At 43.5% G+C, this 465075-nt stretch overlaps 15 protein-coding genes and 3 long non-coding RNA genes across 46 annotated transcripts; 11 read left to right on the forward strand and 7 right to left on the reverse strand.

Moving 5' to 3' along the window:
• The first annotated feature begins 14517 nt into the window (after positions 1 to 14517).
• On the forward strand, positions 14518 to 36510 carry TMEM237 (transmembrane protein 237). Of its 6 annotated transcripts, none has more exons than XR_014161737.1 (14): positions 14518 to 14553; positions 18670 to 18701; positions 18937 to 18947; positions 19705 to 19761; positions 22146 to 22172; positions 24288 to 24401; positions 25749 to 25842; positions 26582 to 26745; positions 29197 to 29320; positions 30147 to 30338; positions 31311 to 31384; positions 31843 to 31945; positions 33502 to 33623; positions 35475 to 35582. XR_014161737.1 is itself a non-coding variant. In XM_081882571.1 (14 exons), exons 1-14 carry the CDS (start codon positions 14533 to 14535, stop codon positions 35540 to 35542), a joined length of 1194 nt encoding a protein of 397 aa, XP_081738697.1. In that variant the 5' UTR covers positions 14518 to 14532; the 3' UTR covers positions 35543 to 36510. The 6 variants fall into 6 exon arrangements, 4 of the variants coding, with proteins under 4 accessions (XP_081738697.1, XP_081738698.1, XP_081738699.1 ...); XM_081882571.1 differs by having other exon boundaries at positions 31843 to 31936; positions 35475 to 36510; XM_081882574.1 differs by lacking the exon at positions 14518 to 14553 and adding an exon at positions 17648 to 17953 and having other exon boundaries at positions 31843 to 31936; positions 35475 to 36510.
• A 1527-nt stretch (positions 36511 to 38037) lies between these two features.
• On the forward strand, positions 38038 to 73237 carry C2CD6 (C2 calcium dependent domain containing 6). Its single transcript, XM_081899576.1, has 17 exons — positions 38038 to 38256; positions 39956 to 40042; positions 41705 to 41756; positions 42798 to 42937; positions 43763 to 43885; positions 45564 to 45608; positions 46863 to 46931; positions 48619 to 48710; positions 52189 to 52338; positions 54101 to 54215; positions 55336 to 55405; positions 56134 to 56189; positions 59953 to 60393; positions 61688 to 61757; positions 64775 to 64818; positions 68043 to 70796; positions 72813 to 73237. The coding sequence occupies exons 1-17, from the start codon at positions 38254 to 38256 to the stop codon at positions 73146 to 73148; spliced, it is 4647 nt and encodes a 1548-aa protein (XP_081755702.1). The 5' UTR covers positions 38038 to 38253; the 3' UTR covers positions 73149 to 73237.
• LOC309363861 lies at positions 50656 to 51675 on the forward strand. The gene is made up of 2 exons (XR_014165613.1): positions 50656 to 50789; positions 51014 to 51675. It is a non-coding gene; the product is annotated as an uncharacterized lncRNA (long non-coding RNA).
• Positions 73238 to 75902: 2665 nt separating the features above from the next.
• Positions 75903 to 91029, reverse strand: STRADB (STE20 related adaptor beta). Of its 3 annotated transcripts, XM_081893312.1 has the most exons (12): positions 90692 to 91029; positions 88186 to 88242; positions 86533 to 86613; positions 85364 to 85466; positions 83836 to 83957; positions 83384 to 83492; positions 82184 to 82307; positions 81639 to 81810; positions 79642 to 79746; positions 78859 to 79085; positions 78212 to 78254; positions 75903 to 77364 (listed from the first exon to the last, which is right to left on the reverse strand). In XM_081893312.1, the coding sequence occupies exons 2-12, from the start codon at positions 88195 to 88197 to the stop codon at positions 77215 to 77217; spliced, it is 1248 nt and encodes a 415-aa protein (XP_081749438.1). In that variant the 5' UTR covers positions 88198 to 88242; positions 90692 to 91029; the 3' UTR covers positions 75903 to 77214. The 3 variants fall into 3 exon arrangements, with proteins under 3 accessions (XP_081749438.1, XP_081749437.1, XP_081749439.1); XM_081893311.1 differs by lacking the exons at positions 88186 to 88242; positions 90692 to 91029 and having other exon boundaries at positions 86533 to 86661; XM_081893313.1 differs by lacking the exons at positions 83384 to 83492; positions 83836 to 83957; positions 88186 to 88242; positions 90692 to 91029 and having other exon boundaries at positions 86533 to 86661.
• Positions 91030 to 91206: 177 nt separating this feature from the next.
• Positions 91207 to 138899, forward strand: TRAK2 (trafficking kinesin protein 2). 2 transcript variants are annotated; one of them, XM_081914002.1, is made up of 17 exons: positions 91208 to 91401; positions 101987 to 102271; positions 102910 to 103107; positions 111299 to 111352; positions 111891 to 111967; positions 112844 to 112960; positions 113883 to 114092; positions 119251 to 119329; positions 121167 to 121297; positions 122210 to 122284; positions 123162 to 123299; positions 125891 to 125967; positions 128266 to 128469; positions 130176 to 130480; positions 132586 to 132861; positions 133596 to 133695; positions 134334 to 138899. In XM_081914002.1, the coding sequence occupies exons 2-17, from the start codon at positions 102235 to 102237 to the stop codon at positions 134998 to 135000; spliced, it is 2745 nt and encodes a 914-aa protein (XP_081770128.1). In that variant the 5' UTR covers positions 91208 to 91401; positions 101987 to 102234; the 3' UTR covers positions 135001 to 138899. The 2 variants fall into 2 exon arrangements, with proteins under 2 accessions (XP_081770129.1, XP_081770128.1); XM_081914003.1 differs by lacking the exon at positions 111299 to 111352 and having other exon boundaries at positions 91207 to 91401.
• A 799-nt stretch (positions 138900 to 139698) lies between these two features.
• FLACC1 (flagellum associated containing coiled-coil domains 1) lies at positions 139699 to 168215 on the forward strand. Of its 4 annotated transcripts, XM_081894417.1 has the most exons (16): positions 139760 to 139785; positions 141643 to 141745; positions 142179 to 142322; positions 144995 to 145049; positions 145643 to 145782; positions 146956 to 146976; positions 149877 to 149970; positions 150720 to 150781; positions 153624 to 153721; positions 155830 to 155882; positions 157019 to 157118; positions 160110 to 160213; positions 162595 to 162657; positions 164987 to 165076; positions 165839 to 165948; positions 167913 to 168215. In XM_081894417.1, the coding sequence occupies exons 2-16, from the start codon at positions 141729 to 141731 to the stop codon at positions 167989 to 167991; spliced, it is 1230 nt and encodes a 409-aa protein (XP_081750543.1). In that variant the 5' UTR covers positions 139760 to 139785; positions 141643 to 141728; the 3' UTR covers positions 167992 to 168215. The 4 variants fall into 4 exon arrangements, with proteins under 4 accessions (XP_081750544.1, XP_081750543.1, XP_081750545.1 ...); XM_081894418.1 differs by lacking the exon at positions 141643 to 141745 and having other exon boundaries at positions 139699 to 139785; XM_081894419.1 differs by lacking the exon at positions 139760 to 139785 and having other exon boundaries at positions 141643 to 141791.
• Positions 168216 to 170118: 1903 nt separating this feature from the next.
• On the reverse strand, positions 170119 to 190611 carry CASP10 (caspase 10). 2 transcript variants are annotated; one of them, XM_081928807.1, is made up of 11 exons: positions 190272 to 190611; positions 187160 to 187494; positions 186246 to 186345; positions 184529 to 184664; positions 182365 to 182429; positions 180061 to 180094; positions 179302 to 179373; positions 178288 to 178361; positions 175095 to 175206; positions 173612 to 174140; positions 170119 to 170751 (listed from the first exon to the last, which is right to left on the reverse strand). In XM_081928807.1, the coding sequence occupies exons 2-11, from the start codon at positions 187471 to 187473 to the stop codon at positions 170586 to 170588; spliced, it is 1602 nt and encodes a 533-aa protein (XP_081784933.1). In that variant the 5' UTR covers positions 187474 to 187494; positions 190272 to 190611; the 3' UTR covers positions 170119 to 170585. The 2 variants fall into 2 exon arrangements, with proteins under 2 accessions (XP_081784933.1, XP_081784932.1); XM_081928806.1 differs by having other exon boundaries at positions 187160 to 187503; positions 190282 to 190606.
• A 2892-nt stretch (positions 190612 to 193503) lies between these two features.
• CFLAR (CASP8 and FADD like apoptosis regulator) lies at positions 193504 to 237463 on the reverse strand. Of its 6 annotated transcripts, none has more exons than XR_014161936.1 (11): positions 237307 to 237463; positions 229040 to 229487; positions 226354 to 226459; positions 221492 to 221627; positions 218708 to 218790; positions 217677 to 217722; positions 216913 to 216962; positions 214944 to 215019; positions 203909 to 204386; positions 199507 to 199741; positions 193504 to 193982 (listed from the first exon to the last, which is right to left on the reverse strand). XR_014161936.1 is itself a non-coding variant. In XM_081882922.1 (11 exons), the coding sequence occupies exons 3-11, from the start codon at positions 229393 to 229395 to the stop codon at positions 199606 to 199608; spliced, it is 1467 nt and encodes a 488-aa protein (XP_081739048.1). In that variant the 5' UTR covers positions 229396 to 229466; positions 233076 to 233199; positions 237307 to 237461; the 3' UTR covers positions 198347 to 199605. The 6 variants fall into 6 exon arrangements, 5 of the variants coding, with proteins under 5 accessions (XP_081739048.1, XP_081739047.1, XP_081739046.1 ...); XM_081882922.1 differs by lacking the exon at positions 193504 to 193982 and adding an exon at positions 233076 to 233199 and having other exon boundaries at positions 198347 to 199741; positions 229040 to 229466; positions 237307 to 237461; XM_081882921.1 differs by lacking the exon at positions 193504 to 193982 and adding an exon at positions 233076 to 233199 and having other exon boundaries at positions 198347 to 199741; positions 237307 to 237461.
• Positions 237464 to 237632: 169 nt separating this feature from the next.
• Positions 237633 to 241859, forward strand: LOC309363776. Its single transcript, XR_014165585.1, has 3 exons — positions 237633 to 237668; positions 239719 to 239821; positions 241623 to 241859. It is a non-coding gene; the product is annotated as an uncharacterized lncRNA (long non-coding RNA).
• An 8233-nt stretch (positions 241860 to 250092) lies between these two features.
• On the reverse strand, positions 250093 to 258973 carry NDUFB3 (NADH:ubiquinone oxidoreductase subunit B3). Of its 2 annotated transcripts, none has more exons than XM_081899451.1 (3): positions 258817 to 258973; positions 251806 to 251943; positions 250093 to 250330 (listed from the first exon to the last, which is right to left on the reverse strand). In XM_081899451.1, exons 2-3 carry the CDS (start codon positions 251937 to 251939, stop codon positions 250174 to 250176), a joined length of 291 nt encoding a protein of 96 aa, XP_081755577.1. In that variant the 5' UTR covers positions 251940 to 251943; positions 258817 to 258973; the 3' UTR covers positions 250093 to 250173. The 2 variants fall into 2 exon arrangements, with proteins under 2 accessions (XP_081755577.1, XP_081755578.1); XM_081899452.1 differs by having other exon boundaries at positions 251806 to 251940; positions 258817 to 258957.
• Positions 258974 to 259148: 175 nt separating this feature from the next.
• HYCC2 (hyccin PI4KA lipid kinase complex subunit 2) lies at positions 259149 to 304134 on the forward strand. Of its 2 annotated transcripts, XM_081925942.1 has the most exons (14): positions 259149 to 259289; positions 260411 to 260450; positions 278960 to 279056; positions 281067 to 281144; positions 282096 to 282197; positions 282595 to 282774; positions 285322 to 285402; positions 285615 to 285730; positions 287116 to 287211; positions 289830 to 289946; positions 291081 to 291168; positions 294180 to 294339; positions 295599 to 295766; positions 300609 to 304134. In XM_081925942.1, exons 4-14 carry the CDS (start codon positions 281094 to 281096, stop codon positions 301205 to 301207), a joined length of 1758 nt encoding a protein of 585 aa, XP_081782068.1. In that variant the 5' UTR covers positions 259149 to 259289; positions 260411 to 260450; positions 278960 to 279056; positions 281067 to 281093; the 3' UTR covers positions 301208 to 304134. The 2 variants fall into 2 exon arrangements, with proteins under 2 accessions (XP_081782068.1, XP_081782069.1); XM_081925943.1 differs by lacking the exon at positions 295599 to 295766 and having other exon boundaries at positions 259150 to 259289.
• Positions 304135 to 314800: 10666 nt separating this feature from the next.
• Positions 314801 to 340802, forward strand: ORC2 (origin recognition complex subunit 2). 7 transcript variants are annotated; one of them, XM_081926538.1, is made up of 18 exons: positions 314801 to 314825; positions 317263 to 317385; positions 317877 to 317983; positions 318800 to 318937; positions 320783 to 320869; positions 323408 to 323500; positions 326277 to 326308; positions 327850 to 327910; positions 330819 to 331003; positions 332334 to 332432; positions 333759 to 333868; positions 335504 to 335636; positions 336178 to 336274; positions 337525 to 337671; positions 338109 to 338280; positions 338916 to 338977; positions 339538 to 339656; positions 340082 to 340802. In XM_081926538.1, the coding sequence occupies exons 3-18, from the start codon at positions 317893 to 317895 to the stop codon at positions 340163 to 340165; spliced, it is 1710 nt and encodes a 569-aa protein (XP_081782664.1). In that variant the 5' UTR covers positions 314801 to 314825; positions 317263 to 317385; positions 317877 to 317892; the 3' UTR covers positions 340166 to 340802. The 7 variants fall into 7 exon arrangements, with proteins under 7 accessions (XP_081782664.1, XP_081782663.1, XP_081782669.1 ...); XM_081926537.1 differs by lacking the exon at positions 314801 to 314825 and adding an exon at positions 314870 to 314992; XM_081926543.1 differs by lacking the exon at positions 314801 to 314825 and adding an exon at positions 314870 to 314992 and having other exon boundaries at positions 327853 to 327910.
• Positions 340803 to 342005: 1203 nt separating this feature from the next.
• On the reverse strand, positions 342006 to 352920 carry NIF3L1 (NGG1 interacting factor 3 like 1). 2 transcript variants are annotated; one of them, XM_081898086.1, is made up of 8 exons: positions 352812 to 352900; positions 351301 to 351376; positions 350214 to 350657; positions 348688 to 348853; positions 347314 to 347440; positions 344579 to 344717; positions 343218 to 343301; positions 342006 to 342327 (listed from the first exon to the last, which is right to left on the reverse strand). In XM_081898086.1, the coding sequence occupies exons 3-8, from the start codon at positions 350638 to 350640 to the stop codon at positions 342143 to 342145; spliced, it is 1128 nt and encodes a 375-aa protein (XP_081754212.1). In that variant the 5' UTR covers positions 350641 to 350657; positions 351301 to 351376; positions 352812 to 352900; the 3' UTR covers positions 342006 to 342142. The 2 variants fall into 2 exon arrangements, with proteins under 2 accessions (XP_081754212.1, XP_081754211.1); XM_081898085.1 differs by lacking the exon at positions 351301 to 351376 and having other exon boundaries at positions 352812 to 352920.
• A 3-nt stretch (positions 352921 to 352923) lies between these two features.
• Positions 352924 to 361921, forward strand: PPIL3 (peptidylprolyl isomerase like 3). Its single transcript, XM_081899290.1, has 7 exons — positions 352924 to 353007; positions 354965 to 355038; positions 356409 to 356483; positions 358910 to 359003; positions 360688 to 360755; positions 361014 to 361132; positions 361579 to 361921. The coding sequence occupies exons 2-7, from the start codon at positions 355036 to 355038 to the stop codon at positions 361703 to 361705; spliced, it is 486 nt and encodes a 161-aa protein (XP_081755416.1). The 5' UTR covers positions 352924 to 353007; positions 354965 to 355035; the 3' UTR covers positions 361706 to 361921.
• Positions 361922 to 363029: 1108 nt separating this feature from the next.
• CLK1 (CDC like kinase 1) lies at positions 363030 to 373750 on the forward strand. Its single transcript, XM_081884928.1, has 13 exons — positions 363030 to 363208; positions 366080 to 366237; positions 366541 to 366766; positions 368074 to 368164; positions 368530 to 368596; positions 369060 to 369176; positions 369488 to 369654; positions 369804 to 369898; positions 369981 to 370110; positions 370502 to 370584; positions 371218 to 371297; positions 373034 to 373124; positions 373455 to 373750. The coding sequence occupies exons 2-13, from the start codon at positions 366080 to 366082 to the stop codon at positions 373596 to 373598; spliced, it is 1449 nt and encodes a 482-aa protein (XP_081741054.1). The 5' UTR covers positions 363030 to 363208; the 3' UTR covers positions 373599 to 373750.
• A 1731-nt stretch (positions 373751 to 375481) lies between these two features.
• BZW1 (basic leucine zipper and W2 domains 1) lies at positions 375482 to 393334 on the reverse strand. 3 transcript variants are annotated; one of them, XM_081893809.1, is made up of 12 exons: positions 393200 to 393334; positions 390387 to 390460; positions 386235 to 386411; positions 385643 to 385737; positions 384349 to 384414; positions 383835 to 383970; positions 382881 to 382990; positions 382607 to 382777; positions 378662 to 378808; positions 377338 to 377476; positions 376023 to 376145; positions 375482 to 375924 (listed from the first exon to the last, which is right to left on the reverse strand). In XM_081893809.1, exons 2-12 carry the CDS (start codon positions 390448 to 390450, stop codon positions 375893 to 375895), a joined length of 1260 nt encoding a protein of 419 aa, XP_081749935.1. In that variant the 5' UTR covers positions 390451 to 390460; positions 393200 to 393334; the 3' UTR covers positions 375482 to 375892. The 3 variants fall into 3 exon arrangements, with proteins under 3 accessions (XP_081749935.1, XP_081749937.1, XP_081749936.1); XM_081893811.1 differs by having other exon boundaries at positions 393204 to 393330; XM_081893810.1 differs by lacking the exon at positions 393200 to 393334 and adding an exon at positions 392772 to 392935.
• Positions 393335 to 394977: 1643 nt separating this feature from the next.
• Positions 394978 to 459950, reverse strand: LOC309365606 (aldehyde oxidase 3-like). The gene is made up of 35 exons (XM_081903796.1): positions 459789 to 459950; positions 457583 to 457640; positions 454739 to 454835; positions 452173 to 452281; positions 449994 to 450120; positions 448908 to 448969; positions 447365 to 447466; positions 444822 to 444902; positions 443513 to 443657; positions 442047 to 442139; positions 439433 to 439584; positions 437338 to 437431; positions 435662 to 435771; positions 433155 to 433339; positions 431853 to 432015; positions 430800 to 430892; positions 428439 to 428608; positions 426690 to 426804; positions 424834 to 424953; positions 422479 to 422575; positions 420625 to 420749; positions 419310 to 419443; positions 418521 to 418608; positions 417978 to 418064; positions 415938 to 416129; positions 412567 to 412794; positions 409784 to 409879; positions 409394 to 409522; positions 407553 to 407627; positions 405911 to 405963; positions 405185 to 405299; positions 403779 to 403844; positions 402779 to 402967; positions 401822 to 401989; positions 394978 to 395970 (listed from the first exon to the last, which is right to left on the reverse strand). Exons 1-35 carry the CDS (start codon positions 459840 to 459842, stop codon positions 395917 to 395919), a joined length of 4026 nt encoding a protein of 1341 aa, XP_081759922.1. The 5' UTR covers positions 459843 to 459950; the 3' UTR covers positions 394978 to 395916.
• Positions 459951 to 460088: 138 nt separating this feature from the next.
• LOC309363852 lies at positions 460089 to 462496 on the forward strand. The gene is made up of 2 exons (XR_014165610.1): positions 460089 to 460371; positions 461118 to 462496. It is a non-coding gene; the product is annotated as an uncharacterized lncRNA (long non-coding RNA).
• The last annotated feature ends 2579 nt before the right edge of the window (positions 462497 to 465075 follow it).

Here is a 465075-nt window from a genome sequence, read left to right on the forward strand (position 1 = left end):
AAGCTGGTTGAATTCGGTCTAGACCAGTTGGAGCCGGTTTAGAGCTATTTGAACTGGTTGAAGCCAGTTTCAGCTGGTCTAGACCAGTTGGAACTGGTCCAAAGCAGTTGGAACTGGTCCAAGCAGGTTGGAACTGGTCCAAACCGGTCGGAACCGGCTGAAGCCAGTTTGAACCTGTCCAAGCAGGTTGGAACCAGTTCAGACCGGTTGGGACCTGTTCAGACTGGTTTGAACCAGTTGAAGCCAGTTTGAACAGGTCCAAGCTGGTTGGAATCGGTCTAGACTGGTTGAAAGTGGTCCAAAGTGGTCTGGACCGATTGAAGCTGGTTTAAACCTGTCCAAACAGGTTGGAACCAGTCTAGACCGGTTGGAACCGGCTCAAGCCGTTTTAAACCGATCCAGACCGGTTTGAATCAGTCCAAGCTGGTTGGAACCAGTCTAGACTAGTTGGAACCTGTTCAGACCGGTTGGAACCGGTTGAAGCCGGTTGGAACCGGTCCAAGCTGGTTGAAATCATTCTAGACCAGTTGGAACCGGTTCAGACCGGTTGGAACCAGTTGAAGCTGGTTTAAAACGGTCCAAGCTGGTTGGAACCGGTCTAGACCGTTTGAAACCGGTTCAGACCGGTTGGAACCGGTTGAGGCCAGTTGGAACCAATCCAAGCTGGTTGAAATCGGTCTAGACCAGTTGGAACTGGTTCAGACCAGTTTGAACCAGTTGAAGCCAGTTTAAAATGGTTCAAGCTGGTTGGAACCCAACTAGACCGGTTAGAAACAGTCCAAGCTGGTTGGAACCCGTCTAGACCGGTTGGAACCAGTCAAGCTGGATGGAACCTGTCACAGCCAGTTTGAACTGCTTCAGACTGGTTTGAACTTGTCCAAGTCGGAGGGAACAGGTCCAGATGGTCTGAACCAGTCCAAGCTGGTTGGAACCTGTCCAAGCCGGTTTGAACCGGTCCAAGCTGGTTGAAGCCGGTTTCAGCTGGACTACACCGGTTGGAACTGGTCCAAGCTGGTTGGAACCAGTTGAAGCTGGTTTCAGCTGTTCTAGACTGGTTGGAACTGGTCCAAACCGGTTAGAACTGGTCCAAACCGGTTGGAACCAGCTGAAGCCAGTTTGAACCTGTCCAAGCAGGTTGGAACCGGTCTAGACCGGTTGGAACCAGTCAAGTTGGTTGGAACCTGTCACAGCTGGTTTGAACCAGTCCCAGCCGGTTTGTACCGGTCAAAGCCAGTTTCAGCCGGACTACACTGGTTTGGAACTGGTCCAAACTGGTCGGAACCGGTTGAAGCCAGTTTGAATCTGTCCAAGCAGGTTGGAACCAGTCTAGACCAGTTGGAACCGGTTGAAGCCAGTTTGAACTGGTCCAACCTGGTTGGAACCAGTCTAGACTGCTTGGAACTGCTCCAAGCTGGTTGGAAGGGGTCTAGACCGTTTGAATCTGGTCCAGACCGGTTGGAACTGGTCCAAGCTGGTTGGAACCGGTCCAAACTAGTTGGAACCCCTCTAGACCTGTTGGATCAGGTTCAGACCGGTTTAATCTGGTCCAAGCTGGTTGGAACTGGTCTAGACCAGTTGGAACTGTTTCAAACCTGTTGGATCTGGTTGAAGCCGGTTGGAACCAGTCCAAGCTGCTTGGAACGAGTCTAGACCAGTTGAATCTGGTCTAGACCGGTTGGATCCGGTCCCAGCTGGTTTGACCCAGTCTAGACCAGTTGGAACTTGTGCAAGCTGGTTTGAACCGGTCTAGACCAGTTAGAACCGGTCCAAGCTGGTTGGAACCGCTCTAGACCGGTTGGAACAGGTCAAAGCCAGTCTGAACCATTCCAAGCTGGTTGGAAATGGTCTAGACCGCTGAGAACCGTTCCAAGCTGGTTGGAATGAGTCTGGACCGGTGGGAACCGGTCCTGACCGGTTGAATCTGGTCTAGACCGGTTGGAACCTGTCCAAGCCGGCTGGAACCGATCTAGAATGGTTGGAACTGGTCCAAGCTGGTTGAAACTGCACTAGACCGGTTGGAACCGGTTCACAACGGTTTGAACTGGTCCAAGCTGGTTGGAACCGGTCTAGACCAGTTGGAACCGGTTCAGACCAGTTGGAACCCCTCTAGATCGGTTGGATCTGGTTCAGACCGGTTTGATCTGGTCCAAGTTGGTTGGAACTGGTCTAGACCAGTTGCAACCGGTTCAGACCGGTTTCAACCGGTTGAAGCCAGTTTCAGTCGGTCGGGACTAGTTGGAACCGGTTCAGACCGGCTGGAACCGGTCCAAGCTGGTTGGAACCGCTCTAGACCGGTGGAACCAGTCCAAGCTGGTTGGAATGGGTTTAGACCAGTTGGAACCGGTTTAGACTTGTTTGAACCGGTTGAAGCCGGTTTGAACCGGTCCAAGCTGGTTGGAACCGGTCTAGACCGGTTGAATCTGGTCCAAACAGGTCTGTTCCGGTTAAAGCCAGTTTGAACCTGTCCTAGCAGGTTGGAACCGGTCTAGACCAGTTGGAACCGGTTCAGTCCGGTTGGAACCCGTTGAAGCCGGTTTGAACTGGTCCAAGGTGGTTGGAACCGGTCCAAACTAGTTTGAACCACTCTAGACCGGTTGGAACCGGTTCAGAACGGTTGGAACGTTGAAGCCACTTTGAACTGGTCCAAGCTGGTTGGAACTGCTCTAGACTGGATGATCCAGGCTGGTTTCAACCGGTTGAAGCCAGTTTCAGTTGGTCTGGAACAGTTGGAACCGGTTCAGATCGGTTGGAACCAGTCCACGCTGGTTGGAATGGGTTTAGACTAGGTTGGAACCAGTTTAAGCCGGTTTGAACCGGTCCAAGCTGGTTGGAACAGGTCTAGTCCGGTGGGAACCAGTCAAGTTGGTTGGAACCTGTCACAGCTGGTTTGAACCAGTCTCAACTGGTTTGAACTGGTTCAGACTGGTTTGAACTTGTCTAAGTCGGAGGGAACAGGTCCAGATGGTCTGAACTGGTCCAAGCTGGTTGGAACCTGTCCAAGCCAGTTTGAACCGGTCCAAGCTGGTTGAAGCCAGTTTCAGCTGGTCTAGACCAGTTGGAACTGGTCCAAACCGGTCGGAACCAGGACTTCCTGGTTGGTCACGTGGTATGGCAGTCATGGAGTCTTTCAGCTGAAAGAATTCCAGCACTTTGAAGAAGGGAGAGACTGTAAGAGCGACACAGTTCCCCATTAAAATCTCAGATCAGGCATTCTGAGGACTTGGTTTATCCGGCAAGCCTTATCTGCGACTCCTCCAGTCCCCGGTAAGCTTGTATGGGCACCGAGAGTGCGTGGGGTGAGACGCGGCTCAGCAGAAACGACTGCTCTCTTCAAAGCTGCGAAGCTCTGAGAACTGGCCACCAGCAGGGATCAATTCCTCCATAAAAAAAGAATAAGCAATTCGGAACTGTAAGTACTCCTAAATCATTCTTAGAGCTATCTGGGAAGATAAGGGAGACATTGGAAAAGGAGGTGGCTCCCCTTCTGTTGAACAAAAATATGAATTGGCGTGCAAAGACCAAAGCCTAAAAGTAAAGAAAACTTTTTAAACTGGAAGCGATTTTCTCCCCTTTCCTTTCTTTGGGAACATAGGGGTATGTGAATGATTTATTACAATTGGAAACTTGCCTAATTAGACTGAGATATCCTCTCTTGGCAGCGGACCAGCCGAGAGGAAAGACTAGTCTCCATGGTGATTTTATAAGGAAAGTGAATAAACTTAATCTCCACCTCGACTGAATAGCCTATAAATTGTCCTAGTAAGATTGACACAATTGGAGAATGTTCGGGTCCAGGACCTGGAACTCTTGCAACAGGAAAATGCAACAGCTATAGCTTATTTACAGCTGGCCCAGAAACAATCTCATCTGAGATTGAGAGAATTTCCTAATCTGGAACAGGATCAAGATAAACTCAGAGAATGTGTGATAAAACATTTTGTTGAATTCTGGGATCTGAAAAAAGAGGAGAGGGAAGATTGGGTGGAAAAAGCCTATAGATTTGGACCTGAAAAAGAGACTAAAATAATTTACGACTGTATTGTGGTCTTTAAGACCAAGGAACAAAGAAATATCATTTTGGGACATCTCTATAAAAAAGGCCTCAAGGTGTTTGATTCCTAGGGTTTTTTTGAATTTGAGATTCCAATACAAGCATTTGACAGACATTCTGAGGAGAAAGAACATTTTTTTAGGTGGGAATTTCCAGAGGGCCTATCCTTCAAATTTGAAGGAAGAAAGCAAAAGATTAAGAATCTTCAGGAGAAGGATAGATTTATCCAGAAGCACTCGGTAGAACTTGGATTGCAAACTCCACAGCTGCGGGGGGCGGAGGCAGCCTCCTCGTAAATAGACAATATGGTGTTGAGAATTTATTCATGGAATGTTCATGGCATGAACTTGCCACACAAAAGGGGGGAAATTATCATATTTTGGAGAAACAAAATTTGGACATAATTTGTCTACAGGAAACCCACATTACAAGATTATACACAAAAAATTTAATAAATAAAAGGTTGGGTCAAGAATTTATTTCTTCTGACAAAGTCAAAAAAAGGGAAGTGGTTTTCTACATCAAAGATAAATGGAATCCAAAATTTGCTTTCAAAGATGAGGAAGGAAGATATATCGCAGTTGAAATTTCAGCACAAGGTGATAAATTTTTGGTATTAGGAATCTATGGTAAAGCGGAATTTTTTAAGAAGTTGGAAGCAAGTCTGCCGGAATACTTGGATTATAACATTATTTCGATGGGGGATTTGAATGGAGTTGCATCTACCTTGATGGACAGAACTCAGAGTTCAAAGGTTACAAACTCTGGCAGACTACCAAAGACTTTCTTTGATCTAACTGAAAAATTTGATCTGTCAGATATATGGAGAATTAGAAATCAAATGGAAAGAGACTTCACTTTTTTCAGAGGCAAACCAAGTATTTCCGCGAATAGACTATATATGGATATCCACAGACTTGGTTCCTAAAGTGGCAAAAACGGAAATTTGCCCTAAAACCTGCTCGGATCATAATGCAGTTTCTATGGACTTGAAAATGTTTGTTCAGGATAAGAGAGTCTGTGTACTGGTCCAGTAAACGCTTCCGCTGCGCAACCAGCAACAGTTCTCTTTGCAGAGCATTAATTAAGTCCAGTGCAGAGATTCTTGTTGCAGTACAAGCTTCAGAGTCTCAGCAGCAAAGAAATAACGACACAGGGAAGCCTGTCTTTCCAAAGACAGGTTTATTGCATAAAGATAACAGAAACACCTCCGGAGCTTTCAGACATTTTTGCTTCACGCCCCACAGGCAGAGAAAACAAACACTCTTTATATACTGAGCAACTTAACAACTTAACGAGCTTGACTACTTAAAGTCACATGACATTGCTAACTTGCCAGCGTCTTAGGTTTCACACCCTAACACAGGATTCCTTCAGATGGTGAATGAATGACGATTTGTTGAGAAATTCATCAATTGTAAATAAGGCCCAAAAAACCCTAAAGGATTATTTTGAACTTACTATGACTCAAGGAATGGAAATAAGGGTGATTTGGGAGGCCAGCAAAGTGGTAATGAGAGGGTTTATGATACAACAAAATGCAATTAGGAGAAAGTCACAGAATGAGGCAAAAATGGTGTCAAGCTATTGCAAATTCTCCCCTAAAAGGTTTGGCGGTGGAAACAGAAGGATTTTTTTTCATAAGACATGAAACCAGCCCTTGAAGACACAACCTGTGAAAAAAAAAATTCTAAGCCCCGGGGTCACATTTTCAGCAAAAATCTGAAATTCTCCAATTCACTCAAAAATGTTGCCAAACTGTTGCAAATTCTCCCCTAAAAGGTTTGGCGGTGGAAACCGAAGGCTTTTTATCATAGGAAATGAAATCAGCCCTCGAAGACAAAACCTGTGAAAAAAACATTTCTAAGCCCCAGGGTCACAATTTCAGAAAAAAACTGAAATTCTACAATTCACTCAAAAATGGTGCCAAACTGTTGCAAATTATCCCCTGAAAGGTTTGGCGGTGGAAACTGAAGGCGTTTTATCATAGGAAATGAAATCAGCCCTCGAAGACAAAACCTGTGGAAAATAAAATTCTAAGCCCCGGGGTCACAATTTCAGCAAAAATGTGAGATTCTCCAATTCACTCAAGAATAGTGCCAAACTGTTGCAAATTCTCCCCTAAAAGGTTTGGCGGTGGAAAGAGAAGGCTTTTTATCATAGGAAATGAAATCAGCCCTCGAAGACAAAACCTGTGAAAAAAAAATTTCTAAGCCCCGGGGTCACAATTTCAGCAAAAATGTGAAATTCTCCAATTCACACAAAAATGGTGCCAAACTGTTGCAAATTCTCCCCTGAAAGGTTTGGCGGTGGAAACCGAAGGCTTTTTATCATAGGAAATGAAATCAGCCCTCGACAACTTAACCTGTGGGGAAAAAAAAACTAAGCCCCGGGGTGACAATTTCATCAAAAATCTGAAATTCTCCAATTCACTCAAAAATGGTGCCAAACAGTTGCAAATTCTCCCCTGAAAGGTTTGGTGGTGGAAACCGAAGGCTATTTATCATAGGAAATGAAATCAGCACTTGAAGACAAAATCTGTGGAAAAAAAATTTCTAAGCCCCGGGGTCACACTTTCAGCAAAAATCTGAAATTCTCCAATTCACTCAAAAATGGTGCCAAACCATTGCAAATTCTCCCCTGAAAGGTTTGGCGGTGGAAACTGAAGGCGTTTTATCATAGGAAATGAAATCAGCCCTCGAAGACAAAACCTGTGGGGAAAAAAATTCTAAGCCCCGGGGTCACAATTTCAGCAAAAATGTGAGATTCTCCAATTCACTCAAGAATAGTGCCAAACTGTTGCAAATTCTCCCCTAAAAAGTTTGGCGGTGGAAAGAGAAGGCTTTTTATCATAGGAAATTAAATCAGCCCTCGAAGACAAAACCTGTGAAAAAAAAATTTCTAAGCCCCGGGTCACAATTTCAGCAAAAATGTGAAATTCTCCAATTCACACAAAAATGGTGCCAAACTGTTGCAAATTCTCCCCTGAAAGGTTTGGCGGTGGAAAGAGAAGGCTTTTTATCATAGGCCAAGAAATCAGCCCTCGAAGACAAAGCCTGTGGGGAAAAAAATTTCTAAGCCCCGGGGTGACAATTTCAGAAAAAAACTGAAATTCTCCAATTCACTCAAAAATGGTGCCAAACTGTTGCAAATTCTCCCCTGAAAGGTTTGGGGGTGGAAACAGAAGACTTTTTAGCATAGGAAATAAAATCAGCCCTCAAAGACAAAACCTGTGAGAAAAACAAATTCTAGGCCCTGGGGTCACAATTTCAGCAAATATTTGAAATTCTCCAATTCACACAAAAATGGTGCCAAACTGTTGCAAATTCTCCCCTGAAAGGTTTGGCGGTGGAAAGTGAAGGGTTTTTATCATAGGAAATGAAATCAGCCCTCGAAGACACAACCTGTGGGGGGAAAAAATTCTAAGCCCCAGGGTCACAATTTCAGCAAAAATCTGAAATTCTCCAATTCACTCCAAAATAGTGCCAAACTGTTGCAAATTATCCCCTGAAAGGTTTGGCGGTGGAAACAGAAGGCTTTTTGTCATAGGACATGAAATCAGACCTTAATGACTGTGGGAGTCATAAAGCCATGGCAGAGGCTTGTAAATGCTGCCTGGTGCCTCCTGACCTGGGTGACCAGCATGTCTGTACCTTGTAGTATATTGAATGTATTGACCTTATATGGAGTTGTGTTTCCTTTGGGCAGTGATTACCTTATATGGTGATGGGTGTAGTAAAAGCCATGACCGGATGATGTAACATGAGACACTGGCAGACAGCCATGCAGGCTGAGAGAGACAAAGGATGATAAAAATTACCGGACAAGAGGGAAGTCGAAGGAGCTGCCCCTCCATCCTGAGATTACTGCTGCCTCTCTGTGTCTTTTTTCTATGCTAAGCACCATTTAATGACGGCTGATCTCCGTCATTTGGTGCCCTCTCTGAGGCTGACTAATAGAATACGTGTGAGGTTACTAAAAGAAAACAGTGTGAGACTAAAAGAGTCTGAGGCTCGAGTAAAAGAAAACCGTGTGAGGCTTTTCGATCCACGCAACAGCATCATCAACTCACCACGCCCGGCAAGGGTTACAAGCGCTAATTATCTTCGAATCCCCGGTGAGTCGATCCCTTTTATCTTGATTTTAGAAAAATGGACAGCTCTTTGTCTATTCCCCAACAGAAATTTTTAAAAGACTTAAAATTTCTCCTCTCCTCCAACAAATTGGAAGTTCCTGAGGGTGATTTGATACAGCTTATTCTGGCCATCGATGAACATTGCCCCTGGTACCCCCAGGATGGAACTTGGGAATTAAAACACTGGGACAAAATTGGAGCACATTTTCATGGACACCCTAGCATTGGCGTTCGTGTTCTGAATGCATGGTGCAAGGTTCGTTACGCCATGGGCTCTTTATCACCAAAAAATATCTCTATGGCCGTATTGCCAACATCACCTCCGGCTTCTTTAGTCCAGCCTGCCGTGTTGCCGTCTGTTCCGGCACTCGCCTTGCCAGCACCACCAGACCCCAAGCCTCCGGACTATAGTTCCTCACCAGAGGATCCAATCCTGCAAAAATATTATGGTCTGGTTGGCAAAGATCCTATGCCCTCACCGACAGAACCAGCCACCCCTTTTCAACGTGCAGTCCTTGCCTGTTCCTTAATTCAGGATAATGTGGCATTTCCCGTTATAGTGCCCCCTGCTGGCGCTTCGGCAGGCACCCAAGCCCAACATCAACATTTTGACTTTAAGATTTTGAAAGAGTTGCAGCTGTCGGTAAAGACCAATGGACTCCAAGCCCCATATATGCAGGCCCTTTTGGAAGCCACATTAGCCCAGCTTTTGGTTCCAGATGACATAAAGCTTCTGGCCTCCTTCTGTTACCTCAATCAGCGGGCATATTGTTTGCCCACGAATGGGAAACTGCCTGCTGTGCATATGCTCTGGCTTTATTACAACAAGTCAGGGGGAATAACCCTAATGTTACCCTCGCAGATGTCATAGATGCCATGATGGGGCGTGGTCCCTTTGTTCAGGCTTCAGTGCAAGCCACACTGCTGCACATCTTATTGAGGGATACCGCCCTTGCTGCTAAACAACAATGAGAAAAATTCCAGAACCCACCAGTATTCAGTCTAGATGGGGTTCAATCAGGCAAGAGGCAAGAGAATCATATTCTTCCTTTATGGACAGGCTGCTTACAGCAGTGAGTCGCCAAATTGATAATCCTGAAGCCAAACAAATAATTATCAAACAATTGGCCTTTGAAAATGCCAATGAGGATTGTAAGTTGCATTACAACCAATAATACACAATCCTACCACAGACACAGCAGCCATGCTTCGCATTTGTCAGTCTGTAGGTACAGCCACCCACAAGGCTCATCGGCTGGCGGCGGCAGTAAATAAAAACCAGCACATTATCACCATTGTTTTCGGTGCTCGCGGGACACAAGGATCCAGCAGATGTAATCCAGGTCACTTCGGCAATGATCACTGCATTACAAACCGTTAATCAGCACCTGCGATCTATTCTCATGGACAGGATCACAGAAGCCTCTGCACACGAGCTGCATCTGGCAGTGTTTGCTACACCATTGTTGCCAACAGGAATTTTATATGTTCAGATGGACAAGAGGAAGACTATCTGCATTATAGAATGGCTACATTTACCAAATACCCCACCAAAAAACATTTATTCAGTAATTGAATCCACATCAGACATTGTCATTAAAGGACGTTCTCGTGCCATGGCCTTGAGTGGTTTTGATGTTGCATCAATTTGCCTTTCTCACAGACTGAACAGCAGCACTTATTCATAACTAATGCTGCCGTGCAAATTGCTTTGGCTGATTTTATAGGTGTCATCATTTTTAACCCTCCGAAGGATGACCGTTTGACATTTCTGACACAGGTCACCTATGTTTTGGCCACACCTCTTCCCTCTGCATTGACCCTCTTCACAGATGGAACAAGAACTAGGGGGGTGGTGACATGGGAGGAGGGAGGAAAATGGAAATGTTTATTTACCCCTCCACAGTCTTCTGCTCAGCAAGCTGAGCTAGTGGCTGTGATTCTTGCCTTCCAATCCTTTTCTACTCAACCTTTCAATCTTATTGTGGATACTCAGTATGTATATCACATTTTTACTGTTTTACCAATATCTTATATAACTCCTTCCTTGAATTCTGACTTGTTTTCTTTGTTTCTTGCCCTGCAAGCCTTACTTCAGCACAGAGAGTTCCCTTATTATGTTGCACATCTTCGCTCCCACACATCACACCCAGGGTATTTAGCAGAGGGCAATGCAAGAGCAGATGCAGCGTTGAGGGACATTTCTGCCTTTTCTCTCTTTACTGATCCTGTACTATGTCATAACACCTTTCACCTCCCTGCGAAAGCATTGGCAAAGCAGTTTTCTATTCCTTTGGCCCAAGCAAGGGATATTGTTTCCCAATGTGCTTCTTGTTCTAAATCACCGCTGGCCATTCCTTTTGATGCTGTCAATCCTAGGGGCACGTCTGCATTGGCGTGTTGGCAGATGGATGTCACACACACGCCTGTGTTGGCTCCACTCTCCAAGGTTCACCTCACAGTGGACACCCACTCTGGATTCATATGGGCTATCCCCATGAGGGGGGAAACAGCTTGGCATGTCATCCAGCACACTATTCGCTGTTTCTCAGTCATGGGTAAACCTGCACGCATCAAAACTGATAATGGTCCAGCATATATTTCTAAAACATTTTTGGAATTTTGAATGTTGTGGAATGTGAAATTAACTCATGGTATACCCTTTAACTCCACAGAGTAAGCTATAGTGGAAAGAGCTCACCTGACATTCAAAGCACTATTGATTAAGCAGCTTGGCGGCCGAAGCATACCAACAGCAGATATCCCTTCGGCATTCCACCAGGTTCTTTTTATACTTAACCATCTTTTATATCCACATAATAGGACCCATACCCCCGCTGAATTGCATTTTAGGAAGGAGGAGGCACTCCCCCGCCCCTTGGTGGTGTGCCGACGCTTGCCTGATCCCGCGTGGCATGGACCTGTCCCGCTGATCACGTGGGGATGAGGATACGTTCTGCAATTTACTCAAAAATAGTGCCAAACTGTTGCAAATGGTCCCCTGAGAGGTTTTTGGGTGGAAACAGAAGGATTTTTATCATCGGAAAAATAATTAGCCCCTGACGACTGACCATGCAGAAAAACCTTTTTTTGCAAAAAAAACCTAAGCCGAGTGGTCACAATTTCAGCAAAAATCTTACGTTCTGCAATTTACTCAAAAACGTTGTCAAACTCTTGCAAATGCTCCCCTGAGGGGTTTTTCAGTGGAAACAGAATCGTTTTTATCATCTGAAAAATAATTAGCCCTCGACGACTGACTTTGCGGAAAAACCTTCTTTTGAAAAAATCCCTAAGCTGCGCGGTCACAATTTCAGCAAAAATCTGACATTCTGCAATTCTCTGCAATTAGCCAATCAAGTGGGGCCCATTGTGTAAACAATGTATATAAGGCAGACATTCTGGGGGAACTTCCATTCCTCCTCACCACTACGAGCTGAATAAAGAGCATGAAATCCACTCTCGACTCCGAGTATATTTCAGTCCTTATTCCCTTATGGGGGATGCAAGAGCCCTTATAGAGTCCTTTGTAGGTTCTCCATCGGTAGGAGAAAATAACAGAGGCCAACCAGAGAATATTGAGAAGCAAAGCAGCTAGTAAGCCTGATCTTTATTGAACTGTTGCAACAGGCTGCTCCCCTCACACACAGGAGGAGGAGGACCCAGAACAAAGGTGTGCCTGCCCTTATATAGACATTTTAAATTGCCTTCCCTGGAGCTCAAGACCCCCCCTCCATGCATCATATATACATCACAGAAGGGGTGTAACCCAAAACCACCCCCCACAAACATCATACCTACATCACAGAAAAGGTCTACAACAGAAGTTTGAATGTTGCTGTTTTTCCTGTCTGCCAGGTTATCTGATAATGCCTTATCTGATTGCCTTTCCTGATAGTCTGGCCATTTCTTTGAGATGTATTACCCAATTCTCAATTCCTGAGACAGTGGGAAGGTTCCCTCACCCCCTCCCTCCTTGCAGAGAAAACATTTGGTCAGTTTGGGAGTCAAAATGGTTTCAGGACGGTCCAGACATGTGATCCACATATCTATGTATGTGCTTGGTTGGTACATTTATGAACATTTATTATCTATCTATCTATCTATCTATCTAGCTAGCTATCTATGACCTTAATTTTTTCCCCCAAGTGTCATAGCATTGCTATGCATGTCACAGGTGTGTGATCTCTTTGGACATGGAGGGGCATATCATTGCATACAGGAAAGGACAAAACTGTTAATGGTAGGGGTGTTGTAAGCCAAAAATGGCTTATCTTCTGAGTTTATGCCAATAAAACAAGAGGAGTTAGGAGTCCATTGTTTATTGCAAAGCAATAGGTTACAGTCGAATCTTTTCGCAAAACTGAAACCACGCCCAAGGGTCGGGCAGTGGTATTTATAACATTTCAAACAAAGCATTTCAATTTTCACCAATCACATCATTACCTCTGTCAGGGGTTCAGGAGTGGAGGCACAGGGGAAGGAGGAAGCAGAGAGCAAAGGGGAACAATCCGAGGGCAGTGTAGGTGAGGAAGACAGTGGGGCAAGAGATTCCATGAGTCTGTCCAGTGAGTTGGAAGATTCACAGAAGGGGGCACCCATAGCCAGAGCAAGGGGGTTCCCGGGAGGGAGGCACCAGAAGCAAGGAACCAGCGGTGACTCCCAGAGCAGCAGCTGGAGATCGGGACCAAGTTCCCCACCAGAGCGTAGCGGGGGGGAAGAGTCCCAGGTGTCAGGACCGGTTTCCACTCAAGGGGAAAGAGAAGATGAGTCAGGGCTGACCACGCCCCTGTCGCTGAGTGAGGGAATAGAGGGGAAGTCAGATCCAGTTAGCCCCCACGAAGGAGGGAGCAGTGAAAGGAGCAGTGTAACGGTCAGGAGGAAGGTTACCGGCTGGGCGCGCGCGCCAAGTTCAAATGCACAGGCGCGCGGGACAGCCGGGAGCGCAGACTGGGAGCCAGGTCCTAAAGCGCGCCGGAGGCAGGGGGAAGAATCCGGGGACTCAGCGTCAGAAGAGTCCAGAAAGGGCAACACCCCAGTGGGCAGAAGGACCCAGAGGAGAAAGGAGCAAAGGAGGAGGTGGAGCAAGGCTAGGGTCTTGAACTGGTGTCTGGGGGGAGGAGATTCAGACGGAGCTTCAGCGGTCTAAGGTTGAGACGTAGAGCTGCGCGCCGCGGCTTTGGAATCGAAACTGAACCTTAATAAAGACTTTTGTATATAACAAGAACTGGCGTTGGTCCCCTGTGAGCTGGGACCTTGGGCAGCTCTGACAACCTCATTTCGTGTTTAGTACGCATGCGCAATAAGCGTTAGCAATTTCTGCCAATTCAGTTCGGATTCCCACCGCTTTGTTAAAGTTCTGACTTCTGATACATTTTGTTAGTATGCATGTTGGGAACCTGTGTTACGTGTAGCCATTTGCACCATGTATCAACTTACATTCTAGCTTTAGAGTTGTATATTTGTAATTCATATATTAGCTGTACAGTGGTACCTCAGGTTAAGTACTTAATTCGTACCGGAGGTCCGTACTTAACCTGAAACTGTTCTTAACCTGAAGCACCACTTTAGCTAATGGGGCTTCCTGCTGCCGCTGCGCTGCCGGAACATGATTTCTGTTCTCGTCCTGAAGCAAAGTTCTTAACGTGAAGCACTATTTCTGGGTTAGCGGAGTCTGTAACCTGAAGCGTATGTAAACCAAGGTACCACTGTACTTCTACCCGGGGGGGGGGGGGACTTGCAAAATCATCAGTTTCATAAAGCAACAGGTTACCATAACTTCTCTATTAGAAGCACGCTCGATTTATAGGGGTTCACATTATATAATAATACAGTGGTACCTCGGGTTACATACGCTTCAGGTTACATATGCTTCAGGTTACAGACTCTGCTACATACGCTTCAGGTTACATATGCTTCAGGTTACAGACTCTGCTAACCCAGAAATAGTGTATAAAAATTTCCCTCTGCCTGGCGAGGCAGGGAAAGGCGGGCGCTTTGGAATGGATGGGATGATGATGGAATAGGACGTCCTTCTTTTCCATGGGATAAATGTTGGAGGTTATGTATGTATATATCTGTTTCCTCTGACACGACGCCTGGAGAGGCAGGCAAAGGCGAACGCTGCTTCGGCGAGGCAAAAAAAAGCAGAGCCACATCCCCTCGGGGGGCCGTTTGGGGCCCCGGCGGGCGGAGCTCCGTCTTCCCTTCCCCTTCTCCGCCCGGAAACGGCTCCCTCCTCCTCCTCCTCCGCCATCCCGCCTCTTCCCTCGGCGCCTCCGGCCCAGCGCCTAGGCGACCGGGCGCGGCCCTCAGGGCCTGTTGCTGTGCAGACGCCGCCCGGCGCGCCATGGAGACCTCCTCCCGCCCGGTGAGGGAGACGGACGCGGCGGCGGCGCCGGGCCTGCGAAGCCCGCCCTCAGGGCCTCTCGCTGTGCCTCAGCCTTTTCGCGCTTCTAGCTTAAGCCCCGAATCTGGAGCGAAGCCCCGAATCTGGAGCGAATCTTCATCCTCTGCAGGAGGATGAAGGGCGGGGGCGGGGGGGCCGGCTCTAACTGAAGACTAGCCTTTTCCTCAGGATCTAAATCTAAATCACTTTACAATCCGAAACTGGTTCCTTGAGGACTAGTCTCTTGACAGCGCTCCGTTGTAACGGTTTTGGGATCGACCCGTTCTTATTTGTGGTGTTTTGCGTTGTTTCCCCGGGGACAGTTGCTCCGCTTGTGTCGTCCTCGCCCCGCCACCCAATGGAAGCTATTTCATGAAGAATAGTTATTTTTATTTTGGGAATGGGGAACCTGCAGGTTGAGACAGGGCTCCTGTCATCTTGCTGTGTGAACGTCTGAATGTGATATAAAGGCTCCTTGGAGGGTGTGGCTGTCGCCGCATGCGGAGATGTTAATACAATACACCCATGCGTGCAAGTCCTCATTTGATGCTGCGGTTCATAGAATTAGAATTGTAGAGTTGGAAAGGGACCTTGACGGTCATCTAGTCCAACCCCCTGAAATGCATACATGTGTGCATACAGTGATACCACTGGATATGAATGCTTCTGGTTGCACCCGCGTCAGCTGTGCTAATCTGGAAGTACAGTCATACCTCAGGATAAATACGCTTCAGGATAAGTATTTTTGGGTTGCGCTCCGCAGCGACCCGGAAGCAACAGAATGCATTACTTCCGGGTTTCGCCGCTCTCGCATGCGCAGACGGTCAAAATGATGTCACACGCATGCACGGAAGCAGCGAATTGTGCACGCACAGATGCACAGTTGCGGGTTACGCTCTACTCAGGATGCGAACAGGGCTCCAGAACGGATCCCGTTCACCTCCAGAGGTACCACTGTATACCCATGCGTGCAAGTCCTCATTTGATGCTTCGGTTCATAGAATTGTAGAGTTGGGAAGGGACCTTGACGGTCATCTAGACCAGTGTTTTTCAACCAGTGTGCCGCGAGATGTTGCCTGGTGTGCCGTGGGAAAAATTGAAAAATTCGAAAGATTTAAAAATAAAGTATTTTATAATTTTTCATATTTCCGTTTACTTCCTATTTCATAATAAAGTAATTATAAAATACTTTCTTTGTGTTTATTTGATTCCTATTCAAGAGAATTACTTTATATATAGTCAATATAGGCACAGAGTTAAATTTTTTAACATTTTCTAATGGTGGTGTGCCTCGTGATTTTTTTCATGAAACAAGTGTGCCTTTGCCCAAAAAAGGTTGAAAAACACTGATCTAGACCAACCCCCTGCAATGCATACGTGTGTGCATACAGTGATACCTCTGGATACGAACGCTTCTGGTTGCGCCTGCGACGGGTTATGAGCTGCGCTAACCTGGAAGTAGTTCCTCTTGGTTGCAAACTTTGCCCCGGGATGCGAGCGGGAATTGTGTGCCAGAGGCGCTCATGCAGCGAGAAACACGCTTTCACTAATGGCGCCTCATGTTAAGAACAGTTTCAGGATAAGAACGGACCTCTGGAACGAATTAAGTTCGTAACCAGAGGTACCACTGTATATGATATGCATGTACAGTCATACCTCGGGTTGAAGTAGCTTCGGGATAAGTATTTTTGGGTTGTGTGTTGCGGCGACCCAGAAGTAACGGAGTGCGTTACTTCCGGGTTTCGCTGCATGCACAGACTGTCAAGATGACATCATGCGCATAAGCGGCAAATCGCGACACGCACGGATGCGGGTTGCATTCGCTTCTGGATGCGAATGTGGCTCCGGAACGGATCCCGTTCGCATCCAGAGGTACCACTGTATATCGTAAGGTTACCAGATTTTTTTTCAGTGAATCCAGGGACACTTTTCAACTTCAATGGATATTGTATGGGGACTGATTTGTAAATCTGGGGACTGTCCCTGGGAAACGGGGACGTCTGGTAACCTTAGTACATCGTATCCCTAATCTGCTGTTTAAACCAGATTCTTGGAAGACTCACTCAGAGAAAACCCTGGGATAGCATGGCTCTTGACAAGTGTCTTTAATGTCAGCTTCCGGTTTTGTGGTTTTATTTTTTGAGGGACAATTCTCCCCTTCCGTTTTTCTCCCCAGCCTTCATGGTCATAAGTGGGCCAATGATGCTGCTTTAGAATGGCTTTGTTTAATTTATTCTTTTCGACACCGCTTTGGTCATTTCTGGTTGTGAAGTGGTTTATAAGTCTAATAGATAGGTTGCATATATATATCCCACTTTTTCCTCCAAAGGGGGGTTTGAGGTGGTTAGCATGTTTTATCCAGTTTTTACCCTCCAAACAACCCTGTAAAATAGGTTAGGCTGAGAGATTGTGGCTGGCCTAAGGTGACCCAGTGAACTTCACAGCTGAGTAAGTGATCTGAACTTGTGTGTCTCCACTCCGAGTCCAGATTCTTGCCACTGTCCCATACCTTTTGACCTCTTGGAAAATTAAGAGTAATGCCCGGGTGATACACACGTTTTTCCGTTTTCACAGCCACTGTACTTAAAAGCATAGTGACAGCAGAGGGAAATTTGTCCGCATTTTCAAAGCACCTTTTCTTCACCCTCATTTATCCTGCAGTTTATCTTACTACATCTTGCAGCAACCATATATTATGCCCCCCCTCCCTTTTGTCAGTTGCAGCCCAATCCTATGCATATTTACTCAGAAGAACATCGATCTATCCAAATAGGTGTACCTAATAATTGAAACCTTAATTCCCACCTCTATCTGTTAAGAGTGCTGCACACTGTTATAAATCCATTTAGTAGCCGTGCCAATAGTCTTACTGTAAGTCCCTTTAGTTCAGTTGCACTTACACTACTGGAGTAATTTGAGGATCTAGGTGCTTGTTTATAGATCTGCGCTGGTAAATTCAGTGCAGATGAGTCATGTTTTTCGGTTTTCAATACGGAAACTAAGCATGACGTTAATTCAGGTCAGAATTAAAGAGCCCTTGGAGCCCAAAAAATAAAATAAAAAATAGAGGCCTAAATCCAGTTCGGCCACTTTTACTCCTACAAATTACGCTGAGATTAGCGTTGCGGAACGTTGCTTATAGAGATGGGATCAAGTTGTTAAATTTGAAATAATAAGATGCTATTTGGCATCAGCAACAAAACAACTTTAATGAAATCGTTGTCATGCCCTCAGTCATGTGGGGCAATGGTTCACTTCCAGCTAATCCTGGATGTTGGATATTTTTAGTACAGTATTAACACAGGTCATTGTTGGTGTGGGAGATTGTTTTGTGTCAGTTGCGTGAAATCTCACTTTAAATGACATGGGGAAGAAGCAAGTGGTGAGTTTTATTTTGAGTTGTTATTCTTAGGCTATTTATTGAGATAAAGACTTTATCTGATTTTTTAAAAAAACCTTGTTTTTCCTTTGCTTCAGTTAATAAGAGATCTGATTCTTAAGCTGTGTCACTGAGATTATCATTTATACAGACTGAACTTCCGTTATAACCTGGTAAAAAATAATAATTTGTATTGTATTTCGAAACATGGTACATATTTGGATTAGATATGGCATCTTGTACAGAAAGGCAGTGAAAATTAATTTAGGGGGCTAGGTGGGGTATTCTAGTATATTGATACTTATATCCTAGACACTCTTACTTGGGGTTAAGACCCACCAGATAGATGTGTGTTGGAGTAAATCTGTTTACAGCTGTGAATTTACTGTAACTTTTGCTCCAGCTTGGAAATTGTGTCTTAACTGCTGTTTCATTTATGTATTAAGTTTTGGCTTCTTCTGTATTTTGTATTTTGTAGCGATTATTCTATAAAATGTCTTGTTGTTTCTTGTGGTAGAAAGATAAGATTGAAATTAATAAACAACAGTAGTAAACTTCTAGGCAGTGATTTTAAAAGCGATGATGTATGCTTGCATCTCAGTAAATGTGTGATGGCCTGGCTGTAGCTATCACATATTGCTTCATCGGTTACATTGTGCTGGATATGTGTGAAGAGAGCAGCTGTTTTTCATATAAATATATTTATGTTTTTATTTCAGTGTCCGCCGCGGGTTCTCCCACCAGTGCCAAGGTAAGATTAAATGATTAACTGCTGGGGAAATGGGATTGTAAAAATAAAAACTCTCAAGGAAAGCTAGAAATCCCCCTAGCCCATGAGCTTCTTGCTGTCTAAATGTTACAGCCATACCTGCTAGGTGGGAGAATTTAAACGGCTTTGGATTGCCATCTGTTCTGAAGTTAAGTTAATAGTTCTCTTTCTTTTATATTTCTTCCTAACTTCTTTGACAACTTGCTTTGCTGTGAAGTGGAAACCAAGGTGAGTTAATTTATTATTAAACAGCTAGATTATTTGCACAAAACTCTTTCTTGTGTAAATGTTCTGTGGTTATAAGTTGAATAGGTTTTGCTTAGATTTTAAAAAAACAAAAAACTATTGCCTTCTGTCATCTGGTTGGAGGGTGCAGAATTCTGTGCTGGAATAATCACAGATGGTTGCAGGTTTTTTTTTTTTTTTTAAAGAAAAGAATTACCTGGAGTAGAACATAGAAAAACGGATAGGATGTTCTAGCCCAAATGATCTTTAGGGTGGTTATAAGGTTTACAGCAGGGGCACGGGTGGTGCTGTGGATTAAACCACAGAGCCTAGGGCTTGCCGATCAGAAGGTTGGCGGTTCGAATCCATGCGACGGGGTGAGCTCCCGTTGTTCGGTCCCAGCTCCTGCCCACCTAGCAGTTTGAAAGCACACCAGTGCAAGTGGATAAATAGGCACTGCTCCAGAAGCGGCTTAGTCATGCTGGCCACATGACCCGGAAGCTGTATGCCGGCTCCCTCAGCCAATAAAGCGAGATGAGTGCCACAACCTCATAGTCGGCCACAACTGGACCTAATGGTCAGGGGTCCCTTTTTACCTTTACCTTTACCTTTAAGGTTTACAGCTAGATAATGCATCTGAACCCCTTTGAATGCCCAAAATGATGTTATACAAATGCTAGGTATAACTATTATTGTACCTTGTCTCAGATATCTAACAAATTATTTGGTTTTTTGTTTTGTTTTGTTTTGTTTACTCCAGATGAAATTCCTCTTGGTCGCCAAAAAAAGAAAAAGGCCAAGGGGAAAAGCTCACTAGGTAAGAGGCTGTTTTGATTGAGAACAGTACAGTGGATTTTAGATGAACAGCGTATAGACTACTGGCCATTGCAGCGCATACAGTTTCACAGGCAGCATAATTTATGCATGACTAGCTAGCTTGGATTATGCTAATCTGAGCTCTGCAAATTTAGTAGGAATTCCCATCTTCATGAATTACCATAGATTCCGGAGTATTAGGCGACTGGGCATATTAGACGACCCCCCAAATTGGCAACTGCAATTTGGGGATTTGATTTATAAATCCAGTTGCCTAATACGCTGGGCAGCAACAGTGGGCGGGCTCCATGCCGGGCAGCTTTCTCCCGGCGTATAAGACGACCCCCGACTTTTTAACCTCTTTTCCGGGGTTAAAAAGTCGTCTTATACGCCGGAATCTACAGTATCTACCTTGAAGAATCTACTATCTGCTACCCTGGGCTCCTTTGGGTGGAAGGGTGGAGTGTAAATACTGTAATAGCAAATAAATAAAAACAAATACAGCCAGACATCATTCAATGGATAGAAGCAGCTCCAGGTTTATTGATGCAGTTAAGCAAGTATGTGTAAAAGCAGCCGAGGGGAGTCATTCCAGAGCAAATCATGGTCTCCGAATGCAGTTACAGATTCAGGTAATGCATCAAGTCAACTCTATTTGTGCAGTTATTGAATTCTTCCTATACTCATTTGTGTGTGTGTGTGTGTGCGCTTCACAACTTATTTAGCCTTTTTGTATGCAGGAAGTGCACATGGTACTAACCGAATTATCTTTAAATTAAACCAGTTACTTCCACAGTGAAAACAAACGTGTATCTCCTCACAGACCAGGTTAATTTTACCAATTGCAACCTAGACTAGCTAAAATAATCTGTCCTGGTCCGAGAGTGTGATGCAGTCTTCAGTCTTGGTTAAACAATGGACTTTGGCTCGGTTCACAAGTAATGCTGAACCTGAACAAGCAAACATGCTGGCGCATATTTAGAAAATTGTTTGTGCTTTGCTCTTCCCATGTTCCTGCTGTGCTACCAGGATTTAAACTATGATTTGGCTTATCGTTGTACGTAAACCCAGGATTGTGGTTTGTTTTATTCTGAATCAAAACAAACCATGAGCTTTTCTATACAGTGGTACCTCGGATTACAGACGCTTCAGGTTACAGACGCTTCAGGTAATCCGCTAATCTAGAAATAGTACCTCGGGTTAAGAACTTTGCTTCAGGATGAGAACAGAAATCGTGCTCTGGCAGTGCAGCAGCAGCAGGAGGCCCCGTTAGTGGTGCTTCGGGTTAAGAACTGTTTCAGGTTAAGAACGGACCTCCAGAACAAATTAAGTTCTTAACCCAAGGTACCACTGTATATGCATCAGCACACTTGCATGTTCATGCTAAGGCATAGTTTGGCTTGGTGTTAAGTGCAAACCAGGCCTTGGTGTTCTTGACAGAAAATTCCAGCATCATGTAACCTGCTGAGCAAGCTAGAATCGCCCAGCTGGAAGCAGTCAGGTCTTGGGGACTTACAAGCATTTTATACCAAGGATAATATGAATATAGGGTAAAGAGTGCTATATCCAGATCTGTTCTCCTAGATCTCACCAGTTCTGGCTGTTACATTTCCAGCTGAGGGCTTGTGAGGTACAGTACCTTTTGTGTGACTGTGTACTACAGTGGTAAAGGTAAAGGACCCCTGACCATTAGGTCCAGTCGTGGCTGACTCTGGGGTTGCGACGCTCATCTCGCTTTATTGGCCGAGGGAGCCGGCGTACAGCTTCCAGGTCATGTGGCCAGCATGACTAAGCCACTTCTGGCGAACCAGAGCAGCGCACGGAAACAGCTTTTACCTTCCCACCGGAATGGTACCTATTTATCTACTTGCACTTTGACGTGCTTTCAAACTGCTAGGTTGGCAGGAGCTGGGACCGAGCAACGGGAGCTCACCCTGTTGTGGGGATTCGAACTGCCGACCTTCTGATCTGCAAGTCCTAGGCTCTGTGGTTTAACGCACAGCGCCACCCACGTCCACTACAGTGGTACCTCGGGTTAAGTACTTAATTTGTTCCGGAGGTCTGTTCTTAAGCTGAAACTGTTCTTAACCTGAAGCACCACTTTAGCTAATGGGGCCTCTCGCTGCCGCCGTGCCGCCGGAGCACGATATCTGTTCTCATCCTGAAGCAAAGTTCTTAACCTGAGGTACTATTTCTGGGTTAGCAGAGTCTGTAACCTGAAGCATATGTAACCTGAGGTACCACTTGGAATCTGCCTAATATCTACTGACCTAGATTACCTGTAATCTTCTAATTTTTGTGTAGAACAGTATATCCTGGCAGAGTCGTGAAATAACTGGGTTCTCCCCCCCCCGCCCCCACTTTCTCTTATTTTTGTCCTTTCAGAGCACCTCGGTCACTTGGAACTAGACAGTGAGTCATACTGCGTCTACTTTTGAGTCTTTTTTTCCTCACTCATTGTTCATACGTTGAACAATAAGACTAATCCTTTTAAAAATATGCCTTTTTAATTGCCTTATTGTGCTGGTTTTGTAATTCATTATAGAAACTAATCTAGTGTAGTGTGGCCGAAGAGCAAAAGTTAGCTGTCTTTGTGATATGTGTTCATAAGCACTGTTAAACTCTTCTGAGTAGAAATACATAGAGCTGGACAATAATTTGTCAGATTATATGGAGCGTTACGGGACGTGGGTGGCGCTGTGGGTAAAAGCCTCAGCGCCTAGGGCTTGCCGATCGAAAGGTCGGCGGTTCGAATCCCCGCGGCGGGGTGCGCTCCCGTTGCTCGGTCCCAGCGCCTGCCAACCTAGCAGTTCGAAAGCACCTCCAAGTGCAAGTAGATAAATAGGGACCGCTTACTGGCGGGAAGGTAAACGGCGTTTCCGTGTGCTGCGCTGGCTCGCCAGATGCAGCTTTGTCACGCTGGCCACGTGACCCGGAAGTGTCTGCCTCTTAAGTGAGATGGGCGCACAACCCTAGAGTCTGTCAAGACTGGCCCGTACGGGCAGGGGTACCTTTACCTTTTTTATGGAGCGTTACAATATTCCAAACATACAAATTACTTTACTCGGACCAGAGCTAAATGCTGATTTTAAATTTATTCACATTATTATTATTATTATTATTATTATTATTATTATTAATTAAATTTGTATACCATCCTTCAGCTAAAGATCCCAGGGCGGTTCACAACAGAAAAATATAAAATGAGAATGCACATTACGTTTGTAAAATAACCTCTTCAGAGTGGCTTCGTGGACTTTCCATCAAACTTGCTTCCGATTGGCTTCATTTTTAAATTGGTACATAATTATTTTCCCTCTCAAGAATATAATCAAACATTACGCTGCAAATGGTTGGCAGGGAAAAAGCTATGCTCTTTCCTTCTTCCCCCACCCTGTGCTGCAATGTATCCTCTCCAAAGGGCACTTTTGCAATGGAGAAAGATCCATTGGGCTGTTACAGGTAGCTGCACTGCAGTATAGAGTTATGCCCCCCTTGGTTTGGGGTGAAAATCTCGCCTGTGAAAACTATTTTCCTCTGCCAGTCTCACAAATCTCATCCTGCCTATTGTTAGGATTTCAACTCAGGCAACTCTAGAAGGAGCCACACACCACAGTTGCAATGCACCCTTTTACTTCCTTAAACCCATTCACAAGACATCAATTTCTTCAGTCAACCCTTACAAGCTCTAATGCAGGGTTTCCCAAACGTGGGTCTCCAGCTGTTTTGGGACTACAACTCCCACCATCCCTAGCTAGCAGGACCAGTGGTCAGTGATGATGGGAACTGTTGAAGTTTGTGGGTCATAAATCCTTTGACCCACCGAGTCTGCTGCAACGGCCCTGCAATAAATTTGATTTCTTGCTACTCTGACAAACTCCAGTGGCACCCATCCTTCCACTTGCACGCTGCCACTCTTCTCAGTTGCCGGATAATAGCAGAGTTCACGCGCAGCGTAAAATGGCTTGTCTGTGTCGACGTGGTGTCCTCAATAACTCAGCTCGACACCAGTGCTTCTATTCTAACACTCTTTATTTAGAATCATAGCAAACAGAAAAGAAAAACCTACAGAATCTAGCTGCATGCTTGCAGCTTTCTGTCTCTAACAAAAACGAAACTACCTTGCTCACATTCTCAGAGAGAATGCTCTCCAGAGAGAGCTCAGCCCCCGCAGAGCACAGATCAATGGAAAATGCCTGGGTCGCGTGGGCAATGCACCCAGTATATCAGAACGCTTCTGGAGTGCTAACTCTTGACTGACCAGAACCATACCAGGAACTGTAGTCCAAAAATGGCTGGAGACCCAAGTTTGGGAAACCCTGATCTAATGTGTAAGCCTAAGAAAATATTATGGACATATTTAAGTCCGCATTCACCTGTTAAAAACCCAGTCAAGTGGTAAGTGTTCCCATGAACTGTTTAGATAATTATGCAATAGGTAGAAGATAAATGCTTACAGTCAATACAAGAAGATCAAGGAAGTGTTGAAGGTGTTGATTGACATCACTGTTTGATCCTGCTTTTTAGATGGTGTTGTTCAAGAAGCTGTCCGCCCGCCATCTGAAGGCAGTGAGCCCCTGACATCTGAAGCCCAGGATGTACCACCTCAGAGGAAACGGAAGAAAAAGAAGGTGCCTACAGGTATGCAGAGAACTGCCATCTCCTTAAGATTTCTGTAGTAGTGTAAAATGTCCTTGATGCGTATGATTTCTTTTTTAAAAAAGATGCTAATAGAACTGAAAAAGACAGAAGGAGAGAATGGCAGGTGGCGGAGGGGAACCGGCAGAGAATATAAGTTCTGTGGCTGGTCATAGAAAATCCCAAGTTGAAATCCCAACTCAGCCATTATGCTTGCTTGGATGGCTTTGAGCATTTTTCAGTCTTGGGGCTGTGGAGATTATTGGCAAAACCAATTTGGTGTTTCGCAACTTTCCGACTAGTTGCAGGACCTTAGCAAGACTTAGCGGAGTACACGCAGAATCCACAGAAGCAATTGGCGACTTGGCTGCAGACAGAATAGACGAAGCAGGAACCAGGAACTTGTAGTTAGGTGTTTATTATATACAGTGGACTATTTACAGGAACAAAACACGGATCTTATGCTAGCTCTCTGTGACATGACTCACAACTCCTACACTGACACAGAACTCTGAACTCACGAACTCCAAACTCTGAACTAACACATTCCAGTTAGTAGACCATTAATTATCGCTCCTTTGAGTGAGCTTGACCAATCAGGGAGCGGTCTCCATGTCTCTTGTTATCACCAGGCAGACTTACGCCTTCAGATTGCCTTCTGGCGGTCTGCCAAACCTTAATTGACTCTGTGTGAGTAGCTGCGTGTACAAGTTTCCCAACAGAGATGCTCAAATGCAGCTCTGAGTTCCTTGGAGGAAGAGTCGGGTACATCTGATGGGAGGGCATTCCACAGGGCGGGTGCCACTACTGAGAAGGCCCTCTGCCTGGTTCCCTGTAACCTCGCTTCTTGCAGAGAGGGAACCGCCAGAAGGCCCTTGGAGCTGGACCTCAGTGTCCGGGCTGAACGATGGGGGTGGAGACACTTCTTCAGGTATACTGGGAGTGCCTATTGCGCTCTTGACTCTGGTAACACAAAATGGTACTAAAGTGGGAATCTTATCATGAAGCACACATCAAGTAAATATGATTTTATTTTAGCATTGGATTATAAATTGTTTTTACAGTATTTGTATCTAGAGAGAGAATGTGATGTAGTGATTAGTGTGTTAGATGTGGACCGGGAAGACCCAGCCATGAAAATCTCTCTCAGCCTAAGCTTTCTTACAAGGTTATTGTGAGAAGGAAATGGGGGCAGATGAGAACAGTGTACATTACATTGAGCTCTTTGGAGTAAAGGAAGCAGATAATCAAATTTTGATGTTTTAAATACTCTTGTCTTGCCCTTCTCTGGACATCAAGTTATGGCGGCCTGCAATACAGATTGTGGTGTTTTTTGTTTTAAATCTTCAGAATCCGAGACATCTTTCATGGAACAGAACGGAAATGGCGTGGACCCTCCACCGGCTGAGGAAACAGTGACTCGTAAACAACGGAAAAGAGTAAAGTGAGAGCTTCCAGTCTGACTTACTTTCTACCCCTCCGCTGCTGAACAACCTCTTTAGACTATGGCCTAGCAAAACATAAAACAGGTCATGCAATTGCAAGGAACTGACTAAGCTGAGAATTAGATAGCCCTTCGCCATCAACTGATAATGGCACAAATAACCCAGAACAAGTCTTACCTGTAGAGAAAAATGGACAAGCTGAAATAAGGAAAGTTGGTATTTTCTGTGTGCTAACGTAGCAGATCACCACTACACTCGGGTGTTATTGGGTTTGTTCTTGTTTTATTATGTATTTTGTATATTGTGCCCTGAGAGACCTGTGGGTATAGGGCAGTGTAAAAATTTAACAAATGTTGATGATGATGATACGCTGGACACCAAAAGCTTCCGATCAGAGATATCAAAGGGCCAATGCTTCAGACCAGATGCTAGCCCTGATGCTGATCACGTCACTTCAAATACTATTATAGTTGCTTATTAAATTTCTGCCCCATACTTCCTCCCAGCGGGGCCCAGGTGGCACCACTAACAGGGCCATGCAGATCATAGATCCCATGATGGTTGATAATAATATCAATAAGCATGTGGTGTTGATGTGACTTTGCAGGGCAATCCTGTACATACCCCATTGAATTCAATACGGCTTACTCCCGGATAAATGAGTTTAGGATTGCTGCCATAGTCACTAGCCTAAAAGGAGAATGGTCATATTTTTCTTTCTCTTCTTTTTAATTATAGGAAAACTCGACCAGCAGAAAGTGCCAATGAATTGGGTGTGGAGGAAGAAGATATAATTGAAGATGAGCAAGTAAAAAGCTCAGAGCAGCATCCTGTTTTTTCTGTGTTTTCTGTTCCAGTTGGTGTTAGCCAGCCTATTAGCAAGGTGTTCGTTGAAAAAAATCGTAAGTCTTACGCAGTTTTTTTAATTACTTTTTTAAATTTAATTTTACTTTTTTTTTACATTAAAACATTTTTATTTACTTTTGTTTTTTATATCTTACTGTAATGAAAAAAACTAATAAAAATCTTAATACAAAAAAAGTAAGTCTTAGTATTTCAATAACACACAGTTGTTTTTAAATCAGAGGCTACGCTTTCTAATGCATGCTTTTTGCTGAAGATAGGATATTTTGTGTTATGCTCATTTGATCTTGCAACCTGGCAGAAGCAGTGGCTTCAGCAGCTTCCAACTATATTTTTATGATGAATTTTAGATCATTTTCATTGCAGGAGAGATCACACTCTTAGGCCGTGTTTGGGTGATTAAATCTTGGCTTAATAAGCAGAGATATTAACAAGAATTTTGGCAGAGCAAGCAAACCAACCAGGAAATCTTCCATTAGCTATAGGACACCGCGGTTAAATATTTTGCGAAAGGATATCCATCTGAAGTTGGCTTAACGTCCTGGCGTGTTCTTGGTTCCGACAAAATGGGAAACTATGGCCGATGGTAAATTCCCTGGTTTGTTCCTCACATGAAGGGAGGAGAGAAGGGGTAATGTGTGTGCCCAAAAAGCTGGATCAAATCTTGGCTTATTAAGCTGAAATGTGATCATCTGAATGTGGCTTTCAGTTAAGCGGGGCAGTACTTCAGGAGCAAGCAGCTCAGTCTGGTTCCCCTCAAGCTCTTTGCAAAAAGCGAAAATAAACGAGTGAGGCTCAATAATCCCAAGCAGGGTGCTGGGTTCACATACCCTTCCTCCTCCTGCACAGCTGGAAGGAGGAGAGCTGCCACAATTCCTTTCCATTTCCACAATTCTTGGCTTAACCAAGGATCCTGGTTAAAGCAAACTCTGGCTAGTTTAATAAAACAGCTTTGTAATCTATGATACGAACTTGGCTTGTTTCGAACTTGAGTAGAGTTTGTTTGTAAAATTTGAATAACCCATGGCTACTCAAGCAATTTAATTAGATTACTGTAAGCAGGTCGACGCGGGTGGCGCTGTGATCTAAATCACAGAGCCTAGGGCTTGCCGATCAGAAGGTCAGTGGTTCGAATCCCCGTGACGGGGTGAGCTCCCGTTGCTCGGTCCCTGCTCCTGCCAACCTAGCAGTTTGAAAGCACGTCAAAGTGCAAGTAGATAAATAGGCACCGCTCCAGCGGGAAGGTAAACAGTGTTTCCTTGCACTGTTCTGGTTCACCAGAAGCGGCTTAGTCATGCTGGCCGCATGATCCGGAAAAACTGTCTGCGGACAAACGTCAGCTCTCTCGGCCAGTAAAGCAAGATGAGTGCCGCAAACCCCAGAGTCGTTCACAACTGGACTTAACTGTCAGGCGTCCTTTAGGTAAAGGTAAAGGGACCCCTGACCATTAGGTCCAGTCATGACCGACTCTGGGGTTGCGGCGCTCATCTCGCTTTATTGGCCGAGGGAGCCGGCGTACAGCTTCCGGGTCATGTGGCCAGCATGACTAAGCCACTTTTGGCAAACCAGAGCAGCACACAGAAACGCCGTTTACCTTCCCGCCGGAGCGGTACCAATTTATCTACTTGCACTTTGAGGTGCTTTTCAACTGCTAGGTTGGCAGGAGCAGGGACCGAGCAATGGGAGCTCACCCCGTCGCGGGGATTCAAACCGCCGACCTTCTGATCGGCAAGTCCTAGGCTCTGTGGTTTAACCCACAGCGTCATCCGCGTCCACCTTTACCTTTTTAAGCAGGTCGAATCCAGTCTTCGATCCAGAAGAGGAGATGAGAGTTTGTTTTCACCATTTTTCCTCCTATGCACCTTGAAAATATACTCCAGAATGTTCTGGGTCCCTTCAGCACAATGTAAGAAGTGGCATGGATTGCTGCACGAGGAACATGCAAGAATGGCTTTCCCTCCTCTTTCCATTAGCAGGGATCTCCACTAGATCAAAGACTGTTCTGCAAATAACAGATAATCCCTGCCTTTCTTGGAACAAAACCATTGGCTACAACCCAGCAGAAATGAAAGACTGACGGGCAAACCCTTTTTACTTGGTTATTGTTGATGGGGAAAAACGGGAATACAGTGGTACCTCGGGTTAAGAACTTAATTCGTTCTGGAGGTCCATTCTTAACCTGAAACTGTTCTTAACCTGAGGTACCACTTTAGCTATTGGGGCTTCCCGCTGCTGCCATACCGCCAGAGCTGTAAACAAAACAAAACATAAAAGGTTTAAAAAGCCTTTCAGTGCCACCCTGTGTGTGTTTAGTTAGTGCAATGGATTTACATTCAAGTGAGTGAGTATAGTAAGGAAAGAAGTAAAGGCTGTTCCAGTACAGGGTCTCGTTCCAAAAAACACGGCAGCACTACTGTGAATTGGTGAAAAAATGTAGCACTAGCAGTGATTACCTTTACAATTACTTAAACTTCACTTTCTCTCCAAAGGGCGTTTCCAGGCAGCTGACCGCAAAGATTTAATTAAAACCACTGAAAACTTTGATGTATTCATGGAGATGAAGGCTTCTTGGACAACTAAGGATGTGGCACTCTCCGTCCATCGTGGTTTTAGGTATGAGATTTGTCTCACTTGGCTGTCGTTTAAAGTATGGCAACCTAAAAGCAACACGACAGGCTGATAATTTGATTACAACACTTGATATAGCTACTAAATTGTATCTTCATTCAGAGTCAAGTGGCATACAATATATACAAGGTAACACCAACTAATGTGACTTCAAAGAATTTCCCAAAGTAGGGGATTTTTTCAATGGTGTATCAGAGAATGATTCAAGCTTGAGGCAACATGAGTGCTAAGTATACAAACAGCGAAACAGAGATGGATATTCTGCACAGTGGGTCCAGCTATACACAACAGTTCGTTTGTACACTTCATGTGAATTCCTTCAGTGAACTGTAGGAGCATTAAGCAGTATTGGTCTCTACTAATAAATTATTCCTTACCATTCCAACTAGACCAATTGTCACACGTGATGATGATTAACTACAAACTTTTATTTTGGGTTGTTGCTATAAAAATATATTAAGAAACTTAAAACTTAGGAGCAAAAGCTGGGTTTTTTGTGGTTTGACTGCATTGTTAAACCAAGTTGAGAAAAGATGCATACTTTAGAAAGTAATAAAAGGCAATTTTCCCCTTTTCAAACCTGTTAGACCCTAACTGTTAGACCCCAGCTTTTGCTCCTAAGTTTTAAGTTTCTTAATATATTTTTATAGCAACAACCCAAAATAAAAGTTTGTAGTTAATCATCATCACGTGTGACAATTGGTCTAGTTGGAATGGTAAGGAATAATTTATTAGTAGAGACCAATACTGCTTAATACTTGGTATTTGTGTGGGCTTAAACTTTTATTTTATTGTGCTTTCATTCATCTAGGGTGATTGGACTATTTACTCACGGCTTCCTTGCTGGCTATGCTGTCTGGAACATCATAGTGATTTATGTTCTGGCAGGAAACCAGCTGTCGACTGTCTCCAACTTGCTGCAGCAATACAAGACGTTGGCTTATCCCGCTCAGTGTCTCCTTTACCTTCTGCTTACAATTAGCACGGTTTCGGCTTTTGACAGGTACAATTTACATGCATTTTTCTACCTTTGCGGCAATTCTTGTCCACCATCACCTTTAGCTGGTGGCCTGGCTGTGCCCCTGTCTGGACAGTGATAGCCTAACTTCTGGCTAGAGTGTGCCTATGCACTGATGAAGTAATTTTTGCTCTATAGGACGCACCTGACCATATGACGCACCTTGTTTTAGAGGGGGAGAACAAGAAAAAAAATTCTCCCCCTCTCTGCTCAGCGTCCCTTCAGCAAAATGGCAGGAGAAACAGAGCCCCTTCCATTTCTCCTCCCGCTTGGCTGAAGGGGCGCTGAACAGCTCTCCCTCTGTGCTGAAGCCAGGAGAGTCTTGTTCTCCCGGCTTCAGCAAAAGGAACCCGAAGCCTCCGGCTATCCCTGAAGCCTTCGGAGCGCAGCGCGAGTTCCCGCTTCGCTCTGAAGGCTTCGGGTTCCTTTTGCTGAAGCCGGGAGAGCAAGACTCTCCTGGCTTCAGCAAAAGGTACCTGAAGCATCCGGAGCACAGCGGGAACTCGCGCTGCGCTCCGAAGGCTTCAGGCAGCCTTCCCTGAAGCCTGGAGAGTGAGAGGGATCGGTGCGCACCGACCCCTCTCGCTCTCCAGGCTTCAACGAAAGCAACGCGAAGCCTCCGGAGCATGGAGGGAGCGCTCCCTCGGCTTCGCGTTGCTTTCGCTGAAGCCAAGTAGCTTGCATTCGCTCCATAGGACGCACACACATTTCCCCTTAATTTTTGGAGGGGAAAAAGTCCGTCCTATAGAGCGAAAAATATGGTATGCCACTTCTTAACTGGAACAACAGTCCCTAAGATTGGGACCTAATGGTGCAACCCTGTTCCTTTTAAATCAATGGAGTTTTGTCTTTGACTTCCTTGGGGACTGGATTGCTGCGTATCAGAGTAAAATACACGGCATTGATTTGCTTGATGTCACGTTGTGCTAGTTTTAAACAAAACCATTTCATATCCAGGATTGACTTGGCTAAAACATCAGTAGCTGTTCGAGGATTCCTTACCTTGGACCCAGCAGCAATTGCCTCTTTCAGTAAGTAAGACGTCACCGTTTGCCTTGCAAAACTACTAGTGGTATGTGTCTTTGTTACAACATCATTACTGCCTTTAAGCAGGATCTCCTTCATGTCCTTTGTTTTGAAATATTTGAGTAGATTTCCATAGAAAAGTGAGATATATGAGAGAGAGAAATACTGTTGTGTTTTCTATAAAAGTCAGTAAATTAGGGTGGTGAATTGCTCTTGAAACAATCCATTTCCTTGATCTGAATGCACTGTGTGTGTGTGTGTGTGTGTGTGTGTGTGTGTGTGTGTGTGTCCATGTGTCCGTCCTTGGTGGGTGGATAGCAGACAGGAAATATGGCTGGTTTTTGTGATGCTGAAGAGGGAGACCTACATAATAAATGCAGGACTTTGAAGACAGTGGTGAATTTCACAATAATATGGCTTTGAAAAAACAGCAAGTGTTACTCATTTCATTCATTTTTCTCAGTGTACTTTGCTGCTCTCATCTTGTCTCTGAGCCAGCAAATGACGAGTGACAGAATTCACCTGTACACACCACCTTCGGAGAATGGGAGCCTCTGGTAGGAATTGTGGGTTTTTTTCTTCTAAAAGATCAACTACTTTGACTTTTGCATCGAGCAGCACAAAAATCTTCATAATGTGGCGTGTGATATAATATGCAATCAGTTGATTTGCTCTGCTGGTTATTTTACTAGGAAATGAAGGTGTTAGACAATGCATTGCTGCACCAAAAGTTGTGAATCTGGTAGTTAATTGTTGAATCCCCCCATAATGTTGCTTCCGTGACTCTGTTTGCTCATTTATTGAAACACATGAAAGCTTCATAGTTTGTATAGCGTGAAGGGTTTGTGCAGATGTCAATCCTCTAGATTTATAAAAAATATTATTGTGTAAGATGCCAGCGGTTTACACCTGTCGAAACCCAAATTATGGTTAATAATCAGGTGATAGATAAGCTTGTGATAATATAATTCTAAATTGGAACCAGTTTAAATCTCTGTCCAAAACCAGGACAAAAGTTGATGCAGCAGCTGTATTCCAGGTTGTAGCAAGGGGTCAGTGAGTAGATCTTGCAACCCTCTTCTAGATTGCCAGAAACGTGACTATTAACAAGGACTTTTAGTACAGTATTAACGCCAACATGGTGGTCAGTGTTTCCCCATAGTAAATGTTTCCTAATTAATTTTGGCCGGTGAACCATGGTGGCCTAGAGATGGATTGCCGAAGTACTAGAAGACTCTGTTCTTATAAAGCCATCAGCAAGGCAGACTAGACATGATAGAATTGGTTCCATATGTAATACAGTAAGCCCGCAACTTACGTAGGGGGTAACATTTAGGATTCAGTGGTGGGTAGGATTGCTAAAGTCATTTTCCCCAGGACCCTGCCCCCCCCTTGTCGCACACGTAAAGCTGAATGTGCACAAGTTTTTATGTTGTGAATTGTCCTGTGATCTTCAGACAAACGGCAGTACACACATTTAATCAAATTGTGTTGGAAGCCACCCAGAGTGGCTGGGGCAACCCAGCCCGATGGGTGGGGGTAATAATAATAATAATAATAATAATAATAATAATAATAAATTCACATAAGTTTTGAGCTTACTGTAGGAGAAAGTGGGAGGCGGGATCCCATTTTAGCAGTCAAATGTGGTTGAGGAATGCAGAGCCCTTCTGTTACCCACAGCTTCCATTTGCAAACTTCTCTTGCTGAGCACTCCTCAGCTGAGCTTCAGGATACTGGAAGTGATGTCAGTGGATAAAAAGGCTTGGGGAAAGGGGCTGCAAGGAGAAATGTAGTGGGCACAGGGAATCCCCTTTTCCGGTCGCCATTGTACCCCCTCACCCTCCTTTCTCTGTTCATGGAACTGCTGCCTTCATGTCTAATTTGTCTCTGAGCAACACCTATTTTGTAGCATTTAACACTTCACCTAATTTATATCGTACCTGTCACTCGATAGGTAAGTAGGTGCTTAAAGGTAGAATGCAAACCAATTTGATTTCTATAGATTTATAACTCACCTTTTTGCTCAAAGGGCATTTCCACATTACATTTAAGCAAGCAGAACCGATGCTGTCAAATGTAGTTTCGCCATAAGTACTTGTCTCTCCCCCCGCTCCCCCAGGACCTCGGGTGCAGAGGAACAAATTCTTCAGCCCTGGATTGTGGTGAATCTTGTGATAGCTCTTCTCGTTGGGATCTCCTGGCTCTTCTTATCCTACCGGCCCCAGTTAGATCACAGTGAAGGTAAAAGACAGGGATGCTCCATTGCGATTCATAAACTGTGCAAAATCTCCACCGTAGATTTCTTCTTGGGCAAATTGCCCTTTCTTTCCCAGACCTGTTTAAGATCCAGGGAAATTTAAGATCCAGGGTAGTACTGGAAATTTCCCATACCTGTTTAAGATCCAGGGTAGTACTGTAGACTGCAAGCTCCAAGGAAAGGAACAACTGCCATTTGGAGGTAGCCAAACGCAGGGAAAATGGAAAGATTATTGTGATGGTTTGGGGGAAAGAAGAGAGAGCAGGGTGGTTGGAAAAGAAACAGCTGGAACGTTGTACAGTACCACATTGAGAGTACCATATTAGGTCAGGAGTTCTGATCTTGACCTCCCTGCAGGCCACTTCAATTGAGGTATTGGTCAGTTACTTTACATCAGGTGGCAACTTCATTCCCCCCCCCCCCACAAATTTTTATTAGTTTTCCACAAATTTTTAAACACACAAACAAACAAACAAACATAAATCCTAGCCTTATTAAAACTAATCTTATTAACACTGTTAAGCGACTTCCTCGTATCCCCTTGGTTGAATTTCAGTGTATATCTTTTTAACGGTTTTCCAAAACCTATATTCTCATACAATTAACTTAGTCACTTAGCATCTTTCTTTCTTTCCCAATCTAAATTTCAACATATTAATTTATCATGTTACATATTTAAATCCTAAGCCTATCTGGTATTTGCAAGCTTTTCCAATTAATTTAACTTAACATATTTAACTAAATAATCTTTAAATTTCGTCCATTCTTCCTGGTAATCCTCCTCCTTCTGCTCACGGACTCTTCCAGTCAGGTTGGCTAGCTCCGAAAAGTCCATCATCTTCATCTGCCAATCTTCCACTGTTGGTATTTCTTGTGTTTTCCAATTCTTAGCTAATAAAATTTGAGCAGCAGTTGTGGCATACAAAAATAATTTGACATCTTTCTTGGGCAATTCTAAACCTGTTATTCCAAGAAGAAAGGCCTCTGGTTTCTTAATAAATGTATATTTCAACATTTTTTCCAATTCATTATAAATCTTCTCCCAGAAGTCTTTCACCTCGGGGCAGGTCCACCACATATGATAGAAGGTACCTTCTTTTTCTTTCCATTTCCAACATAGATTATCACAGGTATGATAAATCTTTGCTAATTTAACGGGTCAGATACCACCTATACATCACTTTCATTATGTTTTCCTTTAACATTGTACATGCGGTGAATTTAACCCCTTTCTTGCACAATCTTTCCCAATCCTCAAACATTATGCTGTGTCCTACATCTCTTGCCCAATCTATCATCACTGATTTAACTTGTTCGTCCTTTGTATGCCACTCCAACAATAAATTATACCTTTTAAACAGATTTTTAACTTTAGAATCCAGCTTCAAAAGACAGCATGGATTGGTGCTGACAGCAATCCCCACTTTATCCATTTGCAAGCACCGCTTGGATTCAAATCTGTTTGCAGGTGGTTTGAATCCAAACCATGCCTACAAATGGGCAACTTCAAAAGGGGTTGCTGTTGTTGCCGATCATCTGATCGCTGTTGTGAGCCCTCATGCCAGTGATCAATCAGAAGCATACTTTAAGCTCCTGTTTATTACGTTGCACCTGTTTATTTACCTGCCCCATACCTGATGTCACGGTGTGGGGTGGGTCAGTCTGGTTTGGGGTAAAAATCACAATGACCTTTGCTGGCCCAGGTTAGGCCTGTAGGCTAGAGATTTGGAGCAAATACTAAGATACGTAAGGGGCATTCAGAGTTTGATGCTGACGAAAATTGTATGTTTTCAACTGTATTTTAATGTTCCCTACTGTTTTGTCTTTTCTTGCAGAACTGATGTTTAATGCTGAAGTAGAAGAATATCCCCCACCAGATAAAGACGCCAAAGTGTCTTCATAGCACAGAGACCCTCTTCAAATACAATTGTTATGATGGCTTAGTATTATCTATTTGTATTTCTGTTTAATACTTTTTATATTTAAAATGTATTTTTGCATTGTATAGGGTTGTGGGGGTTTTGCATACCTTATAATTATGTTTATTTTTAAATGTCAATAGTTTTTTAAATGGTAGGAAAGTGTCAAAGTCTCCTTTATTCTTAGGAATATTCTAAAATTACTCTCTAAATATCTAGTTTTGCTAATGCAAGGAGACACATGGAACAGGAAACTTAAAAGAATAAGAGAACATTCTTTGTAGCACATTTCTTCCCTTTTAATTTTGGTAGCCATATTTTCACAGAATTGAGAGCACATTGACATACAAAATATTACAACAGTTTTAGTGCCAATTTGTCTTTAAAGAATTAAATCAGGAATTAAAATGCATATTTAAATCATTAGTTTGAGCAGCATAAATAACTCATTGAAAAGTTTGCAAAATGTCTTTACAAATTTGTGCTGCTCCATAGTCACAGCTGCTGGCACCCATAAACCATGTTTGTATTGTACTGCTTAATTTATAAATGTAGCTGAACAAGTATATAAATTTGTCTACCAGCTCTTACTGAGTTATTATTGCATTACTAGGAAGTAATTATAGATTTCAGAAGTTCATTGTTTCATATCATGACCAATTCCAGTTAAATGTGTACTCCCAATTTAATGTGTTGGGTAGGGTTGGTTCCCTTATGATATAATGTACTTACACAAATGTTTCATACAACTGAAGAACTAATAACTTGTATTTCAAATGTAGTTGGAAGTATAAGCAGAAATAGAGACTCTGCCAATTCTTAAGCCTCCCTCATGATGTCACTGATTTTGAAACTCCAAATTGGTTTTTAAAATAAGTGTTCTCTAAGTCTACCTCTTGTACAACATTGTAAAATTTAAACATTTGTGCAAATAAAAAATCAGGTCTTTTAATTAATGTGCCTCATATTTGGAAGAATATAGTTGAGATTTGTTTAGGTTTTAGTCAGTATTTTCATTATAAAGATATAATGGAACCCCCCCTAGAGAAATGACACCAGCTCCCTTGTTTTCTTTCTGTCAACAGGCGATATCTTCTTATTCCAACAGACTTTTGGCAACTGATTGCTTTTAATGAAAGTGCCCAACTGTTTTTCTAGTAATCTGTGTTTTTAATATTTTATTTAAATGTACATGGGTGTACACACACACACACACACACACACACACACACACACTTTTAATTCCATTAATGTTGTTGTTTTTTAATGCTTGCCCCCCTCCCATGTTTTTAGTTATTCCTGTTTTATTTATGTGGGAGGGGGTTTATTAATTTGTGTTTTATTATGTATTTTGTGTTCTCATTTTGCATTTTTACATCGTGAACTGCCCTACGATCTTCAGATGAAGGGTGGTATACAAACTTAAGAAACAATCATAATCATAATTTGCAAGCTGCCATGAGTTTCTGTCTAGGAAAAAGGCAAGGTATAAACAAACAAGATAGATAGTTGAAATGCTATTGTTTGTTTATTATCGAGTCCCCATCTGGGGAAATGGCAAGGTACAGATAAAATACATGCCCTATTTACATATGTATATGTATGTATAGCTAGGTAGTTCTAATTCGATTCGCGCTTGATTGTCTTTTGTACACGTGCATTGTTGTATGTATATAGTTCCAATTCATGTTTAATTGTATTTTGTATGTGTGAATTGTATTTATGTATATAGTTCTAATTCATGTTTGTCTTTTGTACATGTGCATTGTTGTATGTATATAGTTATAATTCACGTTTGTCTTTTGTATGTGTGCATTGTATGTATATAGTTATAATTCACGTTTAATTCTTCCGTATGTGTGCATTGTTGCATGTATATAGTTCTAATTCATGTTTGTCTTTCCTATGTGTGCATGTATAGTTCTATTTCATGTTTAATTGCCTTTTGTATGTGTGCACTGTTGTATGTATAGTTCTAATTCGATTCATGTTTAGTTGGTTTCTAAATCACTGTCGTCGTCCCCCTCCCAAAAAATGTTTTGGCTATTTGTATTTTACCTGTAAGCCGCCGTGTTTGGGGAAAAGGGCGGGGTACAAATAAAGTGATAATAATAAGAACAACGCCCCGCTTGCGGGCTTCCCAGTGGTACCCAGCTGGCCGCCGTGCTGCTCTCAGAAGCTAATCCTAACCTGTTACTGTGCCATTAATTTCCCATTTTTTATGAGGCGTTACTGGTGGTGGTGTGGGGTCTCCTGCGCCCCCTTTATGTGAGGCGGCCGCCGCCGAGCAGCCAAATTGTGACGCCGCCTGAGGGGGGGAAAGCGGCGACGGAGAAGGCGACGGAGAAGGCGGCAGCAAAGCCGGGGCTGCCGGCGGGCGCGTCCTCCCCAACCGGAGGGAGATGAGAAAGAACCAAGGCCGCCACCGGCCATCGTAGCCGCCGCCATGCGGAGCCTCTTCGGCCGCAAGGCAGCCGACGACACCCCGCCGCCGCCGCCCAGCTCCGCCCCCCGCGCGAGCGTCACCTCCACCGGCGGCGCCGAAGCCTCGCCCTCCGCCGGCGTCGCGCCCCGCTCCTCCTTGTCGACGCTCCTCCGCCTGCGAGGCCTCGGCCCCGGCCAGAGCGATAGCGTCGGCGCCGAAGGAGCCCCCTCGGCCGAAAAGTTCAAGGGCGAAAGGGCCCGCTCCCTCCTCATGGTACTACTACTCAGGGAAGAAGTGCCCCTGAGCGTGTGCAGAGCGCAGTGTCCTCAAAGAAGTCAGGGCGCCATTTCAGGCCAGAGAGGATGGGGGCAGATTTCCCTCGTCGCCCTCTTCCTCCTCCTCAGAGACATTTTGCCACCTGAGGCAGAGCCCAAAATGGCGCCCGCCCTCCTACCTGGGAAGGAGGCCTGAGGGGAGATGTGCTTCAGAAATCCTGGGAGTGGGGGGATAAAGATTTGCACTTGCTGGTCCTGCCTTGTGAGGTGGGCGCCTCGCCTCCGCGTTTTCAAAGGGAAGAGAAACATGGCTTCATACCTGCTTTTGAGGATGCTGGGTTTGGCCCCTGGCCAGCATCCTGCCCATCCTTTCATGGCTCTGCTGATGCGAGTCTCAACGTTTCTGCCTTACGGTCTTCTCCGGGCTTCCCGAAATGCAGATGCAACTTTATTTCGAAATGTACCACTCTCAAAAAGAAAATGGACGCATGCTCGCCGTTCCTACAGAAAAGAGCCCCTTTCTCTACATCAAATCGCAGGCATAGAGACCATAGACCAGAGCGCTCACGTCTTCCAATACTTGCATTCGCTGGTTTTGGGGAAGGGGGTGCAAGGGAGAGAAACTTGGCACCCCTCGACTCCACAAGCTCGGGTGATGCTATAAGAAAGGGGCTCTTTACGTATGTAGGCTTTGTATGTGCAACTGGCGCATGGAAGAGCCTACACCCGTCTGTGTGTAGAGGTCGATTCGCACCCATGTGCTGAGGTTACGGGGTGGGCCAGTGTGCAGGTACCTGCTCCCTTCTCAAATCCAAGCAACATAATTTTGAAGGTGTGGATCGGGCTCTTGAGAAGCAGAACTTCCATAGTCCAGCATTCCACCCTTTCTGCATCTTGGCTATGCCTGTGCTAGAATGCTGGCTTCTATTATGACGTAAATTCATTTTGTCTGTCTGGTGCAAAAGTGCCCACTTTTTAGACATTTCTTCTAAACAGTGTGCCATGGTACATGCCAAATCCCAGATTTTTGGGTGGCTTGGAAGTACCTTGATTATCATCAAATCCCCCAAGCAAATGTCCTCCCTTCAATTTTTTTCCTTTGATGGAGCCCAGCCCCTGATTTGGGTGCTGTTTGTGCCTAATTTCAGCTTCCTAGCTAGTACTAGAATAACAACCATGTTGGGATAAATGTCACTCCTCTTCCCAATTAAATCTATATTTGTACATTGGAATTTACACTCTGTTCAGAAGATGGAGGCCTTGCCTATAGACCTGTGATCTTGAGTGTGTAGCCCCAGAACTATGAGGTCCAGATTGTGAGCCCTAATATTTACTTTGCTTTAAGAACTACTCTCAAAGCCCCTATTGCATACATTCTAAGTCAAAAGGTGTGAGAAGTTAGTTGAGCAATGGAAAGATTCCACTCCCAACCCATTTTAGTTCTTTTATGTCAGTTCATCCACATACCCCTTCTGGATGTCCTGCCGGCCCACCTGCTAGATTAACGTGACTCAAATTTTAGGATTCAGTGTCTTTGGCCATACTGCAGGCGTTCAATTTAGTATGTGGCAAAATGAATTACCGGTACATGCCATGTAGATCAAATGTTCAAATTATGTGCAAAGCTAAGTTGCTTCAGGTTGCAATATCTACTATTTCTAGTTAATTGCAGAACCTAATTTTCCATTTTTATATAGATGTTAATGAGAAATCAGAAGGCATCTGAAGAATCAACGGTTAATCAGCACCTTGATGTACATAATTTAATTCCTTGTGGTGATGTGGTACGTAGATTAAGTATGTTCACATTATTATTTTTCCATAGAATTTTCCTTTTTACAGGAGATACTTTACCTGTTAGTTACTATGAGACTGCAAATAAGTTTTGATGACTAAGCTAGGGAATGAGATTTTCTTTGAGAAGTTGCCTTACTTTCTCCTTTCATTAGACTGTTAATACCTTCTTACAAATACTAATAGCCTGGTCTCAGATACATTGGGTTAGCATACAGTATATGCCTGTGATGCAGTTATAAAGGCACTGGTGTAACTTTGTAGTGCTTCATTGTGATTCTCATAGTGTTAACCTAGCATAGAGCTTCAAGTCTTGGGCTGGAAATTGTATGAACAAGTAAGCAACATGGGTAACACAAGCAATTACATTTTTCTTCTGCTTCTTGGAACCTAAAAAGAACTTAGCCACATTTGGTGTTGTTTTAAAAAGTAAAACTGATGTACACCACCACCTCATGCTACAACTGACATTAGAAAAAAGCTTCCATTGGTGCTCATGAAAAATCACCTCCATTTCGTGGCTGCATTTGTTCTTATGAAAAAAAATGTGTGTGTGTGTGTGTGTATGCAACTCCCCCATTTACATATGTTCGGTATGTGTGCGACTGTGCACACAGGCATATATTTGTGACCGAAAAACTTCACAAAAAGGGGCAGAACAGGGTGTTTGTGGGTTTTTTCCTGTGGTGTTTCAAATATATGGTACGTGATTTCACTGATGTATGCGGTGTCTCGACGCAGGTGGCGCTGTGGGTTAAAGCCTCAGCGCCTAGGACTTGCCGATCGAAAGGTCGGCAGTTCGAATCCCTGCGGTGGGGTGCGCTCCCGCTGCTCGGTCCCAGCGCCTGCCAACCTAGCAGTTCGAAAGCACCTCCGGGTGCAAGTAGATAAATAGGGACCGCTTACTGGCGGGAAGGTAAACGGCGTTTCCGTGTGCGGCTCTGGCTCGCCAGAGCAGCGATGTCACGCTGGCCACGTGACCCGGAAGTGTCTCCGGACAGCGCTGGCCCCTGGCCTCTTAAGTGAGATGGGCGCACAACCCCAGAGTCTGTCAAGACTGGCCCGTACGGGCAGGGGTACCTTTACCTTTACCTTTATGCGGTGTCTCAGAATGTAAATTGGGGGGTGCCTGAAAAGAAGGCAAGAGTATTGAGATGTGGCACAGACTAGTATCTCAAATTAAGAAGGACATGATGGTTGAGTAAAACTACCTAATGTGAAGGACCATCTTTTTCTCTGTTAAGGGTGGAAGTACGTACAGATATCAAGAAACTTGTAGATGCACCAAATTTCAATATGAATTGCAGTTCTAAATGAGGTCTGACGTACCTGAAAATTCCATAAATCCCAAGGCTGAAATCTTATGCTTACTAAGTCCTGCTGAACACAGTGGTACATACTTCCAAGTAAATATGCAGAGGAGCATGCTTCTATCTTGTCATCATGTTGGAACATAAATCAGTGAGCTTATCTTATTACATACACCCAATGCACAGAACACTGAAGCATTTGGTTTCAGGAAAAAACCCGTAGATAATTCCAGGAATTTGCCCTATACCTTAAAGCTTGTGTGTAACTGCAATGTGCTTTTTATAAGTTGTGGTTTTAATAAAGTTAATTTAGTCATAATATAACATTTCATATTCTAATAGAATGGCTTGTTGGCAGTTAGTGTGAAGCAGTGCAAAGATTTCACCCCCAAATGTATCCTTTTTCTGTTCTATTAACCCTGCAGTGGGAAGCATCTGGTAAGCCTATTTAGATCTTTGATGATCTCTGGTGAGCTAGGGACAAAGGTGAAAACTGTATCCTAGTTCTGCTGGATCTCTCAGCAGCATTTAATACCATCGACCACGACATCCTTCTGGACTGTCTACAGGAGCTGGGGGCACTGTTATACAGTGGTTCCGCTCCTTCCTCCTGGAGTGTTCAGACCCCTGGGCTCTCACTTGTGGGGTGTCTCAGGGTTCCTTCTTCTCCCCCAAGCTTTTTAACATCTACATGCAGCCGCTGGGAGAGATCATCCTGGGGTTTGGACTGGGTGTTCATCAGTATCCAGATGATACCCAGCTCTACCTCTCTTTTAAATCGGAACCAGTGAAGGTCCTGTGTGAGTATCTGTAGGCAGTTGAAGAATGGATGGCGGCTAACAGATTGAGGTTGAATCCTGACAAGACAGAAGTACTGTTTTGGGGGGACGGGGCAGGTGGGTATGGAGGACTCCCTAGTCCTGAATGGGGTAATCCTGAATGAAGGACCAGGTGTGCAGCCTGGGAGTCATTTTGGACTCACAGCTGTCCATGGAGGTGCAGGTCAATTCTGTGTCCAGGGCTACTGTCTACCAGCTCCATCTGGTATGCCAGATCGGCGGGGTATTGATGATGAGGATGATGATGATAATAATAATTATAATAATTATAATAGTAGTAATAATAATAATAATAATAATATAACTAGGGAAATGATGCATAGGAAATCGCTCCCACAGCACCACTGCTGCAGTTAAATTTGGAGCCCCCCACAGATACAAACACTGGGAAATCTGAACATGGATCTCTATATGTTACCTGCTTTAACCTTTATTCCCATTGCTGTCAATGAGACTTGTAGATACAAGCTGCTAACTAGATGTTGTAACTTGCTGCTCATAATTTTCTTTAGCACTATTACTCAATGCACATCTTCCTTTTATGGTCACTTGCCCACCAGAAAGATTTATGCTTCCTTAACATGAGATTCTTTCAGTTGATGTTAAACATGACACCTACTTACTGATTCGCATTAGCATTGATAAAATCATGAAATGCACAAATCCCCAAGTCTTCCGACCAAGCAAGAAGCAAATTCCGATTACTTTCGGAGACGTGAGATATTTTTCTCTGAAGGTATGTTTCTGCTTTTCTTGTACTTCCATCTTCTTAAAGCTACCTGTCTGAAGATCTTAGTAGCTATTATTGATAGAACTGCTGTAATGTCAGAGAGGTCATAAGTGTGGGGAAGTGGCAGAGGACAGGATTCTTGTGCTTTTATTCATGCCTGGCCCAAGACATTTTGGCAACTGAGGCAAACCACAAAATGACGCCTCCCCACCCACCAGGGAAGAAGCGGGGAGTGGAGGTTTACAACAGGAATGGGCGGGGTAAAGATCTACATTGGGAACAAGGGGGGAGTGAAGATCTGCTCTGGGGACAAGTGGGGAGTGCAGTGGCAGCAACAGCGGGTCATGCATTCCTTGTAGGCCAGATCTGCTGCCCTGCAGATCCTGCTACCAGAGGTGGCTGTTTCACTCTGTCTCACAGATGGCCCAGCCCATGCTTTATTAGTTGTGCAGAAAAGGGAGTTCCAGGAGGTGTGCCTTGCATAAGAAACGCCACCTTCTGAAGTACCTTCTGCACAGCTATTAAAGGTGTAGCGGTCCTGTGCTCTTCTCTTGGCCACTCCATAGGGGAAGCTTGGAAGCTTAAGTAGATAATCTTGTTTGTTTTATTTCACAACATAAATAGGATAGGACTGAAAAGATGGGCATGCAAATTTTTCGACTTGACTGTCTAGGTCAGCCAGAATTTGTGGACTCCTCTTTTTATTCTGGAGGTGGTTCCTGTGATACCTGTACTACGAAGGCTGTTGCAAATAGGTTACATTTCCTGTAGCTTCTTTTAGGAGTAAATTGTACTCAAGTTAATAGGTTTACCCCATGTTTTGTTTTTCAGGTTCCAAAGCAGAAAGGTGATCCTAGGAATAGGATTACTTTAGAGCTGGTGGGCTTTGATGGTCCAAAAGACTTTCCAAGGCTCTATGGGAATGCAAACATGCATCTTTATGAAGTCATTCGAGTGAGTATAACAAAAAGAGATTCTCTTATATGTGGATTATACAGGTTATGCTTCGAAAAAGAGGACCATAAATACGTATGAAATATTAATTCCTGTTGTAAAAATACTAATCTCTGCTAGGTGTTTTACATAATCAGAATTGATAAGTTATGTAACACTTTCCCTTAAATTCAAATGCATAAAGGTTCCTTCTTGCTAAGTCTTTCAGTCACTTGGTCACAGTGCAAGATTACTACACTTCTCCATTCCCCATTTGCTGCCAGAGTTTAGGTTCTAAAATTCTAGCTGGGACATCCAAGTCTTTAAGGCAGAATTCAGCTAATTATTCTTGTCAGCAGAAGCCCATGCAAGGACGTCTGCTTGCACAACAGTGCACTCCCCAAAGAAGATTGGCTGGATAGGTGGGTCTGGAGAACCTCTGGAACAGTGCACAGGGTGAGGAGAGCAGGCATTGTTCAGTCTGGCAAGCCAAAATGCTTACAATGATGGAACCATCAGAAGAGTGTGACTTTTGGAGACTTAATATTGCCTCCAAATTGAGGAGTGGTACACCTCTGAATAAGGCATGCTTGGTACAAGTAATAGGTGAAGGCTTAACACTAGAAGACCACTTTTGAAAACAGAAGGCTAATTTTGGTCTGATCCAGCTAGGCTCTTCTTTATACACTTAACAAACAGATAGCTCACTCATGGTTGTGCATATGCACCAGTTTGTGGAAACCAACCATTTATGTGTCTTGTCGATTAGTCGTGTCCAACTCTTTGTGACCCCCTGGACCAGAGCACACCAGGCATTCCTGTCTTCCACTGCCTCCCACAGTTTGGTCAAACACATGTTGGTAGCTTCGAGAACACTGTTCAACCATTATGTGTATCTGAGTTACAAATATGGATTCATAATCAGAATATCTAGAATTACACCTGGCAATTGCACTCTTTTCTAAACCTGTGGCCTTTCATTTGGAAAGATTTGTTTCCCGAAGGCCTTTAGGGAGGTATTCTTATATGCAACAGCCGCAGCTCGGACTTTGGTGGCAAAGGGGTGGAAGGAACAAGAAGCCACGACAATCACGGACTGGCATTACAAGTTACAAGAATTTGCTGAAATGGCACAATTAACAAATACCCTGAGAGGCAATTCAAATCAAAAAATTATGGAAAAGTGGGATAGATATAAAACATATGTTCAAAAATACAGTAAATGTTTGCTGTCTATGCTAGCATTTGATTGACGTTGGAGTGAGACTGAGTTGAGAAAAAAGACTAAGAGCACATAATGATATAGGAATGTATTAGATAAAATGTAAAGAAATATACAATAATAAGAGTACATTCATTTGTAAAAAAGGAATATACAACGGGATAGACAGGAAGGCTAGTGTGTTGGTATGTATATGATTTGGGGGGGGGGAATCTTTTGTTTTTTCTCTTGGTTCTTTTTTTTGTTTCATTTTCTTTCTAGGTATATAAAATTTGTATATAATTTTTGTATACATGTTGGAAATTATAGTAAGTCCTGTAATGTAATATGACAACGTTTACCAATGTAGTATAAGTATGTTAACAAATAAATAAAATGCAAATTTAAAAAAAAATATGGAAAGATTTGTTTCATGGTCTTTATGTAGTGAACAGTAGAGAAGCTCTCAAATTGTTTGTATTCTTCTCTCCCATTCAGAAACAGTCCTTCATTGAAACATGTGCTTTTAGAATCAGAAATATGGTAAGACATTTTTGTTAATTGCATATTGCACGATGGTTGTAAAAAAAACCACACAACCTATCTTAAGTGCCTCGTCTAATTTGAACTGCAGCTTTGTAATTGAGGGAAAGCTTCAAATCATTGTACTGAGGATATGTGAGAGGGAAAGAGAGAGACTATTGATTAGAGCTGCTGTCTATAAATCTGGATAATTGAAAGCGAAGCCGCAAGGTTTCTGCTGGTTGTGTTTCAAACCACTCTGGATTACTTGCTGCCAGTCAGTGTAATAGACAATACTGAGCTAGATGGATCAATGGTCTGACTCAGTATCAGTCATCTTCCTATGTTCTTGTGACCTAGTAAATTTCAGACCCAAGGGAACAAACTCTTCTGTAGCCCTTTTTTCTCTGTAAACATGAAACCGACTTGATTAGAAGCTTTGTGTTTATAAGCAGAGGAGGTTATTGGTAATGAATTCTTGTGCTTATCTTGCTTTTATTGGTGTGTGCATAATTGTAAACAGCAGCACAGGAACTCCCGGAGACAGCAAGAAAATGAAGAATACTATTATAGTCACAGCCTTGTTTTTTACTGCGTATGTATTTTAAAAGGAGTAATGTCACAATCTGTTGTTCAATATTTTTAAACCATGTTGTTGAACACTTACATTTTGGAGGTTAGCTTTCTGTGGGCTGTGCGCAGTATTTCACCTTTCAGAAACTCCCATCGATCTTGGACTCCCTTCTCTTTGAGTATTTCTGACTCTGAGATCTCACCCAGTAGTTCCTTAAGCTTTTTGAAATCAGCCTTTGTAAAGTTCAGAGTGCATATCCAACTACTCTCAGCCTTCCCTTGTCTGTGTATAATGAAATCCAAGAAGATATGATCATTTCATCCCAAAGTTCCCAGCACTTCCACTTCACTGATCAGTTCCTCCCTGTTGGTGGGGACCAAGTCCAGGATAAGATGATCCCCTTGTTGTTTATTCCACCTTACCTTCCTTGGGTGCTTATGCAAAAGTTTCCAAACCAACATTAATGCAGCTTCTTTATTTGGGTCCTGGCTATAAGGATGCGGAACTGAGCTTGTTATTACTATTTCTGCAAAGTTTTCCTTTTTGTTTAATTGCTGTTTCAGGGAAGGACTTACCATGGATTTTTTAAAAAACTCAATAATTCTGTTCTTCTTATACCTGTGATCGTTTGCCATAAAATAACTTTAAATTGAATTTGCAATGAGAATTGTTATGCTAAGAAGGGATTTTTATACCCACAGGTGTTCTGCACAGCAGAAGTGGAATATATGTTCTGCTATGGATGTCTTGGATATGGATATTCACATCAGGTCTTGTCTCTCTTTGCTGATTTTAATTTGAATCACAAGGCTGAAAGGGACCAGAATATCATGAAGCCTAGCACCCCTCCCATGTACTGTAAATTACTTTCCAGCCCACAGGTCAACTCACAGAATATTATTTGTAGTGTTTTATAGGCAGAGAGTGAGCAAACAAGATTTGCCATGCTAAAGATTGCCATTCCTTAAACAGTTCCAGATGGTTCAGTAGGGAAGATTCCTCCTCAGTCTCATATTAATGAGTGAATTCAGGAAGCACCATCAGGTCTATGCTATCCAACATTCTGCCTCTTAAAAATGTTTTCTAACCTAAACTGCCTGTGGCGATCACACAGGGCCCCCGGACGTTTGACGGTCTATTGACCCTGTGCCACCACTGTGATTGCTTTCTTCGCTGCCACCAACCCGTTTCTCCTCACGGGTAATCACATAGTCCAGACAGTTGTTAACATTAACAAATAATCAAGTCTATTTATAGGCATGAACAAGCTTATGGTTTCAGTTAATTTTCCTTGGCAGTTTCTTAATCTTAGTTCCTTAACTGTCCTATGCGTTCCTAACAACTTCAAACTGATTATTCCAACTATCTTTCTGACTCCATCTAACAATTCGTCTCACCCTTTCACCACACGACTGGACCAACCCACAGACTTAACCTCCCTCTTCCTTCTTCAACTCCCAACTCTCAACTGACTTTCACACAACTCCCCCTCTATCCCTAACTCTTCCTATCAGTTTCCACTGGCCAATCACATCACACTCATTTTAACCCTTTTCTTATGACCCACCTAGGAGGCAAACGCCACACTGCCCAAGTTGTTTGTTTGCTTATTTTAAACAAACTTCTGATTGTGTATTACAAAATGAGGCAAGGAGACTTAGCAGTGCAGTATAATTTTACTGTGCAGAACAGAGATGAAAATGAGACCTGTTTTTCAACAATAAAAGGTCCTATCAAGGTGGGACTAATTCATTCCCAACTAGTCACAAACTGGAAAAGCAAAATGAATAGTGTACACAGACACTTAAAGGGGTGTGTGATTTCTTTCTCTAATGAGCTAATCATGCCCAGACTGGATGGATGAATGATGGCATTTGGGGTACAGCCGATGTATATTTATTGAGAAGTCAGTGGTCCTCATGCATGCATGTCTTTTGCAGCATCTATACGACGCCATTGACATCAAAATGACAGTCCATTTAATCTGGGTTGACCCTTTCTGGAGGAAATACGATAAGGTTTTTAGTTTAATCCACCCAGTTTGCCATTTACCCTGTTGCAATATCTCAGTGACATGTTTCCCATTTAAGCCCCTATCTGGACGCCACTCTTGCTTTTTGAGACAGAACTTTCAGCTCCTTTCAAGCCTCTGTTGAAGTCTACGTCTACTCTTCCCCGCTTGCCATTATTTCTGTCTCCCATAGAGATAGCCAGATAATAACCCATGAAAAGGGTCTACAATTCCATAACAGCTCCCTGTGAGTAGGAACAGAATTGCAAGAATACTTCGGACAATGAGTAGCTATAGAAACTTTGCCTGTCTCCCATGCATAATCAGGGGGTAGAGAGACTATTAGAGGTCATGGAACATAATCTTAAGTACCACTTTATGCTATGTTTTATTAGCTATCTCAGCATTCATCCTTATTGATTGCCATAAATGGCTTTGTTTTGCAGCTAAAACTGCCAGGTGCGGATCCTGCAAAGGCTGTGGCATATTCCATGTTTCTGCGCGTTCCCCCTCCTGAAGACAGAAGAGACAAAATAAGGCAACAATTCTTGACATCTAACTAGATTTGTTTCAATATGTAATGGACTCTGTTTTATAATGCTATGCATACAGTCAGTCATATGTTTTAGAATCGGACCCACATGGTGATATCTAATGTTAGCCGTACTCAGAGTAGACCCATTGATTTAAGACCACTGATTTCATTGTGCCTACTTTGAACATTACTTAGCTGGATATCACCCATAGGGTTTTAGATGTATGCAGATATGAGGGTCTGTTTACATCTTACGGTGGAAATGAGTTCCCATTTCAAATTATGGGATGTATCCAGCTAAGTCATACATTGAAATCAGTGGATCTACTTTGAGAATGACTTGGTCAGATACAGCACAATAAATATTCTGTCTCACACACTCTCCTTTCATTAGGTATATGTGAGAACTTGGGAGGGTGCAGTTCTTGGGCGAAACCCTAGCAGCACTAGGCAACCCCAAAGTCTGTGTGAAACAAGGGTTTACCTGAATGTTGCCACGGAAAATTTCTGATGTATTCTAGCTTTGTCTATCATAAAATCTTAACTCTAGAACACTTACCTTACATCTGAAAACTACCAGATTACTACACCAAACCAGGATAATCTGCTCCACAGGTGGGGCAAGGCTGCTGGTGTATTTTGCCCACAGAGGCTTCCCCTGTGCCCCACTTTTCTTTTTTCCCAGCTCCCTCCCCTCTCTTACCTATGGCTGCTGTGTGTCTGTATCTGTGTGTGAAAGAGTGAAGGGGGACAGTGCATGTAAGTGCAAGCCCACTGCCCATTGCCAAATGCTGCCCTTAGCTCACCCCCGCTGCCTTCGCAAAACAATTTAAGCCCATAAGTTACAGCACAGTGTGCAGCAGCCAAGCTTCAGAGACTCTTCCATGGGCGCTTCCAGGCTGTTGCTATTTTTGAGTGGTGTATCAGCAAAGGGCTTGTACACCTTTACCTTTTGCCCTGCTCTTTCCAGGGACAGGCCCACACTTTATAACTCTGTGTCCAAGCGCTGTGTTTTTGTTTTTGCCCCAGAGCTTTCCCCACAAGAGCTTCTCCCTGCTCTTTAAACTGAATTGGAGCAAACAGTGATTCAGGTTTTCCATGGATTGTTGTTTGCTCCGATTCAGCTTTAAAGAGGGGGTTTTCACAGCGAAAGATGGGGGCGGGGCACTTGGACATGGAACTTTGCAGTGGAGACTGTGCCTGGAAAGGTAAGTGTGGATAAGGTTGTGCGATTAAAGCAGAGTTTGTTCTTGTTCAAAACAAACCTTCTCCCCAAAATCTGACTTTGTGATACAGATAAATGCAGTGGAAAGTGAGGATAACATTTGCTAGATGCGATGCCATATAACCTCACTGCAGACAAATCAAAATGACTGCTCAGTAAAAAGCTGTTGTTGTCTAGGCTCCTCACAGACTTTGTGCTAACAAATCAGGATGAATACTCAATAAACAGGTGGGCTGTGTATAAGTTCTGGTTTATATGGTTCCAATTGGTGGCTGAGGGAATAGCCACATCCCAAGGTTTTATATTTCACACAAGACTCCCCACTTGCGTCCAGTGAAAGAAACCTTTTTTGAAAAGTCTTTACCTGGCTTCCTGTTTCAGCATTTGGCAGCAGCGCTTAATGGATGAAGTTATGTTTGTCAGCAAAGAAATGAAATTCCTGTCTAACTTTAACCTGCAGTCATGAGACATCAGACCTCCACAAATCTGGTACAGTGGTGCCCCGCAAGACGAATGCCTCGCAAGACGGAAAACCCGCAAGACGAAAGGGTTTTCCGTTTGCGAGTTGCTTCGCAAGACGAATTTCCCTATGGGCTTGCTTCGCAAGAAGAAAGCCCATAGGGAAATCTCTGGGGACCTCTTTTAAATGCTGGCGGTGGGGAGCAAAGCCTTTCTCCCCCTCCGGTCTTCAGAAGAGGTCCAGGAAGGCCGGCGGGGGCCGAAAGGCTTTGCTCCCCACCGCCAGCATTTTAAAAGCAGTCCGGGATAGCAGGGAAGTGCTTCCCGCTATCCCGGACGGCTTTTGAAGGCAGCCGGGGGGAGCAAAGACTTTTGCCCCCCGCCGGCCTTCAGAAGAGGTCCTGGACCTCTTCTGAAGGCCAGCGGGGGGCAAAAGTCTTTGCTCCCCCCTGCCTGCCTTCCCGGGAGAGTGGAGAAACACAGCGTGTTTCTCCGCTATCCCAGACGGCTTTTGAAGATCACCCCGGACAGCGGAGAAGTCCTCCACTGTCCCAGGGTTTTTTAAAATGCTGGGGGTGGGAAGAAAAGCCCTTGTCCCCCCCCCCCTCAGCCTTCAGAAGAGGTCGGGGGACAGACTGTCCCCGGACCTGGTCTGAAGGCGGTTTCCATAGGAATGCATTGATTGATTTTCAATGCATTCCTATGGGAAACCGTGCTTCGCAAGACGAAAAACTCGCAAGAAGAAAAAACTTGTGGAATGAATTAATTTCGTCTTGCGAGGCACCACTGTAGTGTCAAAGGAGCAACTGCTCCCTGCCCTCCATGAGCCATGCTGTACCCATACTGTTGAGAATTGCATAGATTCAGCCACACACCTGTGATCTTCAAATTGCAGAGCACTCAGGCAAAAAATTTCTTCTTGCCTGCTCCAAAGCTTGCCTTAGCATGAACCCTAATATGCTCCTTTGCTGAAACAAAAAGGATATATATATAAACCCAAATAACCTTCCCTTCTCCTTAACATTTTTACTTCTGTTTTTCCCCCCAAAAAATTATTGGTTTTCACAACATTATAAACAAACAAACACATAAGACAAACATAAATCATAGCCTTATCGAAAATTATTAACATTGTTAAGTGACTTCCTCGCTTCCCCTTGGTTGAATTTCATTGCATATCCTTTTAACGGTTTTCCAAATCACAGTTCTTATAAAATTTAACTTAAACATTAACATCCTTAAATCTTCACATTATGAAATTAAACATATTAATTCATCACTTAACATAAATAAAATCCTAAGCCAATTAAGTATCTGCAAGCTGTTTTCAGTTAATTTGACTTAACATATTTAACTAAATAATCATTAAATTTAAACCACTCTTCCTGATATACCTCCTCCTCCTGGTCGCGGACTAACATTTTTTACTTCTGAATCAAAATTGTATTAAAACTTAGAATCATAGAGTTGGAAGAGACCACAAGGGCAATCGAGTCCAACCGCCTGCCAAGCAGGAAACACCATCAGAGCACTCCTGACATATGGTTGTCAAGCCTCTGCTTAAAGACCTCCAAAAGAAGGAGACTCCATTACACTCCTTGGCAGCAAATTCCACTGTCAAACAGCTCTTACTGTCAGGAACTTATTTTTCTTGCAAATATATAGGGGACTTCAGCAACAACGGTGACCATCAGAGTAGCGGCCCATGTAGCAGGGTGAAGGGAGGGAATCTTTTCGTTGTGATTATCTCCATAGGCAACATTTGAATGCCTTAGTCTTTCTTTTCTCTCCCCCCAGCAATGCCATCAAGCCACTTCGCTTGGATTACCCTGCATTCTTATCTCCAGACTTGAATGTTTCAGTGGCAAAGATTCATCTGGAGAAACCAAAACCTTCAGAGCACTACAAAAGCCTTCAGGAAGCTTTGCATCAGCCACCCCGAGAAAGGCAAGGACGTAGGCAACAGGTTTTTTTTAAAGTATATATTAATGTATCTAACATTTGCTATACAGTGAGAGGGGGGGAAAGTATTTGATCCCCTGCTAAATTTGCCCGTTTGCCCTCTGACAAAGAAATGACCAGTCCATAATTTTAATGGTAGGTTTATTGTAGTTGTGAGAGACAGAATAACAACAGGAAAACCCCCAGAAACCCAGAAGACAAAAGTCAGAGATTCATGTGCATTATAATGAGTGAAATAAGTGGTCCCTCAGCACTACATTCGGGAAATAGCCCTCCCTGCAAGAGTGGAACGATCTTGGTATGGGTGCTGCCATCCGAGAAGCTGAACCCTGTTAATAATAATAATAATAAATTTTTATTTATATCCCGCCCTCCCCAGCCAAGACCAGGCTCAGGGCGGCTAACAACCAATAATAAAAACAAGTTGATTAAAATACAATTTTAAAAGATTAAAATACGACATTAAAACATTAGGATGTAGCCTCTTCATAGGAGGAGAAAGGAAAAAGAAAGAGGGGGAGGGAATCAAACTGATTCTGAGCCAAAGACCAGGTGGAACAACTCTGTCTTACAGGCCCTGTGGAAAGAAATCAGATCCTGCAGGGCCCTGGTCTCATGAGACAGAGCATTCCACCAGGCCAGAGCCAGTGTTGAGAAGGCCCTGGCTCTGGTTGAGGCTAATCTAAATTCCTTAGGGCCTGGGGCCTCTAGGGTGTTGCTATATATGGACCTTAAGGTCCTCCGTGGGGCATACCAGGTGAGACGGTCCTGTAGGTACGAGGGTCCTAGGCCGTGAAGGGCTTTAAAGGTCAAAACCAGCACCTTGAACCTGACCCTGTACTCCACCGGGAGCCAGTGCAGCTTGAAAAGCACTGGGTGAATATGCTCCCATGGCAAAGACCCTGTGAGGAGCCTCGCTGCAGCATTCTGCACCCGCTGGAGTTTCTGGGACAGCTTCAAGGGCAGCCCCGCGTAGAGCGAATTACAGTAGTCAAGCCTGTAGGTGACCGTCGCATGGATCACTGTGGCCAGGTCAGGGCGGAAAAGGTAAGCAAACCATGGTCAAAGGCAGCCAAGAAGCCTAGGAGAATTAATAAGCTTGCACTTAGGTCATCATTTTTGGGCAGCCTGTGCAGTTTCTGTACCGAGGCAAGGCATTTGAAATTCGATTGAAATGGTTCCAGATAATTTCATGGAAAAGTGGCTGGCGGTGGCTGGGATTTCTGATCTGATATTATTGATCACAGCCTTTCTTTAATACATGGTAGGTTTATTTGTGAATAGCATCCTCTAACGTTTTCATCTATTATCATAGTTGGAAAATACTATAGGACAGTTAATCTGAGGCTGCAAGCCTAGCCCCGGGAGCAAACCCCATTAAATCCAGTAGAATTTAGACGTGGTTAGGAAATCCAGTAGAATTTAGACGTGGTTGTAAATTACCAGCCGCCTTATCTATAAACAGTTAAGTAAGAACAACCAAAAAATTGGCTTTAAAACAGATCTGTTCCAATAAACTCAGTAGTATTGGTCTACTTTCCCTCCAGGTAATAGCTTATTGCAAGATTGTGAAGTGAACTGGTAGTTGCAGTAGAGTTAAAGGGGGCTTAGTTTCAGCTATTTCAGTTTAACTTCACCACGGATTGTATAAACATGTAATGTCATTTTTTTTTGTTATCTGATGACAAAGAAATATGCATATTGGATAGTTCAGTACTATTAAACTAATCCCCCCCTTGCTCTTTAGACTGGAGAAACTGAAAACTGAATATCGGAATCTAAAAACATGGCATGAAAAGGCAGATTATTTAGATCAACTGATCTTAAAAAAGGGACCAAAAGTAAAACCAGGCCAAACAAAGGTAATTTCCTTTTCAAAGAAAGACAAATAATGTGCAGCTGACTAGGGGCAAAACCTCATGGGAAAGGCAGTTTATTTTTGATTTTTGTAGAAAGGGGAAGAATTATTATTTATTACGAAACCCAAAAGCAAATTGCAGGCCGCTGAAATGGGAAGTGGAGGTCTTTTTTTTTTTTAAAGTATTAAAGGTTTTCTTGAGTTACAAAAGAACATGCAGTGTCTCTGTTTCCCTTTCATAGAATCTTTTCTACAGATCAGTAATATTCGATGCGAGACACTAATGTTATAGATAGTATAAGGTTGGGGAAGAAGGTTGGTAGTTAGAGAAAAGGAAGGAAGGGTTGTTCAGCACTTTCTCCTGCTATTGTTGACTCGGAGATCCTGCTCACCAGCTTTTCTCCTTGTGGGCGAATAGGTACAGTACCTGAGAGGATGAGAAATAATAGAACAGCCCTGCCACATGTAGGCCTCCAGAAATCCCCTGTTAAAAGTACAGGAGCCCAGTCATCTTCTGCAGTCGGCCACCCTAATTAAGAGTCTCCTCCAAAGTGCTACTTCCCTTTCTCATTGCATTTTTATAGCTTCCTATCCAGGACGCGGGTGGTGCTGTGGGTAAAACCTCAGTGCCTAGGACTTGCTGATCGTAAGGTCGGCGGTTCGAATCCCTGCGGCGGGGTGAGCTCCCGTTGTTCGGTCCCAGCTCCTGCCCACCTAGCAGTTCGAAAGCACCCTTAAGTGCAAGTAGATAAATAGGTACCGCTTTATAGCGGGAAGGTAAACGGCGTTTCCGTGTGCGGCGCTGGTGCAGGCTTGCCAGAGCAGCTTTGTCACGCTGGCCACGTGACCCGGAAGTGTCTTCGGACAGCGCTGGCTCCCGGCCTCTTAAGCGAGATGAGCGCGCAACCCTAGAGTCAGACACGACTGGCCCGTACGGACAGGGGTACCTTTACCTTTATCCGGCACGACAAATCACAATTTGATTTAATTGTTAGGGCTGTTAAGTGGCAATCTTGGAAACAAGGCAGAATTCCGGTCCCAATGCTAATTATCACAGGAAGGAGAATGGTCTGTACTTGCAAGCGCTATATGCCTATTTCTAACTCCTCTCCTCTCCCTGTCAGGTATCTCGCTTCAAGGAAGCTGTTGGGAAAATACAACGCCCTCAAGCATCTACGGTTTATACCTCCTCAGGTTTAGTGAACACTCAAATGTTTTCCTATTCATCTTGAGCGGAGACTAGAAGGGCCAGTGGGTTAATTTTCTAACCTTTACAGTGCAGCATATACAGTGGTACCTCGAGTTAAGTACTTAATTCGTTCCGGAGGTCCATTCTTAACCTGAAACTGTTCTTAACCTGAAGCACCACTTTAGCTGATGGGGCCTCCCGCTGCTGCCGTGCCGCCGGAGCACGATTTCTGTTCTCATCCTGAAGCAAAGTTCTTAACCCGAGGTATTATTTCTGGGTTAGCGGAGTCTGTAACCTGAAGCGAATGTAACCTGAAGCGTATATAACCCGATGTACCACTGTACTGGTATTTGCAAAAGTTCCAACACTCAATATTACCTTGTGTGAAAATGGGGGAGGGGGGAGAATTGCCCCATAGCTGCTGACAGAAGACGTTCAGTCCACCAAGTTCCTCCCCAGAAGTCCTGACCAATTGATTACCATATTGTCACTCAAGGTGACAGCATGGAGTGTTTGAACACTGAAAAGGGACTGCTTTTTAAAGAGGATGCCTATGAACTTCAATGCGCTTATGAGTTCATGGTGCATAACCATAATGTGCATTTGCATTAAAAAAAAGATCCATAAAGCATTTATCCACATAAGGAACTTGGTGGTCTTGCTATGCAACTAGTATTTCCTTTTTTAGTTTCTTACAATATAACTTTCTAAAAATTTCTCCCGCCACCTGCAGCTTCAGAGGTAATGTCTCAAGAAAACATAAGATCATTCGCCGGAGAAGACATAAAGGTGTGTGTTATTGATAGATTGCTTCATAAAATTACACCACTGTGGTACCCCTACAGCTAAAGAGGTTACTGTCAATCACACTCCCACATATTTTAGGAACTATAGTATATGTGCAGGACTATAGTGTATGTGGGGCTTAATGCATCTCTCTCTGGTCCTCAGAACTCTCAGTGCCCATTGCCCCAGACCACACCTCTCAACAGCCCTGCTTGACTGCTTTTGTCTGGCTGGAATGGGCAATAATGCTTTAATGGATGGAGAGATGGGTGTGCAAAAGCTAGGGGTGTCAGAAGGCATTGTTTTCTGCCCTTCCCTGTGTTTACCGCATGCCACGCTGTTTCTGTTCTACTGCATTTTGTCTTCCACCCAAAACCATGTTATTTGCCCCACTGTCTGTCCACTTTGGCAAAATTACGGTACATGACTTTACATCATATATCTCGTTGAGATTCCTGCATTGCAGGGGGTTGGACTCGATGACACTCGAATGACCTTCCATCTCGACAGTTATCTGTGATTCTATAAGTACTGTAATTAATTACGTAAATTGCCTACGCGGTGTTAGCATTGCATTATTCCACTCCATTTCAGTGCAAAAGGATCACAGTGCAAACATGGGGGGAAGTAACATAACCAGTTATGTATTGTTTATGTGCTGAAGGCCACAACAGTATCAAATACCAGTTGCATTTGCTCAACTGTTTTCTGTTCCGCACTTGGAACTGTTGAGGAAACATCAGCCATTCCCATTTGTGTTTTCATTTGAGTTCTCCAACACCCTGGTAGAAACTTTGGACTTTGGTATGGCTGGAACATTGCTTCTGCCTACTTCGGCCTCTTGCCTGTCCCACTATAGGCTTGCAGCCCTCATGTGGTTGCCTATAGGGCCCTTGAGGTTCCCCACCTTTGAACTATAGAAATAGCAGCAACACCTAAAATAGGTAAAATGCTGGAATTAGTCTCTTGTGGTAGGTTAGGCTTTTAAAACCACCTGTCCCTTTTTAAATGAATATTGGCTACACCACCAGAAGGGTATGTCTTAAATAGTATCAAGATTGTAATTTTCTTTTAATTTGTGAAATAATTCCTCTTCCTACTGGTCAGGGGTTTTTGTTGTTGTTGTTGTTGTTGTTGTTTTTTGCTGGTATATTTAAATTAGCCTATAAATCACATTACTGAGTAGGCGTTGTAGCCTAACATGTAATAACAGCCAGCTGCACATTCAGAAATAAGACATGATTGACTGTATCACTTCAGACTGGACAAAGAATAAAATGCCCCTAACTTTAGAAAATTCTCTCTGCATGTAGAAAATTAGTACAACCAGGAGAGAGGTTCCACCCCACCTTGCTCCCTGATGGTTATTTTTCTACATTCACGGAGTTGTGGAAGCATTGAAGCAATAGTCTCCCTTCTTGCAGTCTTAAAATGGTAAATCCCGTAAAGAGCTCTCTCATGTGATACTGCTTGCTATGTAGATTTCTTTATTTTTATTGAAATTTCTATTCCTTTCTTCAAATGTCTGTGTAATACTTGCTGTACATGCCCGGAGTTTTTATGATACTGTTCTAACTTCACCTGTCTCCTTTCATACACATCAAGGGTACCATATCCTATTCTGTTGTACTGAACTGTTCAGAAAATTCCTAGCATTAAAGAAGCATGAAATAATTACTAGCATTCCCTACTTAGTTACTCTCTGTTTGTATTAATTCAACCATGAAATGCCAGATTGATGGAGCCCTGAGTCTTGCCAAGTAGTGTTGAGGAGTCGACATCGATCTGTCTGAAGAGACAATGGAGTGCGCTTTTAGGGGTAAAGTCAAACCGCTGGAGAATCACAGCACCTGCTGTGGTTGCAGAGACCAGTAACTCGTAACTGCTGCCTCCAGCATTGCTTTTGCTGCATCAGCAGTGACTTCCTTGGGGGGCAAGCCTGAGCAGTGTGTGTGGAGGTCCTGGCCTGCGCAGATGACCACCTCCTGTGGTCTGACTGATGTGGTCCAAAAGAAAGCAGAGCAATATGTTTGGCACCAGACTGACTGCAGGAGTTGCTGGAAGGAGTTGTACAAGGTGCCATCCAACCATAGCTGTCAACTGTCCCTTATTTGGCGGGAAAGTCCCTTATCCCAGCGCTGTGTCCTGCTGCTGTCCCTTATTGATGATGTCCCTTAAATTTCCCAGGTTTCAAAGGAAGCAGCTCCTCTGCCTCCCCCCTGCTGGCCAGGGAGGAGGGAGGCTCCAACTGTGTCGCTTGGCTGCGTTGCTCACCCAATAAGGAGTCTAAGAACGACTGGGAGGTGGAGCTTGCATGCCTTGTGCCGATCAAATCGGCCGCGTTGCCTGGGGACTTGCCGTTGCTCAGTGCTTCCCAGCAGAGAGATGACGGTGGTTTTCCTTGCTGCATCCCCTTTGCCGGGTTGCTGCGCTGTAGGAACCACCACTTGAGGCATCGTTTGGTTGCTGGCTGGGTTTTCTGCCTTTGGCTTGGAGGGGCTCAGAAGTTGAACATACCTGTGTTCAGAAAATCCCTTATTTTGGCTGCTGATCCATTATTTTCAAGGCTGCTGGTCCCTTATTTTCAAATCTGTAAGTTGACAGCTATGCATCCAAACATCTCAGGGACTCCACTCCGGATTTGTGTAGGGTTTACTCCTTAGCATTTTCTTCTCCTGCAGATATACCACGAAACAGTAGATACAGATTTTCCCTCTGGGTTTACTCCCAAAGTCTTTTTCATAGAATCATAGAATTGTAGAGTTGGAAGGGATCCTGAGGACCATCTAGTCCAACACACTGCAATGCAAAAATATGTAGCTGTCCAAAGAAGGATTGAACCTGCAACCTTGGCATTATCAGCACCATGCTCTAACCCAGTGTTTCCCAACCCTGTGCCTCCAGCTGTTTTTGAACTACAATTCCCATCATCCCTGACCACTGGTCTTGCTAGCTAGGGATGATGGGAGTTGTAGGCCAAAAACATCTGGAGGCACAAGGTTGGGAAACACTGCTCTAACCAACTGAACTCTTCTGCATGAATGAGTATGGCCACAAGGCAGCGCAGGTCTAGGATCAAAGTTGTCCTTCTCCTAGATGGGCTACCTTCCCAGGTTGTCGAGCCCCTTCTGTCCCTCACTTCCCCCAACAAAACGTGCAGAAGCCACCTTCTTGACCATTGGACTCACTATTGGTCTTGTATGCTCAATCTGCCAGAGCCTATATTCGCATGCAGGAGACCCATTGGCTCCCCTCACTTGATTTAGCCGGCCAGTCGAAGCCATTTGCAGGATGTGGCTGATTTTGCATGCTGACTGCTTGTAGGGGCCACAGGTGAGAACTGAGTGCAGGGTGGGAACCAAAGGTGGGCATACCACCCAAGAAGGAGCACAATGTGTCCCCTTCCAGAGGTACGAGCAATATACCCCAAGAAGTGTGTACAGTGGTACCTCGGGTTCAGTACTTAATTCGTTCCGGAGGTCCGTACTTAACCTGAAAATGTTCTTAACCTGAAGCACCACTTTAGCTAATGGGGCCTCCTGCTGCCGCTGCGCCGCCGGAGCACAATTTCTGTTCTCATCCTGAAGCAAAGTTCTTAACCTGAAGCACTATTTCTGGGTTAGAGGAGTCTGTAACCTGAAGCATATGTAACCTGAAGCATATGTAACCCAAGGTACCACTGTATTTCACCGAAATTAAGACCAGTAGTTATAAAAAGACTACATTTTAGTACACTAGTGTTGGCGATGATTATTGTCATTTGCAGAAATGGACAAGTCAACTGTCTGCTCTCTCATCACGACCTTCTGGACCTGTGCCATCCCGCAGAAACTTATTTTCATCAGAACAGATTTCTCAACCTGCTGAAACAACCCCACCGGTCCCAGCGCTGACTGTAACCCCTAACCCTACGAGTTCTCCAGTATCTTCAGATGGAGAGAACATGAAAGACATGGTTGTTAGAGAACAAGTTCATCCTGACTCTTCAGATGGAGAGGATATGAAGGACACAGTTGTAAGAGAAAGACTTCATCCTGCGTCTGAAACCTCTCTATCAAGTTCCGTTGGAAGCGCTGCAAAAACGTCTGAGGCTAGGGATTCAGAAAGCCTTGCTTCTTTAGGTCCTGAGAGGAAAGTGACAGAAGAGGAAATACCTGTCATAGTCAAAAAACCACCTATTAAAGAATACCTGCCAGTACCAATACAGGTAGCTGATGGTGATATGTAACATATTGTTTCACTTTCCCCTCCCCAGGGGATAATGTGGGTTATTCAGCTTTCTCCTTCTCTAATGGGCAAGCTGTTTGGAGCTTTGAGGTTACCATTCTTGCTCTTTTGAAGCCATAGCATATACAGTGGTACCTCGGGTTAAGTACTTAATTCGTTCCAGAGGTATGTTCTTAACCTGAAACTGTTCTTAACCTGAAGCACCACTTTAGCTAATGGGGCCTCCTGCTGCTGCCGCGCCGCCGGAGCAGAATTTCTGTTCTCATCCTGAAGCACTTTTTCTGGGTTAGTGGTGTCGGTAACCTGAAGTGTATGTAACCCGAGGTACCACTGTAATTAATAGATGCGTTCTTACAGTGGGGTCAAGGGTAGCAACTGTAATGATGATCCAGCTGTGCCACATCAGACTTTTACTGTAAATATGCTGTACACTAAGGGATCCTCCAGACAATCTGTTTGTTGGTACAGTGGTACCTCTGGTTGCAAATGGGATCCGTTCCGGAGCCCTGTTCGCAACCTGAAAGGAACGCAACCCGAGTCTGCACATGCGCAGGTCGCGATTCGCTGCTTCTGCGCATGCGCATGACGTCATTTTTTGCATCTGCGCATGCGTGAGAGGCGAAAGCCGGAAGTAACCCTTTCCGGTACTTCCAGGTCACCGCGGGACGCAACCTGAAGCAGACGTAACGAGGTATGACTATTCATCTGGATTTGCTTGCAGAATACTTAAGCGGTGATTAGACTATAGACGCTTTCAGGCTTTTTCAGTCACATACCAGTGCAAATTCTGATTGTGTACTTGGGGTGTCTTGAGCAACAAAGCCCACATCCCCACAAAGAGAATACTTTCTGCAGTAAGGAAATTGACAGAAAAGTAACTGAAAAATGTGGGCAGCACTTGCTTTGACACAACATTGTCTAGCCTCCCTGCAAACAAATCAGGATAAATGCTCAATAAACAGGTCATCTGTAAGTGCCCTGACTCAGGTCTTCACTGAGAATTTGTTCCGATTTTTTTGAGAGGGTTATTCGACAATGAGCATTCATCCTGATTTACTTGGCAGGAAGATTTGTTAAAGTAGAACCTTTCGAGCCTGTGAAAATGGGAATTTGCTCCATTCTGACCAACTTTGCACGGTGATGTTCTACCTAGCCGCACTCTGCCAACAGACGTTCTTTTGCACACTCATTTTACATTCTTACTGTTACAGTGATTTATACGAGTGAATAACTATCTTTTTTCTTCTTGATGTATCACCTCTGAAATTACAAAGGAATCACAGCCTAAGTCTGAAGTTTCTGTGAGTGTCTCACCTCAGTTTGTGGCACCTCCTAGACCATCAGGTAAATTGACAAAACTTTTCGAATAGTAATCATCAGCTTCCAGGTGGTTGGGTTCTATATAAAATAAAGCAAAACATGATATGCCAAGGACCAAAAGGGGAAAAAAAGGCTTTTCACAAGTTCACAACCTACTTTTAAAACCTCGCTTGGCCTGGTGCTTGGGTTCAAGAAACAGAAAGAATATCGCCTGTAGGAAGCCAACAAACTTTTGTTAAATATGTATATACTGTGTGTTGTCTCTATGACCATATTTATGCAAAAACTCAACAGTTGTCTAATGGGCAAACCTCAACAACTCTGAGCAAAGTGTGAAGCTTTATCCCCAAGGAACAACTTCTGGCAAGAAAAAGGAAAAGATTAACAAATAAACTAACACTAGGCTGAGGAGAAAAGTACAAGGGAGCTCTGGTGAATGTGACTGTCAACCCAGGGCGGTTCCACCATGAAATTAATGAAGCTTAATTCTAAAGAACTACATTCCACATTGCTTAAAAAATGTGGGTCTAGTGGGTCTTTTGTTGTGTATATTTCAACAATCCCAAAGTCTGAGAGTCAGTAGCACAGATGTTGTAAAGATGTGGTGGTCTGTTGTGGAACAGTCCCACTGAATAAGATAACAGTGGTTACCCAAACCTCATTGCTGGTTGTGAAGGGTCCCTCATGACAGTTCAAGCTTCAGGGCCCCCAAGATGTTACGTCCACCACTGCTGTTGACAAAGGCAGGAGCGAACTGCATCATAAGAACTTCCTCCTGCCTTCATCCTGTACTTTGAACCAGCACCCAACCTGAGAGCACTGCAATGCCAGTGAGTAACTTATACTTAAGTTAGGTACCAGCTGTACTTTTCAAAGCATGGGTTACGAATGTGGCTTATTACAATGATTAGTTTGCTTTAAATAAGGATTCCTTGTTTAAACATGGCACCCGGCTAATAAGACTCTTCAAAAGTGAACCTAAACTTGGCAGAAATATTTTCCCTGACCATGCGAGAAGCACTTAAGACTAGTGGCTGGGAAAACCCAGCCAGCCAGATGGGCTGGGGTATAAATACATATAACAACTACTACTGCTACTGCTACTACTACTACTACTAGCACTTTCCTCAGACTTATTGAGGCTCATCAGTACAGTGGTACCTCAGGTTTAAGTACTTAATTCGTTCTGGAGGTACGTACTTAACCTGAAACTGTTCTTAACCTGAAGCAATATTTCTGGGTTAGCGGAGTCTGTAATCTGAAGCGTATGTAATCTGAAGTGTATGTAACCCAAGGTACCACTGTATAGGGCTAACCAGTGGTTCTCAAACTTTTTTCTTTGGGCCACACTTACAGAACAAAAATTTGCTTGCTCCACACCATTTTATATTGATGAGAAATACATTTGAAAGCAAAAAGAAATGACTTGATTCTGATAAGCTATCTGGATTGGAATGGACACTGAAATATTTAAATGTTTCTTTGATTATCCTTGAATGTTCCTGCTACAATTGCCATCCTAACCATGCCACACCTTTGAGAACTACTGAGCTAATCCATGATTTAATGTTACATGCAAACACAGCCTATATTTCCATTTCTCCTCCTGTCTTTCTTTCCCAGAGGTAGGATTGCTGATCTCCCATCCTTTGGATCGGGAACCATTAGAGGCAGAAAAGGTGTTTCCATAAGACTATGCAGAATTGCAGGATTCTTTTATAGTTGATACCTCTGCAGTAAGAAGAAACTGATAATCAGGGAACTCTCAGGACAGGACTAATTATACAGAAAGCATATATAGGAAGTTCTACAGGGGTATTGGAAGAGAATAGCAAGTTGGCAGTCTTGCTTTTGCTATCAAGCCAAAGTAAAGAGATTGGATGTTTGTGTGCTAACTGCTGCAAAGTGTTTAGAAGTTGTTCCTTGAAAAAGAAAGGGGTTGCCTTAGTCAGAGGCTAAAATATATTGCAGTTATACTTATTGGCAAAACCTATTTGGTGTTTCGCAACTTTCTGACTAGTTGCAGGACCTTAGCCAGACCTAGCAGAGTAAACACAGAATCCACGGAAGCAATTGGCGACTTGGCTGCAGACAGGATAGACGAAGCAGGAACCAGGAACTTGTAGTTAGGTGTTCATTATATACAGTGGACTATTTACAGGAACAGAACACGGATCTTTTGCTAGCTTTCTCTGACACGACTCACAACTTCTACACTGACACACAGAACTCTGAACCTCTGAACACTGAACTAACACACCCCAGTTAGTAGGTCATTAATTATCACTCCCTTGAGAGAGCTTGACCAATCATGGAGCTGTCTCCATGCCTCTGTTATCACCAGGCAAATGTACTCCTTCAGATTGCCTTCTGGTTGTCTGCCAAACCTTAATTGACTCTGTGTGAGTAGCTGCACATACACAGTTTCCCAACAATACATAATTTCCTCATATAGAGGTAGCCATAATTGTGTCCTCTACCTTGTGTTGAACTACATATCCCATTACCCTGGCCATTGGCTATGCTGGCCAAGGGATAGAGATGGGCATATGTGTTAATCTAGACTTCTCTCAGTTTCTCATTTTTTCTAATCCTAAATTCAGCTTTCCACATTTCCACATCATTTTGCAGATTTTTTTTAGTCCGCACAAGAACTCATTAGCATTTCAGAGAGAATTTATAATATACAGATTTTTATGAAGCATATTTCCCTTAAATGTTTCTACTTTCCCTGTTTTTTACATTATTTTCACTGATATGTGCACCATTATTATTATTATTATTATTATTATTATTATTATTATTATTATAATATTATCCCACTCTGCTCTCTGTGGTCATTTATGGAAGTGACAGTGTCTTTACTGAATTCCATGATAAAATAACTCATTGCTCAAATGATTTGGTCTATTTTGCTGGAGAGTGTTGTGCATTATTAATTTACACTGAGTAAAATTAAATACCAGATTTCACAACTAAAAATTTTTGCTCTTCCATTTGTTGCTCTTTAATATTTTATTTTTCTTGCTGATCCATCCTAGATTCAGTTGTTGAACCAGTACAGCAATTGCCTTGGAAATCTATGGTAAGGAATAACTCGTTAAGCACTGCTCCGATAGCATATAATACAGTTAAGTGGATTTGGTGATGTCCGTGTAGTGATGGCGGCATCATGCAACGTTTCTTATCCACCTCATTAGTTCATGATCTGTTGCAAAAAACAGCACGAGGAGTTGATACAATCTTTCTATCATTCCCTGCATCTGATTCTATATTCACTTGCCAGGGATAGTTAGTACCTCTTAAAAAGACATTTTGGATTCATTTGGAAAACGTTTTGTGCTGACACACGTGTCACTTTCTCGTCCTCCTCCTTGGTTATTACAACCCTGGTTTTTCTGCTTTAAAAGAGAACCGGTAGATGGTGGGTATATATTTATGGGTGGTCTTTGAGCACTGGAGTCTCTCGCTATTGCCACATTGTTAATTCCTTTAGTTAATTTTGTTTGGTGGAGAAGAGGCTTGTTTATGATTTTCAGCATTCTGATCTACAGTCCTGATTTCCACCTTTCCCCTACCTTTTTTCTTGGCAAAGCCCCTTCAAGGTTTGGCTGGCCCCTTCAAGGTTTGGCTGGACCTTCCCATGGGGAACTCAGCTGAGTACTTCAGCTGATCCCAGGGAGCTTGCTCTCACCACAGGTCAGCTATTAGGTCAGGGGTAGGCAACCTAAAGGGACGTGGGTGTCAATGTGGGTTAAACCACAGAGCCTAGGATTTGCCGTTCAGAAAATTGGCGGTTTGAATCCCCGCGACAGGGTGAGCTCCTGTTGCTCGGTCCCTGCTCCTGCCAACCTAGCAGTTCGAAAGCACGTCAAAGTGCAAGTAGATAAATAGGGACTGCTCTGGCAGGAAGGTAAACGGCGTTTCCGTGTGCTGCTCTGGTTCGCCAGAAGCGGCTTACTCATGGTGGCCACATGACCCGGAAGCTGTCTGCGGACAAACGCCGGCTCCCTTGGCCAATAATAATAATAATAATAATAATAATTTATTATTTATACCCTGCCCATCTGGCTGGGCTTCCCTAGCCATAGAGCGAGATGAGCACGCAACCCCAGAGTCGGTCACGACTGGACCTAATGGTCAGGGGTCCCTTTACTTTTTTAGGCAACCTAAGGCCTGGGGGCCGGATGCAGCCCAATCGCCTTCTCAATCCAGCCCACCGACGGTCCAGGAATCAGCATGTTTTTACAAGAGTAGCAAGAGTGTTTTTATTTAAAATGCATCTCTGGGTTATTTGTGGGGCCTGCCTGGTGTTTTTACAAGAGTAGCATGTGTTTTTTTATTTAAAATGCATCTCTGGGTTATTTGTGGGGCCTGCCTGGTGTTTTTACAAGAGTAGTGTGTGTTTTTATTTAAAATGCATCTTTGGGTTATTTGTGAGGCATAGGAATTTGTTCATTTAATTTTTTTCCCAAAATAGTCTGGCCCACCACATGGTTTGAGGGACGGTGGACCGGCCCCCTGCTGAAAAAGGTTGCTGACCCCTGTGTTAGGTACAAGCAACAAAGCTCCTTTGCCCCTGCACAATCAGGGGTGCACATTAAGGCTCCCAATTGTGCATTGACAGCTGTGTCTCCACCTGCCCCTCACCTCACTTCACCTATGACATCCAGTGTGGGGCAGATGGGTGTAGTTTGGGGGAAACCACATAGTTGGAGACCCTTTGGGGAAAGGGGTTTACATATTCCCCTCCCACCTCCGCCTTCCAGGCTAATTCTGTTTCTGTGTGGAAAACAATCAGTTCAGACTGGGAGGCCTGGTTTGCACACAAAGCCATGGTTTGTTAAACTATGGTTTATTAAACCATGGTTTGTCTGATGGCCTGAACCCTGCCCACTGGCTTCAACTCTGGTTGTTTACTGCCAAGAAACTACAGTCTGAAGCCATGATTTGTTATAGCCTTATGAACCTAGGTTTGTTTAACTTTGACTTGGTTGTACATGCAAAACTAGCATGCAGACTTCCTTAAGCACAGTTTGCTTGCCACCAGCCCAGATGGCCAGACTGCAATTTTATGTGCACACCTTTGAACGTACATCCTATTGAATTCACAAAGAACTAGTTCTGAGTAAACATGCAATAACACTGTGCAGTAGAAATACCTTCACATACACCTTCTAAACTCATTTTTCTGTGCACAGCCTATTAGCCTAGTGCTGCGGCTGGCTGTTGTCTTGTGCCTGGGATGGTGGCTGTTGGACATTCAGCAGATGATGTCAGCACTGATCAGGACTGGCTTGTGTCACCAATACTGTGGGAGGAAACATGTGAATTCTTGTGACCCACGCATGTGGGGTAAATAGCAAAAGAATCAGCTGGGTGTCTGGATTCAAAACATGGGGCTAAATCACTCTCCAGCAAGAGAAAGCCCTCAGTAGCAGAGTTTAAACTCACAAAGTCAAGCAGTTAGGAATGTAGGCTGTTAAACCTTTTGCATATCCCATTTAGTTCGCTAGCAAAGCACTCTTCTCTTTCCGCCCTCTGGCAGTGAACAGACCACACCATTAGTAAGTTTGAATGCTTTACTTACAAATTCCCAAGGTCTGATTTATGCATTATTCCATGCAGCAGCAAGAACAACGCAGGTAAAAAGTATTGGGTAGAAAATACAGAGATAGCTTCAAACACGTGCTTGTAAGCTTGGAGCAAAGCTTAAAGACATCCTTCTTTGTAGGTTACATAGTGAGAAGAGAGTGACAACAGAAAGAGAAGGCATGATCTAGCTGAGTCTAGGTATCTAATTCTGTGGTCTTAACCCCTTCATTCACTAACTAGCAACCAGACATAGTTATGTTTGACTGCAATTTCTCCCAGATATAACATCATCATAGGATAGCACTTGTGCAGCTGCCATTCCCCATTCAACGGCCTCTGATGCTTATCTGCTAGCAGGCATATGACTGCCCAGCTGAAAATATAACCTGTCTCCTTTATTCCCTGACTTCACAAATAAGAAATAATGTTTATATTGGTAGGAAATATACTGTATTACTAATGTATTATTTATATGCATTTTTCCTATTTATACTCTTCATTTTGTTGTATTATCATAAACATCTGACCAATAAAATTTATTCATTTGAAAGCCTCTTGTTAAAAAACCTGTTCCCAAGACCGGGGGGGAGGGGGAGAGAGATGAGCACAGTACCCAACTGCAGAGGAATTTCCAAAACCCACATAACTCCTCTGTTCATCTTGCAGCTTTCAAAATTTCATAATTATGCCCTCTCTCCCTTTTTTAAATTACAGTTCCAGGAAGCGGTTTTTAGTGGAAACAAGTTTGAACCATTCTTGAGAAGTGTCAGTAAAGTACAGCCTCCGCCACCTATTTTTGGCAAAGGAGATGTCGGCCCTTTAGAAAAAACGTACCCATCTGATGCTAACAAAGAACGAGAAGACCAAGATCCGCCTGATGGGATGTCATTGACAAAAGTGACAAGTGGTCTGGACACTAAATTAATCAAGAGCAGCGGGGAGCTTTCTATACTAAGGCTTATAGAAAGAAAAATGGATTTAGAAGAGGAGGATCAAAAACGTGGCATGCAGGATGAAAAGGCCTCGGAGCCACTCGCTGTGACATCGGGTTCTTCTGAAAAGACACTAGAAGATAAACTAGCAGAACAAGCAGAAATAAAACAGGTTGAGATTTCCTTTGAGAAGTCTCTTGAAGACGTGCTTGCTGATAAACTTGTAAAAGTCGTAGCGGTGTCGTCGATTTTAAGCAAAAACCTTGAAAACATCGTTGCAGAGGGACTCTCAGAAGCAAAGCTGTCTGAAACGCTGGAAGATAGCAGTTTGCCAGGGGAGAATAAATGTCTACCTGAGGAAAGAAAGATGTCTGGAGAGAAGGTTGCAGAACCAGATGTAACAAAACTGACAGCTGCTGTAAGTCAAAATTTGCAGGCTCATCTTATAGACAAATTGTGTGAAGAGGGGATAATCACAGATACAGATCTACCTGAAAAAGACCAGATAGTTTCTTTTCCAATTACTGCTGATTTGCTCAAGAGGAGGAAAAGCTTATCCAGGGAAAGCATGTCACAAACTGAAATAACAACACTAAAATCACTAAGTGAGCATCCATCAAGAACCACTAGCAAAGCTGAATCCGTACAACATAGTAAAGAAAGTAGTAAGGAAACTGTTAAAGAAAGCAGTAAAGAAAGTGAGTTAGTTACAGGGACAGGTTTATCTGAAAGCAAAATAGATGGCGATAGAGAGGCTGCTTCATATCCTAAAACTGACAGTAGTTCAGTCGAGCAAACAAATGAGAAGACAGACGTAAGAAAAGAACCCTCTAAACAGTCACTGGAAATCATTAGAGTAATGTTACCTGTGAACACAGACACAGATAACATTAAGCAGCGACTTTCCATTCATGATGCTCTCCTAGAAAAAATTTTAAAAGCAGAAATAAGAAGTTTGAAATCACTTTTAAGCAAAGAACACCGAGATCACTTTAAAGATCAACTTTCAGCGGCTGGATTAAAGGGAGAAGACTTGAAAACAGTGTGCCGGAAGTTGTCCTTGGCTGTGAAAGGGGATGACAGTGTTACACCAGAGAAGGCTGCGCTGCAAGAATGGCAGGATTCTTCTAGCGAGGGCCTTCCTAAAGAGACATTGGCGGTAAATGAAAGTATTCAAAATCTCTTTGAAGTGCTTTCAGAAAACGAAATTGCCAACCTAAAGAATGTATTGAACAAAAAGATTCAAGACCATCTTTCAGACAGACTTTCAAAAATAGGCATGATCACAGAGAGTGAGTTAAAGAGAATACTTGGAAACTTGTTTCCAGTAGTGGAAAAACTAGCAAAGAGTGATGAAGGCTCAGATGAGCAAAGTACACAACTAGATACTCAAAGCCTGCATGACAGGTTTTCGGAGGAAGAACTACAAAATCTAAAGTCTCTCTTGAGCAGACTTCTAAATGAAGGCCACCGAGACAAACTTTCAGATTCAGAAGTACAAGGTTTAACATCAGTTTTAGAGAAAAGCTTTGAGGATCTTCCCATACAAAACAGTTCTGAAACTGGGATAAGCCAAGAAGTTGAGATAAAGGATGAATGCCGTACTATATCTCTGCCAGATGTTGAGGAAAGTCAGAGAGTTAGTAAGACAGATGTCTCTGAGAGAGGAAAAGTTCCTTCAAAGGAAAGTCTTCATAAAATTTCAACAGCGGGTGAAAAACACAAAATAGAAAGAGAAGCTGTAGACCTTTCTGTAACAAGTCTTTTGGAAGTAGAAACAAGGAGCCAAGAAACTCAGACGATGGGTCAGCCCAAAAAAGTGAAACATAAAAAAGAAAGTCACAGGTTGCCAAAGTACAATGATAATCTGATCATACCAAATATAACGAGAACAACATTTGATGTAGGATTAAAAAGCAAGTCACCTGAGGAAACTTCAAAGAGAATCTCTGAACCATTTGCCACATCTTTTTTGAGTGCGCGTGATATTGGCATCCAAAGTGAAGCGAAAAATTATTTCTGCAGCAAGCCCCACAGTTTTATTTCCAAGCCTCCCTTTCCGGTGAACCCTCAGACATTTCTCTTTTTGCATTCAGAATCTGAGGAAGATGCAAAGCCAGCAGTTAAACACCACCAGAAGGCAAAAAGGAAGAAATCTGACATAAAGAAGGATAGTGGGTCACACCAGCAAGCATCAATGAGTACACAAACCAGGAGAGAAAGGGTGCCTACTGGAAGCACCTCTAAGGAGATTTTAAAAGAAAAATCCAAAAGGCACCCATCAGTTTCTCCAAAATTGAGCGCCACCGAAAACAGGAAGGATTCCAAAGCAACAGCATCCCCCAGCGGTACACGAAGGGAAAGCTTGAAGCAGAAATCTGAGAAGAAGCGAGATACGGAGGTTAAGACCAAAAAATCACTCACCAAGACTGCTGTCCCGTCTGATCCACAGCTACAAAACCATTCCAAAAATATTTCGGAAAAATCATCCACAACTAAAATACCAGCTCCTGGGCGTACAAAAGGAAGCACATTGGTAAGAACGTTATTGACTCTGTACTTGAAGACCACAAATATTATTTCTGAAGGCAGCACATCTAGGACAATATATGCTTTAATGCATTTATTTTTTCCAAACAGAGCAGATCAGAGCCATGGAACTAGCGTTGCAAATTAAAATCAAAGCTCAACATCTTGGAAAAACAGACTTCAAAACAGGGGCTCCTGTATTAAAGACTTTAATGCCAGGTGATTTGACTACACCCATGAGCCCAGTAAACCCAGTGCTTACTGGTTGCTTACACAGCCGGCCTGCTGATTGCACTAAGCAATGTTCCTTGGGCCATGTAAATGATTGTTTTCAGAGACTGTACTGTTTTTCAGGAGTAGCAGTTGGGGTGGAGAGAGTTTTCTAACCCTTCTCTCCCTTGCCACAGTCCTGATAAAAGTCCCTGCCCCACCCTGCACACAAAAAGCCCCTGCTATTTGGCCTGGGATGGAAGCTGTCAGTAGGAACTTATCGGTAGAGGATTTTCATCAGGACCACAGCATGTGCGAGAAAGCTGTAAACCCTTTCCCCGCACAGCGGTTGCAGTCCTGATCAGTTGCTGTATCAGAATAGCACCACACAAAGCAAAGCAGTGTACAGTGGTACCTCGGGTTACATACGCTTCAGGTTACATACGCTTCAGGTTACAGACTCCGTTAATCCAGAAATAGTACCTCGGGTTAAGAACTTTGCTTGAGGATGAGAACAGAAATCACGCGGCGGCAGCGGGAGGCCCCATTAGCTAAAGTGGTGATTCAGGTTAAGAACAGCTTCAGGTTAAGAACGGACCTCCGGAACGAATTAAGTATGTAACCAGAGGTACCACTGTAATGTGGAGCTTGGCCATTTCTGCCCTTCTAAACCTGACACAGAGTACATACACATCCTTGGCCCCACGTTACCCTTAGCACCATACTTTCTCTTCTTTTTTACTGCTTCTCGGCACACGGCGTTTGTTCCTTAAATGTTATTCCTTTGTTTGCAACAATATGTATAAGCCACCCACTTACAAAATTGAGGTGGTGTACAGCAGCATGTAAATAAAAGGGACGTGGGTGGCGCTGTGGGTTAAACCACAGAGCCTAGGACTTGCCGATCAGAAGGTTGGCTGTTCGAATCCCTGCGACGGGGTGAGCTCCCGTTGTTCGGTCCCTGCTTGGGTGTCCTGTATGACATCCATGTTTGGCCTGCAGGTCACAGGTGTCCCCCCCCCCCCCCGCTCTAGAACCTGTTTAGGGTTTCCCTAGGCAAACCAAGAAGGGACGTGGGTGGCACTGTGGGTTAAACCACAGAGCCTAGGACTTGCCGATCAGAAGGTCGGCGGTTCGAATCCCCGCAATGGGGTGAGCTCCCGTTGCTCGGTCCCTGCTCCTGCCAACCTAGCAGTTCGAAAGCACGTCAAAGTGCAAGTAGATAAATAGGTACCGGTCCAGCGGGAAGGTAAACGGCGACTGGACCTTACGGTCAGGTGTCCCTTTACCTTTATCTTTTAGGCAAACAAAGAACTTGCACCTGTGCATTGCCATCCGAGTGCTTAGAATGTTTGGCGTATCGGTCATAGCACTTCAGCCAATTGCTAATATGGGGAAGGAAATAGAACAGCAACCACTAGTATTTAGCTGATTAATTAGAAGACAACAGATACTAACCTGACCCAGATATTAACAGCGGCATGAGTTCGTTAAATGAAATAAAGAAAGGCTTAGGCATGCAAAGAGACAGAGAACAGTGCAAATTTGATTGTTTGATAAGCCAACCACTTAGCGCTGATGAATGAAAACTTTGGGTTGTAATCCAGGATTGTCAGCAAGACTTCTGCTTGCCTAATGGGACTTCCACCTTTTCTCCTTTCTCCTGCGCCCCCTCTAAATCAGCCAATTTATGGGTAGGGAAGAGGAGAAGGGGAAATGAATGGGATGCAGCTCACATTGTCTTACAGTGAAGCGTGTCATAATTATTATACACATACATAAAACAACTCTTTGCTTTCATTTTGATATTCAGAACATTGCGGGCCCAGATGATATCGACATGGAAGCTTACAGGCATCTTGAAAAAGCCGTAGAAAGAGCTCTTCTTGATTTAGGAAGAGTCCCAGAGGGCAGCTCCAGCCAGGGAAGGCCAACTCCTGCTCCAAGTTCTACGACTCTCATAACCAAAGATTCACCCAGATCCTATCTCTCTGCTGTCGAGACTCCAAGAAATCAAGCAGGTTCAATAACCGAGATGCTTAACAATCAAGAACAGATCTTAAAAATGACACCCGATCAACTGGAAGTTGTACTTAGGATTCTACAAAATATATTGAGGCAGAACGCAAGGCCCCCAAATAATGGATGAATGGAAACAAGCTCTGTGTAAACCAGCTACGTATGTATGTTCTTACTTTCCCCCAGCTATTATGAAAAATAAAACCCTCTTTGTATATACCTTTTTAAAGAAAGTTTAAGGATATTTTAAAATTATTGTAGATAGGAAGCTGGCTTATGTCAAGTCAAATATCAATGACCCATACATTTCTCTTTCTGTTTGTGCCCGTGCGTGCATGCATGTGTAAAATATGCCATAATGGCCTAGGCAAATTTGACAGGTGGGCAATGCCACCCACCTGTCAATCACCTGTTTCCAGACACAATGTGAATCAAAACTGCCTGCAAATGAATAAAGGGGCTCAGGTTTGATCCCTACATTGGGCAAAAGATTCCTGCATTGCCAGAATTATCTATGATTCTATGACTTCCCTAAAAAGGAACTTCCTCTAGGATGGAACAGTGCTGATGGCAAGCTCTCTCCCCCCCCCCCCCAAACTACACCAGGGTATTCCAATGGAGAAACTCCCTAGTGCAGCTGATCTCAAGTAGGGCTTCCTATCAGCTCTGATAAACTTGCAACAGAACAACTGGGAGCTGACGTTAAGCTAGGAGTGGGGCAGAAATTTGAATGTTTGTATTTAAAAGTGAATCTACCTAGTTAGCTATTTTTAAAACAATATGCGAAATGAAAGACATCCTTGCACTTCACTGAATTTTGCAAATACACTTCTCCAGCCAAGTAATGTGTACAAAAACACAAATAAGGTGCAGTGTGTGCATAAGCGTGCATTCATGAAAACACACCAAATGCATTGTACTAGGGGACATAATAAGTATTAGGGAAATGCATCTTGCAAAATTATGCATTAGGTAAAAAGGTTTATATTAGGAAAACTTTGCACTTGGGATTCTGATGAATTTTATGAATTTCTTTTAAAAAGAAAGCAACTAATGGGAAACAGTGGAGAAGTGAACTTGAACATTGGAAAAATGAGAAGCAGAGAAACCAAAATGGACTCTACCAGCCTTCCCTTTGGAGTTGCACCTTTAGCTGCCTCATTAAGCTGATGGGCCGGAGGTTCCTCAGCCCTGCTGCATACACTGGCTTGCAGTAGCTCAGGGTGTCTTACTTGGGAGATGAATTGGGACAATCTGTATGCAAAGTGTTTGCCTCTGAGCTACAGACCTTCCTCTAATGCTTACTTCAGAATTCCCTACTCGTGTTACTTTAATACAGAATGCAATGTTTCATCTCTTGCTTGATGAAATGTGCTTAGGTGATTGCTGGAAAAGACCCATAATGTCTACTGCAACTCCCTACTACTCACAGTATGATGCTAAGATGCCTAGCCTAATCCTTTCAGGTCAAGCCCAGCCGCTGCAGCAGCAATTCCTTGCTCTTTCCCAGTGGCACAATATTGTGCTGGCTAGTTGATGTCATCTTGGCAAAAGGGGGGGAATCACTGCTGCCACACGGTCTCTTGGTTTTAGAATGAATAGACCCTGCTTGCCAGCTCTGCCCTCAAAAGATATGCAGAGCAACAGAATTCAGGAAAATCTTGGAAACATGGAGGGCAGGCAGCTGCAATTTCCCACTTGGCTCAGTCCCCTCAGATGCATACTGAGCATGGGTGCAGAGGCAAATGCATATATTAGAAGTAAAATCAGTCCTTTCTCTAACCGACTGAGCTAACTTCCCTTTTAGCATTAGCTACCTGTGGGTTAAACCACAGAGCCTAGGACTTGCCGATCAGGTTGGCGGTTCGAATCCCCGGAACGGGGTGAGCTCCCATTGCTCGGTCCCTGCTCCTGCCAACCTAGCAGTTCGAAAGCACGTCAAAGTGCAAGTAGATAAATAGGTACCACTCCGGTGGGAAGGTAAACGGTGTTTCCGTGCGCTGCTCTGGCTCGCCAGAAGCGGCTTAGTCATGCTGGCCACATGACCCGGAAGCTGTACGCCGGCTCCCTCGGCCAATAAAGCGAGATGAGCACCGCAACCCTAGAGTCGGCCACGACTGGACCTAATGGTCAGGGGTCCCTTTGCCTTTACCTGCTGCTAGAATTTGATTGCAGACCACCACACACTGCTCCAGAGTTCTCATTCTGCCTGTGATAAGAGTGGCTGAAAATTTGTATCCACCCATTGTATCCACTCAACAGACCTCTCCTTAGAGTCATCCTTAATTGGATGGTGCTGCCTATGAGCTACAGAATCAACCCATGATGCCCTGTATTCTCAGACCCATTAACATAGTCTTCTTATCTAGTTAAAGCAAATTTACTGCCAGGGTGAAGTGTCTACACAGTTCTGAAAGCGTATTTCTTACGCATGTCGATTTGATACTAAACTCCACTGAATTCCATGGGATTTGTTCCCAAACACAACACTGGCTACTCAGAAGTAAATCCCACTGAATTAAGTGGGCTCCTCCCCCAAATAAGTGGGGTTAGGAACTATATTCTTTCTGCACAATTTGCTTATTTGTTACATTTAACATTTTGCCAGTGATTTAAATAGTTTTTATCCTCACAGTGGCACTGGCAGCAATCATATATATCTTGACAAATCTGTAGGAAATAAGTGTCATGCAAGTAGGTTTTTTTTTTTTAAAAAAACCCCAATTAAATATGTAATAATGTAGTAGTTGGTTTTTTAAAAAAAACAACTACTGCATTATTATATATTTAATTGTTTAAATTTGATATTTGGTCTCAAAAGTAGTTTTAGCTGACTTATAAGTATGAAGTAAAAATACCACCAGAAGAAGCATGACTGAAGAGCTTTCTTGAAATAAGTACATTTTATTCCAGTTACATTTGTCAGAGTTGAGATGGCAAGAGATCGCAAACACATAAAAATTACTTCAGTAGTTTCCTATTTAAAAGAACAATTGTGATGCTAATAACATCACATCTGATATAACTTTGTGAGGTTACACTTTTTAAAAAAAATTAAGCTAAGGTCTATTTTACATGATCAAATAAAATGTGCATTAATAAAATATAGTTGTAAATATCTCAGTATTAAAAACCCTGTCCCCAAAATTATATGCTGTACAAAAAGCAAGAATTTTGGTTAAGGTCATGTTCAGTCAGTCATTCACAGTACTAGAGCAACAAGAATAGAAAGTGGTCTCTTTCTTGTCAGTCTGGCCTTTATATTGCTGCTGCTTCTTGTTTGTAATTGGGAATTCTGTCTCAATAAAAGGCACAACAAAGAGGACAAAAGTCCCATCTCATTTAAGCATCTTTTGCTTCCTAGAATAGTGTTTGCAGCAGTATACCTCCAACAGTCATGTATTGCCATAGTATTAAAGCCATGCTTCCATTCAGTGGGTCTTCTGTATGCCACATAGATTTCTTTTCCTCACTGGTGCAACAGTATTCAACTTGAGATGTTGGCTTTTTAAAGGCTAGTGAGATGTGAGCCCAAGGCAGTGCCATTCCAATTAGAGCTGCGGGTCTATTAAGCAATCTCTTTATAAATAATAAAATCAAGTAGTTCAAACTCCTGTTTTACTGCTGTTATGCAAATTATTCTCCCTTGATTAGGTTTTGTTAAAAAGATACCTTGCATTAAAGATCACAGCTGTCTCCAGGCCTCAGTAATGGCTACCCCAACAACTGTTGGAGGGTAGATGGCATACAAAGCTCACAATGGTTTGCACGCCAATTTTTTAAAGTAGGAATAGGCATTACTTTAAAGAAGTTTATAGTACACACACACACACACACACAAGCTGAGAGAAGGGAAACAGTATTTTAGATTAACACTTCTGAGGCTGTAAAGGCATAGATATATCAGACATGCCATACGAGGCTAAAATATGCACCATTGCAATTCAGTTGTAAGAATGGAAGGGAGATGCTTGAGAAAGTGTAGGCATTTATGGTAATTCAAGAAGTGAGGGTTGCTGCATTCTGTAGTACCACTTTGGAAGATTTTTTCTCATATAAAGTATTGGCACAAAAATTTTATCATTTTCAAGTATATAACTAATATTTGTATTTTGAACATGAAAAGGAAAAAGCAGCGACAAAAATCACATTAGTTTTTTCCTAGAGAGAGATATCAGAGGTATGGTTTAGTATCTTTAGAATTCCCAGTACACCTCTCTCTCATTTGGCAAAACACATCCAGTCTTACAGATGGCTGCTGAACACACTGTTGGCACCTGTGGCTGGACATGTTGGACGGCAGGAGGCAGCAGTGAAAGGAAAGAACCCTTCGTTTGTTCTTTTACCTGAAATGAGAGAACACAGTGATTTGGAATAGTGAACTTGAACTTGGACACGGGTGGTGCTGTGGGTTAAACCACAGAGCCTAGGACTTGCCGATCAGAAGGTTGGCAATTTGAATCCCCGCGACGGGGTGAGCTCCTGTTGCTCGGTCCCTGCTCCTGCCAACCTAGCAGTTCAAAAGCACGTCAAAGTGCAAGTAGATAAATAGGTACCGCTCTGGCGGGAAGGTAAACTGCGTTTCCATGCGCTGTTCTGGTTTCGCCAGAAGCGGCTTAGTCATGCTGGCCACATACGCCGGCTCCCTCAGGCAGTAAAGCGAGATGAGCACCGCAACCCCAGAGTCGGTCACCTTTACCTTTACCCACAAATATGCCAAAGCCATAGTGAATTTATTTGGATAGGCTCGTTAACTTGCAACAGGCACAGAATTCAGATTCTAAAGCTCTGGTTTACTTTCTCAAGGCATGCAACTATCAGTAACCAGGCTCAATGAATTAGTGACACTAAAAAGGGGTGGAGAACATTTGAGGGCCAGAGGTTCCTTGCTCATTTGTAGCACCTGCAGCCAGATATTCCCCATTGCTGATGAGAACACTGTCTACCACGTAGTACAAGAAGCAATTGTATTGTGTCCTTCTGCAAGCATATTGTGCACAAATCCCACTTGCGGTAGTTCTCCAAATTGCAATCAAACTGCTCCAGATACATTGCCTTCCAGCTGTAGGCACCACAGTTTCAGCCATGTTCAGCTATGAGCAGCTTGTTGTACCCAGTTCACGAATGTTTTCTCGATCAAAGCCTTGGTCTTTAGCTGCAATTCACACATCTAATAATTTGTAACAAGCTCACCTGCTTGAAAAAAGCATGTGACAGGAGACCTCTTGCTGATGGCCTAGATCCCAGGAAGAAAAACAGAACTTAGATATTTACAGTATTAGTACTGTAATAACTTCCCCTTCTCTTGTTGCCTATTACAGGGTCAGTCAATAGAAAGAAAAATCAAGCATAGGTATTCCATTTTAAGTAAGCTCCCCACTTGTTAAAATTGCTCATTTTCAAAATAACATAAACCCTGCAAAAAGTGTAGCTTCCGGCTCCTCATATGTGGATATTTTAAAATTGGGACTATCAACTGACTGTAGAATTTAATCAATTAACTGCCTCTTGAACTGATTAAATATATAGCTACACTTAAGTTAGAAAGGGTCATTTTGACATTTTCCAAAATAGCTTTTAAAATGCAAGGAAAGTGTGACCATATTGCCCACTTACCAATCAACTAAAAGTTTTAGGTGCATCCACACCAAAAATTACATATCTATTTGCACTGTGAGTGAACAAAATATACATTTATGTACTGCATCTATGTGAAATATACAGAGGGAAGTTCTTGATAACTTCGAGCTCATGTATAAAACAAAGTTTTCAAGCAATTAGAAAGCTCTTTGAACCCCATACAAATATTAACTGCAGCAACTCAATTCTAACAGCCTTACCTTTTCTCTGGGTCCTGTTGCAAACAGAGTTCTATCAAGTTATGGAAAGCTGGGGAGAAAGTTTTTGGTGGAGTCTGCAATCTCTCACTTGTCATTGTGTGTGTCATACTTTCACCAATTCCAGAGTCAATCCCTGATCGAGAATTTTTTATCCTGGATTCACCACGCGGAAAAGTATTTATAGCCCAAGGACAATAAGAGGGACCTTTCAGCTTCTGCAGCAGCATCTGAAAGAAAATGTCCGTTGACTGTCTTAGCCCCACCTGTACACCTCAAATGTACACCTGTTTAATTTCTGGGTCAGTAGGGGTACTTTCAGTGTAAATATTTCGGGGGGGGGCATGATTCTAAAATGTGCACCTTTTATCAAAGCTGTTTACTGCCACTCCCCTATCTCATGTTGCTTCTGAATCCAATCAATTATCTATATTATAGTGTCACAAAGCTACACAGCCAACTAAGAGCGAACAATCCAATCAGAGTGAGGGCGATGCTTCTTAGACTAGACAATCAGGGAAGATGTAACAAACTTGGCACAAACACTATTCAAAACAATGCTTCCTGAATAGGTAAACATTTCTGAACCACATTTTTAAAAAATAGAGCACCAGAAAGGATGCATTTTGATGTTTGCAAATATGCTGAAACACATACATTTTAGAAATATTACAACAGAGGAAGTCTTATTGCATTAGGTAGCTAGGTGTTCGAGATCCTCAAAATTGGCACCTCTCTTTTCGTGACATTGTTATCGGTCAAAAGTTGAAGAGTTTTGTGCCTTACCTGCGTCCGAGGTATATCCTGAAAAGGTACGTGCCCATTAGCTAGTTCACATGCTGTAATGCCCACACTATAGATGTCAGACTTCACATTATAGCCATACATATCCTATGGAAGAAGACATTGCATTCATAACTGCTGAATACATGCCAGTGTGCCATGAATTGAAATAAACATGCATATTCAACTATTAAAAGTTGGTGGGTTTTTTTGAAAAAAGATACCCTACAAATTTAAATAAAAATAAGCCTGTTGCTACATTCAAGCCCTGAAGCACACAACGTTATGCCCTTTGAGTATGGTACTGGTCTTAACACAACTGCACTATTTTTTCTTCACAAAAATGGTATTTGCTGCATTTAACAAGTTCATAATACAACCTTTAGCTTCCTTTCAAATGGCTTCATGTGCAAAATGGAATATCAACACCATAAAATACAGCTATGGTCTTCAGTGCTGTTTTATACTGAAAATCGGTACTAAGGTTAATCATATTTACACTGAAATAGCTGAAACTGTAAGAAGCTAGAAATTAATTTATGTGCCAGTTCTGCCAGGCTGCATTTCATAGGTTTATCACAAAGTCAGAACCCACTTGATGTGGTTTAAACTAGGAGAAAGGGTTGTACTTTATAGGTTGGTGATCACAACAGAGAAATATTGAGCTGGTTTTCAAGTTGCAGTGAGGCTTAGTGCAAATGTAGATCATGACTGTTACACTTTCTCCCTAGTAATTTTGCTCCTGTGCCATGCTAAAACATGTTTGAACCTAGACTCATGAACAAACCATGAGCTGTCAATCATAGGACAAATCTTGGTTATGGCTTGTGGTTTGTCTAGAGAGCGCTAAACCACAAACCTAGGTTTGGAAGAGATGCTAAGCTAAACTGGAGCAAGCAGTGCAGCAGCAAAATGACTGAGAAGGAGCAAAAAGGCCACAATCTCCTTTCTGGGAGCCAGCATGCTGTGTGGACCAGGAGACTACTTCCATAATAAAAGCCACTGTCATGTAATCTGTGGTATTAGTTCCTGCATATATATGTAGGTGTGTGTAAATTATTCATCTGGGTCACTCAAACAAGATCCGTTAAGAATTTGGTAATATTTAACTTGGTAATATAAGTACATGTCATGCCAAACCAGATATAGCTGTATGCTTAGACCTTAGTTTCTAATTTCCCATTCATCATTATATAATCCTTGATATTCTACTAAGGCCTGATCATTTCATTATAAATGTTCTTTAAAATCTCAAGTAATAACTATAGAAGTAGACAGAAATCAGACCTCCAGCTTAATGGTTCTAGTTCACTCCAGCGTTCCTCCCAATAATGTGAGGAATGGAGAAGGATGAAAATATTTACAAAAATTTAGGAGTTAGAATAATTGTTACAGCTCCTACAAGGAAGATAAGAGGTAGCAATCTATCATGTAAGGATGTGCGAAACCATTCCACTTAATTTCAGTAATAATCAGCAAGAATAATTTCATATTTCAACATAAATTATAGGACTACAACAATTTAGAGGCATGCATTTCACATTATCCATAACTTCTCAAATAATGTGAAATGCATGTACAGTGGTACCTCGGGTTAAGTACTTAATTCGTTCTAGAGGTCCGTTCTTAACCTGAAACTGTTCTTAACCTGAAGCACCACTTTAGCTAATGGGGCCTCCTGCTGCCGCTGCACCGCCAGAGCACGATTTCTGTTCTCATCCTGAAGCAAAGTTCTTAACCTGAAGCACTATTTCTGGGTTAGTGGAGTCTGTAACCTGAAGCGTATGTAACCTGAAGTGTATGTAACCCAAGGTACCACTGTATTTAATTATAGTGTTATATAGAACACTGAGATGTCAAATGTTAATAATAAAAAGGAGGACATTAAGTAATTAAGATTAGTTTTTATAAGGCACAATTAGAATTCTTAGATGCAATCTGTGCCAATACGTATTTTCTGCACGACTGCTCAGCCACAGTGAACTGCATCATATACTGACCTGCCTCAGTAGTTCAGGACTCAGCCAGGGAAGCATTGATGCACTGAACTGGGGGAAGTCATACACAGCTTTTAACCGTTTCCCACTGCTCACTAGGCTGCAAAGATGGTTTAATCCAGAAAGATACACCAGGCCATCCCCTGAAATCAGTATATGGCTAGCTTTAATACTTCTGAAAGACATAACAAGTGATGGTTTAGTTAGATTAAGAGAAAAACAAGATTCTAACACACATACAGGATTGTTCATATGAAGAGTCATTACCCTGCATTGCATAAGAAAGTGAGTGTATCATGCATAATGGAGATGTACATTGTGCTTTGTGTTGCTCTTGACTGCAATGTAGGAATACTGTAATGCCAGCTCTCACTGAATGATGGTGCATGAAGATACGGTCACCACAGAGCAAAGAGTGCCTTGTGCCAACTCAACCGTTTCAAAAATCTCAAGTCACCCAAATAGAACAGAGGTGGGGACTCTGGTCTTCCCATTTACCCTTGGTCCCAATCGTCTGTCATTTTCTTAAAAAGCTCTCTACACATTACCTGTGAATGTAGCCATGTTGGTGCATGTAGTTTAACCCGCTGATTGCTCCAAACAGGATATTTCCTATCAACACTTCACTCATGCCTTCAGGAAAGTAAGTCCTCAGTAGATGGCTGGCTGAACCTAGAAAAGGTGCATGTAACTTGCTAGCAAGTCAAAACATTATTTATGCAATGAAAGCAGAGTGGACATTTCCTGTCGAAATTCAGAAAGGTGTAACACATAAATCTGATCCCCCTCTTACATAGTGTACAACTATGTAGGTTCAAAGAACAATTTTGCATATTATGAAGGGCATTGGAAAGGCTCTTTTTGTATTGATCAGTGCTGCCCCTAAAAATATTTCCGCACAAGAATTTGCCTGTGGACTCAAGAGCAGGCCTGAATGATACAGCTTTTTACAAAACAGCCAATTTCTCTCTTCTTTCCTCTTTATTGAGGTAATCCCACTGCTTAAAAGAGGCAGGCATTAAAGGAAGAAGCTGCCTTGTGTAGAGAACTGAATCTGGCCAGTGGGCCAGATCCTTAATTCCATCGCCCTGTGGTGCTGTCAAAGTTCAAAGGGGCTTATGGTAACCACTGATAAGTCTGTTAACAGGCACAGTTTGGCCTACAGACAAGGCACTTGCAGAAAAACAACTGGGAGCTCACATTATGCTACAAAGGAACAATGTCCTTGCCTACCCTACTCCTGACATCACATATGCTTTGGAAGAAATGGCCTTGTGGGCCAAGTTGGAAACCATACTGGGCCTAATAAGGACTAATAAGGAGGTTCCCCACAACTGGTCTATCCCATCCTTGACTTATATCTTGTCAACATGCAAAAGGTACAGGCTTTAAAAATATTAAGCAATATATACGTACTTTTCAATAAACGAGCAAGCTGCTCTTAAGTTTGATAGCTCAAATGCATGGTATGTAAACTAAACACATAGAGTTGCATGCAAAACTGCCACTGCATGAGCAGAGTAGATTCCCACTGTCACAACAGAAATTTCCCATTCTCTCCTGCTTCCTGGAGCACCTCATGTACCCTCAAAATCTGCTTCAGAGGGTTGTAAGATCCTCTGGAGTGGATTTGGGGGGTGGGGTGGACTGCAGGGATGAAGAGACGAAATGAGAGTGGACACAATCCTTAATGAGCCTGTACAGAGATAATTCAATTAATTTGTAGCTTTCCTCAACAGAATACTTACAGTAGGCCATGAAAGGAGAAATAACCCACAGCCAGCTTCCAGCAGTGAACACTGCCCAAAGAGTCATGATATTGGGGTGTCGAAAGGAATGGGATAAAACCACCTCATTCTAGATGAAAGAATACATGTTTTAATTCTTTAAAAGGGCAATGGAACATTCCACAAACCCTTAGCCACAGCCTACTGTCACTCTGAAGACAATCCCTGAATCAGAAATGAATAGATTTTTGGATTGTTGCACAATGCCAGAGATGCAATTTAAGAAAGCTGTCCCTGCATCTAATCACAAGTTTTCTGGAATTATTAGCATATTTAGAAGTACTTTTCTTTTTAATAACCTGGCAACTTCAAAGGGTCTTCATTTTTAAGCACTTTGTACAAAGTTTAAAAATCACTTCTCCTTTTACATGTTAACTTCATAAATATTTAAAATGTTAAAACATCTGTTTTACTTGTAAAGCTTTCATGTGTTCTTCAGAACATCTTTCCAGATCTGTAATCCTTACAGCCACCAGTGTTCCTGTAGGGATGTGACGCGCGAGGTAGATTGAAGTTAAGTTGCTGCATCCCCTTCCTATTAGAAAAACAGAAGTTGATCACTTTAACAACTTTGCAATGTTTCTTAGTTACTGCTTTATCATTTAGCATTCGTACAATCCCAATATTCAAGGCAGATACTGACAGAATATGAAGAAAAAGCTGTTCTGAGAATGCACATAAGGAATCAGCTAGAAGAAGAGGAGTTTGGATTTGATATCCCGCTTTATCACTACCCTAAGGAGTCTCAAAGCGGCTAACATTCTCCTTACCCTTCCTCCTCCACAACAAACACTCTGTGAGGTAAGTGAGGCTGAGAGACTTCAGAGAAGTGTGACTAGCCCAAGATCACCTAGCAGTTGCATGTGGAGGAGCAGGGAAGCGAACCCGGTTCACCAGATTACGAGTCCACTGCTCTTAACCACTACACCACACTGGCTAATCTGAGCAACCAAAAAAGACACTGCTCCAAGTCTGGCTTTGACTTAGCTCAACTATCACAGGGTTTTGGAATAGATTCTATGTCTAGGAGCTAATTTATCAGAATCCAAGGAACAGCTACCAAGTGCCATCAAACCATTTTTACAAGGTCAAGCTGAGTGCTAAATGACAAAGATTGATATCTTCAAAAGGATAGCAATACTCTTTAGCTTGCATACAGGAAAGCACAGCAATGGACAGTATATACACAACATGTGAAACACATTTCGGCAGTGATTAAATGAAAGTGTTGGCAGAAAAGCAAACTGGGGATTGAGAAAAAAATCAATTCAAATCAATTTGAAAATAGGCTTCTGCCTCATGGTGCCACAAGTGGTACCCTCCCATCAGTCCCAGAGTAACCACTGGCAACAACTAACATTGGCTGGCCATTAAAACGCAAAGGCAAAACACAAAGGTGTTGCTCTGCTTCAAAAGGAGAACATTCCCATGAACAATGGCAATGAATAGATTTTCATCAGAGGACAATGCAAACTTGCACTTTCCTCAAGTAAAAAGAAGGGGCTAGATGCATTCCCTGGCTAAGAGACAGAGAGAGAACAGGGTAGCAGTCTGCAGCATCTTTGGAAGACGAAGTTATCACTTACACCACTGCAGCTACTATGTTTCATAAGGGCATTGATGCCTGATATTTTAATCACAAAGAAAACAAGCAGTCAGATGGAGCTAGATGGAACAGAACAAGCAAATATTAAGATCAATTAAAAATGTTGTATGACTCAAATGTATTGGCCAAACATTGGCAAAACACTGGATTTTCACACCAGGGAACAATATTGTCCAGTTTTCTAAAGATCTCTCAACCAGACAAGGTAGGAAGATAAGGTACTTGTAAATCACCCTCCCTATAAGCCTTTTTTCAGCTGAAGAATGGTGTATAAAAACGCTTTCAATTATAAAAATAGGAAATAGCGTATTTCAGATTACAAACTAGTCAGTTACCTATTTCCACCTGGATATCATAATGGGATACATCCGAGGACCATGATATTTCTTCATCTCCTCTTTGAGCTGATTGTCCCCAATATAAAGCAGGTTCATCTGTCTGATTAGAAAAAAGACACACACTTTTATAGAACTGCAGTGAGCAGTGTAACTTCAATGTTAATCTTGCAGATCTGCCAGCCTATACATCTTCCAGAAGCACGACAAGGTCTTTTTCTATTGCCATTGCTTTTGGTGTCAGAGGGTGAATTAGTCATAAAGGAGACTTCACCCCACACAGCATATGAGAAATAAGAGTAAGAAAATTAAATACTGCATTTCCTACTATATCAGACAGTAAAAACCATATACCATGTTTTTAAATTGTATTTCCACTTCTATTATATTCAGGAACTGTGCCAAGTTACAGTACCATGTGCTGCTTGACTTAGTGTCCATCCATCCATCAAGCATTACAGCGTTACTTATGTGCTGCTACTTGCAAATGCAGCCAAATTAATATATTTTATTTTTAAAATGTATAAATTGCTTTTCCCAGAAACATATCCAAAGCGGTGTACAGGAAAAACCAGATAGCCCAGTTGGTAGAGCTTGAGATTCTTAATCTCAGGGTTGTGAGTTTGAGCCCCAGGTTGGGTGAAGGATTCCTACATTGCAGGGTTTTAGACTAGATGAGCAATGGTCCCTTCCAGCTCTGCAATCCTATGATTCTAACTCATGGAACAGCAGCACTATAAAACCAAAGCAGAGAAATTAACTGGTTCCACAATCCAAATTATGTACTCTTGCTATGGTTCACCAGAAATTCTCAGCTGTGGAAGGAAAAATTTCTCATGTTGCATGCAGAAAGCTCTGCTTGGCTTAGCTGGCAACGGGAGCCCTGTGAAGGATTCTGAATCACAGTAATGTGGCTCTCCTTAATTCAGATATATCTATAATGGATATGCCTCTCCATGTAATTGTCTCAAAAACACTCTGAGGAACTGGCTCTTATTTCTTATTGTCGGGCTGATGACTATTCTCTGCTGAGAACAGAGGTACCATTTGGAAACATACCAAAGACAGCAGAAAATAAGTGGCGCGAGCTCTGCTTCAAGAATGCAGACATAATTGTACTAGGACTAACACTAGTGAAACAGGTCAAGTTAATATACATTTTCCCTTACCAAGTCTTGAGTGCTGCTGCCTTCTGATTGCTTTTCTGCTCCAATGGATTCAATTCGTGTCCGTAGAATACAGGAACAGTCCTTGAAAAGCATAACAGTCAATAAGAGCTCCATCCATTATATTTTAACAGCTTTGTTACCAGGTGACCTATAATGATGGGCAGCTGGAACCTCATAAAACAGTAACAAAGTAAAAACCTACCCCAGACTATCCAGAATCTCTGGACAATTAACACCATTTTGAAAAATCATGACCAAGTATGATTTCTCCAAATAATCTACAGTCGTACCTTGGCTCCCGAATGCCTTGGGAATCCAGTGTTCTGGCTCCTGAATGATCAAAAATCGGAAGTGAGTTCTGATTTTCAAACGTTCTTTTGGAAGCCAAACGTCCGACGGGGGTTCTGATTGGCTGCAGGAGCTTACTGCAGCCAATCAGAAGCCATGATTTGGAAGTCGAACGTTTGGAAGTCGAACAAACTTCCAGAACGGATTCTATTCAACTTCCGAGGTACAACTGTATTGCAGCCTTTGGCTCTTCTTTGAACAATGGTCCATATAGGCTGTGTATACACCAAAGTGTTAATGTGTGTGGGTCACTCAGATCCAATTTTTCCATGGGCACTTATGTGCATCTTTGAGTGCTTTCAACTGAATGCTATCTCGGTATTTCCCATGCACACACTGTGTTGTTGTCCCCTCCCCTCAGTTAGTACTTCCCCACCTTCCCTGAGTCCCAGAAACCTGAGGTCCACTACAGGCATGTGCAGAGGCTATGGTTTACCTGTGTACACAGCCAATTTTTTATTTTTATTATACAAGTTTTTCCAATACAGTAGTCCACACTTGCACAAACAACAAATTTAAAAAAATTAAAAGGACATGGATGTTAAGACTGGTCCCAACAGCAGCCAACCAAGAAGAACTTTACCAATGGAAGTAGGGTGTGTGGCAATAGATGGTACCCAGAAAAGCCCCACATTAAAAAAACAAAAAACAAGCCACACAATGAACTTCAGTATATCCAGTTGAGCAACATGATTTTATGCTGGATCTTTTTGTTACCACGTTATCTGCAGCTCAGCAAAGTTCAAATTAAAGGGGGGGGGTGCAGGCTGCCAGTTGAATGAAAACATTATATGGATGATGCGAAAAACAGGCACACACCTGGGATGCCTCAAACCCTTGTTGAACTGGAAACTATATACAATCACAGAATCGAGATCTCCCTATTGGTCTTCAGTATTGAATGAAGCCTGGCAGCTGTGTGCTTTTGAGCCAAAACTTGGGCCACTATGTTTAGGTGCAGATATAAAAGCAGCCATTGAATCCATAGTAGCCCATTCTTAAAACCCAAAGAATACTCCATATAAAAGTGAAGCAGAGCAGGCCTGAGTTGTGCCCTCTATGGACAACAGTTGAAGAACTCACATTTCCCATTCTCACTTTGTAGTTCTCAAAAGTAGCATGTTTAGTGAAATGTAAAGGAACCAAAGGTAGTAATGGGAAAGTTATTTTGGTGCTGTTTTCTTTTTGTTTGTTTGTTAAAGCACACAAACCAGATGTATACCTGCAACATGCTACGAACATTGTGATATGTTATTGAAGAGTCCAAACAAAATGGAAGCAAGTCAAAATAAATTATGTGCTTACCAAACAAGACATGGAACTGCCTTAGTTCATGGAAAATATCATGTAAACCCATTTACCCTGAAACAGAACATCAAAATAAAGTTTACATTCAGCCCAAACAGTAACCAAACAAAGATGTCATTCTTCTTCCCTTTGACCATGTATGCAGCCTTGAGCACACTGAAGGTCTGGACTATAAAGGATGTATGAATGAAACTCTCAGAAGGCTCCTCCCATAGTCAGCTTTACGTATGGCTGGTCAGGTTAGAATTAAATATTCTTGCCTGCCACCAGTAGTGGAGGTGATATATCTCTGAACACCACTTACTGGAAAACACAAGTGAGGAGACTGCTGTTACACTTAAGCCGTGTTTTGGGGCTTCCCATGGGGTTCTGGCTGACCATAGAATCATAGAATTGTACAGTTGGAAGGGATCCCAAGGGTCATCTAGCCTAACCCCCTGCAATGCAGGAATCTCAACTAAAGCACTGTGGGAACAGGACACCACATTGGTTTGATCCAGCAAGGCTTTTCTTAAGTACCTAAAAACCTCTAAGCAGCTTACATAGGGGGGGAAAACCCAACACGTTTAAAATACTGGTAAAAAATCAAATGCTTGTTAAATACTGAAATAATATTTATGGAACTGGCTTGGGCCCTCCAAACAATTATTTACCTAGCAATTTCCATGCTGCAAAGAAGAAAGAGCTGCTACAAGTCCTGCTTCTATGCACTGTACAGGCATAAAGTCTTACTTAAATACTTAAACGTACAGGCTTGAATGCAGCTAACTTTTCAAGCGGCATGCACAAAATCTGGCTGCATATGGGATATAGAAACATTATGTGCCCCGTTGAAATGCTAATGATAATTTACTCCAGAGAGATTGCAGTTAGGCTGATCTGGAATAAGTCAGTAAATTCCCTCCTTTGTAGCCTTGTGCATACAGTTGCCACCTGTTGTATATACAGAATTCTGTACTGATACAGTTTTGTTCCCCCCCCCCTTCTCTCTCTCTCTCTCTCCCCCAGGCTAGGGATGTGTTTGAAAGGGTGTGTGAAAAGTGATGCATTTAAGCTCTGGGTAGCCAAACACAGACAGATTTACAAATTCACTCTCTCTGTGTGACAAATTCCTGAGGCACCATCCCATTGGGCTGCAATAGATTGTAATGAATTACTTTGTGTGTGTTTTTCTTTCATTTCTATTCATGATTTTCAATGTTATACATGTCAATAATTTCACAACCGCTATAACATTTCAAAACTCGACTTCCTTCCCTCTCGTTCTGCATGCTCTTATAAAACTGCAGGTTATTACAATAATCCTGCCCATGTACTTATCTGTTTACAGTTCGTTTGTAAATACTCAATAAAGCATTTCCATTCTTTTATAAAAAGTTTATCAAGATTTCTTATTTTCCTGGTAAGTTTCACACTTTCTGCATATTCCATAGGTTTTTGTATTTCCTTTTTTTCTCCACTGGGACTTCTTTTTCCATTTCTGGGCAAGTAACATTATTGCTTGTAATGCATTAATTTGAAGTCACTTTAGCACCAGATGATGATGATGATGATGATTGGGAATCACCCTCCCCGCCCAACGCCCAACTCTCCTCCCCTTATTTTGCCAAAACAAAGGTGGCAGCTCCTCCATAGTGCTACCTTCCCATGCTTCCTGGATTTGAGTTTCTACTGAAATGAGGCTGCATTTTAATGTTGTATTTTAATCCATTGTTTTTATACCTGGTGTTAGCCGCCCTGAGCCTGGTCTTGGCTGGGGAGGGTGGGGTATAAATATTTTATTATGATTTTTTATTATTAATAAAGAGCTGGACAGAAGTCTGGAATGTATGCAATTAAATGAAGTGGTGCAATGAAAAACAAAAACAGCTGAAAGAGAACAATATACGGACAAATCTGCACTCCATAGAAAAAAAAGTATCTGTTTTCTGACATGAATGAGGATCACAGAGCCAGAGACAAAACATGGAGGATAAAATTGCGATATGGAATTATGAAAAACATTGATGATGATGATGAGAGGCAGGACTATGATGTTGAAAGTGCTTTGGAGTTCAGACCATGGGAAGCCAAAACAAAAAATTATTACAATTTGGAAGACAATTGGACTTTTTTATTTTAGTTTTTTATTTTTATTGCATTTGATATGCTAATGATGTTCTTATTGGAAAATTAATTAATGCTTTAAATTATATTATTATTATTATTATTATTATTATTATTATTATTATTATTTATTTAGCCCGCCACCCTCACGATATGGAAACGGAGCGGGGCCTTCAAAAGTTCAGGGTCAGTGGAAATGTTAGGTTTGCATGAGCAAGGATCTATTTTCTCCCCGCCGCGGAGAGAGAGAGGCGACAACGCGGGGCAACCCCCGCCTCCCCGTTGCAACACAAAAATAAACATATAATCGAAACGATAACAATAACCGTCCCTCTATTTTTTGCAACCGAACCGGACCTGGTAGCTACTACGGCGCCGCGCGCGTGCACTTTTTTACCTGGAAGCAAGCCCCGCCGGCCCAGCGGGCCTTACTCCTGAGGAGACCCAAACTTGTCCTGGCGAGGGGGGTCGGTCCTTCCCCGCTGGCCTCGCCTCCCTCCGCCCGCGCCCACCTCACACCGTCTGTCAGGCTCGGGCCGCCGCCGCCCCCCGAGGGAGCTCAGAAACAGAGGCTGCCGCCCGTTACCAAAGAGGCCGCGGACAGCGCAGCGTTTCTCCTCAGACAAACCGGAGGGGAAAATCACCTCAGCCCCTCGTCCGCCTCCCTCGGCCAGCCCGAGGCGACACGAACTGTAGGCCCCGCCCCCCTCCGTGAACGCGGCCTGCGAGTGAACTCAGGGTTGCCGCCCGCCCGCCGCGGAACTACCAGTCCCGAAGTGCACCGCGGCAGCATTTCTCCTCAGGCGGAGGGAGGTTTCGCAGCGGGGTAAGAGAGGAACGCCCCCTTTCTCCACCGTTGCATGACGGGAAACGTAGTTTGAAAGGCGGCTGGGGAAGCCGCCGCCGCCACCGCTGAGGCCCAGCGGTGCTTTCTGCCTCCATCTTGTGACCGAGTTTGTGGCCGCCTCCCGCTCCTCCTCCCCCCCCCCCCGCACGTTGCTCCACTTGGGCTCCGGCGCTCCGAAAGAGGGAGCTGAGGAGGCGGCTGCACAATTGTCGCCTGTGGCCGGAGCGAGGGGGCTGGAAAGGAGCCCAAGCCTGGAGCTGGTAAGGGGGCAAGTGGGGGGAAAGAGACGGCATGGCAAGCGCTGCATTCGCCCTCTTATCCCTGGTCCCCCTAGCTATCTTCCTCCTCTTAAGCCTCCATTTCTCCCAAGTCAGCCCTTCCTTCCTTCCTTCTTCCTACAGCCGGACGTTGTGCATGTTTACTCCGAAGTAAGTGCTAGGAACCCAGTGGGGATATTACCCCGGGGGAGCGGGAGCATCTTACCCCGCCTCGCTCCTCCTTTCTTCTCCCCAGTGTTATCAGCCCTGCTGTGCCTTCCTCTCTCCTTCCTCTCTCTCTCTCTCTTTCTGCCTTTCTCTCCTCCATCCATCCTTCCTTTCTCCTCCCCTCTTTGGTCTCTCACCTGAAACTTCCTTCGCTTGAACAGACCCTTCTCGCTTCCTTTTCTTTTTTTTACGCCCCCCCCTCCCACTCCTTCCCACCGAGAAATATCCAGAATTTTCCCAAAAGGAAAAGAGACTTGGGGTGGAAGGAAATGCAGCAGATGCCCTTTCTTGGAGGGCTGTGGTGCCCAAACACCAAGCACAGAGCCACATCTGTTGGTGTTTATTGCCCTCCCCTAAGTATAGGAGTATAAGGGACGTGGGTGGTGCTGTGGGTTAAACCACAGAGCCTAGGACTTGCCGGTGGTTCGAATCCCCATGACGGGGTGAGCTCCCGTTGCTCGGTCCCTGCTCCTGCCAACCTAGCAGTTCAAAAGCATGAAGTGCAAGTAGATAAATAGGTACCACTCCGGCGGGAAGGTAAACAGCGTTTCCGTGTGCTGCTCTGGTTTACCAGAAGCGGCTTAGTCATGCTGGCCACATGACCCGGAAGCTGTACGCCGGCTCCCTCAGCCAATAAAGCGAGATGAGCGCGGCAACCCCAGAGTCGGTCACGACTGGACCTAATGGTCAGGGGTCCCTTTATCTTAAGTATAGGAGTCTGCCTAGTCAGTCATTGGCTATTTATTTCTTGTTCATCCCGCCTTTTGACCCAAGGAGCTCAAGGCGGCATGCATGGGTCTCCGTTTCCTCGTTTAATCCTTCAACAACCTTGTGAGGTAGGTTAGACTGAGAGGCAGTGATTGGCCCAAGACCAGCTAGTGAGTTTCATGGTCAAGTCAGGATTCAAATTGTAGCTTCCCAGTCTCAGGTCCTAGTCCATCCACACTTAACCACTACTCCATGCTGACTATTAGTCAGCTCCCCACTTTTTCTCTCTCCTTCCTGCTTCCTTCCAGAATGGAAATAATAGTCTCTTTCTCCTTTCTGGATGACCTCAGTGGAATCTGTTGTGAAGCGCCTCTCTCTCTCTCTCTCTCTCTCTCTCTCTCTCTCTCTCTGTGTGTGTGTGTGTGTGTGTGAGAGAGAGAGAGAGAGAGAGAGAGAGCGCAGCTTGGGTGTATAAGGCTATTTTAGCTCCTTTTGGATAACTATATTACAGTTGTCTTTGTTTAAAATGCTAGAGGCTTTTGCATTGCATATAATGTACAAATGCATCACAAGCCTTTGTTTTTGTAACAGGAGTATAAAAGCGGGGCTTCTGAAAATACATAAAGGGGCTGTTTTGTTTTATTATTGTTATTTGTTCCATCTTTCTAATCTTCAGTGCTTCCCACCCCCCTCAGAAAAATAGGTGTCAGTACTCATCATGAAGTTGTTACAGTAATTGCCGCACTTTCAAAAAAACCCCAAAAGAGGTGCAGGTGCTACATACCCTTGAGTACCCCCTGGGGGAAGCACTGATCATCCTGTTAAGATAACTGACTCTGGGTGAGTTTTGAAGCCCTCCATCTCTCTTCTGTATACATCCTCCAGCAATACAGTAATCCTGTCAAAGTTTGACCTCCGTGATTTATGTCTGAAGCTATTTAAAAGGCAAACAAGTATTAGTCAGAGGCTAATATACTGTGACAGTGCTGTGTCTGTCTTTTGAGTTCCAAATTCTAAATTTGCTTCCCTGCACAACCTATTCTTAGCACGCACTGTGCTTTAATTATTAAGTTTAATTGTTTTAAAATCAATAACAAATACATGTGGCATGATGCTTTATCTCATTGGTGCCGTCACAGGGAAGAATTGTGCTCCTAATACTTGAAATATTTATTGTTTTTTTCTGAGATAAAAAAGAAAACAAGGTGATCAAAATGCCTATTGACACCCCCATCTAAATGCTGTAAGGAATGATGAAACATGGGTCTTCATGTCTCTCCTTCAAACATCCATCGTAATACACATGGCTGCTGTGAAGGAATATATAATTCGTAAATTATGATAAAGATTCAGATGCCTCCTCTTTTGTAAGCAGTCAAATGTAAGGTAAAGGTAAAGGTACCCCTGCCCGTACGGGCCAGTCTTGACAGACTCTGGGGTTGTGCGCCCATCTCACTTAAGAGGCCAGGGGCCAGCGCTGTCCGGAGACACTTCCGGGTCACGTGGCCAGCGTGACATCGCTGCTCTGGCAAGCCAGAGCCGCACACGGAAACGCCGTTTACCTTCCCGCTGGTAAGCGGTCCCTATTTATCTACTTGCACCTGGAGGTGCTTTCGAACTGCTAGGTTGGCAGGCGCTGGGACTGAGCAGCGGGAGCGCACCCCGCCGCAGGGATTCGAACCGCCGACCTTTCGATCGGCAAGTCCTAGGCGCTGAGGCTTTAACCCACAGCGCCACCTGCGTCAAATGTACCAGTGGCAAATACACCCATAATTATGTAATTTTGAGGGTTTCTAATCATATTGGCTGCAGTCAGATAATTTAATGATGGGCTTTTCACTGGGCATATATATTTGAATAAAATACTTGCCCATGGAAAGATGAAATCAGTTGTTACAGTAATTGCTTACCGTGAACATGCAGATAACCCGTGCTTTGATCTTTTCTGCTGGTGAGCTGGAGCGGCAATCCATGATCCATTGCATCTGAAATGTGGGGTAATTGTTTATTTCATTCCAATAAGCCATAGTTAGTAAGCCAGAAATAGACCTTGGCTTCAGATTGTGGTTTGTTGGTGCAAAACATACTATAATCCCTGTTACAGATGCAACACTTAGCTAAGGTTTATGATTTGTGGCTGCCACTCATGGGGGATGCGGAATCCAAATGGGAGTGATGTGGGTATTTATGGTAAACCATGGTTTACCATGATGGGGGAATGCAGCCATTGCTTGAAACAGTAGATACAAAGTTATTTAAAGCTGATTGCGACGTAACAGCAGTCATTGATCAATCTTTCTGCAATGGGGGTGCTTGATGTTTTTTGGGTCAAGGGATGCATCGACCAATGTCTCTACTGAGAATCGCATGGTATAGTAGCTGTGGCCAAGCTGTAAAAGTGACTGTGGCCGAGGTGGAAACTTAATCCTTTTTGTTTTTTAGTACCAAAAAATTACATGGAAACTTACAGTTGACTGTTTTGGATACAGTGCATGGCATCGTACAATACATACTCCTAATGAGATAACTGTGTCTGTTTTTCTTGCTCAAGGTGATAATAGCAGATGGAATGCCCAGCAGGAGAAAATTTCTCATAATTTGGAAAAAATAAAAAACCCTGCAATTACTGCATATATTTAAACGAATTCCACCAGATCCGGTTCCATTAAACCCCCATATTCATTCTGCTCTGCCTATGCATTATTCCTTATTCCATTAAGTCTCCATAGTAATTCCTCTCCCATCCATTTTACCTGCTTGCATTAAGCCCCCCCATTTATTTTACAGTGCCATTTGCACAGTTAAGGGAGAATAAGAACCACAGTAGTCAAGATGCTACTAAAGTATATATAATATATAGCAGAGGCAGTAATTATAGTAGATTCTGAAGGGTGTGCTTATGGAAATGTGTCAGTTACTGCCCAGTCAGGTGAATGTTGATGTTAGCCCATACAGGTGCACATAGGATTTTGCCAGTTTAATATTTCTTCAGAGAATCCCACCCCCACCCCCCCAAAAAACCCTCCATTGCTGTATTTAAGAAACAGCATTATCATGTTGCATTTACCCCTGGGTGGCATCAGTCTCAGCTGAAGGGAAAAGAATGAAACCAAGCGGGCTGTGTAAAGTTAGTGTTATTGCTGCAAGCTTATTAAATGTTGAAGAGCTCTTTATATGATTGAGTTGTACTGTTTGAACAGAAAGTTTATGGTTACAAGTAGAAATATATCCAGATTACGGTATTTGTCATGTTTCAAAGTATGACAGATATAAAGTTGATTGTAACAGATGTTTGAAAGTCTTTTAAAAGAGACTTGGAAAGCCTAAAAGAGTGTTTGGAATTATATACTAGATGTGCTTATTTGGTGCATAATTTATTGAACGCTTTCCTTTTCTAAGAATTGTTTTGGTCTGTTTGAATAGTTCTGATAAGTTGCATGAGTGATCTTTGCCAATACACCCAGTGCACAAGAAACACCAATGTTCAAGTCCTTCCGTCATAAAAGCATGGGGCAGTTGGGGAAGGTTCCATGTATGTCCCTCTGAGCTCCACAGAGGAAGGATGGAATGAATCTTCAATAAACTACATATAAATGAACTTCAATAAATTACATAGTATTACCTAGGGCAGAGATGTGGGTGGCGCTGTGGGTTAAACCACAGAGCCTAGGACTTGCCAATCAGAAGGTCGGCAGTTTGAATCCCCGTGACGAGGTGAGTACCCATTGCTCAGTCCCAGCTCCTGCCAACCTAGCAGTTTGAAAGCACGTCAAAGTGCAAGTAGATAAATAGGTACCGCTCCGGCAGGAAGGTAAACGGCGTTTCCGTGCGCTGCTCTTGTTCGCCAGAAGCGGCTTAGTCATGCTGGCCACATGACCCGGAAGCTGTACGGGCCACATGACCCGGAAGCTCCCTCAGCCAATAAAGCGAGATGAGCGCCGCAACCCCAGAGTCGGCCACGACTGGACCTAATGGTCAGGGGTCCCTTTACCTTTTACTCTCTTTCCTTGCCAGTGCACTACTCTGTTATCATTAGGTCTTCACTAGGCTATAGGTACATTTTGATATGTAAAAAAATAAATAAAGCTAGTGTTGCACTTCTTTATCTGGCAAATAAACTGTTCAGATAGTAATGGCATACAATTTTCTTGACTGTTTAGAATAGGAACGTTTGCTGTTTGACTGCTATTTTGAAGAGTTGGACTTTGGCAAAGAGTAAAAATAGCTTAGCACAATACAGGGAGTCTGCAAATAGCCATGGTGTTTGATAAGCAGCAGGTATTTCCTGTGATAAATGTTGCCTCAATATTTTTCAGCATTATGTGCTTCAATGTGTTTGGCTTATGTACTAACAGCGTTGTCCTATGCAGTGCTCAGAAATAAGCCACACTGTTCTCATGTAAGCGTTTATTCCCATGTAAGCTAATTTAACGTTGCAGTTTAAATGTTATTTTATGAAGGTTTGCCCCTCACCTCAGTCTCGACACTGATCATAAGTGCAGGTTGGCAGTGAAGGATATATGAGCAGATATTCCAATCAATTAGTTCTGTAAAATAAGTGAAAAGTGGTTTTAAACAGAAGCATTGTGGCTAAGGACTCCTAGTTGAACTTACTGTATGACTTCCTCAAGGCATTTTGCCAAAGTAGTTCACCTTTGCTCTGGTAGGTTTCATGAAGCACTGATGCATTATTCAGAAGATACTGGCGCTCTTTGCTGTGCTAAGCTTCCGAAATTTGTGTTGTATCATTTGTACTTAGAGAGCTGAATGAGGGAAATCCAAAGTTGTTGTGTGCAGGAGAAAACCTAGATGTCATTGCTAGTGTGCATTGTGTATTTCTACTGCATCATAGGAGGCTTTTTTAAACATGTCCAAAGTTAATTTATAAAAACTGTCTACTTCAGTTTGCTGATTTGTGGTTTGAAGACCCGATCCCCGCTTTGTGGAATGAAGACACACAGACACAGAGTATAAGGTTAATGGGCAAGATAAGGCCACAACTTTATTGATTACATCAAGTGAGAAGGTATTGGCTTAGGCATTGGACCACGACAGATTGACTCCACTCACTCGGAGAGGGGTGAGCCCAAAGGGGGTTTATTCACCAGAAGGTGGAGCCTGTTGATGCTAATACAACTATAAGCTCTCCCCTGATGTCACCGGGGGTCGTGCCATGGCCCCCCACCACCCAGGCATCGGACAGGATCCACGACTGCTGGATTCCTTTAACGGAATACCCATAAGTGAAGGGGTAGGCGATGGCCACACCTAGCCCTTCCACACACCAACAACACATTCCAATGCCTAACCTAACTGCCAATACCAAGAAAGAGGGAGTCCCCCACTCCCTCTGCCTTTCTAGCTCTGTAGAAATACTAATAATAGATCATTTGGCAGTACTGTATTCCAAAGCTGGAACTGAAGGATGAATTGTACCTGCCATTTTTGTATAATATCCCATAACATTGCTGGGAGAAGTCTCATAAGCAATGTCCACAGGTCAAGAATGTTTGTAAATTCTCCTCCTTGTTGAACAACCGGTATAAAAATAAACTTTACTGAGCTATTTGTGGTCAGTTTGCTACTTCAGTATGCTTGATTGTATATCCCCAGACCAAACTCCTTCAGGGTGTATTTAAATACTCTACCATGAAAAAAACTGTCCATACCAAGAGTTCAGCCTGTGATGAATTGGTCCAAAATGGCATTAATTGATACAGAATTATCATTGCATGATTTTGATATATTGTTGATACATTCATATTGGGGGGGAGTTAAGATTCGGATGAGGAGTTTCTGCGGTATAACCTACTGAGTTATCAGAATAAACAGCATCAATAGCTTTCTGTTTCCTAATTTCCTGAATTGTAATATTGACCTCTATAAGTTAAAAAAAATATGTAAAGAACTTTCCAGATTAAAATATTCAGAATTAATCACTGGAAGACAGCATACATAAGTGTATTGACAGCTTTTCAGCAGGATTACAGTAATAAGGCCAGAGACAGGCCAGAATACATTACAGCAGCTGTCTGAAAGTAGGATTGCCAGAGAACCAGACAGTACTGTACTGGGTAGAAAATAGCATTGACTTCTGTGCCCTCTAACCTCTTAGTCAGAGGAAGAAAGAGAACAACATGGAATTATGTTTAACACTTTTTCTCTTTCCTGTTTGTGTTTTACTGGTCTAATAATCCACATATTTAAATTTTCCAATATTCTGACCTTTCAAGGGAGTTTTACTGTCCCTTCATAATATATTTTATTATGTGCCTACAAAGTTTACTTGGCTAAATGTTTTTCTTGGACTCGAATGGATTTTATCATGCAGTTTCTCTATTCTGCTGTGCTTATTGTTCTCTCCCTCTAATATTTTCTCCTCTCTATACATGTCCACCACCTTACCTCTTCTTTTCACAAATCTAATAAAGTAGGGGTTGGTTTAGAAAAGGCCACGTAAAAATAAGTTAGTCTTTCAGGTACCACTGGTATAATTTGTTTATTCCCGCAGACTAAAATAACTTCCTCTGGAATCATTATCTTGCTGTCATGCTAACAATATGAGCCTTGAATATACAAAATTATACATTTCTAAAATATCCCTTGGAATGAAGTAATTTTAAAAATTGTGATTTTCTACTTGCAGATTATGCTTGGATTGCCAATATGTATAATATTGGTAAATGTATTTTCAGTGATAGTAGTTACAGATAAATAACACAGTTAATATTTACTTAGTGATGGCAGTGGTTGGTTGCTAAATATAAATATTCAATGTGACTGGATTGTTTAGTGATATTTTAAAGATGCTGAGAGTCCAGTATAGATTTTGAATTATCACAACATCCTTAAATTGAAAGCAAGCAAATCAAATAGATACCTTTCAGATAGTGGGGAAATGAGGTTAATCGGTGATTAGAGATTTAATAGCTGTTATTATCCACACAAGGAACTTCTGTCTATTTCAGGATGCTAACATTTATAACATGACACATACAGGGCCAGAATTGCCAGCTTGTGAGGGCAATTGGGGGGATGACATCATATGCATGATGTCACACACATGTGACTTTGGGAGGGGCCAGGGGTGGAGCCAAACATAGCAACAGCATGGCTTTGATGGTTGGTGGCCCCTCCTCCTGCCGCGGAGGGGAAGGAGCAGCAGGAGGAGAAGAAAAGGAACTGGCCATTGAAGCCATGCCGCCCTCTGCTCCATGCTTTTCCTCCTCCTCTTCCTCCCCCTGAATTTTTGGGACATCCTCCCAAAAATGGCGGGGGGGGGGATGGAACGGATAGAAGATGTGATAAGTGACTATTTTACAGATAAAGTTCTTTATCTGAGAGAGCCAGTGTGGTGTAGTGGTTAAGAGCAGTGGACTCGTAATCTGGTGAACCGGGTTCGCTTCCCTGCTCCTCCACATGCAGCTGCTACGTGATCTTGGGCTAGTCACACTTCTCTGAAGTCTCTCAGCCTCACTCACCTCACAGAGTGTTTGTTGTGGGGGAGGAAGGGAAAGGAGAATGTTAGCCGCTTTGAGACTCCTTCGGGTAGTGATAAAGCGGGATATCAAATCCAAACTCTTCTTCTTCTCTTTTCCTTTAATTTTATTTATGTATATAAGTTATTTGTTAGTCACTCTTCAGGGCTAAGTCCTCGCAGACCAACATAAGAGAGGGGCAGAGTAAGGAGCATGATAAGAAAAGTGGATTAGATCGCCAAAATTCTCTTAAGGAAATTGTAGGCTTCTGTATCAAATTGAATTGTTTTGTTTGTAATAGACCATAGTAAAGATAGAAGCTTTTAAGGCTTTCTTGAATACCAGAATTTCAAGGGTCGAATGAATGTTTATTGGAAGAGAGTTCCTTATTGTCAGCCTAACTGATATCGCTGACAAGCACACATTCAGGACTTCAGACACGAATCTTAGATTGTGGGCAAGGTCTTCTGGTACAGGCACGTCCTTAAAATATCCAATGCCAAATCATTTTAGGGACTTAAAGGTCAATTCTACCACTCTGGTTTGAGTCCAGAAACACACTGGTAGACAGTGCAACTGGCGCCAAAGTTGTGTTGCATGTTTAGATAATAGTGCTCTTGGTAATAGTAATTATTATTTTTATTATTATTTAAAAATCACATTCTAGACAGATGAATCTTTGATTCTATGAAATTTCGTATCTTAATAGGTGGCAAGGTTAACATTGCAATGGAGCCAAGTTTAAAAACCTGGCTATGTTTACTTCAGGAAACTAAGTGTTAGTGTTTGACCATAGTACATATACAAGTCTAGTGATTTTTTTAAAGGGTTAAATTTTGTCTGTGCTCTGTTTCTCCAGGAAGTAACAAGGTTTATTAAATAAGGTTCCAACATCTTAATACTGTAAAAGGAAGCGAAAGCTGTCCAGTGTCCATGTGTGAATATGGGCTTTTTGTAAAAATAATAATGGAAATAATGCTTTTTACTGTTTACTCCCTTTTGTTTTGTTTTAAATATACAGTATCTCTTCTGTTTAGAAGTAACTACTTATAAGAGGAAAAGGGACATGGGTGGCGCTGTGGGTTAAGCCACAGAGCCTAGGACTTGCTGATCAGAAGGTCGGCGGTTCGAATCCCCGCGACAGGGTGAGCTCCCGTTGCTCGGTCCCTGCTCCTGCCAACCTAGCAGTTCGAAAACACATCAAAGTGCAAGTAGATAAATAGGTACCGCTCCGGCGGGAAGATAAACGGCGTTTCCGTGCGCTTCTCTGGTTCGCCAGAAGCGGCTTAGTCATGCTGGCCACATGACCCGGAAGCTGTACGCCGGCTCCCTCGGCCAATAAAGCGAGATGAGCGCCACAACCCCAGAGTCGGTCATGACTGGACCTAATGGTCAGGGGTCCCATTACCTTACTTATAAGAGGAGGCAGCTGTTTTCTTTGCTTTCGTAATGCACATTAAACTACTGTGTTAATTTCGATTTTTGTAGAAAGTAGATCACATGTGAGAAAAATATATAATTATGCCAGCTCCTCACAGCAGCAATGAAAGGTGCAAGTACAGGTTGCTTGCTTAACCCCATGCGCTTCTAAACAACATATACAGTACAGTAGAGTCCCTTGGAGTGCTCCAGTTAATGGATATGTGATCATCACAGATTATTCTTTAAATTAATACAAAGCTTCAGACCCATAAAAAGAATGTGGTACAGGTTCATAAAGTTGTCCTGAAATATCTATAAGGTATTTGGAGAAATTGTGAACTGAATTAACTGGGGAAAATATGTAACATTGTGTAATTTACCTTTTAATAATGATAGCTTTGTTTATGGCATACCTAATTAAGAAGATATTTGGGGCACTGTTAATTATGGTATCTAACCTGTGGATAGTCCTTAGGAGTTGATTCATGGTTCCAGGGAGAGATTTATCAGTGGAAACAGATAAAAGACTTGATGCCATTCCAGTCCTGTAGCTGTTGAACATGATTAATCTTAAGAAAGGAGGCTAGTTGTAGGTGCTGCACAACTTGACTTAACTATTTCTGTAAAATCGTTAAGTAGTAAGAGCTATGAATTGTGAACCCTGCCTGTGTTTCTTCATAGAATGGCTTCCTGACATTTTGTTCAGCTTAATGTCTAAAACTGATTTTTTTTCTTTTTGAATTTATTTCAAGACGATGGCTGATCCAGGCAAGATCATAACATAAAGATCGCAATATTCAATAAGGCACAAGTTTCAAATGTTTCACCTCGGACCTAACACAGCTGAAGAAAGAAGCACATACTCGTAATGCCAGTGTAGACCAATGGCTGTTGTCTACTCTGGTTTTAAACCAAAACAATCAACCAAAATGAGAAGGAGCAACACACAGTGTGCATACAGGATGTGGTTTCCAAATAACTGAAGTGTGAAGCAAACCTCATGAATTTCAACCACAGAGATTCAGAAAACATCACTGGTAAGTTGAAAATCAGGTAAAAGGCCCAGATATACCACTCTGGAATCCATTTTTGGACGAAGGGCAGTTTCTAAAATTTAAAAGTATTTGTCACTCCAATTGTTATAAACTGTTTGGATTGAAAAATGGGACAGATAGTTACACAGCCTGGATGAACCCCTCATCTATACAGTACAAGACAAAGTGCTGCTCCTTTAGAATATTTTTTTTAAAGACACGAGTTGCAAAGGAAATGGTCACTAATCTACTGCAAAGATTTATGTACTCACAGAACCTTTATCCAAATAGTGATCTGATCTGATCTACAGCTTTAATATAAAAATAATGCATAAAAGCATTTCTAGTCTTTAGTTAATAATGCATTTTGCATTTACTAGCTGGAAAATGTGTAAGCTGGGGGGAAACCCACGTAGATGCATTTTAGTAGTTTGGTGCTGACAAAGCTACTAATTTATTACAGTGTTTATTTAGTTAAATGTACTGATTGTGCTGTTTCTGTCTAGCCTAGGTTTAAATCACTGTTGATAAGCTATCATGGCTGCTTTTATTGTCAAAGCAAAGCAAATAAATACTTCCTTTAGTATTCATCCCAAAGCAGATTGGTATCGTGATGCCTGCCTATATATATGCCTTTTTAGATGTTTGTCCTAATGAAGATCTCGCTGAAGTTGAGCTGGTGAGCATGCTGGAGGAACAGCTGCCTCAATACAAGTTACGTGTGGATTCTTTATGTCTCTCTGAAAACGCCGACTGGACCCCCCAGTCTCCAGGCCGCCACAGTCATGTCTCTGAAATCTCTTCTCCGGTTCTTTCTGAAGAGACCATCCGTTACATGAGTAAGTGCTTTGGCCCACTGCCAGGGACTGAAATGGAAAATATAAATGAACTGCTTAGGTGATGCCCTGATCAAATCCCTGCTCAACCTCAGCTTGACCTTTGTGATGCTGGACAAAGTGAGAATTACAGTGACCTGACAAGACTTGTAGAAATTTTGTACAGTATAGGTGCTGTGTATCTGGGGTCCCCAACACAGTCCCAGGAGGCATCAATATACCATACTTTTCCACGTATAAGATTAGGTTTTTTCTTTAAAAATCATGCTAAAATTTGGAGTTGTCTTACACATGGATCGTGCATAGGGTGGATATTTGATTGGTTGCTGCTGCGGCTGTCAGCAGCTATTGGTCATGTTATTGGTTGCTGCATCAATGGCTGGTGTTGATTGGCTGATGCTGCGGCAATTGGGCAGGCGATTGGCAGCTTCTGTCGGCGATGGGACAGACGAGAGGTGGCGATTTTCAGCAATCCCCCCTAAAAAAGCTCAACAAAGAGTGCAATCTATACATGTTTACACAGATGTAAGTCCAGTTGTATTACTGGGGCTTCCTTCTAGGTATGCATGCATAAAATCTTTTCCCCATTGTGAAATGTAATCAGTTTCTAAGAGCAGCTGAAGGCCGTATAATAATGAGAACCAATACTGCTCATTAGTGAGTTTGTGGTTGCACTGAAACTTGCAAGTTTCTCAGGTCAAAGCTCATAACTTCATCCATGAAACCATACTGGTTGTACGCCATGTTCTACAGTGGAAAGTCTAAGCAATTTCAGATGAACATTGCATGAGTTCACATATTTTCAGTACACACACCCAGAAATATGTTTATTTCCAAATGTAACAGCCTAGTAGGCATAAAGCTGGTAGCAATTCACATTTTATAACTCTTGGTCAGAGTTACAAAAGAGCATAGCTTATGGGGAATAAATGGTTGGTTATAACTGAGAGAATTACCTTGGATTATATGCAAACCCCTTAAAATAGAGCCCTGGTATCCTTTTTTTCTTTCATAACTTGATTATACAACTCGAACAATGTAGGTCTGCTTAAATATTGACTTATACAGCTTTTTATTTCCATGTTTTTCACTTTCACTCTTTAAGCTATTTTATCATCACAAAATGTGCTGTGTCCTGTGGGTAGGTGTTCACATTTCTGGATTCTTAGAACTTAATTTTGCCAAAATGTTGAAAAGAGCCTTATGAAATGTTGGTTTCATAAGCTTGAAAAGTAGGCTTGGCCCCACAGCAGGAAACAATTTGCTCTCACTGAAAATCCCAAACTGCTCTCTCTTCCTAAACAGATGATTTGGTACTATTGAAGACAATTTGGTTAGGGCTGCATAATAATTGCTTTGGTCATTTTTTCACTAAAAACTAGGATTGTCTTTTTCAGACCAGAAAAATATGAATGCAAACAGACGACTTGCACATATTTCTGAATGGGATCACGCAGATGTGTAATGAAGTGTGTGTCATAAGTAAACCTTGTGTTTTTCCACAAAAACCCAATTTGCAATACTGTGCACAAGGCTTAAAAATTACAGCTCTTCTGTACTCTTGGACTGGAGGTGGTAAAGGCAATTATGGTCAACTCACAACTTAAACCTGTTTAACTTGCATGACTTCAGCTTTACATGCTTGGCCAGGGGCAGGGGGTATCCAGTGAGAAAACATCAGCAATGCCACCTGTATTTGTACTTGGGAGAGCATTTAGAGGTGCAGGGAGTGTGTGTTTTGACTATACACTATTTTGGCTCTATGTGCTTATCTCTAGAACTTAACCCCCTTATAAGTTGCAAGTCGTCTGTATTTTTAGAGGGTTAATTTGTTTGGCTGTCCTGGTTACCGTATTTTCCGCCCTATAGGATGCACCGTCCCATAAGGCGCACGTAGGTTTTTTGGGGGGAAATAAAGGGGGGGGGAATTATTTTCCCCCCCAGGTGCGGGGCTGGGGCGGGGGAGGCCCGCCCGAGCTTCCCCTGACCCCAGCCCCCAAACAGGCAGCTCTCTGCAAGCCGTGGGAGCCCAGCGCTGGCTCCCGCTGCTTGCTGAGAGGTCCGCGAAGCCTGGACGCGCTGATCTCAGCGTGCGCAGGCTTCAGCATGCAGGCAACTCTCCGCAAGCAGCTGGGCTCCCAGAGAGGTCCGTGAAGCACCCACCCCTCTCGCTCTCCAGGCTTCACCGAAAGCCTGCGTTCGCCCCATAGGACGCACACACATTTCCCCTTCATTTTTGGAGGGGAAAAAGTACGTCCTATAGGGTGAAAAATAAGGTATATGAAGTTGACAATGAGCTGGATCCATGGCTGCTTAAAAGGTATCTTAGTCTCATAGTATTGTATTCAAAAATTGATTAGTTTCAAGATGAACACATAAAAAAAACAACTAGGTTTTTTTAACCAGAAATGCAAAATACTCATTGTAGCATAACATGTGCTTTCCGTAAGCCGAAATGAACTAGTGATGTAAATCTCTTATTTCTTTCCTTTCCTCACCCCTTCCTCAGAACAATATAAATATAATAAAACAGTTGGGGACAGGTTTCACACAGAAATGCTCATTCATAGGCAGCTAGGAAGTAGGAGAGATATTTTGCTTGGGTTTGTAACATCTGGATGTCTTAATGTGGTTTCTATATTTGCTTGATCTGAGATTATAAATCACAGTCCTTAGATTGTGAACCATTAGGGGTCATAGCTATTTTTAAAAATGCTGTAAACTACTCAGAGTTCTTGGTATAGAATGGGATATAAATTAAATATATAAAACAAGGAATGTAAGGAAAGTACAGGATAGAAATTGTTATTTACAAAAAAGGAATGCATGCATTCCAGTTTAAAACTAATTATACAGCTTTGGTGAATTTACTGTATCCGTAGCAGATCTGCTGCCCTGAAATTTTTAAACAACTCTGGTCTGCATGATCACAGCAATGCAACATCAGAATATATTCAAATGAAAGCTGACAGCTATCAGTAATTAATTTAGCAGGGCAGAATCAGTATTGCATTGGATTAGAGTACTCTGTGAACACCTACAGCATAAGAATAAATAAGAACTCTAACTTCTATAGGAGGATTAGATCAAATTGCAATGCTGCATATTTTTAGAGTTCTGAATCTAGGGAACTAAAGCATCATTTTTCTAATGCACTCTGAACTCACTGTGCTGATAGTATAGTATTGCAGTATAGCTCCTCCCTGCTTTATGGCCCTGCTGTTCAGGAATGTTTATTTGCTAGACAACTTGAGTAAATATTAGAGAGTTCTTGTGTTGTGGCCCAGAGGCAGTGGCTGCTGCAGAAGGAAAAACACTGAACAAGCACTGCTTCTTGGCATATTCTGAACTGCTCCATATACATATGCTGGCACTCGGACATGGCACTAGACAACAGGGACATGAATCAAAATGAAGAGCTGCTTACAGCTGTCACTCTACAGGGTAAGTGGGCACATAAATACTTCACATAGATTCCTTTTATCTTGATTTTGGGCTAACTACAAGTTATCAATCCGGAATCGTTTTGTAGAATTGTAGATGACTGTTGGAATAGTGTGGTGGTAATCCTGACCAATCTCTTTAGACACAGTTTGAATCTAGCCTCAGCCATAAACTCACTGAGGCTGAAATCCTGACCCATTTACCTTGGAAGTAAGCTGCATTGAATTCATTAGAATTTACTTCTGAGTAGACATGAGTAGAACTGCACTGTTAGTGGTCTTAGTGAGGGAAAGTCCCTACAAGATACAGAATTAAATTACCATATTTTTTGCTCTATAAAACACACCCGACCATAATATGCACCTAGTTTTAGAGGAGGAGAACAAGAAAAAAAAACATTCTCTCCCTCTCTGCTCAGCGCCTCTCCAGCAAAGCGGGAGGAGAAACTGAAGGGGTTCCGTTTCTCCTCCTGCTTCGTTGAATGGGTGCTGCGCAGAGAGGGAAAGCTGCGCAGTGCCTCTCTAGCAAAGCGAAGCCAGGAGAGCAAGAGGGATCGATCCCTGTTACTCTCTTGGCTTCAGCAAAAGCAACGTGAAGCCTCCGGAGCACAGCGGGAGCGCTCCCACTGCACTCAAGAGGCTTCGGGCGGCTATCCCTGAAGCCAGGAGAGCAAGTGGGATTGGTGCGCACCAATCCCTCTTGCTCTCCTGGCTTCAGCGAAAGTTGCACAACCTGCATTCGCTCCATAAGATGCACACACATTTCCCCTTACTTTTTAGGAGGGGAAAAGTGCGTCTTATAGAGCGAAAAATGCAGTATGCGTCTTCTGCCTGGGAGCTAAAAAGCTTCTTCGGTTTATACAACGGGCTGACTCTTGCCCAGTGAGATCGTAGACTCCTTTTCTTCCTTTGATCTTTCAATTTTCATGGCATATTTGTCATGTTTGCCTGTCAGTAAGTCATAAACACCAAGAACAAATTTTGAAATACCATTGTGGTTTAGAATGGAAAAAAACAACCCATGATTTTTGGTTTGGGCATAATGTTTAGCCAGGGATTGTGGTTTGTTTCCTCCTGGCACTAGTGTGAAAGAGCAAAATGCACATGATCTGCTTGTGCATGGCATGCCACGGTTTGCCATTTTGTGTGAATCCTGCCATTATATAATGCTTTTAAAATGTAGGGGTGTTACTGACCCATCTTACAGGATGGTTATGAGAATTCTCTGAAGATAATGTTTGTGAAGTGCTTTGAGAACGCAAAGTTGCTAGAGCACTTTGAAGAATTTGATAATGCCATTGGTTGAGAGCACAGCATCGCTAAGCAACTGTTCTTAGAACTTAAGCTGTGAAGGCATTTGTCCTTCCATTCTTTAAGAAAAATTAATTATTTCATTCCCTCTTTCTGACCTCTTCTCAAATAAATAATAATAATAATAATAATAATAATAATAATAATAATAATAATAATAATTTATTTGTACCCCGCCCATCTGGCTGGCTTTCCCCAGCCACTCTGGGCAGCTTCCAAAAAAAATATTAAAATCCTCTAATACATCAAACATTAAAAGCTTCCCTAAACAGGGCTGCCTTCAGATGTCTTCTAAAAGTCTGGTAGTAGTTGTTCTCTTTGACATCTGGTAGGGGGGCGTTCCACAGGGAGGGCGCCACTACCGAGAAGGCCCTCTGCCTGTTTCCCTGTAACTTGGCTTCTCTCAGTGAGGGAACCGCCAGAAGGCCCTCAGCGCTGGATCTCAGTGTCCGGGCAGAACGATGGGGGTGGAGACGCTCCTTCAGGTATACTGGACCGAGGCCGTTTAGGGCTTTAAAGGTCAGCACCAATACTTTGAATTGTGCTTGGAAACGTACTGGGAGCCAATGTAGGTCTTTTAAGACCGGTGTTATGTGGTCTCGGCGGCCACTCCCAGTCACCAGTCTAGCTGCCGCGTTCTGGATTAGTTGTAGTTTCCGGGTCACCTTCAAAGGTAGCCCCACGTAGAGCGCATTGCATTAGTCCAAGCGGGAGAAAACAGAGCATGCACCACTCTGGCAAGACAGTCCGCAGGCAGATAGGGTCTCAGCCTACGTACCAGATGGAGCTGGTAAACAGCTGCACTGGACACAGATTTAAGCTGTGCCTCCATGGACAGCTGCGAGTCCAAAATGACTCCCAGGCTGCGCACCTGGTCCTTCAGGGGCACAGTTACCCCATTCAGGACCAGGGAATCCTCCACACCTGCCCGCCTCCTGTCCCCCAAGAACAGTACTTCTGTATTGTCAGGATTCAACCTCAATCTGTAGACCATTTGGATATAAATAGAGGCATAAAAAATATTTGCGGTCTATGTGTTTACTGTTCTCTATGGCACACAGGGTATTGCTACTCTATAAGTCAGGGAGTGCCCCAGCTACATTTTAGTGGCCTTTGCATAATCCATCACCATGACCCTTTCCGGTCAGAGTATTTAAAAATTAGATATTTAAAACAAAACACATCAAAACATTCATAAATAATGTGCGTTAACTATAACTAGGTGAACACTTCTTTGTTGGAGTTGTACAGCAGTGAAACAATGAAAAAACAGCTCAGTGTTTATAGAATGAGGTACCCACCTTAAGAAATTATTGATCTTGAAATAGTCAATCTTTGCTTGCTAAGGTTCAGTTATCTATATTTGCTCTGTGGTGGCACACCTAGGATTTACACCAAGGGAAATACCAGGGCTTGCTTGTTATTGAAATGACTTTTCTTCCTACCGGTTGGAGCAGAGGCAGGATACTTTTGCTGCTAGCTTTCACAGGAAAGTAAGTTCACTCTCCAGGGGAAGGGAGGAAAAGGAGGAGAGGTTAAAAAGAAGTTAACTTGAGACTCTGCTTATCGGTCATACCACAGGCAGAAATAAGGGGGATGCAAAATATCCTTTAATGTTCATTTTATTTTGGCTCCCACAAGCCCTTCCTTAGGGCACTTTAGGCTGCAATCTAATGCACACTTTCCTAAGAGTAAGTCCCATTGAGTATAGGGAGACATACTTCTGAGTAAGTAAGCTCTGCAATAACTGCTTTGAGGAGGCAACACTTGCTTCTTCTCTGTACCTTCTCACAGTAAAAGCCCAACATTCCACGCTGTGGAAGCCTACAAATGAAATTCTTTTGGGATGGAAATTATATAACATCTTCCTATATCCATACCCAATGTAAATCAACGGAACCTTCTGTGATCTGTGTTAAAAGATTTTCATGCACATTGGATTAGATGCATTCCCTAAACCTTTTAAGATGCAATCCTAAACACACTTTTCCGTAAGTCCAACTACAGTGGTGCCTCGGGTTACATACGCTTCAGGTTACATACGCTTCAGGTTACAGACTCCGCTAACTCAGAAATAGTGCTTCAGGTTAAGAACTTTGCTTCAGGATAAGAACAGAAATCATGCTCCGGCGGCGGCAGGAGGCCCCATTAGCTAAAGTGGTGCTTCAGGTTAAGAACAGTCTCAGGTTAAGAATGGACCTCCAGAACGAATTAAGTACTTAACCCGAGGTACCACTGTATATCCATGTGGCTTACTTCTAGGTAAGTGTGCATAGAATTTCTGCCTTAGTGGGAAATCAAATCAGCTCCTACCAGCCATTGAACATACAGTTCAATGTATGTTCATACATTCAATGTTCATACATACAATGTACATACAGTAATGAGAACCACAAGGAATGATGTTTCTTCAGATACTTGTGGATAATGAACACTCATTTTTTGGAGTGTGTCCAACTAAGTGTCCATCAGGTGATGTACCCATTTTTAAAGTTAATTGATGTTGAAGCAGTCACATCTTTGCTTGGTGAAGTTCAGTTATCTATCTTGGCTGTGTGACATGTATACACTTAAACATCAGATCACCATAAACATTCCTAGGAATTAAAAATGTTCATGACAATAGCTCAGATGTTGCTTTTTACAACTGCACACAGCTAAAGAGGGCACAGTGCAACTTCCCACACACTACAAAATTTTATGGCTGGTTCAATTTTAAACTATATAATTTGTTTATTCATTTGGATAAGTGACTGGAATTGTTTTACCCTAGGGGGTGCTGCCCTCATGGTAATCTGTAATCTCATCTCCTGAGGAGGGCAGATGGTGGTTTTGTTTGTTTCATCGTTCTTTGATTATCTGCAAAATGAGAAAATAAGAAAACATGGTTGACAAATAAAACTGCGCATACATGTTTCCCAGCTGCTTTTCTATTTTGGCATATTTTTTTTAAAAAGCCTTATCTGAGGCCAGAATACAGTAGTATCTACAGTGTAGAAAGAGCCTCGTGGACTCAGGGGTTATCCATTCCGTTCTATGAGATGTAAACAGTTGGTGTGCTGCATGGCCTCAGTCTAGAGATCCTATTGTGTGGCGCTGTGCAGTGCAAATATTGCTGCATGTGAGGATTTTCCTGTAGATGCCACTCTCAGTCAACTCTGTCAACCATCTGCTGTATGCACACATTCTGTCCAGCAAGGGATTCAGACCCAGGTGCTGGATGTACAGTTTTTACTGAGCCATTTCGTGCTTCTGCATACAGATTGGCCCAGCTGCATCAGGACATCTGACACAGTAATAGGAAGTTCCTTGAACATTCAGGGCTATATATAGCAAGTATGTTTTGGTAACCGAACCACAAATCCCGAAACCACAACAGTTTTGTAACTATTGATGTTTTCCTTTTCCTCTTCTGCTTTTATTCTGTTCTTCCGTGCTAGCTCTTCTTGAACTTCCCCCTTCTTCCTTGGCCGGACCTCGCAAACATGCCCAAGGTAATTCAAGTCCCCACCTGTTCCCACCCTTTGCATGACAAGAGATAGAAGAAATTGCTTGTTGTTTAACACTTCCATGGTTGTCATGCTATTTCTTAATCTTCCATTGCAAACCTTTCCATTAAAACTAATGGCTAAAGTTTCCCCCCCTATTCCTCTTGCTCTCTACTGCTCCATACTGTTATTGTTTCATGGTTTCCAAATACATTTTAACATGTATTTCAAGCCATCCACTAATTCTCGCAAGTATCCTGGAAGTTCCCAAGTGTGTATCACTTAGGGATTCTGGGCGGTATCCAACACTCCAGCAATGGACTTCCATTTGCGCAGTCAAACACCTTTTTCTCCTGCCCCCTCCATGTGCCCTTAAAATCATCTCTGGGGAGTTGGGGGACCCTTCAAAGCAGATCTTGGAGACACATGGAGGGGGAGGAAAGGAAACAAGTCAAGTTGCATAGTGGAGTGAAGCATGCGGAGCACTGGATTTAACCCTCTGTGTTTTGTTTAAACCACATTAAGAAGTTCTTTCGGTTTTCAGTTCTTGGCACAGACAGACGAGAGCTGGTGACAAACAACTGCAATGATGTTGAAGTGGTCACACATCTGCTGGCTGAGGTACAGTTATTTTTTGTACTTGTTAAGGTTTATTTGCTGTACATAAGAAGCTGCCTTAAGCTGAGTCAAAGTATTAGTCCACCTAGCTCAGTATGGCTGATGTTGAGCTCTCCCAGACATACCTAGAGGTGCCCCAAACTGACTGTGCTACAGACATTCCTCAAAGCAGATGTCGTGAGTTACAAGAGCTCTTTAAAAAATTGTAGCAGGCAATAAGATTTATGACTCAAGTCATAAACCACTGTGCTACCAAGAATTGGTCTGAGAATTAAAAGGGAATGTTTAGGCAAAAATAAGTCACATTTTAAAGAGCTGCAGATAATTATTAAAGGGTGTTAAAACAGCTGGAGCTCACCAACTGAGTGCCAGAGTTGCCATGTTGGCTCTTACAAATCACGAGCCTCGATTTGAACGTCATGTCAAAATAGGCATTGGCTTGTTCGCAGAAGTTGTGGCAACCACAAGAGAAGAATGATTCAAACACTGCATTAGCTGCACGCACCAATGTGATGATTGTTCACATTAAACAATAGCTTGTTTGTTTTTAACTGGTTTGGTACAAATTTACCAGCCCAGTGTGTAGATTCAGATAAACAGGCACATAAGAGATAACAAATTAGATCAGGCAAATTCTTAAGGAGAGGCAATAGTAGAAAGAAGCTCTTAAGGCTTTCTTGAATGCCAGGTCTGGATGGGTTAAGCAAATAAATGTTAACTGGAAGATAGTTTCACATCTACAGAGCTACCATTGTGAAGGCCCTGTCTTCTGTGCTCAGATCCTAGTCAGTTTTAACAGCAGGCACACAAGCAATACCTTAAATGCAGATCTTAAATTTGGGCAGGATCATAAAGTCCTCTCTTGGTCTTTCTGAGCAGAGAGATCGGGACCTTGAATTGGCAGCACGAATTGGACAAGCCCTACTTAAACGGAACCATATCCTAACTGAGCAAAATGAAGCTCTGGAAGAACAACTGGGACAAGCCTTTGATAAAGTAAGTAGTATTAAACCTGAAGCATTTTAAGTGGCCAGAGGTGCTTGCTGTATGGTGGAAGATCAGATGATTGCATCAGACTAAACCCTCTACAGATATGTGTATTTATTTGAAACAAAATGTGATGTGGCAGATGAAGATGTTGGACTTTATGGAGCTGTCTGACCTGACTGGAAGAATCCGTGACCAGAAAGAAGTGGAGACTCAAGAGGATTGGAAGAAATTTAAAGAATATTTAGATAAATAGAAAATTCTTGGAAGTAACAAATAGGCTTAGGGGTAGAATATGAATATGTGGAAGTAAATATTATGGAGTACAATATTAATAAAGGAGAAGAAGTTAGTAAATGAAAGGAGTTAATATCATTAGAAATATGAATTTGGAAAACTTATACAGGTGATATAATGAAATTCAGTTAGAGACGATTCGAGGAAGTCAGTTATTAATGGAATGAGAATTGGGTATTTGAAAAAAATAATTTATTTTTCTTGTGTGTTTAGTTTTTTGTAGCGTAGTATGTTTTTCTTTGTTGTGTGTTGTTTTGTTATGTCACTTCTGTGATAAATGTGGAAAATCAATTTAAAAAATTGGAAAAGAAGAAGAAACATAATGTGGTGAAGAAGTCAAATCAGCCAGCAAATTCAGTATGAAAAATGTTGTCATGCTTGGTCAGTGTCCTATGTGCGATGGGAAAAACAATACTATTAATATGTCTTGTAGGACAATGCGGAACTTGGCAAGCTATTTAAGCAGAGTTACTCATTGAGTCTCAAAAGTATCTTGCAATTGGCAGTTCAACATAGGTAGCTACTGCAGAGAAATGGGTGGAGCCCTGCAAGCTATAGCCCCAGTTCACTGGAGGTGGTTGCAATGTTGTGCATCGTTGACCATGTTCAGTAAAAAAAAGTTGTTTGAAATCAGGTTCACCAGCTGCAACATGAACTAACAAAAAAAGATGAGCTGCTTCGTGTCGTGTCCATTGCTTCTGAAGAAAGCGAGACTGACTCTAGCTGTTCCACACCCTTGCGGTTCAATGAGTCCTTCAACCTGTCACAGAGTCTTCTGCAGTTGGATATATTGCAGGATAAACTCAGGGAACTGGAGGAGGAAAACATTTCTCTTCGGACAAAGGTAAGGTGGCATTTTTTCATCTCCACCAAGCTAAGCAGTTGGCTCCTTACCTCTCTCGCCCTGACCTAGCCACTGTGATCCACGCAACGGTCACCTCCAGACTGGATTATTGTAACTCGCTCTACATGGGACTGCCCTTGAGACTGAACCAGAAACTCCAGCGGGTGCAGAATGCCGTGGCGAGACTCCTTACGGGGTCCTCGCTGCGAGATCACATTCTCCCGGTGTTATACCAGCTGCACTGGATCCCAGTGGGGTACAGGATCAGGTTTAAGGTGCTGGTTTTAACCTTTAAAGCCCTATACGGCCTAGGACCCTCGTACCTACGGGACCGCCTCTCCTGGTATGTCCCACAGAGGAACTTACGGTCTTCAAACAAAAACATCCTGAAGGTCCCAGGCCACAGAGAGGTTAGGCTGGGCTGAACTAGAGCCAGGGCTTTTTTGGCTGTGGCTCCAATCTGGTGGAACACTCTGTCACAAGAGACTAGGGCCCTGCTGGACTTGACATCTTTCCGCAGGGCCTGCAAGATGGAGCTGTTCCACCAGACCATTGGTCAGGGCACAGCCTGACTTCCTCCTCTGGCAATCTTCACAGAACTTTGGCCCAGTGGTTGCAATCAATTTGATTTGAATTACTTTTATAATGAAATGATTTTAGAATGTCTTATTGTTTTACTGTTGTTAGCCGCTCTGAGCCCGGCTTTGGCTGGGGAGGGCGGGATATAAATAAAATTTATTGTTATTATTATTACATTTAGCTACGTTCATATTTCTGTGAAGCATTCTTAACCGGAATTGGGAAACAGATCTTAAGGATCTACTAAAATTCAGGACAAGCTTGTGATATCATCATCATCATTTCATTTCAGTACTTGCATTTTAAAGAAAAAATTTAAAGCACTTTGCAACATATTAAACCATAAAATAAAACAATCTGGAATAAAACAGATATAAAATATGCATTCAGAGCATTTAACAGGATGCTCACATGTTATCTTAAAAGATTTCAAAACAAAACATTACAAAGGAGATCAGCTGCTGCACAGAATGCACATTTAATGCAGCAAAGTTAACAAAGAAATATTTTAGACATTCCAAAATAAAACATTACTAAAGGAAGTCAGATATAAAATGCACATCTAATTAACAAGAGAGTAAAATAGGGACGCGGGTGGTGCTGTGGGTTAAAGCACAGAGCCTAGGACTTGCCGATCAGAAGGTCGGCAGTTCGAATTTCCGCGATGGGGTGAGCTCCCATTGCTCGGTCCCTGCTCCTGCCAACCTAGCAGTTCTAAAGCACATCAAAATGCAAGTAGATAAATAGGTACCGCTCTGGTGGGAAGGTAAACGGCGTTTCCGTGCACTGCTCTGGTTCGCCAGAAGCGGCTTAGTCATGCTGGCCACATGACCCGGAAGCTGTACGCCGGCTCCCTCAGCCAATAAAGTGAGATGAACACCGCAACCCCAAGTCGGCCACAACTGGACCTAATGGTCAGGGGTCCCTTTACCTTTACTTTTTAAAATATCATAAGCACAGAACATAGCTAGTGTTGCTGCCAATCCTGCCAATGGTGGTTCATGGTGGGTGGAAGCTCAGGCTTGATGACCTGGGTCTGCACTAAGTGACAGCCAAGATGGTCTGTGGCTTCTTCAGCAGCCTCAGCTTTTGCAGCTGGAGTCAGTTAGGGCCCCACCATTCCAGGCCAGGTGGAAAAGGCCTGTAAGGCAGGGAGTAGGTCCTCCCGAACCCGCAGCCAAGATGGTCCTTGAGGATTTAGTTTAGAGTTCAGTCTCATAAACCTCATAGATACATTGTCTGTCTCCACATTGTTCAGTTGGTTATTCTTTATATACTCACCAAGTCTTTATTTTAGATTGAAAGTGACTTCTGTCTTTTACTGAAGGCTTTTTGTCTTTTTTTGTATTTCAAATGAAAATACTAATTACGAAAACCTCCAACATCTTGCATGATAGTGGTGATTTCATTTGTTTTCAGGCTAGTGGATTTCTCTGACAGTGTGTGTGTGTGTGTGTGTGTGTGTGTGTGTGTGTTAGAATTATAAGGAAATAAATACAGAAGGAAAAATAAGAGAGAGAGAAGATACCAGAAAAATAAAATATGCATTATGAAGCATCAGTGCAGACATTCATGATAAGTACAGCGACACATTGCTAAGGTTTAACAAATACGTCTACATATTTGAAAAAGAAAATGCCATTCTAATTAGCAGTATGTTGAACTCAAGGTGGATCAAACAGAAATGTTAATCTTAATTTCCTTGCTTTCTCTGACAGCTTTTGCTGTAAACGTTTTCCATTGAAGTGTCTGTTTTAGAATGTGGTTGGTTGATTTGTATAACCACCCAACTTCATATTTGTTCATAGCTATTGGTGTTTCTGAAGTGAAGGAAGTGGCTTAAAGGGAAACAAATGACACACTTAATTGTCAATTCGCAACATCTTAGGATATAGTGAACTTACCGTATTTTTCGCACGATTGGACGCACTGGACCATAGGACGCACCTAGTTTTCAGGGGGGGAAATCAAGGAAAAAATATGATTCCCCCCCCCCCCCCCGCAGCTCTGGGAGCAGTGGACAGGTTGCACGCAGCCTGTGCGCTACTCCAAGACCTTCTCCCTGCTTTTGCGGGAGGTGGCGGAATTCCCCCACCTCCCGCAAAAGCCCACAGGAGCCCCGCTTGACTCCTGCGGGCTTTTCGACCAGGAGGGAGAAGGGACTGAAACGGCCAGTCAGTCCCTTCTCCCTCCTTGGGCAAAAGCCGCAAAGAGCTGCGCGCTCTTTAAAGGCTGCGCGGCTCTTGCAGGCTTTTCTGCGAGGTGGGGGAATTCCCCCACCTCCTGGAAAAGCCAGCAAAGCCGTGCAGCCCCTTTAAAGAGCGCACGGCTTTTGCCTGCTTTTGCGGGAGGTGGGGGAATTCCCCCATCTCCCGCAAAAGCCCGCAGGAGGGAGAAGGGACTGACTCGGCCAGTCAGTCCCTTCTCCGTCCTTGGGGAAAAGCCCCCAAGAGCCGCACGCTCTTTAAAGGCTGCGCAGCTCTTGCAGGCTTTTCTGCGAGGTGGGGGAATTCCCCCACCTCCTGGAAAAGCCAGCAAAGCCGTGCAGCCCCTTTAAAGAGCGCACGGCTTTTGCCTGCTTTTGCGGGAGGTGGGGGAATTCCCCCATCTCCTGCAAAAGCCCGCAGGAGGGAGAAGGGACTGACTCGGCCAGTCAGTCCCTTCTCCCTCCTTGGGGAAAAGCCCCCAAGAGCTGCGCGCTCTTTAAAGGCTGCGCGGCTCTTGCAGGCTTTTCTGCGAGGTGGGGGAATTCCCTCACCTCCTGGAAAAGCCAGCAAAGCCGTGCAGCCCCTTTAAAGAGCGCACGGCTTTTGCCTGCTTTTGCGGGAGGTGGGGGAATTCCCCCATCTCCTGCAAAAGCCCGCAGGAGGGAGAAGGGACTGACTCGGCCAGTCAGTCCCTTCTCCCTCCTTGGGGAAAAGCCCCCAAGAGCTGCGCGCTCTTTAAAGGCTGCGCGGCTCTTGCAGGCTTTTCTGCGAGGTGGGGGAATTCCCTCACCTCCTGGAAAAGCCAGCAAAGCCGTGCAGCCCCTTTAAAGAGCGCACGGCTTTTGCCTGCTTTTGCGGGAGGTGGGGGATTTCCCCCATCTCCCGCAAAAGCCCGCAGGAGGGAGAAGGGACTGACTCGGCCAGTCAGTCCCTTCTCCGTCCTTGGGGAAAAGCCCCCAAGAGCCGTGCGCTCTTTAAAGGGTGCGCGGCTCCTGCGGACTTTTCTAGGAGGTGGGGGAATTCCCCCACCTCCTAGAAAAGCCTGCAGAAGCCACGGAGCCTCTTTAAAGAGCACACGGCTTTTGCCTGCTTTTGCGGGAGGTGGGGGAATTCCCCCATCTCCTGCAAAAGCCCACAGGAGGGTTGGAGAGTAGCGGGAAGGCGTCGTGCGCCTTCCTGCTGCCCCCCATCCTCTGGGGCTGGCGATGGGGGAAGCGCTGCTTTCCCCCCGCCAGCCTCAAAGCCGGGTTGGAGAGTAGCGGGAAGGCATCGCGCGCTTTCCTGCTGCCCCCCATCCTCTGGGGCTGGCGATGGGGGAAGCGCTGCTTTTCCCCCCGCCAGCCTCAAAGCCGGATTGGAGAGTAGCGGGAAGGCGTCGTGCGCCTTCCTGCTGCCCCCCATCCTCTGGTGCTGGCGATGGGGGAAGCGCTGCTTTCCCCCCGCCAGCCTCAAAGCCGGGTTGGAGAGTAGCGGGAAGGCGTCGTGCGCCTTCCTGCTGCCCCCCATCCTCTGGGGCTGGCGATGGGGGAAGCGCTGCTTCCCCCCCCCCCCGCCAGCCTCAAAGCCGGGTTGGAGAGTAGCGGGAAGGCGTCGCGCGCCTTCCTGCTGCCCCCATCCTCTGGGGCTGGCGATGGGGGAAGCACTGCTTCCCCCCCCCCGCCAGCCTCAAAGCCGGGTTGGAGAGTAGCGGGAAGGCGTCGCGCGCCTTCCTGCTGCCCCCCATCCTCTGGGGCTGGCGATGGGGGAAGCGCTGCTTCCCCCCCCCCCCGCCAGCCTCAAAGCCGGGTTGGAGAGTAGCGGGAAGGCGTCGCGCGCCTTCCTGCTGCCCCCCATCCTCTGGGGCTGGCGATGGGGGAAGCGCTGCTTCCCCCCCCCCGCCAGCCTCAAAGCCGGGTTGGAGAGTAGCGGGAAGGCGTCGCGCGCCTTCCTGCTGCCCCCCATCCTCTGGGGCTGGCGATGGGGGAAGCGCTGCTTTTCCCCCCGCCAGCCTCAAAGCCGGGTTGGAGAGTAGCGGGAAGGCGTCGCGCGCCTTCCTGCTGCCCCCCATCCTCTGGGGCTGGCGATGGGGGAAGCGCTGCTTTCCCCACCGCCAGCCTCAAAGAGCAGACTCTCCTGGCTTCAGCGGAAGCAACGCGAAGCCTCTGTAGCGCAGGCTTCGGAGGCTTTGCCTTGCTATCACTGAAGCCAGGGAGCCTGCATTCGCTCCATAGGACGCACACACATTTCCCCTTCATTTTTGGAGGGGAAAAAGTGCGTCCTATAGAGCGAAAAATACGGTATTTTTGATTGGTCGGGGAGTGGGTAGAGGAGAGAATCTATTTACATGCAAGACTACCTTTAAAATTAATGAAGACATCTGAATGTTTCTGAAGGCCTGCCATCTGAAGACTGAAACCATGACATACGAAGAGAAGGAGCAGCAGCTTGTCAGTGACTGTGTCAAAGAGATCAGTAAGTCTATAGGTGGTTTCTTCCCCTAGAAATAAGAAAAATATTTTTATCTTTGAATATAAACTCATCAGCCACACCCCTGTCTTTCCATGTCATATCTCTGTACAGTATAAGCAATTAGCCTTACTAGCATTGAGCTCCCTTAAAGATGTTAAGTTTTCTAAAACTGCTGCATATGAGCCCAAGGGGTCATAAAGCAAATTTTGACACAGGCAACAATGCAAATCCACTTCTGTAAAGAAACATGAAAAAGTATAAATGAAAATAGCAGAAAATATAAACCATGTGATTTATACCATGTTGTAAAATAGTTTCTCACTGATCTAAACAGATTACTGTTTGAATTTCTGTCTCCTGTAAAGCTGGTACATTTTTATTTTTTCCCCAAACCTCTTTCTTTCTCTAATGTAAGCATGATATTCCAGATCGTTTTCTAATCTCTCACGCTTAGCAGTCATAATATTTTTCTAAAAGTTTTCAACTAACATTTTTGATGCTTTAATGCAGTTTGCAATTCATTTTGACTTAACGAGTAGAATACCATCTTTAATGCAAGCCCAGGAATTACTACATTATTCTTGGCTCCCTTGAAACTTTGTAGGTGAGATAATTGGGTTTTCAAAAACTTTGAATTCTAACATCATATAAATAAAAGAGCCACTTCTCAACAACCTTTCTGGCTTTTAGTTGTTCTCATCCAGTTATAGCAAATAATCTCTGCCATGCAACTTACCGATGAGAATCCTTTTTAAAGTGGCCTTTTTCAAAACAGACACACAAACTTAAAGATCTTGTAGATCTCCTACTGTTACTCCAGGTTTGCTTTACCAATATCAGTTTCTCAATTCTGCACATACATACCTAGAACAAACCTACTAAAGAATTTTATGTATTACCGACCTGATGTTTCTAATTACCTACCTAGCTATCAAAATGAGCCGCAGGGTTGTGTGTGACTTCCCCATGTCCCTTCCCCCCACAATTGCCTATTCCCCTAACCTTTCCTTGCCAGCCTTAGTGTGGTCAAGACTGGAATCTGAACAAATCTTGTGTTAACTAGTACTTGCAAGGTTGTTGAAACAATAGTATGATGCTGATATCAAAATTCCAGTTAATGTTAGCTATGACTAAGGACACAGGTGGCGCTGTGGGTTAAACCACAGAGCCTAGGACTTGCCGATCAGAAGGTCGGCAGTTCAAATCCCCATGACGGGGTGAGCTCCCGTTGCTCGGTCCCAGCTCCTGCCAACCTAGCAGTTCGAAAATATGTCAAGTGCAAGCAGATAATAGGTACCGCTCCGGCGGGAAGGTAAATGGCGTTTCCGTGCACTGCTCTGGTTTGCCAGAAGCGGCTTAGTCATGCTAGCCACATGATCCGGAAGCTGAATGAACGCCAGCTCCCTCGGCCAATAAAGCGAGATGAGCACCGCAACCCAAGAGTCGGTCACGACTGGACCTAATGGTCAGAGGTCCCTTTACCTTTGACTAAGGCCAGTGCTGCTGTAAGAATCTAGAACACCTGGGCTGGAGTAAGGATTGTTGCCATCTTGCCATGGGTGTCAGCTGTTGAGCCCTGCTGGCAAATGACTGCACAAGGACAACAATTAGCACAACAGAGCTTTCCCTCTCCTCCTCCTGCCAAAATTGGCTTGATGGGGAGAACCCCCAGAACAGCATGCAGGAGCAGAGAGGGGGGATAATTCTGTCTGTTTATTACGATTCCCCACCCTCCACCAACAACTTAGGTTTGCGAATGCCTTATTATGTTATTTTAGTATGGGCAGTACTTAGTTAAGTCATTTCCTTAACTTACCATGTATTGTGCTGCATATTTTAGGGGAAACAAATGCTCAGATAGCAAGAATGAGCGAGGAGCTGGCAAGGAAGAATGAAGAGCTGCTTCAGTATCAGGAAGAGATCTCATCCCTCTTGTCCCAGATTGTTGATCTTCAGCATAAAATTAAAGAGGTTTGTGTGCTCATAGGCTAGAGCAGGGATGGGAAACATTTGGTCCATGGGTCAGTTTAGGCTTGTCAGGTCTCTGGCCTGCAAAGAGGTTTTTCCCCAGCCACACTCACCTCTCCCACCCCTGACATATGATTTGGGGCAGGTTATCCCACAGGGATGTGGGTGGCGCTGTGGTCTAAACCACTGAACCTAGGGCTTGCCAATCTGAAGGTCGACGGTTCGAATCCCCGCGACAGGTGAGCTCCCGTTGCTCGGTCCCAGTTCCTGCCAACCTAGCAGTTCGAAAGCACATCAAAGTGCAAGTAGATAAATAGGTACCGCTCCAGCAGGAAGGTAAATGGCGTTTCCATTTGCAGCTCTGGTTTCGCCAGAAGCAGCTTAGTCATCCTGGCCACATGACCCCGAAAAACCGTCTGCAGACAAACATCAGCTGCCTCTGCCAGTAAAGCGAGATGAGCGCTGCAACCTCAGAGTCATTCGCAACTGGACTTAACTGTCAGGGGTCCTTTACCTTTTTATCCCACACTGTTGCAGGGCAACAGTTGGGAGACTTAGAAGGTACTGCTGATGGTTCCATTTGAGGTCATCAAATGGAGGTCCTTCCAGGAACCCAAGTGGAATTGATCGCTGCTGAATGGGTTCTTTGCCGCAGCTGCTTGAATTCAAGCTGGGGCCGCAAAAGAAGAACTGTGAGCACAATTTAAGTGCTTCTGCAAAGTTCAATCACCTGTCATATGACATGTGCCCTGTAAAAAGTGCCCTGTAGAGGGTGGGCCAGTTCTGGTTCTGGTCTGCCAGTCAGATCCAGTTTGCCACCATTGATAGGGGGCAGTTCCTTGTGCTAAATGATTGTTACTTCCAATAATATTCTGGAAAGGAAGGCTGAAATAATCATCTTCTGTGTTCCCTCAGCATGTAATTGAAAAGGAAGAGTTGAAATTGCACCTACAAGCTTCCAAAGATGCCCAGAGACAGCTGACAGCAGAGGTATTGATTTTTGTACTTTCACATTTGAAAAGTAAGGAGGGAAGGAGAAAGGAGGATATGAACTGTCTTCTGTCGTGGAAAACACTCAGCTATGTGGGTGGTTGGGTAGAAAATGTTGAATATTTGATGGAATTTTTTCCATACCCCAAATGGTTTTGGCTCCAATTCAGCTTATTTTTATTTGACCAGCGTTGAATAGGCAAAGCTAAAATGAAAATTGCCATTTTCATTTTACAGGTTGTGTAAATATCTCAGAAGTTTTTCCCAGTAATTAATAGTGGAAAACAATTGACTAGGGGAAAAAATCAATAAAGGATACTTAATATGTTAAATTTAAGCAAATTGAAAGCAGCCCTCCCCTTACATTGCTTAAGTTTTAAGGGAAAATAAAAGTACTGAAGGCATGTCAACATATTGATTTTAATATGTCCAAAGAACTGTGGATTATGTTTTTTATGTTTCTGATTATTTTATGAAACAAATCGTTGTTAAAATGGAAGAATTTCCACATAAAAATATAGCCGTCGGAAATTCTCCTTCAACTGGGAAGAAGGAAGCGATTCCTGAAAACAGCACGTTTAAACTTCAGATTTCCTTGCTGCTAAAAAGCCCTTTTATTCCATTTGCCTTACACCTGTAAAGAAGAAAATTAGGAACATGCCACTACTTAGACAAGAGACATTAAGTCGGAGCCCTGGATTCTGAAGTGTTGGATGACATTTTGGGGTTTTTTAGGGGTGTCATTTTTGTGCTGTTCTCTGTACATACCGAAGTGGAGTGCAATAATGTTTCCTTGGCTTACGTGCGATTCCCCCCTCCTCTTCAGTAGCTTTGTTCTTTCTGCCTACTAAATGACTGACATTTTGTGTTCTTCCAGCTGCATGACTTGCAAGAGCGGAGTGCAGAGTGTCTGGGGATGTTGCATGAATCTCAGGAAGAAGCGAAGGGCCTTCGCAGCAAAGCCAGCCACGCTGCCCTCCTCTGCCGGCCACAGTCATGCGGAGCCTTTCCTGTGGTAACTCAACAAGGCTTTTCTTTGATACCAGCAGCTGGTTCTAAGTAACATGAAACCTCAAGGGCAAACTTGAACTGTGACTGTCCTTGTCCCTTAAAGAGAGCTGCCAGTTTGCTCAGGGATCTAATGGTCTCCACCTCTCCCATGCTATGATTCCATCTTTTAAATTTAGCCTTCCGCTTTTGTCGTTTCTAAGAGAGCTTCCCCGACGTCTCCTCCGTTGTTCAGTGTTTGCCATTGTGGATCACACCACACAAACCAGCTGGAAGAGGAGGAAGGTGTCACCGCATGTTCTGCTGAAATGTGCAGACTCCTTGTTGAAGCTAGGCAGTTTCTGGATGGGAGATGTCCATGTACACCACCTAAGATTTAATGGTGAAAGCAGGGGTGTAAATGTACCATAAATAAAAACAAGGCAATTCTGCACAAGGAGGCTTTTGACATTTCTAGTGTACATCAGCCTTAGTTTGTGGACTTCTGGTAAGGAGTGAAATGATTGCTTTGCTCCTCCCTAGGGACCTTGTATTCATGCTTAAGGCATGATGGTTTGTCTTAGTGTGGCCCATAGGTCACTGTCGTTCTGGTATCATGGTTCACTCTTTCCATAAAACATTTAGCAGAAGGACTCCAAGAAATGTTGCTTCTTCAGTCCCAGCAGTGCAATCTAGAATCTGGGACTTTTGTTCTTGGCTTTGCATCCTCATTATAGCATTATTATTCTCCCCTCACCCATCATGCAGACTTTTCAGCCAATCAGTTAGTGACCTCTGTGCCTGTTTTTTTCGCCTTCTCCTGTTCCATCATCAGAGGGAGGAAGCAGGAATAGATACCCCCGACTGATCTTTAGTCATCTGTTTGTCAAGGATGGCTGTGGAAAAAGCAGCTGCTTCATTTTTCCTCCTTATCTCTTTCCGTCAAGAAGAAAAAAACTACACAGCATGGTCATCTGAGACTGTGTTGTATTTAGCCTTTAGTGGTGACTGGTCACAGTTGTGAACACAAAATAAAGAAGGAGTTACTAGAATATCATGTGGCTAGAAAGAATGTGCAAACTTTGAAAGGATGCTTAATAAAACTTTTGGATAATTATTTATTCAGGCTTTATTCCATGTACATATTGTGATTATTTGCCACTTGTCTGCCTAGTAAGGTCTCAGTGTTACGCCTTGCTGACTACTGTAGAGTCAGAACGTAACATTTTAAAAGCATTAGTTTTGAACAAGGATCCTATGAAATACTTCTTCCTATGCAGAAACAGCTAATTTGCTGTTAGGAATGACTTAATTCCTTCATTAATGTTGGGAAATTTATCATTGCAACTGAATGATGGAAATTCAGCAATAAACATATACATTTCTGACCTCAGACTTGGCACGATAGTTAACTTCAGCATCAAGATTTTACACAAGCACAATGGTGTTACAGTTCTGAACCATTTTAAATATAACTTGATTCTTGATCCACAACTTGTTAGTTTAGTTTCCTTTGGCTTCCCTGGTTCTGTTAGCAACCTCAATCTTGTTCATAGTGAATTCTCACTGAAGCCAGCCATAAGTATGGTGGATTTTTTTTTTCTGGAGGGAGGAGGAGGGAATCTTGAAATGAGAACATATTGATTCATTACTTAGAATAAAGGGATATTTATTGTGTCCTATCTGGGTATAGGGGACGTGGGTGGCGCTGTGGGTTAAACCACAGAGCCTAGGACTTGCCGATCAGAAGGTTGGCGGTTCAAATCCCCACGACGGGGTGAGCTCCCGTTGCTTGGTCCCTGCTCCTGCCAACCTAGCAGTTCGAAAGCGCGTCAAAGTGCAAGTAGATAAAGAGGTACCACTCCAGTGGGAAGATAAATGGTGTTTCCATGTGCTGCTCTGGTTCACCAGAAGCAGCTTAGTCATGCTGGCCAGATGACCCAGAAGCTGTACGCGCCTTCCCCTCTGTCCCCGGTGATTGCGGGGCTGGCAACGGGGAGAAGCGATCTTCTCCCCGCCGCCCCTTGCTTCAAAAGAGGTCCGGGGACAGCGGGGAAGACGCGCTGCGCTTCCCCGCTATCCCCGGAGCTTGCGGAGCAAGCTTCGTTTTGCAAAGCAAGCCCATAGGGAAATGCGTCTTGCGAAGCGGCTAAGAAAACGAAAAACTCCTTCGTCTAGCGAGTTTTTCGTCGTCTGAGGCATTTGTCTTGCGGGGTACCACTGTATAGGGAACGTACCCTAGAAAGTTACGTTGCTGAAGCTTCTCAATTACTGCAGAGAAAGTTGTTTGTTCTACCTTAATATCTCCCTTCCTAAATAACCAGTAGAAACATCTCTTTTAGTAAAACAGCCTCTAATGACCGAGTGGTAGAGGGGTATTAAAAACAAGAATGACTCACCTAGCCCTTAGAGATGAGATGGATGACTCCAGAAAAGGATCCAGACTTGACACTTAGCTCCAAGAAGGCAGTAAATACTTGCACACACAAAAATGTAGTATAGAAAGCCACTTTAAATTAATCCCTTCATTTTTTAAAATGTGCTTAGCCTGAGCAAAAGAAAACGTGTGTTTTCAATTCTTACTTGGGCATTAAACACCAATATCTGCTTGACTTTAAGGAGTCCTTGGCAGCAGAGATTGAGGGAACGATGAGGAGAGAGCTGAGTCTGGATGAGGAATCCCTCTCTAAGCAAAAGTAAGTGCAGCTCTTGTTTTTTTCTACCCTTAATGCATTTTGACATGTCACAGTTGGTTCTGGGAGGCTCCAATTTCTTTTTCTTTAAATATTGAAGAGTTTGAGAAACCAGCATTCCTCCATATGCATTACACGGTCATGCGACATCAGCAGCTGTGACGAAATTATTGTTCTGCACATTCGAGTGCAACCTTTAAAAGTTGTTTCGGAATTCATATCATAATTTCTTCTTGAAATTCCTTCTTAAGCAGTATTTTAGGGCTTTAACATCATATCCTATTTTATTTTTAATTCATATTAAACTCTAAAAGATTATTCTGTAAAACATGGAGGTGAAAGAAGTTGTCATTTATTTCTAGAAACTTTAAGGCCTGCACACACACAAAAAAGCAAAGAATTCACACACACACCCCGGAGCTTTAATCCTCCTGAAATCTTTTAAAAGTACATTTCACTGCTAGCTGAGGAAGTCATAGATCCCGTATCCCCCTTCCCAGCTATTCCCATCTCTGTATAAGAATATCTAAGGCCTCTTTTTATGTGATGGTGGTGGTCACTTAACCGTAGGTGGTCCTGCGCTGCTTATGTAGCCCTAGTAATGCAAGAAGGTTATTTGGCGTGCAGCAACTACCTCGTCCCCAATGTAAGTAACACAAGAATCAGGTGTGAGTGCAGTCCAAAATGCATAATAATAATAATAATAATAATAATAATAATAATAATAATTTATTATTTATACCCTGCCCATCTGGCTGGGCTTCCCTAGCCATAGAGCGAGATGAGCACGCAACCCCAGAGTCGGTCACGACTGGACCTAATGGTCAGGGGTCCCTTTACCTTTTTAGGCAACCTAAGGCCTGGGGGCCGGATGCAGCCCAATCGCCTTCTCAATCCAGCCCACCGACGGTCCAGGAATCAGCATGTTTTTACATGAGTAGCATGTGTGTTTTTATTTAAAATGCATCTCTGGGTTATTTGTGGGGCCTGCCTGGTGTTTTTACAAGAGTAGTGTGTGTGTTTTTATTTAAAATGCATCTCTGGGTTATTTGTGGGGCCTGCCTGGTGTTTTTACAAGAGCAGCATGTGTGTTTTTATTTAAAATGCATCTTTGGGTTATTTGTGAGGCATAGGAATTTGTTCATTTAATTTTTTTTCAAAATATAGTCTGGCCCACCACATGGTCTGAGGGACGGTGGACCGGCCCCCTGCTGAAAAAGGTTGCTGACCCCTGTGTTAGGTACAAGCAACAAAGCTCCTTTGCCCCTGCACAATCAGGGGTGCACATTAAGGCTCCCAATTGTGCATTGACAGCTGTGTCTCCACCTGCCCCTCACCTTACTTCACCTATGACATCCAGTGTGGGGCAGATGGGTGTAGTTTGGGGAAAACCACATAGTTGGAGACCCTTTGGGGAAAGGGGTTTACATTTCCCCCTCCCAGCAAAATTATTATTATTATTATTATTATTATTATTATTATTATTATTATTATTATTATTTTATTTATACCCCGCCCATCTGGCTGGGCCCCCCCAGCCACTCCGGGCGGCTTCCAACAAAACACTAAAATACAATAACCTATTTATTCTCACAAAAGAATATGTACAGAAAAATATATTTAGGAATGCAACAAGCAAGTCTTTTCCTCCATAATATCCTACAATTTGCAGCCGACTAGAACTTAGGGTTGTTGGCACTTCTTGAGTGCTCCATGGATAGCCTTGTATTTCTGTTGCAGCTCTTCAAGTTTTGAAGACAGTGTGCTTTTCCCCTGCTGCTTCTGTTTCACAGTGTTCACGATGCACTCTGAAGTTTCTTTACCTTATTGTAAGCCTTGCATTATTTTTCAAAGGCACAGTGGTAAATATTTTAATGAATAAGGATAAGGAATACCAACTGCACAGGTGTGGAAGGAGGAAGAAGTGGAAATGGTGTCAGTCGTAGCAAAGGGCACTCGATGGGGTACAGAAAGGGGATGGTAACGCCAACTGCAAAGAACTTGGGGAAAGGGCAAATGTGAGGACACACGAACCCCTGGGATGGCAAGAGCGGTAACTGAGAAATGAGGCTACTGGCTTGTGCAGGTGAAGAGATTGTGTACTATGGGGCACAGTCCCTTTGGAGTTTGCACTTGTTTGAGGGCTATTTCACAAAATGATTGCTCTGGAAGTTAAGCTTTATATTCTTTAGAATTCTAGCAAATCGTATTTAGCCACGCATGGAACGACTTTCCCTATCTGCCTGGTCAGAATTTCAATGCTTTTCTGCATCCGTTATCGGTCTTTCTTTTTTCTTTCAGGGTTCAACAGAAGCGCATATTTGATACTGTCAGAGTTGCCAACGTTGCACGTGGCCGTTCCTCTTTGTGTCTTGCCCCACTACCCATTCCAGGGTCAAATCGCTCAAGTGTTGTCATGACAGCAAAGCCTTTCCATTCTGACTTGAGGCAGGTGGAAGGAAAGATGACTCCGTCTCAGAAGACCAGCTCAGAGCACCTTTGCAAGTAGGAAGTCATATCCACCAGCACTGATTTCACTTCCCTGGGTACAATTGCTTATGTAGCCAAATCAGTACAATCCATGCACAAGAAGGATGTTAGCAGCCTGCTTGGGGGGAATCCTGAGGTTTGCATAGGTCTTTAAAAAAAAAATGCTAAACAAAACCAAACAAACCCCAAAAGGGTGGGAAGCCACAACCCAACTCAGCCCAATGAGAACTGAACTTGCTTAGTGTAGATGGAATGAACTTGTTGGGGAGAGAGTTACTATTATCATAGGTAACACTAAAATGTAAGGATCTACTGCCACCCCCCGGGCATTCCTATTTTAACACAATTATTTTATTTGTGTGTACAAACTTCTACCGTATTTTTCGCTCTATAAGACACATCAGACCACAAGATGCACCTAGTTTTTGCAGGAGGAAAACAAGAAAAAAAAATATTCTGAATCTCAGAAGCAGCAATCCCTCTTGCTGTTCTGGCTTCTGGGATAGCTGCGCAGCCTGCATTCGCTCCATAAGACGCACACACATTTCCCCTTACTTTTTAGGCGGGAAAAAGTGAGTCTTATAGAGCAAAAAATACGGTAATTCCTGTGAGAACCCTAACCTGGTATGTTGTAAACAGACATTTTTCTTCTTAACAGCTTAATCCTCTGTCCGCCACAGAAAGTATTTGAGCACAGGGTACTTATTTATTTACGTATTTAAAATCCTTTTTTAGGTTGCTTTCTATTAAAAAAGCAACAACCCAAACTCTCAAAGCAGTAAATGCAAGATGAATAAAACAACTCGGTGGAACAAACCCATTAACAATGCGGCACTGAAGGCAGTTAAGGCAGGGAAGTAGTCACGGGCTACAGTTATTGTATTGCAGAAGGGAGTTCATTCAGTAGGGAGTATGGTTGAGCAACAAAGAGGAAGACCATTTTAAGTCTTCGGCACAGACCTCCTTGGTGGTGGGCATGCTATTCTCAAGCCTGCATCCATTCTTGATGGAAAGCTCTGTTTTCTCCTGTGAAATGATGACATTTCAGTGTTGCAGAGAGACTTGCCACCCATACTAGATGAAGTTTCGTGCAAATTACTACCAGTAGAGTAGCACCACTAATTCAGCCCACAGTAACAACTGGCGTTAAATGTGGTTTTCAGCTGCACCCATCTACTATATATTTTGGAAAGTTTTTTTCTCTGCTTGCTATGCATTTGGACATTTTAACCATAGTGGATCATGAGATAAAGGAGTAGATTTTCATCTCATCTTGGGAAAGGGGAAACTGTCAAGCTTCCTTGTTGTTTTTGCTGTTGGATGTCATGAATATAACCTTGTTATAGTTACAGTTTCGTATGCTTTTATACTTGTTGTTTTATTATGTTGTTATTAAGTTGCTTTGCTGTGTTTGATTTTAAAATGCATTTCTGTTTCCTTTGTTGTAAACCACTTTGAGCGTGATTCTTTTTGTGGAAAATCAGCATACAAATAAAATGAATGATCTCTGGGCACCATTTTCAATCTAAATAACAGACAGAACCTTTCAAAACTGCCTTGATTTCAAAACTGCCCCGATTTTTTGGTTTACTAGAATTCAGAGCAATGCTAGGTACAAGGCTACTAGTCATCTATAAAGTGAAGTTGACAGACTGTATATTGACCACTCTGCTATTTGCAAAGAGATAAGAGATAATAACATGTATTTTTTGTACTTTCAGCAGGGAAGCTCAAAAACTCAGCCATCCTGGCATCCCTGGACAAAATGACTTAGCCACTGCTCTACACAGACTTTCCCTCCGTCGGCAGAACTACTTGAGCGAAAAGCAGTTCTTTGAAGAGGAATGGGAGCGCCAGATGTGTTTGCTGACGGACCAGAAAGAAGAATTTAGTGGCTGTATCACCCCAGGAGAGAGCTGCCTTTCATTGGGGAGCAGTACAGAACTGACTGATTTTTCTGGCACCTCCAGCAACAGCTTACGCTCCCTCCTCCCAGACAAACTGCAGATTGTCAAACCCCTCGAAGGTAAGGTGAAGACAGTCTCTGCTCTCTCCCTCTCCAGTGCAAACAGCTCTTCCCTGTATTGTTGTTGTTTAGTCGTGTCCGACTCTTCGTGACCCCATGGACCAGAGCACACCAGGCACTCCTGTCTTCCACTGCCACCCGCAGTTTGGTCAAACTCATGCTGGTAGCTTCAAGAACACTGTCCAACCATCTCGTCCTCTGTTGTCCCCTTCTCCTTGTGCCCTCCATCTTTCCCAACATCAGGGTCTTTTCCAGGGAGTCTTCTCTTCTCATGAGGTGGCCAAAGTATTGGAGCCTCAGCTTTAGGATCTGTCCTTCCAGTGAGCACTCACGGCTGATTTCCTTAAGAATGGATAGGTTTGATCTTCTTGCAGTCCATGGGACTCTCAAGAGTCTCCTCCAGCACCAGAATTCAAAAGCATCAATTCTTCGGCGATCAGCCTTCTTTATGGTCCAGCTCGCCCTATATAGGATGTGTGTAATAAAGACAATAGAAACAGACCTGGGTTCAAATCTTAGATTTCCAGTCACTGACATGGCTTGAGCCAGGTTGTCTTCTCCCAGAAAACTCTTCTGTTATCAAGCTGGGTCTCTGGTTAAGCATGCTTGACATCAGAAAGCTCCACAGGGACAACTTGCTCCCCCTGTTGACTGCTGTTCATCCGAAGTGCATCCTGGAGTCAGAAAGTAACTTTTGCATTAAAACACCATTTGGCACCACTTTCTTTTCATTGGCCTACCAGCAGCTGCTGATCCTTTCTGCATTGCTCTCCCCTCCACCCCCACCCCATTTTATGCAAAACTGGACACAGCCCTTAGCCTTACTCCCCTATCAGTAAAACAGAAGTAACAAGTTCTTACCTCATAGTGTTTGTGGCAACGAACAGCTAAAGAAATTTAATCATTTTTGCTTGCTGAAATTGCTATTTAACTGATTACCCAAAGTAGTTCTGACTATATTTATGCCATCGTCTCTCTCTTACATTTCTGTGCCAGGGGCAAATGTGAGTTAAACTTAATGCTATATTCTTTTCTCTGTGGATATTGTATTGTAATATTTTTTTAAAAAATTTACTACTTCACCAAACCTTTATTAGGCATTACAAATATAGGCGATCATAAATCACCCATATACCCTGTTTCCCCAAAAGTAAGACATCCCCCGAAAATAAGACCTACTTCCAGTTTTGCCTCTCACTGTAATATAAGGCCTCCCCCGAATATAAGGCCACCCCAGAATATAAGGCCCCCAAAGCCTTATACCTTAAGGCGTTGTACCGTATACAGGCAATAAATTTCCTTTTTTGTTGTTCAACAATGTTATGGGATTAGGGGGGCTACTCGTGCGTAAGCGTTTAAGCCCTCCAGGCTCTGCAAATCAGTTTCTAAACTCTCCCAGTCCGCGGAGCCATGGGTGCATGGCTGCCTCAATCGCTGGCAGAATCCGTCAGTGGGCGCTTCCGGAATTTACGCCAACATAAGAGTTCCTTAACGGAAACTCTCCTTCTGGATTCTCTGTGTGACAGTTTCCTGCGCGGAGTAGGCGTCCCCAGTGGAGGTCCTGAGCCCTCCCCGCTGTTCTCACTGGAAGCATCTTGGAGCCATTCCTCCGCCTGAGTTTCTGCAGGAACTCTCCCTCTCCCCCTGCTGGTTCCTTCCTCAGCATCTGAGGGTCTCCTAGCCTCCTTGAGCCCTTCCACCACCTGACTCTCCGATGGCAGTTCCCTGACAAACAATAAATGTGTACCATATTCTTCTTCATTGAAAAATAAGACATTCCCCTGAAAATAAGACCTAGCGCATCTTTGGGAGCAAAATTTAATATAAGACACTGTCTTATTTTTGGGGAAACAGGGTATAAATTTTTAAAATATATTCAAATAATTGTTACAAAATTTTAAATAAATGAGTAAAACGTAAGGTAAAGCCTGTTAGGATATTTGTCAGCACCTTTTAAAATCCTCCCAATCTGAATTTCCTTTACATCCAATGAATTTCTCTTTCTCAATGAAGTTTTAAAAAAATTAAAATTCTATAGCTTGCTGCCTATGGTTTTTGCTAAGGAAGAACTCTGCCCATTTTGACATTTGTTTCTGCTCCCTTAGGTTCTCAGACCCTGTTCCATTGGCAACAGTTGGCTCAGCCTCACCTCGGCACAATTCTCGACCCACGCCCTGGCGTGGTGACGAAAGGTTTCACACCACTGTCCGAAGCTGACGGCTACCACCTCTCTGATTTTGAAGAAGACGAGGAAGAAAGGGATGAAGGCATAACCTTCCAAGTGCAGCAGTCCCCTCTGGAGGAAAAGAAACTCACAGTGCCAAAGTCATTGGCAGGAATCTTTCTTCCACCTACTAATTTAGCAACGGTTTCCCTAGCAGGTAATGGCTGTAACAATTGTGGTTGTGGTTGTTGTTGTCGCTTAGATTTATATCTAAACATCATAAAATTTCGGGGCAGTTCGCAAATCAGTACTTGGCTGATCTGATCTCTTATAGTGACAGCTGTTCTGTTTCTGCTGGTGCTTTAGTCGTACTAAAGGTTATTTTTCTGTATATTTTGTTTCTGTTTAACTGCTGACTAGATTGATGTCATGCTGTTCCTATACAAGGAGATATACATTCTAATGTGGCATGTAGAATTTGTTTTTTCTTCAAGTTTGTGTGTAGCTAAAACAGGATCTGAGTAAAGACAAGCTTACTGTTTTCATAGTTCGCCAACTATTAAATGTGTCTCCCTCGCATCTTTATCGGGAAGGAGTTTTTTCTGTGTCACTTTTGCAGAAGATAACAGTGAAAAATTAACCAGTCCTGAGTTGAAATGGTCTTGTGATGCTGGAGATCGAATACTCATTGTAGAGAGTAGTTCCTACTCCTTTGTATTCCTTCCCTACAGCCTTTCTCCTCTTCAGCATGAATTCCTCCCATCTGGCCTTAACCACAGTTAAGACTTATGTTAGCAGCACACTTAGCCAATGTCAGTGAAATATATTTCCCTTGGAAGAATAGTCCCCACCCCCTTTACTAAGTCAGGTTTTTATTTTTATTCATTTTTTTGTCCTGCGAGTCTGTTCTCCATCTCCTTTTCATCTGATGTGTTTTTATTTATATTTTAGCTTCAAATCCAGGAAAATGTCTCTCATCTACAAACTCTACATTTACTTTTACCACCTGTAGGATCCTCCATCCATCCGATATCACTCAGGTCACCCCCAGGTAAGAGGTTTGGTGGTCACCTCGGAATTCTGCTTACCATCAAATGAGAGCCAGTGTGGTGTAGTGGTTAAGAGCGGTGGACTCGTAATCTGGTGAACCGGGTTCACTTCCCTGCTCCTCCACATGCAGCTTCTGGGTGACCCTGGGCTAGTCACTTCTCTGAAGTCTCTCAGCCTCACTCACCTCACAGAGTGTTTGTTGTGGGGGAGGAAGGGAAAGGAGATTGTTAGCCGCTTTGAGACTCCTTGTTGTTTAGTCGTTTAGTTGTGTCCGACTTTTTGTGACCCCATGGACCAGATCACGCCAGACACTTCGGGTAGTTATAAAGTGGGATATCAAATCCAAACACTTCTATATCCAAGTGATCCATAATTTTGCATTTAGCTGCACAGAAGAGTTATGCATTTAGCCAATTACAGTTACCTTTTCATGTTTTAAAACTTTTGAAAAGGGATAGGAACAGGGAAGGAAAAAGGAGAGATGATTTGTGGGATGGTTGCTGGTAAAGGAAAGGTGCGACGAGGACATTGGAGCCTTGTTACAGCACATAGAAGTCCTGCCCTTGATTTCGGAAAGCGTTCTGCTTTTCTTTTGCGCTTGGTATAGCGAATGTAATTTTCTCTTGCTTCGTTTTCTAGTGCTTCATATGCTCCCTTGTGCTCTGGAAGTGGCAGCAGTGCAAGCAGTACAGTCACAAGCTCCCCATCCGCGTCCTACAGGCTTAGTATTGGAGAATTCCTGACAAGCACAAGAGACTCGACCATCACTTTCAGTACAAGCTTAGCTAAACTTCTGCAAGAGCAAGGCATCTCAGCCAAGGTCTACAACAGTCCGGTCTTAGAGAAAGCGCCGCCGTTTCATTCTCTCAAGATACTTGCCGTTCCCTCAACGCCACCCAATTCCCCTCTGCATTCCCCGTGTCCTTCCCCTTTGCCGTTTGAGTCCCGAGTAAATGCGTCTGAAAACTTTTTGGCCTCTCGGCCCGCTGAAACATTACTGCAGGAGATGTACGGACAGAAAACCTCTAATCCTCCCGACGCAGGACAGCTGAAGATGAACCTGGTGGAGAGACTGAAGAAGCTGGGCATTGTCCGAGCTGTCAAACAGCCGGAGGCAGGGGACAGTGGGAAGGTTCAGGGGGCCAAGAGTGGTCTCCACCGGCACGACTCTGCTGCATATGTAAGTGCAGGCAGCAATCTGATGGGTGGGCTGAGAAGGAACCACAGCCTTCCCGTCTTGATCGGGGCACTTGGAGGTCCAGTGAGCACATCCTCCGCAAAAATGGGAATTCTAGAGGAGAACTGAGCAGTTCACCACGGTTGACCTTTAGCAGAGGAAATAATACAAAATGCATGGACTTGGCGATGTAGGTTAAGCGGAGGTTTAAAAAGAGGGTTGTTGTAGGAGGCTGGTATATGGCTAAAGTAGGGGAGGGAGGACTTTGCATGGAGCATGGAAAAGAAGTCATACATTTTAAGAGAGAGGAGGAAAAGGAAGGAAACCAAAGTTCAGTTTTGAGAGCACTGAAATTTAATCGTCCATAGGAGGGCAGCACAAACAAATTCATTGCATTTTCAAGCTTTGTATGGAACAGTAAATATCTACGCAAGTCCTGTATCTTCTGTGTATTTTGTCAGGTGCTGTCTGAGAGATGCTGCCACTGAAATATACCATATTTTTTGCTCTATAAGACACACCAGACCACAAGACGCACCTAGTTTTTGTAGGAGGAAAACAATAAAAAAAATATTCCGAATCTCAGAAGCCAGAACAGCAAGAGGGATCGCTGCGCAGTGAAAGCAGCAATCCCTCTTGATGTTCTGGCTTCTGGGATAGCTGCGCAGCCTGCATTCACTCCGTAAGACGCACACACATTTCCCCTTACTTTTTAGGAGGGAAAAAGTGAGTCTTACAAAGCAAAAAATATGGTAATTCTAAGGAAAGGGGCAGAAGGGGCGGTGTCACAGCCACTCTCCCAGTACAGCTGTCGCTGCTGCTGACCTGGACAGGGCAGGGCAGGGAGGTCAGTGCTGCACAGGGACACTGGTGAGAATGCTGGATTGGGTCCGTCAGTGCACCTGACCTCAATGGTGCCCTGCTCCATCCAGGTATGTGGCAGCAGCGCCAGAGTCTGGAGGGCAGTACCGCTGCACCATTCCAGCCTTCCCTGCAGAGGAGCAAAATATCTGTTAAATACTGGTCCGAAATGTTTTTAGGAGAGAGCACAGCTTCATTTGTGACTTTAAAATACAAATACCAATGGAATGAATATGGGCTCTCCTAAAAAATGAAGCACCACAAGCTTAGCAGAGAAAATATTTGTGATAGGTAATTCATATTTAGCAGGGCGTAATTATGACAACATGTCCTGTTGCATAAGTTGAAAAAAGAAAACCCCTCTCAGGCAAATATTTACAAGGAAGTAAAATCGAGGTCCTTTATTTTAGGGTGCATTCTTTACTTAAATCGGGAGCATATATTTAGCAGAAACAGAGCAATGTGTTTGACGTTCTCCGTCTACGTTTGGGGCATGTTGAATACCGGAATGGTCTTTTCCATAGATGCGTGACACAGTCTGAAATGTCCGTGGCTCCAAGCCACAGTCTGGGAAGATCATTTTTATAGCTAAATCAGTTTTCCTCTGATTCTTGGTAGACTTCGCCTGCATGGCTTTCATAGAGGAGAAAATCAAAGGCACAAAGCAACATGCATAACTTTCCCTGTTAATGTGGAACCAAGATAGCAGTGGTTTCTTTTCAAGCTGCAGTAGACAAAAGCATTGGCATTGCTAAGAGGAGAGGAAGAGAAAGCTTTTCTCATTGATAAAATAATGTTCTGAATGAATTTTTCTGTGATAGAAAGTTTTCTTTTCTTTTTTTGTTTTGCCAGAATGAGCAGATAGAAATTTGGTCTCTCTCGGGATAGTTTGGATGTAAGGCAGAGGCAGGAGAAGGGAAGAGGAAGCATGCCTAACTTGGGTACCTCCCTGTTTTCACACTTTCTGTGTGACGGCTGAAGTGGAAACTTGAGATGCAAGACCTGTATGCACATCTAAAAGGTGTGAGGATATTCCAAATCACGCTTGCAGTGAGCTCCATGGTAAAATAGAGCACAAACGGTGGCTGGGTGACCTGACAAGACCTCCGGTTACTTCAAGTTATAACCACAAATTCTAAACAAATTAACTGCAAACCAAGCCATCAGGTCTTTTATATCTATGTGTGATTTGCAGCATGATTTTTCTCCTCTTAACCAATCCCTTAGGTGGGGATTTCTGGTGGTTTCTGTAAAGCAAAAGTTTCCACAAACATTTACACCCAAGTGCTTTTGTCAACTGATCTCCCTCAGTATCACCTATGAGCATATATAAGAGCTCCATAGGTTGTGGAAACTAAATGAAATCCTGTAAATAGTAAATGTTTATTTATAAATTACTATTAACTGTATACGGGTTGACCACATTTTAAATGACAAGCACGTTCTGAAAATCTGAAAGCGCTCTGAGTGCATTTCCTTCTTGGTGTATGAAACCTTGCATTCCTTGGCAAGAAAAATAAAAAGGGAATGTTGTTTAATTTCTTAAACTCGGAGTCCAACACATCCTGTTGTATTTCTGCAGCAGTAGAGAAAGATTAGGTAATGAAATGGTAGCATTTCCCCAGGAAAACCAGCAATACTTGGAGGGAAACAAGCACAACCTTTCTGCTCGCAAGTTAAGGTATGTCTGATTTATGTAATCTGTAAATTCTTTCTGCGATCTTTTGATTAAAATAATAATCTAGGATGAGTGGATTTCTAACAGGCTTTCGTGTAACTGCATCTGTTTTTAAGTTATACTGTATGCACCCTGTTGTCAGTGGATGAAGCAGACCATATTCATGTAAAATTTAATTTTGTATATTCAATAAATGCATGTTCATCTGTTCAAAGAGAGCTTTCCCCCCTCCCCTTTCCAAAAAGTGTAGAAAGAAATATCAGTTCAGCAAAGTTGAAAGCCTGGTCTAGCCCCTGATAGGGACCCCTGCTAAAAAACAGTGGTTGTCGTCCCATCAGAGTGAAGCCAGTGGTAGCAAGGAAGAAAAGCTATTTGTATCCATTGTTTTTCAAGTGCGTCTTGTACAGTGTGCCTCAAGTCCATTCTCTCAGCGAAACATTACCTTTGTGCCAAAACCCCTCTCGGGCATGAGCCTTGGAGCATAGAGTACCATAAAACCAATTCAAGAGATGGTAGTATAGATTCAAAAAACACAAGTGACCCTCTGTGACATCCCAGATTCTTACAGTATAAGGCAGCTTTTTCTGACAGCAGTGGTTCAGCCATCCATAATAGCAGGCCTATAGGGTGTCTGAAGTGGGATGCGGGTGACACTGGGTTGAACCACAGAGCCTAGGACTTGCTGATCAGAAGGTCGGCGGTTCGAATCCCTGTGACGGGGTGAACTCCCGTTGCCTGGTTCCTGCTCCTGCCAACCTAGCAGTTCGAAAGCATGTCAAAGTGCAAGTAGATAAATAGGTACCGCTCTGGCGGGAAGGTAAACGGCATTTCTGTGCGCTGCTCTGGTTTGCCAGAAGCGGCTTAGTCATGCTGGCCACATGACCCGGAAGCTGTACACCGGCTCCCTTGGCCAATAAAGCGAGATGAGTGCCGCAACCTCAGAGTTGGCCACGACTGGACCCGATGGTCAGGGGTCCCTTTACCTTTACCTTTAGGATGTCTGAAAGGAAATAATTATCATACGAACAAGGAGACAATGCAACTATCCATCTTTTTATTAACGTATATACTTGAAAATGGGTACTATACTTGGGGTGCCAACTGAGCACAAAAGACACGTAATATAAATCAATATTGAAAAGATTTTCATTACGTACTAAGAACTCAACGCACATTTAATAAATAAACGGTATGTTTCAGTCTCTGTGCTTCTTGAACCAGAAAGCTGATTTTTTTTAAAAAAAACGAACAACCAAATGCATATCCTAATAGTTATACAGATTAGTTGTTTATTTTACAGCCCAAAAGGTAAAATGTATCTCAGCTGAAGGGGAAAAACTTATATAAGCCGTATAGAAAAGAGTGAAGCTTTGACTCAGCAGGTTTTGCAACTTTTCTTATAATCAGTGGCAGATTGTTTTTGCACATGACTTTATTTTGAAGTGGAAACCAAGTGTTATAAATAAATGCATAAAAACCCTTTTGCACAGTTTTGGTTGTACGGTGATTTCTTCCAAACATTGCTAATGTGTCATTTCATGTTGTCCTCCTAGCTTCTGCATTGCCATAAAGCAAGATTGATTGACTAAATGGTGCTAACTTAATTGTCCTTGGCCAATTGAAAATAAAATAATAAAGACTATCAAGATGCGAACACAACATATTTCATAGAACTTGACAAAGTAGCTCAGTTGATATTATTGGAATAGTTACTTGCTTTTATTGACTGTCCTGAAAGAAAGGAAGATCTGAGTTCTGCTACCACATGTACAGCTCATTGTCATTTGCTTCTACCAATAACGTAGTGAAACCTGTTTCAGGGATGAGCCTGAGTGCTATTAGTACAGTAAAATGCAAATTCTATTGTGGTAATTGCATATGCAAATGTGCTCTTGGTGAAGGAAGAGGTGTATGAAGCTTGGACATGGTATTGTGTATGAATGAATGTACAAGCGAGTTGCGATGTGTGTAACAAATTGGGGACAAAGGGTGGGATATACATTTAATAAATAAAATAGCGAATCATCTAAAAACTGGCCAAGGAAGGACCTGTTCCTTTAGTTATTGCAAAGGCTCAACTATTGAGTGATCTTTATGCTCACTTTTAATGTACTTTTCCCTTGCTTTTACCTTCTAATGGTTTTGTAATTCAGAATCCAAGAGTAAGCTGAATAAGCTGAATGCCTCTTTGTTTTTGGAACAGATAGGTTTAAGCAAAATCTATATTCCCAACTATATGGCGGGGCCAAGCTTGTCTCTGTACTGTGCCTTTAAGAGTGGAATGGAAGGAAACTCGAGAATAGGCTTGTTGCCGTGGTGAGAAAGAAAACTTAAATCACCCAGAGAGAAAGAAGAGGAAGGAAAAAGTGCAAGCAGTAAGACATACTGGCTGCCTTAATCCCCCAGCTTCCTCAGCTTCGGGTTTAAATTCACAGAATGGAGACTGCAAAGTAGTGAGATGTTATAGCTGTGGTTTCTCTTGATTGCTTTTAAGTTGTCCCCTTTTAATAGAGCTGGCCCAGGATATCTGGACAAATGATCTCCCCCTGACAGCAAGTGCCCCCACAATCCTGAAACTCTTGCTCTGACAAAGTGCACTGCCTATTCAAATCATTTGTCTTATGTCCACATCTTTAACACGACAAAAATCGGGGTCCTTTCAGCACCAAATAATTATATTTTAGAGAACAATGTGTACAATTAGATATAAACCTAAAATAGAAAATGGATATTTTTCCCTTTCCCAAGCTTCTTCAGTTATGCGTGCATTTTAAGTCTTTCAAAGACTTCAGTGTGTTTGGATATTCTGCTATTTATTTTTTACTGTGGTGGTTCCATTACGGCAGAATTTTCCGACTGTATGTTGTGACACATCAGTGTGTTGGCTGCAATGTTTAGGTGTGTCTCAAATCTTCCATTCTTGGGCAAGGTAATTGAGCGGGTGATTGCTAAATGTGGACCATTTGAATCCCTTCCAGTCAGATTCAGGTCTCATCATGGGACTGAAACTGCCTTGGTTGAGCTGGTTGATGATCTCCGGCGGGCTAGGGACAAAGGTGAAAGTTCTGCTAGATCTCTCTGCGGCCTTTGATACCATAGACCACGACATCCTTCTGGACCGTCTAGTGGGGCTGGGAGCTGGGGGCACTGTTATACAATGGTTCCGCTCCTCCTTCCTGGGCCATGCCCAGAAAGTGGTGTTGGGGGTTGAGTGTTCAGACCCCCTGGGCTCTCACTTGTGGGGTGTCTCAGGGTTCCGTCCTCTCCCCCATGCTTTTTAATAATGAAGCCACTGGGAGAGATCATCCTGGGGTTTGGACTGGGTGTTCATCAGAAGGCGGATGATACCCATTTCTACCAATCTTTTAAATTGGAACCAGTGTGAGTGTCTGGAGGCATGGAGGATGGATAGCGGCTAACAGATTGAGGCTGAATCCTGACAAGACAGAAGTACTGTTTTTGGGAGATGGGGCAGGCGGGTGTAGAGGACTCCCTGGTCCTGAATGGGGTAACTGTGCCCCTGAAGGACCAGGTGTGCAGCCCGGGAGTCATTTTGGGCTCACAGCTGTCCATGGAGGTGCAGGTCAATTCTCTGTCCAGGGCAGCTGTCTATCAGCTCCACCTGGTAACGCAGGCTGAGACCCTACTTGCCTGCGGACTGTCTTGCCAGAGTGGTGCATGCTCTGGTTATCTCCCACTTGGACTACTGCAATGCGCTCTACGTGGGGCTACCTTTGAAGGTGACCCAGAAACTACATGTAGCAACTAGACTGGAAACTGGGAGTGGCCGCCAAGACCACATAACACTGGTCTTGAAAGACCTACATTGGCTTCCCGTACGTTTCCAAGCACAATTCAAAGTGTTGGTAATGACCTTTAACTCCCAGTACATTTCTGATCACAATTCAGAGTGCTGGTGCTGACATTTAAAGCTCTAAACGGCCTCAGCCCAGTATACCTGAAGGAGTGTCTCCACCCCAATCATTCAGCCCGGACGCTGAGGTCCAGCTCTGAAGGCCTTCTGGTGGTTCCCTTGCTGCAAGAAGCCAAGTTGCAGGGAACTAGAGAGAGGGCCTTCTCAGTAGTGGCACCCGCCCTGTGGAACGCCCTCCCATCAGATGTCAAGGGAAATAAGCAACTATCTGACTTTTAGAAGACATTTGAAGGCAGCCCTGTTTAGGGAAGTTTTTAATGTCTGATGTTTTATTGTATTTTTAATATTTTGTTGGAAGCTGCCCAGAGTGGCTGGAGAAACCCTCTGTGCCTTACTTGAGAGAGGATGCTGCTCTATCTGAAGGGTCCCAAGTCCAGTTGAAAGATGAAGAACCATAAGAAGTGAGAGCAGGAGACTTGGAGGATACCCATCAACACTTCCCAGCCAGTAGGCACACAGGTCACCTGGTCCCCATAGTCTTGCCCAGCATGGTGTAGCATGTTATGCTTCTATGTAAATCTGTGGCCCTTCAGAACACCCAATTCCCATCAGTCCTGGCCAGCATGACCAACGTTTGTGGATAATGAGAGCTGTAGCCAGCAACATATAGAGAACCACAAGTTCCTCATCACTCATTTAAATTATAGTAATTATACATTCACGGGCCTTTTATACTAAAAAAGACTGCTTTCTTTTAGCTGTCCCCCATACGTTGTTTCCAAATCTTCACATTCTAAAGCACATTCTACCAGCTTAGAGGAGCACCTTCCTTCCCTTGGAAGCACACATAAAGCAGTCTGTCTCTGATGTTCCATTTTGCCTCCCCATCTACAGGGTTTTGATTGCAGAAGCCCCAAGAACAGCAGACATGTCCCAGCTCCAGTCCCAGACCTTGTACTGCCCCTGCTGGGATCCTTGGAAGACAGGATACAAAAGACTTGACAGAGCTAAGGCAGGCACGCTGTCTCAGAAGCCCAAGTAAGAGGGGAAATGTTCAACATTGGTGGAGAAGCAATAGCATCACTCGGTTTAATAGCAAACTCAGAGTCTCTGTTCCATCCGAAATGGACATCCTTTTTATTGCGCATTCATGATGATCTGTGCTCATTATGCTGTCAGGGCGGGTCATACACAATACGGTCGGCACCTGCAAAAGCTCTAAGGCCTCCACACTGCTTCATCTTTCGTCAATGTATTTCCCATAACTTTGTGCTGAAATCCAGTAACTCTTTGTGCCACAAATGTTCTGGTTTACTTAGTTGTGCATTTGTTGTACTATAGCCCCTCTGGACAGCATTGGTGAAGCATCGCAGAACAAACTGAAGCAGAATCCACCACAAATGCTGACTGTCAAGGACTCTCCCAAGATTTCAGGCAGGAGTCTCCCCCATCCATTCCACAAGATGCTGGAAATGGAAACTAGCACTAGGGTCTGCCATTGAGCTAAAACCCTTGTGGTGTTCCATACCTTTCAGATTTTGCAATGATTTACCGTATTTTTTGCTCTATAAGACACACTTTCCCCCTCCTAAAAAGTAAGGGAAAATGTGTGTGCGTCTTACGGAGCAAATGTTTGCTGCGCAGCTAAGCCAGAAGCCAGAACAGGGAGAGGGAGCGCTGTGCAGCACGGGGCTCTGTCCCTTCCCCCACCTCCCAGAAAAGCCCCCAAGAGCCACGCTCCCTTTAAAGAGTGTGCGGCTCTTGCGGGAGGTGGGGGAAGGGACAGAGGGCAGCAGCCTCTTCCGGGCAGGGGGAGCCTTCATCCTGCTGCCCGGGAGAGGCTTCAGCAGCTATCCCAGAAGCCAGAGCAGCAAGAGGCTATCCCTGAAGCCAGGTCCCTCTTGCTGTTCTGGCTTCTGGGATTCATAATATTTTTTTTTCTTGTTTTCCTCCCCCCAAAACTAGGTGCATCTTATTGTCTGGTGTGTCCTATAGAGCGAAAAATACGGTACATGTTTGTTTTCTTCTGTCCATCGTCTTGCGTATCCTACAGAAAGGCGCTTAAGAAATGTTTTATAAAAATCAATCGGCACGTAAATATTTGTCATTTGTTCTTTGTTACTCCACCTGCTTCTCCTAATTTGCTAATAGGAATGATGATGCTCTGACCTAGCTCACTGAAGCCTAGAAGGCTGCTCTAAGGAGAGGAGAAGGTCAAGCATAAATATCTCGTCTCTCTTCCTTCTTACTGCCTTAGGAACGTGTTCTTATGCTCCCTCATGTGTGGCTGGCGGAAGCCAGGAAGATGCCAGTAATGTCACTATGCTGTCTTTTTAAATGTCACCGGAACGATGCTCAGGTCCCTTCGGCTTCTCCCCATGATGGATTTTTGCAGGAATTTTGCAGGGAAGGGAGTCCAGAAGGGCCTTCCCCTCCTCTCCTCTCCTCCCTGCAGACACTGGGGCTCCCCACCCCCACCCCATTCTTGCTCCATTAGTCCCAGGTGCATCTACTTTGCCACTGCAAAAACAAGGTGCTGAACTGGCCCAGCAGTGCTCTCCCCATGCTGTCATGTTATGTAGATGCCTCCATAATAAGATTTATTTCTATATTTTAATATAATTTATATCCTGCCTTTTCTGCCCAGTTAGGGTGCTCCGTAGTGGTTTGGATAGGAAGGCTAAAACCTTCACATGTGCACAAACTCACAGTACTCATACAGCAAGGCAACACAAAAAACGAAACTGCATTTCCACCAAACAACAGTTGTGAAATCCTTCAAATGAGTGGATGTTGTGGGCAAGCTTCCAGGTATCTCTGGATTGCTTCCATTGTGTTTTACAGTACAGTATTACAAAACCACAGAGCCTAGGACTTGCCGGTTCGAATCGGTGAGCTCCTGTTGCTCGGTCCCTGCTCCTGCCAACCCAGCAGTTTGAAAGCACATCAAAGTGCAAGTAGATAAATAGGTACCACTCTGGCGGGAAGGTAAACAGCGTTTCTGTGCGCTGCTCTGGTTCGCCAGAAGTGGCTTAGTCATGCTGCCCACATGACCCAGAAGCTGTACGCCGGCTCCCTCGGCCAATAAAGCGAGATGAGCACCGCAACCCCAGAGTTGGTCACAACTGGACCTAATGGCCAGGGGTCCCTTTACCCTTTACCTTTATTACAAACCAAACTATTCCAGTAGTCTCCTGTTGCACGTGCTTGCTGCCATGAGAGAAGCAGAAGCAGAAGGAATCCTGTGTATAAACACTGTAATCCTGCTTAGCTGAAGAACAGGTAACATCAATGGATTGAAAGCGACAAGCAGTGCTATAGCTCTTCTGCAAAATGCAAAGCAATTATAAGCAAATGTCGAATGGAATCATTGTACAAACTGGCAGCTATTTATTTGAAAGAGGATGATGGATCAGTCAACCGAATTGCTACAAGGAAAATTCTTCAGACGACTCAGACGACTCAGTTGTCAAGCTTTTAAAAGCTTGAGAAGCAACATGCCTTCCCTGCTGCTGTGGACAGAAATCCAGTTATCAAAGTGTAACTTTATATGCATTCATATAAAAAATAATTACTATCTTATGTGAGAAGATGTAACTTTCAGAAATAAACGTCCATTCCACCTGTGTATAAGAGAAACTCATGGATCCTGTTTTTAATGGGATAGGGAAAGGGGTATTTTTACAAGTCACATCATTGTCTTGTTTCAGGCTGAAATTTTGCAGACCTAACGCACAACCACTAAGAAGCAGGGAGCCTCGAGATGTGAGTAGAACAAAACATTTCTTCCCTTTTTTAATTTGCAATCTTCTTTCTTTCCTCTTTGCAACAACCTTGTTAAGAAAAATAAGTTTTGATTTTGGAGGAGTCTTCATAGTTCAAAGACCCCAAACTCTGTTTCTATACTTTTCACTTATATTATATACAACTTACATTAATGTCTACTCAGAGTCCATTCTGTTTATAGTTGAGGAATATATTTTAGATCCAGAATCCAGAGTGAAGTTCACTCTCTGTTGTCAGTGCCCATTGATGGGATTTTCAGTGGGCTCTCCTTTCTTCCAGTAAAAAAGAAATTTTGCAGCTCTCTAAAATGTATTTGGGCTAGGCCTTAGATGGATTTCTAGAGGAAAGGAGTCCAGCCTGGAGGCTGAGAACTGCTTAACTGAAAAGTTTTGCTCCAATAAAATGCACCCAACTCATTGTTCTGTGTGCCTCCTTTGTGTAGCACAAACGCAACGCCCTTGAGAATATGGTACTTTACTTAAAAATAAATAAATGCCTCTGTCAGTTTGAGGGGCGCTGGATTTTAAATGCTAGGATTCCACAGAGTGCAGTCCCTTTTGTTTTAACCCCAGATATCAAAGGAGATTGAAGATGAGATCACTCCTGGCTTTACCGTGTCTCACAGTAAGGATCATATCAGTGTCACGCTGGGCGAGGAATTCTTTGAGAAGAAGAAGCCTGATGAGGAAGTTGCCAAGCCCCCTGTGCTCAGGTAATCTTACACAGGTAACTAGCGTTCTTCCTGACTTGAGGACTTGAGAATATATGATGCAGCAGTGTTGGCGGGAGGTCAATGACAGGTGGAGTCAATTAATTCCAGCTTGCTCTGCTTTCTGCCTGCTGAGTTCAAGGGCTAAATGGAGGGCAAGACAAAGGAAGCTGGCAGCCAGGGCTACCCCCTAGACTGCTTGTAAGAGGGGGGTTACCAGCTGGCTGCAAGGCAGACTGAGGTTGGTGGGGCAGTGCCCACACCCCAGCCTCCTCTGCTCCACAAGTGTGTGAAGAATCAGTAACAACATTTATGTAAGGCAATTTTCACATTGGTCATGCAGGGTATCTGTAGACGTGTTGCATTTCCTTCAACCTAGCAAGGGAGTTAAATGCTTGCCAAATGCAGGCAACGTTCACACAAATTTCTTCTCGTTCCTTTACGTGCGGAGGCATCATGTGGTGATACAGTTCCACCGGCTAATGCCTTTTGAGCCCACTACAAATGTCAACAAGTTTGTTAATAATGGTTTCTCTCGGTTCCTCGTTTTCTTCACGCGTTTCCCCCTCATATAATGCATCGTCGTATCTTTATTTCCACTGACATATGCACTTTCCCCTAATGTAGGGCACCTTTTTGGTTGCGTTTCAGTTTGCGTATCGCTTTAGGAAGTGTGAATTAAGTAGATACGCATTAAAATGTGGACCAAACCAAATTTCCCATCCATCCTTGTTGGTGAGAGTTGTGCCTTCACAAACACACACACACACACATATTATCTTTGTACCTGTGTCCAGAAAGTCTATTGAAGGTCCTCAGTTTAGCCACCTGAAGACACGCGTCATGAAGCATTGCGTCCTGTGTGGCTCTTCGCTATGTTCGTCACTGGGCTGCAGTGAATCTAATTTCTGTGTACGTCATCTGCATCCAGACAGGTGACTTGCAAAGGCTTTGGAACAAGCAGAATTCAGTTTGTAACTCGCACTCAGTACTGTGTAGATCATTCCTTTGGCATTGATACATCTATTTTGAAATGAGAATGTTTAGTAGTGGTGACTTAACAGCATCTCTCTCTCTCTCTCTCTCTCTCTCTCTCTCTCTCTCTCTCTCTCTCTCTCTCTCTCTATCTATCTATCTATCTCTATCTCTCTCTCTGCCTTTTAACCTTCTTTGCAGTTTTCCACCTAAGCTTGAAACGTAAGTACCAATCTAACCGCCCCTCACACAACCCCCTCACCTCAGCTTCCTTTTTGTGCATTACAGTAACAATTGTTGCTTAAGATACCCTCCTCCCGGTTTCCTTCCCCCACTTCAGTGCCACCCCTTCTTCCAGGATATTGCTTTGACAGGAACTTGCAAGATGTATTGTGGCTCAGTAAGTCACTGCACATGGTTACCCTGGCAACAAGAATTATTGTCAGGAGGAAGGCCAGAGGCCCTGTTCAATTTGACACTACTGGTTTAGCTTTACGCTCGTTTATCTCTCTCTCACACACAAACACACACCCTTGCTCTGGAGTACTAATTGTCTGCAGTGGATTTTCTTCGGGGGTGTTCTGTGTTTTCGCTTTTGCTCCTCTATGTGGAGTATTTGACGCATACTATAGCTATGACTCTGGCGCTGCTGCCACATACCTGGATGGAGCAGGGCACCATTGAGGTCAGGTGCACTGACGGACCCAATCCAGCATTCTCACCAGTGTCCCTGTGCAGCACTGACCTCCTTGCCCTGCCCTGTCCAGGTCAGCAGCAGCGACAGCTGTACTGGGAGAGTGGCTGTGACACCGCCCCTTCTGCCCCTTTCCTTAGAATTACCGTATTTTTTGCTCCATAAGACTCACTTTTTCCCTTCTAAAAAGTAGGGGAAAATGTGTGTGCATCTTATGGAGTGAATGCAGGCTGCGCAGCTATCCCAGAAACCAGAACAGCAAGAGGGATTGTTGCTTTCCTCCTCCAAAAACTAGGTGCGTCTTGTGGTCTGGTGCGTCTTGTAGAGTGAAAAAGAAGGTGTTGTGCTGGAATTTTCCCTCACCCCCAAATCTGCCCTGGAGCGTTGGGGGGAACCCCAAATCAGATTTAGGGAGCATGCAGTGCAAGGAAAGGCAGAGAACTTCCCCTTGCAGAAGGAGAAATCCTTGCGTGGACCTTAGTGCTTTATTGAATGCAATTCGGATTGCTTGGCACTTAATCTAGACTGGGATTCTCTCCCAAGAAGGTTGTTTTTAGCCAAGCAATTATAGGACCATTGCATCGCCAGTTACTAATGTTGTGAATAGTTGTTGTGCCAGTCTTCTATACATTTGAGGTTTGCTATGCCTGTTCTGTTTCATGGCTTTTAGGCTCACTGTTAACAATGTATGTGTGTGCGCATACATGTTTGTTTTATAGGTAATAAAGGTAAAGGGACCCCTGACCATTAGGTCCAGTCGTGACCGACTCTGGGGTTGCGGCGCTCATCTCGCTTTATTGGCCGAGGGAGCCGGCGTACAGCTTCCGGGTCATGTGGCCAGCATGACTAAGCCGCTTCTGGCAAACCAAAGCAGTGCACGGAAACGCCGTTTACCTTCCCACTGGAGCGGTACCTATTTATCTACTTGCACTTTGACATGTTTTCGAACTGCTAGGTTGGCAGTAGCAGGGACCGAGCAACGGGAGCTCACCCTGTTGTGGGGATTCGAACCGCCAACCTTCTGATCGGCAAGTCCTAGGCTCTGTAGTTTAACCCACAGCTCCACCCGCGTCCCTTTTGTAGGTAATAGTTACAGATAAATATTCATAAAAATATTTATAAATTTCTGCTAGCTGAGTGTACGCCTCAGGCAACCAATACCTTTAAATTTCTCACAGCCCTGTGTTCTATAAGCCAGTGATACCTGCTTCAATGTGAACATTCCTATCCCATACATTTAAAGCACATCCAATGCACATTTGAAGCAGATGACAAATAATGCTGGGAACTGTAGTTTTCCCCTCAGTGGGCTGCCACACCCAACACCTGTAACAAACTACTGTTCCCATAATTCTTTTGCGGGGGAATCTTGGACTTCAAAAGTGTGTTGGGTGTGCTTTAAATATATGCGGTGTGGATCTGCTGGAGCAGCGGGAGAGGAGTGCGTTTGCTGAACATTTTGTTTGTCTGCTTGCTCCTTCCACCTTGAAACCCACGCAAGCCTTGCCCAAGGCAAGAGCCAAATAATAATAATAATAATAATAATAATAATAATAATAATAATAATTTATTATTTATACTCCGCCCATCTGGCTGGGTTTCCCCAGCCACTCTGGGCGGCTTCCAAAAGAATATTAAAATACTGTGATACATCAAACATTAAAAGCTTCCCTAAACAGGGCTGCCTTCAGATGTCTTCTAAAGGTCTGGTAGTTGTTGTTCTCTTTGACATCTGGTGGGAGGGTGTTCCACAGGGAGGGCGCCACTACCGAGAAGGCCCTCTGCCTGGTTCCCTGTAACTTGGCTTCTCGCAGTGAGGGAACCGCCTCAAAGCCAATAGCCTGTTTGCTGGAGGATAATCCTGAGACTGCTACCCATTGACATGCTTTGGTTTGATGCTCTGAACTTCTGTAGCATCGTTGCAATTAGGAAAGGATGAAGCTTAGCTTTGATTTAAAATCTGAACGGAACAAAGCTCCTCTGCCTTCCATCACCTGGGGTATACTGTGCTGCGCTGACATAGGGTCCCGCCAGCACTGATCCCTTCCAGGCAAAGAGAAGAGATTAGACTCACAGAAACCGCAAAATAGCATTTGCAGTCATATAGAAAAGAGGGAGAGAAATGACTCTTCCATTGTGAGCAAGGAAAGCCTATCTTTAAACTTCGTCCATACTTACTTCCTTCTCTCCCCGCATAAGACAGAGGGTGTAGAGGCACCAGTTTCTTTTCCCTCTCTGTTTTAACTTGGTGCAGACAGCAAACCCCCTCGGCCCCACCACCTCCTCAACCCCAACTGCCAAACAGATAAGGGAATCCTATAAACCATTTTAGTTGCAGTTATTGATTTTCCTACTCTTGATCCTTCCGACATTATGAGATTTGCCAACCAGCAAGTTTCGCTGTACAGATACAGTGTTGGTCTTGCAGGGAGGACATTATAGGTGACTTGGTGGAACAGACTGCTGAGCTCACAGCTATAATGGAGCAATTGCGCCGAGACCACCAAGCAAGCCACAAACAGGTGAGTCATTTTCATTTTGGGTCCTGCTGTTGGAAACTTAGAAAATGTAGCCTTGTACAGTGGTACCTTGGTTTACATACGTTTCAGGTTACATACGCTTCAGGTTACGGACTCCGCTAACCCAGAAATAGTACCTCGGGTTAAGAATTTTGCTTCGGGATGAGAACAGAGGAGAGCGAGGGCAACCATAGAGAAAGCAGTTCAGAGAGAGAAGGGAGAGGAGGAGGCGGAGGCACGGGCAGGTGTTCCAAAGGCTACAAGGGAAGGACCGCAAGCGCTTCTCCCATAGATTTGTAGTGGTAGACTAGCATAGATGGTCTGATCTGCAGGTTTACTTTGGGCGCTATTCCCCCCCTTCCTCCCACCCCACCTGATGGAACTGAGAGCTGCAGATGGAGCATGAGAGAAAAGATACAGAACTGCAGCAGCATCTTCGTAGCTTGGACTTCGTTTTCCGTGAAAAGTGGTTGCTGCTTGTAGTTATTTAATTGCAGTGTTTCATTGGCTGGTGTCTTGAGCAGCAACCTCTGGAAACGAAGGGCTAAAAACCGGCACTGCTCTCCAAAATTATCTGGTCCCTTTTAACTGGTTGACTAAAATCCCTTATTTTGGCTGCTGGTCCCTTATTTTCAAATCTGTAAGTTGACAGCTATGACTCTATGTGCTGTGAAAGCACCTGAAGGTACCTTGCAAAGGCAGCTCCCCTCGTTCACCTTTATACAGAGGTTATTGTCTCTTTCTTTTCGTAGTTGGAGAAAGAGATGGAAGACAAAAGGAATGAAATGCAAGAGGAACACGAAAACAAAATGAGGTATGGCTATTTCTACGTGCAAGATGGATCCATTTATTTTGCAGCCGCTATTCTGCATTTTGTTTTGGATAACCTCGCCTGTCCCGGGACACAGATAGTGGGTAACAAAAAGAGCCATTTTTGCCAGGGCCAGTATAGATGAGGAAGGGATCAGCCCTGCCCACAACAGCCACTATTGGCGTTTTTAAATTATTTTTTTTTTTATCATATTTTTTATTATTATTTTAATGATATAAACATACAACATAAAACAGTGCAAAATCCAAATATTGAGATTACTCTGAATCTCTTGACTTCCCCCCATCCCTTCCATGGGTCCTTTTAATTCTATTTTCAGCTGTATATCAGTACTTCTCCAATTTTTCTTTTTTAATTATTTTATTTTCAATGCAAAATCATGACAAAAATTACAAACATTGAATCCAAAATAATACTATACACAAGAAAGAAAAACAGAACATACAAAAAAAGAGAAAAAAGAAGAAAAAAGGAAAGGAAAACAAAACAAAAAATGACAAAAAAGCATACATCTACAAATAAAACCATATCATCATTCTAGTCATTACATACATATACACATACTTCTCCAATTTTCATCTTCCTAAGTTATCTATACGCTCTATTACATTACAAGTGTATCTAAAATCCTGCTAATGTTTTGACCTGTTTACAATGATTTTGTATATACAATATAAACATTCTCCCCCCCCCCCTTTTTTAATTCCTTGTCTTCTTTATTCCTGAGCTTGCCAGTTAATTTTGCCATTTCGGCATAGTCCATCAACTTGATTTGCCATTCTATTGGCATTTTTTTAAAGCATGCATTCGATGCAAGGAAATATTTAACGTAATGTCTAGTTTAACCTACAAAAAGGCAGACCATTCCCCTGCGGGCTCTTCCAGATAGCCTATTGATTGCGCATTCATGATGACTTCTGCTTCATGCCTGCAAAAGTTTCAGAGTGGACATCCTGATCTGTTTCCAGTTGATGCATGTTCTGTCACTTCCAAATGAAATCCTGTCATTTTTTACACTGCAAATGCTGCGGATTCTGTTTTTGGTCCAACTTTTCTTGCAATGTTATTGCGGGAGAGCTCCCTCCACAGGTGGAAATAATGTAGTAACATTGGGGAAGACCAACCAAGTGGAATTATGTACAGACAGAATTATGTACAGACATCTACCACACCTGTCAGCCAATCACCCATTCCCACCGCCCTTCTGAGTAATACCCCTCCACACCCCCTCACTATATATAAAGGTCTGGCGACTTCTGTTTCAGTGTATCTGAAGAAGTGTGCATGCAAACGAAAGCTCATACCAAGAACAAACTTAGTTGGTCTCTAAGGTGCTACTAGACAATTTTTTAATTTTTTAATATATTTCTATGTACAGCCAGTTTGGTATAAATCCACCACTGATATGCTAGGATCATTATTATTTCAATAGATTTTATTGAAATTTGTAAGAAAATTTACAAAGGGTTAACATTAAATATCCAATTTTTAAATCAAAGATTAAAAAAACCCTAATTAAATCAAAACACAAACCAAAAGGAAGAAAATAAAAAGAGGGAAAAGGAAGGAAGGAAGGAAGGAAGGAAGGAAGGAAGGAAGGAAGGAAGGAAGGAAGGAAGGAAGGAAGGAAGGAAGGAAGGAAGGAAAAATAGAACTTCTGATTCTTCATCTGTCAGCTATATATAGAAAATTATTCAAAACATTCACTCCATGATAACATCCAACTATTCCACTTTCTATAAACCAATATCTTTCTTCAATCCTCAAACCCAGAGACCATACGTTTGTTTTCTTTTTCCTGCAAAAAAACTATAAGGAGTTTCCAAACTTTATTAAATATTGCCAATGCTTTTTCTCTTCTCATTAAATTTGTCACCTTTGCCAGTCTTCCTCCATGGAGGTAGGCAGTGCTGAATCTTTCCATCTTTGTGGGTACAAAAGTCTCAGCGCTGTGACCATTGCGTGAATGACATGTCGCAGAATAAAGGACAACTGAAGTAACGATTGGATGATGTGACGCAGAAAGTTCTGTGGGAAGAATAATTAAATAAATAAACATGCTGGTTTTCCTCCTGTTGGTATAGGTGTTATTCTCAAAACACTGTACAGCTGTAATATAGGAAAATATATATATATTTTTAATAAGAATAAGTGGCGGTATTCTCAAAGCAGTTTAGAACTGAATAATAACACACCCACCCAAATAATCTTCCCTGGGTGGCGCTGTGGGTAAAACCGCAGAGGCTAGGACTTGCTGGTCGGAAGGTCAGCAGTTTGAATGCCCGCGACGGGGTGAGCTCCCGTTGCTCAGTCCCTGCTCCTGCCAACCTAGCAGTTCGAAAGCATGTCAGAGTGCAAGTAGATAAATAGGTACCGCTCCGGCAGGAAGGTAAACGGCTTTTCTGTGCGCTGCTCTGGTTCGCCAGAAGCATCTTACTCATGCTGGCCACATGACCCGGAAGTTGCATGCGGGCTCCCTTGACCAATAATGCAAGATGAGTGCCACAACCCCAGAGTCTGCCACGACTGGACCTAATGGTCAGGGGTCCCTTTACCTTTACCTTTTACACCCAAATAATAAATAGTGGTACTAGTAGTACATGATTGATATTAGGCAGAATCCACAGTTACCTGAGAAGATTCCCCTATCCCCGGTCTACTTCAGAGGGTCCTCCAAACCCCTGGAGCAGATTTGGACAGATGGCTGTAGCAAGAGAGGAGAGGCAGTGAAGTCTCATTACGGCAAGAGAAGGCTGTGCACAAACAGCATTCCATACAGCCCATTGTTGTTGTCTTTTAATCGAAAGCTACGTTGTCTTTGCAGGGAGATGCAGTCACATCATGCAGCAGAGATGAACGCCTTGGAAGAGCAGTACAAGAAAGAGCTGCGAAACGAGAGGGCGCACGCCCAGGAGAAGCTGGGTAGGACTCGGGGGCCAAACTACCTGTTACACTGTACAGTAGTATTCCGGCAGTCCTAGTTGCAGGGGAGGCTGGTCCAACCTTAGCTAGTCCTCAGCCAGCCCCGCAGCTACCTCCCTTCTTATTTACCGTGTTTTTCGCTCTATAGGATGCACCAGATGATAAGATGCACCTAGTTTAGGGGGGAGGAAAACAAGAAAAAAAATATTTTGAATCCCAGAAGCCAGAACAGCAAGAGGGACCTGGCTTCTGGGATACCGTGTGGCTGTTCTGGCTTCTGGAATAAGCGTGCCAAGCCTCTTCAGGGCAGCGGGATGAAGGCTCCCCCTGCCCGGAAGAGGCTAAGGCAGAAGCCAGGGCAGGCGCTTCGCTGAAGGGGCGCTGCGCAGAGAGGGAGAACTGCGCAGCACCCCTTCAGCGAAGCGGGAGGAGGAACAGAAGGGGCTCCGTTCCTCCTCCCGCTCCGCTGAAGGGGTGCTGCGCAGCTCTACCTCTCTGCACAGTGCCATTCACTCCATAAGACGCACTCACATTTACTTTATAGGAGGGGGAAAGTGCATCCTATGAAGCGAAAAATACGGTACAACCAGTCAAGACCAGCCCATCTATGAGGCTTACTGAGGCAATTGCCTCAGGGTGGCAGGTTCACAACAATTGGGATGAGCGGCAGTTCCTGGCCTGCAGGGAGCCCGACAATGAGACCCCTGGCCGCCTGACAATGACAACAACACCTCTTCCTCTTCCCTGTCTTTGTAAAATCAAGAAGGCCACAGAGCAGCTTTTTAAAACATCTCAGCCAGGGGTGCCCAAACTTTTTTCAAAGAGGGCCAGATTTGATGAAGTGGACATACGTGAGAGGCGAGCAAAGTTGTTAGGATTGAAGCTGTTAAGCTAAATTGTTGAGGTGTTTTTTTTACAATTTTACCCCAAAGTTGTTGAGCTTTTTTAGGATTTTACCCCAGGACATATACTGCCACAGGGGGCCAGATTAAATTGACCAGTGGGCTGGATTAGCCCCCCAAAACGGACTTTGGATATGCCTGATCTCAGGAGCTGAGGAACATCTGATTTGGGATCATCTATCTGTTAAGCAGGAAGGATCTGAATGTTCTGTGCCTTCAAACAGAGGATAGGATAGGAGTTGATAATAACCATGCAGAACCAATCAAAGATATTATGATAAAAATTGCGGGCCAACAAGACCTATAACAAGGGACAAGATCCCTGCCAGCATATGAATCAATCTGGCAAACCTGATTCAAAAATACACACCCACACCCCACTCACACACAAAAATAATTCTCACTACAGCAACCAAAGACAACCAAACACACCCTAAGCCACCCCCAACCTCTCTCACCACCACGGAAATACAACAAGTGAATAGTAAGAGAACCCATACAAGTAACACTGACACAACCCCTCACACACACTAAGTAGAATAACAGAAGCATAACCACCCCACCCCACCTCCCACTCCTCCCTCCCTCCTCCTCCTCCTCCTCCTCCTCCTCCTCCTCCTCCTCCTCCTCCTCCTTCTTCTTCTTCTTCCAAATGGTTAAGCCAATTCATAAACCAAGAACTCATACATTGACCACTAATAATGAAACATGTTGTACATATTTTTCCACATTTAGTATGCTATTTTTGTGATATACAAATGACATGAGAAAACTTGGTATACTTGTTTGTTATAACATTAGTCTTGTTTATAAAACCCAATTAAAAAAACAAGGGACAAGACATACAGGTCCTTGTCTGTTAATGCTAGAAGCCTCAAAGCGGCAAGTTATAATGCCCCCATGGTTAGAAGTGAACACTGGGGGCAGCCATGTTTTTGCTGTGAAATTCCCTCTGAGGGTGGCAGAACATCGCTGGTCCCTCTGTGGGTCTTGCTCTTCTCTTCCAAGAGTGTGGTGAGAAGAAGCCTTTGACTGTGAGCAGCCAGACATGACAATTGTATTTCTAAGGCGCTGTTAATTTCTGGGGAAGGCATGTTGTTGACCGAGCAGCCAATTAATTTCCCTTCAGGAAAACAACTGAGAAACAACTGTTTGATTTCGGTAGTTCCGTGTGTGGAGCATTTTATTTTCCCCTTCCCCCCTTAGCTGGGATGCAGAAGGAATACAAGTATCTGAAGAATGCGTTCCGTGTGTACCAGGTAAGATTTAAATTATACCACCCGTCTGAGGTAATCCTAAACTCCTACAAGTCTCCTAAGAGCCTTAAAGACCAACAGTTTGTTTGTTGCCTAAGGTTTTTTGGGCGAGAGCCTGCTTTGTCAGGTGCACGGTGCGCTGTCCCCGTATGCATAGTTGGTCTCATGAAAGACTGCAGTCCAGTTGTCACAGACACCTTGCATTTCATGGCTGCTTGATCTATGGCCAGAGCCAGTGTTGCTGCAGTCCCAGCCCAACTGACTGGCTACCTCAGCAATGACAGGTAATCCAGAAGTGGCAAAATTAATCTGCAACGTCTGGAGTCTTCTGAACCCAATACAGAAAAGGAAGGACGATCAGGCTGCCTCAGATGCTCTTGCACAGTTGCCACCCCTTCCCCGTTTTCTGATTCATAACCAGTGTCCCCCTGAAGTACTTTGAAGACTTGCAGGCAAAAGATGGTGTAAAATTGCCATCTGGTTGTTGGCATCCGTCTGTCCCGAGAGACAATGGAGTACGTATTGGCAAAACCTATTGGTGTTTCGCAACTTTCTGACTAGTTGCAGGACCTTAGCCAGACCTAGCAGAGTACACGCAGAATCCACGGAAGCAGCTGGCAACTTGGCTGCAGACAGGATGGACAAAGCAGGAACCAGGAACTTGTAGTTAGGTGTTTATTATATAGTGGACTATTTACAGGAACAGAACACGGATCTTTTGCTAGCTCTCTCTGACACGACTCATAACTCCTACACTGACACAGAACTCTGAACATGAACACTGAACTAACACACTCCAGTTAGTAGGTCATTAATTATCACTCCTTTGAGAGAGCTTGACCAATCAGGGAGCGGTCTCTATGTCTCTGTTATCACCAGGCAGACTTACTCCTTCAGATTGCCTTCTGGCTGTGTGCCAAACCTTAATTGACCCTGTGTGAGTAGCTGCACATACACAGTTTCCCAACAGTACGCTTACAGGGGTGAAGTCAAACCGCTGCGTTAGCACTGTCAAAGTGACCTCTCTGGCACACAAGCCTCAGCAGTGTTTATGGAGGTCCTGGGTTGCCCGGACGTCAGGACTCCCCTTTAAATTGGCACCTACATTTAAAAATAATAATCATTTTCTCTCTCTTTAGGATAGTATTTCTGATGAAATGGAGGAGAAGTGGCTGAGAAGGCAAGCAGAATGGAAAAAGAGTGAGAGGACTGAACGGGAGAAGGCCTTGTTACAACAAAGTGAGTCCAAGAGAGGGGTTGCATCTTATTTGTATTGTATATAGCGGGTGGCGCTTTGGGTTAAACCACAGAGCCTAGGACTTGCTGATCAGAAGGTCGGCGGTTCGAATCTCTGCGACAGGGTGAGCTCCCGTTGCTCGGTCCCTGCTCCTGCCAACCCAGCAGATTGAAAGCAAGTCAAAGTGCAAGTAGATAAATAGGTACCGCTCCGGCGGGAAGGTAAACGGCATTTCTGTGCGCTGCTCTGGTTCGCCAGAAGTGGCTTAGTCATGCTGACCACATGACCCGGAAGCTGTACGCTGGCTCCTTCGGCCAATAAAGCGAGATGAGCGCCGCAACCCCAGAGTCGGCCATGACTGGAGCTAATGGTCAGGGGTCCCTTTACTTTTATTGTATATAGCAGTGCTATATACAGTATATTTGGGTTGAAAGGGAAATGGTGTTTGCCCATGCAAATCAATCTGGTGAATACGGTATTTGCTGCCATTATTGCTTTCAGTCTGCAGATGATACGTAACTGATTACTCCCCACCCCACCATTGATGTTGTGTTTCCTTTGCACTGAAATGAATCGGGTGGAAAAACATGACGGCATTACATTCTTTCACCACCGCAGACAGCAAGACAGATAATGTAGCTTTTGCCAGAAGACAAACCGCAGCAGCATTGAAACGCTGCTGCAAACGAAAAATGCGAGGGCAGAACGGAAAACAACACCTCCTTATATCTCTGCATGTGTGCAACAATTTGAACCTCAGTTATTTGCCTTTTGACCTGAGTCCAGTTTGAACTCTGTTCACATTCATCTGAGTTTACGAAGTTCCGTGTGTTTTTGGCTTGGCTTGGCTCATTCTGATAAATGTTCCTGTTCCCTGTGGAGTCAGATGGGTGGGTGAGCCTTTAATTATTGATATCCTCTCTGGAACCAGAGCAAATTGCTCATTAACTCTCTTTTTTTCCTTTGCAAGATCTCAATTAACGAGAGTTTGCTTTGGCTGCGAAGAGGAAAGGGATGATTAAGGGCCCACCTACGCTCCCATCTTGCAAACAGAAAAAGAATTGCAATGAAGGGCCGATTCAGGAAGGTCCATGTTAATGGATAGGAAGTGTTAAGAGAGTGATAAGGTCTAAGATATAAAATAAATGTTCATAAATGTACCAGGCAAACACATACATAAATATATAAACCACATGTCTGAAACAGTACAGGAAAACAGTTCTGAAACCATTTTGACTCTCCCAAATTGACCTCAAATGTTTCTCTGCAAGGAGGAAGGAAATGGGAAAAGCTCCCCATTGTCTCTTTGCTCACGAATCCTGTCTTAAGGGCTTTTCTGTGTATGAATAGGCTGAGCCTTTGACCTGGATTCAGGAACTGAGTATTTACCATCACAATGAGAGCCAGTGTGGTGTAGTGGTAAGAGCGATAGACTCGTAATCTGGTGTACGGGGTTCGCTTCCCCGCTCCTCCACATGCAGCTGCTGGGTAACCTTGGGCCAGTCACACTTCTCTGAAGTCTCTCAAACCCCAATCACCTCACAGAGTGTTTGTTGTGGGGGAGGAAGGGAAAGGAGAATGTTAGCCGCTTTGAGACTCCTTCAGGTAGTGATAAAGCGGGATATCAAATCCAAACTACTACTACTACTACTACTATTCTTCTTCTTCTTCTTCTTCTTCTTCTTCTTCTTCTTCTTCTTCTTCTTCTTCTTCTTCTTCTTCTTCTTCTTCTTCTTCTTCTTCTTCTTCTTCTTCTTCAGAATAGCCAGGATGCCCTGGTAAAAGCAATCAGTAACCATTATTAGGTATCCTGGCAGACAGGTTTTCTCCTGTAGACTGTCCCTTCAGTGATGTATGTATGATGTATTGGGGGTGGCCTTGAGCTACAGGGTGGCCATTTCAAAAGTCTATATAAGTGCTTGCACTCCAATGTTCTGGGCTCTTCTGCGGGCGTGGGGGGTGAGCACCCTGTTGCAACAATTTAATAAAGATCAGGCTTACTAGCCGCCTTGCTTCTCAATATTGTCTGATTGGCCTCTGGGCCCATCACCTTCTGGCAAATAGAAGGGGAAGAAATGGAGGCAGTGAAAGATTTTACTTTCTTGGGCTCCATGATCACTGCAGATGGTGACAGGAGTCACAAAATTAAAAGACGCCTGCTTCTTGGAAGAAAAGCAATGACAAACCTAGACAGCATCTTAAAAAGCAGAGACATCACTTTGCCAACAAAGGTCTGTATAGTTAAAGCTACGGTTCTCCCAATAGTGATGTATGGAAGTAAGAGCTGGACCATAAAGAAGGCTGATTGCCGAAGAGTGGATGCTTTTGAATTATGGTGCTGGAGGAGACTCTTGAGAGTCCCATGGACTGCAAGAAGATCAAACCTATCCATTCTGAAGGAGGGCCTGGCGTACTCTGGTCCATGGGGTCACGAACAGTCGGACTCGACTAAACAACTAAACAACAACAACAGTTTTCTCCTACCAATAGAGAACCTACGTAAGGACTCTATACGGGCTCTTGGGTACCCCAAAAGGGAAAAGGAGCAAGTTTTTTCTTATAACAGGAAGCAACTCATTGTAGAGGTGAAAGCTGAGTAGCAGAAGCCACATTAAAATAAAGAGGCAAGGAGGAGACAACAGGTCAGCTGTAGGGGAAAGCGGAACCTATTATGAACAGGACATTTCTGCAGAAATATACATTTTCCCTCTAAATGGGCACTGCTGGATTTCTATGGCGAAGACTGCTCTGTATTAAGTGCCATATGGAACCATGATTTTAATTCTGCTTCCAGGTGGTTGCAGCACTAAAGATCCCTAGTGTAAAAGCAGCCAACCTTCTCTCTTCTGTTAAGAGGACACCACTGTATGAATCTCCCACATCTAGCAAATGGCACCCAATGTTTTAAGCACATCAACTTTATTACTAAGAAATATAAAGTTTTGGTGACACACATGGTTAATGCAGACCTAAAAATCTAATCTTATCCACAGAGCAATCGTTGACAAAAAAGTTTGAGCAGGCGATAGAAGAACAGAAGCTTATCATTCAGAATAACAGTTTTTTAGTAGGCAAAGTTTATGAAAAAGAAAGAGAAGTAAGTGGTGTTTATTATAAAGCACTGTGGGGCTACTGTTCCTTTAACAGAAAACTCTCCCCTTACAAATCCTGCCCCTTCTAATGCTCCCTATTGACATGGCCTGGGAATTAGCGATATCTTGCTCCTTAATTATTCTTATTCTCTTCAGTGGCTGGCTGAAACTACTGGTTGCTGCCATGCTCTTCCTTTACTCCTGTTATATTGCAATAGTATTATTTTGCCGTAAAAACGAAGTTATTGTTGTTGATCTTCAATGAAAGGACAGCAATAATTAAAGCCTGAGTCTCTGGGGAACAGGGACTAATCCCATTCATTCAGTAATCTCATTCATTGATTAATCGCTATGTAAGGGGCTGAACAATGGGACGTAGGCGGCGCTGTGGGTTAAACCACAGAGCCTAGGACTTGCCGATCAGAAGGTTGGCGGTTCGAATCCCCGCGACGGGGTGAGCTCCCGTTGCTCGGTCCCTGCTCCTGCCAACCTAGCAGTTCGAAAGCACGTCAAAGTGCAAGTAGATAAATAGGTACCGCTCCAGTGGGAAGGTAAACAGCGTTTCTGTGCACTGCTCTGGTTTGCCAGAAGTGGCTTAGTCATGCTGGCCACATGACCCGGAAGCTGTACGCTGGCTCCCTCGGCCAATAAAGCGAGATGAGCACCGCAACCCCAGAGTCGGTCATGACTGGACCTAATGGTCAGGGGTCCCTTTTACCTTTACCTTTAAGGGGCTGAACATAAAAATGAAAATGTTGTACTGGACATTATATGGGGCTGTACCTGAAAGGCGGAAGCTTTCAATTAATGTTGCAAGGGTCCTTTGTTAAATGGAGCCTAGTTGTGAGTAAATATTACTCCCAGATCTTGCTGTGCAGAAGGGCAGTACGAGACCATATAGTGCCATGTTCATTCTGCTTCCAGCTGATTGTGAATAATGAGTGCCTTAGCAGCACTAAAAAGTAAGTAAAATATTAAGAAACAAAGAAAAATCGGTACAATATGTTGTAGGAAAGTATTAGAAAGTGCATTAAAAGTACAGTTGTACCTCGGGTTACATACGCTTCAAGTTACAGACGCTTCAGGTTACAGACTTCGCTAACCCAGAAATAGTACCTTGGATTAAGAACTTTGCTTCAGGATGAGACCAGAAATCGTGCTCTGGCGGCGCGGCAGCAGTGGGAGGCCCTATTAGCTAAAGTGGTCTTCAGGTTAAGAACAGTTTCAGGTGAAGAACGGACCTCCAGAACGAATTAAGTACTTAACCCAAGGTACCACTGTAAGGTAATAATAATAAGTACATTCAAAATCATAAATGTCAACTATATTGGGAAATGATGGGAATTCCACAATTATTTTATCATTTTACAGTGGTACCTCAGGTTACAATACACTTCAGGTTACATACACTTCAGGTTACAGACTCCGCTAACCCAGAAATAGTGCTTCAGGTTAAGAACTTTGCTTCAGGATGAGAACAGAAATCGTGCTCTGGTGGCGCGGGAGCAGCAGGAGGCCCCATTAGCTAAAGTGACGCTTCAGGTTAAGAACAGTTTCAGGTTAAGTACGGACCTCCGGAACGAATTAAGTACTTAACCTGAGGTACCACTGCATTTTACTTTGATATATGTTATTTTATTTTATGTAATATTATTTGATCTTAGCTTAGTGGAAATCTAAGTGGAATTTGAAGTTTAAATTTACATTTTATAGTAATTCAACTTAAGATTTTTTCCTATGTATATTAATTTCAATAAAGTGGGATAATAATAATAGTAGTAGTAGTAGTAGTAGTAGTAGTAGTAGTAGTAGTTTTGGTGTAGAAGCAACCTTAGCCAGAGGTATAGAGAAATGGAGGTTGTTACCGGCTAGCACACTTTCTCTGACGTTCAGTTTTCTTGGAAGGGAAAATCTTTCCAGGATTTGAGCAGTTCTCCTTAGTTTTCATTTTGATTTATCATACAAGTACCGTTTAAGCAGAAGTTTGTATGCGCAGGCATGTGAAGTGCTGATCCGCATGCAGATTACCGTAGTTCAGAGTGAGGAGAGCCTTAGAAATAACGAGCTCCCCTAATATTAAGTGCTAACAAAAATCCTTAGTATCATCAAGCCATTGCAAAAAAAAAAAAAAAAGAGTACATGTATGAAACCTGCCATAAATTAAATAGATCTGCTTTATCCATTCTAGATCCCAAATAACATTCCCCCCCCCCTCGGTTTTGTTACATCAGCTGAAGGCTGCTTCTGTGTCCTGATTTCACCTGTATTTGTAGAGGCACCCCCAAGGTTTCATAATGAGTCTACTTAGAAGTAAATGTTGTTTGAAGATGCGCTTTACTCTACACTATTCCTTACTGTAACTTTTATCCCTTTTTTTCTTTTCCAGGAGTTCCAAAAGCAGCAACAGGAAGCCATGGATCAAATTGCTGAATTAAAAAAACATATTGAGGCAAGTAAGGGACGCGAGTGGCGCGTGGGTTAAACCACAGAGCCTAGGACTTGCCAATCGGAAGGTCGGCAGTTCGAATCTCTGCGACGGGGTGAGCTCCCGTTGCTCGGTCCCTGCTCCTGCCAACCTAGCAGTTCGAAAGCACGTCAGAGTGCAAGTAGATAAATAGGTACCACTCCAGCGGGAAGGTAAATGGCATTTCCGTGCGCTGCTCTGGTTCGCCAGAAGCGGCTTAGTCATGCTGGCCACATGACCCAGAAGCTGTATGCCGGCGCCCTCGGCCAATAAAGCGAGATGAGCGCCGCAACGCCAGAGTCGGCCACGACTGGACCTAATGGTCAGGGGTCCCTTTACCTTTACCTATTGGTAAACACTTTGAACAGAATGTAACCGAATCTTATGTAACAAAACAAAAACAGACAAGACATTCAGGAACCATCATAGTGAAGTGGTTAAGCTTTGGACTAGGACCAGAGAGACCTGGGTTTGAAATCCCTGTTCAGTCATGAATCAAACTGCATGAACATGAGAGTGATTAGCTGCCAGCCTAACCTTGCAAGGTTAAAATGTGTAGGGCAAAATGAAACTGTTTGGGGAAAGTGTGGGATGTTAACAGCACAGTTGTACCTCGGAAGTCGAATGGAATCCGTTCTGGAAGTCCGTTCGACTTTGAAAACGTTCGGAAACCAATCGGAAGCCGCGTCGGATGTTTGGGTTCCAAAGGACGTTCGCAAACCAGAACACTCCCTTACAGGTTTGCGGCATTCGGGAGCCAAAACGTTCGACCCGCAAGGCGTTCCACTTCCGAGGTACAACTGTATTAAGCGGATCTGCAGGAATGTTTTCGTTTGAAGTGCTCCTGTTCAGTGATCCTGCCAGCCAGTTATGCCCTATTTCAGGATACTCCAGTCCATTACCTCCCCATCCCACTTTCCCAGACACAACACATTCTGTCACCACTGATCATACTTAGTTCTTTTTCCCTTTAGGCAGCCCTAGGCAATGGTGGACGGAACCAGATGAGAAAGGGTGCAGAGCAATGAAGACATTCCCCCCCTCCGTCTTTGTTCAGTAGGCTAGTTTCTACATACAGTATACTTACACCAACCTGTGAAAGATAGATAAAACTTTATTCGCATTAGCCAATGGCCATAGCAACAGTAAACCATTACAGTATCCACAGAAAAGGAAATTTGATATAAGAGCACAATTTAAAGTCCTGAATCAGCCGTCAGTTAGTGGCCCTTATTGTGATTGCCCCTGCTATGAGCCTAGCAACCTGCTGTTATCTGCTCATTTTGATCTGATAGAAGAAAGGAAATGGTGGCAGTGGTTGAGCGCCCTGGGGTGGTTAGTACCAGTGGGGTGATGATCTCGTTCCTCAGGTCTTTGTAGAGAGTGCAAGACAGGAGAACGTGTGCCACTGTTCCGTCTCCACAGGGGCAAAGACGTTTCTCAGGTGGGATCTTTTGGAACTGACCCTCAAGTATCACAGATGGCAAAACACCCAGTCTTGCAAGTGTAAAAGGACGTCTGTATTTTGGGATTAGAAGCTTGTGCAGATATGGGGCCAGAGAATCAAAATGGAGAGGGGAAATTGAACACACCAAGGGCAGAATTTCCTTATAGTGGCCAGGTTTTTCTGATGCTCAATATCTTTTCTGATGTTTGCTTTAGTAGAGCCCATAGTGAGTAGGTGTTGTCGGGATAGGACACCACCCTGTGTTCTCCATCCAGACAAGTAAGAGACCTTATCAGAGTTCAATGGCACATTCCAGCCAGGCAAAAACATTCAAGGAGGGTATGAAGCAAGGCCCATGACAGGCAGGACCCACAGAAAGTAGGTGTGGTCTGGCGAGGGTCCTGGGGACTAGACAAGAGAAGCGTGGAGGGCTGCATTTGGCCCCTTGGCCTCAAGTTCTCCACCCCCTGCCCTAAAAGGTTAATTTATAAATGAAAAGATCTAGAACTTAGGAATGGAAAACACAACAATGCAGCCAAGGTTATTATTTTGCTGTTGCTACACCAATTCGAAACACCTATAACATTACATGTAGAAAATATCCAGCAGGGCTTTTACAGCGTCTGGGTTTTGTGGAGTGAACTTTTCCAGCAGTGATCCTTTGGTGCCATGTAAAAAGTACCAGTATCCCAGAAGGCCTTTGTTTAGGAATGTGCTTTGGCTCCAGAGGTGTTTTAGGTATAGCTTACAGTCCTTTTTTTACTTTGTTTCATTGTGCAGTTCTTAAATTGTCGTTGTGTTGCTCTGCACAGTGGTGGATGTGCAGAATATAAGCATCTTAAAATAATGTGTTCCATCCAATAAAAGGGTTTGGATATGGAAATTAAGGAGAAGAATGAGACTTTGGATGCTATTGCAGCCACTCTTCACAAGACAGAGACTGAACTCCGGAATGAGGTGAGAACTGGGGGATTACCAAGCATTATTAATGCAGCGATACCAGAGTATCACCCCAGTGGCGATGGGAAACGGGTTTTGTGGCCTGTGTGTGGTTTTCAATGTTTAACTTGCGCTTTCTACAGCTGATCTATGATGGAATATTGCAACCTGTGTTCTGATAGATTGAAACAGGTATATTCCCGAAGGACTGATAGTATTTATCTTTCCCAGCTTTTGCGACCCCCAGATATTGGACTACAACTCCCATCATCCATGACTATTTGCCATGCCGGAGGGTGCTGATGGGATTTGGAGTACCCAAACACATTGAAGTACATGATCAAGCAATTGTAAAATTGTCAACAAGTCCCTATCAGGGAAAGAGGTGGCTTAGAAGTAAATATTTAATAATATACTAATGCCCAGGTCTTAAGTGAGGGATGATGGGAAACCGAACTCTTTGATCTATAGGTAGTCTTGCAATGGCTGGAGAGTTTAGTGCAATAATTTAGTGCAATAACTAATCTCAGATTAGCCCTATGGAGAGATTGGCTCAAATCCTGCCTTCCCCATGCCAGTTCCCAGGTTTAACGCTAATAATTTCCCTTTTGAAGGGATCACAGGCAGCTGTGCCGTCAAAGCCGCCTCCTAATTATCAGGAAGCAGAGAACGATATAGGGCTAGATTTGACTTAACACCTGACATAGATGATATTGGGCAACTCCCTATGTTTCGTGTTCTTCCTGCTCGCCCATTCATTCCTTTCCTTCCTCTTTACAGAAAGCCGCCTTGGTGGAAATGGAGAAAAGTATCCAGCAAAAAATTGCATCCATTGAAGAGAGATATCGAATTAACGCCACTACTTTGGTAGAAGAAAATGCCATGCTCAGGTAAGGGGCTAAAATCTCTCCCAAGTCCGGAAACTCAGCCAAATATTTACCTTTGAGCTTCTTAAAAGCGCTTTATTCCAGAATTCCTTGATTTATATTGCAACAGAGGTTAGCACATTCCTCAGGAAAAAATAATTTGGCTTTGTCTGTACTAGACATATTGTTCACCTGTCACCACAGCTGGGTGGGTGCTGATAAGGGCAAGGTTGCAGGTTCGATCCCCATAAGGAATAGCTGCATATTCCTGCATTGCAGGGGGGTGGACTAGATGGTCCTCAGGGTCCCTTCCAACTCCATGATTCACAATCTATGAGTCTACCACACCCCTTTGAATATTCATTTACTCTAAGAGACAAGTTCTCGAAATTTAGATTTACTCATGTCACCTAATTTGTTATGTTTAAAACTTCCAAACTGATTTTAATTAACTTTCTGTTGGTTAAGTTATGGCATGACAAGGAGAAGGAAAGAAGCAGTAAGAACATTGTAGGAGAGCTTGCTTTTCCCTTCCTTCCTTCCTTCCTTCCTTCCTTCCTTCCTTCCTTCCTTCCTTCCTTCCCTTGGGGGCAGATTCTGGGTGTGCATACAGAGAAGAGAAGTCGTCCCATTGTGCAAGTGGAAAGTTGCTTGTGTGGCATTGGATACAACCCAGTGACTTAAAAGGCTTATTGGATCAGATTCCATGGTTTTCAGTGGGACTTAGTCATGAGTAGCTACTGCCCACTAGGACCTGAGGAGCTAAAACAGACATAGCCAGCATGATGCTCTCCAGGTATCATTCGGATACACCTTTGCATCAGCCCCAACAGCCAAGATGGTGGAAGTACACAACATACCGTATTTTTTGCTCTATAGGACACACTTTTCCCCCTCCAAAAATCAAGGGGAGCGAATGCAGGATGCGTGGCTAAGCCCAAAGCCAGAACAGGGAGACGGAGTGAATCGCAGCGCTCCGTCTCGCTGTTCTAGCTTGGGGTTAGCTGCGCAAAGCCTCCGCAGGGCAGGGGGGGTGAAGGCACCCCGCTGCTCTGCGGAGGCTTCAAAGGCTGCGCTCCGGGGGCTTCAGGCAGCTATCCGCAAGCCTTCGGAGCGCAGCAGGAGTTCCTGCTGCACTCCGAAGGCTTGCGGATAGCTGCCTGAAGCCTGGAGAGCGAGAGGGGTCGGTGCACACCGATCCCTCTTGCTCTCCAGGCTTCGCTTCGCTGGAGAGGTGCTGCACAGTTTTCCCTCCCTGCGCAGAGGCCCTTCAGCGAAGCGGGAGGAGAAATGGAAGGGGCTCCGTTTCTCCTGCCGCTTCGCTGAAGGGGCGCTGAGCAGAGAGGGGGAGAATTCCCCCTCCCGTTCTCCCCCTCCTATGGTCCGGTGCGTCCTATAGAGTGAAAAATACGGTATATAAAAGACACCATATTGGCTATCCCTGCTGTATGTAGTTGCATATACAGTGGTACCTCGGGTTACATACGCTTCAGGTTACAGACTCCACTAACCCAGAAATAGTACCTCAGGTTAAGAACTTTGCTTCAGGATGAGAACAGAAATTGCGCAGCGGCGGCACAACAGGCCCTATTAGCTAAAGTGGTACTTCAGGTTAAGAACAGTTTCAGGTTAAGAATGGACCTCCGGAACGAATTACCGTATTTTTCGCTCTATAAGACGCACCAGACCATAAGACACACCTAGTTTTTGGAGGAGGAAAACAAGAAGAAAAAAATACTGAATCTCATAAGCCAGAACAACAAGAGGGATCACTGCGCAGCGAAAGCAGCAATCCCTCTTGCTGTTCTGGCTTCTGTGATAGCTGCACAGCCTGCATTCGCTCCATAAGATGCACACACATTTCCCCTCACTTTTTAGGAGGGAAAAAGTGAGTCTTATAGAGCAAAAAATACGGTAAGTACGTAACCAGAGGTACCACTGTATATAAGTGCAGAAAGATTGTCTAATGCTACTAATCTCCTCCCCAGGCGCAAGCTCATTGAAAAGAATGAAGAGATCTATAATCAACGGACCCAGCGATCGGGCAGCTATGAAGCATATGACTAGGAGTGTTCAGGGAAAAAGCAACAAAGGTTTGACCATGACATACTGCCAGGAGCCTGAATTTAAAGCCACATATGCAATTCTGCAGTCAGAAAGGGAGATTATTTGTTGTTTACTTCAATCTTGTATCGTGTTTGTTTATAGTTGCATGATGCTCTTCAGCTGAAGATCACAGAGTGGTTCACAACATGAAAATAAAAATGAGAACAGAAGATGCAAACCAATAATCGTTCCCTCCGGCAAATTTCCCCTTTGGCTCAGGGCACAACACTGAAGCCAGGCCAGGCAGTCAGGAACCTTGTGGCCTAAGCCAATCTCAAAAGGTAGTAAGCATCCACAACTCCTTATTGTCCCACGAGTCTGGGTCAGGAGGTCCCCAGACCTTATTGAATGTCCCTTGAGATTCAGAAATGCAAGAGTGAAAAAGCACACTCCGACCTCTGAACCAGGAGCACACTAACCGGTAGGCCAAGAAAATGGGAATCAGGTGTTATGCCATAAAGCCCACCTAAAACATGTGAGGTAAAGGGACCCCTGACCATTAGGCCGCCGCGGACGACTCTGGGGTTGCAGTGCTCATCTTGCTCTATAGGCCGAGGGAGCCAGCGTACAGCTTCCGGGTCATGTAGCCAGCGTGACTAAGCTGCTTCTGGCGAACCAGAGCAGCGCACGGAAACGCCGTTTACCTTCCTGCCGGAGCGGTACCTATTTATCTACTTGCACTGGTGTGCAGGAGCAGGGAGAGAACAACGGGAGCTCACCCCGTCGCGGGGATTCAAACCGCCCACCTTCTGATCGGCAAGCCCAATGCTCAGTGGTTTAGACCACAGTGCCACCCGTGTCCATTAAAACATGTGAGGTAGTTAATTGCAATTATATAAAAATAGTAGGTTGAAAGATCAAGTACTCAGTACAAATAGAATACTGCTATAAAGTTGGGAATGGGGAAAATAAAAGATAGACTACGTTGCCCTTATTTGATTCTAATACAAACCTAAGGGATACCTGACACACATAACCCAGGAATAACTAGCGGACACGTGCACAGACATTGGGGGTGGGGGGAGAATACTCCATAAAGGAAAACCCCACTTTTTAAGAAATCAAACCTAATCAGAATTTACCAGCCAATAGAAGCTCTTCTGGCTGGAACTTTCCAGAACTTGTCTACATGTGACCTCACATTTGAACTGTTTCTTTTAATGAAGGCACCGTAACAGAACTTGAGCTAAAAGCCACAGGTAGATAATGCAGACATTCTCAGTACAGTGGTACCTTGGTTTAAGAACAGCTTAGTTTATGAACTAGGATTAAGAACGCTGCAAACCCGGAAGTAGGTGTTTTGTTCAGTGGCGTAGCGTGGTGCAGGGGGGGGGGCCGGCCGCACCGGGCGCAACATCTGGGGGTTAGGGTTAGGGGGCGCAAATCCACGGGTTAGGGGGCGCAAATTACTTGCCTTGCCCCGGGTGCTGACAACCCATGCTACGCCACTGGTTTTGGTTTGTGAACTTTGCCTTGGAAGCAGAACATGTTCCGCTTCCTTCTGAGCGTGTGTTCCATTTGTAAATTGAGTCCCCCGCTGCTATGGGAAAGCACGCCTTGGTTTAAGACGCTTTGGTTTTAGAACGGACTTCCGTAACAGATTAAGTTCGTAAATCAAGGTACCACTGTATGTGATCTCATCCCAATTAATTAATCAGGTGGATTGGTGCAGCATATTAAAAAAAAAAAACCAAGATGACTGAACTAGGCACAATGTAACATCCAAGCTTCTTTGATTTAAATTTGGCAGAGCTAAGCAGAAATTTTAGCCTTAATGGGATTTTTTAAAATAATAATAATGCTGCAGCCTTGAGCACAAGGTCATGTCCAGAGTTATGCGCTATCTACATAATAATTAAGTCATATTTGCATATTGCATGCCCTGCCATAGAACAGAGCTTCAACTCGCTGATCCTTTCTGAACTAGCTTTCATTTCTGCTTAGTTGCAGAGGGTGGATGTGTAACTGTTAGCTGTTCCTATTATCACAGCTTTCAGTCTTGTACAGATATGCTAGCTTTTCACCGGTTCCATGTCTCTGTCCCATAAGGTTGTTTCCCCGAAAGAAAAGCACACACAGACACAGCCATTTTCCTGTTACTCATAAGAAAAAGCTAACTATTTTATCAGGCATTAAGGCAAGATTGAAGCCACACCAGCCAAGAGGATGCTTCTGTGGCGGCAGTTGTAGAAGCAGACAAAGATCTCTTTAGTTCAGAGTTGCCAAAACCTGCACGGTTCTTTGAGGGCGGGGGCATGTATACATGATGACTATGCCATTTGCACACACTTATCTAGAAATGTGTGAATATGGTACACGGGCAGCTGAAGTACATTCTGCACTTCCAGTGAAGAGAACATGAGATGACTTCTTGTTCACTATTCCTACGTACATTCCAGGCATCAGATGAAGTCTTTGGGATGCTCAAAGCATGGGGAAGATTATTTGAAAGGCAGGAGTGTGCTTTCTTTACTCTTTCAAAAACCAAGAAAGCTTGTCAAGCAGTCAGCGACCCATAACAAAATCCCTACAGAAAAACAACAGCACAAAACCCCCTACAGCTGTTTTGACACGGGAGGAGGGTTGCTAGGCACTGGGAATATTAATTTCTTCCTGAGAGTGTAAGCTGGTTGTGGCATCTGCTTCTTTAGTCCATTTTTGTCTGAACGTTTGCTCACGTCATCATTGACTGCCGTAAGAATCGACAAGATATCTTCATGCCTGCAGAGAGAATGAGAAGGCAAATATAATAGAATGCAGTATTGTCACCATTAAAGAAGAAAAGCAAAAAACCTGTTGCTGTCCTTTTCTTTAGGATACTCTGAAATCCCTTAAGCCTAAGAAGAATTTGTTAGCTGCATTTGTCTAGTCCTAAACGGAAAAAAGGGACACGGGTGGCGCTGTGGGTTAAACCACAGAGCCTAGGACTTCTCGATCAGAAGGTCGGCCGTTCGAATCCCCGTGATGGGGGAGCTCCCGTTGCTCAGTCCCTGCTCCTGCCAACCTAGCAGTCTGAAAGCATGTCAAAGTGCAAGTAGATAAATAGGTACTGCTCTGGCGGGAAGGTAAACAGCGTTTCCGTACGCTGCTCTGGTTCGCCAGAAGCGTCTTAGTCATGCTGGCCACATGACCCAGAAGCTGTACGCCAGCTCGCTCGGCCAATAAAGTGAGATGAGCACTGCAACCCCAGAGTTGGCCACGACTGGACCCAATGGTCAGGGGTCCCTTTACCCTTTACCTTAAAGGAAAAAAGTTAGTGGTCCTCACCACTTTTTACTACACAACCTATCAAACTTTAAAAGGCAAAACCAAGAGGAGGGCACATGAATATTCAATACAGCTCCTAATGTAAGAATCAGCCGTTAACTGAGGAGCAGACACAATGCAGCACCCTTAAAGGTGACTTATCCTATTAGATCAGGGATAGCTTGGGGTCTGGATCCTACCCTGCTACCTCACCTTGGCTGAAGATAGTCTACCATCTGCCGAGTCAGCAGCTTGAACAGCAGTTAGTAGTGTCCAAAAAGATGCTTGTCTCATGTCGTGCAGGGTGACAGTTTCCAACTTGTGGAAAACAAAGGCGGCACCACAAACATCTCTGGTTTTGCATCATGAAAGACACTGGCCAAGCTGGTAGGCTGACCCAGACAGCACCATTTCCTAAGTCGATGTTTGTAGAGGTGCACCAGTCTGACCAGCCACTTTTAACCTGGCTGGCATGAGCCCTGTAGCCTTCCAGCTGGGCATGCCCTCCCTCTATGTTGTACACAAAGGAGAAATTAGATTTCCCCAAAGAAACTGCAGCATCTCTCTTTAACAGCACCATGTAACATTAACTAATGTCTATACAGTCGTATCTTGGTTCTCGAACAGAAGGTGTTCCGGGAGAACCGTTCGAAAATCAAGGCGCAGCTTCCGATTGGCTGCAGGAGGAAAGTCCTGTAGCCAATCGGAAGCCGCGCCGGATGTTCGGCTTCCGAAAACTGGAACACGCTTGGAACCGAATCATAAGAGTTCCAAGGCTTTCGGCAACCAAGGTACGACTGTATTTCAAAACGTTCAGTGGATTAGCCAACATGAAGGCTTATATAAAGTCAACCAAAATTGACCCACTGGAATGAGCTACCGTATTTTTCGCCCTATAGTACGCACCGGCCCATAGGACGCACCTAGTTTTTTGGGGGGAAATAAAGGAAAAAATTATTCCCCCCCCCCAGCCGCGGGAACTTGCCCCGCGCTCCGGGCAAGCAGGCTGCTATCCGCAGCCTAGGGCAGTGTTTCCCAACCTTTTTTGGGCAAAGGCACACTTGTTTCATGAAAAAAATCTCGAGGCACACCACCATTACAGCCCCGTGACGTCAGCGCGCAGCGTCACGCCGGGAGGGACGCACGAAAGTGTAAGTTTCAATTTTTCCCCCTCCCCCTTGCCTTCCTTCTGTGCCAACCGCCAAAAAGCCAAGACTTTAGGGCAGCAGGTCGACACGGAAGAAGCTCCTACCTAAGGACAGGTGCGACGGCCGTGTCCTCTTCGGCCACACTTGGCAGCCCTGCCTTACGGTCGTGACTCCCACCCTGATTTCTCCCCGCAGGTCGAGCGGCACAGGCAGCCCAATGTGTCCAGCCCAGACACAAGCCCCGCTTCCCCACTCTAGATCCTGAATGCGACCAAGTGCTCTGGACTCCCGAGCAGGGTGGGAAAGAGGACTCGCATCTGGTAGCCTCCGGGCTCCTCGCCTGCTCGAGGGATAGCATTGCAGGCAAGCTGCCGGCCGTCGCCATCGCCGCCCCCTCATGCGAGTGGACCTGCCCGGAGTGGTGGGCCAGGGGAGGCTCGCTCTCTGTGGGGATGTGGCCCGCACGCGCGGCCCCGCTTCCTCCTGCCCAGGGCTGAGCTCCTTACCCGCGACCTCGGTCTCGCGCACGCGGATCCCACTTATTCCGAAGCTCGCGCCACTAGCCGGGGCTCTCACACCGTGCCAGGGCGAGGCGGCGCGGCCCACTGACGTCATCGCGGCTCGCTGCCGCCCTCGACTTCCCTGTTCCCTCCCCTCTCTCGGGTCGCTGTGGTTACCGAGGACTGCAAGCTGCTTGGGCGAGCGTGGGGCATTAAGTGGGAGAAGGAAAATTAAAATTAAAACTCGCCTGAAGGCCGCCTCTCCGGATATCTTTCAAATTTTTTAATTTTTCCCGCGGCACACCAGGCAACACTAATGTGCCGCAGAACACCGGTTGGGAAACACTGGCCTAGGGAGCCGTGCGGGAACTCCTGCGAGCTCCCCAGGCTTGCTGATAGCTTCCTGAAGCCTGGAGAGCGAGAGGGGTCGGTGCGCACCGACCCCTCTTGCTCTCCAAGCTTCGGCGAAAGCCTGCATCCGCCCCATAGGACGCACACACATTTCCCCTTCATTTTTGGAGGGGAAAAAGTGCGTCCTATAGGGCGAAAAATACGGTAACTTAACTCTGTTGCTTTCAATGGGTCTGCTAAGAGTATGACTTAGTTACGTACAATCCAATGTATTTTATCCAAAATGCCAGGTTAATGCCGAGAAAGACTGTCACACATAATAAGTAAAAGTATCACCTTGGAACCAGCTCCCGCAGCTTCTCGCAGAGGACCTGAATGAACCACGTGCCACGCTGCACATCACGGTAAGAATAATAACCATCGACTGTGGCCATGCCAAGGAGGAAGTCTGCCTCTTCAGGGATGCTTGAGGTCATCTGCTGTTGTGTAGGAATAAATCCTGAAGTTTGGGCGTCTGCTCCAGGGGAGCCCGACTCGTGATTGTCTGCTTCAAGGTAAACAGGTTGGTGCGCCTTGCTACCTTGACACGCCTGGATGAAAAACAGTTTGGGCTTCTTAGCCAGTAAAGGACATTGTTTGGCTGTGAAGAAAGATGTGATTTTATTGATGGAGATGAGACAGCCATCCGCCGCATAAATTTTCCCTGATTCGCCGTGAGACAGAATGCAGCACACAAGACAATCACTGTCTTTCCAGTATTCAGAAGACTGCCAGTCGTTTAGAAGCTGGAGAAGTTCGTCTGATGTCTTGTCATCATATTTTTTCACTTCAAACCCAAGCCATTTGAACACCCTTTCCAATTCCACTGTCAGAGAGAAGGGGGAGAGCAGAGAGATGGCATTAAATACCAACAAAACAGGTGTGCCAATTTAACAGGAAAAAGTTTGATGCATCAATTTAAACCCTGATCCCATAAAGGCAGCTTCCACTTATACCTTTTATAATCAGGATTTCTATACTGTCGTTAGGGTAAAACAGATTTGATACAATACAATCACTGATAAAAAGTGTTTAATATAGAAATTACCGTATTTTTCGCTCTATAAGACGCACCAGACCACAAGACGCACCTAGTTTTTGAAGGAGGGAGACAAGAAAAAATATATTCTGAATCTCAGAAGCCAGAACAGCAAGAGGGATCGCTGCGCAGTGAAAGCAGCAATCCCTCTTGCTGTTCTGGCTTCTGGGATGGCTGCGCAGCCTGCATTCACTCCATAAGACGCACACACATTTCCCCTTACTTTTTAGGAGGGAAAAGGTAAGTCATAGAGCAAAAAATACGGTATTTGCTTTCCATCAGTAATCACAACTACATTGACTATCCCAAGGCTAACACATTCCAGTAAGGTGCAGAATGAGGAAAACTGCATTGTGGAGAGGTTTGTAAAAAGCAATGAAAGCCTGCTCATTTCTACAGGATTAACCCAAATGTTTATTTCTATGCCAATTTCTATGCCATCTCTATGCCAAACATCTTCACCAAGCCACCCATCTCCTTGAATACAGCTTTCAGTAGACAAGTTATGGTTGTTTTAGGAGTTTTCTCCAAGCTCTCAGACCCCGTAAGTTTCTTCAGCACTTAAGAGTACAAAAATCTAAGGACCTTTTCTGGACACTTCCATAAACGCAGAAAGGTTTCTGTACCCTGAAACCACATTAAACTTGCAAACCAACAATAACTTCCTTGCTACGTATATGAAAACACTTATTTTGAAAGGTATTAAAGAGAGACAAGACACATGCTTGACAAGTCACTTACTGGCATCTTTTTGAGATCCTGCTCTGGGTTTCAAATGTCCCTTGAAATAGACGTTATTAAAAATAAGGCAATATCCTCTGCGAGGCCTGTTCATTTTATAGAGGGCAGACTCCTGTGGAATAAGGGGAAGTCAGACTTCATCATCTTATCCAATCCGTTTTATCTATCTCACATCATCTCAGGCAGTGATACTGTTAGGTAGATTTTGGATTTATAGAAACCCTCTTTATACGGTAACGTGCCTTACGTTGCTTACTTAAAAACACTGCTCGTTATGGCAAACTGTGCTCTGGATCTCTGCTCCAAAGACTTAACCCTAACAGCACCACTGATCTTAAACCTAGATTGAAGGCTGGAGGTGAGTTTAAATACCTGTGGGATTCCTCAAGAAAATAAGATTTTCTGCAAAAAACTGTTTGTGCACAAGCATGGGCAATGCTAGGATAGGTACGGCTCCTTAGCAAGGGTGGCGTAAAGGTAAAGGGACCCCTGACCATTAGGTCCAGTCGTGGCCGACTCTGGGGTTGCAGCGCTCATCTCGCTTTATTGGCCGAGGGAGCCAGCGTACAGCTTCTGGGTCATGTGGCCAGCATGACTAAGCCACTTCTGGAGAACCAGAGCAGCACAAGGAAACGCCGTTTACCTTCCTGCCGGAGCGGTACCTATTTATCTACTTGCACTTTGACGTGCTTTTGAACTGCTAGGTTGGCAGAAGCAGGGACCAAGTAACTGGAGCTCACCCCATCACGGGGATTTGAACCGCCAACCTTCTGATTGGCAAGTCCTAGGCTCTGTGGTTTAACCCACAGTACCACCCACGTCCCATTGCATGGGTGGCTTACTCCACACCAAATTCCTTGGGGAGGAAGTCAACACTGTGCTGTTGAAGTCCCTTAGCAGTACAGTGGTACCTTGGTTCTCAAACTTAATCTGTTCCGGAAGTCCGTTCCAAAACCAAAGCGCGCTTTCCCATAGAAAGTAATGCAAAACGGATTAATCTGTTCCAGACTTTTAAAAACAACCCCTAAAACAGCAATTTAACATGAACTTTACTATCTAACGAGACCATTGATCCATAAAATGAAAGCAATAAACAATGTACTGCAGTCACACAATCAATGTCAGTAGCTGAACTGGGTTCCACAAAGACACAAAAACAAAAAAGAGCCACAAAAAAAGTAAATAGTAAAAACAGACCTCAGCATAACACTCAAATTGGAAGTGTTGCACTCACATCAGAAGCATAACACTCAAAATGGAGCATGTTCGGCTTCCGAAAAACGTTTGCAAACCGGAACACTTACTTCCAGGTTTGCAGTGTTCAGGTTTCCAAGTTGTTTGAGTATCAAGGTGTTTGAGAACCAAGGTACCACTGTGTATTATATTAGTGCTAGCAGAATGGCATGCACAAGAGAAGGGCAGCTAGCCAGAATGGTTTTACTTTTCTTCTTTTAATTCATTCTTTTATTTACATTTTATACATTTATTTACATTTTATACATTTATTTACAAAGTAATAATCATAAATAAATAAGAATAAAAATATGCACCCCACACCCGAGACCATACCATTGTAACTATCTAACCTCCCAAAATTTCAACACCTCTTGCGATGGTTTGACCCCTTTCTGTTTTAACAGTGCAAATTCTACAAGCACCCTCCATATGTCCTCAAAATCACTTCTCCGGGATTTCCCCTGTCTTACCTTAATGGCACATGTTAATAGCTATATCCCATACCTCTTTATACCATTCTTCCATTTTATACTCTGCTTGCCCCTTCCACTTCCTAGCTATAATAATTCGTGCAGCTGTCAATAAATTTGTGAGCAAGTGCTTCACAGCCTGCAAACCTTCCACCCCATCGTAAATTGATAATAATGCTACCTCTGGACTTTTGGTCAACTTTAACCCAGTGAACTCTGTTATCTCCTTAAATACCCTTTGCCAATTTTTTAAAAAAACATATTTACACCCCCACCACATGTGAATATAACTCCCTGTTTCCTGGCATCCCCTCCAACATAATACCGAATATTCCTTGTTTATTTGATTTAAACTGACTGTTATTAAATACCATCTCCAAATTAATTTATAATAATTTTCTTTTCTTCGTATAGACAACATTTTCAACGTACTATTCTCCCATATTTCCCCCCAGCTTTGACTATCTGCCACACCTCTTTTAATTTGTATTCTTGATCTTCCATTTCTACTAGTATTTTATAAATTTCACTGGTTTCCCCTTTTATAACTGTATTTTCTTCTTTATCTCCCCCTTTTATAACCATTTTTTCAAATTTTGTATATTCTTTGCAGTTCTTGTTTTCCCTTAACCACTTCTTTGTCCATTGCACCAGTTGTATACAGTGAAACCAAGTTATTTTACTTCCTCTTAGAACTTCTCTTATTTGTTCTTTGCTTCTCATTTTCTCCACCCAATCCTTTATTCTAAGTATTTTCTTCACTTTCACTTTCCTTTTTAAAAAAATTACCGGGAAGTCTTCTATCACCACCACCACCAGGGTTAGCGGGGAATTTGTTGGTCTCAATTTTCCTTTATATTTCACCCATATCTCAATGATATTTCTTAATGAGGGATTTTCAATATTCTGCCACCATTGCCTATTTGGTTTGATAAAAAAAATATATTCACTAACTTCTCCCTCATTTCCTGTGTACCACTCTCTAACCACAGAATGGTCCTTATGGCAGGTTGCACAACACACTGCTGCAAAGCCGATATTTCCTGTTGCACAAGCTTTTGCTGGTGCAACTGTTGTGCTGGAAGTCATATGGTGCCACCAGCTGGAGTTGGGAGTTCAACAGCATCCAGAGGACCACGAGTTCTCCATCCCTGTCTGGCAAACCTTTCCAGTAGATCAGCACAAAGCTATCCTGGTTACCCTTGGTTGTCCCAAGCTCCATTGGCAGGAAGGCCTCTTTCTATTTTAAGGTATCTCTCTTTATGAACAGATGCCAACTTTATATTTTGACTCATGTGTTTCTGTATTCTCAATATGCCAATAAAGGTGACTGATTGGGGACAGATGGACCCGAGTTCAAGGTTTTTGGTCTCAAGCTCTACTGCTACCACTATTAAGCACATGAACAGAATTAGGCTGTAACGGGTTATTTACAGACTTAAGGAAGGGCCAGTTGTATTCAATAAACCCTTCAGAACATGCCAAACCTCTGCTGGTTTCAGTTGATCCTGTCCTGCAGGCTGTTGCAAACTCAGCTCTTGCACATTTCCAGCTTTTAAATCTGCAAGGCAAATACAGAGATGCACTTGTGTTCAGATTTTGGTTAGAACACTGCCTAAAAAATAAAAAAAAGTGTGACAAAAATAACCCCTTAAAAATGCAAAATCAGTTTCTCTATGCCTGCATTTAGACAACCAATTCTCCACTTAACAGTCCAGTATACCTGAAGGAGCGTCTCCACCCCCATCATTTTACCCGGACACTGAGGTCCAGCACCGAGGGCCTTCTGGTGGTTCCCTCGATGCGAGAAGCCAAGTTACAGGGAACCAGGCAGAGGGCCTTCTCGGTAGTGGCACCACCAGATGTCAAAGAGAAAAATACCTACCAAACTTTTAGAAGACATCTAAAGGAAGCCCTGTTTAGGGAGGCTTTTAATGTTTAATACGTTACTGTGTTTTAGTGTTTGCTGGAAGCTGCCCAGAGTGGCTGGGGAAACCCAGCCAGATGGGCGGGGTATAAATAATAAATTATTATTATTATTATTATTATTATTATTAACAAGCCAAGACATGAATGAGCCTCGTGCTCCCAGGCGTACCTGCTTCATTCCCTGCTTTGCACAGGCGAACTCTAGTTTCCCGCAGCGTTCAAACAGAGAAATCACGGTTCATGGCTTCTGAACACGACAGTATGTGAAGCTATGGTTTAAAGATGGTTTCTTCAGTTGCATATCAGTTTTCCCTGTTCAGATCTCAACAGGAAGCTAATCAGAGTCTTCCCGGCTTGTTTGTAACTCAAACAAAGTGTGGAATGAAGTGGCTGATGGCGTTGAGGCCACAAGGCTGCTTAGTCTTGAGGCTTGCTAAGCTGATATACAGGCCACTTTCAGACAATCATCTCTCTTTTCCTTTGTGCACATTCAATCAAAGACACCTCACAGACCCCTACACAGATAACAGCTCAGAATAACACAAAAAGCAAGAACCTACGACCCATCTCACCTTGACTTGCACCAAAGGAGTGCAGATTTCCAGCATATTCCCTCATGCTCCCAGATTCTTCAGTGCGGGGATCTGTTTGGAAGGAAAAGGAAAAGGTGGTATAAATAATAAATTAATTAATCCAGAATGTGGCAGCTAGACTGGTGACTGGGAGCAGCCGCTGAGACCATATAACGCCAGTCCTGAAAGATCTTCATTGGCTCCCAGTACGTTTCTGAGCACAATTCAAAGTGTTGGTGCTGACCTTTAAAACCCTAAACGGCCTCGGTCCTGTATACCTGAAGGAGCGTCTCCACCCCCATCGTTCAGCCCAGACACTGAGGTCCAGCGCCGAGGGCCTTCTGGCGGTTCATTTCTCCCTACAAAAGTACTCAACTCTGCCACCACTACCCCCCATGCCCTCTTGTCAGCAGAATTATCAAGAATAGAAGGGTGCTGGATTTATAAGAGTATATATTTAAAGTAGACAAATAAATGAGCAAACTAAGTTAATTTGGATATGCAGAAAACATAAAAAATAAATTTAAGGAACCGCCGAAATAGGCGGATGGAAGTCAAGTTTTGAAATGTTAAAATGATTATAAAATTACTGAAATGTATAAAATTGAAAATCATATTTTTTAAAAAAAGAATAAAAGGGTGCCATTTATAAAACAATGACTTAGCCATGTCCATTTATTTCAGTGGGTTTACTCTGAGTAAAACTTAGTTGAAGATCTAAATATGCGTATTAGGAAGGCAAGACCTTTCAATACTTACAATGATTTCTTGGTGGGTCATTGACAGAGAGTCCCTGTATGAGAAACAAAAGAAAGATTTCACTTGCAAATATTCCATGCAGAGAAGAGAAAAGCAACAAGATCATGACCAAAAGCATCTGATCACAAGATATTTAGCCAGGACGCATTCAACTGCTCTGATCCTTCTTTTTAAATTACATCTTCATCACTAGCTGGGTTTGCGCATCACACCAAGCCAAACTGTGGCTTAATATGAATGCGCATATTTCCATAAAGGAAATTGTGGCTGCTTTGTTCCTGCCGAGGTGTTCAGTTGCTAACTTATACCACAGTTTGTATTACCATGTTGCCCGAACATAGGTTTCCTGATTTAGCCCTCACCAGACTAACACAGGCAGTAACCAAGCTTTACTTTTGATTCTACCTCAGCATAGCAGAGGAATGATCAGAGAGAAGAGGCTGCAATTTCCTCTCTCTGAGCTTGTGCCCTTGTGGCTAAGCCATCGTTTGGCCCTGGCTGATGTGCCACCACTGATGCGTCACAGTATTAATCTGTGTGCCTCTTCTGCACATACAGTGGTGCCTCGCAAGATGAAAAGAATCCGTTCAGCGAGTCTCTTTGTCTTGCGGTTTTTTCGTCTTGCGAAGCAAGCCCATTAGCAGCTTAGCGCTATTAGCGGCTTAGCGGGCTTAGCGGATCAGCTGATAAGCGGCTTAGCGGATCAGCTGATAAGCGGCTTAGAGGATCAGCTGTTAAGCGCCTTAGCGGATCAGCTGATAAGCGGCTTAGCGGATCAGCTGATAAGCGGCTTAGCGGATCAGCTGATAAGTGGCTTAGTGGCTTGGGGAAAAGGGGGGGGGGGAAAAAACCCGCAGGAACTCGCAAGACATTTTCGTCTTGCGAAGCAAGCACATAGGAAATTCGTTTTGCAAAGCACCTCCAAAACAGAAAACCCTTTCGTCTAGCGGGTTTTCCATCTTGCGAGGCATTCGTCTTGCGGGGCACCACTGTACATTAGAGCTCAAAGTTTGGAAAAATTTCTATACACTAAATGTGCTTAATAACATCCATGCACCTTTGCACATCCTGATAAACTAATTGCAGCCTTCTGAAAAGGAAAGGTGGGGTTTTAGCAGTAGCTTCTGCTACAACGGAATGGGGCTTAGATGCAGCAAAGACTACAAAGGGGAATCGTTGCGCTCAAAGAGGCAACAAAGGACAGCACACAAGACAGGTTTCTATCCAGATCAGTAGCACCAACATTATTGGACTACGCAGAGATGACAAGGCTAACTGGGAAAATCAGAAACCAGGAGGATCAAAACTTCAATAAAGAATGGGACAAATTTTCATTATATTGGAAAGATCGCTGTAAACACTTGAACTCTTTGGCAGGTTTTGAATAAATCTTGAAATGTTACACAGACTTTGGATACAACTCATGTGGGTAAATTAGATGGACTTATACTATGTAGTTTAAAAATTTATGTAAAGTACCCATGGAGGGGAGGAGGGAAGTCTTGAGATTCGGAAGAATCTTGTGTTATTTCTATTATTTGTGATTATAAATGTGAATGGAGTTGTAAAATAAAATGTGAATGGAGTTGTAAAAATAATATAAGGCAAAATGAATGAAGGCATCTAACTAAGTACACCTAAGAAGAGAAGCATAAAAACGGACCATGCACAAAATGCAGTATGGTTAAACTATTTTCCACTTTGTGTGAATTTTAAAAAATAGCTACCAATCCAGTAGCAAGGCAAGAGCCAAGTGAGCAACACTGACCTGTCACTCCACTGATGTGGGGTGTGTGTGTCTATATGCATTTTATAATATATAAAAAAGTTTTTGTGTGTGAATACACAGATACCCCCCACCCCACCCTTCCCATAAACAAACAAATAAGGGTCACGTATTGCTTGATGGGGTTAAGTGGGAACCAGGTCCGAAAACATCGTAGACTACCCCTGAAAGCAGCAACCAACTTACACAAAGTTGGGGGTGGGGAATCAAATGGTGTACAGTTTATACCTCAGGTTGAAGTAGCTTCAGGTTGAGCATTTTCGGGTCGCGCTCTGCGGCGACCCGGAAGTAACGGGGTGCGTTACTTCTGGATTTCGCCACTCGCGCATGCGCAGACGTTCAAAATGACATCACACACATGCGCGGAAGCGGCGAATCGCGACCCACGCAGATGCACAGACGCAGGTTGCGTTCGCTTCAGGATGTGAACGGGCCTCCGGAACGGATCCCATTTGCATCCAGAGGTACCACTGTATAACAAAATGATAGATAGAAGGAAATATTTTCTTGCAGCATACCTTGAGTAAATAAAATCCACCAGCACCAGGAGAGGGCACAGATTCCGTGCTTTGTTCTTTAGACTCTGCTGGTTACAAGGGATGAGAGAACAAAAAAGGATGAGAGCCATGTCTTCCTTTGCCTAGCAAGAACTAAACTAGGTAATAGGAATAATCGGTATAGATGACTGGTCCTAAAAGTCTGCTGTAAGGATTAAGCTGAGGGAGCTCTAGGTAGTCAACTATCAACAAACAGAACAGAATGGAAGGCTTTTGCGCAGCCTGTCTCCATTTGGCCGCCTCTCCTGGTATGTCCCACAGAGGAACTTACGGTCTTCAAACAAAAACATCCTGAAGGTCCCAGGCCACAGAGAAGTTAGGCTGGCCTCAACCAGAGCCAGGGCTTTTTCGGCTGTGGCTCCAATCTGGTGGAACACTCTGTCACAAGAGACTGTCACTCCACTTGCAGGCCCTGCGGGACTTGACATCTTTCCGCAGGGCCTGCAAGACGGAGCTGTTCTGACAGGCCTTTGGCCAGGGCACAGCCTGACTCCCTCCTTTGGCAATCTTCACAGAACATTAGCCTAATGGTTGCCATCAATTTGAGTTGAATTAATTTTAATGAAATGATTTTAGAATGTATTCTTTTATTGTTGTTAGCTGCCCTGAGCCCAGCTTCGGCTGGGGAGGGCGGGATATAAATAAAATTTATTATTATTATTATTATTATTATTATTATTATTATTATTATTATTCAGATGTTGTTGGTCTCCCAACTTGCACCAGACCCAGCCAGCATGGCCAATGTTGCCGGTCTGCAACTCCAAACACTACTAGTTTAGTTGACATTCCTGTACTGCAGGGGGTTGGACTAGATGACTTTCAGGGTCCCCTTCCACCTGTACAATCCCATGATCGCTAGCATTATGACTGGGGCTTATGGAAGCTCAAGACCAAAACTTCTGAAGGACCACTGTGGCGTTTGCCCTCCTAGGTGACATCATGCTGGGTCATAAGGAAAGGGTTAAATGAGTGTGAAGTAATTGGCAAGTGGGAACCCAAGGGGAGGAGTTAGAGTTAGTGTTGTTGAGGGTCAGTCAGGTGTTAGAGAAGGGAGAGTGAGGATACGCCTGTGGGTTGGGATAGGTTGATATGAGAGAGTGAGAGAATCTGTTGTGAGGAGTCAGATAAGACAGTTGGGATAATTAGTTAGAAGTTATTAGGAAGGTATAGGCCGGTAAAGAAACTAGTATTAAGAAACTGACAAGAAAAATTATCTGAAACCATAAACTAGTTAAGGCTTATAAAATAAACTTGTTTATTTGGTTTAATGTAAAAAACTGTCTGGACTCCGCGCGTACCCGAGAGAAACGGGTTGGTGGCAGCGGAGAAGCAATCACAGTGGTGGCACAGGGATCAATAGACCGTCAAACGTCCGGGGACCCTGTGTGATCGCCACAACCACACATTCCTCGCCATCCCTGCCCCCCAGCCATAGCGCTGATGATAGGCATTTGATTTACCCTGAACACAGAGCATTATTATTCCTGTTTACATACAAAGAAGCGAGACAGATAGCAGAGTGGTCTTGAGCAAGTCGCCCAAACTACAGGGCATTCATCTCCACAACCCCATTTCCATTTCAACATTCACATCTCACGTAGATGAGAAGCTCTCATGTTAGAAAGTCAGCGGGGAAACCAGGAGCGAGTTAGGAATGAGTTCAAGATTTCTTAAGGCAGATTAAACAAAAAGGAAATGTATCCCATGATTAAATAATAATAAAGGAACAAATTGGGATCAGAAAAAGTGAATGATAAAACACTGATTCATAGATTTAAAACACAGGTGAAAAGTAAACAATGAATTTGCCGATCCAGCTATAGAGGGGTTTTTTTTAGAAAGGGGTTAACTTCCCCCCTTCTAAAAAGGAGGAAAGTGTGTTGTGCTTTTCTCCCTGATGCCTCTTCTTGTTATAAAAACTTAGCCCTCTTCTACCCCACTTTACAGCGAACCTGGCAAGGCCAAATCTAACACATACCCATTTTTAAATTGGGCCTTAGTTGCATTGCCATTATCGACCTACACGAGACAACGCCAGTAGCTACTGTCTGATAAGATAAGAGGAACAACTAAGTTCATTTTGGTCAATTTGTAAGGAGATGATCTACTCAAAATTAGACACCTTGTCTTTCTTTATATGCTGCCAGTATTTTCAGGAGTTCGGGCGATATCTTCTGACAGGTTTCTTCCAGCAGAGATATATTGGTCTCCGATATAAGGCATTGCTTCTCCAGGCAAGTCAACAGTTCTAGAGCAGACTAGGAGAAAAAGTAAACACAATAGCTGCGTCCTTGCTTATATCTCACGCCCCAGCCAGGAATCACCAAGTCTTTCTACATTTTAAGAGAAGTGTTTCTCAGCAACAACAAACTCCCATGTGTTTCCTGTGCTCCCCAACCAAAGTGACGAAATTATTCTGAAAGCCAACCCAGAACAGGCCAAATAAATCCCTGCAACTTTACAGACCTAGTCTTTTTTTAAACACTGAGCATCTCAGATGGTATCAGGAGCAGCCAGAGTCAAGTGTAGGTCAGCAATGTTTTTTTTAAAAAAGTGTCAGTACAAGTTAACTCTTTAGTCAATGAAACCAAACCAGTGCAGGCCTATTGATCCAATGAAGCAGTTGTGAGGAGTGAAGATCCCAACCTTCTCAATACTCTCTAACGTTCCTCCTCTCCAGGGTCATTCCCAGTCGCATTTGTAATAGTTGTTATTGGCCCAGTATACCTGAAGGAGCATCTCCACCCCCAGCCTGGACACCGAGGTCCAGCGCCGAAGGCCTTTTGGCGGTTCCCTCCCTGCGAGAAGTGAGGTTGCAGGGAACCAGGCAGAGGGACTTCTCGTTAGTGGCACCCGCCCTGTGGAACGCCCTCCCATCAGATGTCAAGGAAATAAACAACTATCTGACTTTTAGAAGACATCTGAAGGCAGCCCTGTTTAGGGACGTTTTTAAATTTTGATGTTTTATTGTGTTTTTTTATATTCTGTTGGGAGCCACCCAGAGTGGAGAAACCCAGCCAGATGGGAGAGAGAGAATTTTGTACAATATTCTATGCAATATTTTAATGTTTTGTTTATTTATTGCTTTGTGAGCCGCCCAGATAACTTCCATTATGGGGTAACTATATAAACGTAAGAGGGACGCAGGTGGCGCTGTGGGTTAAAGCACAGAGCCTAGGACTTGCCGATCAGAAGGTCGGCGGTTCGAATCCCCACAACGGGGTGAGCTCCCGTTGCTCGGTCCCTGCCTCTTCCAACCTAGCAGTTTGAAAGCACGTCAAAGTGCAAGTAGATAAATAGGTATCGCTCCGGCGTTTCCATGAGCTGCTCTGGTTCAGCAGAAGCAGCTTAGTCATGCTGGCCACATGACCCGGAAGCTGTATGCTGGCTCCCTCGGCCAATAAAGCGAGATGAGCGCCGCAACCCCAGAGTCGGCCACGACTGGCCCTAATGGTCAGGGGTCCCTTTACCTTTACATAAACGTAAAAATATATAAATATGTGCAAGTTGCCATGTTTTCACACAGTGAGTTTATCCCATAATGAACATGCATGTGTATGTTGCAAGTTCTCCGTGACAGAGATGCAACGCACATGCGCAAATGGGCTTCTTCTTTCTCTTTACTTGGTGACATGATCCAAAGTTTACCCGAATGCAGAAGTCACAGACTACAGCTCCCAGCAGCCCCATCAGGAGGGCACCAAGTTGGGGAAGGCTGTCCTACTGCTCCTTTCCTTAACTCTCACACTGACCATCACAGTACAGTCACAATCTTTCTGGGCATTTCCCCCAGCCCACTAGAATGGAACCATTTTTAAAAGCCCTTACTCTTTACTTACATCCGTGGATTGCTTCTTTGGGATATGGTCCCTCAGAAAGAACACAGCAGTCTTCACATAGTCCTTAGTGAACCCTTCTGACAAATCATACAGCATCTGCCTGTGTGACAAGAGTTTGGTGAGGCAATTTTGTGATTACTACCTAAGCCAGGGGGACGCGGGTGGCGCTATGGGTTAAACCACAGAGCCTAGGGCTTGCCGATCAAAAGGTCGGCGGTTCAAATCCCCGCGACGGGGTGAGCTCCCGTTGCTCGGTCCCTGCTCCTGCCAACCTAGCAGTTCAAAAGCACATCAAAATGCAAGTAGATAAATACTTCCGGCGGGAAGGTAAACGGCGCTTCCGTGCGCTGCTCTGGTTCGCCAGAAGCAGCTTAGTCATGCTGGCCACATGACCCGGAAGCTGTACGCCAGCTCCCTCGGCCAATAAAGCGAGATGAGTGCCGCAACCCCAGAGTCATTCGCGATTGGACCTAATGGTCAGGGGTCCCTTTACCTTTACCTATCTAAGCCAGGGATAGTCAACCTTTTTATACCTACTGCCCACTAATGCATCTTTCCTGGTGGTAAAATGTCCTTACCGCCCACCAGTGCTCGATGGAAGGAGGATTCGGCTTGTGCCATAGAAACCTCTACCGCCCACCTAGAATCCTGAAACGCCCACTAGTGGGTGTTAGGGATCAGGTTGATAACCCCCTGATCTAAGACTTAGAAACCTGGCTTCCCAACCACCACCACCCAACCCAAACATCCACAGAACCAGAAGTCTCTGGTGGCAGCTGTCCAGGTTCAAGGTCTCCCCACCAAACAGCTACCAAATAAAAAAAAAAAAATGTTTTTATGCCCACCAGAAGGAAGGGAACGTATCAGCCAATGTTTTTCAAGCAGAACGGCATCTTCAGAAATGGAAGACTCACCGATATGCAGATACCCTCCCTCTCCGATGCAGATCTTTTCCCACTGCATCTTTGGTATAGTCAAGCTTCGCCAGCAGGCTGATGTTCTTAATTCTGTAAAGAAGTTCTGCTACTATAAAGTTGTCCTCCTCATTTAGTATGTCTTCGTTCATGAGATAATGGAAAAGATTGTGTGCCGACTCCACAGTTTCCAACTTCTTCCAGGGGATGAAATCACGGCAGAAAAACTTAATAGCCTCCAAATCTTCGCTTCCCAGGTTTTTATCAATTTCCAGAAGATTACGGATCAGCTTTCTACTGTCGCATTTAATCATGATGGCGGCTTTTGTCAGACGCTAAGATTTCTGAGAAGGGAGAGAAAAGGGTGAGAATTAAGTAAAAGCGGGGATCTAAACCATGCCAACGGAAATTGCAGCAGCTATTTCAGTTAAATATAACAAACACTTCTTGTGTACTTGTATGTTGTTGTTTTTTTAGAATGCTTATAGCTTATGAAGCAATATCCTGCAGTCTTATGAAGAAATATCCTGTTCTTAAATTCACACACACACACACAAACAAACCCTGTGAATAACTTTGAAAATGCTATGTCAACAAGTTCTACTTCAATGGGGTGTCAAGTAATTTCTTGATAGGATGCCTGAAACAAATTCTGCTAAAACGCAAGAAACAGACACCTGCTTGAAGACCTCAAGCCCAGAATTCTTGTGACAATGACTCAATGGGTCACCGTATCAAATTAATTTGGGAATGTAATCCACCACCTCCTGCCAACCTAGCAGTTCAAAAGCACATCAAAGTGCAAGTAGATAAATAGGTACCGCTCTGGCAGGAAGGTAAACAGCATTTCCATGCACTGCTCTGGTTCACCAGAAGCGGCTTAGTCATGCTGGCCACATGACCCGGAAACTGTACGCCGGCTCCCTCGGCCAGTAAAGCGAGATGAGCGCTGCAACCCTAGAGTCGGTCACGACTGGACCTGATGGTCAGGGGTCCCTTTACCTTTACCTTACTAATCCACCACACCAAAAACTTTGGGTCTTTTAAATAGAAAATAATGCACAACAATAAGTAAAAAAAGAAAGAAACCAACAAAGAATTAAGTTGTAAGGCATGAATAAGAACCAACTGTTGGTTTTCAGTCTGGAGATAAAAGTCTGATTAAGAAATTCACCAGTTCTCTAATGCAGCAGAATCAAGGCCCGAAAGAAGGAACCAGGCCAGATAAAATAAGCCCAACAACAACAACAACAACAACAACAACACAGTCCTCAACAAGCTTACCTGAAAGTTTCATGGGATGTGCTCTCACATCCCTGTGCATAGGTAAAGGTAAAGGTAAAGGGACCCTGACCATTAGGTCCAGTCGTGGCCGACTCTAGGTGGGCAGGAGCAGGGACCAAGCAATGGGAGCTTACCCTGTCGCAGGGATTCGAACCGCCGACCTTTTGATTGGCAAGTCCTAGGCTCTGTGGTTTAACCCACAGCGCCACCCGCGTCCCTTCATACGACAGCCCAATACTTGGCTTTCCAGGTCCATGAATTGCAGGGTTTGAACTAAAGGACTTTTTTTGGGGGGGGGGTCACTTCTAACTATACAATTCTATTGTTCTAATGCTGCAATCAGACTCTCAAACGTCCCTTTGAACTTATAAGAGAGGGTTGGGCTCCAGGGTGAGGGGCGCCTGTCACCTCCTATGAACGGGCTCAGAAAACACCAGGGCCACAAACTTTAGCTCTTGGGGTGTGATCAATGTGGGCACCCCAAAACAGTCCCTTGGCATCTCCCAAGGCCCCTTAAGTCTCCTGATTTTTGCAAATTCTTAAAGTTTGGTTTATTTCACTTTTCAGATGCAAGCTCTAGCTTCCTATCTTACTTTCTTCTTCCCGAAATGTTTTTGGGCCCAGCAGGGGAACTGCAGCTGATGCTCCAAAGCCAAAGGACAGTACAGTGGTACCTCAGGTTACATACGCTTCAGGTTACATACACTTCAGGTTACAGACTCCGCTAACCCAGAAATAGTGCTTCAGGTTAAGAACTTTGCTTCAGAATGAGAACAGAAATCGTGCTCCGGTGGCGCAGCAGCAGGAGGAAGTGGTGTTTCAGGTTAAGAACAGTTTCAGGTTAAGAACGGACATACAGAACGAATTAAGTACTTAACCTGAGGTACCACTGTATTTGTGTGTGAGTGTGTGTTTTTAAAAAAGCAGGGAAACACGTGTTAAGTGTTTGGGGAAAATATTTGGGAGGCCTGCATGTGTGATTATTTCAAGGGCTGTATGTACTTGTTTGGGAAAAAGCATTTGAAATGTTTCCTGTGCGAGTTTGGGGCCGGATTTTTGGGTTTTTGCTTTTAAGAGATCCGTTGCCTGAGTGGGCTTGTGTGGGTGGACATATTTTTTGGAGACAAGAGGAAATGTGACAGCGACAAACCCTGTCTTTAGCAAATAACACTTCCGGCCAACTAAAAATAAAAATAAAATAAAGGCCGCTCCTGATAAGCCAGACGGCACATTTTGATCGGTTGATTAATTATTTTCTGTATGAAGAAAAACCGGAAGAGGGGAGTTGCCATCTTAAGCCGTCTGAGGGGAAAAAAGCTTCTTCTAAGATGGTGTCTAAAGTGCCACCTGATTATAAAAATAGTCCGGGCCCCCCCTCAAAAAACAACCAACCTATCTTTTATGTAGATGCAAATGTAGGCAGATTTTGATGAACTAAGCTTTTTCTTCTTCTTAGGTGGTAACGGAGGCAGGAAAGACCCTGGCCCACGGGGCACAACTTAGTGTAGCACTGTAGCCCTTCACTGGTTGCCTTCTAACCCCTTACCTGGGAGTAAGCCCCCCTGAAGTCAACAGGACTTACTTCTGAGAAGTCACGGCCAGGCTATCCTAGTTTCGCTTTGCTATTGACTCAGCGGTGCCTGGTGGATGGGAAAACGAGATAATCTAATTTCCTGGAAAAGGGGCGGCTCGCCGTCGGAGTGTGGGGTGCAAGCAGCTTAATTGCGATTATGATTAATTGTTAGATTTGGACACACACACACACTTTTCACCCGCAGATCTCCGGGCAGTTGGCAGCGCAAACCTCCCCCCTCCAAAAAACACACACGCACACTTACTTTTTGTTTCTAAAGAAGACACCCAGCCAGGCTTCCCGATCTTTCAACATGAGTTTCTGGGCTTTGAGATCTTATAAAGTTCAGATGCCGGAGAAAGGAAAACAAAACAAGGCGCAGGATCGGAGCGGCGGAGGAAACTTCGCCCAACTTCGCCCCGATTCCCACGGAGTTTAGCAAAGAGGAATCGCGCAGCGGCCGCTCGCTCCACGCTGCCTCCTGCAATTTTTTTGAATTTCCTGGTCCGATCATCGCTCCCTTGCTTCGTCTTGCCTTGCGCGGCTGCACGTAGACAAGGAAGCGCCACCCACTCAACTCTTACGGCCCTAAAAATAAAATTATTTCCGCCTGCTTGACGGGAGTTCCCTGAGAAAGCGGCCGCTGGTGTTGCAATGTATCAGGGACATTCCCCGCACAGAAGGGCAGCGGGGGCTTTGCTGCTAGTTTGCGTTTCCCTTTAAAGAAATCGCCGCCTTCTCTTAATTTTGTAATAAGACACGGAAGGATGGGAAGGAGCCTCCTGTGATTGCTTCCTTGCTCCTGGGAGGTTTTTGGGGTTGTTTTTTTGCAAAACGTGCATTTAAAATGCGCTCGGTACTGGAAGCGTAAAGCATTCTTTGTTGTTGTTGGGTTGTGAGGTTTGTTGAAATGGCGTATGTTTAAGAGCTGGCCACTTTGAAGCTTGCTAAACATTGCTAAACTTTTTAAACATTGCTAGGGGGTCGTCAGCCTTTGGGGGGGGCGGGGAGACGACGACACATGCTTGATAAGTTAGGTTATCTCACGGGTGCAATTTCCCTTTCCCCTAAAACCAAACATGCCCGGGCAAGTTTCCCAAACCACCCTCCCCACCTCCAAGCCAGATCCTTCTAAGATAAAGGTAAAAAGTCAAATCCATCCAATCGACAGCAGATGTCCTTGAATTCGCACGATTCCTACGGGGGTGTGTGACCTAAACGTCTTACCTAATCACACATCAATGCCGGATTTACGTGTAAGCTAAACAAGCTATAGCTTAGAGCCCCACTCTCTTGGGGGTACCCCAAAAATTTAAAGAGGAAAAAACCTGGATGTACATTTCCAAAATAGAAGATACAAAATGAAATAAAACCTACATACAGCAACAGTGTAGGCTCCTAGGATGTAAGTAATGGGCCCCGCCTGCTAGCCTGCTCCCTAAAATATCACTGGTTTGCTCATTTCTATATATAGGGTGCCTACATGCTGCATGATCACTGCAGATGGTGACAGCAGCCACGGAATTAAAAGACGCCTGCTTCTTGGGAGAAAAGCAATGACAAACCTAGACAGCATCTTAAAAATTAGAGACATCACCTTGCCAACAAAGGTCCGTATAGTAAAAGCTATGGTTTTCCCAATAGTGATGTATGGAAGTGAAAGCTGGATCATAAAGAAGGCTGATCGCCGAAGAATTTATGCTTTTGAATTATGGTGCTGGAGGAGACTCTTGAGAGTCCCATGGACTGCAAGAAGATCAAACCTATCCATTCTGAAGGAAATCAGCCCTGAGTGCTCAACTGAAGGACAGATCGTGAAGCTGAGGCTCCAAGACTTTGGCCACCTCATGAGAAGAGAAGACTCCCTGGAAAATACCCTGATGTTGGGAAAGATGGAGGGCACAAGGAGAAGGGGACGACAGAGGATGAGATGGTTGGATAGTGTTCTCGAAGCTACCAGCATGAGTTTGACCAAACTGCGGGAGGCAGTGGAAGACAGAAGTGCCTGGCGTACTCTGGTCTATGGGGTTACGAAGAGTCGGACATGACTAAACGACTAAACAACAACAACAAGCATTCTGTATGTGCAAATGGCTTTAGATACCCATTGGGTCCATAAATTACCATATATAGTGTTATAAGAATTTTAAGGTCATAGTGTGTGTGTGTATGTGTATGTGTGTGTATGTATTTGAGAGTGAGCTTAAAATTATATATATTAGATGTTCAAAAATATACTACAGTATATACCAATCAAACACAAATATGTAAACCACATGTCAGAATGTAGGGGAACAGTTAGGATCACCCCAAAAACACTAAAACTGTTCATGAATTCCCCCCCCCCCAGCCGGGCCTCGCCTCAAGCATTAAAACTGCATTTCCTCTAAGACAAAAAGCATTAGCTAAGCATATTCTGCTCTCCTGTAACGAAGGTAGCTGAATAGAAGAATGCTTTCTTCATTTCTCAGGCTAGTTGGCCTTGTTAACCAGATTTCCTTCAGAATGGATAGGTTTGATCTTCTTGCAGTCCATGGGACTCTCAAGAGTCTCCTCCAGCACCATAATTCAAAAGCATCAATCATTTGGCGATCAGCCTTCTTTATGGTCCAGCTCTCACTTCCATACATCACTACTGGGAAAACCATAGCTTTAACTATATGGACCTTTGTTGGCAAGGTGATGTCTCTGTATGTAAACAACCTCAATTCACAGTTGTTCCTCCAAGCTCATGTATCACGGAAACATACCTTGAGAACATTTTCGCATAGTCCTGGCTCCCCACCCTTGGCCACACCGTGACGTGTTCTTTGTAGTTAGTTAGTTACCTGATTGCTTATCAGCGATGACCCTGAATCTGACTGTGTGTGTTCTGCTGCCATTTGAGAGCACTGCATTTGAAGCGATACAAGGATGTCTGGCAATAGTTCACACTTGCATCTGAACAATCATTCACCTACATCAGGTATTTCACAGGTGTGCCTCTTTCTGTTGCAAATGGATCAGAGTGGGTTCATATATCAGGCCAACTGGGTTGTTTGGGGGGGCGGCGTTTTTTAAATAAAAAAATATTTATATCTTAAAGCTGTGGGGTTGCAAACCCCCGGTACAGACACCCGATCTGATCTCCTAAGAATTTTTTCCTACTCTTCCCCCACACTCAAAAAGAAAACAAGGAAAATTAATAAATAAGCAGATTGGGCGCATTGAGGTTGGTGGAGCCCAGTGCCCTCTGGGGGATGCAAGTTTCCCCTCTTCTCCCACCATCTGCACCCCCATTCTTCAGCCCAGACACTCAAATCCAGCACCAAGTGCCTTCTTCTGGCAGCTTCCCCACTGAGAGAAGTGAAGCTACAGGGGACCAGGCAGAGGGCCTTCTCAGTAGTGGTGCCCGCCCTGCGGAACGCCCTCCCATCAGATGTCAAGGAGATAAGTATATCTTTAGAAGAAATTTGAAGGCAGCCCTGTATAGGGAAGATTTTAAAGCTTTAATGTTTTGAGTTTTTAAATTTTTATTTCCGCTTTTCAGATTTATACGTTTCACTAGTTTTACAATCATTTTAACATTTCAAAGCTTGACTTCCTTCCGCCCTTTTTCTGCAGTTCATTAAATTTATTTTTAATATCTTCTGTATATCCAAATTAACTTAATTTGCTTATTTATTCATCTACTTTAAATATATACTCCACAACTGCAGGTTGTTACAATAACCCTTCCAATGTTCGTATCTGTTTACAATTTATCTGTAAATATTCAATAAACCAGTTCCATTCTTTTATAAAAAGTTTGTTATCTTGATTTCTTCTTCCGGTAAGTTTCACCGTTTCTGCATATTCCATAAGTTTTTGTATCCATTCTTCCTTTTGCTGGGACTTCTGCTTCTTTCCATTTTTGGGCAAGTAAAATTCTTGCTGCTATAGTAGCATATATGAATATGTTTCTATACAGTTTCGGTAGTTCTATCCCTATAATTCCCAAAAGAAAATCTTCTGGTTTACGTTACATTCCAACATGTCTCTCTCCAATTGTGATATTTGTTCCCCAAACCCTTGTATCCTATCTTTCTTAGATACTTCATTCAAATGATTATATTGTATCCATGTTGTTAATTTCCCTAATAATTCCTTAAATTCTTTTAATTTATACTCTCCTCCCTCGTTTTAATAAATTTCTATAAGTTGTCCACCCTTCTATCATATTCTTTTTCTTTATGCTTTCTTCCAACGAGAGCCAATGTAGTGTTTTACCTCTAATAAATGCTTGTATTTATCCCATACACTCTACAATTTTTTCCTAATTATGATTTGTAAATCCTTTATGAACTTCACCTTTGCATACAATAAATAAGCAAAAATACTGTCATGACCTTCTAAGTCTAGAATATGTGAATTCTGTAATGTCACCCATTCCTTCAACCAATAAAGACAGGATGCCTCATAGTATAGTCTCATATCTGGCAGGGGACAACCAACTCTTTCTTTTGCATCTATCAATATTTGATATTTTATTCTCAGTTTTTTCCCTTGCAAATTTATTTAGAAATATCTTTTTGGCCATGCGTTGAAACTGTCTGTCTTGCCAGTCACCGGAATCAATTGAAACAGAAATAACATTCTTGGTAATACATTCATCCTTATGGTCCACACTCTACCTAACAGTGAAAGATTCATTCTGTTCCAAATTTGTAAATTTCTTTTAATTTCTTTCTCAGGTTTTTAGATAAATATCTTTATTAAAATTTATATTGTTTGCTGTTACCCATACACCTAAATACTTAACCTTTCTTTCCATCTTTAAACCAGATACATCTTGCAATTTGTTTTTCCTCTCATCATTCACATTTTAACCAAGGGTTTGGTTTTATATTTATTAATCTTAAAACCTGCTACCTTTCCAAAAAATGTTATCTCTTGTAATGCTTTTGGGATTGACTCTATTGGTTCTTCTACAGATATCACCATGTCGTCTGCAAATGCTTTTAACTTATATTGTCTCTGTCCCACTCTTACGCCTTTAATATCTTGATTACATCTTAATCTCTGTGCCAATACTTCTAAAACTATTACAGCAAGGTTCAATGTTTTATCATGTTTTTATATATGTTGGAAGACATCCTGAGTGGCTGGGTGTGGGAGTCATATAGCCATGACAGAGGTTTGTAAATACTGCAGGGTACCTCCGGACCTCGTGACCAGCACTCTGAGCTTTACAATGTATTGGAATGTAATGACCCTATATGGCGATGGGTGCAATAAAAGCTTGACCGGATGAGGTAACATGAGATTGGCTAACGGCCATGCGGCTGCACAGAACAAAGGAGAATAAATCGGAGAAGGGCAGACAGAGGGGCTGCTCTCTCCATCATGAAAATATAGCTGGCTTTCTGTGTCATTTTTCTATGCTAATCACCATCTCATGACGGCTGGATTTCCGTCAGCTGTGGCAATCTAGTCAGATGGGATACAATTGTTGTTGTTGTTTTTGTTGTTGTTGTTGTTGTCATCTGAGCACTGCTCTTGGTTTGTTTATGCAGTAAGCCCACAACCTTTCACATTTCGCTTTATGTGCATGGCAATATATTAATAACAATAGTAATAGTAATAATAATAATAATAATAATAATAATAATAATAGAAAGAGGAGGGTTGGGGGGGTGTCTTTGGCAGTCCCACCTACCATTGCATCCAGTATTTGTTGATTATATGCAATTTTGGCTTTAGGCACGATCCCCGGAACTTAACCTCTGCGTAAGTTGCAGTTTGGGATGCGTGTGGCGCTGTGGGTTAAACCACAGAGCCTAGGGCTTGCCAATCAGAAGGTCGGCGGTTCGAATGCCAGCGATGGGGTGAGCTCCCATTGCTCTGTCCCAGCTCCTGCCAACCGAGCAGTTCCAAAGCACACCAGTGCAAGTAGATAAACAGGTACCACTGTGGCAGGAAGGTAAATGGTGTTTCCATGTGCTCTGGTTTCCATCATAGTGTCCCTTTGTGCCACAAACACCGGCTGCCTCGGCCTGAAAGCGAGATGAGCGCTGCAACCCCATTGTTGTCTTTGACTGGACTTAACTGCCCAGGAATCCTTTACCTTTTACCTTTTTTTTTTACTGCAGCCCTTGTGTGCGTATGGTGGTAGTGGGGACATTCTCCCCCTCGTCGTTAAAAATCAACAAGGAAATGAATAAGGAAAAGGATTGGTTTGCAGGTGTTGTTGCCTTAATATAAATAATCATTCAACCCAATATTATGTACCGTATTTTTCGCACCATAGGAAACACTTTTTCCGTCTTAAAAACTAAGGGGAAAAGTCTGTGCGCCCTATGGAGCGAATGCAGGGGGGTGGCAGGCAGGAAAAGCCCCCAAGAGCCACACACAAGCTTCGCGCGGCTCTGGCGGGCTTTTCCCCAGGAGGGAGAAGGGACTGACACGGCCAGTCAGTCCCTTCTCCCTCCTGGGGAAAAGCCTTGCGCAACCTCTCCAGCCGGGGGGAGGCTGCGCAAGGCTAAAGAGGAAGCCAGGGCAGCGAGCGCGATCCATCCCGCACGCTGCCCTGGCTTCCTCTTTAGCCTTAGGAAAATATTTTTTCCCTTGATTTCCCCCTCTAAAAACTAGGTGGGTCCTGTGGTCCGGTGCGTCCAATAGAGCAAAAAATACGGTACATTCATAAGAAATTCCCACTAATTCTAGGTATCTGGACAGGTTTGCAACCTTACAGTCGGATCCCACATGAGTTATTTCCAAAGAGGCAGCTGTAATATTGCCTGCTGCAAGAAAAGGAACAGAAAGTCTTGTGGCACCCTACAGATGAACGTATTTATTATTTTAGTCTTTAAGGTGGCACAACAATCTTAGCTCTTTATAGAGAGTTCAGCATGCTTAAGACTCAACCTCCCTAATTCTGCATAAAAATTAAGGAGCGAGCCTATTACCAGAAGAGGCACCCCAGAGATCCTGTAACACTGAAGTACTGTCAAGTGACTAAAACGGGGAAAATTCTAGCCTTTTAAAGCATGTTAAGAGAGCAGTTTATTATTTAACAATGAGTCCCTTAAGACAAGATTCAATTTAATATCTGAAATACTAATATAATACCTGAAACATAATAGTTTTAATATTGGTTATAGGAGAATAGCCAACACTGACTCCCTGTTCCTCCCCAGCCCCCTGCTCCTCCTACCCCAGTCCTTGGTCTCTCCCCAAAACTGCTCTAGAGGATTCTCCAACCCTCCAGAGCAGATCTTGAGAATGTATGAAGGACCTAGGAATTGGGGCGGGGTGTGTCCGTCCCATTGCACCAGCAGAAGTCTGATGGGCTGGTAGATATTCACAGCTGCGTATCACTCCTAACAGAGCATAATTTCCAGAACGTCTGAAAATATCTATTAGAAATACCCAAACTTCAGTCAAGGAAGCCATACAAGCGGAATTCAATAAAATAAGACATTTGTACACCCCTAACATCTAGTTGCATTTCCCATTTGGTCTTTGCCATCTTCCCCCATGAACCATCATTTGGCAACTAATCCACAAGTAGTTTTGTGCTGCATCACAGAATGCCTACTCAAAGGATTCAATGGGGCTTAGCCCCCCAAGTATGTGTTATTAAGACACCACCCAAGTTATGCAGAATTAAGGTATACTTAAATCCTTTGATATCAATGGGACTGAAAAAGGCACTAACTCTGCAAAGGATGTACACCTGGAGCCTCTTTTGTGCATAAAAGGAGTCGTTCCCATATCAAGGATGTGGAGCCCCAGATGTTGGGACTTCAATTCCCATCAGCCCCAGCCAACACAGTCTACATTCAAGGATGGTGGGAGTTCTAGTCCAGCAACATCTGGAAGGCTACAGGTTTTCTAAATTAACAATGGGTAATGTAAGAGCCATTTAAAAATAATTAAAAGGTTCTATTCTTCTCAGCCCTATTTCGCCCATGCTTATTGAGTAGCAAATTCTACTGAGTTCAGCAAAATTTATTCCCAAGTAAGGGCATGTACTGTTTTAGTCTTAGATCATGCTTAAGTGTGAGATGAAAAGAGTACCAAAAAAACCTGATCATTGGTTTTGCTCAATTTCCTACAATGCACAGTCTCATTTTTTTAAAAGAGAAAGAAAGAAATGATAAGATACTGAATTATACTAAAATTCATTCTGAAAGCTACAATATTAGAAGCCAATTTGATTGTTATCTTAATAGAAAAGTAGAATGCACAAATTAAATAAACTTAAATGAATTCATGTAAAAGAGTATTCAAGAAGTCATTTAGAAAAACTGGGCTTCTTTAGATCCCATTAGAAAGAACTTTTCAAACAGAAACAAATTACCAGGGAATAATGATCGAAAAGAATCTTTAAAAAACAGCAACAATCAAACGTGTAGGTGAAATATACATATCTGAAGAAAATAAGCAATATAAATAAATATATTAATAGTACATATCCGAGTCTCAAAACCTTGCTTCTAATTAACAGTCCAGCAACAATCAACAGCAGAAAACACCTTCCGATTCAATTCAACATCAAGGATAGCAGATCGATCTTCCCCCAACCAAGAACAAACATAGCTCTTCCTATTTTCCTGTCATACCACCAGAATGTTCAATTTTCAGTCTCCTTTTTTACAAAAATAAAAAATGGACTACAATTCCCATAATCCCCAGCCAGCCCAGCTAATGGTCAGGGATAATGAGAATTGTAGTCCTGCAACAATCTGGGGACACAAAGATGAAGGACAGTTTACCACCCACATGAGAGTTTACTTAATCAGCCATTAACACCAAGAGATGAAGCCCCAGTAAGAATAGTGCAGTCCCAGTTCTATGTGACGACAGAACAATGGGCCGTCTGTACTTGGTAGAAAGCTGGTTTTGTTACTTTGAAGTTCTAGATAGGTGGGATATTTTGGGGTACACGCAAGGAAGATGCTAAATATTGCTTGAAAGCCGAAAATTCTGCACACACACAATTCCAGCATTTCAGACCTTTGGCCCTGCAGATGTTGCCGTACCCCTAATCCTTGGTCACTGGCCATGCTTGCTGGGCTTTGATGGAAGTCCCCAGCACCTGTTTTTAGAGCTTCAAGAACAACAGAAAGAGCACAAAAACAAGTTCTGCCAAGTTTCCTTCCCCCCGTAGCCTTTACACCAGATTCTTCTGACCAAGCAAAAGTGCTCCCTTCCATCGACGTGGCTCAACTGAGCCACATCCTCAGTTTAGTGTGCCATTACTCTCCACTTGTGAGTTCAGACAGATCTATGGTGCCTAAGGTCTGGACCTCTCCTTTCCATTGACCTTGCACCCACCCCCAAGTGGAAAAAAGGGCAGAAGGGAACTCTCAAAAGGGTTGTGAGAAAGAAGTTTAAAAATGAAGAGGTGTGATCAGTGATGTCTATTAGTCTTCTATGTTGCGTTAGATTATGTGGTCCTATAACCCAGCATCTATCTATCTGAACTTTCGGTACCTGGCGGCACAAAGGTGGGACAAAATCCTACCATAGCTGGTGGTTCTTGACCTTACAGGGGGAACCAATGGATGGCATTCAAAGGGAGACCTCCCTAGGGCACACCTGCTGCGAGTTAGGCTTGGCGTATTTAGGTGTCAGAGAGGAAAAGCTTTTTCCTTAGGGTATGTTTCAGCATGACAAAATACTGTTCCGTAGGGTGAGTCCTGTTCCGCGAATAAACTCTGTTGTTCAGCTCCACCAGGATATCCAGCAAATGCAACTTCCTGTAAGGGAAGAAGGGGGAGGAAAAGAGTGACAGTTGTCAATAGCCACATAGCAATCTGTAAAAAGTACCGTATTTTTTGCTCTGTAAGACGCACCAGACCACAAGACACACCTAGTTTTTGGAGAAGGAAAACAAGAAAAAAAATATTCTGAATCTCAGAAGCCAGAACAGCAAGAGGGATCGCTGCGCAGTGAAAGCAGCGAACCCTCTTGCTGTTCTGGCTTCTGGGATAGCTGCGCAGCCTGCACTCGCTCCATAAGACGCACACACATTTCCCCTTACTTTTAGGAGGAAAAAAGTGAGTCTTATAGAGCAAAAAATATGGTAATTTCCAGATGAACCGCTCTTGACTTTGCCGTAATGTTTTGGCAACCGGACACAGTGGAGCGTATCACAATTTAAGATGGTGGGCAGGTAGCTGGGGGTCTCACCTGCACTGTGCTTTGAAATATGCTTCATCAACAAAGCAAAAAAAAAGGGGGGGAGAAAAGGAGATTGTTTTTAAAAATGAGGAAGAGAGGCGGGAGCTCAGAGCTCCCTTAGACCACCCCTTTACAATGCTCCTAGTTCCTCTCTCCAGTGCTATAATAATTTATCTCTTTGAATAATAATAATTTATTATTTGTACCCCGCCCATCTGGCTGGGTTTCCCTAGCCACTCTGGGAGGCTTCCACAAAGACCCAAAATACACTAATATATCATACATTAAAAACTTCCCTGAACAGGGCTGCCTTAAGATGTCTTCTGAATGTCAGGTAGTTATCTCTTTGAATAATAATAATTTATTATTTGTAATGGCTAGAACATGGGTAGGCAAACTAAGACCCGGGGGCCGGATCCGGCCCAATTGCCTTCTAAATCTGGCTTGTGGACGGTCCAGGAATCAGCGTGTTTTTACATGAGTAGAATGTGTGCTTTTATTTAAAATGCATCTCTGGGTTATTTGTGGGGCCTGCTTGGTGTTTTTACATGAGTAGAATGTGTGCTTTTATTTAAAATGCATCTCTGGGTTATTTGTGGGGCCTGCTTGGTGTTTTTACATGAGTAGAATGTGTTTTTTTATTTAAAATGCATCTCTGGGTTATTTGTGGGGCCTGCTTGGTGTTTTTACATGAGTAGAATGTGTTTTTTTATTTAAAATGCATCTCTGGGTTGTTTGTAGGGCATAGGAATTGGACTCTTTTTTTTAAAAAAATACTCCAGTCCCCCACAAGGTCTGAGGGATAATGGACCGGCCCCCCAGTGAAAACGTTTGCCAACCCCTGGGCCAGAACATTGGCTTTTTAAGTGAAAGAAGTTCCTTAGGTGCCGAAATTCCAACGGATCAGAAAAGACTATTTATGTATGCGACAACAGCCTATGCGACAACAGCTGCTCGGATGTCACTTGACCAGAGATGGAAAGAAGAGAGAGAAGAACGGCAAATTAAGTTGATGGACTATGCCAAATGGACAAAAATGACTGGAAGAATCAGAAATCAGGAAGACCAAAATTTTAATAAGGAATGGGGAAAATATGTAATTTACCTTAAAAACCATTGTAAGCAATTAAAACCACTAGCAGGATTGGAATAACACTTGTAGTTCAGTGTTGAATTTTGGGTAAACACTATGCTGTTTTAAATGTGCATTTTATATTTGACTTCAGTTAGAAATGTTTTCTTTCGAAATGTTTAAGATTCTTTTTTTTTGTTAACTTTGTTTGTGTTAAATATGAATTCTGCAGTTGACCTCCTTTGTAATGTTTTATTTTGAAACCTTTCAGATAATATTTTAGTTTCCTGTTCATTATGTTGCTTTGACTGTATACTTTATATTGGACTTTCTTCGGAAATATTTGATTCTGGATTGTTCTTACTGATGTTTAATATGCTGTAAACCACCTTGAGATTTTTCTTAAAAATGTAAGGCAGTATAGAAATGAAATTAATAACAGTAATAATAATTTAAAAGATTTGTATTAATAGAAAAGATGAAGAAGAAGAAGAAGAAGAGTTTGGATTTGATATCCCGCCTTTCACTCCCCTTCAGGAGTCTCAAAGCGGCTAACATTCTCCTTTCCCTTCCTCCCCCACAACAAACACCCTGTGAGGTGAGTGGGGCTGAGAGACTTCAGAGAAGTGTGAAGGTCACCCAGCAGCTGCATGTGGAGGAGCGGAGACTCGAACCCGGTTCCCCAGATTAGGAGACTACCGCTCTTAACCACTACACCACACTGGCTCTCCAGTGGCTCTCCAGATGCAGGAGGAAAGGGTTAATACAAGGACCCACAAAGGGGAGGAGGGGAGTTCAGGAGATACTTTGAAATTTTCTTTTTATGTTGGTTGTTGGATAATCGATTGTAAATTTCTAAAATCTGAAGAACTAAAAAATCTGAAGAATAAAATTATATAGATATAGATGATAAATGATAGATAGATAGATAGATAGATAGATAGATAGATAGATAGAGAAAGCAGTTCCTCAGAGGGTTAAGTTCTGCAACCATTCCCATATTTCTGTCCATTTTCTGCGCTCATACAAAAATGCAACACAGGAACCACCCATAGGAAAAAGTGGAATTATTGTATTTTTCACTCTATAAGACGCACTTTTTCCCTCCTAAAAAGTAAAAAGATCATTGTGGACTTTAGGAAATGTAAATTGAATATTCAGCCACTTATTATTGAGGGGAAGTGCGTGGAACAGGTCTTGGTGTTTCGATTTCTGGGAATGGAGTTGAGAGACGACCTAAACTGGGGAGAAAACAGCAAAGACCTGGTGAAGAGAGCACAGCAGAGGTTATATTTTCTGAGAATCCTCTGGAAAAACAATCTCTCAAAGGACCTGTTGATGGCATTTTACCATTGCACTGTAGAGAGCGTATTAACTTATGATCTCTGTGTATGGTTTGGGAGCTGCACGGCCAGGGAAAAAACAATGCTGTCCAGGGTTGTAAGGACTGCAGAGAGAATAATTGGGTGCACTCTTCCCACCTTAGATCAAATCTATGCTGTCAGGTGCCATAAGAAAGCGGCAGAGATAGCGCAGGATAGTATGCACCCCGGAAATGATCTCTTTCAGCTTCTGCCTTCTGGAAGAAGTTCTGGAGTCATAAAGGCTAGGACTAGCCGCCTGAGAAAGTTTCTATGCAAATGCAATTCTGGTTCTAAACCCAGCATAAGGGATCTCTATAGTATAGTGTATTTTAAAATGGGGTTTCAGAGTTTTTAGGGTTTTTTGAATGTTTTATGTAGTTTTTATGTAGTTTTTCAATTTCATTGTTCTGCATGGGACAATGACAATAAAGATATCGTATCGTATTGTATCGTATCGTGTGTGTCTTATGGAGCGAATGCAGGCTGCGCAGCTATCGCTGAAGCCAGAACAGCAAGAGGGAGAGCTGCGCAGTGACCCTTGTCTAACCCCCTTTTGAAGTCACCCAAGCTAGTAGTTGTCGTTCAGTCTTGTAGCAAGTTCTGTCTTTTAACCATACATTGTGCAAAGTTCTTCCTTTTGTCTGTCCTGATCTCCTACCTAGATGTTAGGATATTTCCGTTCCACCTTAAGAGAGAGCAGGCTTGTGAGTCACAGAGTCTGCGTATTTCCTGTTTCTCAGGATGTTTATGTTTGCTATTGCTTTCGTTTTCTCTCTCTCTGCGCCAGAACACGCTAGCAGGCAGTCATGTTTGTTCTTTGTTCTGACCAACGCTGAATAAACATTCTAAATGATACCCTCCTGAGTGCAACTTTTGCTGTGTGAATTCTGCTGACAGAGTGTGCACCAGCCCAAGAATGTGGCAAGCTATTTCTTAGGCTTCGTGTCGCTAATTGCTGATACTGAATCTACAGGAGGTCGATGGATCGTCCGGCAGCCGGCATGGGGGCTCAGATGGACATTATCTCCCTGGCAGTATCCCAACACCTAGCAGCTTCCCTGGATGGGTGGGGTGGGGGGTGATATAAGTATCTTCAAGGTTCAGGGTATCATGATGACACCCTTTGGTTGTTTATTAAATAGTTTAGTACAAGATTTGATTCAGAATATTTTTTTTCTTGTTTTCCTCCTCTAAAAACTAGGTGCGTCTTGTGGTCTGGTGCATCTTATAGAGCGAAAAATACGGTGCCTTGCTGTTGTTCACGTTGAGGGAAAAGCCTTCTCCCTCCCCCCCCCCCAACTTTCTACCTTTTGTGCGGCTCAGTCAGAAGGTCAGCTAGAGCAGACAGGTAGTAAGAAGATGGACTCTGCGATCTCTCCAGGTGTGATGCATCCAGCATACATTGGCTCCAGAGAATGTCTGCTCCTTGCGGAATGGTACACAGATCTCCGTCTGTCTCTATTAAGCTGGTATTTTCCTGCCTGCTTCCGCGCTCAACATAGTTCTGGACGAAGAACAGCTTGGGTTTCCCCGAGAGATAGACACACGCATCGCCAGTAAAGAAATTCTTCAACCTCTCCAGGGAGAACGCAGGAGCACCCTGGTCTGTGCAGAAGATGCCTTGTTCGTTCCCTCGACTGACGAGGATGCAAACGAAGCAGTCGTAGTCCTTGTGTTGCTTCAGCCTCGCGACGTCGAACAGCTCGCGCACCAAGGCGTCCACACTCGGGAACAGGCAACAGCGGATTTCGAAGGACAGGGCTCGGAAGGTATCCTTCAGCATACCTGGAGAAAGAAAAGTGCCCGGAAAATGAAATTGTGGAAGGGTCTTGCCAAATGCAAGGTGGTTCTTTTAAAATGAGGCAATACAAAGCACAAGTGAGTGAGAAGATTTTTAAAGATTTTATTCTAAACAGCAAGCCACAGATACATCGCCAAGCAAACACTTCAATCTGTCACTTGGAATAATAATAATAATAATAATAATAATAATAATAATAATAATTTATTATTTGTACCCTGCCCATCTGGCTGGGTTTCCTCAGCCACTCTGGGCGGCTTCCAACAGAACACCAAAATACAATAACCTATTAAACATTAAAAGCTTCCCTAAACAGGGCTGCCTTCAGATGTCTTCTAAAAGTCTGGTAGTTATTTTTCTCTTTGACATCTGATGGGAAGGCATTCCACAGGCTGGGTGCCACTACCGAGAAGGCCCTCTGCCTGGTTTCATGTAGCTTTGCTACTTGCAGTGAGGGAACCACCAGAAGGCCCTTGGAACTGGACCTCAGTGTCCGGGCAGAACGCTGGAGGTGGAGATGCTCCTTCAGGTATACTGGACCGAGGCCGTTTAGGGCTTTAAAGGTCAGCACCAACACCTTGAATTGTGCTCGAAAACGTCCTGGGAGCCAGTGTAGGTCTTTCAAGACCGGTGTTATATGGTCTCAACGGCCGCTCCCAGTCACCAGTCTGGCTGTCGCGTTCTGGATTAGTTGTAGTTTCCGGGTCACCTTCAAAGGTAGCCCCACATAGAGCGCATTGCAGTAGTCCAAGCGAGAGATAACTAGAGCATGCACCATTCTGGCGAGACAGTCCGCAGGCAGGTAGGGATGCAGAACTCGCAGGCCTCTGGATGTTGGTAGAGTCCCAACTCCATCCCTGACCGCGCCGCCAGATGGGACCAAGATTCCCCACACTTGGCTTAGCTTCATCCAGGTGGGATTACAGCAACGCTTTCTACATTGGGTAGCCTTTGAAGGCAGTTTCGAAACAGCAACTGATACAGCATAGGGCTGCCAGAACACTGCTGCTCAAAGATCTGAGCAAATTATGGAGACTTTACATTAACTACACAGGCTGCCTATATACCATATTTTTCACTCTATAAGACGCACCAGACCACAAGACGCACCTAGTTTTGGGAGGAGGAAAACAAGAAAACAAATATTCTGAATCTCAGAAGCCAGAACAACAAGAGGGATCGCTGCGCAGTGAAAGCAGCGATCCCTCTTGCTGTTCTGGCTTCTGGGATAGCTGCGCAGCCTGCATTCGCTCCATAAGACACACACACATTTCCCCTTATTTTTTAGGAGGGAAAAAGTGAGTCTTACAGAGCAAAAAATACGGTATTTCCAGGCCCAATTTGAGGTGCTGATATTTACCTTTAAAGCGCTGAGCCGAGAGTTCAGGGATTCCACCAACCATGCTCTCCCACACCAGGAAATCATTCATTCCACTACCCTCTTCCATTTTCTTCTTCTTCTTTTTCTCTCAGCAATCAAACAGCCACCTTTCTACAACTACTGAGCACGCTCAGACCTCCCTAAGCTGTTTTAGAGGAAGTGATTCGATTCATTCCTTCATAAACACTAATACACAGTCTAGCCATCAGAGGGCAGGATTGCATCTTTATACCTCTCTCTAATTCACAGTTTACTCTGTTATGTGTTTGTGTGTGCGGGGGTGGGGGTGGGGAGGGTGGGGGGTAGGATCTAAAGCACACCACATATTCCTGTCTAACTTTTAAATAACCTGTCACGAAAATTTCCACGGAACAATTTTACCCCAGAGGATTATCAGCAGGAAGCAAGACGGGCATAGAAACTTCCTCCAATATAATAATAATAATTAATAATAATAATTTATTATTTATACCTCACCCATCTGGCTGAGTTTCCCCAGCCACTCTGGGCGGCTTCCAATCAAGTGTTAAAAACAATACAGCATTACATATTAAAAGCTTCCCTAAACAGGAAATATAAATATTAAAAAATAGGCAACCTTCGCACAAAAAATCCCCAATCCAACATTATTATTATTTTTGCAGGGGTGGTGGTCGGGGAGATCCCTAAACAAATTAAGTATTTAACCTGAGGTAACACTGTACCTTCTTGCCTGGTAATTCTAGTTTTCTCCCACCTATCCAGATACAGAGATCTTGGCTGTAGTTCTACCACATCCTTACAATAATTAACCTGCATACATTTAATTTTGGCGAGACGTGTTAAGCTGTGCATAAAACTGCCTCGTCTCCCCAGATGGTTGCTGATGAGAAACAGGCGAGAAAAGGTTACTGTTCCTTTTCTTCCTCTGTTCTCATCACCCCCAAAGGCACAAAACGGCCTTGACTGCACTCATTTCTGCTATTTTTAGCCACTTGTGTGTTCCAGTAGCATGCATCAAGCCCTCAAGAGATTTTTATTTTTGCTTATGTAAGAGACGCGTGGGGAATTTTCCCAAAAAATAAATAAATGGCTGGAGGTGAAGCAGGGGCATGTAAGGGTTAGACTGGGCCTCCCTTTTAAAAAATGTTGCAATCACATAAAAAAAAAAATTCCAAAGGAAACAAAAATATATATTTTTGTGCATTTTCATAGGGGGGAAGCAACACACAAAAATGCTTTAAAGCTTGTAGAAAAAGACAGTTATGGACAGAATAGACAATAGTTTTATAATGAGAATAGATTAGATTCTAACTATAAAACTAAGGCGAAATATTGTTTTGCAAGCATGAATTAGGCACCTCTGCTTTTTCTCACGAGAATGTATTCCTAGGCCTGGTTAGATCCACCCCAAAAATTCATTAATGGACCCAATTGTGAGTACAGCAGAGGGGGTTAGAGGTGTGAAAGAGCAATTGATCCCATTCAGAGAGTTCAGGTAAACTTATCTAAGATGAGTTTCCCATCCAGGTTTGTAAGCAGATCTGATTTCACAATTTTTCTCCTGGCTCTGTTAAGAGACTGTCGTCCCCATTCCCCACCACTTCGAGCTCGATTCTGGCTCATTACTTCCACAGTAGGAAATCTACAATCTTTTAGAGAAGGGAAGGCAGATTTTGCAAACAATTGGCAGCATGCCATCAAGCCAAGCTCTGATCAGATCCCAAAAGCCCATTCAGCACCTTGCAGATTTCAGCAATGATCAGATAAAGGATCTTGTCTGGCCTACACACATGCATTAAGAATGAGGAGGGAGATACCACTTCTGAACCTCCTCATAGATTTAAATATAAACAAACAAAATCCCAGTGGGCAGAGAAATAGCACATTATGGAGTGGGACAAGAGAGAATCTTACAATTGCTAGCTTGTTCCTGCTGTTTATTGGCAAGGAGATTTTGTTGAATAGGAGAAAATTAAAAATGAAGCCACCCCATGCAATCTGAAATGAGACTCTTGAGAGTCCCATGGACTGCAAGAAGATCAAACCGATCCATTCTGAAGGAAATCAGGCCTGAGTGCTCACTGGAAGGAAAGATCCTGAAGCTGAGGCTCCAATACTTTGGCCACCTCATGAGAAGAGAAGACTCCCTGGAAAAGACCCTGATGCTGGGAAAGAGGGAGGGCACAAGGAGAAGGGGACGACAGAGGACGAGATGGTTGGACAGTGTTCTTGAAGCTACGAACATGAGTCTGACCAAACTGCGGGAGGCAGTGGAAGAGAGGAGTGCCTGGTGTGCTCTGGTCCATGGGGTCACGAAGAGTCGGACACAAATAAACAACAACAAGCAACGAAACCACTGCAGCATTTTTATTCATTTGGTTTTCTCACAGCTACATCCTAACTTTTTCCAAGCAGCTCATAGCGGGATTTCAGGCTTTTTCTCCCTAGCCAATTTTATTTGCACAGCCACCCTATGAAATAATGGATTAGATGAGCAGATTGGCTCGTTGTCACACAGCGGGCCTTCATAGTAGGGGGTTGTCTGAGGATCTGAATCTGGTTCCCCTAGCTTTTAGTCTAATACGTTAACCGTTGTGCTGTGCTGTGCTGGCTACCATCTCATAGTGCCACTGTATTCTGCTCTGGTCAGACCTCACCTGGAGTACTGTGTCCAGTTCTGGGCACCACAGTTCAAGAAGGACACTGACAAACTGGAACGTGTCCAGAGGAGGGCAACCAAAATGGTCAAAGGCCTGGAAACGATGCCTTATGAGGAACGGCTAAGGGAGCTGGGCATGTTTAGCCGGGAGAAGAGGAGGTTAAGGGGTGATATGATAGCCATGTTCAAATATATAAAAGGATGTCACATAGACGAGGGAGAAAGGTTGTTTTCTGCTGCTCCAGAGAAGCGGACACGGAGCAAGGGATCCAAACTACAAGAAAGAAGATTCCACCAAACATTAGGAAGAACTTCCTGACAGTAAGAGCTGTTTGACAGTGGAATTTGCTGCCAAGGAATGTGGTGGAGTCTCCTTCTTTGGAGGTCTTTAAGCAGAGGCTTGACAACCATATGTCAGGAGTGCTCTGATGGTGTTTCCTGCTTGGCAGGGGGTTGGACTTGATGGCCCTTGTGGTCTCTTCCAACTCTATGATTCTATGATTCATTGTGCTGAAAATATAGACCGGGACTAGCCCTTGAAGTCGGAAGGACGTGGAGGAAAAAGCGTAAATTTTCCTTCTCCGATCAAAAGTGGATGTGGGGTTCAAGGCAAAAAGGAAACACAAAGTGATACATGCAAGGCCGTATCCAGGCAAAATTTCCACACCACAAACAGGAAAGAAAATGCTTATAAAATATAGATTATGCCTTTAATTATGCCTCCCCAACTGCATGCTATCTTGACTGTACTTTTTCCATTTCTTTTTAAACACATAGCATCCATATTGTCTTATTTGGATTGTTCTGGGTGTTAAGTTGTGGGTGAACATATCAGACGACACAGCGATTCTTCAAACAGCTCTTGTTTATTCACAGGCCTGAACAGAACTAAACTGAAGGTTCAGCCAGCCTGCTTATATAGAGCTCCACTAGAATGCAACAGTAACCATTTTCTGTAACTATCCAATCACTGAACGTCACTTTCAATCCCTTATTTGCATATGTGGACCTGAGTGGAAACTATCTACAGTATCCCCCTGCTGGCCCAGGGTGAGAACCTCAGTACATAACACCCCTCCCCACCAAGATAAGGCGTGAGTTACAATCGTATATACAGCACTACACGTAATGGTTCAATTAGGCACAGAAGCATATCGGTTACATTTCACCTACTTCCATTAGACCGACAGTATTACATGTCCAACAACATAGTCCTTTAAATAAGTTGGGCACTTGGAAACTCTGCCAGACCGCAGGGGACCCAGGTCCAGGGGGGCGCTCGATTCTTGCTGAGGCTGTGGCGCGACCCTAGGTGGCGTTGAAACCAAGTCCCCTGGATCCGCTGCTGTGGGTGGAACATCCACAAGTGGAGTTGGCAGAATGTCAGGCACGGCAGTGGTCTGAGTCTATGGGAAGTCTGGCAGACCCTCTGAAGCGGCTTGGTTCGGCTCCACGCCTGCAGTTTGTGAGAGGTGTAGGTGGAGCCTCACCATCTGTAAGTGTCTGTTCTGGAGCCACAAACGCAGTTGGGGGCACCATGGTAGTGTCCAAGTCCCCAACCCTGCACCTAAGCTAGTCTATGTGCCGGTGCCACAAACGTCCGTTTTCGAGTGCCACCTGGTACGAGTGAGGTCTAGTGACTCCCACTACTGTGGCTGGCACCCAAGGAATGTCCCCCACAAAGTTCCAGGCAAAGACCTGGTTTCCTGGAACAAAGGACTGTGGCGCGTTGGCACAGCCCGGGGGTTCGGCCACGGCAAAGTCCAGGTGCAGCTGGTCGAGCGATCTGAGGCGGCGGCCCATAAGCAGTTCAGCAGGACTCCACCCTGTGGCCGCATGAGGGGTGATGTGTTGCACTAACAAGTATTCAGCGACCCGCTCGTGCCAGTCTCCCCGGTCCGGGCGCATCAGTGCCTCTTTTGCCAAGCGCACCTTTCTCTCTGCTTGCCCATTGCTGGATGGATGAAATGCTGCCGTTAGGGCATGGCGGATGCCCGAGTCCCTAAAGATACCGCTCAAAAGTGCATGAGGTGAACTGCGGTCCGTTGTCGGAGACGAGGACATCAGGACACCCATGCGTCGCAAAGAGGCCTCGCAGCACCCGGATGACTGCCTCGGTAGTGGTGGAGGGCATCAGGGCCGCCTCCAGCCATTTGGAATAGGCGTCCACCACTATGATAAAGGTCCGGCCATGAAAGGGGCCGGCCAGATTGATGTGCACCCTCAACCAGGGTGTCTTTGTCATCTCCCAGGTGCATCCCTTAGCTGCCGGTGGTGCAGGCCTAGATTATTGGCACGCTTGACAGTCGGAAACCCAGGCAGTGATGGCATCGTCCATGTTAGGCCACCAGACGTAACACCGAGCCAACGCCTTCATTTTGACGATTCCCAGGTGGCCAACGTGCAGAGCCTCAAGGACGCGTTGACGGAGTCTTTGGGGAATCACGACACGGTCTCCCCACAGCAGACAGCCGCAATGAGCCGAGAGTTTGTGTTGTCTGGTTGTGAATGGCTAGAACTCCGATGCAAAAGGCCTTTGTGGCCACCCCCTCCGCACCCAGTTGAGCACACGGCTGATGGTGCGATCCTGGGCAGATGCGGAGGCCACAGTGGCAGCCAATACAGGCGCTGCCGGAAGATCCTCAATCAGGAGGAGCGATGAAGCAGGAGCCGGATCTTCCACAAACGCTGGAAGAGGGCAACGGCTGAGGGCGTCGGCATGGCCCATCGATTTCCCCAGGCAATGGACGAGCCGGTAGTGGTAGGCAGCCAGGGAAACAGTCCATCGCAGCTGCAATTCCATTCAGTTGGAGATAGCGTCCTGGAAAAGTAGGCAAGCGGTGCTTCTCTTCCGTCTGGAAAACAGTGACTAAGAACAGTGCCAATGCCAAAAGGTGAGGTGTCATAGGCAAGGACCAGCGGCCTGGCTTCACTGTACTGTACCAGCACACTGTCTGATGAAAAGAGAGCCTTGACTGCATTGAAGGCGGCCGTCTCCCGATGACCCCAGGACCAAGGTGTCTTCGTGCTGAGGAGTAGGTGAAGAGACTCAGCCACCGTGGCTTTGTGAGGGAAGGAAAATGTTATAAAAGTTCAGCAGTCCCAGGAACGCCTGCTACTTGTTCTTTGGGATGGGGGCCTGCTGGATAGCGTGGATCTTGGATGTCGTCAGGTGAAGGCTGGAGGCGTCGACAAGATAGCCCAGGAACTCCACCTGTGGAACGGCGATCTGGCACTTCTCCCACTTTACCTTGAGCCCGGCCTTCTGGAACCTGGTCAGCATGGCGCAGACGCGCTCGAAGAGCTGCTGGTGTGAATCTGTGGACACCAAGACATCGTCAAAATACGGCACCATGCCCGGAAGCCCTTGCAGGAGACGCTCCATAAGGCTTGGAAGATGCCAGGAGCCATACTCACCCCGAACTGCAAACGGCGGCAACAGAATGCCCCTCGGTGGGTGACGATTGTCTGGGCTTCAGCGGTGGCATCATCAACGGGCAGTTGTTGATAGGCTTGGGCAAGGTCCAGCTTAGCAAAGACCTTGCCCTCACCCAGGGAATGCAGCAAGTGTTGGACAACAGGAACCAGGTAAGCATGCTGCTGAAATGCCTTGTTGATCATGCACTTGTAGTCGGCGCAGATTCTCACCGACCCGTCCAGCTTAACAGGCGTGACGATGGAGGTTTCCCACTTGGCATGGTCAACCAGCTCCAAAACTCCTTGGGTGATCAGCTTGTCCAGTTGTTTGTCCACCTTAGCCTTGAGAGCAAAGGGAACCCGGTGTGGCTTTAGCTTGATGGACTTGTGGATCAAGGCTAAAGGAGATAGGCGTACCTGTATATTGACCCAAAGTGCTGTTAAAAACCTCAGCAAAGTCTTTGACCAGACCCTCAGTCTCTGCGTTAGAGATGCAGTTGACGCCGGTGACTTCCAGGCCGAGGGCATCAAACCAGTCTAGCCCTAGGAGGCTTGGCCGCTGACCTTCAACCACCACCAGTCGGAGCAGGCCTGAAAAATCCTTGAAGGCGATCCGGAACCGGCCAATGCCCACCACAGGAGTGTTGTTTCCCTGGTAGTCTCTCAGGTGTACGCGGTGAGAGTCGAGTTGCCTTTTGGACACTGGGTTCCAGTCTTTTGATGGTGCTCCAAGACACGATGGACAGGGCAGACCTGGTGTCGATCTCCATGTCACATGGAGCTCCTTCAATGAGCACAGTGACGTTCAGCTTGCGTCGCGTAGGCGAGTCGGTTTGGCCAATCGTGGTTCCAGACGGGCAGCGGCAGTTGGTGAGAGCGAAACAGCTTTCCTTGGCAGACTGGAGTGAAGACTTGGACTTGCAAGTCGGTGAAGGGGGGGGTGGGACGGAGCCGATTGGCAGACTTTAGCGATGTGGCCCCTTCTGGAACACTTCCTACAGATGGCGTCTCTGAATTGACACTTGGCATGGAAATGGTTGCCTCCGCAGCCCGCAAATTCCAATTGGCCCTTGGACTTCTGTTGGAACTTCCTGCGCTCCCACTTTGTCTGGTGCACGTCATTGTCTTCACTGGAGGATGCCTCATCACTGCTGGCCTCTGCACTGGAACTGGCTTCCTAGCAAGACGCGGGCTGCTGGCCTTGCGGATCTCAGCAGCTTCTGAGGCCACGGCCTACTCAATGGCTTCTGCAGCGTGGCGAGGAGACACCGTTGCAGATGGATGTCCCGGACCCCGCAGATGATTCGATCCATCAGGGCATCGTCTAAGTCTCGGAACTTGCAGTGCATTGCAGCCTGTCGGAGGGCGGTGGTGTAGTTGTTAATTGACTCCCCCTCTGCCTGGTTCTGGTGGTACAATGCATGGCAGGCAGCAATCTTGGACGGCTTTGGCGCGTAGTGGTTGCAGAGCTTCTCTTGAATCGTGTCCCATGGTGTTGCCTGGACTGCTACAGGCGCAACCAATGCTCGGCCATCTCGAACACATCAGGCCCACAGAGGCTGAGGAATAGGCCTCGTTTACGCTCCTATGATACTTCCGTCAGCTCGTTGGCTTGGAGGTAGAAGTTGAACCGAGCGAGGTAGGAGTCCCATGATTCAGAGGCTGGCGCAAACGGCGGTAGAGGCACAAGTGAAGCCATGGTTCCAATGCCGATGTGGAAGCGATGGATGGAACACCGTGCTCTAGCCAGAACGGTCAGCTCTGAATTGGTTCTGTTCAGTGATTTCGCTCGGTGTTTCAGCTCAGTAATTCCGCTCGATGGGTGGCTGCATCTGGCTGTGCTCTGTTGTCCATCGATCCCATCCTCGTCGCCAGTGTTAACTTGTGGGTGAACATATCAGACGACACAGCGATTCTTCAAACATCTCTTGTTTATTCACAGAACAGAACTGGACTGAAGGGTTCAGCCAGCCTGCTTATATAGAGCTCCACTAGAATGCAACAGTAACCATTTTCTGTAACTATCCAATCACTGAATGTCACTTTCAATCCCTTATTTGCATATGTGGACCTAAGTGAAAGCTATCTAGTATCCCCCTGCTGGCACAGAGTGAGAACTTCAGTACATAACACTGGGCATTACTGAATCAAAAGCTTCCCTTTTGCTTTGTTTTATTATAAAACGGCAACAAATTGGAAGGGACTGGTTTGTACAATGTAGTGGTAAGTGGGAAACAGCACTTTCAGACTTCGTACAGGCTATACCTTTAAAGTACACTCAGAATACATTCTTTGCCTCAAAGAATTCTGGGCCCTATAGTTTACTCCTCACAGGGTAACCATTCCCAGCAATTATTAAACTACAGTACCCAGAATTCTGTAGGGAGCAGGGAATGTGCTTTAAAGGTATAATGTATATACACAGTCTTAGCAAAGTATATCTGAAGGAGCGTCTCCACCCCCATCGTTTTACCCAGACACTGAACTCCAGTGCGGAGGGCCTTCTGGCGGTTCCCTCACTGTGAGAAGCCAAATTACAGGGAACCAGGCAGAGGGCCTTCTCGGTAGTGGCACCCACCCTGTGGAACGCCCTCCCACCACATGTCAAAGAGAACAACAACTATCAGACTTTTAGAAGACATCTGAAGGCAGCCCTGTTTAGGGAAGCTTTTAATGTTTGATGTATTGCTGTATTTTAATATTTGGTTGGAAGCCGCCCAGAGTGCCTGGGGAAGCCCAGCCAGATGGGCGGGGTATAAATAATAAATTATTATTATTATTATTAAAACCTATCACACAATCTAAGGGAAATTAAAACTTTGTGTGATCTGTTAATCTAGGGACCGCCTCCCCTCTCCTTCCTGGAAGACTTTTTTTGTGACAGACCTACAAGATACGGTTTGTAGAGAAATTCAACTACTTCAGGTCCCTATACCGATGCCAAGTACCTAATTATCAACTTGAGCTTTCAGCCACCGTTGTTTTACAAGCAAAGAAAAACTGGGAGCCTGAGCCCATCTCATCAAATCTGAGCTGTTAAAAGATTACGCGAGTTGCAGACTCCAGCAGTTAAGGAGGAATTCAATTTTTCCTAGCACTTACTTGTATCGTTGCCAATGCAGTCTATAATCAAGCATACTCCCAAAGGCTTATTCCGCATTCTGTATTTGTTAAGGACCTGCATTGAATGACAAAATGTAATTATTTAGATCCTATCTCCAATACATGGACCTTCTCCTCATTCCCTTTTCCAAGGTATTTTTTGCCGTGCCTAGTGTAGTTCTACGGATAACGCCAGATGCTCTTCTTACTGTGCATTCATGATGATTAGTGTTCATTAGGGTATCGGAAGCAGTTATGAATAATCCCACTTCCTGTACAGTTTGTGCCTGCAAAAATCTCAGGGCAGACATCATCCTTTGGTGCCTGTCCCGTAACTTCCTGCTAAAATCCCGCGACTTCTTTTTTTATTTACTACAAATGTTCCAGTTTATTGAACACACTCCCCGCCTGACACACTATTTTGTTGTAGCATCGTGCAAGAGTGCCCTTTCCCAGCAGGATGGCAATAATGTTGGGGAACATCTAATAAAGCAAAATGACGTATAAAGTAAAGGGACCCCTGACCATTAGGTCCAGTCGTGGCCGACTCTGGGGTTGCGACGCTCATCTCGCTTTATTGGCCGAGGGAGCCGGCGTACAGCTTCCGGGTCATGTGGCCAGCATGACTAAGCTGCTTCTGGCGAACCAGAGCAGCACACGGAAACGCCGTTTATCTTTCCGCCGGAGCGGTACCTATTTATCTACTTGCACTTTGACGTGCTTTTGAACAGCTAGGTGGGCAGGAGCTGGGACCGAGCAACGGGAGCTCACCCCATCGCGGTGATTTGATCTGCCGACCTTCTGATCGGCAAGTCCTAGGCTCAGTGGTTTAGACCACAGCGCTGCCCACATCCCAGAAAAATGATGTATGGATTAGTACAAAATATCTACCTCTAACACACTAGTATTGTGAGGAATACACCTGCAAGAAATTCCTAGCCGAGTGGGGCCCTGAACCGAGTGAAAGTAGACCTTAGATAACACAGATGTTGGCAGCGATAGTTTTTTTGAAGAGACAATGGCTCTCACCTTCTGTAGGTCTGGGAGAGGTCTATGGGTTGGATCTAGACTATACCTTCGATCCTAACCCTACTAACCTGGGAGTAACTCCCACTGAACTCAATGGGCAGACATGGTTAGTATTGTAGTCCAAGTTGGTTGGGCCTAGTTCCCAGGACTCCTCTAACTGGCCACAGCTCCCCCCAGTCTCAAGATGAGCAGACAAATGCTGGTGACAAGATGGTAAGAGTCAATTAGGTAAAGGTAAAGGGACCCCTGACCATTAGGTCCAGTCGTGGGGATTTGAACTGTGGACCTTTGATCGGCAAGTCCTAGGCTCTGTGGTTTAACCCACAGCGCCACCCGCGTCCCTTAAGAGTCAATTAGCCCTCAGCTTTTGTTTAAAGCTCCAGTACTTGAGTCCTCACAATTTCCTTTATCTGTAGCATTCTAAAGGGCAGATCGTGCTGTGATTTTTGTGTGTGTTTGGCCCAGGGCCATGAAAATCTCACAGCCATGAAAATATAGTGGCAGGCACAGCAGAATAATTTAAAGAGGGAGAAACTTGTCACCCCTCGCTTGCCTTCCAGAGTGCAATGCGTTCGACAGCTCTAAGAAAGGCACAGGAGAAAGAACAGCCAGGTCCATTACTTAATTCATTACAGTGGTACCTCAGGTTACATACGCTTCAGGTTACAGACTCCGCTAACCCAGAAATATTACCTCAGGTTAAGAAATTTGCTTCAGGATGAGAATAGAAATTGTGCTCCGGTGGCGCGGCAGCAGTGGGAGGCTCCATTAGCTGAAGTGATGCTTCAGGTTAAGAACAATTTCAGGTTAAGAACGGAACTCTGGAACGAATTAAGTACTTAACCCGAGTTACCACTGTACTTTCTAAAATTACATCACTTTCTGCACTGAAAAAAATGGTAGCTAGAAAAGACACAAGGGCCCACATATTGTATGATACCTGTGCTTCAGCTCCTCCTGTTTCTGGTATTGATATGTTAACCTTTGCTGCTGCAAATACAAAATTCAATGTTGTTACAGTCATACCTCGGGATGAATACGCTTCAGCTTAAACATTTTCGGGTTGTGCTCTACGGCGACCCGGAAGTAACGGAGCGCGTTACTTCCGGGTTTTGCCGCTCGCACATGTGCAGATGCTCAAAATGACGGTATGCACATGCGCGGAAGCGGTGAAACGTGACCCGCGCAGTCGCGTCTTGCGTTCGCTTCAGGATGCGAACGGGGCTCTGGAACAGATCCCGTTCGCATCCAGAGGTACCACTGTATTTATGGAAGATCTTTATTTTCCCACAAAGTCATGTTCATTTTTAAAAAAGAACAACAACACATAAAGACACATACACGAATAAAAAGCTGTGACATTATAGTAGGGATAGGAAAATGGGTGACCTCCAGAAGAAGAAGAAGTGGAGTTTGGATTTGATATCCCGCTTTATCACTACCCGAAGGAGTCTCAAAGCGGCTAACATTCTCCTTTCCCTTCCTCCCCCACAACAAAACCTTTGATCTGTCTTTCACAGCACTCAAAAGAACGCTGGATGTTTTATTAACAAAACTACACTTCTGGATTGACAGTCCAAACAGTTCCGCCCTATACATGTTTACTCCGAAATAAGGCTCACTGAGCTCAATGGGGCTCACTTCCAAGTCAGTGGGTACAGGATTGCAGCACAAGGCTACTAAAGATTAACAGGCCTTACTTACCCTGAAAGGCACATTCTCCATTTGACAGCCTGCCTTGGTTCCCAACCTGCAAATGAAACCAGGAACTAATCACATTTCACTTCTTGTTGAAAATTCCACAGTGGAAGTTATTAGGAAAGGGAGAGACAATATGAGAAGGCAAGTATTATGACAATACCTGGGTAAAGTTAATCAGGTTCCCCTTCTTATTTTAGTGCTTAAAGGTAAAGGGACCCCTGACCATTAGGTCCAGTCGTGACCGACTCTGGGGTTGCAGCGCTCATCTCGCTTTACTGGCCGAGGGAGCCGGCGTACAGCTTCCAGGTCATGTGGCCAGCATGACTAAGCCGCTTCTGGCGAACCAGAGCAGCGCACGGATACGCCGTTTACCTTCTCGCCGGAGCGGTACCTATTTATCTACTGGCACTTTGACATGCTTTCAAACTGCTAGGTTGGCAGGAGCAGGGACCGAGCAATGGGAGCTCACCCCGTCGCAGGGATTCAAACTGCTGACCTTCTGATCGGCAAGTCCTAGGCTCTGTGGTTTAACCCACAGCACCACCCGTGTCCCCTATTTTAGAGCTTAGGGATCAGCAAACTTTTTCAGCAGGGGGCCAGTCCACTATCCCTCAGACCTTGTGAGGGGCCGAACTATATGGGGGGGGGTGGACGAATTTCTATGCCCCACAAATAACCCAGAGATGCATTTTAAATAAAAGCACACATTCCACTCATGTAAAAACACCAGGCAGGCCCCACAAATAACCCAGAGATGCATTTTAAATAAAAGGGCACATTCTACTCATGTAAAAACTGCCGACCTTCTAAACGGCAAGTCCTAGGCTCTGTGGTTTAACCCACAGCGCCACCTGCGTCCCTGTTAAAAGTGCTACGTTGTGCCAAGTCCAATTTTTAAAAGGACCTAAAGCAGCAGACTTGTTGATTCAGTCACTAAACCATGCTTTCTTATGTCCTCTTGGTATTGCACCATCCTTTCTCCTAAAAGCATTACTGGACAACCATTTCAGTGCATTGGGTTCACTCACACTTACCGCCGGAGGATCAGCAATAGACAGCTCAGGAAATGATGCCTGAAGTCTGTTAGCACATACAGGCGAAGTGCCAATGGCATGCTCTGGAGATGAAAATTGAACACAGGCTCTCACAAATGATATAAACAGTCATAATTCCCTAGCAGCATAACTTTCTACTCCAGCCTTGTCCGTTGCTTGATTTAATTTTTTTACTGTTTACTGTAACAAAGCACACATCCTTCGTGGCACATCCTTGCAGTTAATTTCTATTTAGCTCCGTAATCATCAAATGATTAGTACTCAATCTGCAGTCTAATTGCAATGTTCCCCTATAATTCAGTTGTGCTTTGTCTCTTAACACTTTTAAGGGTGGAACTTAAAACTCATTGGGACTTAATTCTGAGTAAACACATTTTAAGACTGGGTCATTCATGGCCCTGGGCCATGGCCTATCATGAACAAACAGCATACTGGCCCATGCTGCTAAAACTGTGTCCCCACCCTCTTCCCAGAAGGAGAGGAGGAAAAAACACCCGTCTTCCCTTTACAGAACTGGGGGTCCTTGCACCCTTTCCATGAAATGTAAAACGCTCAGGTTTGGCACAATCAGGGAAGACCTTGCGTTAAAGGAATAAATAAAGTGCCCTTCCAAACCTAGACAGCATCTTAAAAAGCAGAGACATCACCTTGCCAACAAAGGTCCGTATAGTAAAAGCTATGGTTTTCCCAGTAGTGATGTATGGAAGTGAGAGCTGGACCATAAAGAAGGCTGATCACCTAAGAATTGATGCTCTTGAATTCTGGTGCTGGAGGAGACTCTTGAGAGTCCCATGGACTGCAAGAAGATCAAACCTATCCATTCTGAAGGAAATCAGCCCTGAGTGCTCACTGGAAGGACAGATCCTGAAAGCTGAGGCTCTAATTCTTTGGCCACCTCATGAGATGAGAAGACTCCGTGGAAAAGACCCTGATGTTGGGAAAGATGGAGGGCACAAGGAGAAGGGGACGGCAGAGGAAAAGATGGTTGGACAGTGTTTTCAAAGCTACCAGCATGAGTTTGACCAAACTGTGGGAGGCAGTGGAAGACAGGAGTTCTGGGCGTGCTCTGGTCCATGGGGTCACAAAGAGTTGGACACGACTAAACGACTAAACAACATGCAACAAAGTGCCTTTCGTTGCTTCCCCACTTCTGAACTGGTAAACGACACTATGGTGAACTCACGATACTCAGAATGCCTCTCCCAAATTGAACCCTGTGTTAATCATATGAGTGCCCCCTCTGGTGGTAGATTTGGAGGGCAGTAACTGAGAAAATTGAGGGACGCAGGTGGCGCTGTGGGTTAAACCAGAGCCTAGGACTTGCCGATCAGAAAGTCGGCGGTTCGAATCCCCGCAATGGGGTGAGCCATTGGTCCTGCCAACCTAGCAGTTCGAAAGCACGTCAAAGTGCAAGTAGATAAATAGGTACCGCTCCGGTGGGAAGTTAAACGAAGTTTCCGTGTGCTGCTCTGGTTCGCCAGAAGCAGCTTAGTCATGCTGGCCACATGACCCGGAAGCTGTACGCCGGCTCCCTCGGCCAATAAAGCGAGATGAGCGCCGCAACCCCAGAGTCGGTCACGACTGGACCTAATGGTCAGGGGTCCCTTTACCCTTTAACTGAGAAAATCAGTAGGCCTTACATTTAAACAGCACCTCTCTCCTCAATAATCCTGGGAACTGCTAACAGTGGTGGTGTCAGGGACTGGCAGAACAAGGGTACACCAGGGGAAAGGAAGCTGGAGTCTGACTTGGAAGTGAGTGGCAGTGATTTGTGGAGACCTGTATGAGCCAGGAGGCAAGAATCAGGGGCAGAGGAAGCCTCAGAGCTGGAGGAAGAGGAGGAAGAGACAGGCTAGGCAAGAGAAGGGTTGGGTGCTTTCCCACCCTCTCCTGCACCACTGCCTCCCAGAAACAGGAGAGACGTGAGGAGAGCAGTGGCAGATTCTATGCAGGCGTAGTCTTCGGAAACGAGCACACAGCCCGTCAGAAGGTACATAAACTAGTGAAGGGGGAGTAGTTCCCAGTTGCAGGCCTGGGAGAAGCTGCCGCAACGCTACATTGGTGTGGTTAGGTATCCAGAGCTGTAGAGGCGACTGTGTTACTCCTTGACAATAGTAACACTCATCGTTCAGCCTGGAGAGTGAGGTCCAGCTCCGAGGGCCTTCTGGCGATTTTCTCACTGTGAGAAGTGAGGTTACAGGGAACAAGGCAGAGGGCCTTCTCAATAGTGGTGCCCACCCTGTGGAACGCCCTCCCATCAGATGTCAAGGAAATAAACAAGTATCTAACTTTTAGAAGACATATGAAGGCAACCCTGTTTAGGGAAGTTTTTAATGTCTGGTGTTTTATTGTATTTTTAATATTTGGTTGGAAGCCGCCCAGAGTGGCTGGGGAAACCAAGCCAGATGGGTGGGGTATAAAGAAGAAGAAGAAGAAGAAGAAGAAGAAGAAGAAGAAGAAGAAGAAGAAGAAGAAGAAGAAGAAGAAGAAGAAGAAGTTGTTGAAGTTAACTCTCTGTCATGGTCATTCCATTGGCTGGGGAACAGCTTTGGCAGGTGGGGAGTGTAGCTCTGTGTGCTAAACTACCCAGGATTCTTTGCAAGGGATTGTTGTTGTTGGAATGCCTGCTTGGGAATACCCAAGTGAGACACTTTTCCACACAAAGCAAGAGCTCAACCACTGAGCTACAGCTCCTACCAAGAACGTCATGTTCAATTTCTCTTTAATACTCTATTCAACGTTAATATTATTTCACAGCCTTACCTTCCTGCTTGAACTTCTGGATCCTCTTCACCAAGTCTCTCCTGCGCATGTGCAAGAAGCAATCTTCCAGAAAATCTAGGCGGCTAGGAGACACCAGGTCTAGGTTCTCAAGGTCAGTTATAATTGTCAGGAAAGTCTGTAAGAAAATTCGAACAAATGTATAAAACAGCAGACAAAGCAGTATGCATCCAACTTGCAAGTAGGCCAGAGAAACAAAATGGGAAACAATATGCTTTATTTTAATATTTCAAAGGCCATAAATATTTTTTTTCTTTTTGGTTGATGTGTACAACCAACACTGCCACTAGCGTTTCCTACATAGGCTACCTTGCGAGTACCGTAAGCACAAAATATTACTCCACCCATCTGAAAACACTGCTAAGTAGATTTTCCCCATTTTACAGATGAAGGACTGAGTCCAAGACACGGTGGCATGAGCGCAAAGCTGCCAAAACTGTGAGTTTACTGCTGAGCAGAGTTTGAGCCTGCATTTTATAAGGAAAGCCCTAGACTTTTATTTACAGCAGGAGTGGGAAACATTTTCAGTTCAAAGGCTACTTGGCTTTCTGGACAGCTTTCCAGGGGCCACATTCATTTGTTCAGTAAGCTAGCACAGTTCAGTATTTACAGTAAGCTGGTTTCTGCAAGCAGTGACAAACCTAGACAGCATCTTAAAAATCAGAGACATCACCTTGTCAACAAAGGCCAGTATAGCTAAAGCTATGGTTTTCCCAGTAGTGATGTTAGGAAGTGAGAGCTGGACCATAAAGAAGGCTGATCGCCAAAGAATTGATGCTTTTGAATTACGGTGCTGGAGGAGACTCTTGAGAGTCCCATGGACTGCAAGAAGATCAAACCCATCCATTCTGAAGGAAATCAGCCCTGGGTGCTCACTGGAAGGACAGATCTTGAAGCTGAGGCTCCAATATTTTGGCCACCTCATGAGAAGAGAAGACTCCCTGGAAAAGACCCTGATGTTGGGAAAGATGGAGGGCACAAGGAGAAGGGGACGACAGAGGACGAGATGGTTGGACAGGGTTCTCAAAGCTACCAGCATGAGTTTGACCAAACTGCGGGAGGCAGTGGAAGACAGGAGTGCCTGGCGTGCTCTGGTCCAGGGGGTCACGAAGAGTCGGACACGACTAAACAAAGTTTCTACGAAAATTCACACCACTCAGGCAAACAAGAGGCATTGTAAGTGTTAAATGACATATTCCCGCCCAGCAAAAGCGCTCAAGGACCAGATATGGAAGCTTGGAGGGCCACATTCAGCCCTGGGCCCAAGGTTAACTTAATCTACTGGATCAAAAAGGGCCCTCATCGAAGAAACTTTCGGGTGGGAGAACGGATTGCAGAAGTGTTGTTAGCTATCACATTGAGAGCTGAAAGAGAGCCTGGAGCTCTTGCAAGACCCACCAAAATAAGTTCTCAGATGAATGATTTTCATTTCTCTCCCCTGCTCAGTCACCTACAGAACTCTTGACTCATATCTAAGACATATCTCATATACATATGAGACATAATTCTAACTAATGTAAATACTGATATTCCCCTTGTGAGACACAGATCAATACTTTCAAAATTCCAATGCAGGAACAACTGCACAATTAACAGCACCCTTGGGTGGGGGGTGGATGAAAAGAGAAAGAGAAACAGACAACTTCTTTCTTTTCTCTACTCAGTCATTTAGAGTTTGAATTTGCTCTGCTCCAATTCCTCAGAGCATGTAGCAGAGAAAACATGCAACTGAAAACCAGCTTTAGAAACAAGCAAATCAGGGGTGTTTTTTCTGAAGTGTGTTATTACATGAATTACATGAGTGCCTATGAAAAGATGCTTACATTTTTTGTGAAATTCCAGGAAGGCAGAAAAAAAAAAAAAAAAAAACCTCATGAGTTGACAAGGCAGCCACCCAATGCCTTTCCACATTGCCCTTTGCTGTCTGGATTTGGTACCCAGTTGGAATGACAGAACGATGCTCTCTGCTGAATTTAACATGATAGGCTTTGCTGCCTTTGGGACACGCCAAGCCAACAGCTGTTTGCAACAACGTCCGATCAAACCCGTTAATGTATTTGACTTTTGTGGGAACAGATTCTTCCACCATGGCTAAAAAAGCCGCCTCTATTGGTCTGTCACCCGCCCCCAACTGTATTACCTGGGTTATGAAGGCGCCCTAAAGACGTTAAAGCAAAGATTATGAGATAATGCACACAGTGACTGCGATCTCGATCACACGCAGTCTGTAGTCCACTGGCAGTAGGAGTACAATATGGGCATGTCTTTAAGTTAACATCTTACATTAAAAATCTGACAGTACCAAACTATCGAAGGCTTTTCACCAAAGCCAGACTAAACGTCTTTCCTTCTGCAGTGTTGGATGGCAGGTTGAGAGGAGTTCCCTACGAGGACAGACTTTGCTCGTGTGCTCAAGACATCGATTCCATAAAACATATTTTGTTGCACTGTGCAAAATATGAGCAAGCCAGGGCTGAACTGATATTACCCTTGCTGGTACCTTCCCCGGGAAAATCAGAGGCTCACTATGTCAGGTTCCTAGTAGAAGACTGGACAAATGCTAGAACATTAGCAGTGGCAAAGTTTTTATCGGTGGTTGCAAGAACCAATGATCCCTATATTCTGAACAAAATGCTTGTTTAACCTGGAGGTAGGCTGTATGAATTGTGTATTGCTTTGTAACAATTTGTTGGGTCTCTGGACCATAATAAAGATTGATGATGATTCTTCCACCCACACATTTGAAAGGGCATTATAATACCAGCCCCTTTTCTTTCTATCCTGATTTTTCCGTTCCACTGCGCTTACTCATTCTGTCCTGATCACCAAAGTAGAAAACCTTATTCTGCCTGAGCGCCACATTGCCAGTGGTGGAGAGGACCAGACAGAGCAACAGCTGCAACTCTTACGTTGGCAAGAGCTCACCATGGTTCCCACTTATCAAAACGGAGCATGCCCGAGCGGGATACCTGACAAAGCTCCCAGTTGCCGCACTAATAACCGCTTTTACAGAACTACAATTCCAATCAATGCCCTCGATGGTGTTGGATGGACGGTACAGCAAAGTACATTAAGGAGAGAGACTCTGTCTGTTTGGACAACCCTGTGTCGAGGACCTGTGCCATTATTTATAGCAGTACCTGTTATATATGGGACGCAGGTGGCGCTGTGGGTTAAACCACAGAGCCTAGGACTTGCCAATCAGAAGGTCGGCGGTTTGAATCCCCGCGACGGGGTGAGCTCCAGTTGCTTGGTCCCTGCTCCTGCCAATCTAGCAGTTCGAAAGCACATCAAAGTGCAAGTAGATAAATAGGTACCGCTCCGGCAGGAAGGTAAACGGTGTTTCCGTGTGCTGCTCTGGTTCGCCAGAAGCAGCTTAATCATGCTGGCCACATGACCCGGAAGCTGTATGCCGGCTCCCTCGGCCAATAAAGTGAGATGAGTGCCGCAACCCCAGAGTCAGCCACGACTGGACCTAATGGTCAGGGGTCGCTTTACCTTTTCACCTGTTATATATAGACCCAAGAGACCGACTTATAAAACCCCTGTTTATGAATGGAACACATTTGAATAGGGTGGAAAGGGTGAAATGGCTGCTGAGCAACACCGACGACTTTGTTACTTATAAAGTAGCACTCTACGCGCTTGGCAGCTAAGAAGATCAGGAGGAAGGAACTAGACAAAATAGCGGTCAACTGCAAAGGGGATTCGGATATTTAATTTGGCACATCTTACCCGAGAATCTTCTGCTATTCTATTCTATATGCAACATATAATTTTAGTAGCTGTGACCGTGGTTTTATTGCATGTCTGTGCCCGATGATTTTTATGGTTATTGTTGTTGTTTTCCTGTTGTTTTCCCTTTTTGTTCTCCTTCTGAATGATGCCATTCACAAATAAAAAGTTTAATTGGAAATTGGAACTTTTACGTTGGGAAAGAACTCTACATTCCAGCTGTGCAAAATTCAGAAGGTTTTTGACACAGCTACATCTCTTCATCAGCCAAGCAAGAGGCATTATCACAGTTGCAACCTGGCATTCCACACCGGTAAAACCACTTGAGGGCAATGTGCAGCAGGACTGATGACAGTGCCAAGGGCCAGGGAGAGGCCTGGAGGGCCACGCTGAGTTATCCTCGTACCTACGGGACCGCCTCTCCCGGTATGTCCCACAGAGGAACTTACGGTCTTCAAACAAAAACATCTTGAAGGTCCCAGGCCACAGAGAGGTTAGGCTGGCCTCAGCCAGAGCCAGGGCTTTTTTGGCTGTGGCTCCGATCTGGTGGAACGCTCTGTCACAAGAGACTAGGGCCCTACGGAATTTGACATCTTTCCGCAAGGCCTGCAAGACATAGCTGTTCCACCAGGCCTTTGGCCAGGGCACAGCCTGACTCCCTCCTTTGGCAATCCTCACAGAACTTCTAGCCCAATGGTTGCCATTAATCTGATTGGAATTAATTTTAAAATAAAATGATGTTTTATCGTTTTACTGTTGTTAGCTGCTCTGAGCCCGGCTTCGGCTGGGGAGGGTGGGATATAAATAAAATTTATTAATTATTATTATTATTCAGGGTTTCCCAAACTTGGGTCTCCAGCTGTTTGTGGACTACATCTCCCATCATCTCTAGCTGGAAGTCGGTCAGGGGTGATGGTAACTGTAGTCCAAAAACAGATGGAGACTCAAGTTTGGGAAACACCGCTCAAGGTTTCCCCCCCTCAAACTTCCTTCCTTCCGAGTATCTGTTCTCTCTCCATTAAAAGGAAGCAAGCGGCTTTTCACACAAAGGAGGCCTTTAAGCTTCACAGTTTTGTGAAGCTCCAGGATTTGAGAAAGAGGTAACAAACCTTCTCTTTTGCTGTCTTCCCATAGGATGTATCGTTCATCATGAGGAACATAAAGGAACGCAGATCTTCTTCATCCAGTTCCTTGCTGATTTCTGCCATTAGCACCCTGCGCACAAACACAGAGAGTTGCCATTTGAAATTAATTCACAATCCCATTTCTCTTGATGACGGGGTCAGTCAGTATTTCCCATACCACACACAATTCCTTCCTGAACCAATTTTTTAAGCACACACAAAGACACCCTGCTTTTTTACACTACAGCGGTACCTCTGGTTAAGTACTTAATTCATTCCAGAGGTCCGTTCTTAACCTGAAACTGTTCTTAACCTGAAGCACCACTTTAGCTAATGGGGCCTCCTCCTGCTGCCGCCACGCCACCAGAGCACGATTTCTGTTCTCATCCTGAAGCAAAGTTCTTAACCTGAAGCACTATTTCTGGGTTAGCGGAGTCTGTAACCTGAAGCGTATGTAACCTAAGGTACCACTGTACAGTATTTATGCTCATGGACTGGAACAATCATTCTCCACCTGCTGTCCCAAAAACATTTCACTAGGGGAATTAAACACAATGGAAGTCTCTTGGATGCAGTGAGTGGAATTGGAGGAGAGTGGTTTGGCTGGTTCCCTCTTCTCTCCTGAGCTACTCTTGATCCTTTGAAACAGGGTAGGAAGTTGCAGGAAAAAGGGGAAGTTTGCTAAAAAAATCACCCGTCTTCCCCATTCTGTTCATGGAAAGCTCAGCTGGAGGAAACAACCTTCTGGGAGTAGAAGGTCACAACTTGACTTATTTCCGTGGGGAAAAATGCACAGGACTGCACTGTGAATTGCAAGCATTGAATGAATATAGGCTGTTGTCAGTCCAGGGTACCCATTCTGAGAGTGGATTTCTGCTGTATTCATGCACTGAATATGACAGGAGCGTTCTATCACTGCCAATGCAGACTTGTAGCAAAATCTCTCACCTCTGAAGGAAGTTGCCCTATCCTGTCTCGCCAGAGTGGTGCATGCTCTGGTTATCTCCCGCTTGGACTACTGCAATGCGCTCTACGTGGGGCTACCTTTGAAAGTGACTCGGAAACTACAACTAATCCAGAATGCGGCAGATAGACTGGTGACTGGGGGTGGCCGCCAAGACCACATAACACCGGTCTTGAAAGACCTACATTGGCTCCCAGTACGTTTCCGAGCTAAAGTTGTGCTTCAGGTTAAGAACAGTTTCAGGTTAAGAACGGACCTCCCGAACGAATTAAGTACTTAACCTGAGGTACCAATGTATTGTATTTTAATATTTTGGTGGAAGCCGCCCAGACTGGCTGGGGAAACCCAGCCAGATGAGTGGGGTATAAATAACAACAACAACAACAACAACAACAACAACAACAACAACAACAACAAATAATAATAATAATAATAATAATAATAATAATAATAATAATAATAATAATAAAAATAATGCTCTTGACTCAGCAGAAGGCATTCTTTCCCCCTCAGCGGTCTGGTTTATACAACACATTAAAACTATAGTTTGAAACAAACCAAGACACATTGCTCAAAAGCTCCTGCTGCAGTGCTGCTGACATAAGGCAGAGTCTGGCGAGCCAGGTTATCTGAATCCTGTTTTGTGGTTTGTTTCCTGGCATGCATTGGGCGGGGTTTGTGGTGGATGAGACTGGATACGGGGACAGAACCCACTTGCCCCTTCTTCGCATTTCATGTCCACATGGGAGTTGGAAAGCATGGAGTTGATCTGATTTACTATCTTGATTTAATTTGGATGTTTTCCTCTGGAGAGAGAAGAGGAAAGAATACGGCACTGCAAAATATATGCTGAAGCCCTACCAAAATACTGCCATCTGATCTGTCTTGATGTTTAAATATGGAACAGCCCAAAAAAATGTGATGAAAATGATGTATAGATGGTATATTACACCTGTTAAATTAGCTAAAATATATAAAGTTAGGAACAAATGTTGGAAATGTAAAGAAAAAGAAGGAACATTTTATCACATGTGGTGGGAATGTAAAAAAGTGAAAAGCTTCTGGGAAATGATATATAATGAGATGAAAAAAATGCTGAAATATACATTCATAAAGAAACCAGAAGCATTTTTACTGGGCATGGTAGGAAGCGATATAAATAGAAAAGAATGTAAGCTGTTTTTATATGCAACGACGGCAGCAAGAATATTATTAGCACAAAAATGGAAGCAAGAAGAATTACCGACGAAAGAAGAATGGAGGATGAAATTAATGGACTATGCAGAATTAGACAGACTAACAGGAAGGATTCGAAATCTGCGGGACCAGAAATTCACAGAAGACTGGTGTAAATTTACAGACTATTTGAAAAGTAATAGTGATGATCAAACTACGTTTGTAGGTTTGCAATAAGTTTTGTGAGGTGAATTATTGAAACAATGGATAAATGGGAGGATGATTACTTAAGATAATTAAAGGCAATATGAATTTAAGAAATGCATAAGAAGTGGTTAAAACGGAGGCTCATCAGAGGCGCTGATGGGAGTCCATAAAAAGATTGCATAAGTGGTGAAGTTTTGTGGTATGTATCATAATTCATATGCTAAAATTAATAAAAATTATTATATTTTTAAAAAATGAAACCGCCAAGTGAATGTGGTTACCTTAAATCACTAGCTGCGGAGGAAACCGATGCACTGAACTCACCTGTACTTTGGTATCAACGGGGGAAACTGAGACAAATTGGCTTCCACAGCTGCCTTCCCAGTCCCCAGGACTTTCCTCAGCAAGTCAAATCTCTTCAATCTGTACAGGAGTTCAGACAAAGTGCTGAGTGTCAGTATCTCCCTCTCGTTCAAAGCCACGAAGAGTTTCCGGGTCTCTGCCGCAGGTACGTCAGGAACAAGATCTCGGCACAAATATTGCATGGTTTCCCTTTCCTCCGCGTCCAGTTCCTGTTCGATTCGGTGAAGGAGGACAGCTGGCACTTGGGGAAGTGTCATCACAAGCCCCTGTCCCTTTAAAAAGTCGTGCGTGTTTCCTAAACAGGAAAGCCAAGTCATGAGCCTTTTTCTTCTGAACACAATAGCCTCCTTCCCCCTTGGTCTCCAGCAGCCGGCCTTTGCTTTCGGGTCTTTAATGTGAAAAATAAAAGCTGTATGAAGAAGGAGAAGAGAGAAAAGACCAAGAGTTACACAATGTACAGAACTGTACCCAAGACACACTTATGTTTGTTGTCTCATCCGCTGCAATCCTTAGGTCAAGCTTGGCTCTTGAACTGCTGAAGTTCTGTAAAAACCTGCTTTTTTCTTGATTCCACAAGACTCAGACTGAATGTAAAAATGGAATGCCCAGTTCACACCGAAATTTTTATCAATCGCACCGGTTGGAATGCCCAAGAGGAAGCAAACTAGTCAAAAAATACACGCTGAAACAGAGAAGTCAAATTCCGATAAACTACTCCCACACAGTTGAAGTCTTTTTTTATTGTTATTCTAAGGGGTGGGGAGGGCAAAGGATGAGAGAAAGTGGGTTCCTTAAGGCTGGTTAGTGAGGCGATGGCAGCTCAGTCTTTTGCAGAGTAATCCTATACAGTGCTACCTCAGGTTAAGTACGTAATTCGTTCTGGAGGTCCGTTCTTAACCTGAAACTGTTCTTAACCTGAAGCACCACTTTAGCTTATGGGGCCTCCTGCTGCTGCCGCACCGCCGGAGCACGATTTCTGCTCTCATTCTGAAGAAAAAGTTCTTAACCCGAGGTAATATTTCTGGGTTAGCGGAGTCTGTAACCTGAAGCGAATGTAACCTGAAGCGTATGTAACCCGAGGTACCACTGTACAGATCCCCAGAGGAAGCCCTGTTTAGGGAAGCTTTTAATGTTTAACAGAACACTGTATTTTAATACAGTGGTACCTCAGGTTAAGAACTTAATTCGTTCTGGAGGTCTGTTTTTTTTTTATAAATATTTATTAAAATTTTTTGAATACAGATACATAAATAGTAAACAGCTTTACTTATATAACATACTTTCTTCACTTCTTTGGACTCCCTCACGTCTCCCGCTCCCACTTACATTGTAGAAAAGTTTTTCCAAACAAATTATCATCTTGTTTACAATCTTATATCCACTTATTTAAATACAATCTAGCAGTTCGCCAAAAAAGAATTTATACTTTCTTTAATCTCTCTTATCGTCAAATTCAGATCTAATTTAGTGGTGGGCGATTATTTATGATCTAGCGTCCTTCTTAACATTCAATCAAGTCACAATATCTTTGTAGATAAATCTTAAATTTCTTCCAGTCTTCTTCAACCCTCTCTTCTCCCATTCTGGAGGTCTGTTCTTAACCTGAAACTGTTCTTAACCTGAAGCACCACATTAGCTAATGGGGCCTCCTGCTGCTGCTGCCGCACTGCCGGAGCACAATTTCTGTTCTCATCCTGAAGCAAAGTTCTTAACCCGAGGTAATATTTCTGGGCTAGCGGAGTGTGTAACCTAAAGCGTATGTAACCTGAAGCGTATGTAACCCAAGGTACCACTGTACTTTGTTGGAAGCCGCCCAGAGTGGCTGGAGAATAATTTATAAATTAATAAGACACTGCAATTATTGTTGTTGTTATTATTATTATTATTATTAATAATAATAATAACAATAATTGCAGTGTCTTCCAACTGAAAGCTTATAAAAATTATGGAGGGGAAGGAAAATACAGTACAGTGGTACCTCGGGTTACATACGCTTCAGGTTACACACTCCACTAAGCCAGAAATAGTGCTTCAGGTTAAGAACTTTGCTTCAGGATAAGAACAGAAATCGGGCTCCGGTGGCACGGCAGCAGCAGGAGGCCCCATTAGGTAAAGTGGTGCTTCAGGTTAAGAACAGTTTCAGGTTAAGAACGGACCTCCGGAATGAATTAAGTACTTAAACTGAGGTACCTCTGTAGTACAAGAGGACTTGTTGAATTCAGTGGCAGCTACTATAGCTTAAACCAGGCATAGGCAAACTCCAGCCCTCCAGAAGTTTTGGAACTACAATTCCCATCATCCCTAGCTAACAGGACCAGTGGTCAGGGATGATGGGAACTATAGTCTCAAAACATCTGAAGGGGCAGAGTTTGCCTATAACTGGCTTAAGCCCATTCTCTGCCAATCCATCACAAAAGAAGGGAGGATTTTCCTGCTTGCGCACTTATGACATTTTCCTAGGTTTGATGCAGAAAGAATTCAAAGAGTCAATGAAGAAGAATGCCAAGGATCAAAATACTTAAACCTGGAATGACTGCCTGATACATAAGAGAACTGATAGGAAGGGTTGGAGAAGGGCTATGATGGGAGTCTTAAAGGGACAGACTCTCTTTTCCCCAAATAATATCAACAAATAAGACTTTTGGGTTGCACTAGTTAGGCAGGTTCAAATCCGCATTCTCCATGAGGGGTAAAGGGGGGGGGTGAGATACTCTGTCTTAAATTCCTTAAAGGAAGGGCAGGATCAAAATGAAATGAAATAAAAAGTACGCTCTTCCCACACTGAAAAGGAGTACAGTGAAGACCTACTCCGAAAGAGAATTTCAGAAAATTTCAAATAAAGCAACCATGAGACTAAGGTTGCAATTGTTGAATGGTCACTTTAAAATGTGAAGGCTCATTACTGTTTCACAAGTTGTGTATGTCTTTAAGGGCCAGGACCAAGGCAAATAACGAGACCCAGGCTTGCAGCTGTGAAACATAGCAGGTCTGCTAGGTTGTGTTAATTAAGCTGTGTCAGCATTTGGGCATAGTATATAAGGAGCAGCACCTAGCTTTCCCATTACCCTGGGGGATGGGTTGGTGGTTGGGTCTGGATTGTTGTTGATGTATTTAGTGTATAAGGAGTTTTTGTTTTTGTTATTAAAACCTTGTTTAAGTTATTTTTGAGTCCCCTTTTAATGCATGGTCTCCCCAGCAAGCTCTCTGCAGCACTACTAAACTGCAAATAGCCAACAGCAATATTATGCATCTTTATGTGGGAGGAAACCCCACTGAATACATTTCTGAATAAAGTACTGAATAGGATTTATGCAGGCTACAGAGGTTTTGATCAGAGAACCATTGGCTCTGACATTAAATGTGCGCTCCCACTACCAGTAGACAGCATAAAATCTGCAGTCCATATCTATCTTGCCATTTATTACGAAATACGGCATTTCCCCCCAAATCAGCATTGATCCAAATTGAATCAAAGAAGGACCTAACTGCATTTTAAGAGACACCCAGCCTCTTTCCCAATAATGACCTATGAAGATCCAAAGACCAGGTTAAGCCCAATAAAGGTAAAGGTAAAGGGTACCCTGACCATTAGGTCCAGTTGTGACCGACTCTGGGGTTGCAGCGCTCATCTCGCTTTATTGGCCGAGAGAGCCGGCGTACAGCTTCCGGGTCATGTGGCCAGCATGACTAAGCCGCTTCTGGTGAACCAGAGCAGCGCACGGAAACGCCGTTTACCTTCCCACTGGAGCAGTACCTATTTATCTACTTGCACTTTGACGTGCTTTCAAACTGCTAGGTTGGCAGGAGCAGGGACCGAGCAATGGGAGCTCACCCTGTCACGGGGATTCGAACCGCCAACCTTCTGATTGGCAAGTCCAAGGCTCTGTGGTTTAACCCACTGCGCCACCCGCATCCCGGTTAAGCCCAATAATAGGATACAAATGACCAAAAGAATATTCCTCGAAATTTCAGCAAAGACATGACAAATCAAACCTACCTAGAAATTAAAACTGCCTCTTCATAAGCTGGCTGGATCCTTCTGCTCATGGGCAAAAGTCCTGAGAAATTAAAGCCTTCTGTATCGGCTGTCCAGATAATGTTTTCAGTCCTGAAATTAGCTCCTGGGGGACCAAGAATGACAGAGGATGTGGGTTCTCCATTATCTGATCAGAAACATTATTCCCACAGGAAATACCACTCTTTACACTCAGCGAAGAAGAAAGTCATGTCAACGACATTCCACACATCACATGCATACTTTTAAAAATCAGTCATCCCCCTTGATGTATTTTCTTGCAAAACAAATAAGGAAGCCAAGGGGCAGAGAACATATACATTTCTCCTTTTCTCACACAAACACACCCAGCATACCTGACCACCCCCACCATTCAGAAAAGCCCCTCTATCCATGAAGGAAGCGCCTGCCATTAAAAAACAACAATGCTTAAATTTCTAAATCCCCCTTTTTAAAAAATGAAACAAAAAATGCAAAGTGCCCATAGATGCCAAGTTGGGGAATTCCTGTCTTATTTGGTGACCATTATAGTATTCCTGCTGCGTGACAATTTGTTTTAAGACATCCATAACCAATTCTTCCACAGTTGTGTAGCTCCGGGTTCCTCGCTGAGTCTAGACTTCTAAAGATAAGAGGAAGTTTTAAACATTAAACAGTCGCGGGACTAGGTCACCTGACAGGATAAACCAATCTATGGCATGATGAGACTGCTGTGGTGTGTGGAGCTAACATAAAGTTTGGCTTAGTGTGTTGTGTGAAGGGGGATTCATGGTTAAGCGCCTCCCTCACTAGCTACGAAATTATCTCAGGGTGGCAGTAAAAAGGACTGCGAACGAATAAAGTCCCATAAGGCTCCTCTCTGGGAGCCTACATGTTCATGCAGGCTTGGAAAACCATCATTTGGCTTGCTGTGTCGCACATAGCAGGGTCACACACTCTCAGAATAAAAGCATAAACAATTAACGAGTAATAATAATTTCAAATTAGTAGCCATAATGTACTACTGAAACTTCCTGGTTTCTCTCTCCTCTACCACCTCCTACTTTAATTTAAAGAATATGATCCTGATCACTGGAAGGAAAGATCGTGAAGCTGAGGCTCCAATACTTTGGCCACCTCATGAGAAGAGAAGACTCCCTGGAAAAGACCATGATGTTGGGAAAGATGGAGGGCACAAGGAGAACGGGACAACGGAGGACGAGATGGTTGGACAGTGTTCTCGAAGCTACCAGCATGAGTTTGACCAAACTGTGGGAGGCAGTGGAAGAGAGGAGTGCCTGGCTTGCTCTGGTCCATGGGGTCACGAAGAGTCGGACACGACTAAACGACTAAACAACAACAACATGATCCTGGTCATGTTGTTCAGATGCCTGATTATCGTATTCCAAAGCAACTACGTACTCTATTCCAAACTTAAAAATGGAAAGCATAATGCTGGTGGTCAACAAAAGAGGTTTAAAGACTCTCTCAAGGAAAATCTTTAAAAATGTAGTATAAACACAGACAACTGGGAAACACTGGCCTGTGAGCGCTCCAATTGGATAACTTCCTTTACCAAAGGTGTCATGGGCTTTGAAGATGCTCAAACTCAGGACGAAAGGGAGAAACGTGCTAAGAGGAAGGCACGCTTGGCAAACCCTCAACGTGATCAACTCCCACCCGGAAACTTATGTCCCCACTGTGGAAGGACGTGTGGATCCAGAATTGGCCTCCACAGTCACTTACAGACTCACTGTTAAGGCTGTATTTATGGAAGACAATCTTACTCGACTATGAGTGATCCCCAAAGAAGAAGGATATGATCCTGCAAAAGGAACAGGTGGACTCTTCCATTTCCTGGATTTTGTATGGAAACAAATGGGTATGTAATTTCCACAGCTGCTCCAATTCATCTTTTGACCAGTGAGGAGGTCTGGCTACACCCAAGTTGCTTGGAGAAACAGTTCAGGGATGGGCAGATTTCAGGCTTGCGAGATGTACTTTGTGTAAAATCGTGGTTCAGTGAGTGGACGTATGTTAGGAATTCAGGAACCACATGCTCAGGCCAGAAATTGGAGGTCAATATTGGAAGAAAGTCACACCTTTGACAGTTTTGTTGTTTCTAGACAACTGGGAGTCAGACACCCTTGTTGGTGATCTACTGCAAATCACCCAATTCCTGACTGAGCTGCATTTTTCCCTCCTCAGTCATGTACAAATAATATATTTAAAGCAGTGGTGTCCAAACTTTTTTCAAAGAGGGCCAGTTTTGATGAAGTGAAGGGCCATGGGGGCCGACCCACCTTTTTTTAGGGTTGGAGTTGTTGAGTTTCTTTTAGAATTGAAGTTGTTACTTTTTTTTTTAGGATTTTACCCCAAGAAATAGACTGCCACAGGGGCCAGATTAAACCAACCAGTAGGCCAGATTAGGTCCCTGATACAGACTTTGGATATGCCTGATTTAAAGCAAACACACCTTAAAAACAACATTGGGAACTGTAGGTTGTGAAAGGTGCTGTGAATGGTAGCTCTGTAAGGGGCAAACTACAATTCCCAGGAATCTTTTTTTTGTGGGCGGGAGGCTATGTGATGTACATATATAACCACTTTGTTGCTAATTAGGATGTGGGGCTTTCCTCTGGGAAACTCACAAGAACTCCAGGCTAAAGGGGAAATAACTAATAATTCAAAATGACGTATGTAATCACATGCTCTTTCAAGCATGTGATTGAGAATTTCTCTTGAGGGGGAAAACGCTTGCTTTTGAATATAATTATGATTCAAACAGGAAACTCCAAATAGACACCTGTCTGGTAGAAAATAAACCTCCATACCTAAATCCTTTAAATGTTATGCAGGTGGGGGATTTTTTGCCTACCAACTTGTTCCAATCATTCATTTCTGCAATCTAAGTTAATACAGTAAAGGATGCCATCAGAAATAGGCTTAATTGTAAATAACTGGATTTTTGTGCCTTTTAAAAAACCACTTCAAGTTAATGAATCTGGAATTAGGGTTCCAGGCTGTTATGTTGCTTTGCTATGCATTCCTGCCATTGCATCGCTATTGTTGCATTGAAATTGGCTCTTGGCATATTTACGTGGCAGTTTTCCGAAAACCCATTAAAGTGACCAGAACAACTGTTCACTCTGAAATCATGCGCTCGCTTACAAAGGATCTGTTACCTTCCAACAAAACCACTGGGGTAAAGATATCAACAGGATAGGAATGTTAAGAAATTTGATTATAATTGGAATATTATTTTTTGAATGATGATATTGCAAAACTGCTACATTTAGTTACAAGGAAATTCAGATGGAAGAGATTAGAGGAAGTCAAGCAATGTTTATGAAGTTGGAAGTTCAACTCATTAATTAAATTTTAATGTCTATGTGTTTGTGGTTATATTTTTGGTTATTATTTGCTATATTTGTTGTATTCCTTTTTTCTTTTTCTTTTCTTTTTGTTTCATTGGTTTTATAGTATGTGTTGTATTTGTATGAAACTTAATAAATATTAGGGGGGGGGAGAGATCAACAGGAAAGTGCTCTCACTGAGCTCATGTAAGAAGTTTTTTTAAAAACGTCTCCTTGACTTTCTTCTCTTGCGGAAGGCAGGCAAAGATAGAAAGGTTAAGCCATTCTCGTCACAGCCTCGGATGTTCCCTTTTCCTTTAAAGAATAACCCTTAAAATAAGAATAATGCTGGCGGAAACAAGGGCAACGCGTAACGCCCTTCTAATGCGTATGTACTTTGGCCAGAAATAAAACCGAAACGGCGACCTTGGCGCACAAAGCGCGCTTATCTTATCACCCGATGCAGTTCTTTTTTATATAAAAAGCGGTTTATGTCGCAGCTCTGACGTTAACCCTCGAAGTAGCCTTTCCTTACAAGCCGACTTCCTTAAAATAAAAATAAAAATCTTTCTTCAGAAGTATCCCCAACGTTTAATGGGGTCGAGAGCAGAGGAGCCGCAGCTGGTACCTCTCCAAAGAGGAGAGACGCGCCGCGGAAACTTGCGAGCGCGCGATTCGGCGCGGCTTACTTCCGAGTAAACCTGCATGCGCTCGCGAGAAACGGGCGCCGATCCCTCCTCCTCCTCCTCCTCCCACCCCATTCACACAACTTGGGAGTTATTCCAAGCCGCACTTTCAGAAGCAGCCCGGTTTTGGCTTGCGGTTCCTTTTCCTCACCGCCTTACAAAGCGCGCCATGCCGGGGACACCGCTCCTTACCTCTGAGCAAGCCCTACTCGCCCCACCTCACTTCCCGATCCGCGCTCCCCGGTGGCTTCCCCTTCTCAAGATGGCAGTCTCCAAACTTCGGCGTCCGCCATTACCCGTTCGGACGAACAACAGCTTTGTTGGCCAGGCTCCCTTTTTGGGGAGTGGCGCTGAGCGGCTCGCAGTTCCTGCGCAAACCAGAAGAGCGAGTCAGTTTCCTTCCCACGCGCAAGGAAGCCCCGACGGCGCGCAACCGGATCGGACCGCAAATGCTTAGCAAATAAAATTTTAAAAAGGGAAACAAATGCTCCAGAGCTTCCTCTACAACAAAACTGGACGATTTCCTCTTTCCCGCGCCAATACTGAATGGAAGAGTCATTCAAAAGCAGTGGTTGGGGGGCGGGCACTGGGATTCCCTAGAGGGGTGTAGAAAGTATAAATAACTGACTTCAAAGCTGGTATCCTTGGGTCAAGTTCAGCCATTTTGTTGAATTAACGTTTTAATTGGAAATGGGGAGTTCTGATTTTGCGTTTAATTATGGACTGTGTTACAATCTTCCCTTAGTGAGTTGTGGGAAGGTTTGTGTTACCTACTGAAGTTCTCACCCTGGGCCAGCGGGGGGAAATACTGTAGATAGTTTTCACTCAGGTCCACATATGCAAATAAGGGATTGAAAGTGATGTTCAGTGATTGGATAGTTACAGAAAGTGTTGTGCTGCAGTGGAGCTCTATATAAGCAGGCTGGCTGAACCCTTCAGTTCTGTTCTGTTCTGGCCTGTGAATAAACAAGAGCTGTTTGAAGAATCGCTATGTGGTCTGATATGTTCACCCACAATTTAACAGATTGTAGTTGCGTTTGTGGTTGGGGAAGGGTTATGCTTGGGACAGTGACGTTTATGATGCAGCGTTTATGTATGGCGATAATATATATGTGTCTGTGGGGGGGGGGGTCACAAAGAGTCCGGACACAACTAAACAACAACAATGTATGTATGTATGTGTGTATATATATATGTGTGTGTGTGTGTGCATATATATATGTATATATATAAAACCTCCTTGGGGAGGTATTAGAATTTTATTTGCCGGTTTTAGATAGATTCCGCCTCGCCGCCTGAAATTCGTTACTTTGCAAGAGCTTTTTCCTCCCACAAACCACAACGGAAGTCAAATTAAACCGAAAGAGGAGAGGATACAACCCATGAACTGAAAACATCAATGGACATGAAGCACTTTACATGGGGAAACCCAGCCTGATGGGCGGGTTATTATTTATTATTATTATTAGGCTGCAGTTGTAGACACACTGTTTTTATATCTATCCCTCCCAAAGGAGCCCAAGGTACCAAACAATAATACTTGAGAATTGTCACTGAGCATAGAAGGGGCTCACTTCTCAGTAAACAAAAGGATTGTACTGTTAGTTACATACGCTTCAGGTTACATACGCTTCAGGATACAGACTCCGCTAACCCAGAAATAGTGCTTCAGGTTAAGAACTTTGCTTCAGGATGAGAACAGAAATCGTGCTCCGGCGGCGCGGTGGCAGCAGGAGGCCCCATTAGCTAAAGTGGTGCTTCAGGTTAAGAACAGTTTCAGGTTAAGAACGGACCTCTGGAATGAATTAAGTACTTAACCCGAGGTACCACTGTACAGGAAACACTGATTCATAGGAAACACTGCATGTCTGCTCAGAGGTTAAGTCCCACAGAGTACAGTGGGGCTTACTCCCAGGTAAGTGGAGGTAGGATTGCAGCCTCAGGGGTAGGTGGGGGGAGAAGACCCCATTAGGGAACCTTACAACAGTTTGGGGTTGCTTGGCAAGCTCCCTTCCACATTAAGGCTCCAATCATGCACAAGGCTTCCTGAAGTCAACAAATTTGTTTTTGAGTAAATATGTTATGTGGGACGCGGGTGGCGCTGTGGGTTAAACCACAGAGCCTAGGACTTGCCAATCAGAAGGTCGGTGGTTCGAATCCCCGCGTGGGGGGGAGCTCCCGTTGCTCGGTCCCTGCTCCTGCCAACCCAGCAGTTTGAAAGCACGTCAAAGTGCAAGTAGATAAATAGGTACCGCTCCAGTGGGAAGGTAGACGGCGTTTCTGTGCGCTGCTCTGGTTCGCCAGAAGCGGCTTAGTCATGCTGGCCACATGACCCGGAAGCTGTACGCTGGCTCCCTCGGCCAATAAAGCGAGATGAGCGCCGCAACCCCAGAGTCGGCCACGACTGGACCTAATAGTCAGGGATCCCTTTACCTTTACCTTTACCTTTAAATATGTTATAGGATTGGCCTCCTCAGAATTGCAGGACTAATCGCCACAGGTTATTCTACCGACTTTCCCTTGTTTCTTAAACTTTAAAAATACATGTTTAGCAAAATGCAGAATGTTTTACAATATTCTTTTATTATTGTTGCCATTTTACAGATAGGACACTGAGACTCAAAGAGTGACTTTGCCACTGAGACCATCCATGGTTGAGATGAGAGATGAGCCCTGTTCAAACACAACTTTCTACCACTTTAGTAAGGTAATGTTGGTTTCCATTCCAACATTGGGGCCTCGTTGGTCTCTTGGAGCAAAAACAACAGAGCTATGTTTTACTTTAAATATATTGTGGGATGACTTTTCCCATTCTAGAAAATTCATGTGGCAGAATTTAAAGTTTTGCTACTCCAAGTTAATTTATTCAAGTATAATTGAATAAATTTGGGAGACAATATTTGTCTGACAAGTGGGATAAACATCTAATAAAATAACAAGGTACATAATGGAGAGTTTTAGTTTGATTCTTCATCTCCATTTTAAAATTGTTTTAAGGAACCTCTAGACAAATCCATTTGTTAATCACTTTTCTCACCCTATTAATGCAAAACAGGTTTTGGTTTCACAAAGTTTAAACAGTAATGATAGTAGTAATAATTATTATTTATACGGTGCCCATCTGGCTGGGTTTCCCCAGCTACTCTGGGCGGCTCCCAACAACAACAGCAATAATAATAATAATAATAATAATAATAATAATAATAATAATAATAATGTGATAAAACATTAATCATTAAAACTTCCCTAAACAGGGCTGCCTTCAGATGTCTCCTAAAAGTCAGATAGTTGTTTATTTCCTTGACATCTTATGGGAGGGTGTTCCACAGGGCGGGTGCCACTACCGAGAAGGCCCTCTGCCTGGCTCCCTGTAACCTCACTTCTTGCAGTGAGAAGTGAATTTGGACTTTACTCATGGATTTCAATGTGACTTTTAATTGCTACCTGTTGTTTGGTTTCCTTTGTTCCTTATTCAAACCCTACTTGCAAATATTTACACATATAAGCAATCATTAGCTATTTCAGTACTCTACAGTCTCAATGATAAATTTACCAGTCAGTATTTAACAATGCAAACCTCTGCATATTTACTCAGAAGTAAGCACCATTGTATTTGACAGAGCTTACTCATGGGCATGCATGCATTGTACTGGTCTAATAATTTAGATATAAGGTGATTTCCTCCAACTTTACTGCAGAATGGCACTGACATAACTGACAGTGCAACGCTATAGCAAGTCTACTCAGAAGTAAATCCCATTGAGTTCAGAGGGGCTTACTTCCACATAAGCTGCTATAGGATTGAATCTAAATTGACTTAAAGTTGGTTGCTTAGGTCTTCCACTGTAAAAAAAACTGCTCCTTTTCCCTTATGGGGTACCCAAGAGCCCATATAGAGTCCTTTTGTAGGTTCTCTATCGGTAGGAGAAAATAACAGAGAACAACCAGAGAATATTGAGAAGCAAAGTAGCTAGTAAACCTGATCTTTATTAACTGTTGCAACAGGGTGCTCACCCACACGCAGGGGAGAGGAGGAGGACCTCGAACAATGGCGCGCAAGGCCTTATATATCCATTTTGAAATTCCCTGCCCTGGAGCTCCAGACCACCCCTCCATACATCATACATACATCACAGAAAAGGTGGTCTACAGCAGAAATTTGAGTGTTATTGTTTTTCCTGTCTGCCAGGTTATCTGATAATGCCTTATCAGATTGCCGTTTCGGTAGTCTGGCCATTCCTTTGAGATGGTAATTACTTGCTTCCTGAGACAATGGGAAGGTTTTTTTTCATTTCCTCCCTCCTTGCGGAGAAACATTTGGTCAGTTTGGGAGTTAAAATGGTTTCAGGACTGTCTTCCTGTGCTGCTTCAGACATGTGGTTTATATATTTATGTACGCGTTTGCTTGGTACATTTATGAACATTTATGTATCTTAAGACCTTAAAATTATGATGACACCTCTGAATATGGTGCTTCTATTTAGAAATTATGGTTTGTAGCTGTTCAGACCATCAGTGAGAGAGGAGGCAGAAGTCAGACATGATCATTCCTGGATATAGCCTCCTTCCTGCCAGCTATTGACTACCATCACAGTCTGCTGGGAGAGGAAGTACAGTGGTACCTCAGGTTAAGTACTTAATTCATTCCGGAGGTCCATTCTTAACCTGAAACTGTTCTTAACCTGAAGCACCACTTTAGCTAATGGGGCCTCTTGCTGCCGCCGAGCCGCTGGAGCACGATTTCTGTTCTCATCCTGAAGCAAAGTTCTGTAACCTGAAGCGTATGTAACCTGAGGTACCACTGTAGCAGCTTTTCCATTGTTCCTTGACCTGCTGAATTTCTTCCTGTGGAACTTTATAAATAAGAAATAATCCCTGATGGTGTTTTCCCCCCTTCTCCTTCCCAATCCATTTCCCTTTCATGCTGCCTTTTGAGACCGTAATTGTGAAGGCAGGAACTGTTTCATTACTTATTTTTGTATGCAGCCCAGGGAGTCTTTTGTAACTTGAAAAGTGAGGCAAAAATGCTCTTTTAAAAAAAAAGGAACAAGCCTAGCCCCCATTCATTTTGTGTAATGGCGATTGCCCCATCTTGATTCAGTTTATTTCATAAGAATGTGTTTTTTTGGATGAAGTACTTCTTTTTCTCAGTCCTAAACGTACTCTCTGTCTGTATTGTTGGGTGACCCTGCATTGTACAACAACAAAAACAACAACAAAAACAATTTATTACTTATACCCCACCCATCTGGCTGGGTCTCCCCAGCCACTCTGGGCGGCTTCCAACAGGATATTAAAAACACAACAAAACATCAAACGTTAAAAACTTCCCTAAACAGGGCTGCCTTCAGATGTTACAAGAGAGAAGTGGCTCATCATGGTTATACTTCTGTATAAACACCTGTTACATCAAACACAGTCCTGCTGCACCTTAGGCATATATATCTGACAGGTATCTGGACATCCTTTGACATGTAAACTTAGGCAGTGACCATTTTAGATGCGTCAAATTGACGCGGGTCCTTTTGGACCCGGGAAAAGGCAGGATGGGGTCAGAGCAAGCTTACATGCTCTCTGCCAAGGCGTGCCGGGGCCATGAATGGAAACCCCACACAAAATGGCTGCTGGCGATACAGCAGAAGTAAATAAGTTCATTGATGAGCCCATGCAAGTTGTACACGGGCGCTGTTATGCTCGATGTGTGAAACAAGGGGCAGCAGGCAGGGTGTATACACGAAAAATGTGAGGCCAAGAAGCCATTCGGTGGCTGATATCGAGGAACGACAACCTGCTGTTTATATTTCTAATTCACTGTTATCATTACTTTCTAAGTGTTAAGTTGTGGGTGAACATATCAGACGACACAGTGATTCTTCAGACAGCTCTTGTTTATTCACAGGCCAGAACAGAACTGAACTGAAGGGTTCAGCCAACCTGCTTATATAGAGCTCAACTACAAAGCAACAGTAACAACTTTCTGTAACTATCCAATCCCTGAACGTCACTTTCAATTCCTTATTTGCATATGTGGACCTGAGTGAAAACTATCTACAGTATTCCCCCTGCTGGGCCAGGGTGAGAACTTCAGTACATAACACTAATGTTGTTTTATGTTTACAAAGTAATGTTTTATTCCCAATAGGATAGGTTTTACGCAGAGAAACTAATTTTTTTAAAAATAACATTACTGGACATTTTCAGAATGTAAAATTATAATTTGTTGGTTTAACAGGAGCAGTGCTTTTTAATCAAACGTAGATTTGTCAAGATAAGTGTTGTCCAGTCACAAAACGAATAACTTTGAATTCCTCACACTCAAAAACATATTTTTAAGACCCCTCGACTGATGAAATTTTCAAAAATTAAGTTTCGCCCTTTAAAATGGCACACCCTAATTATTATGTTTGTACAGTGCACTTGGATCATGTCTCAGGGCTTTCTTCCAATCCTAACCTAAAGCAAATAAAATAAAAAAATCCTTCCAGTAGCAACTTAGAGACCAACTAAGTTTGTTATTGGTATGAGCTTTCGTGTCCATGAACATGAAAGCTCATACCAATAACAAACTTAGTTGGTTTCTGAGGTGCTACTGGAAGGAATTTTTAAAATATATTTTTTGTTTGTTTTGACTACGGCAGACCTACACAGCTACCTACCTGTAACTAGAACTAAAGCAAATAAAACAGGATCCTTGAAACAAGGTAGGAGCTACATGATATCCTTCTCTTGTAATTCAGGGAGCAAGAAAACAGCAGTTTACAAAACATAAAAACCGTTGCATTAAGTTGCCACACAGTGGCTTAGAATTGGCAAACCAGCAGTCATGATTTACTGCCTCGTGCATTAAAACTGCCTCCAGGGAAAGTGGTTATTGTAAAAGCTTCCTCACCAATAATGAAACTGCTGGCAAAGGAAAATATACTCCTCCAAAAAAATCAGAACTGTGTTGCAAGCAGTCTAGCACGCAAGAGCCCCTATCTGAGGTCAAATTTAATATCTGTCCCTCCATTTGTTTCCAATTCCCAACGTTCATGCTGCCAGAAAACAGGAAAACAGGACGAGGAAGACAGAAGCGAGGAAAAGTGGGGAGCCTCTGTTTATGGAGCGAGGTTCTTTTTGCATGAGGAGCATTGTTAGTGAGCTGGAGCAATGTCTCTGCACAGAGAAGCCCGCTTCATCCTGCAACTGGCTGGCCAGTGAAAGACGAGCTGAGCAGCGTGCCAAATCCTTAAGTGCTCCTTCATCATCTCAGTGCTCCCTGCTGTCGCTGGAAGCAGGCTTCCCTTTTTGTGAATGCAGCCAAGAAGAAATTTCCCTTAAAAAAATCAATTCTGGAAAGAGTTATATGAGAGTAGACCCTCCATAGCAGGTGTCGCCAACCTTTCTGGACATTTCGGATTTTGAGAGGGTGCTGGGGGGGGCCAGTCAATAAATAGCAGCTGTTATAAACAAAAATCTGCCCTTTTTCCCTTATGGGATATCCAAGAGCCCATATAGAGTCCTTTTGTAGGTTCTCTATTGGTAGGAGAAAATAACAGAGGCCAATCAGAGAATATTGAGAAGCAAAGCAGCTAGTAAGCCTGATCTTTATTGATCTGTTGCAACAGGGTCCTCACTCACCCCACACAGGAGGGAGGAGGAACCCAGAACAATGGTGTGCAAGTCATTATATAGACATTTTAAAATTCCCGCCCTGGAGTTCAAGACCACCTGCAGAAACATCATACATACATCACAGAAAAGGCGGTCTACAACAGAAATCTAAGTGCCTTGTTTTTACCCTGTCTGCCAGGTTACCTGTTAATGGTCACTTGGCTGGATTACCTGGGGAGCCTGGCCATTCTTTTGTAATGGTAATACTTAATTCCTGAGCCAGGTCACAGGCTCACCCTATTCACACCTTAAATGTGCTTTTAAGGCAGGCAGGATTTGTGAGGACAGAGACAATGGGGAGGTTTCTGCATTTCCTTCGACCTTGTAGAGAAAGTTTAGAGGTGACTGAGAGAGTCAAAATGGCTTTAGGACTTTTCCTGTGGGTTTTGGACACATGGTTTATATATTTATATATGTGTTTGCTTGGTACATTTATGAACATTTATTATATATATGACCTAAAAATTCTTATAACACAGCATTACCGGCAACCTAGATTGGCACTTCAAATCACTAGGTATAATTCTCTGTTCCACTAGCAGAAATGCTCAAAGAAGTGCCTTTTAACGTGCCACAGGGGTTGCAATTTCAGCCACCACACCCTCTGTCCAAACTGCATTTTCCAGGCTCTACATCTTCAGTCTGAGAGTGATCGGGATTTATAAATATTGCATTGCTAATAAACTTAATGCCAACTATTTTGTTGAAAACAACGTGTGAGGGATCAAACGGGGCAGCCTTTGAGATAGGGGTCTAAGTGGTCTAATGAAAAACGCGAATGACGTTTCACAGAAGATCCATGCTCAGTCGTTAACGCCTCCTTTGCAAGCGTACAAATAATGCACCACATTGTTCAAATGCAGCTGTCTCAGCCCATAGTATACTTACTGAGGAATAAGCCTCATTGAACTAAATAGGGTATATTTCCAGGGCATATACTCAGTGAGGAATGTTTGGAATTGTGCTATTGAACAAATGCGTAATAGAGAGACACTATTGGTTCATTTCAGAAACTTAAATCGCCACCTGCTGGCTTCACTATGTCAGGTGCTCCAGGGCATTGTGGGAAATATAATATGGTGGTGTGTTACCTGTGGGGTAGCTGGGTTGTTGGGGGTCGCCTTGCTAAAGCCCCCCCAACCCTGTCCAGCTATACAGTGGTACCTCGGATTACATACGCTTCAGGTTACATACGCTTCAGGTTACAGACTCCGCTAACCCAGAGATAGTGCTTCAGGTTAAGAACTTTGCTTCAGGATGAGAACAGAAATTGTGCGACGGCGGCGCAGCAGCAGCAGGAGCCCCATTGACTAAAGTGGTGCTTCAGGTTAAGAACAGTTTCAGGTTAAGTACGGATCTCCGGAACAAATTAAGTACTTAACCTGAGGTACCACTGTACTGACTGATTGTCTGCTTCTGGGTTCAGTTCTAAATGCTGGCCTTAATATTTAAGGCTACTCTGAAATCAATTGAAAAGGTACAAATAAAACGAAATGGTCTGGGACCAGGATATCTTAAGAATATTTCAAAATATATATTAAAAAACACCATTGTCCTGAGCTGGATACATCACTAGCCAGAGATAAGATTAAAATAACCTATGTAATGTAAGCAGTGTGTGTATCTATCTTCCCAGCCTTCTGCTTAGATCAGCCAGCCAGTTCTGACTGACGTCCACTCTATTTTTAGACCCTTGTGTCTGGCACAAGCTCTCGTGTTGTTGTGCTCCACTGCCAACATGTGAGATCTCTAGATCCCTGTAGCTATCAGTGTTTGTGAACCCTGATCTGCGCAGTGATCACGTTCCTGCTTGTGTGAGAGCGGTTTTCATTTGCAGGGCAGTCGCCGCTGCTTATAGGCTACATACAGGCAGCTAGATTTCTTCAAGAATCAAAAGTTCTTCCAAAATAAAGCAACATAAAAAACAACAACCAGCCTTAAACTTAAAATCTGTAATAGAGCATTGTATGTATGCCGGGAGGGACGCTAGCATTTTTGTCATGTTGTGAGTGGTTTAGTATGGCTTGTTTCATACGCTTTTCAGCCTTTGCTTAACTATGCGTATTTCTTAAAGGAAGTGGTCTGAATATGAATAGCGTTAATGCAGTATATTGCTATCTCAGAATCCTTTCCAAAAAGGCATATGGCAGGTCATATCTTGCAGGTCCCAGGCCACAGAGAGGTTAGGCTGGCCTCAACCAGAGCCAGGGCTTTTTCGGCTGTGGCTCCGATCTGGAGGAACGCTCTGCCACAGGAGACTAGGGCCCTGCAGGACTTGACATCTTTCCCCAGGGCCTGCAAGACAGAGCTGTTCCACCAGGCCTTTGGCCAGGGCACAGCCTGACTCCCTCCTTTGGCAATCTTCACAGAACTCTAGCCCAATGGTTGCCATCAATTTGATTTGAATTAATTTTATAATGTTGTATTATTTTATTGTTGTTAGCCGCCCTGAGCCCAGCTTCGGCTGGGGAGGGCGGGATGTAAATAAAAATGTATTATTATTATTATTATTATTATTATTATTATTATTATTATTATATCTTCTCCAAATAGCAGATGCTGGGACTGAGGATGCATTTATACAGGAGAGGGCCTGTTATAAGAAAGTAGCAGCTGATTGGAATGGGGTTGTAAGGCGATGTAAAGTTTCACAACAAATGTACAGCTGAAAGTATAGTGTAGTATTTGCAAAGTTGGACTAGGAATGAAAGACCGGGATTCAAATATTCAGTCAACCATGAAGCCTATTGTGTGTTACTGGGCCAGATACATTCCATCAGCCCAAGCAACTTCACAGGGTGGTTGTGATGATAAAAGAAAGGGAGGAGGGAAGAACATTTTGTACGCCACCTTGGAGGCAATGTATAAACGTAATAATAAAATAAAATGACAAGTCATCTTTCCTGGTTTTGATATTAGAGAAACTCACATTCAAATTCCAGGGTGGCCTTGAAGTTACTTGTGTTGCCTTGGGTATGTCTGCACTTTTCTGCTGGATCTCAAAAGGGCTGTTACGAGTTGATAGTGAAGATGAGGCATTATTTTCCTTACCCATCCTTAGTAAGTTGGATGGAAGCACAGAGTATTAGCTCCAGTTACAGATAGGTAGCCGTGTTGGTCTGCCATAGTCAAAACAAAAAAAAATTCCTTCCAGTAGCACCTTAAAGACCAACTAAGTTAGTTCTTGGTATGAGCTTTCATGTGCATGCACACTTCTTCGTATTAGCTGTTACCCGAGTGCAACAGTGCTCTCCCCACCTGTAACTGGTATTCAGAGACATGCTGCCTCAAGATAGTAAAGGCAAAGGTTGCCATCATGGCTAGTAACTAAAGGTAAAGGGGACCCCTGACCATTAGGTCCAGTCGTGACCGACTCTGGGGTTGCGGCGCTCATCTCGCTTTATTGGCCGAGGGAGCCGGTGTACAGCTTCCGGGTCATGTGGTCAGCCTGACTAAGCTGCTTCTGGCAAACCAGAGCAGTGCACGGAAACGCCATTTACCTTCCCACTGGAGCGGTACCTATTTATCTACTTGCACTTTGACGTGCTTTTGAACTGCTAGGTTGGCAGGAGCAAGGACCAAGCAATGGGAGCTCACCCCGTCGCGGGGATTCGAACCGCCGACCTTCTGATCGGCAAGTCCTAGGCTCTGTGGTTTAACCCACAGCGCCACTCGTGTCCCAATGGCTAGTAGCTAATGATCATCAATTCATCTGTCCAGTCATCTTTTAGAGGCATCCCAACTTGGGGCACATCACTGCCTCGTTTTGATAGCAAATTTCAGCTTTACAACTTGCTGTGTGACGAAATGCTTTCTGTTGCCTCCTGAATCTTCCAGCATTCAACTTCACTGAATGTCTCAGACACCTTCGGAGTGTTGGTTCAGGTGCTCACACAATCCCAAGCCTTTGGAGTCCCAATCAAAATATGCATATACAGTGGTACCTCGGGTTACAGACGCTTCAGGTTACAGACTCCGCTAACCCAGAAATAGTACCTTGGGTTAAGAACTTTGCTTCAGGATGAGAACAGAAATCGTGCTCCAGCGGCGCGGCGGCAGGCCCCATTATCTAAAGTGGTACCTCAGGTTAAGAACAGTTTCAGGTTAAGAACGGACCTCCAGAACAAATTAAGTTCTTAACCACAGGTAGCATTGTAGATGCCAATGTACAGTAATTATGTGCATTTTGGCACAGAAATCATTTTTTAAGCTAACTGCGCAGGAGTGGCTATTATTCAGATCCAACGTTGACTAAGAAAAGGAGGTGTACTTCATGTCACTTACATTTTCTCTCTCTACAAAGCTAAATTTATAATTCTAACTCTAAAGAATTTGACATCTTAGATTATAGGCCTGCTGTGACAGTTTAGTATAGGAAATTTTTGCCATGGTTAACACTACAAAATGAGAAAGATAACCTTTAACTGAAACAGCCACAGATAGGCTGCCCTGTGCACCTGTAAGCTACTTCTACTTCCCAAGTGTATGTTCCAAATATTTCAGATTTTGCAACGTATGTTCACAAGACAGGCAAGGCATTATAAGCCGAATCTATATCCAGGTTTACCAAAATTTTAACTGCCTCATGCTTTTGAAAATCTGGGGACAAGGTGGCTAGTGAGGAACAGTAGACAAGTTCTGGAACTTAAAAGCAAAGAAACCCTGCAAGCAAAGAGTGAAAAATGGAAACTTGCACTCTACAACAAAGACAAAACAGTTTGATGAGATTCAGGGTTGATTTAGGCTTGTATAAATGTCCTTACTTAAGGCAGCATTCCGTTCAGCTGTTGTAGTGTAAGATCTTTGGCCGTACAGCAACAGGCAAACACAAGCCCAGAGGCTGCCTGGAACATACATCCGTGTGTTGTTGTTTTTGAAGAAAGCCAGGGTAGAGTAGTGGTTAATGGTGGGAGATCTGGTTTCAAACCTCTACTCAGGCTCCAAAGCTCCCTGGGTTCTTTTCAGCTAGTCACCTTCCCTCAACCCAATCCACTTCACAGGGCGGTTGTAAAGATAAAGGAGGAGGGTGGATCGTGTGGGATATAAATGCAAATAATAGTAGCTACGGCAGCCATCTGGAGTATGCTCATAGGCAAGGACTTCCTGGTGGCAGTACACAAAGGAATCCTCAAGTCTAAAAGTTGGCCTTTTAGTTCCTTCTCCTGGTCTCTGGGCCAGTCAAATGGAACAGAAAGCTATTAGGACAAAAATAAACCAATGGCAGACATAGTTTGCTTTGCCATGGCAATCCAATACGGCATAGTAATCCGTGTGTTTTAACCCCTTCCTTCCCCATGGGAGGTGAGAAAAAGACAGCACAATGCCCTTTTTGAAGAATTTTAATATGCATCTTTTCATGCAAAGTCAGAACACAGCAATCGATTTGTAGCTTGGAAGAGAGGATCCTCAGTGCTGGCCCTTATCCTTCTTTGGAGGGAACAACGTATACTCAACCGCAAGAGCTACCACAAAGGCTGTGAATCCCCATTTGAATCCTTTGCGGAGAACGTCCATGATAGTGACAGGTTTTGCAAAGGTGCCCATATACCTCCAGGCTTCGTTGCTAGAGGCAAGACAAAAACAACAAAGATGAATGAAAAGTCAAGTTGTACAACTGCCTATGTTGGTCTACAAATTTAATGACGTATCCTGAAGCAATATTACAGTGAAAAGTGTTGTGGTTTTTCAGGCTTGTATCCTTACAGACGTTAACCTAAGGAAATTCATAGAAGGACAGTTTCTTGTCTTCTTCTCCTCTCTGCAACCCCCACAAAGTATTCCCCCCCCTTGAATAATGTGGGATGGAGTGTGGGGCGGTGGATGCCCAAAATGGCTTGGATGTGAAGATAGCAAAGAGAGTCCACAGAAACAAAGTTTCCCATCTCTCCTTCCCACTCTTAAGTTAGACTTTTCTGTGAGATCTGTGGCTTTTAATTAACAATTTTGCTTACAGGTTGTGTTTATTGCTTGTGGTCTCTAATAAGAATCCATTCAGCTATAATTCACAAGCAACCATATAATTTTCCTTGCCGGTCTACTGCAATCATTGAGCTTCTGATGCCACTTTAGAATGATGCATTCTTTGAAAGGACAGCTCTTTAACATGCTTGAATGCTATCCTGGGAACACTTGCTAGGCTAGTGTTTCTCAAACTTGGGCCTCCAGCTATTATTGGACTACAACTCCCATCATCCCTGACCACTGCTAGCTAGGGGTGATGAGAACTGTAGTCCAACAAAAGCTGGGTGCCCACGTTTGAGAAACACTGCCAAGAATATCCAATCCCTTCCCTAGATATTACAGCACCTGGCCTTGCAAAACTCCTATGTGGCTCATAAAGGTAAAGGTAAAGGTAAAGGTAAAGGGACCCTTGACCATTAGGTCCAGTCGTGGCCGACTCTGGGGTTGCGGCGCTCATCTCGCTTTATTGGCCGAGGGAGCCAGCGTACAGCTTCCGGGTCATGTGGCCAGCAGGACTAAGCTGCTTCTGGTGAACCAGAGCAGCGCATGGAAACGCCATTTTACCTTCCCGCCAGAGCGGTACCTATTTATCTACTTGCACTTTGACGTGCTTTCGAACTGCTAGGTTGGCAGGAGCAGGGATAGAGCAACGGGAGCTCACCCCGTTGCGGGGATTCGAACCGCCGACCTTCTGATCGGCAAGTCCTAGGCTATGTGGTTTAACCCACTGCACCACCCACGTCCCTTATGTGGCTCACTTGGTACTACCTGTATAAACTTCCTTACTGTACAAAGGAAAAAAGTACATTCTTTCCTCTGCCCTCTTTTGCCTCTGATCTCCCCCATCACTAGCATATGGTCCTTGGAAGGGAATGTAGCCCCTGGGCTGAAGACAGTTCTCCACACCAATCCTAAGTATTTCAGAGGATTGTGTTCCGGAACGGACATTAAAAAAACAACCTGAACCTATTTAGAGGGGTTTGGATCTTTTCTTGTAAAAGGAGGGTATTGTCTGCTATACAATAAGTCTGTGACTGATGAAAGCAAGTGAAAGGCCGTATTTTTGCCAGCTCTTACCGAAGCCATGGATCCTTCAGACCACGCCGAGCCAACCTTTCTTGGATATCCTGTAAGGGAGTCCCCTCTACCTTCCATACTTTTGGATCAGGATATTCCACTTTGACCGGGCCATGTTCATGACCATGCCCCATGCTTCTGGAGAAAGATTTAAAAGAAAAGAAAAGCAGCTCTTACAAGATACATTGTTCAAGGTTATTTATAAAACTGCATTCAGAGCTTCTCTTTATAAAATAATAGGAAATTGACCACCCACCACACAATGGCCACATAAGAAATGTGTCAAGTATTCCTTAGCAGACTGCAGTTATTCATAATAGCAGTTCAGAATACTCTAATTGGCTAAGGCCCTTTAAGAACTGGGTGGAACACCCCCACCCAGCACTTGAGCAGAACATTTAAGTAGTGCTCTATTTGCACAAGCACGACTTAGCATCTGACACCCTCTAGCATTTGCTGCGGAATGGATGGGAAGAATGGTTTTGCTTCCCCATCGTTCTCTTTTGCAAACCGAGTTGGAAAAACTGTCTCCTGAAATCACATATAAATAGGGGTGGGTGTACCCTGAAAGCCTTCCTTGTGACAATTTCACTGAGGACAATTAAATGACAAGCTATGGCTAAGGAAGGAGAAAGACAGACAGACAGACAGACAGACAGACACACACACACACACACACACACACACACACAGAATGTGTGCAGTCAAAACTCTAGTTATTTGAATGCTCCAGCAGTACAGTATTGCCAAGGTTATACAGAAGTACTATTAAAAAAACTGCATGGAAGTAGGAGTAGAGGGATTGGTCATGCTCCTCATGAGGTTATGTCAAAGGTACAATTCAGTATTTACAATGACACTCAATGCAACTATATTTCGCACAACACTTCACATTGCAAGAACTTAATTCACGAAAGGCTCATTGACACTTATTGAAATGATTCCCCTGCAATGGGAGTGCTTCCCTGAGGCAAGACATCTGGATTAAATGCAACTTTTAAAAACTGCACCTACTTTTAAGTGACATTAAGGTCACGGATGGCGCTGTGGGTTAAACCACAGAGCCTAGGGCTTGCTGATCAGAAGGTCGGCGATTCAATTCCCTGCGACGGGGTGAGCTCCCGTTGCTCTGTCCCTGCTCCTGCCAGCCTAGCAGTTCAAAAGCACGCAGTGCAAGTAGATAAATAGGTACCGCTCCGGCGGGAAGGTAAACGGCGTTTCTGCGTGCTGCTGTGGTTCGCCAGAAGCAGCTTGGTCATGCTGGCCACATGACCTGGAAGCTGCTCCCTTGGCCAGTAAAGCAAGATGAGCGCCCCAACCCCAGAGTCAGCCACGACTGGACCTAACAGTCAGGGGTCCTTTACCTTTTTAAGGTTAGAAAGGCCCTAGACCAGTGGTTCCCAATTAGCTAATTACTGACAACCCCCTATTTTTCAAAAGCCAATTGACGGACCTCCTACTTTTGAAAATTTTTGATAACTCTATGGCACGGGTGTAGCCAAGGGGGGGAGGGGGCAGTTGTTCCCCAAATCAATACAAAACTGAGATTCTGCTCCCCCCCAAAATCCTGCCCCCCCAAGAAAAACCCATGTTCTATGGTAGTCACCACTGCAAAGCAATTTTTTGAACAAAATGTGCTGTAGCTCCTAATAAGCAATTGATTTGGGGTATACTGTACTAAAAAAACAGACCATAAAATTTGTGATATTGCCATGCAAAAATGACAAAAAATAGTTGGGGGGCGGGAGGGATTGAGTCACAGACTCCCGGAGTGCTTTCTGGGGACTGCCTCCTTTGCTGAAAATCATTGCATGAATTGCATTAATACTAGCCTTAACTTGTTAGACAGTACTAACTTTATGTCTGTGATTAGGAAGGGGTGGTTGCAGGCAAGGGGATCATATATATCATTCATCCCATATTTTAGGAGAGATTGGGCCACCCAGGGCTGGGGGCAAGTAATAACTCTCATACTATTCCAAGATGCAGAGGTTTACTTTTCCCACCATGGGAGCAAATGTCAACCACCATTTATTTTTATTTTTTGGAAAGAAAGAAGAGTGATATATTAATGATCCCGGTTTACTGAGCGAGGGGTTTTCCATCCCTCTGTAGTCCTGGTACCAGCATCAGTTTTCTTTCATAAAACTAAATGGAAGCCACCTGAGCTCATTGCTATCTGGTAATGCTTTGAATTCAATTTCTTGGTCATACTACGTACTAGAATGTGACAAAGAGATGGATCGCAGGGAACTCACTTTTCCATGCAAATAAAACTTTCTTCTTTTTAAAATAACAACCCAGTAAGAAATATGAAAGAAAATAAAGAAACTGTACAAAAATGCAACTTTAAAAATTATCTCCAGTCAAATGAGGAAATTCCCCATTTTTAAGAGACCAATTGTGTTTAGCAGTTCAAAGCTGCAATGAACTGCATTTTAATAAGCTTTATTAATTACAATTCCTTCTAAAATTAGTTTTTTAACGGCTTGCATTCCAAGAACGGCTGTACAAGATCATGGAGCCTCTATTGCTTGCGAACAAGATGTACTGACTTGCATTAGTCATCCTCCAGATCTGTACATAAGACATAATCATCATTCTGCTCTTGAAAGTACTCATTTGACTCAGCAGTTAGATAAGCACATAGAAAAGACTTTGCAAGAGTGAGACCCAGAACAATGAAACTAAAAGGGAATGAATGAATGAATTGGCGTCTTCCCATTCTTTTGACACATCAGAAAAAAATACTTTAATGGGTACTTCAATAAATTTTAGATGACCATTTATATTCTCAAGGCATGATGTGCCCCAACGAGGCTTTTAGTCCTTGAATGAATTATTTAGGACAACAACCAAGGGTGACATTTTAGCTTTTGGCATATGAGTAGCAACTAATATTCCCTGTTGTCGTTTTCGAGTCTGCTGCCCCTCCACCTGCCTAATGCTAATAATGCACTTGCATCTGACTGGTCAAATAGTGTCAGCAAACTGGAAGAAGCAAAGATCACCAGTTTCGAAGCAATGATTCTTCAACATCAATTTCGTTGGACTGGTCATGTTGTGCGGATGCCTTCCATAGCAACTACTCTATTCTGAACTTAAAAATGGAAAGTGTAATGCTGGTGGTCAACAAAAGAGGTTTAAAGACTCTCTCAAGGCAAATCTAAAAAATGTAGTGTAAACACCGACAACTGGGAAACACTGGCCTGTGAGTGCTCCAGTTGGAGAACTGCCTTTACCAAAGGTGTCATGGGCTTTGAAGATGCTCGAACTTAGGACAAAAGGGAGAAAAGTGCTAAGAGGAAGGCACGCTTGGCAAATCCACACTGTGATCAACTCCTGCCCGGAAACCAATGTCCCCACTGTGCAAGGACGTGTGGGTCCAGAATTGGCCTCCACAGTCACTTACGGCCTCATTGTTAAAACTGTGTTTATGGAAGACAATCTTACAGTGGTACCTCGGGTTACGTACGCTTCAGGTTACAGACTCTGCTAACCCAGAAATAGTGCTTCAGGTTAAGAACTTTGCTTCAGGATGAGAACAGAAATCGTGCTCTGGCGGCACAGCAGCAGCAGGAGGCCCCATTGGCTAAAGTGGTGCTTCAGGTTAAGAACAGTTTCAGGTTAAGTACGGACCTCTGGAACGAATTAAGTACTTAACCCGAGGTACCACTGTACTTGGCTACGAGTGATCGCCAAAGAGTAAGAAGTTTTGAAAGCCTTATAATAGGCTTGCAATCCTATAATACTTACTTGGAAGTAAGCACCACTGAAAACACCAAGATTTACCGGTATTTCTGAGTAGATACATATAGGATCACACAGCTGAACAACGAAAGGTGTTTTCATTATCAGCAAGTGATATCTCAACAACAGACAAGTTTGTTTTTTTTTAAAAAAATGCAATGAATTATTATAAAATGCCAAAATTATATAAAATGATTAATATAGCAGTTCTTTTCTTTGGCTTTTATCCCCTTACGCTAGGTGCAGTAACATTAAAAAAAAGGATGAAAAGAAAACTGGAAGAAAGCAAACAGCAACTATTTCTTTTTTTAAATTGAGTTTTTAAATGCAGTTGTACTATGTAGGCAGTAGCCAGTACATGAGGGACACATCCCCCCCTCCCAGTGCTTTACTTTTCCATGGAAAACTTTGTTTCATAAGTTAATTAGGAACAATGAGTGCATGCCAAGTGCAAATAGCATTTTAGGCAAGGGTGATGATTTCGAAGCTGTAAACTTTGTTTACTAAACGCAAGCAAAACAAACATGCAAAATGTGATCACTCAGCACCAGGAAGTTTTTCAAAGGAAGCTTAATGATTTATGATGCAAATTCCCAGAATTTGCATAGCAAACTTTCCAGTTTAAGGTTTTCCAGATAACCAGCACTGCTGGCAGTAGTCAAGCATCAGCAGGCTGTTCTAGGCAGCAACCTTTGCCACTAATGACTGCTCTTTAGAGATGCTTTCATTTATAGCAGGGCAGCAGGAGCAACTTATGGTAGATATGCTCCTTTGTTTGTCCAGATTGCTGCAGAGCCAAGCAGCATCCAGTCTTTTCCCTTGCTAGCAAAGGACACCATAATGATATTTAAAAAGTCACCCACCTATGCTGCAGCAATCTTGGAATATTTTACAACCCTTGACTGCACTCAGCATAGGTGGTCAGCCAACATTATCAAACTACTAAACTAACGGCAACACTAATTTCAAGATTAAAGAATTCCTTCACCTGTAAATAAAACTAAAGTCTGGTATACAGCAGCCACAAATATAGCTCCTTGTCTGGTGCCTGGAGGAGAATCTTGCTTGTCACAGGAAACCAAACATAAGTAATGTGCAAGCAGATGTGCTAGGAACTTTTGTGAACTTAATTGCCAGGCTGGCATACTGGTAGACTTTCTGATCAGTAGAGACTATGATGTAAATAAGGACTAAAGGACTCAGAACATCACAGAATATACATTTTTCAAAGCCTTTCTAGATAAATATATCAGCTACACAGTTAGGCCTTTTTGTTGCAAGGGATCCAGACTTGCTTAACCGAGCTGGTACTTCTGAGGTTTGTATAATACAGTTTCAAAACAATACATTTCAATTCAGTTCAAACCAATATGTGTCTGCTCCCCCCCCAAAAAAACCCAGCAGCGAGAAAGCTAATTTTCTACAATATGATAACTGCATCAGTAGCGGTACCAATATGTACAAAATAGTTGAGCTACTGATATGAGTATATGTGATATGATGAGCAATGCAATTCCCCATCTCCACAATTTTGTGATTCATAAACGTCCAACATCAGGACTGTCCACTGTCGGTGAACTGCTTGTTCTTACTTTGCTTCCTGCCGACAGCTCTACCTTCTGTGTCTGTGTATACATTAGTTTCAGCTGAGCAGCCACTGCGGTGATTCTCTCTGACAACACCACCAGAAACTCTCTTTTGTTCTCCTGCACAGGTGCATATAACTCAACAGGTGTTGGATTTTCTTTCTCTCTGCTTTCTCTCTCCCAACACCACATTGTTCTGTATCCTAAGAATGCCATGTCCTTCCACTAAGGAACATACACAGGGTTACCGCACAGCTAAACCACTGAGACTCTTGGGCTTGCCAATCAGAAGGTTGGTGGTTCGAAACCCTATGAAAGGTTGAGCTCCCATTGCTCTGTCCCAGCTCCTGCCAACTTAGCAGCTCGAAAGCATGCCAGTGCAAGTAGATAAATAGGTACCGCTCCAGTGGGAAGGTAAACAGTGTTTCTGTGCGCTCTTGTTTCCATCATGGTGTCCCGTTGTGCCAGAAGCAGTTTAGTCATGCTGGCCAACATGACCTGGAAAGCTGTCTGTGAACAAACACCGGTTCCCTCAGCCTGAAAAGCGAGATGAGTGCCTCAACCCCAGAGTCGCCTTTGACTGGACTTAGCCATCCAGGGGTCCTTTGTTGTTTAGTCATTTAGTCGTGTCCGACTCTTCATGACCCCATGGACCAGAGCACGCCAGGCACTCCTGTCTTCCACTGCCTCCCGCAGTATGGTCAAACTCATGCTAGTAGCTTCGAGAACACTGTTCAACAATCTCGTCCTCTGTCGTCCCCTTCTCCTTGTGCCCTCCTTCTTTCCCAACATCAGGGTCTTTTCCAGGGAGTCTTCTCTTCTCATGAGGTGGCCAAAGTATTGGAGCCTCAGCTTCAGGATCTGTCCTTCCAGTGAGCACTCAGGCCTGATTTCCTTCAGAATGGATAGGTTTGATCTTCTTGAAGTCCATGGGACTCTCAAGAGTCTCCTCTAGCACCAGAATTCAAAAGCATCAATTCTTTGGTGATCAGCCTTCTTTATGGTCCAACTCTAACTTCCATACATCACTACTGGGAAAACCATAGCTTTAACTATACGGACCTTTGTTAGCAAGGTGATGTCTCTGCTTTTTAAGATGCTGTCTAGGTTTCTCATTGCTTTTCTTGCCATGGCGAAGGGGCTTGAACAACTCAGAGAAGCTATGAGCTATGCCGTGCAGAGCCACCCAAGATGGACAGGTCATAGTGAGGAGTTTTGACCAAACGTGATCCACCTGGAGCAGGAACCTGCAAGCCCGTCTGGTATCCCTGCCAAGAAAACTCCATGGACAAAGACAACAGGGGTCCTTTACCTTATCCTAATAATAACAACTTATTTATACCCCGCCCATCTGGCTGGGTTTCCCCAACAACCCTGCAAGCTAGATCTGCTTAATAGACCGGCCGTTACTAGAGGTATTCAACGGACTACCAAGATGCCTTTGATTTCAAGATGCATCAACAACCGTGATGTATTGAGTAGCCCCGTTCAGAACAGGCCGAAGTGCAGCCAACCACCGCCTCGAAAGCCTTGCGTCTTTTATCGGTGACCCTGATGACTAGGGCAAGGAGCAAGGCTTCCCAGTCTCGGAAGGGAACATAAAAGGGGATCCGCGGGGGGGGGGCGCGGAGAAACAAACGTTAAAAGCAAGAGGAACCTGTAAACCATCCCATACCTCGAGGCTCGGTGACCCCTTTCAGCAGGACTTCAGGGAGCCTAACCGGAAGCGGAAGCCAGTCCTCTCTTTCCAAGCTCGTCAGGGAAACCTAGCCCAGCTCAAGACGTTCCGCTTAAGGAAAAAAGGCGAGGCGGCCTTTTCCGGGTTCGGAAGCTCCGCCCCTTTTCCTTCAGGCTGTGAGCGGCGCCGCGCTTCCCCATTGGCTGTAAGGTCTTCCCCGCGCGCCCCTCGGAGGGAAGCCAATGAATGCCGCGCTTGCTTGGGGCGGGCCAATGGGCGGGCGCCTTGTTACGTTGCCGGAGACGCTAACAGGGACTGGAGGAGGAGTGAGCGCGGGGAGGTCGGCGGCGGGGGGAGGGGGAAGCTGTGGAGAAGGAGAAAGCGAGGCATTAGCAACAGCGCCAGCAGTAATGGTGGCGGCGGCTGAGGCGGCGAGAGGCTGCTGCGGTTGACGCCGGTCCTTCCCGCAGGTGGGTAGGCGAGCCTCTCCCTCTTCCCCGCTTCTCGCCCCCCGCTTTCGGTGTGAGGGAGGATGGGGGGAAGGGACTGGACGGGGGGCTTCGGAAACGGCTGAGGCGCCGCTTCTTGGCTGTGACAGCTTCCTACCCCCGCTGCCCCTTCCTCCTCCTCCTCCTGCGCCCCGTTGCAGGCAGGTGTTTCTTCGGCCTCCTTTCGCTGCTCTGGCTCTGAGCCTCCTCTCAGCACCGCCACAGTCTAAACAGGTAGCAGCAGCAGCAGCAGCCCTTTCCTTACCCTTGGCAAAGTGGAGCCTCTCTGACGTGACCATTTCTCTCTCTCTCCCGCCCCCCCCCTTCTTCTCTTTGCCCTCCTCCCTCTTCTTCCAAGACCGGGTTTCCTTTCCTCCCAAAGCAGAGCTTTATTTCACTCCTCCACCCGCTGGCTTTTAGGCAAAGCTCCCCTTCTCCAAAATCTCACAGTTGTTACGGGGCGGTTTTCATCAAAAAAACAACACCACCACAAAACATCGCCTCACAGTGCATTCTGCTTACAAGACATCTGATGATGTCTTGGCTTCAAGCTTGCACCTACTGGTGTTTTATTTTTATTTCTTCCCCCAAGGTACTTGAGGCCTCTCATTGCACCCTCGAGGTGCACGCTTTGCCCACCTTCAGAATAAAGAGAGGAGACCCCTTTTCTAGTTGACAATACATCTTTTGGTTTGTGCTGCGTTGATCTCCGAGATGTCGAAGCGATTCCTTTCTAAGCAAAGTCCCTCACTGCGCTGCCATCCCTTTCTCAATTGGTGCTTGGGAACCCTCCTTTTAACACATTAACTCATGATACAGTGTGGGAAATGTGACTGGGCAAATTTAGTAGGGACACATTGATATCTGCAGGTTATGCAACCTCTCGACTACATTGCACATGCAGACATCCACCTACAGAGCTTGTATAGTGGACGTATATTGGCACACATTGTGTTCATGTAAACATGTAGGCTTTTGAAGTTGAGTGTGAAAAGCTGCCATATTAGCATCTGTACATTCAACTTTGAATACAGTTTCCTTAAGATAATAGATTGGGTTGGTGGGTTTACTGATAGTCAACTGGTTTTGTTTTTCTCCCCCAGGAAGAGCGGAAGACCAGCGTTTTATAATCTACAGTGGGAGGTAAGTGCAAGTTCAGTATTTCCTTAGAGAAGGATATTAATTCTATTGATTATAGCTTTGTCCCCTCAAGTAATTGCTTTTAGGGACTTTGTAGGTATTTCAAAGGGATGAGTAAGATCTATGTTAAGGTGTCTCCTGGAGATGAATTTTACTTGTCAGTCAGATGCCATTATGCAGGCTGGCTGGCTAATGCACCTGAACTGTGTAGTCTGTTCCATCTCTCCTGTGTTGAAAGGGCTGAGTATGCAACTGTTTCATGGTTCAAAATAAAACTGTAATTCTACTAAGTTTTGCTTATTTTCTTGCATCTAGAAGCAGAATAGGATAACTAATAATAGTTATAAGAGAGAGAGAATTTTTTAGCATGTTTGTGTCAAACATTTAAAATGCCTTATTTAGAGCAAGCTTCCATTAACTATAGTCTTGTTTAATCAGTTATCTTAGAACATTTGTTATGAGATAATTAAAGACTGGAGAAAAGAGCTTGTGAAAGAACAAGCTTCCCATCTAAACAAGAATGGTGCTCTTCAGATGTTGTAGACTACAACTCCCATTATTCCTGAACATTATCTATGTTGGCTGGGTCTTACGGTACTTGTCATTCAAAACATCTGGAGGGCACTAAATTGGCCATCCCAGATATAAAACATTTGGACTACTGTTTTCTGTCTTTATTTGGTTTCATAGTTTATATCTTCTTCAAGAGAAGGTCTGATAGATGGATAGCCTCTCTAGTTCCTGGGATGCAATGACAAACTAGGTGGAAGTAAAGTTGTCTTTACAGGCTTGGCTTTGCATAAGATGTAAAACTGATTAGAATATTGTACTATATCTTTAGGCAAATATGCTTACTGGTTTATGATGTCCATTCTATGTTAACTGTTCGTGTTAGCTGTATATATTGCTTCCTGTTATTTAAGTATGCTCAGCCTTATAATGTTACTTTTTAGGGAATTTTTTTGAGACCCTATTTTTTCTATCCATAACACTTTTCACTGGACACACAATTCGCCTGTTGTAGCAGAATAGGCTAATATGTTGGGGGTGGGGCTGATGTTTACATTGGTCTTAACTGGATGTGTAGACTGCTCAAGATGCATAAGCTGTGACTTGCCTCTGGAGCCTTGTGGGGCTGAGCAAAACTATATTGTCAGCAATAGCATGCCTAGGGGATGGGGAGAGTCACTTTGCTTTGTACAGGAAGATTTTGGTTTATCCCACTGATTTTTGTTTCAATGGATGGAGGTGGGGGGATAGAGGATACTTAAGAACATAGTCATTGGTATTTTGACCTTCACACTTTTTACATACCCAAAAGGCCATCATAGGCACATTACACAAGGTATTGGTGGTACTTCAAAAGTGTTATGAAGAATGGGCAAGATTGTTCAAACAACATAAAACAAGGGAGAATTCTGACAGTTGTTTCACACACACCTCATGTGCATAGTAAATGCACTCCTATGGTGGTTATATAGGTCTACACATGCGATTACCCTATTTTCTGTAACTTTGCTCTAATTCTTTCTCTGATAATAGCAAAATGTGAAGATTATGCATAAATCTTCTTTCTCAAAACTTTTGTAAAAGTCTGTAAATGCAGGTGTAGACCCATGTAGCTCCTAAATACGTAATAACAAGTAATAAATGCAATTATTATTTTTTCATAAAAGTGTCCCAAAGCGACTTATAAATAGCAATTGTGAATTAATGTACAGTTTGAGGGTTGCTCCCAAACCATTACTTGTACCCCTACAATCTAGTTTGCATCTTATATTTTAACGTACCTAATTTATCATTACTTCTTCTACTCCTAGCATAGTCCAGACATGCACTTGAGTTTTCTGTGTGTCTCACTTGCTGTAGGCTTCAGTGAGGCCTGGATTTGACCCATAAAGACCCATGACTGTCTCTTGGAAGGTTGAAGGGAGGTTTGTGTAGAGGCTTGCGCTGTCTGCCAGATGGTATCTATGGACCTACAGAGATATCCATGGAATAACATAATGGTTGCATCTTAGTGGATCTTAGGAACTGGCTTCTCATTTGTACAGTTCTCAGAACAGAAAGCAGATGAATGTAATGAGATGCATGCTGTAGATGTGATATGAGGTCATCCTCGGTCATTGCTGCCAAGGTATATCCAGTGTTTACCCAGTACCTCTTTCTTTCTGCAGCCTTGACTAACAACCTATACTCCTGGACAGAGAAAAGCAGCAGAAAGCTACTGCTTTTTGGATCTTGAAATGTTTTGCTTAAGAATGTCATCCCCGCCTTTGACAATGGGAATGTTTGACCAAACCTGTTGCTGTTGCTACAGTTCTGCATTGTTGAGCTCGGTAGACTAAACATTTTCTTCCTGTTCATTGTTGCATTTGGGTTTTTTCCCCTTGCCCTCTCTTTATTAGTAGGACAGCACAGAGAAATGTTCTGTGTTTTCTCTTTTTTAATGTAGTAAAAAGACTAGACGGTTTCAAAAACTAAGCCAGGGGGCTTTGATTATAAAAGATCTCATCAATATGGTCTCATCCCTAGTTTTCTTATACTTCGTTGGAGTACATCCTGTACTGTACAAGGATGCTCATTCAAGAGGAACTGTCCTACCCTCTTCTCCCCACTGAGCCTGCCCTATTCTCCTACAATACCAAATTACAAAGCCTTACTGCATGGAAGCTTGATTTGAGACAAATGAGACCTGATGGTCTTGAGGTGACATTGCTTTACAGTTAATCTGTCCTTTCATCAGTTCTGTCCATGGGCTAGGTAAATATTATCCAAATAGAAACCTGATATTGTATGCTACAAGGAATGCCTTCTGCAGCAGGTGTTACGGGTCCTTGTAGAAGCTGATGGTTGTGATACAAAGGGATGAAAGAGAATGTTCCATTTGGGCACCTACAGTTTTTGCATTGTTTCCATTTTGAAGCTAGCTCATAGAAACCCTATCCCCTAGACTTAAGACGGCAAAAGCAACTGGGGATTGACAAATGAGCTCTTGGAATGGAAACTACAACTGTTACAAATATAATATTTTCCCCTTGGGTTTGCCTTTAACACATCCCATGGACCAAGCAGCTTAAAAAAGGAGGAGGGGACTTTAAGAGCTGAAAATACGGAGTCTTTCTTCATCCCCAGCCCCTGTTTACTGTGAAAACAGCCCTGAGTTTTATGGAAGATTAGTATTGAAAGACGTGAATTCGATTGCAAATTCTTTTGGATTGTGAATGATAGTAGGATCTAAAAAATAGTGAAACTAGTTCTGAGAGTCCAAAGGAGCCATTAGACTTGTTTTTCCTCAAACAGCAGCCTGCCCATGTCACATGGCAAACTGTGAAATTCCCTTCAGGCTCATGTGAATTAGGTACCATTCAGTTTCTGGTACAGTACACAGTAGAATCATGTTTCAAAGCAAACTATGGGCTAATTTGCCATGTGTTCACCTTCTAGCATTTTTTTAGGATAGACAATGCTAGTGAATAACATTTCACTACATATTTAATTGATTTAATCTGTTCAATGAAATGAAAACTCTGAGCCTCTTTGAAGATTAGTGTTGTCTGTTGGTTTCCAAAGGTATCCTAATGAAAGAACACTGTAGAGAAAGCAGGCTTACTGTTCTTTTTGCAAGCCCTGATGGCAGTAGCCTAAAAATTTGCTAAGAACCTTTTCATAGATCTTCTTTTCCCACTGCAGTTGTAGCTGTGTGTGTGTGTGTTAGTAAAACTATTTTTAAAATTATTGCATTGCCTCGAAAAGTAAATAAACTATATCAATGTTTATTTATACTCTCCCAGAGCAAAAAAGACCTCACAGTAACAAATTCAGCATGTTAGATAATTTTGAAGTGATTGTTTGAAAATTAAATTCCACATGACCAAATGGACAAAGGAATAGGGCCATGTGTTTATCTCTTCTTTAATATTGTTTGTTACCTTTTAGTTCATAAAGGGAAATGGGGGTAAAGAAAAATATCCTGTAGGTAATAATAACAATAATTTTATTATTTGTACGTCGCCCATCTGACTGGGTTGCCCCAGCCACTCTGGGCTGCTTCCTGCAAAATATAAAAACATAATAAAACATTAAACATTTAAACTTTCCCTATACAGGGCTGCCTTCAGATGTCTTCTAAAAGTTGTTTATCCCTTTCACGTCAGATGGAAGGGCATTTTACAAGGCAAGCACCACTACTGAGAAGGCTCCTTGTCTGGTTCCCTGTAACTTCACTTCTTGTGAGGGAACAGTCAGAAGGCCCCTTGGAGCTGGACCTCATTGCTGAGCTGAACTATAGGGGTGGAGATACTCCTTCAGATATGCAGGGCTGAGGCTGTTTAGGGCTTTAAAAGGTCAGCACCAGCACTTTGAATTGTGTTCGAAAACGTACTGGGAGCTAATGTAGATTCTTTAGGATTGGCGTTACATGATCCTGGCGGTCACTCCGCAATCTAGCTGTCACATTCTAAATTAGTTGTAGTTTCTGAGTCACCTTCAAGGTAGCCCTACGTAAAGCACATTGTTCTATTCCAAGTAGGGGATAACTAGAGCATGTACCACTGTGGTGAGACAGTATGCAGGCAATTAGGGTCTCAGCAGGGGTACCAGATGCAGCTGGTAGACAGCCACTCTGAACACAGAATTTACCTGTGCCTCCATGGACATCTGTGAGTCCAAAATAACCCCCTAGGCTGTGCACAGTTACCCCATTTAGGATCAGGGAGTTCCCCCCCCCCACAGAAACAGTACATCTGTCTTGTCTGGATTCAACCTCAATCGTTTACTGCCATCCATCCTCCACCCACCTCCAGACACAGAGTACATTCACTGACTTCACCAGTTCTGATTTAAACAAGAGGTAGAGCTGGGTATCATACTGGTGAACACCCAGCCCAAACCCCCTGATGATCTTTCCCACCATCTTCCTATAGATGTTATAAAGCATGGAGGAGAGGACATCAACCAGTGTGACAAAGGTGGTTTCATTCTCATGATGGAGCCTGAATCCCATTTGGAAGGGATCCAAATGGTTGACATCCTCCAGATTAGAGTGTGCTCAATCACCTTGCCCAGGAATGGAAGATTTGAGACTGGGTGATAATTGTCCATAATGGTCGGTTTTTTAATAAGCAGTTTAATAACCACTACTTTATGTGGTTATCCAGGAAGACTACCTCACACAGGGAAGCATTCACCACCGCATGGAGCCCATTGCCTAGCCCTGCCTAGGAGTCAGGGTGGGCAAGGGTCCAGGAGACAGGTGGTCAGTTTCATTTGTAGTTGAACATGGCCTCAGCTGCACTAAAAACGTGCACGGAAAGCATTTTCTTTAATGGAGTATGAAGGAAAATTCCTAAAGCACTTCACTGAGCAGGCATTTTCCATTTTCTTACGTAGATGTTTATAGTGGATTATGCCACATTTGTTTCATGTGGTATAGGCATTCACTTACCTCCAGAAGTGAATGTCCATATTTGCACACCTGATATTTGACATAGCTCAAAGACTACAGTGGTTTAATAATTTTGTGATCCTTCATTCAGAAGACGAAATGAAGAGCTGAGAGAATTCCAGTTAGCTACAGGCTCTCTAACTGGATTTCTTACTCAATGATGTAATGTGCTTCCAGGGATTCCCTTTCCTAGTTTGTTTTTGGAATTGATCCCACTAGTCAATAAGCCTCAGCTCAAAGTGTATCTCTTACAAGGGAAAACTTCAGGCACTTAATCTGTTCTGCTTTGTCATGTGCTGACATGCCTCCCCACTTCTAGTTGTAATGCTTGAATTGCATCTTTTGCGGAAATATTGGGCATGTATTTTGCCCTCCCAGAAAAATAAACAGCAATGAATCTGATAATTACAGTTTGACTAATTCTAAAACTAAAGTTGCATTCCTGTGCACACTTGTTTGAGAGGAAGTACCATATAAATTGGTGAGGCATCTGCTGAGTAAATATGACTAGAATTCTTCTGGAAAACAGCCTGACATATCGTCCTGAAATCTTCATATCTTCTAAGGATGCAGCTGGTATTCCTGTGCATATATGCATTTTGGAGTTGAATAGATTTTGGTTAGTGTAAAATAGTATTTGTATACTATCTTTTATTATAGATAATTGGTAAAATGGGGACACTGTTTTTACCAAATTGAAATATAATTTATATTTCTAAAACGTTTACATGCCTTGCACCTGCTTTTCCTTCTCGGGTTTCCCTCCCCCTCCTCTTCTTGGTTCTTACTAGGCACACATCACTTTTCTTCTGTCTGTCCTTCTGTCGGATGTGATCCCAGAGCAACCTCACAAATTGTACTCTTCAGACACTAGGGCTAAAATCAACTGGGATCACTGGCTTTTCAGATGATGGTGATCTTTTTTTATGTTGCTTATCTTAAAAAATAATCCAAAGCAGTTTTCAAAGGAACAAATTAACATAAACACAGATCCTCTGGAAAGCTTTCATGTAACATTCAGAAAGCTTTAGTTTGTGAAAACAATAAGCAAAAGTATGTCACTGTCTGTGGGGAATTGCATTAAAGAGCAATGAGCTACTCACATGTCAGGCAGTTTAATGTTAAATCAGTTGTTTTAATTATGAGAGAAGCATCTGTTTACTCCTTCCGTTTGTGCCACAGGACAATGAATGCTGGACAGTAACAACACATATATGTGACATGTGCACACAACTTCAGAGATGATGCACACTTTATCTAAGTGGTAAGGTTTGCATCCAGAGAAGATTTGGCAGAACTCTGCTCATGCCGCAGGACTTTCCTGGCTCTTCTCCCACTGCAGTCCACTGTGCTCCCCCAAAGAGTTGATGCACCCTCTGGATCTGTGTTGGATGGGCACAGCAGAAGAACTGGAAAATTGGAGGAATTCAGTTAATCTGATTTGCCTAAACAGAAGTGGTCATTTTGCTAGCACAAGTCATATCTGGAACCAAGCCAAAAGCATTATAATGCAGTCGGAAATGTAACTTCACATGAGTGTATTAGTAAATGTTGGTAGCAATGGCAAACGGAAGATTAAAAAAAAAGATTGCTGTAGTGAGTCACTAAAAGATTGTCTTTTCTCAGACTCGTTTTAATATTGTGTGGCAGGTTAGAATGAACTGTTGAAGGTAGAGAGGTCATGGGGTGCCAAAAAGGTTTTGTTTTGTTGCAAAGGCTGCTTGATCAGGTGATGGTTGTAGTTGCTTTGCTATCCCCATCTAAGTTCTAGGGAAACTTGTATAGTACCTCCCAAAAGAAGAGTTACCGCTATTTTAGGTTAAGGTTACCAGATTTTTTTCAATGAATCTGGGGACACTTTCCAACTTCAATGGATTTTCTATGGGGATGGTTTGTAAACCCAGGGACTGTCCCCGGGAAACGGTGACGTCTGGGAACCTTATTTTAGGTACTTCCTGGATGGGAGGTTGCCGAGGGGAGGGGATGTACAGGTTATATCAGAGATTACCATATTTTTCGCCCCATAGGACGCACTTTTTCCCCTCCAAAAATGAAGGGGAAATGTGTGTGCGTCCTATGGGGCGAATGCAGGCTTTCGCTGAAGCCTGGAGAGCGAGAGGCATCGGTGCGCACCGACCCCTCTCGCTCTCCAGGCTTCAGGAAGCTATCCGCAAGCCTTGCAAGCACGGCGGGAGTTCCTGCGGGCTCACAAGGCTTGCAGGCAGCAGCCTGCAGCCCCAGCGAGTGTCCGCAAGCCTTACGCGCCCGGCGGGAGGTCCCACTGAGCGCGCATGGCTTGGGGCGGCACCCTGCCGCCTGAAGCACGCGGAGCCCTCCGGAGGGTGCCCCGTGCTTCGGGCAGGTGTGCGGAAGGCTTGGGGCGGCAGCCGCGGCTGGGGGGAAAATATTTTTTAAAAATTCATTCCCCCCCCCCAAAAAACCGAGGTGCGTCCTATGGGCCGGTGCGCCCTATAGGACGAAAAATACGCTAAATGGAGGTTTAGAGTGTTTTGTAGGGCATATCAAGCCAAACAGTCTTCTCAGACCAACTTGCTAGCATCTGATATTCCTAGTTCCCATTTCCCTCTCTCTGTCCTAGTCCTAGCTGCTGTATTTCTTTATAATGCTACTCTTATCACGCTGCAACTGAGATAGAGGAGGAGCCATAGCTTAGTGGTGGAGCATATGTTTTACATTCAGAGGGTCCCAGATTCAATCCCTGGCATCTCCAACTAAAAGGATCTGATAGATGCTGGGAAATGCCACTACCTGATTATGGAAAGTTGCTGCCATTGAGTTGGTTCTCAGTTATATTTGATTATTCTCATATTACTTGCCTTGTACTGTACAAAGTACAGTGGTACCTCGGGTTGCATACGCTTCAGGTTACATACACTTCAGGTTACATACACTTCAGGTTACAGGCTCCGCTAACCCAGAAATAGTACCTCGGGTTAAGAACTTTGCTTCAGGATGAGAACAGAAATCGTGCAGCAGCAGCGGGAGGCCCCATTAGCTAAAGTGGTGCTTCAGGTTAAGAACGGATCTCCGAAATGAATTAAGTACGTAACCAGAGGTACCACTGTAGAGCAGGAGAGAAATGTTTTAAATAAATGTTTGATACCCTCTTCACCTGCAGCTTCACGTAATGCATACTAAATTGTTTTCAAAACCAACGGGAATTTAATCAGCAAGTTCTGATGTAAAAATTAAAAGTAAGAAAATTCCACCATGAAGGGCTTGCACATGGATCCCAGCTGGAATGTACTGGAGTATATTGACCTCTTCCCTGCCAGGAGAATATTATTCCATGAAGTTGGGTTGAGTGTCTTGAGTTCTCTAAGTTGCAGAACTATGGAGAAGTATTATGTATCTTCTCTTTGGTGGCTGATAATAAAGGGCACAACAGATTAATGAACAAAAACTGTTTTTAAGATGTAAAAACTAAATAACCCTGATGAAATTGGCTTTCTCACTGAATTCCACTTTCAGTTGAAACAAAAGTTAATCTTTAAGGTATGTGTTTAAGTTTTCATGCAAACACAATGTCAGTTCAGCACCTTGGTTTTAATTAATCTTCCTGCAGTTCATCCATAACCTCATTATTTTATAATACAGCATCGTTACTTGGTTGGTCACATCCATACATTTGCCCCCCAAATTAAGTGTTTAACTTCAGCAAAGTGTAAACACAAGGGTCTCTAATTCTTGGATGGCCTTGATAGCTCAGCCAAAAATTGTGGCCACAAGATTGTGGGTAGCCTGCAGGAAAGGGTGCTATGGAGTGCATGGGATTTGGCTGCTGTTCAGAGTTGCACAGTGTCTCTCCACAGCCTTCTGCTTCCCTTTCCTGTGTGGGAGCAGGAAATAGGGGCTTGTTACTTTGTTCCTTCATGGTAGAGAAACTCTACCATGCAATAAACAGCCCCCTAGTCTTATTGCTAAGATTGAAGCTGCAGAGAGGCAGGAATCACCAGTCAGTCCGTCACCTCCTCAACTTTTAGTTTAGGGATTGGGGGGGGGGGTGCCAAATGTAACACTTAATGATCTCTCAGACCTGAGGAGTAGCTGGTTTCTGTATTGTTGGATTCTTGGCTTCAGATCTGAAGAATAACTGTGCCATGTAAACAATAGGCAGCATTGTATTTAACTATTCAGTAGCATAGTAAATTATTAAACTAGTATTAGAGGGCAGAGAATCTTGTTCATTTTATTTTTCTTGTGTACCTGTTGCAGCAATATTTTCCGCTAGCAGGCATAAAATGTCATAGGGCTTTTTTGTAGTTTTTTAATGCAAGCTTTTAAAAACACCTATTTTTGTAATTCTTTCCTCCCTCCATAAACATATGATATGTAACATAAGCATCTTATTAATTAGTGAGATTATTCATTTGTCTGTACAGCATAGGTAACAGTTTTTGTGTGTTTCTGCCTGTCACTTTGCTGGTCTGTGCTCTGGCAGAGCTCCCTCTTACTGTAGTAAGGTCTTCTGTTGCCAGAGACAGCCACACATATATATGATGCACTGAGGCCCTTTGTGTATTCAGTTTCTCCATTTTATTTAAGAAAGGGCAACATCTTGTGTATGTGGATGTAGGCCTAAAACTGTTAAATTGGTTTTGTCAGTATTTCAGAATCTTTCCATTGAATGTCTCATACCATATTCTAAGCATATGCTCATGGAATAGATAAGTAGATACAAAACTGGGAAAAATGTATATTCTGGAAACATAGTTGTAGGAAGCCACAGAAGCAGTTGATTTAACCATACCGCTTATTCTTTTAATTTCTTTTCATGTTCCCAGGTCTGCTAAAAAATAGTAAATAAAGTGCAATTTTACGACAATTAAATAAACAAATGAGAACAGTGACAGCATCATATAGATAGTAAAACTAAAGTTATCCAAGTTAAAAATGCTAACATTAGCAATTCTCAAAAGCCTTGGAAAACAACAGTTTTTGCTTGGTACCTAAATGATGGCAATGAAGACCCCATGTGACCTCCCTAGGGAGCCCATTCCAAAGGCAGGAGCCACAACAGGAAAGATTGTATTCTTAGTCCTAACCAGCTGCATTCTACAGACTGGGGGGGGGGCATCCTGAGAGAAATTATTTCAGTTGGTGGGCAGATTTGACACTTGGAAGCTCAGCTCTCAACGCATATCTGCTATCACTGTCCAGTGAACATCTCTCTAATATGATGTCATGCTTCTTGACGTTGCCCTGTGGCAGCCTAGCCAGGGCTTTATTTGTTGTTGGCACAGCAAGTCTTATATGGCCAGAACAACCAAGTTTCAACTACTGTTGGCTCCATTGCCTTTTAGCATTGCCTTTTAGGAGCCAACAGATATACTAGGAATAAGAATGGATTATTCTTGCGTATCTCACTTAAATTTCATGTTGCTGTTATTTGTATAATACAGATTTGAATCTGAAATTGTATATGGATTTGTTAATGATTCTGAATTGGTCAAGCAGTTTTGAGAGTGCAATTGCCATGATTTGAGAGGAATTGGTTTGGCACTAGAACATGGGACATGAAGCTTATTGGGAAATTATAATTTGTAGCATTTGTTTCTTCATAAATTTCTCTTGTGAACTCTGTTTATGATTTCTCTTTTAGTTGTACATCTATACTTGTTTTTACATGTTGGGTGTGATTCCCACTTCAATTAAAGCATTTGAACTTTAATTTTAAAAAGCCAGCAATTTCCTTCAGCAGTTAGCAATGCTGTCAGCTGTTTACATGCTATTTATACTGCTTGCAGCAGCTGGAAACTATATTGCTCAATAAAAGGTGCTCTATATTTCTTACTTCTAGAGATTTCTGCAGGTTCTGTCTCAAAAACTCTGAAAATGGATGGAAATTAAGAGAAGGATCAGGTCATACTCCTAGTAAGAGCAAGTATTGTGATGCTCACTTCATGCTCTTTTTCCTTTTGACTGAATCAGACACCCATGACACCAGACGCAAAGGAAGGTAAATTTGGTTGAGGTGCCTGTTTTGGGAGCTTCTTTTCTCCCTAAACAGATCCTAGCTTATGTTGGGATCCTTAAGCATTATATAGGACAATGGACTGCTTCACTTCTGTGTAATTTACACCTTAAATCTGAAATGAGCAGGTGAGTTGTGAGAAAGACCCAATAAATGTGGTTAAGAAAAAGGTTCCTGTCTGTCACTTTCTGTTTTAACATTCTTTTTAATCTTCTATCTGTTCCGTTTATATTTTAATGTTGACTAACTACACTGAATAATCATTTTTGGCACAGTCCTTCTTGTTAATATTACTCATGCACATATGGTGACTTCTCTTAGGTAATGTGCAAAACCACTGATCTACTCGAGCTAGATTGTTCGAGATACGTTTGTATAAGAGTACCCAAAGCTGAGCATCTTGATTTTCCTAAAATAGCTACACAAATGTGTATTTCCTTGAAGCATTTCAGAGCTGTTCCATGGTAACATAATGTTGTTGCCATTATAGTTGCCAGCTTAACCCTATTCTGAGTCTGGTCTCAATGATAGTTTTAGCTGGACAGTAGTGCTTATATAGTGAAAAGCAAGTAAAATAAGACAGTAGACTGAAAATCCAGCAGATATATTCTGCCCTTTCTATGTTTCGATTAGGAAATTTTCTGATAGGTCTTGTTAATTTGGCCCAACCCTTCCTTGGGTCAAGGCCTATTTTGATTGGCATTGTCAAAACAAAAGGCATTTATTTTCTGAACTGGGATTTGCGAAATAGTCATCTGCTTCACTGCATTTCTACTCACAGAAGAGGAACCTTACTGTCTTTGTGTGCTTGTGGCATGGACTGTATATTTACAGGTATCTGTGCACATGGGATAACTCCGTGCCAGACTGCTCTACAAGTTGAGACACGTATAAGTTCTTTCCATGTTAGTGGTGTTCTAGCACTCCAGAGAATAGAAATTGTAATGTAGAATAGAAATTGTAATGTAGAATGTGTACCACTTAGGTGTAGAACACACTCCAACACACACTCATCATAACATTGTTGGCCAGTGTTTTATGTTGTTATTTTTTAAATTGCTTGTGTGGCTTTTGGGGACCTGTACAAAGTGCACATGAACTGGAGAACAAATAGGCATGTGCATAGCAGTGTATGAAAGGGCAGTCTTAGGAGTCTTGCTCAGTAATGAGAGATTTTTGTCGTTACTGCTGCATCCGCTTATAAATTGATGGGAGCAGGAAGAAGTAGGCTACTCAAAACAGAATGGCTCTCTGACTTTCTTCTTCTTCTTACCTGGAAACTTGGAGGGAAGTCTTCCACATTTTAAAAGCATGTTGTCTTTACACAATGTAGCTTAGCAGATGAACTTGACAAGGATAGAAATTCTTTTATCAGGAAATGAATACTGACCTGCAATGGGAAACTGCATGTGTTAGGAACAGAGAAAAGTCGGGTTTTTATTTGAACAAGGCAATCTTCAGTGTTGGATTTAGCATAAGAGAAGTCAAACCTGTTATATAGGAGCTGACGAAAGATGGATTGGAAATCTGTCTCGCTTTGCGTCGGTTGAGCTATCACACAGTAACTGACGAATGTTTCAGGTTTAGTGTAGGATGACTGCATGATGTTGTTTCTAGGGAAACTGGTGGTGGGAGCATGTAAAAAGGTAAGAAAATATGTTCTCAGGACAAACGCTTAAACGAGTTGGCTTATGAGCTTTTTGTATTTATTGTTATGCCTTTTCAGCTGTTTCTTCAGCCTTCAGAGCTTTTGGGTGATGCACTGCATTCTTCAGAACACTGTATATATTAAAACTGTATTCTTAGAACATCTTCAGTGAATGTCTTTATATCTAGATATTATGAGGTAGAGATTTAGGGGCTGAACTGTGCGGTAGCCATGTTTACTGATTATACCAAATTGCCCAGGGTTTTTAAAACAAAAAAGGGGTTACAGAGAACTTCCGATAGGATTGCTCCAAACTGGATGAATAGGCAGTGAAATGGCAAGTTGAATTCATGGTTAGCGGATATAGAGTGATGCACATTAGGGCAAAAATAAATAAATCGTAATTTCACGTTTATGCTAATGGAGTGACTGACCAGGAATGAGACCTTGGAGTCACAGTATCAGTGAAGGTGTAAGCCCTGTGTGCAGCAGCTGTGAAAAAAGCAGGTGCCATGCTAGAGATCATTAGGAAAGGGATTCAAAATTGCCGGTATCATAATGGTATTATACACATCTGTGGGGGGACCACATTTGAAATAGTCTGTACAGTTCTGGTCCCCTCATCTCGAAAAGGATATTTTAGAGCTGGAAAGGGCAACCAAATGGTCAAGGGGTTGGAGGTACTCCCTATGGAAAAAGGTTAAAGAACGTTTTTAGTTTAAAGAAAAGATAGAGTTGTATAGAATTATGCATGATATAGAGAAAGTGGATGGATAGGTTTTTCACCCTCAGAGGCATCCAATAAAGCTGAATGTTGGAAGGTCTAGGAAAGACAAAAGGAAGTACAGGTCTTATGTGAAATTTGACTCCTTTATTTCATATTTTACAGAAACCCATTCTCTTTTTGGTATTATCTGTTACCTTTTATGTTGCAAGTAGAACAAGAAATGTCACATTTTATAGATGGACATCTGTTTAGTATAACATAACTGATTTTTGTAGATCAGAAATTGGTTGTACAGTACAGTATATGCCTTGTGGACAGTATGCAATGTGATACATTGTTGAAGCTCCTGAGATCCTCAGTTTGTTTTTTGCAACAAGTTGGTAACTTTCCTAATTGCATAGAAGAACTTGAAGTATGATAGTGTGCTGCAAAGGCTTAGGCGCTAAGTTAGTAAAAAGCTCTGGGTTTGTTTCCAAATAAGCTTGATTATATGGCCAGCACCGTGCTTTTGTTTATGAGAAAAGAGTGGGAAGGATCCTGTACTTTGTGCACATTAGGATTATTTTCTAGGACTATACCAGCTGGTGAGCATGCATTTTTTGTTGCTGAATCTGAATAAGTACACATGGAACTTAACAAAAGCCACTCACCTCCAGAAGAAGAAGAAGAAGAGGAGGAGGAGGAGGAGGAGTTTGGATTTGATATCCCGCTTTATCACTACCCAAAGGAGTCTCAAAGCGGCTAACATTCTCCTTTCCCTTCCTCCCCCACAACAAACACTCTGTGAGGTGGGTGGGGCTGAGAGACTTCAGAGAAGTGTGATCGGCCCAAGGTCACCCAGCAGCTGCATGTGGAGGAGCGGGGAATCAAACCCGGTTCCCCAGATTACGAGTCCACCGCTCTTAACCACTACACCACACCGGCTCTCTTTGCAGATTTCAAGAATAAGCAATTAACACAGAGAACTTCTCAACACACATAATTATTATAAACTATTTAAATGAATGTGCCTGGAAAAATCATTGGCTCCAAGTCCCCCTAAGCTTCTGAATAATAGATGACTTGCATAGGAATATAAAATTAGTTTTCAATTTTCCGATTGTTGAGTTTTAGTATGAACCGAACATTGCAGCCATTCTTGGGTTAGGTGTACCAATCAGTTTTTGTTTGTCAAGGTTAGATTTTTGTTGCTCCTTAGTTACTCAAATGTTTATTTGCTTGCTTTAAAAAGCCTGAATGGGTCTTAGGTGCAGTGTTCAGTGTCTTTGTTCAGAACCTTAGCTGCAAGACTCTTCGAGTGCTGTGACAAGATGCCCTTTTGATTTGGTGTATATGTACCACTGAGATCTTTTTTTTTTAGTTGTAGTCATGTTGCAACATGCTCATCTCTAGTCCAGGTAGCTATCTGACAGGTGGTTGTAATTTCAGCCGCTATGCTAGAATTTCTTGTCTCTTAAGTAAATAAAAAAAGTTGTTAGATAACAACAGGATATATCTTATGATGTACATTCTTTCAGTTTTAGTAAAATATTACAGCTTGGCTGAGTTTTTATTATAATTGCTAAATTGGTTTTAGCATGTGTTATTTTGCTGTCTGTGCAGCAGTTTTGTGGCAGCTTTTTGGGACTGGGAGGGCCCTTGTAGAAAGTCAAACAACTATTGTTCTAACTGGACCCTTTCGCAGGACTATGCATTATTGCTCTTTCTTCCTATCTCACTGTCGGAGCAAGCAGGAATGATGTATGTCTGCCACAAACATAGCTACTTCTCTGATGGGAATTTTTTTGAAGATCCATGGTGTGTGCCATTACAACATTTCTCCTGCGTTCCACTTTCCTGGTTGTAAACCCCATAGAACTCTGTGAGACTAACTGGTTCATTAGATAGGATTGGACTGTGACTAGCTAAACAGAGGAGCGAAAGAGTTAGGCAGTTCAGTTCTATTTCCTAAAATTATTGCATATCTAGTAATTACATGCTGAGGGTATGAATTGTGTTGTGTATGAGATAATCTCAAATGGTTGAGGTGCTGCAAAGTGTCCATGCTTTGTGCAGTCAGCTTACTTCAAATGTGGATACAGGGTATCTGCTATTTTTGTAACTGTAAAGCTAGTAAGCAATAAATGCACCGTCTGACAAGTTTTATGCCAACTTTATAAATAAGCCCACAAAAGTTACTATCCTGTAAAATATTTATTAGTCTGCTGTGGGCTGGCAAAGGGAATTTTGGCCCCTCCTCCAGCAGTCCACTGTATTTCTAGCCAGGGGGACAGAGCGCTATATAGAAATTCTGTGTTTCTTTGCTATATGTGATTTATTGTCCCTCAGCCATATACTCAAATAACACACAACAGAACACACATATACACATCTCAGGATACACTGCAATAGGGGTGGAGGACTTGTAGCCTACATGTCTGTCTTGATCTGCCGGGGCCCACCTGTCAATCCATGTGAAGAACATACTGGCAAAGCAGAACTCTTCACCTACCCCTGTGGGTCAACTTGCCAGGTAGGTATGACTGCCCATGTTTTCAGTCACCCAGTGCCATTGTGACATCAGATGATTGACAGGTGGGTGACCTGCCTTTGCCTGTCACAGTTGGCCTGTGTAAGGGGGAAGAGATAAAAGGTTCCCCAGCCCTGCACTGCAGTGTTTTGTTGCAGGGCCACATGTTTTGGTCTGACAACTGTGGCAGACCCTAATCTCCAGAAACCACCCCAATTCCTTCCAGAGTCCAGTTTGTTGGTCTGCTTATTTTTATTACTACCATACACCATAGCCTCAGGAGACTCTCAAAGCAGCTTGCAAAAGATTTGCCCAGTGCTATCACATTTAAAACGAATTGCACATATGGCCAGAAGAATGGTGACAAGTTTATTCAGACAACATTTATGCCCTCCTTGTTCATCTTGATAGGCCTTCTGGCCTTGTGTTACGGGGCAGCAGACTTGCTCAGACTCTCTGAGGTGAGTGAGGCTAAGCACCTGCTCAGGCCATGATGAAGCCAAGTCTTTCCTTGGTCTTTCCTTTGTTTGATGGGAAATGGAAAACTGAAGTATCAAATCTTTTGCAAATCTTGGTTGAGACAAGAACACCTTACACAAGATTAACCTCCTAATGTTAAGTTGTATGTTAAAGACATCTCTTGCATAATTTATTTAGATTATTTATACCTCTCTTTCTACAAATCAGTTAATCATGACACATGTCTTTACTTCTCTGTGTGTATTTGCAACAAGAAGCTGAAGTTGAATTTATGGTGCAGGATGACAGGCCAACATTTTCTTAATTTTGAAGTTTGACATAGCATTTCAGTATCTAATTCTTGCTAATATAAGTGGGTGGGATGGTGCTGTCTTGGTCATACAGTGGAAAGTGTGGCAGTTGGGAACAGCAATGTAGCCTAAGTTGCATACATATATCCTGAATGCATATATTCCTGCAAACCAAAATGAGATGAAATGAAATGAAATGAAATGATTAAGGCAATCAATTATTTTGAGTGTGGGATTGCCATTTCACAGATGATTTTATGTGCAACGTTTTGGCTCGAGCACTGATACCTCCCTCCACCCCCCAAAAAATAGAATTGGAAACTTGTTCTTGAAACGATTTGATATATTCAGATTTCTAGATGCAAATTTTTAGATATTAAGCAAAGAACTGACACAGAGGACATTTTTTTGGGGGGGGGGGAATTCCCTGTCTTGTCAGCTCTGTTAAAACTATTCTGCCCTTGGTACAAATGTTCTATTTTTATACTGCAATATGTTTTCTATGTTCAGACATCATAAAAGGCTCATCTTGATGTCAAACTAAACCATGGTTTATCTTGATGAAGATGAGCTGCAATGAGCCATAATCCCATGTCCTCATCTCCTCTTGCACTGTGGCCACAAGAATCTTTTACTTCTGTTTCTGATTAAACAGGCACTTGCTTCATCTGAATGCAATGGACTGTGGTTTAATTTTTGCTATGGCTTGTTTGAAACAAGCCAACTTCAAGCCGTTAGTTATGCAGCTGGCTTGTTCAACCAGCCATATTTAATCTTAACTACAGTTTAGGCTTTGGATGTAAAGCTAAACTGCAGTTTAATCAAAAACAGAAGCAAAAGCTTCTAGTCTTTCACCCTGACGGAGGAAGTGAATGCACATGTGTGGTGTTTGCTGTGGCTTGTTCCATTATAATAAAGTATGGTTTGTCATAATGTCTTAACCAGCATGGAATCCAAGAATCTGGGCATAGCTGTAGGTCATTTGAAGATTAAAGTAACTCCCCTTTAATATTTGCATTATATGTGCAAGAGCTCTTTGTTATGCTCATCATTAGGCCTTTTTTAGCCGAGAATATAGTTTGATATGGCAGTTCGAAAGCATGTCAAAGTGCAAATAGATAAATAGGTACTGCTCCAGCGGGAAGGTAAATGGCGTTTCCGTGTGCTACTCTGGTTCGCCAGAAGCATCTTAGTCATGCTGGCCACATGACCCAGAAGCTGTACGCTGGCTCCCTCGGCTAATAAAGCGAGATGAGCGCCGCAACCCCAGAGTCGTTCGCGACTGGACCTAACGGTCAGGGGTCCCTTTACCTTTATAGCTTGATATACAATAATGTATGTATTCATGCTTTAACATAGTTTTCACTGCATTTTATTCATTCTTTTTAAAAAGTATACTGTGTTATGTTGTTGGCAGAGCTGGTGATTATTTGAAGGACTGGCAAATGTATTCCGAAGTGGAAAATGGCAGTATTCCACCAACTTCGTTAGAGAACTAACTTATCCAAACAGAGGTAAAGTGGAACACTATATGTGCTGTTAAATGTTTCATGTCAATAAGGACAAGTTAAACAATGATGACTTGGTAACCCGTAGTTTATTCTGGTGGTGTTATGTGATAGATATTCTCCAATTTTCTTCTGGTTAACTTTGCCAGTGTTTACAAAGGACCAGTTCATACATATGGCTTGATTTCTTCTCATATTATTTGTCTTGCAGTTGAATGTGTGAGCTTGATTTCATTGAAATTGCTGAGTTTGAGTTGATGTGCAGGTGATTTTTATCTATTGGGTTGGGTCCAGAGTTCAGCACTTACAATGGGACTGGTATGAGCTCTGTTCATGGTAGTTGCCTCTATGTGATTATCCAGAACACCCTTTCTCACCACATCACAGCCCAACTGGTACAGCCAAGTCACTTAACCCATAGATAATTCTCAGGGGGTGGGGACTGCTCTGGGAAGGAGGTGAGAGAGGTCAGTTGCCAGGCCCATTTTGCACACTTAATTCTAGATCCAGCTAACAATATTTAATCTACACAGAAGCAAGTTGCCTCTTGATGCTGCAGTCGAGTGTTGAACATGCATATGTGAACCACTTTACAACATAGGAAATAGGGGCAGCTCAGCTAGTGGAAATCTTAGTACGTGCCAAGAACGTAGAGAAAAGAGAGAATAAGAGAAGAAGGGGAAGCTCACAGGACCACAGAGGTCACCCTTGGGAAGAAATTCAGGGAAACAAAACCCCATGAAGAATAGGGACACAATGGAAAGGCTGTGTGGGCTCCACATATGATGGTTCTAAATCAGTGAGGTAACAGGAAGAGCCCATGCAGTTCTTCAGTCATGGCCAATTGAGAAGCTTGTAAATATTTATCTGGGTGAGGGGTTCAGAAAGGAATTGGTTCCATCTTGCCAAAACTCGCTATCTTTTCAACCTATTGTCTTAAAACTGGCATTGTTTTGATATCCTGTCTATTCCTTGCTGTTCTCTTCCCCCCTCCTCCCTTCCCCTTGATATACTGTACATTATTCAGCTAAAGGGTCTGTAAATACAAAGATATATTTTGCTGAATTTCCAGTGTGAATGTGGCATACTACCAAGGAAGCAATAACATTAACACCTTGGCAAGATAAATCACAGAGGTTTCTTATGAACCAGCATTCTCGACAGTTCTTGACCTCTGCTTCTACTATCCTTCCCTCCTACATATATATTAATTTATAAAGGAAATTCTTGTTTGTTTTTAAAAAAACAGTAAAAGCAGCATTTGCCATTATAATCACTCTAATATAGGATCTCAATTATTTCTTTTCCCAGTCACTTAATAGTTGAGTTATCATGGGATTTCACATCCCAGACCTTGTGGCATAATTCTTCAAAGTGCTGTTTTCGACTCATTTTGAAAAGGCTTCTCCCAGCGCTTGCCTCTTGCAGGGGATCATCACAACTACACAGCAACAAATGGGAAACTTTAGTTTTATTACTAGTAATAGTACTGAGTGTCAGGCTTATTACAAAAATAAACTGTGAATGTGAAGAGCTGGTTTTAAGACTTGAAACATTTATTTCATGTCTGTTATTTGCTGAACAGAAGTTTCACAACTTCTCAGCAACAAATAGAGGAAATAGGTATGACAACTTTTTAAAAAACAAAAACTTCAAGAGGCTTTTGAAAACTGTTTTCGTTTGTTCCATGGCCAGGATTATCATTAGAGGATGCTATTGTCTCACGATACAGTTCAGCTTGTTCTGATTCTCTTTTCTTTGTCCTCTTATTTGGTAAGAGAACAAGCACAAGTTGTCTTGAAGAAGTATCTCCTTTTCTTTTCTCTTCTCACCCCACCCCCTCTCTTCAGGCACTTAAAAGCGTAATCACATATTAATCATTAGAAAGAAAGTGAAGCTTAAAATAACATGCTGTTTGCTTGAGATAAAATTGCACTATGGGACATTAGAAATCTTTCTTTTTAGTATACCTTGTATACTGTGCACTGTGCTTCATTGCTGCTTTCCCTTTCAAAGGTGAAAAGGAGTAAAAGTTATAAGAAAATGCTTGGATCAGAACGTGGGGTTGTAGAAGAATGGCTTTCGGAATTCAAGGTAAGCAAATGTGGTTTTCTTTCTTTCTTTTTTTAAAAAAGTAGGAGTTCAATATGGGTATGTCTTTAAGTTAACATCTTATATTAAAAAGCTGACAGTACCTAACTACCAAAGGCTTTTCACCAAAGCCAGACTAAATGTCTTTCCCTCTGCAGTGTTGGATGGTAGGTTGAGAGGAGTTCCTTACCAGGACAGACTTTGCTCGTGTGCTCAATACATCGATTCCATAAATCATATTTTGTTGCATCGTGCAAAATATGAGCAGGCCAGAGCTGAACTGATACTACCCTTGCTGGTACCTTTCCCGGGAAAATCAGAGGCTCACTATGTCAGGTTCCTACTGGAAGACCGGACAAATGCTAGAACGTTAGCAGTGGCAAAGTTTTTATCGGTGGTTGCAAGAACAAATGAGCCCTATATTCTAAACAAAATGCTTGATTAACCTGGAGGCAGGCTGTATGATTTGTGTATTGATTTGTAATGATTTGTTGGGTCCCTGGACCGCAATAAAGATTGATTGATCTTTCTTTTTTATATAAAGAAGGTTGATATGTGTTGCAACTTCCTAGTGTAGCTGCTGGATGTAAGGTAGCATTGGGGGCCCCCAAAAAACATTTCTCCCCACCACCTCAATAGTCTGTTGCAGTCCTCTTCAACATTGTCACAAACAGGGCCTACTTTTAACTGAAACACATATTCGGGGACCCATTTCCTAATCTCTTACCATATATTTGCATGGTGGTAATGCAACCCACCTTGGATTAGACCATGACCCACTAGGGAGTGGGTCCTGACCTGCCAGTTGAAGACCAGTGGTCTGTGGAGTGCATGGAGGATCTAGGCCTGGATTGCCTTAACAGGATTGGGGACAGTGCATTTCTTTCTTTCTAGTCAGAGAGGCCAGTGTTTATGAGCCACCCATTCTTGACACTGCTGTATTTCTTCTCCTAGGCATTACCTGAAATGCAAATATCCAGTTATGCAGCAACACTTCACCGGAAGAAAGCATTGGTTCCAGCTCTTTATAAGGTCATTCAAGATCCAAATAACGAGGTATGAGACAGCCAAATTACCCTTAATACAAATAATGTTGTTTTTAAGAGCTTCCTAATTGCCGTTCCATTACCTAACTAGTATGAGCAAAACTCTCTTTCCATCTTTCCTGCATTAGTCTGCTTCAGTGGTCTTTGACAGTTACAGAATGTTCTCCAATTGAGCACTACCAAATTCAGAGTATTTTATCGTATTCGACATTGCTGCATTCCACAAAAGAGTTCTGTAAAATAACGGTTTCTTCTTACACCATTTTTATTGACTGATAAGTTAATTATTGGCAAATTGTCATTTTAGAACCGATTATTTGTACAGTGTTCCTTGGTAGACAAGATTTATATATATATATATATTTAATCTCTGGGGTGTCTGTGCTGGGGTTCTTTGTCTCCTCTAGCTTCTGGAGCCTGTCTGCCACCAGCTCTTTGAACTCTATCGTAGTTCTGAGGTTCGTCTCAAACGGTTTACGCTGCAGTTCTTGCCAGAACTAATCTGGGTTTATCTGCGTCTTACTGCCAGCAAAGACAGACAGAGTAACGGTTGCATTGAAGCCCTGCTTTTGGGGATTTACAACTTGGTAAGTAAGACTGATGAGAAAATGCTTGAAAAGTGCTTTGAATTTTCCCATCAATACAGAGTAAAACAAAATCAAGACACACTCTTTCACGACAGGCTATAAAGTTTCCAAAGCACCTTGGACTATTTTTACAAGATCAACTCTTATTAACAATTAGGGAGTGACTTCCCCCATCCCAACCTTTTGGGTAATTCTCTAAAGGAGTGCATATGCTCCATCTGTCTTTGAAGTTTAGTCCAGACCTAGACAGGGTGATTCTGGTTAGTGCAACTGCTGATGTAGGTAAAGGAGTTCTCATTTCCTTGGATTGGGTTGCATTCCCTTGAAATTTTTAATAGACCCTTTTACGACCTCTAAAGCAGCTCTGTATGCTTTAGCTGCAAGGAAACTCCAGTTGAAAGAAATGGAAAGGATCAGAGCAGTTAGTGTAAGGAATTCTTAAACAAATAATAGGCATTTTAAGGATTGTATTGTAATCTTTCTAATGGGGATTTTATATGGAAACCTCTCAGAAAGTTGTCAGGGCAAACAGCTACGGTGGATGATTCTTTGAAAGCAAGGAACTGCTTTTGGAAAGTTCAGCCGACAAATAATGTTTTCGCCACAGTCTATTATTTTTGTAACAGCCTCACTTGTTTCTGTTCCATTTGCTAGTCATTGGCTTTATAGCCTTAGATACTTAAGATGTCCTAGTACCAAGGTATCATCTCATCTCATATATGAGCTTGACTTCTCAATGGGATCAGTTGCAGAGGCTTCCCTTTGCACCTCACCAATATCAGAGGTGTGATGGGAACATGGTGCTCATGTCTAGTTTTTGGGGTCCTGCCTCATCCCCTTTCTGACTGATCAACATCTCATGAATAACATTCGTTTCTGGCACGTATTTAGCTTGCCAAGCTGATGGTGCTTTCATTAGCTTTCCAGAGGACTTTGTCTAACAGATTGGCCAGTTCCGTCTTCTGGATGGGATTGCCCTCTCTGAAGTTTGTAGTTTGGAAGTGCTCTTGGATCCATCTCTGACCCTTGAGGCTCAGTGGGCTTCAGTGGCTAGGAGTTCCTTTTTCCAGCTACATCTAGAGAAGGATTGCATACCCACAGTAATTCATACACTGGTAACTTCAAGACTTGCAATGTGCTCGATGTGGAGCTATCTTTGGGGCTGGTTTGGAGGCTCCACCTGGTACAGAATGTTGTGGCCAGATTTTGGTGGGGACAGACCTACCGCCAGCGCTTGTACCAGTGCTTGAAAACTTGTACTGGCTGCCCACGTTCTACGCAACAATGTTCAGCGTTCTTGTATAGATTTACAAGACTTCCCAGCTGAGATTAGACAGGGAGCTGACAAAGACTTTTCTATTCCAACAGCCCTTTTCAGGAAGTTCTCTGTTTTGTGATTAACTTTAATTGATTTTTAGCCATGGTATGCTTCGAATTTTTTTCGTGTATACCACTTTGACATTCCACTGACTAAGCAATATTTAAATAGATCAGATAACTAAATTAAACTAAATCTAAAAAAATTACACCCTGTCAGAGCAGCTTACAATCAGACAGTCTTATAATCTAAACAGATGTGGCACACAAGGAAAAAAGAGTTGGAGGGAGGAGAGGAGAAGCAAGCTCAGCCGCTAGTTTTTTAATCACACTATATACTTCTTTTTACATAGAATTTGTCTTTCTAGTGGAGCAACTCTTCCCTGGAAAAACTCCCCCCACCCAGCACTGTTCATTAGATCTGGGAGCAGAGCAGGTGACAGTATCTGAGCCAAGAAGGCAGGGCTGGTCCTTGAGTACTTTTATCTGTTGTTCCCTGCTGTCTGCTTTTAAAAGTTTAATTGCTTGTTCTCCCATTTTAATGTTTTTAATATTTGTTGTAAGCTGCCCTGACTAAATGGGAAGGTGGGGTATAAATAAAGGTAAAGGTAAAGGTACCCCTGCCTGCATGGGCCAGTCGTATCCGACTCTAGGGTTGTGCGCCCATCTCACTTAAGAGGCTGGGGGCCAGCGCTGTCCGGAGACACTTCCGGGTCACGTGGCCAGCGTGACGAAGCTGCTCTGGCGAGCCGGCACCAGCGCAGCACACGGAAACGCCGTTTACCTTCCTCCTATAAAGCGGTACCTATTTATCTACTTGCACTTAAGGATGCTTTCGAACTGCTAGGTGGGCAGGAGCTGGGACCGAAAGACGGGAGCTCACCCCGCTGCGGGGATTTGAACCGCCGACCATGCGATCGGCAAGCCCTAGGCACTGAGGTTTTACCCATACCGCCACCCAGTTATACCCCATATAAATATGAACCAGTAAACAACATAGGACTTGCAGAACTATTGAGCAAAGGCTTACAATGACTAACAGTAAAATTGTTGAAAACAGGCTGCCACAATTTTTGCCTGGGTATGTTGCCTCCATATAGGCCTGGTTTTTCACTTGAAAGGCCACATTGCTTGCCACAGAGCAACCTTGGCTAATGACATGTACATTTGTTAACAAGGCATTATGATTCAAGGTAACTTGGTTTTCCGATATCTTTCTTCTCATTGCAGGAAATTGCTGACAAAGATGGGAACAATAAAGTTTTATCTTTCACCATCCCTTCCTTATCCAAGCCATCAATTTACCATGAGGTAAGGGTGCGCTTGTGCTGCCAGGCAGTTGTAATTTTAAAAGGTTTAGGCATTTCATTCTAAGAGAACTCTAAAAAGTAAATCTTAAAGCACCTTCTACACTTCTTGGTATATTGTAATAGGTTGATCCTTTTAAATGCCACCATCCTATGTTTTCTCTCCTTCCTGAACATCTGTGGTGCCTTGAAGTTTAATGTTTCATTTCTCCGCAGCCATCTACTATTGGATCCATGGCTTTGACTGAGGGAGCCCTATGTCAGCATGACCTCATCAAAGTGGTTTATAGCGACCTTCACCCTCAAAGAGAAACATTCACTGCGCAGAACAGGTAAGTAGTTGATTCACCAGAGGGTTCACTACCAGTCTGTCAGCATCTTTGTAAGATATGAAGAGAAGTTTGCTTCCAGGTTTTGGAGTCTGAGATAGTTAAGCAGAGCAGAAACTGTTCGATATCTCTGGACAGTGGGCATGTTCTATTGCAGGGGTGAGGGATCCTTTTCTGACTGGCAGGCTGGATCCTAATGTCACCTACCCACTTCAACGTGGTGGTGCACCCACCTGTCAATCCCCTGAAGTCATCATGGCATCAGGTGACAAATTCAAAAGGGCTTGCGGCCAACGCTGATTGATACCGAAAGCAAGTCCCTTTGAAGGTGTGCTTTAAACGCCTATCAGCTGATTAGGACTGACAGCTTGCCTTCAGAGGGGCTCACTGTCCCGGTGCAGTTTGAATTGAAATCGATTGAAATGGACAAAGCGGGCTTGTATCAAGCCCTTGAAAGTGCGCTGTCAGTTGTGGTGTGGGACTCCCTAGTTTGGCCTGTCCCGTTGGGACTTGCTGTCAGCACCAATCAGAAGCTATCAGAAGTGCACTTCAATTTCCCAGTTGTTCATTTGACGTCTTTATAGGTGTGTTGACAGCTGGTGGTGTGGTTTGGGAAAAAAATCCACGTGGGCCAAATTAGATGGGTTGCCGTTTCTTCCTGCCTGTTCTAATGGGTGCCTTATAATATACAATTTCTTCTGAATGCTTTTATTTAATTGATATTAGACTGTGCCCCATGCCTTTGTAGAAGTTTGTGTAATTATTAAATTGTTAAACTTTAATATACAGTAGTACCTTGGGTTACAAACTTAATTCGTTCCGGAGGTCTGCTCTTAACAGAAACCGTTCTTAACCTAAGGCACGCTTTCGCTAATGGGGCTTCCTGCTGCTGCTGCGCCACCGGCGCGCGATTTCCATTCTCATCCTGGGGCAAAGTTCACAACCCGGAGCAACTACTTCTGGGTTAGGAGAGTTTGTAACCCGGAGCATTTGTAACTCGAAGTACCACTGTATTTGATTTGTGGCCACTTGTGAGGCATCCTTATTCATGAAAAGCATTCTTTCCGTTTTAGACCTTGCAAACCTTAGTAATTCATGACCTGAATGCAAACTTTCTAGCACATCTGTGGCTTCTAGATTTACTTTGGGTACTCTGTGTAAAGGAACTGAAGAATCTGGTTGCCTCTCTTAGCTTAACATTTTTGCTGTATGAGAACCGATTATTCTATTGAGCTTTTTAAGCCTTCTATGCCAAAGCCCAAAAGAATGAAGTCAAAGAGGTGTACTCTCAGCTAATATTCTCCTGTTAGAGAGTTCTGTTAATGGGTCTATTTTTTAAGAGGTGAGACTGCCGTTTTTAGTCTCATGTTCATCTTTTCTGTGTTTAGGTTTGAGGTGCTGAGTTTTCTTATGCTGTGTTACAACTCTGCGATCGTCTATATGCCTGCCTCTTCCTATCAGTCACTTTGCAGGATGGGTTCCAGGTGAGAATCATACACTTGACATCGTTGAGAAAAATGTTTTCTCCCAGGTTTTTTTTTTTAAAAAAACAGTTATGCAAAGAAAGAAAAGGTTCAAGTCTCACATGTTATTACCATTACATTTGACTTAAAATTTAAAGACCTAGATCTGTTTCTTACAGGATTAGCAATCTGTGACCCTATTTTGTGTGTGATAACTTAAGGTGGTGTATTCTTTTTTTATGGGAGGCTTGGAAATGGGATGAGATCACATTTTTTTCTAAACATACTTTGAGAACCCTGTTTTTATTAGGTTACAGTGGTGCCTCGCAAGACGAAATTAATTCGTTCCGCAAGTTCTTTCGTCTTGCGAGTTTTTCGTCTTGCGAAGCACCGTTTCCCATAGGAATGCATTGAAAATTAATTAATGCGTTCCTATGGAAACCGCCTTCAGACCAGGTCCGGGGACAGTCTGTCCCCCAACCTCTTCTGAAGGCTGGGGGGGGGTGGACAAGGGCTTTTCTTCCCACCCCCAGCATTTTAAAAAAACCCCGGGACAGCAGAGGACTTCCCCGCTGGCCCGAGGCTTTTTAAAATGCTGGCGGGCAGCAGCGAAGGCAGCCCCGGGGCGATTTAAAAGCCCCCGGGAAGGCAGGCAGGGGGGACAAAGACTTTTGCCCCCCGCCCGCCTTCGGAAGAGGTCCAGGAAGGCAGGCAGGGGGGACAAAGACTTTTGCCCCCCGCCCGCCCGTCCAGGACCTCTTCCGAAGGCGGGCGGGGGGCAAATGTCTTTGCTCCCCCCTGCCTGCCTTCCCGGGAGAGCAGAAAACACATTGCTGCCTTCCCGCTTTCCGCAGAAGGCAGGCAGGGGGGACAAAGACTTTTGCCCCCCGCCCGCCTTCGGAAAAGGTCCAGGACCTCTTCCGAAGGCGGGCGGGGGGCAAAAGTCTTTGCTCCCCCCTGCCTGCCTTCCCGGGAGACCGGAAAACACAGCGCTGCCTTCCCGCTTTCCGCCTGCCTTCAAAAGCCGTCGGGGGCTTTTAAATTGCCCTGGGACAGTCCTGGGGCGATTTAAAAGCCCCCGGGAAGGCAGGCAGGGGGGACAAAGACTTTTGCCCCCCGCCCGCCTTCGGAAGAGGTCCTGGACCTCTTCTGAAGGCGGGCGGGGGGCAAAAGTCTTTGTCCCCCCTGCCTGCCTTCCGCGGAAAGCGGGAAGGCAGCGCTGCGTTTTCCGCTCTCCCGGGAAGGCAGGCAGGGGGGAGCAAGGACTTTTGCCCCCTGCCAGCCTTCAGAAGAGGTCCAGGACCTCTTCTGAAGGCGGGCGGGGGGCAAAAGTCTTTGCTCCCCCCGCCTGCCTTCAAAAGCCGTCCGGGATAGCGGGAAGCGCTTCCCTGCTATCCCGGACCGCTTTTAAAATGCTGGCGGTGGGGAGCAAAACCTTTCGCCCCCGCCGGCCTTCCTGGACCTCTTCTGAAGTCCGGAGGGGGGGGAAAGGCTTTGCTCCCCACCGCCAGCATTTAAAAGAGGTCCCCGGATATTTCCCTACGGGCTTTCGTCTTGCGAAGCAAGCCCATAGGGAAAATCGTCTAGCGAAGCGACGCAAAAACCGAAAAACCCTTTCGTCTTGCGGGTTTTTCGTCTTGCGAGGCATTCGTCTTGCGGGGCACCACTGTATCAGAGTAGATTTGGAGCATCCCGGTTTCCCTCCAGCAGTTCCCAGGCTCTGAGCCTTCTTCCCTTGGGTGTTCCCAAGTGGTTCCTCCCACTATCATTACACTGCATCCAACCAATCCCTGACTGTTAGATATGTCTGAAGGGCTGCATTTGTCCCCTAAGGATATAGCATATATGAAACAAGTTGCTACTTTAAGAAATGTATGGGTTAGAGAAATGATGTCATTGGCACCCACTATCCCTCTTAGGATCCTTTTAGTGAGAAAGGGGCACCCATGCTGCATAAAGGATCCTCATAGGAGAGCATGGATTTGGATTCCATGGTCTCCCATCAGATCCCTTTAGGTTCCATTTCTGTTAAAATTGATCATTTTGATTGATACGAGGTCTTGGATTTGACGGGATGACAAATTTCCAGTGCTGGGCCTACCCATAGTTAGCTGTTACATGTGTATTAGCCACAGTTAGAGCAGTGCCTCCAGATGTTGGACTCCAGTTCCCATTTCCCTTTATTGGTCATGTTGGCTAGGGCTGATGGGTGCAGGGGTCCAAAAACATCTGGCGCGTCATAGATTCCCCACCCTTGACTTAGAGCAATAAAGTAAGAATGTCAATTAGAGGGGGATTGGCAATTTCCTTGTTCCTCATTTTTGGTGTTTCCCAGGAACAGAAACTGGGTTGACCTTGTGTTGTGATTAGAGAGGTATTTTTCTGATCTCTAGCTTCCCAAGTGTCATTATGTATTACATTTTCTTGATTTATTCCCATAAAAAAAAAATCTTCCCCAGCGATAGGGGGGAAATGAAGGATTCCACCCATCACCCTTCCATTTTAGTCAAGTAGCTTTTTTTTTGCGGGGGGAGCTAGAACTAGAATTGATTACAATATGTAATTGACAGTATGAAAACTTGTTTACTCAAAATGTTCGTTAGATCAGGATTTCATAAATGCTCTTAATGTTTTGCCAGACTCTGTGTGAGTGGGTTTCCACGGCAACATGAGAAATGCTGGAAGGAAGATTGTGGCCGAGTGGTACTGGATCCTGACTTCATGGTGCAGTTGCTCACTGGTGTCTATTATGCTGTGTAAGTATTCAAAGTCTGGACAAGGAAGAGCTCTCTATTTTTAGCTGGATCAGAATATATTTACCTTTTTCCTGTCATCTAGCTGCTGAGGCACTGAGTACTCCTTTATTACCTATTTTTTTCCTAAGACTGGCCATTTTAGTTAGTTAGCATCTTGTAAATACCTTATCAGCCTAGCACAGCAATCATATGCATGTCTACTCAGAAGACAGACCCATAGTATTCAAATGGATTTACTTTCAGGTAAGTGTGCATAGGATTGCTATCAGCTTTAGACCCTGAGGTTTAGCACTTCTGGCTTGCTTTAGATGCATTGTGGCAGTATAACTTTTTAAAAGTTGTGTTTTTTTAGCCACTTTGCTTAATTGTATATGTAAAAACTATTGAAAAGAGATGTGTTTGCCTAAATACCCTCCGTTACTGTACAGTGGTACCTCGGGTTACATACGCTTCAGGTTACAGACTCTGCTAACCCAGAAATAGTGCTTCAGGTTAAGAACTTTGCTTCAGGATGAGAACAGAAATCGTGCTCCGGCAGCAGTGGGAGGCCCCATTAGCTAAAGTGGTGCTTCAGGTTAAGAACAGTTTCAGGTTAAGTACGAACCTCCGGAACGAATTAAGTACTTAACCCGAGGTACCACTGTACTTAATACACAGGTTTCCATTGCTCTTTATGAAGTGATATACCGTATTTTTCTCTCTCTATAACACACACTCAACCATAACACGCACGTAGTTTTTATAGGAGGAAAATCCGTAGGCATGCCACCCGTAGGCATTCCCTCCATAACACGCACAGACATTTCCCCTTACTTTTTAGGAGGAAAAAAGTGAGTGTTGTGGTGCAAAAAATACGGTAAGTTAGATTATTTTCAACATTTGTTTTAAAGGTATTTTTAACTATCGGAAATTTCAACTTTGTTAGAAGTGCTAATGACGCTCTCCTGATTGGGGGAAGTGCAGGTAGAATGAATTTGTCAATAATATGTATAGTTTTTAATAAGCTAGCTGCTGGAGTAAATTAATTGCAGCAGCACAAAAAGAGGGCTGTATTTGGAAGGGAAGTGATAGGCGGAAAAGCTCACATTCAGAAAAAATAATGAATCATCTTGTTTCCTTTTTATCCATATGTAGTTATAATGGACAGTGGGAAGTTGGCCAAGAAGCACTAGATGACATAATTTACAGAGCCCAGCTTGAACTTTTTTCTCAGCCACTGTTGGTAAGGAAAAAGTAACTGCAATCCATTGATATCATTAATATGTGTGTACATATGTGTGACATGCTCAAACCCTTTCAGACCTAGCTTAATCTTTTTTCTAGTGGTCTGTGTGGTCGGGACACGGGTGGTACTGTGGTCTAAACCACTGAGCCTCTTGGGCTTGCCAATTGGAAGGTCAGTGGTTTGAATCTGTGTGACAGGGTGAGCTCCTGTTGCTTTGTCCCACCTTCTGCCAACCTAGCAGTTTGAAAGCATACCAGTGCAAGTAGATAAATAGGTACCACTGTGGCAGGAAGGTAAATGGCGTTTGTGTGCACTTTAGCACTCGTCATGGTGTCCTGTTGTGCCAGAAGCGGTTTAGTCATGCTGGCCACATGACCCGGAAAGCTGTCTATGGACAAATACCAGCTCCCTTGGCCTGAAAAGCGAAATGAGCGCCATACCCCATAGATACCTTTGACTGGACTTAACCGTCCAGGGATCCTTTACCTTACCTTACTTGTAGTGGTCTCATGAGAAACAGTGGTGCTTTGGGGTTCTGACTGTGCCATGGAGCTGTATGTATTAAGCCTTCCCAAGCAGGGCTGAGTTGCTCGGCTTCATGTACGGCGGCATTCAGCAAAATGCTAGTTGACTGGGGGAAGAGTGGAGGTGGATCAGTGACTGGTGTTCTCCCAGCATGCTTGACCAAAGAACTCCTTTGTCAATCATGCAAATGTGCACTTTGGCTATGCCATGGTGGGGAGGAATAGCAACCTCTTTTAGCCTGAGGAGTGGCCAACCCTCTGGTGGCAGCATGCCATGCGCAAATGTACATGCATTATGCACACAGGAGCATAGTCTCCCATTCTCAGCTGATCTGGAGGTTAGCATCCCCTCCCTGCTCATCAAGTGATCAGTCTGATAACCATCTCCACTCAGATTCTGAGCTAGATGTTTAAATATCTCCGTTCACCCCAACGTTGTTTTCCTTCACATTTCTGTTTCTTTTTTTCCCTGCTGGTAGAGTCTTGGGAGCCATAAAAAAATAAAAGTCTTCTGGTGACAGATCAAGCCCCCTGGCCAGGCAGAGGTTAACCACCCTGTATTATGTCTCATTGTCACATCACACGTTTGTGATGGGCAGAACCATGATCTTGTATCACGAGGTTCATATGAGGGAGACCTAGAATGAATGTTCTTGCACACACATTGTGTTTGTATTTCGAGCCTATGTCTTAGTAAAACGAAATAAAGCCCAATGCTTTCACGTTGCCGTTTTGTGAGTGTCTCCCCACCGTCTCCATTTTGTAATTCAACGTTCCCGAAATCTGTTCATTCCAACCCAAGAGATTTGTGCCAGTGGGTTTCTTGTACAGCCAGAGTACAGATAGTAATTTCCCACTTCTCCTATCTCTCATGTTTTCAAAATGAGTTTGCCGTGCAGCATGAGGGGCTGCTATTTATGGAAAACAAGACTAAAACAACTGTGGATCTGTAGTTAATTTGATGGCTCCTTGACCTCCCCAACCTAGTCCCCGCCATGTCCTGTTAGACTAAAACTCCCAACATCCTTGAGCATTGGCCATGCAGAATAGGAATCATGGGAGTTATAGTCCAAAGCACCTGCAAAGGCTGGAGAAGGCTGTTCTAGTCGGTTAACAGTATATTAACTTGTGTTGGCAGTAGCTGAAAAAATAGCGCTCCAAAAGATTAGATATTGGAATGGTAAGCAACAGTTTATATCTTTCGTGAGTCCACCTTGTCTTGTTTTCTCCTTTTGATGTAATTTCTGCTTCAGTTCCCAATCATGCTATAAAGTTCTATTTTCCCCCTCCTGGTTTTTATATATGTGACTCTGTATATTGATTGATTGGACTAAGGAATGGTCTCTCTGCGTATACCCTTTGGCAGATGACATATGAATATTGAACGATAAAAACTGCTGAAGTACTTGGCCTCAACTAGACATAAATAAAAATAAAATTGATAACGAAACAAGAGATCTGCACCTTTGTCTGTGAATGTAGAAAAAGAACGTAACAACATCAACAATTTCTTTATATATTACCCATCTGACTGGGTTGCCCCAGCCACTCTGGGCAGCTTCTGACAAATTAAAACACAGTAAGACACCCAACATTAAAAACTCCCCTATACAGGGCTGCCTTCAGACAGATGACATTCACAGAGAATTGGGTCATGGGGCAACAGATTTGAGCCAGGGCTGTTAGTTGCTGATTTCTATAAAGATTAGAGGCAGAGAGCCAGTTCAGGATGTACTTCCTAAAAGGTAACGTAATAATATTGAAGTCTGATACTCATGCAGCAGTCTAAAAACTAACTCAAATAAATGTGCGTGTGTGTTTTATAGCATTTAAGTACTAGCCATTTTGCAGCGGAGTACTGTGGGTTCATTTATAAGCAGAAAAGAAATGCAATTTTCATCTTTTGAATAGATTTGATTACATAGCTCATTTGATGAAACGTTATTGGCTGGAACATTTAATTGCATGCTTCTGAACACCATAATGCCTCTTACCTGGTGAATTATTGGAACCATGATTTCATTTAGGGGATGACTAAATGCACTACTAGATTGAAAATTCAACTGAAAAATTCAACCTACTGCTGGCCTGTTTCTGAGACCAGCTATGCTATAAAACTTGTAGGTGGATTTATATTTGAATTCAGCTTTTGTTTCTGACTAAACAATGAGCCCAACAGAAAAGTAACTCAATTGATTTGTCTCATTTAATAATACTACTACTAATAATAATAGGAGTAATGCCACCCTCATTTCAAACACTTGTCAGTTTTCTCCTAAACTACTTTATTACGGAATTTTCTTTTCTTTTAGAACTGTCTTCCTACTCTGGTTTTCTCTTACTTAAGAAATAGATTTGAGTGTCCTGGGATTGCAGTTAAATTTATGTAATGCTCCTGGCTCCTTTTCCAGTTTGTTCTGTTTTTGGGGGGTGTTAATCCACTTGTTAAGAGCAAATTTGTACAGCGTTTTACTGTTGCCATAGGTTGCAAATGCTATGAAGAATTCATTGCCCTTTGATGCTCCTGATGCATCGCAAGGAGGACAGAAGGTGTTGAAGGTGGAGGTTACTCCAACTGTGCCGAGGATTTCTCGGACTGCCATTACAACAGCTTCAATCCGCCGACATCGCTGGAGAAGAGAAGGTAATTCTTTCCGATGTTAAGCTATTAATGTAGCATAGCATTCTTCACCTCCATTGCTACAAACTGGTCTCTGAGTGTGAATGTTAACATTGGTTTCTGCGATATAGATAGTTGTGATCAATTTCTGTCCACTGCATGTGTAAACATATAATCATGATATCCTGTAAGGAGGTCAGTATCCTTACTTTATGTTCTGGGGAACCTAGAAGGGTTTAAGTGATTTAAGTGGTATCCTATGGTACAGTTTGTTTGTTTTTGCAGGGCTAGAACATAATGAAGTTCTGATATCCTTTTCCATATTTTGTTAGTTGGATCCTATCTCTAAAACAGTCTTAAAACATACTCCTGTGGCTTGAAAATATGCTCATTTGCAGTTTGTAGTATGCAGCCACATACTATCTCTGAAAATTTGGAATTTTGAATGTTTCACATTCCAGGAGTGCAATTTTGGAATGTAAAAAACTTTGAAAAAGGGGAAGCAATGTCAAAATAATAATAGAGCTTGGAGTGAGAGGATTCATAACTATAAAACTATTATGGTTTTCCTTGACAAAATTTATGACTGGCATTTGAGAAATACTAAGAAGCTTAGATAGAACTTTCACCAAGTTTTCATAATATCTACTGTCCCCAGAACTATATATTCAGGCCCTAAATTTGAAAAAAAAAACAAAACAAAAACCTTATTGGTGAATGTCAGTTTGTTTGTTGAGCCAATTTTGGACTTTTCTCATTATTCTTAATGATGAGCAGCTTTCTAATTAAGACTGGTTCTAAAACAAACATAAAGTTGAAATTTTAAAAATATCTATTATAATTACTTTTCATGCAGGCAGGGCATTATGTTTATTTTAGAATTGTGTTTATTTTTGAATTACATTACTTTTAATGCTTTTATTGCTACATAGAGTAGAAAAGCATAATAGGCAAACTTTAAAAATGGAATTCTTCTCTCCATTAAGCTTCCTTCTGCTGATACTCTGGTGTTTCTTTCTATTCTGGTTTCCTGACCCTAAAACCAGTATTACCATTTCGCAAATCCTTGGTCATGTGTGTCCTTATCATTGATATGTTGTATGCTGGTCTCTTTGTCTACAGCACGTCTATTTATATGGTGTCCAGCTGCTCTCTGCCTGGTAAAGTGCAGATAGCATTATTGTTGTGTTCCATGTCTATGCAAAACCTTCGTTTCCCTGCCTGGGGTGGAATGTTTAGGGAAAGAGTAGAAAAGCACTAAAATATTATATGTTGAATCCCAGATGGCTTTGACTTCTCAAGCGATGCTGACTTGAGCATTCCCGGATCTCCGATCCTACACGGCTCCACAGACCTAGGGATCAAACGCAAGCAAGAGGGGGACGTGCCGGTGCTCAGGACCCCTGAGCATGGCTCACCGGAGCCCAACCTGGCAGCAGCCACAACAGAGGGTAGGACAGAGATGAGGCAGAAGTCAGTAAGGCAGTTGCTGGAGGAGGATCCTTGCAGAAATCCTTTTCATTCTGGAGTGTGTTTCCACTATCCCAAGGTGTATTCTCTTCCGCTTCTAACACACACATCCCTTTTATGCTTAGCACCAGGTTTGGAACTAACTTTTCCAGTACTATGCAACTCAAACCTCTTTGTGACACTTAGCTTGGCATGGCTAAAATAAGGCAAAGCGCCACACACAATAACTTTGGGATTGCTTGGAAACACCCTGTTACTGAGCATGTTAACTCAATAATAATAATAATCAGAATAAGTGAATGCACCAAGTAAACAGGCCAAAATCATTTTGTAAATCTGGAATCCATTTAGGGTATGCAGTTTTTATTTTACCCCGATTTCAGTTAAGAAAATATTTAATTAAAGAAATTTCTAAAGGTTTTTTTTTCCTCGTCAAGCATCTTTTGCATAACACTTCACTTGCTGTGTTTCCAATTTGCTCGATAGTTTTAATCTTCTGGTCATGAGAACTGTGTGAGTGACCAGCTATGTCCTAAAGTTGAATTAAATTCTAGTTATGAGATTGTGTCTCATACCAGGTTGTCTTGGTAGGTGCAGCCTAATCTTTGTGAAAAACATAGCCTAATACAGTGGTATCCTTCAGGCCATTAGTACCTTTTTATTTAGACAAAATATTATCTTGTCCTCTTGAAGGAAGAGATTCTCTTTTTATGTAGCTGATATGATCAGTCTACAGTCCCTTTGGTCCTGATGGAGGGATGCTTAATTTGCTGTACAGTTATATGAATATATTTTGCTATTCCTCAGGTCCTGTGAACCTGTTTCTGTGAAGACCCCTTTCTATATTTGGTGCAGCCTTTTTGGCATGACTGATGACTCAAGTCATATCTTTTGTGACGTTGTACTTGCAGTTGCCGTAAGGAAGGTTAACATTCAGAATATTTCTAGAGTTAATGTTTTGTTGCATCAAATGTAAAGGAGAGGCAAGCCTTAGGCATCAGTAGAAAATTATAGAAGTGTCAAGCAATTTTAGAATTAGCTCATGGTGCAGAATGAGTTTGAGCATGCTCAGTAAATAAGAGCCTCAACCTTTTGCCATTTGTCCCAACTGGTCTGTTTTTTTTTGTTGTACTAACTAAAACATTGCATGTGCATGGCCAGAAGGATGCTGAGAAATCCTCACATGCTGAGTATCTTCTTTTGAAAAATGGTCGCTAAGTATGTGGCACTCACATTTTTAAAAACACGTCTTATTTTTAAAGACCTTCAGTGTTGTACCACGTGACTTTTTATTTGAAGTGTGCATCACCCTATCACGGTTAATGGCAAATGGAGGGAAGAATATGGGAGCATGGCTCCAAGCAGAGAAAACTTGAGGTTGACTTTTTCTTCAGGCTGAGCAAAGCTGTTTTTGCAGTGATGTTCTGGGGTGAAAAGTGTGATGCAGGTTTGGGCTTTGGTAAAAAATAAATAAATCCTGTTTGTAATGTGAGTTTTCATCTTTGTGGTTTTTATTGGTGATGTTGGTCTTGCAAAAAATACAAATAGTAAATACTGTTTCTTGGCTATGCTAATTTCTAATATTCCACATTTTTAATTACGAAGAATGGAAGACTTGGGTTTCTGTGAAATAAAGCTATGTCAGTTTTCATAAACAGTGGTACCTTGGTTTTCAAACGTCTCCATTGACAAATATTTCGGTTTTCGAACGCCGTAAACCCGGAAGCAAATGTTTCGGTTTTCGAATGTGCCTTGGAAGTTGACTATGCCATGCATCTTCTGCTGAGTACAAGATCCTGAGGCCTAGCTGTCGGCTATTGAGTTTCTGGTTTTTGAATGTTTCAGAACTCAAACGATCTTCTGGAACAGATTACGTTTGAAAACCGAGGTAGCACTGTACTGCGAGTTAACAAGAAGTGGAATAGTAATGTCTGTATGGAAAGGTGTGATATTGACAGCAGGTTTTGGTTAGTGGTTTGTGGCCATTGGACAAAAAAGCCAGAAGGTGATAGTGTGGAGAGTCAAAAATAAAAATATTTCAGTATGACAAAAACTGGCCCCCGCTACATGCTTCTGATTTTTTTGTTTTATTGTTGTGACAAACATTTTGCTGCCTCTCTAGGCTTTGTTAAATAACTTTTGTTTTTCATTTTCTGTGGGAGAAGAAAGCTGTACATTTCCCTTGGCTTCCATGTTTTGATTGAGGCCAGAAAGGAAGTAGGAGGGTGGATACTGAATAGTAACTTAGTTAAGCAAATTGCTCAGAAACCTCACTGGAGTGTCTGGGTTCTGGCTTGAATAGTACTACCCTGCATGTTGTCTTTTCTGTTTTTCACTCTTGAGCACTGCTGAGCTGCTTGGGCCTCTGCATGGTGGTAGCCTCCCAAAAGCTCCCACCGAGCCTCTCTTGACTCTTTTCTCCGAGCGGAATGGATACTTCATGGTCTTAATTCCTCAATTATTGTTGCAGGTCTGCCATCTTGCAGGTTCAAACCATTTAATTTTGAGTACGTTGCAAAATTATCACGAGACTTCAGTTGCACTTATGGAGAACTTTGGCCATGTAGTTCTGGAGCTTCTCCATGCAACTTTCACCATATCCATTAGAATAAGAAAGGCTTGAGAGAGGTGGTGTTGGTGGCAGCTGCTGCTGTTCAACCAAATGCACTGTCATCTGGCTTTGCATGATGATCTCAAAGAATGTAAATGTTGCGTCTGATAAAGGGGTGCTTTTGTTTTCAGGGTGTTCTGTTCTAGGTATGTATTAAATGGCTTTTGTATTTATATGTGTAAATAATACCATGTGCACTCGTTTTCTTTAAATGTCCTCTTTGATATATGGGAAGCATTGTATGGAAATGTGCGACAGGCTGCTTTCTAATTTTGTTGCGTTTCACAGGGCAATGTTATGTTAATATTTATAAAGACGAGCTGAATAAATTCTGCTTAGAAAAGAACAGAAAATACCCCTTCAGTGTGTATAATGTTGTGTGTTCCTTGACAGTTGAATTTAATACTAGATTTAAAAATCTGCCAATATGGTAATCTTACCGAGGAGAAGAGATGAAAGACAGGATATATTAGGAACCACGTGATAAAACTGAGGAGTGTTGCATAATTATGAAAATTGAGTTAGGGCAGTGATTTCCAGTTAGTGGGTTGGAAGCTACAACATCAGCTACAGAAGGATACTACAGTATGGATGATGCAGGAATGCTCCCAAAGGTGGCAATTCTTCTTATTACCCACCTAGATGGAGATGAGGCTGGAGATGCTTCCATGTGGCGCTAATTCCACACTTATAGCACTGACAGTTGAAAACTGCTCACCATGTGGATTGCCTCAAATGGAGGTTTCATGCCAGTGTTGCATGTTTCCAGCAGTTAGTGTTGGCACAACAGGCAAATCATGTAGCGAGTCAAGTTGCTTTGAAAAGGCATGAGCCCTGTGTTTAGCAGTAGCCCCATAAAAGTATTTACAATGGCACTTTCATAGAAACGACAATATAGTGAGATTCTACCTTAAGTCACGCACATCTGGAACTATAATATTGCTTTCAGGAAGAATGAATACAGGGGATAAATTGGCCAGTCAGCATCTAATCCGTGTCATTTTGCTTTTGTTTCCTAAATCTTTTCCATTTTCCTGTTTGCTATATATATATATTTTAAAAACCCTCACTAAAATTCACAAAAGCAAAACACATAGCATGCATTCTTATATTAATGGCACCAAAACATTCCTTCAACACATAAGTCCTATAAGGACAGTAATCTCTTTTCACATACAGTGTCTGTACGGTATTTCAGTATGCCCTCCCAGTCCTGGTGGCATTTGCTGCCTCATCTTCAGTGGGGTTGCTGTGGGTCCTGGCAGGAGCCAGGTTTACTAGTTGCTTGGAACAGCTGTTACCTTGAAAATGTTCAAGGCAGCTCTTGGACCACCTCATAAGAACTGATTGTACCAGGAACATGGCTGAAAATTTCAGAACTGAGTGCATAGGTTTGTTATGACTCCCACGATGGTCTAGGAGGTGTGGATCTGTTCAGTTCAGTCTTGACGTACGGAGCCAGTGACTTCCTCTATCATATCTAATGAATGAATTTATAACTAGCCTTGAGAGAGAGAGAGAGAGAGAAGCAGATATTGCCAGGCTGCACTGGGTATCTCAAAGTGTTGGTACCTGTTCAAGCTGGTTATGTACCTTCATCTTCACATTCCATTTTTAGATGCTTATGTGTTGGAAGTAGCACTACAGTGTCATTGATATAAGAAACAATTCTAAGATCAGGAATATTACATGATGGACTTTGATAACTTGGGTAAAAGTGCTCTATTGTATTGGTAGTAGCTTTTAAGGGCCTAACTAGGTGTGCTGGTAAATGTGCGATTGTATTTCTTATGTCTATTTTGTCCTTCTAAGAAACTCCCTTCCCACTGAAAGCTGATGCTTCCTCTGATGATTTTCATCATGACTATGGCGAAGGGAAGGATTAAACTCCCCTCTTCCTGTGTGCCTTGGTCTGAATCTCAGTTGGCCCATCACAACTGCTGTTTAGAAGGGAAAATAAACATGTTAAATGCAATTATGCCCACTGAATGTCTAGTTTGGCCATAACCATTGAAAATTTAAGTAGGATGCAGAGTATTATCAATGGAACGTAAAATTGTGTTTTCAATCCTAACCATGTTTATTAGGAGAGTTAAGTCACAGAATAAAACACAAATTTGTGAAGAAATGTTTTAGGTGCAGTCGTAGAAATGTTGTAAAATTTGTACCATGATGGTTTCGTTTCTCAATCTGATTTCTTTTGGGTTTTTAGATGGTGAGGGTGTCAATGGAAGAGAAGAATCTGTGAATCTTAATGATGCTGATGAAGGATTTTCATCTGGGGCGTCTCTGAGCAGCCAGCCAGTTGGAGCCAAACTTTCATCCACATCTCAAAGGGGCAGCTTAAGGAAAGGAGTGACTGGGCGTTCAGCCAAGGATAAGGAGATTTCCACACCTACCAAATCCACGGAGAGCCCTCGAGAATCTGCCCGTAAGCAGTACCTGAACCAGTCTATTGACCTCAGTACAGATGCAATTGAAATGACTCCTACGAAGAAACACCTGAGCCTGCCTGCTGGGCAGGTGGTGCCAAAAGCCAATAGCGTGAGCCTGATTCGGACTGCTAGTGCTTCTTCCAGTAAATCATTTGACTATGTGAATGGCAGTCAAGGGGGTTCAGGAGTTGGTATTGGCGGTGAGGGTGTTACTAACTTAGCAGCTGGCAACACCAATCGGTTTTCGACCATTAGTCTACAGGAGGACCGCTTAGGCCAAGCTGGAAATGGCAAAGATGTCATCTCGCCAGGAGCTCCTCTGACCAAGCAGTCCCGATCCCCAAGTTTCAATATGCAACTCATATCCCAGGTTTAACTTCGTTGTCCTTCCTCCACTTTCCCCTTTGACCCAATTCCTCGTTGAGCAACAACAGCAACCATCATCCTATAGTGTGAAAATCCTGGCTTTTGTGATCTTGTTCAATTCATTTTAGATGTCATACTATATTTTGTACTGAAACAGCAATAAAACCTCATGTTCCAATCCCCCCCGCCCTTGCCCTCCCTAAATGTTGTTGTGAAGCAAGTATAAGATGTACTTTATGCCTTTTCCATGCCTTCCTTTCTCCTTGGGTGATGTGCAATCCATTGTAGGCTGATCAGTCCCATTTCAACACTGTGAGTTTTGAGAAGATCGGAGGAAATGGTGAATGTGATCCCTATGAAAATGAAGCTTTGGCTTTTTTTGAGAAATAGAAACGGGTTAGCTTTCTCAATCTACAGTTCTGCAAAGACTACTGGACTGTGACTTTTTGTCTCTTAGAACCAGGAGTGCCTCAGAGATTCTAATAGGACTTTGGACCTCTGAGTTAGTGCAATCAATTCCGAGGGAGGGAAATGCTGCCATTGCTCCTGGTGGCTGTCTGAATGCACTTTGTCATGAAAACGAGAGCAGTCCTCCCTCTCTACCATCCTCTATTCTTCCTCCCCAAACACTTCACGTTCAGCAATTGAGACATGCACGTTTTCCAAGTTGTTGCCTCCTCCGAAAGAGTGGGCTGTAAGTAGACAGTGTAGGTTACAATGCACTTTTAATGGCGTTGTAGCCATATTTCATGTTACATGTCTTCCCCGTCCAGGACACAGGGTTGATTTGCCTATATGCCAGGACTTCCTGAAAGATGAATTATGTTCAAAATAAGTGAGAAGTAGAAAAGGAGCACACAGGCTTACCCAGAAATTGCTATTCAGCACTGCTCCTTTTAAAAGAAGCTATTTTTGTAAGTTGATATTCTTTGAAATGAACAAGAAACTGCAGATGAAGAGAGGCCGCTTGCTGTGGTGTGACTAAATTTAGTCACAGAATAGACTCGGATATCTGCGGTAAATACAGAATGTTCTCCAGAAAGATATGCCAGGAACAGAGCCAGTGGCTGCAGGAAACATAGGTGACTGAATCCTCTTAAAACGTTTGCCCAAACAATGGCATTTTTGGCAGTCCTATCTCCCAGAAGGGTAACAACTCACTGCCTATATTTTGATTAATCTATTGCAGTTGTGACTATTTCATCTAGCTAATGTAAGGGGTGAGGTGGAATCCTCTTCCCTCTAATAATCTGGGAACTCGTACAATTGAAACTAATTTTGAATGCATGTGACTGGTGTGTGGGCAATATTTGGCGTTTACGCTGTAGATCACTGCTTTAAATTGCATTTCTTATTCTAAAGAAAAGTATTCATCATGTTTTGGACAGTCTTGTGTATACATCAACAGCAAAAGGGGGAATTTTGCCCCTTTATCCCTTGTACATTGGTCTGGAAATGTGCAGGTTATTAATCTAAGAAAAAGCTGTTAAGTTCTGTCTCCCAACTCCCAACTCTGGGTTCATTACATTGGAGAGGAAGGTTGGGAGGAGTAGAAACAATAGGTTATTTTTAGAGAGAATAAAGACTATGATATTTAGAACTACAAAGTGCCATTACTCTGCTAAATAATAATGAAAAGAATTTTTTAAATTTAATTGACAACTTCCAGTTCTGCTGCTCTCTTGCTTCCCGGACTCATAACTTTAAAATTCCACTTTTTCAAAAGGACCTAGCCTACCTAATAGCAATGTTGTTTTGTACAATTGCTGTAAGAGTTATAGCAGTTCTGTAAAGGGTTCTTACTGAAGCTAAACTAATGTGGAACCATTACATACTAAGGGATGGATCTAGAGAAAGTTATTTACACTTAGTTCCCATTCAAAGCAGTGGGACTTTTAATGACAAAGTTATTACCTTGATTTCCATGAGACCTGAGTTCAACTAAATTAGTTTGAATCCAGTCCCGTATAATTGAAGCTCAGGAAGGTTCACTTGTGATTAAATGCAACTAATAAATATCCAAAGTAATAACTAATCAGTGTGTAAGGTGTCGGCTAGACTTCTTTTGGCTCTGAAGTCAGTACAGTACTTCAGAAAGTGCTTATGTTCCATAGACTGGTGAAAGGGGCCTGATCACACCTCTTAATTTTCTAGCATACTGGTGGGATCCACTCTCAATTATTGTTCTATAGAAATACTTCCTTTTTAAAAAATAGCAGAAACTATAGCCAGGTTCCCAAAGGCTGCATGACTAGTTCCTTAGGCTTTGGGTTTGGTAAACAACAACTCACCATCCCACCTGTCAAACCATGTTTGAAATGGAGGGAGCTTTTAAAAGAAAATTGTGGATCATGGCCATGGTGGGGATAGCTCTGGTTGCAATTAAACTGGAAATTTAAAAATAAAAACCACTGGGTATGACCAAGCTCATAGGCACATCTTGAGTACCTTTTTAGGATCCCACTCTATGTAGTCTACACAAATGAAGCCAAAAAAGGGAATCTTAGTCAAAAGAGAGGAAATTTATATTATTGTAAAGCAGGGCTGGGGGACCTGAGCTTTTTCAGCTGCTTTTGACTATTTTTCCCATCGTCCCTGATCATTGGTTATGTTGGCTGAGGCTGATGGGAATTGGAGTTCCAAAAAGCGTCCTGTCCCCTTCCCTTGGCTGACATGTGCTGAGGACCAAATCGGTTGTTTGTACTTTTTCTTTCTGAAAGACACGGAAGTGAGATGTTCAAGCGAGTTTTGAAAGAACGTGCCAGCCTATTCTGATTTGTAATGGCATGTACACAAAGTGCAGAAATGCGTATTATGCATCCCAGTGGGTGGTAGTCCTGCTATCAAGTTTGAATGTGTTTAACAATAAGTCTTTATTGCTTATTAAAATGAAAACCAAAAGATGTTGTGTATCTTCAGCACATTAAAATTACAAAATTTTTTAATAAATTATATATAATGTTTGTGTGTGGGATAGAGGTTGTCTCAGATAAGGCTGCTGAAACCCAAATTGGTTCTTTTTTTTGGTTGTGCAGTAGAAACATATTGTACTTGGTTCTTTTGTTTTTAGTGCCTTCTGGCATGATTCTAATACTTGCTTGCTGCTGCTCCTCTTCTTAAATTCCCTTTATTGTCCTCTTTTGACGCAATTCAGATTCTATCCCTGTTTTAATATGCACTTTCCCCATATTGTGGGTTCAAGTGGTATGCTTTCCTTGTCCCCGAGGATCTTTATAGTATGTTCTGTAACAGATAAATGCTGCTGAGCGTCTTTTCTTAACGGTGTGTGTTTGTGTGTCACCTGCTGGTATCAAGCAGTCGTTTTAACGGGTCCATGTTGGTGCGATTTGAGCGTCTGTTGGTATATCTGCTGCTCCATGCTATGGTGTTCCAGAGTTCTGTTGAAAACCTGCACTGTCTGGTGCTTTTAAGTACTGGCTCAATATAGATGTAACATCTCTCCCCTCCCCACTCATTTTTTTAAAAAATCCACGTTTGATACTGGGAGTTAGCCCAAGTGTGTTCCTTTCCTCTTAGCACCTTGACTTTTGCACGCTCTCCTCTTCCTCCTTTCTGCTAAAATCCCACCCACTTTAGTTTATTTCTGGATTTGGTGGCACACTAGTTCTTGGGAGTGTTTTGAGTATCTATAATGTATTTTAGAAATATTAATACAATACCAAAAGTATACAGAGAGTCAAACACTAGCTTTTAGTTGCTGGCTTAAAACCTGACTTGGGGTGAGCATTCAACTTGACACAGAAACTGTGCTAGCAAAATGTTGAAAAGGAAGGAGGACACAGAAAAGTAGCCAAGTGCTTGTGCCCCCAAGGAAGCTCCCAATATTTTAATCATCTTAAGAAACTAGAGAAATACTAGGTCTTCATTGAGCCACTGTGCTTTCTCAAGAAATGAATTGAACTGAAATGATACAGCATTGAATGGATGTGGAAAGGCCAGAGTTGTCAAATGAACTCTGATTCATCACTTGCCTTACGAGCTGTTTTCAGCGTATTTTAAGTCACTTCCTGATAACTCGTGACAAAAACAGTATTTGCATTTAAAGCCCTTTCCCCGTAATTACTGTTATTGTCACAGCTTCTGCTTTTTAGAGTGTGGTTTTACACTTTCACATTTTGTGTTTAAACTGAAGGTACCTTGTGGAGGAATATGAGCAGGACATGTGTTAGTTGAAAATGTGATGTTCATGTGAGATTTTGCAGGAAAGGTCTGTGAGCAGGAGACGTTAGGATCACAGTTCAATGCAACAATTTTCACTTGCAAACCTCTAGGGTGGAATAATATTACTTCTGAACAGTCCCACAATAAAATAATATCCTGCTTTTAATTTTGCCCAGGATTTATACATGAGGAAAGGTGAACATACAATTGCAAGCGGTCTTATTTTTGTTACGTTTGGATATTGGGTAAGGGAGCTATCGTTTCATGCTGCAGGCAACAGTGTGAGATGTAGTGGCTAGCTATCAAACAACATTAAGCACTATATTGAGAATGAAAGTGTATTATTGTACATCTAAAGTGTGCAACTTAAGGGCAGGACTTCGGTTCAGTTCTTAAAGTGATTATCAGCGTGAAACTAAAGTTCCATATGGAAGTGATGAATTCGTATCACAGCGGATATGTATTAACATAGGTTTTTCAAATTCAGTCAGTGTCTGATACATGTAGTAGATGCTCTAATTATCATGTTTCTCTTTCTAGATTTAAGCTTGGCAAGTTTATATATTTTGCCATCGAAGTAAGGAAAATCACAATGTTTTCAAACAATTTTATTTGCACTATTTTGTGAACAGTAGAATTGCAGGGTTGAAGGACTGGTCACCCCCTTATTGGATGAGTGTATGCAAATAGGTACATTTGTCATGGGTTGACAATCGATTGCCTCAGTTGTTTGTATGCAATATGTAAATATAACCGTAATATTTTCTTGCCTCCAAAAAAAGTTAAGGTTTGCCTTTTCATTTTTATCAGTGTTTACCTGTAAGTTAAAAGATTTTTTACGGTTGATTAAAATTAGGTTCAAAAGTACTCATTTTAGGGTGGGAATGCTACCCTTCTGGCCATGGTTTTAAGCTAAGATGATTTCCCCTTCTGAACTCACACACAGCAACAATAAACAGTTCAGGATATTAGACAGACTGTAAAACATACTGAAAGAATGGTCAAACCTAAAAATAATAATATTTGGATAAAAATTTCACATGTTTTGTTTCTTAATATCTTACAAGAAGATGGAAAACGCTGCAATTATAAACTGTCTTTAGTACTCAAAAGTGTAAGCTGGGAAAATTCAATCCATGCCAAATACTGTTGAGTTGATGCGTTATCTAGTATTAAATACATTAAATAAACTAATGCCCATAGGCTCAATTTATTTTTGCAAACCTCTGTTTGGGTTAATTCCCAGTTAATCTGCTTCATTCCGACAGTTTTAACAAATCTTATCTAGTTTTATACAGATAAATATTAAGACAGATAAATCTAGAGAAAGTAAAGCATTCTTTTATTTAATGGACATCAAGGAAAGATCAGTGCTTCACACCTTGTTGAGTCAATGGAACTAGATCACTTACTGATTTGAAAATTGTCTAGATTGTCCTACTGCGATTATTAATATGAAGCTTGTTACTTTTTTGTTGTTTGGGATCCAAAGATAATTTAGAATCACTCAAGTGCTTGCGAATTTAATTTCTAACTCTTAAGAAATACCACACTCAAAACTGATACCACCTGATGCCATCCAGTAAGCCACATTTGAAACTTTAGCTTTTACAACCGTGTTCTGTTTTGAAGCAAAGTAACCTAAACTCTGCTTGAGCTCTCAGAATTATTTTTACAGGTGTTGGATTGCAGTCACTGTTTATAATTCTATTTAGTATTTTAACTTTATGTGCAGCAAGTAAATTGAGTAATAAATGCTCTGCCCTAAAATAATGGGGGGGGGGGAATGCCTAGGTTTGGTGGAGCAGAATGTATTCATCAGACTTGAAGAATTCCAGAGAGCATGGTGTTTGTGTATGTATGTTTAGCCATTTTCATCATTTGTAAATTCCAAGCTAACTCCAGAATCACAATTTTTAAAAACGCAGAAGCAAACTACGTAGATAATAGCCATTTTAAATATATATTTACTGAAATTCCTTGTGGTTATCAGGACTGAGGCTTGGAATTGCATAAATCACAATAGGTTATGTAGTCATATTTAGAAGTAGAAAATATAATATCTAGGATGGGTGCAGGGTTGGGGGGTATAACTTTTTGTGTGTGTTTTTGTAAATTCCTGAAGAATTTGTGTTAAAAATGTGTCCAGTCTTCAGTAGACTAACTTTTAAAGCAGAGTTCTCAGAACTGCCTACTGGCCTTTTCCAAAAATAATGTTAGACAAAGTGCTTGGGAATAGTTTATCATTTTGCATATTTCTTAACAAAGTCAGTTGTGTTAATAAGCTGTTTCATTTTCATAATTTAATTTGCAAGGTAGATATATTTTAGTGAGCACAGTAGAATGTTAGTATATTTCTGCTTTTGTCATTTGTTTTAAAAGATGACTTCAAAACAGTTATCTCATGTGCTAGATGTTGAAGAATTAAAATAATTATACATTGAATTATATGTTGGTACCAGATAAAATGACAGTAGAACACTCTTTGGTGCTTTAATTCAGATGGGACCAATATTCTTCCTTTTCTGGCCCTGAGTAAGGACTTCTATAGTTAACAGCCCTCTTAGTTCAACAATTACTCCAAGTCTTTATAAAACAAAATTTAGCAGGACTTGAAATTGGAGAAAGTAAAAAAAAACTGTGTTTCACTGAGTTTACCCAACTTTCTCTTTGACTTGAAATTTTATTTATAATGAATGTGAGTGTGTATCTTTTTTAACCTGCTGATTTAAGGATCATTCAGGGGTGGGGTGGGAGTTCATGAAAAATAGTCATGAGTGTTTGAACGTGTGTATGTGAGAGGGAGGGAGGGAGGGAGAGAACTGTTCTCTTGTAAAAATACTTTTTACAGTGTCTCACCATTAGTGTAGAAATTTGTGGGAAGGGCATTAGTAATTTTGTTCTGGCTATTATTTGGAAAGCAGTTTCCAAACTATAAGTTACACGGAAGTCTCGATTGGGGTGGGACTTCTATTATTATTTAACAAGTTGCGAAAGGAGTTGTCGCTGAATTTTTAATGTTTGTAATAGGAACACCCAATTTACCATTAACCGTTTGAATCTTCTTATCCTGCAGGAATTGCAATCATTTTAAAAGCTGTTGTATAATGTTTAGCTATCGAAAGCACCCCCCCCACCCTTTATTTTCTCTCATACAAAGGTTTACTTCTGAACTAAGATTTTTGAAGGATTTTTACTTTTTCGGCATTATGTAACCTGTTTTACCTCGTTCGCAAAAGGAGCATAGGCAGCAATTACCCTGCTTACTGTAAACAAAATCTATTTGGCAGAAAGACTTGAATTATGTTAATATTCCACCAACATGAACATGCATGTTGGTATAACACCCAAAACGTTCAGAATCTGGTGCTGGTGAAATGCTAATCAAAATGGGTTATGTAATAAATGCAGTCTTTACGGTGTTGGGGACCCTAAACTGGAACCTGTGAATAGCTTGTATTAACAGAACTCAGATGACATGTTTTAAGATCATTATATTGGTGCATGTAAGCCATTATCTTAACTGTCTTACTGAATCTGGTTAATGCTGTTGACTGTTGTTAAAATGTGAAATGTTGATCTTGTAAATACCTGCCAGAGAGAGAATATTTTAAATCATTGTAAATAGAGGTGTATAAAATTGAAACAAATCTGCAATGCAGAAAAGAGATATATATAAATATATAAAGATGTTTAAATAAATATTGTGCTGTTTCTGGAAAAATGTGGCACTGTTGTATTTCTTCCCCAATTTTGCTTTACATCCCTTAGAATGAAGAGAAGCTGCTGCAAAGAGAGCCTTTCTTTTGTTGGGCTTTTTTTTTAATTTAAAAAATTGCCCAAAGCTCTTGTGGTTGTTGTTGTTGGTTGTTTTTTTTGCAAAAGCGCAAATAAATTGGACATTTTTTAAGCTATTTTAAGGAAAACCGGCAAAAATGACACTACCGACATCGGATTTCCGCAGACACTGCTTTTGACTGTGATATTCTGGTTATGTCCGGGAAATTCCGGACATATAGCAACTCCAGGTCTTTCTTTGGCCATTCAGAAATATTTTTTGCTCTTAAGCCTACCCCTCAAAACTGGTGGGACACAGTGACAGAAGTATATTTTTATCTCTTGCTGCAGAATTCCCTGATCAATGGAAAGGTAATGTGCAGAGGGAAAGATTGTAACAGTCAGACATACAATGTATGTAAAACTTTCATCTCACAATGTGCTTTATTCCAGTTCCTTTAACTAATTCAAATATATGTGAACTCTGTGGTTTAAAAACAAAATTAACCAAGTTAGAGAAATTCAGATACTCTGTCAAAAATAAGTGTATTAGTATCTCACCTTCCTTCATTTAGGATTAGAGGATTTTGACTATTTCCATTCAACCATCATGAAAACGGACAAGCTGAAAGACGGGGAGCTTAAAAACACTGATGCATAATCCAGAAGGCACTTTTTATCAGAGCAACGTTTTTAACAGGAGCAATTCAGATGTCAAATTATAATTTCAGCCTAATCATATTTCTATCCTGCTCAAGAGGGATTTCACTCAGAATTTTCTCCTCTACAGCATGAAGTAAATATATGTATATCCTGCCTTCTTGTGGCATAATCTTTGTAAGGTGGCTTATATATCAAACAATAAGAAGCCAGTAAATTAAAAATAAATAAATCTCAGGAATCGTAATTAAAAAGCTAGGAGAAGTAGCATTAAAATTTGCTTAAAAGTCATCATTTTAGTGGCCATATGTACTTCCTGGGGGAGTCCCAAAGGTATGGGCTATCAAGAACCCTGGAATTTTGTCAGAGATGGCACCAGATAGCTGCCAATAATAATAATAATAATAATATTCTAAGCAGTGTTTACATAGCATTTTTTTCTTTTGTTACAACGATATAATTTCTGACTTATTAATAGTTTTTTTTCTTGTGTGTAGATCCATCCCATGTGTTATACTATTGTAATGGTTCTAGGGGTTGCTCGTGCGTAAACCGGCGCCACACCTGGCTGGGTTGCCTGAGTGAACCTTTTCTGTCCGGACAGCCATTCACCCGTGGCTGTCTCAATCGCTGGCAGAATCCGTCAGTGGGCGTTTCTTGAACTCCTTCCAGCAAAGAAGCTCTTTGACGCCTAGTCTCTGCCTACTCTCCCTGCGCGGAAGCCTTCTGCGCAAGGAGGGTGTGGGCAGTGAAGGACCCCTATTCTCCCCGCTGGTTCCCGGCAAGGAGTCATGGAACCGCCTCGCCGCTTCCCCCATCTGCCCCCCTTCTCCACTGGTGCTACGCTGATTCTCTTCCCCAGAAGATGGGCTGCCTCTCCCCCTCCCAGGGTGCTCTCTGGAGTCCCTCTGGAGCCCGCTCTCTCCCTCCGGCCCTGATGGCAGTTCCTAACAACTATTAATCCACATTTTCCAGCCTGCCACCTTTATCTACTGTTGCTCAGTCAACAGCTGTTCACAGTTGCAAAGCAAGTACAGTGGTACCTCGGGTTAAGAACTTAATTCGTTCCGAAGGTCCGTTCTTAACCTGAAACTGTTCTTAACCTGAAGCACCACTTTAGCTAATGGGGCCTCTCGCTGCCGCCGCGCAATTTCTCTTCTCATCCTGAAGCAAAGTTCTTAGCCCGAGGTACTATTTCTGGGTTAGCGGAGTCTAACCTGAAGCATATCTAACCTGAAGCGTATGTAACCTGAGGTACCACTGTACAGGCAACCCTTGATTTGTGTGGGGTTGCATTCTAGGTCATTCTGTGCAACAGCAGAGTGTGCCTAAGCCGGTACTGCCCCCTTTTCTGGCCATTTCTGGGTCGCCATGATGTATGTGTGCACAGTCATGCACATATTGAATGTACGTGAATCGGTCTATATCTAATATCTGGGTACTTTTCCTGGAGGTGTGAGGTAAGGATGTCTACTGCCTTAAGGGGGTGATCGCATAACCGAAAATAACAAATTGCTTCCCTTGTCAGTCACATTTTTATCTGCTAAAAACCATTTGGTCACCTGAAACATAGATTTCAACATAGGTGATTTCTGGGACACATTAACCCCATTTTGTGTGATAATTTTTTGTCAGTTACATTATCACTAATTAGTAGATTTTGCCCTGCTGTTCAAAAAAGAATTCCCCTGTCTTTAGGGAATTGCACAGGGAATAATCTAATATATATAACAGAATCATAAAATGGTGAAAATTGCATAGTTTGAAGGCAACATCTAGTTAATAAATAGGCTCACTATTTTTAATGTGGATTCAGGTAGGTAGCAGTGTTGGTCTGATGCAGTTGAAATAAAAAATTGTCCAGTAGCACCTTGTTGTTGCTTAGTCCCTTAGTTGTGCCTGACTCTTCGTGACTCCATTGACCAGAGCACACCAGGGACTCCTGTCTTCCAGTGCCTCCCACGGTTTGGTCAAACTCATGTTCGTAGCTTCGAGAACACTGTCCAACCAACTTGTCCTCTCTCACTTCCTCCATTTCTTCCTCTTCTATTTGCCAGGAGGTGATGGGACCAGTGGCCATGATCTTCGTTTTTTTTATGTTGAGCTTCAAACCATATTTTGCGCTGTCCTCTTTCACCCTCATTAAAAGGTTCTTTAATTCCTCCTCACTTTCTGCCATCAAGGTTGTGTCATCTGCATATCTGAGGTTGTTGATATTTCTTCCAGCAATCTTAATTCCAGCTAGGGATTCATCCAGCCCAGCCTTTCACATGATGAATTCTGCATATGTTAAATAAGCAGGGAGACAATAGACACCTTAGAGACCAACTAAGTTTGTTCTGGGTATAAGCTTTCATGTGCATGCACACTTCTGAAGTATCTGAGGTACCTTGGTATCTGAAGAAGTGTGCATGCACATGAAAGCTTATAGCCAGAACAAACTTAGTTGGTCTCTAAGGTGCTACTGGACTTTTTTTTTTTTAATGTGCTGATTTGCAGCTGTGGGGAAAGCATCTCTTAAGGACATTGGAAATTGGTCCACATTTCAAGCTTCCTAGCTGAATTTTATCCAGATTAGATATTTGCTCCAAATAGCATTTTTTGGACAGCCTTGTATTTGCTATAATTGCAACCAGCAGAAAATCAAAGCGCTGTGAACACCGAACAATATTTTTTAAAAAACGCTTATTTGTCATTCAAGCGAGTTTTTAAATAGTTCTTGGTAAGCACTGCCACCTTGTGCTGAAACACAAACCAGCACCTTCCTTTAAAGATTGACACTTTTGAATGAACAAGAAGCCAACAATTATGCTGATGTAGTTCCCCAGGTTCTTACTTGCTTGGCTGGAAATGCTAAGAAAGAAGGTAAGTTCCTATATTCCTCAACCCCAAATGCCACAAATGTCTGGCAAGCTCTTGAGTTCTTTAGATGCTATGCAAGGTAAAGGGGAATCTTTCATTTTGCTAAGGATTTTGCTTTAAACACTTCAAGGGCTGCTGCTGCTGATGATGATGAAAACTGGCTCCCCATTTTTCACATGCTCCCCCAGGGAGGCTTGCCTGGCGGCCTCCTGACACAATTTTAGGCACCAGGCGAAAACGTTTCCTGATAACCAGGCCTTTGGCTATTTAAACCAATGGCCTTTTAAACTGGAGCAAGGTTTGTGTGTGGGGGGGGGGTTGTTTTGTTATTACGTTGTGTATGCCTGTTGTCTTTGTCCATGGAGTTTTCTTGGCAGGGATACTGGAGTGGCTTGCCAGTTCCTGCTCCAGGTGGTTCACGTTTGGTCAGAACTCTCCACTATGACCTGTCCATCTTGGGTGGCCCTGCACAGCACAGCTCATAGCTTCTCTGAGTTATTCAAGCCCCTTCGCCACGGCAAGGCAGTGATCCATTTGGAATAAAAGCAATGACAAACCTAGACAGCATCTTAAAAAGCAGAGACATCACCTTGCCGACAACGGTCCGTATAGTTAAAGCTATGGTTTTCCCAGTAGCGATGTATGGAAGTGAGAGCTGGACCATAAAGAAGGCTGATCGCTGAAGAATTGATGCTTTTGAATTGTGGTGCTGGAGGAGACTCTTGAGAGTCCCATGGACCGCAAGAGGATCAAACCTGTCCATTCTGAAGGAAATCAGCCCTGAGTGCTCACTGGAAGGACAGATCCTGAAGCTGAGGCTCCAATACAGTGGTACCTCTAGATACAAACAGGATCCGTTCTGGAGCCCTGTTCTCATCTAGAGGTAAACGTAACTAGTGACGGCACTTCTGCGCACGCACTACGCTTTTCACCGCTTCTGTGCATGTGTGTGACGTCATTTTGAGCGTCTGTGCATGCGCAAGCGGCAAAACCTGGAAGTAACGCACTCCGCAGAGCGCAACTCGAACGCGCTCAACTCGAAGCGTATTCAACCCGAGGTATGACTGTACTTTGGCCACCTCATGAGAAGAGAAGACTCCTTGGAAAAGACCCTGATGTTGGGAAAGAGAAGGGGACAACAGAGGATGAGATGGCTGGACAGTGTTCTCGAAGCTACCAGCATGAGTGTGACCAAACTGCGGGAGGCAATGGAAGACAGGAGTGCCTGGCGTGCTCTGGTCCATGGGGTCACGAAGAGTCGCACACGACTAAACGACAACAACCCCAAATGCCACAAGTGTCTGGCAAGCTCTCGAGTTCTTTAGATGCTATGGAAGGTAAAGGGGAATCTTTCATTGTGCTAAGGGTGTCGCTTTAAACACTTCAAGGGCTGATGATATAATGATGAAGTGGCTCCCCATTTTTCACATGCTCCCCGGGGGAGGCTCGCCTGGCGGCTTCCTGACACTATTTTAGGTGCCTGGCGAAAACGTTTCCTGATAATCAGGCTTTTGGCTTTTTAAACCGATGGCCTTTTAAACTGGGGCGAGGTGTGGGGAGTTGTTTGTTTTGTTATTACGTTGTGTATTTTTGCGTTGTGTATTTTTGCGCTTTTATACTGTAAGCCGCCTTGTGAATTTGATATTTTAAAAAAGGGTCCAGAAGCTTGCTAGACCCGAACCCGCTTCGCAGTTTGTCACTGCAGGCCTTGGGAAGGGCAACCGAGCTGCCACGGAGGCTGAACTCCGCCAGAGGCCTGGTGAGAGCGCTGCCAGTCCGCGCAGACTCCCTGCGCGTTTCGTTCGCCTCACAAACAGCGCCTTTCCTCGCGGGGCGGAGGGAAGGGAAGGGGAGCCAATCGGCTCTAAGGAACGGTAACCCAATCGCAAAGCCGAGCGTTAGGTTTCCCCCTATGGGAAGGCGGCGGCCAGCTCGGCCCCGGCCTATCAGAACGGAGATGGGCGGGGCCGTTGTCCCGGCAGACGTCGCGGGAAACCGAGCGTTAGGTTTCCCCCTATGGGAAGGCGGCGGCCAGCCCGGCCTCGGCCTATCAGAACGGAGATGGGCGGGGCCGTTGTCCCGGCGGACGTCGCGGGAAGTAGAGCGCTAGTTCCGGCTGCGCGCGGGTCCGTTCTTCATTCGCCTCTGTGAGTTTTAACGGGGGGCTCTGGGCGGGGCCAACGGTGGGTGGCGAGTCCCCGCATGCGCCGCGCGTTGGGCTCGGTCACGTGGCTTCTGAGGGGGCAACAGAAAGCACGTGTGGGAAGGGGTTGGCGCGCTCTGCGTGTACTTTACCGGTGTACTTTACCTGAAAGTAAGCCCCGGCCCCTTTGAATTCGAACGAGCCTTGCTTCCGAGTAGAGTAGACCTGGGCAGAATGGCTCTGTGTATCTCAAAGGGAGGGCAGCTTCAGGTTCATGAGGACTAGTGTTTTGCTTTGCTTTGTTAAACTCTCAGTGGGCCGGTGAAAGGTTTGTCTTCCCAAAATCGTCAGGTTGACCGGCGCGGGGGATGTAACAAGCGCATCTGAGTTCAGCTGGCCTCGTGAATTGCCTCAGGACTGCAGCTTTTTAGTGGTTACATTATTTCCTGTGGGTTTATTTCACAGTATACTGGGTTTAAATATTTGTTTGGGGGGGTATACACGTTCAAGGTAATCGAAAACATGTCTGCTGGGAAACAAATCCTGCGGAGTTAAAGGTAAGGGGACTTCTGACCATTAGGTCCAGTCGTGACCGACTCTGGGGTTGCCGCGCTCATCTCGCTTTATTGGCCAAAGAAGCCGGTGTTCAGCTTCCGGGTCATGTGGCCAACATGACTAAGCCGCTTCTGGCGAACCAGAGCAGCGCATGGAAACACCGTTTAGCTTCCCACAGGAGCGGTACCTATTTATCTACTTGCACTGTGATGTGCTTTCGAACTGCTAGGTTGGCAGGAGTTGGGACCGAGCAACAGGAGCTTATCCGGTCGCGGGGATTCAAACTGCCAACCTTCTGATCGGCAAGTCCTAGTCTCTGTGGTTTAACCCACAGTGCCACCTGCATCCCTCCTGTGGAGTTAAGTGACCCTTAATTTCTGGTGTTAATAACTCCCGCCATTCATGTTTAAGCAGAATAACTCCTAGAGGTCAGCGGTATTTACTAGCGCCATGGTCTAAACCACTCAGCCTCTTGGGCTTGCCGATTAGAAGATCGGCGGTTCAAATCCCTGCGACTGGGAGAGCTCCAGTTGCTCTGTCCCAGCTCCAGCCAACCTAGCAGTTGGAAAGCACACCAGTGCAAGTAGATAAATTGGTATCGCTGCGGCGGGAATGTAAATGGCAGAAAGCTGTCTGTGGACAAACAGCGGCTCTCTCGGCCTGAAGGCAAAATGAGTGGGCAACCCCATAGTCACCTTCGACTGGACTTAACCGTCCAGGGGTCATTTACCTTTACATTTTACCTTTACTCCCAGTCCAGGTAGATGTGCCTACAGTACATGGGATTGTAGCCTTGAGCTGCATGAATCAGGTTGCGAGGAGAGCCAGTGTGGTGTAGTGGTTAAGAGCAGTAGACTCGTAATCTGGGGAACCGGGTTCGCGTCTCCGCTCCTCCACATGCAGCTGCTGGGTGACCTTGGGCCAGTCATACTTCTTTGAAGTCTCTCAGCCCCACTCACCTCACAGAGTGTTTGTTGTGGGGGAGGAAGGGTAAGGAGAATATTAGTCGCTTTGAGACTCCTTCGGGTAGTGATAAAGTGGGATATCAAATCCAAACTCTTCTTCTTCTTCTTCTTCTATGTTGAATTCTTCCCAGAATTCTAATGGCAGACTTATTTTAGGAACGGTTCCTTCTTGGTTGGTGCTTCTGATTGGCTCTTTCCATTTTGTTGCAAAGTGTAGTTTAACTATGCACTGCTCGTTTCTGCAGTACTTTACTGATCTTCACCTTCTCAATTTTGTGAACGCTTGTGTGGTAATCTACATCCCACTTTGAAACTTGAGTCCTCAAAGTGACCAACAACACTTATAAAAACGCAACAGATTCACCGAGAAGCTCATGTTCAAAAATGAAACAACCAGAAAAGGCACACTAGGCATTAAATGCTCCTTCCTAAAGGGTGGTTTCTATAAGTTGGCTCTTTGAGAGTCAGGGAGAGAACAATCCTACTGGAGGAAGCCCTAAATTTGCCTTTGCCTGCCTCCTTCACTCTTTTCTTTCCTGTCGAAGAGCAATTGGTGTCAGTTGGCCCAGGGCAGGGCCTTAGACAATCCACCTGGAGCTGTCCCTGATGTTTTCTTTGCTTGCCTCTCATTCCACAGGGCGGTTAGCATCAGTTGGTCCTGTGAGGCCAGCTGGCCAGGGAGGAGGGGAGATTGAGGACTTTAAAATCACCAACAGATCTGTGCAAGAAGAAAGTGGTTGGAAAACTCAGATAAAACAAAGCAGAGGCATTGTGTAAAAAATTACATACTTGGATTCCTTATCCATAGGTTGCAAGTTGTTGTTTTTAAATTGCTTTTTAAATGTTGAGGAATTTCAGTAGGGTGCCATATCTACCCTTCTGATAATTTTAAGGTGTTTCTGGCTCTTCCTTTCATTTCAGATTAAAGAAAATGCTGTGTGGAACTTAGACAATGTAGGCTCATCCACTTAAGCTGGCTGACCGTGTGGAAGTGTATTGTCTCCAATCCTGTTCATGCTGATGTGTAAGGTTGCTTTTATCTCTGTAAGTACATTTGAGTAAAATTCATTTTAAAGGTTGGATTTTGTGTGTTTTGAGGTGTGAAATCTTTATTTTGCTTTGCTTAACAATGGGGGTTCAGTCCAAAATTGAAGATGGCTGCCAACATGGTGGTGCTAAATCCTAAGAAATTCTAGCAGGGACTTCATTGGGGAGATAATCCAATACCTTGTTTAAATACTTCTTGTATAAATGGGTCAGTGCATCTGGCTGTTCGAGTTTGTCTACCTAGGACAGTTATGGGCAGGATTCCTGCTTTGCAGTGGGTTGGACTAGGTGACCATCACAGTCTCTTCCAACTCTACAGTTCTATGATCCTCTGAAAGTAGAACGGATTAGTATTATTGCTACTAATCTTTCTATGCTTCTGCTTGTATACCATGCATTTCAGGCTTGGTTACATCTCCTGTTGGTAATAAGGATAGTTTAATTGTACTTGTGCCTGGATAGGAACATGATGCATACTTTGTTTTTAGTTGTAGGCTTCTTGCTATGAGTAACCCGAAGTTAAAGAAAAGCAATGTGATAGAGGTCAAGTTTGTGGCAGATGAGGATGTCCTAAAGCACATCTCTGAAGATACAGGTATGAATTGCTTGTTAGTGCAAGGACAACTTATTTACATGATTATAAAATAGGGTACTACATTTCTCAGCTGGGTTTTTAAAAAAAGTAATTAGAAACTCTGGATATCTTTAAATGCCTTTAAAGTTAAAGTTGCCTTTAAAGTTTAAAAAGGAGAATGTCAGGTGCTTTTGCAGATTTTCTTTTGAGTGTGTGCCATAATGGAAACCCAGGTTTTTCTAAGAGACCAAAACTCTTATCCATCATCTTGTTTCTTGAAGGAGGTGACTATTCTTTGTACATTTCCCCCCGCCACCAATTATGATCTGCTTATAGATCAGGACAGACCTTGTATTCACATTCAGAAATCTTAGGATTGCAAGTTAATAATGTCAGAACTGCAATGGTATTACTATCACTAGGCCTTTGTAGGCTTATCCACAATAAGCAGATGGAATAGTTTTGGTGCCTTGCCTTCAGTTGAATCCTTGCAATCTTTTGCGGAGTAATTGCTTTTGGTTGCCTTTTCTCAATAAAAACTGGCTAAGGGATTTAGTTTGCTAGAATATGTTGCTCCCTTAGTATTTTGGTAAGAAGGTGTTCTGCTCCTCAGTCTGAGTTGAATGAACTCTAAATGGAAATAAATATATGTTACATGCAAAGAGTCTAAGGCCTTAGTGCTTAACACTTACTAGAATACAGTGGCTGTTACTTCTGAGGAAACATACATAGGATTGTGTTGTAAGTGTGTATGCAGAGAAAGATTTGGCAGAAGCAGGAGAACAGCTAACTGTTTCTGGTTTGTTTGATATTAAAGCCTTACTGCTGCTCTTCCAGGTCATAAGGTTCGAAAGAACAAAGCTGCACATACGCTTGATGCAAAAAAATGGGTGAAGAAAACAGACGATACCTCAGATATTGAGTCTCAGGAAACTTTTAAAGAACAGGACTATGTTTCTGTCCTAGGCATCCAAGGTACAGTATTTATGAGAAAAGGATAACACTTTGAAAAACATTTCCCAGCTATTAGCCTTGTGAATGTTGGCTAGGAAATGGCTGTGTTCAGTATTGATATCAATACAGTGTTATGTGGGTTGACCCACCCATTTTCACTGTAAATAATGTTTGCTCATTTAACAACATGCAAGTCCTTTGCTGTTTGGCAGATAACACTAATCAACAACAAATTTGTTGTCTGCGTTTTTCCAGCTGATTTAGGACAAATCTGATGCGCTGAATCCAAAAATCACATTGGTTTTGCTCAATCAGGTCAAGTTTTTGAGCTATAGCCACATGTCATTTTTTTACGTTTTTGTTCACATGTACGCTTGTGTGCAGCATTTTAGAAGAAGTTGGTGGGGGTAAAATGCCATGTCGAATAATTGTTTTGATTGGAAATGATTATTTTAATGACAAGAAGTATTCAGGTCCAATAGTTCTGGGTGATTATGTTGAAAAGGGATCAGTTTGAAGTCATAAAACCTCGAAATCTTCCATAAATTGGTGTGGCAAAGCATAAAGTTGGGGGATCAAAACCCCTGGCTCACTCAAATACACTGAAGGAGAACTATGAAGGGGTGAAGTATGTGCTGGAGAAAATTGGTTATGATCAGCATAAGTGGTTAATTTGTGTTGACCTGAAGATGGTGAACTTTTTGTTGGGACAACAGTCTGGCTTCACCAAGTACCCATGTTTTCTGTGCATGTGGGATAGTAGGGACCGTGCTCAGCATTACACGAAGAAGGACTGGCCTGTGTGGGAGGAATTGGTGCCTTGCAGAAAAAGGAACGTCATCAGCGACCCTCTGGTGGACAGAGACAGAACACTCTTCCCACCGCTGCACATCAAACTCGGCTTAATCAAGCAGTTCACCAAGGCTCTGGACAAGGATGGTGACTGCTTCACTTACTTGTGCCAGGCTTTTCCAGGATTGACCATGGAGAAGTTGAAAGCTGGCATCTTTGACGGACCTCAGATCCTTCAGCTCATCAGAGATCCAGAGTTCGGAAACTCAATGAATGAAGTAGAAATGGAAGCGTGGAAGGCATTTGTTCTGGTAGTGAAGAACTTTCTTGGCAACAATAAGGCCAGAAACTACGCAGAACTTGTAAACAACATGCTGACTGCTTTCAGAAACCTGGGCTGCAACATGAGCATCAAGATGCACTACCTATTTTCACATATGGATCGGTTTCCTGAGAACCTGGGTTCAATGAGTGACGAGCAGGGGGAGAAATTCCATCAGGACATGAAAGAGATGGAGACCAGGTATCAGGGTCGCTGGGACGCAGTCATGATGGCTGACTACTGTTGGACTCTGAAGAGAGACCTCCCTGCTGCTGAGCATTCCAGGAGTTCCAAGAAACGGAAGTTCAAGCCCTGAAGTTTGAAAAATGGTGAAGCAACATGCAATTTACGTGTACTTACCTTTATCAATGCCCACCATTCAGTTTACAGTAATCAATGTTTCTATCAGGTAATCAATATATATTGTTGGAAAAACACTTTTTTTCTCTTAAAAACATATTTAGGATGATATGTGTTGTCAAAAATCAGCTGATAATGCCACAAAAATGTAATCAATTTTGTCACAAGATCTGATTTTTTTCAAATCAACATAGCACAAAAACCTGACCTGATGGAGAGAAACGGATGCCATTTCCTGATTCAGCAGTGCAAAAATACCCTAAATCAGTTGTAGAAATCTAGACAACATTCAAAAAGTAAAAAATTGTTGCCCGGTGTAATTGTTATAATTTTTCTTCCCACCTCCCACAAGTTTGCTTCTGAGGGTTTTTGTTTGTTTGGGTGTGTTTTAGGCTCTTTGAAAAATGGCTCCAGTGCAGGTGGTGGGGATGTCTTTCCATTCCAAACTCCAAAGCGCTCTAACAAGATGGCAGAAATGGGTATGGACTGTTTTGTTAAGCAAATTAACTCTTTGATCCTATTCTTAGGAATGAAACTGGGAAGGAATAAAACTGTTCGAACATTCAGTTACAGAATGCTTACTTTCTGTAATTGTTCTTATGGTTAAGCCCTTTAAAATGGGGTTTTCTCTGTAACTATTATTACTGTATACATGCTGCTTTTCAGAACCTTTAGTAAAATTGAAATTTATTGTTTGTTTAACTCTGTTCCGATTCCTTGATTTTCTTCCTCAACTAATTGCCTCACCACACTACCCAAAGCAGTGAGTTGGCTGGACCAGTAAGTGACCTGGTTCACACTTAATGCTAAACCATGGTTTGCTTAGCCTAACTGTGGCTTGTCTGAATGAACCCAGCCCAGCAGGCTAACCATGTGCAGGTATGGTTTGTTGTTGGCTTATGAGCTCGTTGGCTTGTTTTTAACTGTTGTTTGATACTATCTCCAAACCAAATAGACTTTCTTAACCATAGTTTATTTTAACCCTTCCCCCCAAGCTTGACAGGCTACAAAGGCTCAAGGCAAGAGCAGTTGGAAAACAAACCAAGCTTGGGAGCAACAAATTACGGCTTGTGTTGCCAACTGTAAGATAACAAATTTATTTGTATGGCTGGCTAAGCCAAATGTTGACATAGCAAGACCCCTGCAAACCTGGGCTGCTTTGTTGCTGTGAAGTCCTTTTGAATTTGTGTTAAACTTGGCCCTCCAGATGTTTTGGGACCACAACTCCCATCATCCCTATCTAACAGGACCAGTGGTCAGGGATGATGGGAATTGTAGTCTGAAAAACATCTGGAGGGCCGAGCTTGCCTATGCCTGATCTAATGCATCATCTGAATCAGATCTGATGGTTGAACTCTCTCCTTGCCACAAGTCGTGGTTTGGCGTAGTGTGTCATGTGAACCAGGCCAGCTGGTAACCATGGGTAAAGCAAACCATAGCTGGGTGTTATATGCGAATATGGCCAGTAAGCTACATAGGGTATAGAGCTGTTTTTGTGAGGCAGCCACAGAGCAGATTAATTTAGCTGCTTTACTTCCCTCCTCACCTCACAGTGCAGGCCCATGCTCTCTGCTTTGATATTGTATACTGTATTTTTTGCCCTATAGGACGCACTTTTTCCCCTCCAAAAATGAAGGGGAAATCTGGGTGCGTCCTATGGAGCGAATGCAGGCTTTTGCTGAAGCTTGGAGAGCGAGAGGGGTCGGTGCGCACCAACCCCTCTCGCTCTCCAGGCTTCAGGAAGACATCCGCAGCCTAGGCAGCCCTGCGGGAGTTCCCGCAGGGCTGTCTAGGCTGCGGATAGTAGCCTGCTTCCCAGAGCGCAAGGCGCGCTGAAAGCAGAGCGCCTGGCGCTTCGGGAACACATCCGCAGCCTCGGCAGCCCCCAGGGATGTCTAGGCTGCGGATAGCAGCCTGCTTCCCGGAGCGTCGGGCACTCTGCTTTCAGGGCACCCGGGGCTTCGGGAACACATCCACAGCCTAGGCAGCCCTGCGGGAGTTCCCCGCAGGGCTCCCCGCGCTGCGGATAGCAGCCTACCACCTGGCGTGCAGGGCACCCTGAAGCAGAGCGCCCCGCGCGCCGGACAGACATCCGCAGCGTGGGGAGCCCTGCAGGAGTTCCCCGCAGGGCTCCCCACGCTGCGGATAGCAGCCTGCCACCCGGTGGGCGGGGCAGCCTGAAGCGGAGTGCCCCTCGCGCCGGGCAGACATCGGCCAGCCCCACAAACTCGGAGGACAGCAGGGAGGCGCAGCGCCGCCATCCCGCTGTTCCTCGACCTGGTTCGGTTTCCCCAACCTGCTTTTGGGGGGGAACTAAAGGGGAAATTTTCCTTTATTTCCCCCCAAAAAACTAGGTCCATCCTATGGGACGAAAAATACGGTATCTAGTGTTTGTCAGTGCTACAGAACAACAAAATGTTGGGATATGAGCTTCACTTTTGCCACATTCCTGTGCAAGACCTTTGTAGGTCTTGTTGAGGCTTTTGGCTTCTATTTCAGAACAGCAGCCTTTTTCTTTTGCATAACAATCTGTTTCTAAACCTGAGAGAGTTTTAAAAAGTGTTTGCATAGCAGCATGGTATTTGTTTCAGTTCAAATGTTTACAAGAGAAAAATCCTATTTGGTCCATGCAAGTCCTGGTGCCTCTGAAGCAGTTGCAACATTATTGTTTTTAAAATGCTGGTGGTCACACTCTTGTGGTAATACCGCCTTTCATCCGAGGATCACAGGGTATTTGTATCATATTGCTTGTATTACCTTTGTACCAATATTTTGGTCTCACCTTTAACACTGTAATAAATAATGACTAATGAGCAGTTTATTTCTTTAACCTCATGTTTCAACAATGGCCTACACTAGCCTTCCCCAATGTAGCACCCTCCATATGTTTCAAACTGCAGCTCCCATCAGCCCCAGTTCAAAACATCTGGAGGGCACTAGGTTGGGGAAAGTGTTTTAAATTGTATTAATATGTTGTGTGAATGCTTCTTTAATCTGGCATTTTCCTTTGTTCAAAGCCTCTGAGCTAGCTCAGACAGCAGGTAGCAATGTAAAACATGAGAAGCTGAAGGATCCTGAAAAGGGAGCAAGCACTCCTCAAAGCAGCAAGAGTAAGTTCCATTTAAGTAATAAACTAAATTATCAAATGCTTTAGTACGAGCTGTGTTTATAAAAGCTGCTTTTAAAAGGTTTTGCTTCGGGGAGAATTCATGTGTAGCTTTTACACTTACTATCGTATTGTTCTCTCTATAGGATGCACTTTTCCCCCTCCAAAAATTAAGGGGAAATGTGTGTGCATCCTATGGCGCGAATGCAGGCTCCTTGCGCTGCGCTCCGAAGGCTTCAGGTTCCTTTAGCTGAAGCCGGGAGAGCAAGAGGTTGCGCGGGGCTAAAGAGGAAGCCAAAACAGTGAGCGGGATCCATTCCGTTCGCTGTCTTGGCTTGTGCCATAGCCGTGCGCAACTCCTCTGGCAGGGAGAGGTTGCGCACAGCCTGTACGCTGCTCTTTGGGGCTGGGGGGGGAATTAAGATTTTTTTTCTTGATTTCCCCCTCTAAAAACTAGGTGCGCCCTATGGTCCGGTGCACCCTATGGAGCGAAAAATACGGTATTTCCTTTGTGGGTTATATTTTGTAGTGTCTAGGATTAACACAATGATTCTTAGCTAGGGAAGGAGAATTAGAGTAAGAATGTCTTGACAATAAAGGCAGATGAATATGTGCTCTTGATTAACGTGAGCCTTAATCTGACAAGCTAGATTCCTGATTTTTGCTAAATATTTAACACACTTTTTACCTTTTCATCATAGCCATCCATGTGCCAAGACACCTAGTTATTTGAAATGAAAGGTGGATTTTGGAATCCTGTATGTGTAGCTTTCTACTATACTTATTGATTAACAAATTTGTTTTACTGCTTAAACAAAAGACCTGTAAGTGGTTTACAAATGGCAATCTAAAATACTCATTTAAGATAGCGATAAAATCAGGCATTAAGAACAAGTTACATATAAAAAATTATACCTAAATCACATTCTTTTTTTGAGAATAATTTTTTTTTAACCGACCAATCACATCAAATCAAACCAAATTACATAAATTCCAAATTACACAGCCGAATTTTAAATTTTTGTAGGGGGTACCCATATTTCAAGTTCTGAAGGGGATCCAATCAACTTCTTGCTTCTTGCTGCTGTTTTAATGTCCACAAATCTAACCATATGATGTTCACAGTACTATCCAGTCCTTTCTTATTGTTTTTCCACATCTCTTGTTGTTATTTTCATATTATATTTTTCCTTTCTCCTTGTGACCTCTGATAGTCTCCACAAGCTGGTTAAAACAGTTTGTAATCCTGCGTGGATATTATTATTTTTTATCCAGTAGCCATATCCAGACGTTTTCCATATAACATCACTTCCATACATCAAGACAGTCTTAGCGTCATTAATCTTCACCAATCTGCCTCCTTTCTCAAACCTCTGAGGAGATTCACCAGGATTGCAGTCTGAAAACAAGTCCGTTCCTCCTCCCGGCTATAAATCCTTTGGCAAGATGGCGACTCTGAATTAATTGCTGCACCATTCCAAAAGCTCTTATTGCTTCTCGATCTCTATAAAGCATACTTTTGGTTAAAGTTTATCTCCACACAGACCTTAATCATCCTGCTTGGGTCAGTTAAACCGACGGTTCTAATGAGGAGGGGTTCTTTGTAAATCACATAGAAGGAAAGTAAAAAAGGTCCCCCCCCCCATTCAGTCCCGTTGCCGACATACCCAGCCTTTGGTGTATCTTCATCGTAAAATATTTCTGTTGCTCCCACCTGTCGTCTTCTTTCGCAGAGGTCCCTTAAATTAGCAGTCTTCACTCCCCTTCTTCACTTGAAATATGTGCATTTGCTTCTTTTGTAATTAATTATTCCAAATTGCTGCAGCTAGCGCGCGATCAGAGACAGCGTCCAGGAGAGCCGAGGTCTACACGGGGGCATTCTGCCTAGTGCCCTCACCCCCTCCTTTCGAATTTGGGGGTGATTTATGGGCACAGCAGGCAAGGGCAGTGTTCCCCATTCCCTTGGGGCAACAAGGGAGGCTGCCTACTCCCATAATAGCCTCTTAATTACCCCGTGTGGGTCGGAGAGATGGTATTGTCGGCCATCTTCCAATGCGCCCCTAGTGGCCCCCCCACCTAAATCACATTCTAAAATGTTTAAGGAATGCATAACTAGTTAGCATGCAAGTTTCCACTAATAGGATGCGTTTTGCTATGCAGATTATAGGGATTTCACTCCTATTCTAGCACACTTTTTTGCCAGGATCATAATCTGCCACGGTTTCTGTGACTGCATGATCATTCAGTGACTGTTGAGCAAATGGCTTAGATAAACTACCTGGCAGTGACTTCAAGAAAGCCAGTTTGGCTCTACAGTTTTCTTGGCTTGCAGTTTCTTGTCAGCTACTCATACACAATCAAAAATCTTATATGTACGTTGAGGCCCAGTGTAAAAACATGCTGGTACTTGGGGATCATGTGTTATCTGAGAAGAGAATTTAGTTAAGATGCAATAAGCATTTGGGGAATACGAAATAGTTTATTTAGGAGAGACTTGGGAAGTGGAGAAGCCTTTGCAGAAAACTCCCAGTGCTAGGCATAGAATTAAACAGATACAAAATAGTCAATATAATTTAGTTCATCCTTTTTACATGGGAAGGCACTGGATGAATTTGTCACCTGCGTTAATTCTGCATAGAGATGAGGGCATTGTCCAAAGTTCAACATTATTTGCAATCTGAAGTATTTTCTGGTATGAGCATCTGAAGATGCTTAGTTAAGGAAGTACAAAAGAGCTAATGTTTCTTGGTAATTTGTGACAGTCTTTGTTTAATTTCCAGAGTATTCTGCTTCAAGCAAAGGCAAGGTGGAGGTGAGTGGCAATTTTTGGTGGTTAAAAACATCAGTCATTGATGGAGAATGGCCTTTCTCCATTACATTTAGAATCTCCAAGTGTTGTCTTCAGTAGTTTGGCCAAATACAGGACTATCTGAGGCGGCTCTGAACATTTGTAATCCAGTACAATGCTTGAATATACATGCAGCATACATGCAGTGTTGCTTCATTTGACTGATCCCAAGCTGGTATTAGGTAAAACTGTACTGATTAGCTATGTGTTTTTTGTTAAGTTTTATCCAGCAGTGGTATTCAGCTGTCAATGGTATAGGAGGGAAGACATTTTCAGGGATTTCCCCTCCCTTAAATGTGACTAGGAGAGCTCCCAAACCCCCGGAACAGATTTAAGGGGTGGGGCTGCAGCAGGAAGGGATATAGCTGAAAATTGCTTCCCTCCCCATTTTGCTGATTGAACCTTACTGTCAGCTGAGTGATATATAAACATTTTATCTGGATTGTACTGTTGACAAGAGATTCGAGTCATCTAGCAGAAGAATGGGCTTGCCCTTCATACTAGTTGAGAACTGAGTAGCTGGAGGTTTTAGGGAAAATAGCATAAATGGCCACCTACATGGATTTTTCATGACCCAACTTCTCAAGTGTTGAGATCAGCATGTACTCTCTGGCCTGTTGCTAGAACATGCTGGCTTGGCAGGTATCACAAACAGATCCACCTTGGTAACAGCACTGCTGTATCCCTGAAAGGATCTGACAAGTTCCCCCTCTACCCTTTTAAAAATCAGTATTGACCACTTTTTTTAGTTCTAGAAGACATTTTATTATTGATTATGTTTATTTTTACTGATTGTGTGACTGTTACATTTTAATTTAATCATATATATTCTTCAAATTGTTGTGTAATCTGCTTTGAAAAGTTGGGTTTAAGTAACTTGAAAATATAGCTTATGGATGAAATTGCAACTCATGGCTTCCTGGGCATGAAGTTACTTTGAGAATAGATTGAGGGCCTTCTCAGTAGTGGCGCCCACCCTGTGGAACACCCTCCCTTCAGACGTGAAGGAAATAAGTAGCTATCCTATCTTTAAAAGACATCTGAAGGCAGCCCTGTTTAGGGAAGTTTTTAATATTTAATGCTGTATTGTTTTTAACATTTGATTGGGAGCCGCCCAGAATGGCTGGGGAATCTCAGCCAGATGGGCGGGGTATTAAAAAAAAGAAAAAAGAGACTGCTTCATGCAGTCCTAGTGTTCTGCAAATATCCATAAGACATTTCCAGGTCTATTTCAAATATGAGTTCAGTCTTAATGTATTGATCTGAAATTGGTACATGATAGCTGTAAATCTGTAGGTTTGGAAGAAACTAATCTAGACTGTCCCAGAAATAGAAACAAGTACAACCTGGGTTCTTAACTGACTTTGCTTGGTCTCTAGGTCTAATAATGAGATTCTAGAGCTAGATTTTGCAGGTTATGTTCAGTTTTTGTGTTTAAGGTTTTCTAAACCACCTAAACAGATGAGATTTTATTTAGAAGATACTTCATATGCTTGCTTTATTAGCAGAGTAAAAAGAATGAATTCCTGTCAAAAACACCCTACAGACTCAGGAAAAGAATTACGGGTAAGCATTTGCATTAAATTCCAGCTAATATAGTTCAGTGGTGTTTTATAAGATGAGATTTCATTCTTGTGCTCTGCCTCTTCAGTTGTGGCATTAGAGTATAACAGTTTCCAGAGGAGTAGCTGTATTGCAGCAACTAATCTTGTAGCATGTTAAAACTATCATCGTATAAGCTTTCGGGATGGTATTCACCTAAGGAGCTGAATCAGCAGTAGCCCCCCCTCTCCTCCCCCTGCTCAACCCCTGAAATTGACCTGTGGGGGTTAGGGGAACCTCAAGAGCAGGTTCGGAGGAGGATGGGGCAGATGGTTTTGCCTGGCAAGATGAAACGCTTGCTCAAACAGAATGTTCGTCATAGTGTAATGTTGAATTCCATCAATTTTTTTTTTGCTCTCTCCCTTGTGCTTTAGTGTTCAACTAAGAGGGACATGGGTGGTGCTGTGGGTTAAACCACAGAGCCTAGGACTTGCTGATCAGAAGGTCGGCGGTTCGAATCCCCACAATGGGGTGAGCTCCCGTTGCTCGGTCCCTGCTCATGCCAACCTAGCAGTTCGAAAGCACGTCAAAGTGCAAGTAGATAAATAGGTACCGCTCCGGTGGGAAGGTAAATGGCGTTTCCGTGCGCTGCTCTGGTTCACCAGAAGCGGCTTAGTCATGCTGGCCACATGACCCGGAAGCTGTACGCCAGCTCCCTTGGCCAATAAAGCGAGATGAGCGCCACAACCCCAGAGTCGGTCACAACTGGACCTAATGGTCTGGGGTCCCTTTACCTTTACCTTTAAGGTTCACTCAAACTAGGTCTATTAAAATTAATGGACCTAACTTAAATGTGCTCATTAATTTCAGTGGGTCTGCTGTGAGTAAAATGTAGTTGAATAACACCCAATATGTGGGAAAGTATCCTAAAGAAGGTATCCTAAAGAAGGTACCACTTTGTGTGAGGTTTTATGTTTCATACCTCAGGTGAACTGTTAACCCTCACTGGCTCTATAGCAGTGTTTTTCAACCACTGTTCCGCGGCACATTAGTGTGCCGTGAAATGTTGCCTGGTGTGCCGTGGGAAAAATTGAAAAATTCGAAAGATTTAAAAATAAAGTATTTTATAATTTTTCATATTTCTGTTTACTTACTATTTCATAATAAAGTAATTATAAAATACTTTCTTTGTGTTTATTTGATTCCTATTCAAGAGAATTACTTTATATATGGTCAATATAGGCACAGAGTTAATTTTTTTAACATTTTCTAATGGTGGTGTGCCTCGTGATTTTTTTCATGAAACAACTGTGCCTTTGCCCAAAAAAGGTTGAAAAACACTGCTCTATTGTATAGATTACCAGTGAGGTTTATTGATACAGTGTACTTGAATTAGCACATCAAAACTTGGAGGAAATGTATGGACCTTCCTTCCATCTGTGTGCTTCAGTGACACACAGAGAGATTTAGCCGAATACCAATTCCGAAAGCTGTTGCCCAGATCGTAGGGAGATCCTGATGTAACCTTTCTTTAATGTGTTGGTTTCAATTATGTAGTCTTAATTCTGTAGTGTCCACCCATTATTTTTAGATTGAAACTGCTTCAGTTCTGATGGGGGGTTCAAATACATTATGACAGATTTTTGTGTTTGTTTTTTTTAATCTGTGCAGTCATTTTTCCACATTGACATATACAAAGTGTGGTGTGGAGTAGATATTGTTCCCTGTATTTCCAGTGTTCTAAGGGCCACAAAGTCCACCACTAAAATAACACCACCTTTGCGGAAGACAGAGGTTTTGACAGGTTCAGGGGAATCCAAGCTTTGCAGAAGTTCAGAAAAATTGATGGTCAAAAAGCAAAGTAAAAAAAATGGGGTCAACCCAAAGCAGACCAAATGATGACAGAGTGTGTTTGGTGACCATTAAGTTCTGGCTGATCGGGAGCAGGGGAGGAAATGGAAGTGCCTGGACTCCTGAACTCCACAGCAGCATTTCAGTTGTGTCCTTCAAGTCTGCATGGATAATGAAAAATTAAAATAAAATATTTTGTTTTATTATTGTTTGTGAAAAACTTAATAAAAAGTAATTAAAAAAAAGTTTACATGGATAATGGGAACCCTTGGGGTAGGCAACCTAAGGGCCATGGGCTGGATGCGGCCCAATTGCCTTCTCAATCCAGCCCGCGGACAGTCCGGGAATCAGCGTGTTTTTACATGAGTAGAATGTGTCCTTTTATTTAAAATGCATCTCTGGGTTATTTGTGGGGCATAGGAATTCATTTTCTCTCTCCCCCCCCCCCAAATATAGTCCGGCCCACCACATGGTCTGAGGGACGGTGGACTGGCCCACAGCTGAAAAAGGTTGCTGACCTCTGTGTTAGGCAGTGGCTTATTTTCTTGCCACATACTGTGTTCTTTACCCAGTTTCCCCCTACCTAGACTATGTTGAGATTCTGCTGTTATTTGAGAAGGTCGCTCTGTGGCTTAAACAGTGGTACCTTGGTTCTCGAACTTAATCCATTCTGGGAGTCCATTCGACTCCTGAAACTGTTCAAAAACCAAGGCACGGCTTCCGATAGGCTGCAGGAGTTTCCTGCGCTCAAGTGGAAGCCGCATCAGATGTTCAGCTTCTGAAAAACGTTCGCAAACCGGAACACTTACTTCCAGACTTTCGGCATTCGGCAGCTGATTTGTTCGACAACTAAGCCGTTCGAGAACCAAGGTACCACTGTATGTGTGTGAGGTGAAGGGAGAACTCCATTTACTATCTGCAAGGAAACAGCTATGTGCTCGTATCAATTACACACCACTTGTAAGTGGCTTTTTTTCCTATCCAGTATATGCAATATAAAGTTGAAGTACAAAATTTCCAGTGTACAAGATGAGTTAGGAATGGAAACTCACAAGTGTCTTGCCCAATGTTTCCTTTTTAGCTTTAAACATGTGCTCTGATACTGAAAGTGATTATTCCACTTCATGCTCCGAAGAAGAGGAAGATGACAACTGTAAAGAAACTACAGATTATGTTGCTGATCCAAAAATGCTGGCCAGACCCCAGACATCATCTGCTCCAGCTAACAAAGAAACGCCAGCTAAGAAGCTGAAGAGAGAAGTTCCCGTGAGTGTGGATGCACTTCAGTTTGTTAATCACATTGGCTAGTGCCCATAGAAATAAGGACTTCTCAAAACATTTCTACGACCAGTCAAACATTGAATTAAATGCGGGCCCGTCTCTGACAGGAAACATTGCGGATGTGCTTAGTGGCAGTTTAATCCCAATTAGTTTTGAATCTTACAGGCTTAATTCTGCGGAAAGGCACATCATATGACTTTTGAAAGGTACACAGGAAATAATAATAAACAATAATAAATTTTTATTTATATCCCGCCCTCCCCAGCCGAAGCCGGGCTCAGGGCGGCTAACAACAATAAAATAATACAACATTCTAAAATCATTTCATTATAAAATTAATTCAAATCAAGTTGATGGCAACCATTGGGCTAGAGCTTTGTGAAGATTGCCAAAGGAGGGAGTCAGGCTGCGCCCTGACCAAAGGCCTGGTGGAACAGCTCTGTCTTGCAGGCCCTGCGGAAAGATGTCAAGTCCCACAGGGCCCTAGTCTCTTGTGGCAGAGTGTTCCACCAGATCGGAGCCTTTCTGCCTATTTCCTTGGGCTTGTCAAGGCAGGAGATGCTGTCCCAGATTTACATATAAAGACCCCTAAGTGTGATATATGAGGTTTTATACAGCTTGTGACCTGTACCGTCCAAGGAGCGCATTCTCCCATACAGGCCTGCATGTTGTGTTGAGATCAGGGATGCAGGCTGTCCTGATGCTCCCATATTTCATTGGAGCTTATGCTGTACCCTGAATTAGGGCTTTCTTGGGGGGAGGGGTGCCATAATTATAGCATTCCTTCCCTTGTGAAATATGGTGAACACTAACTCATGTATATTAGGTACCTGCTGAAGACACATGATGGACATTAATTTTTGAGCCCATTGTTTTAGGATTCTGTAATTTATAGTGATTTGAACGGGTTGATACAGATTTTTATTGTTTTGTTTTGTTTAAAGAATCCTCTGGAATTGCATATGACAATGAAGACAATGTGCCTCTTTATTTAAATTTAAGTCCCTCTGTGTGCAATGGAATTTATTCACAGGTAGGGGTTCCTAGGATTGCAGCCTAACAGTACAGTGCTATTGCATGTCCACTTGGAAGCCTTAACTGAGTGTCTTGCATTTACTCCCAAGTAAATTTGCATAGGATTCTATCCTTAGTCTATGATGAACTTTGGGATAATGATTGTGAGATAGTTATGCATGAAATAACATGTGCGTTTAGAAATTTTCCTTTTCTTCTCTATTTGCTGCTGTCCCTTTTCCCTTTCCCCTTCCCCTTCTCCTGAAGCAGCTTCCCACTGTGCGTCTCTCTCTTCCCGCAGAGTAATTTGGTGGAAGAGTATTTTGAAGCACATAGCAGTTCCAAGGTTTTAACTTCTGACCGAACACTTCAGAAGCTACAGAAAGAGAAAATGGATCAGGTACAGTATGTGCTATGACGGACTATTTGTATTTTCTTTTGAGGTCTTTGTTCAGAGAAACTTCTAGCAACGGTCTCTGTGCTTGTTCTTGAATGGACCCAGTGGTTAGTTCACTGAAAACAGTGAGAAATACCGTATTTTTTGCTCTATAAGACTCACTTTTTCCCTCCTAAAAAGTAAGAGGAAATGTGTGTGCGTCTTACGGAGCGAATGCAGGCTGCGCAGCTATCCCAGAAGCCAGAACAGCAAGAGGGATTGCTGCTTTCACTGCGCAGCGATCCCTCTTGCTGTTCTGGCTTCTGAGATTCAGAATATATTTTTTTCTTTTTTTCCTCCTCCAAAAAGGTGCGTCTTGTGGTCTGGTGCGTCTTATAGAGCGAAAAATACGGCGCTTTGCAGTGAAAAGGGCTTGGTTAAGCTAGAAGAGGGGTGTGGAACTTCTGGCCTGCAGGCCATTCTTGCCTCGCCACCTTGTCCCACAAGGGCATTTCCCACAAACCATGCCCACCTGCCAATCAGCTTGCATCGCTGTTGATGTCAGCTGGTGGGCAGGACCTTTTTGGAAAGCCCATCCAGCCATCCCACATTGATCCCATCCACCCCCAAAAAGGATCAGCATGGGGAAGGCTTTCCAGCTTGCTTTCGTTGCATGTGCAGCAAAAGCAAGCAGACCCGGGGGTTTTCTTCATCGCTTTGTAATGGAGCAGTCCCTGCCAAAGCCAATGTCTGCTTTAGAAATCAGCTCTGACCAGAGTTCGAAACTTCCATTGTTCTAGGCGCATTTTGCAACAGAGAATTTCATTAGCGCAAGCAGTTTCTGAGCTCTGGGCGCAGTACCGCACCTAAGATTTCAGATTAAAACTGCAGTGTGGAAGGAAAGGAGGACCTCCTTTCTACTCTCTGAATACTGGAGAAGAGACCCTCTTAAGAATACTAGGGGGGTAGGCAGAGGAAGGACTAGATTGTGTGAAAAATGAATATAATATTTTAGCTGCAGTTTGTTCATTTTCAGCTTTGCATTCTTGTTAGTAAAAAAGTGTGCCTAGACATTCCGTTGTTCTGCCCATAACTTAACTTTAAGGTGCCATTTAGCTTCTAGCCTTCATATCTCAGTTTCTAACACTGGCTCTAGCAGATACTGCTCCATCATGCAATGCTGAAGAAACAGGCACTTCTTTCCCTGCTGAGACAGAAAAGTGGGGCCTGGCTGAAAACAGGTACCTTTTGCAGCAGTTTCTCCCACCCTGTTTCAATTAGAAATGTATTGCTTCATGTCTTTCAGCCCTGCACCTATTCTAATGGCTTATTTTTCCTTTCCTGGTCTAGGAGTCCCTGCAAAACATCTTGAATAAAGTACCTGTTGCTTTTGCTTCTGAATGTGAGGCATTAACCAAGCAACATGAAGCTCTCTTTTACAAATGGATGTTGCAACTGCAGTAAGTATCTGGTGGGCTTCTGTAAGAACATGCAATATACAATGTTCTCTTGAAACAAATTGAAGTTGTAATTAAGCCTAATTGTTTCTTAGGCTTGGAAATAGTTTCCATTGAATAAAACCACATTCACTTCCCATGGTACAGTTAATGTATTTTCTGGAGTTGAGGTCTTTATAAAAGGAACCCCATGTGGATGATGTTTGAGGGATGGAAATGCTTTCAACCAAGTTTCTTAAACAGATAGGAAACTATCTCATATAAAGCAGTCACAAATCTTCTGGGTAATAGCTATTGGTTTCCTATAACAGAAAAGTACATGGGATTTAAATAGATCCTAAAGGTCTATTAGCTAATTGTCATAGCCACTTTCCAGATTGAATATATGGGAGAGAAGTGCAGATTGGGTGCTGTTCACAGTATGGCTGCACTTATTTCCATTCCACTGAAGACACTGCAAGTTGACATCAGGAAAATAAACAGACAATAGACATAGATGTTGCTTTTAGCATTTATGATGCAGAACTGAAGCCAAATGAGGAAGTGTAGGGCCCTTATTACATTTCTGTTCTCCAAATTGCTCATTGCTCTCCTCACCACCACCACTTTATCTTAACAACAACCCTGTGAGGTTGGTTTGTCCTAGTGAACTTAATGGGCGGGTAGGGATATGTATCTGCATCTCTACGGTGTGACACTGTAACCTCTATGTCACATCAACTCTAAATGTTTATTTCTTGCAGGATAAAAAAAAGTAGGTCCGTACTGTACAGTAGTTTTGTTACATACAGTGGTACCTCGTGTTATGGACGGGATCTGTTCTGGAGGCCCGTCCGTAACGTGAAATGCCCATAACTTGAAGCGTTGTGTCTGCCCAGGCGCGTGGCATGATTTGACGCTTATGCGCAGGCATGAAGCACAATTTAGCGCTTCTGCGCAGGCGTGAGTAGCGAAACCCGGAAGTAACCCGTTCTGGTACTTCTGGGTTTCTGCGGGACATAACGTGAAAAGGCTCAACATGAAGCAGTCGCAACACGAGGTATGACTGTACAGTGGTACCTCGGGTTACATACGCTTCAGGGTACATACGCTTCAGGTTACAAACTCCCCCAACCCAGAAATATTACCTCAGGTAAAGAACTTTGCTTCAGGATGAGAACAGAAATCGTGCAGCAACGGAGCAGTGGCAGCAGGAGACCCCATTAGCTAAAGTGGTGCTTCAGGTTAAGAACAGTTTCAGGTTAAGAATGGACCTCCGGAACGAATTAAGTTCTTAACCCGAGGTACCACTGTACTCTGCTTCAGAAGTGGAATTGTCTCTGTTCCCTCTTCCACTATTGCTTTGCAAGTAGGCAGCAAATAAACATGACAGTGGGAATCTCATCTTTCCACTGCACATTTAGTTTTGCTTTTCAGGACTGGAAAAGGATCGGAGATTTCTTCAAAGATGCTAAATTTAAACAAACTTCAATTGTTGTTATTATTTGGGAATGAAGATGGAATAAGTGTTTACAAAGGAAAAACAAATACAGTTCTAACTGTCAGAATAACAAAAAGTAAAATACTGTTCTCGATGATAACACTTTCAATAGGTTATGCGCTATATTGTAAATTTCAGAGATGTTTTCTTTCTTGCAGCCTAGGATTCAATATTGTGCTATATGGATTAGGTTCAAAGAAAGCTCTGTTGGAGAATTTTCGCATTTCTCTCCTTCAAGATTCTGTTCATATTGTTGTGAATGGGTTCTTCCCCAGCATCACCGTGAAATCGGTAAGAAAAAAAGAGACATATATGCATGCATGCATTCAGTAAACAAAAGCTTCAATACAAACTGCATGGTTTATTAATAGGTTACCGTTATTTAGAACACAGCTCAAATAAAGTTGGTTCATCTCTTAATTCTAGCAGACAAAGGCTCCAGTACATAAAGGCAGTCCATGGTTTTGGTTTGCTTTGACTTCCTATACGGGTCTTCTTTTGCAAATGCTGTTTATATGAAAGGGCAAGTTGCACTGGTTGGAACGTAGAAAAAACCTGCCTAATGTGTGTTTTAAGTTTATACTTAAGAAACCTGCAAATTGCTAAGGATTGTTTCAGGTATTGTGAAGTTTGTATATGGAAGGCTCTTCTGTGGATTGTATGTGTGGATGTTTTCACTACATGTTGCTTTCAGTATAGGAATTCTGTGAAATAGTCTTAATATTGAGACAGCTGTTTTTAACTTGAGTTAAGCTCTCTTTGAAAAACCATGCTTAAAAAACAACAACACAGTTCCAAAGGAAAATGGTGACCTGCTGTTTCTCTGTGCCAGATTCTTAATTCCATAACAGAGGAGGTACTGGATCACGTGGGCACTTTTCGCAGCCCCCAGGATCAGCTGGACTTGATTGTGAAAAGATTTAAAGAAGGTAATACAGATGGGCCAATATATTAGACGTTCGGTGTCTTCCTAAGTTTTTTTTAAAAAAGATTGGATGAAACTAATGTTTTGGTTTACTCATATATTTATTGCCTGTTCAAATACAGTGATTATAAAGGTGCTTATTCTGGCTATTCATCTAGGATGCTATACCAATTTGTAAAACATGGGACTTGCTCCAGTAGGCTCTGAGTTATTGCTGTGGGTCTACACATTATAGCTGGGATTGATAACTAGGCATTAGTTTCAACTAAACAGTTGTGCAGTTCAGTCCCACCTTGATAGTGCAACAGTATTTTATGCAATTATCAGCACAGATCGAGACTTCTAGATTTGAGTGGGGATGTTGCTCGGTGATCAAATGAAATGAGTGGAGTTTTTTTTAGTAAGACGTTTTATTGATTTTCAGTGAATAAACACAATTAAAAAGAGTTTTCCCCATCCCAATTTTGTTTTTTAAAAAAACTAGCTTGGAAGCTAACTAGTTGTGGAAATGCATTAAAGTACTTGCAAAAGGATAGCAGAATTTGGGGGCGGCCTGCGTTATTGGGTTGTTGTTTTTATTTTTATTATATATACAGTGGTACCTCGGGTTACATACGTTTCAGGTTACAGATGCTTCAGGTTACAAACTCCGCTAACCCAGAAATATTACCTCGGGTTAAGAACTTTGCTTCAGGATGAGAACAGAAATTGTGCTCCGGCGGCGCAGGAGGCCCCATTAGCTAAAGTGGTGCTTCAGGTTAAGAACAATTTCAGGTTAAGAACGGACCTCCAGAATGAATGAATTAGTTAACCCGAGGTACCACTGTACTTAGAAGCACTAAAAGGAGGAATAGAAGGTTGGAGCAAACACGTTAATCTGACATTTTGCCAGATGATCTCATCATCCCCCTGAGGGGTTTTTTTTAAAGCAAAATTCTTCACATTCAGTTCATTTCCCAGTCTCTGTGGTACTGAATCTAACAAAATTTTGGGTGGGAATCTGGATTACAAAATATTGTAGCATGGGTTAAAATGGAATTCTTTTATTCAGAATACATGTTTGCATTAATAGCCATGAATCTTGGATTCCTGGACACATAAATATAGGTTGTTTTTACCTGAATGACTGGTCCTGTGATTTTTAGAGGTGATGAACAGCCACAGAAAGCTTGTCAGCATTTAGCTGCAGCTAGGTGACTTTACTACTTCCTTGACACCCTGTTTTTAACTCTTGCACTTCTTCTCATTTGCCAGATCCTTCGCTGGAGCTCTACCTGCTCATCCACAACTTGGACAGTCCAACATTGAGAGGAGACAAAAACCAACAAATCCTAGCACAATTGTCATCTCTTTCTAATATCTACCTCATAGCATCTATTGATCATATTAATGCACCACTCAGTGAGTTTTTAGGCCTTTCAGCCCTCTAGCTTGAAAAATCCATCTTAGTCAGTGGGAACATCTGTTTGGTACATATGTAATGCATTCTGTGGCCATATTTAGATGCATTTCTTAACCATGGTTTTGTATTATAGCTGAACACAAGCTTGCTCACAAACCAGGTATTAGCATTACGTACACAGGTGTTAGTCATTAATAGTTATGGAGTCCACATGGCATCTTAGACCAATTGAGTTTGTAGTGTTGGGCACACTGGTGTTCCAACTTGAACTGTTTACAGGAAGGGTGGGGAACCGCCAGTCTCTCCTCCTTGTTCCCACTGTGTTTTCCCACACAGAGCCCGAGATTTGTGGAGCATCCTCCCACCCCTCTCAAAAATCTCCACATAAAGTGGAGTTACATAATTTTTACTTTTTCTTTCCTTTCTGCTCTTGTAGTGTGGGATCAAGCAAAGCAAAGCATGTATAATTGGTTGTGGTATGAAACGACCACTTACAGTCCTTATGTAGAAGAAACATCCTTTGAGAACTCCCTCTTGATACAGCAATCCGGGTCTTTGGCTTTGAGCTCTCTCACTCACGTTCTGCGCAGTCTCACTCCTAATGCAAGGTAAGAACTCTTCTGTGATGTTCAAGTGTTGGGGACCTTCAGCTGCGACCAGGGGGCCAATTCTTGGGTACTGGGGCTGATTTTTCATATTTCAAATAGGGAAACAAGACCTGAATGCTATTTTCCTAGTGCCTTGAGTTCATGTTGCCTAATATTTGCTAGAAACACAGCAGTGGGAGACTCCAGATCTTTCCCTGCTATATTGTAGAATCTACAGTGTAGATCATGACTAATATAGCCCTACAGATTATCTTTATTTTCCCTTTTGTTTTCTCACAGAAGGATTATGCTGTATCAACAGAAATGATGTTTTCCACACAAAATAATTAGTATAGCTGATGGGAGATTAAAAAAAAAAAAAGGTTTTCCTCAGAAGGAAGTCTGTAGTTGGGAATAAATGTGGATTTTCAGCAAGGGTGTAAAGGGAGGGGCAGCAAATGCTTTGGTACACAACAGAGGGAGCTGTTCCAGTTCTGGGTGGAATCATAGCAGAAAGTACAAAGCCAAGAACAGAAATAGGATGTTAAAAGTGGTTGCATGCACAATTAAGCCTTTTTTATTTTCAAAACATGTTCCCTCCCATATTGTAAGTTATGTTTCTAGTCTTGTTTAAAGATACTTCTTTTACTTATCAGGGGGATTTTCAGACTTTTGGCAGAATATCAGTTGGAAAATAAGGATAACACCTCATACCCAGGTAACTCAACAGACACGAATTCTTCTTTCTGGAGGTCAAACTAGGGTAGCACTAGGACATGAGCTTTAGCCTAAGTCATGGATTCCAAGCACGATGCCTATATAAATGTGATAAAACTTCTGTTTTATGTGAGTATCAATTGGTACTGGACATGTGGACACTTGCTGCAGCAATTCATTTGAGTGGGTGAGATTGTAAGCTCTTCCGGTTGTCATGAAACTGGCCGCTGAAATGTAGCGTTGCTTAGAACTGAATGAGAGGACCAGACTAGGGACTGAAGCCTTGATTTCAGTGCTATCTCAGGTAGGAAAAGATCCAGAAAGGAAAAGTTTTGAGGAAATCAACCACTTCCCCCATTTTTCAAATTGAAATTTTGAGGGAACACAAGGGTGGGGAGGATATTTCTAGTGCATGGCTTTCTCAACGAAAAATATTCATACTACCTTTTGAATAAAACCTCCTTCAAGCATCATACAGATTTCATTAGCAACATTGATCTTCATTTGAGCAAGACCTCGCTTTTAATGCTAGGCGTTCCATTGCTTCTTTTCCCCTGCTAGGACTTTCTTTCCAAGATTTCTACCAGCAATGTCGGGAAGCCTTCCTGGTCAATAGTGACCTAACTCTCAGGGCTCAGCTCACAGAATTCAGGGATCACAAGCTCATTAGGACTAAGAGGGTGAGTGAAGCTGCTATAGACATGCTAATGTGACTATTTGTTTAACAATGCCTATGCTGCAGAAAAATCAGAGTGTATGATTCTGGGTACAGGGTGAATTACAATAGAACTACAATTAAATATTTGTGGTGTATATTAATAGACAGAAGTATAACATGTGTGTTCATGGTATTGAAGCAAGCCAAAGGTTGCTTATACTATTGTGAAAGTTGCCATCCAAAATGTGGAAGCAGTCTTCTACAAATTTCTGGTAGGACATTGGATTGTGCCTTTTGAGGAGCAAATGTGCTTTAGTTTGTTCTAGTCACATAACGTAACTTGAGAGGGCAAATCCCTATCAGTGCATGACTGCTAGTTGGGTTGAACAAAAATGCTTTGTTATTCTTATGCCTCGGAACTAATCGAAATAGTGTGCTTGTTTTCAGGGTGCTGATGGAGTAGAATATTTATTAATTCCTGTGGACGCTGGGACCTTGACTGACTTTTTACAGAAAGATAATGACGTTTGAAGGCTCTGAAATGTGCAATAGGAATTGCTCTCAAGAGCTGCTGGAATACTGCCTACAGTGTAGTCAATTTTCAGATCTCAGGAGTTTTTATCCGCCTGTAATAATTGAGTAAAGCATTGTTTGTGCAAAGCCAACTTTTAGATATATCTAAAACTGCTTAGGTTTTCCACTTTGGATGACGATTTCCTCCTTTGTATTCCATTACAAAGAAAACGTGACATAGGGATGTGCCTTTCTGCTCATGAAGTAACTTGTGCTTGAAAAATACACATTGTTGGCTGTTAGCAGCTTAAGTTTTTCAACAATGAATGAGTATGTCATATTTACAGACTACCTTATTGGTTTTCTAATATGTGCCGTGTGAGATGGAGAGGTGCCCGTACTTGGGCAAAGCAAAATACAAACACCAGATACCCAGGTTATTTTGGACAAGTTTGTTGTTGTTTTAGCCTTCATTGGTATACAGGCCATTGTAAAGTTAAAAATAAGCTGGCACCCATCTCTGCAATGTAAAGAAAATGGCAGCTATGCTGATTTTTCAAACCCACTTTCTTAATGATAACGTCAGAAGTAATGAGAGATATTATTTGGCGTTTTTTAAAAAATAATCTGAATAAAAATATGTAGTTGTGCAATAGTGTTTTTTGTTGTTGTTTTTTGTATGGTTCTAAATAAAATAGTTTCTGGTCCTGGCGAAGACTTGTATTTGAAAAAACATCAACTGAAATGGCAGAAGAGGTGCTGTTGAGCAGGTGGAGTGATCAAATGTCCCTTCTTGTGCCAGGTAGTGGGATGGTGGTGGTGTCGTCACTACATTCATGCAGCCCTTGTGTGAGCTGGCAGAAGAGCTGCTGTAGAGCCAGTGGAAGATCCTGAAATGGGGCAGGATTTTTTAGGCCCCCTGCGCTTTCCAGTTCCGACATATGATAATGTAGGGGCGGCCCAATCAAGGCAGAATTCATCACCTTCCTACTGCTGCATAAAGCCCATACCATCAACAGCAGGAGTTTGGACTGATCCCTTACTCAGAAGTTCAAATCCCACTAAATTCAATGGAGCTTATTCCAAAATAAATGTTCGTGGGATTGCAGCCTAAATTATATATTGCTGGTTCTGACATCGAGGTGATCAACCCCTGACAGTTCAATGACTATTAGACCATTGAAAGTTTGTTTGAAAAAGTTCTGAGATGTGCATCTTCATGTACTACATAAATCATTGGTTTAGCTTATTTTTTGTCTTACATTTTCCAGGATAAAAAAGCTAGCTGTCAGGTAGAAGTGCTTTCTTGGGGGGGGGGGGGAGAGAGATTCCTTGCACAGCATAAAATTCCCAAAGTGAAGTTGAGAAACAGTTTTTTCCTAAAATTCCTGATTAATTTTTGTGCTAAGGCGACCAATCAAAGCGTGATTTTAGCTGCAACCCTGTGAACCTACCCAGAAGTCCTCTTTGGGACCCCACAAATGGTGTTACGTTGCTAGTGCCTCTTTGCTTTGGTGCCCTTATAGTTCTCCGTCAGGTACCCCCCTCTTTACACTTATGGGAAGCAAATGCCTCCTTACTATGGAGGGAAGCTTCACATCACCCAGGAGGAACTGCTGTTGAAATTCTTCTCTCACCTTCCCAGTGCTTAGTCTTTTGCCTGACTGATCACACCCCGCCTTAGAGAGAGCTCTGCTCCCCTTGAGAACTGCCTACCCCACAAGGTAAAATGCAGAAAGATGAGATAACAGTATCAGCTGCCCAAAAATACAAAGCATTTGATTATGTGGAATAAAAATTAAATAGCAGGGCACATAGTTCTCTGTTGTGATAAAGAATGTCACATTTTGCAAACAGATTGTCAGTCAGCCATTTATTTCCAGGCAGGTTATCCCTAGCACTTTGAAAACCATATTGTGCTTTTAACCAGAGCCTCTCCCGTTTTATATTTTTGTATGTTAAATACAGTCTGATGTTCTGGACCTCACACTTTTGCTATACCACTTGAAGGGGATCTCTATCTGTCTCAGAAACTACGATACAGATCTTGTTCTGAAGGTGCCCAGCCAGCTCTTTTTGCAGCTCCAGCAGAAAGCCTCGCTCAGTGTTGCTGTGCTCACACAAGATCACGCTTATCCCTTTGGAAACAGCATCCAGTACGTCATGGTGGGACATCTCTCCTACCAATATAATTAAGATACTGGTTATTGATTAGGACTTGTAATGAAGACAGAAAAGAGCCAATAGCCGTGTTGGTTAGTGATCTTACAGGCATTGGCTGAAAAGCGGAGTACAATGCATACTTTAAAAAAATGTAGTGATGTGAACACAGGTTTCAAGAAAGATCGATCTGGGCTCAATCCAGGCAAGTTCACTGCTGAGGAAGAGGTCTCCTAGGTTCCAAAAAGCTTCATTTCCCATAGAACCATGAGGATGCATTGCAGGAAACTGAAGGCTGTGCATGGCTCTTGCATCCCCACCCAATCCGCCATCTTTCTTTTGTGCCTGTTTCCTGCATCTCACCTTTTCCCTTCTCCCCAAGACTTAATTAAATCTGCGACACGAGATTTCCATGTGTGTTATACTTGCTGCTCTTCTCTCTGCCCCTTTGGTTTAACCGTTAAACCCGGTGTCTTCGCTACCTCGATTCCTAGGCAACTGTCAGGGAATTGGAGGGAGAGAAGGGGGAGAGAATAAGCCTCTGTTACTTTGCAGCTGTACTTCCTCGGACGAGGAGGGTGACGAAGGGCTGTCAGGAAGCAATGAATCAGAGAGGGGGGAGCCACGTCCGGGGCCCAGCCAGTCTCGTAACAGAGGAAGGAAGGGGGTGGGTAGGTTCAGGAAGTGGATATGCTGGAAGAAAACGAAAGCTTCTTCAGTCTCTGCAACAGACTCACCATGATGCAGGCTGACTCTCAGAGCTCTTTGTAAATAGCAGGAAGAAACCTATAAATCCTGTAAATAAGGCTGGATTCCTGGACTCTTATCTCTGCTAGCACTCACCAATCTTCCCTGACAGCAACCAAACAGGTTCTTTGAATCGACTACATTATTAATGAGAGGTTCTTACCTGTGAGATAGAGATCACTTTCTGTGCCTTTCAGAACACTACTTCCTGAGCCAGCGCAAAGGGCAACCGCCTTCACCTGGGATTCTACAAAATGGTAAAACCGCATTGTTACACCGTCGGTCCTCTCAGGGAGGCAGGGGAACCTGTGGCTCTCCCAAGGGTCTGATGAGAGTTGAGGTCCAACAACATCGGTCCGGAGGGCAGCAGGTTCCCCATCCCTGTGCCAAGGAGCATTATGCAGTTTCCACAGTTTTCTACAGGAGGAGGCTATAACTTGGCAGAAGAGCACATTTTGCCTACAGGAAGCCTCATGTTCAGCTCCCACAACCAAACTCCAGCGTAAGTAAACCCTGGTCGCAATATCCTGAAAAACCTCCAGCAGCCGAAGACCATAAGGAGCTGCTGCCGGGAAGATACCACACAGCCCAGGTGGGCAAGCAGTCAAAGCCTGCATCCTAGATCCATATAATGCTATACAATGGTGCCCCGCAAGACGAATGCCTCGCAAGACGGAAAACTCGCTAGACGAAAGAGTTTTCCGTTTTGGAGGTGCTTCGCAAAACGAATTTCCTATGGGCTTGCTTCGCAAGACGAAAATGTCTTGCGAGTTCCTGCGGGGTTTTTTTCCTCTCCCCCCCCCCCTTTTCTAAGCCGCTAAACCGCTAATAGCGCTAATCCGCTAAGCCGTCAAATGGGCCTGCTTCGCAAGACAAAAAAACTGCTAGACGAAGAGACTCGCGGAACGGATTCTTTTCGTCTTGCGAGGCACCACTGTAAAACCAAGTTAAGTCCACAAATCGTAGTGAGCTTCACCGCTTCAATTGTTCCATGTTCCCCATTTTGAGACGGAATTATAATTATTTTTAGCCTACCCTCAAAAAGATGTTCTGTTCCGAAGACATTTGTTTGGATCTGCTTTCTCTTTGTGTGCATGTTTTTAAAGCACTTCCAGAAGTTCCAGCTGGTCCAATTATAGACTGTCTGAACTTCCTTTAGTCACTTTTACTTCTGCAATTCTAAACACGCTTGCTAGAGAGGAAGTCCCACTGAACTCAAAGATATTTACTTGGACGTAAGCCCCATTAAGATTGTGTATGGCCAAGACTGGCATTCAAGCAGTGTTTTATAATATTTATAACCTGCCTTTCCTTCAAGGATCTGAAGGCTGCTTACAAGGCCAGGATACATGGGCTGCCCCCGTTTAACAGCAGGAAGAAAAACAGTCACTTCAGAATTAACTAGCTCTCTTTGCTGCAGCGAGTGGACATTCTCCCGTTGCATACAGAACAATAGACCATTTATAGGAAGTAAGTAATGCATGTCTGTGGCCCAATGTTTCTTCATATGAGGAAATACCATACCCAATGATTTTCCAGCTCCAAGGGCTAGGCGAATATGAGACAGTCTTAAGTGGCTTTTCACTCGTTCAACCAAGGTGGAAATAGAAGCTGGCTCCTTCAGTGCACACAAGCGTCCCATGCCAGTATCTTCAAGAAGAGGCTGAGGAGAAGCAAAAATTAAAGAGTTCCTTTAGAAGGGCTTACACACATCTCGGCCCACTTCAACAAGTGACAGTTTCCCTAAATACAAGCACGTTTCCAAAGGCGTGATACTTTTAAAGGACTGTTGTTCCCAAACGTTTTCCTCTCGCGGGCCACTGAAAGTCTGGGCAGGTTGCTTCCTGATTCTTCTGCCTGTTTTAACCATTTTAAATGCACTTGTGGGACTTATAATTGCAATTTTATTGCTCCTTTCCTTTTTTTATACATTGCGTTTCGTATTACTTGGAATGCCATAGAATGCAAATTGCAATAATACCAAATACAATATAAGCAATACAACAATACGAGTATGTAATGCAGTGGATGTGCCACCTCCCATCTTCAACCACAGATCCACAGAAACACTGCAGTTTCAGAACCCCTGGACTATTTCACGTAATTTGTTATTCTTTCTAATAAGTTATTTTAATTTTTTTTAAAAAAGTTTTTATTGTTAAAATAATTCAGCATTAATACACATATATTACAAATATACAAACTTACATTTCATACAATCCTTAAAAGTGTTCAAACATACCTACACTCAATCCCACAGAGAATTCCTTTTCCCATCACCATTCACCACCCCTCACCCCACCTTTGTGTTAGACTCCCAATCTACTCAATTGCAATTTCTTTCCACTTCTATTACTTTCTTTCACATACCTTTAATCTAATTTCATACTTCTTTTTCTATTACACATTGTTATCCATCTTATTTAGTATTTCAGTATTTGAAACGGAACTTGTTTAATAGGAGTTCTGATTTTTCGATATGAAAAAGTTATAAGTTATTTTAATTTTTGATGTGCCAACAGAAAGACTGAGAGCCTTTGCATTCCTACCTGGGAGCAGGCCCCATGGACTTCAGCAAAAATGCACAGGAACGGGCTGTAACTTGAGTCTCAGGACATAAATGGATCCCAAACTGTCTTCAAATAGTGGATGCAGCCACAACTTCCTAGTCACCTTTTCTGCCATTGCAGCAGCTCATCCTACGCCCCACCCTACCAGCAACTAACCTAGTGGGAAGCACTGCCAGGAAACAGCAGTTGCATCCAAACCTGGATCAACACATTATAGCCTCCATGAGATTACATGGCAGAGGAAAGCGATTAACATTTGCTGCATAAAATAAGCGTTTGAAATCTTGCCCTCTACCCATCTCCGTCAGTGCCCAATCTTCTCTCTCACACCCAGGAAAGACCTCTCCTGGCTTCTTAAGCTTATTCTAGAGGCAGGGCACAGCAACCCTCCAAACAGAATCAAGCTAAGAGTACAGGGAAACAGTTACCCAGAGGCTTCAAAAAGGTGTGCGAGACACACACACACATCCAATATAACAGGGCTTCAGATGCTGCTGAACTACAACTCCCATCATTCCTGGTCATGGGCCATGCTTGCTGGGGCTACTCAGAGTTGTAGTTCAGCAATCCCAAAGTTCCCCACACTTGCAATATGACGTTAAGTAGATATGGGCAGTGCTTCTGAATTATGGTGCTGGAGGAGACTCTTGAGAGTGCAAGAAGATCAAACCGATCCATTCTTAAGGAAATCAGCCCCGAGTTCTCACCGGAAGGACAGATCCTGAAGCTGAGGCTCCAAGACTTTGGCCACCTCATGAGAAGAGAAGACTCCCTGGAAAAGACCCTGATGTTGGGAAAGATGGAGGGCACAAGGAGAAGGGGACGACAGAGGACGAGATGGTTGGACAGTGTTCTCAAAGCTACCAGCATGAGTTTGACCAAACTGTGGGAGGCAGTGGAAGACAGGAGTGCCTGGTGTGCTCTGGTCCATGGGGTCACGAAGAGTTGGACATGACTAAACAACTAAACAGCAAAGATATGGACAGACAAGCTGTGCATCAATGGTTATTGATGGAGAATGGGAGGGGCTCTTTTAAGCTCATTGAGGTGGCTGGCCCATTCATTCCACCTCCTTCCTAAGATAGAAGTCTCTACTCTTCCATCAGAGCACGGTATATTTTGCAGCCTCAGGCCAGACCCCTTCCTCAAAACAAGCCTGGATGGCTCAGTTGCTTAAAGCATGGTGCTGATAATGCCAAGGTTGCAAGCTCGATCCCTGTATGAGACAGCTGCATATTTCTGCAGGGCTAGATGATCCTCGGGGACGCGGGTGGCTCTGTGGTCTAAACCACAGAGCCTAGGGCTTGCCGATCAGAAGGTCAGTTCGAATCCCCGTGATGATGGGGTGAGCTCCCGTTGCTCGGTCCCGGCTCCTGCCAACCTAGCAGTTGGAAAGCACATCAAAGTACAAGCAGATAAATAGGTACCACTCCGGTGGAAAGGTAAACAGCGTTTCCGTGCGCTGCTGTGGTTTCGCCAGAAGCAGCTTAGTCATGCTGGCCACATGGCCCGGGAAAACTGTCTGTGGACAAACGCCGGCTCCCTCAGCCAGTAAAGCGAGATGAGCGCTGCAACCCCAGAATCGTTCGCGACTGGACTTAACTGTCAGGGGTCCTTTGCCTTTAGATGATCCTCGCGATGCCTCCCAATTCTTCGAATTCTCTGTTTCCATGCACACGTGTGACTTACCTTCTGTAATGATACGATTTCAGTCCTTTGATACAGAAGACTGTTCTGGGAGAGCAAGGCCACCACGTGCAGCAAGGCTTGCTGGGTGCAGTTCACGCCGACTCGTGTCTGCTCTTCCCCTTCAACCCTTGAGGAAATTGTAACTTTAATATTCTTTTAAAAATATATATCAGTTGTGATCTACTAATTATGCTTTGGGTGAATAACATTAACTCCAATGCTCTCTTGCAAGTAGGCTCAGAAGCTGCTGCTGCTTCTCTACCCCATCCATGAACTTTGGCCCTCCAGACGTTGGTGGACTCTGTGCCGTCATCTCTCATTACTGGCTCCTAGTTGGGACTGATGAGAGTTGGGGTCCAACAACATCTGCAGGGCCACAGGTGTACTACAAAGATCCATCTCCTCTTCCATGCTAACCTCTCTTTGAAAAGGTTGGGTCAGGTCATTCAAATGTTCAAGGCAGGGTATCACCCATATCTTTAACTCTGGATTTGATATCCCGCCTTTCACTCCCTTTAAGGAGTCTCAAAGCGGCTAACATTCTCCTTTCCCTTCCTCCCCCACAACAAACACTCTGTGAGGTGAGTGGGGCTGAGAGACTTCAGAGAAGTGTGACTGGCCCAATGTCACCCAGCAGCTGCATGTGGAGGAGCAGAGACACGAACCCGGTTCACCAGATTACGAGTCTACCGCTCTTAACCACTACACCACACTGGCTCTCACGATATCGACAATGCTCACTCATCTCCCATAATATGATAATGGGGGTTATAGTAGAAATTCTGTTGTAGTGTCTGGTGGCAGTTATGGATTGGATGAGGATGAAGAAACGGAAACTTTATCCAGTTAAGACATACTGGGGACTAGAGGATCTAGTGACCTTAGGAGGTATTTCGCATATTCTGGAAAGAGTTGCCTTCCCTCTGAAGGTTTGGGGTTTTCTGGATATAGCCCTGCTCCTGGGTGCTCAAAGTAGCCAGAAATGGCTTCTACCAGTAATATCGTATTTAATTCATACATTAAATTTCTATCCTGCTTTTCACCACACAGCAATCCCAGGGCAAGTTACTTTCTAAATGTAAACCAATATGCCAAACATTCATTAAAAGTCATTAACACCAAACCAAGAATCTTAACACATCATTCCACAATTTGCTCCTATACTTGTATGCCAGTTGAGCCCTTTCCTGGGAAAAACGGGGCCTGGTCTTATTCATACACTAGTCACTTTTGGATTAGATTATCTAGGGAATCGGCTTGTCTGCAGAAAAAGGGGTTGGCAAACCACAATATCTGACTGGGCCAGCAAGGCCACCCGCCAGAATTGTTGGTTTCTGTTTAGAGTGAAACACCTTGGGTAGCCTTCAACATTACCTGGCAGGAACAGTTGTGATAAGCGACACCTCTGGCACCCCACGCAAACTGGACAAAATTGTGTCTAGGTTGTCGTCCGGGCAAGCAGTAAACTCAACGCGGAAAGACCCCCCTGTGGGGTAACTGGAAGCTGCTGCAGGCTGCAAGGGAGCAGAGATGCAGGCACCTGAGGAAAAAGAATAGTAGCACGTTAAAGGATTTGTACAACACACATGGCAAAGTTCTATCTTCCTTGCAACCAGATGGTGTATTTTATGAAAGCAGATATCATAAGATTTTAGCCAGGTCTCCAAGCACCCATCAGCTTCAGCCAGCAATGGCCACTGGACACACGACGGGAGCTCAAGTCCAACAACATCCAGAGGGCAACAGGTTGTGAAGGCTTCTCTAGGAAATCTGCCAGCAAATTGGATGTACAGAAAGAAAATGTTCTGCACTGCTTTAGAAAGGCAGTTCATTTCATAAAGCCCTAGTCACCATTTAGGTCTGTGTTAGACCTCTCTCTTCCTATAACCATGCAGTGATTCCATGGCAGCATTTATTTATAATTATAAAAAGGTAAAGGGACCCCTGACCATTAGGTCCAGTCGTGGCAGACTCTGGGGTTGCGGTGCTCATCTCGCTTTATTGGCCGAGGGAGCCGGTGTACAGCTTCCGGGTCATGTGGCCAGCATGACTAAGCTGCTTCTGGCGAACCAGAGCAGCGCACGGAAACGCCGTTTACCTTCCCGCCGGAGCAGTACCTATTTATCTACTTGCACTTTGACGTGCTTTCGAACTCCTAGGTTGGCAGGAGCAGGGAACGAGCAGCAGGAGCTCACCCCATCGCGGGGATTCGAACCGCCGACCTTCTGATCAGCAAGTCCTAGGCTCTGTGGTTTAACCCACAGTGCCACCCGCGTCCCTTCATTTATAATTATATCCCTCCCTTATTCCGAGGAACTCAGGGTGGAACATGTGAAGATCCTAGATTGCCTCCTAGCCTAGGCTCAGACCAAGACTGCAGGCGTGTGACTGCAATGACTACATTTAGATGTCATTGGACTATGTTGATATCAAAGAGCTGGGTCAGATTTTTTCAGAAGATGAATGGCAAATGCAATCCAGATTCAGCTGGTGAACTGGAATGCAGACTTTGCTGATTCCACAAACAAGTCAAAAGTAGAAAATAGGCTGAATTGATGAAACTTGTGCCACAGGTCAGGAATATGTGTGTGAGTGTGAGCCCGCAGTCCATTCCTAAGCACTTAAACATGGTGAAGAGATTGGCCGTGAATTCACATCTGAACTGCTTCAGTATAATAGGGCAGCTTCTACATTCACTGACACAGCCATCCTTTCGCAAGCCATTGAGCTTGGTGTCCAAGAGCAGAAAATATCAACATTAAATGTTAGGAGGAACATTAAGTGTTGTTGTTTTTTTAAAAAAAGTGCTGATATGTTATGGTTGGTTTTCTTCATGCATGGCCCATCCCAATATATCAATTTTGACATTCATTTTATATTTAAAAACAGCAATGTCTCACCAAGTCCCTTTGCAAGCCAGTTATTGACACCATGAGGTACAGCGTCATACGCGGTATGTGGAGAATAAATGCCAATTCGGTTCTCCAAGGCTCGGATCACAAGACGTTCCTTCCACGTTTTCCACGTGACGCGTTTCAGTGGTTGGAAAATAGGCGGGTGGTAAGAGAGAATGAGGTCGGCCTTCTTCTGCAGGGCTTCTTCCATCACTTCCTCTGTGAGGTCATTGGTCAAGAAGAGGGTGCGGACAGAATGGGGAGGGCTTGGCTCAACCAGGAGCCCCACATTGTCCCAACTTTCGGCCAGAGAGAGCGAAGCAAAGTCATTAAGGGAAGAAATGAGAACCTTCAGATCCATGAAGGATCGCACAGTCAAATTGATCCAAGACCGTATGTGCAAGAACTGCCTCGGAATCCGCGTCAGTTGCATATAGGTTCCTAAAGAACCTGAAAGGTAAGGAAGAAGAAAAAATCAGTAGGTCTACCAATATTTATTTTATTTCATGAAATTTATATACCAAGTGTAGAAAAACCTCAAGGAGGTTTACAATAGGGGTAGGCAACCTAAAGAGGAACGCGGGTGGAGCTGTGGTCTAAACCACAGAGCCTAGGACTTGCCGATCAGAAGGTCGGCAGTTCGAATCCCCGAAACGGGGTGAGCTCCCATTGCTCGGCCCCAACTCCTGCCAACCTAGCAGTTCGAAAGCACGTCAAAGTGCAAATAGATAAATAGGTACCGCTCCGGCGGGAAGGTAAACGGTGTTTCCGTGTGCTGCTCTGGTTCGCCAGAAGCGGCTTAGTCATGCTGGCCACATGACCCGGAAACTGTACACCGGCTTCATCGGCCAGTAAACGAGATGAGCACTGCAACCCCAAAGTTGGCCACGACTGGACCTAATGGTCAGGGGTCCCTTTACCTTTAGGCAACCTAAGGCCCATGGGCCGGGCGTTGTTTAACTGGCCCACGTGCCCGCTTGGTGAGTCCCCATGTGCTGCGCTAAACTGGCACAGCGCGGGGACTCGCTTCTGCAGCACCATGTGCCAAAAATCATGTCTGCACAGACACAGATGCTGGAAATCGTGGGCACACACACACGCACAATCTGGCCCACAGAGTGATCTCTGCTGTAGTGAACTGGCCCAGGCGAGGTAAACCTTGCCGACCCCTGGTTTACAATAAAAGATAACACAATAAAATTATCACTAAAAAGATGTACAACCGTAATTTAAAACATGCAGAAGATTAAGCCCACAGTAGAATAAGACTAAAACAAAACTCCTACAAGCTTTCTAAACATCTGGGGTAAGATGCAATAGAATAAGATGACTTATTAAAGAAATACACCCCTTAAGAATTTAAAACAACTCTTGTTTAATGCAGAACTGAAAATGAATGACAAATAAACTTTGCAGGAAATTTCCCAATCATAACATCTTCTCTGGGAATGTTACATCTGTCATGAGCCAACCATGGACAGGATTTTAGCAGCAAGGATTCCACCAAACTTTTGTCCAAAGTGAAGTGTTTTGACAAAAAGGTTCAGAACCACTGTTCACAGGATTAACCATGGGGATGAAAAAATTGTGCGCCTCTTTGCAGTGCTATAGCTGACCTTGAGCACTACTGTGTACTAGATTTTGAAGAATTTTTGCATCCAAGGAATTTACACTGTAGCAGCAAACAACACAATTGCTGGCCTCATCCAAACTTTCATTTCTCTAACAGTGTGGTAACAGCCGAAGTCTCCCCAGTTTTTTGGTGGGGGAGAGAAATGTCCCCTCCACTGCAAATAAATCTTCTCTCCATTTATTCTCAATCCACACTTTTTTGAACAGCTGGTTTTAAAAACTCATAGGTAAAGGTAAAAAGCTCATCACAGTGGAAATTATCGGGGCTACTCTTTTAAAAGAAAAAACCCTCTAAGGGGGGAAAAGCGATGAATTATTATGTTTAATGCTGAATTGGGAAGAATGACTGATGTTAAATGATTAAGGTTTTAAGAACTTTGATTTGGAAAACCGTTAAAATGATATTCATTGAAATCCAACTAGGGGGATAGGAGGATGTCACTTAACAATGTTAAGGTTAGTTTTATTAAGGTTATTATTTATGTTTGTCTGTTTATTTGTTAGTGTGTGTTTTTTTAATTTTGTGAAAACCCAATAAATCTTTTTTTTGGGGGGGGGGGAGGGGGGGAGCTCAAGATAAGGCAAGATCTTAAGAGACTTACTCTCACAGAAGTGAATCTAGAAAAGCAACCTCCCTAGTGTTCAATGATAGCCCCACACATTACCAAAAACCCCCACCTCCATTCCAGTTAGAATAACCTAGTGGGCCAAAAATCGAAAGGACAAGAAGCACAACAATCCTGGCTACAAAACTTGTCATTTATAAAATCCTTCTACTGTATTCAGTATTTCAGGGGTAGAGAATATGCTTTAATATGAACGCCCCCAAAGTGAAAGTGTGGGGGAGCGAATAAAGAGTTGAACAGGAAGAGGGCAGGGAGACGGATGTTATTCTGTGCAAAGAGACGATAATAATTTAAAAAACCCCAAGCCCTGCATGCATTTTCTTGCATGCATTTTCTTGGTACTTACAGAACGTGCAGAACGAGGATCAGGCAAAACCGGAGCCCACCCAGGCCTGACTCTGCTCGGCTCCTCCTTCGCTGCGCGGCCCAAATCCGGCGCCGCCTCCTGCCCTCCCGGCGGGCTCCCAGGCTCCGGGAAGCGCTACTTCCTGCCCGGGTCCCACGAGGAGCAAAGCGGCGCCCAGGTCGCCGTCCCTTCTTAGGTAAGCGGCGAGCGGCGCAGGATCAGAGCCCGACCCTTTAGCAGTGCAGGATCTGTCCATTTGCAGCGGGGTGGATGGGTGGAGATGAAGCGGGTTGATCGAAACGTATTTCTGCAACAATAAGCAATAAAACAAGAGTTCGTAGCTGCAGTAGCAGCTTTGATTTTCACTGGCCTCCTTGTTTTTCTTACCCCGGCCATCTGCAACTCTGGGCGGCTCCCAACAGAATATTAAAAACATGCTAAAACATCAAACATCAAAATTTTACCTAAACAAAGTAGCAAAAAAAATAATGAAGGATGCTGCGTCCCTGTTATTTGACTTACCTGGGAGAAAGTGCTCCTGAACTCAGCGTGTATTCTTCAGATTAGGTTACCGGTATATCTTTGCTCTTTGGATGTAAGTCCCAACCCAGTTCAGTGGTGTTTACTTCTGAGTAGACATGCCTAGGATCAGGTCATAGGAGCCAACTCCTAGGGGCCAAGGGGTCCCCCCCATATTGTATTCAAGTTGGCACCCCTAGATTAGGTTGCACAAAACAATGGATTTGGTGAAACCAGAATGCTATGTGTTTCTGTATACAGTTGTTGTAAACAAAAAATTGCCCTTTTCCCTTATGGGGTATCCAAGAGCCCATATAGAGTCCTTACATAGGTTCCCTATTGGTAGGAGAGAATAACAGAGGCCAACCATAGAATATTGAGAAGCAAAGCAGCTAGTAAGCTTGATCTTTATTGATCTGTTGCAACAGGGTGCTCCCCTCACACGCAGGAAAGGAGGAGGACCCAGAAAAATGGTGTGCAAGGCCTTATAAAGACTTTTGAAATTGCCACCCTGAAGATCAAGACCACCCCCAGAAACATCATACATACATCACAGAAGGCGTGTAACCTAAGGCCAACCCTCAGATACATCACAACTACATCACAGAAAAGGCGGTTTTTAAACAGAAATTTGAATGTTTTTCTCCTGTCGTTTATCTCCTGTCTGGCAGGTTACTTGATTGGATTGCCTGGGTAGCCTGGCCAGTCTTTTGTAATAATAAATACTTAGTTCCTGGGCCAGGTCACAGGCTCACACCCTATTCATATCTTAAACGTGCCCTTAAGTCAGGATTTGTGTGGAAAGAGACAATGGGGAGGTGTCCCACTTTGACCTTGCAGAGAAAACATTTGCTCAGTTTAGGAATCAAAATGGTTCCAGGTTGGTCTTCCTGTGCTGATCTATGTACGTGCTTGGTTGGTACACTTATGAACATTACCATATATCTAAGACCATAAAATTCCTATCACAGTGCTACCTCAGTATTAAACGTAGCTTTAATGCTGAGCCTAGGACTTGCCGATCAGAAGGTCGGTGGTTTGAATCCCTGCGACAGGGTGAGCTCCCGTTGCTCGGTCCCTGCTCCTGCCAACCTAGCAGTTCAAAAGCATGTCAAAGTGCAAGTAGATAAATAGGTACTGTTCCGGCGGGAAGGTAAACTGCGTTTCCATGCGCTGCTCTGGTTCGCCAGAAGCGGCTTAGTCACACTGGCCACATGATCCGGAAGCTGTACACCGGCTCCCTTGGCCAATAAAGCGAGATGAGCACCGCAACCCCAGAGTCGGCCATGACTGGACCTAATGGTCAGGGGTCCCTTTAACTAATATTAAATAGCTTTAACATTGATGTAGATGTACATGAATGACAGGAGTGTGAATGACAGGGGTGGGGAATGATGTATAGAGCTGAATAGATGAGGTTGCTCTTTTTCTTTTGGGTAGCTTATTATCCTAGAAAAAATATCAGCCTTTTTTTATATATATACAGCAAGGAGTGGGTGAAGGCGAAAGGGGTAAGATTATGATGTTGCTGTTGGCAATCTTCTTAAGAAAGAAGAAGAAGCAACAAACTGAATTTACGTACTCTCTCCCACCTTCCATGGCAAATCATGATGCTCTGTCTTCTGTTGCTGCAGAATTGTGAAATCCTGACAGGTTCGGATGGTGTTGCCTCTTCTGATATGCTTTGCATTCCTGGCCAGCAAAGATGGTAAGACTGGTTGTTCCAGTATTCTATCTGCTTTTAAGATAACCATTGGAGACTTCCATAAATAATCTTCCAGTTTAGTTTCATAAAACAGTTATTTAGTAGTCCAATTGTTTTTATTTTGATTATATATTTTGTGGTTTTATATTTTGATTTTGTTCTGTGAACCGCCCTGAGATTTCCGGGCATAGGGCACCATATAGATACAATTATTATTATTATTATTATTAAATAATAATAATGATAGTATAAAGTGCTTCTCACACATTATCTCAGTAATCCTCACAATTTTAAAAAAGTGGTTTCTTAGACTTGTATATCACTTTACATTAAAAAGCAATTTACAATGCAGTAGACCTGCAACTTACACAGTGGTTAACGTTCCATGGAAAGTGCATAAAGCCAAAATCACGCATAGTGAAAACACATTGGGTGCAGTGGCAGGTTTTCCAGGTTGTTTTACCAGGTGCATAAAGCCAAATGCACACAAGTTAAATGTGCCAAAGTTGCGGGTCTACTGTACATGTAAAATGCAATAAAACGTAATAAAAAATTGAAACAAATGAACAAAATCAATACAGTAATAAAGCCTGGATTGGATAGCTTTAACTAAAAACTAATGATGTGCATGCTTGATTTAAGATTTTAATTCTTCCCCACTTCCCAGACTGTGACCTTTAACTCAGTTGCATGTACGTCCTGTGTCATATGCATAGAATGTGTCTTACATAAATACCTTGCAGTTGAATTATTTTTTCCTCTGGGCTGCAGACTTGATCAGGACTTCAGCGCAAATGTTCTTTAGGCCTTTTCCCTAAACATTCCTGAAGCATCTTTGCGGAAGCCGGTTGAATGTTCATACCTCCTTGCATTGTAATTCCTGCAAGAGGAGTCAAGTTTCCACAATCAGAAAACCTGCCTGTTTGAAGGGAGAGTTTTGTTTGCATCCTGATATTCTCTGTGTTCATTCTGAGCCAGATACCTGGACCAGGGTGGAGGTGAAGCTAACTAGTTGTGGAAATGCATTACTTTACTTGCAGAAGGATAGCTAAACAGAATTTGGGGGTGGCGGCGCGCGTTACTGGGTTGTTGCATTTATTTTGATTATATATATTGTGGTTTTATATTTTGATTTTGTTCTGTGAACCGCCCTGAGACCTCCAGGTACAGGGCGGTATATAAATTCAATCAATCAATAAAATAAAAGAATAAATATTAAACTTTTTGGCTGTCTGCAAATAATTTTAAGATACTTTTGTGTGTGCCGCTCCTCTTGCTCTGAGATAACCCGGCTTAATTGTATTGCTGATTTGGCTGCTGTTTGCCTAGACTGCTGTGAATAAATAATAATTTTTCCTCACCCCCCCCCCCAGGCTGTGACCCTACACACCGATGTGGGAGAAATTAAAATAGAGCTATTCTGTGAAAGAGCACCCAAGGCATGTGAAGTAAGTGATACCCCCCTTCTCTTTCCTCCTCCCCCTGCCCCCATACACACTACAGGAGGGGGGGACGGGACACATTGCTCTTTCCAGAGGTCTGAACTGATGGCTTGCAAAGAGCTATTGAAATTAGGCTAAAGGACTACAGGTTCCCCACCTCTGTCTGTTAAATAATATGAGCAGCCACCTTCCATGTTTAGATTTCATATACCAAATTGAGAGCCGGTGCGATGAGTTAGTTGAGTGTGTTGGACTAGTATCTGGGAGATCAGGGTTGAAAACCCCCACTCAGCCATGAAACTACCGTATTTTTCGCACTGTAAGATGCGCCAGACCATAAGACGCACCTAGTTTTTGGAAGAGGAAAACAAGAGGAAAAACATTCTGAATCCCAGAAGCTAGGACAGCAAGTGGGATCGCTGCACAGTGATCCCGCTGACTGTCCTGGCTTATGGGATAGCTGCGCGCAGCCTCTCCCGGGTAGCGGGATGAAGGCTCCCATTGCCCGGGAGAGGCTGTGCGCGGCTAAGGCTCCCCCAAGAGCCGCGCTCTCTTTAAAGAGTGTGCGGAGTGTGTGCGCGCTCTACGTGGGGCTACCTTTGAAGGTGACTCGGAAACTACAACTAATCCAGAACGCGGCAGCTAGACTGGTGACTGGGAGCGGCTGCTGAGACCACATAATACCGGTCTTAAAAGACCTACATTGGCTGCCAGTACGTTTCCGAGCACAATTCAAAGTGTTGGTGCTGACCTTTAAAGCCCTAAACGGCCTCGGTCCAGTATATCTGAAGGAGCGTCTCCACCCCCATCGTTCAGCCCGGACACTGAGGTCCAGCGCCGAAGGCCTTCTGGTGGTTCCCTCACTGCGAGAAGCCATGTTACAGGGAACCAGGCAGAGGGTCTTCTCGGTAGTGGCGCCCTCCCTGTGGAACGCCCTCCCACCAGATGTCAAAGAGAACAACAACTATCAGACTTCTAGAAGACGTCTGAAGGCAGCCCTGTTTAGGGAAGCTTTTAATGTTTGATGTATTAGAGTATTTTAATATTTTTTTTTGGAAGCCGCCCAGAGTGGCTGGGAAGGCCCAGCCAGATGGGCGGGGTATAAATAATAAATTATTATTATTATTATTATTATTATTATTATTATTATTATTGGCTTTTCCCCGAGGAGGGGGGGCATCCCTTCTCCCTCCTCGGGGAAAAGCCCCCAAGAGCCGCACACACGCTCCACGCCGCTCTTTAAAGGGAGCGCTGAGCAGGGCCTCCCGCCTGCATTCTCTCCATAAGACGCACACACATTTCCCCTTACTTTTTAGGAGGGGAAGTGTGCGTCTTACAGAGCGAAAAATACAGTAACTGGATGACGTTAGGTCAGTCACTGACATTGGGTCACTCTTAGCCTAACCTACCCCATGGGGTTTTTGTAGGGATTAAATGGGAGGGGGGAGAATCATGTGTGCGATCTTCAGCTCCTGGGAGGAAATGGTTGGATAAAAATGGAATAAAATAATTCAGTTAAATTAAATTCTCATTAAGGTACAATCAAAAATGAAAAGGTAGGTAGGGTTAGTGAATCATCCTTGTTTCCTGTTAGAATAGGTGCTTTCATTCCTTAGTAGGCAGTCTGCTGTAATTAATAGAGCTACGCCCTGACGCCTTTGCAGCCACAGATCCAGTTTCCTTTGAGGCACGTTCTGTTTTCAAAATAGTTTCACCAGATAAAGATAAGCCAGTCTTCAGTTCATTCCACCGGCTGCAAATAGTAGAACGTAACATAAATGAATGTGGCGTTCGGGTAAAGATTTTTTATTTCATAACAAGAGATGAAAATTAAAAGATGAAAAGCCAAGCAAGAATAAAAAAGGGAAAAAGGAAAGGGAAGAAAGAATGAAAGAAAAAAGCAAGAATAAAAGTTGTATACACATAAAGGAAGACTATTTATGTTATTTGATTCCCTAGTATCATTCCAGATTTGTCAAGGTTGTCTTGAAAAAGATGCTTCCACTGTGTATGTAACAAAGGGATGCCAAATTGTATAAAATTTGTCTGGAGGTTTTAGACCTTGGCTACATCTCAAATTATGCGGAACTTTCTCCATCATAGCTATATTAATATAAAATGAATGCTGTTTAGATGAAAGGTTCTTCCAGGCAGGAGTTTATTGTCCATTGCCAGCAGCTTGTCTATGCAAGTTTTACACACAGTTGTTTTTACCAAAATTTTGTTACATTTTAATCTGGATTTTCCAACACCACAAAAAATCAGATTGGCAAAAAATAATGGTTTAAATAATTTAAAGGTTACAGCAGTTAGTGCTGGAAAGAAAAAGAAAGAAACATGTGATTCAAAGGGGACAAAATTTTATGTCCTCGTACCATTTTGAATTTCACTGCTGGTTTATTTCATAACTAGCCTTCTGGTTCTTTTTCTAGAATTTTCTGGCACTCTGCGCTAGTAACTACTACAATGGCTGTATTTTTCACCGGAATATCAAAGGATTTATGGTGCAGACTGGAGATCCAACAGGTAATTCCTTTTTTTAAAGTTAGGTATCTCTTAAACCATTCTCTTGGAGCACTGAGAGAAGCATCACTCAACATGAGAACTGTTGTTGTGCTATTGAATTCTTTCAAACAAATAGATACTAATTTTGATTTTTTAAAAGGCAGTACTGTATATGCAAGGAAGGCCAGTCAAGGCTACAGGCTGAATAGATCATATTTCAAAAAAGTATCCAGTGCATCAAATTCATAATACTTAGCATGTTTGTAGAGCCCCATGGGACGCGGGTGGCGCTGTGGGTAAAACCTCAGCGCCTAGGACTTGCCGATCGCATGGTCGGCGGTTCGAATCCCCATGGCGGGGTGCGCTCCCATCGTTCGGTCCCAACGCCTGCCAACCTAGCTGTTCGAAAGCACCCCCGGGTGCAAGTAGATAAATAGGGACCGCTTACCAGTGGGAAGGTAAACTGCGTTCTGTGTGCTGCACTGGCTCGCCAGATGCAGCTTGTCACGCTGGCCACGTGACCCGGAAGTGTCTGCGGACAGCCCTGGCTCCCGGCCTATAAAGTGAGATGAGCGCACAACCCTAGAGTCTGGCAAGACTGGCCCGTACAGGCAGGGGTACCTTTACCTTTACTTTTTTTAGAGCCCCATTAGAGCAAACTTATAATGTAGGCCAACTCTAATATCCCATGTTGCCTATGAAGACTTGAGATGCGGAGAATAGTGATCTTTCTAAGAGTGGCAAGTTCACGGTGGTGAGAGTTGAATTGAAACTCTGCAAACCAGGAGATTCTCAATTCGACCTCCTGATTCACAGCTCAGCCTCTGAGTGAAATGGCTGGTTCTTGTATACAACAGGAAATTGAGAAAACACTCGTTAGTGAAGGTACAAAATATGTCAGAAAAGGTCAGTTGCAAGTGGAATCTGCTGTGACTTTTCTTAGATCAGTGGATTCTGCTCTGATATAGATGGCATCCACCTGGTTCCTTCATGCTGCTCTGTTAATATCCTCCTTTGCCAACATAGAGATTGGAGCCAGTCAGATAAATGTCTGTTTCCTTTGAAATTGGTGGTAATATTTAGCCCTAGTACCTAATAACTATTGGGACGCGGGTGGCGCTGTGGGTTAAACCACAGAGCCTAGGACTTGCCGATTAGAAGGTTGGCAGTTCGAATCCCTGCGACGGGGTGAGCTCCCGTTGCTCGGTCCCTGCTCCTGCCAACCTAGCAGTTTGAAAACATGTCAAAGTGCAAGTAGATAAATAGGTACCACTCCAGCAGGAAGGTAAACGGCGTTTCCGTGCGCTACTCTGGTTCGCCAGAAGCAGTTTAGTCATGCTGGCCACATGACCCGGAAGCTGTACGGTGGCTCCCTCGGCCAATAAAGCGAGATGTCTTCTTGCATATTTGGGAAGCTCGAGGGAGAGGCATGGGGTGTTCTCTGATCTGCAGTGAGGTTTTTGAGAGTTGAGAAATGGCATGAGTCTGTTATGCTGCTGAGAGAGTCTTTTTGCTATTTCTTGCCTTTTTTCCAAACGGCAGCACAAACCAGAGAGGACATCTCCTGTCACTTAGTCATCACCAATTTCGCTAAGGACTTAAGGGAGACATGTGTATGTTGTGGACATGGGGAAAAGGTGCCTGAATTTGTAGGAATTCTGCTAACCTATCTACCCAACTTCCCCCATCCCTCTTGTTCTTTCAGGCTCCGGAAAAGGAGGAAATAGCATTTGGGGCAGAAAATTTGAAGATGAATACAGTGAATACTTAAAAGTATGTTTTGCTTTGTTCATTAACAGTTTCTTGTTGCTGTACGTTTATGTGAACAGGGAAGTTGCCCCTTTTTGGGGGCTTGGAAGGAAACGAAACAAACCCAGAGATGTAGTAGCATATAATAATAATTTATTGCATTTTAGTGTGTTACACTTTAAGACCATCTGGTGAAAGGAGAAAAATGCTATAATAATAATAATAATAATAATAAACCCCTTGTTTTTGGGTCCCCACTCCCATTGCATCTTCCTCTCTCAGCACAGTGTCCGTGGAGTTGTTTCTATGGCAAATAATGGTCCAAATACAAATGGGTCTCAATTCTTCATCACCTACGGCAAACAGCCACACCTGGACATGAAATACACCGTGTTTGGGAAGTGAGTATTACAGTATAGAATTGTATAATGCAGGATTTAATTCTGTCATCATACTCGAGCTAGTGGCCACATGAACCTTGGTCATGCCAGCCTTAAGTTTTTATGTACAGTGGTACCTCGGGTTACATACGCTTCAGGTTACAGACTCCACTAACCCAGAAATAGTACCTTGGGTTAAGAAATTTGCTTCAGGATCAGAACAGAAATCGTGCTCCAGCAGCGCGGCGGCAGCAGGAGGCCCCATTAGCTAAAGTGGTACTTCAGGTTAAGAACAGTTTCAGGTTAAGAACGGACCTCCAGAACGAATTAAGTACTTAACTAGAGGTACCACTGTATATCAGAAGATGTATCATTCTGGGAGGTTGAAAAATTGTCATCCGAAGTTTGTGCCTTTCTGTGCAGGGAGGTTCTCATTGCTATTTTTCATTTCTTGCCTGATCAAACAGGGTCATCGATGGCTTGGATACCCTGGATGAGCTGGAGAAACTGCCAGTGAACGAGAAGACATTCCGCCCCCTTAATGACGTCCATGTTAAAGATGTTACAATCCACGCAAACCCTTTTGCTCAGTAGCTGCAAAGCGCCCATGCAGATTCCTGGCTTGAAAAACTGCTGGTGGGTCTTTGAAGACACATGGGCTTGTGCCTTCTCTTGGAATTACGGACTTCCCAAGCTGTTAAAATTTCAGCATTTCATGAGGGGGAAAGGCCACCGTTTGATGTGTGAAATTGTACATATTTAAAAAACCTGGACTAATGTTTTTAAAATAAATAAATAAATACATACATATATATATTAATCAATTCATGTTTTCCTGTTAAATTCCATCTGGATTATACCAGCTATTCTTTCAAAATGCTTTGTATGCGGACTCTTATCTTCAAGGCCAGGGTTGGTAACAATTGGGACTAATGGTGTAATAGTCCCACAACCTTATGGCAGGCCTCATCTACACACTTAGGCCTCATCTACACACCTCAGTGGCCAGCTTGTAGTTTAATTTCCCTTCCTCCAGGACTCCCTCACACCCAGCCAAAATGCAGCCCATAGAAGAAGCCTCCTTGCTTCACATTGACATTGCTCTCTTGCAAAGCAAAACACAACTTTTCCAAATGGGCCCATGAGCTGAGCAGGTGTGGGGATCTTGATTATTTTTGTAATGCTTTTTGCGTCCCCATCTAACCTTGCCTCATTCTCTTCTCTCTCTTTCTATTTATTGAAAGGGGCAAGATTAGATGGGGACACAAAAAGCATAAAATATATCTATATCGCTCTCAAAACTGCAACCTGCCCCACATCTAGGTTTGCCTTAAAAATGCTCAGCAAAATTCGAATAAACGGCAACCCTTGTCGGCAGTATACATTTGGGCAATTATCCATAAAAATAGCTGACACTTGGTCCTTTTTTTCCTAAAAAAAAATGTTTAGGGGTATGTACTTTCATTTTGACTCAAGAAAATCACCATTTTATAGCTCAAATCGGGGGAAATAAATACAGTAAATGGACAAAAGTACAAAGATTCAAAAAATCTTTAGGGGTATATGTATCCCCGTGTCCCCCCAGAAAAAAGCACTACAAAATAAAATATTTTGCAAAACAAGCTTGGCCCAAAAAAGTTCAGCTTTTGTGTCTGGATTTTCACTTTTTGAAATATGGCAGCCCTAGTGCCTTATGCCCATTAACTTTTTTGGGGGGGGGGAGAGAGAGAGACTCAAAAAGATTTTATTGTGCGGGCGAAGGGGCTTCTACTAGGAGTTGCCTCCTGGGGCCAAGGAATAGAATAACATAATCAGGATTAACACACCGAACAGCGAAACAGGTGGGCGGGGCTTATTCCATCCAATCGAAACCCCTGGGGAGCGAGGCCCGTGACGCAGCCGCGCAGGCGCAGCCATTGTGACGACCTTCCCACTTCCAGAAGGTTCCTCGCAGCCGGCGCCATTTTGTCGAGGCGGACGGTTGTTGTTTTTCCTCCCAGCGGCGGTTGCTGAGGCCGGAGAGGAGGAGAGACGGGAAAGCTCGTCGTGTCCGGAGGCGCCTTTTGAGAAGCGGAGTCGACTCCGAAAAGGAGAGCCGTAAGTGTCGGGTGTGGGTGGCCGAAAGGCTCGGGGCCACGGAACGGCCGGTAGTAATGGCGCGTGAGGGGAAGGATTCGAGGGGGGGAAGGGGGAGCTTCTCCTATCTTTACCTCAGGGTTTTTTCCCCCTCAGGGGGATACGCACCGGGATGGGGTTGGCTTGGCTGGTCGAGAATGGCTTCCCTCCCTCCAAAGCCGAGCCCTTCCCGCCATGTTCTCCTCAGGGAAGGCGAGCTTAAAATGGCTTCGAGGCCTTAGGTTTGGCGTCGCCTACGCGAGAGGCACGTCGCGTCCCTTTCTAACCGTCCAAGCTGCTCTTGTGAAATTAATCCGCTTTTTTGGCGCTTCCTCGGCTCACACATGTCGAGGGCAGAACCACCTGCTTTTTGTGTCGTCTCCCCCGATTTCTCCGAGAACCGAGGCAGCGCAAACACGAGCGACATAACTTCCCGGTGCGTCACCGGCGTCGTAGTAATAAGTGTTGTGGTTTTAGCACAGCCGCGAGCAGGACTGAAGGGATATCTATTAAGGGGGTTGTTGTAAAAACGGCGACAAACAAGATCATCAACATGACCTGGCAACCCGGGGGGGGGTCTATAGCCGAAAAATGCCTTCCGCGGTAACAAACGGAATCAAAAAAAATTACGAAGGCGGAATGGAAGTGGGCGGAAAGGAGATGGGTCCCTCCAGAGAATAAATCCAGTTGGGGAAAATCACAAGGGCGAAGTCCCCTTTTTTCTCTCTGCTTGTTCAGTTCCTGTTTGCCCCTCCCCCCCAACCGTACTCGGTAAACAAACCCTGAGTATTGGCCTTGGTAAAACTGAGGGCGGTGGTTAAAATAGCAAAAAGGGACTGCTTGTTGATAAGGAAAAGGAAGTTTGCATAGCCTGGCTAAAAGCAGGAAAGAGAAGAAAAGCCTGTGGTGCTGTTGCTGCCCCATGGGAAGAGGGTGCCTGAGCTGCAGTGTCGCCACCAGAAAAGGCCTTGTTCTTAGTACCTCCCAGTTGTAATTCCCGATTGAGCTTGTTTCGTCGGGACGTGGAGAGAAAGAAAGGAGCTGTTCAGAGATCTATAGGTACAGTAGTACCTTGGGTTACATACGCTTCAGGTAACATACACTTCAGGTTACAGACTCCACTAACCCAGAAATAGTGCTTCAGGTTAAGAACTTTGCTTCAGGATGAGAACAGAAATCATGCTCCGGCACGGCAGCAGCAGGAGGACCCATTAGCTAAAGTGGTGCTTCAGGTTAAGAACAGTTTCAGGTTAAGTACGGACCTCCGGAACGAATTAAATACTTAAACCGTGGTACCACTGTATAGGCATATAAATAAAAGGAGCGAATTCAAAACAATTGAAGAGGAGGCAAACCGGTAGGCATCACCCATCTGAATATGTGCCTGTCTGGATGCTCAGGTCTTATTCATCTGAGATCCTTCTATATTCCCTTCCATCAGAGATGTGGGGGCTGGCAACTGGTGGCGCCCCAGCTAGGGTATGCCGTCTCCAAGAAGGCTTGTTTCTCACTTCCAGTGAAAGAACATTTACTGAAATACAGTCAAACACTGAAGTGTATTCAGGAGCTAGGTATTTGGTAGCTGAACTATACAGTGTCAGTCACTTGTTCCTTTTGTTTTTGTGTGATTGTGGTTGATGATGTCAGTTTCATTTGGGTTGCTACTATACTTTGTATACAAAAGGGAATGACTGGTTTTAAAAAGTTGAAATCCTATGGTGTTACTGCCCAGTAATATATAATTCTATTAGCATAGTAATACTGTATTGGCATACAAGTTGCCCAAATTTGTGGGCACATTTTGCCACTGGCTATACAGGCAACTCATATCTGAGGCACGTTTAACTTGTACAGTTTCAACTTTTATGTGGTTGTTGGCTGGCCAGTTGAAATTGCAGAAATTAAATGTATAGAAGGCGGCATGCTTAAAAACTAACGATCTTCTCCTTGCTTACTGTGCTCTGGGAGGCTATCCTGAGATCTCAGATGACCTCACAAGATCTTGCTGGGAGCCTTTCAGAGCCCAGCAAGCAATGTGGAGAGCTTAAAAGCACTCTACCTTGCTTGGTGGGGTAGACTCTTAGGGTGTGCTGGCTCTGGAAGGTAAGACTTCTCACGCTGGGGCATTTCAAGGGGTTTCGATTTTTGGTACTTGATCTGTACTGTGGGGTGTAAAGTGCTGTGCTTTTCCATTAATATTAGTGCCTTTTCTTTTCCATGTTAGGCTTCATATTGCAGTGCATGAATGGGGATTGCTGTCACTGCGGTATTTTGGAAATCCCTGCTAGTCAGTTGCATAAGCCGTTGGTAGTATTTAGTCTCGTTGATGTGTTTTAGGTGGCAGCAGTTTTGAATATAATCATTAAGAGTAATGTGTTGCTAAAATGTACTGAACTCGCACATACATTGAGAATTAAAATGTGGGTTTAAAATGAGCAGACGAAGAAATTACTTGGTCAAATGCTTTATTAGGAGCAACCAATGGTAAACAAAATATGCAAGCTTGCATAGTAACTTTGTGGCAGTACTTCTGATCAGTTTGTTTTTGTTTTCTGTTTATATGGTTTTTTTTAATGCAAGATTTCTGTAGTTCAAAAGCTTACACTGCATTGTGAATATGGATTGGTCCTGTTCAAATAATTACTGTTAATATGAGGCATTTCTGTGCTTCAAAGTGTAGGGCCCCAATAAAAAAATTCTCATTTGACTGGTAGAATTGAAGCCATTTAAATTGTATATTTAAGTTTGATCTCATTGCACTGCTTATTGGATTTACTGGACATAGTTCTAAAACTGGTGTATACAGAAAAAGTTACTGTTGACTTTTTGTCTCATAATTGTATGTATTTACAGATGCGGTATTCAAAGCAAACACACTATTCTGATTGGGAAGAAAAACAATGTTTGGATCCTAAAAAAGGCAGCAGCCATCATAAGAGAAGAAGAGACTCCTACAGCAGTACGCATGAGAAAAAGCGCTGCAGATATACTCAAACCCAAACTTATGATAGGTGAGTTAGTTCACCCCCACCCCATATGGCAAGTCTGTATCTTATTAAAATTATCAATATGTATCATAGTATTGTTGAGTTGGAAGGGACCTGGAGGGTCATCTAATCCAACCCCCTGCGATGCAGAAATCTCAACTCAAGCATCCATGACAGATGGCCATCCAATTTCTGTCTTCAAATTTCCAATGACTACCTTAAATCTCAGTCTGAATTTGAAATACACGTAAACAGACATAACTTGCATGCATGAGAACTGCTAGTTTAATGGTCCACGTTATATTCTTTTGTTTGTTTCTCTCCTAGCCTTTATTCAGATGCCAGCTCCTTCCATGAAAGAGATAATCATGAACGCCGTTATGTGGAAGAATACAGATACAACTACAGTCAACTGTCTGAAACCAGGCACCATTGCAGAGACCATGAAAATGGTTATCACAACCACAGTAGCAAGTCATCGGGGCATAGCGGTGGAAGCAGTTACAAAAGAAAACACAAGACTCATCATAGTAAATCACATCATTCACACGCGGTATGTATAATTTAGAGCACCTTGAATGTGATTATACATATAACTATTCACTTGAATAATCACACAAGAAGCGAGTTGGAGATGCATTTTAGCATAGAAGTATGCTTTTTCTGCTAGATCTTACGTTCCTGAAATGGGAAAGTTCTGTAACATGTAGACAAATATTTTCTAGTTTTATTACTGTTGCTTGTTTATCGGGCAGTATTCCATTTTTCTGTTTGAATACCTGAATTAGGCATTTGTTGGAAGTATGGCTAAGATGCACCATGAATATTGTTTCCCCTGTTAGGCAAATTCAGTGGAACCAGTGGCTTCAAGTTACATTCTGAATGTCTTATTGGACAGTACAAAAATGAAAGTGGAATAAATGCCTTGTAAACTGATACTGATGTGCTTGTGTTAAATGTTAAACACTATTTATTAGATTAACGTAATCTCTCATAACCTTTGTGGAACAGCCAAACAAGACCGTGATCCCAAATCAGGAAGGTTGATGGTGCAGGGAAACAAGTTTCTTTGCACCGATCTATCTTACCAAGCTAGCACATAGGTGCTCCAAGGATGGGAGTTGCATGTTTAGTACAGCTAGTACTGTTGGGTTGTCAGCTGATGGTCTTGGTCCACACATTTCTCTTCCCCACTTCCAATCATCCAGTAGTGGATCAGTGCTGCCAGAAGTGGTGCTGATAATTGGCTGAGGGAGGGAGAAGTCTACAAGGATAGCAGTGGGTGCTGTGTAATGCTCAGGATGGATATGTGTAATGCACATATCTCCTCAACAGAAGTGGTGGCTGTGTGCAGTTAAGTAGGTTTTGTGATTTTTGACATTACTCACAGAACACCTATAACAAATTATGTGTACTGTACAATATGTACTTTAAACGCTTTACATTTTGTTGACACTCCTTATTTACCAGTAAAAGGCTGCACATTATGCAGTATAAATTCCAGTGCTTGTTATGCTACAGCATTAAACAGAAGACATTTTATTTGCAAATCTTAAAATATATAGTTTTTCTAGTGAACCATATTTTTTAAAGCGTTTATATTGTGTGTTATTGCCTTGCCACTTGAAGTACCTTATCTGAAAATCTGTTCCTTGCCATGTTTTTCTCCTGTAACCCTAAACTATGTGCCCTGTGAAATTCTGGGGAATTTGAAATTGTTCCTGCCAACCGTTTGTGGCCTGGCGCGTATCTGAATGCCTGAATATCTCCCTGCTGAATGAATTTCGTATTCTGCCCTGAATTCACTCGGGTTTATTGATTGGCTGGATGATCTTGGTGCCGCGCACTTGCCGTTACCAGAGGAGTCACCGAAGGAAAAGATCGAGGAGTGTAGAGGATGATGAGGAGGGTCACCTGATCTGTCAGAGTGGAGACGTACTAAGTGCAAGATGTATAGAATATTTTTCAAAACTTATACACTTTTCAGATAGAATAATTTCTTTTAGATAAGAAGCCAGGAGTCTTTGGAAGTCCTTTCCTTTCTTTGGTTTTTTGTTATGTGTTTTGTTTTTTTCTTTGGGGGGAGATTATTTTTATATAGAAGTTAAATTTTAATTGGAACTTCTTATATAGTGAGCAAGTTAATTTAGAATGAGATAGACATAACTGTCTTGAAGAGTTGTCCAATTAAATATTTTAAAGATGTCTAGTTACACTTTTTTTAACATAGCGGCACTACCTAGAACATAGCATGGTATTTTGAATAATGACAATACACCACTGTTTGTATAACTAATTTCTCCCCTCTGTTTTTAGATGAAATTGTCAGTATTCTGGGTGAAGGTGCTTTTGGGAAAGTCGTGGAGTGCATTGATAACAAAGCGTAAGTTCAACTTTTTTCTTGTAAGAGCCTGACACCTAAATGGTGACACATAGTTCTTTCCCTCCAGATGAAACAAAGAAACCTAGGTACTTAAGATGGCACTTACACATGCTCATCTCCCTTTCCCATCTGGTCTCAATTCTTCTGTCTTTTCATTGTCTAAATCTAAGTTGTAAGCTCCTCAGAAAGGGGATCTTTTTGTTTGTTGCTGTGTAAGGCACCATGGTGCTATTAGAGTGATAATAAAATGGATACACCAGTTTTTTGTTGTTCAGCATTTCCCTGTTAGCATTGTTCATTCAGCTTGTCATTTTCCTTCAAAATAATATGCATTTCCACCAAAATAATATGCTAGAAATAATTTAAGTGTTGATATGAATAGTTATTTAACTGAACAAAACTTGTTTAAACTTCGCTTTATGCCATGGAGTAGTCTTGTGACTTTTCAAAACTTTTTTTTTAGGGGAGGCAGACATGTAGCAGTAAAAATAGTCAAAAATGTTGATAGATACACAGAAGCAGCTCGTTCAGAAATAAAAGTACTGGAGCACATAAATAAATCCGATCCTAACAACATATTGTAAGTATATTATAAAACTGAAGTTTTTACAAATGCTTGCATGCTTTGTGTTTATTTGTGTGATTCCTTTTCAGAAGAAAATAATGGGGGCTTTCATTGGTGTACTGAATACAATTTTTTTTGTTTATGTTAAATTTTAAGTTTGTAAGCTCAGTTGAGAACCCTGGATCATCTCTAGCTGAGCTGAATTTTGAGTACACCTATTAAGATAAATGGGCTTTAAGTGGGTCTACTGTTAGTATAACTAACATTGAGTATTATCCTGACTATTTTGTAGCATCTTGTGAATGACATTATTATTGTATTTACAGTCGCTGTGTCCAGATGTTGGAATGGTTTGAACATCATGGCCATGTTTGCATTGTGTTTGAACTGCTGGGACTCAGTACATATGACTTCATTAAAGAAAACAGTTTTCTGCCATTCAGTCTTGACCACATTAGGCGAATGGCTTACCAGATTTGCAAATCTGTAAACTGTAAGTACACACAGCACTTTATTTCTGTTTCTAAAATGTCTCTTAAGACTCGAAGCAGTTAGTAGTTAAAAGAAAAGGCACAATTGCACAGTATATGTAGGAGTTCTGTGTAACATCTCTTGTAATAATTTTCTGACTTCTCTTTACAGTTTTGCATTCAAACAAGCTAACCCATACAGATCTGAAGCCTGAAAACATACTGTTTGTGAAGTCTGACTACACAGAAGCATACAATCCCAAACTGGTAAATCTCTCATTTCTTAAAAAGCTCCTCTCACCATTGATCTCTTTTGCGTGTATGCTTAGTAATTATGGTATTATTTCAGAAACGTGATGAGCGTACACTGAAAAATCCAGATATCAAAGTTGTGGATTTTGGAAGTGCAACATACGACTATGAACACCACAGTACTCTTGTGTCTACAAGGCATTACAGAGCTCCTGAAGTTATTTTGGGTGAGTAGAAAAGTAGTCTAGAAAGTTACTTTTCTTGCAGTACTTTTGTGAGTCATTTTTAGACCATGCTTAGTGAGGCTGCTTTAGGAGTTATTAGTATCAGTTTCTGTTTACCTTGTTGGCACCCTGTGCATTTTGGAATTTCAACCTAAATGCTAATTCTAAGTTCTAAGTGTAGCAAATGTTGGTTTCATCTTGAACTTACATTAGAATCAGGGTTTCTTTTTTAGGCAGTCTTGTTTTGTGACTTCCCCATTTACAAAATATTATGAACCTGTTTGAAGAGCTCTTTAAGCAATTCAGTTGCAGATCAGTAACACCTTAGGTTTGAAAAAGCTACATGATTTAATGTTATTAGATAAGCATAATCCTTTATTTTCTCTCCTCACAGCCTTGGGATGGTCACAGCCTTGCGATGTTTGGAGCATTGGCTGCATTCTTATTGAATATTACCTTGGATTCACTGTATTTCCGGTACGTAACTGCAGAAACGTTGGCTATAGAGACAGCAGTGACAAATCTTACTTGGGAACATGTGATAAGATGTTTTACAGAAAATGCTATCATAAAAACAAAGAGCTAAATTTTGTGTTTTTTTTAATGTTACCTGATGAATCAGAATAAACTCCAGTTTGTGTGAAGTATTTGACCTTCAGTTCTGCAATAGGACGGCAGCCTCTCTTCTGATGTTGCATTTCAAATTTACTGACTAGTTGAATTCCAAAAAGGGTTGAGAGGAATGGAATAGTACAAACCCTTCTTGTTCACATGGACTTAGCTGGGTGTTTCTTCAGTTTCAGAGCCCAGTGCTGTGTCCCTTTATAGCAGTAGTTTGTGTAGTGGGTGCCTACTGCCATTGATCAGTTTCATGAGCCTTACTAAGTTGCAGCTGCTGTGGAGAGCTGACTGTTTAGGAGCATGCTAGGTGCTACTCTACCTTATATAGGTACTGTTATGCAAAAACAAACTTGCTATCCTCAAAGCTATGCAGCTGCCAGAGAACCCACACTCCAATAGTAGTTGGCTTTATATACTGTGAATAGTTCTAGCTTTCCTTTTGAGTTTTTCAAACACACTTAAATGGCAATATTCCATCTTTATTAACAGACGCATGACAGTAAGGAGCACCTGGCAATGATGGAAAAGATACTGGGACCGCTACCAATTCATATGGTCCAGAAAACCAGGTAAACTTTTTTTAAGGTTCCATTTCTATTTCCCACCCCATAGCACAGTGCCATCCATTTCTATTTTACGTTTCCCTTCATCAGTTTGTAGTCATTGTTGTCATAGCAGCCGCTTCACAAATAAATGTTATAATGAATACAGTCCAGACCCTCCTTTTTGGAGTATTGGGCCGGCTATAGCGAATGACTTAGGCTTCAGCAATTGGGCTTTCCCTCCTCTCCTTGTGGCCCCTGCAGGGGCGAGAGAACAAGGGGAGGAAAGGGGGTGTTGTTTAATCTGGCAAGCTGAAATGCTTTTCCTGACAGAACAATTGACCTAGTGCAAATATAAAGTCTGCCTGTTTTAAGGAGTTATAACTGCTAAGTGCTTATAAATTTAAATGTATTCACTAGGTTGACCTGGAAGTAGGTTTGAGAAATGTCCTTCCTTGTTCTATAGGCAGTTATAATTTGGTTGCATAATTCTAGAGGAACTGAAACCTCATGCATTTTCAGCTCTGGTTGCAGTTACTTGTTTTAATATTTATAGACCACCTCTCACTCGTCAGTGTGCATATTCAAGAATATGGTAGTGTAGAACATAAAATGGCTTGCTAATGCCAGTGTAGATCAGTTGCTGAGTCACTATTTGAACTACTTGACTGCTTTTTTTTGTTTGAGGATAGTAGCAGGAAGTATGGCTTACATAACTCAAGGTAAGCTCAATGTAGTATTTGTGCTCAGTGCACTGCTAGTTTTAGTATCCAGGACTATGAAAGTATTGTACAGTGGTACCTCTGGATGCGAATGGGATCTGTTCCGGAGCTCAGTTCGCATCCTGAAAAGAACGCAATGCTTCTGCGCATGACATTTTGAGCGCATGCGGCCAAACCCGGAAGTAACACATTCCGTCACCGCGGAGCGCAACCCAAAAACGCTCAACGTGAAGCAACTTTAACCCGAGGTAGGACTGTATATGGGACACAGGTGGCGCTGTGGGTTAAAGCCTCAGCGCCTAGGACTTGCTGATCGAAAGGTCGGCGGTTCGAATCCCTGCTGCAGGGTGCGCTCCCGCTGCTCGGTCCCAGCGCCTGCCAACCTAGCAGTTCGAAAGCACCTCCGGGTGCAAGTAGATAAATAGGGACCGCTTACTAGCAGGAAGGAAAACGGCGTTTCCGTGTGCAGCTCTGGCTCGCCAGATGCAGCTTTGTCACACTGGCCACGTGACCCGGAAGTGTCTCCAGACAGCGCTGGCCCCTGGCCTCTTAAGTGAGATGGGCGCACAACCCCAGAGTCTGTCAAGACTGGCCCGTACGGGCAGGGGTACCTTTACCTTTAGGACTGTATAGGGGAAATGGGACTAACATGAAGTTGACATTTTAAATGAATCACTCAAGTTACACAACAGTTTAGTCGTACCTCAGAAATCAAACAATCAGTTTCGGAAGTTCGTTCGACTTCCAAAGCGCAGCTTCTGATTAGCTGTAGGAAGCCCCTTTGGATGTTTGGCTTCCAAAAGAACGTTCAAAAACTGGATGACTTCGGTTTTTGATCGTTCAGGAGCCCAGGTATGACTGTATTCATGTTTTCTAAACAAGCAACTCATGCCTTCTGGAAGGGCTAATTTTTGCCATGGAGTTCTAAATACACCCCTCATACGTTGTCCCTCAAAGTCATTCTTTTTCATGAGAAATCTCAAGCAACTGAATGCAGCCTGTCACTCATAATTATTACTTCTTTTCTTTTTACATAACAAGAAAGCGCAAGTACTTCCACCATGATCAGTTGGATTGGGATGAGCATAGTTCTGCTGGAAGATACGTTTCGAGACGCTGTAAACCCTTGAAGGTAAGAGGTGTAACTGCATAACCATATACAGTGGTGCCCCGCAAGACAAAAACCCGCTAGACGAAAGGGTTTTCCGTTTTGGAGGCGCTTCGCAAGACGAAAAAAATCTTGCATTCTCCCCCCCCCCGCAGGTTTTTCCCCGCTTTTTCCGCCCTTTTCTTAAGCTGCTAAGCCGCTTATCAGCTGTTCCGCTGATAAGCCGCTTAACAGCTGATCGCTTGCTTCGCAGAACCGATTAATTTCATCTTGCGAGGCACCACTGTAATACTTTCCCCTACCCCTCATTTGTTTAGTGTCAGGATGGTAACTTCATTCCCCCCCTACTCCTAGGAATTCATGCAGTGCCATGACGCCGACCATGAAAATCTATTTGATCTCATCGGGAAGATGTTGGAGTATGATCCAGCCAAAAGAATTACTCTTGCAGAAGCCTTGGAGCATCCTTTCTTTTCCCCGTGTAAGGAAAAGATATAAACAACAGACTTCCCTAGGCGATTATAGACTGTGTCAGTCAAAAAGCAACTTTTTATGTATTTGTTTTGTAATTAGATCTGTAAATTTCTTTTCATATTGTCTTGTTCATCTGTTAAACCTTCCACTTGAAATAAAGCATTTGACAAAAAGAACTTGCCCATTTCTTTTTCCTAGTGCAAAAGAACAATGTTCTCCTAGTTGCACTTTTGTTAAACCGCTGCAGCACACACATGCAGCCTTGTTGCAGTTGGAACAATAGGTTCTGTTCTAAAGTTATCCCAGTTTGCCAATATACTGCAATATACTACTATACTGTTAAACAATCCACACCTTTATCAGTTTGATGTGATGTGCAAACTAATAGGTAGCATAGAGGAAATTGTAAATCAGTATTGTTGGACATAATACTTTAACATTGTAGTGGAGACAGCAATTTCAGTTTGCAGTTTCAAAGAGCTGCTCAGCAAGGCATGCTGATTTAAATCTCTGGCTCCTAGAAAGTTATCTAACCCACCAGCTTTAAAAAGCCTTTAAAAAGGACAAAACCTGCATTTTCACAAAACTCCCTGAAGTATCGTCTTCTGGCCCAGGGTGAATGCACCAGGGAAAATGCTGTAAATGGAACCTATTCCAAGTTTTTACTGCCAAAATTTGTTAGGGAAGTAGGTATTTACCTGCATCTTGGTGGAACTGTATACACACAGGGCTTTGCTATCTGAATGCTCATCCAAATCCTATCAACGCATGTGGCTGATTCACATAGTTAAACTGCTGGAGTTTGCCCACTTGCATTTCACTAGTCAGAAGCAGTCATTTTGGGTAGAAACAATGAACAGAGGGAGAGCAATCAAACACAAGTTTTTCCTTTGGCATTTCAGGGTGGGAAAGCAGGACCCACATGTACTGAAACAGATTGGTCCGTAGAAACCCATGTATTTCTGCATTGAAAGCAGCACTCCCTGGCTGCTATTCTGCACTGCCTGACTCATCCATTCTCTGCCAGTAGGCCCACTACTAGAGTCACATCTGCTGTATCATATCTTGCTATATGTAACCAGAATATATTCTGACCCAGGGATATTCAGCACACTTAATGCACTTAAAGAAACAAAGAAGCCTATAGGAAATAGTTTTCCTCTATCAACAATTGGGTCCAATTTAGACAGTTCCCCTTTCTCTTGCAGATTCAGGGATACAGAAACCATGGGGGTCTGAGGCTAGTAACAGGAAAACTAGTATAGCTTATGCAGATAGTATGCAAGAGTTGCCTAGTTTCCTTCCATTCTTTTTCAGTGAAAGCATTTGACACAAACAATATTTCTCTTCCTGATCCTGGTTAGCAAGAATACATTCTCCAACCATGTAAATTGTTGGGAATCTAAATGGTAGTTGGAGCTTATTTGGGGTTCCAGAACCTTTTCACTTTCACATTCAGTATCTAAAATGCAAATCCTTTTAACGTTTAAAAGGATGGTATTCAACACTCATCCTACTCAAAAGTAGACCCATATAATAATCTAGACCCACTAGACATAACCTAGTCACATTCATTAATTTTTGAGGACTTGGTTTACTACAAGCTTAAAAGTAGTATACAACATTGCTCAAAAATGGTCAATGCAAACTGTTCGTTCTGTTTCCAACTAATAGCAAGGCGGAAAAATACATTTTTCAAAGAGAATATAGATTGTTCAAGGATCTGCTTAAGACTGCAAGAACACCAGAACCAGGAAGCTGAAGGCAAAGAGCGTAGTTTGAATACTGAGCTTAGTGACTGCAAATTGCAGTGGTATTATGAACAGGGAATGATGTGATGTTAGGAATCCCATCACTCTTGCTTGGATCTAGTTATCTTTCACACACAATTACACAAGTATGGCCTCTTTACTTTGGATACTTGTACAGTTTAATTTGCAAACAGAATTTTTATAACAAATTTCATTTTTCCAAATCATGTCTACTTGTAAACTTTTTTTATAGAAAACCCAGGGATAAAATGAATTTAAGTTGTGGAAGGCCTTAAATTATGTTACAGTAGAAAATACAGGAGGTAGAAGGTAACTCAAAAAACTAATGCAATGTTAGAATCAAATCTATAGCTCCTGTAAGCTACTAACACATGGTTTTAAAAACCTAAATCTGGTGTTCTCTAATGACCATAGAAAACACAAACATAAATTTGCCATGAGAGCCCTTATATCATGCTTGATACAGGGAGGTAGGATGTAAGAATCAGGACACAAAGACATGACGTTTTATCTACTGCTCCTGTTTGCTTTACTGTTTTTGACAACTTAGTCACCTTCTTCAGTTTCAGACTCAGATTCTGAAAGAAAACAAACAAGCATTCCAGCATGAGAACACTGTAAACTTATTCAAATGAATGCACCATAAGCAAAGCGGAATTGCATCAGGCTTACTCACCTTCCTCAGCATTCTTGAGCCATTCTACAAACTTTTTCATTTGTTCCAGAAAGACACTCTTTCCTTTGGCAACATGTGCATCTTTATACCATTTCAGGATGGGTTCTTCACTGAGAACCTCAGCTGTTGAAAACAAAGTGGGGTTAGGGCAAGCAGTGTCTATCCCTTCATGCAGCACAGTTTAGAAAACAGATGCCAAGTCACACCATGTGTTTTCAAAGCACAGAAGTGCTTAAATGCAAACCCTCTAAAAAAACAACCACCAGTAAGTTTGTCAAGCCACGTTCCTCATGCTCCGTGGCCTTAGCATTGTTTGGGCTGTAAATTTCCACTAGACCAGTTCATCAAGCAATACATCTTTGGAACTGAAGCCTCATTAAAAAGGTAAAGGGACCGCTGACCGTTAGGTCCAGTCGTGACCGACTCTGGGGTTGTGGCGCTCATCTCGCTTTATTGGCCGAGGGAGCCGGCGTACAGCTTCCGGGTCATGTGGCCAGCATGACTAAGCCGCTTCTGGCAAACCAGAGCAGTGCACGGAAATGCTATTTACCTTCCCGCCAGACCGGTACCTATTTATCTACTTGCACTTTGATGTGCTTTCAAACTGCTAGGTTGGCAGGAGCAGGGACTGAGCAACGGGAGCTCACCCTGTCGCGGGGATTCAACTGCAGACCTGATCAGCAAGCCCTACCTAGGCTCTGTGGTTTAACCCAAAGCACCACTCGAGTCCCTTGAAGCCTCATGAGGACACCCTATTTTCATCAACAGGATACTCATCTACATCTCAAAAAAGTCACTTGACATCACAATGGGTAGCGGGGTTCTGTTAACACTACAGTGGTGCCCCGCAAGACGAATGCCTCGCAAAACGAAAAAGGCGCAAGACGAAAGGGTTTTTCGGTTTTTGCTTTCCTTCGCAAGACGAATTTCCCTATGGGCTTGCTTCGCCCCGAAAACGTCTTGCGAGTTTGTTCGCTTTTTTCCTAAAGCTGCTTGAAGAGGCGCAGTTGCGACGGACCGTGCTTCGCAAGACGAAAAGACTCGCGGAACGAATTAATTTCGTCTTGCGAGGCACCACTGTATTGTGGACTTGTCAAGAAATTTGTTTAAGCGGATGCAACACCAGAAGACTAAGACCCTTTTCAAATGGCATAATGGAATTATGGACTGCAGCTTTCTTCTTTGAGATTAAGACCTTACTGATAAGCATCAGAAGCTACAGGTTAAGTAGTTAAAATGAGTTAAAGAGAGTTAAAATGTTAAACTCTTGAGTGTTCTATCTTCTTTTACACATGACTAAGAGTTAAACCATTACCTTTGTAGAAGAGCACCACTATTTTCTGGAAGGCTTTCATGAAGTGGATGTTGTCATAACAGTACTCCTGAATCTTGAGCAACAGAGTCAGTTCAGACTGACCTTGGGTTGTAAAGGCAGCAAGAAGAGGGCTGTATTGCTGTGAAGATTGTAAGAACAGTTATGTACAGGGAAAAAACCACACATGCTTTTATTCTGATCAACAGCTTCCCATTTCTCCATAAATGTGCCTTTTAAATGTGTTGGAGAGGGAGTTATGGGTGGTTTTTTTTGTATTACATATTTTGTGCTTTCATTTCGTTTTTTTATGTTGTGAACCGCCATGTGATCTTCAAATCTAGTGTGGTATACAAATTTCATAAATAATAATAATATTTTGCCTACTTGTTATGCACAAGCTAGCGTACACCAGAATACTGCTTAAAATTGGGCTTATCAGAAATCATCAACATGTAATTTGTCCTAAAATGGACATGTACATTTTCAAACCCTGCTGCCAGAAAATGCCTCTTTCATGAAGGGAAAAAATCCTCTGGCTGCTGTTGAACTGCAGCTTCTCATTGTTCCTGGCCACATTTGCGGGCGCTCATGGGCGTTATAGTCCAGCAACGTCTGGAGGGCCCAAGGTTCCTCACCCCAGTCTTAGAACCATGCACCGCCAAGTTACCTATTAGTGATTTCCATTTTCTTTTACAGACAAGAGTAAGATTTTTCGAAATCCAGGAACTCAACATTTTAGGAAGAATGTGAGCCCTACATTGTGGCATTCAGGGTACACTTTCAACAGGTTTACACTGAATGAGATAATAAGCTTATATTAAATCAGGAGAAATGAAGAGAATCCGTTTGAAAAATCTAGTTCTCATTTTTATGCAGCCTATTCTCTGCATATCAATACAGTATTATGACTGAAACCGTACATCATTATGCAGCGTAGAATACTTCTTTTTCGGGGTACTAGCCACTAGCTTTCATTCCCTGTCCTACTGTCCAGTGCACATTTTGTGCCCACTGAGCAGGTTCAGTCCCATATTGGCCTGTTTGGGGCTTTCCCTCTCTCCTTTTTTTTTGGGGGGGGGGGTGTTGTGGTGGGAGACACATTTATGTACAACCCCAGCTACAATCATTTTTTTAAAAAAAAAATCATTTGATTTGTCTGCAAACCTCGGGGTTACCCCTAACATGACATCTGCATGAGCACCTGAAAACTGAGCTGGATGCAGAGGGAATGATCATGTGGACTTTGCACCCATGCCTGCACTGCAATGGACCCACAGATGTTTGCTTATATGATATACTTTTTAAAAAATGAACATACAAATACCTTCAAGTGCTTGATGGCTTGTTCCGCTACTAGCTCCTCTTTTTTGTTCCATTCCACAGTGCTCATTACACTGGACCAGATAATGCCTATCACAGTCTGTTCTGATATGTTGTTTTTCTTCATCTCTTCCTTGACATACAAGATGATCTAGACAAGCAATTCCAGGGAGTGTTACATAACATTCTTGCACATCTATTGACAAGCTTTGCTTAGATTTTCAGATATAGATTTCCTTGGGCCTAGAGATTAGCTTTGTTCTACCCAAGAAGTAAATGCTACAATACTTGGCACCGCCCTTGAGTAATAACAATAACACCTACGACAGTGGTGCCCTGCAAGACGAATGCCTCGCAAGACGGAAAACCTGCTAGACGAAAGGGTTTTCCGTTTTGGAGGTGCTTCACAAAATGAATTTCCTATGTCTTGCGAGTTCCTGCGGGGTTTTTTTCCTTTCCCCCCCTTTTTCCCAAGCCGCTAATCCGCTTAACAGCTGATCCTCTGCTGATCAGCTAAGCCGCTTAACAGCTGATCCGCTAATCCGCTAATAGCGCTAATCCACTAATGGGCTTGCTTCGCAAGATGAAAAAACCGCAAGACAAAGAGACTCGCGGAACGGATTCTTTTCGTCTTGCGAGGCACCACTGTACTACTACTACTACTACTACTACTACCACTACTGCTACTTATCATTTATATTCCAGCCACTCTGGGCGGCTCCCAACAGAATTAAAAGCACAACGAAGCATCAAACATTAAAAACCTCCCTAAACAGGGCTCCCTTCAGATGTCTTCTAAAAGTCAGATAGTTGTTTATTTCCTTGAGATCTGGTGGGAGGGTGTTCTACAGGGAGGGCGCCACTACCGAGAAGGCCCTCTGCCTGGTTCCCTGTAACCTCACTTCTCGCAGGGAGGGTACCTTGTGCACCACCTTTTAAGACATTTCTGTCAAGACTCAGAATGTGAAATTCAAGACACAGCTCAAGGTGGGAACAGCCATTCTCCCATTCCTTTCTACAGTTTCTGCCTATAGACACAGGCATCTTGCTTCTCCTTCCCCACCCCCATTTTAGAATATAAAATCTTAATACACTTCTCATTGATCATGGAAACCAAGCACAGAAACTGGGCAGCCCAACTATGGTAGCCTTCCACCCTCCAAATTGCTTGGATCCCCAGCTACCACGAGCTATCATTGGCTATGCTGCCTGGGGATGGTGGGAGCTCTAGTCCTAAAACATCTATGGTTTGCGCACTGTAGCAACAACCAGTCCTTAGGAAGCAAGGTGAAACCAGCCAGCTGCATCCCAAACCCTTGCCAAGGAAAAGGGATCAAATCCCTGTTCAATCACAGAGCTCCTTGGGCGGTGGCCTTGGAGAACGTCACCATCTTGCAGACCAGCTTTCTTCACAGGGCTTACTGCATAGATCAAGATAACCCAATGCATGTTTTCCTGGACTCCTTGTAGGATGCAAATGTGATAAACACAATAGCATTATTCACAGGTGAAAAGGCTATAGCCTGAACAGCTACAAACGTATATGTGAACATGCTTAACTGTTCCTGAACATTATCGTTATTTTCATAAATATCTGCAGTTATTTCAAACATTATTAAACAAGGTTTCATACTTCCCACCTTGCTGCCAGCATTTTGCATTGTGCGGACATTAGTGCAATGTTAATTCGCCAAAAACACTTGGAAAGAAAATGTTTTAACAGCAAAAATTGTTACAGCAATTGAGACAGCTAGAAATCCAAGCTACCGTATTTTTCGCACCATAGGACGCACTTTTTCCCTCCTAAAAAGCAAGGGAAAATGTGTGTGCGTCCTATGGAGCGAATGCAGGCTTTCGCTGAAGCCTGGAGAGCGAGAGGGGTCGGTGCGCACCGACCCCTCTCGCTCTCCAGGCTTCAGGAAGCTATCCGCTAGGAGTGGGAGACCCAGCTCTCCCACCGCTAGCGGAGCGCTGCATTAATCCCGAAGCTTGGGGCGTGCAGAGCTCAGCGCGCCCCAAGCTTCTGGGTGCCGGCAAGGTCTCCGCTAGCCCTGGGAGAGCCGCGCGACGTCGCGGGGCTCTCCCAGGGCTAGCGGACCACTGCGCTAATCCCGAAGCTTGGGGCGTGCGGAGCTCAGCGCGCCCCAAGCTTCTGGGTGCCGGCAAGGTCTCCGCTAGCCCTGGGAGAGCCCCGCGACGTCGCGCGGCTCTCCCAGGGCTAGCGGACCACTGCGCTAATCCAGAAGCTTGGGGCGTGCGGAGCCCAGCGCGCCCCAAGCTTCTGGGTGCCGGCAAGGTCTCCGCTAGCCCTGGGAGAGCCCCGCGACGTCGCGCGGCTCTCCCAGGGCTAGCGGACCACTGCGCTAATCCAGAAGCTTGGGGCGTGCGGAGCTCAGCGCGCCCCAAGCTTCTGGGTGCCGGCAAGGTCTCCGCTAGCCCTGGGAGAGCCCCGCGACGTCGCGCGGCTCTCCCAGGGCTAGCGGACCACTGCGCTAATCCCGAAGCTTGGGGCGTGCGGAGCTCAGCGCGCCCCAAGCTTCTGGGTGCCGGCAAGGTCTCCGCTAGCCCTGGGAGAGCCCCGCGACGTCGCGCGGCTCTCCCAGGGCTAGCGGACCACTGCGCTAATCCAGAAGCTTGGGGCGTGCGGAGCTCAGCGCGCCCCAAGCTTCTGGGTGCCGGCAAGGTCTCCGCTAGCCCTGGGAGAGCCCCGCGACGTCGCGCGGCTCTCCCAGGGCTAGCGGACCACTGCGCTAATCCAGAAGCTTGGGGCGTGCGGAGCTCAGCGCGCCCCAAGCTTCTGGGTGCCGGCAAGGTCTCCGCTAGCCCTGGGAGAGCCCCGCGACGGCTAGCGGAGACCTTGCCGGCGCCCAGAAGCTTGGGGCGCGCTGAGCTCCGCATGCCCCAAGCTTCGGGATTAGCACTTCAGGAACACATCCGCTGCGTGGAGAGCCTTGCAGGAGTTCCCCGCAAGGCTCCCCACGCTGCGGATAGCAGCCTGCCGCCCGGCGCGAGGGGCGCCCTGAAGCAGAGCGCCCCTCGCGCCGGGCAGACATCTGCAGCGTGCAGAGCCCTGCAGCAGTTCCTCACAGGGCTCCCCACGCTGCGGATAGCAGCCTGCTTCCCGGAGCGTCGGGCGCCCTGAAAGCAGAGCGCCTGGCGCTTCGGGAACACATCCGCTGCGTGGAGAGCCTTGCAGGAGTTCCCCGCAAGGCTCCCCAAGCTGCGGATAGCAGCCTGCCGCCCGGCGGGTGGGGCGCCCTAAAGCAGAGCGCCCCTCACGCCAGGCATACATCCGCAGCTTGGGGAGCCCTGCAGCAGTTCCCCGCAAGGCTCCCCAAGCTGCGGATAGCAGCCTGCTTCCCGGAGCGTCGGGCGCCCTGAAAGCAGAGCGCCCGGCACTTCAGGAACACATCCGCTGCGTGGAGAGCCTTGCAGGAGTTCCCCGCAAGGCTCCCCACGCTGCGGATAGCAGCCTGCCGCCCGGCGGGTGGGGCGCCCTAAAGCAGAACGCCCCTCACACCAGGCATACATCCGCAGCATGGGGAGCCCTGCAGCAGTTCCCCGCAAGGCTCCCCAAGCTGCGGATAGCAGCCTGCCGCCCGGCGGGTGGGGCGCCCTGAATCAGAGCGCCCCGCGCGCTAGGCAGACATCAGCCAGCCCCACAAGCTCGGGGGACAGCAGGGAGGCGCAGCGCCACTATCCCGCTGTTCCTCGACCTGGTTCGGTTTCCCTGACCTGCTTTTGGGGGGGAAATAAAGGGAATTTTTTTTCCCTTTATTTCCCCCCCAAAAAACTAGGCGCGTCCTATGGTCCGGTGCGTCCAATCGTGCGAAAAATACGGTACTTTCACCTTCCTTGGTTGCCATGGCAGATGCCAAAGTTACGAAACAAGAGTATTAGAGACCAAAGAGGCTCATAAGCTATAAGCAGAGGAAACCAATGTACTTACATCCTTAAAGTTATCCCCACGTGACATCTGCTCCTGAAGTTCTTTCTGCAGTTCTTTACGAGCCCCTATGCACTGCTGGTTCCGGACGTATTCAGAGAGTTCCTTTAATCCTGCATCAGTGAAGTATTTTGTGAAGTGTTCAAGGCTTTGCTTGTTGGCTGGAAAGAGTTCCTGAAACATTGATATTGATTATTTGCGGTGTACTTTAAAAAAAGTTGCACATCTCAAATTACTCCATTTTCATCACCAAAAGTAGATTATCTTATTTACTTACCATCAGCCTGTTGTCCATGTTGACTTTACGAAGGCTAGCAGCTACTGCATTGATATCTTTTTCATTTATCCATGATTTGAACAGTTTTACTGCAAAGGCTGCTGAAACACCTGCATGAGAAGTTGTATGGTTACTTTTAATACTCTTGAAGAGGTGTCCTGCTTAATACTGTCCTACTATCAGATGTGAATTACCCTTGCCCTCCAGACGTGGACTCCCAACTCCCATAGGTCCCACGGCCAATGGTCAAGAATGATGGGAGTTGTAGTCCATCTACATCTGTAGGCCACAGGTTAGCATATAAAAACACAGGTGGCTTTGTTGTCTCAAACTGTTAGCAGATTTTGATAATGAAATCGCTCTTTGTGTATCACTTCCTGACTGGCTTCATGAGGAATGGTTTTCTAGCACTCTCACTGGACGTGCAAAGGTCACATTGCATGATTAAATGGTAAGGTTTTGCTTCACTATAACTAAAACAAATGCACAGTCTGTTACCTAGTACCTACTTCAACCTGTGAATCTTAAGAAAAAATCTGGGTCTTGTATTGTAAAATTCTGAGTAAAATACCGTATTTTTCGCTCTATAAGACGCACCAGACCACAAGACGCACCTAGTCTTAGGAAAACAAGAAAAAAAATATTCTGAATCTCAGAAGCCATAACAGCAAGAGGGATCACTGCGCAGCGAAAGCAGCAATCCCTCTTGCTGTTCTGGCTTCTGGGATAGCTGCGCAGCCTGCACTCGCTCCATAAGACGCACACACATTTCCCCTTACTTTTTAGGAGGGGAAAAGTGAGTCTTATAGAGCAAAAATACAGTACTCCTATGCTAGGAACTGGGGTTGGACTGGACTTCCACTGGTGAAGAGAAACCTAGCACATTGTGCAGGAATACACCTCTAAATATCAAAACAGACAGGGAATGCTTCCAAAATAGTTTACCACAATTACCTTCTTTAACTAGATTCTCATTATATAGACTGTTGAGAATTGACGCATTAAGTGTCCCATTGGCCAGAAGAATACCCGTCAGCATGGCCAGTTTGTTCCGCTCAGACTCTGAAAAACCTTTCAAGAATAGCAGCAACTGCAAAGAGTAGAAGGCACAGTCAACACTCTGAAAGAAGCAAAGTGCTGAAATCATTTATGAATGCTACCATGAGATATAAAGGAATGTATCACTGGAAACAAGAAAAGGACCCCCTTTTGCAGAGCTTTTATTATAATGACTGAAAGTCTTACACGGTTTCCCCACAGCCACTTACTCTGATCCCTATGGAGAACTATACCCTCCAGGTAACCAGAAAATGGAACTTTTATAAATGGGACAGAAATTATTCTAAGTGACTAGCCAAGGAAGATGTGCACATGCAGACTAAATGTTTTGCTAAATAGTAACAAACACACAAATATACAGGAGTATCTATAAGGCCATGGTCCAAAAAATAGTTTCAACTTGCAATACCTTTTTGACTTCATCCTCAAAGCCTTTTTCCAGGTATTTGTAACGCCTGATCAGCTTGTTAAAGACCTGAAAGACAAATGTTAGCAATTAAGACTATAGTTTTCATAGAAAAGGTGGGCAACCTGATACCAAGGGGCCATATGCATTCCTGCTTTCGTTTTATGTTCCCCTAGCGCCTTCAGAATCTTCCCCAGCAAGGGGATTCCCCAGAATCTTTGCTTCCCAGCAGTAACTTTCTTTCTGTCAATTTCCTCATTTTGTCAGGCTTCCCCCCTCACTATGTAATTTCAGAACAACTGGAAGAAGCAGTTTTTTAAAAACTTGTTTCCTTATTACAGTGGTGCCCCGCAAGACGAACGCCTCGCAAGACGAAAAACCCGCTAGACGAAAGGGTTTTCCGTTTTGGAGGCGCGTCGCAAGACGAATTTCCCTATGGGCTTGCTTCGCAAGACGACAGCCCACAGGGAAATCTCCGGGACAGTGGGGAAGCGCAGCGCGTCTTCCCCGCTGTCCTCGGACCTCCTCCGAAGCCTGGCGGCGGGGCGGGGACACCTCCTCCCGCCGCCGGGCTTCGGAAGGATGCCCCGATGCCGGGCAGCGGGGCGGGAAATCCTCCCTCCGCCGCCCGGCATCGGAACGATGCCCCGATGCCGGGCGGCGGGGCGGGAAAGCCTCCCCCCGCCGCCAGGCATCGGGGCGGGAAAGCCTCCCCCCGCCGCCGGGCATCGGGGCGGGAAAGCCTCCCCCCGCCGCCCGGCATCGGGGCGAGAAAGCCTCCCCCCGCCGCCCGGCATCGGAACGATGTCCCGAAGCTGGGCGGCGGGGCCGCGAAGCCTGGGCGCGCTGGCAACTCTCCGCAAGGAGCGCTCCCGAGAAGTCCTCCGCTGTCCCGGGCGATTTTAAAATGCCACCCGCCAGAAGAGGTCGGGGGAAGGCGGTTTCCATAGGAACGCATTAATTGATTTTCAATGCATTCCTATGGAAAACCGTGCATCGCAAGACGAAAAACTCGCAAGACGAAGAGACTTGCGGAACGAATTAATTTCGTCTTGCGAGACACCACTGTATTTGACTTGAGGATAAGGAAATCCCACCCCTCCAATAATCCAGAACACTTTTGTCTCTGGCTGTGCCCATCACTGCTCCGGCTCTGGTCAGTGCCAGCAGGTATCCCTCAGCAATTAAGCCCTCAACAATCCCTCTTTATACATGCAATCTTGCTTTTCTGTGGATGTTTATATTGCAGGGAGGTAGAATCAAGAAAAGCCATTTTTAAAAAGCCAACAAAACAAACCTGAGCAAATGCTTGCATCGTTTCTAGGTCTTCCTGTGCTGCAAACACACAGACATCTGTGTGCATCATGTCATCTGCCAGTGTACCACCTGGGGCTATTGAGAAATTGGTGTTTAGTTTTACAAGAAAAGCTAACATTGGCTAAGATCACTTTCACTAGTTAGAACAGCATTTAAGTTTAATACAATGCAATGTGAAGTAAATGAACAGCAAGTGAAAACCAACTAAGTTCAATGGCAAACGGAGCAAGATAAAAATCTTTCCCAGTGCTAAGAATTAGGAGCCCCACCTTTTTACAGGGATGCTAGTTTTTCAGGAAAACACTGAAGGCTGACTAGAAGCTTTTATCTTCCTAAATTTGAACTGGATCATCAGTTACTAACAGCTACCATAAAATACTACGTCACTTCTGTGTGAAGCTCTTCACAGAGAAAAGAGCTCTAATGCTATTATACTCTGGAGGGTACAGAGGCTACATAATCAGTAGCAACTGAGATCATGACCAATGAATGGTTGGTTAGTTTTACGATCCAACCATGCAAATACACAGGCACGCTTGTAAACCAAAAGAGCCCCTCTTAAGGTCACTTACCCAGCATTCCACCAGCCACCAGAATGTCAAAGAGTGTCTCTGCATAGCGGCGATAATCAAGTTTTGCTCCAGAAGCATCAAGGAATTTTGCTACTGCTTCCAAGTCACTGCCAGTTTCATTTAAACCTTGAATAATACAGTCCTGAAACTGAGTGGGGTCAAACCTCTCTTTTTCATCTGAAATAAATAAATAAATAAATATTCTGTGAACATAGTACTATTTATTACATTGTTTTTTAATACAAAATCATATTACAGAGAGTGGCCCCAATTTAGGTACACAGATCAATCAATGAAATTCATCACAGCAAATTATATGGGTACAAATAACACACACAACAAAGTGGCAGTTAATTTCAGGCTGACAGTTGGGAAAAATAGTGGAGCCAGATAATTGTTGTTGTTGTTGTTGTTGTTGTTGTTGTTGTATTATTATTATTATTATTATTCCTCTGCCCTATACCTGGAAGTCTCAGAGTGGTTCACAGAACAAGACAAAATGATTTTTCTTTACTGATATTGTGAATGATGACAGCAAACTTGAGTCAAGAAGAAAGTAAGTGGATTCTAAAGCAGTATTGCCTACTGTGGGGCCACTCTGTAATGTAGCTCCTCAATAGATGCTGAGGAACAAAGGTTGGAAACCTTTCTTCTTTGAAATACCCTTCGAGAGTCAGGGTTGGCCAGGAAGTAGGGCACTCAAATCATGCTAATTCACTAGAGAACAGTACAGTAGTGGGTAAAAGAGCCTTCTAGGGCTGGGGCATGACACGGCCTCTGTATATGTGAAGTCCCAAACCCAGTTCCCCAGTATCTCTCACTCTTGTTGTTCAGGTTCATACTGCTGATACATCAGCCATTGCCAGCCAGCTGCCCTCCAGATGTTCTCGACTACATCATCTATTTGGCTAATGCAAGCTGTAGTCCAAAACATCTCAATAATCACAACACAAAGAAAAACAACAAGTTTTGTATATGGACAATTATCACACCGTATGGCACACTGCTGAGATAGAAGATTGGCATTTAATATGCTGCACATCAGTGGAGCATATTATGGCCATTTTCCACTTTAAACGTTATTGGAGATTTCCATTACACTTTGGAGGCCCATCACCAGGCGCTTTAAAGATCTATGCTTTCCCCTTTTATGCATGATAAATGGTTTGGTATTTTTAGCAAAATACAAAAAGAACCCTTTTCCGTCAAGAAGTGTGCTTTGTATTCAAAGAAATTTACCTTTAAAAAGTTAGCACCCATGTTCTATAGATCAAAATAAAATGGTTCCATATCACCCTTTGGCTACACCCTTCTTTTTCTGGCGTGGCACCAGTAAATTGACAATAATTATCTGAATTATCAACCAGTATCCAGCCCAATTTTCAGGATGTGGAAGTCATGAGTACAGCGTTCATGACTGAGCAACCATTAAGGTCTGCTTCAATCTTCCAAAACATAGGCATTTCCCTTTCACTTTAAATAGGGATTCTGACACAAATCAGTTTATTACGGAGTTAGCTAACTCTCACCAGCAGTTCCAAGAGCTATTTCTACCTCTCGCCATTTTATTACATTCTGGTTCTCTCTATAAAAACCCTCATATGAATGCATTGCAGAAGTTCTCTTTAAACTCATCTATTAAAAATACAAACTTCATGGGCTTGCCTTCATGAATTTGCTATATCCCTCAAGATCTTTGAATGGTCAGCTTCTCAGCTTCAAATAAGCCACTTATCTGTACTAGAACACAAGATACTCTCACTGTAAGATACCAGAAGTATACAACAGATAGAAAATGAAGGACCACAGTCACAGCAAAATCATTTTTGGCAAAAGTGTTGTCAGTTTGAGCACTCTCTTAAGCCAAGAATATCTGGTAAAAAACAATCAAAGTATCAGCTGCACCTGAAATCTTAATTTCTGTTTTAACCTATTATCAGTCTATTTATAATGGGCTAAAATTTTAACACCACCCACAGCAATTCAAAGTTAAGTTATAGTTGCTTGCTACTCCACTTCTGAAAACATTACATGATGGTAATAATGAAAATTATAAATAAAATTTCTGAAAACATTACACAGAAGTAAATTCCATGAATATGAGAGGATCTTCTTTCACTTATGTCATTTAGAACTCAGGTATCAGTTTTCTTTGATCCTCAAGATACTGGGCATTTGTTATCCAAAGACTAATACCACAGTATTATGCCATGTGTGCACTCCAGCTCACCCACGTTTCAGCAGATCAAGACAGTACTTATCTATTTCTGCTTCCGGGTCCCACTCCCACCTACTAATTTGTTTATTGGAATTCCACCTTTTTCACTGAGTTCAGTTTCATTCTTTCTCACTTATTTAAGCAGAGCGGTACTAAACACCAGATTACACTCTTTCCCCTAGAAAATCCTGACAAGAAGTGCGCAGCTCCTTCTGTTTCAAAGGTTTAACAAAAACAAAACAAAAAAGCTGGAAGGTCCACCATAAGGTTGAATGAGGATTACAGAAGTGAGTTCAAATAAGACCTTGTATCATGGACCTATCCCAACTCTAAATACTAGATTCAGGGTTCTGGCTCAATGGCAATAATCAATTTTGTGATGTTTTTATGCTGGCACAGAAGTTAATGTGCTACATCTTTTAAGTCAGGATCAAGATTTGCTTTCACCTTCACAAGTCATTTAACTGAAACCATACCAAAATAATCTTTAAAATAACGACGTTTCAGTTTAGAATTCATTAAAGCTACACTTTTCTCTCCTTTTACTGAAGAAACACTGAACAGACAAACACTCTTTAACATAATTACTACCCACAAGTTAGTATTCCTGTGCTTTCTGGCATGCCACATAGCCAGTTGGCTGGACTATTTATATGTCACAGTAGCAAGAGATATACGCCCTGTGCAGAGGCAAAATTAAGGCCCTTTCCTAGCCATAGCACCTTTGAAAGCTCGTAGTTGACCGGCTTGAAGAAAAGTTAAATATAGCACCTACCCATCTAAAACAAACATCTCTCCTAAAGCCAGGCATTAAAGAACCATGAAAATTTAAATCCATGGGTACAAATACCATATGGCCCCATGGAGCCTTCAATGTAGGGCTCCTCAGGATTGTATTCTCCCTATTTAACATCTACATGAACCAGCTGAGTGGGGTCATCCGGAGTTTTAGAGTATGTTGCCAGCGATATGCCGACGACACACAGCTCTTCTTCTCCTTTACATCTGCAGTTGTGGCAGTGGATGTGTTGGACCATTGTCTTGCCTCGATAATGGACTGGATGAGAGCCAAAGACTAAAACTCAATCCAGATAAGATTGAGGCACTGTTAGTGGGTGGTTCTCTTGACTGGATGGATAGGAGGTTGCCTGATCTTGATGGGGTTACATTCCCTCTGAAGGAACAGATACACAGGTTAAGGCTACTTCTGCATCCATTGCTTTTGCAAGGCCTTTGGCTAATGAGCCAATCTATGGCCTTCTAAACCGTGTGTAGATTGTTGTTTTTTGTTTGTTACTATGGTATGTATTTTAGTGGTTTTATACTATCTGATATTGTAAACCACCCCGTGATCCTTGGGTGAAGGCCAGGTGCGGAAGGTGCATACAGGATTAGACAGAGAAGAAGGGGTAAGTCCTGCTGCATGGGCCTAAGTCTATTTCACTCATGCTAGGACGCTGCTGGATACAACTCACAGTGAATAATTTTGTTCAAGTTCAGTATGTGAGAACATCTGTGTAAGATAAATCAAAGGCTGCAATGTGATTTTTAAACAGACTAAAAACCTGTCACTGGGAGACAAAGGAGAATGGGTTCATTAGTTCACTGGCTTTAATAAAATTAAGATTTCTGTTTAAAACAAATATTTTTATTTTAAAAGCAGGTGATAAGAAAACAACAGCAGGGATATTGATACTACTCTCACTCTTGCATTATATGCAAGACATAGCTGCCTTAATATAAAGAAGGTATAGTTGATCAAGGATCAATCCTAAAGACTTTCCACCAAACCGTCAATGCAGCTTTCTCTCTCTCTCTCTCTCTCTGCGCATGCGCGCAAAAACACAATACAGACCACAAGCAAACTTTCTCTCAGATGTCCAACTGTATAATACAGAAACAATTTAATTAAGCATACATATAATTAGGCTTACCTCTTTTCCTAGTTTTAAAACGCTGGCCTGATAGCGTTGGCTTTTGCTGCTTTTGATTATTCATAAAAGACACCCTATGGAAAGAAACAAAATTTTCAAGATGTATCAGTTAAGCAGATGATCCCTAAGAGCTTGGGAAGACTTCAGTTAAGCATCTGCCAGCTATTGGCAACATCCTAAAAATGCATCTTAATGGTTTCCTATTTTATTTAAGCATTATTTTCTACTTTAATGTTTGGAAACATTAAGTGTTTACAAACCTTTTCCTATGTTTCAAAATACATAACAGACCTCGGGTTCTATGATGCCTAAATTGAGTAAATCTGGGCTGAGAGATTAGAAACATGTTTTTCTTCCTCCTTTCCCCCCTTGCATAAGAATTCCCTTCTCCCTTTCCCAGTTGGTTCTTACCACAGTTTTCCCTAAGATCTAAACTGAACCAACTACAGTATGGTTAGAACAAATCAAGCATTGCCTTCAAACCATGATCTGAATCCATGGTTTGAAGACCAAATACTTTGACTTCTGAGGCGAGTAGTTGATACTGGACCAGCAGTTATCAACACATCAGAGCGCTGGAGCTGAGACCAAGAGACTCATACCTATCAAGGCCTATTAATGAACTTGGGGGTCAAACTTAACTTGGAATCGGGGGACTTCCAACCTCATGATTTTTACCAGTGCTCTGCCTAAAACTAAGTAAGGCCATAATTAAAACAAAAAAAATTCCTTCCAGTAGCACCTTAAAGACCAACTAAGTTAGTTCTTGGTATGAGCTTTCATGTGCATGCACACTTCTTCAGATATCAATTCTTCTTGGTAAATGGCGCAGCAATCTTTTTGTTTCAGTGCAATGCTCCACAGCAATACTAGGCTAGGGGCACTGTGATAGATTTTAAGCTGGTTAGATCCAGTCGCCTGACACTGCCTGCAGTGAGATGAATCATAAGATGAAAGTATCAAGATAGCCAAGGGGTACATGGCTATGCCCTCACACCTCGACTTCATAATTATATGTAAAAAGAGAGGCTCTCAGTCCAAACATATTAATTGTATGTATAGAATCCAGCCTTAACACACACAAAAAAGCATGAACTGCATTTAAGGCTTCAAGGGAAAAGGGAGGGGTGGGGGGCAGGCGGAGCAACAAGAGTATCACAATGTTTAAAGCCCTGTTCTTGAATTCATTCCAGATTATACTGTAAACAAGAACGAGAGGAGTATTTTAAAGGGGTATTTGTGGTACTCCGTATACCCCAACAAGGCTGTAGTCCTATGACCACTTCCTTGGAACTAACTGCACCTGAACAAAACGGGATTATTCTGAGCAGGTGTGTTTAAGATTACAGTACCTGCTCTTCCAAAAAAATCATAGCTGTCTAAAAAAACACAAGACAGGGCCAACATTCCTCCGGCATGTTTCTAGGTATTGGGGTGTGAATGAAGTTTTGGGGATGGGCCAAAATTTCTCAGAATTCCTGAATGCATTCCGGGAGCATATAGCATAACCAGAGTGAAACCAGCTATCCTCTTTCACGTTTGTGGGGTGGCAGGGCTTGGATTTTGAGGGGACCAAACTTACCAACAACCCCATGGCTACTGCTTAGCTAGGGGAACCCCCCCCCCTGTGCCTTGGAATAATGTTACATCAGGACAGAGTATCAATTCAGGGTGCCCAGGGAGAAGGAGGAAAATAACTTAAGACGCCCTTCACGCTTTTGCAAAAAATGTGGGGGGGGATGCAAAAAGCTGTTTTATCCACAGGGCTCATTTCACCCATCTTCGTGGTATTTAAAACTCCTCCTTTCCCCACCATGGTCTCTCCCAGTAAAAACAACCAAGAGTCACGAGCGCATACAGATTTTGGAAAACGTGCCAACTAATCATCTTGCACCGAAGCAAAAAGGCTGAGAAATTCTGACACTCAAGGCAGTAGAAACATGAGATGATTGGACCCTACTGAACTTGAAGCATGGGAACCCCCAACAAAAAAAAATTATAATTTGGCAAAATATTTGGACTTTAGGTATTTGTACAATTTGGAATATTCAATGTGATTGTTAAAATGGAAAACTTAATAATAAAAATTATTATTAAAAAAAGAGAAATTATTTTCAAAATGCAATCGCCAAACGTTGAGTCCCCTCCTCCTCCTTCCCCACCAGGCGCCACCCACTCAGCCCCGGGAGGTGTCCCCACCCTTCACCCCCCTCAGGAAAGACACCCCCCATCTACAAACACGGGTAGGCCGTGATTATTTTTTGTGTAGTTGTGGGGGGGGGGTGCCCCGCCTCGTGCTGCTGCCTGGGCCGGAAACGGGCCTTTTCCCGGAAGGCTCTTCCCTCAGCCGACCCGAGGCGCCCTCCTCCCTCCCGGCCTACCCACCGAGCCCTCCGGGCGGAGGCGGCCGCTGCAGGAGCTGGAAGCGATGGCCCCGGAAAGGAAGGGAAGGGGGAAGTCTCCCGCTAGCGCCGCCGCCCCGGCTAGGCTTTGAGTCCCGCGCTGCTGCCTGCCCCTCCCGGCCGCCGCCGCCACAGCCGCGTCCCCTCCCTCCCTCAGCGGCGTCACTGCCCAACAGAGGCCGCCGCTTTGTTACCCGCCAGGCCGGGCCGGGCCAGAGGGCGCGGGCGAGTGAAGGGAAAGGAGGGGGGGAGGAGGAGAGGAGGAGGAGGCCCAGCAACCGGCCTTGCCAGCGCGGCCGTTACGGGCCAGCCTCGCGCCACCGCGCTCCCCGCCCAATCAGCGCCCGCCAAGCCGCGTTCTCTCCCCACCCCCCGCGAGCTATCAATCCCGCCGCGCGCCTCGGGCCTCACCGACTTTTAAGGCAGGAAAGGAACGTCCAAGGAGCACGAGCTTGACTAAGCGGCGCGACGGAGGACGGAGAAGGCGGGCGGTCTGAAGCGGCTTCAAGTCTCCACCCCTTTTCCTCCTCTTCTACTCCCCCCTCCCCACACAACCTCGCCCGAGAGGAGAGGAAACCACGCGAGAACACGCGGGTGACGGGCAGGAGGGAAGCGAGGCTTGCTGGGAAGGAACTATTATTCACAGCCGTCACACAGTGGGGGTGGGAGAAGAGAAGTGTGTCGTGCTGAGGGTCGAGTGTGTGACGCCGGTTGGGCCTAAAGGGTTTTTATTATTGTGAGGGGTTGTTTATTTCCTCTTACAGAGAGGGAGTTCAAGTTAAAAATGAAGCAAATGTGTTTGTTTTACCCTACCCCCGTTTATTTCGGAAATGGGCTCGTCCAGCTCGCCCACTCCCCAACTACGTCATGCAGCAATGGGCTGCGTTCCTTTGGGCGGGGTTTGAAACGAGACTCTGCTCTCCGTTTCCACCGCCCCTCCCTAAGTAGAAGCGTCCAGGTTCGTCCTTTTCCGGGAATGGACCGGGATACTTCGTAGCGCCATCCATTGAGCCGAAGTAGGTATCACCGTAGGAGGAAGCAGCCCAGACTTTCTGGTTTGCTTTTGAAGTTTCGTCTGTCTGTCTGTCTCGCAACAATGATAGCTTGCAAAATAAATAAATGGTGCTTATGACTTTTATTGTTTCCGCGTTTCTGTATGTATGGTCTACTTGAGATTCCTGCATTGCAGGGGGGGAGGGGTTGGACTAGATGACACTGGGTACCCCTTCCAACTCTACAATTCTGTAATTTGGTGGTAGCCAAAGGAAAAAAGGGGGAGGGGAAAATATGCAAAGGTTCATTTGCTTTTAAACGCAGTCGGGTTTTCTAGTGCGAGGAAATTGTAAATTTAATAATAATAATAATAATAATAATAATAATAATAATAATAATAATAATAATTTATTATTTATATCCCGCCCATCTGGCTGAGTTTCCCCAGCCACTCTGGGCAGCTTCCAATCAAGTGTTAAAAACAATACAGCATTAAATATTAAAAACTTCCCTAAACAGGGCTGCCTGATGGCGCTTCCGGCACTGTCCATCATCATCATCATTAATTATTCCCGTGTCGCAGGTGGGGTGCAGGATTCGAGACAGATCACTCATGCCTTCATTACAGGGGCTGGAGCCGAAAATGAGTTACAACAACCCTGCTCTGTAGTCAGGTGGTGTCATCCTTACGATTGGCACACCAGCCAATGGCCTGGCCCAAGTGTTGTCAAACTGAAATGCATTATCATGGCAAGGTATCTCATGTTCTGAGAATGCTGCTGTGTAGGGCGAGTAGGGGGTTAATGATTTGCTTTGCTATCGCTTTTATTGTTTTTAAAAATCTTGTGCTTTTATGTTGTGAACTGCCCTAAGATATACGGATGATGGGCAGTATACTAATTAATTAATTAATTAATTGCATAATAGGTGGCAGCTTATCTTTTTTGTTTCATTATGGTATCACTTGTCAGCGAGAGTGAGATCTGCTTGTGCCCTAGGCCTGCAACATTCGGGAGAAAACCATGCAGGTGAATCTCATACACTTAGCCTAACCTGACTCTTGAGTGCTGTGAGGGAAAAATTAAAAACCTGGGGTGTGTGTGGAGGTGAGGAGAGCTTATGTAGGCTGCTCTGGACTCCTTGGAGAGACAGCAAAATAGAAAAATGAAATAAGTAATTCATTGTGACTCATACAGTTTCATAATAACAATTTTTAATTAGCATATGTGTCAGATCTCTTGAAAACAATAGTTCTCAAATCATCATGCGAGCAAAGGTGATCATCATCAGGATAATAAATGATTAAAGTTAATGCTTTAAAAGTACTTGGCCATTATTTTACCAGCTAACTGCTTCCCTTTTTATGGGTCTGATACCCCCCCCCCCCGGTATGTTCAGGTTGAGGAACAGACCAGTGGCTTATGACAGCCTTGCAATGTAGTCCAGAGTTGTTCCTATTTTGCAAGTAAAATTTGCCCGCCTCCACAGTGCACCTTGGCAACATGTGGTCACTTTCTGCTGATGACAGTTTCCAGTTTCCTCAACTATGCTATGTGGGTCTACTCTGAGTGATGGTTAATTGAATACCAAGTCTGGGCAAGTTCCAGGAGAAGGTCTGCTTAACTGGCAAGGGGCAGAATGTATAAGCCAAATGAGTACTTCAGCACTCTCCCCTGTGCCCTAACATTTACTAAATGGTTCTCCCTACACCCACATGATCCTCAAAGCCCAAACCAACAATCTCACCCCTCTCTAACTCCTCTGAATAAAAGCTGAAGTGTATCTGTGTGCCTGGTAGGCAGCCACCTAATTACAGAATTTTATATGCCTACAGTTACAGATGTAGATGTCAATAGCCATTACAATACAATATGAACACAGATAACAGATGTAGATATACAGGTGCTAATTCTCACAGTTTGGAATTAAATTTTCTTATCCCTTATACGACGTCTATGCTTGATTATACACCTGCTGAAATTCACAGATTTGTTTTCGTACATCAATATAATTTTTTAAAATCTTGCACAGTTGAAATTAATATCATTGTCCTTCTTGTGTGTGATTAGACTGCGACTGCTCTTCTGATGATGAAGAACACAAAAAGCGGAAAACTTTGGCGGAAAACCAGGACGTTAGTCTACTTCAATAGCCCATGGTTTATAGGTCCCAGGCTTGTCCTTTGGAATCTAAAAATGAGAGAGACAAACAGAAGGGCTATTCTTATGTGCAATTTCATATTAGGAAATAAAAGAAAATCAACCAATGTAAAACTTGTTTTAATGAGAGGAAAGCTACTGTGCATTGAAACGTGAGATCCGAGTTTATATCGCTCTGTACATACTTCAGCCATGTGTATCTGAAGAAGTGTGCATGCACACGAAAGCTCATACCAAGAACTAACTTAGTTGGTCTTTAAGGTGCTACTGGAAGGAATTTTTTTTGTTTTGACTATGGCAGACCAACACGGCTACCTATCTGTAACTTCAGCCATTGAATCACTGTAGTATAGTTTTTTCCTCTCTAACAGAACTTTTTTAGACATCACTTTGCAAGTGTCCATACCTGCGTGCTATACAGGCAGCACAAACAGTTATTATTATTTATTAAACTTGTTAATCACTTTATCTTGCTCAGGGCAACCCAAAGCAACTTACAACTGTGAAATCATTCACACACACATACAGGGGGGTGTCTTCTGGCTAGTGCACGTTAGTTTATTTGCCCCCACACCTTTCAATACCCCTTATACTTCTTTCTCCCTCCTGTGAATTTATTGATATACTGGAAGCCCAACAGCAAAGGATACCCAGAGGCTTCCTCCATTGTGCAATGTTGTTGTTTAGTCGTTTAGTCGTGTCCGACTCTTCGTGACCCCATGGACCAGAGCACGCCAGGCACTCATGTCTTCCACTGCCTCCCGCAGTTTGGTCAAACTCATGCTGGTAGCTTCGAGAACACTATCCAACCATCTCGTCCTCTGTCGTCCCCTTCTCCTTGTGCCCTCCATCTTTCCCAACATCAGGGTCTTTTCCAGGGAGTCTTCTCTTCTCAGGAGGTGGCCAAAGTATTGGAGCCTCAGGTTCAGGATCTGTCCTTCCAGTGAGCACTCAGGGCTGATTTCCTTTGGAACGGATAGGTTTGATCTCCTTGCAGTCCATGGGACTCTCAAGAATCTCCTCCAGTACCATAATTCAAAAGCATCAATTCTTGTGCAATGTAGTCAGCTTCATAACTGCATATTTATTTTCTTGTGGTGAGGCACTCTGAATATGCTCAGAGCCTGCCTGCTCTGGCACCAGGCACACAGGAAACACCACACAATTTCATTTACTGAATGAGGCATGGTTGGGGGAGAGCACCGTTTTGACTTTTGCCTCAGCAGCAAAATGTTTTGGAGTGGCCATGAGGGGGAGCCATTAGAAGCAGGAGGGGAGACATTTCCTGCAATGCCTTTTTTCAAACCAAAGATCATATACTGTACCGTATCTCTATTACTATGAGGTATAAAAAATGATTTAAAAAAAATCTTTTAAACTGTTATGCATATTAAGGACCAAACCTGTACATACCTATACAAACTGAGAACAGAAGTACAGTAAATCTCAGTGAGTTCTATGGGGCTCACTCCCAGGAAATTAGCTACAGGTTTACAACCTTAATGTCAAATATTTCCAAGAGCAGCCTTTGAAAGTAATTTTGCAATTATAGTTTTCTGACACACACCCTCCCCGCCTTCCCTATTGAAAATGATAAGTAATAATAATTATTCTTATTATTTAGTATATAATAATAATAATAATAATAATAATAATAATAATAATAATAATATATTATTTATACCCCGCCCATCTGGCTGGGCCTCCCCAGCCACTCTGGGCGGCTTCCATAAAAACCAAAAATACAATAAAATATCACACGTTAAAAACTTCCCTGAACAGGGCTGCCTTAAGATGTCTTCTGAATGTCAGGTAGTTGTTTATCGCTTTGACATCTGCTGGAAGGGCGTTCCACAGGGTGGGCGCCACTACCGAGAAGGCCCTCTGCCTGGTTCCCTGTAGCTTTGCTTCTCGCAATGAGGGAACCGCCAGAAGGCCCTCGGCGCTGGACCTCAGCGTCCGGGCAGAATGATGGGGGTGGAGACGCTCCTTCAGGTATACTGGACCGAGGCCGTTTAGGGCTTTAAAGGTCAGCACCAACACTTTGAATTGTGCTCGGAAACATACTGGGAGCCAATGTAGGTCTTTCAAGACCGGTGTTATATGGTCTCGGCGGCCGCTCCCAGTCACCAGTCTAGCTGCCGCATTCTGGATTAATACGAACAGCAGGGGTGGAGGTAAGGATATGGCGCAAAATCTTGAGTGGCTGGACCTGACTGTCCTTGTGCAGCATCTTGGGCTCTGGAAGCAACTAAGGTGAAGGGGATGATAGGAATTTTGAGGTCTTACATATATGGTAATGTTCATAAGTGTACTAACCAAGCATGTACATAGATCAGCACAGGAAGACCAACCAGGAACCATTTTGATTCCTAAACTGAGCAAATGTTTTCTCTGCAAGGTCAAAGTGGGACACCTCCCCATTGTCTCTTTCCTCACAAATCCTGACTTAAGGGCACGTTTAAGATATGAATAGGGTGTGAGCTTGTGACATGGCCTAGGAACTAAGTATTTATCATTACAAAAGACTGGCCAGGCTACCCAGGCAATCCAATCAAGTAACCTGCCAGACAGGAGGTAAACAAGGACAGGAGAAAAACAACATTCAAATTTCTGTTTTAAGATCTGAGGGTTGGTCTTAGGTTACACGCCTTCTGTGATGTATGTATGATGTTTCTGGGGGTGGTCTTGATCTACAGGGTGGCAATTTCAAAAGTCTTTATAAGGCCTTGCGCGCCATTTTTCTGGGTTCCTCCTCTCCTGCGGGTGAGGGGAGCACCCTGTTGCAACAGATCAATAAAGATCAAGCTTACTAGCTGCCTTGCTTCTCAATATTCTCTTTTGCCTCTGTTATCTTCTCCTACCAGTAGGGAACCTATATAAGGACTCTATATGGGCTCTTGGATACCCCATAAGGGAAAAGGGCAATTTTTGTTTACAACAAGGGCAAGGGTAGGATTCTGGTCATATCCCAGGACTGAAGTTTGTATCTTTTGGAGTAGGACTCTAACTTACAATACTGCTCCCTAGTGCTTTATTTAGCAACTTTCAAGTATTTGAATCACTTACTGTCTGATTGTTGTGGGCCTCTGGATATTCCAAGAGGGCCACAGGTGAAAATGTATAAATGGGGGGCCACAGTACGAAGCTAGGAGGCCACAAATAAATAGGGGGCCACAAAGGGAAGTGAGCAATGAAGGGGGGGGGGGAAATCTTTTTTTTAAAAAAATAAAAAAATCTTGACTGACTGGCTATTTGTTTGGCCAATCACAAACAGATAAGAGGGCAACTCACCAGGGCCTAGTGCTCCTTTTGTCCTGCTTTTTCTGTAGCGCCTCAATCCAGAACTCCCAGGCCAGGTACGGATGGAGGTGAGGTTGCACTGGGTAGCCCTGAGAGAGCCACAGCTACTTGTTGCTACCGCCTGGTCTGGGCCCGGTGGCAGTCTGGACCTGACTCTGTAAAGCGCAGGGTGCAATCCACTCCAGCACCTAGTGGATCGGGGCCTTTGGATGTTGCTGAGGGGCCGGGCTCTGCAAGGCTTGGGGTGAAATCCACTCCAACGCTGAGCTGAGTGGGGTCATCTGGTGCTGCTGACTTGCATCTAGTAAATAACTGTCTACTCATAAGAAAGCTGCACTGATTTCAGTGGGCCTTACTCCCAGTCAAAACAAAAAAAAATTCCTTCCAGTAGCACCTTAAAGACCAACTAAGTTAGTTCTTGGTATGAGCTTTCGTGTGCATGCACACTTCTTCGGATACTCCCAGGTAAGTGTGTGGGGGACTATAGTGTTCTATCTAGGCAACCAGGGCTCCTCTGAATGACAAGAACTTTTTGCACCAGGTCAGTGAGGACCACTTGCTTTTAAAAATTCTCCCATATACAGTATACAGAACTCCCTGTGCGCCTTTTGGACTGCATCTAATAGGTTTTTTCCTCTGCGTCAACTGGGCTCAAATAAGTGTTGTTTACTTTTTTATAATGCATGGAAGATGGATCTCCCTCGGGAGGTTCTGGACTCTCCTTCCTTGGGGGTTTCTAAGCAGAGGTGACAAACCTAGACAGCATCTTGAAAAGTAGAGACATCACCTTGCCAACAAAGGTCCATATAGTTAAAGCTCTGGTTTTCCCAGTAGTGATGTATGGAAGTGAAAGCTGGACCATAAAGAAGGCTGATCGCCGAAGAATTGATGCTTTTGAATTCTGGTGTTGGAGGAGACTCTTGAGAGTCCCATGGACTGCAAGAAGATCAAACCTCTCCGTTCTTAAGGAAATCAGCCCTGAGTGCTCACTGGAAGGACAGATCCTGAAGCTGAGGCTCCAATACTTTGGCCACCTCATGAGAAGAGAAGACTCCCTGGAAAAGACCCTGATGTTGGGAAAGATGGAGGGCACAAGGAGAAGGGGACAACAGAGGACGAGATGGTTGGATAGTGTTCGCGAAGCTACCAGCATGAGTTTGACCAAACTGCGGGAGGCAGTGGAAGACAGAAGTGCCTGGTGTGCTCTGGTCCATGGGGTCACGAAGAGTCGGACACGACTAAACGACTAAACAACAACAACAACTTTTTTATAATACATGGAAGATGGCTCTCCCTCGGGAGGTTCTGGATTCTCCTTCCTTGGGGGTTTCTAAGCAGAGGTTGGGTGACCATCTGTCATGGATGCTTTAGCTGAGTTTTCCACATTGCAGGGGGTTGCACTAGAAAGACGACCTTCTGCGTCTTCCAGCTCTATGATTACACGATTCTATGTTTTTCTGCTTCAACAATATTTCATTATGTTCCTATCGTTTTATGTAATTGTATTTTGTATAAATTATAAAAAATATAAATAAAATATGTTCTATTTACAAACAAAACATTTAAATAGCTACCTTTTTACTGGTAAAACGGGGGCAGGGCATGGACATAGCTAGGATTTTTGTTAGGGGAGCAGGCTTTTGTTAGGTGTTATAGGAATTCTAAGGTCTTATGTATATAAATCATATGTTCATAAATCTACAAGGCAAACACATACATAGAAGTATATAAACTACGTGTCTGAAATAGTGCAGGAGAGCAATCCTGAAGCCATTTTGACTCTCCCAAATTGACCTCAAATATTTATCTGCAGTGAGGAAGGAAATGGGAAAGCCTCCCCATTGTCTCTTTGCTCAAATCCTGTCTTAAGGGCGTATTTGAGTATGAATAGGGTGAGCCTGTGATGTGGATTCAGGAACTAAGTACTGTATTTACCATCACAAAAGAATGCCCAGGCTGCCCAAGTAGAGGAATCTGTGGCCATTATCAGATATTTTGACAAGCAGGAATTTTGTTGGAGACCGCCTCCTTCTGTGATGTATGTATGATTTGGGGGGGGGGGGTGTCTCTGGCTACAGGGTGGGCAACTTCAAAAGTCTATATAAGGGCTTGCACACCATTGTTCTGGGCCTCTCCTGCCTCTTGAGTGTGGTAGTGAGCACCCTGCTGCAACAGATCAATAAAGATCAGGCTTAGTAGCTGCTTTGCTTCTCAATATTCTCTGGTTGGCCTCTGTTATTTTCTCCTACTGATAGAGAACCTACTTAAGGACTCTATATGGGCTCTTAGATACCCCATAAAGGAAAGGGAGCAGTGTTTTCTTATAACATAGGGGAGGCAGAACCTCAGATTTATATTGATTTTTACTTATTTGGGAGGCAGCTGCCCCCCCCCCAGCTATGCCCACTAGACTAGATGATCCTCCAGCCATTTTATCCTAGGTTCTCTGCTCTGCTGAGTCATACTGGACCCCTCAGTTCTCTACCTCAGTTTTCTGTGTCTTGCTGATGCCAACAGGAAGAAAGCACAAAATGAATGGAATATAAGGTGGTGGTGATGTTTTTAAGGAAGTATTTACCATCTCTGTAAAGTCATCAACACAGGCCATGCGAATCCTTTCTATGTTCAGTGGACTGTCCATTGTGAAAACACGGTGCAAACCTCTTTCCTTCCGGGCAGCAGCCACTGCATCCCGAATAGCAAAAAACACAGAGCATGCTTGGAATACTCCAGCTTCACCTACACCCTGTAGGAAGATGAAGACAACCAACGATGGAACACAAAGATAAGGGAAGATCCATAAAGTTTAGACCAGGGGTCAGCAAACTTTTTCAGCAGGAGGCCGGTCCACTGTCCCTCAGACCTTGTGGGGGGCCGGACTATATTTTGAAAAAAATATATGAACGAATTCCTATGCCCCACAAATAACCCAGAGATGCATTTTAAATAAAAGGACACATTCTACTCATGTAAAAACACACTGATTGCCGGACCGTCCGCAGGCCAGATTGAGAAGGTGATTGGGCCGCAACCGGCCCACAGGCCTTAGGTTGCCAACCCTGGTTTAGATGATATTTTTTTCCAATCACCAGTTGATAGTTAGTCACCTTGTTCTGGATGGGCATGCAAGCTCCTGTCTCACAAATGGTTGCAAGGTGTCACCACCACACCTCAGCTAAAACTCAATTTAAAAACTTTTAAATAAATTGTTCTGCATAATCCCATTAATATTAAGAGTGGTTGTGCAAATCTGAGTTTGGCAGATTGCAGACAATGTGTCCAGACTGGCAAAGTATCCACTTAAGATATTTAGGCATTAACTGGAATGGGGAAACATAAGAGGCTAAACTGGCAATAAAATACCAGAAAATGGCTTTAAAAGCCTTCCTTTGTTTCTAAAGATAACCATCTCTAGAGCATCTGCTTTGAGATGAATGTTTTAACTGAGCCTCCTGGAAATTCATTGTAATAGTAACTAATCTGTACCAAACACCCTCTTACTTATTCTCCATCACCACACTTTTAATTTGTTTACCTTGGAGGAGTAGATTGCAATTGGGTTTCTTGAGTTTGGCAAGAGGTAGATTCTAAACTGCTCTGGGACATCACAGACAGCAGGAATTTTATATGTGTCTGGACCCAGCGTGTACTGCTGTCCTTCTGGGGAGAAGTATATTTCTTCCATCGTATAAAGTCCAAGTCCCTGCATAAAGCCACCTTCAATCTGACAGAATAAAAATGCATAAATTTTGATTTTCATTTTAAATAGATTGTGATTTGCTCAAAGTATTTACTCTTTTCCCTTTGCAGCCACAAGGGCTGGGAATTTGCTCTGACACTCCTCTGTGTTCAGTGCTGCAGTTCCAGACATGCTGATTGCTAAACCCCTTAATAAAAATGCAATAAAAATGAATTGGGGAATGGTTGGGGTGGGGAAAGGTACTGCCTCTTTTCAAGGAAGTTGTCGGGGCTTTCATTCTGCAGGGTGGATATACTGTGCGATCGGTGAAAGAGGAAGTCCCTTTTTGTACATAGGACTGCTTCAGTGGCAGCAAAAACAAGTATATTTGTCAGCTATAAAGCTGGTGTAAATTTATTCATAAAATACTGTATAATGTAGGCAGATCACTAGGCAGAAATGGCTACTGAATGATAGTTCCAATATGAAAGACATTTCATTTATACCCTTTACTGTGGTGCCCTTTCAAGCCCCCTCTCTGCATATTACTTTTCCTTGAATCAGATGCACTATGCACAAGGGAGTACCAAATTAGTACACTTTGCAGAAGGACTGCCCACCAAACTTATTCATGAAAGGCTGCTTCCCTGGCTAGCAAGCAGCTAGGTTTCCTATCCATCCATTAGATGCAGGTGGAAAATTGCACTTTTGGCACTGGATCAAGGCTTACAGGAAGAAGCACTCCAAGAATAAAATGCAACAGGGCATTTATTTATTTTTTTAACCATTCAGAAAGGCCCCGATTTATTTGCTTACAGCTAGTATAAAGTATAAGTTCAAAGCTCTTGGTACATGCCTGTCCTATGTCAACAGCTGGATTGATGCTGAAGCAGGCATCCATGACAATGTCCGTTCGGATGTTCTGTTGGACAAATAAGCTGTTGTCAGCACATTATCTTTTTATAAAGCCTTAATGAAAAATAGAATACAAAGGACACCCAACCTGAGCCCTGACTCGCCCTTTTGAACTTATGCTTGCAGAAGTCCCTGAATATGAGCATCAGATGATTCCCCCCACTGACCAGAACAAGGAATAATAATAATAATAATAATAATAATAATTTTTTATTTGTACCCCGCCCTCCCAGCCAAGGCCGAGCTCAGGACGGCTAACAAGCAATAATAAAAACAAGTTGAATGAATACAACTTAAAAACAAGATTAAAATACAACAATTAAAATATTGAAACATTAAAATATTAAAATGCAGCCTCATCACAGGAGGAGAAAGGAAAAAGAAAGCGGGGGAGGGAATCAAATTGGCTCCAAGCCAAAGGCCAAGCGGAACAACTCTGTCTTACAAGCCCTGTGGAAAGAAATCAGATCCTGCAGGGCCCTGGTCTCATGAGGCAGAGCGTTCCACCAGGCCGGACCCAGTGTTGAAAAGGCCCTGGCTCTGGTTGAAGCTAATCTAACTTCCTTAGGGCCCAGGACCACTAGGGTGTTGCTATTTATGGACCCCGAGGCTCTCCGTGGGTCATACCGGGAGAGGCGGTCCCGTAGGTACGAGGGTCCTAAGAAGAGGGATGGAAACCAGAAACCTGACATTTTGATGTTCGGCCTCTCTCTTGCATTTGGAAAACTTGGGTTTTACTGTTGTGCCCCAGATAGTCCAGGGTTCCGACAAAGGAAGAATCCTATTCCAAGCATTATCTTGTAAGGAGAGGCCATACTCTAATGCAGCCAATGGTCTGTCTACGCTAGAACATATGAAGCTGTCTTATAAAGTTCAGCCCAGTACTAAATACTTTCACTGGTAGCAGCTCTCCAGACAATCTGCTACCTGATCCTTTCAACTGGACATTATAAGGATTAAATCTGGGACCTTATGCAAATAAGGGGTTGTACCCATTGAGTTATGTCCTCCTCCAAAAACATGGCTGTGATGACAGGGCCTGGTTCCAGATACAGTTTGTAATACTACCAAGGCACAAGTAAGAGTATTCTAGCTGTTGCAGTATATGGGCATCTTAAGCACAACCCAGCTGTCCATTCCAACAGCAATTGAAGTTTTCCAACTCCAGTGGCTGGCGGTTTATTCCTTTTTGATACACAGTCATATTGGCTGCTTTTCAAAACTTCTGGCGGCACAATGTTCCCTCGGTTAAAGAGCAGTTCATATCCAAATAGAGAGCGAAGGAGACCCATCAAACCACCCAGTGGCCTATGAATTGCTAAAGAGGAGGTAGTATTCAGTTTTTACCTTATGATCACCTGTCAGGCAGTCAATCTCAACCTCTGAACAAGCAGTACCAAAAACGTAGTATGGAAATGCGTGGCCTTCTCCTGTCTTCCAGTCCATATTGGTGACATATCCTCTGATGGGTGGAGGGGAAGGAAAGAGTCATTTAGATGTTCGATTTCAGTTTTACTACAGCATGCTCAACAGAAATCATGTAAAAAAAAGGCCAAATTACTTTAACGCTCTGTATTTTGCCAGCACAGGGTGGGAAGCAGAAAAAGAAACTCACTGTGAGATGGACTACCCAATGACAGAATGGGTATTTTCCTGTTGAACCCTATCTGATTATGGCAATAGACACTGGTCCACATCCCAATTCCAGAATCCTGGGGTTTATTTGATGCTATCTAACCAGTGCTTTTTCTAGAAAAAGAGGTACCGGAACTCTCCACGAACGCTTTCATTGTTCTCTTATAATGGCAATGGCGGCCACCTGAAAGGTGCCAAAACTAAGTTCCTGTGAGTTCTGGCTGAAAGAAAGCCTTACATCTAACACTGGCTCCTCCGAAATAAGATGTGGTCTCCTGGAAAACAGTACAGCCCCTTGTTGTAACATATACAGTAAGTATAGTTGGCATCAAGTCCACCATCCAAAGCTTGAGACTTAACTTTAAACTATCCAACCCCAATCAGTCTTAGTGGTACTCCAAAGGACAGCAGTTTAGGAAACGACGATAGATGCCTTACTTGAAGTAGCCTGTAGCTGAGAGGTTGATGCTTTCCGCATAAGCTTCCGTAATCTGCAAGAGGAATATCTTTAAATCAGATTTCAAAAATAAATGTGTACACAGCAAAATACTGTAACAAGGAACATTCAGAATGAACTTTCTATCTCTGCACAACGCAGGCAGGATTTATTATTTGTCTTCCAGAGCTATATCTGCCTGCACTGAGGCTTCCTATGCTATCCATTCAGCCCCACAGAACTATAAACATTCTAAGCATCGCAGCAAAAGGTGGGTTGTCTCTTTTTCCTTTGCTGACTGACAGCTTGCAACCAGCTGCCTGCATGGGTCCTACAGTCCAGACCAGTTTGGATGATCTTGTTTCAGCTTATCAGGCAGAGATATTATTGTCTGAATGTGGCCTGTGTTACATTGATGGGTAGGAAAGCCCATCACAGGCTGAAGTCCCTCTGTGTTTAAAATGGAGACAGCTGAGGTTGCTTGTCCATTACGTGTGCAAGATCTCTTTTTAATTTTATTTATATCCTACCTTGCTCCAAATTCAAGACCCCAGGCAGCTCACAATACGAATTAAAGCAGCTATGACCAAAACACAACACTCAATGAATTTTTAAAAATAAATAAATGAGGCACCCTATTAAAACTCTTGAACACTGAAAACCATTTAAAAACACAATGATTAAAATGAGCAGGAAAAGCCTTATGAGGACTACTCTTGTTTTTTAAACTAGAAGAATCGTCCAGTTTAAAGCAAGGATCTCTGAATTAATAAGGCATAACAAATCAGAATGAAGTACAGTAATCCTCAGCATGCAGTTTTATTGAAGCTAGTAGGAAGAGCATTACAAGATCAGATGAAGGTTTGCCAAATCCTACATTCTTTGCATTAAGGGACGTGGGGGTGCTGTGGTCTAAACCACTGAGTCTCTTTGGCTTGCTGATTGCAAAGTCGGCAGTTCAAATCTGCGCAACGGCGTGAGCTCCTGTTGCTCGGTCCCAGCTTTTGCCAACCTAGCAGTTCGAAAGCACACTAGTGCAAGTAGATAAATAGGTACAACTGTGGCGGGAAGGTAAATGGTATTTCCGTGCACTCTGGTTTCCCTCACGGTGTCCCATTGCACCAGAAGCAATTTAATCATGCTGGCCACATGACCTGGAAAGCTATGGACAAACGCAGGCTCCCTTGGCCTGAAGCAAGGTAGTAGCCTTTGACTGGACTTAACCGTCCAGAGATCCTTTACCTTTATTTTTACCTTACATTCTTTGCAAATATTCCATTAACAAAGCAGGTGTTAAATAGTCCTGCAGAAATGGGCTAGAGATCTACTGAAAGACTGAACTGCCCTGTGATTTTGACAACTCTCCAAAAATACTGTGTTATGTTTTATATTGAATCTGGAACCAGTGCAAGATCTGAGATTGGACAACATGCTTAAATTTAATTTTGGTCTAGCTTAATCAGTTGCATTCTAGGTGAAAGTTTTGTTCCTCTTCAGATCTGGTAAGCTGCAGTGCAGCAGGACACCTGGCTGGGGAAGGCTTGTTTATTTAGATTCGTAGCAAATGGAAAAAGGATAGTTTTTTTCTGAGTATGAAATGCAAGTTGGTTCATAATTCAGTTTTAAGATATAGATGGTGTTTACCCAATCTTCCCATTTCCCCTGAGGGTTTTTCTTCATTATTGGTTCTAGCCGCTTCCGGAGAATTTGGCAGGCATTCTGTGAAGTAGGGTGGCAAAGAAAGGTAAGACATATTAGTCAACAGTAATGAAACCCAAGTTTCACTTTAAAAAATATATATTCTCAGAATTGTACTCTAGGATTGGGACTTTTTCTGGCCTTAAACTTCTTTATAACATGGATAAATTAAATAGGCAAAGCTTCCTCAGCACAGGAGAGGAATCTGTCAAAAACAATTTTTAGTGCCATTGTTTATTTTTATTCACTTGTTTAAAAGATTTTGACAAATTCTTCTCTGGGTGGATACTGAAATTAGAATACATTTTCAAATGCAAAATCAAAGAAATACCAATTTCACGGCCAGGAGCAATAACCACAGATTGGAGTATTATAGCCCAGCATAAAATAACCACTCTGAAAATAATGTGCAATGAGAACTCTAAAAGAATAACTGTAGAGTATTGCAACAAATTACAAAATAATGGGAAGCTAGGGTGGAATTCATGAAGGAAAGTACAGCTAAGACAGATCTTGAGAATTGCATTTGTCCTTAAATATGATAAACAAAAAAGAATGGATACTGTATTAAGAAACTGAGTTATACCAAGTCTGGTAGTTGGTTCCTTCAAGTTTAGTAGTTTTACCTGCCCACACCTGATATCAGGTGGATGTGGCTAAACAGCCTCAGGGCCAAATGAGGAGGTCTGCAAGCCTCATTAAGGCCCGCAAGCTAAGGAACCTGGACCACCAAGCCCTCTAGAACACTATGGTCCTTCCTAGTAAGGCTATAAGTGAGTATAGGAGTAAGTCTGAACTCTCTAACAGCTAGAAAACGAGGCCCCATTTCAAATAAAGTTTGTAATGTTTAAATCCCACTGAAGCTAATTCTCCAATTTCAGTGTTTTTTTTTAATAGTGCAACCCAATACACATCTGGTCAGATGCAAGCCCTGCTGAGTTCACTAGATCTTATTTCTAGGTAAGTGGGCATAGAATGACAGCAGAACCTCCAGTGTGTATTTTTTAAGACTACAGCTCCCATCACTTCTGACCACTGGCTATGGTGGCTGGGACTGATGGGAGTTGGAGTACAAAGAACCTCTGAATTGCTGCAGGTTCTTCATCTCTAAGCTACAACCTTAACAGCATCCAACACTGGCATTGTTATGTACTGAAGTTCTCACCCTGGGCCAGCAGGGGGATACTGTAGATAGTTATGCAAATGAAGGATCGAAAGTGACGTTCAGTGATTGGCTAGTTACAGAAAATGGTTACTGTTGCATTCTAGTGGAGCTCTATATAAGCAGGCTGACTGAGCTCCTCAGTTCAGTTCTGTTCCAGCTTACAAATAAAGAGCTGCTTTGGAAGAATCGCTGTGTTGTCTGGTATGTTTGCCCACAACTTAACAGGCATCTGTTTACACTGGGAAAAGTCAGTTTAGAAAACCAAAACAAAGCCATATTATTAAGTGATCCAGTTTACAGGCCTTGAGTTATCATGGTAGTACACACCATACATTTAAAGCACATGCAATGCACATCTTCCTCCCAAAGTATTCTGGGAATTATAGCATATTAGGGAACTGTAGCTCTGTGAAGGAGTAAAGTACAGTTTCCAATATTCTTTGGGGGGAGTTAAGCTTTTTAAAAATGTATAGTGTATATGCAGCCACAGCGTGCCATAAGAAGAGAACATACACAGAAGTATTTTGAACAAACCATAACAATATCAAAATATCAAAAGCACCCTGAACAACAGGAAGAGGGAAATTCTCAGATAAACAATAGCCACAGATAAGTATCTAACCTGGACTGCTTTCCCATTGACTTCAGTGCCAATTGATCCTGCAGTGACCACCGCATTAGGTACTGTTACTGAAGTTGTTTCATAAGGATGTATGTAAGACAGTGGTATCTTCAATTCGTGGCTGGCAACCTTTTAGTTTAGAAAACAAAGATATTGACCAGGGCTTAACAGCATAACTTCAAACCAACAGGGGAAAATAACATTTATGGTTACAGTTAGACACATACAGGAGCAAACTTGTTAGAAAATTAGTTATCTAGCTCAGAAAATATAAACATTGAAACTTTTCTCTATTTTTAAAAACACAGATGTAAACTGGATCATATACAATTAACTAGCAAAGGAGTGAGTGGCTTTGTTTGTATGTGGGTGTTTGGTATTTTGTACTACCTGTAACATCTTGGTGTATAATCCTTGTCCCATTTCCACTCCACCATGGGACACCAGCACAGACCCATCCAGATAGATGTGGACCAGAGCTATAGCCTACAGAAAAATAACAAACTGATTATCCATCAAATCAAATCCTACTATGATTTGATACAGAAAAACATTTCAGGAGCAAAGAAGATACCATATTTTTCGCTCTAGAAGACGCACCAGACCACAAGACGCACCTAGTTTTTGGAAGAGGATAGCAAGAAAAAAAATATTATGAATCTCAAAAGCCAGACCAGCAAGAGGGATCGCTGCGCAGTGAAAGCAGCAATCCCTCTTGCTGTTCTGGCTTCTGGGATAGCTGCGCAGCCTGCATTCGCTCCATAAGATGCACACACATTTCCCCTTACTTTTTAGGAGGGAAAAAGTGAGTAATAGAGCAAAAAATATGGTATATCCCACAGTAGCAGAAAAAAGGACACGTTGATACCAGAGTAGAGCGCTCGAGCACAGGTCCCAGGTTCAGTCCCTTGATGAGAATTTGGGGTACTAGCAGGGGTAGGAAAGAACTCAGATGGAAAGCAGTTGCCAATGATGGTACTGACTAGATGAGATTTTGGTCTGGTATCTTAGGAGCCTTCTTGAAGCCAAGCAACAGGATAAAGAGAACTGTTCCTTATAACAACATTCTTCAGCTTTGAGTCCCTGGATAATGTTGGACTACAATTCCCAGCCAGCTTAGTCAACAATCAAGGATGATGAGAGCACTGAGAAATCTGTCATGTCTCTATTTAGTTCAGGTGAATAGTAAATTTCCAATTCTTTTTAATGGCTGCACATTGCACCCTTGATCACATCCTTTATAAAAGGTAAAGGGACCCCTGACCATTAGGTCCAGTTGTGGCCGACTCTGGGGTTGCGGTGCTCATCTCGCTTTATTGGCCAAGGGAGCCGGCGTACAGCTTCCGGGTCATGTGGCCAGCATGACTAAGCCGCTTCTGGCGAACCAGAGAAGCGCACGGAAACGCCGTTTACCTTCCCGCCAGAGCGGTACCTATTTATCTATTTGCACTTTGATGTGCTTTCGAACTGCTAGGTTGGCAGGAGCTGGGACTGTGAAACGGGAGCTCACCCCGTCATGAGGATTCGAACCGCCGACCTTCCAATCAGCAAGTCCTGGGCTCTGTGGTTTAACCCACAGCACCACCTGCGTCCCTCACATCCTTTATAGATGGGGCACAAATCAAAAAGCTGAAACAATTCCCATCTCTGAACTATTGGGGGGGCGAATTGCCCCTGCACTATTGTTAAAGCTATGTCTCACCCATGTTTAAAATGAATAGAAATACTCCAAATAAATAGATACTGTTATGAGTTGGGGGGGCCAGAGCCTCCTAAATTCTTAGATGTTGCAATTGAGCTAATATTTGGAATATTAAGGGAAGATGTCAGCACAATGTAGAAATACAGACTATAATTGTTTTCCTCTTCAGGAGATGAGCTGATAGAGGTGCCATTAAGAAAGGAAGGGGAGCAGAGTGTTGTTGTTGTTTAGTCGTTTAGTCGTGTCCGACTCTTAGTGACCCCATGGACCAGAGCACGCCAGGCACTCCTGTCTTCCACTGTCTCCCACAGTTTGGTCAAACTCATGCTGGTAGCTTCGAGAACACTGTCCAACCATCTCGTCCTCTGTCTTCCCCTTCTCCTTGTGCCCTCCATCTTTCCCAACATCAGGGTCTTTTCCAGGGAGTCTTCTCTTCTCATGAGGTGGCCAAAGTCTTGGAGCCTCAGCTTCAGGATCTGTCCTTCCAGTGAGCACTCAGGGCTGATTTCCTTCAGAATGGATCGGTTTGATCTTCTTGCAGTCCATGGGACTCTCAAGAGTCTCCTCCAGCACCATAATTCAAAAGCTTCAATTCTTCAGCGATCAGCCTTCTTTATGGTCCAGCTCTCACTTCCATACATCACTACTGGGAAAACCATAGCTTTTACTATACGGACCTTTGTTGGCAAGGTGATGTCCCTGCTTTTTAAGATGCTGTCTTAAAGAGCAGAGTACTGGGACGTTAAGAGTGATTGACAATGCAAATACTGTCCCCTGTTCCCCCACCCACCACTCTGAGTAGTGGGCAGAAGATTTGGGAGGGGAAGGTTGCCCGGGTTGCAGGGGCATGATGTCACCACATGTAAAAAAAGGTGTCCTTTTTGCATGAAGCTTGGGCTGCGTTTTGGGGTTTTGGGGAAGAAGCGTGGGGCCAGATGTCACGCGGGCTGGTAGAGGAGACAATGAGGTGGCATTTGGGCTGCCTTTGAATCCAGTGCTGTGCCCTCTTGAGATGTGATGCTCAGAACCCTCTCTTCATTCAGACTCAGGTTTAAATATGTATAAATAAACCATATTTCTTAAAGACACTACAGTCTCCGCTGTGCCTTGATTTTCCAATGGAAACACAAACCCTGCCAAGACCCCTGGAATCATGCATTGTACGGCAGAGATTGGGGTGGCCTGAACAATACACTGGGGGAGTGGGGTGATGACCTGCAGCTAGACAAGTGGGCAAGAAATCTGTGAATGGGTGTCCCACAGTTTATTTAATGGTAAGTGCAGATCTAGGAAGAGATGGACATTTGAATCGGGACTGTGGCACCAGAGGAGAGAAGGCTTAACCCTTTCCCCCTGTGCCATTGTACCCACACAAATTGCTGTTTGCCCTGTATGTTTCTAACAACTTTGACTGTTGTTACTCTGCTTTACTTTGTAGATGGGTAGATTTCTGGAGTATCAAAAAGCTTGCCTGGTGGTAATATGTGGTATTAAATCCAACCGAAAACAGCATAGGAATGATCTCAATCCCTTTCTTCTTCCAGTAGTTTTGCTTGTTAAATTCTTCTGCTGCTTTTCTCCTGTTGTAGTAATCAGACTTCTCCAGGCATTCTTTCCAACATGCGACAAGATTTGTAGCATCAACCTCTTCTTTGTAGGGCATCTCAGATACTCCTTTGTACATATTCATCCACCGGACCTTTAAAGGAGACATGCACGACACTGTTATTTCTTCCAAGTTCTTGTAAGCCAGAACATTACACGTTAATTACATATGCTGTTGTTTTCCTGCTACAGAGGTTTTGCATTAAAAAAGTGTTGATTCCATAACTACAGTGGTACCTCGGGTTAAGTACTTAATTCGTTCCGGAGGTCCATACTTAACCTGAAGCTGTTCTTAACCTGAAGCACCACTTTAGTTAATGGGGCCTCCTGCTGCTGCCGCACCGCCGGAGCACAATTTCTGTTCTCATCCTGAAGCAAAGTTCTTAACCTGAAGCACTATTTCTGGGTTAGCGGTGCCTGTAACCTGAAGCGTATGTAACCTGAAGTGTATGTAACCCGAGGTACCACTGTACTAGGCAACAGAAACACCCCATCACTGCATGCTGCAGTTACTTACACACAGAAGCCCTGTCCCAAAATCAAAATGATGGCAATCCTACTCCTGGGCTGGAACAACTCATCCACACTTGTCCCACTGCTTTTATCTGAGGAGACAGCATCTTCCAACACACCAGAGAATAGTAAGCTAGCCTGGGAGGATTCTTTTTCCAACACTTTGCTGTTTCTTCCCCCTAGCAACTGCTACTTGAGCCATCTGAAACACTTGGCCCTAATGCATGGGTAGGCAAACTGAGGCCCGGGGCCGGATTCAGCCCAATCGCCTTCTAAATCTGGCCCGCAGACAGTCTGGGAATCAGCGTGTTTTTACATGAGTAGAATGTGTCCTTTTATTTAAAATGCATCTCTGGGTTATTTGTGGGGCATAGGAATTTGTTCATTTTTTCCCTTCAAAATATAGTCCGGCCCCCCACAAGGTCTGAGGGACAGTGGACCGGCCCCCTGCTGAAAAAGTTTAATGACCCCTGGTAATGGAAGGACAGGCCCTGAAAATGTTATAGCAGGCAAACAACAGCATCAGGACTTTCGAAAACTAAAGCATAGCTTTCAAGTCTGGATTTTTAATGAGGAATTAGCACACCCAATTTTAATGGGTCTTTCTAACAAAACAGCCTGCAACCAGCGCTTAGTGAGCTCCCTTATAGAACCCAGCAAGGAGAAAGATGTGGACAAGACTAGAATTAGTTGGCTCTGCCTCTATCTACTGTTTCTGCCCTACCAGTCCCAAGGAGAACCAGGCACCACTGAAGCTCAAAGCTTCTGGCTGCATTCACAATATCCAGACAGTAGCCTGTAAGAGAGGCCTGTGTACCCTCAGTCTGCATAACCAGCCCCCAATCTCAAAGTATAATGTCTATGTTTTAAATGGCAAGATGTCACTGTGTTATGTACTGAGTTGAATAGGATCCAAAATGCAGCAGTCTGATTGGTCCTAGAACAATGCAGCAGTATGATTGGTCTGCAGGAGCCACCCAATCTGGCTCCAGATGGAAGTGAATCCACAACCTGATTGGCCTACAGGAGAATTCCGGAATTAGCCAATCACGTGCAGCCCATTGTGTAAATAATGTATATAAAGCAGATATTGTGGGGGAACTTCCATTCCTCCTCACCACTATGAGCTGAATAAAGAGCATGAAATCCACTCTCCACTCTCAAGTATATTTCACACTGGCAATTTCAGAACCTTTCAACACGTAACATGTGCCCCCAAAAGGCATGTAAGTACTCCAAAATCAAGTAAGGATTGCTCTCAAAGTTAGCAGAAGTAGGATAATTTGGGGTGAAATCTACCAGCATTGCCTCACAAGTATGCACTTTAAGTAACTATGAAGACTATTGTGTTGCAGAAGGAGTAGAAGAATATTTGCTGCTTCCGTAATGGTCTTTGCCACCTCTTTGTTCCCAAAGTGAATTGCGCCCAAACTACCATAGTCCTGAGAAAGTTACCACATTTACTCGAGTTGAATGCACCATCAGATCTAATGAGCACCTCAGTTTTCAGAACCTTGAAACCAAAAAACATATTTGCTGGCTAATGTAAATGTGCCATTGAATCTAATGCGCACCTTAATTTTCGCAATGTAATTTGGCCAAAAAAGGTGCATATTAGATTCGAGTAAATAGGGTAGTTGACTTCAGTAAAGGACAGAGTCATAAAGTGTTTCAGGGGGAGGGGATGGTTTAATTCTGATATGGCTTATATAGGACTTGAATGCCTGCAAACCATAGTTTTACCACATGAGGGAGTGTTTGTATAATCTTTAAACATAGACAATTTTAGTTTCTTCTAATAAACATCCCAGGTCACTTCCAGATGACCTGCTTATTGAGCATTCACCATGATTTGTTTGCACAAAGTTTTCAGCAAGGTTATATGATGTTGGCTGATTATCAAGCATTCGTTCTGATTTGCTTGCAGGGAAGTTATATGACATCACATCAAGCAATTGTTTCCACGGCAGTTTCCCATTCAAGAAAAGTCAATTTTTGAGGGGAAGCATAGGCGTAGCTGGGGGGGCAGTTGCCTCCCCTAAATCAATAAAAAATCGATAAAAATAATTAGCTAACTGAGGTTCTGCCTCCTCCACTTACAAAAATCCTGGCTGTGCCCATGTTGAGTAGCTTTTTTTGTTTGCTTGTTCACAAAACACAAATCTACTTTAATCCCATAACCTGAATTTGTCAGTATGTGACTGAATCCCACCCACAAAATAGGAACAGTCTGGGAAAGTCCCTGATTAGAATAAATTTATCCCCAAAGAAGGAAGAGAAACCATCCAAATACTGAATCAGGTGTGCCCTGAAGCTTATTTTCAGTCTCAGCTGATATTTGTCAGGAGTTTGGGACAATTGGAGGCTGCGGGGGGGGGGGGGCAGGGGAGGCAGAAGATCCAGCTGGCTTGGTACTCAGCTTCAAAGGGGGCCTAAAATTTAGACGCTTGTTAATTTTTTGACATTTCATAAGCCAACTGAAAAGAAGCTGTGGTGGTGGTGGTGGACTTAAGGGACATTTAGAGGGAAGAATCTGTTGGCACAGTAAGGGTTAAGCCCCCCTCCTTTCTGCCAATACTCCCCTGCAAGTGGAGATTCACAATTATTATTTTTTTGCAAATGCAGGGCTGGGAACATGGATTTGCCATGATAACGTGGTATTGTACCCAAATCACAGTACAGAGCTCCTCGCTCAGCACTTCCTCTGATCGTTTGTTCGTTTACCTGGTCATGTGGCATGCCAAGGTGATCTGCCACAGCTGCCACCCATGTTTCTGCAGTAAGGGCTGCCTGTGGGAATCCAAATCCTCGGAAAGCAGTGTTCGACGGCAAGTTAGTCTTACAGGCCCATCCACGGCTTCGGAAGTTGGGGATATCATATGCGTTGCAACTCTTTAGCACAACGTAGTCTATTACCTAATGTACAGGGATAGATAACAAACCTGTTAATCACGAGTACTGCGTCTTATGGAGCTGGATGTGGCAAACAACTGAATTGTGCATACGCCTGGATGCATGTACACTCATATTTCTTTATCCACAGGACAATCCAAGGGCTTGTCTACACTGGAGTAAAATGTACACATGCCATTAATGTATGGGTGTCCACATAAACAGCCTCCACATCTCAGTATTGTTCCAGTATTGTTTCCCTACTTTAAATGTGGGTGTCCCCCCAATTCTGGCCATTTCCCAACCATCCAAGGGATGAATAAACCCACATTTAAAGAAGGAAAGTTTGGGATGGGGAGGACATCATGTGGCTATCCCTTTATTAATGTAGGCAAAACAAGTAGGTGCAAATTCACATTTTTCATTCCAGTGTGAACACAAGCCCCAAGACTAAAGACTCACCCTCACATCTACTGTATTTGGGTCAGTGTGGACAAACCCCTGGAGATGAACGTCTGAACTATCCCATGGTCTAACTGGTTCTATTGACAGGGTGGGGAACATGTGGCTGCCCATATGTTGTGGTCCCTGAATGGACAAAGGGCAAATCAATGGCCAGGGAAGATGGGGAGTTGTAATCCAGCAACAGCTGGAGGGCCCCAGGAAGGGATGGAGGAGAATTTTGTTTGGTCCGCATTTAAGGCAAACTGACCTAATTTGCAATTCCTGGCCACAGAGTACAACATAATTATCTGTCAGGGAACTGCCATCGGAGCCAGAGGGAGAGGGAGGGGTTCAGGAGAGCGTCCCGGGAGGGAAGGAAGCAGCCCATCTTCTGGGGAAGGAATTCAGCGTAGCACCAGTGGAGAAGGGGGGCAGATGGGGGAATCGACGAGGTGGCTCCATGACTCCTCACCGGAGACCAGCGGGGAGAGCACGGGTCCTCCGCTGCCCACACCCTCCCTGCGCAGAAGGCTTCCGCACAGGGAGAGTAGGCGGCGACTGGGCGTCAAAGAGCTTCTTTGTTGGAAGAAGTTCAAGAAACACCCACTGACGGATTCTGCCAGCGATTGAGACAGCCACGGGTGAGTGGCTGTCCAGACAGAGAGAGTTCACCCAGGTAACCCAGCCAGGTGTGGCGCCGATTTACGCATGAGCAACCCCTAGAACCATTACATTATCCTTTGGATTTTGCACTTCTCTGGATTTTGTTATAAAGCTATTGGCTCAAAATGCATAAACAAGAGAGGAAAAGTATATGAAAACAACTAGAAGAGATGTGGAAAACAGTAAGAAAGGATTGGACAGAATTTTGAACATTATTTGGACAGATTTGTGGACTTTTAAAGCAGTAGCAATAAGAGGATTGGACCCCTTTCGGAACCTGAAATATGGGTACCCCCAACAAAATTTAAAATTAGGCTCTGTAATTCGGAATTTATGTGATTTGATTTGATTTGATATGATTGGTCTGTTAATAAAAATTATTTATAAAAAAAACCAAAATGCATAAACAAATGCTCTGTACCTGACATTGAAAAGACAACAAAATGGGCAGCAGGCAAGACTCTCTGAGGGCATTCCACATCTGCGCATGCACAAGCGGCGAAACCCTGAAGTAACGCACTCCATTACTTCCGGGTCGCCTTGGAGCGCAATCCGAAAAAAATCATCCCGAAGCATATTTAACCCGAGGTATGACTGTATTGATAATAAGGGCTGTGACTGCGAGAGAAAGACTTGCTTAAGGCTGCCTAGTAACTTCATGTCAGAAATGAGTTCCAAACTCTGAAATCCCATCATGCGTGAAGTACCCCTTTCTCATTCCATTTTCCACTTGCGAATTCAACGGGCTGCCACGGAAAAACTTACCAGTTCTGATTCATCAGGTGTACACCCGCCATTTACGTAGAACAAAAGATCAACAGCTTTGATTTTGCCATCATTCGTGAATCCCACCTAAAAATTCAATAGCGTTTTGCAGTAGTTAAGACACATCAGACTCATGCTTCATTCTCTGAACTGTGTGAATTTATCTTGGAAACCACTGGTGTTTCTTTTAACTTACTAGGTTTCCTTGGAAAGGATAAATCTAAAAAGATGCTTGATGCTTGCCACCTATCCTGTACAGCCCAACACACATATTTCCCTTTTGACCATACCATGCACCCCTGACTTCTGCAAGGTATTAGTGCCTTGTCTGGGGTCCATATTACTGTTATTCATTTTGCAATGAAGGGAAAGCCAAAAGTGTTATAATAAATAAATACTTTTGGGTCAAAATAATCCTCTTGGGGAAGAGTAGGGAGAGATACCTCAAGGACTTAGCCCTGTGGATGTGCAAAATTTAGTTCAAAGCATGGGGAAGTTTTGCATGTGACTGAAACAGAGCTTGTAAAAATCAGTATTACTTACTTTATATTGCCCCCAAAGAGGATGTCGACCTCCAGGTATTATCATGTCATCATCTCGCTCCATGATAAAACGGACGGGGCGGCCAGTTCTAAGCCAAACAACAAAGACTTAGGCTACCTTCAAGGTAGGCTGTTAGCAGAACCAATAGCTCCACAGACATCCTGTTTGTCTGCTCTTATTTAGCATTTTGATCTGTTTACAGTGAGGTTATGTGACAATAAGCACTCGTGCTGATTTGCTTGCTCGGTGTTTATTCATCTTCCTGTTAAGCATCCATTCATTCTACACTTTTCAGTGCATAAGTTGCACCAGGGCAACAGGATGCTTTAATCTGCTTTTATTGTACAAACCTAATTTCTAGTATGTACCACGTGATCGACAGTTCGAATCCCCGCAATGGGGTGAGCTCCTGTTGCTCTGTCCCAGCTCCTGCCAACCTAGCAGTTCAAAAGCATGTCAAAGTGCAAGTAGATAAATAGGTACCACTCCAGCAGGAAGGTAAACGGCGTTTCCGTGCACTGCTTTGGTTCACCAGGAGCTGTTTAGTCATGCTGGCCACATGACCCGGAAGCTGTACGTCAGCTCCCTTGGCCAATAAAGCGAGATGAGCACTGCAACCCCAGAGTTATAAAACATGCACGCCCTGTCATAAGCTGTGTGGGCATTGCCTTTCCTTTTTGGAAAACACAGAATGTCTATAAAATTCTATTGTAAGAGGTTTTGTATATGAAGAAGGCACTTGTCATTTTAGTTGCTTTCAGTAAAATCACAGACAACTGCAACACTTACTTGTGTGCAGCAACTGCTGCAGCTGCGGCAAAAAATGAAGGTTTTGTACTCTTTCCCCCAAAAGCTCCGCCAACTCGCCTTGTGTGGGTCATGATCCTATTGGCTTGAACATCTAATGCCGAAGCCACTGTTTGCTGCAAAATAAACAAAATAAAAGCATTTTCAGGTTGTAAAAAAGCCTAGTATTTCCCTAGATCATTAACAGCATGTTTACTCCAGATGTACATACAGTGGTACTCTGGTTACGTACGTAATTTGTTCTGGAGGTCCATTCTTGTTCTTAACCTGAAGCTCCACTTTAGCTAATGGGGCCTCCTGCTGCCGGGTTTCACTGCTCGCGCATGTGCAGACAGTCAAAATGATGTTACGCATATGCACGGACGCGACGAAACACGACCCGCGCATGCGCAGATGCACAGTCGCTGTGACGTTAACATATATGAGAGAGTGCTGGAGGGGAAATAGTTAAATAGGTTGCACAGACAGGACCCAGGTGGGTGGAGTCAGTGGGACTATAAAACCAGTTCTGGGAGGAGTTCTTGGAGGGGTCTGTTGGGAGTTGTGGGTGGGTAGTTGGTTGGATTTCGTGGGTTGGCTGGTTGGGAAAGGCAGTTGGTAATAGAGAGACAGTTAGAGCAGTGGGTTCTTGAGTGTGTGGAGGTAGAAGAGATAGAGGAAAATAAGACTAAGAAAGTAAAGAGCAACAATGTTTGGAATACCGTAAAAGTTTTGTTTGTGTCTGAAATAAAATACACTCTTCTTTATTATTTGAGAAGCTGACTGAGACTGAAGTGATTTTACCAGGGAGGACCTGGTTGGTGGCCGCGGATTAGTGGTGTACGGGTCAATAGTCCGTGAGACAACTGGGGGCTCCGTACGAACACCACAGTCACCTCTTACGTTCTGTTCAGGATGCGAACGGGGCTCCGGAACGGATCCTGTTCGCATCCCGAGGTACCACTGTACTGCCAAACAACAGCAGCATGTCTATGGAGAATGGATACAGATGCTGAAAGACAGAAATTCAGCATGTGTGTATATGTATTTTTGAGTGTAGAAATAAAAGATGGCAGCTACCAAAGGAACAATGACCCTGGGTGAGTGCCCGGAATCCCCAGAATCTTGCAGAGAGTGGGGAGTGGCATCTAACTTTTGTAACAATACAAATGCTGTTGTTTTTAATTACAAACATCAACAACTTATTACATCCAGTTTAAGACACTTTTGTGCCAGTGGGGTCCATCTCGTGTGTACTGCTAAAACAGTTGTGGAGTTTCCCCATGCCGCTAGCAGTCAAAGACTTGAGTTGCCTCACCTGGACTTTCGAACCATATTGGGTAGACGTGTATACATCCATTTCCTTATCCTCTTTTCTTGGAACGACAAACACACTGTCCGTTTCCAGGTAAAAATGCTCCTGCCCTCCGACGTGGATTTCGCCTGTTAAAAAACAATTGCATTGCTAATTTGATTAGATTTGTACCTCACTATATTACGTGACACTTCATCACATGTCTTAGCCTGTAGGCTTCATAAAAGGGGATGGTTAAGACGAGCAGGAACAGCAAACAGATTGGTAGAGAGACACTGAAGGGCAACCAAGAAGAGCCCCAAACAAAATAAAATACAGTGGTCTTGGAGCTGAGGTGGTGTGCTATGCAGCTTTTCAGACTAGAGTACAGTATTTCTCTTTCTGTGTGAAAATAACAATAAAAATATTTTACAAAACTGGGGGGGGGGGAATAGGCTGCAATCCTCATTCCTGGTAGTAAGCCCCATTGAGTTCAATAGGGCTTACATCTGAGTGGTGGTTTTTCATGTCTGAGAGTAATAAGGGAGCCGTTTATAATGCTGGGGTGCTTGAGTAATTGGTTCCCTACAAAGGTCAGCTAGCCTGTGGATTTGGACCTCCCAATTTTATGATGCAATTTGTGGATGTGTTTTAGGCTATATAGAAATGCGAATTTAGAGAAAAAATATGTTAGAAATGTACATTTTGTGAGAAAATGCATACAGAAATACAAATTTTCATGCTGTTTTGTTGGTTTTTAAAACCACAGATTACAGCAAAAAAGAACAAAACTGGGGTTTTTTAAAATGAAAACAGGCAGAATTAACACAGACCAAAAGCAGACTGATCCATGCACCCCAATTGTGAAGATATCTAAGTGTATTGTGTTTTACCTGGACAGCAGAGCCAGGCTGGGGGTGGGGGGCAGCAAGCCACAGACTCTCTGCTACAGGCTCTTCCTACTCACTAAACCCTGTTACTTCTTCAGCTTCCAACACCTCCTCTTCCCAGTCTTCTCCCTCTGACCACTCATTGTTGTCCCACCATCACTCCCTGGGCTCTGAGCCTTCTTCCCTTGGTGCAGGCATCTCCAAACTAGGCCCTCCAGATGTTTTGGGACTACAACTCCCAGCATCCCTAGCTAACAGGACCAGTAGTCAGGGATGGTGGGAATTGTAGTCCCAAAACATCTGGAGGGCCTAGTTTGGGGATGCCTGCCTTGGTGGCTTCCCAGCTGGTTCATCTCACTACTCCTCTGTATCCAACCAGTCCATGACATGCATGGATAAATGGATCTTTGCTACGAGTGTCCACTTGTTAGGGTTTTACTCTTGTTTTAAATGTATTTGTTGTTTTTGTGTTTTTACCGTTTTAAATTATTTTATGTGTAAATCGCCTTGAGATGGTGCCTTAGAAGGTAATTAATAAAATAAAATAAAAAGAAGAATAAGAATAAGAACTGAATCAAAAGTCTTCCCCATCTCTGATTCACACAGCTATGTTTTCTGCATAAGGAGTGCTCATGGTACAGTTGTCACCCAGTAATCATACCAATCTGTGATCAATTTAAATGAAATGTAAACAGATAGATGACAAGAGAAGACTCCCTGGAAAAGACCCTGATTTTGGGAAAGATTGAGGGCACAAGGAGAAGGGGACGACAGAGGACGAGATGGTTGGACACTGTTCTCGAAGCTACCAGCATAAGTTTGACCAAACTGCGGGAGGCAGTGGAAGACAGAAGGGCCTGGTGTGCTCTGGTCCATGGGGTCATGAAGAGTTGGACATGACTAAATGACTAAACAACAACAAACAGATAGACTGAACCTGCTTGCTGCTATGTCATGAGAACCCCATCCATTACTGATAGCACCCTACCTTCAATGATGTTCTCAACATTCTTAAATGATTCTGTAATGTTTCCTCTTTCTATTTTCTTTTCTTCTGTCAAGAATGACTTATGCTTAACTGCCTCCTGAAAAATAGGAAGAAACACAGCATTCAGACCCAGAACACAAAGCACTATGTCGTCGTCATCATCACTACCATCTTACAGTTCTTTCAGTTGCACTGATATTTTCCCTCAGTATAGTTGCACTGATTTTACTCTAGCTAAGAAGTTGGCTCATGCCTGGTCAGAAACTAAACAATAGGTTATTTTTCCTGTTCATCAAATCCCTGTTGTTCAAAGATCTGTGTCCAAAGTGCTGTATGGGAAAGAACTATCTCCAGAAATAAATAATAAACAAATACATTAAAAAAGACCCTTGGTCTGTCTCAGGCATCCCAAAATCCGCCCTTTTTCGTGTCATGGTGAAGGCATTTGGTGTTCTTTGTTCAGCCCCCATTCTCCTATTGTTCTTTGAAAGAACAATACTCACGGCTCCCCTGTGAGTATTATTACATGAGTAGCACCTGTGAGAATGGGGAACATATCTCATCCAGAAAGCAGCTGGAGGTGTAGCACAGTAATCAGAGTGTTGAGCTTTGAGCTTCAGCCATGAATTTACTAGGCGTCTTCAAGTGAACCAGTATCGCTCAACCACCTTACCCCACAATCTATCACATGCGGATAATGATACTGACATCTTATAGGTTGTTTTAAAGGTTGCTGAGATACTATATGCCACGGTGTCACTAGGGCTACAGGCTCCCCTCGCCTGCTGTATGTAAAGTGCACTAAATGGTCTGAGGTACTCTACAAATGCTAAATACATTTGTATGTACTCTGTCATCCTGACATTGCTGAAAGGAGACTACTGTTTGGACTACTTATGGACATTGCCTCTTTCTCAAAGACACATGTCTGATTCAAGAGATGGCAGAACAACCTAACTATAAAATACATGCACACAGTGGCCATATTTGGATGATTCAAGCTCATCTGAACAAGCTGCAATACAACAACAACAACAACAACAATTTATTATTTGTACCCCGCCCATCTGGCTGGGTTTCCCCAGCCACTCTGGGCGGCTTCCACAAAGACCAAAAATACACTAATATGTCATACATTAAAAACTTCCCTGAACAGGGCTGCCTTAAGATGTCTTCTGAATGTCAGGTAGTTGTTTATCTCTTTGACATCTGATGGGAGGGCGTTCCACAGGGTGGGAGCCACTACCGAGAAGGCCCTCTGCCTAATTCCCTGTAGCTTTGCTTCTCGCAATGAGGGAACCACCAGAAGGCCCTCGGTGCTGGACCTCAGTGTCCGGGCAGAACGATGGGGGTGGAGATGTTCCTTCAGGTATACTGGGCCGAGGCATCAGTTTGGCTTAATGTCCTGACTTGTTCCGATGCCATAGTTTCTTGGTTCAGACAAAATGGAGAACTGTAGTTGGTGAAATCCTTCCTGGCTTGTTTGTTCGCTTGTGCAAAGGCATGAGTTTGGGGTGGCTGATGGGGAGAGGTGTAGCCAAAATGCAACACAGCTTATTAAGATATGGTCATCTGAATGCTATCAGTGTTAACCTATGGGCTGTCAAACCAGTGTATTGCATGTTCTAATAGTATCCGTAAGACTGAAAGGTCATGCAGATCTTATGCAGGTGTGTGTTTGCCACTTCAATTGCCTCAGGTATAAGATGCCTTTGGCTCGCCCTTTGGGAGGACTTTGAATATTATGAAGCCGTCAGCCATGGAGGGCTGCTATTTTTATTCCTGACTTTGGGCTTTACAGTGGTACCTCAGGTTACATACGCTTCAGGTTACATACGCTTCAGGTTACAGACTCCACTAACCCAGAAATAGTACCTTGGGTTAAGAACTTTGCTTCAGGATGAGAACAGAAATCATGCTCCGGTGGCACAGCAGCAGCAGGAGGCCCCATTAGCTAAAGGTTCAGGTTAAGAACAGCTTCAGGTTAAGAAAGAACCTCCGGAACGAATTAAGTACTTAACCCAAGGTACCACTGTATCTGGCAGGAGGAAACAGGATGCTTGACTAGCTGGGCCATTGCCTTGGCTTTTCTAATGTTCTTATCCAGTGCTTTTTTTCCTTAAAAAATGTTTATGGGTACTCTCATTTTGACTCAAGAAAATCACCATTTTCTAGTTCAAATCGGAAAAAATGAATACAGTAAATGGACAAAAGTACAAAGATTCACAAAATGTTTAGGGGTATGCATCTCCCCCCAGAAAAAAAAAATCACTGTTCTTATCTATTGCAATAGTTAAGATAGAGTGCAAGTAAAGTACCTCTTGAAGCTTCACAAATGAGAGCCTGATTTCTTACCTCAATGGTCAGGATCAGTTCCAGTTCTTGGTACTCTATCTTCACTTTTCTTCTGGCTCGCTTTGCGCACTCGTAGGATTCTGCAACCACACCGCAGATAATGTGGCCGATATATAGTACCTGCATGACACCCGACCAACAGAAATGGAATGGCTTTACTATACAGAACAACAACGTGGTTGTTTAATGTACTTCGATAGATTTCATGCTAAGGCTTTGGGTTTCAAACCATCTTCCAGAGACTTATCCTGGGGTCCTCTGGAAGCTTTTCAAGCACAGTGAGGATATTAGTAACAGCAGGTGAATTGCCCTGAATGGCAGCTTGCTTACCACTACCAACCTTCCTCTTCAATGTACAGGCACAGAGGAAGGGTGGGCATATTCTAATTTGCATGTCTCATGTCTTGAGTAATCTCTGACCTCAACTGAACTGAGGGCCCACCCTAGAAGACTCCTCAGAATTCTCTGCAATGACCAGCTGACAAGTGGATATGTCAGAGGTTTGCCAATGAAAGCCACCGGTAAAGTATATATATGTGTATATATATGTGGCATTTATCTTAAGTAAATATGATGTATTTAGCATGCATCATGTAGCGCTTCCAGTTTATCTGTTTAAGCAGAAGACTTCCATACAAGAGTGGATAAATTACCGTATTTTTTGCTCTATAAGACGCACCAGACTACGAGACGCACCGAGTTTTTGGAGGAGGAAAACAAGAAGAAAAAAATTCTGAATCTCAGAAGCCAGAACAGCAAGAGGGATCGCTGCGCAGTGAAAGCAGCAATCCCTCTTGCTGTTCTGGCTTCTGGGATAGATGCGCAGCCTACATTCACTCCATAAGACGCATACACATTTCCCTTTACTTTTTAGGAGGGAAAAAGTGAGTCATAGAGCAAAAAATATGGTAATTTGCTTTCAAGTAGCTAGGGTGTTTTGTTTTTTTTTAAAAAGGGTATACATATTGGAGACCAAAAATATAAAGTATATAGAATGACTGAGGACCAACATAAACATTTGATTTTTTTAAACGATCTTTTCAAATTCATGACAATTAAGGGGTGAAGACTGGGCTTGTGTCTTAATTTTATGGCTAAGAGGCAGCGAATTTCAAATTCCCAACTCAAAAGTAATCTCTAACACATACCCAAATAGGTGGCCTTAAATAGCCCATTACCTCCATCTGATATATGGGTTAATAATATTGACCCACCATACAGGGTAAGTCTAAGGAGTTCTAGTTGCAGGATCCTATCTCCAAGGGTTATAGCTCTATGATAGAGTGCATATGCTAAAGGTCCCAGCATAACGGGAATTCATCTCTTCTCCCCCAATGTGTACCCCATACTATCCCCAAATTTGCTCTGGAGGGTTGGGGGAGTCCCCAGAACAGATTTAGGGGGATGCAGAGGGAGAAGAGTTTCTGCTGCACGAGGAAAATCTTCGCGTTTGCAGAATCTTAGCCTCAGTGCTATGTTGAACACAAGCCTTTAAAATACATTTATGTTTTAATAATGCATTCATGGATCCTTCAAACAATGATTCAGACACAGACACTGTGGGGCCTCTTGCACATTTAAGGGTTGTCTAGAACTGAAATTTTCACTATTTGACTTTCCCTGCCCAGGAGCTACTGTATGGTGATGGAAGATGCTACAGCTAGTAATTACTTTCCTTCCTCTGGAAGTTTGTTAGCTTTTTCCTCCAAAGCAACTGGGTTCTAGTGGTCTAGTCATGCCCAAGGAATTGTAAATGGGGGCCTTTGATAAAGAAAAAAAAATTTTGAGGGTACAATTCTGGGCCTGCTTATCTCTGAGTGGGTGCTGGAAAGGAAGGCAGAAAGCTCAGAAAATACCTCTTCGCTAGCAAAAATTTCCTCTTTTCCATCACCATTATGCCCCGGGATATCAGCTGCTGTTACCACGGCAACCACCCCTGGTTCTTCTAAGGCCTCTGACACATCAATGGATCTGGAAAGGAGAGATAAATAGAACACTTTTGTTCCAATGGGTCACAGTGATCAAACATGATGGCAAGATGAATTTCAGAAATAAATGTTTTAATAAATAAACATTCAGGAGCTAAAGTAAAAATGCACTTTTTTCCTATGTGACTAAGTTGTGCACAGCTAGTATTTCTGCAGCTGCAAACAGATAGTGAAACAACCCAATGTATTCAGTCTTAAAAACCTCTTTGTACTATCTTAACTGGTATCTGTGCATGTGTGAAATCACCCCTAACTGCAATACAGGCAGGCAGCTGATATGTGCAGGTCGGGGTCCACCCTAGACTATGGTTACCAGATTTTTTCAATGAGTCCGGGGACACTTTTTTTTTTTTTGGAAGCTGAGTAGCAACAGGGATTCAGTAGTGGGGATGGTGAGGCAAAAGACCCTGGGCCCAAGCACACATGCATATTGTATAAAGGCGAAAAGCCCTTCTTTTGCACCCTGTGAAACATAAATATGCAGAGTTTTTTAAAAACTGGGCAACGGCCGCCCGCCCGCAACTCCCTAGCTTCCCCCGGTCAGTCAAAACAAAGGGGGGAAGGGGCAGGAGATTTGTACTGCCGGACGTCCCCGGTTCCCCTTCAGCAGTGGCAGCGGCAGCGGTAGTCAACAGCCTGGAGTCAGCCTGGTAGCGCAGTTGGCTCTGGCTGGCTTCAGGAGCTGTTTGCTGCCATGGCGCCTGCCAGTTTGCCTCCCGGAAGTCCCCATATGATGTGTCTTGTGCGCAACACATCATATGGGGACTTCTGGCGAGGAAAAATGGCAGGCGCCATGGCAGCGAACAGCTCCTGAAGCCAGCCAGAGCCAACTGCACTACCAGGCTGGCTCTGGGCTGCTGAGGCTGCCACTGCCACGTTTCCCAGGGACAGATTTGCAAATAAATTAACTAGCAAACCTTTGCCACCCTTTCAAGACACTCCAAATCGGCTGCCTCAGGCAGCTGCCTCACTGTCCCTAATGGTAGAACTGGGTGTGGATACCAGCCTTGTGTGTTGGGTGTACTGAATAAGCAGATCCATTGCTCCCAAAGAGCACTCCACTCTTATTTAAAAGAGCTGTACGTCAAGCCCGCCTCTTTTCCCCTACGTTTGCAAGCACACTTTCATTCCAGCCCGCTCCTGAAGTAAACCAGACCAAGATTCAAAGCATGTCCAGTATCTGTTACAATATATCCTCCTTCCCATGTTCTACGGGACGTGGGTGGCGCTGTGGGTTAAACCACAGAGCCTAGGACTTGCCGATCAGAAGGTTGGCGGTTCGAATCCCCGCGACGGGGTGAGCTCCTGTTGCTCGGTCCCCGCTCCTGCCAACCTAGCAGTTCAAAAGCACACCAAAGTGCAAGTAGATAAATAGGTACCGCTCCAGCGGGAAGTTAAACGGCGTTTCTGTGTGCTGCTCTGGTTCGCCAGAAGCAGCTTAGTCATGCTGGCCACATGACCTGGAAGCTGTACGCCGGCTCCCTTGGCCAATAAAGCGAGATGAGTGCCGCAACCCCAGAGTGGGTCACGACTGGACCTAATGGTCAGGGGTCCCTTTACCTTTACCCATGTTCTACTGCCACACTTTCCTCACGCACTTTCCTTCTTGTTACTTACAGAATCTTTGCGTGGGCGCATGTGCTGGTAACCACAGCCATGTAGAGCTGCCCTTCCTCTGGAGGCATGTCGTCGACATAGTCTGCTTCACCGGTGGTATGTTTAATACCAGACTGGTGTATGATGGGACGCCCCACTGGGTCCTGAGGAGGCTGATGAGGATCTACATCCTGTCATATGGTAGAGACATTTACTATACAGTGGTACCTCGGGTTACATACGCTTCAAGTTACATACGCTTCAGGTTACAGACTCCACTAACCCAGAAATAGTGCTTCAGGTTAAGAACTTTGCTTCAGGATGAGAACAGAAATTGTGCTCCGGCAGCAGAGCGGCAGCAGGAGGCCCCATTAGCTAAAGTGGTGCTTCAGGTTAAGAACAGTTTCAGGTTAAGAACGGACCTCCGGAACGAATTAAGTACTTAACCCGAGGTACCACTGTACAGACGGTTCATTAGATTACTGAGTATTACTCAGAAAATCCTACGAAAACTATATGGTTACAACATGGTTGTATTTCAGTTTGTACAGGCTGAACGTTGGGCCCAGAACTTGTACCATGTTACTATCTGTACCCAAAGCTCCGATTCCATATTGGCTTATATAGGAGGACCAGTCAAGCTATTAAATCATGTTGGCCAAATATACATTTTCTGTTAGTATATGTAAACATTTTCAATCAGTATCCTTGGTATTATGGAGGAAAACTTTCTGCCACGTGAATCTGCCTAATCCTTGAGATAATCAGCGGAGACCCTGCTCTGTGTCCCACCACTTTCAGTGGTTCAATTAATGGTTACATCAGGCAGGATCTTTTTAGCAGTAGTGTCTAGATTGTGGAACTCTCCCTTCAAGAGATTCATATGGGCTTCCATACTGCAGGTTTTCTGACTCTCCTTAAAAGCATTGTGTTTCACTGGGCCTTTGGGCTTAGAGTGATATTCTGTCTCCTTGGTTCTCTGTTGACATTTTGTTGCTGAGATCCTGGTTTTTTGGTGATCTGATTTATTTATATGTATGTATGTATGTATGTATGTATACTAATTTACTACTGGATTAGGTTAAGAACAGTTTCAGGTTAAGAACGGACCTCTGGAACGAATTAAGTACGCAACCAGAGGCACCACTGTATTGTTCTCGGTCATAGACGCCTGTATTGTACTCTGTGTGGGGCTGCCCTTGAAAAAGGTCCATAAACTGCAATTAGAGCAAAATACGACAGCCAGATGCTGGTCGGGGCAGTGGCTTGAGTGCATATAACCCCCATTTTACAACAGCTACATTGGTTGGCAGCTGAGTTCCAGGCCCAATTCAAGGTGCTTACACTTCTGTTTAAATCCCTGAATGACCTGGATCTCATGAAGCTGAGAGAATGACTGCTCCCATCCAAGCTTGCCCATACCTTGAGATCTGCAGTGGTTCCTGTGCAGGGAGAAGTACATAGCACAGAGTCCTGGGAAAGGGCCTTTTCAATGGTGGCTTTGCATCTATGTAATTCCCCACTGGGGGTGCGTCTGGCCACTTCCCTATACTCATTTAGGAAACAGGTCAAGACACACCTCTTCTGGCATGTTTTTGGAGGTGGGCTGAGCTGAAGATTTGTTTGTTGCTTTTTCACAGCTGGAATTTTATGGAATTGAACAACAATGTCATGATGATTTTTCTTCTGTGTGTCGGAGTCAAGGAATTGTTTTCATTATACCTGATTTGTATTCTATTGCTTTGTTTTATATTTTTACTGGTGTAAACCACTTAATCAATTAGCTAAGTCACAGATCACTGGGTGGTAAGCCATGCTAAGTACTAAGACTAGACCTATTGAACTTAAAGGATATGAGTAACTTAAAGGTAAGGACCCCTGACCATTAGGTCCAGTCGTGACTGACTCTGGGGTTGCGGCGCTCATCTCGCTTTATTGGCCGAGGGAGCCGGCGTTTGTCCGCAGACAGCTTCCGGGTCACGTGGCCAGCATGACTAAACCGCTTCTGGCGAACCAGAGCAGCGCATGGAAATGCCGTTTACCTTCCCGCCAGAGTGGTACCTATTTATCTACTTGCACTTTGACATGCTTTCAAACTGCTAGGTTGGCAAGAGCAGGGACCGAACAATAGGAGCTCACCCCATCGCGGGGATTCGAACCGCCGACCTTCTGATCAGCAAGTCCTAGGCTCTGTGGTTTAACCCACAGCGCCACCCGCGTCCTCCATGAGTAACTTAGAAGCATTAATTTCAGTGGGCCTACTCTGAGTAGATCTCAGTTGAATACAACCCGTTATACTTGGAGAAGTGTGGGTTAACATGATAGCATTGACAGGAATGTTAATGTTAGATGATGAAAAGCAATGAAAACAACCTCACTGACCTGGTATATTTGCATACCCTGAGGTGGTTTCTCACGGAACTCGCCTAAAGCACTGGCGTATTTCTTTGGCAAGTCAGGATACTTAGATGGATTCTGTGGGAAGACAAATTAATTATATATTACATCAATTTCCCCCAATAAATTCTTCAGGGGCAAGCAACCATATAATGGTAATTCATTGCCCAAATATGTACTACCAGGGTGCTCAAATTAAGATATGACTTGCACAACTACTTCTGGTGTGTCCTTTCTACACATGTGTGTGGGGGGGTTTCCAGTCATGTAGCAAAATCTCCACTTATAACATCTTAACAAACTTTTTAATTTTTGTAAAAAGTTGTATTCGAGCCAACATGAAGCACTGGCTGAATGAAAACAGCATGGCATCTGTTACATAGGAAGAAAAGCCTGCTGTATGTAAGACAATTTTTCTACATAGGTGCAGAAAAAACGGTGTGTAAAAATTGTTAATGGAAACAAGGATCTTTGGTAGAGGCAGGAAAGTAGGAGGAAGATTGTTTTTAAGAGGAGGGATAGTTTATTTCTTATCCACTTATAGTGAACAGAAGAGAAGCCTCGTTGGATCAGACAAAAGGTCCATCTGGTCCAGAATTCTGTTCTCATAGTGGCCAACTGGGTGCCTAGGGAAAGTAGGCAAGACAATGGCACCCCCTTATATGTGTTGCAAGCCTCTTGTATTCAGAGGCATGTGTGCCATAAGCATCATGTGAATATGTACCTAGCTCAATTACATACTGCTTACCCCCAAAATAAGGCCAGACTTGCTCTTGTGCCTTTAATATCAGCTTGATTTACAGAAGAGCTATTTCCCATACCACATAGCTTTTGGGAATTGAGTGAACAGCTGCTGGAGACTGGAGAGGAAAGGTATAAGGCTTTCTACTCAAATAGGAAAGGTGATTATTATTTTCTCCCCACCTTTGCTTAATACCCAGCCTGATGAAGAGCTCTGGAGAACCCTGAAGACTTGGGCGCCATTTTGTGACACTCTTAAAGTTATTGCCCTACTTTGTTCTTTGGGGTGTTATTTACCATGTTCTTTAAACCTTGTAGGACTTGCAGATAAAATCTGAAGAAGAAGCTGACAAGCAGGGTTCGTCTGTATTCCACTTTTGCGCCTGGGGCTGAAGGAGAGAGGATGATTTCTTCAAGAATTAGCCTGCAAGCTTCATTCAGCATCTCTTCATCCCAGTTGCTGGGGGGAGAAATAATACAACCAAATAAGTTTATTTTAGCAAACGATAGATATGTATATGCAGAGTTTTGAAGGGGTGAGGAGAAAAAGGTTTCCAAATGCGTTTATTAAAGTGACTTTGATAATGAAGTACACTTTGCCACAAGAAAACTCAGGTTTCTCAGGAACTGATAAATAATATTATTCAAAATAGGTCCTTTATACGGTAGGAAAATAGATTGCATAATATGAGCCAGTCATAGCTAATCTTAATATGGAAGAACAGGACATTGGTGCTGGTGACTCAGCCTACATCATCCAAAGTGAGCATTAGGAACATATGGATAAAATACTTAAAGTCGTTGATCAGAACAATCAGTTTCTAACAGTGACCAGTCAGATTAGATGACTTGAGAAACTCACAAGCAGGATATGAAGATGTACATAGGTCACGACTTGACTAATAAGGAACGATGCAGTTAAGATTTGTGTCATCTTAATAATAATAATAATAATAATAATAATAATAATAATAATAATTTATTATTTATACCCTGCCCACCTGGCTGGGTTTCCCCAACCACTCCAGGCAGCTCCCAATTGAGTGTTAAAAACAATACAGCACTAAATATTAAAAACTTCCCTAAATCTTAACCCAAATACGTAAGAGTGTGGAAGGTTTTGTTTTATTTAACATGGTGTATTAATGTTGTAACCTGCCCTGGAACCTTAGGGAGAAACTGAAGGCTGGGCAGTTCAGGGGACTGAATTACCGTACATGACATCCAGTCCTACAATTCCCTGGGCCCACAGAATGAAAAAAATTCCCAGAAAACTGATATGTATAATTGTTCTCTTAAATTTTATCCCAAATTCGTATTCACAGAAATTGCAATTCTTCTCCACTTCCACTCCAGTGTGGTTTGGTGAAATGTTGGAGAGGTGCTTTTGTTTGTTAGTTTTTAAGAGCAGTATTCTGACATGATATAAACCAATTTTGAAATGAAGACATTTGCCCACCTTATAAAAGAAAAAGTTTTTCATTACTACTTGCAGACAAGGTTTAAGTACAGAGAGAGTTTAATTTTCCTAGCTTCTAGATTCTGCCCCAAGCTCCTCCAAAAGCAAGAAACAGCTATTCCTATATAATGTCAATGTACCTTCCAATGAGCTTCTGACAGGTATTTCTTGCGCTCACTGTGGTAGGACCAATGCCACCATATAAAATAGCCATGTCCTCGATGACACCAGTGCCTGGCTGGAAAAGGACTCTCATTGAAGAATTTGTCACAGACAATGCATTTTTTCGGCGCTCAGCCTGCCGGAATGCTGACACAAATTCATCCTGGCAGATGGAAGAAACAGAAATTGGGTTATTTTACTGCCCTCATCATGCTAGTAGCTGTAGGGTGACATTATACATAAAGAGACTTCCATGAAACAGTAATTAAGGGTCAAATTACATGTTACATTATTCTTTATAAAAAGTGTAGTTGCCACTTTTATTTTGGAAGGAAATAACATGTGGAAAGCTTCAGTCTGGAATGTGTTCCCAGTCTGGGTCCTGTTCCTGTTTCCCTCTGAAAACTGCTCTCTTCACAGGCAATTGTTAGCCCTTAAATGCGTACAGTTTACTACAGTACAAGAAACACATTCAGGAGTAAAGCAGCTGACAGGGGAGAATTTTGTTGTGGGACATTGCAGGGCCCTGATCAAGATCAAGGATCTATTTCAAATTGGAGTCCCAAAATTGATTTTCCTCAAAATGAAAGTGGCCAGTTTAAGAATGCTTTTTAAAGGCATATGAACAATGTAATGTGTAATTTCACCCTGACAGATTGTCACCTTCAATCATCATACACATATGTGCCAAACAATAGACTACATCATAAACTCGTTGGGAAGATGTTGCCATCCTAGCTCATAGGGCAATGCACATGTAAAAAGGTAAAGGGACCCCTGACCATTAGGTCCAGTCGTGACCATCTCTGGGGTTGCGGCGCTCATCTCGCTTTATTGGCCAAGGGAGACCGGCGTACAGCTTCCGGGTCATGTGGCCAGCATGACTAAGTCGCTTCTGGCGAACCAGAGCAGCGCACTGAAATGCTGTTTACCTTCCCACTGGAGCAGTACCTATTTATCTACTTGCACTTTGACGTGCTTTCAAACTGCTAGGTTGGCAGGAGCTGGGACTGAGCAACGGGAGTTCACCCCATCGCGGGGATTCGAACCGCCGACCTTCTGATCAGCAAGTCCTAGGCTCTGTGGTTTAACCCACAGCGCCACCCACGCCCCAATGCACATGTGGTTGGTTGTTAATATCCATGTCTTTAAAGGCATGGTAGATTATGATCTAATGGTAGATCGCAGGGGTGTTCCAGGTAAATTGTGGGATCTCCGGGGTGCTCCTGATCGATCCCCCTGAAAAGCTCAAGAACTCTGGGTCACCTTCCCCAAAAGAACAACAACTCTGACCATCCCTTCCCAAAAAAAGATCAACAATTCTTGGCAATGACAATGGGTAGATCACTGCCAGCTTTTTTAAATAGTGGGAGAAGATCACTGTCTCTTTGGAATTGGACGTGCCTGATATAGACTATACCTCCTGTCAACCACACTCAGTTGTCATTTCATTCTTGCTATATGGGAGTGGATTAAAGAAGGGAGTTGATAAATATGGCATCACATGGGCCATTCAGCCATCCAAGAAATCTGGATATCATTCATCTACAGCAGCCCTTCTCAGTCTCCAGATGTTTTGATCTAAAGTTCCCATCAGCACCAGCCTAGTCAGGGATGAGAGTTGTAGTCCAACATCCCAAGGGCATCAGGTGGAGGAAAGCTGCTCTAGAGAGATGGGGACGGCAATGTGGCTGCTTACTGGTGAAGGAAATATTACTACCCATGGCACATATGCAATCAATACTGCACACAGGTTTAGCCCAGTGGGACAAAAGTTAATGAGTTTGCGCATCGAGACATGCTTGAGGAATTTGTTATATGCAAATTCTAGTAAGAAATAAACTGATCTGAACTTTCCAGAGCTAATACAGAATCACGGAATCATAGAATTGTAGAGTCGGAAGGTTGAATCCAAGTGAGAGCGAAAGGGACTCAAGAGTTTCAATTTTTTTAAAAAATGTTGCTCTCTCTGTTCCCAGACCCCTGAATATATTTTGAGAAGACTACCCATTTTATTAAATGCAGCTTTATTGACTGTTTCAATGCATGCTTTTTATGTATTGGCATATTGATTTAGTGAAGTATGACTATTTTGTTCTGTCTGTGAACTTTGTGTAGGATTTTAATTGTTATAGGGTGTAGGCCATTTGAAGTGTCTATTTTCTAACTGAAAACCAGATGATAAATATAATAAACAAATAAATGAGCAACAGGGAGCAATGTGTCTTTCACCGATCCCTAGGTAATTTACATGTGATTTTTTACTGGTAGATGAATATTTGGAAATATTTGGAAATATGTTGCCTCTCTCTCCAGCAATGTGTTGACCTGCCATTTATGTGCCTGCATGGACTAATTTATGTTGAGATTTTGATACAAATATTGTCTTGCCCAACGTAAGTGTTCCACGGTGCAGAAAGCATCTTGTGTTCGGAGGGGTGGGGAGGAAAACATACAGACACAAACAAACAAACACACAACTTACTTCCTTGGAGAAAGGGATAAAAACAGAGACTATAACCTCTCTTGGTGAAAGGTCTGCCTGTGGCAAGCCCGCGAGGAATTCATCATTCAAGGGAATCTGTCGTGATCCATCTGATAGAGGAAATAATAGTCTTTAGACAATGAGCTCTTAACAGATACTGATTTTATCTGTCCCATGCAAGAGAAAATTACCCCTGCATCTATTCAAGCTCTGAGGCAGAACTGGCCCTCTTCAATGGCTGATTTACCCGACAGAAAGATTTGTATGAAGGGTGCCGACAGCTATAAATAATTTTAGCCATTTCAGATGTTCCCAATTTGTAGCCAAGGTAGTATTGCTCAGAACTTTGCAAGATCAAACCTGCACACTTGTCAGTTGGCATTTGTCGTTGATAAATACAATGGACTTCCACTTGTTTATTATTATATATTGTCTTCTTGGGCAATATGATATATATCATAGACTTCATGTAATAACACACCACCCTGCATTTTGCCATAGTAACAGAACATCAGTTAGTAGGTTTCCTCTCTCTCTCTCTCATCATAGTCATAAGAGAAACCAGGGGGAAGGAAAGTAAGGATTCTGCAGTCTCCCAATGACTTCTGCTATTAGGACATGATTTTATTCTCACCCCCTCCCCACTATTATGAAATTGAATCACATCCACACCATCTGTTTAAAGCATTCTTGTACCGCTTTAATAGCCACAGCTTCCCTAAAGTATCCTGGGAGCTGTCGTTTGTTAAAGGTGCTAGCTCTGGTAAGGGTCTCCTAATACCGTATTTTTCGCTCTATAGGACACACTTTTCCCCCTCCAAAAATGAAGGGGAAATGTGTGTGTGTCCTATGGAGCGAATGCAGGCTTTCGCTGAAGCCTGGAGAGCGGGAGGGGTCGGCTCCGAAGGCTTGCGGAAAGCAGCCTGAAGCCTGAAGCCCGGGGAGCGCAGCGCCAACTCCCGCTGCACTCCCGGGGCTCCAGGCAGCTATCTGCAAGCCTTCTGAGTGCAGCAGGAGTTCCCGCTGCGCTCGGAAGGCTTGCGGATAGCTGCCTGTTCTGGGGGCTGGGGTCGGCGGAATTTTTTTTCTTTATTTCCCCCCCTAAAAACTAGGTGCGCCCTATGGTCCGGTGCGCCCTATGGAGCGAAAAATATGGTAATTCTCAGCTCAAACAAGAAACAGGTAGTTCACAGTCCCTAGAACATGGGTAGGTAAACTAAGGCCCGGGGGCCGGCTCCGGCCCAATCGCCTTCTAAATCCAGCCCATGGATGGGAATCAGCGTGTTTTTACATGAGTAGAATGTGTGCTTTTATTTAAAATGCATCTCTGGGTTATTTGTGGGGCATAGGAATTCGTTCATTCCCCCCCCCCCAAATATAGTCTGGCCCTCCACAAGTTCTGAGAGACAGTGGACCAGCCCCCTGTGGTTTGTTGACCCCTGTCCTAGAATATAGGATCTATGTTTACCAATAAATCATTGGAAAATACTTCCTGTACTAGATGCTATGTTACTGTTGATCAAAGTGTCTAAAGGTTTCTTATTAACAGTTTATAAGAGCAGAAAAAGTTCCTAGTCACTTGATTCGCTCACCATTTGTATTTTTAACTGTTATTTCATTGTGTACATTTTGATCAAACTACCCAGTGCAGAAATGTCTTTTACATTGCCTTTTACCTATTGATACCAGATTGAGAAGCGCGTTCCCAGCTGCCAGGACGGGGTTCAGATCCCAGGTCGATCCTCTGCTCACAATATGCCCTCCTAAAGACTAATGAACAATGATATCACTGTTACTACTACTAAATTGCATATACCTATATTATCATTATATCCTTTATTTATTATTTCTTAAAATTTATACATTGCTTGACTGTAAAAAAACACAACCTCAAATGGTTAAAAAACAACCCAATTTCCCCTCTCAAAGGATTCTGGGTGCTGTAGTTTGCTGGTCACAGAGTTACAATTCCCAGTGTCCCTTAACAAACTCCAGTGCCCAGAATTCTTTGAAGAGGGAAATGTGCTTAGCATGTGTTTTAGAGGTATATTGTGTATGCAGCCTCAGCTGGATTCAAGCCCTGGATCTTAAGCCAGCAAAGTTTTAAAAATCATTATTTATTTAAACAGGAGAGGACAAACTATGCAGGTCTTGTTTTCCTTACTTTTTAAAATGAAAACCAGCTTTGGAAAACTGAGATTAACAACAGAGGAAAATGATATAGAGACAACATCAATGGGATATATAAATCTGATGGGAGGTGACCACTCTGTGTGCCTTGGTACTAATGAGGCACTTAAGTGCTTCCCTTTGTCCCTTAAAAAAAAAGAGACTTGCAAATCTTTCCACTGACTTGTTGTCAGTAAGAGAGTTGGGACTTTTTGATTTGGACTGGCAGGTGGTTTGTGAATCACTAAAACAACATCTTGTGTGTTTAGAAGTAGGCACCACACAAAGGAGGGAACATTTTATCATATGTGGTGGGATTGTAAGGTAATTAAAAAATTTTGGGAAATGATTTACAACGAATTGAAGAAAATGTTCCATTTAACATTTGTTAAAAAACCTAGAGCCAGGGCTTTCTCGGCCACAGCTCCAATCTGGTGGAACGCTCTGTCACAAGACACCAGGGCCCTGCGGGACCTGACATCTTTCCGCAGGGCCTGCAAGACAGAGCTGTTCCACCAGACCTTTGGTCAGGGCACAGCCTGACCCCCTCCTCTGGCAATCTGCACAGAATTTTGCTTGATGGTTGCCATTAATTTGATCTTAATTTGATTTTAATTAATTTTATAATGAATGTTTTTAGAATGTTGGATTATTTTGATTGTTGTTAGCCGCCCTGAGCCCAGCTTCGGCTGGGGAGGGCGGGATATAAATAAAATTTATTATTATTATTATTGTTGTTGTTGTTGTTGGGGATTGTAGGGAAAGACCTGCCAAAAAGGTTGAAAAACATCTTCATGTATGCGATAACGGCCACGAGAGTTCTGGTAGCACAAGGATAGAAGACTGAAGAAACCCCAACTAAAGAATCATGGCAAGAAAAATTGATGGACTATGCAGACCTGGCAAAACTGACATATAAGCTATGGGACAAGGATAACTGTGACTTTAAGGATGAATGGGAACCCTTTACAAAGTATTTGAAGACGCAACAAAGCGAACTGGACTCCTTGGCTGGTTTTGAATAAACATTCACAAACTTTTTATTGATAATAATCAGCTAAATAGTTTGAGGATCTATACAACTTTGTAACATGCAGAAAACAGCATTCTTAGAGAAACCAAAGACTGGAACTGAGGGGTGGGTGGGTTTTGTGGGGGGGAGGGGGAGGGAGGAAAAATGGGGAGGGGGACAAGGATGATATGTTTTTGGATAATTTGTTATAATTTTGAGTTAAAAAAATTAAAAAAAACAAAAAAATAGAAGTAGGCACCACACAGCCAGTTGTCTATCCTCCAAAGGCTGGGAAAGATGAGTAAAAGCAATAACGACCCAAGCAATGGTAGGGACAGAGTGGGGTCCTTCACACAGACAAGTGTATCCATCCTTCACCAGCCCATCATTGTTCCTTTATTGCCGAATGTTCACCCTTAGTGATCCACCTGATAGTTCTGGAGCAACGGGGAAGAAAGCCCATGGCTTAGCAGTACAGACAGAGCATTGGATAGGGTGCAAATATTTATGAGAGAATGGAGGGCAGAACTGTGAAGCCATGGCAGGGAGTAATCTGTACCTGGTCAAAGGAAGCAAGGTGGGAAACCTACCGCCAAATTCCTAATTTGTTCTCCAGCAAAGGTCCTCAGTTGCTTCAGCAGCACACCATAAATCTTTGACTTTTCCATTGGGAGTTCTGGGATGATGGTTAATAAGAAGTCCCTCAGTTGAGCAAGATGGATTGCTGCACCGATCAAGATCCCTGGAACCAAGCAATTTTCACAAGGGGGTAAAGGTAAAGGTAAAGGTACCCCTGCCCGTACGGGTCAGTTGTGTCCGACTCTAGGGCTGCGTGCCCATCTTGCTTAAGAGACCGGGGGCCAGCGCTGTCCGGAGACACTTCCGGGTCACGTGGCCAGCGTGACGAAGCTGCTCTGGCGAGCCAGCACCAGCGCAGTGCACGGAAACGCCGTTTACCTTCCAGCCGGAGTGGTACCTATTTATCTACTTGCACTTAAGGGTGTTTTCAAACTGCTAGGTGGGCAGGAGCTGGGACCAAACAACGGGAGCTCACCCCACCGCGGGGATTCGAACTGCTGACCATACGATCGGCAAGTCCTAGGCGCTGAGGTTTTACCCACAGCGCCACCTGCGTCACAAGGGGGGGGGGAGCACAAGTGGGCATTTTTAAACAGTCACACAGTCCGCAGGCAGAGTTGGTATTTGTCATGATAAGGGGCAGCAAATAACTGATACAGTGGTACCTTGGGTTAAGAACTTAATTTGTTCTGGAGGTCTGTTCTTAACCTGAAACTATTCTTAACTTGAAGCACCACTTTAGCTAATGGAGCCTTCTGCTGCCACTGCGCCGCCGGAGCACGATTTCTGTTCTCATCCTAAAACAAATTTCCTAACCCGAGGTACTATTTCTGGGTTAGCCGAGTCTGTAACCTGAAGCATCTGTAACCTGAAGCATCTGTAACCCAAGGTACCACTGTATATGCAATCCAATGCATGTCTAAAGGTAAAGGTAAAGGGACCCCTGTCCATCAGGTCCAGTCGTGGCCGACTCTGGGGTTGCGGCGCTCATCTCACTTTATTGGCTGAGGGAGCCGGCGTACAGCTTCCGGGTCATGTGACTAGCATGACTAAGCCACTTCTGGTGAACCAGAGCAGCGCACGGAAATGCCATTTACCTTCTCGCCGGAGCGGTACCTATTTATCTACTTGCACTTTGACGTGCTTTCGAACTGCTAGGTTGGCAGGAGCTGGGACCGAGCAACGGGAGCTCACCCCGTCACGGGGATTCGAACCGCTGACCTTCTGATCGGCAAGTCCTAGGCTCTGTGGTTTAACCCACAGCGCCACCCGCGTGTCTACTGAGTAGTAAATCCAAATGGGTTAAGTGGGGCCTGCCCCCAGGCGAGCATGTATAGGGTTGAAGCCAGACAGAGTTGGAGGGAATGTGGAATGTACATCAGCTAAAGATAGGCAAGTGTAAATTACCCCTATTTCAAACTCTGTTCAGGAGCAGCTCTACTGCTGGCTAAGCTAGCCTAAGCCACACAGAGTGGAAACAAGCCTTTAAAATAAAGTTTTGTTTGCAACACCCTTTTTGCTTGCATAGGTTCTGCCGGGTTGCCAGGTCATGTGACAGAGCTTGGTGGAGTTAGGATCCACCATTAATCCTCCCACAACTACCCAATAACACCTATTTTTCAGAGTTTCTGCCAGAGTACAATCTACCAGTTTCACCTGAGCTAGCTGATGCATGGTGAAAGATTTATTCCAGGGGATCTCCAGCTGATCCAGGATCTGGGGCTCACACCAGCATAGCCTGGTTGCACTAGGAACCAGCTGACTAAACAGGATCCTAACTCCCTCATCCTAGTGAATCTTGGGTATGTATTATCTCCTGACTTATAAACCATGTAAAGGTAAAGGCACCCCTGACCATTGAGTCCAGTCGCGGACGACTCTGGGGTTGTGGTGCTCATCTCGCTTTATTGGCCAAGGGAGCCGGCGTACAGCTTCCGGGTCATGTGGCCAGCATGACTAAGCCACTTCTGGCAAACCAGAGCAGCACACGGAAACACCGTTTACCTTCTCGCCAGAGTGGTACCTATTTATCTACTTGACGTGGTACCTATTTATCTACTTGGACGTGCTTTTGAGCTGCTAGGTTGGCAGGAGCAGGGACCGAACAATGGGAGCTCACCCCATCGCAGGGATTCGAACCACCGACCTTCTGATCAGCAAGTCCTAGGCTCTGTGGTTTAACCCACAGCGCCACCCGTGTCCCTATAAACCATGTAGATAACACCAAAATAACACGTGAAACATTGCCTGCTAAATATGTATGCAAGCAATAGGTGAGAAAATGGTATCTCTAAGATGTGTGCATCCATCCATCCAGACACAATGGCCCTAGTCTAGCCAAAGTCAATAAGGGCCGAGTCCTATTTAAATCCATATTGTTTTAAAAGCTAGCCACAACTAGTTCCATGATTGCTATGGGACAATGGGTCTATCCTTCAATGTATGAAGGCAATACCTTATTCAGCGAAGCCCACAAGTTAAGAATTATCACTTGCCTATATTCACAATGGCAATGCATACGCTGTTTATCATTGTAGTACAGTACATTCAGTACAGTTTATCACCACCCAAAGAGCTAAAACACTGACCCCCAATAGTGGCCCCAGTGACTGATTAGAGACGTACCGCTGTCTCCAACTTCAGTAACATGCAGATCTGCGATCCTAGTAGGATGAAGGAGAACGGGATGATAGACAGAAAGAAGTTTCATATCAAGTCCTAAAAGGGACAAAATCACAATGAGATATCAGAAAGATAAAGCAGGACCACAAGCAAGGTGGCAGAAACAACTTTTGGGGGCACCAGCTCCCTCAAATATTTTATTGGGGGGGGGGCAAAGGGACCTTAGCCTCTAGGATTTGGCTCCAATCAATGCACACTCTATATCTGTCACATCTAGTCAGTCCCTCAAACTAGGTTAGAATCACATTTTTAACAGCCTCGTGCATTAAAAACAACCACCCCCCTTTGCAAGATTAAACCTACCAAAACAGCTTGTATGTTTCGCCCCAACGAGCTAATTTTATATGTACAGGGAGATTTTGTTTTTTACACAGCAGGCATTCAAAAATCAGATTCCATACCTGCCGTCTACAGTATTACAGTCCATTCTACCAATTCTGAATTCTGCTACATTATTCTGCTGCATACAGCAGTCTCCTCACTATTAGAGTCACCTCATATCACCAAATTTAGCCTGAAGTGTTCTGCATAATCCATGAACAACTCAATACATTGACAACCGCTACATCAGGCTTCTATTTCCTGTGATATTACTAATACAGTCAATTGCCTAGACCAGGAATAGCCAATGTGTTACCCTCCAGAAGCTTGCTGTCATACAGCCCCCATTATCCCTGGTCATTGGTCATGTGATACATCAGGGGGGCACCATGTCGGTGACCCCTGCTCTAGGTATAGTCGTATGCATGTATATAGATGTATGTCAAGTTTTGGTGTCAAGCCGGCAGCTTCATTTTATCTTAAACTTTCAGTAGCTTTCCTTGCAGATGTTGCCTCATGCTATGCACACTTTGATCACATCCACACCATATTTTCAAGGCACATGTCTTCTCCCAAAGAATGCTGGGAACTGTAGTTTCTTAATGGTTCTGGTAACTGCAGCTCTGTCATGGGTAAGCTACAGCTCCAAAGAGTATCTGGAGGAAACCATGACTGGTAAAGTGACATAAAGGTAAAGGCAAAGGGACCCTTTTAGGTCCAGTCGTGGCCGACTCTGGGGTTGCGGCGCTCATCTCGCTTTATTGGCCGAGGGAGCCAGCGTACAGCTTCCGGGTCATGTGACCAGCATGACTAAGCCGCTTCTGGTGAGCAGCGCACGGAAACACCATTTACATTCCCGCAGGAGCAGTACCTATTTATCTACATGCACTTTGACGTGCTTTTGAACTGCTAGGTTGGCAGGAGCTGGGACCGAGCAACTGGAGCTCACCCCGTCACGGGGATTTGAACCGCCGACCTTCTGATTGGCAAGTCCTAGGCTCTGTGGTTTAACCCACAGCGATTCACAATTCTATGATTTGTGTGACCTCTGGGCTGATTGGGTGATTAGCAGGGCTGCATTTACATACCTACACTTGTATTTCCTACAACAAGAGGTGCATCTGGGTAGTTGGCTTTCAGGTTGACAAGCTCTTGCAGAGACACGGGAGAAATCCAGGTGGTTCTCTCTCCATTGAAAACCAGAGTTTTTCCTTTGCTCTCTTCAGCCAATCTCTGTGATGAAAAGCAACATGGATAGAGTATTGCACAAGGATGAACAAAACGCAAACATAGCTGTTTCAAGGAGAACCAAGCCCTCTTTAATCCTGAACCACACCTTACAGTTAAGTGTTAAGCACTCTTCCCAGGATAGCTTTGTAAGAAACTATCGTGTTAGTGTTGTTTTGTGCATCCACAACATAGAGGAGATTATGTTTACGGTAATTTAAAAATTGCAAGAATTTCTGGCTTTAAAAACAAGTGTGTAAGAAAAAACCAGAAAATATTTTCAGAGAGTTTTCAACAGTGTTGATTAGGGGGACAAAGTGGCAGCGATAGAAAAACTTCACAGAGATGTGAAGTTGCTGTCTTTTTATACTCTAGTTAAAGAGGATTAGAGTAGAGACATCACCTTGCCAACAAAAGTCTGTATAGTAAAAGCTATGGTTTTCCCAGTAGTGATGTATGGAAGTGAAAGCTGGACCATAAAGTTGGCTGATCGCCGAAGAATTGATGCTTTTGAATTATGGTGCTGGAGGAGACTCTTGAGAGTCCCATGGACTGCAAGAAGATCAAACCTATCCATTCTTAAGGAAATCACCCCTGAGTGCTCACTGGAAGGACGGATCCTGAAGCTGAGACTCCAATACTTTGGCCACTTCATGAGAAGAGAAGACTCCCTGGAAAAGACCCTGATGTTGGGAAAGATGGAGGGCACAAGGAGAAGGGGACGACAGAGGACGAGATGGTTGGACAATGTCCTCGAAGCTACCAGCATGAGTTTGACCAAACTTCGGGAGGCAGTGGAAGACAGAAGTGCCTGGCTTGCTCTGGTCCATGGGGTCATGAAGAGTCGGACACAACTAAACGACTAAACAACAACAACAAGTAGGACTGAAGTCCATGATGAGCAGGCAATTGGGGAAAATAACCCATTCATCCTTCTGGCAACCCCAGTGAAGGAGGGATGCATTTTCAGGGGATAGCTGGTAAGCAGGTGGGGGTCGGGTAAGTGTGTTGGGGAAACACAACCCCGAGTGAGTGCTTAGAACCCACTGGAATCTTGCTACCACTCAGCAAATATTAGGGGTGTCATGCAAACTTTGTAACAATATGCAAACACTCACACACAGTCTATTATAGACTCCTTCACAACAGTCATGAACAAATTTCTCCTACCATTAGTTCAGGAGGAAATATATAATCCTGGGTTGGGTCAATGGGATGAAATCTTTCAGGCTTGCATAGACCTGAGCACATCTATAGGAAAAGAAAAGAAGGCTTAATATTAGCATGCACAGGAAGTGGAAAAGAAGGGTATAATGTACCTGTAGCAGTGGCCAAAAATGTGGGGCCCATGAGCCCATTTTAAAAGTTTTTTTAAGGGAGTGCTGTAGGCGACACCCCCATCTGGTTGTTTCTTTCCCCACTCCCCCTGGACCCAAATACAGACATAAGGAGACAAAACTCAGTCAGACACATATTTGCTGTTCAAAATAGTATTGGCAAAAGTCCAGCCCAGGAGAATTAAAATGGATCTTGCAACATCAAATAAAGGTTATAATGGTAGGCAGCATAGTAAAAAACAACCAAAAACCCATAGATCTTGTGCTTACGAGCAAGTCAAAACCATTGATCCAAGGCACAGATCTTCATGAACAACAAAAGCACCAACAAATCACCAAACACATCTGTGGCCATAAGAGGTGATCTGTGCTTCGGTGCTGGTTTTGAGGGGATGCTTTGTAAACATTACAAAGCATTACATTACATTTTCATGATTCAGAAAAGGGAGCAATTTGGTTGTCCTGAATTTGTGAAGCAGGCCTCCATAGACAATGCAGATCAGGCATATGTTCAGCGGGCCTCAAATTGGGATTGATAGGAAATAAAATCACATTGTGGATGACCTTTGTTTGAACGATGTCACCATCATTTAATTATTTGGAACATAACATGCTCTACTCTTCTTCTTCTTTTTTGTAAACGCATTATAAAAGCATTTCTCCTCAAATGGCATTAATCCCTATTTTAAAACACAAATAACCAAAGCTCTTTAGAGTAGTCCACTGCCAATTGAAGATTTTGCTTAGCAAACACCCAGATAGTTAAGCAGGTTTAGAGCTTCCTCTGCAATGTTGCACAAGGGTGTGGTGATTATATTTCACTGTTGTGTAAGAAACACAAGCTCCATTTAAACCCTTCTTGACCTTCACACTCATCACAAAGCTGATGAAAGGATTATGAAGATGGCACAAATCCTCTTTGCCAAAACTTGCCTTATTGCAAAACAGTAATAGAAGAGTAGAGGGAAACGCTGACAACCGAAAATGTTTCCACTCACCTATCATGTTACACGTCCTGTGTACATACCCACTGCAGGTCAGAGCTAGTCTAATAAGATTTAACTTGGGTGAATGAGAAGGTATCTAAGCCACCTCACCCTCTGAAAGCGATGTTTATACGCTCCAAGTTTTACAGATCTGGCTTCTCCCTTCTAGGATTACCAAATGCTCCAGAGACTCTCATTAGACCTCTGAAGCATGATTTAGCAAGCAAAATTGCACCCTCTCTGTGTGTGTAGGATTTTGGGGTATATCGATCAGTGCAAACAGGGAGGGTTAACCTTCCTCTCCCATACTGTAACTCCAACCCCTAGTACTCCCCTGTGTGACAATTAAGCTTAGAAACTGTTGGCAGGCTCCACTGTGGGACTTTTTTCAAACCTAATTGTCACCTGGAAAGGTAGGCAGAGGAGGGGAGGTTGTGTGGTGCCCCACAGCCGTGGAACATTTGAACACAATACCATCAACCCTCCTTGCCACAACTTTGCAAAATCTGTTGCAAAATTGCATTAAGCTTGCACTGCTTCTGAAAGATGGATCCAGTTCACATCAGAGGAATTCTGGCAGTTCCAGTGAACTGGTATTTTGTACTGTTTAATGTGGAACTACAGTTTCTCCTCTGGGTAGAAACTCTGTGATCCCGGGTTGACCTGAATAAAATCTTGGGTTGGAGAAAGATTTACTACTAATTACTTCCCGGCATTCTCACTGCCCAGGCTTGCGCCCCGGGGAGATCACTTCAGTGCTACTAACCTCACCCCCGGAGGCTGACTCCATTGTTGCTCGAGACAGGCGGGTGCCAACTTTCTGTCAAAACACTGCTATTTTTCTGGGAAACTATGTTCCCTTTCAGAGTAGGGCTGGGATCGCTCCGAAGCTTGCTCCCATCTGGCAAGATGGTGCTTTGAAGGACGGATCGGCATCTACGTATTTCTGAGCTCAGTCACATTCTGGGATATTTGTACAATCTCTCTCTATAATTGTTGGTTCCTCGGATTTCATGTGACTCTGTAAACCAGGGCTGGGGAACTGTAGTGGCAGATTTATAGATAAGCGTAGTGTACACAGAGTTAGGGCCCCCGGCAGCTTAGTCCACCCCCAATAATTAGTATCCATTCTTAACTGAGTGAATACCTTTGAAATGTAACTGCAAACAATGAACTGTCATTGTTGCGTTTTAGTTTGTTGTGTTATGTTGTGTTGTTTCCATTCTTCTTTCTCCTACTCCCCGTCAGGGAAGGCTGTTCCACTAGGGTGCGAAGGCCTTCCTCAAGTGGAAGTTTTAAACACCAAGATAAACTCATTGGCACTTGTGTAAAGATTACACACGTTCAGTCATTGTGTGATAAATGTGGGAATTAGAAAGTGTTCGCTTACCCGGTTTCCTTCTCTGGAACACGAGTGTTCCTCTTTCCCTTCTTTCTCTTTCCCATCTTTATCCATGCAACATTTCCCACTCCCTGCCAGCGGGCAGGATTCCTAAAGAAAGAATTCATTCAATAGGGCTACAGAGGGTTATCCCATTCCAAGCAATGCATACATGTTTTTAAGGCTGCAAGGTGGAGCAAGCCCTGTGGAACACAGCCAGATCCTTTATATTTTTATTTGTGGCATTTACACCCAGCCCTTTGGCCCCAAAGGCTATCAAGCGGCTTACAAAATACTAAGAGCACTTTTGAGAAAACATGCATAGGTTTGCACTTGTAAAATACGTGTTGTATTTATATTCTTAAATTAATACCCTACCTTTCTTCCATCATGGAACCCGAGTGGCATCCACATGGCTCTGAAGAAGTCTCTCAACTGAGCACTGAACAGATTCAGAACTGCTTTGCTACAGTAAAATGGTAGCTTCATGTGCCTTTAGATCAGCCATAGGCAAACTCCGGCCCTCCAGATGTTTGGGACTACAATTCCCATCATCCCTAGCTAACAGGACCAGTGGTCAGGGATGATGGGAATTGTAGTCCCAAACACCTGGAGGGCTGGAGTTTGCCTATGCCTGCCTTAGACCATATCCTGGAATGCGAATCTTGGTTTAGACCACAGCGCCACCCGTGATATTCACTAAATACCATCCAGATGCATGGTATTGGAGGTGATAGAAAGCCATCAAGACTAGCAGCTATTGGTAACCTTATCCTCTGTGACTTTACCTACTGTATTTTTCGCTCTATAGGACACACTTTTCCCCCTCCAAAAATTAAGGGGAAATGCTCCCTCTGTGCACCGACCCCTCTTGCTCTCCAGGCTTCAGGGATAGCCGCCTGAAGCCTTTGGAGTGCAGCGGGACCTCTTGCTCTCACGGCTTCAGCAAAAGGAACCCGAAGCCTTTGGAGCACAGCGCGAGGTCCCGCTGTGCTCCAAAGGCTTCGGGTTCCTTTTGCTGAAGCCGTGAGAGCAAGACTCTCCTGGTTTCAGGAGATAGGGAGAGCTGCGCAGCGCCCCTTCAGCGAAGCGGGAGGAGAAATGGAAGGGGCTCCGTTTCTGCTGCCGCTTCGCTGAAGGGGCACTGAGCAGAGAGGGGGAGATTTTTTTTTCCTGTTCTCCCCCTCCTATGGTCCGGTGCGTCCTATGGTCCAGTGCGTCCTATGGTCCTATAGAGCGAAAAATACGGTAATTCCTTCTTAAGGCCATCCAAGTTGGCATCCATCTCCACATATTGTGGTAGTGAATTCTAACAATGCACTGTGTGTGAAGAGGGAATAATACACACTTTTCCTTAATCTTCCACCATTCAGCTTTGGGGGATGACTCTGGGAGACAGAGAGAGAGCCCTGACCACTTAGACCATGCATAAATTTATATCCCTCTATCATGTCACTTTGGCAAAGGGTCAAAAGTACCTCATGCCTTTGTGTATACCAACAAATAGCAATTTTAAGACAGTTTTATTTATTTTTTGATTTGTTCCCCTTACCGGAGAGAAAGCACTGAAGCTGTCAACTATAGGTCTGTATCCTGTGCAACGGCACAAATTGCCTGGAAGGAATGATCAGACACAAAGATAAATAGATCAAAGCTGAGCCTACTGAGCCATCAGCAAAATGCATGTGCATTTCAGAAATGGTCCTTCAGAGCACATAGGCACCAGACGACACCAAACAACAGAGCAACACAAAAGTATAGGGTAAGTGTTCTGCTACTAACTAGGGATGGGTGAACCTGTCAATTTCAGTCCCACACATTTTCTCATTTCCCCATTTTCCCGTGTTCTGCATTTAGGCATCAGTTTGTGATTATTATTTTGTTAAGTCCCCATAAAAATTCATCAGCGCTTAAGCATGAATTTCTCCTAAATATATACATTTTTGCAAAGAAATTTTCTTGAATATAATGCAATTTTAAATGTTATTTTCACTTATATTTGCATTTCTATGCACACTTTACTCCAGTACACGCATTTTTATACACACCACTTGACTGGAGAACTGCATTCCAAAATTCAGAGAAGCGTGAATTTCAAAAGATGGCTGTGTTTTGGTTTGTGCATTGTTTCAGAAAGTGCGAATTAGGTAAATTCTCCCCCACCCCTACTCTTAACTGAGCAATTTTACAAGACATTCAAATAAAAACAACAACAACTGTTATGTACTGAAGTTCTCACCCTGGGCCAGCAGGGAGATACTGTAGATAGTTATGCAAATGAAGGATCGAAAGTGACGTTCAGTGATTGGATAGTTTGTATGCAAATGAAGGATCGAAAGTGACGTTCAGTGATTGGCTAGTTACAGAAAATGGTTACCGTTGCATTCTAGTGGAGCTCCATATAAAAGCAGGCTGACTGAGCTCCTCAGTTCAGTTCTGCTCCAGCTTACAAATAAAGAGCTGCTCTGGAAGAATCGCTGTGTCGTCTGATATGTTTGCCCACAACTTAACACTGGCGACGAAGATGGGATCGATAGACATCAGATCACAGCCAGATGCGGCCATCCTCTGAACTTAACAACAACTATTTTTACATATCAGTTTGGGGGCGGGGAATATTTTGAGAAAGCCAGCCTACCATCCAGGCACGCAGTTATCTGATCCATGGTAGGTTCGGGGTTATTTCTTAAGAGCGAATACATAGACATCACCATCCCAGGAGTGCAGAAGCCACACTGGGAGCCGTGGCACTTTGCAAGCCTTTCCTGGAATGATAATACATATCTAAATGGATAGTCCATACGAAGAAACATTGACTTCTGGAGTATAATCCTACCTTTTCCTGATCTCCTTTGCCCCCTTATTATTACTATTACTCAGTAAAGTTACTAAAAATGCATCCTGTGCCCAAATTCATGGCTGTAGCAAAGGGCAGAAGCGGCAGGAGAAGTTTTGAAGTGTCAATTGTAGCTTTTGTTCTTTGACATGGGGCACTCTGTCCTGGCTCCTGCTAACAAACTCTGCCCCCCACCCCATTAAAATTTGCTGAATCAGAAGCATTAAGTCTCATTTAAAGGGGGTGGCACCATCTGACAGCAGCCTGCTATACAAGGATTAAGCAAAAGCTTTCCCCATCCTTCTATATCCATGCTACCATGTAGCTAAGGTAAAGGTAAAGGGACCCCTGACCATTACGTCCAGTCATGGCCAACTTTGGGGTTGCGGCGCTCATCTCGCTTTATTGGCCAAGGGAGCCTGCGTACAGCTTCCAGGTCACGTGGCCAGCATGACTGAGCCGCTTCTGGTGATCCAGAGCAGCGCACGGAAACGCCGTTTACCTTCCCACCGGAGCGGTACCTATTTATCTACTTGCACTTTGACATGCTTTCGAACGGCTAGGTTGGCAGGAGCAGGGACCAAGCAACGGGAGCTCACCCTGTCGCAGGGGTTCGAACCGCCGACCTTCTGATTGGCAAGTCAGGTTTAACCCATAGTGCCACCAGCGTCCCTAACTGGCGACATTTTTGGAGGAGGGCCAGTGACCAAGCTGGCAACGTCCAAGACAGTCACAAGCCAGAAAGAAAAAGAAGTTCTAGAAATGGGTGATCCATTCTCGAAAGCTATAAGTTGGCTCCGCTACTGACACTATGACAACTACTGTTACTACTACTACTACTACTACTACTACTACTAGGAAGAAGAAAGCAGCTTGGTTGCAATCTGTTTCAGATCCTGCCATACTCTTGGTGATGTCATTGATACCATAACAGGGTCCCAATCATTTCCCAAGTTCCAGCTCCTATTTTCTATTTTGGCTGCTGTGGCTGATATTATGGCAGCAGCAGATTTCTTCTTCCTTCCCTTTTTTGGCAGGGAAATGCAATTTCCCCAGGGTCGCTGGCACACATGCACTCTTCCCACCTTCGATCAAATCTATGCTGCCAGGTGCCATAAGAAAGCGGCAGAGATAGCGCAGGATAGTATGCACCCCGGAAATGATCTCTTTCAGCTTCTGCCTTCTGGAAGAAGTTATGGAGTCATAAAGGCCAGGACTAGCCGCCTGAGAAACAGTTTCTACACAAATGCAATTCTGGTTCTAAACGCAGCATAAGGGGTCTCTATAGTATAGTTCATTTTAAAATGGGGTTTCAGAGTTTTTAGGGGTTTTTGAATGTTTTATGTAGTTTTTCAATTTCATTGTTCTGCATGGGACAATGACAATAAAGCAGTGGCGTAGCGTGGGTTGTCAGCACCCGGGGCAAGGCAAGTAATTTGCGCCCCCTAACCCGTGGATTTGCGCCCCCTAACCCATGGATTTGTGCCCCCTAACCCCCAGATGTTGCGCCCGGTGCAGCCGGCCCCCCCTGCACCCCCACGCTACGCCACTGCAATAAAGATATTGTATATCGTGTATATATATATATATATATATATATATATATATATATATATATATATCATATATCAGAAGGAGGGTGGGAAGGAAGGAAGGTTATAATGCCAAGAGCTGGATAAGGGGAGTGGAGAGGGAAAAGAGAGGGTGGGTGAGAGATGAGACAGTAGGGATGTGTTTTAATTTGTTGGACTTGCCCAGAGTGGCTGGAGGAACCCAGTCAGATGGACGACATATAAATAATAATTATTATTATTTAGAAGCTCTCCTCCAGATTGTCCAAACCCAAACTGGCCCAAGAAGAACAATGGGGCTGCAGTGCTTGCCTTGGACCAGAGGCCACCATTACAGGCCACCAGGCTTTTTATACATTCTGCACCTCGGGCAGAGTGAACTTGGGCAACATCTCTTATTTTACTCTTACCTGAATGGGATGGAGCTTGGTTTTCGTACTTCCAACTCCCTCCACGGTAGTTACTGCAGCACCATACAACAGGCATAATGGAAGCAGGCATGAGTTGGCTGGATAATGTCTTTGAAATGTAAAGGAGAATTTTTCCAACCCACTAGGGCTATTTTTAGCCGCGGATGGTCTCGGGGCTAGCACAATCCAATATGCAGCACTGGACACCAGAACTCGAAATGGTTGCTCCCCACCCCAGAACTACCCATTCTTTCCCAGACTGCATTATCCATTAACCTATGTATTTCTTTCTTTCTTTTTAGTTTTTATTGTTAAAATAATTTGGCATTAATACACACATATTTTGAATATACAAACATACATTTCATGCAATCCTTAAAAATGTTCAAACATACTTACACTCAATTCCACAGAGAATTCCTTTTCCCATCACTATCCACCACCCCTCACCCACCTTTGTGTTAGACTTCCAATCTACTCAATTGCAATTTCTTTCCACTTCTATTACTTTCTTTCACACACCTTTAACCTAATTTCATGTTTCTTTTTCTGTTACACATTGTTATCCATCTTATTTAATATTTCAGTATTTAAAACGGAACTTGTTTATTCTAACAGGAGTTCTGATTTTTCAATATGGCTTTGCAAGTATCCTTTAAACACCTTCCAGTCCCTGTCTATCTTCTCTTTTGAGATCCTTCCAATTTCTCCCATTGTTTTGGATATATTGTAATACTCCAATAATTTGGCAAGCCACTCTATTTTTGTCGGTATAATACCACTTTTCCAATTTTTCGCAATGAATAGCCTTGTGGCTACTGTTGCATATAAATATAATGTCTTGTCTTCTTTCTTTAGACTTCCTGGTATTATTCTCAATAGAAAACCTTCTGGTGTTTTCCTAAATGACTATCTGAACATTTTTTTTCATTTCATTATATATTGTTTCCCAAAATTGTTTGATGTTTAAACAATTCCACCATATATGTATCATCATATATGTATGATAACCTATGTATTTCAATCGAAAGGCGTGACAGTGACGTAGAGCTGGTCTTCTTCAACCTTCCTTGGGTGCCCCTGGGTGTTAGTAGACTACAATTCCATCATCCTCAGTCAGCATGGATGATGGAAGTTCTAGTCCAGGGGTCGGCAACTTGAGGCCATAGCTGTCAGCTTTCCCCCTTTTTTAAGGGAAATCCTATTCGGAATAAGGGAATTTCCCTTAAAAGGGGGGAAACGTTGACAGCTATGCGTGCGGCCCATGAGCCGGATGCGGCCCAGGAAGACCGTTTTACCAGCCCATGAGCCTCACGCAAACCGAGCCGCCCACTCGGCAAGTCCCCCGCGTGCTGCGCTAAAGCAGCATGGTGCGGGGACTCGCCGAGTAGCGCCAGAAATGGCGTCTGCACACTTGCAGATACCAGAAATCACATCTGCACATGTCCAGACGCCGAAAATTGCTACTGCGCAGGTGTGATTTCTGGCATCTGGGCATGCGCAGAAGTGATTTCTGGCGCCGTGGACATGTGCAGACGCAATTTCCGGCATCGTGCTGCTCCAGTCTGGCCCACCGACGATCTCCATGAGAGTGATCCGGCCCATGGCTGGTAAAGCTTGCCAACCCCTGTTCTAGTCCAACAACATCTGAAGGTCCAACACCCAAACTGAGGACCCCTCAAGCCATGCGCACCCTTTAATTTTGAAGCACATTCAAAACACATTGTTTACCTCAAAGGATTCTGGGCCCTGTAGTTTACGTCTCACAGAGTTGCAATTCACCACCGTCCTTAACAAACTACAGGGCCCAGAATTCTTTGAGGGAAACAAGGTGCTTTGAATGGGTTTTAAAGGTATGGCATGTACATAGGTAAAGCGCTGAGGAGGGACCGCAATCACCCCTCAAGAACTCGCGTGGGGGAGCAAAGTTAAATTTTGTCCATGGCAGCAGCCTAGTTGAGCAGGACCTTGATGTACTGAGTTGAATAGGATCCAAAATGCAGCAGTCTGATTGGTCCTAGAACAATGCAGCAGTATGATTGGTCTGCAGGAGCCACCCAATCCAGCTCCAGATGGAAGTGAATCCACAACCTGATTGGCCTACAGGAGAATTCCGGAATTGGCCAATCACATGCAGCCCATTGTGTAAATAACATATATAAAGCAGATACTTTGAGGGGACATTCATTCCTCCTCACCACTATGAGCTGAATAAAGAGCATGAAATCCACTCTCGACTCTGAGTATATTTCAGGCACCAATGCTCCTCTTCCCCTCAGAGTTTGCCCCTCATCACCCCCTGCTCCCTTCCCTGTCCCCTGTTGGTACCACTGTCAAGTCTGAAGCAAGTTAAAATGGAGGCAAAATGGTGTCCGAAGCAATTTAAAATGAAGGCAGACAGCCTATTCAGCAGGTCTTTTTTGCACCTTTGTGGCCGTCAGATCAAACAACAATTCCTGGGATTATTTGTGGGAAAGCTATATGTGGCAAGTTTTTTTTTTTTTTAATGACATCAAGTTTTGGTGCAGTTATCTGCATGAAGCATCTTTCCCTTCCCTAAGGATACCGTATCTTCTTGGTGTCTGGGTTGTATGTTGATATCATCACTGTGCAAGCCCCGCAGCCTCCAATTCCACAGCCATACTTCGTTCCTGTGAGGCAGACTTGTAGTTAAAGTGGAGGGTTAAGGAAAATAAGTGCTGACTCCTTGTTTAATATCTGGATTCCCCCCACCCCGCATGATGTCTTTCACATTACTTTTTATTTCCTTTATGGGGTGGAGGAGAAAGAAAATAAATGAAGAGAAGGCACTTTATCAAGATGATAGCTAAGTTTGAGAAGACATTTTTTATTTTAAAAAAGCCCCTACATTTTAATGAATATTTTTAATTTAACTTTTTATGTAGCCAAAGGCCCCATCTGCACTATACATTTAAAGCAGTATTGTACCACTTTAAACTGTCATGGCTTCCCCCAAAGGATCCTGGGAACTGTAGTTTGTTAAGGGTGCTGAGAGTTGTTAGGAGACTCCTATTTCCCTCAGAGAACTACAGTTCCCAGAGTGGGTTAACAATCCCTCTTCCCTGAGAACTGTAGTTTTTTTGAGGGAAATAGAGGTTCCTTAAATAGGGTTCCCCCTGGGAACTGTAGTTTTTTTAAAGAGAAATAGGGGTCTCGGCACTCTTAAACTACAGTTCCCATGATTCTTTGGGGGAAGTCATAACTGGTTAAAGTGGCATGATCCTACTTCAAATGTATTGTGCAAATGGAGCCTAAGACTGAAGTACTATGCACTGACCCAAGAGTGGGACTTACTTAGGAGTAAATATGCATAGAATTGTGCTGTAACTATTGCTCTGTTGTAGTTTCTATGAAATTCATATTTATGTATGGTTTGTTTTCTTTCATGTGACATGTCATGTGCCTTTGTAGTTTAGTGATCAGCTGGACTGAGGTAATCAACAAATCACATTTGAGAAAGGGTGCTCGGTTCACACATAACGTCAAACCATAATCAAAACAAACCTAGGTTTGTAAGCCAACAACAAACCATAGTTTAATAAACCACGGTTTAATGTTATGTGCAAACCAGAAGTCCTTGCTTTTGAAAAATCAAGAGGAATAATGCAGTAGAGCAGTAGAGAATGTAGCACCAAAGAGATGCTGCTGCTCTAGAGAAAGCATCCATAGCAGGGCACCACCAGAATATCAGAAGGAAAACTGCAGATCTTTTGCCCAAGTAGCCCATCCCTTGGAACTGGGGCCGGCCCTCCCATGAGGCAAACTGAAGCAGCTGCTTTGGGCGGCAGAATCCCATGTACTGGCACCCCTGCAGGTGCCCTGCCTGTCCCTGCTGGGATCATGCGGTTGCGGCTGTGGCTTCCAGTGAGTTCTTGTGAGATCTCTGCAAGAGTTCTGCAAGATCTTGTGAAATCTTGCGAGTGCTCTCTGGAAGCCACCACTGCCACACAAGCCTTGTAAGTGAGGCTACACAGTAGCTTCCCATTTCACCTGAGGGGGAGCAAAAGGATGCTGCTCCTGCCTGGAACTATTTCCATTCATGGGATAATTACTGGAAGTGTTAACACTTCTGCTTATTCTTACTTCAACTTCATGCTGATTTTCTGTGAACCACTGTCCTAACAAGAAAAACAGGTTTGCCCCATTAAAATGTATGACTGCAGAGATTAATCTCACTTTATAAATTGACTTTTGCTTTGCAATATCCTATGCCCCAGAGTGTTTCCAAGTCCTGGTAAAATATTATTTGCAAACTTTTCAATTATGTAGACTCTAGAGCAAGGGTCAGCAAACTTTTTCAGCAGAGTGCCAGTCCACTGTCCCTCAGACCTTGTGGGGGACTGGACTATATTTTTTTGGGGGGGGGGAATGAATGAATTCCTATGCCCCACAAATAGCCCAGAGATGCATTTTAAATAGAAGCACACATTTTACTCATGTAAAAACACCAGGCAGGCCCTACAAATAACCCAGAGATGCATTTAAATAAATGCATTTAAATAAAAACACACATTCTACTTATGTAAAAACATGCTGATTCCTGGACTGTCCGTGGGCCAGATTTAGAATGCGATTGGGCCGGATCCAGGCCCCGGAACACTAAGTTTTAGTAAGTTTCTAGTTCTAAAATATCTATTTATCTTTCCAATGCATGTAAAATTGAATTGTAGAATAGGATGCTTCTAGACTAGGACTTGTAAAAAACAACAACTTAAGAAACCTGTTGCCAAAGTATAACATTTTTTCACAGAAAATGTAATGTTGGCACATGTTGGCATAGCTGGTTGTACAATGGAGAGTAGAAAAGGATATGTTCTACAGTGCCCAGCATATTCAAAGAACATCCGTGATGGCTATAATTTCTGGGGGTGTTTAAATATCTGCCCTTGACAAAAGCTGAGGGGAAAATGTTCAGTCAGGCTAACATAAAGGCCCTGTGTTGGACTGGAATTATTAATTTTGAGATATAGATGACCCTGTTATCTGTTGTATTTAAACCACAGAACTTGGGGGAGTAAATTATATTTACAGCTGACTCGAAGTTTTGTTTTTCAGTGTCCCTTAATCTGTTTTGAATATTGCGAAAAATATATTGCTCACTTGAATTATACAAGAGTTCCAAGTCAATACCAATAGATCTGATTTTGCTATGTAAGAGGTGGAACCACCTGGATTTAGAAGAGTCCCTAAGTAAGTCAGTTTGCAGAGTTGAAGGTTGGCAACAAAAATGGCAATGCAACCAGTATTTTATAGTGCTAGTTCTATACCTATACCTAGTTCTGCATACCTTTCATACTTGATTGAACATGGGAGCCCCAGGATACGTCTCAATAAACGTTTCAAATCGGTAACAGAATAGTTATGCAACGCAAGAGCTTTAAAAGGATACGCCCCTTTCTCAGGTAATTAAGCAGCAGTTCTTCAGGATCAGCAGATTTCTCTATCACCTGCATTAGAAAGGAGAATCGAGAAACCAAAAATACACCTTGCTTAAGAGGATTACCTATGCTTTTGATGAGAGGAATTGATATCACATGCCGCTTTTCTTCAGTTTCTCTTATTCAGATGCAACAATACAGGTCTTATCAAACCACAAGGAAACTGGAACTTGAGTTCAGCTACTTGGGTTGATGGCATTCCAGGCATTTACTCTGCATCTAGAGTGCTCCCATTGCATCTTTTGAAATCTTGATTTATGCCTTGATTTTGAAATCTTGATTTATGCCATTTAGTTTTATTTGGATCCAACATATAAGGTTTGTAATATTTTTTTTTCTTTTTTCTTTTTTGGAAGCTCTGCTTAACTCTGATGTATTTGTAGAGGAGGAAAACAAGGCAGAAGAGTAATAAAACATATGAATGGATGAATACTGTTAGAATTTGTGGGTGCCAGGCACCTGTAATTCCTGGATCCAGGAAGTGTGAGAATTTAAGCAAGGCTTGAAAGGTAAAAATGGGTGCCAGACTCTTAATCCTGGGACCCAGGCAAGCTTCCTCATGAGGCCAGGGTGAAGGGTCATTAAAAGAACAAAGGAAGGGCCATTAAGAAAGCAAGGAGAGGGAGCTCTGTGCCAGATAGCAAATGATAGCAACTCAGAGTTAGTTAGAATACAAAGCCAGAGTTTGATGTAGAGTTTTGGAGCTGTGATGTGAACTAGAAATACAGCTGCAGGTTCGAAAGCCAGAGGCAGATTTCTGTTTAATTTCTGCTTGAATCCAAGGCTGCAGCTATGGGAGTAGTAGGACACACTTGGGGTGTTAATGTTGTGAACCCCACCATCATAGGCAAAGGTTGTATATAAGTGTAAAGAAACCATATGTCATAAGGACACCATAACCTCTGCTGTGCCTCATTTCCAAAAGGAAACACAAACCCTGGGCAAGTGCTTCGAACCCCTGGAATCTCTCACTGCTCAGAGATTGGGGTGCCATGCAACAATATTCTATAGCAGCAGAAGGGAACCTTTGGCCCTTCAGATGTTAAAATTAATGAACTTAAATGTTAGTTGAATGCCACCCACTTTTTCCTCTTCTTCTGATAAGAATAAATATAAAATAAGGGCACAATCTAGCCAAGTAACCACTTTTAAACACTGCCAATTTTAACATGACAGTTTCAAATGGGCTTAACTCTCTCCCACTGAAATCAAAGTGCCTCTCTTATAGTTACCGGTATGTCATATTAGACTTATAGTTGAAAGTATACAAAGCACAATTAGTGCATGCAGTTGTTTTCTTCCTATTTGAAATAACTGCAGAATTCAAGTTTCTAAGAAACATGACACATGTATTTTAATCATTTCCTCATCCTCTCTGGGTGAAATATCTGTAAATGGAGATGTTTTATTGTCTTTGTTCTCAAGTGGAGAAAACAAGAGAAAGTAAACAGATGGGTGCATTTTAAGTGTTAAATTGCATGCATACCTCTTTTTTTTTTTTAGCAGGAAGGGATATTAATGTTATTTGATTATATTTCATTAGGGAACCTTTCATTGAATGTCCTTTTTACTTAAGATTGTTGTAGGGCACTCAGAGTGAACTCATGCCGTATTTTCATTTTTAAAGTTTGGTGATACGGTATTGCAACCGATTACTATAGCTTATAGCTATAATAATAGCTTAATCCATTTCCAACAGCATTGCTCTGACAGCTGTTGCTCGATCCTCTTTCATTTTCGTAAGACCTAGGCATTCAAACACTAGAGGAAGTGTCTGCAAAGTTTAATTTAGTAATGTGAAATAAACATAGTTGACAATCCCAGTCAATGGTGGTCAATGAGATAGAGAAAGAAAATCCCAACTTGTAAACAATGACATTGAAATGACAGAAGATTGCAGGGAAAAGATGTGTAATTTGTAAGGTCATGAATAACATCTAGAGAACATTTTAGAAATGTTCTAAAGAAAGAAAGAAAGTCCCAACTTGTAAACAATGATGTTGAAATGACAGAAGATTGCAGGGAAAAGATGTGTAATTTGTAAGGTCGTGAATAACATCTAGAGAACATTTTAAATCTTCTTTGTAGATACAAGAATGTGCCCCTTGTCCTTCCCCCCCTTTAAAAACACACTAAAGTATTAAAAGAAGTCTTTACCTTCCTTCCATTCACAAAAAAAATGAGCTCATCCGATTGTTGGGGATTAGCCATTCTGCCGTATGAAAGCACACCTTGAAAGCTGTCAGATATTAAGCAAAAGGAGGGGGGAAAATACAGATTCTACAGTTGCTTCCACCACCCCTTTGGTCTGTGTTGCCCAGAACCGAGCGACAAATTATATAGGCGAAGAGGAGGAGCCAGAGTAGAATTGGTTGGAAGAGCTCTGTAGGGTTGCTTTTTTCCTCGCTAATCATAAATTTGATGCATGGTTGTAATAAATTAAGGTTTCTTGCAGGTGGCAGATCTTTTATACCTAAGGTTTTGTTTTTAAAAAGCAAAAGAACTGGTTGACACAGAAACCATAGTAATCCTCCTAAGCAAGTATGCCTTTCTGTACTGGTCTCCCTTTTCAGTTGAACAGGGCACTGAAAGGTCAAAAGAGGAGATGCCAGCGGAATTTTAGAGGGAAAGGAGCTCAAAAGGTGGGGTGCTGCTAATGAGAAAGCTCTTCCCTCACATCGCCATAGAAGTGGGCTTTACCTAAGGATGGCAAGACTGGCCAATCTTGACAAATGTGCAGGTCAGTACAGCAACAGGATTTCTGTCAGGTGTCCTGGCCCCAAACTGTATAGGCTTTTTAAGCCAATGCAAGTAACTTGAAGCAAACAAGCATTGAGTGCAGTTCTCTCGAAATTGTTTGCGGCAGGTCATACCGATGAAAAGCCTAGCTGCTGTGTTCTTCATACTTCAATGGTACCTCCACACAGAGCACATTACAATAGATCAGTCTTGAAGTTACCCATGTGTGAATCACTGTCCAGGAAAGGCCACAGCTGGAGAACCAGTACCAAGCACTCTTGGTATGCATATAGGTAGCTAGTGCATTTTTTAAAAAGTGTTTTTGCAACAGGCCACTACAAGTTGAGGCCTAGCAGCTACAGTCTGCACTAACTGTAGCTTCTGAATCAACTTCAAGGACCAGAGAAATCTACTTTATGCAACTGTTTGGTGTTACCTCATTTAGCCACTAAGTACATGCGGCTTCATAAAGAATGTCTTTATGTGGCCTTCCTTGATATCAAGGCTGCTTTTGACACTGTCGACAGGGGGCTGTTGTGGTCCAAATTGGAGACAATGGGCCTAGAATCTATATTACTTTACTTGATCAAAATGCTTTACACAAAGAACACCTGTCGCATAAGAACAACACCAGGGAATGTAATGACAGATCCTGTCATTATAAACCAAGGAGTAAAGCAGGGCTGTGTACTCGCTCCCTCTTTTTAAAATCTTTTTCTTAACGACCTTGCTTCTTTACTAAAACAGGTGGATGCCCACAGCCAAAAACACAACGCATCAAGCATTCCCATCCTTCTATCCGCAGATGATATGATTTTGCTTTCATGGACAAGAATTGGCCTAAAACGTTTGTTAAATTCCTGTATTGACTATCTGTCCAGAATGAAATTGTGCATGAACTTTGATAAACGCAAAATAATGGTTTTTGGGACTTCACGCAAAAGCTATAGCTGGGTATTTGGTGGAAAACCCATCCAGCAGGTATTAGAATTTAACTACCTGGGAATCACATTCCATCATAGGCTTCTATAGTCCTCGCACCGTGCAACGGTGGTGAATGCCAGTAAGATGTCTATGCAAGCCATAATGTGTTTCTTTATAACAAGAGGTGATTCACATATCCCCTCTGCCCTCAAGGTCTTCAACGCCAAAGTTATAGCTCAATTGCTCTATGGAATTCCAGTTTGGCTGCCAGGGCTTATCCAGCTGGTAGAACGAGTGAAGGCAGCTTTCCTTATTAAATTTTTTGCTGTCCCACGTGGTGTACCCCATGCAGCCTTGTGTCTTGAGGGAGATCAATACAAGGTAGAGACCATAGCATGGGCGAGATTTCTTACATGCTGGTTAAACATCTGCCTCATAACAGATAAAGATCCTCTCCTTAGTGATGTTTTGCTAGATCCCTTTCTTTCCCCAGGGCTACTACAGTTTAACATAAAGGTACAGCAACTTGGGCTGTCAGTGGAATTTTTGCAATCAATGTCCCCACCATCTGCCAAGGCTATAATAAAAACTAGGTTGTGGGACACTGAACGCCAGAACTAACAGCGGCAGCAGAGAAAACATGTTCCCCTCTTAACTTTCAACTTTCTTGGGCATCTGAAATTAACCACAATTACCGGTATCTTGGATTTTTGTTTAATCCTCAAGAAAGGGCATTTTCGCTGGCCAGGTTTAATTCAAATCCTTCAAACCTCCTATGGGGAAGGTTCTCAGGAATGGTGGAAGGAGAAAGAATTTGCCCATGTGAAGACCATCAGGTGGAAACTCTTACACATACGGTTCTTAAATGTAAATTACATGTTGATCTCCGCCAGCAGTTCCTAGATTAACTCTGCATCCCCAAATGGAAACCAGAGTTAGAGGTCATACATTTTCTATTATTAGGGAACAATCAGGAGCTCACCAAGTTAGTGGCTAAATATCTTCAACTGGTTTTTTGTTGTCGAAACACATTTCAGACGTCTGACCTCCCTGGAGACCTAGAGATGTAATGTTAGGCTGCTTTGCCTCTTTCATTTGACAAATGTTTTGTGTCACTGGGAAGGCGGGAATTCTGTATTGATTTGCTATGGATGTTTGTATGTGATGCCAATAAAAGGTTTGATGATGATGATGAACTTCAAGGACAGTCCACACAGAGTGCATTACAATTTTCCACTTATAAGGTTACCAGCCAGAGCCGTAGCTAGGTGATCTTGCGCCCCTGGCAGAACAGTTCAGATTGCGCCCCCAGCCACGAACAAATTAGCTCTTCTTTCTGCCTCTCCTCCAACACCCCCCTTCAATTCCTCATGCACTTCACTTTGTAGTGAATTCTTTTTTGTAAGGAGTTCTGATTGAAGGCCACCAAGATGGGGAAGGCTGACCTAGATGACGGTATATAGACGACTCCCCACTTACGCGCAGGTTACATTCTAGGCCCCTGCCTGCATAAGTGAAATCGCATAAAGTGGGCAGCACCCCACTTTAATAGGGAGAAGGGCATGGGAGCCAATTCCTTGGGGCCAAGATTCTTTCACCCCCTCTAAAATATTTGAGGAGCTCTCCCCCCCCCCCCAGTTAATGGGCATTGCCATTCAAATAGTGTCCGTGTGCTCCGTCTTGTGGTCAATTATACAGGGCGGTGCTTACCTGCCCCCCCAATGTATTTTATTCAAGTTGGCACCTTTGAGGGAGGGTGTGAGAAAGGAGGGGGGAGTGACTCCAGAGTAGGCAGGCTTAGAAGTTGGTGTGGGCCCTTATCCTTGTCCTGCTTGGCCGCAGGCAGGGAGCACTGGCTGGACAGGGTGCTGGCTGGCAGAGGGTCTTGGCAGCTGATTTTGCACCCCCCCCACCTGCGCCCCTGGCAGGGGCCCACCTCGCCACCCCGTAGCTACGGCCCTATTACTAGTAGTGTTTGGATCATTGTGGCAAGGCTCTCCATGTCCAGGGATGGCAATGGCTGGCAAATCAGCCAGAGATAGTAAAAAGCACTGCTTGTAGAGGCTACTTGAGCCTCCAAAGACAGCTCTAGGAGCAACTGTTCCTTCAAAGGCATTGCAACCCTGTCCAGAACAGCTAGCCTCCCCAATTCCTTGACTTGAAACGACCTATCCATGTTGAGTAGTTCCTGGGATTATACCCACGGTAGGATCAGGGTTGACAGAGATGGGAAAAGGTATCAACATTGCATATTTCATTCCTCCTCCGAAACATTTGACTCTATAACCACCCTCTGCTTAACACGCCCAGCACTTGTGGGCGGTTTCAAGTAAAAGATCAAAAATGGAAGCTTACAAAGTTTATTTAAGTAATAGGACTCCGAGGTACATTTGTCCACACTAAAACAGAATGGGACCTTTTGTTCAACAGAAATGAATACCAACAGTTGTAGTGATCCCATAACCTTAACAAGCTTGATTAAACCAGCAAACATTTTTCAGACTTAGGGTACTTACAGATGACCAGGTTATCATTCATTTTGATTTGTTTGCACAAAATTTATTGAGGTTATACACTATTAGTTGATATTGATTTGTGTGGAAATTCTAGTACATCACATCAAGCAATTGTAACCCTACATTTCCCAGTGCATTCATTTTGATTTGTTTGCACAAAATTTCTTGAGGTTATACACTATTAGTTGATACTGATTTGTGTGGAAATTCTAGTACATCACATCAAGCAATTGTAACCCTACATTTCCCAGTGCATTCATTTTGATTTGTTTGCACAAAATTTCTTGAGGTTATACACTATTAGTTGATACTGATTTGTGTGGAAATTCTAGTACATCACATCAAGCAATTGTAACCCTACATTTCCCAGTGCATCTTCCCAACACTTTCCTTGCTACAAGAAGCGTCATTTAGAGGGAGGAGGGTTTGTTGCATAAGAGTGCCAAAAACACTTTAATTTCCCGAATTTGCTACTTGCAACTGAATTCCCCCTGCAAAATAGCAAGTCAGGAAGTAGAATTCCTTACATGCAACCATGCCAACAGATTTTTGCATTTTTCTACCAATATTACAATAGTACAATGCATGATATGCACTGTACTTCTTGCTTGAATTTTTCTTTGCAGAGAAATGCTAGTCTCTCATTAAAGAGCCTGCTGGATGAGGCCAATGGCCCATTTAGTCCAGCACCCTGTTCTCACAGAGGCCAACCAGATACCTGCGAGAACCACGCAAACAGGATCCAAGCATAAGAGCCCTCACTGCTCCTGCAGTTTCCAGCAATAGGTATTCAAAATACCGTATTTTTTGCTCTATAAGACACACTTTTCCTCTCCTAAAAAGTAATGGGAAATGTATGTGCGTCTTATGGAGCGAATGCAGGCTGCGCAGCTATCACACTTTTCCTCTCCTAAAAAGTAAGGGGAAATGTATGTGCGTCTTATGGAGCGAATGCAGGCTGCGCAGCTATCACATAAGCCAGAACAGCAAGAGGGATCACTGCTTTCACTGCGCAGCTATCCCAGAAGCCAGAACAACATGAGGGATTGCTGCTTTCGTTGCGCAGCGATCCCTCTTGCTGTTCTGGCTTCTGAGATTCAGAATATTTTTTTTCTTGTTTTCCTCCTCCAAAAACTAGGTGCGTCTTATGGTCTGGTGCGTCTTATACAGCGAAAAATACGGTAATACTGCTTCTGACCATACAGACAGAGCACAAGTCTATTCTACATTTGTTCAATCCTCTTTTAAAGGTTTTCAAGTTGGTG

This window comes from Podarcis melisellensis, assembly GCF_964234715.1.
Source record: "Podarcis melisellensis genome assembly, chromosome: 1".
Lineage (NCBI taxonomy): Eukaryota > Metazoa > Chordata > Lepidosauria > Squamata > Lacertidae > Podarcis > Podarcis melisellensis.

What these genes read in the sequence shown, in the direction of transcription:
- TMEM237 (XM_081882571.1), top strand. Translation starts at nt 14,533, where the DNA reads ATGGAGACCTCCTCCCGCCCG. An exon ending in AAACAACGGAAAAGAGTAAA is followed by an intron (nt 25,843 to 26,581) that starts GTGAGAGCTTCC and finishes TTTTAATTATAG; the next exon opens with GAAAACTCGACCAGCAGAAA. An exon ending in TCGGAGAATGGGAGCCTCTG is followed by an intron (nt 31,937 to 33,501) that starts GTAGGAATTGTG and finishes CCGCTCCCCCAG; the next exon opens with GACCTCGGGTGCAGAGGAAC.
- C2CD6 (XM_081899576.1), top strand. An exon ending in ATCTTTATGAAGTCATTCGA is followed by an intron (nt 43,886 to 45,563) that starts GTGAGTATAACA and finishes TCTCCCATTCAG; the next exon opens with AAACAGTCCTTCATTGAAAC. An exon ending in CATCAGCCACCCCGAGAAAG is followed by an intron (nt 52,339 to 54,100) that starts GCAAGGACGTAG and finishes CTTGCTCTTTAG; the next exon opens with ACTGGAGAAACTGAAAACTG.
- STRADB (XM_081893311.1), bottom strand. Translation starts at nt 86,646, where the DNA reads ATGGAGCTCTTATTGACTGTTATGCTTTTCAAGGACTGTTCCTGTATT. An exon ending in TGATATCCAGGTGGAAATAG is followed by an intron (nt 83,958 to 85,363) that starts GTAACTGACTAG and finishes TTTTTCTAATAG; the next exon opens with GAAGGGGATGCAGCAACTTA. An exon ending in TTCTCCTTTCATGGCCTACT is followed by an intron (nt 82,308 to 83,383) that starts GTAAGTATTCTG and finishes CACCTTTTCTAG; the next exon opens with GTTCAGCCAGCCATCTACTG.
- TRAK2 (XM_081914002.1), top strand. Translation starts at nt 102,235, where the DNA reads ATGAATTTCAACCACAGAGATTCAGAAAACATCACTG. An exon ending in TCACACATCTGCTGGCTGAG is followed by an intron (nt 111,968 to 112,843) that starts GTACAGTTATTT and finishes CTTTCTGAGCAG; the next exon opens with AGAGATCGGGACCTTGAATT. An exon ending in TGGGACAAGCCTTTGATAAA is followed by an intron (nt 112,961 to 113,882) that starts GTAAGTAGTATT and finishes GTTTGAAATCAG; the next exon opens with GTTCACCAGCTGCAACATGA.
- FLACC1 (XM_081894417.1), top strand. An exon ending in GAAGCAGGGAGCCTCGAGAT is followed by an intron (nt 145,050 to 145,642) that starts GTGAGTAGAACA and finishes TTTTAACCCCAG; the next exon opens with ATATCAAAGGAGATTGAAGA. An exon ending in ACCAAGCAAGCCACAAACAG is followed by an intron (nt 149,971 to 150,719) that starts GTGAGTCATTTT and finishes TTCTTTTCGTAG; the next exon opens with TTGGAGAAAGAGATGGAAGA.
- CASP10 (XM_081928807.1), bottom strand. Translation starts at nt 187,473, where the DNA reads ATGATTAAATGCGACAGTAGAAAGCTGATCCGTAATCTTCTGGAAATT. An exon ending in GTGGATTTTATTTACTCAAG is followed by an intron (nt 180,095 to 182,364) that starts GTATGCTGCAAG and finishes TTTCTCATACAG; the next exon opens with GGACTCTCTGTCAATGACCC. An exon ending in CTCCTTTGGTGCAAGTCAAG is followed by an intron (nt 178,362 to 179,301) that starts GTGAGATGGGTC and finishes TTTGCCTTGCAG; the next exon opens with ATTTAAAAGCTGGAAATGTG.
- CFLAR (XM_081882920.1), bottom strand. Translation starts at nt 229,395, where the DNA reads ATGACTTGGCTTTCCTGTTTAGGAAACACGCACGACTTTTTAAAGGGA. An exon ending in CCGTTGATACCAAAGTACAG is followed by an intron (nt 226,460 to 229,039) that starts GTGAGTTCAGTG and finishes GTTTGTGCGCAG; the next exon opens with GGTGCTAATGGCAGAAATCA. An exon ending in CAGGAGGAGCTGAAGCACAG is followed by an intron (nt 215,020 to 216,912) that starts GTATCATACAAT and finishes CATTCAATGCAG; the next exon opens with GTCCTTAACAAATACAGAAT.
- NDUFB3 (XM_081899451.1), bottom strand. Translation starts at nt 251,939, where the DNA reads ATGGGGCATGGTCATGAACATGGCCCGGTCAAAGTGGAATATCCTGAT. An exon ending in CTGAAGGATCCATGGCTTCG is followed by an intron (nt 250,331 to 251,805) that starts GTAAGAGCTGGC and finishes TCTTGCCTCTAG; the next exon opens with CAACGAAGCCTGGAGGTATA.
- HYCC2 (XM_081925942.1), top strand. Translation starts at nt 281,094, where the DNA reads ATGCTTGGATCAGAACGTGGGGTTGTAGAAGAATGGCTTTCGGAATTC. An exon ending in TTTTGGGGATTTACAACTTG is followed by an intron (nt 282,775 to 285,321) that starts GTAAGTAAGACT and finishes TTCTCATTGCAG; the next exon opens with GAAATTGCTGACAAAGATGG. An exon ending in AGCCATCAATTTACCATGAG is followed by an intron (nt 285,403 to 285,614) that starts GTAAGGGTGCGC and finishes ATTTCTCCGCAG; the next exon opens with CCATCTACTATTGGATCCAT.
- ORC2 (XM_081926538.1), top strand. Translation starts at nt 317,893, where the DNA reads ATGAGTAACCCGAAGTTAAAGAAAAGCAATGTGATAGAGGTCAAGTTT. An exon ending in GCACATCTCTGAAGATACAG is followed by an intron (nt 317,984 to 318,799) that starts GTATGAATTGCT and finishes CTGCTCTTCCAG; the next exon opens with GTCATAAGGTTCGAAAGAAC. An exon ending in TCATATTAATGCACCACTCA is followed by an intron (nt 337,672 to 338,108) that starts GTGAGTTTTTAG and finishes CTGCTCTTGTAG; the next exon opens with TGTGGGATCAAGCAAAGCAA.
- NIF3L1 (XM_081898085.1), bottom strand. Translation starts at nt 350,640, where the DNA reads ATGCAACTGACGCGGATTCCGAGGCAGTTCTTGCACATACGGTCTTGG. An exon ending in CTGGCTTGCAAAGGGACTTG is followed by an intron (nt 348,854 to 350,213) that starts GTGAGACATTGC and finishes CTTTTTCCTCAG; the next exon opens with GTGCCTGCATCTCTGCTCCC. An exon ending in AAATCGTATCATTACAGAAG is followed by an intron (nt 344,718 to 347,313) that starts GTAAGTCACACG and finishes GCTTCTCCTCAG; the next exon opens with CCTCTTCTTGAAGATACTGG.
- PPIL3 (XM_081899290.1), top strand. An exon ending in GAGCACCCAAGGCATGTGAA is followed by an intron (nt 356,484 to 358,909) that starts GTAAGTGATACC and finishes TTCTTTTTCTAG; the next exon opens with AATTTTCTGGCACTCTGCGC. An exon ending in GCAGACTGGAGATCCAACAG is followed by an intron (nt 359,004 to 360,687) that starts GTAATTCCTTTT and finishes TTGTTCTTTCAG; the next exon opens with GCTCCGGAAAAGGAGGAAAT.
- CLK1 (XM_081884928.1), top strand. Translation starts at nt 366,080, where the DNA reads ATGCGGTATTCAAAGCAAACACACTATTCTGATTGGGAAGAAAAACAA. An exon ending in TCCGATCCTAACAACATATT is followed by an intron (nt 369,177 to 369,487) that starts GTAAGTATATTA and finishes TTGTATTTACAG; the next exon opens with TCGCTGTGTCCAGATGTTGG. An exon ending in CATATGGTCCAGAAAACCAG is followed by an intron (nt 371,298 to 373,033) that starts GTAAACTTTTTT and finishes TTACATAACAAG; the next exon opens with AAAGCGCAAGTACTTCCACC.
- BZW1 (XM_081893809.1), bottom strand. Translation starts at nt 390,450, where the DNA reads ATGAATAATCAAAAGCAGCAAAAGCCAACGCTATCAGGCCAGCGTTTT. An exon ending in TGAGAATCTAGTTAAAGAAG is followed by an intron (nt 382,991 to 383,834) that starts GTAATTGTGGTA and finishes CTTCTCATGCAG; the next exon opens with GTGTTTCAGCAGCCTTTGCA. An exon ending in AGTGGTGCTCTTCTACAAAG is followed by an intron (nt 376,146 to 377,337) that starts GTAATGGTTTAA and finishes TGTTTTCAACAG; the next exon opens with CTGAGGTTCTCAGTGAAGAA.
- LOC309365606 (XM_081903796.1), bottom strand. Translation starts at nt 459,842, where the DNA reads ATGGCTAATCCCCAACAATCGGATGAGCTCATTTTTTTTGTGAATGGA. An exon ending in GTTCCAGAGAAGGAAACCGG is followed by an intron (nt 444,903 to 447,364) that starts GTAAGCGAACAC and finishes CTTTTCCTATAG; the next exon opens with ATGTGCTCAGGTCTATGCAA. An exon ending in TGCGCCCACGCAAAGATTCT is followed by an intron (nt 426,805 to 428,438) that starts GTAAGTAACAAG and finishes TCTCCTTTCCAG; the next exon opens with ATCCATTGATGTGTCAGAGG.